Source organism: Ischnura elegans, chromosome 9 (genome assembly GCF_921293095.1).
Source record: "Ischnura elegans chromosome 9, ioIscEleg1.1, whole genome shotgun sequence".
Lineage (NCBI taxonomy): Eukaryota > Metazoa > Arthropoda > Insecta > Odonata > Coenagrionidae > Ischnura > Ischnura elegans.
In genome coordinates, this window is record NC_060254.1 from 70,969,925 (window position 1) to 71,433,864 (window position 463,940).

At 38.5% G+C, this 463,940-nt stretch overlaps 5 protein-coding genes, 1 long non-coding RNA gene and 1 other non-coding gene across 9 annotated transcripts; 2 read left to right on the forward strand and 5 right to left on the reverse strand.

The window, feature by feature from the left end:
- Positions 1–277: 277 nt before the first annotated feature.
- On the reverse strand, positions 278–39,233 carry LOC124164903 (ADP-ribosylation factor-binding protein GGA1). Its single transcript, XM_046542133.1, has 13 exons — positions 39,149–39,233; positions 33,451–33,665; positions 25,670–25,912; positions 24,284–24,529; positions 20,820–21,048; positions 19,264–19,440; positions 16,144–16,326; positions 13,938–14,067; positions 12,565–12,793; positions 10,749–11,478; positions 7,310–7,494; positions 5,284–5,394; positions 278–2,446 (listed from the first exon to the last, which is right to left on the reverse strand). The coding sequence occupies exons 1-13, from the start codon at positions 39,183–39,185 to the stop codon at positions 2,351–2,353; spliced, it is 2,811 nt and encodes a 936-aa protein (XP_046398089.1). The 5' UTR covers positions 39,186–39,233; the 3' UTR covers positions 278–2,350.
- A 770-nt stretch (positions 39,234–40,003) lies between these two features.
- Positions 40,004–41,163, forward strand: LOC124164904 (essential MCU regulator, mitochondrial). Its single transcript, XM_046542134.1, has 2 exons — positions 40,004–40,393; positions 40,853–41,163. The coding sequence occupies exon 1, from the start codon at positions 40,104–40,106 to the stop codon at positions 40,362–40,364; it is 261 nt and encodes an 86-aa protein (XP_046398090.1). The 5' UTR covers positions 40,004–40,103; the 3' UTR covers positions 40,365–40,393; positions 40,853–41,163.
- A 4,514-nt stretch (positions 41,164–45,677) lies between these two features.
- Positions 45,678–60,070, reverse strand: LOC124165496 (coilin). 3 transcript variants are annotated; one of them, XM_046542936.1, is made up of 4 exons: positions 59,823–60,070; positions 53,005–54,709; positions 50,599–50,704; positions 45,678–46,073 (listed from the first exon to the last, which is right to left on the reverse strand). In XM_046542936.1, exons 1-4 carry the CDS (start codon positions 60,041–60,043, stop codon positions 45,910–45,912), a joined length of 2,196 nt encoding a protein of 731 aa, XP_046398892.1. In that variant the 5' UTR covers positions 60,044–60,070; the 3' UTR covers positions 45,678–45,909. The 3 variants fall into 3 exon arrangements, with proteins under 3 accessions (XP_046398892.1, XP_046398891.1, XP_046398893.1); XM_046542935.1 differs by having other exon boundaries at positions 52,981–54,709; XM_046542937.1 differs by lacking the exon at positions 59,823–60,070 and adding an exon at positions 55,294–55,400 and having other exon boundaries at positions 52,981–54,709.
- Positions 60,071–60,817: 747 nt separating this feature from the next.
- LOC124165795 lies at positions 60,818–61,292 on the forward strand. Its single transcript, XR_006866323.1, has 3 exons — positions 60,818–60,866; positions 60,943–61,162; positions 61,252–61,292. It is a non-coding gene; the product is annotated as an uncharacterized LOC124165795 (long non-coding RNA).
- Positions 61,293–69,346: 8,054 nt separating this feature from the next.
- LOC124166068 (receptor-type guanylate cyclase Gyc76C-like) lies at positions 69,347–348,757 on the reverse strand. Its single transcript, XM_046543687.1, has 24 exons — positions 347,792–348,757; positions 201,205–202,433; positions 168,271–168,468; positions 144,390–144,455; positions 137,208–137,448; positions 131,963–132,109; positions 130,073–130,272; positions 125,404–125,587; positions 118,931–119,094; positions 112,556–112,867; positions 111,170–111,302; positions 104,497–104,708; positions 103,790–103,861; positions 103,247–103,412; positions 101,016–101,186; positions 93,134–93,337; positions 91,037–91,217; positions 88,555–88,695; positions 87,774–87,897; positions 86,446–86,544; positions 81,088–81,232; positions 76,370–76,489; positions 73,632–73,809; positions 69,347–73,025 (listed from the first exon to the last, which is right to left on the reverse strand). The coding sequence occupies exons 2-24, from the start codon at positions 202,402–202,404 to the stop codon at positions 71,579–71,581; spliced, it is 6,105 nt and encodes a 2,034-aa protein (XP_046399643.1). The 5' UTR covers positions 202,405–202,433; positions 347,792–348,757; the 3' UTR covers positions 69,347–71,578.
- LOC124166156 lies at positions 159,255–159,384 on the reverse strand. Its single transcript, XR_006866421.1, has one exon. It is a non-coding gene; the product is annotated as a U11 spliceosomal RNA (small nuclear RNA).
- Positions 348,758–355,859: 7,102 nt separating the features above from the next.
- Positions 355,860–463,701, reverse strand: LOC124164953 (the record flags this gene model as incomplete). Its single annotated transcript, XM_046542190.1, has 26 exons — positions 355,860–356,450; positions 357,996–358,332; positions 359,749–360,571; positions 362,218–362,316; positions 366,153–366,297; positions 368,706–368,804; positions 370,349–370,500; positions 373,413–373,525; positions 373,964–374,098; positions 377,868–378,207; positions 381,713–381,880; positions 383,924–384,080; positions 385,600–385,671; positions 386,209–386,313; positions 387,374–387,553; positions 389,861–389,998; positions 392,042–392,139; positions 393,879–393,969; positions 395,994–396,195; positions 397,652–397,797; positions 400,905–401,332; positions 403,593–403,670; positions 416,303–416,489; positions 418,361–418,483; positions 450,481–450,674; positions 463,527–463,701. Coding segments are annotated over 26 exons (5,376 nt in total), but the record flags the coding sequence as incomplete, so codon positions are not given.
- Positions 463,702–463,940: the final 239 nt, after the last annotated feature.

Genomic DNA, 463,940 nt, shown 5'->3' on the forward strand with positions numbered 1-463,940 from the left:
AACTGCAGAAAAACCTCCTTTAATTACACTAAAAAAGAGGACTCACATGTCTATCTGTACTTCTAAAAAAATCATGCCCTCAAGTGAGACTTGGCTAGCCTTTTGAAATTAAAATCATTGTTAAACAATGACTCCATCAGAAAGGCTAGGAAAGAGAATGAATTGGCAATTAATAAAGCCAAAAAGAAGGTATTGCTACTTCAGACAATGAAGACAAAACTCCACGAATTTCAACTTAGTTTTGGATAATGAAAGGAGGATAATGAAAGGCTTCAGATAACTTTAAATTGCATGAAGCTTTTATTGCACAGTAATCATTTTTGTATTAACTTAGGAGGATGACATAATTATGCTTCATTGGTGGTTAAACTTACAGGAGGAATAATAGCTTCATGTTCAAGCAATAAACAGCTGTTAGAAAAAATATTACAAAAATATTTGGACAATCCGCAACAACCAAACAAAGAAGTGCAACTCAAAACCCAAAGGTATTCATAATTTCCACAATAAAGCCGAGTGTTCGTGCTCACGTTCCCAAACCTAAAATTTAATACTGATAGTATATCCATATAATTAAACACTTTTAACAAATGTACAACATACATAAATCGGAGATCACCTAGTTGATTTTGTGAACACACCATTAAAAGAATATACATAGATCTAACTCTTTTCCTCTAAAATATATAAATAGTGTAATGCATTTATTTCATGAAAGCACTTCTGTCATTTAAAACAATTTATGAATTCAAAAAGTAATTTAGCAACAAAGGATTTAGAATTTCAGAAACATAAAAAAGTTCCAAGAGATTAAATAAATTATGGATCATTAGTTAACATAATATCTCCATCTACTCAACTCCAATACATATAATTGATTTAACTGGCATTAGGCAATTGAAAGCTTAGTTGTGATAGTAAATATGAATTAGTCACAATGAAGAAGATGGTTAAATACCATATTTTCCAGCCTATAAGATGTTCCTACTGCTGTTAAAAATAGGCTGAGTATCGCCTTGCATCTATCCATATGTGATCAAAGCCTAGAGCAGATTTGGCTTGTATATTCCTAGTTCTTCCTAATTGAAATTCAGCATTGTCAATCCATATATTTGTATCCATTTGCCTATGTAAGTGCTCAAAAGTTAAAACAAAGCAGTTTTACTACAGAAATAACTAGGCTTATTTAAAATTCTACCAGGATTTTGAAAATTCACAGATATTAAGTCAAACTTTAATTGTGATTCCAGTTAAATTTTTGAAGCAAATGTTGACCAATTTTCCTTGTACTTATTTTACACCAATTTCTGGAACTTCAGGAAATAAATTAATACACCTCTGGCTATAATTAATGCTTGAATTTTATTTATGGATACAATATTGATCTCTACTATTTTTCCTGGCTTCATTTAATAGTGCAGCTAAGTATCCCACAAGCATTAGCGAGTCCAAAAAAATTACCCAAAGAGTATTTTTGGTTCATTTAATAATGCCAAATTCATAATTATCTTTAAATTATATTCTTCTTTAATTCATAGAGAGCAAAATCAAAGAATAAACAGGTGTAATTCACTTTTCGGAAAACACTAGATCAGCATTGTGACCCATTTAACAGGTAAGGGCACCTTATAACCTGAAAAATATGGTAGTTAATATTCAGTCTAAGGCTTTGAATATCAAAGAATATCAACCAATGAAAGGTATGAGAGTTAACAAGCACTAATTATCAACTTAACGGACGACTAGGATGATGCTATGCAATACAAATTTATAGCAGACTAGCAACATAAAAATGAGATAATAAACCACCAAGAACACAAAGGGCCCCCATCACATAAAATCTCACACATATAAAAATAACTTTCAGAAACTCTAAAGTGAACAAGTTCATAAAATTAAACCATTTGATAGTTCTTGGTGAGGTTAGAATAAAACATTCTTTCAGATACATATTAAGAACTCTTTTGTCTTATACACCACTGCTACATAAATCAATTAAAAAGTAACACATGAACATACGTACTCTCCTGCCAATTTCCACTTGACTCATAACATGCTATTTGCTTAGGTATGAGGTAGCCATGAATATGTTCCTCCGATACGGTCATAATCACACATTGAAAACAAAATGGAATTCATGCTCATGGGGGCAATAGATACTGCTCTCAGTCAAAGTAACAAAAACTTACACTGGGAAGACAGGGAAATAATGCGTTGCGACATAGAACCAGATACATATGGATGTGTCCAAACAGTTTGTCAGTGAATACCACCCTAACAATGGAAACATCATAGTTTGTGAAAGAAACAACAGATCTTTAGGTGGAAGAGTACATGACTAAGTCCAATCTCACGACAAAGGAAGCTTTGCAACTTCTCCCATCTCTGTAGCAGTCTCCTCATCTTCTGTTACGTAGCTAAGCACCCACTTCAGGCATATAGGTTCCTGTGAATAACCATAAGCAGAGGAAGCTCGTTTACGAGAGAATTGAGTCTCAACAATCATACGAGGGATATGAAGGTAAATAGCTAAAAAAAAATTGCAGAGTAGTATCTTTTGATATAGGGATAAAAACCCATAATATGGTGTTACTATGTATCTCATAAAGAAGGATCTAGTGTGGATCCAGCATGAGAACACCAGGGAGAGCAACATTAATCTGTTTAAGCACTCATAACAAGATAATTCGTGGGGTCACATGATGTAAAATAAGGATTCAGCTGGGATTCAACTGAGATAAACACCTAAATTCCATGATAAAAACACAAATGGTAATTTCCACACTATTTAATACAACACTCAAAGACCGACCATGGTTTCAACACTTTACGTCATTTTCAAGGAATTGAGTGTTGTATTAAATAGTGTGGAAATTACCATTTGTGTTTTTATCACGGATATAGCAAAATTCCGCAAAAGCAAGCCTGAAACGATTTTATACCTAAATTCCACATGATTTAATAAGTGGTACCCTTACTTGGCATTTTTTATTGGCTCCTGAGAGCCAACAGAGCCAATATGAACGCTTCTTTATACATTGAAGCCACAAGCAAACATGTGGATGAAATCATCACACCAGATATAATAGAGCCTAGCATTGTAAATCAAGATCAATGGCATATAACATTTTAGTTCAAGATATAAAATTACAACTCGATGCAACAGAAAAGATATTCCATCCAAGCACATTGGACCATATAAACAAGATGTTTAAACTACCCTTGCCAAAGATGTGCAGAAGGGTAAATACTTGGGAAAAGCAGACACAAGATGTTGAAATGGAATGCATATTCCTTAAATGATATCCATACAATTTATTTTAAATTTAAAATAACATGAAAACTAATTAAATTATGATGCCAAGCTTTCTAAATTGACACTCATAAGTAATATAAAAGCAAAATCATGTCGCTGGATTGAATAAAATTTTGTCTTTGCTGAAGACCAAGTAGAGGGTTCTTTTAGGATCCTCATGACACTCATATTTCACCCATTCCCTGTACTGGCTGGGTGACTAGAAACAAATACATAATTTAAAAAAATTACTAGAGAGATGGATAGTTTGAGGTGTACTTGGGGAAATTGCTTCATTTCAAATCAAAAAATTTGTGGATTTCACTGAAATAATTTTAATATTACTTTTGTCATCATCAGGAGGAAATACAGGATACAGGATTCAAACTGGTCGATATTAAAATTATTTATGTGAAATCTACAAGGTTTTTTGATTCAACATAACTCGAGAGGATATTAAAAACATAAAGAATTCACCAGACTTGACTACTCATAATATTTTCTTTGATAATGAATCTTTCCTTAAGGTCATTTCACATGGGCATTAGATATAATAGAGGGAATGTCGCTGACAATTTAATAGCATAATCTGACCTCTGAACTTAGGCACAGTCAAAATTGCATCACATAAAGCCATCAATTGCTAGAACGCATGCAAGAATGCATGGGTGTGAGATCGCAAAATAGCCCGTTCTAATTTTGTTCATGCATTCGTGCAATTGCACGCCATAATGAGAAATTATTGCAGTTGTGACCTGAGCAATTACGTCCCAGTGTAAAATGGCTTTAAGGCAGAATGAAACACATTGACTCATAAGGCCCAAAGTGATTTCCCATCACTAAATTTCCCTTATTTTTGGCAGAGGTCATTAATATAATTACAATTTTTAAGTCTTTTGACCTGCAAACAACGATTAAAATAATATACCAGGGAAAAAGTGACATCTTCATATTTTTTTCTGGTGCCCCATTGTCCACATCATTCACAATCTTAAAAGACAAAGGGAAAACGTGAGCAACACTGAATGTGCAAGGGAAGCATAACAGCTGAAAATACCTATGGGTATAAGTGCTTGTATCTAAGAAACAAGCATCTGTGGCAACGTGATGCATGATAGCATCATCCTAAGTAATATAGTTCCAGGGTGTCCAAAATATAAAAGCAGAAAAATTCATGCATAATTCCAAGTTTTCCAGGGAAATTTTACAAAATTCCAGGTTAATCTTACGTAATGACTGCGATAGATAACACTTTTAAAACACCCAAATTACTTCAATAATTTTAAATAATATTAAATGGGAAAGGATGGGTAAAGATATTCATTTATAAGAGTACTGTCCTGACTTTCAATCATTTTTAAAATCTCTAACTGCTCTCTAAGAGTCCAATTCACGGAGGTCATAAATAATAATTCACAATTCATAATAATAATAACGATAATAATAATAATTTTTTAATATTCGTTTCACATGAATATCTTTACCCATCCTTTTCCCCTATTCTGGTGTCTGTTTTAAAATTCATCACATAACTAGGTAACAATAACAAGATAAGGAGAACATAATTTGCACCTGGAGATGATGATAATTCATCGAAACCCGGGTCGCGCCATGTAAAAAAGAAGTGGTATTATAATAGTGTAATATGAAAGAAAACTGTTGATGGAGACTTTCGCAGCATTATTTTAAACTATTTTTGTCGGGATGGTGCAGCATGCATAGCAAGGTTTTCGGGTTGACCTTTGCATCGTTTCATCTTCATGACGACAGTTTCGCCTGCATTGCAGCTGGGCAAAAATCTGCATCACACACTTCGAACCTGAAGATGCCAGCTGCAACGCCGGCGAAACTGTCGTCATGACGATGAAACGACGTGGAGGTCAACCCGAAAACCTTGCTACGCATCAAAGAAAACTTCTAATGGAATACCACAAAGTTAGTAATGAGTTAGTGAATTTTATAAAAATATTATTTTAGAAAATCCATACCTTTGTAGCCGATGCTATAAGCATGACTTGGGTGATTGCAGCCGGAGGCAAGAATGGATTGTGGGCAGGAAGGTCAGTCCCAGAAGCCGGAAGTAATCTTAATCGACAACCCTGTTTCAAAGTTATATGATCATTAGAGGGTATTTACAAACTGAACAGCACACCCTCATTAACTCAAATCATATGATTTAAAATCTAGTTTAGGTGAAGAGAGGTTTGCTCAATTTTCTACAAATCAATGTTATTCAATCCAATTTTATACCCTTCCACATAATGTGGGTGAATCGTAAATACAAGACAGAAAATAATAATGCAAACTTGATACCTCAATACAGAGTAAGCTTTTCGCTTTTGCATTGTCAAAACCAAAAAGTGTTTTCAAATGATTTCAAATTCTGCAATTTTACCTTACTGATTAGCTGGTGTACAGTAAACTCTCAATAATACAAAGCATGATAATATTTCGTTTCGACAATTCTAACGAAAAATGTCAATTCGAATATAACGTCAATTCTAATTGCACAGCTCATTTGAAATTTTGGAGTTTCGAAAATGTGAAATTTTTTGAAATTGTGAACTTTGACCTTGGTCCCAGGTAAGAAGTCACATTCCTTTTTATGCGAAAGGGCAAAATATTCCACAGCAAAACTATGAATAAAGACATATTTACTATGGTGTTTTTTTTTACAGGCGGTCCTCGACTTTCGTACAATTCGCACTTTCATACAATTCGCACTTTCGTACGTTCAAAATTGACACCTTTTATTTGACTTCCGTAGGCTATATTCAGTCTTTCGGACGTTGATCTGTAATTTTTTTAAATTCCCGCGATGTTTACAGCGCATCCCAACATTCAATTGTTTCAAACGGGTTATACGCGAACAATACAAACGTGTACAATGAAGGGAATCGTTGGTAGTTGACTCTAACCTAGGTGATTTATTTAGGAGAGAGACTGCCTGCTATAGGCTCCTTCATCAAGAGAAAAAGAAAGCCTTCATTGGAGAGATTTTTCAAAAAAGTTGACTAGACATCATCAAATAGCTTTCAATAAAACTAGTAAGATTTTCTTTCTAATTGTGTTTTTTTTTTCGTTTGAGTGCTGTTTAATTCATATCCACCTTCGGCAATGATATTGTACGAAATATCACCCGAAATCTTTTTGTCTTTTTTTCTTTCTTGAATAACATGCGAAATATACGCGATCACGAATGTCACCTGCCGAATGTGTGAAAATTAAAAGGTATCCAGAGTGCGGGTTCAACAATTGCATTTGTTATGATTCTTGATATATCTTTTTATTTATAGTGGACGTAATATGTGGAATGTCAACTTAAACGCCAAGAGGAAGTTTCACTCGATAGCCAACAGAGTTCTTTTTTTTTTTAACTTTTATTCACATTTTCTGCGTATTTTCGAAAGAAATTAGATGATTCGAGGAATTTTATTAACATATTATTAAAATTTAGTGAATTGAAATAAAATCCGTGAAAAAAAAAAGGTTTTAGTACGTATATTCCGCTCTTTTGGAACGTAACCCCTAATTAGTATGGAAGTCAATGGTTCGACTTTCGTACATTCAACTTTCGTACAAGTTTTCGGGAACGCATTGTGTGTGAAAGTCGGGGACCGCGTACTTGCTTATTATTTAACCATGTCTTACTTTTGATGGAAGAAATAGAAGATGAATTGATTTCAAATTGTGTGTTTTACTTAATTCAAGGTGGAATACTTGTTTTGTGATAATGTATACAATAAATATATACTCCAAAAGTATAAATTCCAGAAACGTTTAAAACATTTCTTAAAGGCAGACGAAGTTAAAACAACAAAAGTATAAGTTTAATGCAATTTATTGAAAATTCTTTAACTTACGTATTTCGACATAACGAAATGCTGATATTTTTTGTCTCTATGACTTTGTGATATCAAGAGATCACAGTAAAGCTATTCAGTAATATATAAGTCACATAGTTTTTGTTCCACCAAACTCACAACCCCACTGCGTGTGCATAAAATCACCCACCTTTGGAACCACTGCTTGGAAAAGGCAGTTGGATATGGGAGTCTCTAGACGACTGGTTATAGTAATTACAAGAACAGAAACATCTTCACGTCCCTCCAGGCCACTTTCTGCATGACCTAGTCTTAATTCTACAGACATGCCACTTCCATCCTCACCAGCCAAAGCCACAATTGGAGGAGTTTTTCCTGTACAAACAAAAAAAGGATGTTTCATTAATTAGCCAGTTAATAAGAGAAATGACCTCAGTACTAGGTTATTTGTACTCTGTAAGCAATGTGAATCTATTCATAAAAGAATAATTATCAAAATGAGACAATGAGGAAGGTAGAAGAAAATGAAATTAGGCATTTCATCTTATTTAATGCCTGATTGGAACTGATTACACTGAAAACTACACATGTATAAATTAAATCTGATGTACATGTATTCCGGGCTTGCCAAACCATTGAGAGCAGGCTTACGGAACACCAATAGTACTCTTTAAATTGGTGCAACCAAGAAAGTTGGCAGTGCCAGAACACAGCATCAATGAAGAGCATTCCATATTGTAGACTAATGAAAACATTCTTTACCACTCACAACCCTACTGGGACCTTATTGTTAAATAGACCATCCAGATCCACTTGCATTCCAATAATTTCAACATGGACATGGGATTTCAACTACAATGCAAGCTCGATAAAACGATACTCCACAGTGCTCAATTAAACACTCGCTACAGTGAATTGTCCCTTTACCGGAGGTGGAGCTAATAATAGCCATTAAACCTATTTTAAACTCTTATGTCCGATCAGGATTGGTGTGGCTTCGGAGATATTTCTATCCGAGAAACTTAAGCATAAATCCTGAAGAAAGGCAATGTTTTTTGCATCACTAAATTTCCTTACCTTAATATCAAACTAGCCATTAAATTTACAAGCAAAAAACATGCAGAGCATTGCTTTGTCAATCATTATTCCAATGTACAACCGAACAAGCCACTTTTCTATGTACTTATCGCATTTGTGCGATCATTCTATTATTTTGGTATTTTCCTCTCGAAACTAAACCAATTACTGATAAAACTGTATTGTGGTTATTTGATGCTTCCATTGGTGTACGTTTATTGTTCCCGTATGTTTCACGGAATTTATGTGAAATAACATATCGCATTTGTTTCAGCAGACGAAAACAGTGGAAGGTGGTAGAACTAGGTATCCTGCCTCGGAAGACTTTTTCTACCATCCAATGTAATACCCTCATTACCCACACTAACGAGTATGTTAAGGATGCATTATGATGCCATTAAAATTGCCACTGTTTCGAAAAAATGTTATATTTTGAGTGTTATGCCCGCGACGTCATTGAAATAATACATCCTCGACACTGCAATAAAAATGATATGAATTAAAATAGGAAATATAAGACAAGATACTATCTTGATATTATTTTTTAAAAATATGACGCAGATATTATGCTGAGGTCACTAAAACAAAAGTAAAACAAAAGCAAGCTGCAAGAAACTGTGACTAATATAACACGCCTGAGTAATATGCAACAAAGAAATGAAAGAGCACACGCATCTGATGGAGCCTATGGCCAAGAAAACTTGCAAGTAAGAATTTATTGAGTTAACATTCTCAATATTGACTGTGTAACATGAAAAAGAATGCAGAATCTTTTCAATTAAATAAAACAACTAAAAGCTCAGTATCACCTTTCACTCATGTCATCGCTAACAGCGCATTACTGCTATCTCTCGAAATGGCGGGGGTCTCGCAATATCCTGTACTCCTTTTAACACAGTTCCACTGTATGTAGCATCAGGTGATTGATAAAAAAGTCCATTGGAAATGCAAAGGAAGACCAGAAAAGATTCTTACAGTCAGCAGGGCATACCTCCCTATTGGATAGTTCCTGATGCACATTGTTGTGAATAAAAAACTTACTTTGAATCAGTGTGAATCCTGACAGAGAAGGAAGAACAGGCTCTGAGGATTAAAATCAAGTCTTTTTCAAAACGTATGCACTATTACAAAGCATCAAACTGAGTGAAGCCCATGAAATATTTTTGTAACACTGACATGATCATCAATGGAAAAAATGGTGGATGAATGGAAAAATTCAGATGGATGAAATTTGTAGAAGAAATAGCCTTTGTGCATTCCAAATACATGAGCCATAAATTCAAGTTTAAGTAACCGTTATAGGTTAAGGTTACACCTCTACCATGTCAAAGTTGCAGTCCACACCTGAAGTTAGTTAAATAAATGACAAATTCAAATATATTTTAACCCTTTCGCGCCGAATGCCACACCTGTGCGGCGAGGATGTTCTTCCATAAACAACAAATGCCACACCTGTGCGGCGTGAATTTTCCTAACCTAAGCAACGAATGCCGCGCCTGTGCGGCATAGGTCGAAAAAAGTGACCTTGGCGGGCACAATAGACCCACGGACGCGGTCGCCCCTCGTGATCCGCCTTAGCGCGAGCCCAGTCCCTCCTTCGGCCGCTCAGGTCGACCCTTTCTTATCCTCTTCACGCGGTCAACTACTGTTATTTGCCGTGTTTTCCAAAAAAAATATTTGTTGCTTTCTTTTGATATCCAATGCTGTAAACGAATTTATCTTTTTTTGCTGACCCCATGGAAATTTCGAACAAAATTCTAACGATAATATCAACGGAGTTAAAGAACAACTAGTAAATATATTAATCCGTCTATATGAACGTTAGAACTTCGTTTAAAATTTCTGCACGCTCAGAAAAAAAACACAAAATTCATTTTGAATGTAAAAAATCGATGCGAACAACAAATATTTGCATATATTTTGCATTAATATTTTAGCCAGTTGACCGCGGACTCGTCCTAGGAAGGGGCTTTTAATCCTTCTAGGGTCTGGGACAGAGGCCGAGGAAAGGGATCGGCGCCCCACTGAGTTGGGTCCGAAAATGTTTATGGAGGGAACCAGCCTTAAGTCGACGCGAAAAAGCTTCGTGCAGGGGAGTAAAGAAAACTTTCAAGAGACTCGTATTGAGGAAGAATTTCCCTCAACGAAGGTCCGGCGCGAAAGTTTGTTTTCTTTACCTAATTTCTGTACCCAACTCTGTATTTAAAAAAAATCACTTTTACCCCTTGGCTTCACACTCCCCCCAATTACATTGGAAAACATCTGTTGCTGAATAGTAACTATGTGGGGTTTTCTCTCTGACAGGGACCTTGTAAGCACAAACTTAGTCTCCTGTGGCACAACGTAGGCTTGAAACAACAACACCTTGTTCTGTAAACATAGTCTGAAATTTTCCTAGAAGGAAGATGAACTGGCAGCATACCTGACTGGCAAAAGGAAGATCCCGGTTCGAATAGTGGCTAACCAAAATGATTTTTCAAGCCTATTTCCACCTTAAGAGAAAGTAATGTTACTCAATAACAGAACATTCTATCCATGCCTGATAACCTCACCTGGCCGTATCCTTTGCAGGGGAATGTTAATATCACCAATTGGTTTCACAGTATTAGTTACTTTGGCTGTTTCCTCCACTTTGACCTCGGGGGCAACCTTGGTGGGGACCACTTTCTTCTCCCCAACCTCAGCTTCTCCATCTGACCAGCTAACCATCGCATCATCACCACTTCCATTCAAGCCCTCCTCATCCACTGACGCTCTTTTCGTTTTTTCTGTCACAGTATTTGATTGAACTTCTTTCAAATCCTTTGGCTGCATGAGGGATTTCAGGGCATTCTCAAGCAACGAGACTCCTTCTGAATCACTCGGCCTATTGCCACCAGTAGAACCACTTCCCATGAGAACTGACTCCACCAACACCTCTAAACTCTGAAGGTTCATCCCAGACGTAACACTGTCCTGTGCAGTTGATTGATTGTCAGCTTTTTTTGTAGGAGGTGGATTTGAGTGGGCTGGACTGAGATTGGATGGGAATGTAACAGCACTAGCTGACGGAGCAGCATTGGGTATCACAACAGACGATGGCACCTTTGACACACTGGAAATCGAACTGCCTATAGGTTTATTGTTCAAAGCACTAGGGAATGCACTGACACTGGTTGGATTTGAAGAGGTGGACACACTTTCTGTCTGTGGAATAAGTGGTTTTCCGGGGTTTATGATAGGAGTAGTTTTTGCAGCACCACTCAGTGACAGCCCAATAAGGTAATCTAGGCTGTTAGCCTCCTGAAATTAAATAATGCATTCTTTTTACAGGCAACAAATATGAAATAATGGAGCAGTTATACAATTACAGCAAACTCCCGATTGTCCAGGCTAATAATGGGTAAAGGTGGCAGGAATAATCGGAAAACACCGATAATCCAAACTTTAACTTAAATTCAAGTAATTTTTATAATTTACGTAAATCAAACAATCCATTATTATTTATGCACATTTTCCTTCTGGAGGATAGATTCTTCTAGAATTAATCAAGAGTTTTTTTTCCAGCCGCTGATAGTCGTCTGCAATGCTAGAGCCGGCGTACAAGTAAACTTGAAACATTCCTTATCAGTAATTAAATAAAATAATCCCATTTTACAAAGGGGATTTATAATGGAAATAATATGCCCAGTGTAGCCTTTCATTAAAATACAAATATCCTGATGCTTATGCATCCCATTATATTTTTTATAAAGATCACGGAAAACATCAAAGGAGTGTGGACTCACGCACAGATAATCCAAAACACGGATAAACCAAAGCCGGATAATCGGGAGTCAGCCATATTTGGAAATTACATTTTACATATAAAAGTTAAGTGAACTTAACTCTCATTAATTTACAACTGAAAGATACTAAAATATAGGCATAGATATAGTTTTCATTTTTTACTTGATCTCCATTGTGGAACATAATCATACATATCCAAACGAGAATACAAAGTATGATTTCCACATACTTGGTTACAGTACTTGACACAGCTACAGAATGAAAAACAGAATGTGGTGCATATTTTACGATAAGTTTTACTCCATGAGCATGTACACCACACAGTAGAACGTTTCGTTAGATACAGAAATCTTTACATGATAGGAGGGTTTTTGGGCAGAGAATGGCAGGCACTTTGCTTGAAATTTCATCGATGATGGGTCTGTCAAAAGTAGGGTTCAATGTATTAACATAATAAACTTGAAATATTTATCTCAGCCTCTATAATATCATGCACTATCTATGATTCATTGCAGCTTCTATCACTACGGTTACCCAAGGTGAGACCACAATGTTGCATAATTTACTACCTCGTACTTATTTATAAAACATTTAACTTACAGAATTGGTCTTGGCATTAGTGGCTGGACCTTGAGTCATTAAATCAGAGAGAAGTTCTATATCTGATACTTTAGACGACTCTTTGTTCGGTGATAATGAAGAAGAGTCCATGAAAATCCCAGATCCTCCAATCAAAGGAAACGATGGCTCATTATCATTCTTTGGATTTTTACTACTTTCACTAGAAGAAGTCCTCCCTAGGAGGTTCATTGGTATTTTTTCTGGGGCTCTGAAAAAGATGGATGAACAGATGAAAAAAATTAAGCATGAAATTTGTTTCACCTGGTACCTCACCCTAAAAGCATCAAATGTTTTCAATGATAAAATCCGAAGGTTCAAGCATGATGGAGTGGAATTTTTCCATATCGAAGTGAATACTTGCAACTTTACATGATTATAAAATTTATTATGACCTAGGTTTCAATCACAAATATTACGAAAGAGTTGGCCTCTACATGTGTTGTCAAAGGTCGCCATTCAGCTTACAGGTTTACAAAAGTTGCCACTCGCATCACTGACGAACAAATTGACCCGAATTTCACGGGCAAATAAGGTATAATTACGGGTGTCAATCAAAATTTACATTCATGATGATTTGATTAAATAAATTCATAACTCTTCAACGCTATTCCTCGCAAGTACAAACGTTATACTGAAAAAATATTGGAAAAAAGTGGATCGCATTGTACTCATCACAGCGCTGCAGACATTTTTTAAAACTGATGCACAACCTAAGTGGCAACAGAAATAGCCTTCTATGGTGTGAAATTGGGACTATTTCTGTCTTCAAGAAGATGCAGTAACTCTGAAACCTAAGTTGAAACAAATTTCATTATCGAGGAAAGTTGCAAGTATTTATTTAATATTTTCAATGACAGGTGAACTATTGACGGCCAAAACGATACCTCTACTGCACAAGTGCACAACAATCGCCCACCGGATCAAACCCGCTTATCTAGGAACCCAACAATATGCATGTGCTCAGCTGGCAGTAACCAAAGCACAAATGCTCACCTCCAAAGCTTGAAGACTATTGAAACTTCTTGGAGACTATTATAGTGGAGGTATTGAAAATAATATGATCATGGCCATAGTGTGACAACTCAACAATATAATTTACAGAAAAGCTATTTTTAAATTTAAAGAGAGTAAAATTACAATACAATATTACTTTGTATGGTTTATTTTACATGCTGCAAAAAAGGAATATTTTTATTAGGGGCTGTCAAATATTTCAATGGTTATTCTCATACTTATGAAACATACTATTCATTCTGAATTTATTTAAATTTGCTTGTTAAATGCATTAATAAATGCTTAAAAAATTAATTTTCATACAGAACTGAAGACAAAAAAGAAAAGATATTATTTACTTGTTGAATACAGGCCCAGATGGCTTGATTGATGGAGGAAGACTCTGTTTCAATAATGACTCTCCAAGCGCATCCAAATCATTGAGTCCTCCGGTTTTGTTTAAGCTGCTACTTTCCAATGAGTCAAGTCCTGCAATATAAAGGTATTTATTTTATTGAAATAAAATCAGTTTATAGGTAACAGTAATCAAATTCAAATTATCCAGGGTAAAAGAGGATACCTTATATCTGCAGAAAGTCAGGAGAAAATGATTGAAATTAATGAAAGAAATTGTGAGTACACAAAATTTCTAACACAGATGATACAAGAATTCTGCATGATTGATATGAGATTTAAATCCCATCATGAAAAAGTATATAATGATATCCCTAGAGACATGTTAGTGAAGGCACTGTACTATAAATAAAAATTGCCAATGGGTATCACTGGTAACATTTTCCATTAACAGTTTCATAAAAACATTTCTGGACTGTATTTGTGATCCTACTTCCTCACTGGATAGCCCAAAATTCATTGATATGCTGAAACTACATTGAATCCTTTAATTCTAGACTCTTAGTACACAAAAAGGACTTGGACAACAGGGTAGTTTCCTTCATCAAAGAAAACGAAAGGCATTGATTGCAATTCGTTACCCACCATTAGTGTATTCATAATATACAAATTATTTGGTTTTAGAAATCCCAATTTAGACGAATGTTAACGGTCAATTTTAACCTCATTTGAAAAAGGCCAGATTGGCACCCATGCAATCTTGTTGTAGGCCAGAATATCAACAGGGTGGTTTCCTATTTTTTTCATTGCCTAAATCGAAAGATTATTGCTCCTGGAGTACATATTTCACGCTTTAAATTTTTAAATGACGATATCCATTTTTCACAATTAAATGAAAAGTGAAAATTTTCAAGTGCACGAAAATGTGACGGCTAAGTATGAATGCTGGGAAAAGCCCGTGTGACGTCTGGCTGCTGCTGTGTGAGGCTACCTGGGTGCGAGGCTATGAACGCTGCTACGATGCAGGCTACTTGCTACCTAACATGGCAGTAGCATAGAGTACCCTGCTAGCAGGTAGTGCTTGGCTTAAATAAGGATTATTAATACCCTATCAAACGAAGGAAACTTTCCGACCTGAGGCAATTTTAATAGGTGATTATAACAAAATGTTTCCCTGAGCTCTGTGCCTATCTAATCATATAGAAACTAGGTCCCTGTGACGTCACGTGGAGTGGCATCACATGGGTGCCAATCTGGCTTTTTTCAAATGAGGTCAAAATTGACCATTAAAATTCGTCTAAACTGAGATTTCTAAAACCAAATAATTTGTATATTATGAATACACTAATGGTGGGTAACGAATCACAATCAAAGCCTTTCATTTTCTTTGATGAAGGAAACTAGTGCATAGACATATCATTTTGATGTGAGTGAAGTTTTATTATACAATCATTTCCCATTAATTTTTTATCCATTATTGTTAAAAAGGGTAGCATGCTCATTAAGAGGTAGTACAACTCCCACTTGATCAGTCTTTTTTCGTGATGGATTACAAGCCCAAAACTTATGCCTTCCAATTAACATTTTTCAGGGTACATTAAGTATATCCTCTTGAATATTTTCCTGTATCTCAATTTTGAAAATTTTACCCCCATATTTAATAAGATGAATTTTTTTACACAAGAAGAATTGCGAGTTTTTGGCATACAATCTCAAAATTTCAAGACTTAAGCATACATTTTCCTGGAGTACTACATCACCAATTGAGACAAAATATGAAAGATCTAGAGGGATCTAGGCATCTCCTCAATTAATAAATATAAAACGCTAAAATTGGTTTCCAGAGTCACTCAATCAAGAGAATTCTTTCAGCCTTCAAGAACCTCCTGAAATCTGGAACGAGGCATCTCACCAACCTGGCAATTATTATTCCACATACTGCACGACTCTGAAAACCATTATGTTTGCAAGAAACTTGACCAGCCTTGACTGTGCGTGCTACATGGAAAAACATAATTGCCATCAGGCCTCTGAGTTAAGCAGTCCAAATTAAAGTGCTTTAGATCTCTTGAAACTAATACTAGTGCCCAGATCACATGAGACGTTGCTTCTAAAAATTAAAAAGCCATACGAAAATGAATTCCAATAGTAATGTCTTTTATAAATGAACATTACAGCAAAATAATACAATAATTAATGAGCCAAAATTACCGAGAGCAGCTTTAGATGAGATCTCAGACGAAGATTGAGTTTGTGGGACAAGAAGTGGAGCAGGCTTTCCCATTGTTGGAGCTGACGATAGAGAATCCGAAGTTCCACCAAACAAATCACCTAACACCGCCTGCAATTCTTTGTCTCTGATTCCAGTCAATGATTTTGATTCTGTTCCAATGCCTAGAAAGAAGAAAACAGTAACTGACAATACGCCATACACCAGTTATAGTTTTAAAAAAAGTCCACTATGGATAGATACATTACTTCATGCAATACTTAGTCTCTCATTATGTTTGAAATCTTCTACCTCCACTATTTTTTCCTGCCAACACAATGTAACCGAGGAAAATCTATGTCACAGCAATTAATAGGCCACATGCACTTCAGTTATGAAGTGTTTATGGAAGACATAGCTTATAACAGAATTCTAATATGACAGAATTTTAAAAATTATACACGGCCAATTCAAAAAGAGTTACAGTTGCCAAAATAACATTCTTCAAGCTTCAAAATTTCAGTAAAAGCACTTGGATTCCAAACTGAAATATCTGCAGAATTTGTCACGAAGCACTAAAATTACGTAATTAAATGCAATGGTGGGTGGCGTAACATAGTAGAACTCCTCCATGATGCACAAAGGGTAAGAAAAAAAGACTTTGCTGTTATTGCTATTATATATTTGCGACCGGTTTCGATACGGCGTATCATCAAGTTGGAAATTTTAGGGTGCCAAACCTCACCCAGCATCACATTAGTTAATGAGCAATTGTACTCTCACCATTCACCACTGTTCAAAGTATTTTTCCGCAAAACCATAACAGATACCAATCACCACTCCTTAACATACCTCCCCCTAGTTTCATCATCCCACAACAACCCTCGGCTACCCCAAGCAGTGACCCATCAGCGACGTACTTCCTAAACCGACCTTCCCTTCTTCCCACCCTCTGGCCACTACCCTCTCCAAAAACCCCCTTACCCCACCTCCACTCAACCGCCCCTCTAACTTCTTCAAGGGTATAAGTTCTATGTACAAATATGTGAAATTTCCTGATGATGATATGCCGTATCGAAACCGGTCACAAATATATTATATTTTGTGGAACAGCAAAGTCTTTTTTTTCTTACCCTTTGTGCATCATTACATAATTAATTTGAGAATCTAGGAATGGGTCTAAAAGGATGTGACAGATAGTAGTGATTGATGCCATCTGCTTATTTTATTCACCCACATTGCATCCCATTCACAAGGAAAAGGAGTACCGGCTCCAATTTCAGCTTAAAATAATTTCCTTTCTTTCATACATTTAGAAATGCACCTATAGCAACATGTATGTACTTATACATATACACGTATACTGATATTCTAGAGAAATAAGTTTCTTAAAATTGAATTGTCTAGCAAATTTGTAAATTGTAATTGTAAAAAAGCATTGAAAATTTGGTGCAAAGGAAGAACATTTCACTCTTGATTATATAAAGCAGAATTACAGAAAGTTTTTATAATAAGAAGTGAAACTCTCAGTCCAGGCAAATGGCCTAGATTACATACAATATTACATTTTGCATTTGAAAATACAGTGTGTCCTCGTTTAACGTTGTTTCACGATAACGTTGCCCAAAAATTGAAACCCTTGATCATTTAACGTCGTTATTGCTTCGCGATAACGTTGTTCAAATTATGTGCGAAAAAAAAATGAATGGCGAATAGGACGCAAGCGCATCTGATGTATAGTAAATATTACTATATTAATGCGATTGGTAATTTTCGCTCGACAGAAAAGGTTGGCGTGGGTAGCGTATGTTAAATATGCGTCTGAGCGAATAATTATCGCCTCATTTACCCATTATCCGAACATTTTTCTCATTCCAACCGAAAAAAAAGGTCCACGAAGACGAGTGGCCATCCTGGTAGTTCATCAGACGTGAAGAAAAAACGGCGACATTAGAACAAAAACTTGGTATTATTAAAAGAATTGAAGAAGGTGCAACTGCTGGAGAGATCGGTCGAGTTTTAGGTTTGCAGGTCGAGTTTTTACAATTAAAATTTCTTCTGTTACTGAAAATATCGATGTTTCGCCATTAAAATACTTTCTTTTTAGTTTTTATATTTCATTTAATAATGCCTTCTTCCCAACCTTTTCGTTATGAAAATTCGTTTCGTTTCGAATGAATCGTTATCATGCTGAAGTGAATAATCGGTAATGAAGGTTTCTCGCGATTTCCGCCGGGTTAAAGAATTCATATCATCACGAAAATTGACTCGCCCTTCATCCTCGTGCTTCCGAGTGTCAGATTCAGATTTTTTTTGTTTTGGCCTGATTCAGGTGTCTCCCGATTGGTCACAAAGTCTGCTTAAAGTTACGGCTCCGATAATTGGCCTCCTTGGATTCTCGCCCGGGAAATTCTGGATTCTTCACGAAGAAATGGATTGTTAGGAACATGGCTAGGAACCAATTTAAATTTTTTACATTGTTTCTTATGGGAAACACTGCATCGTTTAACGTTGTTTCGCTTAACGTCGACTTTTTCAGGAACGAATCAACAACGTTAAACGAGGACTCACTGTACAAAGTTATGAAAAAAAATTTAATTGCAAAACTCAACCTCAATCCAAAAGAAGAAAAAATATTCCTTTTTACAAAAAAGTACAAAACACTTCATAGAGCAAGTATAAAAAACGAAGTATTTTTGGCGTTGTGTATTTTTAAACTGTTCCATTTTAGACAAGTTTAATTACTATTTTTGAGGTAACTATTGCATTTTTATTGATGATTTGTGACTGAAATCTTCCAGAACAATAATTTTCATTTTAAGACTTCAAGAGTAAAACACAACATTTCCTGGACCTTTTACCTATCTACAAAGGTTGCAATAAGCAATTTTGACAAAATGTGAATTTGGTAGTTTATGCATTTTAATATATTTTTCTTTACACAGAATCTTTAAATGTTATTGTTAGGTGTTGGCTATGTTGGATAATCAGGAATATTTCGGCAAAACATGAGAAATTCCGTTCCAATTGTAGATCATGTCACTTTGGCTACTAATTGGATATGGTAGACCTCATAAAAGTGTAGAGTTGATTCCGCCAATCCTTAACTGCAATCAACATACCTAAATCTGCCAAATCCTTTTCCAAAAGAGCAGGAGGAAGTTGTTCTTCACTGGGTGTACTCAAATCCAAAAGCGAAGCACCCCCTGGGGCTGGTGGAGCTATCTCACCCCGTACCATAACAGCATTATATTTTTCCATGGCTTTGTTGAGTTCATCAGATGTTTGCAATACTTCAGCTACGCAATGAAAAACATTGAGAAAAGTACAGATTCATTAACAAAAATGAGGACATTTATACATTTATAAATTCAAGTAGAGAAATACCCACACCTTTGAAGACTAAATAAGGCTCAGGAAATAGCAACAATAAAATATCTTCACCTCCTCCAACCATTTTTAACTCACTGTGGACTGATCATGGAAATCTCTGTGTGTAGAAAACCAGTCATAGATATTTCCATGTTTCCACACATGAGAACAGAACTTATTCTCCTTATTTAAATATCAGTTACTTATGTTTCAATCAGCTTCTGATGTATTTAAGAATGTATTTTCCATGATACCCAGTAATTTTGTTCAAACACACTTAGAACATCCATTTGCTAAGATCACAAAGCTTATAAAGATGTTTGTTTACCAGAAAGCAAAGTGGAAACAATATATGCATGCATTTTTAATGGCAAATACTATGACAAAATAACTTTATGAGGGGGTGAGAAGCCAAGGGGTACAAGTGATTTTTGTTCTAAACAGAGTTAGGTAAAGAAAAAAGGTACAGAAAACAAACAAGATCTACTATACGTGTATTTGGTAGTGCATTTGATTTTCCACTAAATATCAGCACAAGACATAGACTCAATCATATCCCTCGGCCACCAAGTTTTTGTATATTTCTTCTATCAATTTCTGTACCTAACTCGGTTTAGAAAGAAAATCACTTGTACCCCTGTACTTCTCAACCCCTCATATAATAATCATGTCAATAATAATCTTGAAAGTGCAATCTAAATCATACTAATTTTCATAACTTATGTATTGAAGATCTTGAGAAAATTCATTAGCAAAAGCAAATAACTGTATCAACTATTTTGCTGATAACTTCTACAATTAAAATGACATTGAAGATAAAATGGATTGACCGTGTGAGTAACCAGGAAGTGCTAAGGAGAGTGGGAGAAAAGAGAAGCCTCCTAAAAACATTAAGCAGAAGAAGGGACAACTTAGTTGGCCACATTATGAGGCACGATGGTCTGATGAAGACAATCGTTGAAGGACAAGTGGAAGGGAAAAAGGGCAAGGGACGGCCCCGAATGAGTTACATAGGACAGGTTATAAAGGATGTAAAAGAGAATAAATATGTAGCTATGAAGAGATTAGCGGATAGGAGAGAGAAATGGAGAGCTGCGTCAAACCAATCTTAGGATTGTTGACTAATGATGATGATTATAATGGTTTTACGTGTTAACAATGGATTCAAGGAATTTTCTCAGTAGAAAATGGGCTTACAGAAATGGAAAAATATTAGGAAAGATAATTTCTACTAAAATTGGGCTTGAAATGGAATACATATTTCTATTTTGTTTGTTAGGTCAATAAAAAATGACATGCAACTCACACATAGTAGCCTCATCTGGAGCATCAGCAGCCAAACGAGGAATTATCTGAGCTATGCGACCACAGCTGGCATGCAGCTCAGCCATCAATTCCTTCTCATCCTCAGCTCTGCCTACACCACCTCCATCACGAGACCAAGAGTCTAACATCTCCCACAGCAGTCGCGCAGAGGTGCGTGCCGACTCCAATTCCGTAGCTCGCCTACTCCTTCGCTCCGCCCTCATTTCCTCCTAATCAAGGAAACACCACAATTAGGAAAGAGAAAATAAATGACACGGTATTTGGAGGCGGCGACCAACAGCTGAGGTCATTTGTGCCATGAGGGAAGGCTATGGAAGGAAGGGTGGAGAGAAACCCGGCGTTGGCATTAGCCTGCTCTTAACAAAAGGCGCCATGGGGACTACGGCTAAACGTCCCATCGGACGGACAGAGTGTTGTGCTTGAAGTGTCCTCCACACAACATTCAAGCATGTACATCTCTGAAAATTCTCTGCCACCGCCCGGATATGAACCCGAGCCCACGGGGTGGGAAGCCAACACTCTAGCCACCACACCAACCCGATCCCTAGAAAATAAATTCTACCACCAATTTTATATAAGGGAACGTCTCCGAATGATATCAATTAATGAATATTCAATAGCCATGCAGCAATTCCTCTTTTGTATGCAAGTAAAGGAAGGATTGGGTAAAGGCAGTTTTACACGGGGCACATAACTGCACAGGTTAGAATTGCATTAATTTCCCACTAGGCGAGCAATAGAGCAAATGCACAAACAAAATTAGAAAAGGGGCTATTTTGCCGTCTCACGTCCATGCATTCTAGCAATTCACTGGTTTACATGATGTAATTTTGAATGCCCCATTGTACACACATCAGATTGTGCAATTACATGCCCCATGTGAAATAGACTTAAAGGAAGGGATTGGGTAGAAGGAAGGCAAGAAGTGAATTAATGCATAAACGCTACAAAAAAGTTTCAGATAAATTAAGAGGTTTCCAGGGTAACCTCAATTATAAATATTTCACTACTATTAGAATGTTAAATTTATATCTACATATTTTTTTGACAAATTCAGATCGGAATGGAACAAGGTTTCTTGTGGTGTACCCCAGGGATCTATCCTTGGCCCAATTCTTTCTGTTGTTTATATCAATGACCTCCCCAGTAGGCTAGCTATAGTAGAAGGAGCTACACCAATCCTTTATGCAGATGATACAAATATCATAGTGTCTGCCAGTAACCTTGACCATGCCATTTCCAATGGTAAGCTTATCTCTAATTGCTTATCTGAATGGTGTTCTCAGAACCAACTAACCCTGAACATCAGCAAGTCTCAGGTTGTTCAGTTTGGATACAAAAGGAATCCCTGCAATAACGTTTCAATTTATCTTGATAATGACGTTGTAAACGTTGAAACTAGTAGACTGCAAAAATATAAGGTTGCGGAATAGTACTGTGTTTTTATTTAGCCATGAATTTCTACTTGCTACGTAATTAGGCTCATAAGAGATACTGTTTCACCTAATGTACTCATTACTTTGTACTATGGGGAATTCTAATCCAATGTACTATTCAGTATCCTTTTCTGGGGCTCTTCCCATCATGCAACGAATATTTTTAAAATACAAAAAAGAGCTGTTCGTCTAATGGCTAAAGAGCCCTACAATGCCCCATGCCGACCTATTTTTAGAAAACTAAATATTCTCCCTATTCTCTGTATCTATATTTTATCTGCTGTTATCTACATCCATAGAAACCTGTCATCTTTTTAAAAAAAATCAAGACTTTCACCATCATTTCACAAGAAGTCATAATGACTTGCAAGTAGATTATGCCAGGACCACAAAATGTTCACATGGATTGAGAAGGATGGGAATTCAACTACACAATCATCTACCATTATCTTTTAAATCGCTGAATGACAAATCTTTTAAAAGACAAGTGAAAGATCTTCTGCTTATTAAGCTGTATTATAATGTCAGTGAGTTTTTAGCTGATTCCTTGTAATGTTTACTTTTGATTAATGTTAATTATTGTTTTGTTGGGAATGCTGTCCACTTTGTGAATAATTTCTAATACCATTATCCTTGACATGCCTTATACTGTGTAAATATCTTGTAACTCTAAAAGACAGTTGAAAGATTCTTTTGTTTAATTAGCTGAATTATAATGGCAATGAGGTTTTAGCTGATCCCTTTTTATGTGTATTTTTGATCAATGCTAACTTTTGTTTTGTTGGAATGCTGTCTTCTCTGTAAATACAGTGAGTCTTCATTTAACGTTGTTGATTCGTTCCTGAAAAACTCGACATTAAGCGAAACAGCGTTAAACGATGCAGTGTTTCCCATAAGAAACAATGTAAAAAATTTGAATTGGTTCCTAACAATCCATTTCTTCATAAAGAATCCAGAATTTCCCCATAAGAAACAATGTAAAAATTTTTAATTTGTTCCTAACAATCCATTTCTTCGTAAAGAATCCAGAATTTCCCGGGCGAGAATCCAAGGAGGCCAATTATCGGAGCCGTAACTTTTAATCAGACTTCATGACCAATCGGGAGACACCTGAACCAAAGATATACATTAGAAGGCCAAAATGAAAAAAAAAGCTGACACTCGGAAGCACGAGGATGAAGGGCGGGTCACTTTTTGTGATGATATGAATTCTTTAACCCGGCGGAAATCGCGAGAAACATTATTCACTTCAGCATGATAACGATTCATGCACAGCGCAACGATTAAAGGTTGGGAAGAAGGCATTACTAAAAGAAATATACAAACTAAATTGAGAAAGTATTTTAATGGCGTAACATTGATATTTTCAGTAACAGAAGAAATTTTAATTGTAAAAACTCAACCTGAAAACCTAAAACTCAACCGATATCTCCAGCAATTGCACCTTCTTCAATTCATTTAATGATATCAAGTTTTTGTTCTAATGTCGCCGTTTTTTCTTCACGTCTGATGAACCACCAGGATGGCCACTCGTCTTCGTGGACCTTTTTTTTTCGGTTGGCATCAGAAAAATAAACGGATAATGGGTAAATGAGGCGATAATTATTCGCTCAGACGCATACTTAACATACGCTACCCACGCCAACCTTTTCTGTCGAGCGAAAATTACCAATCGCATTAATATAGTAATATTTACTATACATCAGATGCGCTTGCGTCCTATTCGCCATTCATTTTTTTTTTGCCGCGCATTATTTGAACAACGTTATCGCGAAGCAATAACAACGTTAAATGATCAAGGGTTTCAATTTTTGGACAACGTTATCGTGAAACAACGTTAAACGGGACGACGTTAAACGAGGACACACTGTAGTTTCTACTATTATTATCCTTGACGTGCCATATATTGTGTACAAACCTTGTAACTCAATCGCTGGGTAAATAAATATATTATTATTAACATATTTAAGATAGTTAGGCATTATTTTACACTCATGTCAACAATTACCTGTCGAACCATCGCCTTAATTAGCCTATTGGCATCTTGAATATCCCGAGGATGTTTACTTTGCAAGAGCCTTTGCAAGAGTCTGGACAAGTGTTCATCCTCGAAGGCTGCAGCCTTGGGACGTTGCGGTTGCCCGGGCAAAATGCTCCCAACTGTGTTGCCAGGCAAAGTAGCTGCTTGCTGGCCTGCTGGCTGAGTATTGCTAGTTGCTCCCACAGCTGTTGATGGTGGGAATGGCTCAGTATCCTGTTAAGAGTGCAGAAAGAAGTAAGACATTAATGCAAAAAAAAGGAGACTGCACAATAGGGTCGCCTTATTGTGTAGTCTCCTTTAGACACTACAATCAAAATTCATTACAAGAATTTGGCAGATAGAAGGGAAAGATAATTTATGACAAAAAAATTGTTTCTCATTCAGCCAATCTCTCAATTTCCTTTCAGCCATTCACATTTAAAATGCAAAAGTTGCCACCCACTTTTCATGAAATGGAAATGTCATTAGAGGTCCAGTTCATTGACTCATTCTGGGAGAAACAATTGGTTAATTCATCAACTTCAAAACATTTTCCCTTGTTGATTTTAAATTAACATTTCATTAAAACAACTACTCAAACTCTTTCACTTGTTAATTAATCAATAACTCTTGACCCTTGGCAACCCTTTTACTTATTTTTTTTAATTTAAATTAGCAATTGGTTAATTCATTAACTTCGACACCTTGCAACCTTTTGGGAAGGCAGAGCACAAAAGACTATACGCAACAATGAGGCCAATGCAAGGAGTTACTGAGAAGTGGTGAGTGAAGTGAGAGTGAACCCACTTGGGAGGGAGGAGTGCAATAGCATAATCAACTAATCCGTGAAGAGGTTAATGCTAGCTATGGATTGATCCAGGATTTTTTTCAGATCCTGATCAGATCCTTGATTTTAGGTGTTAGTTTTGTGAAATCTGCAACATAGTGACTTTCGATGCGGTTATCATCCTACGGCGCTGAGCCTCCCCTGACGGTTGTTCAATCTCAAGGGAAGATTTACACTATGTGCATGTAACTGTATTTTGCCTTAAAATTTTCCACAGCTGAAATACTGTAATGTAACCCCTTGTGATAGCATTTAAACAAAATGGTTCGAGAGTAAAACAAGCATCGCAGTCTATTGGCGCATGCAAAGAGAGAATCATAACTTTTTCCACTCTAATGGGGAATTGTATTCAATGAAGCTATATTTTAAAATTTCAGAGCCAGATTTCATGCAACTTTGGATCCAATGTGTCCAGTGAAGGGCAATATCCGTGGATATTTGGATCCGATGTATCCAATCCGACCATCTCTAGTTAATGCTGTTGATTTTTCACAGTGAATTAAGCTTGGAATCCAATAAAATCATACCTTGACAACTCCCTGTTTCCGCAGCATTGCATATGCTTCACGCACTTTGGGCAGAGGTGGATTCTGGCCTTCAACCGATGCCCAATGACGAAGTAGGGCCAAAACCCTAGCTTGGACATCAGGTGGTGTTCTACCTCCAAGGTACTTAGGAGAGACAAGTTTGATGAGCTCATTTAAGAATCGAAACTTGCCCACTTCAGCTCGAAATACAGGTCCACATCCACCCATGCAAGCCTCCAAGACCTAGAATTGGAATGAAATCTTGCTAAGAACAAACTATGCAAAAGAATAAGTGAAAGCCATGACTTTTCCCCAAGATTTCAGCCCAAAAAAAAATAATAACACCAACTTGGGAAATTGATAATGGGTGTAAACTGTGCTCTAAGATCACAGATTCAGAAACGCTGTTTGCAGGAATGTTTCAAAAGCACTGCACAGAAACACTGTCAGGCAACACGCCGCATATTCGTTTATTGCAAAAGTTGCCTAGGACGCAGATCTGTGATGACCGAGCGCAACCTCGCACGGCAATGCTTGGAAACAGGAACATGGGGTACCCGCTATGGCAACTGGCACACGATCACCCCATCACCCAGCAGTGGTTCTAAGAAACCAGGGCTTAAGGCACACTGTCATGGCAAGCAAGTGCCTAGCTATGACTCATACTATCTCTAATTCCACTTCTCTCATTTCCTTCACTTCTTCTATTCCTTTCCTCAGTCCAGATTGACCTTGACTAGTCACGGCGTAAACATGCCCAAGTGCGACAAAATCTCCGGTTCCCTTGGCCCGTATTCAACCATATGCCAGTCCAGGCCAATAATTGTGTGTTTGCGATATGAAATACACAAACAGTGATCGCTGATAACATTTTCCTTCATTTATGATTCTTTTACCATTCAAGGATCTTCGAAAATTCCTCTAGTTTTTTTTCTGCTGCTGATCGTCGCCTGCAATCGGTCGTCCAAGTAAATTTGAAACATTCCTTGTCAGCAAGTAAATGAAATACGATGGGAATTCTAATGGAATTAATAGGCCCAGTGCAGCCATGCATTGAAATGCAAATATCCTGCTGATTTTGTGTCCGATTTTTTTTATTGCGGAAAACAAGAGGAATATGAACTCATGCATGGATAATCTGTAACACAGATAAGCCGCACCCAGATAATCAGGAATCTGCTGTATATCATTTTCACAACAAGCTGAAGCTATCTCAATAACCTTGTCTCTAATCAGTTGTTCAGCAGAAAAATGGTCAAACAGTTTGTATCCACGGTTATTAAAGAAATTTTTTGTACCAATTCCTCAGTGCAAATGCAATTTATCCCTTCCAGAGCATCTTATTCTAAGCTCCAACTATTGTAAAGAATAAACCTGTAGATTTGATTCTTTTAAATAAACATCATACAGCATAATGCTGTCACTAACATTTTGTTGCATGGAGGAATTCCACCAATTTTAATTTTCCCCAAAGTGATATAAGAAATTATTCCACCACCATTCTTTGAGATTGTCATCCACACATGTCTCCTACGTATCTCATAGCAACATTTTCTACAATATCATCGGAAGTCAATCTCTCAATAAATTACAAAAATTTAATGAACAAACAAGAATTCACACATAAATGACAAACATCCTTAGTTTCCTGACTTGATTCAAAGGGATTACCGGAAAACTTGATGCAGAAGGAGGTACTTCCTCGTGTTTCTAACTTTAAAAAAATATTAATTAAAAAATAAAAATTAATATAATTTTTTGGTATATCTTTTGTAAAGTGTTTTTGTAATAAGTTTTTTGAAATGTTTTCCCTTGGGTTATTGGGAAAACGTAAAATAAATATATGATCTTAGGCTTTCCCGGCGTATCAGTTGCAGAAAGGTTTCTCGGGTTTTCCACCGGTTGATGTCGTCCATGTCTCCCGACGTTGCGATCCGCGACATGCTGATCATCCTCAGGGGATCTTCCGAATGAGCAAGTCGCGGATCGAAACGTCGGGAGACATGGACGACATCAACCGGTGGTAAACCCGAGAAACTTTTCTGTAAAATAAATAAATTAAATGAAAGGCTTTTTACTTTCAATGCATCCCACTGCTTGCTCTTTTACTAATAAATGTTTACAATTATGTAACACAGCATAATACATATACAGCAGACTCCCGATTTTCTGGTTGCGGTATATCCTTGTTGTGGATTATCCTTGCATGATTTTCTCTCTCGCTCAATATTTTCCCCAATCTTTATAAAAAAATAAAATCGGACGCAAAATCACCGGAATTACTGCATTAATGCTGGGATAAACCAGGCTTATTATTTCCGTTAGAATCCCCTTCATAAAACGGAAGCGATCGCTCACTAGCTGCATTCATGGGAGCACCATGTACCTCTTTCCCAAGCCTCGCAGTGCGCGACCCCACTCCGTGATCACGGATACATGTCTCGCAGCAGTTGCGACCCGGGTATCTTGTGCGAGAGGGCACTATGTGGCGTGGTGCCTGACGGTATAGATTCCGACGTCGAGCAGTGATTTTGAAGCATTCGTGCAAACCACTTCCTGTATTCGTGACCACAAAGACACGGATGTGTGGTTTTCGTAACCAGGACTTACATGGAGCATATATAATACAAGTACAGAATATTCCGGTTAATTGGGACATATCGGGACTGGTGCACTTTGCCCCAATTAAGCGACTGCCCCAATTAGGGGAACTATCCTGTACATGGGCATACACAAACATTGAAATGATGGAAAGAAGATGAAAGAATGTTTCAAATGCAACATAAGCTTATTAAAATATTAATTTGATTAATAAATCAGCGAGTTAAGTTAATTTATTATCATTTTTAAGAATTATAACAATTTAGTTAAAAACATTTTTCACAGCCTCGGGCGACGCTGAATGAATTAAATCCTATTAAAGAAAAGTCCGATCCTCTTGCAGATAGAATAGCAACAAGAGCTTTCAAAATAGGGCATGAGCAGGAGCATTTGTGAAAAATAAGAGTAAATCAAAGGAGGAAAATATAAAAAAATAGTATTCTGAAAACAAAAAATTTTAATTTTGTCGCGAGTACAGTCTATGTCGCCGACTCATGGCCCAATAAAGTGGCATGCTGCCCCAATCAAGCGGAGAATACTCTGGGATATTCCTCTATTGGGTTCTGTTCTTCCAGATCTGCCCCAAGTAACCGGTGGACCCATTAAACGGAATCTACTGTACAACCATGTTTCGCCGCTAAAAAGATCGCGAACTGGCGAAGAAAGCTCTCAATGAGCCCAGAAAGCACTCTAAAATAACAGAGTAACTGGATGAATAATAATATTTGCTTGTTTTGAGTAAATTATGAACATTACAATACATTGAAGTGAAAATTTGGGTTATTCGTATTTTCCAATTATTCGTTTCGTCTCTCCCCATCGTTAGCCCGGATAATCTGGAGAGTGCTGTTTTACTTACCTTAGAGTCGAGACATCTAACACAAAAAATTGTTTGTACCTTTGTGACAAAGTGTAAGGAGATATTTATTGTTTCATTCATGATATCCAGTTATATTTTCTTCAATTTTATAATATTACAGCAAATTTAAGTATACCGGGACTAGCCACGGTGATAACTTTTACGGGAGTCACCCGCAATGCACAATTGTGCGAAAAATCCACAGAGAAAAAATCATTCGCCTTGACCGGGATTCGAACCCGGATCCCTCGATTTCCGGCCGAGTGCTTTAGCCAGTTAAGCTACCGAGGCGTCATTCTTCAAATTTCGACAGGGAAGAATGACGCCTCGGTAGCTTAACTGGCTAAAGCACTCGGCCGGAAATCGAGGGATCCGGGTTCGAATCCCGGTCAAGGCGAATGATTTTTTCTCTGTGGATTTTTCGCACAATATTACAGCACTTAAAGCAGGGTTCCCACTGTAACTAAATTATAAAATTCACGTTTTTTTCCAGGTTTTCACGGTCTAAATTGCGTCAAATTCACGGTCTGTTGATGAGCCATTTTAGGAAGAAATATTGATCACTTAACAATCACTGGCCGCACCTTAACTAAAAATATACAGCAAATACAATGAACGCGGGGCATGCAAACGCAGCAATGAAAGTGCTGTTATGACGTCGCCTATCGTTAGCAAAATTCAGGTCCGGCTAAAGGTTGTGAGTGGGAAAATGGAGGGTAACAGGGAAGTGAAGAGGTGTCTGAATTCTCGCCAGGGTTAATGATCACTTTGACTAACGGTCTTCCAAACACAGCCTTAAGGTCTGTGTGTCGTCATGACACACGGCCCAGTATTTGTGCTTCGAATACAAGTGTGCTGATGCGTTGACAGTGTCTGTGAGTGACTGACCTTGAAATATGATCGACATATCGATTTTTCTTTTTATCCGTCAATCGTGTATCTACAATCAAGTTTGAGAGGTTTTTAGGTAAAATTTTACAAGAGGTACAATCCGGATTTTGCCATCAAACCTTCACTATCCCAAAGTATTGTTGCCTCCTGATTAACGTGGTGACATAGGGGTTAGATGGAAGATGGGACTTTCTAGTCCCAATCTCGCCCAATAAAGACGTATTATTATTATTATTATTATTATTATTATTATTCATTCCTGGCACAAATTAATACTTTTCGAGATATTTTAACTTTGAGGTAGAAGTGGGTAAATCACTTACCGGGCACATGTACGGGCTGGTCAACTAGAAAAAAATATCCCTCGAGCTGGTCGAGTTGGTAGGGTGGGAGGTAGAAGTGGGTAAATGCGCATGCGCAGAAGGTGAAGTGCGTAAAGGAAGGGGGGAGTAAGTGAAGATCGTAAATGGCGGCGCATGCGCAGAAGCGTAAAATGGTTTGCATAAAAGTGCCAATATCTGGAAAAGTATTAATTTGCACCAGGAATGAATGTCACCACGTTAATCAGGAGGCAAAAATACTATAGGAAAGTGAAGGTTTGAAGGCGAAATCCGGATTGTACCTCTTGTAAAGTAACACCGGTTTTTAAAGTTCTATGACAAAATTCACGGCTTTTTCCATGTTTTTTCACGGTATGCGAAATTCACGGCTTATTCACGGTTTAAAGGTTTTCACGGTTGAGTGGGAACCCTGTAAAAGACACAGTTGGATTATAACGACTTGAAGTTCAAGTGAATTTCTTGATATAATTGCATGCGTGAAAATGTGTAGTGCATATCGATTATAGCTTGAAGTAATGTCAATAGCTCAATAACTGTTACTATTTATGTATTCATTTTTACTGGAAAGTTTAAAAAAAATGGAATAATTATAGTGATGGGTCGATTCCAAAATTTTATCGATTCCGATCCCAATTCCGATTCTGACGTTTCGATTCCGATTCTACCGATACCGATTCCATCGATTCTGACGACATAGGCTCCAAGAAAAAGATCACTTATAACTACAAGGGAGAGCCCTGAGTTAAGTCATATTCACACATGATTAAGATTAAATACTACTTATATGAGTCATGTAATATTTGGCCCTTTCAAATTCTCAAGTAGAAAAACCAACATACTCATGCTCAGCCAGCAGGTTTTGATGTCTCCATGTTACAGTATTACTGCCTGCAGAAAATTGCCTTTTGCTACATAATTGTGTGACTGGGCAAGTACTTTCCTCCCAAAATTGTAAGATTTCGGAAACGTGAAGTACATCATCGATCTTTATGGATCTTGAATCCTCATGGAACTCAAATTGCCTAAGCAAATGAACTAAAGAACTTAGCTTTAGTTTTGTAGAGCCAAAAATATCTATACTTCTCACGTCGTTTAGTCAACCATAAAAACTCTTGCTTTTTTAAGTTCAGGAAAGAAACTAAACGCTACAAATGAATATCACATCGGACGGACGCAGAAATAAAAAAGGCTAAAAGATACCTTGTGATGTGAAAACTCTGCTTTCTGCGCGGCTAGAATAGTATCCTTAGTATTTTCACTCGAGTAATGCGTTAAATGGTCAAGTCGATCTATACATAACCCTTTTTAACACCCTCAGTTTAGTGTTTTAAGTCAATGAAGACGATTATCCATGCTTTAAATGACGATTTTCAAGACTAAAGTTTTAAAAAACTTGAAAAAGCGAACTCAGTTACCGAGTTCCGTGGCGTGTAGCTCAGCCTTGACGCGCGATTGAAAAATCGCTCTTATTTCCTTCTTCGCAAACGTTTTTTTCCAAGATTTTTGCTTAGTACTCTTTAGAAATCTCTACTTTATGTTGTGGTTCAAATTTTCCGGGTTATATTTTTCGTAAACGAAAGATAGTTTCTACTTTATGTCAAATTTCAAGTGAAAAACGGGTCGACCATTTAAACCAGACAGATGGAAGCCAAAATCTTCAAAAGTCATTGAAAGTATAGACAAAGCACCAAGTGAAAGGAATATTGCGTTTTTTATTATATAAAAATCATACCAACGCAATACCACCTGGATAAATTTAAACATTTTCGAGGATTAACAAGATCGCACGTGGTTTTGAAAAGTTGGTTATGTTTGGGCCACTGTATCATCACTAAAGTGTCGTATTTATGTAAAATGGCATATAAGTATATATCTGGTAATGATTTATGAGTATTTACGCTAAGTTTCATGCCTCTATCCCCAAAAAGGTGATTTTGGACTTGATTCCAGCTTTTTCCGATTTCGGACCGGTGTGCGCCGGGTCGGAAGACGATCGGCCGCCGCGGCTGGCGTAAATGTATTCGGCCCCGACAACTATAGGGTGTTCAGCAAGCTAAAACTACTAAGCCAAGGCATTGGAATGACTTATCGGCTTTAAAAACTGTATTACTACATGAGTTTCATGATAGCGCTTCCTGTCGGCAGATTGCTGGACCTACTAGCCTCGAAAGCCCTGTAACCGTAACTTACTTGACTCGACATTTGCAATACTACTCGAAACGCTCGAGTCGAGTACTACTCGACTCTACTCAAACTTTCGAGTACTCGCAAATCCCTAGAAGATAATGTGTTTTGTTGTTATGATAATGCGGCGCGAAAAGTCAAATGACTGTTGGAAACGCGGTCATATTTAAATTTGTGGTTTGAAGTACTACTGGAATCGGAATCGGTTTTTCACATTGGCAAGTACTCATTTTCGATTCCGATTCTTGGCCAAGAACCGAGGAATCGAACCGACCCATCACTAAATAATTATCATGTATAAATGACTTTCAATAATTAGGGAGGTGATTATAACTGCTTCTACATAAATATAAAAAAAAAGGGCCAAAATAAAAATTGATGTGATAATTATGAATTTATTTCAATTGAAGGCCCAAAAATGCTTAAAGTGAAGTAAAAATTCATCAGGTTCAATAAGTACATATAACAAAAATATAAGTACACACTGAATGCTGCTTTGTATTTTTAGCTTTTGCAGCCGTTACTAGGTGCATTAGCATGTGATTATGAGAACTGTATTCCTCCAAGGAGTATCTTAATGAATCGAACAAAAATAAAATTAGGCAAGATGGATATCGGAGAGAAGGTGGCATCTGCTTCTACACTTGACAAGAGTAATAAGACTGATATGTAGATAATCAACTTCATATTGTTTCAAAGATCGATGACCACACAGTCTCAGGTGAAAGTGGTACAGTTATTATCAAGAGTAACAAATCATCATAACAACTAGATGATGCATCCCGCAATGGTGGGAAATCTTCGAACATGACGTCACATAAAGCTGCTTCCAATATCACCACAGAAGTGTAGCTGACATACAATGACCCTGAAAATTCAATCATTTAAAATACAATCAAACTTACATTGAGAGCTTGTAAAGCCTCCCATTCAATCGGAGATTGCACTTTGGAAGCAATTAATTTGGCAGCTGCATGAGCAATAGAAGAGGCCGGTGATCCTTCCACTGATATATCTCCCGCTGCCTCTCCATTTCTATCAACACTCTGCCTTACAGCTTCCACAAAAGCCCCAACAGCTGCAGTACTTACAGCTGCATTTTGGGGGCTGGTGGCATGCTCTACATGTAAACGGAAAAAGAAAAACATTAAAATAAATCTATCCATTGTATATACCATAAGTTTAGTACCGCAAAGGACACAATACTATACATGACTGTGGTGTCGAAATTAAAGGAAGCTCTAAAGAAATATTCAATTCATTAAATTGGTAGTTTACGATGAAAAATAATTTTCAGCTATATAAATTATCATTCAAACCCATTCAAGAGGTGGGTCCCTCTTCTGATGTTGAAATATGGGAGACAACTTTTAATTAATTCTTACATTGAATGTTTTGGTTTCAATAAGAAGAAGGTGCATTTTAACAAAAACACTTTGAATGAAACAAGCCTCACTTCCACACCAGGTTTTAAAGTGACTTCCTACCCTTTGTAAGCAAGCTTATGATCCTATCCCCCACAAAAGACCCATATTGACCACCAGGGTTAAGATAAATATACTGAGGATACTTCCAGCTAAAGAGCCAAAGAGAGAAAAATGTACTAAATAGGAGTTGGCAAAAGAAGAGCCCAAAGTAGAGAAAATGATAATCACAACTACATAACATGGAAAAATGATGTTGATAAAAGAGACAATAACAGGAAAATCAAGAAACCAGAGTGGCTAGATGATTACAAAACAAGTTTTGCCTCAACTGTACAAGAAAGTAAAGAATAGATATGAAGAAAAAATCACAATTAAGAAGAAGGCAATTGATGAAGAATTAAAGGCATTGAAGGAGAACAATACACTGAATTAAATAGGCCAGACGATGGAGATGTGATTGATTGTAAATGGCTCTTTCAAAAGAAGATAACCTAAGATGGTAAAGTAAAATAAAAACGTGAATGGTGGCAAGAAGCATTCAGCAAAAAGAGGCCTTACAGCTGGACAACACAGAGATCCGTCACCCAACTGGAGACCCTGAGGATTCTTCTAGCATTAGGAAATCAGTATGAGAAGACAGCATATCAAATATATGTTTGTACTGCCGTCTTGTTTGCTATGATTCAAGATTTTGTATGCATTGAAATACCAAATGGAAAAGTAGGATGATACAACAAATCAATTGATGGGTAGAAAAAGCCCCGAAGCTTGACACTTCATGACAAAGAATAACGGTAGTGCCAGTTCATACCTGGGTTAAAATATTATGCAAGATGAAAAGAAAGAATTTGTTACATAAGATCGATCAGTGAGGATATCTTAAGGGAGTTTTGAGAATATTTCATACGGAGCATTGCTAACTAGTAGCCACTCCAATGGATTCACATCAGATTGACGAAAAATCAGGTCTATACTTGAAAAAATATAGGCAACTTCAAGTGCAATATAGTCATATATTGCTCCCACATTATTACCTGAAGTCTGAATCACCAAATTTATAAAAAATCAGGATTAGCAACTGAAAAAGCAACACAAACAGTGAATGAGAAGCCTAAAGTATACTGCAATAAGATCAAGACCAGATTGAGGATTTTCTGTTATTTACTCGAGTCATTTCTAATCCCCAGGAGGTGATAAAACTATGGATGGCCCCTGAGAGAGTGCATAATTACAAAAAGGGAACATTTAACTATGGTCTTGAGCAGTGAAATCATAGTAAAATTAGCAGTGCCATAATGCACTTTCCCTAACTTTTTTTGGAACCGAAATATTACTCTGTGGGTTTTTTTTATTGGTAGTAATTATTTACATTTTATTAATAAAGGCTTTTGTTTTGGTTACGAATGTATATACCTATATTAGAAATTTTGAGACAACAAAATTGATGAAATTGTTATTTGACTATTACGTCCTTTGTTAAGCAGTGTCGGAACGGCATTCTGGCGCGTTCTGGAACCATGACACCACTGGTCTCGAGTTCAAAAGAGATACATAAGAGAAAATAATAGGATATGTTGACATATATTGGGCAGATGATATCATTGAATAGAAGTAAAAAAATAATATGTCTTTTTAGATCAACTGTCATGAGGGCCTCCAAAAAGAAGAATAGCAGTCCTCTATTGAGTGCTGAAGCCAAATAGGTATATGGTGGTCTTAGTCTTGCATCAGCCAATGAATAGAGGCTGAAGACTTAGCTGGAGGACCTACATGTGTCACTGATAAAATAACATTCTGTAGTGGAGGACATCCATACAGCAAGCATAGAAAGTACAGTTGGTAACGAAAAATTCAGCCAGTCATAAGAGGATGAAATATGTCCAAATAAGAGACTGATTCATAAGAGAGAAAATCACAGATAAATTTTTGATATGTAGTACCTTGAGTCAGAGAAACAGACTGTGCATATCTTGTCTAAGCAAAAGAGGAAAAAATCTTTCCAGATGTAGTTTGGCCCTAAAGAAAATACATGAGAGCTTCAACTGAGAGATGCCATTGAGAAGAGTTGAAGCAAAAGAAGTCAGACAAGAGATGCTTATGTCATCTGTATTTCAAAGTAACCATTGTGAGCAAAACGTCTGCAATGTCAATTGTGACATTAAGGTGACCAAAATATTCACAGTGTGGTTCTCTGATCTTAATCTGGTCAGAAAGCTTTTGACATAGTGAATCACAAACTACTATTTCATAAAAATAGGCAATGGGGTTGGGTCTTTCAGTAAGACCCGAAATCACAATTCAATAAAATTATTCAGTATACGGATGGGAAAGATAATTTACAATTAAAAAAGAGTATTCCTAATTCAGACATTTTCTTATTACATAAATGTAAATGAAAACATGCAAAAGTTGCCGCCCACTTTTCCTGAGTTAGCAACTTCATTAAATTTCTGGTTCATTGCACCGTTCAGAGAGACCCAATTGTACGAAAAAAAAAATCACTAATTGGAGTGTTTATGACTACGAACCACATGATATGCCTGAATGCGGCCTTGAAGTAGCAGAGAAGTGGCGAACCAATTGGAAAGAGTCGGTAACATCATGAACTTTTCAGCGGAAGGGGTAAATGTGTCGCTATTTTGCCAGGAATAGCTCAAAAAGTAGGCTACAGATCGATAAATGAGGCTCTTTATCATTTAACCTCTATTGGAATACATATTATAGCAATAAACTGGCTGAAGGGTTATTTAATGAGCTGTTCACAAGTGGTCAAATTACTGTCAATTACTTCTCGCATGTTTCATGCTTCCTCTGATATCCCACAAGGCTTCCATTTGGGACCTACACTTTAATTACTCTTTACAAATTTAAATATACTAAGTTATCATATCAATTCCCATCTTGATTTCCCCCGATGATATTATATTTTTATACCCGTTTCCACTATTTAACATTGTGAGACTAAATGATTGTGCTTGTCAAAAATTTCACATTGGTGCATTACCAGCTTAATACCTTTAAATATCATTGACCACATCCTTTAACCACGTGAGGGTACCCAATGACTATAGGTAGTTATCAGATTAATGGAATCAATATCTCAAGAGTACTAGAAATAATGCACTTAGGTGTGCTATTTGACCACATATTGTCATTTAAACAGCAAATCGAGTCCATTTCAACAAAAGCATTAATTACGATTGGTTTTGTAAACAGATTAATCCATGGGACTTAAAATATTTACTTGCCGAGAACTTCATATTGCGTTCTTGTTATTCCTCTTTGGAATATGTATAACTCTATCAAATGGAGCCCACACTACACCCTTCACTCTCAAATTCTAGAAAATGTTTTTAAAAATTTCTCAGACTTGTTAATTTTTACCCTAATATTCATTTTTACAACATTAAGCATGATGAAACTCTAGAAGTGTTAAATATTAATTGCCTTGTTGACACTAATGTAAATGACACTGTGTTTATACTAGAAAAAAAGGAAATTATTTGACCAACTAACACCCACTTATGCAAACATTAATACTTTGATTCAAACTATGAGATGACATATTTTATAACTTATTTAAATTATTCTCAGAATAACTATGTTTTAAGATGACTTTTCAAATGCTTCATTGCATTGTTTTTATTTTTATTCTATCTTGTATGACCCATCACTTTAATTCTGATATGTTGGGTTTTACTGCACCTGAGAACCTGATTGTGCTTATATTTTTGGTAACGTAATTTAGCAAGGATTCATTTTATTTATCCTTTAATCTTTTTATTTTTACACTGTATCTTTTATGCTTTGTAGTTCTACTGATTGTATTTTAGTGCATTGGGTTTTTGACCTTTAATAAATTAATTTTAAAAATAGTAACACGCTAATGATTGATAAGACAAATTCAAATATAATATTAAACCATAATTTCAACTATTTTAGTTTAAAAAATATAATACCGCTATGGGGAAAGATTCAGACACTGAATTTATATTCCTTAAACCGACCAGACAAGATAAGGACGATTAGGATTGCAGAGCAAGGTGGAGAAAACATAGTATGTACTAGAAAGTTGTGCGTAAAATTGTCCCTCTATTCATTCGCCCATTTGTTTTACATTAACATTTATGTATTTTACTTTGAATGCGCAATACATTTTAATGTATTTATCCGATTTCAGCAATATCTAGAAAGCTTTAATGGAAATACACATTAGCAGAGGTAAATAACATTTAGCAGACTTTAACACTAATGCTCAGCGTAACTCTATACTCAGTTCAGACAGTCAAACATGCAAGAGAAAAACTTGGGGATGAGAAGACCAAAACTAATCGAACACAAAATGAAACTGACCTGTGACTTGGCTAGGCAAACGTTCCGTTCCTACGCTCTCAGTAAACGTTATATTACTCCACAATTAATTAAATCAGCAAACCTTACGCTATTCAGCATTCGCTATTTACATGACATCCCCCTTGGTGCCATGAGAAAAGTTTTGAAGAGAGGATACCTAGCGGGAATGCTTCTTTGCCTTTGATGGCCGATACTTGTCGCGATTCTTCATTTTCCAACATCAGGCTTCATTATATAGACAACATTGTCTGTCATACGTAACATAACACCGTGAAAAATACGATTCGAGACAAAAGAGAAAATTAGACAATCAACGTCTCCCAATTACCTTTGACAAGTTCCTAAATAACTAATATTAAAAACGCTCGTACAGCAAGCTTTGTGGCTCAGCTAATAATAAGGTATTATAGCCTAAAATTTTAAATATTCACCCCTCTACCCGCGAGAAACCCCAGTTTATTAAGAGTGGCACGTAAGATGAGAGAACGCACAGTTATCACTGGTAGTAGAACACTAACCGGAAATAATCGCTTTATCGCTCATTGCAGCCACATAACCTATTTATTACTCGAACAGAATAAAATTTTCAATCATGAAAATAAATAATTATCGTTCGTCATTTCCAAAGGTATAGTATTAGAAATATCTAAGATTCTAACGGAGAAAACAGAAGAAATGGCGATATTTTGGGGGATATGATACAGCACCACAACAACAGCGACGGCAAAGCGTAATGATTACACATACTTCTGATAAGTAAGAAGCGTGCTTATGGCAGTATTGTGCAATCTTATTCAAATAAATTGGGCCGGCGATAACTTACGTATTAGTTCCTCTAGTGAAGACACTTCGGCTTCCATATTGCAATACGTGTCACGTGACCCGTAATCAGCAGAAGTGTCACCCGTCAATTGTTTTGTAGAAGGGGCGGCGGCAGAGTTATGTATTCATGGTACGAATCATTGAAGTACGTAAACTGCATAGCCTTCCTAGTTTTCAGAAAATACTGTTGAACCCATTCTAACCAAATCTATTTGTGTATGTACTAATATTGGAGGTGATAATTTTGAGTTAGTACCACTTTCGAGAAGTGTTTCTGTATCGAAAATGAAATACGGTCACACAGCCTATATAGTTACCATTTTACGGTGTTTAGCGTACTTGATATAATTATATAAATATAAAAATATTGGTATATTGCCCTGCGGACCTGAATGTAACGAAAGTGGTAATTTGTCGTGTTAGCTGAATCGAATAATGCTGAAAATTTTCTGCATTGACATATCGCATAGCATTACTATTCTGTGATTGAAATTATTTAGTAAATATAAATGGTGAAACATGTCGCGAAAGATTCCGGTCTACAGGAGAGGGTGAACACCTGCCAAGATATTTTCACACTTATGTAAACAGATAAAAAAAAGTCTTATGCAGGCATCACTTGTCATTTGCTATTAATCTGCAAAGGTATATAATAAAAATAAACTATGCCATTATTTCTTACGTTTTACAGCTATAAACGGTGTAGGAGTCTGGTGAGGTTTCTGATTTGTAATGATAGCTATCCTGCGGTGCCCATTTGAATTAACGCCATTATCGCCAAAAATCGATTATAAAAAATGAAAAACGATAAAAAAGATTTGTTTTGACAACACGCGGGAGAATGTGCGCAAGAAAAGAATTCAGTTGAAGGTCACCGCCCGAAAGGCAGTATTGCAGCCAGCACCCAAATTTGAAGGACAACAGGAGATTTCCGCGTAGCTCGACGCGATCCAGAGATGGCTGCCTCGATGTTAAGAGCATCTTGGAGAGCATTTAATGGATCTCTACGACGGCCCACCAATATCAGGCTGGCCACTAATACTCAAACTGGGGCAATGCTACCCGAGCCTCGCCGCACTCCATTTGGCCTCATTGGGGTTGTCTGTGCTGTCGTTCCTGGTTTATTAATTGGTGCTACCATCAGTAAGAATATCGCAAGTTTTCTGGAAGAAAATGATCTATTCGTGCCGTCGGATGACGACGACGATGACGACTAGTTAAATACGCACCGTTAGAGTTCATTAGTGTAAGTAAAGATATTCCCATTACATTCCTTGAAGTAACCTCAGCATTCATGTACTTATGCCTGTTCTTGTATCATAGTTGCTAATATAACGTAGTGTGATAAATTTATATCATGATCGTTTGAGGGGTTTGAAACATAGTATATCGGCTTTTGTCAAATTGAGATATTTAATATGCCTAAGTATGTATGTGCGAAGGAAAGCTTTGTATTTACTAAGGCGGAGTGACCCAATGTCTAACAAAAAAGTTACAGCATTGAACCTCAGAACAATGCTGAGAATTATCCGTATTTTATTGTCATGTGCCATCTTTATAAATGGGTACTCCAGGCAAGAAACACCCTCTCTAGGTATGGGGTGTGGTCATTACCTTGTAGCCTAATGAGGTAAAATGGCCGAGGTACGAATCATGTAGTTATATGTTGACTTTACGTTTTATTTATTCCTTTTTTTATGGACAGGTTAACCTTCAGCTTCTTGGCACCTGGTTTCACGGATGACTTCCGGTTCCAGAATATGTTCTTATTTCCTTTGCATTTAGTGAATCATTACGCCCGTGTGAGAGACTTACTGCACAATGGAACACCTCGACAAGGATTAGCTTTAAATGCATTGAAGTGCGTATTCATTTCATCTCCAAAGTACAGAAATTCTGTTTTATGAGTGACTACTTAATCCCTACCTCTCCTGTTAATGTGAAGTTGTTATTGGCGGTGAAGATGCTTATTGTCGTGATTGATGCGTTGAAAATAAATTATTAATTAACTCAAAAGAGTGTTTTCTTTTATTGACTAATGCAAGAAATACTGTCATTAGCTTTCAAGACGTAATATCCAGAAATGGATTCAAAACTTTTTTCAAACGCCACTTTCTTCTCTGTGACCTCCCCTGATGTTATTTTTTTTAAATTAGTCTTAATGTACGAGATACTGAAAATTCTTGTTAATTTAAATTCATGGAAGACCAGTTTGTGTCACTAATGGTATGAAGGGGTTAAATTCTGGCATCTGCTTTGCATTACCAATTTGCTGTTCTCTCCGCTATTCCATTTTAAAATTGATCGTCTATAACATTTATCAAGTATCCTGATTGATTTTCCAGGTTATGCATACTTACTGGTTGAAACCTATGCAGGGATACTTATATTATCCCATTCGCGAAATCCTTCCTTTAGCTCACATGTGTCCCGAACAAGTCATTTTGTTTCATATACTTGTGTTTTTTAATATTTCCTTGGTTGTACAACATTATAGAGATATATTTTGGAAGGATTTTATCTTAGGGTCGATTGTACCGGAATACCCTCTAGAGATTCCTTTACCTTTGTCACCACCATCAGGTAACACATTAACATATGCCCTGTTTTGGAAACTCACAGCAAGTCCTGCATTTGGCATTCATGCAAGCAAGATTGGAGCCTTTATGATGTAGCAAGAAACATTTGTTGGTGTTCATTCATCTGGAGGGAACAATTTGGGGATTTCAAATCAAGGTGTTACACTTTTCTGTAAATACCTCAAAAATTTCAGGGAGTTTGATCCATTTGCCACCCTACTCAATGCCTAATTGTGTTACATGTATGATATCATTTAAAACAATAGAAATATTCTTTTCCACTCTCTGGTGTTCCTCCTCATTTGGAGGAAGGAAAATTTTAGGGGTATCATTTGGAGGTGTACTAGTCTGCATTGCATAAATATACTTGAATCAACATAAAGATTCATTTCCACAATCCTCGAGGTGCCTTATGAGCTCCCATAACCCTTAGCAGCTGAAATGCAAGCTCCACAGAAGGAGTGGCTTTGTTCAGTAGCATGGCTGAACTCTCAGCATTTTAAAGACTAACTTTCATAGGTATGTAAAACAGGTTTCACTACGCATGTTATCCTTCACCATTATACATCTACACCCTGATGAAAATCATGATCCAATAAGAGATTTAGATTTTTTAGAGGATCCCAAGAGTTTATCATCAAAATCCTGTTTAAAATTTATTGCGGGTGAGTAAAAAGGTTTTGTTAGCCTGAAAACCTGGTTGAAACCTTTGGGATTGCTGAAAAAATTTAAGTGGTTTCTTGGACCCATTGACATCATCTCTGAAAAGAAACCTATATAAATACTGGTACTTACTAATTGTTATCAACACCTTTTGAGGCAGCACAAAAGAAAATGTTCCGCAATTCTCTAAGAAACCTCAGAAAATGTTCCGCAATTCTCTTAGGAACCTCAGAGAAGCCCTTTGTATTAAAATTTCTTCACAAAACTTCTTCGAACTCTAAATAAAAAGTTTTGGATACCTTTAGAAAACAATGTTTGTCAGGGCATTCATTTAATACCCACAAAAGCCACCTCAATAGGCATGTTGACAGGGTTGCAAGGACCCAGCCTATTGCATAAGAATAGAAGGCCATTGTTTGACTGACCTGACAGCTAAGTCCCACTTGTCAGTGTATATCATTTATTTGAGTCCTTTATTGCACGGGGGAAAAACAATTTCCATCCCATTTATTTAGCAAAACATCTCCCTGATTTTATTGTCTCTGGTAAGCAAAAAAACATGGCAATTTTAAGATGTACCAATAGGTGGTATGGTATTTGAAGGAGGCCACCGACAGCTTAGGTCATTTGCACCATAAGGGAAGGGTAGAGAGAAACCCGGCGCCAGCATTAGCCTACTCTTAACGAAAGGCGCCAGATGTACCAATAACAATGTACGTAGTCATCATTAATATGTGACCAAACTAGCATAAATAAAATCGCAATTCAAATTAATAGTACATAAATCATTACAAAATAGTATACAACCATAGACAGTTAGGATGCCTAAAATAAATCAATACATATTTGCATCAGGGAAGTTCAGGAGAACACAAAATAATAAACGAGTAACAATAATTAACCAGGGAGTCAGGAGAGATAATTGGAGGATTTAAGTAAAAAAGGTATGCACAGGAAAAAAGTCAGGAAATAAAGATAGCAGGATATGGAGACAAGGCAGTATCAAGGTGACTAAAGAGGAACCAGTAGTTCATATATGAGGCCAGGAGGGAATAGGGCAGAGGACCCAACATATGTACTCGTTGTACGCAAAAAAGGGGTAACGATCTTTTTTAGCATAAAAAATAGAATACAGCATAAAAGATACTCCTACTGGAAGCAAAAAACAGTTTATGAGGAAAGAAACTTATACTATGCATCTAGCATGAAATCATTTCACAACAGAATTTCATATTTCACTGCATGTAAGAAAATTTGAACAAGAAAAACTGAAACTAAAATAGATGAAAAAAGTTAAAAGAGAAAATCAATTGGAAAAAAATGGCAAGGTAACACAAAGTTAACAAGGTGATAGTGGGTAGAAGACCCTGGAAAGGAGAAGATAAATAGCTAGAATGACTAGGTAAATATTTAGAGCCAAGGCAGTACTAAGTTAATACATTATAGCACATTTAAACTACTATTCATCAAGTGAAACACTAAGTACACTTAAACCTGAACATAATATCTGTTTAACTCTTTCCTGCCGCTGCTTACAATAGGAAACGTTTTCCATGCTACGAGTAGCATAAGAATATTTGAAACCTCTCTGAACAGAGCACTTTTTTGGGGTGGAGTTATTCTGGAATTTTCGTCCCTCATATTTGGGACCCAACTTAACGGGGCACCCGTCCCTTACGCAGGCCATTGGACACAACCCTCTAACCCTATCTTAGCACAAATCCACAGTTAACTTATTGCATTACTAGAGTTTATTTAAACCAAATATTGCATTTCATTTTCAATAATTGACTCCTCTAAAAGAATTAATGACATTTTTTAAGCATTGTGGAATTTTTAACAGATTTCTGGAGTTAATAACAAAAAATTTCGTGAACACAAGGTGGTAAGGCAATAAGTTCAGAAGTCCATTATTTGTAGCACTAACATTTTGTTTAAAAATAGCTTAAGCATAGAACAAAACAAATTCATTTCAAGGGATGAAAAAATTTAAGTATGCAACAAAATATATCATTGCAAAAACTATTTACAATATACACACTTAGCAACAGGCAAATGAGTGGGTAGGTCGGGCTTCATTGCCGAGGAGTGGCCCTTAAGTCTCACTAAGCTAGGTCTCAGGCCAAGCCAGAATACATCCGACAATTGCTACTTCAGCGGTCCCTTCCCTTCCCTCGCATCGGCTAGAGCCGAGGATAGGTCTTCTGCATATGAAAATGCCAGTCGGCTCCACCCGACATTCGGCATGAAAGGGTTAAAGTTCAATCATCCATTTAATGCCAAATTATGAAATTTCAAAGAAGTGGCATTTTCAACTCTTGAGACCTTGTACGAGTCAAAAATCTGTTACTTGAATTTAAACACACCAGATACCATTTTGAGGAAAGAAAATCAATAGGGTGGTTTCCTATTATTTTTTTATTGCCTAAATCAAAAGATTATTACTCCTGGAGTACGTATTTCACGCTTTTAGATTTTTACATGACGATATCCATTTTTCGCCATTAAATGAAAAGTGAAAATTTTCAAGCGTGCGAAAACGCGACGCGTAAGTATGAATGCTGGGAAATCTCTCCGTGTGGCGTATTTCCGGTTCCCGCTGCCACCCTGTGAGGTGACCTTAAGGCGAGTTGAGTGCGATACGATGCAGGCTGCTAGCGGGTAGCTGAGTACCCTGCTGGCTGGTAGCGCTTGGCTTAAATAAGGATTATTAATACCTTATCAAATGAAGAAAACTTTCCGACCTTAGCCAGTTTTAATAAGTGATTATTAAGACATGTTTCCCTGAGCTCTGCGCCTCATGCATGCATTGGTAACCTCAGACGATGTATAACTCCTATCTTCTCGTATAGAAACTAGGTCCCTGTGACGTCACGTGGAGTGGCATCGCATGGACGCCAATCTGGCCCTTTTCAAATGAGGATAAAAATTGACCATTGCCATTCGTCTAAACCGGTATTTCTAAAACGAAATAATTTGTATATTATGAATACACTAATGGTGGGTAACGAATCGCAATCAATGCCTTTCGTTTTATTTGATGAAGGAAACTACCCTATTGTTTTCAGCTCCAAGTGTAAGAATCATGAGCATATTTAATACTTATTTATTACTAAATATGCTCATGATACAAAGATGGCTAACGAAAAATGAGCTTCACCACTAGCAAAAAAATTATTGTAAATTATATAACCTAATAAGTTCAATAAACTCGAGAAGATGACCACACACCTACCATTTCACATCATACACCCTAAACAGCAATAAATAATTAATTTTGAGAAGAACTTCATATCAAAAATAACATTTATTACTTCAAGCTTTCTTCCATAAACTATGGAATTTTTCAAAACGATAAAGACATGTTACATTTACACAGAAAATAATAAACTGCAACTGCAGAAATTAACTGAAATAAATTGAAAATAATACAATACATACTGGAAGGTATAATCTCCAAAATAAAGAAAACTCTTTGTCTTTGACTATAAAGGTTTTTCACTCAAAATAAACTTCTTAACTAAGGAAACATAATCCTTGGTTCAATGAATTCATTCCAATTCAGTTGCAAAGTCTTTCTCCCATTTTTTCCTCCAGATGATGGTTTCTTAACCACATCAGTTTCTTCATCCCCATCAATCAAATCAAATTTACCACAAGTCTTAGCAAGTTCCTGATCTCCTCCTGAAAGTGTGACAAAAAGAAAAACATGAATGCATTAATAGGTAATAGATTCACTTACAACTCCTTACACATATTAAGTAGAAGACACTTAATAACAGAGGAATAATAGGTGTGTGGCTTAATGACAAGATATATGAACATAGCTGCATTGCACAAAGTTTAACTAGAGTCATTCTCATAGATATAACCATACACCCATTGATGCATGGTTCTTGAACACAAGTAGTAAAAGTCATAGGCATTTCCGTAGGCGAGGTTAGCCTTGCTCTTTATCAGTCATTATCATCAGTCTGCGTTGCTCAACTTTTCTTCCTCTATTCAATATTCAGGAAGAACTAGATAATCTGGCACAGAAACACCTTTTGATATCAGTATATGAAGATGTTACTTTGTACTCGTGTTTTGTTTTAATTTTGGTTTACAACAAAGACTTAATTTTCTGGATAGGATGCCTCTTTCATTAATGACATATGCTGAATTCACACAGGAGCGGAACAGACAGAAGATGAAAAATAAATCAGTCAACGGTGGAGACTGCTGGTGCAGGGATGGCATGGACTGAAGTCAACTATCTTTCAGCTTACTAACAAAACTCTTAGACAATAGATCACTTTGGGGCACAGCATCGATCAGCTATTAACGTAGCTATGAAATGTAGCTATGTGATCATAGATCTGGTATCATTTGGGATTGTTATGATGCATCAAATTGCTGTGCAATAGCAGAAATCATATTCCAGACACCGCAACAATCAAGAAGTGCTGATCAGCCAGGTATGCGACCTTGGCAAGCTCTCGACACTGCCCCTAATCAACAATAGACATCCCCATGCGCAGACTTGAGTCTTCTCTTGCACGAAGCTACCCTGGCGTTAATGCTGTGTATCATTCAAAAAGATCCGTGGCTGCAAGCCGGGAGGTCATTCGGTTGAGTTGAGCCCAGCGATTTAATCACTGAGCTTTGTGATGCTTGAACGTTTAGTGGTTGGCAAAATAAACATCGTACCCTCCTTTTTGAAGATATATTTCTGTCGGTAAAATGGATGACCCCCATTTACTTTCAAGTTATGCACAAGTTATCCACCATTCTTAAGAAATATAGGTACCTTGTAATACTGAGCACATACCGTGGCAGGGACTTGGCCTCACCATGTTCATATTTCTTACACATTAATCATAGGCCTTGCAATAGTACACAGCCCATTACTTATAACGCGATTCTTGCTAAATAACATACTCACTAAATCCAGCTTCAACTAATATATCCCACACGGGGAAGTATATATACTGAGGATATTAAATAGATGAATGGCGGCAAGGGCAAATGATAATTTGAGCCACGATCAGTTCAATTTCAGGAAAGGGAAGTAGAATCATGATGCAATGGCGGTAATGACGGCTCTTGTGGTGAGAATACAGGAATATAACCAGAATATGTGAGCTTGCTTCGTGGATTTTTGGAAAAGCATTTGATAGAGTGGGTAATTTTTATGAAAAAAGCTGAATAACATTATCCAGAAAGTAGGTGAGTGCATTCTTAAGCAAATAGGAGTTGATTGAAGGCATAGGCAACTAATTTGTAACTGGCCCAAATTGCACAAGAGAAGATAGCCGGAAGAACGTTAGGATGGGCAATCATTGGTCAAGGCATAAGGCAAGACTATCCTTTATCTCCTTACCTTTTAATGTGTATGCTGATGAGATAGTGAGATGTGGGATTAGTGAGTTAAAGGGAGGAGTTGAGGTAGGAGGAATGATGTTTAAAGCAGTGAGATAGCAGATGATCAGGCACAGAAAAGCCAGGCGGTGAGAGGACTACAAGCTCTAGTGGAGGTGTCTAATTGGTCTGATATGGAGTGTAATGCTTTAGAGCAAGGAAACATGAACTCTTAGGATGAGAAAAGACAGTAAGCCTTCGAGATCTGGGCATTGAGAAGGATGGAGTTCTCACGAGATAAGAAGATGAACTGGAATTGCTATCAGGGAGAAACCAAATATCCTGAGAAAATATCCCTTTGTCTGGGACTGTAACAATAAAGATTTATAGCACCACCCATAAATTGTAACTTGATATATGTTTTCGGAAATAAATACCACATCAACTTCCGAGAAGCTCTGCTGCTCATATCGAATCTCGCCAGAATGCCTAGCCTCCGTCCTATTTTGACATTTATTTCCTCGCGTAAAATGCTTAAATAAAGTCAGAAATGCGTCGCATTTGGTCTTGTTCTTTTTTAAATTACGCGCACATTACTAATATTTCAATCCAATAAAGGTGTAATAATAAATGCCGAAAGTCATTGTTAGACACCTTTCGGGCTAGTAGATGACTCATGCAGCAGTTGACCTCCAGAAAGGGGGAAATTCGAAGCAGGTAGGTAGAAAAAGGTCAGTGGGTGAGAAAAGGGGGTGGGCGCGAGACAGGTTTTTATTTTTCTCGCGTAACTTGATATTTTTTCGAAGCTAAGGTCTTCATAATACGACCCCTGCCCGAGCGAGGACCTTTTGTTTGATTTCGGAGAAGATGAAAGCTTCAGAGTGGTTGAGGCGAATGCTGAATGGAGGGGGACAGCAGATCGTGGGAAATGCGTCGATGTTACTATCCCACAGCACTGGAGTTTCCTGGTGGGGGAAACCGGGGATTTTCGGATTTTTTCACCCGGATCAATTTAGATTCCCCACGTCGAACTCTTTTCACCGCTCTGACTCGCGAATTTGATGTAGTCCGTCAACTTGCCTATAACGGCGCTGCATGCGCTAAAAGACTAAAGTTCTGTACATTTTTCCGAGTCAACTACCAACGATGTGCGTGCGACAGTGTACGACGCGAAATTCAAAGTATTCGAGGGGGTACTTTTCGCATAACTATTCGAGACCTCGAATATCGAATACTTTCTAGTATTCGAGTATTCGCGGATACTATTCGCACATCTCTAGTAGAAACATCAAAAGCAAAAACAGGTCACAAGCTGGACGTTGAGCTGGTGACAGGATGCAACTCTTTTGTTTAATTTGTGTCTGGAGGGAGCGGGGGCTGTCCCGCAAACCTGAGTCTTATCCCTTCCACCCCTACATTCTACAAGGTCACTGACACAGGCACACTGTATTGTATTGTTTGTTTTGTTAGTTACGGTGGATCATCAGTCAAATCACAGTAAACAGTGTTGTATATAGCAGAACATTTGCGTTTTTACTTTGTCCTTTCACTCAGATTTAAGGCTGCTTTTTTTATAACGTCACTCGGATATAACGTTAAAAATCTTCTGGTCCCTTTGATGACGTTATAACCAAGATCCACTGTAATTTCAATTGACTCTTTGATAAGTCGATCCCAAAAACCATTGGATCAGCAGAGATGTCTTTCTGCATTCCACATAATGCTCTGCGATGGCTGAATTTTCCGGCTGCCCTAAGCAGAGGTGGCGCTTGTGCTCCTTGAGCCGCATATCCATAGTGCAGCCCGTCTCACCAATGTATATCTTCCCACACCCACATGGGACTAGGTAAATGCCAGGTGTCTTCAATCCTACCGGATCTTTGGCTTTAATGAGCATGTCCCAGATCTTCTGTGGTGGTTTGTGGATGGCCTGTATGTTGAATGTCTTCAGAATTCTCGCCAATTTCCCAGACACAATAGAGGTGCATGGAAGGCATGCCTTCACAACGGGTTCATCTCTTTCTGTGTCTTCTCCCCTTGAATTAGTCTTTGAAAAGGACCTATTTAAGGCCTTAGAAATTTGTAACTGGTCATATCCATTCTGAAGGAAGGTTTTTCTAAGGCGCTTCAGTTCTGGTGCCAGGCTATATTTGTCCGACTTTTTGTCATAAACATCCCTGCCATCTAGCATAAAATTAAAACATATATACTAATAAATACAGAGCCTTAAAAATTATTCAGTTCCTGAGCACATTTTCAATTAAAAATTCTTGAGTACTTATTACAATATGGTATACTAATATGAAATATTAATATAGCAATAATATAATAATGGAGAGAGGTTAAAAGTATACATATAGCAGGAGAGAATTGAATTTTTAAGAAATACAACCTGATTCAAACATTGCTATTTCAACTAACAATAAGTCCCTCTTTCTTTCTCTGCCTTTCCTAAATTACAAATGAGTGGATGACCCATACAAGTGAAAAATTATGTGATAGCCGAGTGTATTTACCGTATTACTCCGAATATAGTTCCCCTCTGAATTTAGTCCCCCCACCCTAATTTTGAGGCTTCAGTTTCGGGAAAAGTTAAAATAATGCGTTTGAATATAGTCCCCCCTTTACTTTTACCACAGGCATTTTTTGGAAAAAAGGGGGGACTATATTCAGACATAAACGGTAATTCATGTTTTTTTGATGTTGTTGAACAACAACATCAAAAAAACATGAATTTCTTGTTACACTCAACCATTTGTTCACAAATCCAAAGTATAAGGTCTTATGTATTTTTTTGGATTTAATGTAAATAAATAAAAAGTAAGTTAAAAGAGAAGACAAATTGTAAATGCATCAATTTCTCTCTTACCAAGAATGTCTACTGTAACTTGTTTTGTGTCCTCCTCACACTCCATAACCTTTCCTTTCAAATGGCCACTGATAGTTGGTTCATATCTTTCATTCAGCTTTAATATCTGCAATGAGGAGGAAAATATGTAGATCATTTATTATAATTTAAATGACAAAAATATTTGATGATGATTCATTAGGTATAGAATTTAATCACTGAAAGCGATTTCCAGATAGAACAGGATCTATCAAAAATAAAACAAAATCTTATGGATCTAGAAGGGGACGAAATCTGATCTGAACACTTGGTCTTTATGGAGCTAATCATTGTAATGAACAGGAATGTAATAATAATATTCAATTATTACAATGGTATTCCCCGATTATCTGCCTCCACCATTAATTTTTACGGGAGTGGTGTCTCGATATCCGCATGGAGAAAATGATATAAAGACAAATACAGAAAAACCTCTTTACATCGTAATGGAAGGGACCAAAATTTGGGCAATTTGATGCATGGAGGTTCACTGTAGAGAGGTTTCAGTGATAGGCACCATTTTTTCATATCCTTCGGAAATGAAAGGCACCTGTCTGTCTTTTAAACCATTATATTTGTGTGTTTAAACACACATGCATGCATCAGTGAACATATATTTATTATTTAATAATTACAGAAAGCGAACGCTACCGCATGATTTTTACCATGATTCGAGAGCAAATGATGTGATCTCTAATAATTCAACAGTCACTTTAAATGGTTGGGATAGTTGGATACTTTTTTTCTTATTTACTGTTAGGTATGCTCTCATATTGAGCAAAATGGCCACAACTAATGATTAACGTGAAAATTACAGCATAATAAGGTATATAAGAAAAAAAAGAGTGAAACATTTATCGCTGAAAATGTCATTCCATGTACATAATCACGGCTGCATTAATGGTCTCTTGTTGTCTCGGTACGATTTGCAGAGGTAGTTGGGCCGTCTTGGGGGTATATCCTTGGTATGATAAGTGGAGGTTTTACAATATAAAGAGGTTCACTACAAAGAGGTTTGCCTATAATAATAATGTACGGAATACCCCCTAAAATCCTAACTCGTTACAAGCTTACCGGTTAAACTACCTTTTCAAATCTGTAAAAAATAACCCTACTACGACTATACACTACCTACTACGACTAACTACTACGACTGTAAATTGTCCAATGGATTTCAGAAAGAAAAATCGGAAATGATTATTTACTTGTTCAGAGTTATCTTGTGGCACAACTTGGAATTAATGAAAGAGTGGGAGTTTGACATTTCAATCGCGGCCGGATGTATGTATAATACATGTTCAGCTGTTGGTAAATTTTGGTGAGTACCGCCTAAATTTTTTTCTCATCGACAGCACAGATTTCACCAACAATTCAGCATAAACATTCAAACAAAAATAATCATCATCATTAATCAACAATCCTAAGATTGGTTTGACGCAGCTCTCCATTTCTCTCTCCTATCCGCTAATCTCTTCATAGCTACATATTTATTCTCTTTTACATCCTTTATAACCTGTCCTATATAACTCATTTGGGGCCGTCCCTTGCCCTTTTTCCCTTCCACTTGTCCTTCAACATTGAAGGACAAAAATAATGTCACTTTTTAATTTTTGAACATATATATGCCCTTATTTAAAATGTCTTACCTTATCATGCATTCATTTGAGTTTTTTTTCACTTAATTCATGATGACCTGTTCATAGTCATCATTTATGTAAAATAGTGAATTGTAAATAGCATGAATGAAATGTTTTACTTAGTGTCTGTGGAGTAAGTGGGCTGGGCTTTTGAATTTAATAATCTGTTCAGGAAGCGTTAACGTATGTACGTATGTTATAAATGAAATAGAAAATCCTCAACAACTTTGAATATAAAAGTTGCAAGGGAAAAAACAAAAATGGGTCTTATTGGATTTTGATGAAAAATAGAGGATGCGTAAGTTTCATAATTTTTGTACGTTTCATAATTTTTGCCCTATGAACTCTTGACTTAACCCTTCTAGTCTCAGCCTATTTAGTCTGGTATACTGAAGAATGCCAGGATTTTTTGGCGAATTTTTAGGTTTGCACTTAAAAATTTATATAAAGTCAAATTTGCATCTTCTGAAGCTAATTCTTTTTCATGTGCTCTTAATACTTACTGGCATGTAAAATCACGACAGATACTACAAAACAGTTGCAAAAGCTACACGAAGCACAAGAAATAAAAGGTGCAGGTGTAAAAAAAAAAAAAAACCCAGCCGATAGATCGGCCCATGGCACTGTATGGGTTAATTTGCAGTGGTTGCAGAGCTGAAACCAAAGTGGACAAAATATTGAAAAATCATCAGATGTTTCATTGAAATGAATTAACATGTTAACTTACCTTAAAAACCAATATATCATTCACCTGAGGGAGTTTTTCAAGGATAGGATATCCTGAGTATCTCTCCTTGATATCCTTCTTAGGATTTTCTTCAATTTGCTTTGGCTTAGGTATGTCCACCACTTGAGGGGTTTCAATGGGGACCTCTTTTGGTGGAATGCTTTCTATATTATTTGTTGAGTTTGAGTCTTTCATGAGCTGAGAGAGTGTTGCCCCAAGACCCATTGCAATGACTGCATTCCTCCGTCTATTTCCTCGACTACAAGGGGGGCCCAACCTAGACCATACGGTATTGGATGTGTGGTCTTCAGAAGAAACTTTCTTTTCACACGAAACATTTTCATTCTTGCTCACAATACTTTCCACTCCATCATCATTTTTCACAAGCTCTAACATCCCATTCTCACTAATCGTATCGAAATTTTCAACATTAGAGAATTCACACTTCATGGCATGACTGACATCTAAGACCTTCTGATGATCTTTAACATGATCATCAGATGCATCATCACTTTTCTGGTCAGGTCCCTGATGATCTTTGATTGGACCAGACATAGGACATTCATTAGAAGTTTCAATAAGGTCCACTATTACATTCTTGCATGCATTTGAATCAACACTAACCATATTTGAGCTGGCACTCCTGCATTCCACCATTTGCATTCCATTTCCCGGAACTTCATTCACACTTTCAATCTCTTCTGCATCTGAGAATCTAATGTGACAGTTGTTAATCATATTTTTCATTCTTTTGGTAGCTACAGGAAGTATTGGAGCATCTGCTATCACTTCAGTTTCATGTACAGGGAGTTTCTTTGTATCCTGCCCCCTATTTGACCGTTTCCTTTTCCGCTTACGTTTTTTCTTTTGAGATGAACTGGAACCAAAACTACATTCCAAACTTTCGCTCATGGTATCACATTTTCTTTCGCTTTCCAAAGTGTTTGCTGGTTTAAATGAATTCACTTGGTCACTTGGACTCAAATTTTCTGACTCGCTTCGACAATGGTGTATGGTGGAAAGGTTATTCAGACGATCAGTATTTCCCTTCTTATGAGACCTAAGCACATCGAAGTGATTTTTTAGATTTTTATTTCCATTACATATTTTCTTATTCAGCAAGTCATCCCACGGCCTCTCATAGCAGCTACCATTTGATTCCATTCTTATTTTCCCTGAGTTACGCTCATTTGTGCCACAAGAGGTTTCATCACTACAATCTTGAGCCTCATCATCACATTTTTTCCTTCTTCCCTTCTTTGGTGGTGCTACGGATGCCACATTTGAGCTCTGTGTTTTGGAGGCATTCTGTCCCATTAATTCAACATCATCTTCAACTTCATCTCGCGAGACTATTCCTCCACAGCCTATGTTTCTCAGTAAGTCATGCTGAGGCCACTCTTTGGAACTATCGTGTGATTCCCTTTTCACTTTTGTTTCACACTTACGAGTTTTTGCTTCCCTCGAGGTTTCACCAAAATAATCTTGAGACGCATCGTCGTGATTTTTCTTTCTTTTCTTCTCATTAGGTGAGGAAGAGAATGTAAAACTGGAGCTCTGTACTTCTGAAGTATCCTTGTCTGTTAATTTTTCACTTTCTCCACTTTCATCCACTAAGTTTTTCCTTTTCTTCTTCTTCTTTTGAGGACGAATATCAGGGGACTGAATCTCACAATTGTCATTCCTTGACTGCTCACAAACATTTAAGAGATTGGTGACTTTTTCCAGCCTAAAAATAATAAAAGCCAAAGTTAATGATGCAAAATTCCAAATAATAATCAAAAAGGATAAGGGCATAATAACAATAGGGGTTGAAAAAGTCAACATTGAAAAGTCCAAACTCCAATATATTAAAAAATAACTTTGTTATATACCCATACTAGCTGACCCAGCAAACGTTGTTTTGCCATATAAATTATTTCTAGTAAATATTTTGGTGGTAAGATAAAAAATAACTAACTTATTGAAAGTGTGTGGTGATGTGGCACATGACTAAAAGAGGAAGATGCTGTGAATGATGTTGACCTGTACAAAACAGTAAACATTCACTTTTTTAAATTCATTGTACTTTTATTATCTTATTATACATATACATATATAAATGGGGATGTCTGTTTGTCAACCAAAGTTAGTTCGTAGGTGGATCTCATATTCCCAAATCACGTAGTGCTACTTTTGGTTTGTTTGATGCATTCTTATTTCAATAACCATTAATTACACCACGTCATGCAACTACTGTGGGTGCTAATCCTGCTGGGTAGACAAAACCCTTGACACGGTTTGGTAAAATAACTAAAAGGATTCTATTCTTACCTATTGATACTCTTGGTGCAACTTTTTTCTGGGGTATGCGTACGTTCATCCAGTGCGCGATATACAGAAATCATTGTTTCCATTGTTTGCAGTTATATATGTATACCATGATCAGATTGTTCTTTTTCCTAAAAATCCTGCCATGTGACCATGAATTCCCACTTCCAAGTTTCCCACTTCTCTGAGTACTATACTTCCCGAGCAGCACTGGGTGGCCTGCTAGTGATCAATAAATCTCAAAATACATCTCTATCACAAATTTATGACTACACATCTAAAAGTTATGACTAAAAAAACATTATCAGCCTCTTAGTTCAATGGAGTGTGCGATATTTTTAGTAAATCTATCTTTAGCCAAAACAAACAAACTGGATTGTTCACCCACATGTGAATATGCCACGTATAATTGTCCATATGAAGAACACATTGTGCCTCAAAGCCACAAAAAGATTTCAAACGACATAAACAATACTGACAGTCGTCAAGAGGACATTCAGCCAAAAACGCTAAAATGTCAGCTTTTTTGGATGTTTTTTTTCTAAATTCACCATAAATCACGAGGAAAATGAAATTCGATAGCAAGAATAAGAATGTGCATTTCTTTTTCTTTCCAATAGTATGTCTCAACTTATTTAAGTATACCGGGACTAGTCAAGGTGATAACTTTTACGGAGTCACCTGCAATGCACAAATTGTGCAAAAAATCCACAGAGGAAAAATCATTTGCCTTGACCGGGATTCGAACCCGGATTCCTCGATTTCCGGCCAAGTGCTTTAGCCAATTAAGCTACCGAGGCATAATTCTCCTCCACAAATTTCCACAGGGGAGAAAGATGCCTCGGTAGCTTAACTGGCTCGGAGAGTTAAAAGGAGAAATAGCGCACTTGAGTAAGGCTGGAAAGAAACAAATATTCTTGAGACATTCATGGTTAAATAAAAACACAGTACTATTCCACAACCTTATATTTTTGCAGTCTACTAGTTTCAACGTTACAACGTCATTATCAAGACTAACTGAGAAAAGCATACAACATCCAGCCTTATTTATCCAACAATAGTGTGAGGGAAGGAGGAGGGGGGGGGGGGAAATCATCCGTCAATGACGACTTAGTGAGTGACTTCAAAAAACTATTATCAGTGTGCATGGACCAAAATTATTTTCAATTCAATCACCATTTTTATAGACAAAACCACGGCCTCTCTATGGGCTCTCCTCTCTCGCCTATCCTGGCTGATATCTTTATGGATAACCTGGAAAGTAAACTGTTCAGCTCTCATCACCCTCTTTTAAAAAACTTGTGCTACTACTTTAGATATGTGGATGACATTATTTGCTTATGGACCGGTAGCAAGAGACAACTGGCCTCCTTCCTTGGGCTACTCAATTCCCTCCACCGATCCATCAATTTTACAACTGAACTCGGAGGTGACTCAATCCACTTCCTAGATCTTACGATTTCCCTCAAAGAAGGCAAACATGACTTCTCAATCTACCGGAAAAGTACCTTTACGGATGTACTTATCCCCGCAGACTCAAACCATCCATACTCCCACAAGATTGCAGGCATTAACTCTATGCTAAACAGACTCCTTGGTATACCAATGACTGCTTCAAGTTTCAACCAGGAACTTGATGTTATTAAATCGATATGTTCTAATAACGGCTATCATGATGACCTCATCCATAAATTACTGGCCAAAAAAACCCGAATAAGAGTATCACCCACCCTAACCAGTTTGCTGCCGGTCCCCAAAACAGAACCCAAACGGTGGTGCAAATTACCTTTCCTTGGCCCCCTGTCTTACAGTGTTCACAACCTCATACCCAAAGACAAATACAGAGTGTGTTTTTACTCCCCGACCTCCCTTGGTAAAGTGATTTTTAACTCCAAGGACAAAGTGAATCCTGAAGACAAAAGTGGTGTCTATGCCCTGACATGCGACGAGTGCAACGGTGTGTACGTTGGTCAAACGGGCCGCAAGTTTAAAACTCGTGTCGATGAACACAAAAGAAGTGCTCGTTTGAAAGACTCCATTTCCCACTTTTCTAAACACCTGTCCGAATCCGGCCACAACAGTGATTTTAATATTAAAATTTTACATGTACATGACAAAAGTGTAAAACTGGATATTTTAGAAATCACCAAATGCACTCTTGCACGTAACATCGAAATTTTTAATGATATGACTGTATTCAAATGTTCTAACTTTTTATCTACTGTTTTAAAATCTGACTTCTTCCTTGACAATCCTTCCTCCTCCCCTTATCATTAACCTCGTTACCACCTGACTTTTATCTGCCTGCCCCCACCCCACCTCCCCAAACTTTTATACTTTTTGTTTTGAACCTCCTATCCAACCAACAATGCTCAATGCTCCTCCTCATTTAGTTTCCCCCCCCCCTCCTCCTTCCCTCACACTATTGTTGGATAAATAAGGCTGGATGTTGTATGCTTTTCTCAGTTAGTCTTGATAATGACGTTGTAACGTTGAAACTAGTAGACTGCAAAAATATAAGGTTGTGGAATAGTACTGTGTTTTTATTTAACCATGAATATCTCTTCGTTCCACCAAGTAACGCCTAAATCTGTTGATTTTATTCTTGAGACATGATGGCCTAATGAAGACAATCGTCGAGGGACAGGTGGAAGGCAAGAATGGGAAAGGATGACCTCGAACAAAATATATGGAACAAGTAAAGAAGGATGTGAAAGAGAAGAAATACATAGGTGTGAAAAGATTAGCTGATAGGAGAACTGAGTGGAGAGCTGCGTCAAACCAATCCTAGGATTGTTGACCAGTGATGATGAATAGAATCAGCAATTACTTGTGATATGGTAGTAACAGTAATCCAAGCTTGCACACCCAAGAGTGACCGGTAAAGTCCCATAGAACTTAATCAAACAAACACTCCAATAAATAGTTCACGGTCACAAACAGACATCCAAATGTTCACATTTTTTTGTGAACATTTGGATGTCTCGTTGAAAACAACGATGATACCTAAGATAAAAAATCTACCTGTGCATAAAACTACCATGAGTAGATTCGAAGCAGCTTAGCTCAAATATAACCTATTATGAGTTTGTTATTATGAATCAGTTACAATCCAAACTTAGTAACTATTGTGTGAAAAAAGGGGAGATGAAACGAGTGAGAGAAACCACCATCTGGCGACAGCATTAAGTCTATGCTGGTATGGCACCGTAAGAGTTAATTTTTGGTACATCAACGACCTAAACGATATTTGTAACAAAGTTATTTTCACTAAGAGCAGCTTTTTCGCTTGATGCTCTTAGTTAAAATAACTTTGTAGCCACAAATTCATTAAAAAAAGAACGACCTTTGATCGAAGGATTTTGGGTAATATTCTATGCACATATTGTTAACATTGAATAATTATTAAATTTATTATCTTCACACCACTACATTTCATTAGGCAATGAATATACATATATATTTTCCCACTGTTTATACATCAGTGAGTGTAATGGTTAGAGAGGTTAATCCTATCCTCCCCGTCTTGCTAAAATACGTTTCAAATGAAAATTTCATTGAAATTGGGTGTGATCTATAAGCGCTTCTCCCGTACACCACCACTCGTCGTAGCTAAGCCAAGCAAGGTGGTGCGTAAGTATGACCGGCCGCATAAACGAATGGAATGAAGTCGTTATCGTCAATTATAATAGGGTAGTTTTCTTCATCAAAGAAAACTAAAGGGTTGATAGTTGCATCCTCTTCAACCCACCTCATCGTGTTCTCACTACACCGAGTAAGGTATGAGAAAACAATTAAAAGAGGAAGACAAAATCAAATATAATTAGCAAAGGGTCAACTCTTAATCAACCAAGTGAGCAAAGATATTATCCAGTACAAAAAAACCAGCCCAGCCAGGTGCCCCACGGATCTAACTGGTGCCAGTAACACAGGATTCCGCAAAAAGTACCCAGGAGAGAAGAAGAGAGGTAATGTGCTACGGCTACCTCTTAATATAACTGAAAGCCTACAATCGCGAAATCAAGACTTGGCATCTTACAGTGAAACGTCGCCAATTCACTGAAGAACAGTGGACAGAAAGGACTACACGAGTGTGACCAATCACGCCACAAATGTCAATATTCGAATTGCTACTCAAAGAAAATTAGATATGATGCACTACTGAGTGCCGCCGAATGAATAAACTGGCCCTCCATTCAATGTCATATTGGGCTGATGGACATATTTCTTGCTGAAAAATTACAAGTGGTCTGGGGAATGGCATCTTAAGGTGGCCATCCTGAACATTTTCAGACATGATTAGAAGTGTCCGTCCGCAATTCACAGCTCATAGACCCCGATACCTTTCTTGAAAACCGTGAAACATCAAAGCACAAGAGGTTGATCGAGCACACTAAGCTCTTTTCGAATAAGGGAGTGCCTTACACCAAGCAAAACACTATGCCAACGAGTCTGTCACACCTTAACTATATTCACTTCAGTTGAAAGGGTTTAGCCTATACTAAACATTTAAATGATGAGCAATCACATACCGTAAGACATCGCCTTCAGCAATTATACCAGCAGTTTCAGTTCGTGGAACATGTGCGTCCGATATAAATATCTCAAAAGTATCCTGTAGATTAAAAACACTACATATATGGTCAATCAAGTTTTGAACACACGATACTGTGTGGTCAACATAAATTAATGATTTCCTTCGGTGGTCTAAAAAAAAAGCACTCAAATCAACCACCACTCGCCGGCCCGCCATCGAGGGAGATTAGCATGGAAAATGATGGCAAAAACATCTGTTAGTCATTTGTTAAATTCACCCCGTCACGGCGAGTAGACTTGTAGGTGAGGGGGGGAGAAATTCGCGGCGAAGCGGGGTTGCGCCGCTACCCCGGCCACCGTGGCGTGGCAATCGCGTGACGTCAGGATAACAGCCAATCGGCAACGACTAGCAGACAACAGCAAACCGTTTGTAATCGTTTGAATCTAAACTGATTGCCTTCGTCTCACCGTTGTCATGCCTTTGGATACGGCGCGCGGAAAACTCCTGATAACCCTATCAAATTGCATTCATTTCCTCGGAATGAACGTCTGTAAGTACAAAGTGAAAGAATCTTGTAGTATAAGTTGGCCATTAATGCACTGTACGATATGTCACATAAAAACAATCTGTTTTTATGTGACATATCGTACTTAGCGTATAATATTCTTATGTTCTTGGAGTATCTGTGGATTTTTTTCATTAGTGTCATGCTATATATGTGCTGTAAATGGTGTTATGACGGGGTAAATGCAAGTGCAAAGGGTGGGGACTTAAGTACTATTAGGGCATTATTTTCTTCCATGCGAGAGACAGTCATTCACTATAAGATAATTTTCCACGGGAGTACCCTTATATTAGGGAAGCTGGCGTGATGAGTAATCCCTTTGAAGATAGTCCTTTCTACTCATCCAACACTTTGGCAAAGATATCCTATCTTTATTTCAGATTTGCGGGTGAAAAAATGTTCACCATCGATGACCCTCCACATCTCCTGAAGTGCCCACGAAACATGTTCATGGAATATGACAATAAAGAAGAGGTATAAACATTAGCAAATACTTCAAAATTGTCAGTATTATGTAAATAACCATAATTAATTATAAATTTTGTTGTAGATGACAGTTGGTGGTGTAGCTATTACAAGGGTTGGAAAATAGACCCACAATGAGGAGACTAAAGAATCTGAGTGGAAGACACTGGGAATATCGTTCACTTCCCCAAGATATCCACCTCTACTCTTAATCCTAGGTGAAGAGAGAAAATGAAAGGGAGCCTTGCCGCCCATGCATTCTGTCGATTACTGTCTTCTCCATTTGGACATTTTTGTTCGGTTAGGTGAGTATGATTTCATACAGATTTGAGAAACTGTAAATAGATAAATTTAGTAAGGGAGACATCCATGTTATTTTTACTGTCTATTGCAGGGTGGATTGATTAAGGTGTGAGTGTGACTGCAGAAATCGTTCAATTCATAAAGCAGTTTTGCAGCTTTAATGGAAGTGCCCAACAGAAGAACTCGAATGGAAATCTTGTGGCCTCTTGCATGATAAATGTCAGCATCTGGAATTTTAGGAAGAAGGTATTGAAAAAGTTTATATATTTGTGATTCGCCAATTCTGTGCAGTCTCTATAGTGGGTATTTCTATATTATGTTATATATTTTATTTATCAAATTGCATTTCTCTAACAATTTGCATTTCTCTGACCAAGCATTAGCCTGTACCTCTCCTGATGTTTTCACAAAGTTGTATGGTATGGTTTTTTGGAAAGTATCTTTCCCTGTTACTCATTTAGTCTGTTTAATTACTCATGCGCCAAGATTCAATAGAACACATCAGTCAGATTACACAACATAGCCAACATTCTTAGCACACCTTACAAAATTATTCGGTACATATAATGGCCTGACTTATTTCAACAATCAACGATGGGAATACCATTCAAGATATGTATAAACATACTGTTTCCTGTGTAAGATGAAGGAGATATTATTTCTTTGTATCTTATGAGATATTCTTTTCTCTGTCTTTTAGGGAAGTGTAATGAAACTTTGTCTTAAGGCCTCACCCTTAGTGAGCAAGATATGAGAAATATTAGTGAAAACAGTAGTTACAGTTTTTGCTACCAACTTTAATAAAATAACCATTACTTAAAGACAACGAGTACCAAAGCCTCTAATTTTTGCATGGCAGTGGTAATACAGCCAACTTTTTGAACAGAGGACAGTAAAGGGCATCATGTTTTTTAAAAATTCATAGCCTAAATGCCTCTTTTTTTTTGATCTATAAAAATGGCCATTGTCTGAGACGAGGAACTCCAATGTATTCAATGAGATAGGTAGAGAAAGTATGACTCACTTTTTGCATTTTTCTTTCAATTCTCCAAAATTATTGTTGCTGTGAGAACAATATTGGTGTCAACAGCATAGGGAATGGATTGGAACCATTTATTTGTAGAAAACTATTTATATGATCATTTATGTCTGAAAGTGATAGGATAGGCACAGGGAAGGAGCTTAATGGAACTCCTTGCTTCAGGCCTGTACCCAGGCAAATGAAAGTTACACCATTTCCTGAGGTAATGACAAATTGAATATGGTCCGACAAGTAGGTTTCAATCAAAATTAGCTATGACACAAAAACCATCAAGTCAAGTTTATTGAGTATCAATTGGTGGTCCACAGTGTTAAAAACTTTTGAGAAATCAAAAAATATTGTAGCAACTTCCATTTTATTATCTAGTGCATTGATAATCTGGTTTTCTAAGTGATGGATTTCAGAAGATGAGATTACTGTTTCCTGCCCTTGGTATTTATGGTTAGGAAGTAAATATCTATGTCCTTATTGATGTTGGGGGAATATGAATTATTTAATCAGTATAACTGCATTTATCAAGGGAGATATTATCGTGGGAAGAAACGGATTGCTAGACAAGTGAATCTCATCTATTTGTCAGCATAAATGTGAAAATTATAACTTCATATCTCAAATGAAACTTGCCTAAAGGAGGTAGTAAAGAAATGCTGCCTTCGATTTTTGGTAACCAAAACGGTTGTTCCATAAGAAATGCACAAGGATAAATGTTTTACCACCCTAAACACTTAAGGTCACTCAAAAAAATTTTTCAAACAAAGGAGTGGATACTGCTTTGGCAAATCTGGACAGCTTTTAATGGAAATTTTGAAGCATGTAGTAGGGCATTTGCAATTTTCTGACATTTTCCGACCTTGAGTTTTACATGATTTCAATGTGGATTGTACGCCCCTAAAATTGATTAATTTGGAAATTCCTAGTAAGTTTACATGGAGACTACTGTTCATTATTCCAGACTTAGGATTCTTTTGAATGCAAAAGTGTATTTTTTCCATCCTTTGAAATAAATAAATAAATATTTAAGGCTGGGTAAATTTATCAAATTTCAAAGTAAGACAGAGAGTTGGGTTTTTCTGTAATCAGAAAAATCTTTCCCGTTCCCACCTCATTGTTTTGTTTGCTTTTATTTAATAGTTCAGTCAGACTGTTGAAAAGTTACTGCAGTCAAAATTTTTAAATACACGAGTGTTCCTACTGCTAATTTGCTTTGAGTTGTATTCTCACGTGTAAAGATTTTTTAGATTAATTCATTTAGTCATTCATTTTACATAACAAATGAGGACCATAGAAGCCTAGGGGGACTAGTGCAATTTTTTTACATAATAGCTGATAATTCTTGGTAATTAATTGCACTTATCTTTCTTGGTTTCTAAGATCCTCAATTATTCAGTAAAACCTCTTTACATCGCAATGGAGGGGACCAAAATTTGGGCAATTTGATGTTTGGAGGTAGTTAGGCTGTCTCGGGAGTATCTCCTTGGTATGACAAGTATTTTATGAGATAAAGAGGTTCACTACAAAGAGGTTTGATCTCTGCATTTCTCCAGGGTTTTCTTCCGCGTCAGATTGTTGGTTGACAACAGTTTCAACAATCTGACGCGGAAGAAAACCCTGGAGAAATGCAGAGATCAAACCATCGCCACGGAAACCTACGCTCTAACATTACAGAGAGGTTTGCCTATAAATTTACATGTAAAACTGACCGCAGGGGTGGTATGAAGTGTGGAGGTTTATGATGTAAAGAGGTTCACTGCATAGAGGTTTTACTGCATATGTACATAATCCTAACAGCAAAACACATTTGAATTTTTAAGGGAGTCTTAAATCATGTGACATTATTGACAATGGTAAGATATTTTCATAATAATATGTTTTGTACCTTGGCTTTACTTCAACTTCAAAAGTCACCTCAATTCATGTGATATGTAATAACATCCCTTTCACTACAGTAATTTCTCCTGTGTTTAGAAATTTTGATTTGATTACTAATTTTGTGCAATATGGATTAAAAACTGGAATGAGATACCATGGATTAGTAGTGGTTTTCTGTTCATCGTACTCTACACTGTACAGTGCAGTATAATCTCCTAAGTTTGATATATGATAAGTACATTTGAGAGATTCAGCCATAATAGTGTGTGTGGAAACCAAATTGGAAATAGGAAAGATTCACTTTGTTACTTTTCATTGATACGAATGCACTTTGAGATATGAATGGATAACTGCAGCTGAAAATTTTTCCAACCGGTTACAGTAGGCTATATGCTTTTTGAAACATCCTACTATGTTTGGTAGGTAGGCAACTAAAAATCGTCAGTAACAATCCCGATTTGGTTGACAACCGAACATCATCTGTAGCCGACCGGGTTCAGTAGGCTACCGAGAATCATCTGCCTGAGTGAATTCTTCCCATTTCCAATTTGATTTCCACCCTTACCAAAATGTCTGAAGCCTTCTCATTTAAACTCAACTGATTTGGGCGTTACTTAGTAGAATGATGAAATATTCATGGTGAAACAAAAACAAAGTACTGTTCCAAAAACTTTTTATTTGGTATCAACTATCTTGTATGATGTTGGGCACGATATGGTGGAAGTTTTAATATTAGTAAAATAAGACATTGCAATATTTCCACTGACTTTTATTATGACACTAACATTTCGTCATTACAAACAACATTATCAGGTGTTGCTTGGCCATACTTGATAACGTTGTTTGTAACGACGGAACACGTAGTGTCATAATAAAACTCAGTGGAAATATTGCAATGTCTTATTTTACTAATGCTATCAACTAGTTTCAACATCATTACCAAGACAATTTGTCTTGATAGCATATAAAAAGTTTGTGAAACAGTATTTGGTTTTCGTTTCAACTTCTAATTTAATTATATTGCATCAAACGTAGGACATTATACTGTAGTACACATTACGGTATATAGCCTGATATTTACAATAAAATTTTGTACATTAATTGTTATGATGGAAGCTTATTTGTTAATATAATGACTACATTTTCAATGTATAAATATTATTTTAATGTGTGTTGGTTGTAACCCATGTTTATTGATTTGAGCTTTCCTAACTTTTTACAATGTTAGTTTAGACTGGTAGAACGTACGAGTGGTACATAGGAGTTTCGTTCCAATTAATTCTTACAAACTAATCCTTATCCGCTTTACGTGTGAATTTTGTGGACTCCTGTCCTGCTTGTTAAAGAATAATTTCTGTTGTAATAACGATTTTTCATGTACAGACACCAGCTCAAAATAAAGGCTTTTGAAGCGTAATCGGATTTTTTACTTATTTGAAGCAGTAATACCCCTATCCTTATAAGATCCCTACAAAATCCTGTCCCTAAATTCGCGCTGGTTAAAGGGAATAAGAAAAAATAATAAGTAATACGTAAATACAGCAATATATGCAGACGACATTGGCAGTCAATTCCGATTGGCTGTTATCCTGACGTCACGCGATTGCCACGCCACGGTGGCCGGGGTAGCGGCGCAACCCCGCTTCGCCGCGAATTTCTCCCCCCCTCACCTACAAGTCTACTCGCCGTGACCCCGTACCCCGTTCGCTTTCGCGCGTTGGCGACTTAAATTAAAAATATCAAGCGCTATATTTTTTTTCAAATTCATTAATATTTTCCACCTCATAATGTGAGAGAAATGAGAGCAGTTAGATTTGGAGTGTATATATATTATGCTGAAATTTAAGCCCTAAAGATAACAATATTCATTAATGAAGACCTAGAAGAAGGGAGATGCGATGATGCTATGCGGCAAACACAGGTAAAGTATGTGTTCCACATAGCCATCTATCCAGTCATTTGGCTTGACGCATTAAGTCATTTCCATTTGAGATGCACTTTTTTAAACAAATTTATTGCTACAAGTACATAATACATATTTGATAATATGATACATTTATTACCATTGGTCTCATCCCTTCCTCTTTCACCTTCATACATTAACCACACGCTTTCATTCCCCTCAAATTTTCATCTAAGTGTTACTAGTTAGCCTTTTAACATTATTATGTAGTTATAGTTGATCTTTGAGTTTTCTTTACCTCAAAAATCACAAACCAGTATGAGCCTAGGAAGTCTTCGAGGTGCTGGAATTAATCAGAGCCTTGTTGGGGCCAACCAGTCACGGTGGATTCTGCTCTTCATTCCATTAACCCCACCAATGGTTATTAAAGGTTTTTTCTTCTTTCTTCAATGATGAGTAGACTTCAATTCTGAAGCATTGGGCGATTTAGGAAGAGCCCAGGAGGCACTCAGAGCTTTCATTATAAAGGAGCAGATGCTATGTAGCATAGTTTTAATCTCCTTTTAAAGTAAAAAGAGACGACCGTCATTGGTGCTTTGGATCACCTAACAATACACCATTGGCGATCTAAGGGACAAATATTTGAGCTTCCACCAGCAATCATCGACCTGTGCTAAGGAAAGTTGCTGCCGAAAAGACCACTCCGAGAAATGACTTAAGTGAATGCTCACACTGAGCTACTATATATATATATATATATATAAGTTGCATTATAGGGAAGCTCCGCAGCTGATGTGGTAGAGCTCTTGAGCAATCACCCCCCTGAGTGCCCACTTATGGCCAGGGTCGGATTTCCCCAAAGCTACGATATAGGCACCTCTCCATTGAGTACCCCTCCTCACTTGACCCCATCCCCTCCCCAATTTTTATGATAAGGCATAGCCACTCGCATGAGGTAAGGTTTGGAAAAAAGGAATAAACAGATATATATGGCTGTCAACTTAAGTTTATGCTTGATGTTTAGGCAGGTAAAACATAGACAGTTCAATTAAAGAAAAACAGCTAGGAGTAAAACTACATGAAACACTTTAACTTTTATGCGAATAAAACATTTTACGAATGCCCTTTCCAAAAATAATGTCTAGCCTTAATTCATACAACAAAAAAGAAGAGTAATTTCAAAAATAAAAACATTACATACTGCTGTAACAGAATGAACTGCCACCCTTGAAGGCACCCCTTGGACTGTGAGACGCCTAGACACGTGCCTATTTTGCCTTACGGTAAATCCAGCCCTGCTTATGGTACCTTGAATTGACGGTTTACTACAGCAATGTAATGACTTAATTACCGTTATCTACAAAAACGTGGTAAAAATTTGTGCAGGTATGTTTCTGGGAAGAGTATATTTTACAGTAGAACGAAAATACGTAAAATAGGTACTTGACTATATATACATGTTACTCTTCGCATACAGAAGATTAAGAATATCAATAGACCTTTTAGGTGAATTTTTTACAGTTTACGTAAAAACTTCAAACAGTGACCAACTGCCAGGATAAATTTTAGATCATTATATGATATTTCCAAATATTTAATTTTAAATATTTTTTATGATTTATTGTAATTTTCTCACCACATAAGGTTAAAGTTATTTTTTATGGCATTTTATTAAAAAGATTGCAACTGAAATTAGTGTGGTCTGCAAGACTGTATGTTGAGAAAAGAATTAAATTAATGATTGTAAATAATGAGCTAGCTAATAACATTTTTGAAGTTTTCATAGAACCTAAGATTTCCATCATATCATGGCACCATTCTACAACCTGTCACAGGCATAGGCAGATTTAGGGTTAGGATTTAGCTATGGAGGAGATTACCCGGTGGAGCACCCAAGCAGCGTTCACTACTATAGTGAACATGCCTTAATGGTTTATAGAGTACGCTGAAAAACCATTAAGGCATGTTTACACAATACATTAACATGTACGTGTTAATGTCTGTTTGCATGAATGATTTTTGTGGACCAGAACGGAACATATACGAATGCATGAACCAAATTAGAACAGGTTCTATTTTCTGTGCATGCATTTGCACAAGTTGGGTGGTTACACAGTGCATTTTGGCGTTCATACATTTAGGCATTAACCCGTAGGTGTTAATGTACCGAGTAAACAGGCCTTTACATCTTATTTCCCTGTTCATGAATTCTCTTTACTAGTGTGGCGTGTTCAGGCAAGTAAGTATACTCACCAAGATTTGAGTACATATTTAGCAGATTTTAGTTCCTAGAGTATTTTGAGCAAAATACCTACTCAGCAAATGCGCTGTGGTTATAAAAGATGGTGGTAACAGTACAGACCATCCAAGGCTCCCAAAGCTGCTGCTGTTGTAGACTGCCGAGTCCCTCCTTTTGTTCTCTCTGATGCCCCTCTGTCTTGCCTTTCTTCAGAGTGCCCAGACAAAAATGAATAGTTTAACTGCCGAACGGTTTGTCTCGCTGTTTGTTTATATCAGGCGTCCACTTCCTCTTTGAAAATTTCCAAACACAAAAAATTCTGATCATTTGGAAACCAATCGGAATGAATCATTCAGAAAGGAAATATTGAAATAATTATGATCATAGTAGGTACCAAGTACATCCCACCTGTGTTGCCTTTTCTTCCAGTCCCAGATAAGTTGCAGGCATTATGATCCAACCCAGACCAAACTATATCGTGACAAAATATGTATTTTACCTGAAAAAATAGCATACGAAGCAAATTTCCCATGCTGAGAAATAAACAACGAAACAATAAATCTGCATTCCAAGCAATGTAAAATGGATGTATATTCTACATATATCCATGTGGAATTGGAAACATTATGGGAAAGAAAATCTTTGATGCAGTTAGACACTTATGAACACTTGACTTGCATAAGAATTTTCAAAAAATTTTGATTCCCACTGAATATATAGAATGATGTATGATCATTTCTCATTATGCCCAAATTAAATACATGCATTTCTCGGTATTCATAGACAATAAGATATCCATAAATCCCAACCAAGAAGTTGAAAAAAATTAAGGTGTCTTATTGCATGCATAGGGCACATAGGGAGGAATCAAGAGTTCAGGTAGCAGACTTCATCAATGGAATTGAAAGAAATAAGTTATATCCAAGTTAAAATTTAGTTAATGGATTACATGTATGATTTCAAGTAATCTTCTTCTTTCCATAAAAAAGAATTCTATTAGAATTGGTAGAGACTACTGTTAAAATGGTCACCTCTGTATAAGGCTAAAAATGTTTTCTAAGGATTTGGGTAAAAGTGATTCCTTTAAAATGAGGAAAGGATATGATCAACATTATAAAAATTATACATTTTTCTTTTAAAAATTACATCATTTAATTCCAACAAAAATAGACTAGGCATCATTAGAATAAAAGTTGAGTTTTAGAAGAATTTTGTGTTTTTGCAGCAGTTTACTTTTGCAAAGGGAAAATATTTGGTAACACTGGTTTCAAATTATATCCATACTAACCTTGAATCTAAAATGAATCTTTCCATTGTGACTATGAACCAACAAATATTTTTGCTGCACCACAGTTATAACAGTAATGTGTTTGATACTGTTGGACACATATATTAGACAAAATATAACTCCATTCATTCATAAAGACACTGACATCAGTTTCTCCATGCCCAATAGAACATTAGGTTGGATCTGATCATAGACGTATAACTTGAGTAGAATTTTAGATGATCAACAGATAAAGCAAGTACTTCTTGAGAAGAAATATTCATGATCCACAGAAAAGAAAGAAAAAAATAAATGAATGAAATGGGAATGAATCAGGATGCTGAATTTTCTTGAGTAGTGACTTCACCATTGAATGGACATTAGTGGTCCAGTGAGTGACCAGAAGTACTCCCTGAGTAGCTTTGTGGCCCAATACAACCAGTTATATCCTAATTCGGAGGGTTGAAAGGAGGCAAAGAGAACAAATTGCAAATCTTCTGAGCACCAAACACTTTGATAGGGGAAGACAAAATTTGAAGCGACTGAATGATCCCCTTGAAAGTGCTCACAACCACAAACGGGATCAGTACTTAACGGAGTCATCACAGTACACAGTATTCATAAAAAAGTCTTCTTCTATTCACAGTTCCTTGGCCACAACTCAGAGAGTTGACACTGACCTTTGGCTTGTTTCTTCTAGCACTTGGGGTGCAGAAGGCACTTTTACAAGTTACAAGCATTCCACTCTTAGTTAAAAAGAGTTTCTTCCGATACTTGGCCAAAATTACAGTTAGCACCTAAAATGATAATCAAGGTATAAAAAAATACTTTATTTTTAGTACTTCACACTAATTGTTTTAAATGATTCTGTTCATATTAATGTTTTGAAAATGTTCCAAATATGTCCCAAGACATATTTTCTTTACAGATCACAGAGATGTTTCACAAAAAAATTTCTAAACCTCCCTCCCCCAAGCTGGGAACACTTTTAAGTTTTCTTGTGGCACAACTTCCTTGACTACGTCAAAAAATTGAAGACAGCACCAATGTTTTATCTGAAATAGTTCTGAAAAATAGTTTTGATACAGCAGAGAAGATTCTCCATAGAAATGCCACATTCTTTTAACCAGATTTCATTCTTTATAACACATTTCAGAGATTTTGGACTGTGAACATTAATAGCCTCAAGTTTGACTGGATGATTCATTTAATGTAGCCATCTGGCTAGAGAAACTTCAAGCCTCTATTGGCATGAATGCGGGGCACATTCACTGGTAAAAAGTAAATTAATCTTGTATCACATTTCATCACAGACTTGCTATACAAAATGCTGCGTTCAACCCTTTAAAAAACTGTTTATAAGCAACATTAATCTTGAGATTGGCACACGCATCTTCCAAACTAAAAAAAACTTAAATAATTTACACATGGGTTAAAGATTCCTTTTACACACAAAGGCAGAGACAATAAGTACCTGAAATTGGTTCTACCAACACATTATAAAATGCCCATGTGCATCGTTCACTGAGTCAAACAGTATCACACTGAAATTATAATGGAACTTTAATTCATGTCCCTCCTAAAGCCCAGATGAAAAAAAAACCACACTCTCCCCAAGTGATGACACCAACCACCATCTCAATAATGAACATGTTCGAGAGTAAGTGGCTAAAAAGAAGCCAAGTTTCCCAAATTAAAGAAGGTAGCAAGTGATTTCTTGCTTGGTACTGAAGTGTATGTTTTCCAGTCTCATGGGATAAAAAACAGTGTGACTTCCTTCCTAGGAACTTGAAAATGGTAAGGGGCTCCTTCTCAGCAGTTGGGGCTCCTTCCCTACATTGCAGGGTTTTAGCATAATATACATAAGCTCCATAACACTGCACTGATATTTGTTATCCTATTTTTTATACATCAACAATGATTTTTTTCTTTCACCTAAATATTGTTAACTTAATAATTCTTCCATTCATCCTAGGACTTGAAAGGCAGCAACACATACAACAACACACATGCACACAACAAGGTTTCCACAATTCATCCACTCACTCAATACCTTGATTTGGTAAAACTAGCACCGCACAATATTTGAGAAATGAGTTCAAACCATACTCTCACGATCAGAATGGGAGCCCAGCCCCTCTTTACTCTTTCCATCATCCCCTCTCCCCCCCGTGCTACCCCGCATGCCATTACTTCCACCGAAGAACCCCAGCAGCCAGCTGCGTAGGTTTCCCTTCCCATGCTTCCCATGGTTGCTCACAGCACTACGACCAACCTGACCCATTTCTTCCAGTGACTTCCACTTCTTCCTCCCTCCCGCTGACGACACCGATGATGACTGCGGAGATGGCGGGGCCAACAATGGGGCCTTCACCCCCTTGCTGCAAAGCTCGTCTCCCTCCATGGTATCCCCACTGAACCCTTTGAGATCATGTATCCCGCCATTGGGCTTGCCAACCACGTGACTGCCATCTCTGTCGAGCGACATGTCAAATTGCACTGTGGCTTCACTGTCATCGTCTTTCTTGGAGGCCAGAATGAGTGAATCCCTCACGTTATCCGGGTCATCGACTGCAGATATGCTGGCATTATCATGACTGATGGGACTAGGTACGTGGTCCAGAGATGAATTTGATGCTGGGGTATTGCAATGGCTGGCAGTGACAATGGATTCATGACTTGAGAAGGGAGAATTATGATCCGTTTGGAGCAGTCTACTGTTTTCTTCACAGGGGGTATTTTGTGACGAATGGATACCTTCCTTCTGCAGGTTAAGTTTACTCCTAACAACATCCTTTGTTTTCAAAGGGTTAAAAGCTTCAAACCTCACAGGAGTTGGAAGTCTTTCATGCTGTAGTCTCTCCACTGCTTTGGGAAGAAGAAGCTCATGAAAACTTCTTCGATGGGCAAGTTCTCCATCCTCAAGGCGGTCTATGCTATTCCCGGGATCACTTAAAATGTTCATGGCACTACCACTTCTTTTCCTACATCTGCTTAAAGCTCCCACTGAGGACGTAGTGCCACCATCACTAATATCCTTCCTTATATTGACTTTAGATGAGGGTATCGACTTTGATGAGAAGGGTGGATCAAGTTGACTTACGCTACCTCGCTGATCTTCCATCACACTTCCCCTTCGCTCCTCCGCTAAGTTACCACTTCCACGAAAAATGGAGGATAGGTTGATGCTATCACGGTTAACCCGGCCAGACTGGGGACGGACAGAGCGACCCAATGCAGCCAGCAGTCCGCCACTGCCCCTCCTTTCAGCGAGGAGATCCCGTGAACCACGTTTGAGGGCCAACTGTGCCGCATCAATCCCAAGGCTACCTCCACGTCTTCGACTTGCATCAGACATTTGAGCATCTTCATCTTCGTCCTCTTCTTCGAATGTTGGTCCAGTCTTTTTTCGGCGCATTGGAGAAGAGGAAGGAACTGTGTCAGGACTTTCGGCCCAACGGGATATACCAGATTGCCTCCGACTGCAATTACCAGCACCTGATGACATCTTCGGACTGCGTCTTCCAACAGGACAGTTGGCAGGTCTGGAAAAAAGTGAAATGTAATAAAGTGAATGGTAAATGATACAACATAACACATTCATAATACATACTTTTAAAGGAAGAACTTGTAATTTCCTGAAAAGAATGCATACTAATCTACATCATGCCATAATCTGAATTATTGTGAAATTGATGGAAAGTGTATTAAATAGTTAGACAGACATTAAAAAGAATGATAAAGTAAAAAAGAAAAAAAAAGGGGAGAGAAAAAACATGATGTGAAAAGAATACATGTAATATTTATCATCTCCGCCAGATTTTAATAATGTTCATGATGGAATAATGACTAGGCCACAGTGTGGTGAAACGCTTTGTATGAGTTAAAATAAATTAAGTGGAAAATACAAAGTTTTGAACATTCTATCCTGTACGTTCAACATTTCCACAAAGTTATTCATGAAGTCAACTTAATTTTTTTATAACATGTCACAAATAAGTACATACAACAAAAAAGAGGATCATGCCAAATGACATGGTTTCTTTCCTTAGACCTATATAGACCACATCGATGGATGTGGTCTATAAGACCCTTTAAAATAAGATATTGTACATTTAATGTTTCAAAGTATAAATTATACATTTTCATACCTGCTAAAAAGAGGAGCAAGGTTTGACAGGTCTGGATCTTCTCTCCTCAGAATGGCCTTCTCTGGATTAGCCCCAACTAACCAATGAGTTTTAACATCTCCTTTACCTTTGACAAAAACAAGTCCTCTCTCCTCAACAATATACCCTCCATGATTTTCCAAAGCTCGACGACAACTATCTGAAGAGACAAAAGTTTAAAACATTAGAAATGAAATAACACAGGGAACCAACAATTACATTCAAAATCAATTCATCAATGATAAATTTTATACTTCTGCACTTTGGTTTAAGCAGGATGAATGTTTATCGCCATGAAAAAGATTAGTGATTCAAATAAAAATTATAAAAAAAATAAGCTAGACACAAAGTAAAACAAGTAAGGGAAAATCCATTAACACCCGAGGCATTTAGGGTGTCAAGCCGATTCCAACCCAAACTCACTTGGGGGAGAGGAGAAGGTCCTGGCAAGTAGTATCTCGCAATTTTTTTTTCCAAAAGAAACAGAGTAAAACTGCAAGAATACTAGGTTGAATTGAGAAAAATATGATTCTCTACTGTAATATGACTAAATTCTACACAATAATATTTATCGCGATTATGCGAATGCAACAAAGTAGCACAGTAGTTCTTCAATTGTTTAGCTACCGGTCAGCCAAAAGGTGGGTCCACATTTGTGACATTCTATTGTGACTTAGCTTCATGAGTATGTCAGCAATGAAGTAAAGAGGAATGCAATGAAGGATAGACTAATGTATTTACACTGAAAATACGCATTTTGAACAATCTCATGTGAGATTAGAGGGAGGGGGTCGAGCCAAATCTCATGATGTCTCCCTAAGGAGGGAGGGGGACCATCACAAGTACTTAAAATAAGAACACTCAATTTGGTATTTAACGCTTTTAGAGTGGCAGGCCGATATATTGGCTTTTGCCACTCGGCCAAAAAGTGCGGCGGGCCAATATATCGACTCTTATGCAATATATTATTTAATTTGCTACAACTTATAGCATTGATTTATTTTATTTCAGTAAAAGTAAAAATATTTTCCCTATATTAACCAGTTTAACCTCATCAATTTAAATTGATGGTTTGAGGCATAACTTTGTGTACGTTCCAATGACAACATTATAAACGACTTTTCTGTATGACTCCAACTCCCCACTTCTAAGCCTCCCACTCCTAAATTCCTGGGCTAATGACATGACGAACCCTTTGGCCTCTCTCTCATCTGAACCCCCCCCCTCCACCTGCCATGCCCTCCCTAAGGGAGCCTCCTCCCCCTAGCTTCTTTCTACCGTATGACCAAGTTCTTTCCCCCTCCCTCATCTCTGTTGACCAATCCATTCAACCTAGTTACCTTCCTCCCTCCCCCTCCAAGCCTGGTATAAAATGATGTGATGGACCTCTGTAGAGTTCACCTGATGATGACATCTAACGTTGAAACCATGGTCGTGTAAATGTGTGAATAAAATATTCATGTGATAGCAAAAACTTTCTTCATTTACATTTCTCTCATCAATTAAAAAAGAACGCTTATGGATATGTAATAAAATAGGTTTGTATTTTTTTTCCCTAGTGACTACATTCTATGAAAATACCCTCCATATTTCTTGCCAGTACCCCAGGAAGAAGGATAGCACTAAAAGGGTTAAAAATAGAATATACAGTGAGTCCTCGTTTAACGTCACTTACCGTTCCTGAAAAATGTGACGATAAACGAAATGACGTTAATCGAAACATAATATCCCATAAGAAACAATGTAAAAAGTGAATATCGGCTCCTAGATCTCACAATTCCTATGCGAAAAAATTTTAGCATATCATATTTAGGGCATTTTTTACGATGGGAATGCCAAGCTATGGCATAAATACGAGTTCCTGTCTTCATCGATGACAATAACAGCACTGACGTAAATCCTTCTCCATTTTTGTATCTTCCCGCATTTGCTTTTCGGCTTCGCTATGGGGGAATGCCAAGCTATGGCATAAATACGAGTTCCTGTCTTCATCGATGACAATAACAGCACTGACGTAAATCCTTCTCCATTTTTGTATCTTCCCGCATTTGCTTTTCGGCTTCGCTATGGTGGTTGCCCGGGCGAGCGTCGCCTGGGCATCATCATCATCATCGCTGAAACATCGTCGCAGTTACAGGAACCAAAATTATTGTGAACACAGCGAAAAAAGTGATGACAAAAACTTCGAGTTCTACTCGGAAAAATTCCTTGAAATCACTTTTTAGGTTCCTGAAAACCATTATGTCAAGTAAAATCTTGCGCACCTACCTAAGAATTCATTTTGCAGAAAATTTGCTAAAACCGTAATCGCAATTAACAATAAACACACCGTTTTACACTTCGTTTAGACTGACTGTATTACCGCCCACAAAACGAACAACCTTCAAAGCCCGCCGCTTCGCATTTTTTTCTCACGCGAAATTTAAAAGCCTAGACGTTATCGCGATGCGAAGGTGCGATAAACGAATGACGGTCTCTAAATTTTTGTGACGTTATCGCGAAATGACGTTAAACAGGGTGACGTAGAACGAGGACTCACTGTAGGTGAATTTTCATAGCTATTTAAGTACACTTGTAAGGGATGGGACCCTGTGATCCACCCAAAATCTGCCCCTGATCTTATTCCATTGCCGAATGAAAATTATAAAAACTTTACACGATTCAAGAGAAGGTTAACCAAAGGATAAAACAATAACTCGAGTAAAACAAAAGTATCTCACCACTGATATGTATTCTCAGCGGTTCTCCACTGGATTCCATTCTTGATGCTGTATTCACAGTGTCTCCAAAAAGACAATAGCGAGGCATTGTAAGGCCTACCACTCCTGCAACAACTGGACCTACAATTAACATACACAAGTGGAAATTAAAATTTCATATGTCCTTAAAATATTTATATATAAATAAATTGAAATCAGGAAAACTAATCAAATAAGTCGCTCCTTTGGCCACTTTTTTTCTTTGTAAATACAACCAAAGTTGGCAACCATTGTTGATACAGCAGATATAATTTTTTCCAAAATTGGTGGATGTCTAATGTCAAACATATTCCAAGAGTCCAAATGAAATAAAAAAAACAAAATTTCCATTTCTTTATTAACTCATCATGATCAAATTTTAAACCTGTATCTTATACACCAAAGAGACACCAGTTATGATGATTATTGACATTAAAACATTAATATACTAGTTTAAAGACCATTTTTAATGGATTAGATGACTATATACTGTCCCAGCTAGCACATTATAAGTCATTGAGATAAGGTGAAAGGAAGAAATAAGGAAGTCGCTTCTCAAGTAAGCTTGTTATGGGTTTCTTACGGCCAGGGCGACAAACATCCAGAGTAATGGCAAAATGGATGCCAAACTTTCAGCACTTCCGTAGATGCTGTTATTATCCCATCGTTACAGAGTGTTAATTAAGGCCTTTATGCATTAAAACAATGTTTTTATTATTGGCGCTTCTATATTATGAGGAGAAATAACATCATACCGCCATAATTTGAAAATCATTCACATTTATGAACTGATAGCTTAACGAAGGTCGTAAGAAAAACACAAATTCACAAGAATACCAACGTAGAATAATATAGGAAGGAACATCTAATATACGTATTGTAGTCATCGGGTTATCAAACCATAATTTAAAATTCATAAATGTTAAAATGTATGGACCTTGAATAAATTCAGTTTTTCATGCACATGCCAAACAATTTTTTTTTACATAATTGGATATTTAATTAGTAACTACGCCACCTGTTTCTAACAACTGCCGTGGTGTAGTGGTTAGCGTGTAGTACTTCGGTTACGAGGGTCGCACGTTCGGACCCATCCTGGTGTTATTTTTTTTCTTTCCGCCGCATGGATAGAGTACTTGTACTATGCTTTATATCTTCACTAGCCGGTTGCTTGCAGTTATTAATTTTTTTCTATTTACGGGAAAATCTGTTATAAGTTGTTCAGACCTTATAAAAACTCGCTAAATTTCCCCAATAGCCTTTAAATTCATGTCAAGATGAGCCGCGTAGCATGTGTAGTACGCTGTTCAGCCGCCTTTGGCGCTCCAACAGAAGTGACTTACATTGCCTGAGGATATTTGACGGCATTCCTTACCTAAACGTCCCTAACGTCTTACCCTTGCCTTATATAAGTCCCTTAGCTTACGATAAGCTGCTTATCAATTTTTTCCGTAAGAAAACCATAAGAAACGGTTAACTCACTTACTTTGTGCTATCTGGGGTAATGGTTCAAGCCCCATTACAGTGCATTTCTACTCGGCGCATTTTCTTCCCTACCAGTTTACCCGCTCGTTCCACGACCTTTCCCAAAACCCCACCCCAAGGTGGCCCGTGGAGGAAGGCGTGGATGAGTAAGAGGGGATGAATGTGTTTTCGCCGATTTTTGTATGGTTGTGTGTGAGTGTGTGTGTGTGGGAGGAGGGGAGCTTGGGTTTTCCCTGAGTGAGTGGCGTATTACTCCTCCCTCTCTTCATTGTGCATTACCCCCCACCCCAAGTTGAGGTATGATAAAAGGTGGTGCACGTAAGAGAACCGAGAGAATTCCTAAGTGACTGTCAGGCGGAGCCTATGCCCAAAATCAGTGCGACGCACGGCAGGAGGAGACAAGGGGCCCAAGTGTCTTCAGAAAGATTGACCTGGAAGAAGATTCCCCCCCCCCTCCGAAGGAGCAAAGGACCAGCTGAAGAGGACGCATTATCTCCGTTCCGGATGCAGCTTCCTCCAACAAGGGAGAAAGGAGTGCAGTAAATGGAACGAGAGAGTGTTGGATCCAACCTGGTCGAGACTCGGACTACGATAAAGTAAGATTGCAGCTATCCCCCCCCCAAAGCCCCCTCGTGTCTCCTGCCAAGCCAAGTTAAGACAAACAGTCACGGAACGCACCCGTTACATTAGTGAAAGTGAAATCAGTCACCAAGTACAATTAACGTTCGCACCCCAAATTTACATTCGACGGGATGGACTATCATTTACCTCCCCAGTCAAGAAATCATTGAATTTGTATCATATTTACGTGTTCACCACCGAACATTACTTTGTTATCATCATTTTCTATATTGATTTCCATCTAGAAACCAAGTTATATTGTTTTTTTTTTATTTTAATTTATCATCGATGTTTCATAAGTGGCTTTCACCAATTCATATTTCATTAGCGTATAAGAGGGTTCCTTTTTGTTTTTTTTTGTCATATGCAACCTTATTTGTGTGAATTATATTTTGTTTAATTGAAAGTGTTTGAGAGAGTGTTTTTGTTCTGATTCCTCCACGGGTCACCCCATTGAAAATATCCTTCGTCCTTCCTTTCGCCCCGTCTGATTTCCTTCCCGTAAATGCGTGTTGGACGAGTGCATCAGCGCCCGAACGTCACCCATCAGTTTGAATCGGGAACCCCCCACCCGCAATCATCTTCACAGAAGGGGAATATTTTTTTATTTTATGTGAATTACGAGAAGTGAGTGGCATAGTTTTGTCCCGTAGGTCCCATGCGGGAGGGATCTTCGCGGATTTGTATTTTTTATATTTTTGTGCGACGTCTCCCCCCGGTTCTATTGTGGTATCCGGGCGAGTCGGGGGTGGGATGCCACAATACAGAGCCCCTTCAGTCATTTTGGTAGGCTACAAGATACCCATGACTCATATTCTCCTTTTTTTACTCTATCCTGAAGGGCAATTCTGTAACTCTGTTTTCAGGCGAAAACAGGAGCTTTATGAAGCACCCGAGTTGTCGCCCCCCCCCCCCCCCGAAGTCTCTAATGCTTTCTGCCGGAGAAAGGAGACAATTTATCGCCTGGGAGAATACGAGTCTCCTGCCCCAAGTCTGTAATACTTTCATTTTGTTTTTAATCTCAAATATGAGAAGACCTATCAGACCCTTGTGCTCCCCCAGAAAAAAATCCTGGATCCGCCCCTGGTCAAGGAGATTATTTCAGATTTCCGGATGTTGATGATGAGTGTATAGTACACAGAACGCATATTGAGCATCAGCCAGCTCCGCTGAGGGACTTACGAAAGGGCCGCTTCGTTTTTAATGGTTTAACTAATATTGATGATGTTGAATAATTCATTTACTCATAAATGGCATAGTAAAGATAATTTATGTTTATGTTTTATTTTACATTTCAACGAGTGTCAAAGTTCCTAGTTGCATCATCAATAAAATATCAAGCTAATTTGTTCGATTAGTGAAAAATAAATAAAGAGATCATTTTATTGTATGTTTCTTAAAGTGCGCAAATAAAAATGTGACCCCAAGCTGATTTATTTGGTTATATATCATCTTTATGCGTTCCCATTTTCATCAACATCTCTTTTCTAACCTGCAAAATCTTATGCCCTTTCCGGCCTAATGTAGACGTTAAATTAGTAGAAATTTTATCATTAAGCAAATTTGTTGGTTATATTAATAAATAATGCATTCTATTTCACCATATTATTTCTAGAATTAAAATCTAAAAATACGTATAACCTAGGTCTAGGTCACAACCATTAACCCTTTTGCTGCTTCAATAGATTTTTCATCGGTTCCATTATTTTGCCTATTATCCAGAAAAAAATGAATTGAATCATTCATTTGACGTCGCTGAATGTCGCAGCACGAATGGACGTAGTTCCGCTAGAATTTCGAGCAGATGACAGCACCTTCGACCGAAGGAAGGGTTTTTCGAAAACGTAGATATTTACCCGCATGTCGTGTTGAAAGGAAAAGATTTTGAAAGTCGTGGAATATCCCCGCATGTCGCAGGCAATAACCATAATGTTTTTTGCGGGTATTCCCACTTGTAGCAGCGAAAGGGTTAAAGCAATGCTAGTAATGTTTTTCGATCTCAGTAGTATTCCGATGAAAACAAGAAACTAATAGCATGTTACAGTCCTGTAACATAACAAAAATATTTACTTATTATTATTCCTGGTATATGAACACGTTTCAATAAATAAATGTTCTCCAATTGTCACACAAATGATTACTCAGAACGAAAACTTCCATTATCTTGCTCATGTCCGAACTCGCCCCTATCTATGAGGTGTGTTTGAATGGAGTTATTGAATATTTTACATGGGTAAAAATAAAGCTACATCAATTTTTTTCTGAACACAAAGTTTCCAAAGGTTAATGGATTGTTAATTTTGATTTTTACAACTATCAGTAAATATTTTGATGCACGAATTATGATTATTTATTGAATAGTGTCCCAACTCGCCCCGACTTATGGTACAAATTCTATAATACATAGTAATAATTGAGTTAGCTGAAACTGCAATGGACTATGAATTTCACTACCATAAATAGTGCATACAAATTATATGTTTCAGATGCCAAATTAATAGGCTTGAATTTTCAATTATTGATTATAAAATTGTTAATAAATAATGGTTTTGAACTTCTTAAATTTAAAAGGAATTCATTGAAAATTAACAAACCAGTATGGATTCCAATGCGTAGTTTGAGCTTTTCTGTAGGACGGTGAGCTATTCGATGATTACCCACAGCCTCCAGGAGATCCAGAGACATTGAAGCAATCTCTCCAGCATGAGCATCACCATTGCGAATAGGAAGGCCACTGACCTAATCAAATAAGATGTATTATGTATCAATATTTCATCATAGTCATACTAATAATTTTAAGGAATCATGTCTATTTAAAGGAGACAAAACCGCAGCAAATTAAAAACTCCTAATGGCCATTTAACATCAAATAACGAGCCCTTAAGTTTTTCAAAATTCTATTTCATGGCCTCATATATGTAGCTAGAAATATTTTAAATGCATTTTTTAATTTGTGAAAATAGTTTTTTTTTAATTAAATTTTTAGATACATGCAAAACTGTTTTAAATTTTGAACATGATTTCCAAAAATATATGTACACCCCTTCAACATAGTTAGTAGTTTTTACAAATTTGTTAAAACAAATGGTACAATTGTGTCAGTTACAACCGCTAAATGTTTTGCTCCAAGGCTAGAGGCACCCAAAGGCCTGTTTGAGCCTTGGGAGCCGAACAACTTCTTCTGGGTCACCTGCCGGGCCAGATTAACAAAATTATCCATTAGAGCACAATTCCGGCACTTTAATCAAATGGGTAAAGCCAGCATTGGTTGTGCACTGGGAATACAAAATACCGTATAAGCTTGTGTAAGAGGCGCACCCCTATTTTGAGGATCGAAGCTATAAAGAAAAAAAATTTTGCGACATTTTTTTTATCCTATCGTGCGGTGTTGCAGACGTATGCCTGGAATTTCGACAGTTATCGAAATGTACTCTTTCAGTACTATTTGAAAGAGGAAATTTTGATAACTGCGGCGGCATAAGAGGGAGTAGAAAGAGTTCCGATCCTCTCTTTGCATACGCCATCGCTCTACGTTGCTTGTCCTACTCACGAACAATTTTGTTTAAAAGCTCTCGCAGGAGTATTGCAATAGAATTGTAGCCGTGGAAAATTTTAAGGCAAAACACGACAGGCAAATGGCATGAGCTTTCCCAAGAGATTGAACAACAATCGGGGCAATCTCAGCGCCGTAGGATAATAACCACGTCGTAGATTTAAGGCCCCTTGCACACGCACCGATTTTGGACGGCCAGTAAAATATCGGCCGTCCACATTCCAATGCATTGGAGCTTGCACACGTACCGACCACACACCGGCACCGGAAAAATGCCGGTTAGCTGCCGGCTATTGTCACTGTGGATCGCCGACGCCGGCTCAAAAACTTAGCAACGTATCGTTTGACCGGTAAAAATCCGGCGTGTGTGCAAGCATCGCTTCGCCGGTAAAATATCGGCCAATATTTTACCGGCCGTCCAAAATCGGTGTGTGTGCAAGGGGCCTAACGGAACTACACTCGGCTCTCCATCAGCTAATGCCTCTGCCGTTTTTTTCCTTTCCGAGACTCCACAGGAAAATATCAAGTTACAGGGGAACAATGGAAACGTGTTTCATCCCTACCCCATTCCACCAACTGACCTTTTTCGGTCTACCAGGTTCAATTCCCCGAGTTTCTGGAGGTCAAATGCTACGTGAGTCACCTTCTGAGCTCGAAGATATCTCGATACCTTTCAGCAATTGTATGACACGCACGAGGTTCTAAAAAGAATTAGACCTAACGCGACGTATATCTTACAGCATTTAAGTTTTTTGAGCACTAATTGATTGACACAAAGATTTATAGCTAAAATAAGGCTACTAATATTCAACATAGTCCAAATAGCACAATTTCGGAAGAAACAAGCGTAGCATAAGCGCATTCAAACAAGACGAGACGGACTAGAAACTCAGGCAACGCAAACTGCGTATATCACATTGCTGCGCCTTCGCCCCTTCGCTTTAAAGGCAACGACGCCACATGCAAGATCGGACGTGTTCTTCCCTTGCTCCTTCGCTCGTAGCTTTAAATACGGAGCCCTCTTCCCCTCGACCTCTCCTTCAGCGCTCTTCACTCATAAGCATTCCCGACTTCTTCTATCCACCATTAAGTCCAACAATGAGCACACTCGTTCGACTTTTTTCAACCGCAGGTTTTGACACCAATATTACTATATGCAGTATAAATGCCGCGGGATGCCCACTCGTGGCAATAAATTTAGCGCGCGCTCCGGAGCGAATCATCCCGCGCGATCTTTTCAATGTTCACCTCTGGGGTACCGACGTGACGGCGCGATGCTTGCAAGAAATTCAAACAGGAGCATTTTAAAAATACGTCACTAAGGGAGAAACTCCCCTGCCTGCCGCTTGATTTTGACCCAGGGTTTCAGATGACTGACTCACGCTGAAAACCAAAGCAACTCAGTTCCCCTTGAACTTGCAACCGGTGAAGGGGAGGGGGGGAAGATAAGAAGTTTGTGTAAGAGGCACACCCCCATTTTCGGCTGCAATATCTGGGAAAAAAGGTGCGCCTCTTACACGCGCTTATACGGTAACACATAACTTGCATGTTTATTTTTGGCATTACATTAACAGGGATTAATGATAGTTGCTAATGTGAATGAAACATTCAGATCCTTCCCTATCATATACGTAACGTCAAATTAACCTGGAATCCAGCTAATTGGTGAAGGCGACCAAGAGCTGAGGTCATTTGCTCCATGGGAAAAGGGTAAAGGATGGAAGGGTGAAGAAAAATCCCCGCGCTGGTATCAGCGTTCTCTTAACGAAAGGCACCTAAGGGATCACGGCTTAACGTTCCATCCCAACAGTGGAATGTTGATCTTCCCCGCACAAAGCCCTCAAGCAGGGAAGAGATATCTCTGAGAAATCTCCGTCACCACAGGGATTTGCACCCGAGCCCACATATGGTGTGAAGCCAACAGTAGACGCTACACCAACCCAAACCCCAACCTGAAAATTATCCACCCACATCAATTTTACACAACTACTTTTTACCAACTACCACTGAAGTTTATGAACTTCTTTTCATTTTGAAAATGATTTAGGATGGCCTCAGTTTACTTCGTATTTTAAAAGTTGAAAAGCTATTGCCATTGGTAGATTTACATTCCATAATATACCTCCCATATGTACACTATATCTTAATAACTCGATTAATAATCTAGTATCATAAACTTTCCCCATCTGAATTGTGGATTTTTTTTTTCTAAGACCTCCCATGCCACTCTTCACAATGCTCTACTCAGCAATCTCCTCAGTATTTTGGCTCGTCTCTACCATTGGCTCCCAACCCTTTTCTTCATACCCCCTTACGGCAAAAGGGGCAGGGTAACAGGGTGGTTTCCTATTTTTTTTTTAATTGCATAAATGGAAAGATTAGTTCTCCTGGAGTGCGTTATTTCACACTTTTAGATTTTTAAATGACTATGTCTATTTTTCACAATTAAATGAAAAGTGAAAATTTTCAAGCCCACAAAAATGCGACGCCTAAGTATGAATGCTGGGAAAATCCCGTGTGACGTCATTCTGGTTCCAGCAGCCGCCATGTGAGGTCACCTTGGTGCGTATGAGTATGAGCTCTGCTACGATGCAGGCTGCTTGCTGCCTAGCATGGTAGTAGCATAGAGTACCCTGCTAGCAGGTAGTGCTTGGCTTGAATAAGGATTATTAATACCCTATCAAACGAAGGAAACTTTCCGACCACAGGCAGTTTTAATAGATCATTATTAAGAGATGTTTCCCTGAACTCTGTGCCTCATGCATGCATTGGTAATCTCAGACAATGTAAAACTCCTATCTATGTACTCGTATAGCATCTAGGTACCTGTGACGTCACATGAAGTGGCATCGCAAGGGCGCCAATCTGGCCTTTTTCAAATGAGGTTAAAATTGACCATTACCATATGCCTAAACTGGGATTTCTAAAACAAAATAATTTGCATATTATGAATACACTGATAGTGGTTAAGGAATCGCAATCGATGCCTTTCATTTTCTTTGATGAAGGAAGCTACCCTATTGTACGTTGAGACACTAAGGATATAATTCTTTTTTGCATTGGATGGTTGAGGCATGCAGCTGCTAGCTTTGTTTAGCCACGTGACGTGCTTGCATGCCCTCTAGCGACAGGCTGTGCCCTCTCACTCTCTAGTAGGACACACCCCTCCTTACACACACTATGATATTATCATCCTGTCACTGGTATGCACATTCCAGGCTCCGGCTCATTACTTTTTGAACACCCCTAATACAATAATGGCATCACTGTTTTTTCTATTTTCAAATACAATGAAGTTTATTTGTATAAGGCTCACAGAGCTGTTGAATACAAATTAGATTATAAAATTCCAGTAATAAGCACGAATCGGTCACATGAAAATGTAGTGCAATCTCTTACATCATAAAAAAATCTCCCATTCTATTTGACCATTCCGTCAATGGTATATAGTTATCTCTAGAGCGGACGTAATTAGGGACTTAGGGGTTCTTATTGATGAACGCTTAGCTTTTAGTTACCATATCTCATCCCTTGTTAGTAAGTCTTTTTTTATGTTAGGCTTTATTACTAGGATTACTAATGAATTTAAAGACCTGAATATGTTAAGAAACTTGTATACATCATTAGTCCATCCAATTTTAGAGTATGATTCCATTGTTTGGAATCCACAGCATAAAACTTATATTAATAACTAATATTAATTATATTAATAATATTAATTCAACACATGATGCCCCATATGCAGAAGCAATACAGATATTGAATTTAAATCCACTTCATGTTCGACAAAATCTTGCTTAATTGCTATTCCAATATAATCTATGCAATGATTTTATTAACTGTTAATCCCTACTTCCATTGATCCCATTTAATGTCATATTTTCCACCACCAGAAGCACAAAATTATTCCATGCTAAATACAGTAGAAGAAATTCACTTTTAATTCACCACTAACCAGGATCCCTTGACTATAATAAGTCCCTTATTGGCAATATTGATATTTTTAGTGATAAACATTCCATATTTAAGAAGTGTATTTTATCATTGTTGAATATTGTCTAACTTCATGTTTTTTGAATTATGTTATCTTTTGTGTTAACATAATTCATATTTTAGCGCTCCTTTTCTCATGTAATAGGTACTTATCATTTTAAGAATATTTTGTTAATAATTAAGAGTTATATTGAAAGAAATGTACATGTTCTGTTCTAAATTGGGTATATGCCCGTAATAAAAATTATTATTATTGCTATTATGAAGGGGGTGCAACTGCAAGCTGGAACTAAGAATAAGATTATCAGGGAATCAAAACAGGTAGTGACAAAGCTAGTACAGCACATCAGAATCATCAATTGATACCTTGCCTCCCAGAGGAGATGAGAATACTTAGAATACTTACCACCATGTACGCATCACCAATAGTTTCAACTTTGTAGACATCATAGCCTCTGATAATTCGATCAAACAAGGTGTACAAATCGTTCAGAAAATTCACCACCTTAAAAAAATGAAAAAAATATACGTGAAAAATGTGAAGGATTAGGTCTTTCCAAAAATTTCTCTCATTGCATCAAAACTTATTAGAATTGATGAACAATTCATTTATAAACACAGAGATGGTTAATTGATTATAGTCAACCTTCATGGTCGAAGGTGATTAAAATAAAATGATTGTTATTTTATACTGTGATTTGACTATTGATTCTATTGTGAAAGTTTAAGTGTCATTATCTGCTTCATCACAAACCATATCATTCATGATAATGCTGCATGAGTCATTTTTAAAACACATCCATTTTTTCACTTACATAAACCTGGAATAATTATGCATAGAAGTACCTTTTTCTGCTAACACTGTTTCTCAATCACTTATGTCTAGTGCTATTATTTTTATAACATGAAGAGGTGAGAAGCCAAGGGGTACTAGTGATTTTTTCCTCAACAGAGTTACGTATAGTTAATTGTTAGAAGAAATACACGAATACTTGGTTGCCAAGGGATACAATTGAGTCTCTGTTCTGTGCCCAGTGAGAAATGGGTGGTGGAATCCATGTGGAGAATTAACGTGGATACCACGTGTTTTTGGTCGTGGAATCAACGTGGAACCCACGTGGAAATTTGGTGGAAAAATTAAAACAGCAGCAGGTGCTGTCCTAAAACCATTAAAACCTCAACCACTCGATATCTAAACCTTCTATATATGTGTCTACGATTTTTCATGTGCTCTCATGGCTGCCTTTCCACGAATTATGTAAAAACAGAATGTGCGATACATTTTCACATAACTAGCGTGGTTTCAGGATGATAAATGACGCAATGTCACCAGAGAGTTAAGTTCCACAAATTAGAAATTCTGTTTAACATTTTATGATAATCACCACAAAGCCACTTGAAATCAACGTGGATTCCACGTGGGTCCAACCACTCAATATCCACCACCACCAAATATCCACCACTCAACATGGGTTCCACGTGGATTCCACCACCCATTTCTCACTGGGTGCTGACATTGAGTGGAAAATCAAATGCAGTACCAAATATCTAATCGATCTCGTTTGCTTTCCACACCTAATTTCTGTACCTAAATCGGTATAGAAAAAAGAAATCACTTGTACCCCTTGGCTTCTCACCCATTCATATAAATTTGGTATTGACACGAGGTTTATCTAGAATAATGTGCAACACTCAGATTAAGTGATGCAAGATAATATAATCTACAAACAATACCTCAAGTGGTGAACTCTCAGCTGACATAGCTGTGAATCCCACGATATCACTGAAGTAAATTGTGACTGAATCGAATGATTCAGGCTCAACTCCAAGACCTTTGGTTAATCGCATTGCAACAGGCCTGAAAAAAAATTAAGGCTATAAATAGATTGACAACATATTCTATTCACGTAGGTTACGTACACAGTTGCATATTCTTACACAAAATAAATACAGCTAACAGAACAAGTTTTAAGATATATGCAAACTGTAACTTAAGTGGTTTGTCTCTCATGAGAAGTGTTTCTGGAGATGAAAAATAATTAATGTAATTCCATTCATATTTGCTAGAGGAAGAAAGGTGTCATGAAGATTGCCAACTGCTACCATCAGTATTGACAAAAGCAACTCTTAAGGCTATAATTGCACACACCAAGAGTATGGTATGGACTGCTGAGCATGTGAGGAGACAAGCAGTCCAAATTATGTGCAGAGCGCCACAGCCAGAGAGCAAAGTTCGAACTTAAGACACATAAAGGTGTTTGCTCCTGACTAGTTTTAAGTATACCAGGGCTAGCCATGGACATAAATTTATCGGAGTCACCCGCAAGGCACATATTATGCAAAAAACCCACAGAGAAAAAAATCATTCACCCTGTCAAGGTCTAGTTGGATTTTTTCTCTGTGGATTTTACGCAAAATTTTTGCAATTTTTTGAAATGACTCACATAAAGTTATCACTGCAGCTATTCCTGATAAGCTTAAATTTAAATTCAAATATGTATTCAAATAAACTTACTGTGGAAGCATTCTATGCAACAGGTCTTCAGTCTTCTGTTTCTCTTCATCAAGAAGCTTGGTTCTCTGAGAAACAAGCTCCTCTAAATTGTTGGCATACTTCTCCATCATATCCATCATCTGGTCCATGATGTTTCGATGCCTTAAGGAAAAGTAAATAAAGTAAGCAATACAAGAAAATGGATTTAATACATACCACATTTAGTCGTCCACTAAGTATCACATCATAGATAAAAAATAAGGTTAGCTTTAATTGCCTAGTTGGGAACACAAACTAGATGATGGACACAAACACAATTCATGCACATTATTTAACCAATTACAATAAACAGTAAAGATATGTGCTCACGAAAAAATGGTAGGAGACCTTAGATCAAATTCTGTATTTTTGTTATACAGTAAGTTCTCACTTAATGACAACCCATTTAACGACACCTCAAAGTTACAATGGAAATTCTTTTATACAGAGAAAAGTTATGTACCAATGTACATACGTAACTATTAACTTTTAAAGAAAATGCACACCAAATCACCGCAGTACACTGTAATATGAGTACATAATATTGTGCATGCAAACACTATAGATAAGTACAAAAATGTGAAAGAACTATGTACCATGAAGGTTGTCTGCCATTAATACCTAACCCAAATCTAGGGTCCCGATTAACGACAAAATCACTTAATGACGAACTTTCTGGTCCCTAACCCTGTCGTTGAGCGGGGACTTACTGTATATCCATAGCCTTCAAAATTATATAGCTTAATTACAACAGCAAATAGATGGAAAACATTTTATAAAAGATTCTAATTAAATACCATTATTCTCAGTAGAATATATATTCATTTAAACAAAATGAAAACAATGGAGTGCCACTCATTTTTGTCAGTTAAAATTAGCCATTAGTTGGATTCTATCAACTAACAATTTGTTCCTCAATAGGTCGCTTCACTTTATCTTGAACTCTTACTTCCCTACACTCCTCTTATCACACTGAATAATTCAATGGAAATGATGCAGGAAGCAAGGATTTCATAGTCTCAATCTCACCCAGTGGCAGATCCAGATGGGAGCTAGGAGGGGCATTAGCGCTCCCCCCCATGAGTATCCAATGTAAAAAGATAAAATGGTTATTTTTTTGGATCCCCACTACTTCTCGGAGGTTACCCCACAGACCCCCCACCTAGCCCCTTAACCCCTATCCTAGATCCAGCACTGATCTCACCCCAATAAAGGTGCTTTATTAAGACTACTACATATTATGATATTAAAATTTAAATGAGGAGACCATGGAAAAAATAGTTATCATCAATAGCTCATAATAATATAAATCATTAACCCTTTAACTGCGCAAATAAGCTGAATGAGCTCCCCACAGGCGCAAAAAAAATGGTAACATTTTTTTTTATTTTTGCATAATTTTATTAATTATAACTTTTAACTAAAGGAAAAAATGTTTCAAAAATATTTAATTGACTAATTTTCTGCTGATTTTACTTCAAATGATGAACTTTAGGACTTGTATTACAATTGTACAAAAAATAATTTCAAAATATATTAATAAATAAGAATCGTCAACAGACAATGGGAGCAATCTGCTAAGGCGATCGCTTATAGACGATGGGAGCAGGTTAAGGGTTAAAGAAATCTCAAGGTAACGGATGAGTACTCAGGGTGGGCCCTTAGAAGGTTTTACAACCACCGGGGCTGGGACCCAGTAACTTAAGCCTGAATCACACGATCATTTTTTTTCGTCGCAAAAGTGATCACTATCGCGATTAATGCGCAAAATGATCGTCGGCGGCAATTGTTTTTCGCGATCGCGATGAGGATTCCCATCGCTATTTTTCATCACTCGTCCGGTCGCTTTTTCCGTCTCTAAAACCGTCACTGAAATCCCATATCAGCCAATCGGAACGCATGCCCGTGTGGAGCGATTGCAGCGCAACGTTTGACAATTGTGGGAACGACTTAAATAAACAAACACGCTACATAATTTCGTGGTGTGGGTCCTATGACAACGAGCTGTGATATTGGAAATGATGCGAAAAGCGACGGCGGGAGTGACCGTGTGATTCAGAAAAATGATCACTAGAGCGATTGCTTTTCGCGACGGGAAAAGTGATCTCGATAGTGATTACTTTCGCGACGAAAAAAAATGATCGTGTGATTCAGGCTTTACTGATTTGCCCAATAATCCCAGGAAGGGGTTTGGTGGGGAAGGAAAGAGGAAAGAAGCACTGCCACAATAGGGAGCCCAACGATGGCTCCTGGGTGAGGATAGGGTTGGAAGGGAGGAAAATAGGGAAATCCCAAGGCCATCATTAGGGTGGCATTGGCCACTACCAGCAAAACCATATTTTGATGTTTCTAAGGAAAGGAAAGGCTTTCTTATGGAGAAGAAAAACCCTACGAATTTCCACAGATCATAGAAGAAATCTTAATGCAACTTAATCTTAGGATATGAATTAAGGTTGACACTTACATCCCTTCTCTCATCTTTTTTAGCCGTGAGCGTACGGCATGGAAGTCAGGCCTTGCATCTGGGTCCTCGGCCCAGCAGTCTTGAATGCATGAGAGAATATACTGAGGCACATTTTCATTCCTAGCGAGGTAGTCGAGGTCAGGGCGGAAAGGTTCAATCTCTCCATATTCCCCATCAGGATCTTCAAATAAAGAACCAAAATATTCAGTAATAGGAAACACCAACATCTAAATAGAGTTAATACTCGGTGATTTCACTTTATGGCTTAACATATTTAATGCTGAAAGTAAATATTAGGAAGTATGAAAAAACTTTTTTCCAAAGTTAACATTTGCAAAAGTAGAGAGATAATAAAAAAAGTGATATTCATTTATGAAGCTGTGGGGGCAGTAATATATCTATGTAATCAGTAACCTACTAATTATGCAAAGATATAGGTGTAGGGAGCCAGTGCAGGAGGCAAAATTCCCACCAGGAGTAGAGGGGGTAACTGTCTTGCATGCATTGCAAACAATTACCAAGGGGTAAGTAAGTTTACGAACTGAGCGCCACCTAGGTGATGAAATGGTGAACCAATGGTTTTTTGTCATGCTCGTCATCATTTTTCAACTGCTGCCATTAGTTGATGGACACTCATAGAAGAGACTATGTTAACAGCCTGACACTTTATATATATTACAACTATAAATTTGTTTTTTCCTTTCATTGATAGCAGTGATGCAGCGAAAGAATAAAATTTGATGGAATGACATCTACTTAACACTATTTCAACAAAATACTAACTTTACCATCATTTTAACTCTACCCAAGTAACATTTTTGGTTGGCCCTATGTTGGCAGATGGTGGGACACAGTGGTTGGCACATGGTATGATTTGGCCACCTCGCTAACAACATCCCAACCAACGATTCCCTAGCGATGGGCTAACAAGAGCATTAGAGTCGGGCCTTTGTATTCCCAACCCTTAGCCAACCAGTTTCCAACAATGTATCGTTGGCCCTTTCAAATTCTTCTAACCGTTTCCCAACAAAAGTTGTCATTTTACTGGCATTGATCATTTTGATAGAATGAAATTTAAATTAATTTAGCTTCTTACATGATAGGGAAATGGAAGATAGAAGAATCTTTTCCTTTAACTCCATATAAATCAAATTGAAATTAAATACATTAATAATAAATGCTATACTCCCACATTGTTGGTAGACATGTTTGCAAATGGCTACAATGATAACTCTTGAATAGCTTTGACTTTGACTACGCAAGTGTCTAGTGCCGTAACTTTATCGAGATACTGCAGAAATATGTGCTCAGTGTAAATCAAAGTAGATAAAAAACCTAAAGTTGCAAGCATAGCAACACTTGTAATGGAATCAAGCTATAAGGCATTGGGGATTCCCCTACAATGTATAACATCATAGTTTGCAGCAGTTAGATGCATTGTTTCCAACTTTTCATATCGATTCTTGAGTGACAATTAATTTTTAATTTCGGTGCAATTTTATATGCTCAGCTCTTGTACAAATATTTCTGGGAAAGAATATTCTCAGGGACTGATGAAGGAAGAAAAATTTAGATCAATACGTATTTTCAATTGAAAACGTGAGAATATCTTGAGATATTCCAGCCAGGGTTAAAAATTCTCACAGTGGCGAGAAACATGGTTGGAACGAACTGATAACTCCTGCCATGAATAGAGCTTTGTATACAAACTTACTATTCACGGTTGACATGTGAGGTTGCTTCCATATCTACAGTTTCGCCTCCTGATACAGGCTCCTTACCAGCAACCTTGGAAACAGTTCATTCAAGTATGTATTTCAAAAAGATTGAAGCAGAGTGAGCGAGTTGCAAACAATCATTTCATTTTTTCTCTTTTCTAACCAATTCTATAACATCCAATCCAAAGCCATGACTGATTGGAAAAAAAAATTAGGAAGAAAGAAAAGCATATTGTATCACTGAGGAGACTAACCTACGATAATTTTAGAAAGGGATTGAGCTGGAAATTTTGAGAAGGACTTGAGACATTCTGGATGGGATTGTAAATTCACACTGTGGCAGAAAATAATTATCCTCCAAAATTAGAGATCTGCTTACCTTCTTCACCACTTTCTGCAACTTCTTCATCAATCATTTTTTTCCCTTCCTTAATCCACTCCAGCTTTTTCTCATCAAGTTCTTCTTCATTGCTTAACTCCATATTCAGTTGAAGAGATTCCTTTCCAGGCTTTACCTTGCTTCTCTTTGGGTTGGCCCATTCTGGAGTACCCACCACACCATGACGTACGAAGTTGACAATTTCTAAATGATGAAAAGAAGAATAAAAAATTATCAATAATAAATTCAAACTAGAGGTAATTTCATCATTAAGCTAATATATAATGGCAAATCGATATGCCACTGACTGACTCATCAATATTCGCAGCCCAAACTGTAATAGGTGTGGGTATTTGGCTTATTGGACGCAAAAGTAAAAAAAAATTCATCGGGAGAAAAAATCTGAAAACTTGAAAAAGTCGATTAGTTTTCGAGATATATCGACTTGAATTAACATGGGAGCCTTATGGGACTAAAACTTTTTCGCTTTCATTCTATGTTTTTAAACGTCTGAGGAACATGATAATCAATGGACATAAAGTAGATTTTTTGGTCGATTTTTTGGTATAGTTGCCATAGCGACAAATTGATATTCAGTATTTTTTATTATTTTTTGAACGTTTTCTATGCTTTTCTTATGGAAAAAGTTTAGGAATTTTTTTGACCAACTTTCAATAATCGTACGACAAATTCCTTGACTTATTTGGTAGAGAATTTTTTGGTTGATTTTTTGGCTATCTTGGAATTATCATATGTCGAAACAATTCCGAGGAATAAACGATTTCGATTTTACATTGTCGTGATGGGCGAATATTCAAATTCGGATTTCGGCCTTGAGACATGTGCCATGTGAAAATTTGGAATCTCCTAGAAAAACCGTAAAGGGTACTTCGTTCCCATACGTTTGAGCTCACTTTCTCCGTATCCCTCTTGGTTAATTAATAATTAAATTCCGAAAAATGTCCTGCACGCGAAAAATCATTGTCGCCATTTTTTTGTGGAGCATACAACCTTAAATATCTTAGCAACCATTTCAGCTAGATGGATGAAATTTTCAGGGTAATAGCATCATTAAAATAGTCAACTTTTGCAATGGTGATGATTCCGCTCGATCGATTCATGTGCAAGTTATATTGATACCAATCTCCTTGGATACGCTTTAATCGCTAATAACTTTTTTGTTAATCAAGTTTTGAACATGGAAGTCATACACAATACAACTGATAATGTGTTTCATCCGACAAAAGTTAAATCAAGCGGATCGATTGATTAGACTCGAAGTTATGATCGATACAAGGTTGTATTCGATTGAGCCTTTTTTTGGGCTTATTTACATAGTTACGGGGATAAAAATTTTAACAATATGTAAGGAAAAGAATGAATTATGCGCACACATAAATTATTTAGATGAATTACGTTTCCTAATGAAGATACATCGATATGAATTTATACCTTTTTGTATTAGGCCCCCGTAAGAAATACACGCATCCCGTCTATCTACGTCACCAATATAAGAACATAGGCTAAATTTTGAAAGCGGGGATAGTAGAGAAGGTAGGGATAACGCCTTGACCAAAGAATGGAAGGGATATCAATAGGATTCCGGATTTTACAGTACAGATGTCACTATTGTCTAAAGTACGATTCGATTAGTATAGCAAATATGCAAATTGGCATAACTTGATTAGCGTATACGTTAGACCAATGAAACTTGGTGAACGGGTACATCTTGGTATTCCTCACAATACTCAATTGTAATATGTTTTGTATATGGTCTCACATGCGATATATATCGAATCTACTTTTTCTTAAAATATATCGAATTGCTATAACATGTAGGATTTAACATCCAAGGACATAGTTGACTAGGGATTAAATAGTAGATACCCATAGACTGGATTTCAAACCAATAGCATTGCGGATTTTACAGTACAGATGTCAGTATGATCGAAAAATCGATTCAATTATTATAGCAAATACACAAATTGGTATAACTTGAAAAGTATACCCGTTGGACCAATGAAATTTGGCGAATGTGCACATCTTGGTATTCCTCACAATGCCCAATAGAAATATGTTTTGTATGTAGTCTAACGTGCGATATATATCGAATCTACTTTTTCTTCAAATATATCGAACTGCTATAACATATAGGGTTTTACATCCAAGGGCATAGTTGACCAGGTATTACATAGTAGATACCCATAGACTGAAAGTTAAACCAATAGCATTGCGGATTTTACAGTACAGATGTCAGTATGATCGAAAAGTCGATTCGATTATTATAGCAAATACGTAAATTGGCATAACTTCAATAGTTTTTCCGTTGGACCAATGAAATTTGGTGAATGGGTACATATTGGTATTCCTAACAATGCCCAATGGAAATTTATTTTGTATGTAGTCTCACGTTCGATATATATCGAATCGACTTTCTATTAAAATTTATCGAATTGCTATAACATATAGGATTTTACATCCAAGGACATAGTTGACCAGGAATCATATAGAAAATACCCGTAGACTGGAAGTTAAACCAATAGCATTGCGGATTTTACAGTATAATCAGTATAATCGAAAGATCGATACGATCATTATAGCAAATTCGCAAATTGGCATAACTTGATTGCTATATAAGTTGGACCAAAGAAATTTTGGGAATGGGTATATCGTGATATGTCTCACAATGCCCAATAGAAATATGTTTTGTATATGGTCTCACATGCGATATATATCGAATCTTCATTTTCCAAATTATATCGATTTGCCTTAACATTTGGGATTTTACATCCACAGGCATTGTTGACCAGGAATTATAGAGTAGATGACTATTAACTGGAATTATAATATACAGCATTGCGGATTTTGCAGTGCAGATGCAGTTTAATCGAAAGATCGAATCGATTATTGTAGCAAATACGCAAATACGCATAACTTGAGTAGTATATGCGTTGGACCAATGAAATTTGGTGAATGGGTACAACTTGGTATTCCTCACAATGCCCAATGGAAACATTTTTTGTGTATAGTTTCTCATTCGATATATATCCAATCTGCTTTTTCTTAAAATATATGGAATTGTTATAACACATAGGAATTTACATCAACGGGCAAAGTTGACTAGGAATTATATGGTAAATGGCCATATACCGGAATTAAAATCAAAAGCATTGCGGATTTTATATTACAGATGCAGTATAGTCGAAATATCAATTTAATTATTATAGAAAATACGCAAATTGGCATAACTTGATTCGTATATCCGTTGGACCAATGAAATTTGGTGAATATGCACATCCTGGTATTCTTCACAAACCCCAATGGAAATATGTTTTGCATGTTTTGTCTCATTAGATATATATCGATTCAGCGTTTTCTTAAAATATGTCGAATTGCTATAACATGCAGGATTTTACATCCGCGGGCGTATTTGACCATGAATTATAGGGTAGATGACCAAACGGGAAAATAAATCAATAGGATTACGACATTTTAACTTCACGTGTCAGTATACTTGATAATTCGATGATTACGGTAGCAAATATGCAATTTTTCGTATCTGTCTAACTATTGATGTTAAACCGAAGAAATTTTATGAATATGTTTATTATAGCATTGTTCATGCTGCACCAATTAAATATATTTGCTTTCCAAGCTCCCATTCGACACATATCGAATCTACGTTTTTGTAAAATATATCGAACTGCTATTACTTACCGAATATAACATCAACGGGGACAGTTGAACATTCTTCGGTTCTTTCTCCAATTCAAGTTTCATAACCGTATTAATATATTTATTGTAATCAATGCGTTTTGTTGTTATAAACCTTCCTTAGATAAAAAAATTGACACCATTGAGAGACATACATTGTCAGAGAAATCCGAACATTACTTCATTATTCGAGACATAATTATTGGGATAATCATTTCATTAGTCTCTGTTCGTTTATTTTCTAAAAATGCTGTTTTTAATTTCATTAAGTTTGCTGTATGCAAACATTATAAATCAAAAATAGGTGAGTAAATCAAGAGGTGATACAATCCTAGGGTAATTGCTGAAATACGATAAATCGCTTAAGTTCATCTACCATACACTATATTTTTTTTTATATTGCGTAAATCATTCATAATAAAACGGTTCCCCGAAGCATTGATCACCGTGGTTACTAAGATGGTCTTAAGTATTGTTGACAGTGAATGAGCGTATTGCCCGCATATTTCACTCATTTAAACGATATTTGGGGTGTTTCTTTCGCTTTTTGAACCACTTATGGGCACATGACTCGGAAACATGTGACACAACTATGTTCCCCCCCCCCTATTTACCCGCTTGATGAATTCAAGCGCCCAATCGACTCGTTGCATATAAAATTACATTAAAAAATTAATTATATCTCAATGTTTATCATTAAAAAGGATGTAATTATTTTTCGTATTTATCTGAATATAGTCCCCCCTTTTTTTCCAAAAATGCCTGTGGTAAAAGTAAAGGGGGGACTATATTCAAGCATATTTTTCAAATTTTTTTCCCAAAACTGAGGCCTCAAAATTAGGGGGGAGGCTATATTCGGAGAGATATGGTATTTTTGTGTGCCTATATAATGAAGGTGTCTCATAAATCTAGTTGAGAACCCTAGAGTTTAAATTTTCTCTTTCAGCAATAGGGTGGTTTCCTATTATTTTTTTATTGCCTAAATCGAAAGATTATTACTCCTGGAGTATGTATTTCACGCTATTAGATTTTTACACGACGATATCTATTTTTCGCGATTAAATGAAAAGTGAAAATTTTCAAACGAGCGAAAACGCGATGTGTAAGTATGAATGCTGGGAAATCTCTCCGTGTGGCGTATTTCTGGTTCCCGCTGCCGCCCTGTGAGGTGACCTTGAGGCGAGTTGAGCGCTGATACGATGCAGGCTGCTAGCGGGTAGCTGAGTACCCTGCTGGCTGGTAGCGCTTGGCTTAAATAAGGATTATTAATACCTTATCAAATGAAGAAAACTTTCCGACCTTAGCCAGTTTTAATAAGTGATTGTTAAGACATGTTTCCCTGAGCTCTGCACCTCATGCATGCATTGGTAACCTCAGACGACGTATAACTCCTATCTTCTCGTATAGAAACTAGGTCCCTGTGACGTCACGTGGAGTGGCATCGCATGGGCGCCAATTTGGCCCTTTTCAAATGAGGATAAAAATGGACCATTGCCATTCGTCTAAACCGGTATTTCTAAAACGAAATAATTTTTATATTATGAATACAGTAATGGTGGGTAACGAATCGCAATCAATGCCTTTCGTTTTCTTTGATGAAGGAAACTACCCTATTGCATCAACGTTATTATTTCAACAATCAGCAAGTGTGTATAAATTGTCATAAAATTCTTTATGATTACAGTACACTCCTGATTATCCGGGCTAATGATGGGGAGAGGCGGCATGAATAATTGGAAAACACGGATAATCAAACTTCACTTTTATTTCTTGTAATTTTCATAATTTACGTAAATCAAACGATCTATTATTACTTATGCATATTTTCTATTATTTTAGATTGCTTTCCGAAATCGTTAAGAGCTTTCTATTCCTGACCGCGATCTTTTTTGGAGTGATGATGTACATAAATTGTACTCGTATTCCTACTGCTACATGTAATACCTGGTTTCCGAAAATCATGCACTCGTGGCTGCGAGGTCACAGATTCAGACCAGTGGTTTGCACGAATGCTTCTAAAACCATTGCACGACATTGGACCCTACATTGACTAGAACCATGCCGAGTAGTCGCGTCTCGCACAAGTTGCCCAGGATGCAACTGCTGCAGGACGCAGATCTGTAATCACTTGATCCCGCTCCATGATGCTTGGAAAAGAGGAGCACGGAACTCCCGTGAAGGCTACGGGCACACAATTAAGCCATGGCACAGTAGCAGTTATAGGAAACCAGGACTTGAGGCAAATTTTATGGTATGGTATTTGGAGGAGGCGACCGACAGCTGAGGTCATTTGCGCCATGAGGGAAGGGGTAGGCAAGGAAGGGTGGAGAGAAACCTGGCATCAGCATTAGCCTGCTCTTAATGGAAGGGGCCAAGGGGACCACGGCTTAACGTCCCATCCGACCAATGGAGTGTTGTGCTTGAAATGTCCTCCACACAACAGTCAAGCAGGGATCGGGCAGTCTCTGAAAAATTCTCTGCCGCTGCCGTTGTTTGAACCCAGGCCCACCGGGTGGGAAGCCAACACTCTAGCAACCACACCAACCCGATCCCCTTAAGGCAAATTGTCTACGCAGGCAAGTGCCTGGTGATGACTCATGCTATCTCTACTTCCACTTTCCCTGCTGCTTTCACTTCTACTATTCCATTACATTTCAGTTTGGCCTTGACTGGTAACGGCATAAACATGCCCGAGTGTGACTAAATCTCCAGTTTCCTTGGGCCGTATTCAACCGCATGCGAGGCCCAGGCAATAATTGCACATTTGTGATATGAAATACATATACAATTAAAGATCGTAAGTAGCATTTCTCTGAATTTACGAATGATTTACCATTGAAGAATCATCTAAAATTAAATAATAGTTTTTTCCTACCACTGATCGTCGTCTACATTGCTAGAGTAGACGTCCAAGAAAACTTGTCAGTAAATAGAAAAAATAATTCCAATTCAGTAACGGGAATATAATGGAAATAATCAGCATGATGTAGCCTTGTATAAAAAAAAGTGCAAATATCTTGGTGCTTTTATGTCCGATTTTATTTTTTTATAAAGACCGCAGAAATTTTCGAAGGACCGGGAACTCATGCGCGGATAATCCGCAACCCGGATAAACCAAAGCCCGATAATCAGGAGTTTGCTGTACGTGCATTGAAGTGGTGAATTTTAGGAGCACATCCTGCACTTCTCCTGTTTAACCTACAATGGGGCTCTCCGACAGGATGCCAAGGCAGTCAGCATGACATCTTCGAGAATAGTGGATGTGTTTTCGGCATGGGTAGTGTTAATTAAGGTAAACTAATTGTGATAATTTAATGCATATATGTACTATAAATTTTAGAAATTTATCAAATATCGTTTGAAATAATTTAAATTTGGGTGTTTTATACATGAAGCATCAGACACACTGCACTGAATAGCCAAGTGCTGGACCTATTTAAATAAATTCCTCGCCTGGAATTATACCAATTCACTTTATGATTGGTCCCATACAACAAATTGGTATCATAAAGCAAAAGTCTACTGGATATAAATTGACCTGGAGGGATACCTATCTGCACAAAAACAGCACCACAAAAAAATAAAAGCAATTGAAAAATTAAAAATTTAGCAGGCACACAATTGTCAAAGCAGACAACCAAACACCTATTGCACTTTATTTGCAAAGTCACTAAACCATTGAAATATTCTTGTAAGATTAATTCTCTCAGTCTCATGTCAGTTTATTATAAGAACAATTTTTATTCAATTCTATTTTCCATTTAAAATCCATATTACTTGAGAAGCTGTAAGGTAGTGATAAATACGTATTTTGACAGAAGAGGGTTTTCCTATCCTTTCATTCCTGTTTTCAAAGACTCTATGATTTTAGGGCTTGTATGACAGGTGGAGTGTATGGAATAGTGCCCTCTAATGATTAATAAAAATAAAATACTAGCTTTAGGCGCGGACTTTACACTGCTGGCCTCAGAGGTAGCGGGGTTAAGTCCTTGCCCGCCAAATAAGAGGTTGCGGCAGCCAGGGTATGTTGCCCCTATCCAGTGTTTGGTTGTTAATGCACAAGTAATTGTTAACTTGCTGAATAAACCCTAAAGTGCAAGGTATATCAATTGTTTTTGGTGGTGTGAGGAAACAAATTGTAAACGAAAAAATATTTTTTGTAACTCACCTTTTGGTTCATATTTAATCATGTCAAAAGGACACTTTCGACCAAATAGCTCATATAGAATCAAGGCAAAAGCATAAACATCGCCTTTCTGTGTTCCTCTTGCCACCCCACTCCTATTGCCTCTCACATTGCCACAGCCTCGCAAAAGCTCGGGAGCTTTCCACAATAAACCTGAAATTAGTGCAAAAATGGAATGTGAAAACAATAACTACATCTTATTTGCTCCTCACGATTATTAAAAGCCACAGAGATATTATCAATAAATGTAAATTAAGTCATGAAGGTCACTGTAACAGTAAATTTTGCATGCAATATTCTATGGATAATGTAATAAAATATTCTAACAATTTCTGTGCTACCAAAAATACCGAGGGAAAAAAGACAGTACATAATTTAAAAAAATCTTTTTTCAGGAAGCCTCATCATTTTCATCAGTTTCAGGTCTATCAAGTCACAAATTGAAAGAAACATATGCAATTTCCCATGATTATAAACTTTTACTGCCGACCTAGGACCCACATCATCTTCAAGGTACACAATAGTAATATAATAAAAACCAATAAAACAAACTATTTTCTACCTTGAAGATGAAGCCTAGGTGGGGATTAAAGTTTATAATCGTGGAAAATTGCATATGTTTCTTTCAATAAGGAAAAATTCCACTCCATCATACTGAGTTCTTCTGATTTTGTTCCAAATAATACCCTAGAAACTATTTATAGCAGAGATGAGCGAATAGTATCCCCCAAAACTCGAATACCTTGAATACTAGAAAGTATTCAATATTCGAGATCTCGAATAATTATGCTCAAAGTATGATCTCGAATACCGCGAATACTTTGAATGTCGTGCCTTACTCTGTCACATGCACGTCGTTGGTAGTTGACTAGGATATATGCAGAGGACTCTAGTCGTTTAATGCATGCAGCGCCATTTTAGGCAAGTTGACGAACTACATCAAATTCGCAAATTAGAGTGGTGAAAAGATATCGTTTGACATGAGGAACCAAAAATGACTGCGGGGTAAAAATCCAAAAATCCCTGGTTTCCCCCAGGAAACCCCTCGAAAAAATTAAAAGTGGCAGGAAAAATAATGACTTTTAGGGTACCTTCCGTTACGCATTTACGCTACAGCTACCAAACCATTCCACTCATCGGAAAGATCATCACGAATTTGAAGAATGCAAGGACGCGGTCTTCCCCTGACATCAGTTTTGTTTCTTTATGCCGAACGACGGCTCCACAATGACGCGTCAAAGTTGATAAAGGATCGAAATTTTAATTAAAATAATAGTAAAAAACGGCATTTGAAGGGGCCCCTGGCTGAATGCATCAATACACCATCATTCAAAAAATTATTTTCACCACTTCCCATTCTAAGCTTATCCAGGATGAACCCACAAGATGGAACTCCCTTTTTTAAATGATGAGGCATCTTCTGCAACAGAAGCAAGCAATAACATTAGCTGCCTCTAACCTGAGTTTTAATGTAGACATATAACTTCAACACAGTGGGATGCTATCAAGCAATTGATTGATGTTCTGGATGTTTTCGCAGGAGTAAAATTTCTTGCTAGTGGAAATATGCAGTCACAGTTTCTTAAGTAATCCCCCTCGTGAATAGCATTATTAATTCCTTAGAAATGAAGAAATTTTCGCATAGTCATCTAACAAGGTTTCGTCAATGATTTGCTGTTTTCCAGTAAAAGTTGGTATGAATTTCTGGAAAAAGAACAATTATTCACTTTTGCCACAATTCTTGATGCACGATTCAAAATCAGTGATTTCCAAGGTTCAAATAAAGTTGAGATGATAAAAAATCAGTTGGCTTTGGAGGTAACAAGTCTGTCTAAACAAAATCTCCCAACAAAAATAGATACCTTAGGAAAAGTGTCACCAAAAATAGCTGATCTAAAGCAGCAACAATCAATGTGGGGAATTTATTCAAAATAAAAAAGATGATTTATAAAATGTATTTGATACATACTTTTTTATTTGTACATCCATCAAGTGAAATAAAAGAATAACGTTTAATATGCTTCGTGCAATTCTAGTATTCGAGGTATTCGAAATTCAAGATAAATGAATATTCGAGCTATGATTTAATATTCGAATTCAATATTCGAGTCCGAGAAATCTGCCATTTGACCCATAGCAATATCTAATTTATAGATATTGCTATGGTGATATGACAATGTCAAAATAATGATATGAAATCAATAAATCCTTACTGCGATAGTACTGATGTTCTCCGATTGAGTCGCTTTCTGCCCCTTGGCGTAATTCATGGAGTCCAAAGTCAGTAAGCTGCAGAATCCACCTCGATGTGACCACACAGTTTGAAGACTTCAAGTTTCCATGACAACCCAAGGGGCTATTATGTAAGTACAGCATGCCCTAAAAAAACATAGATAAATAGGTCTTCATAAATAGATCCACAGGAAAGGCTTCCCTATTTAGCACTCTTTTCTCTGATGCTTGACAATTAGGCATAGAGCCACAGCGAAACAATAGTTAAAGCTCAATCTTGTACAGATAGAAACTGCTTATAAATCCATTCGCATATTCCAACAAGAACATTATTTTTATAGAGCTAATTTTCATGGAACCATGTCCATTGTGCGAAGATTTGTCATTAAATAGGTTTTTTTTAAAATAGAGGTTTATTTAGTATGAATGGTGGATGGGATGGTAGGTACCCATAGAAATTTGTTTTAGGAGGTTTATTGTATGTAAGGACTGCTAAATTAAATATCAAACAGGCAAAAACTCACCTTGATAAGGTCATGGACAAGTGATGCAATAAACATCTCATCCAGTTTAATGTCCTCATTTTCCACAATATCCTGAAAATAATAATGGCATAAATAAGACATGATTAGCTTAGATAATTTTAATCTTACCAAAGGAAAATAACTTGTAGGACACTGAAATCCTTTATGCCTTATAAATGAAGTTTTTACAATCATTAAGTTAATGGTATGAGTAAAGACATACTGAGTACCAAACTACCTACTGTACCTACTGTAAAGCAGTTTTGAGCAATGGCAAATCAACTATTAATACGTGCACATAAAAATGTACTATTGGATTCTTGACATTTGCACATTCAATTCTCATAGGTACTGTCACTTTCAAAAGTTGGTCTCCATGGCAGGTATGAGAAACTATTTTTTCCACTGAGCTCGAACTTGGGTTATTTTCTTTGCCTTCTGCGCTTTGAAAGGGCTAGTTTGACTTACTCTCATCCACCCGCAAAAGTCTTACAGAGGCATTCTTCTTTATTCTCAAATTATTCCCGACTACCCCCTAACTCCTGGAACCAGAACATGAGGCAAAGCAAAAGTATGTGGATCGACTTTTGAAGGTTACTGTACTAAAAAGGTTTCTAAGTAACAAACCGCAGGTTGAACATTCAAATGAAAAGTTAGATATGAGCTCTTACCAAATAAAATATGGAAATATTTCATAATGCACTTACATACAGACTACCTTTGGCACAGTAATCCGTTACAATCAGCACCTGACCCGTTGACTCCATAACACATGCACCAACAAATGAATTGATATTGTCATGGCGCAGCTCTCTTAGTATCCTCATCTCCTTCATTGTTTCCCGAGATATATGTGGCGTTCCAGTACCACTGCGCTCCCTTTCACTTGGAAGTCCGATGCCTGAATTACTGCCACCACCTAAGGTATGCACAAATTTACATTAGTTCAAGTTTTATTTTACAAACCTTTATCTGTTATATCAATTGTCATAAACATCAGGACCATAAATCACAATAATAAATCCAATTCAAGCAAATAAACATCACGAAAAAGACTTTATACTATGTTACAAGATGAAACAATTGACATAACATAGTTGAAGGGTTAAGTGTAGAGATGGGTCGAATAGCAGATTTCTCGAATTCGAATATCGAATTCGAATATTAAATCATAGCTCGAATATTCGAATACCTCGAATTTCGAATACCTCGAATACTAAATGATGAATGCTGGAATGTTTGACTCGGTTGCCTATGCAGCAGGCAACACAAGATTTTGGGGAGTAATTTTGATTTCCTTTAAATGATTCGAACAGGAATTTAGCTGATTAATGAATAATTTAATTTTATGGAAACAATTGGGCATATAATTAATTCAACTAACATCGCTTTACCCCCACTCCTGCTGCCAAGTGCTAGCTGACAATCTGAGGCATTTTGCAAAATACAAGCTCTTTTCCACCGGATTTTCTTCAATTATTTTCAGTCCATCTTTGGGAGTTCTCACGAGATAAGAAGATGAATTGGAATTGCTATAAGGGAGAAACCAAATATTCTGAGAAAATATCCTTTTGTCTGTGACTGTAACAATAAAGATTTATAGCACCACTCATAAATTGTAACTTGATACAGTGGAACCTCGTTAAAGCGAGTACGGGCTATAGCGACACCCCCGCTATTACGAGAGATAGCCGATGCACCGTCAATTGACCCTATAATAAGCGTGTTAAAGAATTCGTTTTTACGAGACCCTTTCGGTGCTGGCTCTCGCCATAGCGAGGGTTTTACCGCCGGAAGACTTTCATGAAGACTCCTTAACCTCTGTAATTGCTAGCGATCTGTTAGAAATGAAGTTAATGGAGTGCTCAGTCTCAAATTTATGTGGTAAACTGTCGTTCGATAAATATAATGATGACGAAACAATGCTTTGCATGATTTTCATTCAGTGCGGCGCTTATAAATTGTTTGAATAGTTAGTCGTTATTTAGTAAGGAAATTTAGTGATGCAAAAAAACATCGCCTTTCGTCTGGATTTATGCTTACGTTTATCGGATAGATGTTTATCTGTCGCCGCACCACTCCTGTTCCTGTATATCTGTTCGCAACAGGTATATTGGCTATTATTTGCTCCACCTCCGGTTAAGCGACAATTCGCTATAGCGAGTGTTTATTAGTGCACCGTGGGGTGTCGTTATATCGAGGTTTCACTGTATATGTTTTCGGAAAAAAATATCACATCAACTTCCGAGAAGCTCTGCTGCTCATATCGAGTTTCGCCAGAATGCTAAGCCTCCGTCGTGTTTTGACATTTATTTCTTTGCGTAAAATGCTTAAATAAACTCAGAAATACGTCGTGTTTGGTCTTATTCTTTTTGAAATTACGCGCACATTACTAATATTTCAATTCAATAAAGGTGTAACATCAATTGACGAAAGTCATTCTTAGACACCCTTTGTGCTAATAGATGACTCATGCAGCGGTTGACCTCCACAGAAATGGGGAACTTCGAAGCTGGTAGGAAAAAGAAGGGTCAGTGGGGGAGGAAAGGGAGGGCCCGAAACACGTTTCTATTGTTCTCGCGTATTTTTTCGAAGCTAAGGTCTTCGTAATATGATCCCTGCGCGAGCTGTGACCTTTTTTTTATTTTAAAGAAGAGGAAAGCCTCAGAAGGGGGGCTAGTGCTGAATGGAGAGGGATACCGGACCTTGGGAAATGCGCTAATGTAAGTATCCCACGGTACTCACACAGCAGTTGACCTCCAGAAATGGGGAACTTTGAAGCAGGTAGCCAGAAAAAGGTCAGTGGGTGAGAAAAGGGGGGAGGGCGTGAAACACGTTTATATTAGGGATGGGTCGAATAGTAGATTTCTCGAATTCGAATATCGAATTCGAATATTAAATCATTGCTCGAATATTCGAATACCTCGAATTTCGAATACCTCGAATACTAAACGATGAATGTGAAAATGTTTGACTAGGTCGCCTATGCAGCAGGAAACCCAAGATTTTGGCGAGTAACTGTGATTGCCTTTAAAGGATTCAAACAGGAATTTAGCTGATTAATGGAATATTTTAATTTTATGTAAACAATAGGGTAGTTTCCTTCATTAAAGAAAACGAAAGGTATTGATTGTGATTCGTTACCCACCATTAGTGTATTCATAATATACAAATTATTTCGTTCTAGAAATACCGGTTTAGACTAATGGCAATGTTCAATTTTACCTCATTTGAAAAAGGCCAGATTGGCGCCTATGCGATGCCACTCCACGTGACATCACAGGGACCTAGTTTCTACACGAGAGGATCGGAGTTTTACATCGTCTGAGGTTACCAATGCATGCATGAGGCACAGAGCTCAGGGAAACATGTCTTAATAATCACACAGTCTGTTTGATAAGGTATTAATAATCCTTATTTAAGCCAAGCGCTACCAGCTAGCATGGTACTCGGCTACCTGCTAGCATCCTGCGTCGTAATAGCGCTCAGAGCCTCGCCCCAAGGTCACCTCACTTGCGGCAGCGGGAACCAGAACGACGTCACGCGGAGTTTTTCCCGGCATTCATACTTACCCGTCGCGTATTCGCGCGCTTGAAAATTTTCACTTTTAATTTAATCGCGAAAAATAGATATCGTCTTATAAAACTCTAAAAGCGTTAAATACGTACTTCAGGAGTATTAATATTTCGATTTAGGCAATAAAAAATAATAGGAAACCACCCTATTTGAGCATTACGCCTCCGTCGTATTTCTTCTTCTTCCCGGTATTTATTTTCTTGCGCAAAATGCTTAAATAAAGTCAGAAATATGTCGTGTTTGGTCTTATTCTTTTTTAAATTACGCGCACATCACTAATATTTCAATCCAATAAAGGTGTAATAACAATTGCCGAAAGTCATTGTTAGACACCTTTCGGGCTAGTAGATGACTCATGCAGCAGTTGACCTCGAGAAAGGGGGAAATTCGAAGCAGGTAGGTAGAAAAAGGTCAGTGGGTGAGAAAAGGGGGTGGGTGCGAGACACGTTTCTATTTTTCTCGCGTAACTTGATATTTTTTGAAGCTAAGGTTTTTGTAATACAATCCCTGCGCGAGCTGGGATCTTTTGTTTGATTTCGGAGAAGAGGAAATCGTCAAGAGTGGGTGAGGCGAATGCTGAATGGAGGGGGATAGCAGATCGTGGGAAATGCGCCAATGTCACTATCCCACGGCACTGAGTTCCTCCCTATGGTAGTTTCATCTCCTGGGGAAGATTCAAAATAAGTGCTTGTCATTATTAGCCACAAAGGACACACGGCAAACACCTCCTCTCATTTTATCATAAGATGGATGCGGGAAAATGGTCAGTGGGGAGAAAGAGGGAAGGGTGAAACACGATTCTATTATTTTCCGGTAACTTGATATTTTTTTCAAAGCTGAGGTCTTCGTAATATGATCCCTGCACGAGCCGGGACCTTTTTTTTGTTTTCTGGGAAGAGGAAATCGTCTGAGAGGGGGGGGCGAAAGCTGAATGGATGGGGATAGCGGATCGTGGGAAATGCGCCAATGTCGCTATCCCACGGAACTGAGGTTCTCCTGATAGGTGACACCTGGGATTTTCGGATTTTTTTCATCCGATCAATTTCGGTTCCCCACGTCGAACTCTTTTCACCGCTCAAACCCGTGAATTTGATGTATTTCGTCAGCTTGCCTAAAACGGCGCTGCATGCACTAGACGAGTTCTCATTTTTCCGAGTCAACTACCAACGACGTGCGAGCGACAGTGTATGACGCGAAATTCAAAGTATTCGAGGTATTCGAGACGGTACCTTTGGCATAACTATTCGAGATCTCGAATATCGAATACTTTCTATTATTCGAGGTATTCGAGTATTCGCGGATACTATTCGCACATCTCTAGTTAAGTGTGATAAAGAAGTATAGTGGAAGCTTGGTTTAACGAGTGTTCATAATCCCTTGATCATCACTACCTATATTGGGTGCTAGTTATGTATATCCGAAGCTGAAACATGATGCCACTCAACCACCATATTCACCTAATTACCTCTTTTATTTTGTATTGGTGCTAATTTGGGATGAGTCGATTCCACTTTTTTTTTATTCCTATTCCTTCAAATCGATTCCTGATTCTCTATTCCGATTCCATCGATTCTTTTTCCTTCTAATAGGTGGGATATTGATTTATCTGTAACATTGCTGTCATTGAAATTTAAGAGTTGAATGGAATAAAATAACAATTGCCGCAGTGGCTACATTGTCGTTTGGCTGCGGTGGCTAAACAATAATGTAGCATTCATTGCCTGTAGCATCCACACATACCGGAGCAGTCTGGCGGGTGCGCGGTGGCAGCCGAACACAACCTGTTGTGTCCGCCCGGAGGCCGTGGCGGCTTATGCCAAGCAAGTATCAACTTTCTCAATGGTTGCATTGATGAAACTGGGCTATACAAACGCGAATGTGTCTAAATTTTTATTATTGACGCAGACGCGTATTAGTCTATGAAAAAAGTTATATAAAAAAAAAACCCTCTCCCTGCTCGTATTTATAAGAAAATTTTTTTTCAGAGGAAAACTCACTCTCGGCACGTTTTTATTATCATCACACTTCAAATATCATTCGAAAATAAAAAATATAGATTTCGATAAATTATACGTTAAAATTGATGGTCCAGATTAAGATGGTGATTCTTAATCACAATAATTTGATTTGCCATGACCAGTGGTTAATAACAGAACGAAAAACGCATGCATTGCTTCCCGATGCTGTGGTTTCCAATTTTTTTCTCTGAGAGTTGCTCATGAACGCGCGTCATTTCAGGGTTCGTTGGTTTGTCGCTCTTACCGACATTTTCATGTTTCTGAGGCCACTTGGGTTTGGAATCCGACACAATCGAGAACCGACTCATCCCTATTACTAGTGTGTTTGCCTAAATTTACGTATTTTTGTATAATTTTTAAAGAAATTTTATGAAACAATTGTTGGTGCATATTTCCAAAAACCACACATCCATGGCTGTATGTTGCACGTTGTGTAGGAACATGATTTAGGATCTGGGATCATCCAGAATTGGTATGACGAGTCAGATTGTTGTGCGATGGGAGAAACTGTACTCCAGGCATCATGTCATACAGTTGCATCACACTAAGTGCACGAGAGGCAGTCATAGTGTGACACAGTTCGATAAGCATGCAGTGCAATCATACAATTCAAGCAAAGAGCTCTCATGAAGGAAAGGGATGCACCAGAAAGCCATCATTCGGCCACAGATGTGCAGTTCTTGGAAAAAAGTGCATTAAACCACAAATATTTTCATAGGCAAGGTTTGTCCATGGCCTAAAGCCTTAAAGGATTTCTTTCTGGGGGGGTGGGGGGGGGGGGCAAAAGCAAGGCCGTATCCAGAATTTTGTTCTGGGGGGGGCACAAGGATACACCGTAATACAAAACGAACGCAATGATAACAGGACCGTATTAAAAACCTTGCATATTTTTGAGGGTCTGGGGGGGGCACGAGCTCCCCCCTCCTAGATCCGCCTATGACCCCGTTCACTTTCAAGTAAAATACTGATGGTTTGCTTAGAAGTGATCTACCTTGTAATAGGATAAATAATAGTACATATAAATAAACGTAATTACCATGGCTGTGGATTCTTGACCTTGCTATATCCATATTTTTTACACATTAGTCATAGTTCTGTTGGTGGTACACAGCCCATATCTTTTTATAATACAATTATTGCTACTTGCTATACTTAGACTAAATACTAAAATGTGAGTTTAAGTGTAAGTGCTGGTGTGAAATATCATTTTCCAGATTTCAAACTGAATGGGTAAATCCCTGATACTAAACAGTACCTATGAATGAGCCAGATCAATGATGGATAAGGCAACAATAAGCAACTAGTAGGGATTAGGATTAGCAGAAAAGTCTCCACTTAACTTGGTACCAATGCTTAATTTCGGCCGGAAAACACTGGAAAAGCAATCTGGCACCTCTCAGGAGAAACAGGATTGTGTCAAAAGATTTCATCATTTTTTTATATTTGGTATAACATGATTGTAACATTTATTACTAGTTTTAAAAAAATTGGAAGTTTTCAAGGGTGGGGTTTTTATTTCAAAATCGTGTAGATTAAATGTGATGGTACGCGTTTCAGAACCTAAAATGTTAGAAATTATGCACTACTTAATACAAAAGCTCAAGTACTCCTTAGTAAAAGTAAACTCATGAAAACAGACAAACTGTGAACTATGAGATAGAAAGGATTAAAATTCAATCTCATTTTGAATCAGAAAATAAAGATAACTTCATGATGATGAAGTCTGTTCACTCAACTTTTGGAATTGACAAAGCCAAGAATGCAAAAGCAGACTACATAAATTTACCTCCTCGATCTTCCTTTCCAAATCCAAATCTCAGTTCCTTAACTCGAACCACAGAGCCTTTGTAGAAACCGGTTTTGGCGAACAACTGCATGCCACATCGTGACTCGTAAGAAACTCCGCTCACCAAGCTAAGCTGACAAGAGATTCAGAAGATAGAATGAAGTGTGAGCAAAATTCTGTTTATTTAATCACAAATCATATAAAAAGACCCAACATGTGTGACCAGTGGCGCAGCGAGGAGGGAGTTTTGGGGGATAAAACCCCTCCAAGAGCTCAGAGAAATTTTTAAGTTAAATCCATTTTACTTAATTGGATTGATATTACTAATAGAATAGTGTAAGGATTAATAAAATATCCCTCAGTAAGCCGTAAAACTTACCATTTTGAACCATTTATCTTAAAATTCCACAATTTATTAATATCTCACCTACCGCTTATCCTGGTGGGTATTTCATACTCCCACACACCCCAGTATCAATTGCACCTTAACCCCCTCCCCCAGCTTTAATTCTTAGCTGCGCCCCAGTGTGTGACAAGACCAATAGATTTCGTATTTGTTCATTAATGACTATATATTGTAGATAAAATGCAGTTTTTAACTGTATTCAGTCCCATCATGCTCGGCTCAATGACAATACTAATAAGTCTATTAGGTATAAATAATATTATTTCATACCAAATCAGGTATGAAAGTATATGCACATCTTAGAGAATAAATGAAATGTCATCTTAATAGAAGGAAAAAAATGTTATCTTCATTATCTTATTTCAAATTAAATTTCAAAATAAGAGTGGACACAATGTTAAAATAAATTCCATCAACCTCATAGAAACACAAGTAATTCATGCCTTAGAAAAAAGGGTGAAAAAATTTTAGCTTCTCAATAACCAATTTCACAACAAATATTTAATTTATTTTTTAATGCTATTATCAAACCACCAAATACAGCTCTTAATAGTCATTCTAAGGTATTCAAGAATTTTAACAATTAAACGTAAACAACTACCATATCCTGGATAAGATAAACCTACCCAGGCGGGACTCGTACCCGCGACCTCTGATTTGATAGGTGAGGACTTTATCCCTCCGTTACCGAGAGTTGGCAATATGCTCATTAAAAAAATAAATTGAATTTACACTTTAAGGCTGCTGAGAAATATATTTGTGGTTGAAAGAGAGTAAAGAATCCAAAAAAGAAAGGGAACTCAAACAAATGCATCTCATTTCTAGCTATAATTATGTACTAGAATCTCTAATTATGTTGCATAACAAAGTGATATTTTTGGAACCATTTCCATTTGTACTAGCTACCAAGTCCAATGAGGATAGATAAGAATAATAAAGATATTAGTTTAAGTAACAAAAAGATTAGGATCAACTTTCACCTTGCTAGGGGATGAGACGATCTCATTCCCACCCTGGAAGTAGCCATTGAGTTGGCTTGGGTGAATACGCCAAAGCAGACCTTCGATTTCTTGTTCAATCTTCCATTTCCGATACACATACAAAGTGCAAACCATGGCACAGAAGAGGAGCAAGGCCAGGACTGTGGCCATTGCAGAACTGATTTCACGCCACCCACTTGTATCATCAGGTCTTTGACAAAATTCATTGTCAAAACCACAGCGTGGCTCATCTTCTGGCTTGCTTGTTCCTGCCCATTGTATTTGGGTGGTGGAGTTGATGAGGCGGTAATCCTGTTTGGGTGACAGAAAGATTCACCGTAAGAGACATAATTACAGTAAAACTCGCTTATAACGATCACACATGTAATGAAATCCCACCTATAATGAGATGGGTTTCCAGTGTCTTGCACTTTGATGCAGCCAGAATGGGACAGTCCTTTGATTGCCAATGTTAATTTCCAATATGTAATGAGTTCAGATGACACAGAATCCTCACTATTACAAACTATTCTTTGATCCCTTGGGGAAATATTTCCTCTTTTATAAAGAAATTAAGGCCATATGTGCTACTTAACTGTTCCTTACCTTATCATGCATTGTTCTCATGTGTGGCCATCACCACCTATTTCTACCCTTGATCATAAAATTCTTCCCTGAACAGCCGTTTGATGGAAAGGATGGGATGGTGGTTAATAGTTAGGGATCTGTTGCTTAAATAAAGATTATTAACGGAATATTAGCGAGCAATCTTGAGATGCGTACGGCAAAATACTTCATTATGGATATAAGGAAATCCCTTTCATAACAAAATAGAATGATAGTCCCCTGAAATTCGCTATAAGCAAGTTTTACTGGAATAAATTAATATAAGTAAAAGAAAATCTTTCTACACATTAATTTTCAGTAAGTATGCTCAGTCAGCACAAAAGATAATTTAGACGAAAATTATTTTGGTAATTTGGGACAAATTTACCCTAGTAACCCTTTACCCTTTCTTTACCACGTAATTACTTGCGTGCAGAATTGCCAACAGTGAAGTATAAAAAATATGTAGTGAGGCATTTATTTAATTGTATGAGATTGAGAAAAATTTAAAGTAGAAAAGTAAAGTTCAGTACATCCACAACGACACTGTAGTGATATTTTAAAATTTATTTTCAATTTCATTTCGCAAATAGTTTCACATTATATACGCTATCGATGAGAGGCTATGGTCATTAACAAAAATTCAAGTATGTACTTAAAACTTACCTGATTATTTTCGTAAATAAATAGAGAAGATTACTAATTTTCATGGGATAATTATTTTCATTAAAATAATTTTATGAAAGATCGAATTCACATCTTGACAGTTGGCTATTTTGGATCCTTGACTGCAATTTGCCACTTGTGGACCATAACGTCGGCTACGAGTGAACAAATAAACACTGAAGGAGGATCATGAAAGTGACTGCAAGTGCCGAAGTAACGTGCCTGACAATTATAAATTCTAGCTTTTACCGGAGCATGAAGTAAACTAAACTAAGTTGCCTGATACTATACTGAAAATAGTAAAATATTGGAAACAGTGGAAAATTTAACCAGAGAGTTGCATCATTTTTGTTGTGATGCCATGGTGAGACAATATACTTTTTAATAACCGATATAATTGAAATTTGGTTCCCTCAACTTCTGCTAAGTATAGCACTCTTTATTACAGTGATTCATTGAAAATTTCAGGTGCAAAAGTTTGCAAAAGCAGTTTTTAGGATTCTCGTTTGGGCGAATTTGTTTCCTCGTAATCATGCCCTGAGGAGTTCAGTGTGGACACTGTTGTCACCAAGTGCTCAACAGAAGAAAATTAGTTCGAAGTTTAACATTGTTTCTATATTTTAAAAGAAATCCAATCGGCAATTCCTCTCACAGCATAACTGTTATTTATTTCGGTCATTTCTCTTTCTTCAAGTATGTATCTCCTCATGAATGTGGGTTTTATTTTTGTTATTATTTCACTTTCACCAAGTGGTTATTTCCTGATATAAATGTCATACTTGTATATTTAGTAACTTTTTGTCGTTCAATAAACAGTTATTCTTCTTTATCAACATCGATTTCGTTCATTTATCGTGCATATAGCGCATTAAAGCTATGTACTGTTAGTTCACAATAGCACTGATAGAGGGAGTGTCGTCGTGTTTATTTTAAAGTTCCACAGATGGCTCTGATGTCGCATCGGGAAGTTTTACCCGGAAAAAGTACGAATTTTACCCGTGTTTTACCATGAAATTACCCGAATTTACCACTTAAATTTACACCCGTCAACACACAGGTTACCCATTTTTACCACAATTTTACCTGTGTAAAATTAGGGTAATAATGGGGTAAAATATCTTTTGTGCTGACTGGGATGGCTATGTGATGATAGAATAAGCCAGAGGCGGGCAGGCTTTGGCTGAGAAACTAGCAGTGGTGCACTTATATTAACTGTATCCGCACTGGCAGAGCCTATTGTAGCCATGACAACACAAACCTCTCGAAGCACACTTCCCTCTGAAATGTTTAGATACAAACAGCAGTTATGTACTTAAATAAGAGATGTGCGAATAGTATCCGCAAATACTTGAATACCTCGAATACTAGAAAGTATTCGATATTTGAGATCTCGAATAATTATGCTAAAGGTACGACCTCGAATATCTCAAATACTTTGAATTTCGTGCCATACACTGTCGCACGCACGTTGTTGGTAGTTGACTCTGAAAAATGTAGAGAACTCTTGTCATTTAGTGCATGCAGCACCATTTTAGGCAAGTTGACGAACTACATCAAATTGGTGGATTAGAGCGGTGAAGAGAGTTCGACGTGAGGAACCGAAAATGATCAGGTGAAAAAATCTGAAAATCCCCGGTTGCCCCACCAGGAGAACCTCAGTACCATGGGATAGTAACTACCTCGCACAATTCCCAAAATCCGCTACCCCCTCCATCCATCAGCCCTCCTCCTCTGATGCTTTGACGCTTTCCTCCTCACCGAAATCAAACAAAAGGCCCCAGCTCACACAGGGTTCGTATTACAAAGACCATAAATCAAAAGCTTCAAAAGAAAATATCAAATTACAGGAGAATAATAGAATCACATGTATCACCCTTCCCTTTTTCTCCCCCACTGACCTTTTTCTGCCTACCTGCTTCGAACATTGCTGCAGGTCAACCGCTGCATGAGTCATTTATTAGCCCAAAAGTTGTTAAAAATGACTTTCGGCAATTGATATTACAGGCGGTCCTCGACTTTCGTACACTCGACTTTCGTACAATTCGCACTTTCGTACGTTCAAAATTGACACCTTTTACTTGACTTCCGTACGCTAAATTCGGACTTTGATCTGTATTTTTTTTTAAATTCCCGCGATGTTTATTGCGCATCCCAACATTCAATTGTTTCAAATGGCAGTATATGCGAACAATACGAACGTTTACCTCAGAGTAATCCTTACTCTGAAACGTTTACAATGAAGGGAATTGTTGGTAGTTGACTCTAATCTAGGTGATTTATTTGGGAGAGAGACTGCGTGCTATAGGCTCCCTCATCAAGAGAAGAAGAAAGCCTTCATTGAAGATATTTTTTAAAAAAGTTGACTAGACATCATCAAATAGCTTTCAATAAAACTAGTAAGATCTTCTTTCGAATTGTGTTTTTTTCGTTTGAGTGCTGTTTAATTCAAGTACACCTTCAGCAACGCTATTGCGATATTGCACGAAATATCACCCGAATTCCGTTTGTCTTTTGTCTTTTTTGAATAACATGCGAAATATATGCGATCACGAATGTCACCTGCCGAATGTTGAATTTTGGTGTGAAAATTAAAAGGTATCCAGAGTGCGGGTTCAACAATTACATTTTGTTATGCTATTTGATATGTTTTTTTATTTATAGTGGACGTAATAAGTGGAATGTCAACTTAAACCGCAAGAGGAAGTTTCACTCGATAGCCTACGGAGATATTGTTTTTTTAACTTTTATTTAAAGTTTCTGCGTATTTTCGAAAGAACTTAGTAGATTTGAGGAATTTTATTAACATATTATTAAAATTTTGTGAATTGAAATAAAATCCGTGAAAAAAAAGCTTTTAGTACGTATATTCCGCTCTTATGGAACTTAACCCCTAATTAGTATTGAAGTCAATGGTTCGACTTTCGTACATTCGACTTTCGTACAAGTTTTCGGGAACGCATTGTGTACGAAAGTCGGGGACCGCCTGTACATCTTTATTGGCTTGAAATATTAGTAATGTGTGCGTAATTTAAAAAAGAATAAGACCAAACACGACATATTTCTGCCTTTAGTTAAGCATTTTACGCAAGGAAATAAATGTCAAAATACGATGGAGACTTAGCATTCTGACGAAATTCGAATTTCCAAAGATGGACTGAAAATAATTGAAGAAAATCCGGCGGAGAAGCGCATGTATTTTGCAAAATGCCTCGGATAGTTCGCTAGCACTTGACAGTAGGAGTGGGGGTAAAGCGAGCTACCTGTTGAAAATAAGAAGTTGGATGACGCCGAGTATCAGATGGGCATCCCGCTGAAATGGCATTTGGTAGATAAGAATGTATACATCAGACAGAAATCCATCGTAGCAGTGTAAATGTCGAGACGGCATGCAATAATTTTTTCGCGAGGTGGTGTGTCCCCATAGGATATTTGAAAGAGATGTTAGTTGAATCGACTACATATATGCCCAAATTGTTACCATAAAATTAAATATTCCATTAATCAGCTCAATTCCTGTATGAATCCTTTAAAGGAAATCACAATTACTTGCAAAAATCCTGGGTTTCCTGCTGCACAGGCAACCTAGTCAAACATTCCCGCATTCATCGTTTTTTTCGTCCATCCCCTTGAAAAACGATAGATCAAGGTTCCACTGTATACCTTTTTGTTTATACATTCATCCAGTGAAATAGACGAAGAAATGTACGTTTAATATGCTTTGCGCAATTCTAGTATTCGAGGTATTCAAATATTTGAGCAATGATTTAATATTTGAATTCGAAATCGAGTTAGAGAAATCTGATATTCGACCCATCTCTAACTTAAATAGAGGTATGAATCAACAAGGCACTGCACTCTAGCCAATAGTTGATGATTCTGTTCCAGCCAATATTTGTTTTACCATTTTTCAAGGGAAGAGGAATTTCCTACATCATAAAGTGAAAAAGTGAGTGTAATCAATTAAGTAATAAATCCAGTCGAACAGTATCATTATTACATAGGTATTTCTGAACCCAAATAGCTCCCCAGTGAGAAATGGATCAACGAATCTACCTCGAATCTACATCGATTCGACGTCTATAGATCGTTACGTGGTCGACGTTGATTTTATTTGTTGAATCGACGATTTTTTGACGTGCTATTCTGATGAGTCAGGGTGTTGATTGGTGGAGAGGGGGCATAGTGAAAGTTTTGAAGTCTTAAAATTAACTGACAAACGTTATTAAAAGATATCTGACAAAAATAAGAAAGCTAAAATTAAATAATAATTTTGTTAATTTACATACATTAGCTTCAATTCCGGAGAACAATCGTTTGATTCCTTTTCATTCAGTTACTTGACAGGAAGTGCGTGGTGTTCAAGCTTGAAGACAGTTGCTGTAGAAGAAAGAGTTGAAAAGCCAGTCGAAATGTGTGTCGGTTGTTGTTGGTGCTGTGTTCGCAATTTGTGCTTTGCAGATTTCCATGTTCACACATTTGCCTCAGATACACCAGACCTTCTACTTGTGTCACAGTTCTTGGTATTTACTGCATGATGTGTGACATTATGCTTAAGCTTGACGTTGTTAATACGTGTAATTTGTTTTGATACGTTTGCACTTGCGCCACGGATGTCAACATGATCTCTCATTTTTTCTTAAGGGTGTCTGCTTATTATTCAAGATAAATATGCAAGACTTGAGGTTACAATTCGCGTATATAAAATTGAAACCGCCTAATTATTTCAGCCTTCATTTATTTACACATTGCGTGCTCGATTGAAATCCGTCATTGGCCAATAGATGGTCATTATTAGTTGAAAAGATTGTTATTTCAGTAATTGTTATTAAACCTCATTTTACATTGCATAATCAACCGAAATTCGCTGTGTAAAAAATCGCAGGTAAGTAGTCGATATCATGTTGATGACGTCGACATCGAAAATACGTTGATTTTTGGACCATATAGGCATCGATCGATGTGCAACTATCGATGCTTTATCGAAGACTACTTTGATGTCGAATCGACGATGATTCGATAACTCATTTCTTACTGGGCTCCTTAAGTGAAATATGTAATATCAACCAATTAAAAAGGAAAAACGGAAAATTCTTCTTTTCTCACCAATGTTTTTTTCCCCTTCTGGAAGAGTCCCACCGGAAGGAGTTGATAAGGACATGAGAAATTGTCGTGGATTAATACCTCATCATGTTTTCTTACAGCAAGCACAGAGAAATTTCCTTCCGAGTCTCCTTTATCGTCCAGAGTGATAATAGCACCAGTGATACCTTGATGGAGAAAAGAAGAAGGTAGTGAGGCAATTGATACACAAAAAAATAGGTATTTACATAATTGATAATCGAACTTAAGGTCAGACAATATAATAAAAAACTGACGTGTCATGAGTGATATGTTAATTTCCACTATTTGGAAGTAGATTATTATTCATAGAAACAATAATAGTTTTCTTCCACTGCTTTATGTTTACATTCAGACTGATAAATTAGTGCTCTCATCAGGTAAAAAAGAAAAAAAAACTTTCCAGAGGTAAACAAATCATGAAAGGACTATCAATGAAAGGTAAAAGAATGGAGGAGAAGAGAAACAAATCAAAGGAAGGATAAACGGTGGGATTTAAGTGAGGTAGTCGTCAGTTAGGGGTTTCTGTTGTAGCCATCATTAACATTCTAGGACTGTATGATACAAATGACTTTGTATACAGTCACGCGTACGGGTGTAAAGTTAAATACATCAAGGATGCAGTTCACCATGAAAAACTATTTGATTTGGGTGGGATTCGAACCTGAATCTCCCGATTGCCAGTCAGGTGTGTTGGCGAGCCATTTTCTCAGGGAAAACTTTGGGATGGGTTTCACCGAACAAGGTGTTGACATCACGAGTCCACAATGTGGCCCGACAGTGGCTTAGTAAGCACGAACTCCGCCATAAGTTTCACAGTGTGCACACATGACATCAACACCTCATTTGGTAAAACCCATCCCAAAGTGTGCTCTGAGAAAATGGCTTGGTAGTATAGTTGGCTAACATGCCTGACCGACAATAGGGTGGTTTCCTATTATTTTTTATTGCCTAAATCGAAAGATTATTACTCCTGCAGTACGTATTTCACGCTTTTAGATTTTTAAATGAGGATATCTATTTTTCGCGATTAAATGAAAAGTGAGAATTTTCAAGCGCGCGAAAAGGTGACGGCTAAGTATGAATGCCGGAAAAACTCCAAGTGACGTTGTTCTGGTTCCCGCTGCCGCAAGTGAGGTGACCTTGGGGCGAGGCTTTCAGCGCTGATACGACGCAGGATGCTAGCAGGTAGCAGAGTACCCTGCTAGCTGTTAGTGCTTGGCTTAAATAAGGATTGTTAATACCTTATCAAACGAAGAAAACTTTCCGACCTTAGCCAGTTTTAATAAGTGATTATTAAGACATGTTTCCCTGAGCTCTGTGCCTCATGCATGCATTGGTAATTTCAGACGATGTATAACTCCTATCTACTCGTATAGAAACTAAGTCCCTGTGACGTCACGTGGAGTGGGGCACCAATCTGGGCGCCATCATCGTATGGGCGCCAATCTGGCCTTTTTCAAATGAGGATAAAAATTGATCATTGCCATTTTTCTAAACCGGAATTTCTAAAACCAAATAATTTGTATATTACGAATACACTAATGGTGGGTAATGAATCGCAATCAATGACTTTCGTTTTCTTTGGTGAAGGAAACTACCCTAGTGGGAGATCCGGGTTCAAATCTTGGCGAAGTCGAATACCTTTTCATGGCGAACTTCATCCTTGGTGTATTTAATATTCCCGGGTTTTTCATCTCTTCCCCCTGTCCTAGCTTCTTCTCAGGATATTCATGATGGACATACCTAATGAAAGTTCTTGAATTTCGAACCTGATGATTACACCAACGTGCAGAAATGTGGTAAAAGAAAAGTAATAAGGGAGGGAAAACACTTATTTTTGATTTGTAACGTAATTCAAGATGCTCTAACAATGTATGCATAATAAACACTATTATCATGGGATAGGTAACTTATGAAATACATCTGAAGCTTTCTCATTCAACAAAGTAAAGCATTTATTCCAACTAAAAGCAGTACCTTGACCAACAAAAATGTGGAATAACATGCTGACCACCATGCCTGTCATAGTAACCAGCAATAAAAGTTCCTGGTAAGCCTGGCATATAAAGATAACTAGACACAAAGTGATTCAATAGGGAACTTGCATAGAATTCAGATATAATCAATAGCCCCAAAATTATATAAAAATATATGTTTGCATACCTCGGTGAAAGTTTTTTATTATTTTATGAGGTGGTTTGCGATATTTAATGCATCAAAGTTCACGAGAATTTTCAAATTCAAGTGAGAAGCGAAAACGCCCGATGATTGGCTGGTAGAAAAGTGACGTCATAGTTCAGTACGAGGAGGCACGGCGGCACGGCCATAGTAGATGTTGCATACTTGAATACATGCGACGGCGTGGTTATGATTCATTTATTGAAGTGCAGACGTATCGGAGTTGTCCAATGTGACTTCAGGGCTATTATTTGATCTATTTCTCCTTCATTGAAAGCGATAAATTGCGTAAAGATGAAGGAATATGGTTATTCTTAGGCTGATCCTATCAAGCTTCCTGTTATTGATTCCATCATGATAACAGGGTATTTTAATTGACTTCGTCGGCGCCGAAAGTCGATGCCGAGAAATGGAAAGGTAGCTGATGTGCATCTGAAATGTTTTATAGTTCATAACAAAGTGAGACTTGCATATAATATTGGCGAAAGCGTATACTCATGTGAAATGTGTATTCTTTTGGCAGTCCGGTAGAGAGTATTATGGTGAACTTATTTTTCAGCTCGAAGCAGTCAATGATGCTTTCAACTTAAAAATACCTTGCCTGGAGGGCGACAGGAAGCTCTGAGGAAGCCAGACGATTAATGTTTCAATTTAGTAGCGATAATATAGACGAACTTCCAACACAATCTACCATCTTGTGACTCAAAAACCCCGAAGCCACTTCCTATTCTGCAGAAAGAATCGGTCAATCGCACTTCGATCAATGTATTAAACACAACGTCTTCAGGTGTTAAGAAGTTACTTTTGTAATGAAATCCTTCCTAAAGTAGCATTAAAATGTGAATGTTTTCCAAACAGAGTCTTTAATACATTTTGGGAGCTTTTCTCTCGATATATCTGAAACCTACTCTAAAGGCGAGCTCATAGTCATTGCGATCGGTTGTCACTTAAAAATTCCGTATCGGAAATCCTAGACGGATGACCTTCGACGATAACCATGATCACCTGCACACTCACTATCACTGGAACCCGTGGTGAAAATATCATCCCAATCCAATTTCTATTTGGTTTTAACTGGGGAAATAAGATCAACATAGAACTGCACATTCTTTGGGAAACTTTGGGTTTGACTTTCCCTCAAACACCCCATTTCCCCTGTGGTGCACATCAGTCCTATCTTTTTACGATGGCCTGACAACCTTTAATTGGATCCTTGGTTTATCCTGACAACCAACTAAATGGAAATTGCTGATCCACACGTCTTCCTCTATCTCTACAGTTTCCAAATCAAGGGCCGCGGAACATTCCTCTTGTGAGTCAACTTTTTCTGAAAAGCAAGCAACGGCGTAGAATAAAATCAAAGAATGCTGCGATTCATTTTTTGTGACCACCTCTGGATTCCATTCTTTTTCCATCTACAACTTCCTTTATCTTTCGGGGTAAACTATGGGACAAGAAAATGTTTAAATATTTTCATTAATTTATAACAAAATATAAGTTCTAAAAATACCCAAAAGCCATTTTATTAATCCGCACTGATGAGTGTAAATTAATGTGGAAGATGAATGCTGTAGACGTAGTAGTTTTCCTTAGGTTGAGTTGCAAAGTTCATGAAGTTGACAAAACGGCTAATTTTTCGGTGCGCGGAGTCATTCATTGCACTGGCCGTGTCTACATTTTTCCATTTTTTTGTGATAAAATAAATCAGAATTTAGGATAAAATTTCCTTTAAAGTGACGTATAGTTCATTATTATAGCATGCAGTGAAGCCAGGATATAAATTTGCAAAGTATACAGCGGCACATCATTTTGACGCCGACAGTATAAGAAAACGCTGTCTTCTTGGCTGGCACTCGAATGCATGAGGATCAACGTTGCTCTATATTTTCATATTTCCTCCCTTGATTTTAAACATCGTGGAATTTCCTATGTCCTTCCGTAACTGAAATTGAACAACAGCCATAAATAATTTGAGTCCATCGTAACCATCGAGAAACACCTATCTCGATTTTTGTTGAGAAGTTGAGTTTTTATTCTACGGCGGCCGAATTATCGAAAAATCTCAGTTTCAAATCATTCAGTCAATGAAATATGGAAATATTATTTATATTAAAGTTATCTTCGCTCACATAGCACATGGGTTTATCATTCCGTTTATTATACTCTTATTTTTCCGTAACGCTCATCCCGACAGACGGCATGCATCGAGGCTTTTTTTCTAATTTCCTCCGTGGGAATGGAGGCGAAAATTTTTTCTGGGGTGTTATTGCACAGAGGAACAATGCACCTTTTGTAATTTTTCCTTATTTCAGCCATGTTCTCCTTTAAACGCAACGCGGCTCTTCCAAACCTGCAGTACTGGGCTTGGATCTTGGACTCCTACTGAACTATGACGTCACGGCCAAAGATTAGTGGGGGCGGTATTTTTTAGCCCGCGAAACTCGGGTGACTTTTGGGAGTCATTTTCTAGTGTATAAACTGAAATTTTAGCGGAAAAAAGTATCTTGCGGTACTAAGTGTTTACTGTAGTATTTCAGCATACTGTTTATAAAAAGTATGCAATTTCCCTATTCAAATTTCTGATCCCACGTGTGACCAGGACTGGTTGTTTAGGCATGGACGAAGACCAAAGAAGCTATTGTGACTGCAGTATCTCAAAAAACCGTGAATTTTATATCATGTTCATTTAAAATAATATTTCTATGGGTAATATAATAATAATAACACATTTACGATATGAAAAATACATTTAAAGATTGTCAATAGCATTTTTTTACTTTATGATTGGTTACTTGGTTCTCCATTGAAGAAGATTTCTAAAATTAATCGAGAGTTTTTATCCACTGCTCATCATCCTCAGGAACAATGGAGCAGATGCCAAAGTAAATTTATAACACTCCTTGTCAGCAAGCAACGAAAATAATTATTTTTCATGAAAGAGATTCTTATAGAAATAATGAACCTTGTGTATCCTGGCATTAAAATACAATGATCCTGTTTTTTGTGTGTCTGATTTTATTCTCGTAATGATTACAAAAAATATCAAAGGAGAGTGAAACTCATGCATGGATAATCTCCAGCAATCCACACAAAGATAATCGGACCTTTACTGCATATGACACAAATTACGGAAAAACGTTACTTGGGAGAGTAAAATGTTGGATTTAATGCAGGAGCATGTAAACACAGCCAGAGGATAAATGATACTAAAATGAGGTTGATTCAAAAATTATGCACTGAATTAAACATACCAGTATTTTTCTTACGAAGAAAGGTTAAACCAATTAAATTATCAATAACAGAATTATTGCAGACAAAGGGTAATTTTTCATACACTTATTCCACGTGCGGGCAAATATATAAGAACTAGCCATTTAAGACCATATGAGGAATGTATTGCTAATGTCCCAATGAGATAAATAATGTGATTAGACCAACTACATGCAACCTTCAACAATCCACCACTGAAAGCTACCAAACACTAATGCTAAAAAATAACTATGGCACCCCAAAAAACTGGTGTAAGAAAGGGAAACATGCATTAAATTTTAATACTTCTTGTCACAGAGGTCAATATTCTTGATCAAACAAAAGTGAAAATCTTGGAATTTTAGGTACAATAAAACTATGTATTTCTTTGGATAAAGTTATAAATGCTTGGAAATATTAAAATAATATATCATGAAAAACCTATCAGATGATGATGGTTAAATACATCTGGGCAATTATTTTTGATACTTTAAAAACTCATTGACTTTCAGCTATGATCATTTCTTTCACACCAAGAATAAAGAGGAAAAATCATGAGACAAATCATAGAACAAAATCTCATGGATGAAGGCAATTTTAAAAAACTACATAGACTTCTCAGAATATATCTTTTATGAGTCTTTAACAAATGCATGAACAAATTAAATAAATACCCAGACAGCACAGAATCCTCCGTATCTAATTCGTATGCAGATAGTATCCATTGACGAAAAGCGACGGAGCGATAGTCAATGGATTCTATCTGCATACGAATTAGATACGAAGGATTCTGTGCCGTCTGGGTATGTCCCTAGTAAATTGTAGAAATGGGGAAAACGATTCTGAATTCATGAAAATTTCCATAATTTTTTCTATAAAAACCACTGCAGAACTACAGGTGAATAGATATTCTACTGCACAAATTTCCAAAGAATACTCAAGCAATATTGCATCAAACACATCTCATACAACATTTCTACCATAGTCTCATCATCTCTGTACCTACACCCCTTTTACATCCCACGTACTCTGGTATGAGCGATTGCTGATGATTGTCTTGATGATCAACTCTCCGTCAGCTGCAATTTCCGTAATATTCTCTGGAGGCAAATACCTTTGTGCTGAGTGACCTTTCTCTCGTAGGATTGTGTCTAAGGCACGGGCATACAGCTTCACACTATCGTAGAGATATGCTGCATAGATTGAGACATGCTACTGGGGAAAATGTGAAAGGAAAAAAGAGTCAAGCAAAGTTATCCACAATCGCATAAGAATACATATAAATATGAAAAAGTATTAAAATACCAAAACATATACAATGAGGACAAATTCTATGCAAGCCACTCTTGGTGACAAGTACAGGTTGCCACTGAAATACCATTAGTTCTGTTTTCATTGCAACTTAGCTTCAAAGAGTTTTCTAACATAACACAGGTTCACATGTCAGTTGTCACATGCATACCTTTTTAAAAACTGAGCAGGGGTCATTTAGTTATTATATGTACATGAATATGATAAACGTTGCATTCAAAACCAAACAAAACCTTATCTCACTAAATATTCAAAAACACCACATATAATGATGCTTTACAAGTTCCACCATCACTGAGAACACACATTATTTCATCATATAATCCATCCCCTAACTAAAATTTTTTTGGGTTTTTGACATAGCAATTTTCAGAAGCAGCAGTAGAAATTCCCAATTTACCCCCTTTCTCCTTTCCTCACCATCTAATCCCTCCTCTTCCAGGGCTAAATGAATTTCTTCTACTCCACTAACTACTACCAAGGCAATACACAATACCAGTGGTTTAACTAGGAGTATGCTTTGAGGGGGATGGGGGTTAACCACCCCTCCTCAAGGCAATATAAAATTTTTTGAAAACTGACATTCCTGGGAATACATTTTAAACCATTCTGACACATAACCCTTTTAGTGCTATCCTTCTTCCCGGGGTACAGTCGAAAAATGCGGAGGGTATTTTAATAAAATGTAGCAACTAGAAAAAATAAACATTATATGGTTAATTTTTTAGAAATCGTTAAGTGGTTTTTTTAATTAATGAGATTAAATTGGACAATAATCACAACATATTTTTTAGAAATCGTTAAGTGGTTTTTTTAATTAATGAGATTAAATTGGACAATAATCACAACATATTTCATACCTTTACTGATATATAGGTTTTTTTATTTCAATGTCCTCAAATTTAACAACAATAACGTAAAAGCCGATATATCGGCACGCCGCACTTTTCAGCCGAGCGGTAAAAGCCGATATATCGGCGTGCCGCACTAAAAGGGTTAAATTAGGTAAGTTTTACTTGTAATTCTGCGGGAAATCATCACAGCTGCGGGAAAATATTAATACATATGCATACTATAAAATTTTTTGAGGCTTGGGGAGGATCTATCCCCTCATCCTTCCTCATAGTTAGGCCACTCCATACCACAGTCACTACACCAACGCTATAAACCACTGAATTGTTTCAATTTCCTTCACGTTCCATACTTCGATCCATGAGGCTTGATATTACAAGCAATGTCCCATCCTGAAATGCTTTTTTTGGAATCCCATGTCACATTTTTAAAATATGTACCGACAGTTTTGTCTCTCCTGCTGGAGACTTCATCAGGGTAAAAAATCTTTATTGCACAAATAACTTTATATCCTTTATGTCATGTATGAGTGGGGGTGGAAAAAAAAAACAAATTTTTCATTGGCAGCAAATCAATGTTTCCAATTCTATTTCATAATCTATGTTCATTTGATTCAAACAAAACCCAGGATAAAGATTCACCGGTTTGACAGTAATGGTAATATTGGATTTTATTTTAGTGGAGTAGCCTAGCGGGGATACTGCTTGGTTGCAGAATGATGGGTCCCAAGTTCATATCCTGGAAGGAGCCTTTGGACAACCCCATTTGGGGCTGTCCGAATCCAAATTAAATCCTCAAATTGGGAGGGATTCCTTTCTGGGGGGGGCACAAGCAAGGCCGTATCCAGGATTTTGTTCTGGGGGGAGGGGTACAAGGATACCTCGTAATACAAAACAAACACAATGATAATGGGACTGTATAAAAATTCTTGCATATTTTTCAAGGGTCTGGGGGGGCACGTGCCCTCCCTAGATCCGCCTATGTTAGGAGGTAATCAAGGGAAAGGAACTGACCCTCCCTACCCTGAATGTGTGATATTCACACGTCTGTGGCTAAGTATGGGGTGAGCTCTACCCTCATCTAACAAACAAACCTTCAAATTGAACCACTGAGTGAATTGGGGTGCAGGAGGGGGAGGGGTTGAAAGTAAGTGTGGGGCTTTCTCAAATATCTGATAATTATTTATAAAATGCAAGGTGTTTCAAAAAGGCAACATATGCATAAAAATCAAATGCAAATGTTTTCTCAACACACACCTAGCCATTGTAGGTGGGACTTGCACCTTATGAGATGCCCACTGGGTCAAATTCGTAGGGCTGTTGACAAAAATTTGTCTCACTTGCTCAACAACTTTTTCAGACGTGCATGGACAACCAGATGATATCTTATGCTTTTTCCACAAAACACATATGCCACTTATAAATCGTGGGCCCACTAGTAGGATCTTTAGCATATGTACTTGGTACAAAAATTACACTTAACTATTAACACCAACTTTGATTCCTCAAACTGAAATGCACAGCAAGCATTAACAGGTTCTGTGAAGGCAGCCATCTGTAACACAAATGTCATGGGCATACCAAGCGAGGGGCGGGGTGGGGGGGGGGGGGGCTGTCCCCCTAGAAGCAAAAATCGCTAAAGTCGTTAAGAAAAATCAGTACTGAACTGAAATGAAAGTATTCAACAAATTTTCCTTAAACCCAAGAAAAATGATATGTATTAGTATAAGATAAGTAAACTAAAATAAAACTATTTTTTCAAGGAAATAATCTCATAAACTAATGTCACACCTTGGCTTGCCCCCCTAGACCATGGCATGCCCCCCCCCTAGACCATGGCTTGACCCCCTAGTTTATGATCCTGGGTATGCCCTTGGCAACAGCCACGAGCTCTTGTTGGGGTGCGATTCTACACTAAAAAACTATGTGAATCAAAACTTGATGTGTTTCCCTATAAAACAATACCAAAACCAGCACTGAACCTTTTTTGAATAAATTTATATGAATTTTCAAAGCTGTTAATTCCAGCTCTTAGAAATACTCTTTATTTTCCTTCCCAAAATATCTGGAAGCCAATATGAACTAATCGATAAGACTAATCAGGGGCACAGCTAGGAATTAAGGTTGGGGGGCGGGGGTTTAGGCACAACTAATACTGGGGTGTCTGGGGGTGTGGAATACCCGCCAGGGTAAGCGGGAGGTGCGGGGGCACTACTTTAGAAAATTTTCAAGATAAAAGGTTCAAAATGGTGAGTTTTACCGCTTTCGGGGGGATATTTTATAAATATTTACACTATTCTGTAAGTAATATTAATCCATTAAGTAAAATAGATTTAACTTTTAAAAACTTCTGAGCTCTGGGGGGGTGGGGGGGGGTTTATCCCCCAAAACCCCCCCTCGCTGCGCCACTGAGACTAAGGTCATGCAATAAGTTCATCCTGACTTACAGTTATTTTTAAAATAAGCTCTTATAAAAAAATTTTTTTTAAAAACCAGCCTTTATATTTAGATTACAGGGGATGAGCAACGTTTATATATGACACAAAGCGAAAAAACTCAGTGACCCCGAAAAACCAAAAGTGACGTATTAAAAAAGTCACTATATTTATTACTACGAATCTGCAGGCGCTCGAAGGGAAGAAAAATTTTTTGACGATTTTCGAAAAAAATCTAAGTGCCGAAAAATTTCCAAGTCCAGAGTCCGGACCTGGGACGACGGAATTCGGACGAAATTTTTCCAAGTCCGAAGCCGGACCCGAGACGACGGAGGGACTTTGAAAAATTTTCGAAAGCGGGGGTCTCGCCGAGTAAAGCAAGACGAATCCCCCAAGCTAGGGCTGAGTCGATGGGAAATTTTATGGTGGATAACTTTTACTGTGGTCGCAAAACACGAAAATCGACCATTTGGAACTTCTTTGTTCAAAAACATGTTTTGGGGGGCTATAGGTTGACTGGGGGGTGGTTAAAGGGGGGTTGGAGAGAAAAAGTTATATTTTCATGTATTGTCATCGGAAATGAAGAAGTGTGCAAAATTTCAGCGTTTTTGCTTCACAGGAAGTGAGTCAAATTTCAGTTACAAGATTTGTACCAGACAAACAGACAGGTTGGTGAGTTGATATAAAGACTGTAAGAAAAAGAATCTTCAACCATGCCTCATTCCTACCATCAACCCCCAAGAGGGGCCCTTCCCCACCTCTATACATTTGAATAGGTGTAAAAAAACAAATTGAAGCGCAATGAAAATGTCATTACCTTGAGGATATCTCCAGCAGAAGTAAATATTTTTAAACTCATGTGGATTTACACTATAGAACATTGCTGAACATCATGGAACACAAAACTTTTGCCTATAAAAACCATGTACTGATCAGAAAAATAATAGTTTGACAAATACAAGGAAACTCTTTCAAAAATTAATAATTAAAGGAATGATACATTAACTTATTCACAGGTAAGCGATATTATTTGTGAATCAAGGATATTTCTGCAATGAAACATAATTAAAAATGGAGTTCTTACTAGGTAATTACCTCACCTTGTGAAAATTACTACCTATGAAGATCTTGGGTGTGACAAAATCAAATGGTGGTCTAGAATTGTATATTCGTACATTTTCCGTAAAGCTATCATAGTTTTGTGATGGAGGGGATGCCATGATGACAAGCAGCGAATGGGCTCTTTTTGCAAATTCTTTCTGTTCATGGCAGCTATTAAACTTTTGATATACTTCCGGTTCTGAGAAAGAAAAAAAAACACATATAGTGGCATGGCAGAAACAAAAATACTTTGAATCAGTATAATAATTCACACAAAAAATGACAAACAAAATTAATAAGAAGTAGGCAGAGATGGGCAGTATCGAAAATACTTGTATTTGAAATACGTATTTTCGATACATTTGTAGTTTGTAATTTGTATCAGAAATACATTTTCTGAGAGTATTTTGTATTTTGTAATGAAAATACATCTAAAGAGTAATTTGTATTTTTTAAATACATTCAAAATCAAAATACAAATAATTTTTTGTGTGTAATTTGTAAGAGCGCGCGACGATATGGCAGGGATACCGAATCGGTATTAGCCTGCCATCTATGGGACAATAAATTGCCCCTTAATTTACTTCTGTAAAACCTTTTCAAATGACCCGGGACATTCCTCATTCAATGTTTTAAATAGGAATGAAATTGAAGTATTGCTATTTCTAGGTGACAAATCGATATGTGCAAGTGCATATCCGGCTGTAAAAAAGTTGTTTGTACATTATAACTCTGGCCTCACATCCAGTGCTCCTGTGGAAAGGTTATTTTCTTTTGCAGGATTTATTCACAATTGCAAAAGAAGTAATTTAGCAGTCTCTATGTTTGAAACATTATTGCTTTTGAAGGGAAAGGAGCATTAAGGAGGAGTAAGTGAGACTAGTGAAATAAACAAATTATTACCATATATTCCCCATATTATTTAAAAGATTTTGCCCTGGATAATGGTCTGATTGCCAGTTACTTATAATTACATTGTAAGAATGTTTGAGCTTCTCATTATAAAAATAGTTCATATTTGAATTGATTTTAATTTTTTATTAGATAAGAACTTCGGTGAAGGTATGTATTTTGTATTTTAAGAATGTATTTTGAAATTACATTTGTATTTAGTATCGAAAATACAATTTTTAGAAGTAATTTGTATTTTGTATTTGAAATACAGATTTTAAAAGTAATTTGTATTTTGTATCTAAAATACATTTGACGTGTATTTTGCCCATCTCTGGAAGTAGGGATGGACGGATCCAAGATTTCTTTCAGACTCGGATCCGGATCGGACCACTGAGTCCGATTACACTTTGACTATGCAGCTAGGCAGGGGCGCAGCTAGGAATTAAGGCTGGGGGGGGGTTTAGGTGCAACTAATACCGGGGTGTGCGGGGGTATGGAATACCCACCAGGATAAGCGGTACGTGCGAGATTAATAAATTACAGAATTTTAAGATAAATGGTTCAAAATGGTGAATTTTACGGCTTTCTAAGGGATATTTTATTATTCCTTACACTATTCTAGTAGTAATATCAATCAATCCAATTAAATAAATTGGATTAAACTTAAAAATTTCTCTGAGCTCTGGGGGGGTTTTTATCCCCCAAAACCCCCCCCCTCGCTGCGCCACTATCATTAGGTACTTGAGGGATCAAAAATATTGCTTTGAAGAATATAAATTCAGAAATTTGCATATTTATAACCAAAAAACATGTTAATAACTCAGTATTTCTCACTAATAATTCATAGTTCATTATGGCTGAGAAACTTTTGTCTTTAGGAAGAGAGCTATGAAATATGAGAGTGTTTTCTCACATATTTCTCTTGTATGTGCATTAAACTCAAAATTTTAAGTCACATTCCAGCTTGAGGAAGAGGAGAAACAACATATACTTACTCCAGAGGAATTTCATTGCCTCTTTCGGAGTGTAAGTCATTGTGTCAACCGTAATGACAACATACTCCCCATTGTCAAATAACTGATGAGCCTGCATGGTTCCCATCATGTCAATGAGTGAAGTAGGGTGTCCGAGAAATGCGTATACTGTAGTAAAAAATGGAAAATAGGATGAGAAATAAATGCTAAAATACATTCCAATGTTAAAATGAAAATTTTAACAGACAGGAGGTATAATGAATCAATTGGTCCTTTTTTATACATTAACTAATTGTGCCTATAATAATTAGCAATCTGCTGCAGTGACATACAAAATAGCACCATTCAAAATGAAATAATAGAGGTGGACCTGAATTCATGCACTACAGGTCTTATGATATTTTATGAATCTTACATTAAAGTGCGCTCCCATATGCACTAAAGATTCAGGTTCTAGCAAGCAAAAAATTAGAAGTCTATACAGGTACAACCAATTGTAATGCTCATATGCCACCATAAATATACACAAATTGTATCCTTGAAATTGACAGACTTATAGCACTTAATTGCACATTAGGGTGGGCCGAAAAAAGGTTTTTTTTCCTGATCAAATTTGCCCTATGCGGGAAAGTTGCGAAATGATATAAGGATCTCGCACACAAATTTTTTTCAAATCGGATAATATTAACCACTGCCGCCCGAGCTCTAAAGTTTAAAATTTTGCGAAAAATCAGGCTGATTTCAGAATCAAACGGCTATGAAGACGAATTTTATGAAAATATGGGATAATATCAAAGAGTGGATACATGTTTATAGTTTATGAAAATGAAATCTGAAGTTTTTTTGACAAACTCTATGGTTAAAAAAATGTCTATGAATTAACAACAAAATTAGAGTATAGACCACCCGCATAACACAACTCATTTTTGCCTACATTTCTAAAACTCCATTTTGGGGGCTAAATTGCAGGTAAAATAATATTTATTTCGATTGAATTTCATTTCTTATCAAATAAGTCATCATATGGTAGTAAATAATCCCACAAAAAGTAATAATAAGGTAAATTATTTGAAATTAACATCATTCATAATGACGAATAACGTACCTGTGGAGCTATTTTCAACATGAAATTCAACCAAGGCTGAGAAAAAATAGAACCTGAACACCAAGCATTTCACTAAGAAGCTCTCTGCTAGTTTCGTAAAGAAACTACCCAGAACTCACCACGAGGAAGAGGCTACCATCGAGTTCCACCCGTGTCCCCCCAACCAACCTTCCAAAGGATTCCGGGAGGATTGACGCATTGGTTAGAATAGAGGGAAAGCGTACCAGGTTTGGAGTGGAGTGCGTGATATTTTTTGCACCCGAAAATTTCATGGGTAGTGATTTTCCCACGTATGAAGAGATGATGAAAATGTTTTTGTACTCTCAGTACATTGAAGAAGAAAGTTAAAATATCATTATTTCTCTGCCGGGAATCGCGGAGACAGTGGCTTATGCCATTGAAGGCATTTGGCATATATCCTCTATCCCAGTTGTTGGATATAGGCAAATTGTTTGACGAATTATTCAATATCATGGAAATAATTGCAATATTCTTCGATCTGTCAACAAGAATGCTTTCATTGATCTGAAGCAAGACTTTCTTCGTCACGCATGTCAGCTTTTTGATGTTGCGCCATGTAAATTGCTTTAGTGAGACTGATTCTGTTTGTGATATTCTTTCGAAAGTGCCTTGTTTAGAATGGGAATTCCCTAAGGACAGAGAAGTGGCAGGAAAATGAAGATAGGCGCCATCGATGTGCAGGAGACCAAAAATAGGAAGACGAGGCTTTGCAGGTTGGAAGGAACAAAGGAACACCCGAATGTTCCACCCTATTTTGTCATAACACTTCTGTTCGGAAGACTCAGGTGATGAAATGACATTGAACGGAGAATTATGTAATGCAAGTGAAGGAGAGGATTTCATGGAAAAAGGTTAGTGTAAGTAATTTGAAATTGCCAAGATTTGCATCATCCAGTGGATAATTCTGCATATCAAACCATACCTCTGCAGCACTTGCATCTGCGCACCTAATAGATATCGGGTTGGTTACTCAAGGAGTCAATGTACTTTTCGTTGACAAAGTTAGAAGGGAAAGAGAAAGATTGCGCACGTCTCTTCGGAGGAATGTGGGAACTGTTAAATTGCAAGCGCTTTACTTCGACGAGAGGAAGGACTCTGCTTTCGTTTATAGTCAATCAAAGTGAAAAACAATAGGTGAGGAGAATGTAACTCTCGCTCAAGAGCCCGGTTCATGCTACTTACGGCATGTCACCCCATGTGTCAGCAAAGCTATTTGCCTCTAAGATTCCATAACGAATTTTCTAGAGGAGAAAATGATCATTATCGATGGACTCCAAGCAATTGTGTGCGATGGAACTGAGGTTAACACCGGAGGCCATGCCGGAGTAATCAGGAGAATGGAAATGGCCCTAAGAAGACCTTTGCATTGGTTTGTTTGCCTGCTTCATTGCAATGAACTATCGTTCAGCACCGTCAAAAGAACTGATGACCCTGGCAAAATTTGTTATCGAAGTTTACGCTCCAATGCGGTTTTCAATAAAATAGAGACAATATTGAACAGAAGGCCCGAAGCATATTATGAAAATGATTCTTCTTATGAAATATATAGATAGAGACATCAAATTACGCCGCTACTCTATGATTCAGGGAAATGTAATTTTGCTCACCCAGAGAATATTCTGCTTGCAATGTTAGCCGATGAACGTAGACAAATTCGTGCAATGGCCATCACAAATACGTTGAAATCGAGAGAAACTCAGCGAGAGGAATTGAGGAAATTCGAATTTTCCAAAGCTAACCTTCATTGGAGTGAAGAGTTCTCGGGATCGCTACCGGGTCAGGAACTCCATATCTGCCGACGATTCGATGTCCGACTCGGTCATCGTCCTCAGGGCTGTGAATGACGGCCCTAAGGACGATGACTGAGTCGGACATCGAAACGTCGGCAGATATGGAGTTCCTGACCCGGTGGCGATCCCGAGAACTCTTCACTCAGTCTATTCGCCGGGAAAGCACAAAATCTTTCTAAACTTCGATGCTCAAAATTATATTGACTTGGTTAGCTTAAGGTTGGATGGCGATATTTGGTGGAACTTGTTCGCAGGAAACATAATGAAATACACTTTTGTATGTTCCACAAGAGTTTTTAATCCCGACCCAGGTTTCGGCAGTACACACTGACCTTGATAATGACAGTGTGTACTGCCGAAACCTGGGTCGGGATTAAAAACTCTTTTGGAACATACAAAAGTGTATTTCATTATGTTTCCATTGACTTGGTTGACTGGGAACCAATTGAGGTAAATTAACCACCAATAGTAGCTGGGATGACAAACAAAAACTTGGAAGACCTTGCTGCGGAAAGATCTGTATTAGAAGTACCTTTTCCCTGCCATACACAAGCAGTTGAAAGGATGGTACAAATGATAATGTTAGCATCAAAATCCGTGTGCAGTATAGAACGCAGGCATGGATGGGCATTATCGTACATAAGAGACAGAGAAATTCAGCCGAAATTTGAAAAAAATCGCAAAATAATTTTGTCAGAGTAATTGATGTGCTTTCACAATCGTGTCCTTCGGAAGGTTGGCTGGGGGGACACGGGTGGAACTCGATGGTATCCTCTTCCTCGTGGTGAGTTCTGAGTAGTTTCTTGACGAAACTAGCAGATAGCTACTTAGTGAAATGCTTGGTGTTCAGGTTCTGTTTTTTCTCAGCCTTGGTTGAATTTCATGTTGAAAATAGCTCCACAGGTACGTTATTCGTCATTATGATTGATGTTAATTTCAAATAATTTACCTTATTATTACTTTTTGTGGGATTATTTACTACCATATGATGACTTATTTGATAAGAAATGAAATTCAATCGAAATAAATATTATTTTACCTGCAATTTAGCCCCCAAAATGGAGTTTTAGAAATGTAGGCAAAAATGAGTTGTGTGATGCGGGTGGTCTATACTTTAATTTTGTTGATAATTCATAGACATTTTTTTAACCATAGAGTTTGTCAAAAAAACTTCAAATTTCATTTTCATAAACTATAAACATGTATCCACTCTTTGATATTATCCATTATCCCATATTTTCATAAATTTCGTCTTCATAGCCGTTTGATTCTGAAATCAGCCTGATTTTTCGCAAAATTTTAAACTTTAGAGCTCGGGCGGCAGTGGTTAATATTATCCGATTTGAAAAAAAAATTTGTGTGCGAGATCCTTATATCATTTCGCAACTTTCCCGCATAGGGCAAATTTGATCAGGAAAAAAAACCTTTTTTCGGCCCACCCTATTGCACATTCATTAGGCCCAACTCTCCCCTAAGTATACATATAAGAAATTCAAATGCAGATAAAATCCTGGGACATCAAGTCACAATTACCACTCATGGTCTCCAAGCATTGTAATGAATTAACATACGTGCCCTCTCAATCCATGTGCGCAAGGAGGGTGAGCTACAAGATACCTACATTTACACATTAATTTTCAACACATGAGTTGCTAGATTGATAAAGAATTGGATAATAAAATGAGGAAAAGCGCTTGAAATTCATCCAGAGCTGTTCTGTCAGAGATTTTTTCAAACAAGAGTCAAAAATATCAAAACTCCATGCTAAAATTGTGAAATAATATAATATTTTGTATTTAGAGTGAAAACATGAGAAAAAAAAATTTCCAAAAGAGATTAACTGGTTTTTCCTCCCAACTTCACAGAGACTCCATGATTTCCAATTTCATTTAGCAATTTATCAAAGTAAAATTCACCCAGAAATCACGACAATCTAGAATTTGAAATTTGTGGAAAGAAAGTGTCCAATTTTTTTCCTTTTTCAAAAAATGACTTTTAAAACTAGCCTTATCATACTTTTCTTCATAATTCATAGGAAGCATTCAAATAGAGAGCTGAAATAAAATCAATCAAGTAAAAATTATTATAAAACATAAAAATTGATTGCTCTTTTGATTAACAATTTCAAACATCAGTTAACGGACCACTTGCGGTAATTATTCTTGCCATAGAAAAATGTCCATTGATAACCACAAATAGAGCTGATGACGACTGAGAGAACATAAGGTAAAATAAGGCTACATAATTTTAAAATATCAAATGTAAAAAAAGCACACCAGAATACCTTTAGAGAAAGGCATAAGCACAGAAAATAGCATATAGAATAATCATTACACTTCATATGACTTACTTCGAGTGCGATTTTTTGTTTCATGGATGACTCTATACCAATTATCAGTGGTACAACAGGGCAGCTTTTTTGTGCAACAAGTATTATGATCAGGGACAAGTCGGTAGTGGTTAACTGTCATATTCTCTAACTTAGCTTCCGTTTGTAATGAGGCACCCACTGATTCCCATGCTTCCTCGTACAGCACAGTAAATTTCTTCCAGTTGTAGTAACGAAGCAGAGCGAGAATTGATTTCGTAACCTGTAATAATAGAAATGAAATTACATGAACCCTTTCAGGATGGCAAACAAAAATATTAATTTTTACACATCTCATAAAAAAGTTACAGCCACTATTGGCTTACTGAAAAACGATTGTTAAACTTTATGACACCAAAACACCTAATGAGACTGATTTTCAAATATGTACAAATTTATATCATCACAAACTAATTAAATAAAAAAACTCCTATGTTATTTGAAACAACCATTATTTTTCTTGGGTTTTCTAGTTAGTAAATATCCCATATATATAAGCATACATTTCCCAATGAAAATTTCTTACAGGTACCCCAATATCATCACAATAAGACAGCTAAAAATAAAACTAAAAAAACACAACAATCGAATTGGGATTTTCATAATTAAAAAAAATAATATGCCATCACTAAGAGAATTATAAAAATACCTATAGCTTACCCATACAAGTAGCTTTACATAAAACAAGTAATACAGATGATTTTGGAGACTTTGTCTACCAAAAATGAGTTTGAATTTCGCCATCTTGAAATCCACAAAACTGTATTTTTTAGCAGTTTTCCATAATATTTCTAGAAATTTAAAATAATGAATTTCCGGGAAAATTATCCCAAAATGAAGGCATATCATCAAAAAATGGACATTGAACGATCCGAGAATGCAATCAAGGAACACCTGAAAACACTCTCAATATGTACTTTATTGCATACTAAACAGGGATAAGGCCTGAGCATTTGGCTTCTGCTAATAAGTTCGTTTCTAATAAAAAAGCTGGAAATAAAATGATTTGAAACTTATTCAAACACTGACGACATCTGATTCACAAAGTTGTGAAAGTGTTCATGGCATTGATGGGACTTCCATGAAAGCTTTTTCTTTGTTGTTCAACAAAATGTTCTTTTTATGTTCATTTTGTGTTCTTTTGATGTTCAAAAAAGTGTTCATTTTGTGTTCAAATTATGTTCTTTTTATGTTCACAGACGAGTGTTCATTTTGTGTTCTTTCTGTCACAAAACACATAAAAAGAACATAAAGTGAACATTCGGTGAACATAGAAGGAACACAATTTGAACATTAAATGAACATAAAAAGAACACTGAATGAACACACTTTTTTCTACTAGGGTATGCCTACAACAAGAACCCAAATGTAGGCCCATCTATCGGTAAGAAAGAAAGAAGGGTTTCCCCATATTATAAGGGTGAACTCCTTGTGAGGCAATCTAGCCAGGCTAGAGGGGAGAATATTTCTTGGTTCTCTCCCCCACAGGCCAGTAGCTAAAATCATGTATGTTCTCCCACATCTAAAGGGTTAAGCGGGAATCGCTAGTGGTTCATTTCTACTTTCAGGAGGATGGCTTAGTGTATGTATTTAAAGAGTCCAATGGAAAGCACATGGTTTGAATTTAAATGGCTACCAAAAACAAGCAGCAACAACTCTCAGGCATATCTGAGCATGCTTGGAGTTAACCTGGGCATAACATCCTCCTTGAAGACACCAGGATAATAGCTAAAGAGAATAAATACTTCCCTCGCTTGCTCAGAGAAGCTATTGAGATAGCGAAAACGCCCGCAAATTTCAACAGAGATCAAGGCTACAGCTTGCATACTGCATGGAAGAGGATTCTCCGACCACCAACAATGAGAGATGGACAACCGGCCAATGAGAGAGCAGCAGCGGATCACCAGCCGCCTATATAAGGCGGAAAATTTTATGTCTATAAAAGGCGGTAAAATTTTCCAAAAATTTTACCTTCGACCTGAAGACACTGACTGTAACGCCAGCGAAACTGTTGTCTTTAAAAAACAACAAACGCAGTGAAAAAACCCGAATAGAATGGAGAGATCATCGAACCAACGCCACGAAAATCTTCGAGCCTACACTCCTTTTTGATGTCGAATTGCCACATATACGTTGTTGAAGCTTACAATAAAAGCTAACCACTCATAAATTTTATTTTGAAGCCAGTTGAAATAAGCCCATGGAAAAAGACTGGTGCAAAACGGAAATTCAAGATAGACACCTCCAGTGTATGTTTAACATTCTCTCCAAGAAATCTCTGTCACTGCCAGGATTTCAAACCAGACCATTTGGAACCACTCTCGCCACCATACCTACCCCATCCCTTGAAAGATAGGCACATAGCTAGAAATATGCTTTGGGGGAGAAGGGTTACTTGAGGGGTATGCGGATTACCTGACTTTTTGTTGTTAATTTACAAATATCGAAAAAACAACCATTAATTCTGAAAGTTAAATCCATCAATGCGAGGCATTAATATAAGTAACTTTATGGAAAAATGGAAGACCGGAGCAGGGGAAGCTGAAGGGGGGGGGGAGCACAGGGGCCATGATCCCCCCAAATATTATCAAAAATTTTAAATTGTTAATGGGTTTGATTGTTTTTGTATCCTTAAATGTCTACAACTGTTCAATTTAACCTGTACTTAGGAATAAAAATGAAATTTCAAGCTCCAAAATGCGTTAAAAAATGGGTATTTAAAAAAATTACACGGTTGAACGCCCTCTCTCCCGCGGGATTTTCCATACTCCCCAGACCCAGGTCATGACCCCCCCAAATTTGATGCTGAATTCGCCCCTGAACCAGAGGGGGATTTGCGTGCTCCTTCGCCAATGATCTTCTCAGCAGATGTATAGCGGGTAGTCGCCGCAAGGAGGAACACTTCCGGGGAAAGCTAAGGCTTCTAGATCGAACCCTCACTACGTGCCAGGGCGAACGGACAACAGGAATTGAGAAGTCAAGGTGACTCCATTAAAGGAAGCCCAAGGATAAGGCGGTTAACCGGTATACCTGTTGCCGCTTCGCGCGCATTTTATTCGGCAGCGCCACTAGGCAACTGTATCTCGTTCAGTGTGACTTTCGCCATTAACCGCAGTGGAAGTTGTCTTTTTTAGTCAAAAATCTCTCTGCGTCTCGCATGCGTTAAATGTGCAGTTTATATGATTTATCGGCTCCGTCATACATTATTGCCGGGTATTTCCAAGAGAAAAGCGGATCTAGATGACTAATAGCGCCGCGAGTGGCGATTTTAAAATCTGATTTTAATGCAAGCTGAGTGACAACAATTCTAGCGGCGGACTTGAGAATCCTCTAATGCAATATTAGTGGGCGAAGTCATGCAGATGACAGCGACCCCAGTACCACCAAAAATTTTCATTTATGGACGTTCTTTTTACTGGCCGCTATTAGAATTGGGCAACAGCTAACGCGCCGATTAAAGTCATTTTTGACAATTTTGAGTTGAAAAACGCAAGCTATTTTACTTTATTTGCTTACGATTGGTCATTCTAGAATGTCAGAAAAATCGCGAAAATTCGAGTTTCCGAATCGCGATGCTTCTCCAGAATTCGGGAAATTTGAGGATTTAAACATCCCCTCCCTCATTATATTTTCACAGACTAAGTCGTAAAATAAATTTTGGAAAGAGGTGAACAACGATTTTACTTTCTTCACTCAGGACTTGAAATTCTAGAATATCAGAAAAACGCAAAGATTCGAGTTTCCTCATCGCGAATCATTTCCAGGATTCAAGAAATTTGAGGTTTTAAATACCTCATCCCTAACTATTTTTTTTACAGAGTACGTCATGAATTAAATCTTAAAAAGAGGCGCACTGCGATTTTACCTTCTTTGCTTAGGACTGTACATTCTAGAATGTCAGATTAAAGCGCGAAGATTCGAGTTTTCTTAACGCGAATCTTCTCCAGGATTATAAGAGTTCGAGGATTGATATACCCTAATTATAATAATCTTTTGCCAATTAAATCGTCAATTAAATCTTAGAATGCATGCACCGGTAAAATACTGCGCAAGCACAATGGGTAAAACAACATGGTTGGAACCTTAAAAGAAGTTGAGGAAGTGTACTGAAGATTATGAGCTCTATTCTTTTTCCTTTTGGATTATTTACATTTTTTGGCAGTTTCATTTTTTAACCGGAAAATTTTTAAACCAGCTTCAACAGTGACCGCAGCTCTTCGCAACTCTTGTGCATAAGCAGTTGTTTTCGTTAAGATAAGATAATAGAATTATCACTAGATTTCACAGCTTTTCTCTTCCCTTCCCGATTATTTCATAGAATATTTACAAATATCTCACAACACTTTCGTTCTGGAGTAAATGGTTCCATATAATAGATTTTTCACATATTCCATTTAAAAAACTTTCCTCATGAAAATGACATGCAATATTTTCGTAAGGGGAGTTTTTCAAGACTAAGGCGTCAGTTTGAAAGAAGAGACTCGCCCTGACTTAATGACTAACAATTAGCCTCATGGTAATACCGTTGTAAATGCAGCAGAACTTGGTGTCACATATCCACCAAGAGTCGTACCTGGGATAGGGTCAATCTAACTCAATTCGTTGGCCTCATGAATATATCTGTTTTATTTCCCTGAAGTCATTGTGTTAGAACTTCAATTTTTCATCCCGTTGAAGAAAATTCTTTCTCCAAGAACACACAATAAACAAATTATATTTCTCTTCTTGCGAAAGGTATCAAGTTTTGCGACCATCCCATCAAACCCAGCATTCGTAAAGTCCACAAATCGCACAAATACCCAAAGAATAAAAACATGACTAAGAAACAGCCCAATTATCGGACACTGGATTATTTCCCTGACGCCATTGTGTTAGAACTTAAGTTTTTCATCTCGTTGAACTGTATTCTATCTCAATGAAAACTCAAAAACCGAATGATATTTCTCTGCAAGCGAAATGTATCAAGATTTGCGATGATCCCAATAAAACCAGTATCCGTAAATTACTTCTATTATATATCGCACAAATATCCAAAGAATAAAAATATATGACTACTAAACAGCCCAGAAAGTGGAAACTACACCCTTCCCAAGGCGAATCTAATTTTGATATAACTGTGACGGCCAAAAGGCCTTGGGCTCGCGATATCTCGAAAGTTAAATCAACCACCCGTCCTGCGGAATGATATCACCCGGATTTCATACGGGATGTAGTGCGCAATTCATGGCGACGCAAAATAACGATAAGAGGATAATGCCTTCCTTTTGGAGGTAGACGCGGTTTCCCATTCTCCTTAGCGCGATGGTTTCATTTCCGCTCCGCTTCTAGGATTTTCACCACTATTTTTGGTATTCCAGCCTCATCATCCGGTCTATCAACCAACCGCGAGCTGAAAACACAACCAGGGGCGGTCTGGCCAGATCGGCTGGTCGGCAATCGCCGAGGGCCACGATCTTAGGGGGGGGGGGGGGGGGCACAACGCTCGCGTCTATCGCGAAGCGTAGGTATATGAAAGGTGTAATAAATAAAAGACTCCGATTACTTCAACCAGTTTTTTTTTCTATTATAAAATTCTGAGATTTCATTGGTTGCTTTATCTACAACATACTAAGCGTAAAAAGATCATAAGAATAATAATTTTTTAGGAAGATAAAAGCATTATTCGAAAAGGTTATTTTCGAGGTTTTTGTTAGATTTCTACGCACTTTCAACGAAAAATTCACTAAATGCAGTAATGTAGTTGGGAACAAAATTTCGGTGGTACTCACCAAAATTTGCCAACACCTGAACATGTATTAAACATCCGGCAGCGATTGAAATATCGAACTCCAACTCTTATATTAGTTCCAAGTTGTGCCACGAGATAACTCTGAACGAGTAAATTATCATTTCCGATTTTTCTTTCTGAAATCCATTGAAAAATTTACAGTAGGGTTACTTTTTACAGATTTAAAATAGTAGCGTAACCGGTACGCTTATAACGAGTTTGGATTTTAGGGGCCCAAATACAGCAATGACTAAATGGATAACAGAAACATAATAACATTTTTTTAAATTTATGATCTGTGAAATTTTCACTTTTAATTGTATATTTTCTAACGAAATTGCTATTTTTTAAACTTTTATATAGATTTTAAGAGCCAGAACAGCGTCAAAATCCATTTCCGGGTATGCAAATTCCTAAAATTTTCCGGGGGAGGACCCCCGATCCCCTTGGTAAGAAGGCCTCCATCATAAGGCCTAGCCGTGGCCCCCCAATCACCCCAGACCGCCCCTAAACACGATTTTGGCACGATAAAAATCGTTGGGCGAGGATGAGTTTTGCACCTAATAGTCACATTGGTCACAATTTGGTAGCTGAATTTGAAATCACACAAAAAACCTACATTTTGCTATTTAGGTTCACTAAATTGAACTTAAAATTAGAGAGCTTTTTAGATATATTTTAGATTTATTTCTTTTAGATTTCACAATAGGAAAAGAGAAGCAAGAAGAAACCTAGATGTTTTGCTCCAAACACAAATATTAAAATATATCAGAGAAAATCGCATTCTTCAGGAAAACTGAACGACTCCTAAATATGAAGACACTCATTCATCTAAACTTTAAGTCTTACGAATGAACTAGGACTGACGTGGAGTAAAAAATAAATGACACAGCACTTTATATATTTGTAATATCCGAAATAATTTCTAATATCTGATTTTCAGGCTTAAAATTTATAGGTAGTTGAAGAAGGGGAAATGGGCCATTTACGTTAAATGGGTGCCAATGTCGTATGAATAACACACATTGACATTCATATACTCGAAAATCATAGAAGACGGTGTGAAATAAAAAATGGGAAAAACATAACTACCCCTAAAGCAAAACGGTATTATCCTCTTACGCCATTAATATGGAAACGATGCTACAAACACCACTCAAGCTGACAACTTTTTTGCGAAGGAACCACATAAGCAAATATAAATTTTAGCAGAAGAATAATCTCTGTTAGTAAGATTAAACATAGGTAGCATTTTTCTCCTAAAAATTGCTCATCAGATCTCCTTCCTCCAATCAACATGCACAATCCTCCTAAAAAATTGAACTTCATTGCTATCACAAAATATATAATACCTTCACTCAATGATACAGATTCTTGAATACTAAGGAAAAACTCACCTGCGTAAGTGGAGGCTCAGTTCTGGCGAATGTAGATATATTCGAGGCTTTGTAGTCAGAACATTTCTTGTTTTCAAAGGACACAACATGAAAGAAAAAAACACACATATTAGTAACAATGACGGAGCGAGATGAACATGAGCTGTAGCGATGAGCGTCTTTCGATTTCAAGAAATCTGACCATTTTCTTTCGTGACATGGAGTGTGATCGCTCCAAGATTCTCTGTTTTAATGAATATCTTTAATTTTTTATCATACTATTCTTTGAGATTAATTAAACGAGATTAAATTAAAACAATATTTGAGCTTAAATGAGCCAAAATATTGTAATAATCTAGCCCTTTGAGGTAATATTTTGAATTTTTAAGGACATTAAATAATTCAGGTTGGACGAAAATGAGCGATTATAATTATCAAAAACAATTAATCTTTGACATTTATTAAACGAGAGGTTAGAGCGAGTACAAACAATACAATCGCGCAATATCACCTATTTTGAGAGACAATTATAATAACATATTTTCGTTCAGCCTTAATTATTTAATGTCCTCAATTTTTAGAGTATTAAATAAAATGTCGAAGAGGCTGGATTTCTAAGATAAACCGTTTTCATAGTAACTGCAACGTGTATCCAAAAGATTTTGCGTTGCCATAGCCCAGTAACTGAGGAGTTGCGACTCCTCGTTTATGGACAAAAAATGCAGTAACTTATTTCTCCTACCACCTCCTCAGTTATTGCAGATTCCTCCAAACACCGCGTTTGTTCGAATGATTCTAATGGAACATTGTAGGTGAGAGTCCAAATGCAAGTGTTACCGCTATTTACACAAATGAGAAACATTTTATCCCTAATATTCAAGGTACAATTACTCAGTCAGTAGCGTATAGAGATTTTCATTACGAGGAGTTCATGATCAACGCAAGGTAAGGTTGACTAATGCAAGTATAAAAAAACATGATATTTTCCAATTCAAACATTTTTAACTAAAAGAAACATGAAGGAAGTATGATATCTGATATCACTAGTAGTTGAACAGGAAGTACTACGATATCTCTAAGTGAAGTAAAATTGATTAAGGTGTATTGTTTTCCTGTGGGTTGCATAAACTCAGGAATTTTCCGTCGCCAACATCCCGAAAAGTATTCAGCGTTGGCGGCTGAAACAAAAACTACACCTCCAGTTTCTTTCACCGGGAAAAATTTGAACGAAACAGAGACATGCTGGTGACCAGTGGCGCAACGAGGGGGGGGGGTGTTTTGGGGGATAAAACCCCCCCCCAGAGCTCAGAGAAATTTTTAAGTTTAATCCATTTTACTTTATTGGATTGATATTACTAATAGAAAAGTGTAAGGATTAATAAAATATCCCTCAGAAAGCCTTAAAACTCACCATTTTGAACCATTTATCTTAAAATTCCGCAATTTATTAATCTCGCTCCTACCGCTTATCCTGGTGGGTATTCCACACCCCCAAACACCCCGGTATTAGTTGCACCTAAACCTCCCCCCCCACCCAGCCTTAATTCCTGGCTGCGCCCCTGCTGGTGACACTTGTGGGAATTCTCTTGTCAGCCAAGGCCAATTTATCGTGTTGAAAAAGCTTAGGATTGTTGACTAATGATTATGACGAATCACAAATTCAAGCCAAGTGGAATGCGCTGTTACAGAAATCATGGCTTCATATGGTCTTCAGCTAACGACCGTCCCCAGTCCTTTCCCAATGTCTCCTCTCAAACACCCCGCCTCTTGTTTCTTATCAGTATCTTGCCCCAGTTTCGCCCCTCAACGGGATCAGCTCAACTCAAAGAATCGATGCTTCCAAAACGAACCGCAAACGAACACAGAGGGAGGTCATTAAGGGACCCCTGGAAACACTCCCGTGCCTGTCACCAGGAGCACATACTGGAGAGAAAAAGAGGTCACGCTTCCACAGACTCACGCACGCCGAAAATATTTAACGGGTGAAGGCAATCACAAGATGACAGCCTTGAAACGTATCGATAATGCAGGTATGCAAGAAGATGTTATTACACTCGGATATTTACAGCAAATTTGGAACCTGTGGATGAGTTTTGGTATCAGTGGAGCAGAATTTTTGCGTATCCGCCGCACTAGTTATAATTATTATATCAATAATGTCACAAGTGGGCAATTGGCCCGGAGGTAACATAGATAAACATGGTACGAACAATTTATATCTTTTCCCTGGTGAACAAAACCCGAAAATTATAGGATAAAATATCCTTATTCAACCTATTCTTACATACAGTTATATTTTTTGGGTAGGGTTCGAGAAGCTTTGCTGGTTCCAGTGAAGTAATGTTCTATTTAGGTACGAAAACTTCTTAAACTAATGTCGAGCTATATAGAGAGTTTATTAAACCTATTACGGTAAGTGAAATCAAATGTGCCAGACTAAGGTGATTGGGTCCTCTAGAAATAATATCTGAAAATAGGGTAGTAAGGAGAAAATTTTGTCCGAGGCCAGAAGACTTTCGGGATGACCGCGCAGAAGGTGGCTGGATGATGTACAACAGCGGTTCCCAACCAGCAGTACGCGTACCCCTTGGGGGAACGCGACGAACCTGTCGGGGGTACGCCGAAAATAATGGCAACAGTTGCCAGGTCTTAACCAGGAAATATGTATACATATTATGGGGTATTTAAAACAAAGTTTCTATTTATACAATCATTTACAACTAAAATGTCATCAACCCGTAGTGAAATTATGAAATAAAATGAGCACGTTACAGTTTTGGGGGTACAATATTAGTTGTATACATATAGAGGGGCGCGGGAGGAAAAAAAGGCTGGGAACCGCTGATGTAGACGTTGACCAGATATAAATTGTTGTAGGGAGATGGCGACATTTCCTAGTCGACAGAGGCACATAGAGATGATTGATTGAGGAGGCACGGGCTGTTAAACCAGTGGGTAAAGTAAAGACTGAATCACATGAGCATATTTTTTCATCCCTTCCGAAAGGACAGCTCCAGCGATCGCTCCAATGATAGTGGAAAAGATGACTGTTTCACGTGTTCATTTTATGCGATGGCCTGAGGGATGGAAATCCCATCACTGGACATGTCCCTTTTTCTGGCACTGAAACCATGCTGGCACTGTACTTCAGCCAATCAGAACGCACGGCTGGTAACAGCGACTGTAACGCCACACGCCACAGCGAATGTAACGCTTTTGGTTGAATGACATCGGTAAGCACGGAAAAGGTGATGGAAAAAGGCACAGTGGGAATGACCGTGTAATTCAGAAAATGGTGGGTTGAGCGATCACTCTTTTGGATAGGTCTTTAGGGACCAAAAGAGTGATCGCTCGACCGATCGTTCTTTGGAGATAAAGACCTCAAGTTTTCACCATGGCATCTGTATTCTATTTCAATGAAATTATCTCTACTTGGAATAGTGTAAGTAAAAAATTGTGCAAGTCAATTTATCTGTCGGATGTGACGAAAAGCAGAGAATAATTTCCGACGGCCAATAAATATCAATAAATCACCAGGAATGAAAGAAAATTTTAATCCTCTTGCGCATTTCGGTGATGGTTCACCCCTTGCCAAACACCTCTTCAGGAGGCTACCAGGGTAGTATGTAGATGTATAATCGAAGAAACGGGCGCGAAGAAACGATCACCTGTAGGAATTATGTAATCTTTGTAATGTATGTGTTTCTAATGTTTTGATCCAATGTACATGTTTTGTATGTTTCGTTGTATCGAATGTTTTTATAAATGTGTTGTATACGATAACTTGACAACATCTGCGAGGGCCAATCCTCGCCGTGGATGAATAAAGATAAAGATAAAGATTGCCTGTCGGTAAGCACTAATTTGCAGTACGTTCTTTTTTAGATATTATGTACTAGTACTTCAATTCGCGAATTTAATCTCCAACCGAAGGGTTGAACTAAATAATATTAATGTACGTGGGAGAGAAATGATCGGCCCATTACAGAAAGAAATGGTAAGTTTAGTTAGACGTCGACGATGAGTGAGAGAATAAACGTTCACAAAGCAATGTTACACACGAGTGTGTCAGAATAGGGCGGTTTCCTATTCTATTTTCATTACCTAAATCGAAAGATAATTACTCCTGGAGTAAATATTTCACGCTCTTAGATTTTTGAAAGACGATATCTATTTTTCGCGATTAAATGAAAAGTGAACATTTTCAAGCGCGCGAAAACGCGACGGGTAAGTATGAACGCCGGGAAAAACTCCGCGTGACGTCGTTCTGCTTCCCGCTGCCACATGTGAGGTGACCTTGGGGCGAGGCTGTGAGCACTGATACGATGCAGGATGCTAGCAGGTAGCTGAGTACCTTGGTAGCAGGTAGCGCTTGGCTTAAATATGTATGGGTTATTACTACCTTATCAAACGAAGGAAACTTTCCGACCTTAGACAATTTTAATAAGTGATTATTAAGAGATGTTTCCCTGAGCTCTGTGACTCATGCATGCATTGGTAATCTCAGACGATGTAAAACTCCTATCCTCTTGTATAGAAACTAGGTCCCTGTGACGTCACGAGAGGTGAAATCGCATGGGCGCCAATCTGGCCTTTTTCATATGAGGATAAAATTGGCCACTGCCATTCGTACCAGGGTTTCTAAAACCAAATAATTTGTGTATTATGAAACCCTAAAGGTGGGTAACGAATAGCAATCATTGCATTTCGTTTTATTTGATGAAGGAAACTAGCCTTTTCTCAAAACATAAAGTTGGCGGTTTCCCGCGATACTTGAGGAATTTGCTGTACATTTTGGATGAATAAAATCTTAACTAATAATAAAAATAAAATAAAAAAATAAAAAATTTGGAAAAATAAAACTTTGTTTTTCCGCAGAATTTATATTGAAACACTACCATGATTTCGACGGTTGCTAACCAGAAGATGACGTTATCCGTCGAAACCATGGTAGTGTTTTAATAAAAATTCTGTGGAAAACAGTTCCACTTTGTTCAATAAAAAAAATTCTCACAACATCCTTTCGCTCTACCATATTCCCCCGGTGATCGTTAGGTGACGCTATTTCCGTCGACACAAGCCACATGGATATTTCGACTGTTTCCAAAACCACGCCCAACGATAAGAACGACAAACACTCCATTCGCTAAACTCAGATTTGGTCCTTCTGAGTGGATAGGCATCCGCCAGATGGAACTGCCTTGGCTCGATTTGGTCGGCTGATTCATACGATCACGTATGATCCTCATTATAATCGATTTTCGCGAATAAAAACAAACTCTACAACAAATGCAAGCGGTAATTAGTAAGCAGTAATAAATGTGGCCAAGTCCCATCCTTACGACTTGCGTATAGCCCATCAGAGCGCGTCTTCAGCACGGCTGGTGCAATGTATCACCACACCGGAAGAGGGTGGTAAGAAATGCAACTGACCATAGCCTCATATCCAAGAAGCGAAAACTACGGGTAGGGCACGTAGCATGCTAGAAAACAAATTGTGTGGTGAAAATTAAGTAAAGCCTAAAAGATACAATAAATATACACTTTATTGTTACTTTGGTCGGGGATATCTTAGTTTATTATTATATTCAGTTCGTTAAAACGCTTGGTCAACAGTGATAAGTGCATTATATGTGGGACATTGATTTATGACAGACTTTGGGACTAGTTAGGAAAAACCTGCCGCCTTCAACGTGCCGGGCACGGTGTTAGGTTAGGCGAAGACCTGCCAATAGGATGCATATATTTTTTTAATATATTACTTAAAAAGTACGCAACATAGTACTAAGTAAGTACCGGGAGATATACGATCTTATTTTCAGTAAGCTTGTCGTCGGCGGTGCGATGGCATGGGCAAGTTTTCGCTGTCGACGGTGCACACCTATAGCGTGGGTGCGGAGTGGTGTGACATACAATGCGCGCAATGATGAGATGCATCAGGACAACGCAGCGGCTGGTAAATACAGAGCGAATGCAGCGCTTAGGGTTGCAGACGAGTGACGCTACCATTCCCGGTTAACGTTGAGCCGCCCCGTGCCGATGAGATGTTAAGCGATGCAAGTTACGGATCGGGAAAAATTTGAATTTGAAAGTTTTGCCCCGGATCCCGACGAAAATACCCCTCGGTGCATATTCAGAGGGATTGGATATCCTATTTCGAGCCGCGCATGGCAGGCCGATGACGCGGATAAAAGCAGAATGCCAGAGCGAAAACGCACCCTTAGCGGGAGGCGACGAGAGAATAATGCTGCGATCGGACCGAGCTCTGTGTGTCTGCTGCATTTTTAATAGACACGACGAGGGAAAAATCTTTTTGTGTTCCGTTCAAAGCCGCTGCTAACATTCTGCGCTTATAGAGCATACCCTCGAGACAGTGGCGGATACAGAAAATGTTATAGTATGCGTTATTATTCCATGAAGGCGATATTCAGTCGTTGCCTGGTGTATTTTCTGATTCATTTATTTATTTGTGTGATGTTTCATTTGCTTTAAGAAATAAAAAGATTCAGTTCTTGTTTTTCAAGGAAACGATACTGTTGATTGATTAAAATGTTGTATCCTCTCATACGCCGCCATATTACTTTTTTAGCAAAAGTACTAAAAAATGAATTATACGAAAACAGAAACAACTCAAAGGGGAGGAGGGCGCAGAATATATCTTGAGCTACCTTTGCTTTTATCGTGATTAAAAATTATCACGTCATACGCAAAGTTAAAAAAAACTTTATATAAACTAATTATACACTCATAAAAGACAATGCCATCCTATGGTATAAAATATTTACATTGTGGTTCGGCAATTTTCGGCAATGCGGGCTGTCCTGCAAGGGGGGCGCCCCCATATGTATGAGCATCGGCCACTGTACCTTGCTCGATGTCCTAGCTCATTTTTATTAATTTTTTCCATTTATCAACATGCAGTCTTGCACACCACACTAATTTCAATTGCAATTTTTTTAATAAGATAACGTAAAAAATAGCTCTAACCTTTAATGGGGAGAAAACTACATTAAATTATAATGATTATTTAAAATTAAATTTTATGAAACATCATAATTATGTAAAAATTATCCTAGCGATATTATTCACATATACAAGACAATGCCATCTAATTAAAAAAGTTACAATTGTGGTTCTGAAATATTTGGGGCAATGCGAGCGGTCTTGCAAGGGGGGAAGTTGGTTATTCGTTTCGTGAAAAAAATTGTGGAGAAGTGCGAAGACAAAGAGAAACTACTTTACAACGAAGACTAAGAGGGCTACTTTTCTCAGGTGAGACCTCATTTAGAGTACGCTACCGGCAATATCACGAGATAGAGATAATCCAATCAAATTAAAAATTAAATTTTACAATCAAGGTTCAGTGAAATTTTAATCAGTGGAACGGCAATATGTACTACAAAATAACAACTTAGCACTCTGCCGTATCTAAACCTAGCATACAGAGCACCTTACAGGAATATCCCACGCAGTGCCCGTACACCCGCTACTACACAACAACTACTGGTACAGATGTACCGATTAATGGACTTTTTTTGACGGTCATTAAATGGGCGGAATACAGATGCGACCCTTTCGACAGTGGTATTTACTACTTTTACTACTCTTTACTCTGACTACTTTTCCATCGTGAAACCTCGAGTACGCTGTACGCTGCCAGAATATAGCATCCTCACGAGATAGGCTTAGTCAACGAGTGGAGTACGTGCAGTTGGGTTTTGGTTCGGTGAGTTATGTCTAATTTATGCCTCGACCTAAAAACAACTTTTTTCACAACAAATCAAGATGTTTTCTCCCTACAGGTACCAGACATATATAACCAAAAGCCTAATAAGGATCAGAGAGGCGACATATTGCCGTTGACACAGCAGCAATATGCGAAGTTTGCGCGAATCGCTCGCTCAGGGTCATTGGACGCTCGCGGTCAGGGAACTTGGGCTAGGGGCGGTGCTTAATTCCTAAAAATTTAAGCACCGGAGCCCATAACCACACATTTAATCCACACATGATTTTCAGGTAGTAGCCTCCCTCCTCATAAAACATCCGATTTTTTTAAAACTTGTAACAAAAGTTACAATGAGAAATAATTTTTTATTAAACATAAAAAAGATGAATTTTTTTGGACAAAAACGCATTTTTCCCTAAGAGTAGCCAAAACGCCTTTCCAGTGCGTTTCGGCCGTAACTAAGAACTGGTTCGGGGTAAAGTGCGGAATACGGACCGTTGCGGTCATTCCAGCTTAGTTAGAGAACAGTGCGGAAAACGGACGTTCTTATCTACAGAGTGAGTTAAAATGTGCTGAGTCCGGACGAGCCGTATGCATGCATACGCCCAACATTGAGATACTAGCAAATATTTATACATGCAAGAGAGTTCCAGAAAACTAGGGGAGTAAAGTAAGCGAGTCACCTTATCTTTCGCGGTAACGGATTAGGATTTGTAAGGCGACGCATCACTCCCGCTCCAACCGCCTTCTTTTCGCTACGCATAAGATCAAACTTATGTTATCATCTTGAAAATTTCAAGGTAAATTTTATATATCATTACCATTATTCACCTGTATCTCAAACATGGAAATTTTAGCTCAGAGAAAATATCGAGGTAAATTCTCATAATTAACACACCGGTGTTTATTGAAGGGGGTGCACTCCAGTGCCCTGGAAACTTCAATATAATGGCTTAAGTTTGAAACAAATTATACGTGAGGAAATCGAGCTGGTCGAACGTGACAGCTGCGCTCCTTAAAGGCAGAGACTTCTGGAAGTAATGGTGGGGTACTAGTAAAAAATACAAAACATGTAACCTACATTTTATCAACCAGTTTTTTTTGCTTCTGTTCATCATAATCAACTAGATTATTTTTAAATTAAGCTAAAGTGTCCCTCATCTACGTAGAAGGATACCGTACATGATTTCACGATAAGAGATTCGGATTTCTTCCTAAAAAAATTACAATTCGCGTGTCTCGATTGCATGCCCAAGTGTGAGCCAAATAATTCCACCTCTGCGGACGATAAATAAGCATAAAGCCGTTCGATAATGCTCTGAGTCGTCCAAAAATACACCGCCAAATCGATGGCAGGGGTTGATATGACCAATTACTACCCGAAAGTTGGAATTCTAATCCACGGTCGATGAGGTAACGCCATGCCCTAGAAACGGAAAGTCGAAGGTCACTGATTTGCATCTCGTATGAATTGAAATATATTCCGCTGTATGCTAAGGTGAACGGGTTCGTCTAAATGCTACCGCATTCGATGAATGTGTTTCCCTTAAATACCAGAATCATTGAAACCAAACCGAGAAACTAATAAAAAAAAGGACCCAAGGAAGAGTTCACATAATGTAAAAAATATAATGTAAGGAAGTATCGAAGGAATAGTTAACCAACAAAGTCAAAGAGATAAATACCTGGGCCATCTCGTGAAAAAACGAGAAAGAGGAACCACGGGGCTTGATGTAAATGCTAAAAATTGAAATAGTAACTGATACCCGGGTTTCAACATATTAGCGCCATGCTTTGAGAACTCGGCTATTAGTCAAATTCGAGTTTTTTGATCTTACGAAATGGAATTACGATGGTATGATCTTAACCGGACGCTTAGTAGTTGATGCTCAGGTCAGACGTTTTATTTCCATTTTCAAACATGGTCTGCGAAAGTTGTTAGAAATCTATTCTGGTATGGTACACTCCTAAAATGTGAGATGGATTTCCTTGTAAAAAATGGTTGAATAAATTTTTGATGACCAGAATCTCTTGCCAAATAATCCAGTCGAATTTTTCTCGCACGCGCAATATATTTTTTCCATATAAAGCCGACGGGTTCCAAAAGAGGTACACTGCCCATGGTTTACTATCAAGTGCAAATGAATGAATTCAATTCCAAACTGTTCTACATAAATATAATGTACATATTATTTTGAAAATATCACATATGACAACCAAAGTCTTGATATTTGCAAAGAGGATTGAAGGTAAGGCCGTTGGATATCAAAGCTTTCGGCTAGCCGCTGTCATTTTGGTGCTATTTTTCAGCAGCCTTGGAATGATACAAAACTTCGCGCCATTCCCCGCACAGCGCGATAAGCTATCAAAGGGGCATTTGAGATAAACCGCAAAAAATCTCTGCTAACAGAAAACAACCGGGCTTGCTACAAAATGAGCCAGACAGGAAAAATTACACTCAGCTCCTAAATGGATCATGAGAGCAGATAAATGCATTACACTCCGGAAACATATTCGCAATTACTTGCAGTTTACGTGTAAAAGATGCATGGGCTAAGAAAACTAGCTATAAGATAGTTTATAAAAGTTGTACACATTTCAAAAGATTCCTGAAAAAATCCCAATTAAATTGAAAATAAATTACAATAGAGAAGGCCCACATTATGCACTAAAATAGTTTCAAACAGTTATGAGTGAGAACAATGAATCAGTTACTATTCATCTTCATAGGTAACATTTTCAACAGCTGCAACTTAAATAAATAAGCTGTTTTCTTACAAAGTTGAGTGAGGCAGGCGAACTGCAGTAGAGGGAATACATGCTGGTAGAAGAAAACAAGAAAGAATAACAAGATGGCACTTTTCACACAAGTTTTACTTTCATACCACGTGTTTCAACCAGGGATGGCAAGTGAAACGAAACGAAAGTCAAAACCAGTAACATTTCAAGAGTTTCGTCCCCGGGAGCGAATTGTAGAAACGAAAAAGAATTTTACCCGGGAGCTAAACTCAGGGTCGAAACGAAATCGGAATCAAAACTACTTCGGGTCGAAACTAAAGTAAAACTCTGGGACGAAACGAGACACAGACAGTGGCGCCGACTCCATGGGGCCTGAGGGGGCCCGAGCCCCCTCAAAGATTCGCTTGGGGGGGGCGGAGCCCCCTCAATGTTTCAAGAAAATAATTAAGTTATATTATGCTTTGTGAAATCACAAAAATATATTGGTAATTTTTATTTTCCATGTTTGACAATAGTTACCTTTTAAAATAAATTCAACAACGTGTTAAAACAAATAATTATAAGGTTAAGCAGGTTAACTGAATCAGGTGGTGTGAATCATGATAGTGTTTCGGTGCTGCGACAGACTTTGAATTTAACCTCTTCCCGGGGCAAGACCTCGGATATGGGCCCCCCAATATTTTTTACAAGTCGGCGCCCCTGGACACAGATAATCTTTCGCACCGGAGGGACCACGTGCTTCACCTTCCAACAGTTTAGTTTCGACCCAGACATCGAGTACGAAGTATGGTTGAATGAAGTACAGGTCCGCCCTGCCGCAATTAGATGCATGGGGCACTCGCATCTTTATCACTATCAGGAGAACGGTGAACGCAAACTGGCCATTCGATTTTTAAGCTCGATTTTTTAACCTATCTACAAGCCTGAAGAAGAGCACTATCACCTCCACTTAAATATCTGTACGAGGGTGGGGTGAGGGTTGAGACTATTGGTTTCAGGTGAATGTGACATTATCACATGGGGTATGAGCAGGGCTGAGCAGTATTTCAAAAACAAGTATTTTAAAATACGAATTTGAAATAAATCTATAATTTGTATTTGGTATTTCAAATACACGACCTGAATGTATTATGCATTTTATATACAGATTTTTGGTATTTTCCCATGCTAAAATAAAAAATACATTCGTAAAATACTTTTGAAGTGGCTCTGATAACACTTCTGTAACATAATGCTTTACAGATTACTTCGTTTTCATTAGAATCGCTAAATTCATGTTTTCAACATATCCTAAACACAAGTTATATCTTTTAAGATCGTTTAGTTTCCTTAAAAATGTATTTTGCATTTTAAAAGGCATTTAAAATACTCCTCGGCCTGTATTTTGCCCAGCCCTAGGTATGAGAAACCCTGCTTCCGGAGTATTGTGCTTGAAATGCCCAAACCGCAATACCCCAACTTCGAGGATTTCTCAAATAAATCACCAACACCGCCAGAAATTGAAGCTGACCCTTCAAATCTAATAACGCTTGCTTCTCGTGAACGCGCGAATTTCATACACTCAGGGTAGAGGGCCCAGTTTCTTTTCTTATGCAACCTCTCAATTTGAGGATTTTTGTCTGGAGGTGTCGCAAGGCTCTTCCCGGGACTTGAACCCCGGACTCTCCGGTGAGCAGCCGTGCGCTCCACTCAAAACGCAACCAGGTTCCCTATCATGGATGTTTGAGACATGGTTACAGTAAAAACAATATCGCAATGTAAAATTTTTTTTTAATAAAAAACATGTTTCATTAAAAAGAAGATAATAACGCTCAAGGCCCCTTTAATTAATGAAAATTTTGTTTAAAGTATTTGACTTAATTTTTCCATAATTTCCTTTAGACCAACCTAATCGTGTTAAGACTATTATTATCTCCGGAAAATTGGCTACCTCTGTGCGGTCGTATCGGCCGATGACTGATGACTACTTCCCCGCCCCGAGGGTCCAAATGTTCCCATACACCAACGCGGGGGGGCACGGAAACACTACCTCATCTGTCACAACACTTTTATCGCCTTCTCAAGACAATTGATGGGCGGCGAGATGAAAGGGAGAGGGTTGGGGAAGGGGGATGTGGTGGTGGGGGTGGGCTACGCGTTCTAAACCGGGAGGGGGAGGGGTGGGTAGGGGAAGATGGAGAGGGAACAGATGAGAGATTGGGGTAGGGGATATTGAAGGGACGCCCAAACAGATTAAATGGTCGTCGCGTCGATAATGAACAAGTATCGATTATATTAGTTTCCGATACCCCAATGTCACAATCGATAGTTTTACGACCGGATGTTTGCCTTACAATCACGCACATACAGATCCACGGAACACTTACGCGACCGCAAGGGAGCCTAAATGAGTAGACACGGGGTCCTTTTCACACAATAGCCTGCCAAACAGTTCCACTACACACAGCGTAATCTTGGAATTAGTAATTTCAATCTTGGCCGCATGCACATAAGCCAATAAATCCTCTTGCTCATATTTACTCAGTGGATTCGTAGCGTATCCTGCGAAATCGAATAATTAGGATGTTTTGTCAACGTAAGACAGCTTAACTCGAAATCATATAATTCTTCGAGTGCTTCATTACTTCGGTTTGCAGTTTTATGACGGGATGTTTGCTACACAGACAGATCCACGGAACACTTACGCGATCGCATGGGAGCCAGAATGGGTAGCGGTCCTTTTCATATTATAGCCTGCCAATCAGTTCTATTACACATATCGTGTGATTTTGGAATTAGTAATTTCAATCTTTGTTGTATACACACAAGCCAATAAACCTTCCTGTAAATATTTACTAACTGTCAGTGGATTCGTTACATATCCGACGAAAAGGATATTTTGGCAACATAAGGCAGCCTAATCGAATCACCGAGGAGCGACCAATACCAATAGAGATCCGCTATCCTTATCCGCTAAATATAATACACGAAGCAGGTATTTCAAGGTTAAAGCCGTGCGTATAACCCTGAAAATAAGCTTTTATGATATTTAAAAAAATGGGATGGATAGTTTGAGACGTACACCAATCTAATTAACTCCATGTTAACAACATTTTTCGTATGTTCGCTGAGCATTGCATACATTGAATAACTTGGGTTTAAGCAACTATATAGGAGTTATTTAAACGTGGATGATCAAGTCAATACCGCAAACCGAAGTAACGAAGCACTAGATCATGTTTTCTGTCACGTCCATGAGATTATACACGGTGCTATAAGACGACAATAATTATGGGCAGTTTAAACTGAATAGTAGCTATAGATAGTAATAGTAGTAATAGATAGAGTAAGGAGTGTAAAGAAACGAAAGTGCCACAATGGAGTAAAAACGAACTTTTATCAGAACCTAAAAAAACTTTTTCGGCATTTACAGGTCTGTTGAAAAACTTCAAAGCATCATAATGTCCACAACGTGTATTAGATCTCATTTCGATAAAATAAACCCATATTATTTCGATGTTTGAATGTATCAATCTATATCCGCTTCGACAAAAACTTCCACAATCAGCCACGAGGATATAATCGTACCTTTGGGTGAACACAAATTATAACCCCATAGTTTGACATTAAAAGTAAAGGGGGAGACAAGTGTTATCTTAAATTGAAAACAACTCGAACTCCGAAGACGATTCATTTTCAGACTGTGTGCTCCATAGGTTTCTCGTGGTTGGAAACTACTTCACTGAGGAATTAATGGAGCCATCGTAATTACTTAGTACCTTTCACTTCCTATATCTGAATGCCCTTGTCAATTAATAACTTCATTATGCCAGGCCGTAAAGCTATAATTGAACAACATTCAATATTTTCGTAAAATGAACTCCATTTTACAGTGTCATTTTCCTTTAAAAAATAATTAATTAAGTAGTCCCTAAACATTAATTCCTCACCAGCGTTATACAGTAATTTAAAGCCTCAGATGATTTTTGTTCACCGTTTCATGTTGATGCCAACTGGATCGAAGATTACTACCGACATTATTGCACCTATACCTACACGATATATTTGACAATACATCGAGTGGAAAAAGAGTTAATGAAACAACGATTTGATACGTCTAAAATGTATCCCTGATTTATTTAAATACAAGCGGGTATTATTTAATTACTTTCCACGCCCTAAAAGTTGAATGCACTACTTCAGAATATCAAAAACATTTGAGGAATAAAAAATTAGCACTGATGTATATCACACGAATGTAGGATAGATCAAATTTCGTTTAAGACACAAATGTAGACTTCAGCCTTGAAAATTCAACCAACGATATAATACACCTTAAGGGAAAGCGAACCAGTCTACGCATCGAATAATATAATTACTAGTCGGAAAAGTAACAACAGCTGTTAACAACAATAGCCGTTCAAGTAATTAACTTTTCTTAAGGGAGCGCCGGTGCATTTAGGCAACCAACAGCTCCACTTGTCAAAAATTACGTGCTGAGTATGTCTTGATTGCCATACCCCACAGGCCCGTGAGGACCCACGTGTCATATAAGCGACAAGCACCCTTTTTACCGAAAACGGCGAAATTTAAAGTACCGTTAAAAACTGGCCTATCGTCTTGTCGTGAGAGGTAATTACAAAAGCAAAATTCAGAAAAAGTATGTGATATAATTAAAATAAAGAATACTGGCAGAAATGAGAGCATTTCAAAATTAGTTATTTTGCCTATTTCGTTGAAATATTCGAGAAAACACGGCAGTCATTGGAGATTTTGTACGCCCACCGATGGAGTTGACAAGCAGAGCCATCTATCGGGGAGAAGTTTAACTAAAGGCGCAACAGGTGGCATTCGCGCCTTCGGAAGTTCCGTCCTTCATACTCCCGAGTTCGATGCGCTGCCGCGCGGCGGAATATTTGCTAAGGCCACTTCCATCCATCACACCGAAACACTAAGCTGGAAATGGAGCTTATGGGTATCTTCCCTAAAAATTCGCCGCTTGAGTTCGATGCTGGAGTTAAGTTAAGAAAGTACGGAGATGATTCGAAGGGCCGCAGAGTATGGAAAATTGGACAAACTCTCGCTCTGCCAAGAGAAAATTACAATAATTACAGTTTAGATACAGTCGATTAATGTGCATAAAATGAGATGAAAAAAAGAGAATTTAAAATTTTGGACTTGTTCATTTGTTTTGGTACACTAACATCCTTAACCAAATATGAACAAAATCGGAGAGGGACGCTTCGAGAATGTTCCTTTTTAGCATGCAATACCTGATCTCTCTTTCAACACTACACGGGATATAAAATTTTCATCAATCTACCTCGTAAAATCACAGTAAAAACATGAAGCGAGGAAGTGGAAATTACCAATACCAAGAGGATTGCTTGAAAACTTCGATGAAATCATGTATTTAATTCTCTAATGAGGCACATTATTACTTGAAATTGTACATCCACAATATAATAAAAAAATCCGCCTTTCATCTCAAGCTGCAATTATAACGTACGTTAACATGAAACTTTCTTTGGTTCAAATGCACACAGCATTTATCCGCCAATAACTAAAAGAGTACACAATAAAAGTAAACATAGGTACAGTTTTTCCTCGCTTTACCGCAAGTTACTCCATGTAATTTGAAGGACAACTAGCGCCAAAATAGAATTGAGAGGCATTTTTTTGTCCACACAAAGAGAGAAAAATTGTAAAGGTAAACAGAATAAGATGGATACAACAACATCAGAGATAAATAGACTCAACACTTCTGATATTCAAATGTATAATTTTTCTGCGAATAAATTAAGGGCTGGAAACAACGGTAAAGAGATTGCGGTTATTTTTTATGCGACTTCACGGGAGAATTTGCGTCATTCGAACTTTTTTCAAGAGATTCCTCTTATAAACCCATTACCGCCCCCCGTGCCCTTATGGCTACATCCTACCATTCTAAGCATACGAGGCTCTTCCATAAAACCCGCAAACCTTTTGGCAGTCGAATTATCAAAAATATGCTGCCGAAACTTGAAATAACTTAATATCGTTATTAGTTAATTCGTGAAACCGGTCAAAATAAGCTCACTGATGGAAGGAGAGGGGAAACGGAAGTGCGAAACGGAAATTTCAATTTGGACGACTAATGTCTATAAAATACATGCGAGTAATATGAAAGTAAACAGGAAAATGGCATTGTATAGATTATTTTAACTTTCCTCCATCCAAAAATATGCCTGCCCTGAAGATTCATTACTTTCTATCAAAGTCACTGGAAGCAATTGAACAACATTAGATCCTGACCTCGTCACCACCCAGTGTATCTATATGGCTACGGGTAATTCTGAATAAACAAGTTGATGTATCACCAAAATGTTTCGCTGGATTACTGCTAAAGATGACCATGGGAGCAATCTACCTAAACACCTTCAAAATCGCAAGCACAGCATTAGCTGGGCGGAAATGGGTTAATGAAGATTATGTCGGGGTAAATCGTCTATCGCAACTGACCCCATGTAATTTCACGGTCAACAAGAACCAAAATAGAAATGAAAGGCATTAGTTTTGTCGCTCACATCATGTGTACACAAACTGCTCGAGCAGACATAACGTGAAGGAAATGAGAAGTCATTCTACGCAGGCAGAATGCTTCTGACGACGATTCACGCCGGGCGCGCATCAAATCACAGCAAAATTTACCGCGATGTCAAGAGATACGGCGTCGTCCGAATTCCAAGAAGGAAGCAGGGGGGCGAAGGATGAGCCGAGGTTTGCAGGGAAAGTCTCTGACTCACGCATTTGAGAGAACGCGAAAGAGCCAAGTGGGAGAAGAGATGAGAGAATGGAGAAAAGGGAGGCCCGCGGGCATACTGGGCGGAATTAAGACGGACGTCTCTGGCGAGATGCAATTGAGTCAGTCCAGAGAGATGGAGGATGGGGGCTTAAGGATCGTGAAGTGGAGGACAGTGGATTCCCCGAACATACGAGTTCCATTCACGATCTTAAATCTACATACTACGTGATACTATACTGCAATCCACCTCAAGGGAAAAATTAATATTCTACGGGTTTACTTTGTGTAACATTTACATATTTTGGAATAAATTAGCTTAGTAATTTTCACAACGTTTTATTTTCCTCTGTGGGTTTAAGGCCCGGTCACACCATACATTAACACGCACGAGCAGGGGCGGATCCAGGATTTTTTTCTGGGGGGGAGGGTCATAAGGGTCTGACAGGTCTTCTCATATATGAGATTAAAAACAAAAAAAAACACAATTGCTGTACAAAATATTCTCTTTACTTTGATATGAAAGTTATTAATATTAAATTAAATGATTGGGGCTCCGTAATACATAAAATTAAAACGAGCGTAGTTATAACCGTATTAAATATCTTGTCTATTTTTAAAGCGCCTCCTTTAAGGTGCCTCCGTGCCCACCCCCTAAGCCCGCCTAAGCGCACGAGTTAATGTCTGAATTTATAAACGCGTGAATGAACACGAAAATGCACCGTGAAATCACCCAACTAGTGCGATCGTATGAACAGAAAATTGAATTTGTTCTAATTTGGCAAATGAATTCATACTTGTTCCGTTCCGATACACCTAAATCGTTAATGCATTCACACGTTAATAGCGTCATTTTCAAGAGACTACAAAAGAAGAAGACCGGGAGAAAAGAGAAGTTTATTAAAAACCTTAGCGATTCGGATAGGTATTAGAGTGGATTCGCCGGACATACGAGTTCCATTCAAGACCTTAAATCTACATACCATGTGACACTATAATGCAATCCACCTCAAGGGAAAAATTAATATTCTGCGGGTTTACTTTGTGGGCTTTTTTCATGATACGGAATAAAATAACTCAATACTTTTCCACCACATTTTAAGGCCGCTACACACGGGGCAGGTAATTGCACAGGTTTTCAGACAGACATCTTTTTCTCTACGCTGATGAAAGTTTTTGATTTTGCTATTTAAAGTTAATTATGGTACCATGAAAACTTTGCCAAAAATATGGGCTATTTTTTGCAAATTAAATTTTATGGTCTATGTCCATAATTATTGACAAGTATGCACATTGGCATGTAAAAATCCCCTGAAAGTCATGTCCATTTTAATGTACACTATAACGGAAAGGGTTGATTTCTCTTTTTGGCATGAATTGCGCGATTGCACGAATGAAATAACAGTGGCTATTATGTCTTTTCACGTCCATGCGTTCTCGCATGTGTGCTAGCAACTCGCCGCTTTACACGACGCAATTTTGACCGCGCCTACGTACACACGACATATTGTGCAATTACGTGCTCCGTGTAAAACGGCTTCTATTGTCTATCGATTTCGACAAAATACCGTCATTTTCAAGAGACTACAAAACAAAAGAAAGTGAGAAAAAATATTAGTCTACGAGGTTTTCTAATTCGGATTGGGATTAGATAGTGGATTCATCGGACATGCCTACGAGCGCCATTCAAGAACTTCAATCTACATACTATTTTATTTTATTTATTTGCCGTACCACCAAAAACAGCTCCACACGGTCTTTTACATCGGCGTTATTGACATTTTAACAGTTTTCACTTACACAAACAACCATACCCTGGGACTCGAACCCACAATCTCCTTTTTTGACAGGGGAGGACCCTGCCGCCACCGCGGCCGGCAAATAATAATTTACGATGCAACATAATGATTTCTTTGTACATGTTTTTTTTAACCTAATTAGGGTTTCTGGTGGCACAGGGAATCGCTTCACTCGCAATACCAGAATTCAATGATTTTTTTGCTTCAAGTCGGTGAGGATGTGGCATAAAATTCTTTCCCTACCGGGTAACATGCAGGGTCGAAAATTATGTCGCATATAGTGGTAAATCAAAATCACATTGGAGTATATTAACGTTTGGCATCCAACACGTAGGGATTTAAGAACAATTTTCCGAGAAAAAAAAAACAAAAATAATGCTTTTATTGAAAAAGTTGGAGAAAGATCGGTGGCGGCGGGGATAAGTCCTCGCCTATCTTACCGAAGGTCTCGGATTTGAGTCCCGCCTAGATAGTTTGCCGCTATCCAAGGCATGGGTGTTAGTGGTCGTATATTGTTCAAGTCGAAACCCCCAAGTAAAGGCCTCAATATGCTGTTTTCCGGGGTAATTGAGATAAAAAAAATAGAAAAAGGCATCTTACGAATCTTGAACGAATCGAGCCAAAAACAATGAGTTTTAGATTATTCAGCCACGATATAAATCAATGGGTACAATGAACTTTTAACGCGGCTTTCGTACAAGAACAAGTACTTAAGATCACATTCGTAAGACAATCTATTTATTATTCAACAAATATATATGAGCACGTTAAACATTTAAATCGAAACAAAAAATCCTGCACGAGCGAAAAACTGAACGACACGAAATGAAAAATAAGCATCAGTCGTGTTTTTTAGACACTCACCGTGAGCGGCTACGCCTTTGCGCCTTTACTTGAGCAAACGGAAGGAGCCGTTATCGCTCTCAGGAAGGAGTTCTAAAAATAGATGACAAAAATGGAGGAAAAAGCGACAACAGAGTCATCTCCGGAAACTTACGAAACTAATAAAACAAGCTATTTCAGGAGTACGTGATAACTAAAAAAGGGAAAATTAGTTCGGTTTCAAAATTGGGATTATCGAGACAACCAAATCCTGACGTAAATTAAGTTTAATTAGATACCAAATGAGTTTATGTCAAGGAAATGGCGATATGATTTTTTGCCGCGTCTACTCCACGCTACGTGTTACTGCATTATTGACAAAATCAGAAAGTGTTTGCCTTTATTGCCGAAAATAAGTTTCATTATTAAAATGAAATAATCACAAATTATTCTCCATTACCGCATACGAGTCTAAAAGAAATAATGAGAAGATACCTGTGACTTCTCCCTCTAAGCTACCTTACGTAGTACGGGTTACGTAGGGGTAATTTTTTTCTAGAGGCATCACGAGTCGTATGAAGAAGTACTTGGAGATTTAGAATTTATGAATCCACAAGTGAGCATAATACATGACTTCTGACCTTTTTTTAATGAAAAGTCAAATGAAAAACCATATTTCTTAATAAAACTCTCACAGTATACTTCCTTAACATTACATCCACCTCTCGCTGTACTTTTCGCGGAAATACTTCAGCAGGCATTATTGAAATAAAAAATTATAAAAAGAAATTCTATAACTTATTATTACTCGGTTATGATAAGCTATCATAGCTCCGTAATAAGATATAAATATCATCAGTGCAGGAGTAACTCGACAAAAGACAAACTGAAGTGAAGAAAGCAAATAAAATTAACATTGGAAAATGCATATTTGCGCAATTTTTTATAGAAAAAATAACGAAAAATCTTGCTGCCATACACATTTCATTTCGATAAAAAAACATTCAAAAAAGCTATTTTCTATACGTTTCTCGTTGATTTAAAGATTATATAAAGATTGTTATAAAGAGGGATAGCATTGAAGCATCCGCGTCATGGGAAAGGTAGATATATCCATAGCATAACTTCATTTTGTCTGCAAAGTAGCCTAATGAATAGGCGGCAGGGATAATGGACTAACAACTTGTAAGCTCAAATCCGGGAGAAATATTTGGAAAGTAATGAATCTACTTTGAATGACCGACATTACCTTTATACATGTTTTTATATACGTCTCGATTCCTTTTACGTTTTTCGTTTTCTGAAGTTCATTTGTTGATTATTGCATTTGCTTTTTTATTTTTTAGTGTTTTGTGGCGAGTTGGCACCTTGTTAATCCCTAATGAGTAAATTCCTGGTTGATAGCTTTAAAAAATACTAGGAACGCATCCTGAGAAAAGAACCAGTGACCCAACCTCGACTGTGTGAAATTCACACATCCATGGCTAACTGAAGGGGTGAACTCCATAATCACCAACGAAAACCAAATGATGGAATTTGTTATGAGTTAATGAAGGCTACTCAAGCAACTATTTTCTGAAAAGACAATTAACGAGATTGCGAAGGTAATTACGTCACTTAAAATGAAATTAATATCTTTGTATGTTACGCATTAAGTAGACACGAGTTTTCTCAGGATTAATTAACTCAATTACTCGATTTTTTCTCACCAACAAGCGAGCGCAACATTTTCGAATAAGGAATTATTGCAATGAAATTGAATATTAATAGTGAAAGTTATCTATTTACGCGAGAGCAATTAAACTGGCTCTCAAATGGAAGAGCCGTTCGTCTTTAACCCATTTCCGCACACGCACCGTGGCCATATGGCTACACCTAACCACTCTGAATAAGTGAGGCACTTGATGAAAATCTATATTCTATTTTGTTTTCAAATTGCTATAAATGTGCTGCTAAATGTTTTGTTGACCTAATCCATCGGTCAGTTCATTTTTGAAGCCAGCATATATAATCCTACTTTCTCAACTCTTTAGATGCTGAACTAACTTACCAACTGATTATTTTTATTTTTTTGCATATCCACATCATTTTACAACTAATTAAAAGATATTATGAAAGACTCGAACTCGAACAAACTTTTTAAAAATCCGTTTTCAAGCATATTCTCAAATGGGAATACGTCGCAAAATTTTGCTATTGCTAGAAAAATAAATATACAATTGACCAAAAAACTAACTTTGACAATGTAATATATATTGATCTTTTGAATAAATCAGCATTTGTTACTGGAGAGCGAGTGAAGGGAAACATATCGAATAAGCCGCATACTCACTACAGAGGTGATGAACATAACCAGTTTTGAAAAGGTATAATTAACGACCAACGTAAATGCAAGTCACTCGATTCACTTTTAAAAATGCCTCGATGCTTTGTTTACATAACAAAAGCTATAACAGTAATTACAGATAAGAAATATAATTTTTGTGAATTTCTATAAATATGTTCCCAAATGGGAACATTGGACGATAAACGGTTAAAGAGACGTGTGCAAATAGGGACATTTTTCTGGGAGGAAATGGATTCATCGACTCATAAGTATTTCTCGAAAAAGCTATTTCTTATGAGGAAATTATGTTTAACAAGGAATTTGGGGTGGCTTTTTCCTGAATTATCCTCTGATCTTGTCCTGAGGATACAAGGGATTTCAGAGTAGAATATGGCATAAGCGGTGGATCTCTTCTCGCCAGCCATGCTGACGGTCCGAATTCTAGTCCTGGTGCCGGGAAATAGTTTTTCATTACTTTTACGATCGCTTCCATACTTAAGTATAAAATTCTAGCGAGAGGTTCAATACTCTTCTCCACCCGTATACAAACCAATTCTCACGGCAGTCTAGTGCAAAGAGTCACCTTTAGAAATGGCTCTTCCTTATGTCCTTACTACTGTATCAGTTTTTTTTCTTTATGCGTCGCCCAAATAGGTGATGTATTCCACCTCCTCAAGTTTAACCCTTTATGACCCAGAACTGATTCTGGGAGAAATCAAATTTCAAGATTTTTCATTTTGAAAACTTGAAAATTTTACACTCAATGATAATTATCGTGGCAGCTAACTATTTCATCATTAAAATTTACACTACAAAATAATGGGTAGTTTAGATATTTCCTGAATAGAGCTGAAAGTTTAAACATTTTTGAGGTTGCTTAGAAGCAACATTGGGTTATAAAGGGTTAAGACGACCTATACATATCTTGACCCTTACGTTCCTGGCTCAAGATGCTTTACAAAACCGCATAACATTGATATTATAATAATCAAGCCTAATTACATATGCCTCGAAAAGCTTGTCTAACAAATCCTCTAGAGAAGGGGATCTCAAACCTTTTTTATTCTACGACTCCACCTATGAAAATGGAAACCTTACACGCCCCCCTTCACAGTAAATTCTGCGGGCTTGTGAAGCACTACATTTTTAAAAAAACATGTGTTTTTACTATCACAAAATACAACATTTTAGGTTTCAATAGAGATAATTACTGTTTAGAGAATAAATCGACCAAAAACACACAAGATAATATTTTTGGCGTTAGAGATCATATTGAAAAAAAAAGGTAGTGTACCTACTTTTCCACAAGTATTAGCTATAAATACTTGTGGAAAAGCGAAAATACCTTTAATTTCAATACTTAGAACTTTCATTATATCACATCGGTTGAACTTTAAAATATCGTCTTTTGATTATAGTGGGTTGTTAACTTTTCTAAATATCAAATTTGATTTAAAAATATTAACTATTCTAAATGCCAAAGTTGATTTAAAAAATCTACAACATAGCACAAATAAATTTATGGACTTTATTCACTTAGAGATTTTTATTTTAAACTGGCCTTGCGTATACGGTCCCCCTGGGGGAAGTAGGGGTACGCCCCCCTAGTTTGAGAATCCCTGCTCCATAGCCTGCAGCCCTCTTATGTGAGGACTGACTAATCAGCGCTCGATCACCAGCGAACCTCACTGAATTTACGAAAAGAAAAAAAAACCTTGCAGGTCACTCACATATGAGATCATGGGCTTATTGTTGGCTTTAGAGATGATGGCCTCCACGTTGCAACTGCCCTCCGGCCCAAAGAAGGCAGAGACTCCGCTACAGATCATTTGAGTGAGTGCCCTCGTTGATGGCACGGTTTCGCCCAGGGTGTCCTCCCACCGCAGGGAGAGGTGCACGCCGGGAAGGATGTCCGGGTCCGTGTTTATCTGCGCGAGGGAAAAAAAGCGAGAGTCAGTCCACAGAACACAGTCAGGGCTTTCCTGGAACTTTGACAGATCTGCTGCCAAAACATTTAAGTAGCAAAACACTTTGTCACAAAATCAGTGTACGAACTACTTAGCCCTTGGGGAAACATAGCCGCAGGGCTATATGCAAGTGTTTCCCAAACCTTGTGAAGTTTGCGTCTCACATTAGACTAGGGACACCCTGTGCTTCGCTATACCTTGATTAAAAATAAAGAGATGCGTTTAATTTCCCAGAGGGAAGTAGTCTTGGGAAGTAATTTTGTTCAAAAATATAATAATTTGTTTTCTCCTTAAGCCTAAAATCAAATACAGGAAATCAACATATATACACCAAGGATGAAGCTCACCATCGACCTGCGTATGTTTCAAATAATAAATGACTCTCCATATACAGGGCCGGATTCAGTTGAAAAGAGGACCTAGGCTATTCTACTCATGAGGTTGCGAATATCACCGTCTTATGCCTAACTCGCGTTGACTTAGGTTAATGATGGCTTTAATTATATTTTTTATTGATGACCCTAGTAATGATCAGGGAAGGGATGTTGAAATTCGTGTTAGTAGGAAGCACATTAAGCAAAGGAGGGAGGGGAAAGAAGAGGATAGGATTTGTAGATGGATTTAAAAGAAGTAAGCCTTATTGTAAAATAAAGGGATGTCCATTCTGAGCTGCCTAGGCGACATCGCAGAGCACTCCATGTAAGACCTACGGTGGCAAATAATAAAGGAATTCTTTCAGTAATACTTTAATTATAACATGATGGTTTTCAAGTGAAATATACTTGATATGTGATGAAAAGAAAACAAAATTTGTACCAAAACTAATGTGGGCAAAATGTGTAATTGCGGTAGATCGACAACAGAGGGGTTGGTTGAAAAAAACTTATGGTCTATAAGGACTAAAATGTGCCCTAAGTGGAAGTTAAGAGAACCTAGCTGAATTTAGGGAAGTTTTATCCTGTTATAGTAATCGCATGACCTCTCAAAATATTTCTATCACCTTCCTGATTTGATTTTTTATTTAATTTTTTTCAATTAATTATTTTTATTCCTTATTTTTATTATTATATATAGTTCTTCATATATTTGAGCACGAGCACTGAGAATGTTTAAAGGCAGTATGCCATGAGATTTAATGAAAATAAACCATCACTATCAGAGCAATCATTATGAATGAAGCAATGAAAAATTGCGTGAGATGCTAAAAATGGTGGGGCGATTCTAAACACTATGATAATGGGTAACAGGTCTCCCCAACTTCAATTTCATCTATATGATTAGAAGCTCAAGATGGAAAAATTGAACCTATTTCAGCGATAAAAATACTTCCTATTTTTTGAAATACCGAAAATAACGGGGCTAATATAATTTTTGCTGCATTCATTGATATCCCCTACTCTAAAATTATTTCTGCTGTTTTTCGAAGAAACTAAAATTTAACGACTGATGGAAAAAAGAAAAATACGCCTATTTAATTTATGTACGCAAAGAAAATACGGTTAGAACGCATAGATGCATAATGAGTGAGGATCATTTTTTTTCTCAAGTAGTATCATATTTGGATATCATAAGGACTGGCGAAATTCCATTGAAATATTAATAAGAGAGAGACATATCTCGTAACTAATGTTGCTTTTTCAAGAAGGTAGTACCACTAAGGTAATCCACTTGAATTGGAGTTTCAACAGGGCAAATTACAAGTTCAATGTTTTCTTTCCTCTCGTAGAGTAGGACGCAGTGAAGACGAAGACAAATAAGTGATAAGATCGGAAGAACACGAGTGATATTTCCCCACACTCCAGATCCGGCTGAAATGCTAACAACAACAACAAAGTGTTCCTAAAGCAGCTGAGGCAAGAAAAGTATGTTATTTCAGTAACGAAAGGAAAAAGTAAATACAAGACACTGCAAGAGTGTCTATTCCATACCCAACCCAAACCTAAGGGGGTTATCAGCAGGGATGGCAAGTAAAACGAAACGAAAATGTTTCGTTTCGACCCGGAGGGAAACGAAAATATGAGGCCTAGGTTTACTTTCGTTCCGGCACGAATTTAAATTCACCAAGGAGTTTAGTTTCGACCCGGGACGAAACTTTACTCCCAGGAACGAAACTAAATAAATCGAAACCCCGCTGCTCATATTTAAGTTTCGATCCCAGAAGTTGAGTGAAAAGAGGGGGAAAAGAGGGAATAGTTTCGACCCATTACGTTTGACATGCGTGTAGAGAGGTTAAAAAATCGAGCTTAATAATCGAATGGCCAGTTTGCGTTCACCGTTCTCCTGTTAGTGGTAAAGATATGAGTGGCCCGTACAAATAATGGTGGTAGGGCGAACCTATACTTCTTTCAACCATACAGGCATCCCCCGAGTTACGTAAGAGATGCGTTCCGGCAGACTATGCGTAAGTCGAACCTTTGCGTTGGCGCTTCAGAGATTGCTGTATAACAAGTTGTATCGTACAGGAATGAGCGCAACCACATACGCCACCACATCCATCGCTAGAACTGCAAATTTTCACGTTGATTATTGACTTGGGATTTATAAGCGATTTTTCTACAGAAATTAATGAAATTTCCTTCGAGGAATGACAAAAATGGATCACTTTGTTATTTTTAGCACGTAAAAAACTGTATAACTATTCGATATTTTTTCTACCATAGGTTGTACAAGCGAATATATACTTCTTCGCGCTCGCATTCGAAAATTAACGTAATCATTTGAAATACGGTTATCGCTTACGTAAGTACGGATTTACGTAAGTCGAGACATACGTCACTCGGGGGATGCCTGTACTTCGTACTCGATGTCTGGGTCGAAACTAAACTGTTGGAAGGTGAAGCACGTGGTCCCTCCGGTGCGAAACATTATCTGTGTCTCGTTTCGTCCCAGAGTTTTACTTTAGTTTCGACCCGAAGTAGTTTTGATTCCGATTTCGTTTCGAGTTTAGCTCCCGGGTAAAATTCTCTTTCGTTTCTACAATTCGCTCCCGTGGATGAAACCTTGAAATGTTACTGGTTTTGACTTTCGTTTCGTTTCACTTGCCATCTCTGGTTATCAGCCACGTGGAATAGGAAGTTCGCGAAAGAAAAAAAATATTAACCCTTTAGCGGGCGCGCTGGCGTATAAAGTACGCCACTCTTCGAAAACCAAGTGATTTCAACACTGTACGTACCAGCAAATTTCTTTTTGGATCGGTAAGAGGAACAGACACCCGTGGCGTACAAAGTACGCCGCGCGACCGGGTGCGTATCTCGTGCTTTGCTTTTCTTGAATGGCCAAGTGTATCTTACAATCTCGTTTTGACCATCTAGAGCAGTGGTTCCCAACCTTTTCTTGTTTGAGGCACCCTTGGAAAGCCTTTCAAAAGTTACCGGCACCCTTGTAAGGAAATAGATATTTAAAATCTCCGTAGCTTTTTTAATATTATTTATTTATTTGTTTCATTTCGAGAGTTTGCATGCAACAACACCTTATACCTAGTCCTAGATGATATGAGAATACTGTTTACACTGATTCTGCCTAAATAAAAAAAATAGTATTACGATACAAATATGTAATGTGAAATTTTGGCGGCACCCTCAAAAGATCTCGCGGCACCCCTTAGTGCCGCGGCACACCGGTTGGGAACCACTGATCTAGAGCGTGAGTTTTAACAGTAAAAAGTATTTTAGCAAATGTGTTTTAGATCGGCAAGAGGAACACGACACTCGTGGCGTATAAATTACGCCGCGCGACCGGCCATATGCCACATGTACCTCCTGTGTACCTTTATATCTGCACCACCTATTATTTTACTAGCTTGAAATAATATCTACAAATAAAGATAAATTTTAACAAAAGTCGAGTGTTATCATATAAATGCATACATCGTGGACAAAGTACGCCACGCGCCCGGTCGTGTAAAAATATATCAGGCGCGCCCGATCGAGGGATAAAAGGAGCCAGTCAACAGTGAAAAAACTAAATACGAACCACAGGAAACTCTTACCCAGAGAAATTTCAAACATTTTCAGTAAAACTGGCCAATTCAGTTATGTCCAAGAAACGATCACACTACTACAAAGTTGACGAAAAAAGTTTTCAAGAGTCACGAGCAATAAAGTTAATTATTTTTTTGTCTATAGCTCTTGAAGATACTACTACTAAAGAATCTGCACAATTATTCCAATCAGTGGTAATGGCCCATTCGCGATCTCTCCGAGAAGTTTTCTTCCCACACGATGTCTTTGGAATTAACACAGCCAAAATAAATCCAATCCTCCTAAACTATATAATTTTCCTACATCATATACTAGTTTTAGCGAACTAGCTGACGTACTATAGACACCAATGTGATAGAGTATTTAAAAAAAATAGAAAACGAATTATTCGTGCCTTTTCTATTTCATTGTGGGACTAAATAAGTTTTTTTTTCATTGGGCATAAACAAAACAGAGGGAATAAGAGGGGAAAGTATTAATAATCATATTAATTTAAAAAGATGGCAATGGTACAGAGCCGTAAAAAATTAACGCTAAGGTCAGTGGCGTCTGAAATCGGACAGTTACGACACTTAGAACTTTTCCACATCTATATATATAAAAGAAAGTCGAAAATCGTGTTAGTTAGAACACTTATAACTCGAGAACGGCTGCACCGATTTCAATGAGATTTGGTTCTTTGGATTCGTCTCAGGCGGGGTTAACATATAGGCTATTAAAAAAGGATAATTTCACAAAAAAAATTCATCTCTTTCCTATGGACATGCTTTTAGGAGTTATAGTAACACAACAATTGATAAATCGGTCAAAACTACAAATTAAATAATTTGTTTTGTTTTTACCACTTTAATAACTGAATTTAGTAACAATATAACATTTTAATTACTAAATATATTCAAAATATTAATTAAATTGAAATTACATTTAAAAAATTCAATTCGAGCTAATTGTAAGCCCAGCCGTGGCCCAGCTCGAGTTGACACTTCACTACCGTGTTTGTAAACAAATCTCCAAGCAATTGTTGACAAACGGTAATGTCCGTGTTCCTGTCGAGGAATCGAGTAGTTTTAACTCATTTCCTTGGAATGATTGCAAATTAGTTTCAGTGAGCTCATCAACAAAGAGTTCCAGAATATGATTGATCTCCAAAAGAATCAAAGATGGTTGATTTAGCGAGCAAGAAGAGCAGATGCTGATGACTAAAACGAGGTAAATTCAAATAGTTCGTACTCTGCATGAATTCGAATCTTTTAAATGTGCAACAAACGAAGAAGAAATCACCAACTATCTATCTGAATATTTTAAGTCCTTGGACATACCTGGCTTACCAAGGCACGATTTACAGAAAAATTTAGTTTCTGTGTTCATGATCTTTCGAAGCCTAAACCAACCATAACTATCCAACGGAACGTGTTTGGTGATTAAAATAATTGGTAATGAATGTGATTCACGCAACTTCACTCAAAGGAAAATTCAAAGGTGAGGAAGTCCTTATTCCGTAGATTCCATTATCTCAACTCATATGCCCTTTTGAGCTTAAACTTATTCAATTTCCAATTCGTGTTGCATTCGTGATAACGATTAAACAAATCGCATGGTCAGTCTTTCAGTTTTTGTGTTGTTTGTGCTCATGTGCTAATGAAAACCCATGATTTTCTCATGGTCAATTTAACGTGCTATGTTCACGAGTCGATAAACCATCCTCTGTATTTCTTCCTTCGCTTCAATTGCGTAGCTAGGATAGGGGGTTTTGGGCGCAGCTAATACCACGGGTCTGTAGGGTATAGAAAACTCGCTAAGGTAAGCGGGAAGTGTGGGGGCACTTCCCTCAGACATTTTACAAAATAGATAAACAGTTCAAAATAGTGGGTTTTGCGGCTGTGTGAATAGTTAAATATGTTTTGTTTGTTAGTCATCCGTCCCTCTAATATTAATAACAAAATCTTTCGTAAAAAAATTCTCTAAGCTCTTGGGGGGGGGGGGGGTGGGGGTTATTCCCTAAAACCTCCCCTCGCTGCGTCACTGCTTTGCTTCGCTATATTTATTTAGCTTCATCCGCTTCATCTTGCGCCTGATAACAAAACAAAAACTGTTGTTTATCAGAAGGTGCTTGCCACAAGACATTAAGCCCGAATGTGTAGGGCTCACCGTGGTGCGTTTACGCATGCAGTACGTTTACGCAGTGCATTTTTACCAAACAGAGATACTAAAACTGGCGCGCCTTAAGTCATTTAATGCAAATGCTGCCTCATATGGGCTTTTCTTGCACCATTTTGAGCATCAGTCAAGCGTCGGTCTGGGGTTGTGTCAACCTCCCCCCTGAATGGGCCAAGTGTATGCAACGGACTTGGACCTAAAAACATTTTTTTTACAGCTAATAACGCAAATAGCCAACCACTGAATTCGTATAATTTTTATTTCATGAACTATTTTATTAAACCACAATGCCCAAAATTTCTTAAGCTAAAACGTAAGAAAATTTGTTGAAAAAAATCCGCGTAAACGTGCTCCGATCCACCCTATGTAGATTCAATAAAGAAAATGTCTTTCTGACAAGCAATTTTGGTACTCGTGCGTAGTTTTATTGAATTTGTATCCTTATTTCATTATAATAAATTAAAAATGATTAAAAACGATACAGCCGCTCTTGATTTATAAATGGTGTAAGTAAACTGTAAGTTCATTGATTGTTAGGCGATACGAAGTTCGCCGGGTCAGCTAGTAAATATTTATTTCACAGGATTCAAAATGTCTCACTGCAGCGCAGGATATACTAAAATAATGCCTCGAAAATAATAACTCAAACAGCAACCGTAGACCTGGTAAATATTCGAGCTCACAAAGCCATTGAGCACACTTCAGATAACATATCTCAATACGTATTTATATCTCATAGTGAAACATGTTGAATCCTTTGAAATTAAGACTTAACTAAAGCCTGAATCACACGATCATTTTTTTTCGTCGCGAAAGTGATCACTATCGCGAGCTCTGCGCAAAATGATCGTCGGCGGCAATTGTTTTTCGCGATCGCGATCGCGATGTGGATTCCCATCGATATTTTTCATCACTCGTCCGGTCGCTTTTTCCGTCGCTAAAACCGTCACTAAAACCCCATATCAGCCAATCGGAACGCATGACCGTATGGTGTGATTGCAGCGCCACGTTTGACAAATGTGGGAACGGCATAAATAAACAAACACGCTATATAATTTCGTGATGAGGGTCCTATGACAACGAGCTGTGATATTGGAAATGATGCGAAAAGCGACGGCGGGAGTGACCGTGTGATTCAGAAAAATGATCACAAGAGCGATTGCTTTTCGCGACGGGAAAAGTGATCGCGATAGTGATTACTTTCGCGACGAAAAAAAATGATCGTGTGATTTAGGCTTTAGCCTAAATCCTCAATAAAGACTTAGAAATAAAGACGGGAAAAAGTGCAAAGTATCACCAATTCGTATCCTAAAATGTATTTCCACATTGTGTCAGCCTCCACCATTCATTTCATTGAATCGCTGAGTTAGTGAAAGCATCCATTAGGGGGAGGTTAAAGGTTACAGCAAAAAACGAAATGAATGAGCAAAACAACATCATTAACAAGCACTCATTGTACAAAACACTACTTTTAGATAAGGTACTAGATGAGAAATGAAGAGATTGAAACCCGGTAATACCACAAATTATTAAATGGGAGACGAAGATGTAGTAAATCACTTGAAAATCGACTATAAATCAAGTCTACTATTGAAACAATTACATATTCACTAAAGCTACTATCTGATTCTTCTATATTCAGTACGAAAACACAAAAGGATTTAATAATCAATGCATACGAAAATAATCACTCAAACAGTAACCATACATGCGAAAGATCTACAGAGAAAAAATCATTCGCCTTGACCGGGATTCGAACCCGGATCCCCCGATTTGCGGTCGAGCGCTTTAGTGAGTGCTTTGGCTAAAGCACTCGACCGGAAATCGGGGGATCCGGGTTCGAATCCCGGTCAAGGCGAATGATTTTTTTCCCTGTGGATCTTTCGCACGATTGTGCATTGCGGGTGACTCCCGTAAAAGTTATCACCGCGGCTAGTCCCGGTGTACTTTAAAAACTAGTAACCATACACCTGGTAAATATTCGATCTCTCTAAGCCAATGAGCACACTTCAGAAAAAATAGATAACATTTCTCAAAAGGTATTTCTATCTCATTGCCGTCTAAATTTGAACGGATTGTGGGGGAAAATAGCAATGGTGAAAGGTCAAGGACAGAATATATTAACAGGGCAATAAAAAGACGTGAAGGCGGAGAGAAGCGGTGAGCACGAAAATGTCAGGAGGGAGGTGAGCGGAGGTTGGAGACCAATCTTCGGATTGATTACCGACGGTAATGATGGCAGCAAAGAATATTTCAGGCCGACCTCCATTGAGTCAAGAATCGAACAATTATACACCCGCAAGCCGATTAAAATTCGTCTCCATACGTATTCTCGGCAACAAGGGCATATTTAGCAGTCATCTAAACTGCAACGCTTCAATTCAGACATATATCTATTAGAACAAAAATTAGTAGAAGAGACTGAAAAACTGGAGGATTTTGGGACTAAATTAGTTTTTTCGTCGGGTATAAACAAAACTGAGGGACTAAGTGGGGAAGTAGTAATAATCGTATTTATTTAAAAAGACTTCAATGGCACCGTGGGTACCGTGCCAGAAAACATTGACGCAAAGCCCATTGGCGTCTGAAAGCGGATAGCTCAGGAACTACTTTAACACGTCCGACTTCCAAAACTTTTTCCTCAAAATGATTTCATACCTAGAATAGGGTTTATTCTCATCGGGTGCGAACACAAACGACATATTGAGAATTGAAAATACCTATGGGCACAATCGTAATTCAGCAAATAAATAATCGAGTAAGAATTAAACAGTTACGCCTCGTCCTCTGGACCTCATGCTATGCTCTGCGAGGTTTGAAAGGTAAGAAAAATGTCCACATTGCGCGTCAGCATCAAATCATCCGTCACTAAGGTTTGATCAGTAGAATCTCTGGTCCGTTGCCAACCACTTCACTTCCACCAACGACACTACCAGAACGACTGTGCCCATATGTAGTTCCAATTCCCCAAATTTCAGCTGTGTTCACACACGATGAGAGTAAACTCCATTCTCGGTGAGACTTGGGCGGTGCATACTTTGGAAAATATGAGAAAGAATTCGTGGTTGGGTCTTTTACGCGTTTTCAAACTGCGGCGGATATGACTGATTTCCACGCCAAAAGGGGTTGGTGGTTCGAAAATTCCCGGTTGTATGAGAGCATTTGAAGGACAAAATTTTGAAAGTCGACGTCTTCAAGTAGTTACTGAGATGTCCGCTTTCACACGCCAATGAGATTTGCGTTAATTTTTTCCGTCACTGTACATTAGCAGCGAAAGATGTCTATCCAAAGCCATTTCTGCACTACTACGGATGCCGATACATTTTGACGTTCTTTAATCATTCATTGAAAACCATCACCACTAAAATATAAATTTTCGCCCTCAGTAATATTACCGCACTCAATTACAACGATAGTTAGGCCCAATTGATTGTGACATTTTGCAACTAAAACGGCAATTGGCAACCGCTGGTGTAATTCAATGGCTGCTTCCGCGTGAATTGAGACAAGCAGAAGGAAAGCGAAAGATGAAGTAAATTTTCAAAAACTACAATCTTTTGAAGTACCTTCCATACAATAAAGGCAAATTCCTGAAACAGTATTTACCTTTCCTGTACACCAACTCCAGATAAGTTGAATATTCTTACGCCAATAATTAAATTATTTTACATAGTAACTCATCACGGTGATGTAAACGTTCCAATAAAAATATTACCAGCCCGTGAATTGAATCTATTTCATTATAATAGGTCCAGCAGCGAAATTCAACCATCTCCAGGAACTTTAAGTAAAATATTTAGTTTAATTTTTCGCCGAAAAAAAATAGCTACAGTGAAATTGAGATGTACTTCCAACACAAACATAACCTTTACATAAAGCTTTTTTCATTTACAAGAATAGTACAACACCTCTTCCTAAACCTAAACTTGAGAGCTTACGCGTATTGTACTACGTATGTGTACATCATAATACTGAAGGGATAATTGTCCTTCTCATTCCATTCCCTGTAAAAGACTCGAGCAGGCACATTCCGTGAACTGGAACAGGATGAAATATATCCGCTTTCATTATGCAGCAATGAGAGCGCCCGAGATCGTATCAATTTGCTAAGTTGATTGAGGGAGTAGACCGACAACTGCGGTTATTTGCAAGGTGGGTGGGAAGATAAGGGTATTCGGAGAATTCCCAAGCAAAGTGGAGGGAGATAACGGCAAGGAGAATAAGCCCACTCTTAAATAATGTCATACAAGGAGTCCACAACATAACACCCCATCCACCGCAGAATTAAGCTGAAAACTGTTCCCACATAAAAACGAAATCAGAATATGAGTTTTGGCACCACATAAAATCAGCACTCTGTGGAATTCATGCATGGATGCCTTAATAAAGAATGAGCTATATCCTCACCTTGAAAGCCAGGCTCTGGACTCACACAAGGACTAAGAAACAGAGTTGTATTTTCATACGGACTGAGTAGGCTTCAGACTAGGGCCTCAAGATCATGAGAGGCCTACATACACTCTACGTTCTCGACTTTTAAAAATTTTATAATCCGAGCCATATTTTTTTTATAAAGGTTAGTACCAATCACAACATGTTTCATTAAAATTATTAATAGGCATATATCCGAGTAATGATGAATTTTATTATCTATCATGTAATTTACAAACATAAAAATCGGATGAGAAAGGGCCTCATAAGTGCAATAACCCTGGTCCTTTTTTAAACTAAATTCGGCCCAGCTAATAAATACAAAATAGTTGAATCTAACGTGTATAAAGTATCCTCGTGTTTTCTTCTTCCGAACATAAGGTCGCTGCCAGAACCGGGGTATTGAAACAAAATTATGTCTTTTTACACCGCAAAAACTCAGCGTAGTTACAAAGGCTTTTCATCCAACATTTTGAGAAGTAAAAATATAAACGTTTTACCACTGGATGAGCTTAAACCATTCCTTCCAATTTTTTTCGAGCTGATATAGTGACCAAGTGATACCGAAAGTATCTGCCTCATTCTTATTTTTTTCTCGCACGCTGCCGACGTCAGCTTCGCCGCCAGCCGCGGAAATTACGTTACGGGCCACAATAAAAGTTTAAATTCATTCAAAACATCTCCAAAGTATACTTCATAATATAACATCTTTTTTTCAAATGACTCTCGCCCGAATAATCATAACCGTACGTACGTGAGGCGGACCTAAGGATACTATGTAGCTGTTTTTCAGCAGTCGCAGCAAGAGTGGTTAACTCCCGCTATCGCCGGTTTATTGCTGGTTATTTCTCCCTCTGAAAGCCTGTCCGTTAGGGCGCATGCATAATGCTCGCACGTGCGCTTGTCTCTTGAATTGCTAACCATTCCTTTTCGAGTGCCTCTCGCAGTTACTAAGAATTCATTGAGAAGCTCTTCCTCCACACCATAATCACACGTAGTATATCGCCTGTCTCTTAATGGGAAGTATCAAGCTGTAAACAGCCGACAAAGAGCGTCATTCGATGCATCTCGGGACCGAGTAGGTACAAGAATTATTCTGGTCCGCAGCTGATAATGAGACTGTCCTAATAACGCAAGGTGAGATTGCAGACCAGACTCGGGAAAGGATTACCTCGGTAAGGGTATATTCGGTGACGGTCTACGTGAAAGAAATAGAAAAGGCTCACGGGAAATGTATGATACCGTAACCTTGAAGGGTCGGGGCCTTCCTATTTTTTGGGGCCCATCCGCGGTGGATCCCCGTACACTTATCCTCATAAGGGACCGGCCTCAAAGAATGGGTGTAATAGCGTTCCCAGCCCTCAACTCACCCCTTTAGGATGCGGCCTCAGTAAATTTCCTTCCGCCGAAAAAAGTTTTTTGGTCGTTAAGTTGCGAATGTATAACAAATATATAAATAAACTAGCAGGACACCTGGTGTTGCTGGGGAGGGATAGCATCCACAGAAGGGGAAACTTAGAACTTGGAATTTATGGTCATATTAACCCATCAATGGGAAAATATGAAAGACCGTAAGAAGAGACACGACTTATCGGAATGCACGGTCAAGACAACAGCATGGTTATTCGTGGGCCATTTACCAGTGAACGGTGAAGTTGCGAGAAAAGGCAGTGTTGGAAGTAGAAATCGCTAAATCGGCCTTCACCTCGCACACAGCGCGCAAATAGATGGACGCGTTCTGATCTTTCTCATCTGATATTTCTATTTTAAGTTTTTTCCCTACGAAGTATGCGGTGTTTTGGTAGTGTTTTTGTTATTACACAATTACAAATATATTAAAAACGGTCAAATCTATCGAATTAAAGTGTTTACTTCTTAAATTCGCACTACATTAATTACTACCCAAAGAACCTTTCATTTCATTCCGAAAGGAGTTATTGCAAATATGAATATCAGGAGGCGTTATTTCGCAAAATTTAACTCTACTATAGTATTTTAATACAATATCTAACCCAATTTCGGAATCATTCATTTCAATCGAAATAATAAAAAAAATTACTCAGGCGTCGGCAACTACGCGAAAAATGTAGCTTTTTTAAAAGATATATTTATCGCTAACACCCCATTATTTTCGATTACGTTATTATTATAAGTTCATAACATTTTAAAGCCTTTTGAATGTACAAAATAAGTAAATTTACAAAACTATGATTTATCATATTGTATCAAAGAGAGCTATAATGGAAATACCTGTTGTCTTAACCTTGATGACCACTTCTATTACGTAACCAATCAAGAATTAATTATAGCTGACATTTAACCAAACGAATTCGAGATTTGTCAAAGATATTTTTATATAATAACAATAATAACTTGCGTAAAAAATCATTAACCACTCACAAAATACTATATGACACAGGTTGCTTGCTATAATTGGAATAAATGGATCAGATACATAACTATTACTTACTTTCAATGGGCAATTAATAGATCATTATCAATTAATCACGCCATTTATACGATTTTCATATCTTCTTAACAGCATACGTGACAATCATCAAGGAACAGTTAAGCTGAATCAACAGTCAACGTGCGCTCTGATGTAAGGCTAACAGCATCATAAGTCGGTGGCTCCTAAGACGACCAGCAATCAAGTTCATGTCGAAGCAATAACGTATGAGAATCCTACAATGGTGTTCGTCAGAAATGCAACCGTAAAAAATATTTTTCGACCGTTGGTATCGAAGAAAACGCTCTCGAAAACTTGAGTTTAGGAGATGATTATGGTATTTGTTCAGTGGAGTGTATTTGTGCGAGAAAGTAGAGGCACTACACTTCTCTATAGACTTAAGATAAGAGAGATATCTTGCTTGAGGGTTTGCCAATCACAGTACTCATGATTTAAGAGTGATGTTTACATGTGCCGCCTGATAGAGCGTGTGATATCTCCCGGAATACACCAAATCGCATAATTCTCTCGACGCATGGGAACGATTTTTCATCCCACGCTTTATTGCACAAACTTTACAAACGCCCGTAAGATTCTAAAGCACTCAAAAGAACAAGTGACTCTGCATGCTGTCACGCGCACGGGCGCAAAGTTATTTACACCAAGGATGAAATTCGCCATAAAAAAATCATTAGGCTTAGCCGGGATACGAAGTCGGTTCTCCCGATTGCCGGTCAGGTATACTACTAGTTACACCCCAAAGCCATCATCTTCCAAGGCGAATCTCAGACTGGGTTTACCGAACAAGGTGCTGGCGTCTTAAGTCTACACTGAGGCGCAGGAGACAGATATTTTCCAAAGTACAGCACCACTTGTTCTATGTTCTTCAGTCACTTGTTCTATGCATGTGGCTTGGTGTATGAGACAGGTGTATTTGTACTTGGCGCATTTGGCATGACAGGAATGCCAGTAACTGGCAACAGGCACTTCTGACCGGCAATCAGGATAACCGGGTTCGAATATCGGGTATGCCAAATCGACAGATATATGTATACGCATGAGCCTGAGCAGACGATAACAAGAGGGTCTTTTAGATAGTTACCCAATGAAAAGCCAAATTTACCTTTTTGGAAAAATATATCAATTTTTTTCATGGCAAATTTCATCCTTGATGCTGATGCCCGTAAGATGCTTGAATTTAAAGCTTTTACGTCGGCCAGAAGTAATACGCCGAGTGATAAGCTGGTTGCGGAAATGCGGTGTCCGCCCCATTGTTCGCCCTTCTTAAGTTCGGGTGGGATAAATTATACGGCAACTGGAGTATTATTTCCCGTGTAGACTACCCCACTGTTTTCAGTCACAAAAATGACCTCGAAGGGGTAGCTCACTCAACCCGAAATCACAATTTATTAATAGGATTCGATACATGGAATTTAAAATAATTGAAAATGAAAAAATCAATACTGAAATAACTACGTGCAATTTTCCTAGAAATTATATGTAACCCCCATCCGGGATTCGATGTAACATCGCACGAACGCACAAATTCATAAAAAACAATATTAATACCTACAGATACCGATCTATTCAGAAAGTTTCACAACGTTCAGTAAAAAAGTATGGAGACTGTGTTTAGAGAGTCAAAACATTGTACACGAGGAAGGAGATTTGAAGGATTTTAAATTTTTGGATTTTAAGGAGATTTAAGATTTTAATTAACAATAAAGCTATACTATCTCAGCATTAATTGAAACAACATGAGATTTTTCGCAGCCTCAAATTTACTTAATTATGGGGAAAAATATCACGCCTATGTATGATAGGAAAAGATTAATCCAACTCGAGAGCTTGGTATTATGTTAGATTCTGGCCAATAACTACCATTTTGAATGTGCTATGAATTGATAATTGAAAACCTCAATATTCTCAGGCAAAAAATTCAGAAGTTCCTGAAATCGTGCAAACTCCAGATTTCGAAACAATTTTTACTGTTTTAATTTCAGCGTTAACGTCGATTGCGATAATAGTTATAGTTTCTCCGAGGTTAAGAGACAACGATAGCCCGATAAGTAGCATTTTTAGGACTTAGACACGCCGCCACCGAGGCCAGCATTGGAAGCCTTAAGGAAATAATAAAGGATAACTTAAAGGAAATATTTTTTAATTACCAGAAGTTTGGTCAAAGCACAAACAAATTAAACGTCGGTAAGGTGGAACGTAATACTGTACTATTGACTGATTAAGTAGTCAGGCCAAATTCAGTACGAAAAAGCAAGAAGCGCTTCAACTCCTGCTTTGCCCCCAACAATCAACATTCTCAGAGCCACCTGAAGGTATATTTAAAAGTAGTCAAGGAAGGTAATATTAAAGAGTCACATTGATGATCATTATTCAAGAGTAAATTAGTACATCACGATTGCCTCACTTCAAAAATAGGAGACGACATACTACCTAGCTTAAAAATATAAAAAAACGCATTCATACACCCATTGATTGACTATCGAGGTGTTCCAAGTGATCCCGCCAGAAATGAGCATTCCCAAAATCGAGCAGGAGTAATAGTTCGTAGTCACCAGAGGAGTGTTTTTACAGAAAATGTTAACTAATTTACTAATTGTAGAAAGTTGTCAAGGAAGAAGATACAGAAAAGTTTCTCGGGTTTTCCATCGGTTGATGTCGTCCACGTCTCCCGACGTTTCGATCCGCGACTTGCTGATCATCCTCAGGGGATCTTCCGAAGATCTCCATTCATTCGGAAGATCCCCTGAGGATGATCAGCAAGTCGCGGATCGAAACGTCGGGAGACATGGACGAAATCAACCGGTGGAAAACCCGAGAAACTTTTCTGCAACTGATACGCCGGGAAAACCTAAGATCATACGAAGAAGATACATTTTACAACCAGAAAAACATGCTTCATTGATAATAAATGGTAAAAGACAAGCATGCTTTAATATCGATGGGTAATTTTTTAAAATGCATCACTTCCTCCGATACGATCCTCTCGTACAGTCAAATCGTCTTCATTATTATTCACTGATAATAAATAATTAATAATATTAAATATTCAGCCCTAAGCGATCAACTTGTATTATGTTTCAGAAATTATCGCAACAATTAGAGGAAATGAAGTGCCTTCGTATAAACGACAACTGAAACGGTTCCGGTGCGTCAAGATTTCCTAAAAAATGAACTTAATTTGCTTCACAATCGACACTAGAATCTTCATTCAAAATATTAAGAGCATTGATGTTGGAATTTTCCTCGGTTCTGTTCAGTACAGGGATAATGGTGATAGATTATGATCGAAGACTTGTGCCGACACATTTAGATAATATCACGATACATAGCGATTTAATCCTAGATTGATAACAAAACTGAAAGAAATTTCACCATAGCTACTTCACAAGAAGATGATTCTGTATTTTAGAAACCTGTTAAGAAAAGACACTTATCACACGTAAATACGACAAAACAGGCCATGAATAAATTTGGCTAGTAGACCTTTATAACTACTTTGATGACGTCATTAAGTAGGAGGATCAACCTTGATATATCACTGCTAAAAAGAAGTTGATACTATATTTAAAATTAATATGAACAAACTTTGGAAACAAATTAAAGTCTTAGGACACACATGACGCCTGATGTAAACCTATAATACCTACGTACTATTCGAATCTCATAAGGGATGGATATTACATCCTTTATGAGATTACAATTTTTAACGTTAATTAGTGTCTTGCAATGTAGGTCTTTAAGAAATAAATGAAAATTTTTTGGCTAAAGTTTGCGTATATTTTTATACCCTTTTCAGGGCTTTTTTTGCCATGAATATGATATCACTATCATCAATGTGTTTTTTAATATTTTAAATCAAAAAATCATATTAAATGCCCTGAAAAAGTCATGGAAATATACCAAAACGTTGTCCATAACATTATAATTTCTTTCTTAAAGACCAGCAGGCAAGACAAAAATCAACCTTACAATGATCTTGAACCCCCCCCCCCCCCGCCAAAGTTAAAATCTAGTTTCGCCAGTGATATTACACAAGAATATGCAGAAAAATTCTTGGCTATTGATTGGGTACGAAATGGGTCAAGGTCGTAGGCTTGTTTTAGTCGACGAATGTTATTGTAACGATAATTGATACATTGTAACTGCGAAACGCCTGAAGGCATTTGATTTTCACGAGGAGAAAAATGAAATTCGTCAACTTCTGCGCCGCAAGGCAAATTGCAACAATGATACGACCTTCATTATCCAAATGAGTCGGCTTCAGTCACGATTTTCAAAAGAATTAGGGGACGATCGATAAATAGTTCTCTTGCAGCCTTCCAACCGCGACACGCTGGCAAGGTTGTTCCGCAACTGTCTTCGATCAGTCCACAGTTCAAATGGAGTTCTCGAAGATGATCGGAAATAAGCACGTGGAAAATACGAGAGAAAACCATCATATACAAGTAAAAATAAAATCCAAATGAAAAGCCCTCGGAGAATGCAGCGTTAACTGTGCATCGGAGATAGGGACTTCACAAGACAAAGATATTTAACGTGTCACTCTTTCCTCGTACTATCAAAGATAGTGTCTTGATTAGTGAAATTAATGGCGTTACTCGCTAGAAGAGTGACTCATTGCATGTATTTATTTTTACCATGCTTTAACCTTGCATCAATTCGCTATGGAAAGTTTTGCCTACGCATGAATAGGCAAGAATATTTTAAAATTATCACTATACGCAATATTTTTATGATCGCGTGGTGCGCATGTGGGGATACTTTTGTTATGCTGTAGATTGATCACCCTCTGCCAAACACCCAACATCTACATCTACCCAAGAGGTGGCTCGCAGGGTATTGAGCAGGTTTGGATGAACCTGTCGCGAATCTATCCAAGAACAAGGCACGGCCGTAGCCAGGGAGGGGAGGGAGACACAGGGATGGGATGGTTCAACCCTGTAAGTCTAGACAAGAGATTTTCGGCTGCTACGCATGTGGCCACGTTTGAAATACCAAAATCCCAAGATCACGTGTTAAGTCTGATGGGTTGACTACGACGAGGTAGCGTGTATTCTCATGTCGTTTACTTCGCTTAGAAATGTAACTTCCATTAATTTTGATACTCAATATAAGTTGGAGAAGTATCAGGATTTTACTTCAATAAAATTTACCAGTAATCCATTCTCTGACTTGTAAATTTCCTTCAACCAATACCACCTGTCCATGCTGAAATGGGCGTTCCCACGTTAGCTTCGGGTTTTAGTTGCTAATCAGCACCCTAGTGCATTCTGGTACCCAAGTTTTTACTCATCTACATCTACATAATACCCTGCGAGCCACCTCTAGGGTGTTTGGCAGGGGGTGATCAATCACCTGCATGCAGCTTGCATTTGGACTCCCACATGCACACCACACCGTCCAAAAAACGTCCCGTATACTAACAAACTATGCTACTATATGCTGTTGGAAATAATAATTGAATTAAGAAACATGCATTAATTTTTACGTAGGTTAGTAGGCTACACTAAAAGTCATGCAATCTATTTACGAGTTCTATTGCTGCCGTTATAATCTCTTATTGATCGTGGAAAAAATGACATTCGAAATCTGTCTGTTCTGCAATCTATCTCTCTTATTTTATTTATATGATCTGATCTTCCATAGTACGTTGGCGTCCGCAAGATATGGTTAACTTCGTCAGAAAAGAAACTGCTCTTGAATTTATCTAAAAGGTTTAGTCTATTTTTGAATCTACGGTCCGACAGAGATTCCCATCCGAGTTTATCTAAGAGGTCAGTTACACTAACAAGACTATCGTAACGACCTTTCACATACCTGGCAGCTCTTCTTTGCACGCGTTCTAACTCTGTTATTAAGCCTTTTTCATGAGGGTCCCAAACACTGGCAGCGTATTCCAAATGTGGTCTAACGAGGGAAAAGTAGCTAATTTCTCTCACTTTGTCGTCGCACTTTCCTAATATTCTTTTAACAAAACCCATTTTACGATTAGCTTGACCGGTTATTTCTCGAATATGTTCATTCCACGATAGATCATTATTGAGTCTAACCCCTAGATATTTCACGGATTCAACTGCCTTTAACTGGGTGCCCCGAATAGTTACGCTGTAGGGAGTTATTCTTCTTCCAGAAATTCATTACGGCGCATTTTTCCAAATGTAATTCCAACTGCCACGCATCGCACCAAGCTTGGATAGCAGCAAGGTCATTCGTTAGTTCATCCATATCTTTGCTGGAACGGATTTCTCTGTAAACTACAGCGTCGTCTGCAAATAATCGTAACTTACTTTGCACTACTTCGCCAATGTCGTTTATATAAAGAAGGAATAGGAGTGGGCCAATGACAATACCCTGAGGAACGCCAGAAGTGACTCTAACCTCATTGGAGACTGCGCCGTCTAATACTACTCTTTGGACGCGGTCGCTCAAAAATTCTCTAATCCAGGAAATGACATCTTCGTCTAGACCATAAGATTTCAGTTTTATTATTAACTTTCCGTGGGGTACTTTATCAAATGCCTTTTTGAAATCAAGAAAAATCGCGTCTACTGGAATGTTGTCTTCCCCGGAGGCTAAAATATCATGGGCGAAAAGCGCTAACTGAGTTTCGCACGATCTGCTTTTCCTGAATCCATGTTGAGTTCCCATTAATAAGTTTTGCGCGTCTAATAATTTACTGAATATTAACTGCAAGTAATGAGCAATTTCTGAGGCTAGTTCTTTATATACGCGAGAAGGGATTTCGTCTGGACCAGGTGATTTATTTGGACTAAGCGATTTCAATATATTTTCTATTCCGAGCGTACTAATGTCAATAGCTGGCATCTGTATACAGGGATTGTCATCGGTCTCGGGTGAGTTTTCGGAAGGCTCCGTGAACACGCTCTTAAAGTAGGAATTTAATAAATTGGCTTTATCGTAACTGCTTGTCAACACATCTCCATTGTCGTTTCTCAGCGAACATACGGTAGATCGTTTACCTTGAACTTCCCTAACATATGACCAAAATGCTTTTGGGTTATCCTTTTACTATTACTTTTACTATTTTACTCTTGGGTTCAGCCGGGATGAGAATTGCTCCTGGGATGTTTGAGACGCTGAATCCAAGGGATAATCCAAATGAATACACACGCGAAATGCCGGCCTCGGTGGCGGCGGGGTAAAGTCCTCGCCTGCCAAACCGTAGGTCGCGGGTTCGAATCCCGCCTGGGTAGGTGATCCCTCTCCAGGACATGGATGTTTGTGTTGTACTCTGTTAATATTGAAATCCCTCGTTGTAAAAGGCCGTTATGTGCTGTTTACGGGGGTTGTGATAAATAAATAAATAAATAAATAAATAAATAAATGCGTCCCCTTCTCCTAATGAGGGCCTCCGAAATATTTCTCTAGTTACGGCCGAGGGAGCTACGGAAGGCTAGCCAGAACTCAAGCTACTACATCAACCAGGATAAATAACAATTCTGCGTCACAAAATATCATATCCTTATCGTGACAATCTATATGAATGGGCGCATGGTCAATTATGCAGATGAGAGCGGCTGCACCAAAGAATAAGACTAACATCCACACAGAGAGCACCTCCATAGAGACTTCAGATGATGGATACAGAAAATGAAGTCCGTATACTTTTTGATCTTGATTAACAGGTAATAAGATCCCGCTACCGTGAAAAAATTATATCAATCAAAACACAAAAACTAACTCAAATTAATAAAATAAATCTCTATTAATTTCCAAATGATTTTGCGAGTTAGGTATATGGCGAGACATTGCATGTTCACGAAGATATAATATATGAACAGGATGATTCTTGGAAATAAGTTTTCTCACAAGGTGTCCATGGACTACATAATTAGCATGCTAATATAAATTGATGTACTAAAAACTTCTGCCAATATGGAATATTATTGCATCGACATAAAATATATAGCATATCATCTCCTTCGCTGGACACCTGATAGCCCCCTTAAAGATATATATCCACCACTGGCAATTTTACCAATTTTTTTCTTTATCATTCGTATTTACTTCTTGCATACAATATATTTATGCACATAATTTTTGTTCCACTGACTATTTCTTTCTTGCTTCGCCCATTGTTGATAATTCGGCTTACAAGGTAAGAAAACTCTTTCATCTCTTCAAGCTTTTGTCTTCCTAGATTATCGTTTGCCCTTGTCTCCTCCCTTTTGTTGCATACTGATATCTTAGTCTTCCTTTTGCTGTCTATTTGTAAAAGTCTTCTTGAAATCATTCTCTGCCTCAGCTATGACTACTAAGTCATCAGCAAATCGCAGCTTACTATATATTTCTGAATAAGCGATTTTAATTAATTAATGAAATGAACCGTAGATCGAGCAAAATTACTTATAAGCGTAAACAAACTAGTAAAATTATGAAAAAATGAAAAGCAACATGGTGAAAATGCGCTCCAACAACTTATTTTGTCTCCTCTATTCTACTGATCTCTACGCTACTATTTCTTTCCTGCCACGCCCGTGGTATAGGTAATGAAATGAACTGTAGATATCGAGCAAAATTAATTACTTGTACGCGTAAAAAAAAGTATTATAAATATTTTAAAAAACCCCAACAATGCCCAACGAACAACTCTCTTGCGAGAAGAAAAGAACTCCGCGGAGAAGAGAAAAAACTGAAGGTACACATATACGGCGTAAACGTACGATGCAAAGGGGGAAAAACTGCGTGTTTACCGAACAGCTTTACGGAGGAGGGAAAAAAAGGGCGAAAATAGCCGCCAGACATGTGGGCAGAGACTCAAAATAGCAGTTAATGGAATAGCGGGGGTACTCGGAAAGAGACTTGAAGATGATGGCCAGCGTCTCGGCAAACCAATGAGTTGTCCAGAATGTGGGAGGAGACAGCGGTGGGCCGTGGGCAGCGAACGACGTGAAGGAGAACGGACGAGTTTGAATAGGGACGTGGGAGACGTGGGTCGTCAGTTGGCTTAAGGGCTTTTAAACGAGTCGGGTCACCATGCGGGCTGTTTGTCATACCGTGATGTGCAATGTGAGTGGGGTGGGGAGGAGGGGAAGAAAGTGTTTGCAAGGCTTGAGGGAAACCAAGAAAGGGGACTATCCCAAGACACCTTACATCACACCTTACTATTACTATGCCTAATTTTACGAGGTCCATTCTATAAAAGGAAAATTTAGGAAAATGACCTAAAATAACACAAAATAAAATAAATACTCATTAAAAAGTTTTTATCGCGAACGAACTTTGATGTACACAAATTTGTTGTAATGACTCTCATCCCTTTGACTCTTTCTATCCCAGTGTTCTCCATAGCAACACGAAGAAACGCCATTTAAAAATATGTGCACAGTTAATTAATGACTTTATTAAAGATAGATATGACCTACTAATCATTTTATGCTGCAAAATGAAATGGCCAAATGCAAAGCTGCTTTGATAATTATAATTGACCTGAAACTGTACACATTTTCTAAATGAAAAATCTTCAAGTTTGATATTCCTAGAACTAACGCCGGCTAATAAAGGGTTAAATGATCGCAGCGCCGCCATCGGATTTTGGTGGCCATTTCTTGAACCAATCTCCATATTTAATTTTAATAATGAATAACGATTGTTATACGATTCAAATCATAATAATAGTGCTAAAATATTGCCAAACAACAAAAAAAAAGTTTATAAAAAAGTTATAAAGTATTATAATTCCGTTATTCAAAAATACCATTCTACAGTTGCTAGGCTCACTTTTTATATAGCTGATAACTTCCTGCCTTACCTTAAGGCCATTTGTGAAACCTTGCCATCATGAAAGTACTAAAAGAATAAAACTTTATAACGTTCACTTGTAAATTGAATAGGGACGATCCGTGTTTCATAATATAGATATAACTTCAGGTGTGATATAAATATGTTATAAAAACAGAATCGTGCCTATTTAAATAAACAAGTGAACGTAAAAAAGATTTATTGCTTGAATTTCCATACTGGATATGTTTCACAAGTCAAGCATGAATTCATCAGTTGTATAAAAATGAAGCCTAGCAACCATAGAAAGGTGTTTTTGAAAATTGAAATAACATTATTCTTGGCATCATTACCCATATATTTCTTAATTAATTTGTTAATTTAGCACAAAAATTCGGGGGAGGCGGGGCTCACAGGAGGAAGAAGTACAATTCGTTCGTTATGAGAATGTACACTTTAACCCCGTAAGTCGCGAACAAATCAAGAAAAGGGGGGGGGGGGGAGTTGAAACCCTAGACGCTCCTCTGGGAGAGGGTGGAGGGGAGGAGTCTAGCAAGTGGTTCGGGCCGTACCTCAGAAGCGCTGCGGTGCGGGGTAGCGCCCTGGGGGTTGGATCGCATTACGTCGGACGAAATCTCACAAACTCTCAGATATGGGTTAAAAAAAAACAGAAATTCAGTCCTTTGAGACATTAGTTTCACGTTCTTCATTAGGATATTGCCTTTACAGGCCAAAAAAACTCAATTGAAGGTCCTCAGTACTTAGGGCCCTTGGGGCACGGGTTCCCGTTATTTTAAAGTAACCAAATTTTACCACGTGAATATAAATCTCACTTGGACCATTTTGATACAATGGAAACATAATTTTTCTCAAATCTGAAAAATAATGGCCTGCCTAGTGGACTTGAATCAATATACAAATCAAATTATTAAATTGGTAACTTCCCAAATTAGAAGCTGCGCCACTTATGAAACGAAGAGAAGAATAGAAGTGTGAAATGAAGAACGGCCGACATTTGCCTCGCCCTAGACAGAATAAAATAATATTTAATAGAAGTTACAAGTCTTTTCCTTAATGTGCATTTTTAGTAGAGGTGGAAATTAAAAATACATAGGTATCAAGAGAACTGTTGCTAAAACTTATCAAGATTATTTCTTTTAAGAGAGAAACCTGCGTGGTCAAAAATTCTTGCAACCCCATCCGTGAAAGAAATTGAAAGAAAAATACGCTAGCAGTAATTTAAAAAATGTGTTGAATATAAATAAGTTATTCTAAAAATAGATTCTTCATTATTAAAAATAAATTCGACAAAAACAAAAATTTTAATCGAATAGTTCGGAATCGTGTTCAAATACCCCTATCGGTAATTTCCGGCTTCATAAATAAAAAGGCGCATCAGGTAGTTCGAGTAACTGAGAAGCTTGATTTACAAAGAAATTTTAATAAGTTCACACAAAGCCTGTTTACGAGAGCTGGTAAAGCAATAGTAACACAATATGCAGAGAAAAGTACTTCCCATGGGAATTACAGACCTAGTCAATACGTGAACTTTCAAAGTAATCATAAAGCAGCGTATATACAAGCATGCTGAAGAATTCTTAGTCTTAAAATCAATTAGTCTGTGAATGTTAGCACGCTTAACATGAGAGAACGCATAGGCAGCCTGATGCGTGTTACAGCGATTTGGACCATACAGCTCCCTTTCTAAAAACATTAAAATAAGTAATTGTGCCAGACATTTCTCAATTTACACGTAAAAGCTTTCGTACCAGCGACGGTGCACGAAGGCGCTTAATAAGAGCGCATTTCGTCAGTAGAACTAGAAAGCAGCTGTTTAAATATATGCATCACAAGCATTTGAATACCTACCATTTCATTAAAAATAAAAATAAAAACTTTAAAACTATTTGCGGCAAAATGATTACCTTCGCTTGCCATGAAAACCTAGTCTCTTACGAAAAGATGAGTTTTATGAAGAAAAATCTCCAAATACAAGATCATAGACCTGTGGCATGACATACGTCTTCTGACATCAACATAAACGGAAAACAACCACCAATAAGTACCAAAAGGCTAAATTATTTAAGTCCTAAAAAAAAGAATCACTCGGTAGCATGATTATTTTTATTTCCAATCAACGTTTTCCTCAAAAATTGATTGGGAAGGTCGTAAACTCTCATATTAGGCGAGGACCATACATTCTTAGCACAGAGGGGGAAACAGAGTTTGGATGTCATACAAAGAGGTACATAAAGGCAGGTCTATACTTGATGGACAATTAATGCGTTTCCGAAAGGTATAACTGTCACCGAACATGGGCACTCTTGCCTTTCCCCAACGCATTGACGTAAAGCCTAACCAATAACCAAATGGCGCTGCTAAACTGGAACGACGGACAGATGCGATGATGTGAGGAGTTAAAAACGAATGCCATAAAAATAAAAATTCTCCTTATCGATTTCTGGACTATAACGAGAAATAACAACCCCAACATGTTTGGAGTACCCATAAACGCAATGCTACATTCTCAATGGAAGGTGATGAAATATCAGAGCAGCCGGCTTCAAATTACTTATCGTCATTTGTTCTTCTTTCCTTACTCTTTTATTACGCTTTGTCACTAACTAAAATAAAAATATATGAACCTGTAGGATGAGATATCCTAGTAAGTTAAGAAGTTCATCGAAGTTTAACTTGGAAGTTATAGCAACAAATATTACCATTTTTTAAAAGAATATCACAATGCTATAGATGACGGTTTATAAGTGATACAACGCCAAATAAATAAAATGAACGAAATATAAGTTGATAGTCAATCGTAACCATTTATCTGCGAAAACACTAACAATAAAAAGTACTCCCTATTTATGACTCTTTGGGGTAGCCGGTAACAAGCCCAACCTCTTTCGGAAAATCCCGTCAGAATTTATTCAAAACGTTTCCTTAGAAAAAATGTCCTTTAATTTTAAATGAAAATTGAGAAATTTTACCGTATCCTATTAGTATAATAATACTCAACGCAGTAGTCCGAGTAAAAATTACATTAGCGAGATGAAATAAGGAAAAGTCATAAATATAGACTACAATAAAAACACGTTTAGCTTGAAACTATAAATAAGTGTGCATTGTTAAATAAGAGAGAAGGGAAGCGTCATGAAAAGCGAAATACGAAGGCGGCACAACTTAATCAGCTGGGAAGTGTAATTGTTTCCAAATGCAAAAATGGATATAATCGTTGAATTGAGATTTTAATGCCGTTGAAATGCGAACCATATACTTAACTAGATACTCGGAAAGGAGCTAATTGATTAAAATTTGAACACCACTTACCTACAAGTGCATTAAGCCCCGTTGACAATAAATATAATATGATAATAAATATAAATAATAAACAACTTGAGTTACTCTCACTCTGACGTATAAGTAAAACATTACACCAATCAAAGACCAGACCGTGAAACAATCATGGAATCGAACTTTGAATAGTTTACATAACTGTCGATAGATATGGTAATATCCCTTGATACTGGCCACTACCAGGAGATATTTGACCTTTTTACTGCTAATCACCATTCCTAGTAGGTTAATGCCCCTTTACGCTGATGTAAACCAGTAGCCACTCGTCTCAGGAGTTCAACTCCATACCAACACCTGGTAAAGTTGTTGTCAACAGGGCGTAATTCCTACTTTTGTGAGAAAAGTGTTTCCGTGGATTTCGAAAAATCACAATTTTTTCCTAGCTTTACATTTCATTTCACATAAGAAACTCAGGAAATGGTTAACTGATGATTCTATTTATTCTGTCATGATACACTCAAGTCAATAATCTATCTACTTCGGTCATAAAAGAAAGGAGTGTGAACACTTTCCCGTGAAAACACTTAAAATGAATGGAAACTCATTCTAGAGTTGCATTAAACTTGAACATGCTCAAAATTCTTACATTTCCAAACGATGGGGTGATGGGGTAAAATATGGCCCTTTCAGGCATGCTGACATGACAAGATATACGGACCAGGCAGGAAATATTTCAAAATTGTACGTTGAGTACCAACAAAATTGATTTATTTTAATCACAAACACACAGCTGTTTGCACTTCGTAACTCAAAGTGTCATAAAACCACCGAAAACCTTTTTGTTGGAGAGGGATGTAATTTTTTTACGTGAAAGTGAAAGATTATTTTTGGAGATCTTTTTTTTAACAGGAAAATAAAAAAATGGGATATTGAGGACGTCGGCTGAAGCCACCGAGTTTTTCACAGGGTTGTCGGTGAGAAGACTACAACATACATTTGTTTGCTACTGCGTCACTAGAAATTGGCAGAAATGTTGTATGTGAGCAACTCCTTAAATAAATAAATCCAGGAGCTAAATGGGATGCAATGAGTGATCATTATTATTCCTGTTATGCAGTGGTGGCGCTAAGGATTTGGGCCCTCCCAGGGAAAATTTTTGGGGGCCCTATATATACTATACTAGCTGACCCGGCGAACTTCGTACCGCCTACCATCCAATGAACTATCGTTTAGTTGCACCATTTATAAATAAAGAGCGGCTGTAACGTTTTAGTCATATTTGATTTATTATAAATTAAATGAGCAAATATTGATGAAATAAAAATTATATGCATTCAGTTGTTGGCTATTTGTGTTATTAACCGTAAAAAAATGTTTTTAGGTCTAATTCCGTTGGGTAAACTTGGCTCGTTCACGGGGCAGGTTAACGCAACGCTAGACCGACGCTTGACTGATGCTCAAAATAGTGTAAGAAAAGCCCCTATGAAGCCGCATTCGTATCAAATGGCTTTAGGCGCGCCAGTTATAGTATCTCTGTTTGGAAAAAATGCACTGCGTAAACGTGCTGCATGCGTAAACCAACCATGGTGTGCCCTACGCATTCGGGTTTAATGTCTTGCGTCAAGCGCCTTCTGATAAACAACAGTTTTTGTTTTGTTATCATGCGCAAGATAAAGCGAATGAAGCTAAATAAAAATAGCGAAGCGAAGCAGGGACGCAGCGAGGGGGGTTTTGGGGGTTAAACCCCCACCCCCAAAAGCTCAGAGAATCTTTTTATAAAACATTTGGTTATTAATATTAGGGGGACGGATGAGCCACAAAATATTTAACTGTTCACAAAGCCGCAAAACTTACCATTTTGAACCTTTTATCCTAAAAAATGTCTGGGGAGGGCGCCCACACCTCTCGCTTACCTTGGCGAGTTTTCTATACCCTACAGACCCGCCAGTATTAGCTGCGCCTATCCTTAATTCCTAGCTGCGCCCTTGAAGCGAAGGAAGAAATACAGCGGATGGTTTACCGACTCGTAAACATACCACATATTATTTACCATGAGAAAATCATGGGTTTTCACTGACACATGAGAACAAACATCACAAAAACTGAAAGGCTGACCATGCGATTTGTTAATCGTTATCACGAATGCAACACGAATTGGAAATTGAATACGTTTAAGCTCAAAAGGGCATATAAGGTGGGATCCTGGAATCTTCGGATTGAGAACTTCCTCATCTTTGAATTTTCCTTTGAGTATAGTGGCGTGAATCACTTTCATTATCAGTTTTCTAAGAACCAAACACGTTCCCTTGGATAGTTTTGGTTGGTTTAGGTTTCGAAAGATCATGAACACAGTGCCTACCTTTAGCTGTAAATCGTGCCGTGGTAAGCCAGGTGCGTCCAAGGACTTTAAATATTCAGATAGATAGTTGGTGACTTCGTCTACGTTTATTACAAAGTTAAAAGATTTGAATTCTTGCAGAGTACATGGACATTACTGATAATCAACAATTGCTTGGGTATTTGTTTACACACACGGTAGTTATGTGTTTGTTGACAACTCAATTCGAGCTGAGCTTATATTTAATTCAATTATTTTAATACTATTTTACTATTACTTTAATATTTTTAACATGTTTGAACATTATTTTTTTTTTTAATATTGTTAAAAAGATCAGTCACTACATTAGTGAAAACGAAAAAAGTCTTATTTTTTTGACCGTCTCAACAATCAACTCCTAAAAACATATCTCTTAAAATAAAGTTGAATTTTTTGTGTGAACTTTCCTATTTTTTAATGTCCTATATGTTATCCGGGGCTGAGACGAATCCAAAGAGCCTAATGTCACTAAAATCGGTGCAGCCGTTCTCGAGTTATAAGTGCTCTAACTAACACGATTTTCGACTTTCTTTTATATATATAGATATAGATTTGTATGGATGGAAATGAATTAAAGGCTTCCCATTCTACATTAAAACCTACACATGAATTTATACGTGGATGCGAAGACGTGCAAAACAATCTTAAACATGGAAAAGTAGAGGCCGCTTATAGGATAGTGAGGAACCACTTTAAGGAGAGGGGCGTAAGATGTAATACCCTATGAGACCAAAACGGAGAACTATTGATTGAAAACGAAGAAAAAGGGAAGAGATGGAAGGAATATCTGGAAGATTTGTACAAAGGAAGTCGCCTCAGAACGAATGCTATTGAAAACGAGAGGGAAGTCGATACCGATGACATGGGAGCCCCAATTTTAAGATCGGAATTTGATGCGGCTGTAAGAGATCTCAGGATAAATAAAGCGTCTGGCATTGATGGCATTCCTGCAGAGCTAATTAAAAATTCAGGAGAGAAGACGTTGAACCAGCTATACAAAATCATTAGTGAAATGTATACGACGGGTGAGATACCAAAGGATTTCTAGAGGAACATTATAATCCCTATTCCTAAGAAGAAAATAGCGGAGAAGCGCGAAGATTTTAGGACCATAAGCCTTACTACACATGCGTCAAAGATACTGACAAGGATCATCTATAGAAGAATAGAACGAAAAGCAGAAGAGTACTTGGATGAGGACCAATTTGGATTCAGAAAAAACAAAGGCACAAGGGAAGCAATACTGGCCCTAAGACTGCTCATAGAGAAGAGAATGGAAAAGAACAAGCCAACATTCGTTGCGTTTGTGGACTTAGAGAAAGCATTTGACAACGTGGATTGGAGCACAATGCTTGGAATCCTAAGGAAATTGGGGTTCTTTATAATGACAGAAGAATCATCCACAGTTTATACAAAAACCAAGTAGCCGTGATAAAATCAGGGCCCAGCTGTGAAGAAGCAAGAATTAAGAAAGGAGTGCGACAAGGCTGTACATTGTCACCCGTAATTTTCAACGTTTACATTGAGAAAGCCATTAATGAAATCAAAGAAAAGGAATTGGGAGTGAATATCCATGGAGATAAAATTAGCATGCTAAGATTTGCCGATGACATAGCCGTTATAGCAGAAACAGAGAGGGATTTGAAAAATATTCTGATTAATATGGTAATGGGCAGATATCAACTGAAAATAAGCACGAAGAAAACCAAGATCTTAGTATGCAGCAGAAGAGAAGAAGTCAAGACCAACATTAAAATAGGGAGGCAAAAACTGATAGAGGTGGATGAATTCTGTTATTTGGGAAGCAAGATAACTAGTGACGGGAGAAGCAAGAAAGAAACTATCAGCAGAATAGCCCAGGCGAAGAGAGCATTCCACCAAAAGAGAGACCTGCTTACAGCGGGAAACTTAAATATAGAAGTAAAGAAACAATTTATAAGAACCTACATCTGGAGTATGCTCCAATACGGAAGTGAAGCATGGACAATGACCGCAGCGGAGAAAGCAAGGATAGAGGCCTTTGAAATGTGGTGCTACAGAAGAATGATGAAAATCAAATGGATTGACCGAGTTAGTAATGAGGAAGTCCTAAGAAGGGTAGGAGAGAAGAGAAGCCTCATGAAAACCTTAATAAGAAGACGGAACAACCTTATAGGCCACATCTTGAGACATGATGGCCTGATGAAGACAATCGTCGAAGGGCAAGTGGAAAGCAAGAATGGAAAAGGAAGACCTCGGACAAAATATATGGAACAAGTAAAGAGAGATGTGAAAGAGAAGAATTACGTAGGTGTGAAAAGATTAGCTGATAGGAGAACTGAGTGGAGAGCTCCGTCAAACCAATCCTAGGATTGTTGACCAGTGATGATGATGATGATGATGAATTTATGGTTAAGAAAGTGTAGTTTACGGCATCATAAAAATTGAACATGTGTTCAATTCTATCATATTACTAAAATATTGGCTTTTTTGGGGGTTTTCAAAAATTTTTGAAAACCCCCAAAAAAGCCAATTACGCTACTTATATAATGAAAACTTAAAAATATACACAAGCTAAGTCACTAATATTTGATTATTTAAATAATTGAGATTCTCTGCAACATTAAAAACTTATAAACAAGTTATTTAAAGTGGTTATTACATTTTCCCTGCTCGTCAAGGGGGCCCTCATGGGCCGGGCCCCCATGACCAGCGCCGGGGCCGCCATTGTTGTTATGTACAAAAGCGGGGAGAGAGGCAACTGTCCATATTCATACGAGTGAAGTTAAAAACTAAAGAAGTCAACACAGCGTCATCAATTTTACTAAAAGGGTCGTAACAATTACTTACTTCACAGACTACGTGATTCAATGAAGAGAGTGAAACAACATATATACATCCTTGGGAGCCGGTGGCTGTGAAATATGTTCTATATCTCATATTCTCAATGATACAACGTGAAATATCCCACTCGAGTAAAATATTTTTAAGTAGTCCTAATTAGGCAGGGAACAGACGTGGGACTACATTAGGAAACGGCCAAGTATACTCCGGGGCGGATAACGAAGGAGGTGATCGATATCCGAATGGAAAAAAACTTAAACCGTGACACAGACTACGCTTTAACCGCCGCCTGGAACCCAGAACTACGAAGACTCACGGAAAAAAACAGAAAATTAGCGCGAGCAATTCAGAAGGAACCTGACGACTTTTGGATTTGATGAAACACTGTTATATGTATAACAAGGCTCAGTTTTCGGATTGTCATGCCCTGAGGACGATAGCAGAGGTAACTATCGAAACGCCGGCCTGCAAGCAACTCATCTCGCGGAAAACCCAAGAACAATTCACCAGTATTATACGCCGAGAAAGAACAAAATCATATACATCACGCAAGTTTAATAACAAAATTGGGAACGGAGATAAGAATGCAAAACAGTTTGGTAAATGTGGAGGCATGGGAAATTTTTAACCATAAATGCGCATCATGTGAAATGAAATAGGTGGAATAATTGAGATGGAGTGACTGAAGGCGGGGCACTTGAATCATTGATATTGATATCGCTTTCATTAATGGATAGACCAGCGTTGCGCAGGGATAAAAAATTCACGCGAAGAGCTTCCTTCAGTCTGACTGAATAATATCCACGGCAAGACTAGAGACAAAGCCGAGAGAAAGCACTGTACCATAAGTTTACGTATTTAATCGTACACATTAAAAAAAGAGGAAGAAGAAAAATATACTATCCACGTAGTGTGATATTCTACTACCTTCCAAAAAAGGAAAAAAAACAATAACTCCTGGAATGTTTCTGTTAGAACGTACAAATTGACCAAGCATTTGCCGTTTACAATTAATCAAACCAAGAATAAATGCACGCCAGAATAGGGAAACTCTAATAATAAAAACCCCTTGGAAAAAAAATAGTTTAGATATGACGGGGTGAGAAGCCAAGGAGTACAAGTGATTTTTTTTTCTAAACAGGGTTAGAATAAGAAATTAGATTAAGAAAACACACGAGATCAACTAGATATTTAGTAGTGCAATTGACTTTCCACTCCATATCAGCACAGAAGAAGGACTCACTGGTATCCCTTGGGTATCAAATTTAGTACCTATATTCACTCTATCAATTTCTGTACCTAGCTCGGTTTAGAAAAACAAATCATCTGTACCCCTTGGCTTTCCTTCCCCTCACATGTAGTCCACATTTGCAATTACTGGAATGAGACCATTGTTGAAATGAGTGTCCTGTAAAACTCACCTCGTGAAGAGCGAGGGAGATGGCTCCCGAGATGGCCAGTCCTTGTCGATCCTTCCGCTCTCCTTTCAGCGCCGTGAGGTATCCCATCGTTAGCGTGTGGTGCTTCTTGACGATCACCTCGGCCATGTCGTCCCCTCCGTCTGAGGTAGAGTTGGCCCCCAGCGCCGCGTGGTCGGGGGCCGCGAGAGACGTAGAGGGAGAAGGTGAGGTCGCCGGGGAAGTCGAGGCGGAAGATTCCGAGCGGGGGTTTTCAGTCTCCTTGCCGGGCTGGGTGGCAACTGACGGACTCCCCAGCCCGTTCAGAGAAGTCGAGGTAGAGGTATGGCTCGCGGATGGGTCGACGCCGACGGATCGGGACGAACGACCCGAGTTCGAAGCCTGAAAACCGCTGGGATGACCCGGTGAGGAAATCCGACAGGGATGTGTCGAGGGGCTATGTTTTTCGACCGTGGAATACGGCTGAACCTGAGTCGCAGGTGTCAGAGGGGAATCTGGACCCCCAGGATCCTCAGGAACGTTCTGGAGGGGCCTAGACGCACCTAAACCAGTAGCCATCAAGGGGATCGCGGAGGGTATTTGTCCGCCTATGGTGGAAGAGTGCTGAACCTGAGTCGGAGATGTCAGGGAGGTAGCTTCTGGACCCCCAGGGTCCTCCGGAACTGTCTGGAGGGGCCCGGAGGACCCCAACCGAGGGAAAGATGTGGGGCCCAGTCTGCCATTCGTGGAAGACTGCTGAACCTGAGTCGGAGGTGCATGAGGGGTGCCTTCCGGACCCCCAGGGTCCTCCGCAGCCTTCTGTGATGACCCCAATGCGATGGCTTTTCCTTCCCACAGGGGCTCCGGCGAGGGCCCGTGGATGGTGGTGGGGTCGAGCCAAGGCGGCGAGGGCCTGGCGACGTCCTCGAGCCAAGAGCGGTGCGTGGCCTCGTCCCCCTGGTCCCTCCTTGGCCGGCCACCCCAAGACCCTCGGTCGTCGTCCCCGGAGAGGGCTGCGACGGCGGTGGCGGCCCGCGTCTCGGCGCCCTCGCCGCCGTCCACCAGGGTGGCCACGGTCGAGGCTGCGCCCAGCACGGCGAGGAAGAGGACGAGGCGTCGCGGGGAGAGGGAGGCGGTGCGGAGGGTTAGCGGGTCGTCGGGTACGGGGAGGTTGGGAGGGCCCGGTGGCGGCGGGAGAGCCCGGCGGGCCGCACCGGGGCTCATGGCCGGGGCCCTAGGACGTGCGTGTTAACCTGCAAGCAGAGAGAGTAACGGGGTAATTAGTAAAAGAGCGTTCGTAAACAGGCATACATGACGTAAATAATGAAGTAAAACTATAGAAATTGATGCAAGGTTGATAAATGTGATAATATATTTTATCAAAGATATTATTTTTGTTAATGTTGGTACACGTCCTTTTTTCCACTTATTACAAACCAATGCATGGAATGTTATTATATAATGGTGGTAACCTAAATGCAGGTTCGCCTTCTAGGTCATCTAAACTCCTTAGAATTTTTATATAGCTTTGTTTGTAATTAATATAGCTAAATTAACATTATTATTATTATATAAAAGCATGTATTTATATATTTTTGTAATAAAAACAAATACTACTCGTCTAAAATTTTTTCACTATGTGGTTGGGATTATTCTTATTTTTGTGAACTTGTTCGAAGCATTCAAGTCTTCTTATTTCTTCTCTATCGTGAAGGCAGGTCTACACAGCACATAGCAAATCACCTCAGCCAGTGCAACCCACTACATAGAACTTCCTTCGATGATTCTTCTATTTCCTTCCATTATAACCCACAATCCAACTATCTTCCCCTTTCTTCACCTCTTACCGAACATCAATCTGTTGCATGGAGTTTTGAGTGTCCTAATAAAGGTTACTCAGGCATGCGATATTTAGCTAAAAGAACATGTAACCGATGATAAAGAACAAGATGGCACAATGTTTATTACTGATACTACGCTCCTCAACCGTTGGGACATTATTCGGTACTTACATTACATGTGATGAATACTATGACATTCATACAATGAATGCATTAACGGTATCTAGGTAACTGATGATGACCTACCTAATGGTTAAAACGCGTCGTACCAGTGGTACAACTAAAAAATGTCTTGCTTCATTGTCACATATCGCTATCTTGATAACATCGCTAAGGAGCACTTCTTAACTCATGTGGACAAAAATAGGCAACTTTTTGCCTCCACTCCGTTTTCCACAAAGATTTTTTCTTTTTGTTGTAAAAAGCTGTGAAACGCGTTTTTCATGCGAGCTCATGGCTTATCTGTAATTTAAGGATAATTGAGTAAAATATACACAGTAATAATAGCTTTGATATCCTCATTCCCGCAATACCAACACGATTTTTTACGCAGGCATCTCAGAAATCTCCAAACATAGATATTTCTTATTTTTCTATTTCTAACTTCCCCGTAAACAGCACATAGAGGCCTTTACAACGGAGGATTGAGAAAGGACGTCACAAACATCCATGCCCTGGATAGGGACCACCTACCCAGGCGGGATTCGATCCCACGATCTTCGGTACGGCGGGCGAGGACTTTACCCCAGCGCCTCCGAGGTCGACGCCCATATACCCTCCCCTGGTTTTGTGTCCGCGTGGATTATTATCAGCCCTTCTTCTTTCAACTGAGTAACCAAATTGTAAACTGCAATGCACTATATCATTTCCTAGCAACGTCTAACATCATTCTGAAGGAAGTATGCATTACACCAGTCATCAAAAATTCCATTCTCTCCCGAGACAAAAACCAGAGGTCCTTATTGAAGTTATCTTACGTTGCAATTTATTTTCGTGAATGCTGGGAAATAAAACTTTGAACGCAATATATTTTGTTAGAATTACAAACTTATTTTCAAGGTTGATGTGTTTTCTCTCTGTTATGTATATCATTATCGTCTTACTTCCGACCATCTTGCGAGAAGAAAGAAGATATACTTTACACTTTTTACGCTTACAATAATAATAAATGCTACTGATATAATGCACAAAAATCATCAAATAACTAAACAGCACATGGAAAACAAAAAATAAGCTCATATAGTTATCCTTCTGGGCAACACTAAATTATGAGCTGTGACTTTTACCACGTATTTCACCATATTATCAACTAGTTCTATTAATATTGACAAAATATTTCAATCGTGAGTATCAATGATTAAATATCTCTGCAAGATACTGAGCAATACGTTTGGGGTAGGACCAAGATTAGTGTCACTTAAGCATTCTGACGCAGTTATCAACATAAGATATCATGATTATGTAAGAGTCGCTAAGAGGTTAGCCACTAACATATAAGGAATACAGGGAAAAGGTGAGTCATTTATTGAAAGAATATATTTTCATCTACGTGCGAAGTTTAGACCTATTAGTCTTTACACAAGAAGATTTTCGTGTATATGTGATGAGCAATGGACAGCCTACGATCAAAACATCCGACGTAATGACACGCGAGACTTCAATGCAATTACAAAGCATTCGCAAAAGTCACTGAACTCATGACAAGAAAATCATTAAGTCAATCGTAACGGGCTTAATATTTATCAATAACACTCGACCGGGAATTCAAAACTCGACAGTACAACATCAGTAGTTGCAATACTATTTGATCATCCGGCCAGAGGGTAAAATGTTACAAATTTAATAATTCCTCGCGAAAGGTTAACGGAATGGAATAAGATATGCTTTAACTAAGTCAACGGAGAAATTCGTTAGTCTCGAATCTTATTACCTATCGTTGAATTATATCGACAACTTTCCATGCTCGATTCTAAGGGATAAATATTACGAACTTCAGTTTCCCTGCGTTAACAGGCAATAAAGAAAAGCAGACGTAAAATCCTTGCCTGCTATTTCTCGAACCGCTGGTTCGAATCCCGTTTGGGTAGATTTTCTCCCATCCAGGGCATGGATTTATGTGTGTGTCCATCTCTTTAATTGCTATGAAAAATTGTCATCGTTGTGGTAATAATTGTAATACGCAAGTGGTAATAAAGACATTTACTTTTCAACCGAATTTAACACTATACAGCATATAGTATTAAAAAAGAACCTTCGCACGGAAACACAAAATTTCCATCGAAAGGAGAACTTTAAGGAACACACCAAATGTTACTGATTAGCACGCACTATTAACCTAACGTAATATCACCTTATCCATACGAATTCAGGACTATTCAGTCCTTTATCAACCAAATCTAGGACTACACAGTATACCTTAATACTATACAGTATTACTCCACAGTACTATAGTATATAGTACGGTAAACAGTATGGTGAGCGTAGCTACCAACTCGTCAATCAGGTAATATTTTTGGCAGAAGAAAATAATAAGTTAAAACTTAAGGTCAACACAGTATACAGTACTGGATACTGTATAGTCCTAATTCGTGGGATAAATGAATATCCTTCCATTCGAAATTATTATTATTATTACTATTATTACTATTACTCACAATACCACTACTCCCATTAAGCACCCCACGATTCAACTTTCTCAGAGCGATAAGCCAATACTCGATCCAGTTCCAAACAAGCCAAATCCTCTCACGTTCAATCGAGTTCACAGGCTGGGACGTTACGTGAACCTCGCTGCGGGGAAAAATCACTAAAGCATGTCTTCAAGCTCAAGTCCAAGGTTTGTGCGGCTCTAATTTTAATCATAAACTACCTACTCATGAAAACGGATGGGAGGGATGCCCGAAGCCAAGGAGCGAGACGGCTTAGAAAGAATCAGGAAGGGGGGGGGGGGGGAGGTAAAAGCGGTAATTACCGCACCTTTTAAAATTAATGAACGCGAGGGGGAAAAAAATCACTTAACTCCCTTCATTCGTAATAAGGTGTTGATTTTCCGCTCATGGTTTGCCGAGCGTATCTACCAGCGTCCTTTATTTCCTTTCGTCCATCAAGTTATATTTTTGGTAGAAGGGAATCATTTGTTAAAACTTACATGCCAACAGTCAAGGCGAGTGGCATAGCCGGGAGGGGGTAAGTGCTCCCTCCAAACCAATTAATTTTAGCAGAAAAATATCTTTCATACTGTAAGAGTGGTTTATTTATATTTTATTATTCTTTCCTTCGAATAAAGGTTACATTTTTTCTTCGAGAAAAAGTTATTGCTTTTGGTGAACAGATTTCTAAAAAAGCTCATTTTTGCAAAATATATTTTATAGCCCAGCACTTTTTAGAAAAACAGTTTCCCGCGGGCTTTTTGGCGCAAATAACACTTAGGGGTGTGGGGTATTGCATACCTTCCAGGGTAAGCGGGAGTTGCGGGGGCCCACCTTCAGAAAATTTTATCATGAATGGTTCAAAATAGCGAGTTTTAAGGCTTTAAGAGGGATATTTGATTAATCCTAACACTTTTCTATAAGTAATACTAATCCAATTTAGTAAAACGGATTAAACTTAAAAATTTCTCTGAGTTCTGGGGGGGGGGTTTATCCCCCAAAACCCCCCCTCGCTGCGCCACTGTCCCCTACGACCCATCAATTCTGTGATTTTAAGTCCCAAAATAGCATAAAATGTGATTGATTGAGATGAAAATGCTCACAATTTCCCCAGAGGGGGATTCCACCCCTTTGACCCCTTCGGGTCGTGCTCGTGCCCCCAAAACATCATCCTGGCTACGCCTCTGGTCAAGGCCACTCATTTCACTCGCGGTTTAACACAAATACGGACAAATGAATGCGAGCCACAAAAGGAAAAATGTAATCAGTGAAAGAAGGTCATAATCGGCCCAATTATTTACGGCAATAAATATTGCACATAATCTAACGATTTTGTGTGCGATGAGAGGATTATTATATATTCTATGTATGTAATTATGCGTTTATATAAGAAAAATAGTTATCCTTGTCCAAATATTTGAAATACGTTTTGTAATAATGAATGCAATCGGCAATAGAACAAATAACTGAATACAAAGAAATTTTACTTCTCATGTGTGCTAGCACCAGACCCATGTAAAAAGTTTAGGATGGTAGCCCCAAAACTACTCAAAGGGGTACCTATATATTCCAAAATATTTAAGTATGTTCTAAAATGTAATATTTGATTGTAAATGGAATAAATTATATATTATTATTATTATTATTATTATGTGTTTCCATATGAAGAATGAAATCACGCAAAAGCGGAGGTGGAATTCATCCCTGCTTGTATTAAAACCTAACATAACGGGTATATCACTCAATAAATAAATTCCCCTCCACTCACCGCAATAGGCTTTGGCACACCTCAAAAGCGAATGGAATTGGAATATAGAGCGATCCGCCACACCAACCGAGGTCGTTACATCTCCCTTCGTTTAGGGATTCAATTCAATTTGATTTAGGGGTGCACAAAAACTAACAACGAATCCAAGGAACTTGCTTGAACGTTTGGGGACACTAAGTTCGGCTCCCTCAACGGTAGAAAACAGCCAGGAACGATTTATCCTCAAGCCTATTTACCACACGTTAACATTCCCTAAAATACAGTTTACAATCATGGCTGAATTACACTCGCGGCGCAGCACTCATTCATTCATAGTAGTCCTTAGATTGGTATACTGCATCACAGTTCCCTTTCAGTGGCGCCGACTCCATGGGGCCTGAGGGGGCCCGAGCCCCCTCAAAGATTCGTTAGGGGGGCTGAGCCCCCTCAATAATTCAAGAAAATAATTAAGTTATATTATGCTTTGGGAAAGTCACAAAAATATATTGGTGTTTTCCCATGTTTGACGATAGATACCTTTTAAAATGCATTCAATAATGTGTTAAAACAAATAATTTTAAGGTAGTAAGCATGGGTTAACTGAAAACAAGTGGTGTGAATTATGATAGTGTTACGGTGCTGAGACACACTTTGAATTTAACCTCTTCCCGGGGTAAGACCCCCGATATGGGCCCCCCCAATATTTTTTATAAGTCGGCGCCCCTGTTCCCTTTCTTCTCCTATTCTACGGTTCAAGTCCTCGTTTCTCATCCTATCTATCCATTTGAACTTAATCCCCTCCGCCAGCACCAGGTTTCGAAGTCTTCTGGTCTTTCCTGATCAGCTTTTCCAATGGTCCATGTTTCTGAACTTTGGGGCATCACTACGCACAAGAATATATTACATACTGTTTCCTTCGCTTATTAGTTTCATCTGAGCGTACATCCAAATATTCACAAATTATGGAAGGTAAGATGATAAAATTATGAAACTTACAAAGTATTGTTTATGGAGAAAAATAATTCCAATTACTTCCCAAATTAACTGACTTGATTTCGTGAATTTATACGCAAACATGACGAGTAATCTAGCGATTAACAATAGAAAATTACGATTTCGGATCTTCATAGATGATAACGTGGAATAAAATTCACCACACCGCGGCACGCATCAGCTGACGGAGCCAGCTGATGCGTGCCACTAGCACCAGATCTCCGACTCTTTTGCGATCAACTTTTCTTTCAGCTGATCGGCCAAGCATGTGAGAGAGTGAAATAATAGAAAGGAAGACGTGCGCTAAGGAGGCTTTTCAATAAAGTCGGATTGTGGAAGGTGGTTGAATCAAGATAGAGAAAAGGATATGGAAAGAGTGGTGGAGTTGGATCTCTCGGTGGAGTGAAACGGAAGGAGGGTAGGTGGAGGATGATGGAGAAGAGGGAGGGGGTGAGGGTGGTTGGTTGCCGTGGCGAATAAGTGAATGGCAAGCAGCTGCGCCTCCAGCGGCGGACAGTGCACCGCGGCACGGAGAGGGGAATAACGAGGTACAAGGGGCGGTGAGAAGGCTCAATGCAGCCCTTTCAGCCACCACCCGAGTCGAATACCTAATAGCTATTGCGCATACTACACCGCAGGAACTATAAGGACTATATGGAAAGATCTGAGGAGAAATATTACTATTAATCGGTAATAATTTTTAAAACTTTTATTATTATTAAAAATTTTACGTAAAATTTATATTTTTTATTATATATTTATCTTAAGTCTAGGTAATTTTTGATAATAAACAAAGATTAGATACCCTTTTATACGAAACGCCAATGTTTCACTTGGGTAGTAATAAGTAAGTTCTTGAAACCCAGAAAATTTGATTATATTGTAGTCTTTTCAGAGGAACCTACGTTCAGAGTAAATATGAGCAAGAGGGATGGTCGGATTCTTCGTCTTGGACCAAGAATGAAATGGGAAAATCGAAGATCAAACGGTGGATCCGATGGTTCCGATTGAGTGATTCCGACGATTTGCGATTGTTTACACGTCGTTGACTTCAATAGAAAATTTTATTACCACAAGAAAGAATAATAAAAAAAAGAGAGGTATCGGCATTGAAATAAACGCAATTATAAAAAAAGCATTACATTAACTGAATTTTCCATTTTTCAGTTGAAATACAAAAGCTGGGATTTTCAAAGTCGGCATCGGCTTTTGGTAACCGCGCAGCCACTTTGAGCGCTCCTGCTTATTATTTACTCTGAGACACCTTTTGGCGAATTTGGAATCTTGAGTCCAGAGGCGTAGCAAGGAATTTGAAATCGGGGGGGGGGGGGGGGAGGGGGATTACTGGAGATTTCGGGGCGCGTAAACCCCCTCCCCCCCTCGTGGCTACGCCACTGCTTGAGTACGAGCATAAGGGTATCCAGATACTCCAGTGAAAAGATTAATACCGACTTAAATGAAAATAAAACTGAATTTTTAATCGCAGCACGGGCTTAAACACTATTACATTATGCCCGGAGCTATTCAGCAGAGCGCTGGATTGCGGACCAGAGGGTTCCTCGGCTGAACAAATGGGGAATACTGTGGGAACTCTTATGTATAAAAATCCTTGAGCTTTCCTCTTTACCGGAACTTGCAAGTGATATATCGTGGGTGGCCCAGGGAAATTTAAAAAATACCTTGCAAGCTTATATGTATTTCTCACTCCCAGACTCGCCTAAAAACTGCTACGGGTGAGTTCTACTATAGCTTTTTGTATGGGTTATTGTAGAATCAACATCTAGAATCGACAATAACCCATCCAAAGAGCTATGCTATGCTAGAACTCACTCTGGTTTTGTTTAACTAAAGTAAAAACTTTAATTAAGTCAAAATCAGTTAAGTCAACGCACCTCAACGAGTGAAAATACTTCGAACTACAACAAATTTAAGGGAGGAAAACAAAATTAAGTTAACGGTTTTCCCTGAGTGACATGGCAAACATTGTTTTGTAGCAAAGCGTCACTCGCGCAACAAATGAAAAGTCACAAAAATGTTAACATTACTGACACAATTGAAAATGCTACCGTTAATCTAGTCTCCACTCTACGCGTGAAATCGCCTCACGGGGCTGAAGAAAATTAAAGGTTGAAGTAGGTATGCCACAGATAAGAGACTTTTTACGGATCGTCATGCATGACGATTGAACCTATGTTATTTGTTGAATTTACTCTCTAACTCATTACCACTTGTGGAGGCTGCGTACTGTCCGTGAAAACGTCGCAGTTCAAAAGGAAGAGCGATGCGATGTCGGTGGAGCGGAAGTCCGCCTGAGTCTTCGTCTGGAAGCGACTGGCGAGATTCCTCACGCACGAGACGTGCCTCTGAGCCACGTATACCCGCTAATTCGAATTAGGGAACGGACGAAGAATCGGCGATGCACTTGCTCACTTGCAGGATTGAAATGCTTCAGCCCCGAAATCACGTGATGGTATGATGATGCTGATTGGATGATTCCGACGCGTTTGCTTACCAGTGGCTATTTCCATAAAACTTAATACTCCGAAGGAGAAGAAGGAGAAAGAAAGGATTTTTAATAAAAATCCATGATAAAGTAATTCACCAGTTAACTTTTTCCATTGCCCATCATTATACCGAAGTTGGGAGTAATATCGTCAGCAACATCTTATGCTGACTGCGCTACCACATTAAGGACTCTAGCATACATTTCGTTTGAGCTCCAGACAGCTTTGCATTCCTATCATTTCAAGACAAATATGTAAAGGGATATGAATGAATAAATTTCCATGGATGCCACTCCATTGTCTTCTCAACCAAAAACATCCATCCACTGCAAACCTACTGCAAGCCGCCTTCATTCCATAAAAACCTTTCCTTCTTTCCCTTCAACGATGAGCCCCGTTCCATTACGGTGCTTTCGATAAAGAACGGCGATAGGCGATTAATTACAGCCTTTGACGGCGATCGCTAACCAACAAAATGAAATTGATCAAGCACACGACATCTATCTCCCGATAAATTAGTATTACTAGTTTAAGTTAGTGCATAAGTGAATGCGCTTATTGTACTGCATTTGCACGACTTATCTCCGAGTGGTGAGCCATCAAAGGCTGTCGATAGCTATTCAACTGAATCCAAAACACCGCGTCGCGGATATCGTCGTCGGACTGTCGTCAGCAAACGTCGGAAAACGAAATCATCCTCCATGCTTTTCAATCGGGAAAGTGACATTGCATCTTTAGGTATACCGAAAACTGCACTCTCCTTAAGAGAACGTCAATATATTTATTTGGAATGGGTTAATTAATTCAACTGAGATAAACTCAATCACGCTAATATAAAATTATTATAATATTATCGCTCAAAAAATAATGACCAAGTCCGAGGGATTTATTTTTTTTAAGGGAAAGATACTTGCCAAAATTTACACGATTACGAGTTCTTTTGCGAGAAACATAGTTTCCAACATATTCTATTTATCATCGGAATCAACATATCTTGCCTAAGAATTGCCTCCGAAATCACGATGAGAAAACCCCATTATAGACTTTCCATGTGCAACACGATCAAAATTTCTGAATGGACATGAGGATCATAAATAGAACAAGTTCCCTCATTTTATCTGCGCGGGATTATTGGAATTAATTGCCACGCAGATCAAAGTACATTTTTGGCCTTAAAAGGGTCCAATGTGAACGGAATTATTTAATATTATACGAGGGTAGTTAACTCTACACTCCCTATTCCACGATGTTTTAAAATATTCCAATTTTGATAAGCAGGGAAAAAATAGTTTTTGACTAAAAGGTAAGCATCAAGGAGAGATATACTGATCCTGATAGACCCACTTACAGTGACGCAAATATACACAAGTCTAAGAAAGAGATTTTACCGCAATGACGAAAAGGTATCAGCTTTCCTTCATAATGTGGCTCACTATAATAAAAAAGGTAAGCGAAACGAAGTGGAATGACATCCTGAGTTAATGAAAAAAAGAGATGCCACATTTCCGCAAATTTATTGAGAAACACTTGAGTAAATTTAGTTGAGAAGCAAATTTGAGTATATAAATTGTCGCGTTTCGACCGTTATGGTATTCTCAAGTACTATGTACAGTGATGAGTACACTGTACAGATTACTTTAGAATGAGCTAACATTCTACCGGTCGAGTCACGTCGTTCGTCACTAAATAAATTTGCGGAAAAGTGACATGTATTTTTTTATTAACTCGCATTAGAAAAAAATGCGTTTTGCTTCGAGATAAATCCAATCAGAGAAAATGAGCCATCCCTTCAAAATAACAGCATTAATCCATACTCTTTTAGAACCATTATGGGGAAATAGAATCATCCGTAGGATTCATCGGGCTTGTTGCTAGCGGCTACGTTTGACTTAGCAGGGTCAGGAAGTAACCCGGCGATTGTTTTCAAACAATTAGCGTCTTGTTTAGAAGTTTCTAAAAGTAGGCAAAGACCAAAACGACTCTAACGGTGGGAACCATCTAAGCCTGACCTTCGCGTGTTGCAATGGCCCCCAACCGCGCCCTTCTGACACAAAGCACCTTTCGTAACAAGGACCGAAATAGTTCTGAGCCTCCGGGCGGATAGTCAACAGATAGACATCTCAAGGGATTCCACTCTCAACTCAAGCACGGGCAGAACCGGAATATTTTCCCCGAATTCACTAAAAGCTAAAAGGCGGAAAACATGGTCCAACATTCACACAATAGAGTGAACAAGGGCACAAAATTATAATTAACGGAAGGATTACGCACATAAAGGGAAGCCATACTTTATCGAAAGATCTAGAATAATCGAAAAGGCGAAATCCTGAATGTAAACACTTCGGTCACTCAGCGATTCGACCCTATCGGTTTGGATACGCGAGGGTAGAGCTCACCCAAACCGAGCCACAGGCGTTAGCAAGGGTATGCACACATATTTAGCTGAAGTACGCACACATATCTTGGAGTTGATTTCCTAAAGAAGCTTCGTAAACACGCTTACCAACATTGCACCATGGAAAACTCAAAGTTTTCGTAGTCTCTTGGCCAAATATGACACTGGTGTTGACCATACGATACAAAGAGCAATTTATACATTGATTTATTTTAAAGGGATAATCCATTAAAATTGGCTCAAAAATAGGACAAAGAAAAAAACTTGCCTGCATCGCATCCATGCAAGAAAAAATATATCATGAACGCATAAGATTGCTTTAGAAGTAAGATTTGATTCTTTCCCGGCAAATGGTGGCCGTGAATGTCTCGAATAGTGAATCGAGTTAGGCATTCCACTGCTGTCGAAGTTTTGATGAAATACTTTTTCATCGAAACGTCGGCGGAAAAGGGAAAGCCTAACTCGGTGGGAAGCCCGAGAAACATTCACAGCTACCGATTCAGGCGTGATATAGAGCAAGTTGGACATATTGAAATGAAAGGTAGTTTCATTTCAGCACAATTGTTCAATGCGTACGAGTTTCTTTATTATAATAAAGTGGTACACATACAGCAAGGCTGCCAATTTATAGCGCACTTATAACAACGAATATTAAATAATTAATTGTATAATTATTTATTACAAATTTAAATAAAACAAAAAACGAAAATAGCAAAAGTTATCTAATCATTCATGCGATTAATATGCTGATTCTAGCAGGGTAAAATTTTTAATTGTCAGAGAAAACGGATCAATATCACCCGGGAGAGAATTTATTGGTTTCGGCTCACAGAGACATTGTGCTGTATGGAGAAGAATCGACAATCCGTAATCCACGGCGTAAACAAAGGTTCGCTCACTCAAATGTTTCAACCCTAAGATTGGTTTGGTTAGGCGAGGGTAGAGCTCAAACCGAACAACTCGCGTGAACAGGGGTACGCACGCATTCCTACAGGAATATTGGTGAGCCGAAACCCGTCGTGTGCGTTAAATAATAGGGTGGCTTCCTATTATTTTTTATTGCCTAAATCGAAAGATTGAAAGAAGACTCCTGGAGTACGTATTTCACGCTTTTAGATTTTTAAATGACGATATCTATTTTTCGCGATTAAATGAAAAGTGAAAATTTTCAAGCGCGCGAAAACGCGACGGCTAAGTATGAATGCCGGGAAAAACTCCGTGTGACGTCGTTCTGGTTCCCGCTGCCGTAATTGCGGTGACCTTGGGGCGAGGCTCTGAGCGCTGGTACGATGCAGGATGCTAGCAGGTAGCAGAGTGCCATTCTAGCAGGTAGCGCTTGGCTTAAATAATGATTATTAATACCTTATCAAACGAAGAAAACTTTCCGACCTTAGCCAGTTTTAATAGGTGATTATTAAGAGATGTTTCCCTGAGCTCTGTGCCTCATGCATGCATTGGTAACCTCAGACGATGTAAAACTCCTATCTGCTCGTATAGAAACTAGGTCCCTGTGACGTCATATGGAGTGGAATCGCATGGGCGCCAATCTGGCCTTTTTCAAATGAGGATAAAATTGACCCTTGCCATTCGTCTAAACCGGTATTTCTAAAACCAAATAATTTGTATATTATGAATACACTAATGGTGGGTAACGAATCGCAATCAATGCATTTCGTTTCATTTGATGAAGGAGACTACCCTATTGTGGCTTTAAGAAGTGATTCGCCCCCGGTGCAAGGAAGACGGGTAATACGTGAGGAGAACGAAAAGAGAAGCGCATCTCTCTCAGCTCATGATAACAAAAATAAAGGCTCCTTGATTAATGGACCGCTCTTCCCTCCGCCTCTTCCACCAACACTCAAGTGACCCTCCCGAGGCGGCCTGTTGACCTTCCAACGAAGGAAGTTCAAGACGACCGAATGTCGGGGACGGCCTCCATCTCGTCGCAGTGGAACAGACGATTGTCCGGCCGGCATCATTTGGCAATCTTCTTCTCTCGGCTTCGCCTTTGAGGGCGTGGGAGGTTAAGAGCGTTTTCGACCGAGCGATTGGCCGGGAGGGGGGGGGGGGGGGTAGAGAGGGCAGGGATTATAAGCGTCGAGAACAGATGCCGTACGTATAGCGCAACAGAGAGAGAAGACAACACTTATCGCACGCGGCTGAATAACCTCCATTCCACATCACTTCGAGTGAAGGGGAGGGAGGATAGGAAACATACGGGCAGCTGAGATGAACCGACCTATTTTCAAACCCCCTTCATCGCATCCCCTCTCTCGGCAAAATGGGATAAGATATGTTAACGCTCCGCGTCTATCCCTCGCGCGTCTAATCTCTCTGGACGCGCAAGTTTTGCCACTGTTTCGTCAGCGTCTGTCACGCCGAACGAATAGTCCCCCTTAAATTAAAAATCCATGACACAGACAGTAGAAAATACAGACAAGCAGAGCACGGCGGTTTGGCGGATTGAATATTTTGGCCACAGACCGAAAGGTGTAGGTACGTGGGTAAAATTTTCTAGGGATTCCCACCGGGATAAAATCTCCATTTCTGCCGACGTTTCGAGCTCTGGCTCGGGGCTCATCCTCACCGCTGCTCTGCTCTGCGGCTAGTCTTTCAATATAGGGTATCTGTAATCGATTTTTAAACCTGTTGAAAATACCGAGAAAAGTTTACCCACATAATTCTCTCGGTAAGCCTCAAATATTATTTCGAAGGGTATATGGATCAAATCTCGGGCTTCTTTGCCTTTGGACACTCCCAAACAAAATATAACCCTAGCCGAGAGAGATATACTGAGGGAAATTAACATAATCCCTACTCTGGATGTGTATCACTCACTCATATGGGTTAGTCTGGTGTGAGCTCCATTCTTACCTATCAAAAACTACCCTAAGGATGACGAACCGCATGATTGACCACAGATTCTAGTGACCGGACAATAGAGTTTATATTACTATAGTAGCCTCCACTACGCAGCAGTAGCAAACACAGTCCCCGCGCATTAAATCGCACAAACTTTTGTAACTAGCGGCGCGAGAATCGGTAGGTGTCAATGCGATTGGATTTGGATTCCCCGTAGAATTATAGTTATATAATTCGGGCTACCCAATTAGAGACTGTGGAATCCGTGAAATATCTAGGAGTTAAGACTCAATAATGATCCATCGTGGAATAACATATTCGAGAAATAACCGGTCAAGCTAATCGTAAAATGGGTTTTGTTAAAAGAATATTAGGAGAGTGCGACGAAAAAGTGAGAGAAATTAGCTACTTTTCCCTCGTTCGACCACATTTGGAATACGCTGCCAGTGATTGGGATCCTCATGAAAAAGGCTGAATAACAGAGTTAGAACGCGTGCAAAGAAGAGCTGCCAGGTATGTGAAAGGTCGTTACGATAGTCTTGTTAGTGTAACTGACCTCTTAGATAAACTCGGATGGGAATCTCTGTCGGACCGTAGATTCAAAAATAGACTAAACCTTTTAGATAAATTCAAGAGCAGTGTCTTTTCTGACGAAGTTAACCATATCTTACGGACGCCAACATACTACGGAAGATCAGATCATATAAATAAAATAAGAGAGATAGATTGTAGAACAGACCGATTCCGAATGTCATTTTTTCCACGATCAATAAGAGATTATAACGGCAGCAATTGAACTCGTAAATAGATTGCATGACTTTTAGTGTAGCCTACTAACCTACGTAAAAATTAATGCATGTTTCTTAATTCAATTATTATTTCCAACAGCATATAGTAGCATAGTTTGTTAGTATACGGGACGTTTTTTGGACGGTGTGGTGTGCATGTGGGAGTCCAAATGCATGCTGCATGCAGGTGATTGATCACCCCCTGCCAAACACCTTAGAGGTGGCTCGCAGGGTATTATGTAGATGTAGAATTAATTTTCAAATAAATGTTAACATGGTCCAGAGGCTATGGTGTTCTACGCTTAAGATTGAGTCTCGACTGTAGTACCTTTTCACATAATTTCTTTCTACTTTTTCAATTACTGAAGCCTCATATTCGCATTATTATTTTCATGATTTTCACTGGAAATTTTATTTATCGGAGAGAAATTTTTTTTCTGCTCATGCGACATCTGATGTACTTCAATTTATTCATACGGAAGCTCCTTTGAATTGCTTTATTTCCGTAAACAATTGTTGTGGAACGGACAATCCTATTTCTTTTATCAAACCAAGCGTCCCCCCCCCCCCCCCAACGCACTTGAAACACGACGTCACGAGGATGCGAGGAACGATCTACCGTATGTCGCAATATCACGATCAAATTCAAGAAAAGTATGAATTAGAATTTCTGCCCATGTTGTCATCAAGATAACGATACAGTTTGACAATCTCTCGGATGCTGTCACGAATAATATGCGAGTAAATATCTTGATTTTTTAAATTCTTCATCACACTAGGGGGGATCCAATGATTACGTGAGGCGTTTAGGGGGGGAGGAGGTCAAGCCGTATCTGGCAAGTATTATGTAATATTTTTGTCGAAAGAAAGTGTAAAATTACGATAGTATTCTTAAATAATAGTCTTAACTATTGGTAAATAAACATAATTGAGCAATCAACAGCAAATCCAACGCAATGAAGCATATATTTACGTATTTACACTTAAAATGCGCATTTTGAACAATCTCGCGCGAGATTAGAGGGATGGGGTCGAGTCAAATCTCACCATATCTCATTAAAGGGGGGAGGGAGGGTCCAAAAATCGCCAAAATCACCTCATGTAATTAATGGACACCCCCTAAGACAATTCCCAAAAGTTATACTCCCCATCAGGTACGATGCACTTCACCATGTAAGAATTTTAATTGATGTTTGGGGTACCACTTCCATCACTGAAGAACATTGAAGATGCTTGGGACTAAACATTGGGCCTCATAGGCCTTAGGATCTCAAAAGAAGTAAAATTAGAGGGAAATATGATAACATGATTATAACACATAATGGATCGTAAGATGACTAGGAATCAAATTCAATTATTCTCTAGTTCCGCCCGTTCTTCCATACCCATTCTTACAAAACATTTTCCTTTTCCACTTGATAATATATTTAACGTAATCTCGTTATAATTAAAGACATATTTTACCGCATCTCTGATAGAATGATTATGAAATGTTTAATAAACGAAAACAAGGAATTACATCAATAGGAGAAATCAAAAAGCCCGATGAGATGCATAACGGATCATTTTGAATGAACCGCATAAAAGGCGGAAAAATAATTTAGAGTTTCTCTGGATGAATTAGTGAACAATTAATTGAAAATTTTGAAATAAAATAAAACTCAATAGACCAGAAACGGCAAGTGAACTAAAAGTTTTTAAGCAGAACTTATACCACAGCAGGGCAAGTAAGGGGAACTAATCTCAGAAATTTATTCCTCCTCTTTCGGGTTTTTTGCCGCGTGAAACGACAGCTGTAGCAGAGAAATTTCAGTGATAAATTCCTGAGATAAAACAGGTTCAAATTCTGTAACATGCACGATAAGGGAATAAAATTTTTGATCGCATAGACCTTGAGCAACATATTAGATAAAAACAAAAAGCTAATCCACGAAAAACTAACCTTATTATTATTACGCAGAGGTATTCGGTTACATCAATTCCAAAGCTGATAACAAATTCGAATATGATAACTATGATGCAAGTTCCTATCTTTCCACTGATTACAATACCCGTTATCAACAAAGACAGTTCAGCATATACATTTTTTCTTCATTATTAATACACATCGATATAGATTTCCACGTGACGTATCATGCCCTTGAAAGCTGGAGTAGAGAGCTTCCAAACATCCAACCCCTTCCTGACTCTACCTCTCCGCTACAATATTTCTATGGTCCGGCGAATCGGATCAGTATACTATACACGTCAAACGTGGACTGCAAAGTAAAAAAACGGAAAAACCTGACACTTATGTCGATAGGAGAAACATTTGCAACAGTAGTAGCATGACTATGATCAATAGTACCTTTGAAAGTTCGGCAATAGACCACAAACAACGTCAAACCACGATCATTGGCAAAAAAAAACAAGAAACTCAACCACAAAAAAATCGATATCCATCGACAAATGAAGTCAATCGAGACTAGAATATAAATGAAAATATAAGACCATCGACAAACGTAGAAAATACACGCGTGAGACAAGCGAATATCTGCGGCCTTCGACAACACTCCGCATCGGTCTGACAAGATTCTAACAGTAACCACGATAGTTACGATAAAAAAGTTTTAACTCCTGCTCCAAATAAATTGGTGGCACAAATTCTGAATCAAAAATCAAAATATTCTTTTTCCAGATTACTAGGTCAATTTTTCCCACCTGAACGTTAAGGAAAAGTCAGTTTTTCATTCAAATTACATCGGAAATGGGAGTTTTACCACAACAAACGTTACTCTAGACCAAAATTTCAGTTAGAAACGTGAAAAACTAATACAAAGACTTAAGCTTCCAGCGACAAAGACCATAGGTGACAATTAAAATACGCACGAAGTCGCTGTCAAAATTGCGTGACGTAAAGCGGTATATTGCTAGAACGTATGCGAGGATGTATGAATCCAAATGAAAAAATAGCCACTGTTCTAATTTCGCTTAATAACTTAGTAATACATCAGTCTACTGGTAGTGCAGCCTACTTACGTATGTCTTCCTAAATGCATGCAACTCAATTTTCCTATTATTTCCAACATCATGATTTGCATATTCTAGCTTCATAGGCAGATTGCCTTCACGAGTAGCTGACAAGTCTTGCCTTTGCATGAATGCCAAACACCCTAGAGAAGGATCGCAAGGCATTATGTAGACGTACATGAACTGCAAGCCCTAATGAGAAATTAATGCAGTTCAAACCAGCGCAATAGGGTAGTTTCCTTCATCAAAGAAAACGAAAGGCATTGATTGCGATTCGTTACCCACCATTAGTGTATTCATATTATACTAATTATTTGGTTTTAGAAATACCGGTTTAGACGAATGGCAAGGGTCAAATTTTATCCTCATTTGAAAAAGGACAGATTGGCGCCCATGCGATGCCACTCCACGTGACGTCACAGGGACCTAGTTTCTATACGAGTAGATAGGAGTTTTACATCGTCTGAGGTTACCAATGCATGCATGAGGCACAGAGCTCAGGGAAACATGTCTTAATAATCACCTATTAAAACTGGCTAAGGTCGGAAAGTTTTCTACGTTTGATAAGGTATTAATAATCCTTATTTAAGCCAAGCGCTACCAGCTAGCAGGGTACTCAGCCACCTGCTGGCATCCTGCGTTGTATCAGCGCTCAGAGCCTCGCCCCAAGGTCACCACGCTTGCGGCAGTGGGAGCCAGAACGACGTCACACGGAGTTTTCCCATCATTCATACTTAGCCGTCGCGTTTTCGCGCGCTTGAAAATTTTCACTTTTCATTTAATCGCGAAAAATAGATATCGTCATTTAAAAATATGAAAGCGTGAAATACGTACTCCAGGAGTAATAATCTTTCGATTTAGGCAGTAAAAAAATAATAGGAAACCTACCTATTACGAGCCCCGCGTAAAACGGCTTTTCGCCCCAGTAGCTGGGCCATGAATGATTCTGAAAACTCATCCAGGAAGGATCTCTCGGCTCCTCATGCATGTGCGAGATTTCCACGTGGACCAACAGCATCCCCTCGCGAGGAGGATCCCGCAACAGGAGGAGAGAGTAGTCCCGTTCCCCCTCCCCCGTTCCCCCGCCTCTCCTTCCGTTTCGCGGCCCATTACATCATCGGCCACTGGTTCAAACCCTCCTACCGGCCCGAACCGGTTGGGCGACAGCATGGCGAGTGAGGGAGCGCTCTCCCTAAACAACTCCACTCCGCAGATAGGAAGAGATGCAGAAAAGGGAGCGAGAGAGACTCATCCATTTAACACTAGGACTAATCTCACTACCCATAGACCCACAGCAGATTAAAAAATTATCACAGACGCTTGATATCTTATAACTTAAACACAGGGTGGTAACGAGGTCAGAATCTAACGTGTGACCTTCACAGAAAGGATGAATCTTCAGGGCAAGCTTATTTTGGGACGAAGGAATTTCAAGTTGATATATACAATGCCATTTCTGTCTTTTTTGTGATACATAATTAATAAGATTATCAATTCCGTCACCGAATAACCTGGATTGCACCCTTTTATCAATTTAAAAGTTCCACCCCGCCTCACCCGTTCTGATCCCCATGTACACATGCCCATTCCCAGACTCTGACTGACTAAACGTTCGTTTTTCTACCAATAAAAGGACCAGTCCCTTAATTTTGCAGCAGTACACCCGGAAATGGAATGTAGTGGTGAACCTACACTTGATTAATCAATTTATCTACAATTTATTTTAAGTCGTTTTAATGTCGTTTCAAGTTTTTATGAATTTCATTTTTTGTGGTACATATTCTGTAAAAAAACATTTAATTTTTTCACATAGAAAAGAAGTTATACCTTCTGTCTAACTCATAAGGTCAACATCAGTCAAAGACAGGTTAGGCGTTTCTATTTTAGTTGTAACGGTAATGCGAGTTTTATTCGGGAAATCATTTTTCTATACCACGCCTGGCCATTTTAATGTTTTATTTAGCACATACATGTATGCATTTCACATTCCTTATAACATTTTCAACAGGCACAAGCAGCATATCTGCCATACCCAATGGCTTGTGGTTGGTCAGGGCAGGGGCAGCAGGAACGATTAGGCAGCTGTTCATTTTAAAATTTTTAATATAAAATTATCTCTAAAAAAACTCAGATATGTTGATGAATGCAGAAAAAGTTATTTTCAATGAATTTATCAATTTATTTTAAAATAAACGAAGAAATATTTAATTTAATTCCTACCCCTCAAAGTGACGGTAATGTTTCTTCTAGTGTTAAAGAGAATCCCAGAATGTTTTTTTTTTGCTATCCCTCCAGTATTTTTTGAGCGCACATTTTTCTTTTAAAGATCGCCACTAAATGGCCCCAGTGAGGACGCCCTCTCCCGGCTTTCATTCTGAACCAATTGAGTCACTCACGACGGCGACCGCCCGAGCGGCCGAGGCTGACATATTTTGACAAGGCAGGTACGGCAAAAATTATCGACGGGGGCAAAAATCCTTGCGGGGTCAACGCTGCAGAGTCAATGGTCGCGGGCCATTGAGGGTTTTGGCGGTCGCAGAATATAAGTGGCAGGACGATCGAAATAACTCAATAGACCTCCCAAGAGAAAAACGTATTTAGCACTGCGAGTCGCCTCATGGATTCGCGTAAGGGGATGAACGGACACCAGTGAATTAAATAAAATGGGGAGTATTAGAAAAAATAATTTGGGAATATTGATAAATAGAGACACAGTAAATAAAAAATCAAGATCTCTACGGGTATTGGCATTGCCTTCATTTTTGCTAATATAAAAATTGATTACTCGGAGTTATGTAAAAGCAGCTCCATACTAAGAAAAGAGAAAAATAGTACCTAACGACAATTTTTGCAACTGAAAAAAAAAAAAACGAATAATCGTTTCGGTCGGTATAGCAACTTAATACCCTCAATTTTTCACTCATGTTTTTACAAAGTAATACAGCAAGGTTATACAATGATATTCAAAACAAAGATTTTTACGCGGATTCAAGATGATTTTCCCATCCGTCAATCTAATTCTTAGACTAATTTGCAGCTCCTGATTTTGAGCTCATAGTGACTCAAAAACTCATCAATGCTACCCATATAAAAGCTGAGAAATATTCTGCTTGTTTCTAAGCTAGGAAAAATATTGATAGAAAATAAAAACAAATCGGACTCGTTCCATTAATATTTATCATCCTTCACTGATCGCTCCAGCATATTATTTTATATCGTATATTGGGTATGCGATAAGGTTCCCTGTTGCTATTTGTTCCCATAAGTGACAAAATCAAACACGTAATACGAGAGTGGCACTTGATCGCGAATTAATCTAAAAGCGCTGCTACTCCCAGCCTCTCATATCTCGAGACAGAAAAGCGCAGAGCAATCAAAATTTAACTAGCAGTTAACCTTGGGTGGCTCACAATCTTGTGATGCACGTAATTACTTAAGCTTCTTTGCGTATCGTTTAATTTTTTTATTTGTTTTAAATCGAATGATCTGAATGACACATCAAGACTACCAATTCGAAGTGCACTTACAGCAAATAAAATTTAAACAAATAAGCTAATTACAACTTCAAATCAAACAAAAACAAAAATTCAAACCGATTGCCGTGGCCTCAACCTCAGAATTCCAGTTTCTTCTAGTTTCTTACACATACAGGGACATGGGGAACACAATGCCCTGGATAGGGGAAACCTACCCAGGCTGGACTCAAACCCGCGACCTCTTTTTTGGTAGGCGAGGACTTAACTCCGCCGCCGGAATTCTCCGGAATGAGAACGAAGTGAACCCAGTTCAAACTGTGCGGTCTTCCCTTTCACTCTTCTAGCTTTCAGCTCCCTTTCATCTCGACATGGCTAATAAAAATAGCGGCTTTCTTTCTCCCCACAGCATGCTTACATTTTCCACTCCCGTCAATGTCTTCAACTCCATCAACCTTTCATCAAACGACCACGATCAACCTCCCTTTCTCACAAAAGCCTCTTGTATAACCTCTGCTTCGGCACCTTCTGTAAATATTTTTGCTATCTTTAAATTTTGATCCTTCCTCACTGTCCAGAGCACATTATCCACCGTGAACGGTGGCGGCGATGAAATGATAACAATGGGGAAGGAAATTTTCTCAAAACGCAGTTTTGGCACGGAGAGTTATTTTACTTAATATTTATGTCACTACACTAGTTTAAGGATTATATCACGTTCCCGATTCCGTTATGAAACCGGCAAGTCGCCATGTATTTGAGAGAAACTATTGAGAAAATATGACTTCCTTTTGAGAAGACAGCGGATACGAATTTTGAAAAATACTGACGATTTCAGTAAGATCACGATGCCAATATGCTCTACCGTTTGTACCGCAGTGTTTCGATTAGAAACTCCAAGTTAATTTGCATAAATTATTTATGCATTGAATCAAAGTATGATCTCAAATAAATATCTATTCTTCATCATAACAGAACCCTTATCTCACAGTAAAATCTACTTAAAAGATCACACTGACATGCTGCCCAGGAAATGTGACATCACGCGAATAATCAAACGATTAATATTGTTATTTTATTATTTATTACCATACCAACGAAAACAGGAGGAATTGGCCTTTTACATCAGAGGTTTTCAACAAGTTCATAATTTCACGTGCACAAAAATTCATGCCCATATAAGAGAAACCTACCCAGGCAGAATGCGAACCCAAGACCTCTTTGTTTGGTAAGGGAGAACTTAAGATAAGGGAAGGGAGAACCCCGCCGCCACCGAGGCCAGAAATTTCTTACTGAATACCGCTAAATCGTACTTTTAATGAATATAGAACTTAGTCAGCAAATGAATATAAGGAGGAAGATATTATGTAAAATATACCTTAAGTTACTTTATTTACTAAAATTTCCCAATTTCGCCGATGAATCCCACGTTGCTGCTTTCAATGTTGACCTAAGATTTTGGTTACCACGCAACCACGTTGGGAGCTTTTGTATATATTCAGGCTCTACCCATTGGGTGAAAACTGCCCACCATACAGGGACACCCGAGGTCACATTCGTGGAAAACCCTTCCCGCTGTGCACCCAACTGAGGTCACTTTAACCTCGCGCGTATCATTCTGCTCGATTTATAACGGAATTAACTTTGACATGGCCGAATGATAATTGAGTGGAATTCGCGTCCCACAGTGAGCAATTCTCCGGCTGTGTCGTGACTGCAGTGGTGAACGGATTCTGGCATCACCGTAAATCACGACCAACCGCAGAGCACGGGGCGGATCAGGGCACGCGCGGAAGGGGGCGATAGGGTCACCGAGGGATTGTCACACATGTGGAAATCACGCGCGTTGGCGTGCACCTAGAATGTCACGAAGCAGATCGAGAAGCCAGACGTTAGCGACGCAACAACAAGTTTCAGCTTTACCGCAATAGGGTGGTTTCCTTCATCAAAGAAAACGAAAGGCATTGATTGCGATTCGTTACCCACCATTAGTGTATTCATAATATACAAATTATTTTGTTTTAGAAATACCGGGTTAGACGAATGGCAATGGTCCATTTTTATCCTCATTTGAAAAGGGCCAGATTGGCGCTCATGCGATGCCACTCCACGTGACGTCACAGGGACCTAGTTTCTATACGATTAGATAGGAGTTTTACATCGTCTGAGATTATCAATGCGTGCATGTGGCACAGAGCTCAGAAAAACATCTCTTAATAATCACCTATTAAAACTGGCTAAGGTCGGAAAGTTTTCCTCGTTTGATAAGTTATTAATAATCCTTATTTAAGCCAAGCGCTACCAGTCAGCAGGGTACTAGGCTAGCCGCTAGCAGCCTGCGTCGTATCAGCGCTAAGCGTCGCCTCAAGGTCACCTCGCAGGGCGGGAGGGGGAACCAGAAATACGTCACGCGGAGAGACTTCCCGACATTCATACTTAAGCGTCGCGTTTTCGCGCGCTTGAAAATGTTCACTTTTCATTTAATCGCGAAAAATAGATATCGTCATTTAAAAATCTAAAAGCGTGAAATACGTACTCCAGGAGTAATAATCTTTCGATTTAGGCAATAAAAAAATATGTAATGGGAAACCACCCTATTCCGGCGCTGACATAAGATCCCCGTCGCAATCAAGAATTTAAACCCGTGAGTTCCAAAAAAAAAGCACAAGGGCATTCATGCAAAATGTGAGACAAATGAACCACTTGTTCACATTTATTACCACGGTAAAAAAATCACCTGGACTGGGAATCTAACCACGGACTTCGGCTTTCCGCGCCACTACGCTAGTCCATCATTCCTACGGTAATTTAACTTAAATTCACGGATTACACGGAAGATTAGTTATCTCGATGAAAATTCGATATTTCTTTGGTCTGAAACAATATTAGCTTTTATTCGGTGCATGCATAAAATTTTTGATCGAGTAAATTTCGGGTATTTCGTCATAGAGAGAGGCTGGATACATTTTATAAACAAGCAAATGCATCACCAACACCATTTTGAAAAATAAGATCTAATTGAAGTCATAATACGAATATAGCGCTGACCCCTCCGTAGTCTACTCACAGGAACGGTTCGTGGGCTAGCAGCTACAAAAGCAGGAAAGACAAACATTGTAGCTCCACCATCAGGGGCAGAATGGTCTAGAGAGGTTTTAGGAGATAGATGAGCAAGGATAACTGATATGTGAACCAAGCCGTAAAAGAGTCTCATATAGCCACAAAAATATTGGCACGACTGTTCACATTGAACAACGTTGGGGATATGGTCGGCAGAGAGGGAGAGGTAAGGGATATGATTGAGTAAAGAGTGAATGGAAGAGTGGGTGTACGGGGGAAAGAGAGCAAGTGGGGCACGGACCCGTTTGAGCATTTAAATGCCGCGTACGAATTACGCTCACTTCCCAGAAGGGAAGGCCGAATGTGCAGGGAGAAAAGTCAAGACGCATCGCGCTGTTCCTCGGACATAACAATGAGTGAAACTCGCTTTGCATCCCTGACCTCTTAGCCTATTGATGCTCCTATTTTTTATGAAATCTTTAATATTTACTAAATAAATATAATTAAAATTTCCTACAACTACTTGATCAAAATATTATTGTAAGCACTTAATGAAAAGAAGTTTAAAATCGAATAAAATCAATTGATTTGGGCGTTACCTGGTGGAACGAGGTATTCATGGTGAAACAAAAACCACGTACTGTTCCACATACTTTTATTTGCTGTCGACTAGTTTCAACTAGCGACAAACAGTTTGTCTTGATAATGACGCTATAGCCGTTGAAACTAGTCCACAGCAAATAAAATTTTGTGGAACAGTACTTGGTTTTTGTTTCGCCATGAAAGGAAGTTTTGTTTGTGACAAAAGCGTTAGTGATTTTTCATCTAGATAACTTCATAATAGCTAAGACCTACCCGGAAAAAGTCAGAGGCCATTTCAGGTTACTCTGCCAGTCCTTAATTTTTTTTAACCCTTAACGCCACACCCTATCCTCGTAACCCCACAATTATGGGGACAATTAGGGAAATAGACAGCAGAACCGATAGATTTAAGACGTCGTTTTTTCCAAGTACAACAATGGACCATTATACCTGCGATAGTTAAGCTCTATGATAGTTTGACTCGGACTAGGTGAAACAGGCTCAGCATTTATATCTAATAACTTACTATAATTGTCAATACTAGCTATCTGCATGCGTTATTTTGGCATATTATGCCTCATGCATGAATCCCTAACGGCGCTAAATGTGTTTTCAATACTTAAGAATCAGTTTCACTTTCATGGTAGCATGTTCGCGTCCTAAGCACTGTCCTAGTTTCTGGTCTGACCGCATCTCGCTGTCCCGTGTGCTTGGTCGGTGTCCGGCTAGAGAGCGCTTTTCTGATTAGGTTGGGTGCTGCACTGCTGCATGCCTGGTGTGGAATCATCCCGGGCCACGCACCCTGGTGGTGCCTTACACGGTACCTCGTAGATGTAGATGAACCCACTGAACCAACACCGCATCTCCCTTCAATGATAACAATTCAGAAATAATGAAATTGCACGATTTGATCAAAATTAATAATTAATCGAAACTTGAAGCACATAAGTGGTGGAAGGGCTCCATATTGATGATGAAAGACACTTCGTTTCTTCCACAAGTTTCTAAAAATTTATACTTTATGACCAGTTTCGGCTATTACACCATTATCAAATAAGTATTTGATTTTGATTATATATTTTTATAAATAAGAATTTGATAATGGTGTAATAGCTGAAACCGGTCATGAAATATAAATTTTTATACACTTGTGGAAGAAACTAAGTGTCTTTCATTATTAAAATTAATAGTGCTCCGATCGGTCTGGTAATTGGTTTCCCGACGCATCACGCGGTCTCGATTCGAAAAATGATATTTAAAAACAAATAACTACTTTTGACCCCCAAATGCCCCCAAAAAGTAGAGGCACAGAGGCAGTTAGCAACATTTTAATAGATAGTAAATTTATTGTTTCCACAATTTTTCCTAATGTTTCGGACGATTTTAGAGGGGTCAACTTTCCATCGAAACTCGTCTGACTCACCTCAAACTACTGTATGAATCAGCAGGTCAGTGGTCGGGAGTGGGTTTTATAGTATTTGGAGTACAGAACGGTCCGGTTCCAGCGGAGTTGCTGCGTACTCCTCTCTGTTATGAAAGCTTACATATCAATTTGTTATCACAAAAATTATTACCTACAATGAAGGCCTTTCTAAAAACTAAATGCCACCATCAGTTTCCTTTCTTTGCTCTCCAAATAAATATTCATTGTCCTAATCACGTCACCAGAAATTCGCTTTGGATGGCGATGGGGTATGCGGTATGAGGTATGCGGTGATGGTATGCTGTTTGCGTCTACTTGTATATTTTTTTGCCAATTTCCACGCATCGGAAAACCATTAATTCCATTTAATATGCTACACATTCGTGTGGATTATGCTGAAAATTATAGTCATCGTGGTGTTTTACCGTAACAGCCACGCTTAAAATAGCTTTACTTCGTGGCCTTAGGCTTTCGTTTCCGAAACCCGCCTGATTTTTCGAAAAGTAATAAATAAATATTAGGGGATAGGTAAACATTTTTCGAAAAGCTTAAAAAATTGTAAAAGTCACATTTTCCAGTGATTACAGGGCCGACACATCACACAGCTCAGTAACCTTAACGAATACGCCTACTGTGCAAAAATTCTACGTAGAAAAAGATCATTCGCCTTGACCGGGATTCGAACACGGATCCCCCGATTTCCCCTCCGCAGAAATTTATGGACTGCACCGTTAAAAAATTGACTTAATGCTGTGTCCACTAAATTTTCAGAGGGGAATGACGCCTCATTAGCTTAACTGGCTAAAGCACCCAACTAGAAATGGAAGATCCAGGTTCGAATCCCGGGAAAAGCTAATAATGTTTATCTCTGTGGAATTTTCGCACAATTTGTGCCTTGCGGGTGACTCCGTATAGTGGCAAGTGACAAGTCCCAGTACACTCAAATTAGACATCTCCTATTTCAGCACGCTAAGCTAATATCTAACAAATGAAGACGTTGATCAATTTATTAAGTTATTCCCCGCAGCTTTCTTCTTCCCTTCCGTAACGGCTTCCCAGTCTCATCTCACCAATCCACCACGCTGCCATTCTCAGATAGTCCTACCGTTAACAGAACCACACCGCAAGGATGTCTCATTCCTCACCCCGCCCCCGATCCAATCTTATCTTCCCCCACTCAGCCAAGCGCACGTGTGCCGCGCGGCCTTGAACCAAAGGCAGCGACAATGGAACAAGGTCGTGCCGCAAAATGAGACACACACAAGACCCCAAACCACCACCCTCATCCACTTCCCCTCTCCCCACAAATCCTTTCCCCTTCTTCCCAAACCACCGAATACAGCTCATATTGGCCATTTTAGATCCCATATAGATTCCCATCGTCAAATCTTCCTTTTCGGCACTCATACGTCACTGTAGATCGGTCCTTCCGTGCCTTAGTTCGTTACACTATTAGTGATGAAAAACTGTCGGTCACAATCAATTTTAATCGAAAAAAAATCACAACTTTTCAACAAAAATCGACATTTGAACCGAAAGATCGATTAATCGAAAAATTCGATGGTCCTTCAAAAAAAATCATTTAGTTCGAAAACAAGTTTATTATACATTCGTATAACAATTAAAATTCAAATTTGACACGTAGAAAAAATTCCAAAAAATGTACTTGAATTATTAGTAGTAAAAATTTACAAATGCACGCACATTTAAGTTTTGGGATCGACGCTTGGAACCATTCGGCTTCACTTTTGATTTTTCCATCATTCTCCAAAAATGCTAGAGAATAATGAGTGTAACGAACGCTGGTCCAATAGGAAATTACCGTCGTAGACATCCGACAGCTGATATGAATCAATGGTCACCAATGACGATATCAGGCATCGAAAATTTAGAAGTGAAATAGGTGTTTGTTAATGGTAATCAATTATATTTTGATGCATACAGAAGACTGTTAATATTCGGCGGTTTTCGTTTGGTAACTATTTCACACATTAGGGGTCACAATAAAATATTTTTCATTTTAAAATAAGCTGTGAGACTACAGATGTAGATCCCACAGAACAATCATTGATTGCGGCATTGGCAGAGACCAACTTACTAAATGACAATCGACTGCAAGTCTTCATTTCATCATTCTACAGTCCTAGTATAAACATAATACAGCAAAACTGGTGTCTCATTGCTTTATCGCAAGAAATTAACGTAACCTTGTCAAATACGATAGATGCCTTCAATGAAGCCCAATAAAATTGTTTATGATGCCTACCTTATTTGCATACATAAAAGCGACTCTACTTTTTTAGCAGAACACAAAGCGAACCGTAGGCAGAGGATTGTCAAGGCACATACAGAATGTTCACACAACAGAAAGGAAAGCCCAGTCAGCAGATAGGAAATGGAAGGCTTGAGAACGACTATAGTTGATTTCGCTAACTTAGTGATCACTCTGATTGCATAGCAACTATCATCTTCATTCCTTAAAATTTTCGTCAAGGCATAGAACTGGTCACTCTTACTTAGATCACAATCCCCAATCCGAAGATTAATAAATCTAAGGAGGAACACACAGGAAATGATGACCGAGAAAAGTAGACTGAAGACTGATTTCGACCAAGAAGGCAGACGTGGTTTGAAAGCGCAATGAGTTCTCAAAAACTCGATGTAGACGTGCAACGCAAGATTTTGGCATTGGAGGTATGTTTTCCCTGAAATGGGGCCATACGGAGATGATGGAGGTTATTGGCTTGTAATTTTCCTTTTCCATTTTCATTGCCCATGACAAACTGGCGAGCATAAAAGGAATTGAAAACTTGTATTTAACTAAATGGTCATACATTTTCTAAGTAAATAGAGTTGAGAATAAACATCGTCTGGGTTACTAAACTTACGAGAAAACTAAGTAAAACTATTTTATAGAGTCTAATTTCTTTGTATCATAATTAAATGAAGATCGCTCTCCCCAATAGTATTTTATTTTGTTTTTATAATTACCGATTCATTGATTCACGTTGACTTTAACCCTAATTTTTAAATGGTTGACAGATATCTGTTAAAATTAATCGACAACTGTAATTGATCGCCTTGCTTTTGCACTAAGGCACTCTGGAAAACGGTGTTGTTTCACAGAGTCTCAAACTGAAAGCAAAATAAAGTTAAGGAATACATATACTAAATGTTATGCCACATTGAAGTTTTGAAGCAACATTTCAACAACAGTTATTAAATTGTAACTCAAATGAAATTAGAACCATTAAAATTCACGCTTATTGTCCAATCCAACCTATTTTCTTCGCTAATAAGCAAGGAAGAATTCCCACAATAGAAGAAAACCAGGGTACAGAGTACGAGCGACAAGTAAACCGCGATTTGTTGTCTAAGGAATCAAGTCAATCTGCTACAGTGAATCAAGTCGAGTTTTGTAACACTGCTGATAACGACAATTGAATAACCACCGATTCAGGAAAATCTTCTTCAACATGAGATGGTAGGTGGTGCGGCGGATTCCATTGGACCACGAAAAATATTACTATGTCCGGCTAAAAGACTCTATGGCTATGTCACTCCTTACTACATAAAGCTGCAGTGGTTGAAACCCCAACAGAAAACTAAATTCCTGCTATCTGTTTTTGTTTATAAAATATTGTCATCCAAAACACCTGACTATCTTTACAATATGATTATATGTAACCAGAGTGAAACCAGTAGAATGGTAAGAGCTAGAAGGCGTTTTGAAATACCAAATTGCCGAACTACGGTGTTCCAAATGTCCACTTTAAACTCTGCTATAAGATTTTGGAATGAAATACCGGATGATATTGTTAATTGTAAAACTGTTAATCAATTCAAAATGAAAATGTTTGTTTATTTACTCGAAAAATATGATTGTAATTAAAATACTGTAATATATTTGTCATTAATACTGTTAAATTGTATTTTCACTTTCTCTATGTTGTTCACTGCTGAGACTTAACTGTAATATTTGGTATGTTCCATAGGACAAGGTCCGAGAACAATAAATGTATAATTATTATTATTATTATTAAAAGATGTTTATAAATACCGCTACGAGATTCGGTGTTATCTTACTCAGCGATATGCTTAGGTCATATCATCATCTTAAGCCAACAATCCTACGATTGGTTTGACGCAGCTCTCCATTCCTCTCTCCTATCCGCTAGCCTTTTCATAGCGACTTATTTCTTCTCTTTTACATCCTTTAAAACCTGCCCTATGTAACTCAGTCGTGGACGTCCCATGCCCTTCTTCCCTTCCACCTTCTTCAATTGTTTGTATCAGGTCACCACGCCTCATAATGTGGTCAACTAAGTTGTCCCGTCTTCTGCTAAAGATTTTGAGGAGGCTTCTCTTTTCTCCCGCTCTACTTAGTACTTCCTCGTTACCTACACGGTCAATCCATTTTATCTTCACCATTCTCGTTACACCACATTTCGAATGCTTCCTATCTTGACTTTTCTGCTTTTGTCAACGTCCAAGCCTCGTCTCCATAGAGAAGCATGCTCCTTATGTAGCATCTGATGAATTGTTTCCTTACTTCCTCGCTTGTACTCGCAGCTGTAAGAAGATTCTTCTTTTTGTAGAAAGCCCTTTTCGCCTGCGCTATTCTACTGACTATGTCTTTCTTGCTTCGCCCATCGTTGGCAATTCGGCTTCCCAAGTAATAAAACTCTTTCACCTCTTCCAGCTTATGCTTTTCTAGATTAATGCTTGTCCTACCCTCCTCTCTTTTGTTGCATACTACGTAATTGAAAATGTTATCAGCAAACGCAGCCGCAAATGCAATGTCGTAAAGCAAAATTCTATTCATGAAGTAGCGAGGAACTAAGCTTGTATTGGCTGTAACTTTTATGCTCTTCAGTGAATGTCTTTACGTCGATGATATCTCGAATTGGAGTACACATTGAAACCCGCTTTCTCCACAGCTTTGTCACCATACACGCAATACTATGGTCTCATGAAACTGGTCCACCATGAAATGGAGCCATATAGCTTATCGGGAAGACAATAAAACGCTCGAGGAAGGCAGAGGTATTGCGCTAGAAATTACCCGCCGTCTGAAATGCAAAGGCAAGTGAAAAATCAAGAGATGACACAATGAGCAACGAACACGGGGAACATCAATTAGTTATTGATGGCCGCATTAAAATTTTGATTGCCACACATGCATATATGCTACGAGAAGTACGAGAACAGCAAAAGAATCCCCGCGTGGAACCTTTCTTTAAATAGACTATGTTAAGAATAGAATTAACTCTTGCCTCAATTCTCTCAATTGAGGTATACACGCATATATCGAATAAAATAAGCTTGCGTAGCAATTGTGTCTGAAAATATTAATGAATCATACACCCAGTACCAAACTACTCAGGGCTCCTTCGCTAGGAACGAGTTAACCTAGATCACAGGATGAAATATGAAACTGGGACACCGAATATGCAAAAACTAAAACAGTGTCTGTAGCTGCATGAAAAAAAGAGGTCATTCTATGAATGTGAGATATGAGTCAATAAAAAAATTGAATAAAATTGAAACTGATCATTGAATAAAATAGCTGAAGGACAAACCAGACGGGCAAAGAGAAAGACAAGGATGTGAAAAATAATATCAATCGACGATGAATGGGCAGATTAAAATAGCAAACGATAACCTATTGCCTATAAGACAAGTAATATTGTATCATAAGTCTCACGTTATCGAACCGAAATCGACCTACATCATCCGTATTATCACATAAAAATAGAATCAGTTACTGAATTTTCAAAAACGATTTTTATCGACACGCTTTCATTTATATACAGTTAGGGGGACAAGAATTTAATAACTAATAATTAACTCAAAATTTTAAAGTATATATTAACAATTAAAATTGGGATAGAAACGGTTAGAATTGGCCCCATAATAAGAATCCCATTTCCCGCTCACGAGGAATTTAAGCAGCATAAGTAGTATTTCCCCACTCGTGCCACGGGCGGCTACACACTTCCTAAATTGCAAAAATATCGCAAAAAGTACTAAAAATTTACGGTAAAATAAAAGAGAACTAGAAAAATAAATTTTTTCCACATCATGAAAATAACATGCATTTGCTGGCCTCGGTGGAGGCGGAGATGAGTCCTCGCCTGCCATACCGAAGGTCGCGGATTCGAGTCCCGCCTGGGTAGACTGTCCCTATCGAGGGCACGGATGAGGGGGATTGTTAGTTGTAGGAACCTGAATTGAAAATTGAAAGTTGTCACAAACAATTAATCTCAAAATGGGTGAGATTGCGCAGTCGCATTGTTGACACTCACTCATAGCTCTAGTTTAATTAAGCTCAAAGAATAATTGTTTCAGACAAATAAAATTGCACATTTTCGTCCAAAATTTATTGATTCGTCGTCAAGTTATTTAATGTCCTTAAAAAACCTGACTATTTAATAAAATGTTGAAAAGGCTGCATACCCCAGAAAAACCGTTCTTATGGTAACTGCACCAAAATTTTTGCGTTGCCATACCTAAGTGACTAGGAAGTTGCGACTCCATGTTTATGAGCAAAACATGGTTGCAACTGTCTCCCCTACAACCTCCTGAATTATTGCTGATTCTCGATGCCTGCTAGTTTTCGGGTTTTCCACCCGCGTCTGTCGTTCATGGTTGAAAACAGTTTCGAAAGCCATCCTGCTTCCGTCTTCAGGTCGAAGGTGAGAAGTTTTCATTTTTTGTCGTCTTATATAGCACTGGCCGATCTCCCCCTGAGCGCTGATAGGTCAGCACTCTCTTCCAAACGTTGCTGATTGGGTAGCCGTTGTCCCTGTTAATATTTTGTTTTGCGAATTTTAATTGCTTCCCTGATTTGCCTTGGGTAGTAACTCAATACCGACTGGGGTTGCCGACACTCTTTTGCCACTATCTTCGCTTTTTCGATAAGACGACAAACAATGAAAACTTCTCACCTTCGACCTGAAGACGAAAGCAGGATGGCTTTCGAAACTGTTTTCAACCATAAACGACAGACGCGGATGGAGAACCAGAAAATTAGCAGTCATCGTGAACAACGCCGCGGAAACCTACGCACGAATATCGCTGATTCTATCTGAAACGCCCTGTAGGTATTTACACTCTCAACATACGAACGAGACGAATTTTTACAGATTAGTTACCCACCGACAGGCTCTCTGTGGGGGGAAAAACAACGCGCCCCCTTTTCAAACAGCAGCGATGATTCACTCCACAGTGTCTGTAACATCTATCCCACTTGAAATGCCATTGGGTGGGGAGCCATGTCGCTTTTGACGTCGTCATCCGGGCGAGTGGGGGAGAAATTAGCGATCAGCCTCGACAAGGAGTTAAGAGAGACCGAGAAGGCAGCAGGAGAGAGAGAGAGGGTTTGGAAAGAATAAAAAAAATGACAACCAAGCAGCGCGAGGCCATTTATACGGACCCCCACCGAGCACTACTTAAGCCTTGTCCGATGTGCTCCCGCGTAAGCAAACGACTGACGTCCCTAATTTTCTCACATACGCTCGTAAGAGACGTCTTGCGCTTGCTTTCCGGGACAAACACGAGACGCGAACATCACGAGGGAGGAAAACTACGTCCTGAAAGTGGGAATTTGCAGCAATAGACTCAAGATAGCGCAATATTGACGCTGAACAGGTCGTATTCTGTGATACTTTCGTGACGTATTAGATACTGCAGAGTGTCCAGGTAATCATGGCAGAAAATATTCATGCATAATTCTCGGTTTTCCAGGGAAATTTTTTTATTAAATTCCTGTGTTATGTAATAACTGTAATAAAGAAGAATTTTTAAACACCCAAATTTATTTTAATTCTATTGAATAATATTATATTTATCCATTTAATAGGATAAGGAATAGATTAGTTAACACACATGGTATTTAAAATTTTATTTTATCAATGCAAGCCAAGAAGCTGCTTCGACCTCATAAGTAGATGTTGACGTCACCTGGCATTCTATTCTTCGCGTTTATGAATCTTACATGAGTGAAGAGTTTCTATTTACGACATCTCGATTCTGTTGTCTTGTCTGTCATTCCACGTTTCTATGCGGCTGTAAAAATTCTACTCAACTTCTGCACCCAAAATTAAGACAAACACATTCGAGGCCAAAAAATTGGGAGTTAAAATTTTGGATGAATGAATTTGAAGTAATATATTTTGAAATTTCAGTTTGGAGCAAAAATTCATGAATAATTCATGATATTTACAGGGATTAAAATTTCCCGATATTCCCGGTCTGGACACCCTGTACTAATCTGGACACCCTTACTTGGGCTATCGCCAAAAAGTTTTTCAGAAATTTTTTCATATCGTACAAAGGCATATTTTAAGAGGGAAGGGGATTTTAAATACATCAGTCGAGGTGACAGAGAAAGGAGAAAAGTAAAGAGGAAGAATAAGGCTGAAGATGACAAATGGCAGAAGTGAGGTTAAAAAAAAGGTATAAGGACACCAAGGAGGAAGCATGGGACAGGAGGTGGAGACAACTTTGGTGTTTGGGACCTGTCAGTGGGCAGAAAACTAGTTGATGATCGAATGGATCAAATCTAAATGTACCAGATAAAATATATAAAAAGCTTTACTCCTAAATCGTAATGAAGAGAAATTTCAAAATTAGAGATACAGATTAATGTTGACAAGGGCTTACTTCATGTAAATCGAACATTTTAAGAAAATACCTTAAGTTTTAAACGAGTAATACCTCAGGTTTAAAGATCGGTTGGGCAGTAATGATGCGTCCTCATAAGGCACTCCAGAAATCTAGGTTATATCGCGCTAGTAGAAGTAAGTACGCTTGCTTCGAGGGATGATTTATGCACTCTACTGTCGATGACTACATACACACAATGGTATTCGATATCAATGGAGAACATCGAAAACTTAATCCCAAAAAAGAACCTATTTCGAATATAATGATGGTCACCAGATACTCGATCGTCGCATGGTATAGCCTGTTCACGTTCTTCGATAATTGTAAGCGGAAGAGTATCGAGGACGATGAATTGTGCTTGCCGGAAGTATATTACCGATTGACAAGAAAATTGAAGTGTCCAACAAAAATCAGTAGGCTATAGAAAGAAGCTTGACCATATAATACATCCTTCGATTGAAAATAGAAATCATCATAAACAATTTAAATCCACATAAGAACCGAAGATGGCTTTGAAAAATAAAATCAAATAACTTGACACATTCTGCATGAGTACATAGTGAAATAAGAGATGATAAAGCTGGTTACGGAGAAAGAGGATAATATTAAGTACAGAGAACTCCAACCTCGCAGCTGCTTCTTAAGCCGGCGATGATGTATGCACCATAAATTCTTTTGTATCTAATCTTTGAAATATAAAGGAGAAAGAGGGCAAACGTATAATAATAATAACGGAGCATCATACACTTGAGCGAATGAAGATTAGGAATAATCTACAGTAGTAACTCGAATCACAGAGCCTTATATGTTCCATCTCGGACTACGTGATTCGATAAGGAAGAAAATAAAGGGGTTTAGGAAGCAGCTGCTGAGAGAGACTTGATTCTTAGTACTCACATACAAACGTTAGAGCTTCTGAGACAGATTCTCCGACACACAGTGCACAAAAATGAAATAGGTCTGTGAGTGAACTTCTCTCGTGCTCGTCAGCGGGTAAGAAAAATAAAATTTTAGACCCATGTCCTCACAAAATACTCCTGTGGAGATGGTTAAATCATTTATGAAAGACATCTTTCTGGACCCAGGAATACTTAGTAATTAGGATTACATCATCGTACACGCAATGATCTCTGACGAAATCACCAGTACTGGGAAAAGTTTACAATCAAATCATCGAGGAAAATAATCCGTAAGTATCCTTTTTATAAAGTCTGTAAATTGAATCCGAGAAATTATAGGGTGAGGTCTGCAGAACAAGAATGCAGCCTGCCTGCCTTAACTGTGACCTGCCTCACAGTAAATCCTGAAACACTAATAATACAGATAAGTATCGGATGCCATTGCTCCGCAACTTCGCAACTTCGTCCGTTACTAAGACCTATTATTACATCAAATAATTAACTGCCACGTTATGATACCGATTATATTAGGCGATTCCCATTAAATATGACTTCCAATAAAGAGTTTAACTCATAAAAGCACACAATTCATCACATAAATATATCATCGACCAAATCGCTAGTTAAAACTCGATGAAACCAAGAGAAGGAGTTTTGATACTTTATAAAACATCTCTATTTGTGAAAGAATGTGTATCAGAAATTAATTATAGTTCATTTAGCGATCCTAAAATAAAAAAATAAATTCCATAAAAAATCCTGAATCAAGTAAAATAAAAGAATTAAAAATTTATCACTTATTCAATCATTGAAAAGAAAGAAGTTCAAATCCACGAAATTCAGCAAATTCCTAATAGGTAGAGTGATACTTTATTGGGTTTTGTCACCGTGTGAATTACTCCATTTCTCTCGACGTTTCGACCACCGACTCGGTAGTCTTACTAATCAGGAACTTCTGCATACTACATAGACGTGTATTCTGTTTAACATACCGCCTCGGTCCATGGAGTCATTGGTGTAGGGGATACTAAATGGTGTGAATTTTCCGAGAAAAGTTCATTGAACTAATTTTTTCAGGGAAGGACCAGATCACTCTTCCTATGGGGTAATTTCTATGGACCATGAATGAATTCATCGAGGCATATTATGACGGTGGCGGTCCCCAATTACTCGTCCGTGAATTAGTGGAAGCAGGGGACCACGACGGTCGGACAGCATATGGGAAAAGGAGTCAAAGAGGCTGTGTAAGAAGGGGGATGGACATCAGTTGGATGGATGGGGAAGTGATGGGGAGAAGTAGGGAGATACGTTAGACGGTAGAGATGGGGTACGGAAAAAGAACCATCCCATATATGGATGGAAATTTCGATTTCGATTTAAATAAAAAATCGAGTTTTCGTAGTAGTTAAAGATCGAGAAAATTGAGATCGATTAATGATCTTCGAGTTTCGATCCAAACTCGATTTTTAAACTCCGATCTTGACCATTTCGTTTGATCACAGCACAGTCACCACCGCCCTATCATGACGCCATCCGTTCCATGCGAAAGACTTTTCTGTAAGGCTAGTAAAAGTTGGAAAGGCACGCCCTCAATCAACAAGGAAGCATCCTAATCAGTTGATCATTCTAAAAAAATTTATGGAAGCCGAATTAATCCAAGCGGTGAACCCAAATCTGACATTTTCGTGCATATGTACATTTTTACTACTAATAATTCAAACTTCTATTATAAGTAGATTTCTTTCTGCAACTCACATGTGTGTATTTTGAAAGTTTTCCGAATGAATAATAAACATACTATTCTACAAACTTAGAATATACCATCGATATTTTCGGTTAATCGTTCTTTTCGTTAAAATTTTAAACTTTGCTGATAAGTCGACCTTTCCATTTCGATTGAAAATCGATTTTGACCGGCATTTTTCCATCTCTAATTCCGTAGGAATACTGGAATAGATTTTCGATTAATCGATATATATCGATAAACTTTCCATTTCGATTAAAATACGATTTCTCGATTCTGATCAACATTTTTCCCCTATCCCCGTAAGAGCACAGGATTAGCTGGCCTATGATAATTGGTTCCCGTTCCCATCATGTCAGATGTGCGCCAGCACTTTTTGAAACCATCACCGCTAGGATCGGAGGAAGAAAAATGATTAAGAAACGTGCACATCCATTCATAATCACCCTTAGCGGCGGCTGTCGAGAAAGCTTAGTCGATAAAGCGCGACACGAAGTAGTTCTTGGAAGAGACTTATGGAGGATAATCGTCGATAGGGAAACTTACAAGTCAGATAAACGGCTAGAGTAAGAAGAACTTATCCTTTTAGGTGGATAGAGGTTGGCAACCCCATACTCGTGAATCATTTTTACGAGGGCCGTGAGATAAGGGGCTTTTTAATATATTTAAATATAATTAACCAGAGGGATTAGATGCTATCTAACAGAGGCGGACCTAGGTTTGGACCAACGGGGTGTGGGTCAAACTGGGAGTCAGGAGAATTTCTCCCAGCCGAAGGGAATTCGGGAATTTTGGAAATTTGAAATTACGGGAAATATGGAAATGAAGAAAAAACAGCTGCTTTAGTTGACAATTCTTTGACAAAAAAGAGAAAAGTAATGACCTATCTTTAAAACTAATTTGTAATTCAAGTCGTCATGGTAGGTAAATTTACCGGGGAAAAAAAATATTTTCAGTTTGATAACCTCCAAAAATTTCGATTTTATCTAGTGTGTTTTTCGACCCAATGGTGTGAGGGCAATAGCCTACATTTACCCTTCCCCCCCTCAATAATTCCGCCACTGCTGGCTAACAATGTGGATGCAAGCGTGTGCAACACTGCGAATAAAGTTATTTGTTTCATACATTCTTTAGCTGTTAAATTATTATCTCACAATAAAATTAATCAATTTGACGACTAAGTAAACCTTATTGCTTTCATCATAAGAAATCTAATCTAAGGAGAGGATAATCTAATTAAGGAATCGAAAGTTGAATTTAGAAGCACAAAAGTATTTAGAGAATAATATTCAAAGGACAAATTATACATGATATCTCGTAAACCACCAACCAAACGGTCTAAGTGCCCTTCAGTACAAAATACTCAAAGGATATAAGTACATATACAGGACGAAAATATACTAATAGCAGCATGATGAACAGTTGAGTCACACCAGCGCCAGCGGCGCAGAAAGATAGCATGTCAACAAAGGCATAAAATAAGAGAACTTTTCCTGTCTTGGACAGGAGCCACAGGGAAATTTCAAAGTCGTAAGGCGTGGTCGGTTCTTCCCACAAACAGAACCGCACACCTATTAATGAAGAGCGTATAAAATTTTTCGAACGTTAACAACTCCTTCGAATACTAGCTGCCACTTCAAAACGAGCTTCTTTTTCTTAATTCGACTGAGTTAGTTCAAAATAATTAGAAATTACAGCTTTCAATAACACTTTCCAAGAATAATAACCATTCTACAGATGGAATAAAATAGGAAATGAAATACCAATGATAAAAATAAAGGATTACGTAGGTAGCCGAAGGGCTAATTTTTTTCATCCCAAGGCGCCAAAAAGAGGAAAGCATTACAATTCCATTTTCAAAAGAGGTAGAATATACACTCATTTTTTCATACACGATGATTCAGTTATGTGACATCAAACTTACGAAAACTGTGAATAATTGGCTCCACCACCATGGTAACAAAAATGTGTTGACGTTTAATAGTTTATATAGTTTTAAGGAATGAAAACTGAGACAGATTATCGTTAATAATTTAAAAACTGGAAGTATAGTCCATTACTCTCTAATTTTAAGCAAATACTTACCACCCTAACGGCGAGCACGAGTTTAGAGGAATATGATTTGCAATTATCGCTTTTTACTCGGTCACTTGATCAATGATTAGGTATGAATACTGTAAGTCCTAACTCTTCCAACTCAGAAAGCACTTACAACTTCGGAACCCGTCTGAATGACCGAGAAATATTTTCTCGAATTTCAGTCACTCATTTCTGTAGGATTTGAACAGGCTGGTAACTTTATACCACATATCTACATTTACTTTCAAACTAATAATCTTGCACGGATGGAATTGGTGCTGCACAAAGAAAAACATTAATCTATTTTGAGAGTATCAGTTAAGAAGACGACATGAATAAAAAGAACAGTACATCAAATATAAGATAATCATAAATGAATGAAAACGCCATAATAACTGTCACAAAAATAAAAATTGCTCGTCGGCAACTAAGAAAAGAAGATTATGTCTTTACGAATACAGTACCACAAAAATGGACAAAAAGAAAGAGAAAAAGAAACAAGGGTCATAATACAATAAACATAATGCAATTAAAAGGAAAACATAAGCCATCCGCGGAAAGGAAGTGGGGAGTAACAGCAAAATCGGAAATTAAGACAAAAAACTGCGACTTAAAAAACATAAAAAATCATGAACAATACACTTCTCATAGAGTTCAGCTAAAAACGGCAAATAATATTAAGGTGTGATCATCTTGAAGTCACACAGGTCCGCAAGATACAAGTGTGATTCATTCTTGGCCTCATAATCTTGGGCCGGAATAGCAGAATTAGCTAAACAACTGTCTTTTCGCGTGCCAAATGAAACGTTGCTGGCACGAAATTGCTGGCTCTCCGTTAGCTTACGTCAGACCTTTAGGTAGCGAAATAAAAACACATTGTGCGCTCGAGCGAGGAACATGCATACAAACATGAGGAATCCCCACACACGAAAACATCACGCGAGGAAGCTAAGGAACGAATAAACACCTTTCCACAGCGAAAATAAAACCCATCGCGCTCCAAAAATTAATGCACATATCTCTGCAGTCAACTGTGGGGTAACTTTGGCCCTTTCCACGTTACTCTGGTAGAAGGGCGTAAAAAGATTCATAGTTCGGTATTTTGGTATTTCCATTGAGTTATCGACTTAGTTCTTGCATCAGTCGACTGGTGGCAATTATGAATTTTCTTCTGATGTGAGTTAACTAAAATTCTGATGAAGGTTAGAAAAGAATTTTGAACTATACTGGTTATATTTACATTGATACATTGCAATATTAAACAATTTTACCAGCAGATATTTTTGTCATTTTTACCCTAATAAATACACAATTACAGGTTTAAATCGAGGAACAATAGAAAACGTTATATTGAGCTATAATGGGGTAACTTTGTTCCAACTCATGGTATAGAACTAGATTTGAATGTATTTTTTTCATTAGATTGGGACATAGTTACCCCAATTCAATGTAACTTTCGCCAAATAAAAAAAAATCCGGTCGTTAAAATAGAAGTTCAAAAACAGCCTAAATTTAAGGTACAAAATTTGTCAATAATTTTAACAGCTTCATATACTTTTTAAATTTTAACAATACATAAGTTTGCTTGTTTCCACTAAATCATGAAAAGTTTGGCCAATGACCCCGGGTACCAAAATAGACAACCTAGGTCAAATGTACGTGTGGGAACACGGTATCCCGTTGGGCATTTTATCGAAGGGTATCGGATTCTACTTGCGGGTGAAGCCTTCTGTCACCCCAAATAAAATTATCGAAAGGCAAAGTGGCACAGCAAGAGGAATTGGCATAGCTACCTGCATTTTTGGACTTAAAAACCAATATCGTTTAGTCAAGAGTGAGCTAAACCCTCGCCTCTCCAAACCAACATATGGGTTTCATTACTGAGTGAGTGAAGTCAAAGACTGAGCTACAGGCATCACTAACGTATTACAGGTAGAATTTTGCCATCAATAAACAAAAACATAAAGGTGACCTAACCGCGGAGGTAATGACTATTCAAAACGACCTTTAGTTATGGGAGGGGAATCAGCGGTTGGTGCACCAAAATATTCTCAATTAAAAATTACAAGTAATATGCCTAATCACGACAAATGCCTAAACACCAGAAATAACCAATAAAAGAATTTATCTACAAATAAGAAAAATGACTTTCTATAAGGAAGGATAATTTTTTAAACATTTTTTACAGGATTAATTAGGAAATCACTTCTTATTACTTTTATGTCGTCTTAACAGTGTTAACGGTATAAAGACGTGGGATTGACCTTATAATGAGGGGGGCTTTAAGGTCTATGTAGCAGCTTCAGACAACAGCGATGATTAACTCACTTGAGCACCGTGAATAATGGAATTCAATAAATCCAGCTTCCTTAAAGAGAAAAAATTAAAATTAAAATAAACATCCGAGCCTTGACGAATCGATTTTAGATCAATTTCTAACCCCCTAATCAGAGAATCTACATCAAACAAAACACCTGTACTTTAATGAGAACTATAATCTAGTGTCACACATAATAGATTAATGCATCGCAATAAATCGCTACAGGGGGACATGAAATTGATATAAAAAGAAAATTTTCTTAAATTCGATTCGATCTTTGATCTTCAGCGTAAAGGCTTCCAATTCCACATTAGAAAGGTTAAATGCAATACGAAGCATTCAAAACCTTGTAATTTTTTCTTTCCAAGCTTAATTCAACAAATTTATCAGATCTAGATCGCATAAATTACTATTTTCGTCTTCCTTAGCAAGAACTTGACACACATGACAAATCCTCAACGTTAATGCTTTTTTCTTACAGAGAATTCTGCTAAAAAATTATGAATACAGTACAGACAGGGCGTTTCGGGAAAAATCTGTAGTACTTCAGGGGGAGGTAGATGAAACAATTTTAAGCATTTTTTGTCCATAAAAATGGGGTCGAAACTCCTTAGTTCCTGAGCTATGGCGAAGCAAAATTTTGTTTTATATACCTACGCTTTACAGTTACCATGAGAAAGCTTTTTCTGGGTATCCAGTATTTCAAGATATTTTTTAATACTCCGGGTTTTTAAGGGCATTAAATAATTTTTAAGGAAAAAAAATCTTCAGTTTAATTAAACGAGAGCTCTAAGCGCGTATCAACAATATGATTGCGCAATCTCACCCATTTTGATATTAATTGTTTCAGGGAATTATAATCGCATATTTTCATCCAAACTTAATTGTTTAATGCCCTGAAAATTCCAGAGAGTTAAATAAAATGTCGAAAAAGCTAATTACCTAAGAAAAAAGTTTTCATGGTAACTCCATAGTGCATTCAAAAATGTTTGCGTTGGCATAGCTCAGTTACTAAGGATTTGCGACCCAATGTGAATGAACCAAAATGCTTGAAATTGTCTCTACTATCGCCTCCTGAAGTAAGGCAGATTCCTCCCGATACACCCTGCATTGGTAAGTACTTACAATTTCACTTTTAACCATTAAATTAGGAGTAATTCCTAGGAAATAACCAGCCGAAAGCGACGGGAGAACCAAAATGTGATGATGAGATTTTCGAACAGTGAGACGAATTTAACCGTTCGCAAAAATGAATGGTAAAAAAAACTGGACTAGTTTAGTTAAAACTGGCCATCCGGATTCCGGGCGCAATGTTTTGAGGAGATGAGAATGCTAAATTCTCACATGTTAATAACCGCTTCTGACTGGCCAATGATAAATTCCACAACCATATGGTTTCCTCAGCAATATATGTACATAAATGCCACGATTATAATACAGTGACCTTTCCTTTTCCTTATTTGAGGAATATTAAAATAAGGAAAACTTCGAGGAATGATAAAAAAATCGACGATGGAAACGGACGATATCTATTTATAGCTTGATCTTTCATCCATCGTCTTCTACTGCGTTTAAAGATTACGAAACGCTACGAAGGGAAGTGAAAAAAAGATAGCTCGGCTGGCTTGTGCTTGTCAATGGATTTCTGCATAAAAAACGCACGTCGGAGTGCCCCTATTAATTTTCCTAATGTAATCCCACCGTAATTCCTTAATTCAGAAAAAAATGAGACGTTCATTGATCCAGAAAATCACGGAAAAGAGAAAGCTCAACCCCCCACTCAAAAGTTGACTCTCGGCCTTCGTAACTGAATTCCGTTTACGAAACAATGTTGGCCAGAATTGCCACTCGTAGCCATAATATTTGGATTATATACCCCATTCATAAAAAAAGTATTTCTGCTACACAGTTAAAAGCATATTGCATATCTCTTTCAGGCAGTGCTCACAGACGCCAAATATCAGCCAAGTGGTTTATTTTACCGAGTGTACAGCATCATGAATATGTTCAACAGATTCAGGCTTCAATTGGTGGAAGTTAGACATATTTAAATAAATAAAATATCGTAGCACTTTTCCACAAGAATTTTTAATGCGTACAACGCGCTTCGGCTCACTGAGCCATCATCTGGTACAAGACCTTTTACAAGACTAGAGTCTTGTGCCAGATGATGGCTCAGTGAGCCGAAACGCGTTGTACGCATTAAAAATTCTTGTGGAAAAGTGCTACGATATTTTATTTATTTAAAGCATCATAAATGTTCTAATTTTAACTAAACCTTGGCATTTTCATTTTATATCATGCAGTAACAAATAAATTTCGAACAAATTTTTTAAAAAGATTTCTGCACTTCCTGAAATTGCCGTTAAATGCCCTGAAGAGGGGTTATGAACCATTCTAATCAAACTATGGAGTATATACGCGAATCCTAACAATATTAAACATCGCCAATTTAAAATATATATTATAAGAACAATTTAGATGAACACCCACAGAGAAGGTTATGCATGAAAAATACAGCTAAGGTCGCTCAAAAATAGATCAGGGTTATAGAGGGCCAAGATCTGAAGGTGAAAATACAAACAACTCAATTTATATAGCATAGATTTCTAAAATAATGTGGCATTTTTAGGCAACGCCCTTTCCTTCAGAAAGGAAAAAGAAGTTGCTCATAGCTGATAGAATGTATTAATGCTCAACTGGCACTACGGGAATTACAGGCTAATGGAAAAGTGAGTAATGTAATTTATGACACTACAACGACTCCGAATTTTGCTCCATAAGAACTCTTGGGTCTCAAACAGGTCAACCGAATAGCTGAGACTTTGCAGCACTAGCAAGGGAAACAAGACTATAAATAATCTTCAAGGATTTAGATCGAAAGATGCCTCCTGAAGGCGCAAGAAATTAATGACTTCAAACATAAAGTTTAAAATAACAACAGCGCAGCAAAGAAACAAGAAACCTTGTTATCCAGAGGTCTTAAAAACATTATACGCGATTCCCTCTGTAACTATTACAGTGACTAATACAGTTTTCTTGAGACGCGCAACCTAAAAGTGTCCGCACCGATTTTGACAACTCCGGAGACCCTGATACGCAGCAGTAAAGGAATCGTGCAAAATATATTACATAAACACACAACCTGAAACGCGGGGCATAAACATGGTCTAAAAATTTCAATGTAAACTCCAGTAAGAGCCAATAAATTTTTGGCATGAAAGATACATAGTATAAGCATAGTTTTGTTTTTCATGTAAGACAAGGATTTCACCGCCAATACCTGATTAAACAAACAATATACTAACTATTACAAACTTATTTCTATCACTTAGGCCTAGGCAAGCGTGTGGTTTAAACATTATTAAAAACGACAGAGATAGAGGATGGAACTGCGGGTCTTAGCACTTTAATGAGTAGGCTTCTGATCGAAGGGTCACGAGTTCAAATCTCGGGTGAAGCCTACAGATACCCCTTAAATAAAATCCTGGAAGTGCTAGGTGGCCCAGGAAAAAGAACAGGCCCCCCTACCCCGAATTGGTGATTTTCACAGGCCTGTGGCTAACTCTGGGGTGAGCTCTTCCCTCTAATATCCAAACCAACCTCCGAGTTGAATCACAGAGCGAATGAATGTCAGCATGAGAAATTTGAATAGGAAAATGTCATCAACAAAATGAAAAACTCATCAACAATCAGTACACAGCTGACAAAAGTAAACCGCTGAACATCAAAATGACTTTGTCTGCATCCTATTTCAAGAGTCATGACGGCTTCCCTAAATCTAGACTATAATAGACTTTTGAGCACGCTTTCGTGCCGACACAGTCACGGGCAAAGGTTGGTAAATCCTACTCTAGCCTTTCAAATTATTACATAGAGCTCTAGACATAGTTCATCTACATAATACCCAGCTAGCCACTTCTAGGGTGCTTGGCAGGGGGTGATTAATCACCTACATGCAGCAAGCAAGAGAAACCCCACTTGCTCACCACAAGGTTATAAAAATATTACGCATACTAACAATGTATACGTCCACATTCAAGCAAAGGCAAAACTTGCCATCGCCTATTATTTTCTTTAGCAAATCCATGCAAGGTACGAACGTTGGAAAAATAAAAACAAGAAATGAGTCGTTCTAATGAGTGACACCGTTAATTTTATTACTCGAGGCACCGTTGCTATCCTTGATAAAACAAGGAAAGAATGACATTTCACATCTCTCTGTTTTGCAGTCTATTTGCTATTTGAAGTAATACTTCGATCTACGAACCTGTTAAAGTGAGCGACAAAACAACTTTCTTCGAATGTATCTTTGATTTGACGGTTTTCTCTGGGCCTTGGAGATTGTATTAGACCTCTAATAGTTCCTGATAACAGTTATTGCCACGTCGACGTTATGCGAAGAACATGTTTCTCGTCGTCTGAGAAAAAAATCTTCTCCGAATTTAATAAGTTAATTTAGCTTGTACTTGATCTACGATCCTCTTAACGTGAGCCACAACACATCTCTTTTCGAAATGTACCTGTGATTTTGACGGTTTGCTTTAAGCGTTGGAGATAGTAGTGGACTTCTAGTTCCTGGTAACAGTTTTAGCCTCGTCGACATTATGCGAAGAACACGTTTCTCGTCGTTTGAGAAAATAATCTTATCGGAATAAAATTTAGCCTATACTATAAAGAGCCTAAATAGAGTAAACTCAGCCTATACTTTGATCTACAATCTTGTTAAAGTGAGCGGCAAAATGACTCTCTTCGAAATAAACCTTTGATTTGACGCTTTGCGCTAGACCTTGGAGATAGTGATAGACCTCTAGTTCCTGGTAACAGTTATAGCCACGTCGACGTTATGCGAAGAACATGTTTCCCGTCGTCGGAGAAGAAATCTTCTTCGAATAAAATTTAGCCTTTACTATATGAAGCCTAAAAAAAGTAAATTTAGCCTATACTTCGACCTCCGACTCTGCCAAATTAAGCGACAAAATAATTCTCTCCGAAATACACCTTTAATATGACGGTTTGCTCTAGGCCTTGGAGATGGTAGTAGACCTCTAGTTCCTGGTAACTGTTATAAGGGCGGAAGAGATAATAGGGGAGCGGCGCCAGCGGGAATGTCTCTGGGATAAGGGTGAGAGGATGGCATGGAAAGGGTTTGGAGCGCAAAGAGAAAGAGAGAGAGAGAGGGGCGAGGGAAAGTCAAGTCGCCCCACAATAGACACGGCCGCGACCTTGGCTATCCGACACATTCCGCACACCTCCCCCTCTCACATACCTAGCAGTGCCTATTCCACCACAAACATAAGACAACAGCGTCCCCCGAAGTACGGGGAATTTTCTGTGCAAAAAAATCATTCGCATGTCTATTTAACTCGGGCCTCGGTGTCGGCGGAGTACGGTCCTCGCCTGCCAAACAAAGTAGCGGGACCGACTCCCACCTGGCTAGGTATCCCCTAACCAGGGCATAGTTGTTTGTGCACGTGTAAATGTTAACATGTTGAAAACCTCGATGTAAAACGCCATTATGTGCTGTTATCGGTGGTACGTTTGATGAATTTAAAAAATATTTCTTAAAGCTCGATCACCCACCTTTAAATCGTTCTGCAAGCAACTTGGGACATTACCACCACTCAACCGGTCGTATAGTGCCTTCATTAGAGGCGCAATACTTTCTGAAAACTTAAGTCGTTTTCCTAAGTGCCAATGGTCAAGTCAATTTGATTACGAGTTCACTTGATGATCAAGGACAAAGATCTCACAAAGCTAATGACTTCGATACCGCGGATACTTTTGGAAATTCAACGCTCTCTTTTTCTTTTAACTCGGCGATGACCGCTGGATGACTCTTCTTCGTAAATTGCCACATGAGATCGTTGTCCTGGATCATCAGATGAACCCGAAATCAATCGCTTTCGAGAACGCCCTCAGGCTATCGTGTTGAAATGTTCACAGTACATGTATTGAGATGACCTTCGCCAACTTTTTCCAGAATCTCGAGCATTAAAATTAAAAACGTGAGAAAATAACGAGGTAAAATTTCAAATAATAACGATGAATTACTCGTTTAAAACTCAGGCTATCATCATCGCGACCTTGGATATCCGACACATTCCGCTAACCTCCACCTCTCACATACTTAGCAGTGCCTACTCCACCACATGAATAAGACAAGACAGCTTTAGCACAAGTAAGTGAAATTTACTGCACAAAAAAATCATTTCCCTGTCCTTTGAACTCGGACTTCATGATACTGCAAACAGAACTAAAACACAAAGGTACCTTGAAAGTATCCTGCAAGCAGCTCACGAGGTAGCATATTTTGTCTTCGTTATTGACGTATTTCTTATTCAAAACTTAAGGCATTTTATCAATATACAGGGTGTTTCAGGAGGAGTCTCCAATTCTTCAGGAGGTGGCATATGCTAGACAATTACAAGCATTTTTTGTCCATGAACATGCAGTCGCAATTCCTTAGCTACTGAACTGTGGCAACTTAAACAATTTTTGAATGCATTTCGCAGTTATCATGAAAACGGGTTTCCTTCGGTATCAAGCCTTTCCGAAATTTTATTAAATACTCGGATTTTTAATTAAGTAATTGACGTTGGGCGAAAATCTGCGATAATAACTGTCTGAAACAGATAATCTCAAAATGGAAGAGATTGCGCAATGCGCAATCGTAGGGAAGATACTCGCTCAAAGCTCTCGTTTAATTAATCTCAAACATTTAGGCCAGCAGATTGGGCTACATCTGGGGGCGAATTGGTTTTATAAACCCCCCGCCAAAATCATGAGATAAGATAAGAGTAGCCTCCATAGCTCGGTGGTCTGAGAATCTGCAAAAGTATAGGGACCGTGGTTGGATTCCCGGTCACCACATCACAATACATAGAAGAAAATCTCTCTACTAAGTCCCAAAGGTATGGTTTCGACTTCATGAGTCATTATTTAAAAAAATACCTCTGGAAATTAACGAAGAATTTATTCTATATACTTTCACATACTTCGTTCCTCGGATAACCCTTCTTAATCCCTTCGATGCGAAAGAGCAAGGCATTTTTGAAGTTACTCGCTGTTACCTTTCCACGCAGTATCTCCCTTTATTCGCTTTATAGGGAGAGAATTAGGAGCTGCACTGGATCTCTGATGGCATCAAGAACTGTTCGAGACAGCTATTTTTTCGATTTAACGAGATGTACTAGGAGCATTGTTTTCAACCGTAAAGATAACATTAATCGCTTTTACTGATTTCATTAAAAATATTCTGACCTTGGATCAGAGCGAACCAAAAGAAGAGGTTATTTAGGTAAATAAAAATTAATAGATTTTTCCAGCCTTTATATCAACTCACCAACCTGTCTGTTTGTTTGTCTGTTTGTGTGGTACAAATCTTGTAACTCAAATTTGACTCACTTCCTGTGAAGCAAAAACGCTGAAATTTTGCACACTTCTTCATTTCCGATGACAATGCATGAAAATATAACTTTTTCTCTCCAACCCCCCTTTAACCACCCCCCAGTCAACCTATATCCCCCCAAAACATGTTTTTGATCTAAGAAGTTCCAAATGGTCGATTTTCGTGTTTTGCGACCACAGTAAAAGTTATCCACTTTAGGCATATCCACATAGTAGGCATTTAAAAGCATAGGGGTGGCATTTTGAAACATAGGGGGCTTACCATTCACTGAAAATTTAATAAATATAGTGACTTTTTTAATACGTCACTTTTGGTTTTTCGGGGTCACTGAGTTTTTTTGCTTTGTGTCATATATAAACGTTGCTCATCCCCTGTAATCTAAATATAAAGGCTGGTTAAAAAAAAAAAATTTATAAGAGCTTATTATAATGATCTCAGCCTTCGGGAGGATTCAAATTAATGGAATAAAATTTCCAATAAAAATAGAAAACGTGAAAAAAACCACTATCGTCACCGAAAAGAAATACATTCTCCGCCACTGCAAGAAAAAAACTAAGACTCCACAAGTATCACTTTCGCCGTAGAATAGACGGTTACCGAAGGAAAGAATAAAGAATGTAAAACTCATAAAATTGGAAGGTTGGCAGAAATGACTTTTATACGATAGTTACGATAGTCTTGTTAGTGTAACTGACCTCTTACATAAACTCGGATGGGAATCTCTGTCGGACCGTAGATTGAAAAATAGACTAAACCTTTTAGATAAATTCAAGAGCAGTGTCTTTTCTGACGAAGTTAACCATATCTTGCGGACGCCAACGTACTACGGAAGATCAGATCATATAAATAAAATAAGAGAGATAGATTGCAGAACAGACAGATTCCGAATGTCATTTTTTCCACGATCAATAAGAGATTATAACGGCAGCAATAGAACGCGTAAATAGATTGCATGACTTGTAGTGTAGCCTACTAACCTATGTAAAACTTAATGCATGTTTCTGAATTTCTATTCTATATTCTATTTCTAACAGCATATAGTAGTATAGTTTGTTATTATACGGGACGTTTCTTGGACGGTGTGGTGTGCATGTGGGAGTCCAAATGCATGCTGCATGCTGGTGATTGATCACCCCCTGCCAAACACCCTAGAGGTGGCTCGCAGGGTAATTTGTAGATGTAGATGAATAACTGTATTTTCCATATGATGCTGAAATGGGCAACACAAGATAAGCGACACTAATTACAATGAGGATGGAGGAAATAAATCATTCTTCCGTCGCAACACTTACGGCGTCATAATGCACTGGGACTCTAAAAATTCCTCGAAAACATCTCAATAATCATTCCAATCCTGCCCTAATAGTATTATTCCTTGTAACAAATATTAAGCGTATCGAATAATACGTGGAAAAGCTTAGCCATTTCACGAAAAAATGAGCTAGCTCAATCCATGACAGATCATAATTGGCGCATACATAAAAGACAAATTACTATCAATATTCTTCTCTGAGAGACGCCGTAACGTCTATCAATGACGCACATTTCAATCGTAGCTCACTGCTTACTCAAACATTCTTCAGATTCGCTCAGCAGTGCGAGAAAAGCGACTTTTCAGTGATGAGACGCGTGACGAAAGGTGATCAATGCTTAGCTCACCGTTCTAAATAACTCAATCCATCGCGTTATCGTCACTCAGTTAGTTTTGAATATTGAAGGTGATGAATTGAAATTCTCTTGTCTCTAATTGTGACGCTGTGTCCCAAGACAAGTGAGAGCAATACTGGACCAAAGCACAATGAGTGGAGATAGCGCAAACGGAAAAGGAAGTACGAGGTCCCGCCCCGGGCTTTCCTAATTTTTCAGCGGTCGTAAACGATAGTGATAACGCAATGGGGCAAGTAATTAAGGCACACAGGAGCGTATATGAACTGCGTCATAGCGCATCTGAGCATGGGCGTACCCAGCGAGGGGCAGGGGGGGAGGGCTAGCAGCAAAAATCGCAAAAGCCTTTAAGCAAAATCAGTACTGAATTGAAACGAAAGTATTCAACAAATTTTCTTTCAACCCACGAAAAATGATATGTATTGATATAAGGTATGTAACTAAAATAAAACTATTTTTTCAAGGAAACAATCTAATAAACTAATAAAGCGTTGTTATAAGTTTCTTATAAAGTTGGTTTCATTCACCTTTTACATGCTAAAATGTCACAACTTGGCTTGCCCCGCCCTAGACCATGGCTTGCCCTCCCCCACTAGACCATGGCTTGCCCCCATGTAGACCATGGCTTTCCCCCCCTTAGTTATGATTCTGGGTACTCCCTTGCATCTGAGGAGAAATAACTCTTAGAAGCGGGCGAGAAGACAGCTACATAGAATGCATGGTAACGGAAAGGTAAAACCCGTGTTCCAATCCGGTCCCACTATTAAAACAAAAGATCTTTCGACAGATAAATCAAATAGAGAATAATAATGAAGCCCTCATTAGCCATCGTTTGAATTGCATGTTAAGATATAGTAAAACCTTACGTCATTTCCTCATATTTTTTCCTTTACCGATTCGTCGCCAATTTCTCTAGCTGTTTGCGGCGAAAAATCTGTGGCCTTGGCTTTTTAGCGAGCAAGCTGATGACGTCACCGACTCCTGCCGAGCGGGTCACCGCGTCTCTATTTATTCACTTAATAATAATTTAAGTCCATCCCACATGAAAACACAAAAATAGGGTAAACTATTTTTAAATTAATCACAATTAAAATCGTACTACACAAAGTAATTCATACACAATAGTACAATTGATTACCAAAACAGTCAAGGCTGGCTGAATGACATACAATATTCTGTAAAAATTTATAATGTCACTTACGTCGACGATATCTGTCCGCGAAAAATTTCCTTAGGTAGCTTTATACTAAATTGAATGAGCTGCATATTCTATGAATACGTTCATTCACACACTAATCTGTATTTATACTTCTCCTATAGAATGTCCTTTTCAGCTTTACTTTTTTTATTGGGACCACACTACTAATCCTTGGCCTCACGTATCCATTTGGCGTGATTCGTTGCTTCTTCTCTCCCGAGACGGATTCCTTACCTCAATGAACGGTTGTGTCCAAATGATGAACCTAAATACAAAAGACGCCATCAAGTCATGAAAAGTGGGCGGTGCTGTTTCAATTTTAAAATTATGGCAGACTGGCTGAATGAAGACGTTATGACGTTAATGGTCGAAACCTTGGTCGTGATTTAATAAAAAAATATGTAGAAAACAAAGTTCAAGTCATTCATTAAAAATGCTCAGCAAATTCCACAAAGTATTGCTGGAATGCAACAACGGTTTATTAACAAATTTTCACGAAACGGCCAGACACTGAACGATAATTCAAAGTTAAATGTTTCATTCAAGCGTCAATCGCGCGCGCTTTGTTTCCCCGCTTTGCGCTAACCTCCCAACATCTTGTATGGAAACCTTTCAACGCTTCCTTTCGAGTTGTAAAAAATATATATTTCAACACGAGATAGGTCGCAGGAGAATGCAAAGTATCAGGCTGAGCTGTCTGCATAATTATGCAGATTGGCAATCAATGCACAAGAAAAACATTTAACCCTCATCCATCATGGTTTTTCAACAAATTTTCACCAAACCGCCTGATACTGAATGAACATTCTAGGTTAAATGTATCATTCAAGCATCAATCGCGCGCGCTTTGTTGCCCCGTTCTGCGCCAACCTCCCAACACCTTGAATGGAAACCTTTCAACGCTTCCTCTCGAGTTAAAAAAAAAATATTTCAACACTAGATAGGTCGCACTTTGCGGTGGCGCGTGGATCACGAGATAGAAATAGTTGAAGAGCGAAAAGGGTGAGTCACGCGCGCGGGGTTCACCGCGAGTCCTTCGTGTTGCCCTGCTCACTGTAAAGAGAGACAGGCACACGGCATATGTGCGATGACGTTACGGTGAGAGGAATGCTGGAGGAAGTTACGGAGTCGCCGAGGGCCAAACACCTGGTGGGAGAGGATCGGACCTTCTCTCAGCCGCCGCGGCCCTCGAGGGCTCGTTTTGCGTCTAATTTATACAAACCCACGAGAGGGATACACTTCTGATCATGCATAAAGCGATAACAATAGAAGGCGTAACGGCGCCGAGGGGCTGAAACCGCAAATAAAAGCTGCCAGCGATAATTTTCTCGTCTTCATTAGGAAAATAACGTACCGTGTTATTAATGTATCATATCCAAACTACATGACCAAATGAACAGCAAATAAATCCTTCCATGTTATGGTGGGTATATTTAAAACTGAACACAAGACTTTTCTTTACAACGTTGTCATAAACTCGCTTTGTTATATGCCGTCTTGGCCGTGTCAAATCCTGCAACTCAATTTAAACCCACTTTCCGATTAGCTATCAAACTGATATTTTCAGGATAACTCAGACTCCGATGAAAATACAATATCCTATAAATTTTATTTTGATTATAACTGTATCTCGATTTTTATTCATATTTTAAAATGAATATGGAGGTTTGTTCAAAAATTGCTATCAAAATCCGATGGCCTCGCTACGATCGTTTAAAAGAAGGAGGACGATAGAAAATCATAGCAATTAATTTGTTAACATAAAATTTCATTAAAATATTTTAGCGAAAAAATATTGTTTTTTATAAAAAAATATTTTTCTTGCGTAACATAGTTATGGGGAAAGGTTACACAACTTTACCCCCACATCCAAAAGGAAGCCAAACCTGATTTAATGTGATAGAGGGCTAATTATATCCATTTAATTATTCATACAAAAAAAAATTATACGAGATTTTTTCAGCAAAATTAGAGGAAATATATTTTGGTGTAGACGAGTTTAAAGTAACATCTCAAGCGATGCAAATGTGTAAATTTTAAGGGCTATCAGAGGTTATGGAAGATCATTTTATCAGTATTTAGCTAAAAAGAAACTTTTGCTCCTTTTCATATTTTTTTCCTCGCTACGTATGGGTACAATCATTGCCTCCCTCTAGAGAACAACATGGATAGGCAACAATAGATAAGCATTGAATAAACAATAAAATAGCACAAGATTAATTTTTTCGTTCCTCCTAAGAGCCAAAATAATTGCGTAATATGCTATGTGTATAGTCGTTATAAGGACCATGAGGATGAGACGATATCGCGAGTGTCTGAAATGAGATTCTCTCCATACGAACTGTGTTCTCCAAAAAAGTAACTCTACCAGTTCAATACATTTGCATTAAAATGTAACCACAATCATTTCAACCTATTAACAACCGGTAGTCGGCGACATATTATATCTAAATTCAGATGAATTACGTAGCGGTGGAGAGGTTACGAAATTCTGAGGGACGCTCAGAGAAGTAGTTCATTTACTAGTCAAAATACACAAATATTAATATAATTTCATAAATTATAAACTAACTTCACAGTTTACGGCAGAAAATCTAGTATTCACTTCCTTTGCAAAATTACAATTCATCTGAAAGTGATATGGTAGTGCGGATGTTTTATGGGGGGAGAGGAGCCTAAGCTACTATTGTGCTTGCATAAATTATGATACAAAGGATCATGGGGCCTATTTATAAAAAAAATTACATCACCTAATCTTTGATTGATCTCAGCAACTTTCCAAGATATAATCTACATACGCTAGCGCTTCCCAAGGTGATAACTGTCGTTAAAATAAATTATACACTCCTTTGACCATCCGACGGTGCTAAAGAGTTTAAGCATCCCAAAACTGATACTCATATCCCTCAATAATTAAAAATACTACGAAGGAAATAATTATTTTAAAATGAGGTTATTTCAAAACACTGCCCTTCCATAAAAACTGGTTTTTCAACTGACGGACCTTAAGGATTCTTACTTGACGGCTGCCAACGGTATCCACGTGAATATAATTCACAGAGCATTTATTTTCTTAGCTTCCTCCTATCCTCATTCCACTTGGATCATAACTTCCATTTAATTGTATCCTAAAACTGTCCTGAATTCCAAAACAGTCTAAAGGGATGGCGATAAAAATTCTCCGATTTCCTTAAACGCTGGAATTAATGATGAAGGCCTAAATTATCACATTAAATCTGTATCACAAAGTTCCGCCAGCAACGAAAATTTACATTCCCTTCCTCTCGACTGATATCGAAAACGAAGAGGACGTCAAGTTTGCATAAAATAATCTGGCAACATGAAGGCATTATTGAGAAAATTATACTGTTTCTCCCAACGAGAAAGTCCTACTTATTGAATCAGGTTATATATTATCTTCTTCTTCAGAACACCAGTAAGACTCTCTTTTATTTTTTAATGTTTATTCCACTGTTTCGCTACAGGATAAGAGTTATAAGTCCTCATATATGATCAGATTAAAAACGTTTAATGCGGCATGTGCTTATCGAGCAAGTTGAAGATACTTAACGCACAACCATAATTTACACAAAATGTTTTTGACATAAGTAGACCCCGAAAAAACAGTTAAAATACAGCCGTGGCTTCTTCAGCTTCACTCGAGAACGAAAGAAGGCGAAGAAGTTATGCTAATTAAATTAACGCAAATTTAACGCCATTTTTCGTCATTTATTTTACAAAAGAGACATTCCGTCACAAATGGAAAGTTATGGGAAAGAATAACTATCGGTAGAACGATATTGATGTTTATGAAATAATTTGAATACTCATAAAATAACTGATGTCTCAAATGCCCAAGAAATCGACTATTTTAGAATCAAAGAAATTGGGTCGAAAACATAAACTTGCGCGCGTACTGTAAAATTAGATTTCTTTAATACAGGTATCATGAGAAATCTCCTATAGTAATGCAATAATTATCCAAATAAAGAAGTGCGATGCTGAAAAATAATTATTTCATAACTTGTATTTAAGCATTTCCACTATGTCATAAGGCTAATAGTCATCTAATAAGGTTAATAAAGATAAGCAATATTGTAAGTCGTATACAATGAATATAGATTATTCTCATAAATTCCACACCATTATCATTTGAGCTGTACTTGATAGCATGAGAAATAAAACCTTCGATCAATTTCTAACCATCTGAAAGCCTACGTACAAGCTACACTAATTTTTTTATCAAAATTTAAAAAATCTCAGAGGAATAGCTTCACGCAATACCATACTCAAAATTCTTAAGTCATAAAAGGTAATCTAGTTTGTCAACCGTAACTGATGAGCGTTTTCTGCAAAGGATAATCCAATTACTGGGATTATTAAAGCTAGTTGCCTTAAAAACCATAAAAGTCAAGATAACGAAGCTCATACCATTCAACTTACAGATAGAATCATGTAAAAATTATGCGAAGTAATTAAAGTAAGTGATTAAAACCGGATTTATGCTTCGCTACGCGCCATGAAATGAATCCTAAATTTGTACCGAAGCATTCGGGTAAATGGGTATAAAACTGCACCCACACAACTACTCACTAAGGAGTGTCTTCTGAGAATTGAATTTAAAAGTCACTCTTCTTCTGAACCCGCGGTGTATTTATAGCAATTCACAAATTATCACGAAGATCCATACTCAGGCAACGTTCGGGAAAATTAATTGCTTCCTCTCCACAACGACCTCCGATTGAAAACAACGCATTTTTAATCACGGCGGAGGTGTTTTATGACCTCCCAATCGCAATGACTTCGATAGAAACATCAAACACAATCAGGGGTGAGTGAATTTGGTGCTGAAGATGGAGCCTGTTCAATGCAACTTCAAGGACTACCGCACCGACACCTCATACAACGAAATCCATAGCGTATGGAAATACTAAAATTTATATCTGCGCAGCAGGAAATCATCAACTTCTGTTTCCAAACAAACAGGATACTCCATGTGGTCATCTCAATTCAAATGTGATTCGACTGCCATAGTGGCAAAACTCTCAAAGATAGGTAAACAAAGATTAATTTTGTCACCGTATTTATCCACCACTTCTCATATCTATTTGTACTGTTGATTATAGTCTTGAAGCGTGGGAATGTAAGAGTTAAATTCAAAACTTTTGGACAACGTTTCGGAATATTTTTATACTTCCTTCATCAAGGCTTCTTTGCCATTATTTATTATTTGTAAAAAATTGTTAGTTCCAATCAATAAACATATCATATTCATTGTAAAAGCCCTGATGAAGGTATAAAAATATACGGAAAATTTGGCTAAAAATTTTGTATTTAATTCTTCAGGACTTGCACTCCAAGACTCGAATCAACATTGAAAATTGAGGCCAAGAGAAAAGAAAAATATCAACTTATACTTACATTTTGGTGGTATTTGATACATTTAAAGTAAAATAAAATGAGCTTATGATGGAATTTGGTCGATTTAATTAACCTTCATAAAGGTTCATGCGCCGTTTAAAAATATACTAATATGAAAGAAAAATGAAAACTTACGCGAATAATATGATAGTGGTCATGCATGATCGTTCTATACGAACGCACCATGAGGTTCAAAGTTATCAACTCCTTAAACGGAAATGAAACTACTGCTTACATATTTAACTCCATCTGAAGGCTGCCGTGAGACATTACATCTCTTGACTCTCCAGAAGACAGCCCGCCAAAATGGAAAGGAAGGAATAACCCTACCCTCAAATTCCTGTGGATCCCAAAATACACATTTTAACTTGATCACTTCTGATGGCATCCCCTTAAAAAGCACGGGTCGGATTATTTGACCCGAGCGATGTTGTTTTGGGTTTCCAACAGCTAGGCTCCCATTAACCTTCTTCAAAGCTACTAGTGACTAAAGAGAAGGCTTTCACAAGAGAAGGAAAGACGACGGCCACTGCTCTCCGCCATGCTTAGTGTCACTTATATTCTTACACTCCAATACGGTACCTAAGGGTAGCGCATGGATCAACTTACAGCGGGAAATTTAAGCAAGGAAGTACGGAAGCAACTTATCAGAACTTACATATGGAGTATGCTTCCATATGAAAGTGAGGCATGGAAAATGACAGCTGCGGAGAAATTAAGGGCAGGGGACTTCGAAATGTGGTGCGGCAGAAGAATGATGAGGATCAAATGGATTGACCGAGTAAGTAATGAGGAAGTCCTGAGAAGAGTAGGAGAGAAGAGAGGCCTCATGAAAAGCATGACAAGAAGATGGAGCAATCTTAAGGCCATATCTTAAGAAATGTTTGGCTGATGAAGGCAATGGTCGAGATACAAGTAGATGGTAAGAACGGAAAAGGTAGACTTATCTGAAATACAAGGAACAGGTAAAGAATGATGTGAAAGAGAGGAAATACGTGGGTGCGAAAAGATTAGCTGATAGGAGAATTGAGTGGAGAGCCGCGTCAAACCAATCTAGGTATTTTCGTCAGAAATGAAAAAAACAGGTATTGAAAAAAACTGGTCACCAATTTATTTTCAGGTACGACTAGTTTCTACCCAGCGGCGTCATCTTCAGGTACAAAGAGTAAAATTAAAAAATCATGATCCCTACATATTATCCTAAAAAATGACCCTTATATACTACCTTCCTTTGACTTTAGTCTTTGTATCCGAAGATGATGCCGCTGTGTCGAAACTATTTGTACCTGAAAATAAATTGGTGTAACATAACAAAGTTTTTCTTTTCAATTGGAATAAAATGAACTTCCATAAGGTTGAGCCTGAGACGATGGAGTAACTTAGAATTATTTACCAGTGATGTTGATGATGATGATGAATATTTTCATGCATAATTTTTCGCTTTTCCAAACTAAACAGGCCTACCAGGGCCCACCAGCCGACGTTTCAACAGCTGTTGACGTTCCCGTTCCACTCGTGGCTTATTATCGAGAAAATAACATTCCCTAATTACTTAGGACATTTAACAGATTCGTAAATTGCCACTGAAAATTGAAAATAATCGGCAAAATCGCACGATGCAATAAGAAATTCATATTTTGGTTTTGAAACCCAACTATGAATTTATTTCGCCATGGGACTAAGTTTCTGCATAAAACGTCGGCAAAAATTGAAATACCCGATGGCGAAGATCTTAATGAGTACCTTCGAGTCATCATCAAACCCATCCAAAATATCGTGCGTTATATTTTGGTTAAATCTCCACGAACTGCGTCCAAGAAAACAACAACTATACCAAGAAAGTAGGCACACCGATGATATCCGCACGCTTAATAAGTTTTTATTGAGATACCAAAAATCAAATTACTCACGTTAATACTTAGCAACGCTATCACTACCCCCGATCACCATCAACCTCCCCTACAATTCTTTATACTAGGATTGAACATAACATCAATGCAGCTGTATAAATTAACTGTTTCATGCACGGGTCACATAAATTCTTAAAGATAAAAACTATTTACTTTTATCGAGCATTTGGGTGGCTACTCAGAAACGATTGAGGAAACGTGCACGAGGAAAATTACATCTGCTCCCTCAAAGCCTGATAAGCTGACCAAGATCGAAAGGTGTTTATTGGTCGGCAGACCCAAGGAAAAACTATGTTTACCGTTCTCATAACGGCTGCCTGAAAGTACTAATAATCCATGGAAACTTTCATATGTGGCACGCCAATCACAATCGCAACGCAGGGTTATGAGCGTAAGGAGATTACATGAGATAAGGAGCGCTTCGCAGCTGTATGCATTGGGGCTAGATAACGCCATGGTAAGGGAAAACAGGTGGAGCTTAATTTAAGGATCATTAGTGATAGATATGAAATTATATGTAAATACAACAGTGATTACTGGAGCCTATTTTGGGAAATAAATTTTGCAAATATATTAAAACATGGGCTAAAATGATTCGAAGTTGTGATAGCACAACTTCATCCGTACAATTCAGCAATACTATGGGGAAAAAAACTAAACGCTCTATATTAAGCCCGTTACCTTATCGTGAATTTAGAGCAAGATTTGAAGAATAAAAAATCACAGTTGCAGTAAAAACATCCCACAAACCTCTAAATACAGGCGTTGAAGCTTACGTAGAAATATGATATGTAATAAAACTGATCTATTCTTGGAAAACATCTCATTGGACAGCCTGGAACAAAACGTCATCCAGTATCGATCCAAGAAACAGAATTGGAAAGAATGACGGATGATAAACGAAGCTGAATTTTAGCATTAATTACTTCGGCGAGACGCATGCAATCAAAAGAGCATTACAGTTTCTATGCTTATCTCTAATTCATATGTAGTATTGCATGAAGTATGGCATAGAAGTAATAATAAAACTATAAATACAACGATCAGCAGACCCACACAGCTTATTCTCGGTGATGCATTAAGCGAATGGCCTTCACGAGGCGAAAACTTTCAAGCAAGTCTTTCGGCCTCAGTTTAAATATAGATTTCCGAGAAAAGAGGGAAATAGTTGTTTATTCGTTGATGAAGACACACGGCTTTTCATATCTTCCAAACGCTTGGAAGCAATTCTAAGTTAAATGAACAGTTTTATACAATATTTGTCCACAGAAAAAATTGACTCCCGATCGAATTTGAATATAGATGCTATGGGGAATATAGATGCTATCCTGAAGGAATTCTCTCGGAAATGCTGTTATTTTTCGATATGGGTATTGAAGAAAAGAGTAGGAAAATAAAATCACACGTACACACATGTGAAAGCATTACATGAAAATTAAGTCAACACAAGGACGACAAAAATTAGACAGCGTACAACAAAAACAAAAATTAGACAGTTGCATTTTTTTAAAAACCCTAACAACAGAATGAATTCGATAAATCTTCTACCATGTAGCGATTGGGACTTTCAATATTTAATTTCAGGCAGTGCATCTTCTATATATTGGGATTCCGGATTGACGTATTGACCTGGATTCTAAAATTCGAGACGCCATGTTTAGCATACCCACATGGGAGAGATTAGGATATTATAAGACTCCTGGTGTTGAAAGAAGGATTTAGAAATGAAAAGAGTTTGAAAAATGCCATTAGGAAAATAGTTAAGTTTAATAAGCGACAGAGAAAAATACCGATAATGTCTCACGATGACTTTCTCACCATTAAAGTCTCCCTCAGATGTAGGTTGATGTATATATAGCTATAGATTTCTCATCATCATCGTCACTGGTTAATAATTCTTAGATTGGTTTTACACAGCTCTACACTTAATTCTCCCATCAGCTAATCTTTTCACACATACGTTTTTATTCCCTTTAAAATCCTTCTATACGTGTTCCATATACTTTTTTCGACGTTTTCCTTGTCTATTCTTGCCATCAACTTGCCGACGATTGTCTTCACCAGACCACCATGTCTCGAGATAAGGCCTTTAAGGTTGTTCCGTCTTCTTGTCGAGGATTTGTTATGGACAATTTATTTGACCACAACAAGTACTACTGACCCCAATTTAGTCATTCAAACACCTTCATACACAGCCAGAGTGTACACTTTACACATCCAGTTATCAGAAAGAGAGCAAACAATAATTAATACGGAGGCTCCTCACGACCATATGCATACACGTCTACTACAACTATTCCTAGTCGCGCGTCAACCTAGGTGAGTGGATAGGCTAGGCTGAGCCGGAGCTTCCGCGTGGAGGCAAAAGCCGGGCCTAAAAATGGAATAGAAAGTGAAAGTTGTTGGCTAGATGGTCGTAAAAACTAAAAAAGAAACTTGGGTGAAACGGAATAAATACGTACTATGCAGTCGAAGAGAAGGTTATTCCTAGGATAAATTCATTACGCCCGGCGATTTGGTGGTCGCTTTCCTTGTACTTTTTTCCATGAATTTACCCACCAATACGAATCAGTGTCTGCATTCACGAGCTAAAGAAAGGGGATTACAAAGAGGAGACCCTTTTTGATATCAATAAAATTCATTTTTTTCCACTTCCTATCATTGTTTAGTTTTATTTTCCACAAATAGTATAAATTATGTTGTCTAGGAATTCTACTTAAATTTTTATTTCAATTCGAACATATACATCATACCATTCCAAACTGAGTTCAGTTGATTCTACCACATTAATTAAGTAATTTAATTTTTCCATGGGGTTCAGCTCCCTGTCCTTAAAAATACACGAAATTTTCACCTGTAAATCAGTGTCATTGTTACCAGTAATTAAAAGCTAGGAAAAATTACTTTTGTGGTCGGCGTTGTTAAAAGGTGATGAGTGCAGTGCGATCTACTTTTATCCAATACTTGCATCAAGTTGTTTGAAATTGGGAAGTATAGTACAGTCAAGTCATAAATTTGATAGATCATATTATGGTGAACATAGATTTAGGTTAAAAACCGTTTGTGACATTCGTACATTTATGAGAGATGGATGTAAGCCAAAAGCGTGTCCGCTGTCTACGATATCATTATTAAACCAACGGTTCCTAAATATTGGGTAACGACGTCGTCTTACGACCATAACTGTTCATGAAGGTATAATCATAATAAATATATTATAATAATATATATAATAAATATATAATAATAACATAATAAATATATATAATTAATAATTATAATAAATATATAATAATATATAAAGGTATATCATCATAAATTCCGCGAATCAAAGCTAGGGTACCAGCCCAAAAAACATAAGAGAAATAACACGCGTTAGCAAGATGAGAAAATATTTGGCCCACTACCACAGTACGAGAGAGTCTCGGCAATCGAGAACAGGTTCGCATCAAGGGAGAATCTATCGACGGCACGCCGTCTGCGACCTTTTTCGGTTTTGAAACCGAGACCCGGTTAACATTCGTCACAGATGCAGCGTTTGTCAGTCACTCAAGAAATAGGGGGTTGGGAGGTGGTGAATGAAGGCGAATTCCAAAGCCGCATCAACAGCCATTCCGGGACAGCTCGCTTCGCATGCGGCCTCTCAAGTTGCTCTAGCGAAACGCGTGATCGAATTCCGCCTCGACCACAAACAGCAATTGGTCCACACACAATCTATTCGATACTCTTTAACGATTCTCATCCCCGAATTAGTCAAATCTTACGATATTCTGATTCCAGCGTTTACAAAAATTAAGGAACAGTGAACTTAATTTTCATAATTTTTGCTTCGGCGATAAATTGTGTAGAACAGGATAGCGCTAATGCTAGAGGCCTGGTAACACGATAGATTAACAGGTACAAGGTAATGCTTGATTGAATGAATGATTTTGGTGGACCGGGACAGAACATGTACGAATAAATGAACTAAAATAGAACAGGTTCTTTTTTCCGCACATGCGTTCGCACGAGTTGGGTGGTTACACGGCATATTTTGGCGTGTCAAAGGCCTGGTTACACGATAAATTAACACGTATAATGTCGCATTGCATGAATGATTTTGGTGGACCCAAACAGAACATGTACTAATGCAAGAACCAAATTAGAACAGGTTCTATAGATTTCTGTAGATGCGCTCGCACAAGTTGGGTGGTTACACAGAGCATTTCGACGTTCATTCACGCGTTCATACATACAAAAATTAAGTCGTACGTGTTGATGTATCGCGAACCCAGGCCTTCAGATACAGGTAGGGAGAGGAAGCATTGATTAAGAATAATGGAAGAACTTGTTCGATATTTTTCCGAATAGCTGGCGGATTGTACCCTTCATAGGACTCTAGTGATTGACTGGAATATAATCGTCAATCGAATGTTCCACTTCGAAAAGTTCACCTTATGGCATTGGCTGCTTTATTACTTTGCATTTATGAGGTTTGACTGGCATAGGGTCATCTCGGGCTCTCCAGATTTGTCGATTGTTCTCACTTTTTCACATGACTCTGGTAACTGCTATAGGTGATCAGTCTAGATATTCTCGGGTATCCGAATTAAGGAAAAAAATTCAATTTCTCCGTCTTGGCCTTCGATCCATTTATTTATCTAGTCTCTTATAGCTGGGAAATAATATTCCTAGAGTAATTATCAGTCCTAAATGCAGTTTTCCAACAAAAGCGTCAATGAAAGGAATATAGTGTAAAAGATTCGTGAAAAAATAGACTTTGTGTGATGAATGCTAATAGGGCTTAACTTTGGAATAGATTTTCTAGCCGCCTTTGAGTACGAAATAAAATCCGGAAGTCTCTTATACAACTATAAAACCGACAACTAACCCAATAAGGCTATATGAACCATGAAAAAATCTTCTTACCTTAATTTCATTATTCATTCAGTTCTTATTAATTTCTATTTCCATTTCAGCGTAAAATTTTAGGCATGGAAAGTTTAAAAATACAGGTTTAAAATATTTGACTGTTAAAATCTTAAAAGGTTTAAAGGATGTACTTCATATATTTTCAAATCCAACACGTAAAAGCTTTATGCATGTGAAAATAGGAAGTTTCAAATTTCTTTTCCGTAATGTGTGATATCGATTTAAATTAATAAATTGAATAATTTGCAATAAATTAAAAAAATTTTTTTTTGAAAAGGGGTCCTTCATTTAAAATAACCCTGTGCTTCATACGATTCAATGATTACTTTAGAATGGTGGCCTTCACGCCGATGAAACTTCAAATTTGATGGTAACAAAATAACCCGGAGATCGAGCGGGAAGTACTGTTTTGCATCGCCACAAAAACATGAGCATTAGGATAGCATTTTGACTCAAGTGACTTCATCGTTTCGCAGAGATATCGATCATTCTTCGCGTCCCCGCTGTGCCAGCAAGAGCCACTCGAATCATTTTGCAGTCGCGTCACGCCACTGGCTCGCGCAAACGGACAAACTCCACGACGGCTACGATTCGCGGTCGTCACTTGTGCGCGTCCGCCGGGTTTATCAGCTGGGCAAGCGGAAGAGAGAGACAATCGAAGGCCGAATGGTGACTGGAGTTTTCGATCGAATAGACGGGGATGGGAAAGATAATGCCTAAGCAGTTTTCACTGTCACAAACTGCCTATCGCTAAGCAGCCGGTGTGATGAATCAAAAAGGATATTCACAAATTATTTGATCGAGACCAAAACAAAAATTACTATTTCCGATCGAAGGGAAAAATTAAAATGAAATCTTTTGCGGAAATTTAAAGTTGAATACTTTCGGCCTGATGTTCAGGATATTTTAAGAGAGCCTAATGATTATGGTAATTCCCTAATTTTATCCTTGAGAAACAATCCGATAGGGAAATAGCAGAACCGATAGAATTAAGATGTTTTTTTCCGCGAACAAAAGGGGACCAATATCTCTGCGTTAGATTAGCTCGAGAATAGCTAGACTCGGACTAGGTAAATAGACTGCATATTTAGTTAATAAATTACTATATTTGTCAATACTTTCTATCTGTATGCATTTGTTGGCATGTTATAACTCATACATGAATCACTTACTACTCTAACTTTTCGTTTTCTACAACTAACTAGTAGTTTAATTTGCATGTCAGCATGTTAGTGTCCTTAGCACTTCCCTAATTTCTGGTATGACCGCATATATCTGTCCTGCGAGCGCGTTCGTGATTAAGGCTAAAATGAGTGCTGCATGCCTCGTGTGGAATCACCCCGTGCTACACGCCCTGGTGGTGATAACACGGTACCTATTCAATGTTGTTGAAAATAGAGAGGAGAGGAGCTATAATTGTCAAGATATACCATTGAAAACAGAGCTGCCTATAATACATCGGAATTTGATGACGGCAATTTATGTTTTCTTTTAACCTATTTAACCAAGTTCACTAGGCACTGACACCATGATTTTTTCGGTTCACTGTGAGATATACAGGTTGGTTCCTCGTGGGTGTGTTCGTTTTAAACTATATTCTGCGACCGTTTTCCACATTCAAGACCAGATAAGCTATCATTGACTGCATAGGCGAAAACGGATAAGTAAGATATCTCGTCTGTTTTGACAGACGAAGTCACGAGGGAACCTCTCAATATGTAACATCGGCAGATTGGGATTCAGATGACCGAGACAACACAGTTTGGTGAATACAAACCATGGGCTATTTGGGTAAGGGGATGGGCTTTCGGACGGAAAGCGGCACCGAGAAAGACAGAACTCAACGGCTTGACGAATAACACAAGAAGTTAACGCATGGACATGGAAATAAAAATGTGATCGGATGGCTACAATGAATCATCATTGAAAATTCAGGCAAAATACTTCATACTGAAATAAAAAGTTACACTTTTCCACAATAGGGTAGTTTCCTTCATTAAAGAAAACGAAAGACACTGATTGCGATTTGTTACCCAACATTAGTGTATTCATAACTTTAAATTATTTGGTTTTAGAAATCCCAGTTTTGACGAATGTGTCTGGTCGATTTTAACTTCATTTGAAAAAGGCCAGATTGGCGCCCATGCAATGCCATTCAACGTGACGTCACAGGGACTTAGATGCTATACGAGTAGTCATGAGTTTTAAAATTGCGCAATGAAATCTTAAGGTAAACAAAAGAAGCTTAAATCACGTTCGATTAGATGTATGTTTGATCCAAGAGGATACAGAATCTACTTCAATTACAGTGCGAAAGATATAGAACTTTCAATTCATTTGAAGCACGCTGATTAAGCTGAATGGCAAATGTCGTCTCCCTCTATTATTTAAAAACACTTGGAAAAAAATCAAACTTCATCATGATGTTAACTTTACAATGAAAGAGAAACAATTATTATAAAAATTAACCACAAAATCATACACAATTACAGACATAGGCCAGGCTTTACTGTAGCTGATTTACAAAAGCAGAATGGTACACGATAATGCTATGCTATTGTCTAACTGACAGCAATTTTCTTTTGTCCTCGTCTCCAGTAGCAACGGCTTCCGTTCTGTCAGTTCTGAATAGAGAAATAGTGGTTAGGGCAAAGAGAATTTTGTTTCCAAAGATCGAGAAAATAAGGATATACTAAAATAGCCATTCCCAGAATAATTATACACGCTCCGATTTATTCCGGTAGCAAAGTAATCATTACGGATGGAGGCGATAAACCAAGTCTAAGGTATTTATACATACCGTCCCATTCCTAACTCTCCCAATCACGTAATTCACGATGGAAAAAATACCAAGTTAAATAAATAGCACGTGAATGGGCCGCGATCGCCTGATTCTGGCCTAATTCCCAGAATAGCATATGGGTCGCTGGGAGGAATCGCCGCTGAGCATTCCAAAGGGATCGTTATCGCGAACATCTGTGACAATATTGGTGCCAAAGCCTTAGAGAACCAATCACGAACCGCGCGGGTACTCGTTTTTGGAGCATTAAAGGAGTGAGCCATACCGTATCAAGACGTTTAAAAAGTCCGTAAAACGCCACCCTCAGGCGGAAGTTTAGATCTGAAAGAAAGCAGACGCCGATATTCACCTCAAGAAGTTAAAGAGAAATTAAGTGTCATAGATCATTCAATAAGAGTATAACATTTCATGGTATCTGGAAACTGGAGCGCATAAGGAAAACAAATAAGATGATTTGCGAAGCCGAGCGAACCATTTAAACCTACTTTTGCGCTAACGGAGATAACACATACGGATGGCACTTAAACGAACGCGTCGGTTGAAACGAAAAACGTGACCGGTTGGTCAAAAGCGTCATACAAGTCAGCTGTCAGATTGCATAGTAGATTTAGTACCTACCAACTTGTTAACCACTTAAGTTGGTAGTTTCCAACGATACTTCGTGGAATATGCTGAACATTTTGAACAATAGCTTAAACTACGTTTTTCCACAGAATATTTTATTAAATTTTTTATGTTTGAATAAAAACCCTCTCGAAATACCACTATCATAATTTTATTCCCAATTAAATACTCAAATATAGGAATAAAATATCTTTACTTTAGAAAATGCTATACTTACCTACAATAATTGGTTTCAGACCTATAAAGATCAACCTCGAGAACTTACGCCGTTCCTGAACTGCATAAACCATACTTCAGAGCAATAGAAAATCTTCTCACCATTAAAATGTTTCTCGACATGATTTCTGCGGCTGATTTTGAATTTATGATTTCATTTTAGAACAAACGGTAAAGTCTTTGTCACAAATAAAAAAATAATTAAAAACAACGTATTCACAGGAAAATAAGGCGCGAAAAATTAGACCAAAATGCCATTTTAAAGTACCAAATATGACCTACGACAGCTTCAATAAAGCAGTCAGACCATCTCACTCTGCAAATCTCTCAAGGATGCTGTCATTCGACACTGACGAATGAAGTGTTGAGACAACGTTTATCGAGCACAGCAGGTGAGCAAGGATTCACCTGTTTTACCGATCGACGTCTGGCACAAGACCAGGAGCAGGAGCTTTAGTTACAGAAAATAGAAACATGCGAGCCGTCATATCCGAAGGGTCATTTACTGAGGATATGCACAACATCATCTGATAACACAAAGTAATTTTAAAATTAATTACGAACGAATTGCAACAAAAGCAAAATACATCGGTCTCACTTCGCGTAACCACTTTTTGGCCTAAATTCTTCCACCACTAAGACGAAGTTTCAAGCGTATCCAAATCACTTCATGACCACTTTGAACTCCTTCCAATCCAAGACTTAAGTAAATCATCTAACTTTTGGTACGTACTTTGAAAATAACGATTTTTTGGGATAATAGCGATTCCAGGGATATAATTATATTCACCAAATAGGATGCCAATAGTAACACAATTAAGAGGTTTTTGGTTAATTAGGAAACAATCATTGCATGGTAGTGGCTATAATATTTCCTAAATAGTAGCGATAATATTTCCTGAAGAATGAACTTTTGCTTCATACATACAATGGTTCAAGGGCAACTGCTTCAGCTTTTGTCCCTACAAAGTCATACTTGCAGCACATATGGGCTCTCACCACCCACCCTGATTTACACGATACAGACAGGTTATTGACACTTACATGCAATAAATATATAAGCTGCAACTACATTCATTTAATTATTTCATGCCTAACGGTCTGATAGCAACTCGAAATATTGCGATAATAGGGTGGTTTCCTTCATCACAGAAAACGAAAGGCATTGATTGCGATTCGTTACCTACCATTAGTGTATTCATAATATACAAATTATTTTGTTTTAGAAATACCGGGTTAGACGAATGGCAATGGTCCATTTTTATCCTCATTTGAAAAGGGCCAGATTGGCGCCCATGCGATGCCACTCCGCGTGACGTCACAGGGACCTAGTTTCTACACGAGAGGATAGGAGTTATACATCGTCTGAGGTTACCATTGCATGCATGAGGCGCAGAGCTCAGGGAAACATGTCTTAACAATCACTTATTAAAACTGGCTAAGGTCGGAAAGTTTTCCTCGTTTGATAAGTTATTAATAATCCTTATTTAAGCCAAGCGCTACCAGCCAGCAGGGTACTAGGCTAGCCGCTAGCAGCCTGCGTCGTATCAGAGCTAAGCCTCGCCTCAAGGTCACCTCGCAGGGCGGGAGGGGGAACCAGAAATACGTCACGCGGAGAGACTTCCCGACATTCATACTTAAGCGTCGCGTTTTCGCGCGCTTGAAAATTTTCACTTTTCATTTAATCGCGAAAAATAGATATCGTCATTTAAAAATCTAAAAGCGTGAAATACGTACTTCAGGAGTAATAATCTTTCGATTTAGGCAATAAAAAAATAATAGGAAACCACCCTATTGAGCATGAACCGTCCTTACCTCCAGGTAACCAGGAACCTCCGGGAACAATAGAAAGGCGCTCAGCTCCCAATGAAACTCATCCTTAAGGCATGCTTAAACGATAATTAAGCATGTTCGGGTTAATTTCGGATTGTATGAACGATTTTTGTGGACCCGAACGGAACATGTACTAATGCATGAACCAAATTAGAACAGGTACTATTTTTTCTACATATATTCGCACAAGTTGGGAGGTAATACGGTGCATTTTGGCGTTCATTCTAAAGAGCCATGCCTGACGGAGTGTAATTATTCCATACTGAAATAAACGCTTACAATTTTCCACTGTTACAAACTTTTATTCCGATCTAGGTTTAGATATTACTACATCATCATCAAGGTACAAAATAAATTTACAAGGTACACATCTAGTTGTAACATCGTAAGTGATGTAGTAACATCGAAACCTAGGTCGGAAAAAAAGATTATAGGTAATAGTGGAAAATTGCAAGTGTCATTTCAATCTTATTCATTCATTTACACATTACCTTGTACGAGCTAATGTGTGTGGTGGATTGGGTTGGTGTGGTGGGTAGAGTGTTGGCTTCCCACCCGGCGGGCTCGGGTTCAAATCCCGGCAGTGGCAGAGACTTTTCAGTGATTGCCCGATCCCTGCTTGAATGTTGTGTGGAGGACATTTCCAGCGCAACACTCCGTCCGTCGGATGGAACGTTAAGCCGTGGTCTCCTTGGCGCCTTTCGTTAAAAGCAGGCTAATGCCGACGCCGGGCTTCTCTCCACCCTTCAGTCCATATCCTACCCTCACGGCTTAAATGACCTCAGCTGTCCGTCGCCTCCTCTAAATACCATACCATACGAGCTATTGTAATGTGTAAACAGACCTAAAGCAACGATCACAAGAAAACGCGCCTTTCCATTTCCAGAATCGAAATTAGCTCAGCTTCCTCAAGGTGTTTTGAGGCAACATGAACTCGCCAAGTGTCACGAGGCGAGAGCTTCTCGGCCAATAACCGAACGCTTGAGGAGCATAATTCGGGAGCCGTGCCCCCATCCCATGCCAAATTCATCCCCAGCTCGCGAACTTGGCGCCATTGGACGCGCGCCTAGTTTCACGGGCGCAAAATAGGAGCAAAGTATAACCCGTATTCATAGTTCCAGCTCACAACCGCCTTGAAAGTGGCTTGACAATTAGCACAATTCTAATGAGATGCCGCAATCTAAAGGTAGACTAGAGACAATTTTTAGAATCTTTGAAAAGAAACATTTTGTCCTTCAAGCTGATCACGAGGCAAATGACACTAACATGGAGATCTTGTATCAAACTTATGCGGCACGATGTGGTGGAAGTTCTTAATATTAGTTATCTGAAATATTGCAATATTTTAACTTTCGTTGTTAAAACAGCATTATCAATTTTGTTGCAACAAAAACGCAAGTCGTGTTCGAATAAATCCTGCGGAAATATATCAATGCTTCAAACTAATGCTAACATGGAGAGCACAAATAATCCACAAATACCTTTGAACAAATGAAAACAAGCCAATATGGTCGTACTTAATGAGTAATATGATGCCTTCGTCTCCCCAGCCAATAGTAAACCACTTCGTATCGCAAAAAGAAATAACAAATTACCGAGAGTCTTACCTTGCGGTTCAGTGCGTAGGGATTACAAAAAAACTGTGACTGTGGTAACCAAACACACCAACTTACCTAGAAATAAAGAGAAATAATCGATTAAAAACAAGAAGCAACGAGAAATAAATTACAAAATAATGCGCCATTAATGTTGAACTATTGAACACATGAATCATCTCAAATACATACTAACTTACGATATTAAGCCAAAGTATGCACCCGCTGAAATATAATGGCTCGTTTTCATGCGGCAAACATTTCAACGAGGAATTTTCTAAGGCTTCTGGAGGTGTATAAATAGATGAAATCCATGGAAAAAAAATCTGAAAACCTAAAAATGAATAGAACTTTCAAATTGAATTCAAATACTAGGCGGCAGAGTTTCTTACGCACTTCTGACAATGCGCTGAAGAAATTTCATCTAAGTTTTTTACTTACACGATAACGAAAACGAGTCTTATTACAAAATGTCACTTAACAATTCAATTTGCATGATGGTTTGAAGAGATGAGGCTAGAACTCATCCCGTACTAAGGCAAGGGTGAAAAAATTTCAGAAATTCGGGGTAGACGGTGGGTTACGTTCCCTGGGCCACCTCGCATTCAAGAGGATTTTAATTTGGGGATTTACGAAGGCTTCACTCGGGTTTTGAACCAGGATCCCTTCGATCAGCAACTAATCCCTAAAATCACCACGCTAACATTCTACCCGATTCGAACACACGAGAGTGGATTTTGCACATGGGTTACATCGCAAAGGATACATCATACAAATGTTTTCATTCCTCCAAAATATTAGCGGACACAAACAAATGGGTAACGTGATAGCTAAGAGAACAGCTACCTCCCTCTCTCTCCAGACGTGCCGGCCATACTGAAATATTTACCCAAGTGGTATGCACGCGGTTTGTGTCTGCTGAGAGATACTGAGCGAAGGGGAACCGACAAAATGCTATCGCGGGACACTTGCAGAAGCTAAATATAGACTAGGGGCGGAATGAAATCTCAACTACTCCTCGACTGGAAGGGGCGCGCCGACGATTTTTTTTCTTGCCGCTGAAGAAAGAAGCACGACGAGGATTTGCAGAGCTGTCTAAGTGAGGGAGAATGCAACACTAACCCCCTTGTTGATATTGGCATCCACAAATAGCCGCAAATTTGAAAGGAAAGAAGCACTGGAACTTCCAGCCAACGCATGCACCCTATCAAACGGCGTTTAAGAACGTCTCACGGAGTAGACGACCGTAAATAAACAGAAAGCGATATAAGCTGTAACGAAGTCAGATGTGAGATTTCAGTTACCAGAGATAATATTTACCTCGGAGATGGAAATACTGAAAAAGACGGAAGCCACAAATGGATAGCGTAACTCCAAAGTCTTTTCCTTTGCGAGATTAACTTTTGCAAGAGTATATAAAGTCTTATAATACTTCGAACTAGCTGAAAATTGAGATTAATAAATAGGGTTTCACTTTCTTACTTCTTATGAAATTATGGAAATAAATATTGTTGGTATAATGAGAAACATTGGTAACTCAAACGTAATTGCAGGAATATAATGAAAAAAACATTTTTGTTGCCCATAAAAATATGTTTAGGCACTGATTACCTCATCAGTGAGCGTCTACACCCGTGAAAATTAGAAGTTTCTCCTAGCCAAAAGTCGTTTATTTCATAGAGAACACTTTAAGACAGATGGATTTAAATGTGGCCTTTAAAAAATTTCAATTCACCTCGAACATGTACTGTTGCACCCTACCATCATACAAAACGCTACAAGTCACCTTAAAATCTCAGAATTATCATGATTTCGTATACTGACCGATCTGATCAATTGATAATTCAAAAAATAATCGAACATCGCGCAAAGGGCTTCCTACAAAAAGAAATCTTCTTACAGCTTAAAATAAAAGCAGAGAAGTAAGGAAACAATTCATCAGATCCTACCTATGGAGCATGTTTCTCTATGGGAATGCGGATTGAACGTTAACAGCAGCAGAGCAGTAAAGTGGAAGCATTCGAATTGTGGTGCAACCGAATAATGATGAAGAAAAAATGGATCCAACGAATGAAGTGCTAAGAAGAGTGGGAGAAAAGAGGAGTCTCCAAAAAACCTCGAGAAGAAAACGGAATAACTTAGTAGGCCAAATTAAAAGATATGATGCCCTGATGAACATATTCCTAGAAAGACAAAGTGGAAGGGTAGATAAGTTTCTTTGGACAGGTTACAAAGGATGCAAAAGAGAAGAAATACGTCGCTATGAAAAGGGTAGCGGATAGAAGAGATAATTGGAGAGCTGCTCAAACCAATCTTAGTATTTTTTCCTTATGATTATGATGAACCTAATAATCAAATATCATTAATGAAATATCATAATATTACACTAAAATCACAAGCATGCAACGAATAATAGGTCAATTAACTGTCAATTAACGGTCAAATCACTACGGGAACACCGGACAAAAGCCGGATTCACACCAAGAACGAGCCTGGCTACATATCATCTCACCTTGACGTATCTCAGGTAGGCGTGAACGGCTTGGAATGTCAACCATGAAATGTGTCTCGGATAAAAATAACATTTGCCGGAAAAGTACAATGTGGAAACTTGCCAACGTCATTTCGTAACTCTAGTGCACAGCGTTAACGCGGGATAGAAAAATTCAAGTCTTGCAATCAGGTTTTCCTCGTGACGTTTACTGTTTGAAGGTGTTGCACGGCAGAGGAATTTACATCAGCTCGCGATGACAGAAAGAATCTGTTGATCATTTGGACTTGGAGTCACAAGGCAATGGCGACGGAATAGCGATCTTGAACCATTAGTGCTGCTATTTAGCTCTGCTGTAATCAAAATCAGAGTGCAGGAGGACCTAAAACTACACCCCAATTACATACATAATATCAGCCCTTTTTAGTTCACATTGTGGGTATTATGGGGCCTATTTGCATGACGTCTAGAGTAAGTGACGACATGACGGTTCTGGTACAAAAAACAAATATAATCTGGACGAAGAAACCTCCCAAAAAATCTCATGATTGATATTACAGAAAATTAATCGTCCTTTTGTCGTGGTATATTAATCATCATGACCGATGTTTATGTCTCCAAAGCTATTTTTCCGGAAAGTGCTCAAGTTTAATTCAAGGTGTACACATAAAAATGAAAGGCATATTTATTCTGTGACAGCATAGCACTTCTCGCTACGACTCGAAGTTTCGAATTCTAAACAGCACGACTTAAATAATCGTCACCGAGATGATGGCTTTCCATATCGACTACTTCATTTCGATGGTAGCTGGACATTATTATATCACTATTGTCAATGGCAAAGCAGACGTCAAAAAAAGCCTTATTATCGAGAACGGGAGACGTTGCTTGCAATGACAAAGAGAAAAAGCGATTAAGGAGGAATCGTAAAAAGGTGCATTTAATAAACGGAAAATTGAACTCCAATTTTAATGTATTTCCATCGAAGTTAACAACCATGCAACCATGATACGAGGATCACCGCACCACACGTAGGAATTGATATACTTGCGGATTTAGATGAACAGTAACAAGTTTATGCTCGAAATTCGTCGATTTTTATATGATGAAAAAGAAAAATAGATTATTATAACTAAAAGAAACATAATTCAATCGACCACAGACAAGATTTTGCCTGAAGTGGTACAAGTTTCTGGATTTGGCGGCCATGAGAATTATTAGCATGAATCCTAAAACAAAAATTGAAGGCTGCCAGCGAAAATGGACAATTCTTGGTTGAAATTCACAAAAAGTACGGGTTATTTGGAATGAAAAATTTCCAGGCTCTTCCTTACAAAGAACTCGCAATTGCTGTATAGAAAAGGACTGATTGCTTCTTTGTAAAGAACGATATACACAGGGAAAAACAACGTTTTCTTCACATAAAAAGCATGAGGTAACTAATTGTGAGTGTCAATATTTTTGCCCCTCTAAATTCTTAGTAAATGAGTTCCTTTATGCAGAATACCTCCTGAAGCACATGAAAAATATGAATAAGCAAAAAAATTACTTTCTCCGCGTCGCAAAAACCTAAATTCAATCTAGCGAGTATAATAATTACCTATAAAAATAACTCCCATAACAATAAGCTGGGTGCGTAAAAATAATTTCCGAGAAGAGAGCCAAATTTGAAAATAATGATTCCCTTGGAGCTCATCATTTCAAAGGAACGTAGTTCGGAGAATAATATATAATATAAAAGCTCCCATCTACGTCTACTGCAGGCCTCTCCTCCTTCACAACGGGTGACTATGCGTACTATAGGTACTAGGTTTAATTTTGTACTGATGTCTACTTCAGTTGTTCCAGATATTCACATTCCATCGATTGGACGAAAAACAGAATACCAAGAACAAATTTTTATGGGTTCTTGGAATGACTTTCCGATTCCACTTCCTCAGCTACAACAACAATAGATTCTTCAATAAACACAAAAATAAGTGAATAAAGAGGTCAGAAGGCTAATCAAGACATACCATTATATCAATATATCGATAAAATGGTATTTTGCGGTAGCCGGCATCGATGGTGGCGGGGTAGAGTCCTTGCATGCCGAACCGAAGGTCGTGGGCTCGAGTCCCGCCATGGGAAGTTGCCCCTACCCAAGGTATGGCTGTTCGTAAACGTTTAATAGTTAAATTTTATGATAACCACGATGTAAAGGTCCAATGACCCTGCTTTCGGTGGTGATGCGATGCATAAAAATGAAATAATTAAAATCTACACAAGGTTTCAACCAATCAAATAGGTGGTAAAACCTTTCAATTTAAAGTGAAGTTTTCTCGGGTTTCGCACCGGGTCAGGTCCTCCATTTCTCCTTCCAACCTTTCGATGGACAACTCGCCCATCGTCATCAGGGATTCAGGAATCCAATCCCGAACCTGACCCGGTGCGAAACCCGAGAAAACTTCACTGCAATTGTTCGCCGGGAAAAAAACAAAAATTATATCTTTCAATTCGATTCTTTTACCCCAAAAACTGTGTTTTTCAAAACTCTGATGAAAAAAGTACCAATAAACGGATGTGCTTTCAGACTAAAACACGCAGAAATTCTGCGGCACTACAAGGGTTATTGAAGAAAATGACTCCAGAGGTCAGCCGCCTCCTCAAACACCACAAAAGCCACGATACCACACGACCAAGGCTTTACTGTAGCCGGTCGAGGTGATATAAAGCAGCGGATAACTGGCCGTCTTGAAGCAACCTCGGTCACAAATTTCATCAGAAAAAAATGCCGAAGCGTGACAGCCTCAAATATTTACATCTACGCCAAAAATAATTTCCGAGACCTAAAGAGACGGGGCGCGCTGTTTGAACAAGTAAATGATGATTTCGACGCCCGTGTACACAACGCCGGGCGTCACTCTACCCCGGAAAACTGGGATGGGATTTCCTACCGAGGTACCCAATCCGAAGCAAGGTGGAACCGTGAAGAAACCCACGCACACACAGGAGCCTTAATATTCAGCCCCTTGTGAGTATACGCACACGCGCTGCATCAGGGCAATGCATGGATCAAGGGGCCAGGGTAATCTGTATTACAGTAGATTCCGGTTAATTGGGACATATCGGGACTTGTGCACTTTGCCCCAATTAAGCGGCTACCCCAATTAGGCGAACTATCCTGTATGTGGGCATAAAAAAAACGTTGAAATGATGGAAATACGACTGAAAAATGTTTATAGCGCAACATAAGTTTATTTAACTATTAATTTGATTAATAAATCAGCGAGTTTAGTTAATCATTTTTAAGAATTATAACAATTTAGTTAAAAATATTTTTCGCAGCCTCGGGCGACGCTGAATGAATTAAATCCTATTAAAGAAAAGTCCGATCCTCTTGCAGATAGAATAGCAACAAGAGCTTTCAAAACAGGGCAAGAATAGGAACATTTGTGAAAAACAAGAGTAAATCAAAGGAGGAAAATATAAAAAAAGAATATTCCGAAAACAAAAAAATTTAATTTCGTCGCGAGTAATAGTCTACGTCGCCGACTCATGGCCCAAGAAAGCGGCATGCTGTCCCAATTAAGCGGACAATACTCTGGGATATTCCTCTGTTGGGTTCTGTTCTTCACGATCTACCCCAAGTAACCGGTGGACCCATTAAACAGATTCTACTGTATTTACAAGTGGTAAATGGACGTCGAAAATAAAAATGCGATGGCGACGCCGCTGTCCAACGCTTTCCCATTCTTAGACGCGCCGGCGTCCACGCCGATGGTCTCTTCGGCGCGCATTTGTCATTAGCGATAACAAATTGAGTTATAAAACTTAGATTGAATATAATTCATTTTACTACCAATTATACCCTGGGAAATAAACATATCACTTTCTTATCTCTCCATTCTATTCGGGTTTTCACCGCGTCCGTTGTGTTTTAGTGACAACAGCTTCGCTGACATTGCAGTCAGCGTCTACAGGTGAGGAAACTCGGAAAATTTTTCCGCCTTTTATGGGCACAAAATTTTCGGCCTTATATAGGCATAAAATTTTCGGCATTACATAGGCGGCGGCGGCTCCTGACCCGCTGCTGCTCTCTCATTGGTCCGTTGTCCATCTCTCATTGTTGGTGGTCGGAGAATCCTTTTCCATGCGATATGCAGGCTGTAGCCTTGATCCCTGTTGAAATTCGCCGGCGTTTTTGCTATCTCAATAGCTTCTCTGATCAGGCGAGGGAAGTATTTATTTTCTTTAGCTATTATCCTGGCGTCCCACCTTCGACCTGAAGACGTTGACTGCAATGCCAGCGGAACTGTCGTCACTAAAACACAACGGACGCGGTGAAAACCCGAGTAGAATGGAGAGATCATCTAATCAACGCCGCGAAAATCTTCGAACTTACATATCACTTTCATTTAAATCGGTGGGTCATATACCTAACTAAAAATTTGGAGGACATGGTTGCTTTCAACCCTGCGGTGACTTTTTAGCGAAATCACTGGACACTGACACTTGCGCCTTTCTTGAGACGCACTCTCGAAGAGAGACTAGTCTCTTCGGTAAAAAGACGAGAGGATTTTATTTCTTCTGTGAAAGTCTTTACGAATATTATTCCAACGGATATATTTCAAGGTTATAACGATACTTAATCCACGTGAACTTCATAAGCCAAACTACAAAAACAAGTTCTATGCACAGCAATGACATTACTCTAGATATCAGAATACCAGTTCACTCCGCATGCATGTTATTAGCGATGGCATATTTACGCAGAACTTGCAAAACATAATCGGACATCCAATAGTTGGCCTAATTAAGCTGTCAATCAACACTAGATAAAGTTAACTATGACGAAAGGCCACTAATAAAGTGCCGAGGGACTTCTAACGATATCCATAGCGGTCACATTAATAGACTTATTACTGACGTAGACATTCGAGTCACATCATCCCAAATCGCAGATGCTTAACACGGCGAAGGATTTGCAACAAAAGACGAATTCGTAGTATGGACAAATTGCAGAGTAAATGACATTTTCAATGCAATTTTGTCAAGAAAACACAAATCAAAAGATCAATTTCGGGTGATAAGGCAAGAATTGTAAATAATTCGATGGAGCCTCTTAGTATAAGAAAAAAATCCTTTTTTCTGTATTCCGCCAAACTAAATTACTTACAATTCTACCGTAAAACTCTTGACAGAAATAAAAATATGCTAATCAAAAAACTTTATGGAACGTAACTAATAAGGGCTTTAGGAGAAAATAAAAACGAAGATAATACTTTGGAAAAGTGAAAATTCAGTTGTAGAGACGAATGTGGTCCATTTATTCACCGAAAAGACGTCATAAATATATTTATTCAATGCTATGTATAACAATACGTTGGATATTATGGGTGACGTACTAGGTACCGTTTACACTTATGTATAGCGTGGCTGTATCAAGCTTTTGGGATAGTGATTAGTACATAATTTTGTTAATCACGATTATCTTCACTCAAGGAATTTTTGGTGCACTCATAACTAATCCAGTCTTTTGTTTTACTCCAATACAGATTAAATCAAAATAAGACTGAAAATTATTTATTTAAACTTACGTCCATGAAATAAATCCAAAAATCCATGAAACTATTGCAAAAAAAGACATAGAAACAGGCACTTTGATTTAGGCTACTCATGAAGAGAATTCGGTGGAAAATCTTTCTACTTTTGATTTAAATTACCCTGGCAATGATACAGTAATGTGTTCTAGATATTATAAAACTGGCATGATGTCAGACAATCGCCCTAACGAACAGATTACGAACGGCGCTTCATGTCATAGAGTAAAGAATATTTTATTACATGGAGAGGAGTAGCTACCATGCGTCTATATTGAAACTCAACGATGCCGAAGAAAATCAGCCGACTCTTTCTACATCATCATGCAGATGAAATGTTTCGAAGTGACGAAAACTACTGTATGAACACAGCATCAAAAAACGACAAAAGAGACATGGTTCTGATGAATAAAGCGAGACAAATGGAATATTCACTTCCATCGCTGGTAACAAACAAACCCATAGCCAACTGATCTCCGTCACGGGTCAAAAGGCACTTTGTTTAAAGTCCAATAAGTAGATAAAAAAATTCTCAACCATTGCAGTCGCGTGCCAAATATAGCTCCCTCATGAGCAAGCATATTTCTTGTTCAGCTTATACCACTTGTCTGTTTCCACACACTTTTATTTAATGAGCTGAATATCAAAGATTTCCACCGTATCACGCCGGACACTGTATCTTTTATTCATATTTCTTGAGACCAAACGAACATCAGAGTAGTGTATTTTACCTAAGATGATTTTAGAATTACAGCCGATAGAATATTTTAACACACATACAATGTCTTCCCCAAAAAAATGCGATGTTTCATTTTATAACCAATTGACTCTTGAAAAGATTTTCTTTAATTCTAAATAAAAAATATGATTGAATAGACAAAAGTTGAGTGTATAAATTGAAGTGTGAGGACTTTGGTATGTGTTATGTTGGCCAGACTGGTAGAAGTTTTCAATACAGAGTGAAGGAACACAGAAGAAGTTTTTATATAAAATGACGGAAAATATTGTTATAAAAAAATTTAAGCCTGAATAACCATTTTAGCAATTTTGACATAGATTGTATTACATTTTAAATTGTAATGACAAAGGGCTTAAATTAGATTTTATGGAAAAAATCAAAATTGCCAACAGCCCGGATGGACTTTGTAATGATATTTTATTTTGTACTGACCGGACTTTGATAAAGTTAAGCATCCCCATGACGTCAAAACCCTGACCTTCAATCACGCTCCACTAGTAGTATGTTTTCATTATCGGCCTTCATTCGTTTGTTCACCCAAACTTTTTCCCCTTCCACTCCACTGACATCAATAGGGTAGTTTCCTTCATCAAAGAAACCGAAAGGCATTGGTTGCGATTTGTTACCCACAATTACTATATTCATAATACACAAATTATTTCGTTTTAGAAATACCGGTTTAGACGAATGGCAATGATCCATTTTTATCCTCATTTGAAAAGGGCCAGATTGGCGCCCATGCGATGCCACTCCACGTGACGTCACTCCACGTGACGTACCAATGCATGCATGAGGCGCAGAGCTCAGGGAAACATGTCTTAATAATCACCTATTAAAACTGGCTAAGGTCGGAAAGTTTTCTTCGTTTGATAAGGTATTAATAAACCTTTTTTAAGCCAAGCGCTACCAGACAGCAAGGTACTCAGCTACCCGCTAGCATCCTGCGTCCTATCAGCGCTCAGAGCCTCGATCAAGGTCACCTCACAAGGCGGGAGGGGGAACCAGGAATACGTCACACGGAGAGATTTCCTTACCCGTCGCGTTTTCGCGCGCTTGAAAATTTTCACTTTTCATTTTATCGCGAAAAATAGATATCGTCATTTAAAATCTAAAAGCGTGAAATATGTACTCCAAGAGTAATAATCTTCCGATATAGGCAATAAAAAAATAATAGGAAACCACCCTATTCCATGTGCCCCCACCTCTTACCTTGGCCTGGGTATAAATACTGAGAGAGTGTTGGTTGTATCACCTTGAAAATGACACTATGTGTTGAAACCATGATCGGTTGCTGAGTTTTAAATAAAAAGTGCGGAAATTAACATTTGTGTTCTTTTATTATGGTTACTAACAGGAGTTTCGTTGCTTTCTTCCTATGAATGGATGATGAATAGTCGTCGAATATGAATGAATATGAATGGACGTCGATAGCAGATAAAAACTCAAGAGTGTAAGTAGTCGAAAAGTGATGCTTCCTAAGAATCATGAAAATAAAAAGGAAGCACCGAGTGAATAATGTGGAAGCAATAAGAAAAGAGAAGTATTCTGAAATTTCTAAGAAGAAGACGGCCGCATCAAGTGGTGTGACGACCTGATGAAGACAATCGTTGAACGACAAGTGAACGGAAAGAAAGGCAATGGACAGCCCCAGATGAGTTACACAGGACAGTCGAGAATACAAGTAAAGACGTCAGGAAACGTTACATCTGATGCTACATGTGGAGTATGTTTCTCCATGGGAGGGAGTTTTACATGTTGACTACAGTGGAGAAGTCAAGAGTAGAAGCATTCGAAATGTGGTGCTACAGAAGGATGATGGACATAAAATGGATCGGCCGAGTAAGTAATACGGAAGTGCTTATAAGAGTACGAGAAAATAGAAGTGTTTTAAAACACTTAAGGAGAAGATTGCACTACTTAAGTGGCCACATTATGAGACACGATGTCCTGATGAAAACAATCTTAGGACAAGTGGACGGGAAGAAGGGTAAGGGACGGCCCCGAATGAATTATTATTAATGGTGTGAAAGAGAATACATACTTTAATATTAAAAGTTTGCAGAAAGGAGAACGGAGTGGAGAGTTGCATCAACCCAACGACCATCTTACGACTCTTGACTAACGACGATGATGAATTATGAAAACCTTACTGATCGAAGTTAATAATAATAAATAAAATAGAAGTGCTTCTAAGTGTCTTAAAAAGTCAAAATAAAGCCTTGTTTTCTGAGACTCCCACCTCTGAATAGGAGAGCGAACGCCAACGGTGTAAACTAATCGTTCATCAACTGATCGCAAATGGAAGTCCATTACCTCCCATCGAGTGAACAGACTCAATTCAATGACTCTTTTCGAAGCATAGCGGCGCACGCAATATCTCCTCTTGTAAAGTTTATCACCGCCAGGTTTCAAGGGGGAACAACGATTTGCCTCCAGCGTCACAACTTGGTAATCTAGGTGCTAATTCAGATAGAGAAATCACAGCGAATGTGCATGTACCAGGCCTACCGTGACAGCAGCAGCCGTCGTCATTCGATCACCCGTACACGGCGTAGTTGAACTAGACACGAAACTACTAAAAATAAGCGATAGTGAATGAGAGGTGCTTAAACTCTTCCCACAAACCACTGGCTAACAGCAAAATATGAGAAACGGATGTTCCGATTGATTTATATTTTTTACTATAAAACCATCAACTTTAGGACTACGAAAAATGAAGGATTTTTCATTATTTCATTTTAGATAGTTCGAAGAAAAGCTTGACAATTTTTCCCCCTAGCATGCTCTAAACCTCGCAACCATTTATTTCTATATTTATTTTTAAGTTCGAAAAATATTTCGCTCCAAAAGCAGCAATCCCGTTCAACCTGAAGTAATCTAACAACCCGATAATGGGCAAAAACAATTCTGGCTTGAGGTACTTCTTAATATTAAAAGGTAGAAAATGTTTTCCTCGCTTTCCTCAAGAAGGACTTCGCCTGCAATTTCATGGAATTTCCCGAACTTCTCTATTTATACTACCTCTGTATTCACCACTGTTGGGTTAGAAAGTTATTAAGCTTATATAAAGTTATTATGAGCATGTACTTAGTTTATGAATATGCGGCAAAAGCGTCATGTGTAGGAGAATGGAAGTATTTGTTTAAATTGATCTCTGCTAGAAATTTGTCAAAATAAATAGGACCGAGGCTAGAGGAAACAAGGCAAAATGCACATAACTAATACTAAATCACTCAAGCTTTCGGGTGCCTTACCATCTTCCTCGGAAGACTTCAAAAAGATTAAAACGAAAATATAAGGATGTATTTAATTAATTAACGGCCTGATGTCAATTTCAATGAATCTCATACATTCACAGAGCCAAAATCCGATAAACTCCATGCTGATATTTTCCCTCACTAGGTTTTTCCCAATATTTTAAATCTATATAAACGAATAAAATATTTCAACTCCTCGAAGCATCAGCATATCGAACGAAGCCCATGAGTACCACCTTAGAGTAAGTATATTCTTATACTTAAATCTAATCTATCTATCTATCTATATTTATACACTTACACTTATACTTACATGCATGCATAATTACTCTAAGGTACCACCTTCAAGGTAGATGTATTTTTTTCATAATTGGTGTCATTTTTTAGGAACTAATTTATTTCCAAACATTGTGATTTTTTCAACACTTACAGCGTGATCGAAGAAGTGTGCGGTAAAGAGCGGACCGGAATATTATTATCCGGCGTGTGACATTCGTGAATCATATCCATGTTGTACCCTTCAGTTCAAGGCGAGGAAAAAAAGTAATACCTTTGATATGGAGTGACACACGGAATAGAAGGAACGAGCGACGATTTGTCACTGGAAAACATCACGTTCACATAACATAGAATTGTTCCTTATCCGAGATGACAATAGTTCCGTGATAAAACGGCCGTATAAATTCAGGTAGGAGGCGAACGGGAAAGATCAACGACCAACCTTGCGCAACGACTACGCATTAATCGGAAGCGATAAGGTCGGCACATAGTGAAAAAAGAACTACGTGGTGACACGGCTATTTCGTACCAACCTAACAGGGAATGAATGCTTCATTCCTCTTACTCTTTCCACGCGATCGCTGGAATGGCCAGGAAGATCTGCCAGGGCTCGAAGGTTACGCATCAAGAAATGCAATTACTTAGGAAAGCAAAACCAATGCTTCAATTTTAACAGGACGTCAATCAAATTTTTAGCGGCTAACAACCTATTTTTTTACCAGGTGGTGGGGCCAGAAACCTTGTATTTATATATTTCCATAAACATCTAGCTAGTTTTACTGTTCTATGTAAATTTATGTGACAATGTCGAAGCGATTCTTAACACATCTGTAACCGGCACCATAAGCCTTGCGTAGTTCATAATTTTGTTTCAACTCTTCCACCCCGTGTTACATGACCCAGCCCACCTTAAGGACTAAAAACTTAAAAAGTCTTGAGCGTGAAGACACTCATATAATTTTCAAGGCCCATCAAAACTATCTTCGCACGCACGCAGTGTACTTCTTTTCATTATTAAAATAGTTCCGTACCTTTGGCTGTAATGCTGGTTTCAATCAATTCGTTTTTAATCATGGCATGTCAAGATAGGTTTTTTTACAGAGGGAAGGTAGAAGAGCAGTTTTTGGGATTCAGCAGTAAAGCAAGGTATTCAGCGATTTTTTTAGACTGAAACAGAGGAGTTATTTTAAGATATATACGGATGTTTTTATTGCTTACTCATTTGATTATTACTAAGGTAATTTTTTCAGATGCATGGAATAAAATATTTATTTACCATCTATCATGACGAAGGCAACCATCGATGTAATTTAGAGTCGAGTCTTCCCAAAAATGTAATCCCCATAGATTGCCTCCAGTAATCGTCTAACATACTCATTACCAGGTTTTATCTTTGAATGGCCTCTCAAATTAACCCATAACCTGGTCATCCCTTAACATATTCTTCAACCTATTCACTGCGGGTGGCAAGTCGTGAACTTATTCGAGTAACGAAATTTTCTATAGCCGCGCATTACCCCGCCAATCGGCGGGGTCCGCAGAGCTTGGGTTAACTGAGAGTAAAAGCTAAAATAAAAAAAATAATTTCATAGTTTCTGAATAGAGAAGTCTGAAATAACTTCGATCAATTTTACTTTCACGATAGAAATGTACAAATGTTTCCCATAATTATGGAAGGAGGTTATACTGACATATTTTGATGATGCGACGATGTCGGAAAGTCTAGATTATCCGGGAAAATCCTGAAGTAATTGAAAAGCCACGAAAATATACCCTGAAACGTTTTTGAAGGCCACATCGTCCAAATATTTTCTACTAAGTCATCAATTCATATTCAAGCTACCTTTGTCACATCCGATTTGTTACTTCTAGATGGAATCCACTTTTGAAAACTCTTAAATTATCAAGCGAATATAAAATCACGAAGATTTCAAAGAGAGCTTTTCCCAGAGAAATATTGTGAACGGGTATTTCTAGAGCGATTTCATGATATTTCAAAATATGTCAAACATGTCAAAATATTTTTTTTCCAACTTAAGACCTGCCCAAAATAATCTTTCGAAATAATTATGTGCAAGAAAGAGTAAAGCAGAAGAAAAAACTTTGGAACGAATTCAGCGACGAATAATGAAAAGACGTAGTCGGGAATAGTAATAGTATGATAATAGTAAAAATATATTGGACAACAGTTACCACTTTACTAAGATTGCAGCGCGGCGAATGAAGATGAGTCAAACGAATCAATATGAAAGCGACCAGGGAGTTAAGAGAAACAGGCGAAAAATCCATTGCAAAAGCTTTGACAATTTAGTGTACGAGAATATCGTTTAGATTTCCACGGAAAAAACATTTAAGGTAATGCATATGTGCCTGTTCTATTTATATCAGATGTTCTGAATAAAGGTGTTTACACCTATATATTTTTCGCCAGTCATTCATCCCACATTCACGTTCCGTGAAAGTGATAGTGTGAACAATTTATATCTGCAAGTATAATCGTGCATATTTTACGTAAGACTACGCCACGTGTGAAGCATGGATAAAAGAATGACTTCAATAGAGGCAATTGAAACTCTTGAAAGGGAAAATTAATAGATTCGCATTAAATTCTTATTTTTTAGCAAATAAGTAAAATCGCCTTAAAATGAGCGAGTACTGAAACGTCAAATAGGAAATGTAAGCGATAGCAAGGGGTTACGGAAAAAGAATACTACAAATAAAGGAGATAGCTACCGTATGTGCTACAAGGATCACGGATAGAAATGACAATGTGGGTTCAGAAAAAAAATTATACACCATTTCAAGCGACATTAAGTGATCACTGGATAGGGAAATTCAATATTATATTACACGTCATCATCACCATCATTATTCAACAATCCAAAGATTGGTTTGAGGCAGTTCTCCATATCTCTCACCTATGCGCAAGCCTTTTCATACCAACGTATTTCTTCTCTTTTACATCCTTTATAACCTGTCCTAAGTAACTCATTCGAGAACGCCCATTACCCTTCTTCCCTTCCACTTGTCCTACGATTGTTTTCATCAGGCCATCATGTCTCATAATGTGGCTATCTAGGTTGTCCCGTCTTCTCCTTAGTGTTTTAATAGGACTTCTCTATTCTTCACTCTTCTTACCACTTCCTCATCACTTACATCCCATCGATCCATTTTATCTACATCATGCTTCGGTAGCACTTCATTTCGAATGCTTCCACTCTTGACTTATCTGCTACTGTCAACGTCCATGCCTCGCTAGCATGGAGATACATCCCTATGTACTCATATCTTACACGTGAAAATTCCAATTTTAAATTCCTAGTAACATACAAAAATGGAGAAACTTCCCCCTTTGCTCACAAATGTAGCCACCAAGATAAATAATCACACGATACATAAACTGAAATTCTGAAAACTGAAGTTCTATCAAAATGTTCCTCCAATTCTGTGGCTGGGTGTTTTTTTGGGGTTAGTGATAGGTGAAAGAAGAATAATTCTAATCCCAAAGTAGTAGGCTATAATGGACGAGCCAACTTCTTGTATCCCTTAAAAATCGAACAATATTCTACAATGAGAGCACATAATAATGAACAAGAAAACATAGGAATAAATATTTAAAAAAAAACAAAACATAAAGAGAAGATACGGAAAGAATTAAAAGAAGCTTAGCCACCAAAACGGCAGGCACGCTTCAACTGAAATAGTTAGAGAAGCTTACACCAAGGCAGTAGGATCAAAAGTACAAGAACACACAATCATGATATTCAGAGTAGAAGAGAGCATGAATAGAGGGTAAAAATACACGAGAGGGACATAAAATAAGGTCAAATGAAAGCGGAAAATTTATGACACTCTTGAAGAATGCCGGGATAGGTCAGTGAATCTTGGACAACCGCTATACCAGAACAAACGAGAAACAATGAAGAGGCATCTTCAAAATATGATTAAATAGAAGGAATAAATGACAAGCACAAGATGTATATTTATATAACCAAGCACGTAGAATTACATAAGAATAAGTCTATTGGACAACAGTCACCACTATTTGCCCAAACAAATAAAGAAAAAAAATCACATGGATAGTACCATCGTCTAAACAAATGGAAAAATACTATGGAGAAATGACTGTCCAGAGCCATCAAAGCTGAGATACGCTTTGTGTGATGTTGAATATTAACTAAATTAAAATAATACCGAGGGCAAAAAGGCTATCAGAAGTTAACAAGTATTATATATCAGCTACCAATATTTCCTAAAAGAATCAGAAAATATCTATCATATGGATAGTACCAGCGTATTAACAAATGGAAAAATACGAAGGAGTAATGATAGGCAAGAACTGTCGACGCTTTGCCAGCAATTCGAGATTAATTAAAATAAAATAATACTGAGAATAAGAATGCCAATAGAAAATAACAAATTACGGAGACGCAGAAAACCAATTAACGCATTGATAGCTTCGAATAATGATGCATCAATCCACTCAAGGAAAATTATTATTCTCAATAGTTTTGGATTCTGCAGAGGGAATCAGTTGAACATGCTACTCGATGCTTACGTCAGAGATTGTATATGATTGAACATGACCCGAAGGTCAGGGATTTAGTATGGAGACAATCCTATTGTTAGCACGGCAATTTCCTACGCCCGCAGAGCTTTTTATGTCCACGCGATACGAAACAAAAATAGCTAACCAATCGGTTTATATCATGACGCGCTCAATCTCGCACTGTGTCACGACAGAGGGGGATGGCCTCATGATTTCAATGAATGCTTGGACTCTAGCTGTGCATAGAAATTTTATTTTTGTTGCGACCGCGCAGAAATCAACGACGATATGCCAGTGGAAAGATTTCAAGCGTTGACAGCACGGAGGGAAATGTGGGAGAGTAATCTACCATCGCCGCATAAAAGAAGATAAAAAGCTGAACTTTAAGCATTTGTAAGAAATTCTGTTGAAGCTCCCCAGGGTCGTGTCATATATCATTTTACTCATTGTTTATTCGACCACAACATACAATCATTAAAAAATGTTAAAACGCGAACGTTTAGCTTCTACGGTCGAAAGAGTGAAGAAGAACAAGCGAAAAACAACGAGAAAGGCAAAACTGTCGTCTTCTTCATCTCGTCACGGGAAAAATAAACAATTAATGCATTTTATTGTTTTTTTATATAGAAAACGACATCTTCGCATCAAAAATAGCTTTTTAAAATTAAATTTTACCCATTCTTTGATTTGTTAAATGGCCGAAAGGTATATTTCAATGTCAGAGGCGTAGTACATGAATACCGAGGTTGCGTATGCTATATGAAAAATATTTCCAAACTTTTCATGCAAGAAAATGCTTGTATTCTTCCTCTTACTTAAAATAAACCACAAAAACGAAAATAGCAATTTTGGGAGTGTGCATAGCCGCCATTGTGTAAATGCTTGAAGTTCAGCGTTCTACCTTTTTCTCGCGCCGATATTAGGATATAAAGCGGGGAAATAGGGGGCAAGCGAAGAAGTAAATGTAAAATTTCGCACTGAATTATATGTATGCCCACAAAGCAATAGATGAAAACGAGGTACTATTCAACACAATCATTTTCGACTTTCGGGTACCTATGAAATCTTTTCAGGCGTGACGTGGTGGAAATGTGATATACAATACAGGATACAAAAATAAACAACAAATGGAAATTTCCGCACTTTAATGCATAGCTCCATTACCAACCATGGTTTCGACTATCTTTGTCATTGTTAGTTCTAACGCTGTCACTATAGCCTCTTAACGATCGCGGAATAAACGAGATTCTGAATCTATCTGTACTTAAGTCTATCTCTCCTCTAAAACTCACTAACTCATTCTTAACTGTGTGGTATTCCATTGTAAGGTTACTTGGACAGTTAAATTTTACTTAGCAGTGGTATTAGTAAAAGTTAACAACCCAAGAAACCTTATCTCTCTTCTTTTATTTATATCATCTGATCCACCTCAGTATTTTGGCGTTTGTAAGATATGGCTAACTTCGTCAGAAAATAAACTGCTTTCGAATTTACATAAGTCGTTGGTTTACAGCTCTTTACACTCAGGTAATGTGAGATATATCTGGATTTGGGATGATGTAAAATTATTGCCTATTTTTTTTCGAACTCCGGAACGCGCATGATTTATGATCGGGATAAAAATAGCTACGCTGATTGGTTTACGCAACACTCTCGTGAGAAAGAAAGATATTCTCGCGTAGGAGCGAATGAGCCGTGTACCTTTTGCGTCCACAGTTAAAACGCAGGTCGCGTCGCATAATTATTCAAGAGGACATGAGGAGACGTGGCACGAGGCGGAGGAGCTAATCCAAATAAAAATAGCCTCCACTCAAAGCAGCAGTACGAAGGCTTTTTCTTTCCAGCTTAAGCCGGTTATTCTCTAACCAGGAAAGGAGAATGAGAATAATTGGCCTCCCATGAGAAGACTACAGGTGCCTATTCCAGAAGTGTCGACAAAAACCTCAACCGTTCAATTGGGTGATCATCTTCATAAATGCATACAATGCTTGAGCAATTGAGAATTGATTTCTTTATATAGCGACACGGAGAATATCATATTAGAACCCCACTACGTTTCCAGTTCTGACAGAAAAAACAAATTAACTGAGGTATTTTGCCGAATGGATAGTACGGTAATTTGTTTTTCCCCGCACGATAAAAGACTTCAGTCGATTTTAGGCGTAATTTCGTTAGAGCATTTCCTTCTCATGCGTAAACGGCTGGTGTCCTAACACCCTCCGTCACACGCCTATTGCAGCGGCTTTCGGGGTAGCATGTAGATGTAGACTATTACCGGCGTGCAGAACAACATATCAGGATAAAATCCAGATGAACGACAGGGAGATGAAAAGTCTTCCCAAAAATTAATATTCGTGAACACACCTGTTTGGCAGCGTACCTCTTTTCGCAAATCTAAAGCGACGTTATTTTGTTCAAGAATTTCGAAGAAAAGTACGAACGTGTTCGTGAAAGTGGAAGGAAGCTATATCTTTGTGGAAGATAATAATGAAGTCTATCTTTCACTTAATTCAGACCACAAAACAAAGAATGTCAAGCCTTCTCCACGATCAGTAGAGTCAAAATCAAAAACCCCAACGGGAATGCACGCATTGGGTTATTTAAAAACCAAATACGTCCGTATTCATGCAAGTTTTACGTATATTTGTGATAAAAAGACAAGAGAAAACGAGACGGTAAATTGACCCAATAACCATTCAACCACTGATTACAGATATTAATTTTCGTAAATTATTGATTTTTCACCTTGATGAGTTTCGTGAGTCGATGGGGAACAAGTGGAAGACAAAGCTTGAGAAGAGGTGAAAATATTATCTCACCGGATTCGTCTTACATTACACATTACATTTAATCGATATACTATTAAACCCACTTCCGACAACTGACTGACGGATTGATTTATACAAATACTTGGGGTGAACGAGGCGAGAACCGACAAAAAGTCATAAAATCGACTAAAACCCTAGGAAAAATTGTCAAAAGATTAAAATTTGTACATAATAGTGTTGCCAGCTGCCTCCTTGCCTCTACTTCTTGGAGGCATTCGGGGGTCTAAACATCGATGGTAATGCGGAATTTGACATCACGGGGAAGTTTAATATTATGCTTATAAATAGTACCATCGAACAAAGAGAACGTATTATTGATCACTAGACAATAAGTGCAAAAAAAATATGTACAAACCTTTACGAAAATCGTAAAAAACGCATAAATCGTTCTTATTCACTTTAACGATAAATGCGCACCTGTATTGTTTTATTTTAACAGTTATGTCGTCGCCTGGCTGATCAGCTACCCGGCCTACGCGTATCGTGACGCTTATATTAGCGATTCGTGCAAAAAGTTTATTCTTCTTGCCTGCACTATGCTTCTTGCCCGGACCTCCCATAAAAAAATTGGTTCTGGGTTCGATATCACCAAAAAGAATGATCCTAAGTAATAAACAACAGAGAAAAATGGTAAGAACTGGCAGAGTGAACACAACTCGTAATTAAAGAACTCAGAAGTATATAACGAAGTCGAGTGATAATCATTTTCTAAGCATCACCATGAAAAATTATCGATCCATATAGTGCGTTCGAAACCCAAGGTGATCTCCATATCATAATATTACCCCAAGAGAATCCTCCGAAAAGCTTCGAAACTATTTCTTATCGCTAGCAGGGTTTTTGTACCATACTTTCACATAGGTACTTTGTTTTCTATGGCATTTCATTTATTTTTTGGGTTACATCTTCGAAATAGGACGAAAGACACATTCTCATCTCATAACTTGTTGATCATTATCAAATATTACGCAGCCCAATAAAGAAAGTGGACTGTCTCCCAATGACAAAACCGATGATTTTTCCGCAATCAGCAAATTCCAAGGAGAAAACAGTCGCAGGTAGAAATATAATAAAACATACATAATTTATTCCCATGCAACTCTCTTCGCTATGAATACATTTCGAACTTGATTTACGACATCGCCACATCACTTTTCACGCATTACTGTCCCGGGTGGCACACGGAAGAAAATGCCAAAGGAGTCAAGAATGTCACGCTAATGTGGCGAAGATTTATGTTAAAGATGGACTTTCTCGGATTTACGCCGAACAAAGATACTCCACTAAGTTTAAACATCTGACATGTGTCTTGTGATCACATTTGCAAGTCTATCCCTGATGAGTGAACGTACCAAGTATCTGAGCAATCCAGTGCATAATTCTCGGGTCTCGCACCGGGTAAGGTCCTCCATATCTCCTTCCAACGTATCGACAAGCAACTAGCCCATCGTCTTGAGGGATTCAGGAATCAAATCATTTAGATTCCTGAATCCCGGAAGACTATGGGCGAGTTGCTTGTCGAAACGTTGGAAGGGGATATGGAGGACTTTTTCCGGTGCACAACCCGAGAAAGCTTCACTGCTATTGTTCGCCGTGAAAGTACCAGACATTACATCTGAGCATTCCGTTCCTAATTGACACACAGCAGAAATTTTATACCCCGTTGATAGCATTTAACAGTGCACGGGGGAACAAAGGAGGCAATCAAAGTTAACAAGTGCAACCTTTACCAAGTGGTAATTACAAGGAGAGCATTAAGCAGGGTTGATTTCGAGCAAACATATGGGCGAATGAGGTGAGCGCCGCAAGGTCACCGATTGATCCACGGTACTAATGCTCGAATCTCGTCAAGGGGATGCTAAAGATAAGATGCAAAATGCGTCTCCGAGTGACATTGCGTCCACACACACACACGAGATGACAGTGCATTACTAGCGAAGGGTCGACCCCGTGCTTCAATATACAGGGTGTTTCCGGAGGAATCTGCAATACTTCAGGGCGCGGTTGGGGAGACATTTTTAAGGGTTTTTTTTGTCAACAAACATGGGTTTCCAACTCCTTAGTTACCGAGCTCTGGCAGCGCAAACATTTTTTAAAATGCAATTTACCATGAAAACAGTTTTTCTTGGGCGCCGATATTTTATGTAGCACTTTGGATTTCAAGGACATTAAATAATTAAGGTTGGACGAAAATGTGCGATTATGATTTTCTGCATGATTACTCTCAAAACTGGTGGGATTCCGCAATCTTATTGTTGATACTAGCTCAAAGCTCTCGTTTAATTACGCTCAGAGCAATTGTTTCAGATAAAGTATCAAATTTTTGTCCCACCTTAATTGATGGGTTGAGAAGCCAACGGGTACAAGTGATTTTTTCTCTCAACAGAGTTAGGTAAAGTTAATTGCTAGAATAAACACAAAAACTTGGTTGCCAAGGGATACGAGTGAGTCTCTGTTCTGCGCTGACATCGAGTGGAAAATCAAATGCAATACTAAACATCTAATTGATCTCGTTTGTTTTCTGTACCTAAATTCTGCACATAATTCTGTGCAGAAAAAAGAAATCACTTGTACCTCTTGGCTTCTCGCCCACTCAATTATCTACAATTCCACCACCTCCTGAATTATTGCAGATTCTTCCTGAGACACCATGTAGAGGGTATTCGATTTCTGGCCAAGTATCAGAAATGATAATAAATAAAAAGCGAAGGATTGATTTCGATAAAACTGACCCTCATAGTGCGACCGTGCTTCCGAGGCATATCACTTTATCCGCACCAAATTGTGAGGGGAAAATATAATTTAATCGGCTCGGCTTGACGCGCAAGAAGCCGTCCCTGTACGAGCATTCCCATAAAACATCTAATATTAAATGCATATGCGTAATTTTTACTGAGATAGATCCTTAATTCACTCGCGATTCATGATTTCAACGAATAATTACTATTAAAATGGCTAAATCAATTCTTGGGATTAAAAAAATTCATAAGAATCGATAGCCTTACCTCTAATTTGCTTCGAGAAAATTTGGAAATTTTTCCCATCCCCAAACTATAAAGTGTCTGGATTAACATGAGCCACCGTAAGAGATTTCAAGGACTGATCAATGAGCATAATCTTTCGAGGAAGACATTTTCTAAGATTGGAAAGCTATGATAGCTTAAATATGTAGCAAAGCTAAGCGGTAGACACCACATATGACGAACAGCCGACTACAAATACATAAAAATTAGAAATTGCCGACGAAAAATAAATTCGTAGGCAAATAAGATGAGTTTACATCTTCCCCATTCAGGCATTCTCTTGTACAAACGTTTAAAATAAGAAAACAAGAAATTTGCTGGCCATTCATAATTAAATGGTGACGTTTTGTTTCGTTCGCCAGACCATAAAGAACTTTTCACTAGGGAATCTCTCACAAGAGTGAACACAACGAATTACACGAGGCCCAGGTGTGGCTGAGAATCGGAGACACGCTAAGCGTGAGGTATTGTCCTAAATTCGGTTGATAAATAAATACGATATGAATGAATGAAACTTCCGATTTAGCTTAAAGTTGTGAATTACAACTTAGTTAAAGCGTTGACATGGGAAAGGTAGTAAGCCAGAAAAAAATCGAAATTTCGTTTTTCACGGAGAAGATAGTATATGTACATGGCAATGGCATGAATAATGTAGAAAGTCAATTGGTACAACATATCAATTACTACGTTTGACGAAATTTGTACAATAATATAGGCTCCACACTATTGGCAAACCTCTTACTTTTGTCCTGTAAAATTCACATTTAGTGACTGACTACTCATCCCATGTAATGCTTCATTGTAAGAAAGCACTGCATTTTCCTCTATTTGGTAGTTAAATAAAGACGAAATTAAGACGATTTAAAAGAATATTCCGATTTGGCTTCGACCAACTTCAACTTAACTTCAGGGTCGCATTCGCTCACATGGTTGAGAGGTCACCGAGATCTTCCCCGCGCTGCAACTGAAAACCGCGAAGGTTACGACTCGCATCGCCGAGAAGCGGCACAAATCAACACAAGGCAGAGGGACTGACTGCATGGCTGCGTCACTGTCCGGTTCTGGAACGCGCAAATCGAGGTAGGAGGGGGATGGGAGGCTGCACCGCGCTTATGTTCATTCTCTCTCGCTTGCGGAGTGGCAGGAAAAAAAAGTCCCAATGATTGTGCTATGGGAAGGAGCCATATATAATTCTTGGCGCGCGGCCAACGTATCCACCGCCTACGCCACAGATATGCGGGCGGACTAGGGATAGCTTGCTTGTATGTTTGCGCGCGCGTGTACTGAGTTACAATCCGCACTACTCTCTGCGAACGGAAGTCTTTAAGCCGGAGGAAGGACGGCGTTAGGTGGACAAGGATCTTACTCGGTATGAGGGATTTCCATAATGCCCACCAATTTTTAAAAAAAATATGTCGATTGTTTTGGGGCCGGAAATATAGAGACATCCGTATTTTTCCGTTTCTCCACGCGGAAAATCGAGGTTTTTGAACCTTTCGCAGAGAAGTTGAGGACGTCACGAACTCGCACTGAGCGTACGCCACAATTTTTAGTCATCATAAACAAATAATTTTGTAACAACCAAACGTTTGTTAGATGCAGCGTGATTTTTCCGTTTCTCCTTGAGGAAAATCAAGGGTCTTGAATCTTTCGCGGAGAAGTTGGGGATGTCTCAACTCGTGTAGAGCGTGTCGTCGAAATTTTTAGGCACAATAAAAAAATGCATTTTAAAATAATCAAATTCATGATAAAAGCACAAATGGCACTTTTCACACTTTAATTCAAAACTCAACTACCGTCCATTGACAACGTTTAGAATCAAAGTGTGGAAATTCCCATTTTTGTTTTTATCATGGACATATCTCTCTTCCACAAAATCATCCCTGACACGCTTTTATATGTAAAATAACCCAAATTTTCAAATGTTGTTTAGTGAGTATTAAAATGCTATGTTTACAGAATACCCTAATTACTATATATTTTGAACAAAAAATAACTGCATTATATTCAGAACACTTAGGAACATTCTAAAACGTGATAATTCCAGTTTTCCTAGCCGCTGGTAATCTTCAAATTACGAGGATAAATAGTAATTACCTACACGGAAATGTCGACAAAAGGGCGAAATACAAGACAGCGCACCTTAAAAAATTTTGTATGCCACCGCTGTATTGAATATATTTTGAGTTCATTCAAATAGAGAGTAAATATCCTCAGTTAAGATTTTACGATGTAGGTTTCAATGCTAACATATACTGCTGCCTAATGATAACACCATGTGTCCGTGTTCAATAATGATGATGTTGCCATAACATAGTACAAAATTACTACAAATTTTAAATTCATTTTCACTCTTTCTGCGGTTAAATCCTTGCTGGGGATAACACCATGATCAACAGAGCATATAACTAGTAAGAAGGAAAACAATATACCTGCGGTCTACTTCACACATCTGTGAATTGGAGGTGGAGCGCGGGAATAATATGTATAGATAATTCATAAGCAGAACTACATATTTTTGTTCCTCAGTGCAAGCACATTATCAGAGATTGATTGACCACTGGTTATGACGGTCTTCAATCGATTCCAAAAACCAATAGCTCTCCATCTTTTCCTCGCTAAATTAACTTACACACCAGGATGAAACGTGAGGGAGTAATTCATCTACATCTACATAATACCCCGCAAGCCGCCTAAAAGGCGTGTGGCAGGGGGTGTTAGGACACCAGCCGTTTACAGCTATTAAAAAAAAAAGAAGTGCTCTAACGAGGTTGTGACAAGCGTTTATTAAAGTCCTTTATTGTTCGGGGGAAAAACGAATTCCCATATCTATCCGTTCGGCAAAAAATCTCTCTTAATTTATCGCTTCTGTCGGGCCTGGAAATATAGTGTGGTTCTAAGATTATGTTCTCTGTGTCGCTCTTAAAGATATCCATTCTTAATTGTTCAAGCAATCTAAGCCTAGCGCGCAGCCTCCGAGTCTCCAACGGCTCCCAGCCTAATTCGCTTAACATCTGGGTAACACTGTCTGTACGCCCGTAGCGGTTTTTGACGAAACGCGCAGCCTTCCTTTGTATCTTATTCAGTTCGCGGATTAAGTCTTTCTGCACTGGATCCCATACACTCGCTGCATATTCAAGGTGCGGTCGAACGAGAGCGAAATAGCACCTTTCTTTTACTTTCTCATCCGAAAATCTTCCCACAATACGCAAAATTAATTAAGAGGTATACTCGGAAGTAAGGAACAAAACTTATTGCCACTATTCTGTACTTAAAGGTTATGGAGTAATTTTCCGAAAAAGATGAAAGAAAACTTAGGTTACAAGGCTGGATGATGACATGTGTATCACTCTCGTACACCCAAATTAGATATACGTCAAGACGAAACACCAAATATGAAGTAAATGTTATATTTTGTATATTTATGACACTTCACGGTAGAAATAAAAAAAAACTCAGTAATCACTTGTAAAATTCAAATCAATTTAATATGATTAAGCTTTAAGAAGACAATAGTTTGTCACTGCTCAAAAAAGGACAAATACTAATCGTGTAAATAGCTTTTTACTTTGAAAGTACAAGATTGGTTCTTTCAAATTAACATTTTTTATTTAAAAAAATAAGCTCAATCAATAGGGAAACAAATACGGGATACAATAAATTGTGATGCAAAGAGGAGCGGGAGGTGCCACGTAAACACGTAACGAGAGGAAGGCTGACTCGAAGTACCTATCCTCAGACGTACGTTTGTTAAAGTTTCTTGATCATGAACATTACGACTTTAATTTACTTAGCTTCTGATGTGTCTTCCATTGCAAATCAATGGTTTGCGAAAAGGACGAGAGAGGCAAAAATAACTTCTACGTGGTTTATGCTCGGCCCTGGCCGAAGGGATTTCAACGAATGCATCGCACATCGCCACACGTCACATCGACGATTCCGCGTAAATGATCCTTGACTCCAATTAGACAAACATCTGCGAAGATAAGGGTCGTAAGGACTGAATAGACTGGTTGCTCCATGGAGAGAAACGCAATACATGGTGTTTCAAGAGAAATATGCAATACTTCAGGAGGAGATAGGGGAGACAATTTGTAAGCATTTCTGGAACATTTATTTATAATTGTGTGAACAATTAAAATTTGAACTTAGAGCGAATATCAAAAATACGATTTCGCAGCCTAACCCATTCCGAAAATAATTGTTTCAGACAATTAAAATCGCATATTTTCGTCCAATCTTAATTATTTAATGCCCTTAACAATTGAGAATATTAAAGAAATGTCAATTAGGCTGGATACCCTAGAAATACCGTTTTCATGGTAACTACAAATTGAACTTAAAAATGTTTGCGTCCCCACAGCTCGGCAACTAGGGAGTTACGACCCCATGTTTATGGATAACAAATGCTTTCAATTGTCTTCCATAATACCACCTGAAGTATTGCAGATTCCTCTTGAAACTCTCTGTACAGCATTTTTTGCTGTTTTCCAACACTCTACTACTATGATACATCATGACGATGTGGTCACAATGGTGCTGACTCCCATACATAATAGAAAACGAGAGCAAGTTCAAAGAATTCATCGCACATCTCCACGAATGAATATGGACAGTCACAGCCATCCGTGTCGACTTTCCTTCGGTACCCATCCCCTTCGAAGTCACGCCCGGGGTATTACGGGTACTTTGAAAACAATTTGAACCCAGAGCTCCCGAAACGGTTAGCCAGTTGTGGGTACCCACTCCTGCCATCCCGCTAATCCGACCCCATCACGCGGAGGTGGGCCGCAAAGGATAAAATGGGCCCCCTTTTCACAGACATTTGGAATTATGATCCAACAATCCCAATCGCATACATAGCTCCTCATTAAGTCACTCTCCTATGAATCTTTCGTGTGTCTTTTCTTCTTTTCTAGTTCAGAGAAATTTAAATTATTCTATGATTTTTGTTGAAAAATGTCCAAAAAATCAAAATATAAGAGACGAGAAAAGATATTAAAACAAAAAATTAAATTTTTTTTTACTGCAATAACAAAAAAATTACTTGAAATTAAAAAAATAATAGAAAAATTGCAAAAACTTACTTATTCTATGCATCAAAGTATTATTTTACCAATGTCACCATTTAATATTTAAATCTCTGGTGACTTAAACAACACACTACCTACACAACACAAACAGATGAGCAAAATAATTATTTAATTGCTAACTGGCTGGTTGTGATAAACATTGTTTTACCGGCACAGCGGTATCGCTCCTGCGGCGCGACAAATGATGCGAGTGCGACTGTGGAAAAGAGACTGGGAGACGTACATTTTTATTGTTTTTATTGTAACAGCCCGCGACTTTTATTTTAACTCCCGTAAAAACCCAATGGAGTCTCCTCTCTCGAAATAGGGAGGGAGGCGACGAGTTGGCGGAACGGAAAACACACTCAACGCAGCCTCCTCACACCCAACTCCCCATGCCTCCTCTCTTTCTGCCCCTCCTCTCACTCCCAATGCCAAACAGCCTCCTCCCCCTCCTCCTCCCCACACCCTCGGGCACGTCCCATCCCCGACACCAGCGACGATATTCCCTTCCCATGCGACCGTTCTAAAATTAGCTCTCTCTCTCTCGACCGTTTGCGTTCGGGAGCGCGCACCGAGTCGCGTTCTCTTTCCACACTCGTTGCTCTCCGCGTGGCGGTACAAAGCACGAGCTGTTGTTAAGGGTGGTAGGGGGAGATGGTAAACGGGGAGTTTGGGTGGGGTGAGGGAGAGGGGAGTGCGAGTGTGACGCGGTAAGCGGTCGCATGGTGGAGGTGGGGATGGGAGGGATGGGAGGAAATATCAGAGTTGGGGGAGGGGAAGAGACAAAAGTCGTGGAAGCGGAGCAGAAAAATTTCGAAGTACGCATTAGGGAGTACCAATCAATTACGTGAGGCGTTTAACCCATTATAACCCAATGTTGCTTCTAAGCAACATCAATAATGTATAGGTTTTCTACTATACCTAGGAAATATCTAAACTACGCATTATTTTGTGGTTTAAATTGCCACTACGGGAATATTTAGCTGCCACAATAATTATAATTGGGTGCAACATTTTCAAGATTTCAAAATGAAAAATCTTGAAAAATGATTTTTCCCAAAATCAGCTCTGGGTTAGAAAGGGTTAAGGGGGGAAGGGGTCAAAACGATTTTTACCCAATCTCACGGGGAGGATAGGGGGTCCTTGCGAGTATCACGTATTTTTTTTCGCAAGAAACATTTAAATTCACAGTGATTCTTGACTAAGAACTTAGTAATCATAAATACCAGCCTTAACTTATATTAAAAATATAATACAAATTCTTTTTCAATACATCCAAAGCAATGAAGCGTATTTACACTGAAAATACCCATTCTGAACAATTTCACGCGAGATTAGAGGGAGATGGAGGGTGTCGAGCCAAATCTCACGATATCTCACCATGGGAGAAGTGGGGGTGTAAAAATCGCCAAAATCACCTCAAGTAATTAATGGACGTCACCTAATAAACTGTGTTTGAAACCAAATATATTCCTTGCAGAGAGGAGATATGAAAATAAATATGAAAATGATGGTTGATGGGAGAATCGGGGATGGGAGGCTCGAGATAGCAATTCATTCAAAGAAGCAGGTAAATGGAAGGTACAAATACGTCATCATCTTCTTCATACGCATTCCTAAGATTGGTTTGACGCAGGTCTACATCATTCTCTCCTATCCGCTGGGGCTTTACATAGCGACATATTTCTTCCCATTTACATCCTCTGTAACCTGCCACAGGTAACTAATTCGGGGACCTTCCCCGCCCTCCTTCCCTTCCACCTGTCCTTATACGATTGTTTTCCTTTGGCTATCATGCCTCATAATGTGACCAACCAAACTACCCCGTCTTCTTTTTTAGGCTTATAGAAGACTACTATTCTCCTACTCTTCTTAGCACTTACTCATTACTTACTCGGTCATTCCACTTTCATCTTCACCATTCTTCGGTAGCACCACATTCCAAATGAGAGACATGAGGATAAAAAAAAGATGAAAAATTGTCTGATTGGAGTATCCGGCCGTATGATTCGATATACCGACCTGGATGGCGGCAGGGTCGGTCCCTGCCTGCCACACAAGAGGTCACGGGTTTGAGTCACGCCTGGGTATGTTGCCCTTATTAAGAGCATGGATGTTCGAGTACGTTAAATTCTTAAGTTAAAATCCACAACGAAGGCCAACGGTGCTGTTTTCGGGGGTGCAGGAATAAATAAACGAGTAAATAAAATAGCAATTCATTCAAAGGAGTCGGTAAACGGAAGGAAATGATCCGTATCGAAGAAATATACCTCCCAACGTTTAACCGCTCTCTTGCAAGTTTCAAATGAGTTACGGTTCACTTAGTCGTACAGTGTGTCGTTTTCACTGTAGGGAGGAATCGGTCACAAGAATGTATACAACAACGACGAACGAGAGGCCCACTCACAAGGCTGACGAATAGTCGAGAAGCGGTGAGCCACTCGGCAAGAGCTACACATCATCACCTTATCGATGTATGGGTTAAGGCCATCGATTTTTAGTCGCGAATAGCATGGGAGGTTGCAAAACGGAAATATTACAATATATTAAAAAATCCATTTAAAAAATCCACGTTTTTATTCGATCTTAAATGAGGAAATCGTTAAAAAGAAAGGGTAGTTTATTTTCTTCTTTCTAGTTAGAAAAAAAAGTTTTTAATTCAATAAAAGTTAGGCCAATATGGATGCCAAAACTTTTACTTAAAAAGTGTGAAATAGCAAAGCCTAAAATTACAAAAGAAACGCAAATCCAATTTGTAAGAAACATTTTAAAAATATTAGGATAATGTAACGATCATGACAGGATTCAAACCTGGAATATGATGATCCATAATCAACCACGACATCCATTGCGGCACGAGGCCACCATTAAAATAGCAAAGAATTAAAATAACTTTAAAATAAAATAAAATTTAAATTTCAGTTGAGCGATTAAAACAAATGATAACTGTCGAAAATGACGGCTTCTTCTGCCAATGAAGAGCTAGAAATACCTAGCTATTAAGATTGCAATGTCATCTAATACTGATCAATTACTGAAAAACGTAAGTCGATAGCTTATCGGGAAGTGGGCTAAGTTTGAGTTGCAAGATTTAGTCCGCAATGACATAAACTCCATAAAAACTTAGTAAAATACGGGTTTAAGTTTCAAACTCTAAAGTCAATAATCACAATTAAAATTAATAAAAAAATTGGAGAACGAAACCATTGATGGGGAGGAGGTATTCAGAAGTATTCCATGGGAGATAAAGCTTGAAACATAGTAATAATTCCCTGAACGTAACCAACGATTCTAATGGTACAATTTCAAATGAATCCGATGGAATAGGAATTTTGGAGAGCTTGAAACGATTGGAATAATTTTTCGGGACCTTCCAACACGGCTGGTCCGTTGACTGATGCTCAGAGGGAATATATACAAGGGCACGTTTGATATCTGGGCAGTAAACAAAAGCCGAGGCCAATTTTGAAACCCCAACTTCCGTATTTTTGGGAAATGGAAACAGTTAGAACAGTATACAGACTTATAAATAGACGCATTGGATATGTTTTTCCTTCCCCTTCTTCAACAGCATTCAATTTAATAGAAATAAATTTACCTCTCCAAATAAATAAAAACATGAAAACAAACGCTATCGTCGTAGTCGGCCAGTTATGGCCATCAAATTTATCACGTGATCTCGTATTTCGCCATTTAAATCTTGATCCCTTGACGCCGATGAGGGCTCTCAAACATATTTCTTCTGAGGACTGATGACGATATATTCGTGGGTAATGCAGGCAGCGCATTTACCTACTTATTATATACCTAGCGGCAGCCAGTAAAAGTCCTTCCTCTCCTAATAACCAAGAGATTGCGGCTTCGAATCCCATCTGAGTGGTTTTCCCCGCTCAGGGATTGGTTGGGTGTCATTGTCCACGAAATTAATTGCAATAGAGGACTGTAGAGCCCTAACTTCGCTCCATTAATAAAGAAGAAATTATTATTATTAGTGGGGTTGGGTGCATTTTATTGCTGTTGGGATGAATATAATATATATTTTTTACACACAATTCACTAGTTTATTGTAAAACAATTTGCTGGGTATTTTCTAAAGGAATTCATGTTTTTTGCGGGCCAGCATAAGAAAAACTAATTTCGCCTTCAATAAATATCTAATTAGTGATTTTCCAGTTTCCATGAACTCTTAAACGTTCATTTAAACGAAATATAAGGTTTTGATTAATAGCAAGCCATCATGAGTAATTCAATTAGTACTCGTCTAACCAGGATCATGGAACTTTAAAAACGGAGACTGAATTTGGTTGTTCAACATAAATATAATACTGTGTATCCAGCAACAGGTTTGAAGCAGGACACCGGGGTACAAAAATTAATACAGTGAGCAACATTTTGTAACAAGCAATGAACTCGATAGTTAAAGCAATTTAAATTTTTGTAAACAGATTTTATGTCATAGCTCATTTATCCGTGGAATTCGGATCGTTATGCCCGGCAGCGATGCAAGCTTACGACTTATTTAAACCAATTTCAACTAGCGGTGGGTGACAAAGCTTAGAGAGGCCGATTTAAGGATCTTTTTTTGTAACATTCGTGCTTCAAATTTTTAAGACATGGGGATAACAGCGGAAGGGTGACCTGCGCGCTTTACTCGAATTCGCGTTACTCCTGGGAATTTCGGGTATTCTTTAACCTATCCGAGTCGGAATTACAATCCATTATACCATACCAAGAGTATTACCCAAAACCTGAATCACACGATCACTTTTTCGCCCCACAAAATGACAGCTCCAGCGATAGATTTTTCAGGGAGTGATCATTCCACCCATCATTTTCTGAATCGCACGGTCATTCCCTCCGTCCCTCTTTCCATCGTTTCTTCCGACACGCTCCGTATTCACAACTGTCGTTCAATTGAATGCCAAGCGTGGCTTTACAGTTGTTGTTAGCGGCCGTGCTTTCTGATTGGCTGAGGAACGGTACCAGCTATGGTTTCAGGGACAGAAAAACGGACGTGCCGAGTGATGGAAAAAGAGATGGGATTTCCATCCCTCGAGCCATCGCGGAAAATGATCGTGTGAAACGGTCATTTTTCAGCATCACTGGAGGGATCACTGGAGTTGTCCCTCGGAAGGCGTGGAAAAAAAGATGGTGTGATTCGGGATTTAGGATAGCATCTTGAAACTTTCAGGTAAGTTGCCGGCCTCGGTGGCGGCGGGGTAAAGTCCTCGGCTGCCAAACCGAAGGTCGCGGGTTCGAGTCCCGCCTGGGTAAGTTACCCTTATCCAGGGCATGGATATTTGTGATTGTTAAATGTTATCAACCCCGACGTAAAGGCCGAACAGTGCTGTTTTCGGTGGTGTGTGAAATAAATAAATAAAAGTATTGTGCGCAAAATCCACAGAGAAAAAATCATTTGCGTTGACCATGATTCGAATCCGGATCCCCCGATTTCCGCTCGAGTGCCGATAAATCCGGTAAATTAATACAGAGTAGACCCAAATCAACACATGAATGCATAAAAAATTTCACCTCATAATTTTCTTTGATGCATTTTGTACTTAACCCTTTTACTTCCACCGGGCCGATATATCGGCCCTCCCTGGTTGAGCGAAAACTGCCAGGGGCCGATTTATCGGCCCGAATTATTCCACTTTTTTTTAATGATTGTGGCCTTTTCAACGGCTGTAATTTATGTAAACCCCCACAATCTATCCATGGTTATAAGATATAAATATATCTTAAGAATTGGGAAAAAATCTAGATGCATTATATGAAATTAAATATTGGAAGTAAGGAAATAAAACTTTGTAAGGTTCACTGTTATTTAATTATGGGCACGACCCGGGTTTCGTAACTTGGTTACATCGACAGGTGACTGATCTTGCATGCATCATACATTTATACACAAAGTACACAAGTGACTGTGAGGACATCTATCGGAAAGGAAAAGGACTGGTTGAAAGAGCGGGGGTGAGGGTTAAACACGGACTGAAATAGGGAGAGGGGGGTGGGGGAAAGGGGCGGCCTTGATTTGGGACGAGGGTTTTTTCCTGTGAGGATAGGTATCTGACCAGCCAGGGGAGGGCGGGGTTAAAGTGGGTGATGAGACGAGAGCCAAAGAAGGTGGCGGTGATGGGGAAGAAAGAGAGGATTAGCGGGGTACATTGAGTTTTCTAAATCACAATAGTCTATGGAAGGTCGTTGAGTGCGGCTGTGGAAGGTGCTGGTATGGGTTTATGATTTCTGTAAATTTTTAAAATTTTAAATGCTGCAAATTCCGGAAAATACCCTTGGCAGTCTTTGCAAATCCCACCTGAAATGGGCTGGCAGTAAAAGGGTCAAGAAGCGGGCGAAAAATGATCGCGAGAGACTGTTTTACCCCCCCATCATTGGAGCTGTGGTCGGCGCTATCCCTTCGAAAGGGATGGAAAAATGATCGTGTGATTGAGGCTTATGCTTCCCTGCGCAAGAGAAAGGCTGATGGCGGTGCTGTCGGCGCGAAACGTATCATCCGCACAACACACACACAGGCACACAAACATAATCTGAGCGCGCGAGACCGACCGGCGTTCGTGCGTGGCGGCGCGCGTGGGGGTGCGTGCGTATTCCGCGCGATGGCGAAGGTCGTGGTGGTGCGATGGGTGGGTGAGATCCGAGGGTGGAACGGGGTAAGGAGGGACATGCGAATGAGAGAGGAAAGGAGTTGCAGCGAGATGAGGGGGAGACGGAGAGTGTGGGCGCGAGATGGTTGGATATGAGTGGGTTTGGGCTTAAAAGGTGGGCGGGATCGGGAAAAGGAGTATCGCAGGATAGTAAAGGGGTGGAAACAAAACGAGTGGGAGCCAGAGTAACAGTTGATTTTGAGGCATGAAAACAGAGAGGCGGGTGAGAACGGGAGTAATGGCGGATAACAAGAATTGGAAACGGAAATGTGATGCACATCGAGTAAGGATTATATCACAGGATTGGGAGTGGGAGACAACAAGAGTGGATATTAAGAGATTAAAATAGAAAGGTGAGTGGGGAAAAGAGTGGAAATCAAGATGTGGAAACATAAATTTGCGTTATATATACAAGAGTAATAGCGGGAGGTGAGATGTGGTAACAGAAAAATGTGGAACAAAAAGCAATGGTGGATAGAAAGACGCGGAATACGAAAGGTGGGGGAGAAGAGGAATATAAGATGATAAAATAAGGTGGAAACATGATTGGTCGGCAGTATAAAGGATATAAAATAGCTCATTTTTACTTATTTATTGTAAGGTAACTAAATGGTCGTCGTATAAAGATGAAAAAGTGAAAACGAAATGAGTGGGAGTCGTAAGGAGAGTGCATAGTGAGTGAGGGAAACAGAAAAGCGTGACAGAACGGGAGTAATGATGGACTAAAAGATGTGGAAACGAAAATATGCGGGATATAGGGTAAGGATTATATCATAAAACAGAAAAATTCGGACATAAAATGAGTGGTGCCGGATTAACGGTGGATTTCAAGGTATGGAAAAAGAAAGGTGCACTTGAACAAGAATAATAATTGGTAGTGAAATGTAGAAACAGAAAAATGAGGAACTAAAATCAATGGTGGATAGAAAGACGTGGAAACTCAAAGGTGGGAGAAAATGAACTTCAGGGGATAGAAAGAGGCGGATACAAAATTGTTGGGGGGATAAATTAAAAGTGGATTTTTAGAAATGAAAATAGAAAATCATCTGGGAACGGGAGTAATGGTGGATAGCATAATGTGGAAACATATATGTGTTATTGGGTGAGGATTATATCACAGGACAGAAATAAAATGATATGGGGCCAAGATAAGAGAGGATAGTGGGTGAATGAAACAGAAAGGTGTGTGGGAACAAGAGTAATAGTGGATAGCAAGATATGGAAACATAAATCTGAGGGATATCGGGTAAGTATTGATTTGTCTCAGGATAGAAAGAGGTGGAAATAAGAATCAGTGTCGTAACTATGGATAGATAGGTGGGGGATAGATCCCCCCAAAGCCTCAGAGAAATAAAAAAAATATTAAAACTATTGTCTAGTTTTGACAGTTAATAACTGCGTCTGCTTAAAGTTACAGTTTTAGTGCCAAAATGGTGTAAAATGTACCAGGCATGTCAGTTTTCAAAAATGTTACCAGATTTTGCCTGAAGGGGGGAAGAGTCGCCATCCCATCCCCCCTGGCAAATTCCTTGTTACGCCACTGATAAGAATGAGTGGGATCCAGCGTAAGAGTGGATATTTAGTGAGGGAAACAGAAAGGCACGTGAAAACGGGAGTGATGGTTGATGGCAAAATATTTATCGGAAATATGCGGGATATTTGATGAGCATTATATCACAGAATAGAAAGAGAATGAGAGGGAGGCAGAGTAACATTGGATAGTGAGTGAGGGAAACAGAAAGGCGTGTGAGAATGGGACTAATGGTGGATAGTAAGATTAGTGATGGAAAAATCAATTTCGATTTCATCAAGGGGTGGAAACAGAAAGTTTTGCGGGAACATGAATAATTTTGGACAGAGAGATGTGGAAACAAAAAGGTGGGTGGGGTCAAGAGAGCAGAGGAGAACAGGAAAGATTGGAAATTAGGTGAAAGGGATAAAAAATGAAATAGTAAGATATGGAAAGAAATAAGTCGGTGTAATCTATACTCGCCACTGATGTGTGCATAAGCGTAAGGATTGGAATGAGAGAATAACAGAATCAGTGGATAGTAAAATGAAAGTACACGGGAGTAGGAGGATGCGGACGTACTGTGAAGGAATATTTAGTACTGGAGGCAAAACCTGTGTTTGCATTTGTATAGGAACAATGGAATAGAAAGAAGTGGGCAAAGAGAGTAGTGTAGGAAGAGGATAATCGGGAGATAGAAAAACATGGATAAAAAGAAAGATGGTGGGAATAGGAGTAGAATCAGCGAAGGGCAATAAGTGGAGTGTAAGGGATCAGTAAGAATAAAACAAATAGACTTAAACCGGTAACTCAGTAAAACGGAAACCGGTGAGAAAAAATGAAGATAGCGAGAAAGGGAAGCTGATCAATGGTTGAAGCCACGGCACTTACGTCACATCTCACGCCGTGAATGGCAGAACAAGAAATACCTCGGAAAAACTTAAGCGAGACAATGAATAAAAACCCAAAAATTTTGAGAAAATAAGCTAATAAATATGGGATGCGATGCACGGTCGACCAATTATGGAGGTTCAATTGCGAATAACAGTCAAATCAAGACTCTGAATGAAAACTTTAGCGGATGAATTGAATATCATTGTCAATTTTTTTAAGGATTTTTCCAGCGAGCTGCATCTAAGGCTCATTTTCAAAGGAAGAATCGCACTTTGAACAAATGCTCTGCAGATCGGTATATACTATATAGATTCTGCTTTGAAACGGCGTACGCAGGACCGTATTAACAAAAAGAATATAGATGATGCTGAATGCATTTACAATCACTACAAAGGGAATTGAACGCCAGAAGAAGATACGACAAAGTAGTTATAAGTATATTGCGACTCCAATATAAAATTAAATGAAATATTTAACTACATATAAATCAAAAGTAAACACACGAGAAGCAGTTTCTATAGTATCCTACGCTACTGAGATGACGTTGGGACCTAATTAATCAAAGAATCCCACAAAGCATGACCAACAATCGCAACTTTAAGCTAGAAATGGGTTATTTTGGCGCTTGTCAATAAATAAAGACTTTAATGAACGGTACATGGAAGTATTGTTTAATTCAAAGGACCTGCGAAATCAATAGGGGGTGAAAATATAAAATGCATAATTCTTACTTTAAAAATCCATTAAAATAGCAGGAGAGCTTCGAGTCACTTTACTATTAAAGACACTGAATACTAAAATGTCTAAGTAGAGAGCGAAAAAAGGCTGTATTATTCCAAATCAGCGACCATAAAATTGTTCACAGTAAATAAGAAATAAATTCAAGACATGATAAAATATATTACCTCATATATAATTAAATTGTTTATTAGTATCCGCTGCACGCAATCAAGGCCTACACAGGAATTTATATCATGAATACTTAATAAAATGAGGGCGCAATAACTCACATAATTCTATTGTGCAATACGACACTTGTATAGGCAAATTGTTTTACAAGGTATACATTTCCTATAGTATCCCTCGATTGGGTGAGATTTGCTATTGTTATTTACGCATTAGGGAACAGAAACTCCTATGAGCAATCGCAGGTGGCCCCCTGGAAAAGGAGGTGGCCGACAGTGGCGGATCTCTCGGGGGGAAGGGCTAAAGGGGCTATATCCCCCCCTCGGGTATTCAATTTACTCTAGATGGGATGGAAATTTTTTTCCGATCCCCACTACTGCTGGAATTTTAACCCCCCCCTTGTCCCTATCCTGGATCCGCCACTGGTGGCCGATATACCCCCAAAGTTTGCCTTTCACATGCCAATGGTCGCGTTCAGCAGATACTCACCGGGATCAAGTGATCCCTCACCGGTGAGCGACCGGTCGTTGCGATCTGCTGAACGGTTGCTGAGCAGTGATCAGTCACGTGACCAAATAGCAGAAACATTCAAAATGAGCGGTAATGCGATTCCTTTAGAAGCGCTGGCGATTTTAATTGCAGGAGACGATGATACTGTGAACAATTTGTTCGGTTTAATTCAACGCGAGACGAGATTCTTTAGAAGAAATCCCTAAGCCGTTTGCCTCAGAAGAAATAGGCCGCGGAATGAAAACTATTACGAAAGGATAGTCCCTCGTTTTCAGGACGATAGCTTACTTAATCGATGACAAACCGGAAGCCAGTTTTACTTGTTTTTCTTCAGTATCCTGAATTTCATATGTCATTCCTCCGTACGCATATCTTTTTGCAACTATAGCACCAGAAGACGTGCTAGTACTGGGCGCAGCCATATTGATTCTCAACATGTTCAAACCAGTGATCGGTGATCATCTCCGGTGGAAAAAATGGCTTATGATCAGTGACACCGGTGACCTACCAGAGAGCGTTCAGCAGAAATTGTCTCACCGGTTCCGCAACTGTCGAGTCTGCTGAACGCGACCAATGGTTCATTAGGCCCTGAATGTATCCAATAAAGCCAACCAACAGCTTGAAACCATTTGCACGTAAGCATAAATTGAGAATAAATATTTGGCAAATGATACTGCAGGAATGTTGAGCCAATACCTGATTATATTGAAATAAACACAGGCAATTTTCCACGATTATAAAATTTATTCCGACCGAGGTTTCGATGCTACTACATTATCTTCAAGGTAAAAAATGAAACAGAGTACGATGAAGCAACACCGAAACCTAGGTCGGAATAAATTTTATAATCGTAGAAAATTGCAAGTATTTATTTCAATATGGAAAAATGCCATTCCATCGCGCTTGGACCTTTGGATTTTTTAAAATAACGCATGAATGAGTAAAAAATAAATGCAAGACAATAGTAATATATAAACTAAAATGTAATTTAACTATTGAGTCGTATCCACTACACGTTATCAATGACTAAATAGGAACTTGTATGATTAATGCTTAATTTAATGGGGGCGCAACATATGTCCAGTGTATAATACGAAACTTGCAAAGGCAAATTGTTTTCATAGTATAAATTTGCTAAAGTATTCAGGCATTAATTCCCGAAATGAGCTTACAATGTAGAAAAAAGAAGCTGCGAAAATCTTCAAACAAAAATTCATGATTATTCAAAATATGTACACGAGTATCGTAACAACAGTCGTCAAAAATGAAAATTATCAGGTTGGGGAACTCACCAAATTTCGTCGTTGGTACAAAAAATGTTACAATCGAAAAATTGCCCATTCTTGAAAACCATCTGCTTTTTTCGACAAGATTCGTTCCTTTTTTTAATACGTTCAATTTCGACGGTCTCCGAGGCCATCGCCTCTCAACGTCTCCCACGTTATGAACCCACAGTCGAACGCATGCGAGAGATAAGAGTTGGAAACAGGATCTAAAGCGGGGCACTCCTCCTCCTCCATTCTGGCTGCTGCCACCCCGCCAACACCTTCCTCCTCACCCACATCTGCCTCCCACACTCCCCGCCAAATCCCTCACCCCCGCCCCCTAAAAACTCCTCCACGAACATATAATCCTTTCCCTTCTCTTCCTCTCCAACACACCTCTTCAAAAAACCCCTAAAGGAAGTCTCTCCGCAAAACGAGGAAAACGATCTAAAAATACACCGTATACACAACTTATCTCCGTATACACTGCACAACTTATCTGGACAAATTAACGGTTTCAATCTACGTCCTTTTAAGGTAAACGCAAGGCATAATATTGACTTGACATTGTCCGAGAAAGTCAGATAATATGCTTGGCAGATCGAAGAAACGGGAATCACCAAGATGCTTACGTGACTTCTCACCCGGAGAACTGAAGAAAGAGAGAGACCTCAGAAAAACTTCAGCGAGACAACAAAAACAGTACAAAAACTGTTGAAAATAACCTAATAAATATAATGCGCTCAACCAATTATGGGGGTTCGATTGCGAATAGCAGTTAAATAAAGATTCTGAATTCAGCGAGTCAATCGATTATCATGTAATCTATTGGAACGGCTAATTTTGATGAAGATTTTATGAATAAATAGCTGAACTATTATATTTTTTAGGAATTTTTCCAGAAAGTTATTCTCAAGGTTCAATTGCAGCGGAGCAATCGCATTTTGAACATATTTTCGGCAGATCGGAAGATAGTATGAAGGCACTGCTTTGAAATGAGATGCCCACAATATGGGATTCGTATTGACTAAAAGAATTACGATAATGATGAATGAATTTACAATCACGTCAAGGTGACATGAACGCCTGCAGAGGCAATGAGGATATGACGATGGATGTATACGAAAATTTCGAATCCAATAAAAAATAAAGTGATATATTTAGCTACACTTCAATCGAAAGCCAACATACAAAATGTGGCTGCTGGAGCATAATAAACTACTGAGTGGAGGTTGGAACATAATTATCCAAATAATTCCTCAGAGCATGTCCAAAAAGCGTCAAAAGGAAAGTCGAAATCGGTGAGGAGAGTCAATAAAAGTTAGAAATAGTCTAAGTACGACCAAATTTTTTTCCATCATTATGCCACGATTCCACTACGCCAGCCAGTCGACAATTGATTTCTTTCACAAAACTAGCCTCATAAATATTTAATACTGAAATTCAAGGTCTAAGCAGAGTAATAAAATAAAGGCTTCCAACTGAATACGACGACATAGTTTCAAATTTCTCCTCTTTCTGAAAAAATGTAATTCCAAGCCCCATGGCGCTAAATTCAAAAATCCTTAAAACATATGCGTAAATACTAAATTTGTGCCAAGTTTAAATGACACTCCTAAAAAATCTCAGTAATAAGACCATCAACTTGCGGAATGTGTCCGCTGTTCAGATTTAAAATCAAAATTTTGAGTATCTAGTGATTCACTGCAAAATCAACACCCATATTGAACCACTTTCCTGTTCAAGAAAATGGAGCCGTATCTTTTTTATTAAAACGGTGGTTAAAATTACAAATTTAAACGCAATATACGATAAAAATACTTCGGTTATCACGCTAGGGTTAAAATACCTTAGGTATCAAAGAGTATAAATGCCACTGTCCCAAATAATTCTGAGTAATAAGATCATCAACTTAGAGAATGTGCCTGCTGTTAAAATTTACAATCAAAATTTTGGGGTGATTAACTGCTAAATCAATGCCAATATTGAGCCTTTTCAACGCTCAATAAAATGGAACTGCATCGGTTTATAAGAGTGGCAAAAATGACAAATTTACGATTGCAAACTACGACAAAAATACTTAGGTCTTTACATCATACGAAGTGAATGAAATACTTTTGAAGCAACGGGAACAATGGCTGAATAAAATTTTTTTACTCATTCACGAAGCCTTTTTAAGAAAGTCACGCAAAACTCCACCCCGGCCTACCCACAGCCTATTCCACGAACTCCAAAAGACCTCTCTCCTCCTGCCGCCTCTAAGTCTGAATCCGGACATTAAAAAAATACGGAAACACACGTGCCATCACGACTCGGGGGAAAAAAAAAACCTTCCCAGCTCTCCAAATGCCACCCACCTACTTGACATTTTACCGACTCACTCACTCAGTGTTTCAACCGAAAATTTTATTTGATGGGTAAGTTAAGAGTTAGTTTCGTACTCAGACAGATTTCCACCAATATAGTTGACTTAATCCGGTGGTCTACAAGCTATTTCATATACAATCATTACTTCTCACACTAGAGTTGAAACCTATTGATTAGCTGTACCCAGTAGACCATGATACTCCCTTCGATTAACTTATTACGAATTATTATTCATTATTAAGATTACTTTTGGATATTTCCCATGATTCAACGAGGTGGCAAACGTGGAAATGAATATAAATGTTTTCATGGCATTTATACGTCTATTCAGATACTACGGTTTCATATCTTTCGCTCACACATTATTTACTTAGGTTCTTACCTCCCATGTCTTAATTTTACTATAACCATTCTTTGAGGCAAAGGCAGTGCTGTAGTTGGGGCGCTACGGGCCAGTACGGCGTACCCCCTAAAATCCAAACTCGTTATAAGCGTACCGGTTAAACTACCTTTATACATACGTAAAAAATAGCCCTCCGGTAAATTGTCCAATGGATTTCAGAAAGAAAAATCGGAAATGATTATTTACTTGTTCAAAGTTATCTCGTGGCACAACTTGGAACTAATATTTGGAGTTTGACATTTCAATCGCGCCCGGATTTATACTACATGTTCAGCTGTTTGCAATTTTTGGTGAGTACCGCCTAATTTTTTTCCCCAACTATAGCTCTGGGTAAAGGTATGCACTAGTGGAGAGTTCCTTAATTTTCTTTCCCAAAAAATAAAACGATTCCTTTTTTTTAGGGATTATAAGCTTCTTGTTCTTTTTCCATCTCTAGTTATCGAAACTAGTCGTATCGCAATTTCATGCGGCATGTTTCAGCGTCTTGCATTGAAGTCTCTCGTCCCAAACAAACCAAAGAATTGCGGATCATGTATGGCAGGACTTAAAAAGCCCGATAGGGGTATTGGGTCGAGAAATAAATTTTCTAGAGTGTTTATCTATGCATTAATTTAATAAATCCTCTATTTATTTAATTATCAGACGTGTTTCTTGAGGTGCAGTTTAATAAATAAAATAATTCAATTCGCCAACGTTTCGAACAAGTGATGCTCTTCCCCAGATTTTTGATGAACTACTAAATTGAAAATAATAAATATTACATAACTCCACGTGATTCGATTTGTGTGGAGTGCTACTACAACAACTTTCAATTTTGAAATGGACACAGCGCCAGCTTTAAGAATGTTCTTAAGGTTTCCCTAGTTCTTTAAGGATACGTCATGGGCCACCGAAGTTTTTTTTTCCCCTTTCATAGAAGAGGACCTCACACACACATACGTGCTCCAGCCTGTTACTTTCATCGACGAGACGATAATTCTCAGAAATGACATCTTCCAGAAGAGAAAAATAGATAATTCGAGAAACGTGGAGAGAGCTCAAGCAGTAGAGCTATTTACAAATCCTTTTTAAAGGAAAGATAAACTTGTTAGCTCTGTAAACATTCCGCTTTGACCTCAAGATGCCATTCATACAAAAGAAAGAATTAGAAAATATGGGAAGGACATGAATACCATCGAAATACCAATGAATGTTTCCACTTAGTTCCCAAATTTTGCACGCTATTAAAAAAACCTCTGAAATGTGTAGAATATTTTCTCAAGTGATCTCGGATATTTTATCGTGATAAGCTGGCCAGACAAAAACTGGCAAATCAAACTCGTAATTGCAGTCCATGGGCAGTTGGTGTGATGGATTAATAGAAAAATAAATTCTGCTCCGCAAATGCATGCACGATTTCGATTGAGTGAAGATGGTACGGTAGCTAAGAATGTGTTATTTCATTTGGCAGAGAAATATGCGTTTATTTACCCGAAGACAACGGGTCTACACCCTATCAGTAATACCACTGCTATGGACTCTAATTAGCTGCTAAAAATATCATGTGATCGCTGGTTTTTCTCAGCGACGGTAATACATGATATATGCATGGATACATGGCATAGATTCATCCTCTGAGGGATTTCGCCTAAAATGAATTTATTTTTTCTAATTCAATCACTTTTCACAGCCTTCGTTTTCCATTTTATCCGAGAGAACACTAATCACGAGACACGAGATTATCGACAAACGTTCACAGATGATTTCTGTTCAAATGATGCAAATACAAATAAATATATAGTGCACTGATAATTAATTTTAATATTTTAAAATATACTCCAATTTAATAAGATAATTATACATAAATAAACTACTGTAAATTCTAAAAGATTTACAGCCTAATCATTAATTAAATCATTACAAAAATAGTAAATGCTCATCCCTGATATTTCCCTTACATAACACGTCATCTTACCTAGCATTTCCCTAAATTAGTATGATGTTCACAGAACAGTAAAACTTTAAAATGAAAATACAAGTTGAGAAAGCATACCAATAACACTTTTGTTTTTTATGTTTAGTATTTAACTAATGAAACTTGAGAAAAATCAACAGTAGTGCCTTTCCGTATAACTGGTGTTCGTCGATCGCCCGCTAAAGTTTGACTGAAGCTAGTGGCCGTTTAATGTAAACAAATTTGAAATTCGGGAGTTTATTTAAGAAATTTCATCGCGATAAATTTGTGAGAGTGAAAATAAATTTTATCTTACAGGTCTTTCTGTACACAAAATACCCTCCGTAATAATTCCAAGTGCACTACCCCTGCAAACGAAATCCATCGAAGGGCCACGAAAATTTAACCAAAACATGCCCTACTTCAATGCCCTAATTCAAATTTTTTCGTCAACCAGATGATTATTCTGATGTATCCTTTAGTTCCTAAACGGACTCCGATTTCTATATATTTTTTAATTTTCTCTAGCTAGTGAAATCCGTGATTCTACAAGACACGATAGGCTGGGAATCTGCCTCTAGCATGCAGCACTTCTACCTATTTATTATTCAAAAGCAGCCGATACGACCTTCACATTGAATATAAACTTATGAAGGACAAGTGGAAGGGAAGAAAGGCAAGAGACAGCCCCGTATGAGTTACATAGGACAGGTTATAAAGGATGTAAAAGAGAAGACATAAGTCGCTATGAAAAGGTTGGCGGATAGGAGAGAAGAGTGGAGGGCTGCGTAAAACCAATCTTAGGATTGTTGACTAATGATGATGAATTTGAAGCTTGAGCAAAAATAAACTATTAAAAAACTATAAAAGGATAAAACAAAACTTCAGGAGAAGATGGCTTTTCGATGCTGCCTCTTGAATGATCCGAATGGCATTGAGAGATCCAGGGAAGGGTATGTAGACGAAATGGTGTTGAGAAAGGCAGGAAGTCTTTAAAAAATGTGCTCTCTGGGAGAGAGAGAAAGAAGGAATTTAGGATGTTGTAGCAGGTGACTATCACGAAAGGCGCGGGTGGGAATGTGGAGTGAAAAGAATGGGAGTATTTCTAAGGCGACGGACATTGAGCCATCGATGAATATTCAGTACAAGAGGTCTGCATGGAGGAGGACCAATTCCATTCCATAGAAAGCTGATTTCTGCTGCCACTTCGGTCGCATTTTAATCGGTTTTCAAAAATATCCGCGGCGCGGCGATGAGTGCAACGCGATCCACTCTTTTCCAATATTTAGCATAATAATGATAGTAATTGCGAGGAATAGCATTGAAAAGTTAGGAATTTGATATATCACGACACTATAAACATAAATCTCGGTTAATACCCCTAATTATACCTTACTTCCTCGTGAAGCTCGGATTACTTTGTCCGTCAGCGACGCGAGAGGCGACTTTTGTAAACTCTTTTAAATGGACGGTGGGTGACAACACATTTAGAGGCCGACTTGAGGGTCCTCCATCATAATATTCGCGATACGGTATTTATGCGTGCCCAAGTAAGACTGCGAAAAATATCGGCAGATACGTCTCAATCTAGCGCGCTTCTAAAACATTACGTCGGACAGATGACTCTGCGGTTTCTATAAGCCCCACTCCATTCCCAGATATCCTGCTATACTCCGCGCCGCTCCTCACCGGCAAGCCAAGTTCATCCGTCTCACAGCCGGCGAAAATCAGATGAGCGAAGCTCCCTCGCTTCGAGGCTCAACTACAAAGACGACCACCTGTTTCTCCACACTCAGCGGTGCCTTAAAGGACAGCCGAGAGACCTTCCATTTCACGCATCTAAAGTTCGGTCCACACGGAGCATAACTAAGACGCGCAACTGGAGAACTTCAATGTAACCTTAAACTTATATTTGAAGCCGTTGGATGGCTGAGTTCTGTGATGGGACGGGGGAATGAGGTCATTTGCGGCATAGTTCGTTTGAGTAGAAATTTGGGAGAGGATCTTATTTTTTCCTTTGATAAGGCCAGTTATACACCACGATCTATTCCAATATATTTTAAATGCGGATGAATGATTCTTTTAAACTATAGACCGATGATGAACATGGCAAAAATCGCAACTTTTCTATGAATTAAAAAATCACTTGTTCTTCTATCAACAAATAACTTTAAAATACTAAAATTGTACTTATCCGAAGGGCCTTTAGCTTTTCCTTAATGCGATGGATAAAATCGAAGGACCATAGCCATTTCCTTTTTCAATGTTCTTTAAGCAGAAAATATAAACACCCTGACTCCATTGGACATGCTTCTTTTTTTTCACAAAATCTTAAAATTTCAAATTGAATGAGGGACAAAAGTCATTTGCTATACGCTTGATGCACTGGGAAAAATATTGTAGGCAGAGGAAAGATATTTTTTGAGATATATCGGAGAGCGACAATATATATGTATGAAAAAATTAATGTAACGAAAAACTGAATCAATAATAAAAAATACATTCATTTATTATTTAAAACTGAAATACACGAGATTTTTCCAAGAAATTCATCACAATTGGGGATATTGTGCAGTCTGCAGATAGATTATACTGGTACTGATCAGAAAAAGCAGCATTAAAAATTTCGCGGGCGGAGTTCATATGGAAAAGGAACACATTTTTTTGGGATCCCCCAAGCTAATTGTAATGACGGCCAACGCTTCTTCTCTTTTTGCGGTAACCTCATCGGAGCAAATCATCTCCACGATCCTGCGCGTCTACATGCAGGGTGTTCCAGGAGGTATCTGCAATAATTCAGGAGGTGATATGGGAGACAATTTTAATAATTTTTGTGCATAAACGTGGCGTCGCACCTCCTTAGTCACTGAGCCGTTGGCAACGCAAACTTTTTTCTGGATTCACTTTGAAATTACCATGAAAACGTTTTTTCTTGGGTATCTAATCTTTTCTTTTATTTAATGCTCTGGAGTAGTAAGGATAAAAAATAATTGAGGTTGGACGAATATATGCGGTTATAATTGTGTGAAACAATTGATATTTGAGCTCAATTAAACGAGAGCTTGTAGCGAATATTAATCGAAATATTAGCGAAAATAACGATTGCCCAATTCACCCATTTTGAGATACGCAAAAATACCTCTCCTTTAAATCTTCTTCGCCGTATCATTTCTCTCAGATTCTCTTTCATCTTCTCGCTATTACTCCTTTCTTTGAACAGTTTCGACCTTCTCTATATTGCCTTCAAGTGCGCACCTCATAAAAGAAGTATTTCCTTTTCTCTTCCCTTCTAATTTTGTTTTCCTTGAGTTCTGCTTTAATGAGCAATTTATATGTTATGTATATTTTAACCTCAATAATTTTTCTAAAACAATTTCCAGTACTTTAATTCGTGACCAGGAAATTACAGATAAAGTCGTAACTTCACGACAGGTTACCTTCCGAGGCTACTTAACTTCCAGTATTTTACTCATAAAAAGAAAAATTTTTATCATTTTAATTCGGCTTGAGATCACATTGTAATAATGTTTCATATAACAATGGATTTGTTTGGCAAAAACACCTTTACTTAGCTTACTTGTGGTTTGAGTAATTTTTTTAGCTAAGTAAGGTTTTAAAAATCCATTTGTACTTTTTTGGAGATCAGATCTTAACCCACTGACTCATTGGGAACGCATCCCTCACACCTACTGAAATTCTTATGTATACAAACTCGATACTGCGAAGGTTTCGAAGCTAAGTTTCCATGTTAAACACGAAGCAGCCACAACTCCTGTTTCAACCTGGAAGGCCACACTCTTTTTAAAGGGCCACTGCGGTTCAACCGGTGGTCCATGAAACCCCTCCCCTCATTCCCTCTCACCCTCACTCTCTCTCTCTCAGAATAACAGTGACGTAAAAGATGCTACAGCAGGGGAGGAAGGGGTTGGGGAGGGGAGAGACTGTGAGTGAGGAGGGAAGCTGTTTGGCGTAGGGAGGCGGAACAATTGGATACAGAGTGGGGTGGGCTCTGGGAGTTGGTTTCCTTCGTGATGGTGCACATGTGAAAGGGGTGGACTACGGCCGTGCGGATTGAGGGCTGCGGTGCCGTCAGAGGAAAACTTCGGGGAGAGAGAAAATTAATGCATCCAATAGTGTCAATTTTTGGAGAGATATTGTGGAACGGCTTATCAAATGATAAACAAAGATATCGTACTGCCCACTAATGTTATGTAACTGCTCACGACACGGGTTTGGATACCATTGCAATCATCTTCAGGTAGTCACCTAATCATCGTCATGGAATGTACCTGATGATTTTTATTAATATATAAGTTATATTGCAACTGTCAGGAAAACATTTCTACCTAGGTGTTTCCGATGAGCCCACAACATGGTTGAACTGGCTAGCGTTCAATGACGAGATAGTGCAAAGATTTAAACCGGTAGAGAGGCTGAAAAGACTTCAAGCAAATAATTCGCCGGGAAAGAACTGCATCATATTTGGCAAGATAGCAAATTTCAAAAAGTCTAGTTTCATGCAAAACATTGACAAGTAGATTTCCGGACAAGGAGATAAAATAGAGGTGCTATTTCAAACTCTTAAGGTAACACCTTGAGTAAGCAGCGACCATATGAGATCCGGTGCAGAAAGTCTAAATTCGTGAACTAGAGAAATATAAAGGAAAGCTGCGCGATTTGTCAAATACTGCTAGGGGTGTACAGAAAGCGTTACATAAATGTAAAACGAATTAGGTTGGGTGCCGCTAGAGACTCGGAGTCTACGCGCAAGGCTTAAATGGCTTGAGAAATTGAAAACGAACATCTTTAAGAGCGACACTGAGATCATCATATTAGAACACCACTACATTTCCAGGCCTGGCAAACGATAAATTAAGAGAGATATTTTGCCGAACAGATAGGTATGGGAATTTGTTATTCCTCCGAACGATATGAGACCATAACAAATGACAGGCGTAATTTCGTTAGAGCATTCCTTTTTTGTGTCCACGCTCCTAAACTAACACCTAACACGCCCCGCCACTAGGCTATTAAGGCGACTTGCGGAGATATGTGTAAACGTAGATGTAAATTGTAGAGTGTTCTTATACCCTTGAAATTTTGTCTCTGCAACGAAACGTATGGTAGGAATAAAAAATAGAACAGATTTGCAATGCTTTCATTGAACAGTCTCCCCCCATTCCATCGAGCTGGCGGACTGAACGATGTCAAGCACGCTCCGACTTGGCGACTCGAAGATATTCCTCTCGGGATGTTAAAATCTCGCCTAGCCTCGGGCGCCATTTCAATTGGTAACGCTGGTACATGAATACGAGAGAACGAGAGGAAATGTAGTGTGATAGTAGGGGATGAGGGGGATGGAAGCCTCACTAACACACACAGAAAAGGGAGCTTCGCCTAAGTCAAGAGATACGAGCGAGGAAGGAATGAATTGTAAACCTGTTGCTTAGTTAGCGAAACGTTTATCATTTAAACTATTGGCACGACTAACTTTGAAGAAGACAGTATGAAAAAAATATATCTACTATTATATTTCTTGAGGAATTTCTTCCAGCGAGCTACACTGAAGTTTGAGGAATATATACGAGATTAGGGGATATTGAAAACAGTGTAGGTAATAGGGGAGAATGTGGCGTTAGTGAGGGAAAGGAAGGAAGAGAATAGGAATGAAAGGGCGTAGGCCTTACTGTGAATTGAAAAGGGAAGTACAGGAAGGAAGGGGAGGTTGCCAGAATGCTTCTTAAGTGCTCCATGGAAACCTACCTTAATCGGTAGAGTACTTTAATAATAACATATTTAAGAAATCATTAACATGGAATCACCATTGCATTAATGACACTAAACTCCACCGATAGGAGAAGTAGTGTGATAGCAGGGTGTTACGGTGATGGGACAGACAGCCTCCCTTAGCACTCACAGAAACGGGAGCTTCGCACAAGTCAAGAGATGCGTGCGAAGCAGGAAATTGTCGACCTGCTCCTTAGTTTAGCGTCAGCGAAACTTTTTATCATTTAAACTAATGACATTTCTAATTTTGAAGAAAACTGCATTAAGAAATAGCTCTACTATTATATTTTTCAGGATTTTGTCCAGTGATCCAAATCCAAAGAATATATCCAACTTGAGGGCATGGTGAAAATAGTGTTAGATGGAAAAATGTTGGGTTAACGAGGGAGAGGAAGGAAGAGAATAGGATTGCAAGGGAGTAGGTCTCATTATGAATTCGAGTAAATGAAGGAAAGGGAGGCTGCCAGAATTTTTAAAATTTATTTCATGAAAACCTACCATAATCAGTAGAATGCTTAAATATTAATAATAATAAAGCCATTATTTAATAAAATTGTTAACATGGCATGAGAGCTTCAAATAACTATTACAAGTCAAGATATGTGTGCGAGGCTGGAGTGACTAGCAGACCTGTTATAGTGAAATTTTTATCATTTAAGCGATATGCACGGCTGATTATGAAGATTGTATGAAAAAATAACTATTTTATTATATGATGATTTTATTGAGCTACACTCAATGTTAAGGATATATCCAACGTATAATGCTTATTCAAAAAAATAATTAGCATGGCTGAGAGCTTCGAAATATTGATTGAATAATAGATGAAGATTGACGTATTTACACTGAATACAAAAATTCAGAGGAACGAAAAGTAGAGTGATGGTATGGGGTTAGGGTGAGGGGACTGACGGAGCTTCCACTAACACATACAGAAACGGGAGCTTCGCACAAGTGAAGAGATGCGTGCGAAGCAGGAATGAATTGTCGACCTGTTCCTTAGTTAGCGAAACGTCTCCTCACCCCCCCCCCCCCTCCCCCTTCCCCTCTGCGACTCGCCCGCTTTGCCCCCTTCCCCCACCACCACGGGTGCGCGGGAAGTCTATTTTTAGATCGCGGCCACACGGCGTCGAGCACAAGTGAGGAGGAAGAAAGAGAAGAAATATTCCTCCTCCGACTTATGCCCTTGGCCACACCACCTCTCCTTTCCGCTTCGTCTCCCCCTCCACCTCCTTCCCCGCCCCTCCTCCAATACTTCCTCTCCGCCAGCCACTGTTATCCTCCACCTCCCGGCTACGATACAAATCTCTTCTCTTTCATTCACTCACCCAAGTCTTCGGCGGTGCCCGAGTTATTAACATCGTTCAAGGCAACAGCACCTTTTTGCGCGACCACAATGAGGCACATTGGGAACGCTTTCCGCTCCTCGTGATCCCCTCCGTGGCGGACGGAGGACTCTGGAGATGAGCGGAACTTCCCGACGTCCCGGCACATCCGGTCACATTCATACTACGATGAACAAATGGGAACATAGAAACATACTCAATGTGAGGAATGTTCGCCGAGAAGTAGTCGCTTGATCTTACTTCCGCCTAAAATACTTACTACCCCGTCTAAAATGGCCTTTACAGTTTTTAGTTTATTCCAGGGATGGCAAGTAAAACGAAACGAAAATGTTTCGTTTCGACTTGGAGGGGAACGAAAATACGAGGCCTAGGTTTAGTTTCGCTCCTGCGCGAAATTAAAACCACCGAGGAGTTTAGTTTCGACCCGGGACGAAACTTTCTGCCAGGAACGAAACTGAATCAATCGAAACACCGCTGCTCATATTTAAGTATCGATCCCAGAATTTGAGTGGAGGAGGATAAGGTGGAATTGTTTCGACCCATTTCGTGACAGAATATCGAGAGGTTAACACATAGAGCTAAAAACCGAATGGCCAGTTTGCGTTCATCGTTCTCCTGTTAGTGGTAAAAATATGAGTGCCCCATTTTTAGTTTAATTTCGACCCTAAGTAGTTTTGACTCCGATTTCGTTTCGACCCTAAGTCTAGCTCCCCGAGTTTAAATCCATTTCGTTCGTTTCTGCATTTAGCTTTTGCGAACGAAAAAATTGAAATTTTACTGTTTTTCAATTTCGTTTATTTTCTATTTCCATCCCTGGTTTGTTCGCGCAAGAATGAAAAAATTTGCTACGAAGTAGCCTTTTGATTTTACCAAAATCGATGCTGGAACTTTCCGTTAACGGTCTGGTGTGCTACCAGTTACACCACCATCTTCCCCGAAATCCAATTTCGGTCGGGCAACGTTCCTACGGTGCTTCCTGAGAATCAATATGTCGCAAAATATACGGTTATCAGAAAAGAACTCCGATTTTGAACATGGTTCAATTGGAAACAGAATTTCTAACAGTTTACGTACATTTATTTTTTCGAATTTGTCGTTTCTAACAGTTTTCTTACACACTTAAATTACAATATGCGTGCCCTTAATCGCTCGACAAGAGAGGAACCCGGCGTGGACATTAGTTTACTCCTAATGAAAAAAACCATCTATAATAGTAAATACTACACCAAACACGATTAAAACGGCTAGGAATAAACATCAACTCGAAAGACGAGGAGATACTTTTTCCAGAGCTTACCTTGACAGTTATGAGCACATATTCAAAAATACCGGATACCGATGAATCGATAGCCGATATTTTCAATAATCGGTAATATACGAAGAATGCGAAAGAAGTTTTAAGCGCGGTCTTGAGGTTGGACGTAGTGACTAATTTTCGGCAATTATGGGTCACTCTCATCTTCTTCGTCAGATTTTTAATCTTTTGTCCTTCTGTGAAATCAATGGAAAAGATGCGAATCCGTTATCATTGGTTCTCTGACATCTAACTTGCTGGTAAAAGAGTCTCAAGGAAAAAAAAACGATCGTGCTAAAAACGATTGGGAACACACTAGTCGTTGAACGATAGATTATGAAAGAGACTACACACTCTCGCGTCTACCTACAAACTCTTCCATGATCAAGTATTTGATGAATTTTTGGGGTTGCGTTTGAAAACCTGCAACTTATGTATGTGGTATTGCCAAAGCATTATTTATATTAAGGGTTAGAAGTAGAGAGATAGGAGATAACTTATTTGTAAAATAATTCCGTTGTACTAATGAAAAGAAATACATTTTGTAAAAAGAAGGTTATCTGCGTTCAACGTTACACTATCAATAGAATTGAGGACTAGGCTCGAATCTCGACAATATTATTTCTTGAATTAACTATTCTCCTATTAACATATTTTTCATTCTTACTGACGAATCGACCTTTATACACTCGTGTACTTTCACCGGTGGTAAGGCTCAAAATTTTATTTCAAAGCATCATTACGATGCGGCTATCAAATAAAACCGATTGAAGAATCACCGTGTCGTGTGAGAATCATCTTCATTCAACCAAGCTATCCTATTCCAAGACTTTAAAGAGCGAAGTTACGAGTAAATGAGCACTTCGCTTTTCAAATATATCCCAAGATATAATGGCGGATTGATTTTGCTCCACAGTAAAAAATATAAAATAGCACCTCATTTCACCTACATATCCTTGTTTCATCAGCTTTCTTGCACGAAAATTTCAAGCATGAACTTTCTTCCACTAGAGTTCGCGCCCTAAACGAAAGGAATCCACTGGTAATAACCTTCTATGTACTCTTTTATTTCTCGGAATGTGAGTAGAACGAATTCCTCCAGAGTCCCTTAAGAAATTTTTAACCCCAGCTCGCCAAAGGGGATTCTGGATTATTCAAAAGCTGTATCTGGCAGTCATGATGACGAAGAACGTAATGGTATTGGTAACGCCCGCAGATTCGGGGATATTAACTCGAGAGAAATTCGTTGTAATCAAGTGATCTTTGCATGGTAAAAGAATAGGGGAAGGCTAACATCTGAAAACATTTCCAATGCGAGGTTCAATCACAGGCAATCTGCATGGTAGAGGAGAATCAAAGCAGCTGAGTAACGAAACTTAGCAACAATAAATACGATTGAAAAATGAAATGAATATCGTTGAATCTATTTGTCAACGAAATCTCTCACCAAAATCATATTCATCTTTCCCCTAAAGTCGAAACAAATAGCTTTTGAAGAGTCATGGAGGAGATGAAAATAACGAACAAATGCAATGTCCAAGTTGAAACGTTGAAAGCCGGGTAGTAACGCGTTCATTTGAAACAGTAAAAGAATGCCTTTAATTGTCAACTGAATAATGCCCAGATGCCACACCAACAAGACTGAATCTTCGGAATTAATTATGAGAACTCCCAATTGAGGACCCTAGAAGCCAAGGGGTGCAAGTGCAATTTTTATAATTTTGGAGATATGTAATGGTTGGTGGGGTATAAAATATTGTATAAATAGAGATGGTGAAGAGATACATTAGCGGGGTGTTTAAGGAAGAATCTTCAATACTTATGATGTTGTAGGCGAGGCAATTGTAAGCATATTTTCTCCATAAACATGGGGTCGCAACTCCTTATTTACCAAGCCATGGCAAAACAAAAACTTTTTTGGATGCACTTCGGTTACCATGAAAACGGCTCTTCAGTATTCAGTCATTTCGACATTTCATTTAATACTCTGGATTTTTAAGGACATTATATAATTTAGGTTGGACGAAAATGTGCGAACACAATTGTCTTAAAATATTAATCTCAATATGGGCGAAATTGTGCCATCGCGTCCCTGATAATCGCTCAAAGCTCTCCTTTAATTAAGCTCAAAGATTAATTGTTTCAATCCCCAATTAATCTCCACACGAACATCCAGAGCCTAGGTCTGATATAGCCATACACGAAAAAATTGGACGAATAAATAATGGAGCGAGATCCACAACTAAACCCAATACTCAATTTGATTTGATAACTGCTGATGATTAGTGAATATGTCCTCCCCCTTCCCCTCCGCCATGCCCATGACGATGGCGAGGTCTCCAAGAGGTCACCGAGGTTCACGGCAGCGCGCACAATTTCGAAGAGAGAATACGTCCTATCTCTCCCTCCCAGAGCCTCTGCCTCTCGGTGGTGCCACAGTCATAGCTGCGTCCTCCGCCGCGCAGAGGAATAACATCAGAAAAAATATTGGGAGGGGAAAAAAAGGAGGCGGGAATGGAAAAGTTACGGGCGAGATGAGATAAAATTCCACGTTCCACGAAGCGACTGGCGCGGAGAAATGTCCTCCGGATTTTGACGCGACGACACAACAGCTCAGCGTCCGGCCAGACACCAGAAACGTATACGCAAGGGAGCGATAAACACAATAGACATACTATGAGGAGTAGCCGAGGGGATATACCTCTGGTATAGCAACTACGGCAAAACCAAAATAGAGTGATGACCACAATAGCCTAAGAGGCCTGATTACATTCAGGTTCATCGACGTTCAGATTACAAATTATACGAATAAAAAAATGTGTAGTAATTACAGGAATGTATAGATGAAATTTTTCTTCTATCGTCATCACTGGTCAACGATCCCAAGATTGGCGCAGCTCTCTACTTAACAAGCTAATATTTCCACACCTACGTATTTCATCTCTTCCATATCTTTCTTTAACTCTTCATTATTTTTCGCCGAGGTCTAGCTTTTCCGTTCTTTCCATCTACTTGCCCGTCGACTATTATCTGCATCAGGCCTTTATATTTCATGATACGGCCTATAAGGTTGTTCCCTCTTTTTTCAAGGTTTTCACAAGACTTCTGTTGAATTTCTATTGAATTGAATTTCATTGAATGAATTTCTCTTCTCTCCTACCCTTCTTAGGACTTCCTCATTACTAACTCGGTCGATCCATGCTATCCTCATCATTCTTCTTTAGTACCACATTTCGAAGGCCTCCACCCTTGATTTCTCTGTTGCTGACATAGTCCATGCCTAAGACGCCTCATTATATTCAGGTTCATCGAGGTTCAAATTGAAATTTAAAGGAATGTTGAAATTGATATAGCAATTCTAAGTACACATGATATGAAGTTCTTAGAATAAATATGCTTGAAGTTTGAATATAATGTTCCTTTTCTACGCAATGGTCGCTACAAAGGACTTGCAAACACACATTCTGCGGGTTTCAGAAGCGTCTAGAATCCGAGTGCCAGGGTATCTCGTCGAGACGGTCAACCAATGCCACGGCAGACCTGGAAGAAGACACCGACTCTTTCAAACACTTCACCCACCAGAGTCGATACATAAAAAATTACATGCCATCATATGAACGCGAAGGTAGGCGAAGATACTAAGAGGAATCGACACTAAGGATAGGGTTATTCTAAATGATGGACCCAATTTCAAAACTTCGTATTTATTCAAGTACAAGTATTAATCGAAAATGAACACGCTTATTACTAGTCAAAGGACAAAGCTTCACAGTTTTTTCATGATATATGATATCAATTTAATTTAATAAATTTATAAATGTGTATTTAATTAGTTTTTGGCTATATAAAATGGATCCATCATTTATAATAACCCTGCATATCATTAGATTTGTAGTATAACCATTATCAAGTTTCATGAGGTAGCCAGCACAAACTTCTTAGCGCTCATAACGCTCCCATTTTCTTCGTCTACTTGTTTCCCATTGCAGCAAACGGCCTATATCCTCCATCACACCCTATTCTCCTCCTCTACCTTATTCCATCTTTCATCCTACTCTTTTTCACAAGGTATTCCCTTGGGTTTCATTGAATGATCCTCCAATAGTCCAAACCGGATTAAACTGATTCGTGATTTTTGGAGGGTAGCGGTCATTGGAAGAACCCTCATTTTCCGAAAAATAAACGACTTCTAAGTCAATATGGTGTGAATAAAATCCGACACCTTTGCACTATGCAAATGAACACATCTTGGTTTTACTTTTGACCTTGGGGTAAGCGTTCTACCTTCCCGCTCCAATCCTTTCCTCCTCCCTTGAGGGCTCGATGGATAGAGACCACGAGGGTAGGTGCCGTCGTTCTTGGGGTTACTTGCGTAAGCATTTCCTATGCACATGAAACACGATTTCAAAGCAATGCGGATAACACTTATGACGTAGCGGGAGGGAACAATAGGTATCATCGCTAAAATGACTCGAAGAAAAATAATAAAATCTTTCTTTGAATTCGCAATGTTCAAATTGCGAAAACTGAATGCAGTTACTCGTAACATTTCTCCATTAGCCTTCAATGAATACGTAACTACAAATCTCTGCAGATATTTGGGACTCCTAGAGTATTTTCACCCTCCGTCATCAGAGTCCATGTTTCCTTACCATACAGAGTCACGATCCTCACCAGGCTCTCAATCGGTCGAGACATAAGCAATTATATAGAAAATGGCAATTCTGTTTCCATTCTCGGCAATGGGTATTTAGGCTGTTAACTCCATGTGGTGGGTAGCCAATAAAGCCACGTTTCTCAAAGGAATACAACCTCTACGAGCCAATTAAATAGAAAAGAAGAAAACAAAGAAAAAGAAATTAATTAAGAATTCTAAGTAACTCAAGCACTTCAACGGCTAAAAAGTATCTTTCCCATTAACATCCATATTAATGGTCGTCACTTCGAAAATAATGGTATCAGATTTTTATTTCGACTATACTGATTTGGAGGTCATCTTTTTCTCCGGAAAATGAGGGCCCTTTCACGGACCGCCTCTATCAAAAAATGCAACATTTTGGTTAATTAGTGCATGGAGAATTGGAGATTCATGCATGGCAATTTTATCAAAAAATAAAGAGCATTAAATTGTATGATATGCAGGACGATGTGGTGGAAGTTCTTAACATTAGTTAAACGAAACATTATAATATTGCCGCAGAATTCATTCGAATACAACGCGCTCGAGCTACAACAAAATTTCACTAACTCTTGATTAACTTTGTGGTATTCCATCATAAGTTTTCCTGGATATCACACAATTACTATCAAATTATTACAATCAAAATTAATCATCATCATCAATTATCATTTTATTACAATAAAAAGAGGTGGTATAAGTAATTTTGAGGTATCCAGGAAAACTTACAACAACATTATCAAGTGCGCAACATGAAATTGTTGTTGTAAGACGAAATGCTTCGTGTTCGAATAAGTTCTGTGAAAAAATTGCAATATTTCATTTAGCTAACAATAAAGAGCATTAAGGTCGGATCTTTATGAGGCCAAGATGACGTGCATCGAATGGAAAGCGCATCTGCATGGTGTTCCTTATATATTTACGTTCCCTATATATCCCTCAGCTCCATTCACTCCATATGGTGTTCACGAACACGAAAGAAATTCTTCTGAAAGCATCTTTATCAAGAATCTCGGGATTATACAGTGATACCAAACAAGAGCGTCGCGTGATGAAGACACTGTCTAATGGAAAGCGTATGAGGAAAACGTCAAGATTGAAAAAAAAATATTTCGATGATAATTATCAAGCACTTCCTACGTGACCAGCGCAAGTACTATGCACATGAACTCGATTTCCTAGCAATGCGAGCAACAGTATGACGTACGGGGAAAAGACAAGCTGAAGGAAAGAAAACGCAGCTCTGCTGCTAGGAAAATATTGGGAAAAAACGCACCGATAAACCCATCGGAAAAAAACAAAATATGACTATAAATTCGCAACGTTCAAATAGCGAAAACGTTGAACTCAATTAATCCAGGTCATCGTGGTATTTACACATAAGCCTCCATCTTTCACAAATGAAAGCCTGACTAATACATTTTCGACAAATAAGGTTCATTATCTAACTATCATTAAACGGTGCATTATTCACGCGACGTTCTTGTTTGGTCTATCTATGTAATTCCGAGATTCGCGAGAAAATGCTTTATGAAGAATTAAGTTCGCATTGAATTCATCACTAAATGGAGTGAATGTATACAGGGAACATCATGCAGATGAACTTTCCACTCGATGGACGTCAAATTTTATTAGATACCAGATACAAAAATGTCCAGAAAAGTTTTCATTTCTGAAAATCAACTCCCACAGAAATGAGAATGAAACCACGGAACGCTTTCACTTTCTTCTTGTCCTCGAATGTTTAGCCTGAACGAGATTCGCCACTTAAATCCAAAACTATACACATACACTCAGTCACATACATTGCCAGCCTTAAAAGTGGCCATCACGTTGCCTTTTAATCAGCAATCGACGTGGCACGGATTCTAAAAGCGACGGTTTCTGCGCTAATGACCATCATGACATCCATCTAGGCTAAGGAGGAAACACAGGCGAGACAAAGGAGACATTTCAATCCCTCTATTTTTCAGTTAATAATTTTCCTAGTGCTTTGAGCCGACAGCAGCGTCACTTTTGCATCCAACAAACGCGATTTAACTTCAGATTTAGCACATATTCACAAACAACTCAACCCGATTTCCAACGTTCCCTAATAAATTACAATATCAATCAAGAATCAAGCAAGACTTACTCTTAAAAATTTTAATATCTGCAGGGAAGATCTTAAAAATGTCTTCAGGTAGGTCTTTCCACTCTTTTATTCCTCTATGAAGGATTTTTTCAAAATATCCCTTTTCTGCTTCTTCTGTTTTAGGGGTATCCGTGTTTCCGTATATGATGGCGAAGGTTTTACCGCACTGCCTCAATTCAGACCAAAATGCTGCATATGGCTGCGATCGTTCACACGTGTGGTAAACAAATAAGGCGAACCAGTGGAGGGCTTTAGTCATGGAAAAACGTTTGGGTAGGTCCCGCACACTTAATGTCTCCTTGGGAGAGCCCCTCCTCTGCCGTGTGCACACAATGCTGTGAGCCAGTCGGAGAGGACTAGAAGGCGGCTCTCGCTCTCGGCCGCCAACAGCGAGAGTTAATGCGCGGCACGCGAGAGGCCTTCCATAGGCGCACGGAGGCAACTTCTTGCATTCCGAAAACCCACCGCCCCGCCCAGAAACCCCTCCCTCTTCAGCAGCGCGCAACTTCCGAACACCTTCAGACGCCAGATCCGCCGCGATCCCCGTCCGTACCCAAACCCATTAGAGGTTTCTCAAGTTCGCCGCTAGAATTGTTGTCGCTCGGCGCGCATTAAAATCAGATTTCAAAATCGCCACTCGCGGCGCTACCAGTCATCTAAATCCACATTTCACGAGGAAATACACGGCAGTAATATGTAGCTGAGCCAATAGGGTAGTTTCCTTCATCAAAGAAAACGAAAGTCATTGATTGCGATTCGTTACCCACCATTACTGTATTCATAATATACAAATTATTTCGTTTTAGAAATACCGGTTTAGACGAATGGCAATGGTCCATTTTTATCCTCATTTGAAAAGGGCCAGATTGGCGCCCATGCGATGCCACTCCACGTGACGTCACAGGGACCTAGTTTCTATACGAGAAGATAGGAGTTATACGTCGTCTGAGGTTACCAATGCATGCACGAGGCGCAGAGCTCAGGGAAACATGTCTTAATAATGACTTATTAAAACTGGCTAAGGTCGGAAAGTTTTCTTCATTTGATAAGTTATTAATAATCCTTATTTAAGCCAAGCGCTACCAGCCAGCAGGGTACTCAGCTACCCGCTAGCAGCCTGCGTTGTATCAGCGCTCATCAAGGTCACCTCACCAGGCGGCAGCGGGAACCAGAAATACGTCACACGGAGAGATTTCCCGACATTCATAATTACGCGTCGCGTTTTCGCGCGCTAGAAAATTTTCACTTTTCATTTAATCGCGAAAAATAGATATCGTCATTTAAAAATCTAAAAGCGTGAAATACGTACTCCAGGAGTAATAATCTTTCGATTTAGGCAATAAAAAAATAATAGGAAACCACCCTATTAATCACATAAACCACAGATTTAACGGATGCGAGACGATTGTCAACTAAAAATGACCACTTCTACAACAGTTAACGTCGATAGTCACACTGGACGAGATTCAGCTGCCTAGCGGCGCCGCCGAATAATACGCGCGAAATAGCAACATATATAACTTTAGGGTATAATAGTGCTTTAATAACTCTATGGATATAACGCTTAACCGCCATGTTCTTGGACCTCCTTTAATGGAGCTGCCCCCTTGCCTAAATCTCAGTGAAGATGAAACTGCTGAGACCTCCCTCGGCCAATCTTTCTCCCTTCACCGTTGATACTGGCCTTTGAAAACTAGTTAGTTCCAATTGGTGGAGAGCAAATTTGCCGTTTGCATTGACCACTAATACTGGGTACTTGCTAGGTGCCCTATTTCATGTCCTGGAGGTGAAACTGCGTGAAACTCAATAAGGAACTTCGAAAACAAAATTATATTTACCATGTTCCACGTATTTCAGTCATTCAAGACTGATTGGCGGCACGCAGTGTCACATTTTCCAAGGCTAGTAGAGGGCGACACTATAGTTTCGCTTCTCCTCCATTTCCAGCCAGTCAGTTACACTTCGCAACAAAGCTTACGCTTACCCAAATCTTGCGCTTCCTGTCAATACTACCTATCTTCGTACATTTCTTGGAATGTTATGCATGAATCTCTTACTGAGCTAACTTGATTTTCATATTACTAACTAACATTTTTTTCATGGTAGCACGTTCGTATCATTAGCAATCCCCTAGTTTCTAGCCAGACCGAGTGTCATTGTCCCGTGTGTTTGGCCAGTGTACGGCAAACGAGCGCGTGTCTGATTAAGGCTAGAGTGAGTGCTTCATGCCTGGTGTGGAATCACCCCGTGCCACAGACCCTTGTGGTGGCTTGAACGGTACCTCGTAGATGTAGATGGAAGTTAAATATAGTGGTATGTTGTTTATTTAGGCTCCGTTCAATGTCCTCGGAAGTGAGCCGCGAAGCATCTCCTACGTCTATCGATCCATTGGACCATCATTTTTTGTGCTTATCACATTCTAGCAGGTTTATTCGCCAACGAGCAGAATTTGAGTACATTTTGGGACACAATAAATAGGATAAAAGGGGAGCAAAAATCAACAAGATATCCGTGCATGAAGAGGTACAAGGAAAGTAGACGATGTGACGACAAACACGGATGGTTGTAGTTGACCAAAGATACAATAAAAGGCGGATGTCGAAGGATGGTAACAAACATGGGGACTATATGTATCATCAAAGTTCGTGTTTATCCATATTTAATGTCACAATTTCACCGTCAACTAGTTTATGTTGGCCATCTTTTCTTTCCCATCGTCGTAGAAAGGCATACAATTTCTTCCGATAGGGAAATGATGCCAGTCAGCAGGCGGGAAAACCGCAGAGATGAGCGGATGACGGTGGCTTCTGGCGGATGAGCCTCCAAGGTTCACCCGCCAACCACCGGCTAACGTCAACAAGCACGCGTTTGGAGATGAAAATCCCCGAAATGAAAAACTGCAGCAAGTCCCCGGAAAGTTGCGAAACCAAATCACGCAGCTTAAAGCAAGTGCATATTTTAACTTCGAGAGAACATGGCGTCTCTACGAGAAAAGTACAAGCTCATGCAGGTTCGAGCGCTACAATGAGATAAAAAAATAATTTCACTAAAATATTGCGAATATTTTCTTCAAAAGCAATGCTTTTCCATGGACGACATGGGCAGCATAAATTGGACAAATTTATACAAAGTACATTCCATATCATCATTTAAGACTTTTTCAATAAAATCATAAATAAATGCAATAGGGGGGTTTCCTTTTATTTTTTTATTGCCTAAATCGAAAGATTATTACTCCTGGAGTACGTATTTCACGCTTTTAGATTTTTTAATGACGATATCTATTTTTCGCGATTAAATGAAAAATGAAAAATTTCAAACGCGACGGCTAAGTATGAATGCTGTGAAAACACCATGTGACGTCATTCTGGTTCCCGCTGTCGCCGTGTGAGGCCACCTTGATGCGAGGCTGTCAGAGCCGCTACGATGCAGGTTGCTAGCAGGTAGCAGAGTACCCTGCTAGCAGATAGCGCTTGCCTTAATTATGGATTATTAATACCTTATCAAACGAAGGAAACTTTCCGACCATGTCCAGTTTTAATAGGTGATTATTAAGAAATATTTCCCTGAGCTCTGTGCCTCATGCATCCATTGGTAATCTCAGGCGATGTAAAACTCCTATCTACTCGTATAGAATCTAGGTCCCTGTGACGTCACGTGGAGTGGCGTCGCATGGGCGCCAATCTGGCCTATTTGAAATGAGGTTAAATTTGACCATTGCCATTCGCCTAAACTGGGATTTCTAAAACCAAATCATTTTTATATTATGAATACACTAATGGTGGGTAACGAATCGCAATCAATGCCTTCCGTTTTCTTTGATGAAGGAAACTACTCTATTTCCACGCGCCGTAATTAATTTTTTGTATTGAGAAATTAAAAAAATAATTAATAATAATTAACCCCAAGTATAGGGGAAAAGGCATATATTTCTGTTATAGCTTAGTTTATCCTACAATATTGCATAGAGATGAGCACGGAGTTATTTAATAAGCACCTACCTTCTAAGCATAAAATACACTAATTTTGAATAGTTAGTCCTCGAAAAAAGACCAAGGATATGAAGAAACGTCATATAGATAAGGAAAAAACGAGCTTTTATAAAAAAACACATCAACATTTCCAAATGCCAAGCAGTACATTTTTATGCCTAAAAAATTTAAACGCTTCATAAGGCAAAAAAATACTTAAAATTGCCAATCCAAAGAAGTATAAACAACATAACTTCTCCAAATGCTATAACAGAAATAAATATTTTTCTCCCACCTCCTCAAATATCATTTCAGAGAATACATGCGAGTGGAAATCGAAAAGTTCCCTAGTGAGTAGTGAAAGAGAGGAAGTTTTTCCAATTTCACACAGACAACTTTAAATTTACGTATCCGGCCTCGGATAGGAAATGTGGATCTTCCTCTCGCGGCAGTGTTACGCAAATAAAACACATCGAGTTGGGCCGGATTTTCCACTCCCTTTGGGTGGGGAACTAACCCCACAACGCACCCCGCAAGCAGAAATAATTAGTCTCTCAACCCAGTTCGGATGTAGCCGTGAGAAGGAGTTTTTGCACCAATTAGTGCACTTTTCTTTCACTTTGCCGTCCTTATCTCCTTCAGAGTTCCGTTTTCTGGTAAAAAAAACACGTGATTTCGGAACTCGTATCACTTGAATATCTACCACGCCATCCAGCAAGGGATTTTGTCTAACTAAACCACCTACTGTGGATAGCCCGATTTTAACAAAACCTCTCTCTTGCAACGACACCGGCTTTGCGAACGGGTTCATCCGGGGAAGAATTGGTTTCAAACAGATAATTACTTACACTTTTTATAGTTGCTCAAGTATGCAATTCACGTCATTGAAGGCGCATATCTTCAGTTCAATATCCATTTGGACGTGTAATTTACACAGATATTACTGAAGACTGTCAATATCCACTATACGTTGACGAATCCAAAGAGATGCTGGGGGGGGGGGGGGGGCGGCAGCCCTCCATCCCCTGGGGAATCCAATTTACACAAGATAAAATAGTAAATTTGTTCAGTTGTCCAATATATAAAGGAGAGCCCCGAAACGACCGTCAAGTGTTCTTATAAGCCTTGAAATTCCCAAAATGTTCCTCAGGTCCTTCACCAAGCCCCCCTATCCCTATCAGTCCCTGTCCTGGATCTGCTACTGCCGCGAGAACACCTAAGCACAAAATTCCAACTCCGCTCATCACATGAAACGCCAAACTAAAGTCTCCTCGCTACAACGTCCAAAATAAAATGCTTCTCTACTCCCAAGCAAGGAGGGGATACAGGGATGAGAAACCAATGGGAGGCAGAGCCGCCAAAATCTTACGACTCGCACAACGAAAAAGAAATAGGGGAGGATCCCTACGGATGCGGATTCCGATGGAATTCCCAGAGGATTCCTCCGGCTGCGGAAAAAAAAACGAACGATCCCGGCGCGACGCACAAGAGACGGCATTGTTTCCCTTACTTTTTTTACCACCACCCGTTTGACGCTTAGGCGACTACACAGAGACGGCGTAAAAAAGAATCGCCATTCCTTCCTTTCTCAGGGGAAAACAGTAGCGAGTCCACAAGCATAAGCCGAGGAGTTAGCAGTGTTTGAATTTCGCTCTAGGAGGGAATCAGCAGTGATGTTGATGCGTAGACAGTCGAAATACAATATTTACCATGGATAATGTTACTCACTCCGTGATTCAACTCGAACGCGCTTGGTTTATTTGGTAAAATCTCAGATAAACTTAGCGCATGGAACTTAAATATTAGACTACTATCCTCATTCATTTTCTATACCTTATAATTCATATAGACCTTACAATTAATTAAAGTGGAAGCACTGCATAGAACAAGTGACTTTGTACGCAGTCACGCGCGGAGGTGCTAAGATATAAGCACGAAGGATGAAATTCGACATGAAAAAAAATTGTTCTATGCGGTTCTTCGGAAAAACGCCTGTCACGGAATAGCTACAAAGAAGGGTTTATTCTCCGATAGTGGCCTAGTAAGCACAACCCCTGTCTCCAGTGCCATAACGTGGACTTGAAACGTCAACACCTTGTTCGGATATCCCAGTAGATTCGCCACGCAAGAAGATGATTTGGTGCTGTAACTGGTAACATATCTGACACCCGCTAAAAAGGTACGGGGGCCTGTTTCTTTCCCTTGGTTACCTTGAACTAAAAAGGATAATGGTTTTCGGGGATCTCGAAGCCTTCAACCAGGATTTGAACTGAGACCCTTCGATCGACAATCCAGTGTCACACACCCTTGGCTACCACGCTACCTAAGCATAACATCAATGAGAGGGAAATGAATGACACAAGGTAGCGTTAATATTTAACGTTCTCAATCACCCTACCACTACCATTACATACCGTCCGGTTACCCTAGCTAAACAACAGATCAAACAGTACGCCAAACGAGCATCGTAACGGAGATCGGCTAGGTTTTCAAACATCATTGATTGCTGTATTGTCTCCAGAACTAAGCCAGTTCAGTTCAGTTTGGTGAGTTCGTTGGATCTAATAGGCTAACGAGCCTTTTCACAACATTTCTGATTTTATCTCGAATGAAATAATTTGCTGATAAATAAATACATATTCAACAAAACGAATATACCAGGAGAAATTAAAAAAAAAATATTTTCAAGGTGGTAGTCATAAAACTTCAACAAAATTCACCGTAAAAATTTACAAACAACCCAGGTTTCGACCCATTAAAAGAATATGTAATAAGGTGTAGGTGACAATTTGCCAAAACCGTGGTAATCAACAAATACTTATCTGCTCCTTCTAAGTCACAGAAATTACATCAAAATAAAAGCCAACTAAAAAACAGGCCAATGACACCCTCTATTCACTGCCAGGGTGGACTAAAGAATGAAATAAATTTGACATTCGAACTCATGATTGTCGCTAATGTACTTAGATTTCAGCTCATGGGTTAAGGAAACCCAATTTAATTCGTAGCCCCATAAAGCAGGTGAAGTGAGGCATTAATTTTGCTTCAGTTGGTAAAAGTTCCCCCAAGGCTATATTTTGGGGTTGGTTACCCCATATTTCCACCGTAACTATGGTTCACTTTCCGGTTATTTGCGTAAACTGGTTTGGAATATGCGGGAAATTCCAAAAGACCGGAATGAGGTGATTAAGATCAAGACCAAGATTCTAATGAAAACAAAAGCGTGAGCCTACAATGATTGTCACATACCACCCCGTGCCCTTTCGATCCTCCTTGGCCTTTCCCCTTCTTAATCACGATACCATTACCACCTTTTCCTTCTCCAAGGCAAAATCAAGAATTGAAACCATAAGAAACCAATAACTTGTACAATACTTTACTCAAATGTAGCACTATGCGTGTAAACAAAGTTGAAAATTAAACATTTTGATATCCCTAGTATAGGAGACACTATACATTCTCATCAATCCGAATTCCATTATCTGAGGGTTAACCCAAACGGGACATTGAAAACTAACCACAAGTTAAAGTGCCAGTCTCCTTGGCAGCATAACATGCTAACCCACACAAAGAAACGGTAAATTAATGCAGAAAGAAACTGAAGCTGAGAGGAATAGGATTTCTGAACATATGAAAAAGTTGATGGCCTTTGAATACATCCATACGCGCTTTCACTTTCTTTTTAATATATAGAATATAATAGCAGACACAATTCGTGCCTTACGCTTTCAGGAATCGAATAGGAAGATCAGTCCTACAACAAAGCTGAAAAGTTATGTAACCATACATTCAATATGACTCAATTCGTAATATACCAAACGCTACAATTAGACGAGACAAATAGACAACTCTATGAAATAAAAGATTCTCGGGAAGTCATACGCAGTGGGCATTGTACCCTCAATTACTACACGCAGATGAGCTTAAACCGGAGAGAGAGATACAACAACAAAAATTACGAAAAAAAATTAAAAGAGTCGCGATGGGAGGAAAGAAGTCTGCTCGCCAGATAAAAGATCACTCCACACACCCACACGCTCACATGCATAATCACACTCGGCTGAAAAAAATGACACACTCGAGCCGACTTTTGGTTTCCGAGGGCAACGTTGAGGGACGACACGATGAGCGTCCGTGCAGCGACGCGAGCTATGTATGCGAAACTGAGACGTCAAGGCGAACGAAACACTACGTAATAAGACAACCTTCTCAATTATCAGCAAATATGTGATTCATTAAAAAGAATGATTTTTATGACGATCAAAATGTCTCCGAATGTCACTTCACTGGACTTTGCACATTGCCCGTATAAAAAAATGAATCCAAATACCTTCAAACCTACAGTTTGTACACATTCCCTCCAAGTATTTAAATAAGCACTTGCAATCTTACACGGCTATAAATTTTTTCCAACCTAAGTTTCTATGACACTACATCATTTTTTTGGATGAATTGAGAGCTGCGTCAGACCAATCTTAGGATTGTTGACCTATGATGACAATTAATCCAAGGTTAAAACTTTGCTGAAAAGTAATGTAACCAAATAACCCTCAATTCGTAATATCCCAAAAGCTACAAATTGACGAGACATATAGACAATTGTATGAAAGAAAACATTCTCGAGTTGTCACTCGCAGAGGGCATTATGAGTCCTACATAATCGTCAAGGTACAATATGGTCCGAACCATTTTTTACCTTGAAGATGATGTAGTAACATCGGAATATGGGTCGAAATAAATTATATAACCGTGGAAAATTCCTTATGCTTATTACAATATGGAAACATTCTACTCAATCACGTTAGGATTTTCGGGTTACATTCTTTCAATTTCTCCCTCTATGTCTGACAGAAACTCTTCTCTCATGCTTGCTCACACAAAATGAATATTTTTAACAACAGCCGAAACTGACAAGTCATCCTGGTAACTATAATACTACGCAATACACGAAATATTCATTTAGATACCAACAATAAGTCGTCAAGAATTCATGCTATGTTCTACGTTACAATAACCACTTTCCCAACGCAATTTAATGATATTCTGCAGAATGCCAAAAATGTAAAAAAACCACCATTTTAATTAGCGTTGCATTGCAGCATAGAGTAAGTATATACTTACTCTATGATTGAAGTTACTTCCTCTCAGACGAAAAGAAAATGCTGGCGATAAGCAGTTAGCAGATAAAAAGCAGGTGATTGGTGGTTTCAGGTGAGGCTTCGTTGTCTTGATGAAAACGTTAAAAGAAATGAATCGCGTAACCCTCCAATGATTACTACTCGCAAGGAGCAGACATTATGCATCATATTTAAACAGCAAATAAATACGTCTTTAAAACCTATACCATAGAGTTTTTTTGTCCAAAAAATGCAGTCTATTCCGTCAAAACTGTTTCTCAATAACAGTCTATAGCAAAGCGACACAAAATTTGTACTATGATTAAATATCTCCTAATAAAAGAAGATAGCGTCCGCTATATGAAACGAGATGAAGGTAATAAGGAAACTTAACACTATCTCAGTGTAAGCTAGGTGGACTCCTACTATCACAGATATCAGAAAATTTTTACCCAAGTCCCCGTGAAGATAAATACATCAAAATATATACGTATGCTTACAAAAATAATATTCCCGAAAACGAAGATTAGAATGCATACAATATTTACATTTTAATGTTTTTACGGAGTTCATAGGCTAATAAATTTTCTTGCTGCTATTTTCTCCGTTTTGACCGCAGATGCGTTGTTCTTATAAGAAAAAAGCACGTCTTTTCACCTCTGAAGTGATTTATTCTGCATGCAACTGTCAATAATAAAAAGCCACGGTTCACACCGGAAATACAATATTTCTCACTCTTTTACCAAATAAAGGCTAGGAGTATAGAATATCGCATCCGATTAGAGTAACTGTTTCCGGTGATTACAAAAAATTTTACTTAGCTCATTTCTCATCACAAATAGTGAAAACACCTAGGAGAAAAATTAACCAATGCTTGCCTTATTTCTCGCACAAACTTCTTCGCAAATAAAATTAACTTATAAGAGAACCGCCGAAGCAGGGCCGCCAAACACAGAAACGAGCAGCAATGCAAAGGGATACCATGCTGGTCCTCCACACAATGCCCAACACTTCCACCGACCCTTCCACTGATCGCGACGAAATCCTAGTAATATCTCTTACAAAATTATTTTTAAATAGTCCAAACAATTTTATTTCATATTTTTCGGAAATTAGAACTTAAAGCTCGTGAATAATGATGCAGAGAATATTCTCTCCTATACCTCCGTTCTTCAGGAATCAGATATTTTGTCCCTAAAAGCACTTCTGTAGAGAATCACCGAGAGGTCACATATACCACAGGGTCGATAGACAACTTATTTCCGAGGTAGTGAGGGTCTGAAGGAGAATCTTGGCAGCATATTTAGGGACCCACGCAGAATTTTTAAACTTGAGAAGGTGACCACAACTACATCTAAAACGTGAACGTCGGAAACCACTTAACGGTAAAAAACTGTACGGTCAGTGCTGTACTAAGAAGTTATTATGCTATACATTAGCGTTGATCCATCAATTTAGATATAGTACTGTAAATCAACGAATGCTGACTTAACATAAACGGACCTAACGGCAGACTGCCGGATGAAGAAGACGGATAGAGTTATCTAAATCCAAAATAAATACAAGATACTGACAAAACGGCTTCTGGCAAGCGAAAATACGATGCTTATAGCGAAAAGTCGTTGACGGATCGGTGATGGCCTAAGCCACGAGGAAACTGACACGGATTCAGCAATGCAAGAGCTTCGGATTTGTTCATTGTTTGAGCATGTTTGGGACTCGATCTAAACATTTAGAAAAATTACCAAACCGAACCTTCCACCCAAAACGGAATAACACGGAGAGAAGATACAAACGGAAGAGCGAGATACAGGAGAATACAATAATATCCGCCGACATTTTCATGTTATATAAAGGACATTTTCACTTATTGGGTTCTTAACAAGATATTCAAACGAGAATAAAATGATAATGGGGTGAACTTAATATTATTACATTTTTAAATAAATAGATAGGTACAAGAGAAATAATTCCGTCAACATGCACACATAGCGTAGTCCACTGTTTGAAAACATAAATCTATTTTACTTCATAAAATAACTAAACAATAGCGAGGCAGTTGACAATGAGGCAATAATAACATCAGCTTCTGACAAATACTAATTGTTGGCAATTTCCTTAGCACGGTGACAATACCGTTCCCAAGAGATCATTTGAAGCGGTCCCTCTCTAAGAATTTCTCCAAGGCACAAAACATAACGGAATAATTAGCCAATTACATGGAAACCGTTATCATTCTCTCGACTAACTCAATGAATAAAGCTCATCCAAGTCCGCACTTTCCATTTCGAACCGTACAACGGTCTGTGCCTACATGTGCAATGCTTCTGAAATAACTTCTTCCTAATAATTCACTCCAAGGATAAGAATCCATGAAATCCTCGGCAAAAGATAAGTAGAGAAAACTTAATACTGGAGACTTCATTCTTCCGATCACGCATCAGTATCCAAAATACAATTAAAATCACTCTCGTTTCGAAAAATCCCATATAATACTTGAAATGAATCAATCGACTGGAGGGTGAGCTCCGACGCTCAGGATAAGCGTGAGGATTAGCGTAATTTAAAACTTTGGCCAATTATATGCAGTTACAATAATCATCTGCATATTAATCGAGTGTGGTGCTACAGAAGAATGGTGAGAATCAAATGGATCGATCGAGTAAGTAATGAGGAGGTCCTGAGAAGATAAGCCTCATGGAAGCCTAGACAATATGAAGGAACAACCCAACAGGCCATATCTTGTGATATGATGGCCTGATGAAGACAACCGTCGAGGGGCAAGTAGATGACAAGAACGAAAAAGGAAGAACTCGAATGAATGATATGGAACAGGTAAAGAGGGATGCGAAAGAGAAGAAATACGTAGGTGTGAAAAGATTAGCTGATAGGAGAATATAGCGGAGAGCTGTGTCAAACCAACTGCATGATTGTTGACTAGTGGCGATGATGAGTTTATCGTGATAATATTTTAACGTGTAATTTTACGCTCTCCCAAACTACACAGGCCTTCCAGGGTCACCAGCGGACGTTTCAATTGCTGTCGACGTTGCGGGTACTGACTCGTTGCTTATTCTCAAATATATGGAACATGTAAAGAAACATGTGAAAGAGAAGAAATAGGTAGAAAAGTTTAACTGATGGGCTTATTGGGTAGAGAGCTACGTCAAACCAATCTTAGGATTGTTGACCATTGATGATGATTCCTTAAGTCGCTACCGAGCACCCCCAAACGTTCCCTCGATAGGAAAATTTTCGCAGCTTCTCTCATCTGAACTACCTTCCCTTCATACCGCACTCTTTACCCTTTCGATCCAGCATCAGTACCAAAATACAAATAAAATCACCTTCGCTTCGAAAAGACGCATGCTATGCGTAGGATTCAATTGACTGGACGTTAACCTCTGACGCTCACGATAAACGTGGGAATTAGAGGCATATCCACATTTTTCATAACCCAATTATATTACAGTTAATGCATACTTCATCCGCAAATTCCCTAGATCTCTACGGAGCACCCTCGAAGGTTCATTCGATGGGAACATTTTCGCAACTTCCCTCGTCTGAACGGCAAAGGAATTTAAAGCCGGAGGAAAAGTAAATACCAACACCGCAAAAATGAAAAGAAAATGAGATATAGAGAGGGAGGATAAAGAGAACGTTCAGCATTGAAAAAAACCGGGAGGGACGGTCCGAATCACACCCTCACGAGAAAAACACACACGCACAGACAAACAAACAAACATGCCCTCGAGTTTTCCAGAGGACAGAACGGGAGTCTCCGCGACGGAAAATAAGAAAAGGTCCGTTGTCGTCAGGGGAGCAGAAAGCTATTATGATACCCTGCTAGCCACCTCCAGGGTGTTTGGCAGTGGGTGATCAATCACCAGCATGCCAGAGGATTCAACAAACGGTCACAAAAATGTCACGCATATTAACAAATTATACTTCCACAATCATGGAAAGGCAAAAATTGCAAACAATCTGCCTTTGAAGCTAGAACGTGCAAAAAATATTGTTAGAAATACTAGGAAAATTTAGAAACATGCATTAAAGAATACATAAGTTAGCAGGCTACAACACTGATAAACTAACCCATTAGTAAGTCCTGACGCTACCGTTATAATCTCTGATCGATCCTGGAAAAAACGAAATTCTGAATCCATTTGTTCTACAGTCTATCCCTTTTATTTTATTTTTATGATCTGATCTACCGTAGTATGTTGGCGTTCGTTCGATATGGCTAACTTTGTCGGAAATTAAATTGCTCTCGAATTTACATAAATCGTAGGTTTACAGCTCCTTAACACTCAGTTAATGTTACCTACACCTGAATTTGGAACGATATAAAATTATTGCCTAATTGGTACATTGCAAAATCAACTTTGTTTTATTTCACATAGAGTTAATTAAAAAACAACGGGTTTCCACCTTTCCATGTTATTATTAAGATTGTTACTTAGGATCGTTTTTTCGGTGATATCTAACCATCATAGTGTCTATTAAAATGGACAGGGCTTTTAGGGGATTTAAACCTCCCAATGTGCATGCTCGTCCATAATTATGGACATGGACCATAAAATTATCTTCGCACAAAATAGCCTATCTTTTTGGGCAACACGCTCATGACTTCATAAGTAATTTAACATAGCATAAATAATAATTTTCATCGACGTAGAGAAAAAATCTGACTGAAAAGGCTACAATGACTCCTAGGAATACCAAACAGTTCTTGGCTTCCAGGCTTTGCCACTGTCACAAAGTGTGGACTATTAATGATCTGAAAGAGGTCGAAACCTATGAAAGCACCAAAAAGACGAGAGAGGAGGAGGAGGAGAAGCGCAAACGGCAAAAGCTCTCAGGTCGGGGAGAAGAGGGCAAAGGAGACGAGGAGGAGGCAGTCAGCAAAGCAGAGGCGAGGCAAGCACCAAGCATTGCGGACGGCTGAGGGCTCCCGGAGGAGAGGAGACGTGGAGGGAAAGAGTAGAGAGAGAGAACGTATGGGGAGGAGAAGGATGAGGGAGGTGACTGGCAGGGGGTGGAGGAGGAAGGGGGAGGGGGTAGAAGGACGTAGCCAAGAGGTGGAGGAGGGGGGAAAGAGTAAAAATAGTAGGAGAAAAGGAGGGAGGGGCGGAGGAGAAGTCGTGGGAGGGTTATGGCAAGGAGGAGGGGGAAGGAATGGTAGAGAGGTTGAGGGAGTTTGTGTATGGAGGGGAAGGGAGAGGAAAGAGAGCTACTGGGTGGGTAAGTAGGTGGGGTTAGGGAAGTAGGGAGAGAGTAGGGAGGAGGGAGTAGGTGGGGGGGAGAAGGCAGGCGCTGAGAGGGCAGAAAACGGCGATAAACACGGCGAACACTTGTTGAGCAAATAAGTCGTTAAAGGTTGTTACCGTAAAGGCTCGGATGATGGGCGATGGCAGTCATTCCGTAATGCATATCGCGTCGGATCTTTCCCCGGGTTGTCGGGCTTCTCTCGGCGGCTACAAAGTCAGTCTTCGAAACCACCAGAGGACCACACCACACACTTGGAGACGGAACGAAGCGGCTTGACTTTTATCGAGTCTTCGCGTGGCGGGGGGCAGGGAGAGGGGTATTGCCGCGCAGAGTCCACGACGTCGGACACCACCAAACTGGACAAAACGTTTCGGGAACGGGAAACGACACACACCGGCGCGGAGCACTCTTACTAGTCTAGGTCCACTGAAGACCCCGATAAACCTCGCACGACACGGTTCGGGAAGGCATATATCCCTTGTCCTCAAGCGGCCGGCTGGTATCTTGTGCGCAGCAAAGGCAGCAGGTGTCCCGGCTATGATATTATTATTCCACCACCTCCTCGCTTCATAGCGGCAACACACACACTAACCAACGTGTCTCACCCTACCATATACCCCTCCCATTCTCTCCTCCGCTCCACACACACACGTTTTTTAAACCCACCCTACACGGGAGAACTCCGAAAAAAAGCACACGGGGAGAGGGATAAAAAAAACACTTCCAAACAACACCACCGACTTGCAGGCTGGCCCTCTTCTCAGCGTGATAAATACTTCACGCCCGCCTCTCTCTTCCTTCCTCTTTATCCCGATAATGCGTGACGACGTCTCCAACAAACAAACAAACAAACAAACCAACCAACCTACCAACCAACAAACAACACACAGCGCTCCGAGTCCGACACCGCTCGTAGTCGGTTGGGAATGACAATCATAAAGTGCTGACTTCGATCCGGAACAGTTCGAGGCAAAAAACTTTCTTCGTCTGTTTGCGACGAAAAATGGTCGCGCGTCAAGATCCCTCGCTTCGACCACGCTTGCACACCACGCACCACAGATGCAACAGCCGACTTCTTACGGATGTTCTTCTGCTGCGAGTTATAAGAGGATGCCCTCGGGTAGCTTCGTCCCTCCCCCGTTAGGTGGTGCGGAGGGGCGTGCGCGAGCCACGCGGCGTAGCAAGCGCCATCTCTCGCCGATTGGGGTAACGATTTGTGACCAGCGGGAAAGTGGCTGAAGTTCGTTAAGTGGCATAGGCACGTAAAAACGGCTGAACGCTCGGGATGATATTAATCGAGAGATAGCCATACTTTTTCATGCAATTATGAAGTAATGTTATAGGGGCTCTTATCATTTCCTATCAACTGCTTCATTGCAGTCGTTCAATTCCCCGGTTCATGTCAGAATGAATCTCAAAGATACTACGTGAATTTTTCACTCGAACATAGGAATTCGAATTGATATCAGATAATAGCAGCAGCAAAGTAAAAGACTGATAATTATTGTTAACTAATATGATGCTTTAAAACCATCAATAAACAGAGAGAGTTACATAAGTTTCATTCAGGAACTTAATATTGAGAAATGAATAACAATGTTTTATTTTCCAATAAAAATGAACTGCTCAGTTAATACCCCAAGACTGAGGAGTCAAAATACAATCATAATAAAAAAATAAATTGTATAACTAACGGAGTTGAATCTAATGATGTACGAAGTTAAAAACCAAGAAAATTTACGGTGATGGTAATTAATGGAACGAACTGTAAAAGTTACCGACATAATACGTTAAATATTGAAATATAATTTCATGAAGTGATCCTCATATAATCGAGAGATAAAAATAAAGAATATAACTATCACGATTTCCCTCAATGATGTCTCCATGTTTCTGGGTTTCACCGCGTGGATTTGCTTTGTTACGACAGTTTCTCCGCTATTCCAACCGGCGTTTTCAGGTCGATGAAGAACCTGAAGACGCCGGTTGGAATACCGGAGAAACTGTCGTCACAAAGATAATCCACGCGGTGAAACCCAGAAACATGGAGACATCATCTAGACAACGCCGCGGAAAACTACGCATCGATTTCCCTCAATATTCAAATGAATATTCCTCCTAACATTGGATAAAATAACACCAGGTAAATATTAATTACTTAAATCAACTGGATAGTTAACTTTTGACACATCATTTTTAGTTATCACGTTTATTTGAGCCGATGAGTCTCAAATTCGAGAGGCCAAGTAACACTTCGTAATAAGTACTATCATTATCAAGAGACAACCCTAGGATTGTTTTGACGTAGCCTTCCACTCAATTATCCAATCGGATAATCTTTGGATACCCACATTATTACTCTGTCTTATATCCTTCATCACCTGCATTATGTATTTCTCTACCTTTGCCGTTCTTCCATTCCATCTGTCCTTCAACGATATTTTCATAATTCCATCGTGTATCAAACAAGTCGTGCAAAAAACAAACAAACAAACAAACAATAAATAATTTACTTCCGTACAATTCAGAAAATAAACCGAAAGTCTAATTAAAATTGCGACTTTAATTGAAGCCAAACAATAAATGGAAATAGGATGGTCCTGCCTTCATTATTTTCAGCTGCGCAGATGCTATTCGTTGCAGCGTGCAGGAATATTACAAAAGAGGATCCTAAAGTCTGCCTCTAATTGTGTTGTCAACCGCCGCGCAATTGAATGGGTTTGCAAAAGTTGCCACTCGCGTCGCTGACAAACAAATTGATCCGAGTTTCACTACGAACTAAGGAATATTTCGCGGATTTAACCGAAATTTATATGTATGATGATGAGATCTATCAATTGCATAAAAGCCCAATGCTATTATTCGCAATTACAAATAATATAAATATACATTAGAAAAAAGTGGAAGTTACACCGCGCTGCGGAAAATTTTGAAATTCGATTAAAATGCGACCGAAGCAACAAAAATCAGCATTCCATGGGATGGAATTGGGCCTCCTCTATCCAGTCCCCTTGGCAACGTAATTTAGCAAGGAGAGGCAACATGGATACCGTGTGGAACTACAGGAAACTACAAGTGACCTGCCGCCACTGGTTAAGAGAACGTGTTCTACAGGTAGGCGATGTCCCATTCTGAAATGTTAAATTATTGACTTAAAGAAGTTTATTGCTGCAAATTAAAATTGCATTATAAATAGGGTTTTTCCCGCGTATTCTTATTTTTGCTAAATCATTGCTTTGCGTAAGGATCCCTCATATATTACTGAGCTCAGAACGTATGAAGCTCGCCTACAATGTCTAATTTAATAAATAAATACACATTTACCACACAGAAAATTAAAGTAACATCCCAAATATCGGGCATAAAGATATTTAAAAAATACTAGGTTTATAATACATTAAAATTCATGGGTTCTATCTATTGTCTGATTTTGATAATCCATCATGGATTGTATAAATTCTTGCGAGTTATGACAGCTAAATATTGCTAGAGGCTTCTTCCAGGTTTGACCGAAGTGGCGAGCAGTATGCTTATCGATCACATTTAGGATTTTAGCGAGGATACCGTAATTATGATATGCAAGCTTCCGCCGCTATGTGATCAGGGCCGCAGCCAGGGGGGAATTTTCGCCCGATCTGGACGTCTCGATCAGGCACGGAAAATTTTCGGCAAACCTGGACGTCTTGGTATTGAATTATTTTTCTAGAGAGTCGCCTTAAAATTTTAATTTTTAATAGCGCCCCTGACCCGGATCTAAGTCTAAAGAATAGGTTTGTTTTAGTGATTTCGGTCCCGTATGTCTTTCGTTTCAAAGGGCACTGGCAGCCAGCCAGGGTGTGACTGAACGACCCAATATATAAAACCTGTTACAAATGCGTTTATGTCAAAATGTAGTTTCACTTTTCACTTTTATAAGTCTTGTATAATACGCTTCAAAATAAACAGCTTGAACTGCAAGCATTTCATTTTACAACTGTATCCCTTCCCCAAGTAACGCATACTTGTGACCCGACCTGAACCTGCCTACACCCTCCTCTTGTCAACAATCCTGGCTATGGCCCTATCGGCGACCCAAAAGGCCTCCGAGCCGCTTTTAAGCAACTTTCGATTCGAATGCTATATAAATTATGCATGGTAAATAGATTGATACTGGTGAAAGATTAGCAGTCACGTCCTTTTTTATCCTTTTGGATTCAGCACTTGTTTGTCAGCTAAAATACCTCTGAGGTTACACCTAAGCCGTCAGGCAGGCAACAGAATTTCTTCTCTTGTTTTTCATCCCCCGTTGAACAGAATTACTTTCACGGAAGCAGCGATGGGTTCGAACGCGCCGCCGCGTGGGCGGTGCAGAGGTCATGGACGGGAGTTGGAGGGATGAGTATTCAAAGCACGATTCAGAGGGGGTTGAGCACCGCTACTGCGACATTTCGTTCGCCATTCTACGAACTGTGGAGCCGAAATAAAAAAATTACGTGTTGCTCCACCCTCTCCACCAACACATTTACGTAATATCTAAAGAACCCGCTGTTTCTCCTCTGTTAGAATTCGTGTAACTTACTTGTCCCACAAAGAGCCTTCAACCGTCTAGTATTCGCACAAATGTCTCGTCCCATGCCTCTGCTCTCTTAAGGCCGTTTTAGACGGGGGAAAAGAAAACACTTCTAAAAATCTTAGGGAAAAGATGGGGTAACTTAGTTGGCTACGTCATGGGACATGCTGGCCTGATGAAAACAATAGGATAGTTTCCTTCATCGAAGAAAACGAAAGGCATTGATTGCGATTCCTTACACACCATTAGTGTATTCATAATATACAAATTATTTGGTTTTAGAAATCCCAGTTTAGACGAATGGCAATGGTCAATTTTATCCTCATTTGAAAAAGGCCAGATTGGCACCCATGCGATGCCACTCCACGTGACGTCACAGGGACCTATTTTCTAAACGACTAGATATGAGTTTTACATCGTCTGAGATTACCAATGCATGCATAAGGCACAGAGCTCAGGAAAACATGTCTTAATAATCACCTATTAAAACTGCCTAAGGGCGGAAAGTTTTATTCGCTTGATAAGGTATTAATAATCCTTATTTAAGCCAAGCGCTACCAGCTAGCAGGGTAGTCTGCTACCTGCTAGCATCCTGCGTGGTATAAACGCTCAAAGCCTCGCCTCAAGGTCACCTCACTTGCGGCAGCGGGAACCAGAATGACGTCACACGGGCTTTTTCCCGGCATTCATACTTAGCCGTCGCGTTTTTGTGCGCTTGAAAATTTTCACTTTACATTTAATCGCAAAAAATAGATATTGTCATTTCAAAATCTATAAGCGTGAAATACGTACTCCAGGAGTAATGATGATCCTCCCACCTTGATCATTCGATTAGGCAATTAAAAAAAATAGAAAACCACCCTATTGTAGAAGGACAAGTGGAAGGGGAAAAAGACTTGGGACGGCCCCGAATGAAATACCTAGAGCAGGTTATAAGAAAAGGATGTAAAAGAGAAAAAATACTTCGCTAAGAAACGGCTAGCGGATGGGGGAGAGGAATGGAGAGCTGCATCAAAACAATCTTAAGATTGTTGACTAATGATAATGATGATGACGCGATTTCACAAGTTAGAAATGAATAAATTTTTCTATCGGCCTCGGTGGCAGTGGGATATGGTCTTCGCCTGCCAATCCGTAGGTTGTGGTTCAAATCCCGCCTTGTTGGGTTGCTCATGTTTTCTTGGATACTATTTTCGCCACTTTAAAGAAGTGGTATGAATGATAAGGACGCAATTTTGACTGCGCCTTCGTACACACTTCAGATTGTGCAATTACGTTCCCCGTGTAAAACAGCCTTTAGCCTTCCATCACGCTAACACGTAATATATATATTTTTAATCTGTTCAAAGGAGTCTTACCGTAATGAATAATTAACAGAAATAATGTTTGGTGTTTCATCTCGAAGAAAAGGGAAGACTTTAAGACGAATTTATACTATGACTTTACCCGTGCAAGTACGTGGTGGGAAAAATGCTCGGATAAATTCACGAAATTAGAGGAATTGAATGGTGGGGGTTGATTCATTGCGGAAATCAATTGTGAGATATTAAGCAATTATACTTTGCGCATTTCCACATAAATCTTTATTTATAAAGGAGTCAACACTGCACTACATCATTGGGACTAACATAGAAATTAACAATGCCAGATTAACCCCCCTCCCAACTGACTTTTTACTCTGGCATGGTAAATTTCTATGTAAGTCCTGACGATGGAAGTCAAGACAAGGATGGAGTCCATTGTTTTATGTTTTGACGGAAAGACGAATGTCAATTAAACTACGGTTAAATATTAGTTCCCATATCAGTATTGTAGAACTGATAAAACGGATAAACAAATACTGAGCAGCAGGGGAAGATTATGGAGTAGTATTCCTAATACAGACATAAAATATTTTACCTCATTGGAACTTAAAATAATTATTTGCATGAGAGATGTAATGTAATGGAATGAGCATAATACTTATCACAAAAGTTTCTGAATAGTACTTCTCCAAAGGCTCAATGTGAGAATAGTTTTATACGCTAGGGGTGGATGAAGGTCACAAAGTAAAACATTTTCTCAATTGAATAATTTCTTCATAATTAACTTTATCTCATAAAGGAAGCTGACGATTAATAGTACTGCTTGGTGATGCCATAGACTCAACAATCGAAACGTCGAAGGCTAGTAACTAAAAACATACTAAAATAACTCAAAGAAGCAAATGCATCAATGTAATAGTTGTGAAGAATGTCTGCAAGGAAAAGGCGATGTCGTTTAACCTCGGATTTTCTGAGAATATCACGGCCTTTATATCACCGTTACCGCAACGAAAGAGAGCAGAATGACACCGATGTGGGTATAAGGCACGCGGAGGGAAATAAAAATTTCCACGGAAGTCTGTGGGAAGTTTCCACAGAATCGAATATTTCATCAACCATGGCAAAAGCGAGTTCTTTTTTATTTTTTTACAAACAGCGGCTGCCTTTAATCTCAAACATGGACCACGGCGAGCGGTACATTCAGACGCGGGCCGGCTGGGATAAGAGGGTGGGGCTCCGACCGCAGCAACGAAAGGGGAGTTTAACCTCTATTAGTAATTGGGCGCGCGAGAAAACAGCTGGTTCTCTGCGACCTAGGACGGATGGGGCAAAAAAAAATAGTACGCCATCGATTCGTTTCCGAGAAACATAGACACGTGACGGTGTTGAGCAGGTTTGGGAGAAAATTTCACCTCCCGATTGAATCAGCGTAGGCAAAAGCACACCAACCCAAATGAATGGGTAATTATGAGATAATGATTGCTTCGCGGAAATTAGGAGGATAGCTAGAGCGAATAAAGCTTGTCAATGATAAAGCACATACAAATAAGCGGCCGAGATTAAGTCTATGTTACATAAATTTCTACTCTGACCATTCTAAATTGGCTTAAGGACGTCGAAAAATCAGCCAGTCAGGTAAAGGCTTGGACGCTCGTTCTATAATGGGGGTGAGATATCAAACGAAGCAAAGTTAACAACTTTTATTGACACCAGGTATTGATAGCGTGAAAGCAATGTAATATTCCTTGCTTTATTGATAAAACAAGATGTCACCCACGTAAATAAAATTTGAGCCGCAACAGATAATAATTTGAGCTTTTGCCGAGGTTGATTATCAGTCTTATGCATGCATAAATGCGAATATGCTTTGTGTAATTATTATTTCGAAAACCATATGGTGATCTACCTGCTACAAGGTTTACAGTGAAAATTTTTTAATTCAGATCCGGGCGATGAATCGTACTTAAAAGGTATCCATCCACATGCCTTAGAAATTCAGGCTTGAAATCTGATTACATGCTATTCCACTCTTTTCATTCTCTAGCCCAAATAAAGATCGCTTGAGAGAGAATTTCAATTGTCAAACAATTTTAAATTTTTGGGCAGAGATCTGTCGCGGGTACTTGGCTGAGTCGAGGAACAAGGGAAAATTGGTAATATTCACGGTTAGCGCTATTAAGATACCTGTCACGTCACAAAATGCTAGAGGCCACATTAAAAAGATCTACACGGGGCGACGGTCACCAACAAAGATTGAAATTTTCGAAATATCTATTTTTCTTTGGTGATGGATTGTAGCAATGTAATTGTAGTAACTTACCAGGCCCTCCGTTAACTGCGCGCATTTCCAACGCCAGAAGATGGCAGCAGCGGCCTCACCATCTCCTCCTCGTCCCCGGAAACCTCCGCACCGTAACCGTCCAAGCGCTGCTCCACACCAGCTCCGAAGTCCGACTTGCCACCTTTAAACTTCACGTCCCACTCCACTAAAGCCCTTCCCTCTTCCATCACGCGCACTGGGCTGCGGCCCCTGGCAGCATCGTCCCTCAGGAGCTTGTCCTCTTCCCCACTCGCCTCATCGCCGTCAGGCCATGTCCCACCTGCACAAGCCGGCCCTGGGGAATGCACTTCGGTGGCACAGGGCAACGCATCCACTTGCTTGCCGCCCGAACCGTCGGAGGTGAATTCCTCTCCCGCACTGTTGTTGCTGGCGGCCCCGCAATCGCTCCAGTCCGGACTCTGGTTACTCTCGCACGAGGTTGAGCTGTACATCCCGGACTGTATGATGGGAACGCTGAGCCGCTCCACGGGAAGCACGGCCACGGAAAGTTTGCCGTCCGCTCCACGGAAGTAGCCTCCGCCGTCGACGGCGAGGTGTGCTATGGGGTCGCCTGCGACGACGACGTCCCCGATGACCGGTACCTTAGGTCACGAACAAACAGTAAAGGTTATGGAACAGATTTTACAACATTTATTGCGGGTCTAGTAATTGTCCACACTATTTTAAGACACACAATTTTCTCTCAGACAGCTTATGATAATTCTCAGCTTAGCTCTCTCTCAGAGACAGCTCTCGATAATGACGTGCAATCGTTGAAAATGGTTGAGCAATTAAATATACGTGGAAACTTACTACGGCTGTTTTTATCTCATTAGGCAGCATCCATACTTTACGTGAGGCGATTTTGGCGATTTTTGGACTTCCCTGAGTGAGATATCGTGAGATACGGCTCGATCCTCGCCCTTTTTCCCACTAATTTCACGTGATATAGTTCAAAATGCGTATTTTCAGTATACATACGTTAATCTATGCTTCATTGCGTTGGAATTGTTTTAAAAAAGTTAGTTTAATTATTTCTATTCAAAATAAGTTAAGACTAGCATTTAATATTAGGTACCTACTAACATTGTAGTCTAGAATCACAGTTCACTCATCACAAAAAAAAAATTATGTGATACTTGCCAGGACCCCCGCCCCTCCCTGTCCCCAACGTGAGATTTGGTGAGAATCGGCTTGATTCCTTCCCCCCTAAACGCCTCACATAATTAATGGATGCCCCCTTACAATGAATTTCCACAAGTGAACCCGTCAACATTCCATCCGATTGCAGGTCTTTTTCCGTTAAAAATACATTTTATTGAATGGAATGCGGTTCGAAACTTTTGAATTTCGTTGTTTAAAGTGTTTTTCCGAAATTCGCTGTTTCGGGCGTGACTGAACTGGAATCGACTTTATAATTCCACATAAATTTAATTCTGTACTACATTGGTTTCCACGTGGCGCGTCATCATCTCGTACATTTGCATCGAAGACAGAATAACTACTTACGGCTGCGTGTGAATTTTTTATTTTGTGAGTTAGACGCAAATGAACCCGATAATCACGTGCCACGCCGAAACCTAAGAGGTACAGTACTAATCCATTCCACTTCAATTTATTTTCGGAATATCGTCCTATGACTATTTATTTTTTCTATGGCTCTTTTTAAATTAATGATAATGACAAGGAAATGTAATTTTGTAGTTTGTAATCATCGTAAAGCAGTGAAATAAAAAGTGATTATTAAACATCGAGAACACAGCTATTGCTACTTGTATAAAATCATTTTATTCCTTCCATATCATCATATTTCATGAAATATGAGTTCTTTATGTACATAATGGATATTTAAACATTGTAAAACTTCAAAAAATATTTACACTGTTCCCCTAAATAGTGCTAAAATTATGGAAATCTGATGACAAGCTACACTCGTCGTTGCGTGATTTGGCGTCCAAAGTTCATGAAGAGCTAGACTCGCCATTTCAGCGCAACGGGCTAAATTCATGTGGAATTACAAAGTTTTTTAAAAATGTCATTGCGTTTTTTCCTATCGGATCACATCCGTGGTCGAGACAGCCTTGTCCGCAGTTGGACCAAAAAGGGTTAGTTAAGGTTACACCGCATCATCCATCATAGTTACTTACATGATCTAAGACCGGTACTACACCGGCGTAGCGTCCTGATCCACCGCCCATGGATGCAATGGACCTGGCCTTCGGAACTCCGCGTTCGCTGCCTGGGAAACCACTGGATGGGATTCCTAGTTTGTTGGCCGCGTGGCTGTAGAGGGCTGGGAGGCCTCCGATGCCGCTCCTGCCGACCACGTCCCACGCCCAGGGGTCCTCCCGCTCCAAGCACTCGGCTGACTTGCCCCTGCGCCTCCACGGAGGCACCGTGTTGCTCAGGAGCAGCCGCCAGTCCCCTGTGGAACCCCCGCCAGCCTCGGTTGGTTTCCTCCGCCTCTTCTTCGTCTTGCTAACCCTGGTATTTTAGAGGAAAAATCACACATTAGTGCAAAAAATAAAACTGATAAACCAAAAGGTCCAGTGGTGAATACAGACTATCGTTGTTGTAATCAGGATCGGATTTAGGGGGGGGGGGGTCATGATCTCCCCCAAATTTTATCAAATACTTTTAATTTTTAAATATTTTCATAGTTTTTATCCTTATCTGATGAAAACAATCATAGAAGGGCAAGTGGAAGGGAGGAAGGGCAAGGGAAAGCCCCGAATGTGTGACAAAGGACAGGTCATAAAGGATGTAAAAGAGAAGAAATACGTCGCTCTGAAAAGGCCCTCTCCACCCACCCATTTACGTAATATCCAAAGAACCCGCTGTTTCTCCTCTGTAAGAATTCGTATCACTTAGCCATCCTACAAAGACTCTTCAACAGTCTAGTAATCATACTATTATCTCGTCCCGTACCTCTGCTCTCTTAAGGCCGTTTTAGACGGGGCAAAAGGGAACCCTTTAAAAACCTTAGGGACATGCTGGCTTGATGAAAACAATCGTAGAAAGATAGGTGGAAGGGACAGCCCCGAATGAGATATGTAGAACAGGTTCTAAGAAAGGGATGTAAGGGAGAAGAAATACGTCGCTATAAAACGGCTAGCGGATAAGAGAGAGGAATGGAGAGCTGCGTCAAACCAATCTTAGGATTTTTGGCTAATGATGATGATCCCTGGAAAGGAGTGAGAGTAGTGTATATGTAAATGCATGCCCACAAGTCACAAACGTGAGAGAAGTTTGAGTTGTATTTATCGTGGAGCGTACACTCCCTACTGTGTAAACGCCCCTCTCTCCCGGGAAATTTTCCATACTCCCCGGACCCAGGTCACGACCCACTCACGCTTATTTCATGCTGAATCCGCCCCTGGCTGTCATACATGTGGGGACCGTAAATGGTACCATCGTATTATATATTGTTGCCAAGGAGGCCTTGCTTGTATGTCTGTGTTTATGTATCCATGTCATGGACTGAGATTGTAAGGGGCATTGCTTAGGAAGCTCTAATAAATTGATTCGATATTCGAAAAGATCTTCTCACTCACTTAACTCCACGTGCACAATAATAGAATTGGGTGCAAAATAAAATATACCAATCCTCTAACCAAAGTTTCGCGCATGCGTATTTTCAAGGATTGTGAAGTTTTAACTGTTAACATGCTTACTCAACCTCATTGCAGACTTAATCATGCTTGAAATTGTAAAAATTATTTTACAATTTTAATAAATTATAATACGAACGGCTTAACATCGAGTAAAACTGTAGACGCATGTACCAAAATGGCGTAGCGTAACCTTGCTGATTGGTTTATGATTATGTATCTAAGTCATGGACTGAGATTTTAAGGGGAATTGCGTGATAAAATTACTTAAAATAAATTTCTTCTATACCTTCGCTGCTTTTCTGGCGCCGCCGGCGCTTCTCCCTTGGTGTCCCCGTCTACCGTTGGCGCCACAGCTGCTGCAACGGGATCCTCCGTCCCTTCTCCTTGCTTCCGCTCCTCTGACGGCACCTCCCCGTCTCCGGCCACCTCCGACGCGAACCTCAACTTCTTCGGCGACGACTCTAGGCTCCTTCGGCGCCCTCTCGCGGTACCCCGCCGTAGACCCTGCCCCGAGAACACGTGGTGGTGCTTCCGCAAGGAGCTGTGCGCGGGAAAAACTGGGACGGCGAAACCGTCACCCTCCGAACAGTGACAGTCCCCCCCGGCCTGGTGCTTCCTCATCGAGCTCCTAACAGGCTGGTCGCCACCCCTGAGAGGCGGCGTCAGAGACCGGTGACTTCGGACCGCCATACGCGTCCGGTCCAACGCGGGAATCTCGTCAGGACCCGTGCCTTCCTTGCCAGAGCTACCCCCATCGGTTAGATCAGGGTTGACGGCGGTCGCGGTCGGCGTTGCGGGGATCTTCTGAGTGGTCGCGTCCGCGGTGGTCTGCGTGGAAGAATCTTCGGTGGATGTCTGGCCGCTGGCGAAGGCTTCTCTACCCTCTTTCTTGGGCGTCAGGTCGGTGACTTCAGCGCCTTGAGGCGGGGGTCTAACCTTCCGGACGCCCTCCTGAGTCATGCCCTCGACTTCGCCGTCCTCTCCTAGCAACCAGTGCGTCTGAACCTCACCTTTACCCTTCATTTGGACGAGGCCCCTTGAAACCAATTGGTACCCTCCCAGGCGATCCAGGATGGACCTGAACTCGGAGCTGCAGTGTATTTTCAAAGCTGGAAAAGTATTGAATACACGATAGCATAACTGACATTCTATTTTGAAGGATTTCTCACATTTATGGGATCAAAAATGAGAATATATTTTTAATGGAAGACATATATTTACTAAATATATCGACATCAACTAGGTTTAAATTTTGCATGTTGACGTAGGCTTTCGCGGAGTGGTGCAGTAGGCGCGGCAAGGTTTCCTCGTCAAAACTCTTCGTGACGACAGTTTCGCCGGCGTCGCAGCAGGCGTATTTGGCAAAAATCTTTGGCAAAAATCAAAACCTATGTAGGAAGGGCAAAAACTTCCATCCACCATTTCAAACCTGAAGACGCCAGCGAAATGTCTTGTTAATATAACTGACCACTAAGATAAACTCGAATGGCAAGGTCTGTCAGTCATCTTATCTATTTTTGAGTTCTAACGCTGCCGTTATCGGCTCTTATTGATCGTGGAAAACAAGAGATTCTGAATCACTGTGTCCTATTGCCCATCTCTCTTATTTTATGTTCGGAAGTTAGTCATATCTTACTAACGTCAACATACTACGGTAGATCTGATAATATAAATAAAATGAGAGAGATGGACAGTAGAACAGAGTGATTCAGAATGTCTTGTTTTTCACGATCAATAAGAGCCTATAACGCCAGCGTTAGAACTCAAAAATAGATTAGATGACTTGTATTGTAGCTTACTAACTTATGTATACATTAGTACATGTTTCTAAATTTTCTTATTATTTCTAACAGCACGTTTTGTGCGTTCTAGCTTTATTGGCACAAAACTTAATAAGTAGTTGGCACGTTTTGCCTCTGAATGAATGAGGTAGTATAATTTGTTATTATGCGTAACGTTTTTTGCACCGTATGGTGTGCACGAGAGATACTCTTGCATGCTGGTGATTGATCACCCCCTGGCAAACACCTTGGAGGTGGCTCGCAGGGCGTTATGCTGGTGTAGATGTAGATGAAACTATCGTCACAAAGACGAATCGACGCAGAGGAAAACCCGAAAATACTACTGCGCCAAGGTTTAAATTGTTAACGCAAGTATCAGAAAGTAACTTTTCTATGACTAAGGTCTTGTCGCTATCGTTTTATCCATTGAAACTCCCAGCACATATATGTAACCATACGAGATCCGAACAATGTGTGTGTACATGCTTGATGATAGAAGAATTAAAATTGTATATTTAATTACACATAATTAATTAATAATTAATATCAATAAAATAATTCATCAGGCAACAGTGAAAATAAAATGTTTTTCCGTCCTTGCTGGACTAAATAATTCGATCACGCCGATAATATTCCGAAAATTCTTTCGAATAGCCAATTCGCATTCTATATTCTTAGGCATTTGCTTAACGAACATGGAAAACATGTCGTAGAGATCGATATTAGTTCCAAACAAAAACTTGTGAGAATTAAAATGTGAAAATATAAAAAAAAAAAAGCATGTGAATTTAAACAATTTTCCTAAAGAAATTCCGTGGATTTGCACGCACAGCTTTATTATAAAATAAAATGAAGTACGATTCATAAGAGTTAACTGACGATAAAAATCAACGAAGCTTAACATACGAAGATATTACCGTACGAGTCTACTACGCACAAGTTACCAGAATAATTTATAACAGGGGTCAACTCACGTAATCCATTTGATTCCATGCGGGAAGCAGTGTTCACGGTATCTCCGAAAAGGCAATACCTTGGCATTTTGAGTCCCACAACTCCAGCACAAACAGGACCTGTGAAATGGAATATTATGATCATAAACAAATGAAAATAAATGTATCTTGTATGCAATATTTGTTCTTCAAAATTCATAGTTCTTAAGGAAAAATGCTTAAAAGAATAAGGAAATCAAACCATAGTAATTGATTCGTTTATTTATCACGAGAAGTACGACTGCCATACATAAAAAAGTCGCGGGGAAGAGATAATTTACATAAGAAATTCGATTTAAAAATTATATCTTAAATGCGTATTCATCGGTTGATAACTAATTCCACTCCGACACTTCTCCACCCAGTTCCATGGTCGTCGATATTAAAGAACTAGGTGACTTAGGATTGCAAAGCAACAGAAGAGAATCGATGCAGAAAAAAGAAAGTCGTTCGGGCACTGTCACAGCATCTACATAAGGCAATCCCGAGTTCCCCAACCTACTTGAACAGAACGAGACAAGGGAAAGGTGAAAACCTTGTCCACATGGGAAATCGTACGCCGTCCATAATGGGGTGAAAACCCCCGATTTGCGATGAACTAACTTTCATCATACTACGCTGAAACCAACACGAACCGGACGAAATGCAGGGACCATGACACGTCATCTGGATGAATTCCGTTTTTCTTCTTTCAGGCCCATAATTTTACATTTATTAAACTTTATTTATAAAAAAAATCTTTTGATAGGAATAAATGCCATTCCAAGGCAAACCGAGATAGACACGAAGCAGGGAAAACTACATTCCAAACTAATACGGAAGAAATGACTATATTCAAAAGCGTTCAATAAAGAAAACGAGCTGACATTCTATCGCGGAACGAGCTTACGTTTTTCTCTGCAACTTGATTCGACAAAGATCAACATTTGATGCAATAATAAAATTATTATTATTTTCGTTTTTTTCATTTTTTTCTCATTATTAGGTCTTCTATAGATAAGGGGCGATCCTGAGGGAAGAAACACTAATCAAAAGTCATACGTGCTAAACAATTTTTGATATTCCACTGATTTATACAGCGTGGGATGTACCTACCTATCCAAAAGAGAAATATTCTAATTTTACCGGAGTGTTCACAGAAAATGACTGATGGGGTGTTTTAAAAAGGAGATTTCTTCATGAATACTGCTACCTGAAAGAAGCTATTTCAAAAATAATATGATTTAAGAATAAGTAATCAATACTAATAGAATATTACAATCGTAATATCTTATAATTGATAATATAGAATAAGGAACACTATTTTACAAAAGCCCAACTAGCCTTAGGGATAATAAACATCCAAACTCAATACCCGGTGAGGCCAATACAATTAACAACGTAAAGCTTTTTTTCGTTCACACAATGCCAAGTTTTAAGCCTAAAAAGGGACCTCGTCTGCATGGATGCGCGGGGACTTCAACGATGAATCGCGGAACTGTCCGACGTGGAAGCGTGCCTCGACGGCGTAAAATCCGCATTTATGAGTGCAAGGGTTTGGCGAAGGAGGGACCATGGATCACGTAGCGAAATCTTCCGTCGGAGGACGAATCAGAGGCGATTCCGATGCAGAGGCCGTAGTCTGCCCGGCGGCGGCGTCCGTCCCGCGCGCCGTGCCTCGACTCCCGAGGAGCTATCTGCATTGGCATTCGTCAGCACCGGGAAAAGACCTGCGGGATGCTGGACACCATTCCCTATGAGGTTCCCGGATTCAAACGGTTTTAAGTGAATGGTGGGGGTTGTACATAATCCAAGAAGACACCGAACAAATGGGGAATATCTACGCGGGAAAATTTCTTTTTCGTAATCCGTACAAATACTCATTTGTTGGTTCAGAATTTGTGGAGAGGACAAAGCAACTACTACGCATAGCAAATAATTTTTCACCCCAGTAAAGTCTCATTTGAAACTGGTAGAAACGTAATCAGTTCTCCTGAACCTGTGACTCTAGTGAATGCGTTTGTATAACAAGCTATCGAACCTTATCGTTGATCTCAATATTGGCCGTTAATTATTTTCATCTTGTAAGTTAATGCAACAAGTAAATTAATAAGTGCCACTTACTAAATATTTTCAATAACTGGACAAAGGCATGCTACATGCTTTTACACAAAAAGGGCATCGTGTTATGCTTTAATAATTAATGTCCAGTGCCATTGATTGCTTGTTCATTTCACGTATCAAGTGTATTCCAAGCGTATAAGGATGAACAAAGGTCTTGCAAAGAAGTTGATATTGATGAGGAGGATAATATTAAGTATAATATTATGAAGATGAGGACTTAGTAGGAGGATAAAGTATAAGGGAACAACTTACAAACCAGGTATGGTTGTCGTAACTGGTGCTGAAAAATTGTACCCTACGTTTGCAGAGCTTAAATTTATAATGGTGGATGGCGATATCTTCATTTGTGCTGAGCTGAGAAGCTTGGGATTGAATGATCATGAGCTATTAAAGAGAAGTTATACCCTCATAGGCTACGGCCTTATTATACATAATTCATCTAGACTTACATACCCTCCTGCAAACTGCTTAATTAGGTGAAAACCGAATACACCCAGACCACTAAATAATGCGTTGACCACGCCCTCGAACAGGAGCTAATGAAGCTGTTACTATAGAGAGAGTTCAATAAATTCATACATACAGATTAGTACACTCACTGCTACGAGAGATACTGAAATCACCCGCACATCAGAAACACAACGGATCTAAAATGCGTAGTTACTTAGTAGTAAACGATTAATTTCAGTAAAATAAGTTGATAAAACACTTTGATATCGCCCATTTGCTCCCATAAGCCTAATTATAATCCACTCATGATTGTATATTCATCCGGGTCCGATTTTGGTTGCCGGAAAGACGTTCGTTTTATTAGTAGTACCACGCCTACAACCAATGTTGAGTTAATGTGACCACATATGCTATGTGCATGTTGTTGGTCTTGCGGGAAATAAATAGCTAGGCCCAGAAAAATCGGTAGGAGGATCGTCTCTACTTATACGACCGATTTTCGACGATTTGACTTTGAGGAAATTCATCGCTAAAGAATGAGAGACAACAATAGTGACTCATTTTTTATTAATTATTATTTTCCTCAAATTTAATTTACTAAGAAGTAAATAAAATAGATTAAACACAAAGTCGCTTTTTCCACTGAACGAAAATTGCACATAAAAAATAAAGAGATTTTCAAAATTCGGAGAGTAAAGCGTGGGTGCTGACTACTTAGGAAATCAGTGAAGATGAGAATGTTAGTTGAGGCATCCAATATTATCATCCAAGCCTAATCGGCAACCACGTTTTGTTCTCTGAGTGATGAAAAGCTGATTTTTTTACTTTTTAGTGGATTTATACTGATTTTTTTGGGAAAACCTAGTTATTTTAACTTTGGATTTTATTTTCCTTTCCTAATTTTTATAGGTAAAACATGTAATTTACAAAACCAGAGCTGTTAAAGAAATTTCTACAAAATATATCTATCGCCATCTATTGAGAAAATTTTAAACTATTTTTCCATATGAAAATTTTATATGTACATTATATTACATGTTAATGTAATAAATTAAAATGTTAGAAAATTAAAATGTTTGATTTTTGAATGTTGTATTATCATCAGAAGCAAGCAAGTGTGAATCATTCAAAGGCGATGCGACATCGGTAAGTGGGTTAAAAATCAATTGCAAGATTCCATAGGTGATAGAGACTAGGAGAGCGAAGCAGAAAAGCCAAGAAAAAGCATGTAGTAAAAATTGAGGAAAATTACTGTTGTAATCTCCACATTTCTTTTATCTGCCGCCGAGCGATGCCTAGCGAAGATGTAGGACGTTCGATCTATGAGGAATGAGTACACACAAAGGAGAGTTTGCATGACGCACCCGAGTGGATTCCGATGCGCAGCTGGAGCGGGTCGCTGGGTCGGTGTCGGATGCGGAACTTCCTGACAGCAGCCAAGAGGTGCAGCGACATGGAAGCGATCTCGGCCGCGTGCTGCTCTCCGTTGCGCAGCGGAAGACCGCTCACCTGCGCAGGACGAAGGAAAAAGCAGTTAGACTATTACAATATCAAATCACCACTGTGCAACCCAGGCTGGCGACAACTTTTGAGCCTAAGATTTTTTTCTTTATTTACAGACCAAAATTTCATATTTTCCCGGAGGTTTTCAAATGACAACTTGGATCATTTCTTTTCATTATTTCTTGGACAAAGAAGTTCATCATTCAAATAAAACTCGAATGAAATATTCTCGCTCTTGCCATACAGTATAAATTCAATTTAGGTTATTAGTTTGACTCGAATTTAAATGTTACAAAATGAAGGTGCTAATAAATGGCAAGTCCACAAACCTCACCTTGGAAAGGTTAACAAATAAACATCAAGATGATTCTAATATTCACTTAAAAAGTCAAAGAGTTTTTCTTCATTTCCACACCAACATTTTCTCTTTTCCTTGACGATTTCAAACGACAACTTGGATTCTAATGTGGGTGTAAAGCAACGAATGAAGGCAAAAATTTGCAGTATTTCTGTCAAAATGTAGACTTACTGACGAAAACAGCAGATAAAAGGAAATTTTGGCATTAAAGAAAAAACTTTCGATAATTCTTATCATCACATCCGATTGTACGATATTTGAATGAAATCAAACAAATCATATCTGATTACATTGAAAAAGCACAAAAACGAGTGCATAGATAGCAGTAGACATTTACATGCTTGCCATGCAGTAAATCGTCCTCTGAGCCCGGTTCCGCTTTATGCAAGTACGTTGAATTCCTAGCAAAAAGAGTATGGTAAGGCATGAATAATTAAATCGTCACTTTTGTAAATCGTATTTTGCCCCTGCATTTCCGATTTCGACAATGTATCACGTTAAATCGATTTTACAAATCAATGAAATCATTTCAGTCTTGACTTGGTGGAAAAGCGATGTATCCATGACAAAAAAAGGTTCATTAATCTTGAGAACGACTGTTGTGATGTGTTGAAACCGTGATCGATAGTGGAGTCGTATACTTAAGTGTGGAAAGTACTATTGTTGTTTATATTTTATCATGGTTACAATTCAACCTCATCAGAAAGTTCAACGACAGAGCGAAACACGGAGCTGTTCAACTTCTGCATATTTGCTCTGACGCGACGTGGGCAATTCCCCTCTAAAATATGGCGGGACCAAATGCCTCCATTCGCGGGTAGCGAAGAAGCAAGTCTGACCATCAATAAAACTTTTGTGACGGCGCTGACCAGTTGAATTGGCAGCAAGTTCGCCGGAGAATGAATTACTCAACACCTAACGCAACTTAAAGAATCCGTACCCGGAAGGCAAGAGCACTAAGTAAGCAGGCAGAATAATAGCGGAAACTTGGGAGACAGTTGGAATTACAAAATGCTCCACAGAAGTCTAAGCATCGCGCTTGTTCTGAGACCAAATGCGATATAAAACACCCCTTACACCAAAAGTCGCTTTGAGTATACCTACCTATTGAATGAAAATTAAACTATATTTTATGTGGAAAAACATAGTTAAATTTTCATTCAATATGAATATTCCATACACCTCAAACCATCAACTTCATTAAGTATACCAATCAATAACGCCTATATTATATGATATAGTCGTTATGAGGCTTCGGTCGAAGAATGATGAAGATAAAATGGATTGACCGTGTCAGTAACGAGGAAGTGCTAAGAAGAGTGGGAGAAAAGAGAAACCTCCTAAAAACCTTACGCAGAAGAAGGGACAACTTAGTTGGACACATTTTGAGGCACGATGGTCTGATGAAGACAATCGTTGAAGGACTAGTGGAAGGGAAAAAGGGCAAGGGACGGCCCCGAATGAGTTATATAGGACAGGTTATAAAGGATGTAAAAGAGAAGAAATATGTAGCTATGAAAAGATTAGCGGATAGGAGAGAGAAATGGAGAGCTGCGTCAAACCAATCTTAGGATTGATGACTAATGATGATGATGATGATGGTCAATGTACAATCGAATGAATTAAACTGTACTCACAATTATACGTATAACTATATACTGGATGAGTTCAGATATATATGTAGAAATACATTTGCATTTCAACAGCTGTTTATTCCTTATTTGGTTTAGTGTAGTTATTGAAAAAAATTGGAAGCATTTTATTTACTACCAATATCAACTTCACAGTTGATGCTGGAAATCAGCGTAATTAGCAGTAGGTACATAAGAATAAAGGAGTTTGGAAGTTCAAAGTCGTTATTAGGAATAATCTTTATGACCATCAACAACTCCTTTCAGTAGATTAGATTCATAAATGTAATTAGCGCTATAAAAATATTATTTCTCTCACTTGGAAATTATTTCAAACAATTCAAAAATATCCGCGGAAGGAAAAACAATTCCATAAGAAAACTTAATTAAATGCAATAATAATTACAGGTTTTTGATTTACTTACCACCATATACGCGTCGCCAATAGTCTCAACCTTGTAAACATCATAGTTTTCCAGAATGGAGTCGAAGCAAGTGTAGAGATCGTTCAAGAAGTCAACCACCTAAAAAGGAAGGAATAAAGCGAAGTTTATGATAGAAAAAACTGTAAAAAGGTGACAAAAGAGCTATTTCATTCAGGGTACCCAATTGGAGACTGTATAATCCGTAAAGTATTTCGGAGTTTAACTCTCCAATGACCCATCGCGGAATAAAAATATTCTGGAAAAAACAGGCAAGACTAATCGTAGATTGGAATTGAAAAAAATATGAGGAATGTGCGGCGACAAAGTGAGAGAAACTAGCTACCTACTTCTCTGAAGTTAGACCTCATTTAGAATACGCTGCCAGTGCTTGGTGTCCTCACGAAATAGTCGTAAAAACAGAGTTAAAACGTGTACAGAGAAGAGTGGCCAGGTATGAGAAAAGCTGTTACGATAGTCATATTAGTGCTTATGACCTCTTAAAGCAATTGGAAAGGGAATCATGAACCTTTTCAGCATTAGCATATATTTAAAATTGATAATTCTATAGAAGTATTTCTTCCAGAAGTAACCTGTTCACACATAGAATATAGGTCAAGTTTAACTCAGGGTTACAATCTGTGCGCTGAAAATTTCAGAGTGATAACTCAAGTAATGATTGAGCAATAGGCCTAGGAATACATCCAATCGCGCGGAAATGATGATTTCTCTGAAATATATTGACTTATCGCGTACGTTAGTGTTTTAATCTCCCATTCCCCTCTGTTCCGGCAGGGATTTAAACCCCGAACACTTAAATATGCACTCTTCTCTTAAAACTGCCTTTGTTTTTAATTGTTTTATAATTTTCAATGGAATTTTTTCTTCTTTCTTCAGTCTGCTGCTCGTAATCCTTTTTGGTCTGATCCGAATGCGTGAAAGCAGCAACTTCGAGATCGCGACCTCACTTAAACAAAAAATACATGCAGACATTCTAAAAGTGGACAGATTATGCAAAACTGTTATTAATGATAGTTGATCGTTACTTATATGAACAAAACATAAATCATTTAATTAACTAGGAAAAATAAAATGAGCCGACAGTATGAGAATTCTCGTTAAACGTCCTTAACGTATGGCTCAGGAAAAAATTAAGGTTCTCGTGATCCGTGCGCAGCGTGCTAATCAGGCCAAATTAGGCATACAGCGATTTCAAGCGCAAATAAAACATTAAACATCAAGAAATAGTTACCAGTTCTTTGCAAAAAAATTATTAAAATTGAAAAAAAAATAAAAATCAAATCTTTGCTTAAGGTCATTTGTTCCATTGTTTCCTGAATTATCTTATAAATTTATTAGTATTAAATTTCCCTCTTCAAAACATCACATTACACTGGCATCGCAAAAACATACGCTAATTTGAATGTATTTTTGCAAACTGGCTGATTGGGGAGAGTCTATACGGCTTCTAGAAAAGCGCTTTCGGCGCGGACACTGTTGTGAGACGGTTTGAAAAACGTCGCAGCACATTGCATAAAAATTACATATATAAGACAAACATTAATGCAAATAATAGGTTACGATTAATTGGAGAAAAAGAGACTTAGTTCAAAAATCACCGCGGCTTAAAAGAAACCAGTCCTGACCTGCAGAGGAGTGCTCTCCGCCGACATTGCCGTGAATCCCACGATATCGCTGAAGTAAATGGAGACACAGTCGTAGGACTCTGCCTCGACGCGATGACCACGTTTCAACTGCTCAGCCACGCACCTGGGAAGCATCTCATATAGCAGGGCATCTGATCATAGAATAGAATATAAATTTATTGTCCTTCGTCCACTAAGAACATACAACAAAGTATATATACAGGAAATTAATTCCCCAGGGCCATACTCTTTGGTGGGCAGATGGGAGTGAGAAGTTATAATGCTAACAAGGGGAGTAATGAACGAAAACAAGATAAAACACTAACAGATTATACAAACACGAAACTCACTCACGCACCTCGCGGATATTCTCCAAGGAACAAATGACCGCGTAGGATACACGCACTCACTCACTCAGTGTCCTACGCGGTCATTTGTTCCTTGGAGCAAATCCGCGAGGTGCGTGAGTGAGTTTCGCGTATGTATAATCTGTTAGTGTTTTATCTTGTTTTCGTTCATTACTCCCCTTGTTAGCATTATAACTTCTCACTCCCATCTGCCCACCAAAGAGTACGGCCCTGGGGAATTAATTTTCTTTCAATTGTTTAACGGCCGTAGTTCGTTCAATCACTTATATACAGGGTGAAGAGAAATTGTGACCCTGGATAGCTGATGCTGACGAATGAGGACCCAGGGATAGAACTTTCAAACCCTATAAAGGATATAAGAATCCGGGGCCGAGACCCAGTACCAGAACTGATTCGCCCAAACACCCGGGGAGGGGAATGGATGGGACGGAAGAAGAAAGGAAGCGCCGCGGCTGGAAGACTGGCCAAGGTGGAGAAGTTAGGAAGGAGGGTATGGCTGTCCTTAACCCATAACCGGTGACGTGCCGTCTGAGGGACCGCTGTGTTTCTAAAATTTGAATATTTTCAAAATTGCTATTTCAAAATATCTATAACCCTCCTGAGCGTCATTATTTTGTATAATAAGGACAAAGCACTCTTAAAATTTAACGTTCTTATTTTTAACTAAACTTAACTTGCAACTGAATTTGAGTAGCGGTCTGTGAGACCTCACGTCACTAAATTGGAAATCCAATAAACGTAATGCTGGCGGAAATGATTCAAAAAGTTGTTAAAACAATTCCTAATGATTTTTCAAGAATAATAATAATAATAATGATAATAATAATAAACAATTTATAAGGAACCATTTCTAGTTGCATAACGTGGATAATTAAACAATTAAAAAAGTACCATATTAAAAATAAAAACTCGTGTTTTTTATATCAGTTTTCTGATCCCGTTTCAAAGAACAATTTTAACTGAAAAAGTTGGTTCGTATTTGGAATGCATAATATTAAATATAAGTTTTATAATAGTTGAGAAGTCAAAGAAACTGTAAACTAAGCAAGCAATAAAAATGACTTTGCAACGTTTTACGAATTTTTGTTTTATTGCGGTTTCCCAGATCGCACGATCGCGGTTTAGCCATACAGTTACAGCGGATGAGGACCCTGGGTGGGCCCTTTCAAGGTTACAACCATCGGGGTCAGGACCCAGTATCACTTAACTGATACGCCCGGTCATCCTGGGGAGCGTTTTGGTGGGGAAGGAAAAATGGAAAGAATCGCAGCCGAGATTACGAGCCCGTCGACGTCTCTGGGGTGAGGATAAGGAAAAAAACCCGCGCCGCCATCGGGACGACGGGGCACACTACAATCGAAACCATAATTTAATATGCCAACGAAACTGGACAATTATTCTGTAACGAGAATAATCCGACGATCATTTCGTTGGATATAGCTGGTGCCAGCAGGAACCAAAATTAATGATGATGTTTAGATCGAAAACGCGCCATTTTTTAACTACAGAAACTTTAAGCAGAGCACTCCGATTGGCCGCGAGTTTGCCCTGTTGTCGAATGCTCTGGACAACTCACGACTTCGAATACTTTCCCTGCCGGAGAGCTCGATGCATCCAAGGCATCACGGCAAACTCGCGGCCGATGGGAGCGCATTGCTTCAAGTTTCTGTAGTTACAAATAGTGCCTTGTTGATAGAAATATCAATATTAATTTTGGTTACCACTAGAATCAGCTATCCAGGGTCAAAATTTCGTGGCACAATTTTTCTCCACACTGTATATTCGAGCTCGATAACAAATTGACTCTCAAAGCAGTTACATTATTATGAACAATGAGAACAATCCGTCAATGAGGTTTTGCATGCATATTAAAATCAAGACCCTTCTTGTTAAAAAGATAGAAAAATCATATCTTAAAAGAAATACTAAGCTGAATTTTTTTATGTCGGTAGGAATACTATTCTACAACTTGGACCTGGCAACACAAAAAGATTTTTGGTAAGTAGTAGTCCTGTATAGAGGAGGAATCAAATCATTGAATAAGAGGCTTATACCATGAGTGAGAGAGAGAGAAGACAGTTCATTTAAAAGCAGAGAGAACCATGAAAGCCATCGCGAGAGGATGCGGGCTATATCTCCTGTATCAAAAACTCAAACGCAACGCTATGTCAAAAAGAACTACACAACTTTCGAAAAAATAAAACTGACGTGGAGAAACTCTTTCAACTTAACACATTCGCAGGGCCGTAGCGAACGTTTTCATGGGGTAAAAAACACCCCCAATCATTTGGGAGAACGGTCTTGAGTGTACCCTCCCCGACATAACACCCGCAAAATTTAATCCTCGCAATAAAAGTTCCTTTTTTTTTCTAAGGACCTTTGCAGTGGGTAAATGGTGTTTGATACGTATAAAACTGAAAGCTGCGATACGGCATATAAAACTGAAAGCTGCGATATGTTTAAAATACAGATTAACACGATAGTGGAACAAAAATTCAATAAAGAAACTTCTACCTAGATATCATAACCAATGTTTTTTAAAAAAGGTCAAATTTAATTGAAAAGCCGACAGAGGTCAAGGGATATCGTAACGAGACTATTGTACTGAATTTGGGCTACTTAGGGCTGAATTCGTGATTCATGCTTAATTTTCTACGTGACGGCAAACAAGAAAAGGACAATGGAATACATCCCACCTGTTTTTCTTTTTTCTACAATGAGCTGATCAGTCCTTTCATCAACGAGTTGCTCCAAATTATTGGCATACTTCTCCATCATTGCCATCATATTGTCAAAGATGTTCGGCTTCCTGAAGAGTAGTGAAACATGATCATATTAAAACGATACCAAATAAGTATGACAACACTCTGATAACGCTAAAGAAATTTACTTATAATTTTCTTCTATTATTTCCTCTTAACAAACAAATAAATTTGAAGCTAACAGGTGATATAGATTTTCCAGCAGTAAAATTTGAATCCAGGTAGCTGTAACAAACTAAATATATAAAATATATAAAGATTATGAACAAGAGACGTAAGCCTACACCAGATTATCTGAATGTGTTCAAATATAAATAAAGTTGAAGTTACTCATTCAAAATGTTCAGAAAATTCCACAAAGTAGCACCGGAAACCACCAACACAGGAATGATATCACCGACTGATAGATTGTCTACAACGACTTCATTGGACAGCAAGAGTATTGGGTACCTCTAATGAGTCAATTGAGAGGGTGGTAGACTTACATTCCTTTCCGTATTGGTCGAAGCTTAAGTCGGATGGACCGGAAATCCGGTCGGTCATCTGGGCATTCGGCCCAGCATTCCTTGAGACAATCCCTTACGAAGTCAAAACTGGTCTCGAGCGAATCTAGAGGCGGCCTGCGGATAAAAAAAGAAAGACAAATGCAAACATTAACACCAACCGGGAGAAGCATGACCGACCACTTAAGCCGCATTTCAGATGGATCACTGCTGAACTTCTCCGACAGCTGTCCCAAGGACAACAGGTGCTCCAGGCCTCTGAGATAAGTACTAGCGATTATAAGAAGAAACTGATGGGAAAAATGGAAGCGAAAGAATGCTTAATCAAGAAAAAGTAAAAAACCACACGATTCGACGATGGACACATATATCACACCTAAAATATGTATTTTAATAAAATAATAACACCTAACAACATCCGAAGATTCAAGTGTGATGGAGTGGACTTTTTCCATATTGAAAGACATACTTGCATTTTTCCATGATTGTAAAATTTATTACGAATGTTACTACATCATCTTCAAGACAACTTGAAGATGATGTAGTAACATTAAAACCTAAGTCGTAAAATATTTTATAATCATGGAGAAATGTAACCATTTATTTCAATATAAAAATAATAATAATAGTATTCTAAACGCTGAATCCAATATGTCATTATAACTTTTTTGAGAATATTCTTATCTAGCTAAATCAGAGCTAATGTTGAATTTGCGGACAAAAACTTGATGGCTTTAAGAGAATATTCTTAATGTTATAACAAGTTATGCTTATCTCCTGTAACAGTATTTATAGTTTAAGGCTCAGGGGAACTATATATCAGTAATAAAATAAAAACTTTTTGATAGAACATTTATAGTGGAATTTCCTGCTAAGTACGTAAATAATTCGGGCAATTATTTAAGAGTGGTCCAATCTTAGATCAAGTGGGTGCTTGAAATTTGAAAAAATTGAAATGTTGTTAATATAATGACATTTTACAAGAACTCCTACCAAAGTGTACCACAGGAGATTTCAACAAGTGATTGGGACGAGATTTTAACGGCCGAAATGTAATTGTGGTAGGAAAAAGTCAATGCAGGTTATACGAAAAAAAAACTGCAGAAAACTAAAGAAAAGTAGGAAAAAAAGTCATTGCAGTTATCTGAAAACGTATATGAAACTGTAAGCCATTTGTTTTCCCAGAACAATAAAACTCAAAATGGGTGAGATTACGCTATAGTACTGTTGGTGCTCATTTAAATAAATAAAAGATAGTAGCAATTTTCCACAAATGTTTTACTGCATACAACGAGCTCCGGCTCACAGAGCCATAATCTGGTACAAGACCGTCGTCTGATATAAGATGATGGCTCTGTGAGCCGAAACGCGTTATACGCAGTAAAAAAATGTGGAAAACTGCTACGATCTTTTATTTATTTAAATATGTCTAGCTTCCATCAATTGAAGCCTGAATCTGTTGAACTGTTGGTACTCGCTCAAAGCTCTCGTTCGATTAAGCCCAAAGATTAATTGAAGCGTTGACTTGGTAAAGGTGGTAAGTGACTAATGGTAAATTTTACTGGAGAGGAAAGAAAGTTTTTTTCCAATATTTTGAAACTTATATTAGTGTATCAATGTCATCAATTGTAGCAACTGATATGTTCTACCAATTGACTTTCAACCTTATCCTTGCCATTGGCATGTATGTACTACCATCTCAATAAAAAAACGATATTTCGATTTTTTCTGACTTTCCCATGTCAACGATTAAATTGTTTCAGACAATTATAATCGCACATTTTCGTCCAACATTAATTATTTACATTACAGGCTGGATACCCAAGAAAAACCGTTTTCATGGTAACTGAAAAGTGCATCCACAAAAATGTTTGCGTTGCCATAGTTCAGAAACTAAGGAGTTGCAACCCCAAGTTTATCGACAAAAATGTTAAAAATTGTCTCCCTTACCTGAAGTATTACAGATTTTTCCTGAAACATCCTGTATAAAATTTCCATAGCCTTTACTGAATCGCAACACCTCCAGCTCTTCTAGGCAGTGGGTTATTGAGAAATTGCAGGCATTGCCCCTTCCATGACGGAGCTAGGAAGAGGGACATTGGGGCAGAGCCGGCTACGTATCAGCGCCTAGGCGAGTGGAATTAGACCGTATTGCAATGCTTCGGAATTACGCATCATTCCAAAACTTCTGTTGGCACGGCACATCATCTCGTACAATGTTTTTAAGGCGAGAATGAACGCCAAAATGAACCATAAAACCACTCTACTAGTGCAAATACAGGGACAGAAAATGAAACTTGTTCTAATTTGATAGGTGCATTCGTACATGTTCCGTTACGGTCCACCAAAATCATTCGTGCAATCAGAAATTAACTCGTACGTGTTAATGTATCGTGTGAATAGGCCTTTAGGCTCTGTATTGGTCATCGAGCCAGCCACATGCTCAATAGGGTAGTTTCCTTCATCAAAGAAAACGGAAGGCATAGATTGCGATTCGTTACCCACCATTAGTAAATGTATTTCATATGTCTGAAATGTTGCGTGGCTAGATACCCGGGTATCTGTATCCATGATATAATTTCCTATTGGTCATACGATTTTCCATTACACCTGAATATTTTTCTTTGAATAAATTGTGATGCTGTTTCAAATGTATTTAAAATGTCTGAAAATGTTGTGTGCCTAGATACCCGGGTATCCGAATACGGGATGCAATTGTATGTATATGGATGTATGGGTTTATATTCTGTTTTTGTTTTTAGTTTTATTTTTTCTCTGTTTTTTGCATTTACTGAGTTTTGATGTAGTGTTTTTTTCCTTTTTAACCTTTGTCAAATGAGTTTTACTGAATTGTTGTAAACCTGTAAATTATCTCATGGGCCAAATGGCCCACGATAATAAATTAATTGAAATTGAATTGAAATTGAAATTATTGTATTCATAATATACAAATTATTTGGTGTTAGAAATCCCACTTCAGACGAATGGCAATGGTCAATTTTAACCGCATTTTAAAAAGGCCAGATTGGCGCCCATGCGATGCCACTCCTCATGACGTCACTGGGACCTAGTTTCTACACGAGTAGATAGGAGTTTTACATCGTCTGAGATTACCAATTCATGCATGAGGCACAGAGCTCAGGGAAACATGTCTTAATAACCGCCTATTTTGCCTATGATCGGAAAGTTTCCTTCGTTAAATAGGGTATTAATAATCCTTATTTAAGCTAAGCGCTACCTGCTAGCAGGGTACTCTATGCTACCGCCATTCTCGGTAGCAAGCAGCCTGCATCGTAGCGGTGTTCATAACCTCGCACCCAGGTGGCCTCACAGAGCAGCAGCCAGACGTCACACGGCCTTTTCCCAGCATTCATACTAAGCCGTCGCGTTTTCGCGAGCTTAAAATGTTTCACTTTTCATTTAATCGCGAAAAATAGATATCGTCATTTAAAAATATAAAAGAGTGAAATATATACTCCAGGAGTAATAATCTTTCGATTTAGACAATAAAAAAATAATAGGAAACCAACCTATTGTAGAAGGACAAGTGGAAGGGGAAAAAGACTAGGGACGGCCCAGAATGAGATACATAGAACAGGTTATAAGAAAGGGATGTAAAAGAGAAGAAATACTTCGCTATGAAACGGCTAGCGGATGGGAGAGAGGAATGGAGAGGTGCATCAAAACAATCTTAAGATTGTTGACACATGATGATGATGATGACGCGATTTCACAAGTTAGAAGTGAGTACATTTTTCTATCGGCCTCGGCGGCGGTGGGATAAGGTCCGTTGCTTTCTCTCATTCTTCTCACATATTACCCCAATTTTTTAGGACTTAAGATAATCGGATGCCCGTACAATGTGTCGCGGAGTATTCCCACTCACCTGAAGCAGTTTTCGTCGCCTCCTTTGGATCCGCCCATGATCCGCTTGAGGATGTCCGAGTGGCTGTATCCTGGGAGGGCGTTGATTCCGAAGGGCCCCTGACGCGCGTGCAGCTCGTAGACGAGGAGGCCGAAGGAGTAGGCGTCGCCTCGCTGGGTGCCCGGCCACAGGTCGGGGCGGCTGTTCCACGCGGACGCTATTGTGGCGGAGAGAGGCACGGGGTCCAGTGGGAGTGCCTTGGCCAGGGCCTGGCTCCACGTGAGGCCCTCCTCGGCCGCTGGGTGGATGCAGTACGAGCTCACGGCCGCCCGCAGCAACTCCGGGGCCCTGTACAGCAGGCCTGAATATCCAAAAATGTAGATACTCGCTCAAAGCTCTCGGTAATTAAGCTCAAAGAAGAATTGCTTCAGACAATTATAATCTCGCATTTCGTAGCATTATTTATCGCGCCGTAGTTGCGTTTCTGCTGTCCCGATAAACCATGTTTACCACAACCACCTGGTTAACAATATAAACATTATTTTGCGCATGTGCTTGTGTTGCATGGATAGTGTGTTGTTCTAGCAGAAAATTAAATACTAAATGGTAATATTGAATTAATACATAAGAATAATGCTAAATATAGGAAAATATTTCAATTTTTCAATTTTTGAAATTAATCTCAGCAACATATATAATTTTTTTATATTGCCATAAGCAATTTTCTCAAAGTAAGTTTTTGATTTTTTTCCTTTTTTCGTCCGAACGTAAGTGCTTAAAAATCCAGAGTATTAAATAAAACACCGAAAAGGCTGGGTACCTAAGAAAAACCGTTTTCATAACTGCAAACTGCAAAAAAATGTATGCGTTGCCAGAACAATCATCCCACATGAGCAGACTGCTCTAATGGCTCAGTGATTATTTAATCACTTTTATTCACAACGTGGGTTTTTACATTAACTTGGTACATTGAACATAGGGATCATTTTTAATGAGTCATAAATAATAAATTGCTTTTTACATTAAAAAGAAGAACATTTCAATAAAATAAAAATTGACATGATCACATTTGGTTTCTACATTAACATGACATATCAAAACTTAAGGATCATTTTCCATTTTTCATAAATAATAAGTTAATTTTTGCATTCAAACGGACAAATTGCATAACATAAAAAGAATACTTGAATAGATTTTCTTTTATGCACTATGACACGTTGTAGAATCTCTGTAACATTCAACATTTAAAAACAAAGCATATACAAGTCAGAACTACATAAGCTTTTGTTTGGTATATTTATGTAAAGCGGAATAAAAATTTACAAATAAATTATATTTTCGGAATTAAAACCATTCCATCATAACACTTAAAATCGGCTCCTTCTCACTTATAAGCATTTCAGATTTCCTTTACGCGTTTTCATAGAGATTTTCCTTTTCTATAGTGCTGCTTACTCAAGTAATTGGAATGTAGCATAAAATGATTTTTTTTCGTCGGAAAATTAGAAAAATTAAATTTCGCCAAAGTTTCATCTGTAATGCTCCTTTCCCCGAATATCGAATATTTTTCATGACTTTAAAATATTTTATCCCGAATGGCTTGAAATACCATGCAGTCCAAAATCAGAAATAGTGGTTTCAAGTTTGTGACAGCTTGTGCATAATGGGCTGTCTTGTATACCGAGGGTGAACAGTGATTCAACACGAAGCGAAATGGTCTGAAATCGGAAAAAGCCAGACAACATCCAACATTGCTTTTTTGAGGTAGAAATTTGAAAATTGGCGTATATGCTCAAAATTAAATGATGATCACGAAAAAAGTAAGTTATTTTTCATATATCCCATCCGTTGCTAAGATACAGGGGACGAAATATGATCAAATTTCCAAATGCAAACCCAATCTCGTTTTTCTCCGAAAAACTTAGGAGTTAAGCTACTGGTAGAGTTTTGGAAGGATTTAAATGAAACAAAAACATTATATTCCGAAAGCACGGTACTTAAGCTACATTTTCCACCATTTTTTAATGTTTTTGTTAATATTGGTGCGATATAATATCGAAAAATGGCGGACCCTTTTTTCTAGCAAAACCTGACATAAAGTAGATAGTATCTTTAGGTTTGGTTTGAGAAATATAAGTTCTCCAATTTTTTATCAGAAGATTTACTAGAGATAGTGTAAGAATATAAAACAAAAATCCTGTAACAAAGTTCTCGGCTGCAAAAATGAACGCAATTTTTCGATCGTACTCCACGTCCCGGCTACGCGACGCGCGGGTTTAGAGACAATGTCACCTAGTCTGTATGATGGCTTTTTAAGGAGACCGTAAAAGTAAGCTTCCGGTTCTATCCTAATGCAGATTTTCAACGCTGAAATCATAAATCTTTAATTAAAAAAATAATTCTCATAATCAGTACCTTATGACATTTATGACCATAAAAGTGAAACCTCAACACGCAAAAATATAGATGACGCTGTACGAAACTACATGAAAAACTAAAAGTTTTGACTGAGCAGTAATTATAAAGGAAAATAGTATGATATTTAAACTTTAACATTGTGCCTTATGTTGGCTGGTTAACCACCGCATCAATACTGGCGCGTCAATTAGGGGGGTGGAAAGAAATTGTAATTAACCAAATTTATTAATTCTTAACTGACAAAAAAATACTAAAACACCATTCTTCATTCCGGTCTAAAAATAATATTTAAATAAAGGAAAAATATAGAGGGGAGTTTTCATGGTATTAAATTGCGCCAGTGAGCTAATATATGTTAATTCATTTCAAAATCTCCATTTCCTGTCAACGAATAAAATGAAAGTACAGCAACAGGAATTGAAATAAAAAGTTTAAATAAATGCCTTTTTCATCAAAAGAAGAATGAATTGTCAAATAAGAGAGCAGCAACGCATAAATACGAAGATAAAACTCCAGAATCCCTTAACATACAGACCTATGCAACTGGCGAAACATGCTTGTGACGTCGGTAACCTACTCAACAGGAGACAGAAAGCCTGTCATCTCTCCATTTACGGAACGAAGAAAAAAGAGATACTTAATGTAACTATAATGGACAGAAACCTATTGAAAAATTCTTGGAAATCATGCTTCTAAGATTCTAAAATGATAGGAGATCAACAATTTACCTAAAATATGTAGTGTTTTTCTTAAATATATAACAAGTAATAAAAAGGCAACACCTGGGATGTCTTCCAAATTGTTCCCTTAAGTCGTTAGCTAGTTTTGGGCCAATAAAGACTGAATAAAATGGTAGTTAAAAAAGCGTAAAAGTTAACAGAAAATCGACAACGGAAGAATTTTCCTTCCCTTCCAAATAGGCTCCATGAGGAACAAGGATAGAAGTCTCCAGCGACGAACGCTATACCGCATCTATATGGGAAGCGTATGTGTCCATTGTATTCAACTTCTCACGCAGCATTACGCGTCAAAGCCGCGGAACAAAAATACCGAGTACTGCAAGAAGTGTAATTAAAAACTGCATAAGTTCTACACAAAGAAATATAATGCCAATGAAAAGGTTTCAAACAAAACAAAAAAATCCTCCACAATAAAACTAAGTAATATAATTTTTTTTCGTATTTCCTAAACATAACCCGACGTAAAATATTTTATTCAGAAGCAGCGGTCGTTAATTTTCAGCCCTATCTATTGATTAATAACGCATAAATTAAGGATAACATTTACTTAGCAGCGGCCTAAATTGCTCCACACTAATTTAAGTACAAGACAATAATTACGAAAAAGATTATCTGAATAATTTACACGATTACGAGGTAAGAAAATACTCCAGCTATACGGGGAGAATTGAAATTTTGGCGCGCTTTCAGCGTCGACGCCTCACTCACCTTCTATATAAGTTCTAGCCTCGTCCATCGCCTCTTTGGTGGCGCCACTATCCGAGACTTGCTGCGACGAGCTATCGCACCTCTTCCTCCTGCGACTCCCGCCACTACCAGGCTTTGAACCGGAATCTCCGTGGAGACAGTACATGTCCTGAGTTGTCGATAAGTAATCTGGGGAGATAAAAAGGATACGAAAAACTTTAATTATACATTTCTTCTCGAAAAAAAACAGGCAATAATAACTACACGGTCGCATTCCCTGAAAATTAGAATAAGCGTTATATCGAGTTTTACCCTAAATAATACACGCCACAATAGCAGAAGAAGTAGCATTTATTCTCGAAGGCGCAATACGCCTTGTATGAAACTTTAAAATTCCATAAAAATTGAACGCTGTACGACGTAGTTTATGGCGTAGCAGGTCATCATCTCGTACATTTGCATGTTTTTTTTTGCATTTGAGTGTTTATGAGTAAAGATAATTGATGTGTAACTATACCGTTTTTTGCATTTCACTATGTCAAGTCGATTCCATGAAGTCATGCCTGAAACAACGAACAAAATATAGAAATCTTAAAAAACTCATGGGTCAATGATACATTACCAAGATTCAAACAACTTCTTCAACCACGATTAAAATTGGAACACATAACCACTACGAGAATTACTGATATCGCACAAAGGTGGAGACTGTTTAATACTGTCTTAAACAACTTGAAAGTAAGAAGAATCATATTAGGAAACCTTTCATCCCAATAAATAGGTGAAGACTAAAAATATTGAAACCGCAAGTTAAATGATTACTGCTCAGAAAGAGAGATAGAATATGCTTCAAGAGGTCTAAGTGAGCAAATTTAATGTAATCATTGAAAGTGAAAACAATTTAATGTTCAATTACTGAACACCAAACTGTGTCCCAGATGAGCGATTTGGGGTGATCAAATAGTTGCTGATTTTAATAAAAAAAACGTCAAAAATTTGCAAAAATACATAGTTTTCAGGATAAATACTCTAAATGAAGATTTTGATAAAACCATTGCCATGTATTAAGTAGATATCAACCGCTTGCATACGATCTTAAACGAGAATTCCGTGAATGATGACTAAAAGTGAATGTATAACGTATTATAGTAGAATAAAATTAAATGAAAAGTGAATGACATAAAGTCCCTTATATGCACAATGCTTTAAAGAATAAAATGTATTATTAGTGCTTAAATAATTTTAAATATCTTAAATCGTGAACATACATTTCGTAAAATATTCATATTGAATTAAATACTTGCAATTTTACACGGTTAGAAATTTTATTACTACCTTGGTTTCAATGTTATTACATCATTCTGAAGGTTATACGTCATTCAACTTCAAGACACCTTGAAGATGATGTAATAACAGTGAAACCTAGGTCGTAATAAATTTTATAATCGTTTAAAATTGCAAGAGTTTATTTCAAGATGGAAAAATTAGATAAATTTTACTTATGCCACTTCTTTTTTAAATAAAGCGACCCGGGTATCGATGAGCAATCAACATCACGAGGCGTATTTAATGCGTATTTATCTTACTATTTGAATTTTGAAACAGACGCCATTTCTTCCCTATTCTCAGTGCTGTAGTTGGGCCGGTACGAGCCGGTACGGCGTACCCTCTAAAATCCAAACTCGTTATAAGCGTACCGGTTAAACTACCTTTTTAAATCAGAAAAAATAGCCCTTCTGTAAATTGTCCAATGGATTTCGAAAATAAAAATCGGAAATGATTATTTACTTGTACAGAGTTATCTGGGACAACTCGGAACTAAAATAAGAGCTATTGTTTGACATTTCAATCGCGGCCGGATCTAAAATACAATATTATCAGCTGTTGGCAAATTTTGGTGAGTACCGTCTAAAGTTTTTTCCCAACCACAGCATTGCCTATTCTGGCGTCGCGTCGGTTTGAAAATTCATCTCTTCCTCTGCTTGGTATCTGGGTTACATTAATAATAAGATAAATACACAATAATTTACGCCTGATATTGGTGATTATTACTCATCGTAACTAATTCGCTAATTTTAAATGAAGTGGTATAAGTAAAAGACAAGTAACTAAGAAACCTTCATTTATTTATTTCATTCCGGGGAAAGGCCTGCGAATGATTTATTTTTTTGCCTTTCTCTCAACTCTGGGGTGACACCAAGGATAGTGGGTTTAATGATCGATGTCGCTTACCGAAAACGTGCTTCAGCGGCTGGGCGTCCGCTTCCCTCTTGAACGCATGCAAACCAAAGTCCGCTATCTTGAGGACCCATCTCGAGTCCACGAGGCAGTTGGAGGGCCTCAGAGACCCGTGGGACCGTATCGGGGAATCGTGCAGGAATATCATTCCCTGGAGGAAGATGAAAAGCCGAAATGAAGTATTAATCCATCGCTATTCTTTTGGGCCTCCTTTAATCTCAAAATGATTCATAACCCTCCCATCAGACAGACAACCTTACACACTTAGTTATATTCTTTTTCTGATATCAAAAAATAACGTCATTCTGCTAGGTACCGAGGAAAGATGACAATTTTTTAGTGTTCAAGCTTTAATTATAACTATCCTACTGAAATCTCACAGTTTTCCCCGAAAATTCGTTGAGTAAAGCAGATTAATTAAGTAGAGCTCATGAAACTATAACTTTACTACTTCGATTAAAAATTGACATTTACGAAAGAAGTAACAAACAAGTTGAATTTTAGAAATCTCAAATCGAAAATTATTCTGATTCATAACTCAACAACTACTTACGTTTCAACACTCATCATAATGACGAAAAAGTAACGCTCATGCAGTTAGAGATATTCGGACTATAACACCAATGACAAAACCCAAAATAATATGGACCATCTACCAAAATATAGAGAGAAAAAAATTTGAATTTTTTCCACTGAACCCTATTCATACACTCCCTAAGGATCCCGTAAAGACTAAAATGAAAGAGCTAATCTAAATAGACTGGATGTTTCGAAACACCTGAAAAATATCTTTGAATTAACCATTAACACCAATCTAATTGCTCACAACGGGTTAAGCTCTGAAAAAATTGCTACACGGTCGTAAATAGCGATTGCACGCTCCTCCTGTGGGTCTCGACGAAACGAAGACATCGTTAGCCACAAATTTATCGATTGGCGCGCCGCCAACGGTCAAAGAAAGACGCGCGAAAAATGGAGCGCGGTTGAAGACGCATCCCTTCCGGTTCAGGTTGGGAGGAGAAGCAGACGAAAGCAATTAAAAGTCTTAATCGGAATGAATCCTTGCTTTTTTGAAAGCGTTCAAAGAGTCTATCACTCACTACAAGGTGAAAAATATACGTCATCGACGTCACCCATACGAACGTAACTAATCCTAAATAAGCACAGGCAAACGAACCAACAAAAAAATATGACTATTTGAAAGGCGACATGAGAATATCTGAAAGCTTTGTAGCTCTAGAATACCCAGCTATCTCTGAGGATGTAATGCTAGATTTTTCTCCCGCATTATAGATGGTATCTTCAATAATAACTTGAATTTATTGAAAAAAAAAAATGAAAACTACATCTGGATTCAAGGAGAAAGCTAGAATACCGCATCCAGAGCCACAGAATTAGACGAAAGTACTTATCACACCATGATAGATAGACGTCGATATAATTATTAAGGAAAGTAGATATTTATAAATGATAACAGCCGTACCACTGAATCCCTTAAATTTTCTAGGGCTCTTTGTAGAAATACCGTCGACTTAATGATATTTGCTCTAGCTGGTATTTGAGACTGACCAATGTTTGAAGAGCTGTGGATAGAAAATAACTCACGCAGTAATGGAAACAGCCATATCTTTAGGCAAAATATTGACTAATTATAATGCTACTTAACCTACCCTTAATATGTCACCAATGAGGGAAGCAACGAACATGTTGTCCAATTTCAGATCTTCATTTTCCAAAATATCCTGGAAAATAGAAGGTATTTCTTCAGAAGATATAGTCTGAGGTTTCAGGCGAGATGGAGTGGAAACGTTACATAATGAAAATGAAAAAGCAGAAGCAATTTCCACAATTTTACATTTATTAATACTACCGGTTTCGCTTTTCAGCATCATCAGGTACAAAAATATCAAGTGCGCTACGCTTAAACAGGAAAGGCAGGAGGGGGTGGTGGGCGGGAATTTCCCTTCCCCCGAATTCCCGCCCACCACCCCCTCCTGCCTTTCCTATTTAAGCGTAGCGCACTTGATATTTTTGTACCTGATGATGCTGAAAAGCGAAACCGGTAGTATTAATAAATGTAAAATTGTGGAAATTGCTCCTGATTTTTCATTTTCATTCTTCAGAAGATATGTATGCAACACAAGCCGTAAGATATAACTGGACAGTGTACTAGTATAACATTCCTACACTCAATTATAAAAAGATACTTTAAAGTAGAATAATTGAATGAAACCATGCAATAATAAAATTTTTTCAGAGACAAAGAGATCATAACTTACCCTGAGACTTCCTCGCGCGCAGTACTCTGTCAAAATACAAACGTTTGGCGGTTCGGTGCACGCGCCAATAAAGCAGACTAGATTATCGTGACGAAGGTCCCTCATCTCTCCAACAAATCCAATAAAGAAAAGGAAAAAAAACAGAGCATAACAAATTATTAATCCAAAATATTATATTTTCAATTCATAGGTTCAAACATTTCCTTGCTCCCTTTACATAGGAGCCCGATTCCAGGGAAATGCAAGGCATTCGTTCGGGAAGGATATTTAGAGGAAAAGTAATTTCCTCTTTCTAATAATTCAATAAAACACAATAAAATCTACTTCCAGTGGTTTCGTTAAACGCATAAAAACTTTTACGGGATTAAGTGTAAAAATAATGTTACAGAGTCCACATATGTACAAGTTAATGAATCACTAACCCACCCATCGTTCTTCACATTTATCTGACTACTTAAATATTCATTCAAGAGGTCGTACTTTAGTCCTAGAATAAAAATAAATACATTTTCGCACTACTACTCAGCGCATTTGTAAACCAATGTCAATTGATGACGGTAACTAAGTTTCAGTGGAAGCAAGCAATATACTGCTACCGCGTCAATTAAGAATTTACCTCTCAGTATGTAAAATAACTGTGAACAATACTATTTGATGACACAATATGTCATGACTCTACCGACAAAAAGTCATGACTCTACCGACAACTAATAACCTGACATAACGTAACATGGGCTCCATGTGAAAAACATAGATAGCACAAACATTTGCTCATAAATGCCTCAATTAAAAAAAAGTAATCAGTGAGTAACTTCATTTTTCACTCATCGAATCCGGATTATGGATTACTACAGTCGGTTTTCCGACTCATGGGAGCTAGACGCATTGGATTCAGTGAGCAATAAGTGAGTGACCTGATACAGGAAGCAATATACTGCAACGTACAATATATAAAAGCAATATATAAGTGCTATGAGGGATAGAATATAAACCTGCTCGGAGGCTCGACTAAGCTACTTCCTTAAATGCGATAAAACAAGCAAGAAAGTAAAGTATGAAACGTAGAAATAAGTTCAGCAGCCACGAATTGGGAAACCGGATACGGAATGTTTAAGGCAAGGTGTTGAAACTTTCGATTGAGAAAGTGGTAAGCCAATTATCTTACCAATTTCAGTTCCTTCTTCATGGCTCTGTCGACTGCCAAGGGCCTTTGCCGGTAGCTTTGCAGTTTCTTGACCGCGAAGGGGCGGCCGCGGTATATGCCCACGGGCGTATATGCAACTCCCCGTCGCCATTCCGCGTCAGGGTTGGAGCTTAGGGAAGCCTGACTGGTCCTGATTAAGGGCTAAGTGGAAGATTGCGAAACGTTAGTTCACTCCGAAAGCTAGAGCTCCCGAACGGACCACACATATACTTACAGGACCACACTGTGACCACATTGCAAAAGGGATTGGTGGGTGGCCACTACGTTCTAATAGTAAAGCCTGAATCACACGAAATAAACTAACTCATTTTAAACCGTTATTATTTATGCTTACTATCATTCATTATTCCATTATAAGGTTTATTGGTTAGATAAATTTTACTTATAACACTTCTTTTCTTACATAAAGCGAGTTGGGTTTCGATTAATAATCATCATCATCGTAAATCATTATCGGACGTAATTATTCATCGAAAACCGGGTCACTTTATGTAAAAAGTGAAGTTATGTAAGTAAAATTTATCTAACCCAGACACCCAGAAATCGTCGGCCTCGGTGGCGGCGGGGATTCGCCTCGCCTACCAACCCGAAGGTCGCGGGTTTGATTCCCTCCTGGAAAGGTTACCCCGTCCAGGACATGGGTGTGTGTGATAGTCTGTTGTTGATTCTTTATACTCCCGATGTAAAGGTATATGCTGTTATCGGGGGTAATAGAGATAAATAAATAAACCCGATTCATACGATCACTTTTTCCGTCCCTCAGAATGATAGCTACAGCGGTAGGTTATCAGGCACCAAAAGAGTGCGACCAATCATTATATGAATCACACGGTCATTCGCAACGTCCCTTTTTCCATCGCTTTTTCCGTCACTTTCCGTACGTAAAACTGTCTACCAATTAAAATCCAAGAGTGTCGTTACAATCCAGCCATGCGATCTGATTGGCTGAAGAACGGCGCCAGCGATGGTTTCAGTGATGGAGAAAGGGACATGCCGAGTGATGGAAAAGGGATGGGATTCCAATCCCTTTAGCCATCGCGGAAAATGATAGCGTGAAAAGGTAATTTTTTCGGTCATCATTTTGGGATTGCTGAAACTGTCCCACGAAAGGGATGGGCAAAATGATCGTTTGATTCATGCTTGAGCAATAGCCGAACGATAACAAAACCAATAACTAGAGTAAGTAGATCGTCTAGTTTACAAGCGAACTGCATCCCCGTATTTTACAGTACCTTCGATCAGGTTATAATTACTCCATGTCATCATGCCACTTCAACGAAAAAAAAGTTTCATCTTTGGTCTACATAATTTACTTGAAAATTTCAAAACGATTTTTGTCTAGCTAGATACATATCTACTCCTTCGAGTTCAGTAATAAAAAATATTTTGTAAATTAATATCTTTTACATTCAATGTTTTTATTGGCGAAAGTAATTTTACATAATGTAATTACTACCCTAATAATTAATAAATAAGAAGTTTCCCGAATCGGACCTTCGTATAAAATTAATGTAAAAAATATGACAAATTTCAATAATACCAAGGGGTCCAACAATCCACGCTTAAGTTGCAATAATCTACCGACTAATCCGCAAGCCAACTAAATAGGAGTGTTAGGATACCGGCCGCTTACAAAAAAATATGCTCCAACGAAATTACGCGGTCAGAAATAGGGGGTAAGCAATGACGTAACAAGACTGACACTATCAACCATGAGACTTGAGACGTGTCATGAGACCCTACCAAGTTCCATGCATGAATTCGCCGAATTTTAAGCACCTTTTTTGTCCGGGGGTGGAGGTTTTGGGGCATATTTAATGGAGCCTCTTTGAGTCATTTTTAATTACCCTCATGCTGAGTGCTCAGGAACCATATGGCGTATGCGGGGTACATCGATTTGTCCGAACCCCATTGTCCCCAAGGATAGGCCCCCCTAACGAAGGTTGATTCACCATCTTCCAGGAACTGAGGCAGAACGTGAGGCGTGGTCTCACCGACCAAGCTTGCCCATGTTTGCAGTTCATGGGGGAGGTACGCACATTTCACCAAACGAATAAATCGCTTTACAGCATTCAAAATCATTGAGTAATCATTTTCCCCAAGAACGAGAGGTCTATACCAGTTAAAATTCACGCCCTCATCTTTAGTCGACGAAAGACACTTCTATTACATCAAGTATACTTTAAATATGGACAAATAATATATGATTCTGTCATTGAATTTATTTATCTCTGCATAGAGATTCAAAGAGGTACAGTTTTTCAGAAAAAGGAGCAACGATTCGGTATGTATAAACGTGAACTTGCGATCAAGCAAATAAGAGTCAAAGATTTTAAAAGAGAAAATTAGTAAATAAAATTAACAAGTTCATTATTTTCAAATTAAACGCTAAAAACATGCCACTATCATGAATAACCTTAAGACAAAAAATATTGAAAACCGACTCACCCTAGTTATCCTATTGGTATTTGCAGACTGATTGACCACATTGCCATTCGCTGTGCCAGACGTCGGACCAGCCGACTGTTCTCCTTCGTACATCTGTATATCTTTGAAGTCCACTTTCCAAAGCAGGCTATCCAGCGCCTAAAACGGAAAATCAACAAAAAGAAAATCATACAAATGCTACAGCTAAATCCATAATTTGTTCATGCGAAAGTTTTCTCCCAAATAGCATCAACATGAGAATCAATGGTGTGGCTATGTCGTCAATAAATTATTCTAACATAGTTGATCCCTCCGAGGTTCGTGACCGTTCGAGCTATACCAAAATCGCTTAACCCTTTATAACCCAATGTTGCCTCTAAGCAACATGAAAAATGTTTGAACTTTAAGCTCTAATTAGGAGTTATCTAAAATACCTATTATTTTGTAGTGCAAATTTTAATGACGAAATATTTAGCTGCCGGGATAGTTATCATTGAATGTAAAATTTTCAAGTTTTCAGAATGAAAAATCTCGAAATTTGATATCTTCCAGAATCAGCTCTGGGTTGGAAAGGGTTAATGGGCAACAGCTGTATGATTAAAACATGGTGACTCACGGCTTTAGGGCGTTCCTCCGCGTTGTATTGTCCATAGGTGACGACAGTTTCTCCAGCCATCCTGCTGGGGTCTTCAGGCCATAAGTAGCGATGCATAAATTTGGCCGTCTCATATAGGCACTATGCGGGCTCTGATTGGTCATTGATTTTGAAGACCCTTTTCCATGTGATGGCTAATGTGTAGCCGTCTTCTCTGTTGCAGTTCTCAGGATGCTAAGTCATCTTTATAGCCTTTTGGGTTAGCCTAGGATAGTAGCGGCTCTCATTACACAGGACTTTAAGCTTCTCGAAGTCCACAGTGTGGCCACGTTCCAAACACACGTGCTTCGAGACGGCGGAAATGGCGGAATCGCTTCTTCTCCCTCCCATGTTTCCTTATCCTGGTTTTGATAGAGCATCCGGTCTCTCCTATGTAACATTTACCACATGAGCATTGCAGTTGACATACTCCCTCGCGTGAGATCTTGTCCTTCGGCTTAGGCAGAAAATCTTGTTTGTTTTCTTGCAGCAAGTGAACATGGTCTTCACATTTTCACACGGTCACTTCACACGGCCAAATTTATGCACTTCTGACCTGAAGACGCCAGCGGGATGGCTGGAGAAACTGTGGTCACCTAAGGTCAATACAACGCGGCGAACCGCCCGAAAGCCGTGACTCCTTTGGAGAAACGCCGCGGAAACCTTAGATCCGACTTAATTAAAACATTGGTTGCGGCTCACTCATAGAGGTAGCAGTATTGTGCAGTGGCGTACTAGGAATATGCTTTGGGGGAGGGGATGAGATGGCCTGGGATGGTGACTCGCCCCTCCTCCCTTGGGGGGTTCGGGAAAATTAAAAAAAAATGACATGCCAGGAAATACATTTTACATCATTTTGGTACCAAAAATTGAACTTTAAGCAGATGCAGTTATTATGTGTCAAAACTAGACAATGTTTTTGAATATTTTTTTTATTTCTCTGAGGCTTTGGGGGGGTATATATACCCCTCACCCCCCCCCCATAGTTACGCCACTTTTTTTGTACATGCATGAAGATGAATGATCTTTTCCCCACAATGCCGTTTCGAATTCCCCTAAACCAACATCAAAGATGAAAATGTAAATACGTCAGCAGCGGTAGCGCGCAAATCTTATGCTTTGCTATGATGAGTGAAGTGATAAAACGTTCTTATTTAAAATAAACGATCAATAATGTTTCAGGATAGCAGATAAATAGTCAAAAAGCATGGAACAATATCATCAACAATTATTCAATTGCTAACATTCAAACGGTTACGTTTTATCGATACCTTTCTGCCACGAAACATGATTATTTACCCAGTGAGAATTCAAATAAAAGGGTAGGACCGTGTCAGCTGCAACTACGAAAAGTTTATTTTGACCATAGAGAAGAAATTACATATTTTGAGAACTATACATAAAAGTTGTGCTTTAAAGTAGTCTGAAGTAACCTCCTTGAATAAATGGCAGCATTGAACACGCTGGATGTATTGAACAAATTAGATGGAAACGAATGATTTATACAAATTTTAATTTTCCAGTTTGTTAGCTGTTACAATGAGTTCTTCAGCCGATTAATCACTCACCTGCTCATACCTCCAATTCCTGTAGAGAACGAGTCCGATGATAGCTAGGGTTAAGGCCACGCCTCCGGCCACGCTCGCAACTATTTGGGCCGTGTACGCTGGAAAGGGAAAAGGGTGTAATGACACGATGGAAAACAAAATTATCGAAGCATTGTCTATCTTCATGGCACTGCAGGGTGCTTTTTTGAAATGAACATGATGATTTTTTCAAAAGCAAATCTTATTCATTGCAAAAAAAATTCCAGAAAAAGGTATAAAAATAAACCGAAATGTTCGCCAAAACACTTTTCATTTAATTCTTAGAGACCTAAACTCCAAGATACTAACCATTGTTAAAATTAAAAAAGTCGGTGGTCTTGTGAAACTTGGCATGATATGATATTTGAGGGAGGCTAAGATCATTTGCGTAATAATGTAAGGTGATTGTTGTTGTTGTGATTGGTGGAGAGAAAACTGGCGATAACGTGCTCTCAACGAAAGGTGCCAAGGCAAAGAAACAAGATATAACGTCCCATTTAACGGACGTAGCACTGTACTTTGAGTACCATCCTACTAGTGATGGAAACATGTCGGTCGAAATCGATTTTTCGAGCAATCGATTTTTGATAGAGATAAAAAGATCGATTTTCAAACAAAAATCGATTTTTGAACCAAAGGATCGATTGATCGAAAAAATCGACGGTTATAAAAGTTTGTACATAAACATATTTATTGTACATCCTAGAAAAACCCAAAATACACATTTCAGAAGTACGTAGAAATCTACTAAAAACACATACCGCACCTTAAAAAAAAACGCACTTAAAAACGCACCCACATTAAAGTTTTGGGATCACCGCTTGGTTTCACCATTATGTTTCAGAAAGTCTACCAAATGAGATGCTTTCATGATGATAGAGAGCGCGCCTGTTTCAATTTACCTGCCATAGAGAAAATTGCTTCACATGGGACGAATGCTGTTTTCACAAGTCGGTAGTGACACTACTGATATCAAACGAAATGTTCAAGCGAATGAAACGATCGGAGTTGAAAAATCGAATTTGCATCGTTAGTATTTCCTCCATGACCATTACATCTCGATTTTTCCATTTTAAGTGAACTCGAAAATCCCATCACTACCTCCTACCCACGTACGTCTCGGGCTTCCACTGAAAAAACCTCTGATTGGGAAACCGACGCTAAAGCCGCCACGCCAACGCGATTCCTTCTCAAAGATTACTTCTGCGAATGCTTTAAGTGTAGGTCACTAATTATTTCGTACTTCCTTTTACTTTCAAAAGTCAACAGATTTGGATTGGATCCCACTACTCATTGAGCAGAACTAAATAAATATTCTTAGATGCACAAGAAGGAGGAGGGCAAAATACACCAAAACCGAAGTTCGATATATCAATTAGTCTACTTCAAGAAGATAATTGAAGAGCCAATGGGTAGACGAGCTGTGAACCTACATTTTGATTGTGTTGAAAGTTTTACACGCCTAAAAGACCATACAACCATAGGATTCCTTCTATCAACCTTAGAGTAGGTACGTAAGAGAAAACGTTGAGCTAGAATTCAAACGGAATGGATAAAAATAGGTGAGATTAACATCACTTAGGCAGTTTACGAACCTGAAAAGAGCTTCACCTTCACTCCGTAAACAGACCGATTGCTTAGTCAAAATCACCTCATCATAAATAACTTAGCACAGTTTTCAAGTTGTTACGACGTACATGTCAACGCCAACGCAATAGTGTCGGCGCATGCATAAACAGCCTAACAATGAGTAAATAAACTGATATAAATGAGAGGTCCATATTGAAGGGGCATAGGGAAAAACAGAAATATAACTCACTGATGCATTTCTCTTCGGCAAATCCGCAAGTGGGCTCAGCAAGTGGTGGTTCTCCACCGACCCAGTCCATTGGTAACAGCATTCGAAGCTCCTGGATGAAAGTGGCAGATTGGTTTTTGTGGAATAAGTCAGGTAAATTTAAAAAAATGCAGGTCTCACATTCAAGTCACGAGTTAATTCAAGTATTGCTAATTGCTACTGAAAGCGAATTGTAAATAAATTATAATAGCGTTAAATGCAATGTAGTGCTGCTTCCTAACCGTCCATTAATCGCGAGAACAATGATAGTAATCTACCTTGAGCATTTTTGGCGTCTAGAGTTGATTATTCCTGAATGCCAAGTTCAGACAAGGGTTAAGGACCGCAACGTTTAACCGATTACAAGCTCGAGATCTTGGCTAAGGACCAAATAACGAAAAAAATAACTTTTTTATTCTAGAATCTTAACTTTAAATAATTATATTATGGAAATAGTAACCGGGCCTGGTTTCTCAACGCCATTAAGTCGCACATTAAATATACAAGAAAAGAAATTTAAGAGCTAAAGCTTTGCCACGGCCATAAAATTATTTTCTTAGCAGATTTAAAGATAGAACAATAAGCCTATCATAAAATATGATTCGCTCGAGTAGCTACCGCCGAAAAACAGCAACATATTGTCCAACTGAGAACAAAATATTTCACACTATCATTATAATGGATCATAATTTTCTCTCGACAAAGTCAGTGATAAGATGCAACACTCAAACATGTGATACCTCTGACCTACCGTGGAAACTAAAGATTTTGGAAATAATCCAAATCTGATGAAAGGCAGGCGTAAATCACGAAGTCAACAAAGCATTCAAGGAGTGATTGGGGGAAATGTGTTTACCACGAACAGTTGAGAGGACAATGGACCAAAATAACAGGAAAAAACACATTAAGAAATGCAATCATACAAAACAGAATGCAATTACAATTAAATAAACAGCTAGGCGATTTCTAAGGCTTAAGAATCTCTAGCTATTGCCGATGAGTACTTGGAATTAATATTTTATATTAAAATAAAAATAATTTTTCTGATTACAAATAACTATATATTTATTTTATTTTCATATGGATTATATACTCATAGATATAAGCTAAAACTGAATCACAATGTATGAACCCTCTAACTTTCCCAATTAGGTATCAGTTTAAGTTACTTGAAAGCATATTTAGATCTAAAATAGTGGAGCAGTTGCAAACGCTTTAAGCGACACGTACCAACGCCGTTAAGTAAATACGTTAAATTTCAATTTTAAATGAAATTATTACAGGGCACCGAAACATTTATCCCAGATGCTTACGGCCACTAATAAATAGTTAGTAAAGCACGTTGTACCTCAAATGCGTGAATATTAGGTACAGCCTAATGAAATTTACACGACGTTATCCATCCTGGATGTAAACAACTTATCACATGCGAGTGAGACTGCACTCAAAATTACTTTATTCAATCTTTATTTTGAGCGTAATAATCAATACGTAACAAATGAAACGTGTTAACAGCGTCCCGTCTTTAATAAAAATTAACAATCATAAGAAATAATGAAAACAGCGATGATATGAGCATAATTTTTTAATAGCATTGCCAAGTAACATTATAAAAAATAATGAATTTTACAAAGGAAATACTACTAACACCAATTTTCACGATAATTATTATTAGTGGATGTAAGAAAAAGACAAAACTCGCTCTTTCTGTCATCAAATCGATGCGGTAGGATTACAAACAGAAATTTCCCTTCATTTTCGAAGCATTCACGGCATCATTCACGAAAAAAAGTTTGGCTGATAAACAATAATTCATCAGAGGAACCGATATTGCGTAATTGCAGTAACTAGTAAAATTATACATTGCAATAATTCCATTGGGTAGTAGCAATGTCTGATTTTACTAGTATTAAGAACTTCCACCACATTGTGCCTCACACCATACCAGATAATTGCAGAAAGTTTGCAAAAAAGGAAAATTTCTAGGTAAAGCCAAGAAAAGCCGAAAACGAAGACATCGATTGATAAAGTAACCAGCATGGTATTGACTGCCATTAGCTAGACACAAAACAGAGAGGCTGACAGGCAATAACTTACCGGAAGATTATCTTTCACGGGAACGTCGCTAATTGTTCCAGCACCAGTCGACTCGATTACTGCAGTGGGTGGTGCGTAAAATTGGCCAACTGGAACCATGGCATATTCCATTGATCCTCCAAGGTCACTAGCGACAAGCCTACGTCCTATCACGGTATAGTTTCCGGTAGCATCACCGTTGCTGTCCAAGGTGACCATGTAACTGTGGAAAACAGTGATTTTATTATCACCTAAAGCCATCAGCTCACTAGTAATCATATCTAAGACAATAAAAAGTAAAAAAATACCACCAAGCTACACCGAAGGGCGTTACAAGTGGCACAAAGAGGTAATTTAGGACCCCAAAACAAAATAACGAGAAATGGCAAGAATTCGTTTAAGGACGAAAAGAAAGGAGGAAGAAAATTAACTGGCAACTATTACTAAATCACATATTCGCTGAAAGCTCATTACCTACCGAAGAAACATAAAACACATTCTGCGCCAAAGGTACAAAAAATATTAAACATTTGCCGATTCCACCGACTGCATTGTACATACGACCATTCTACTCCATGAAGAAAAAAAGTTTATGAGTACCAATTAAAGCACATTCTTTTATTCTAAATGAGGGCTAGTTCTTTCTTATAGCATAAAAATTACATCATGACACTATTCGCAGTGTAGTCAGAGTTCCCGGTATGATAAAAACCCTACTTTTCCGTTGCTGGCCAGAACAATTAACCCATAAGGTGAAGCGGCGAAGGATAGTGCCCAAATTCAGGGACTAGCTCCCAATGTTTCGATAATGCCCTTACTACATTTTTTAGGCTATAACCTTCTCTTGAGTCCCGATTACTATAGTTATAAACAATGGCTATAGCCTTCTCTTGAGTCCTGAATTGTTCGCCACGATACAATACCAAAGTCATCATTTAAGCGTAAGCTGCCAAAGGCGATGGACTCCAGCGCGGCAAGATCACTCGATTTATCATTGAGTTGATCAATCGATATTAAGGCATTTGGAGGCAACGATACTAAAGTAGAATACGCAAATTTCATGATGAGACGATACAAGCATTAGTGGGTTCATAAATAATGATATATGAGAATTTTTTCATGCTCCCAGGGGCTATTTTTATTCCTAAAGGAATCAAGTAAAGCGATTATATTTACACCAACTGCCGCATGGCTACGAGTTAAGAATGAAGTGGCTACAAATTTGTTTAATTTGTGTAATTATTTTTACTTCCGTCCATAGGCATCATCCAAGAGAGTATGAATTGAAAAATTCTATTACATAAGTACTTAAAAATAGTTGTTATCCCCTTCAAAACTCTGAGACGCAAGGTCTGAAATGGAACCAGTAGTTTATAGGATACTGCAACGTTTCTTTTAGAACAATTTCGCCTTCCTTTAACTACTATGTTTTCAAATCTTTTTTTCGCCATTTTTTGCAGATATTGCCCTCTTATCCGATATATTATCCATTGATCACCTTAAATATGTTTCTTTAAATCTTTGAATTAGATAGTGCACTAAAATTTACATTTATTTTTATCAAATATTACATTTTTTGAATGACTTATTTCACTTTCAATCCACTGTGCGCTGGTGAAAGCTAATAATTCCGACACCCATAATCAATCAACTCCATGCGTGAGTCACACTTTACTCACCCCATGGCGCTGAGGTAGCGCGCCCCCCGCATGGCTTCTATTATTGCAGTGCCGTTCCTTGGATCGCCGCCAGAGAGCAGCACCGTCTCCAAGGCTCTGACGTACAGGTGCACTGCATCATACAAGTAAGCCGCTTCTGGAGGAATCTTGAAAGAGGAGAATACACCGACCATTAAACAACATATATTGACAGATTGAGTATTTAGCCACCATGATCTGTAGTAGAAATACATTGGATCGGCCTCTAGCTGTAAATTGGAAACCTTAGAGATAATATTCACGAGTGAAAAACATCAGAAAATTTTGAACCGAATTACAAAAAAAGGTACTCCTGGTAATCAGAAATACCCACTCCAAACAAAAACTTTCTCGGGGCTAAAATTTATCGGCGTAACTTGGCATACGAAAAGAAAGCAATTTGCTTCTAAGCAATGTCATCCCTCATTAATGTCAAGAACTTTCTGCAAGATGTTCTTTTCTGGTGGAACTGGAATCTTTTTGGTAACTAATTACAGTAAAACGTTGAAGCTACTCTTTATTAGAAAGTTTAAAAGTCGGGTATGGTTTTTCTTTTTAATTGAAGGAATTGATCTAAATTTGGAGACTCATTTCACCGATTTCCTGGTTTTCTAATCTAAAATTAACTTTCGTTCATCATAATCAACTTAGGATTCAAATTTGTGTTACTGAATATTGACTATAATCCGTAAAAAATATAATCCATGGAAAAAAATTCAAATTTAATGAAAATTTGCCTGCAATTTCAAATGAAAATGGAAAAGTAAAAAAAAGAAATACAAAAGAAAGTTACCAGAATTGTAACACATTAAAAGAATAAGAAATGGAATATATACATATAAAACTCTTCCAATTTTAAGAGGTCATAAAATTATTATCATATTCTATAAAAGACAACGATACATATGCCCCATTTTAAATTCATTTAACTTTGTGAACTGGCTCATAGGGGGTAATTTTTACGGCTCACCGGAGCAGCTCTCTGAAACGCGCCTTATGCGCGCCAATGTCGTGAGATTCGTTTAAGATTTGATGTATGTAAAAGACAGTGCACTAAAGATGAGAGAATTAAATTCTGTGAAACATTTACTTGTTCAGTATATGGACAAATACGAACCATAATTTTTAAGCTAAGTATTAGAAGTATCCATTTATAAGTATTAATAAACGAGAGCCATTTATACAAAAGGACTTGAAGTTTTTGTGGACAAATGCTGCATGAATTTTCTCTCGGGAAGCATTTCCGTCAACTCATATCGTAGCCATAAATCACGGCTCTAAACAAAGCGGACAGCATTCACTCCAAATGAATAAAAACATTAAAATGAGATGAAATGTTATAAAAAACGATGGACCACAGAAATTTCCCGAACAATAAATTTTGGACTCCCGATATTCCCCGTTTCAATCAGATGAAATGCGACCGCAGGCATTACTAATGCACGCGAAAACTTTCAATAAAACCACGATGGACTCTGATTTTAATTTTATAGTAAGTAATTGAACGAGAATTAAGTGAAAGCCATGAAATTGTCAAAGAATAGTAATATATTCCGATGCAATGAAAAGCATAATAGTGAGCCCTCATGATAGAGATAGAGGGCGGTTTCCAATGGATGTAAAAATCAATCAAACAGCATCTTTTTTAAACAAGAAAGCTTGAATACATTGCCGTCAATCACATTTTTAGGAATCCAGATAGAGAGTAGTCCTTAATCATTTGATGAGTTACACTAATACTGCTATGAGCTATATTTTACGCAGCTGCAACGCTGGTATCGATTAGGCAATGTATCAATCACTGAAAACATGAATTGGATAGGAATACCCTAAGCAAATTTGCCAAAGTGCCAACAATATTTTGAGTGACAAAATGATTTAATCTTAATTAAAACAGGGAAATGACCATTGTCGCAAAAGGACCGTAAACCGAGGAAAGCACTACTCTGATTATATTCTCGATGAAACTGGCTCATATTTCAACAGTTAATCCTGTGATTACGGCTGGCCATTCGACGATATCATTTTACGGTGCGATTATAACTGTCTGAAACATTTAATCTCAAAATGGGTGAGATTGTGCAATCGTACTATTGATACTAACTCAAAGCTCATGTTTATTTAAGCTCAAAGCTTAATTGTTTGCTGGAGGTTTAGTAGTTTTTGCATGCATGTATCTACAAATCAGTGAGTATGCCTGCATGGCAAATGGTGTTTCACTCGATCACTACCGACTGTTTATTTTAGTACTTTCGCTTTTTTCCAAGTTCCTATCTTGAAAAATGTCATTTTCTAATTCTCCACCTTTTCACTACGCAGTGCGAGCAGCCACTAGCGAAGCCTGGAAGTTACCGTTACGAGAGAAAGGGAACCCATTTGTATAAAAGCAAAGGGCACACCTCACACCGGCATCCTCCATTTAAAAGTCCGGCATCCTCCTTAAGCGGCAGAGTTTCTTTTACCAATTCGGTGGTCGATTAAGATAGGTGTCACTGTATTTAACAAAGGATTGCCTGAATATCTACCCACGTTATAAAAAAACGGCATTCTGCTGCCTCAAAAAAATTCTATATTTACAGATAATTGGGTGAATAGTAATATTATATTTTCTCAGGCCCACGAGCATTCCAGAGATTTACCGTGCATACTCACTTCAGTTTGCTTTTACCGAGTACGTGCGCAATCCTAAGCTGTCCTACAGCAAAAAGTCGTCTGCCAGTGACATCGGCAATAAGATCACATTTATCTCCATCCAAATTCTCATATTTTTCCTAGCAATATCTTAACCATATAAATTGCGGTCTAAATTAGCATTACATGGTACATAAAAAGAATAAAATAGCGATATCCTTATCATCAGCCCTGGGGATATTAGGAAAGTATCCCAACGAAACGTAGGCCTACAACATGTAGACCCTGGTTCGGTTGGAAACCCGATAATCTCTCTCTCTCTCACCTCAAAATCAATGGGCTTATATACCCGCGGATGGTCCGGCTGCAGGTGAGTATATATACCACCTCTTCAGCGGCGATGAATTAACGCAAAGTGCGTAAGCGGGACAAAAATGACGATTCAAGTGTAATGGGACCAGTATAACTTTTCCAGTGTTAGTGAAGGAGAATTTGAAAGACAGGCTTCCAGTGAGCGCGTGCAAAGTAGTTCATTCAAATAAAAAGTAAGTGATTTTTTTCCTCACAACCAAAGCCTTTCTCTGTTTTTTATCCGAATACCCACCTTCACAGCAACTCCCAGGGCCACCAAAGGGTTTCTGAACGAGAAGGGCGGAAGTTCCATGTACGCGTTGACCAGCGCCGTGAAACGATCCGCAGCCTCCTGGATGGGGTTCTGCGCGTCCGCGGAGGAGCCGCCGTTGGAGTCACCGCCTCTACCACTGCCTCCGGAGATGCCGCGGGCCACGGGTAGCAGTCGCCTCCGAGAGCCAGTTCTGGGGATTGCTGGGAGGGCCATGGTCCTGGGCCGGGGGCGTGGCGGGGAGGGAGAGGAGAGGACGGGGGAGGAGGAGGGCAGGATGGCGAGGTAGGAGCGGGAGGCGGAGACGGCCCTGGGGTGCGGATGGTCGAGAAGAGGGCCCGCGAAGTACTTGGCGGGGGCTGAGGTGTCGTAGGGCTCGGACGAGTCCACGCCCACCACGAAATAATCCCCTGAGAAAAATGACAATTAATGCACTCTAGTATGGCCTCACTTAGGGCCGTTTTACACGGGGCACGGAATTGCGCAGGTTAGAACTGCATTATTTTCTAAAATGTCGTGGAATTGCGCGAATTCATGAACGAAAATAGAACAGGGGCTATTTTGCCATCTCACATCCACGTATTCTCGCTTGTGTTCCAGCGATTCACCGCTTTACACGACGCAATTTTGACTGCGCCTTCGTACACGCGTCAGATTGAGCAAGTACGTCCTCCTCGTAAACGGCCTTTAGAATATGCTGCTTGCATGGGGACCATATTGAAAAATGACTGATAGTTAAAGAGTTTATATCATTACTACACGGAGTTAAAGAGTTTACATATTATTATTTATATTATATCTATGCATATAAATATATCTCTGGAGAGGGTGAGAAGGATTCCGAAACAAGCGTATGCATGTTCGACCGGATTCCGTTATGCAGACCCTATATAACCCGGATAATATAACCCTAATTGCCATCCTTCACCTGAGGATGCCAGCAGGATAGCTGGCGAAACTGTAGAGGATTATTCCACAACATATGCGGACGCAGCCCGAAAATCGGACTAATTACTGAAATCAATGAGATACGGGGCGGCCACATTCGCGATGAGTTTTTTTCCTTATCTTGTTCGTAGCAATTAGCAAATTTTATCATCTTATACATATATTTTCTTAGCTATCTTTGCTCTATTTTTTTCTTTTTTTTTTTTTTGACAAAATACAACTTAATACAACGAGCTGCCAGCTTAATACAACTGGAAGAAGGAAAGACAGGAATGACTCGTATATGAGAAACTTGATGAGGCAGTGTGCACGTTGTAGGAATTGATGGATCATAATTCCAAATGCCTGTTTATAATGAGTTATTAGCTGCCCCGATCATGGACTTAAAATAATCAAATAACTGGGAGATAAACTGGCTTAAAGTTTAGTTTATTCGACGAATTAATAAGGGAAAATATAAATAACATTTTGATTATAGAGAGTGATTTCTCGTTTTGTAGATGACAAACACAATTTTAACTGAGGAAATGAAGGAGCAATTTCGAACGAGGGAAGTTTTCTTGCAAGGAGGGATTCAGAAATATTTCCATTCCCATTCAAACAGTTGGAGGCCATCAAACCACATTCCGCTCAGCGGGCACGCTCGCCATATCTCTTAATCCATCATCTCGAATTCTCATTTGAGAAATACTCATTAAATAGATGATATGTTTTTATTGCAGTTAAAGCATTCCCGAAGGACGTCATTCCTTGCATGCAGATTAAAAATAAATGCCTGGATGAATGACGTGGATATCCTACTACTACTAATATGTATTGCAAATACTATGAGGAATTTCGCCGAAAAAGGTCAAAAGAGAATCGATACCCACATACGTTCATATCAAATTACCCACATAAGTAGCATCTATATGTAATCAATAAAAAATGAGTCATACATGTAGCGTGCACGTTGAGTTGTGCATGCGAGTGGAAGAAAATCTTTAATCTCCTATTGTATGTCGATGACGGTTCAGCCCCTGCCAAACACCATGTAGGTGTTTAACAGGAAAATAAGTAGGCGTGAACCGAAAAATTTAAAGCCTACAACTGCAAAACCAATGAGAAAATTATAATGGTATTTATTTCACATAAAATGTGCTTTAAATCCCAGTTTCTTTCCATTTGTCATCTTTCCCTTACATACTCTTCTACGTGACGAAACAAATAGTCAAGGTACACCATCCATCTTAAAAAGGAAGCAATAAAATGGTTCATGCATTAATTAGAACTCAATCGCGATCAGGGGCCTATTTCGCTTCGCAACTATAGCAGTCCCAATGTTTACCAAATTGAAAGTAGATATAAAACTATTTAACGAAAAAAGACTACGATAAAAATGGCGATCCGAAAAACTAACTCGGATAAATTCGTACTGAACTGGATAGGCTTTCCGCAAAAGCTCCAGTAATATGTTATGGGGAGCTTCATAAACAAAAGGGTCAAGTCTTTGAAGGAGAGGTATGACACGGACAATGAAGAAAAACATGAACTCCTTTATCTTGCAGGCATATCCATGAGAAATGTTTCGACAAAAACTATTTCGATTAAAAAAAGGCTTATAGTCATGGGGCATCCTTTTCATATATCCTCACACTACGCCAATAATTTTTGCTCTCGATTCGCTATGAAACTCACAAAATACATTCATATATAAAAAAGGAAAGAACAAGATGTACTCACCATCATCTAGAAGCTCCAACTCATCCATGGCCACCAGAAGAGCAATGTGCTCGTAGTAATGACCGAGAACGACGTAGACTAAAAAAACACAAGACAGAAATAGAAGAAACAATTTTACTCAGAAGAATAAGTGTATTAATATTTAGCTGCTGAAAGATGGGAGTGCATTAGGTTGAAAAATTTCCCAAGAGAACAAAAAACAAATCATATGCGAGTCTTAAATACATCAAAAATTAAGAAATATTACTAAGACGGTAACGTTTTTATGAATACAAAATCTCTGATAATGGCAAAACGCATTCCAAACGCAAAGAAAAATTTTGTGCATCTCAACTCGTCATCTTTTGTTCGCCTTTGCATGAATATGGAAGCACGATTTGTTAATATGCGTAAAATTTTTATGACTGCGTGGTATGCATGCAAGAATCCTCCTGCATGGTGCATGCTGGTGATGGATCACCCCCTGCCAAGCACCCTAGAGGTGGTTCACCCGGCATTATATGGATGTAGATCTCTTTCTCCGCCTCCAACGCCGGATTTCAATTCATTTCAAAACGTGGGGAATAGTTGCATTATGGTAGGAGTTGAAGAAATAAAAACTTCGTAAACTAATAAAAAAACATACTTCACCGACTTATACATCACCAATACGTACATTCAACTCCTGTAGGAATGACAAATTACGCACTTCAGAGGTATATTAAATAGCATCGCTTCAATGGACAAGAGGGTCCGGCATATTATGGCAGTACTTACGCGGTATTCTATGGCAGCCAAAGACCTTCATGACCGTAGATACTGGAGTGCAGTGGCACAAGTCGATAATTACAATACAGTGCCTTAGGCTTAGCATTCCTGAAGCATTATGTTCATCATTACCGACTAATTTCACTATCCTTAAATACCCGCAGTCCTAACTTCATGGCCTAGTTCATTCATTCTATCATCCGCAATATTGCTTTCTAGTTTATCCCTTGGCGAGACTACTTAAGGCTTCCTATCGCAGGAAAACTGTAATTCTCGTCCAAAAAGGTATTTAGTGAAATATTTATCATGATACAAAGGTAATTTAAATCTTCGTCCTCATCCTCATTAAATCAAATCGTCGTACTCGATTCCCAATTGATTTGGAACAGGATCCCGAAGAATATTAACACTGGCATTTTAACCCAAGCCCTATGTCTGGGAAATATCAAGTAATGAAGTCACAACAGCAACATGTATTACATACTTTGAACAATGCAGTGGAAATTACGCCACGGCCAATTTATAAAAGTGTGCGAAAAATTTGTACTTATTTTACTTAAAAAATAACATTACGATAGCATCGGCATCCATTCAAACCTTACACACTCCTTCATCGTGATTTATTGACGCCCTTAAGGGGGTTCTATCCTAATTCAAAAATCCAAATTCAACCGTCGCCGGATTTTAGTTGCGAAGTCGGCCGCTACGGCCAGTGGAATGGGAAGCCTCCTTGGGTGGAGGGGAGTGGTCGCTGATGGAAGGAAAAAAAGAAAAGGAGAAGGGGTCGAGCTTCGCTTCGACCGAAAACAACACCCGACCCTGTATCAAATTTCACTGCGGAAGGGCGATGTTGAGAGTGGTCAGGATTCGGAGGTTGATTTTTGCTCTCTGGTGGCATTAGTCCCATCTCAGCCACTCGGTTGACGTTTCTTGGAAGAATCCAAATACGCACGCTCTCGACGAGGCTGGTAGGTACGGCCGGCTTCTATGAAGAAAGGCGATTACTTGCATTGTTCTCTCCTTATTCGACTCCCCCTCGAACGGGAGAGCTGGTCAACGTTCGCATCACAAAATTTTTAAGTGCTATTCAAAGTATCGTAAAAGTCAATTACGCTAACCGAAATGCGCGTACTTCGTGAAACTTTTTTTTAACGTCCAACTTTACATTTTTACGTTATTCCTCAGTATGAATGAAATAGTAATCACCCACGTCCATTTGAAAACGTGTATTCAATACTGTTACTTTATGAAACGTGTTCATTCAGCAATCATAGCGTTACAGGTAGAACACTAATGAATATGACGAGTAATGAATGAACGAAAACAGATTTTCAATCATTTTTAATATTTATTGATTTATATGGCAAGAACATCATAAATTGCATATTGCATCATACATCGCATACAGCTTTAATAAGGCCAATAACCCTGAACAGATCGCATCGGGTCAAATTGACTTTTTCCTTCGATGTTTTTTATTAAAATGATGCCGTTTGAATTGGAGTTTTTCCTGTAATTTTCTAATTTCTTGTAATTCTAACTCTAAGTAACTTTTAATATTCAAAGTGTTCCCTAGTTTTGCTGCAACCGATGTTTTGACCCGACGCGACCGTAAGTGGTGCAATTTATTCTCGCTTCCGTTCCATCGTGAAGACGATGAAAATTCATTTGCTCGCATTGGGATTGATTAAATCGCCGATGACCCATCTTCCTGGAGTACACCCATGAGCAAAAACCGAGTGAAATGAATCATCAGCATTTCGCCAATTTTTGCGCAGAATTATTAGATATAATAGTGGAAATCACAAATCCCTACTTTAATTCAGTTTGTGGAAATTATGCAAGAGATTGTGGTACTAGGCAGGTGAGTGAAGATGATTAACTGGCTTTTATTAGTCTCCTTTTTCTCTCAGGTGCGAATAAAATTCTCAATGTTGATATTAGGGAGATTTGGAGCAAAGAAAGTCTATCAAATTTTTCTCTTACACTGAGCTATCGGATTTTTTTCTACGGTGCATTATTTTTTTGACCTAGATAGTCATAGACTAGACTAGAAAGTAAGAAAAGTGACTAGAAAGTCGCAGTTACTGAGTTCATTAATAAAATATCCAACAAATTTGAATTTGCAAATACACAATCAGAATACATAACGATCCTTGAGCAACTTATATAATTTCGATGCCGATAACGCAGTATCTATCCAAAAGCCAAAGAAATATGGTATTGAAGTCATTACTGTGGTGGATGCTAGGAAATTTTACCTAAAAATTGAAATTTATATGTGCACATAGCCAGATGCCCTTTCAAAGAATCCAATTCACCTCATGAAAGTTTCAAACGCTTAGCTGAACACATTGAATGCAGAGGAAGAAACGTTACCATTGGCAATTAGTGTACCAGCAGTCTTTAACAGTAGAAATTTATTTTTTTAAATTGGCTACAGTAAGGACGATGAGTAATAACAAAGAAGACGTTCCTCCTGAATTTCTCCCACGAAAAAATCGAACCTTACATCATGGGCGAGGGGCAGAAAAGGGGCAGCTGCCCCCTCCAGAAGGAAAAATCTCAAAAGTATTTAAGCAAAATCAGTACTTAATTGAAACGAAAGTATTCAACAAATTTTCTGTAAATCCACGAAAAATGATATGCATTAGTAGGTATAAGATATGTAACTAAAATAAAGATATTTTTTCTAGGAAACGATATCATAAACTAATAAAGCGCTGTTATTATTCTCTTAAAATATTTGTTTCATTCACCTTTTCTATGCTAAAATGTCGCAACTTGGTTTGCGCCCCCTTCTAGACTATGGATTGCCCTCTCCCCCCTAGTTATGACCCTGGGTACGCTCTTGTCTTACATCCTTGCCTTTTTGGCTTTACTCCCGACACTTCCGCGTTGTAATGTCTACGTTTCCATAAAATCCCTGTAGTACTTATTTCTGCCATTATCCATGAGGCAAGTATAATAAAGCCTCATAAATTACCGCCTCAAGTGGTAACAAAATGCTTATATATTAACATTATATCATTTTACAATACTATCAAGGGGGTGTGGATTCAAATAATCAGCTTCACTCAAATTATTACAGTATCGGCCGAAGAACGAAAATGTGTCCCTTTCCGTGGTATTGTCTCCCTTTTCTTACGCAAAGCGACTGATAACCTTCCTGTTTTGTTTGATTTCTCTGCGATTTCCCTCAACCTGTTGCAGTAGTTGCACAATAAATGATTTATGCACTCTAACTATTGGGCAGTTGATACCGTAGGGCAGTACTTCAATCAATTTCTTCCTAACGCTGCTGTCACCATCACCTACGAATGAAATGATAGTATTATAGTATTTTCTAGAACAATGACACTGAATTATTCCGTGCCTTATATTATCGTACCAATTATCCAATGATATTTTAATTCGCGCATTTTTATACCTGTTTTGAACTCTTTGACTAATTTCTCAGCTTCCATTGCTGCCGAGGATTTGCTGCAATTTTTGTACCTTAGCTCTTTCACCTCCAATTTTTTATCTCTACTTCTCGCACAAATACAGCAGTATCTGTTCCTCACTTCAATAAGCAAGACCTTTTGAGTTCGAAAGCCGACAATACAGGCCTGTGAAATGAGAGAGAATTTTAATTGTAATTCTACCAAAATGTAGTTTAAAATAAAAAAAATACATCCAATATCGTCCGACAGAATAATCCCTGTCTTACCCCAAAACCAGATTTTAATGCCAGTATGTTGATAAAATTCACCCTCCTACGTTTGGGCTATAGTACACGCTGTTGGACAAATATGCTTCTGAATATTTCTGCTCTTCTAGGTACCAAGGGATTATAGGTATGAAATCATAATAATTTGTCAACAATCCTTAGATTGATTTGACGCAGCTCTCCATTCTTCTCTCCTATCCGCTAGCCTCCTCATAGCGACATATTTCTTCCCTTTTGCATCCTTTATAACCTGTCCAATGTATCTCATTCGGGACCGTCCCATTGCCTTTCTTCCCTTCCACCTGTCCTTCTACGATTGTTTTCATCAGGCCATCATGTCTCATAATGTGTTCAAGTAAGTTGTACCGTCTTTTGCTTAAGTTTTTAAGAAGACTTATGTTTTCTCCCACTTTCTTAGCACTCCTTCATTACTTACACGTTCGATCAATTTTAACTTCATCATCCTTCGGTAGAACCACATTTCGAATGCTTATACTCTTTGACTTCTCTGCTGAGCATATGATGAATTGTTTCCTTACTTCTATGCTTGTAATCTCAGATGTAAGAAGAGTCATCTTTTAGTAGTAAACCCTCTTCGCCAGCGCTATCCTACTGATTATTTCTTTCTTGCTTCGTCCATCGTTGGTAATTCGGCTTCCCAGGTAAGAAAACGCTTTCACCTCTTCTAGCTTTTGATTTCCTAGCCTAATGTTTGTCCTAGCCTCCTCTCTTTTGCTGCATACTAATATCATAGTTTTCCTTTTGTTAATTTTCAAACGATATCTGGCAATATTCCTTTCTATATTTGTAAAATTCTTCTGTCTCTGCTTTGACTGCTATGCCGTCAGCGAATCATAGCATATGTACTGCTTTTTATCCGTTAATATTGACACACAAAGACTTCTCCTTCCAATCACCTTAAATTGTAAGGTTTTCTCCGCCTCTTACCTGTTTGATTACTGCTGTGATATCTTCGTAGACGCCTTTGACTTCTTCATCCTAGTAGTCCGTCATAGTTATGCAAACCTGTACCACTATGGTATCTACCGGCTTAGTCTCTAGCTTTACCATAATTATCCATTTATTTAGGGCGGAACCTTTTCCTCTGAATTTCGATCTTATGCCCCTTATCTTTTATATAATTAACGGAAGGAGGAAGATTTCTCGCAGTTTTTCAAAGTAAATTAGTAAAGGCATTGGAAATAATTTATTCCCTACGAAATTAAAGCGAACCAAATGTTGGCAAAGTCCAATCCATTAGTTCGTAATCAGACATGGCATAGTTCCAAAATGATACATTGAATGAATTACACACCATTTGTACGTTGAAGATGTTGTCATAACATTGAAATCTAAGTCACAATAACTTTTCTTCTAATCGTGGAAAATTTCAAGTGTTTATTTCAATATGGAAAAATTCCGCTCCATCACGTTCGAATCTTCGGATTTTATTTTTAAATCAAAGTAAGTATATGCTTTAATGTAGAGCGTTTGAAAACCATTAATCATTCTACCAAATAAAGTTGTTAAGCAAGGAACGGACATTAAATGTTAGCTTCCGTACAGTGGTTAGAGTTATTTATGAAAGAGGATCCAGCGTCACATGCAAAAGGTTTTTTGCTCTCACTCATACAAAGTATTGCATCGAACAAGTAACTTTGTACGCAGTCACGCGCTCGAGTGCATAGTTAAATACACCAAGTATGTATTCGACCTTTCAAGAAGTGGTGGAGCGCAAGATAGAATTAGATCAGTCTGAAAACTCAGTTGAGAATAACTGGACTAACATAAAAAGTGGATTTCAGGAGGCCGCTAGAGAAGTTCTAGGGAGAAGAAAATGTGTTAAGAAGAAGCCATGGATCACGGATGAAGTCCTAGACCTCATTGAAGAACGGAGAAAGTATAAGAATACGAACACTGAGGAAGGACAGGCTTGCTACAAGAGAATAAGGAACGAGATTTGCCGCAAAGCGAGGAAAGCCAATGAAGCGTGGATGAGGAACATATGTGAGGACGTACAAAATAACCTCGTACAAGGGAAAGTGGAAGCGGCCTATAGAATAGTGAGGAACCATTTCAAGGAACAAAACACAAAATGTAATACCATAAGGGACAAGAATGGAAACATTCTAATTGAAAACGAAGACAAAGCCGAGAGATGGAAGGAATACCTGGAGGAATTATACAACGGGAGCAAACTTAGTTCAAAAGTTGTCGAAGAGGAAAGTGAAGTTGAAAAGAATGACATTGAAGCAAGCATCTTAAGAGAGCTGAGAAGTGCGAAGAATTTAGGACCATAAATAAGCCTGACCACACATGCGTCGAAGATTCTGACAAGAATCATTTACAGGAGAATTGAACGAAGAGCAGAAGAATTCCTGGATGAGGACCAATTCGGATTTAGGAAAAGCAGGGGCGCAAGGGAAGCAATTTTGGCACTTAGGATGATCATAGAGAAGAGAATGGAGAAAAACAAACCAACCTTCATAGCATTTGTCGATTTAGAGAAGGCCTTTGATAACGTGGAATGGAATTCAATGCTTAGAATTTTGAAAGAAATCGGCGTACTCTACAATGATCGTAGAATTATTCATAGTTTGTATAAAAACCAAGTAGCTGTAATCAAATGTGGACCAAACGGTGCAGAAGCAAGAATAAGAAAAGGGGTGAGACAAGGTTGTGCACTTTCCCCCTTAATTTTTAATGTTTACATAGAGAAAGCCATCAATGAAATCAAGGAGAAGGCTTCGGGTGTCAATATCCACGGAAAAAATTGGTATGCTACGATTTGCTGACGACATAGCAGTCACAGCCGAGACAGAGAAGGATTTGAAGAAGACGTTGACAAACATGGAAAGGACAATGGCCAGATATCAGCTGAAAATCAAAAAAAGAGGACTAAGATATTAGTTTGCAGCAAATTACCAGCGATGGACGGAGCAAGAAAGAAATACACAGCAGAATAGCGCAGGCGTAAAGGGCTTTCTACAAAAAGAAGAATCTTCTTACAGCTGAAAATACCAGCATAGAAGTGAGGAAACAATTCATCAGATGTTACATATGGAGTATGTTTCTCTATGGAAGCGAGGCTTGGACGTTGACAGCAGCAGAGAAGTCAAGAGTGGAAGCATTCGAAATGTGGTGCTACCGAAGAATGATGAAGATAAAATGGATTGACCATGTGAGTAACAAGGAAGTGCTAAGAAGAGTGGGAGAAAAGAGAAGCCTCCTAAAAACATTACGCAGAAGTAGGGACAACTTAGTTGGCCACCTTTTGAGGCACGATGGTCTGATGAAGACAATCGTTGAAGGACAAGTGGAAGGGAAAAAGGGCAAGGGACGGCCCCGAATGAGTTATATAGGACAGGTCATAAAGGATGTAAAAGAGAATAAATATGTAGCTATGAAAAGATTAGTGGATAGGAGAGAGAAATGGGGAGCTGCGTCAAACCAATCTTAGGATTGTTGACTAATGATGATGATGATGACATTCGACATGAAAAAATCATTTGGCTAACCCGGGATGCGAACCCGGATATCCCCGATGGCCGGTCAAATAGGCTACCAATTATACAGCGAAGCGACCTTTTTACTTGAATATGAGATTCTCTTTTTCCTTGTGTCTAAGATTCGCCTAAAAAAAAATATTTGATAACGTAACCGACCGGCAATCGGAAGGATTTGGCTTCGAATCCCGGCTTAGCGAAATGTTTTTTTTTCGTGGCAAATAACAGTCATGGTATATATAAAATACGCATATATAAAATACGGATATATGTATTCTCATTCATTATTAATAATAGTGGAGTATAAGAACGAAAATTCCCTTCGAAAAAAAAAATGGGAAACATACGAAGTAAAAGACCTAACTTCAGTGCAGGGTGCCATCCAGGAAGGGTTATACAGTGTACTGAGGGGTAGCGGAAAATTGATCAGGTAATGTTCTTGAGAAATTTAAGTTTCTTCCCAATGACTACAACCGCGCTGCGGTGATGTTAGTATCATTCTAAACTGAAGAATTTATAATTAAATTACATTTAGTTGCCATAAAGTTCTAGACGTATTATTATGCCGAAGAATTTCAACAGTTAAAGTAAATGAGTCTACCTGATCCTGCGCCCTAGTATTTTACATGAAGTCACGCATTTTTATATCGCAATTTGGGGGTTTACTCCGACACGAAATCGTAATTTTAGTTAATGATTCGCTCGATGAATGGGTAAAAGATACTAACTACCTCGTTCAGTCATTCTCACAAAAATTAGAGTCGAAAAATCGCGGAAGTTGCCGCGCACTTCCGAGAAAAGTTGTATTCATCATCAGAGTTTCGGTTCATTACGACCTGAAGTGAGAACAATTCATTGAGAGAATCAGTCGCTCAGAAGAGTGTAAGCAGCGCGTGAAACAGGTTGTCGGTGAGAGATATAACGCTAACAGTGTTCATAACTTCACTCGAGAGAAATAAATATCCCACATTCGAGTTTTATCCTAGTGTATTGGTTGTTTTCTCGTCACACCTACTACGCAAGTAAAATTCTTGTGTTATACTTGTAAAACTGGTTCGCGGGTTTATTGGATCTCATGTATCTATTTTTGCTTACAAAAGCATATTTACGCAAATAGGAGATAGTTAACGATTAAATTTGGTCATCTAGACGTCATCGCTGTATTACATCGACCAAGCATCAACCCCTGCTTAGTGATACGTTGGTTCAAGTTCAAATTCTTTCTTTTCGGTGACTCACGTAATAATTAATATTAATAATTTTAATAAAGGAATATTTTTATAAGAAAATAACTTATCGAAGTTTATTCCCTCGGTTGTAAGTTATCGAGAAACATATACGTCGGAAATGCGAGACAAATAAACCAACGTGATACTTTTCACATCGTGTTTAGATGACATAACGGTTACTTTTGAAAATATTTAGACACGAAATGAAGGTATACACAATATATTGCCTACTTGGTGAAATATTTATTCTTTTTTAGCGTCGGCAAGAACTTAAAAGGCGATGGTGTAACCTAGGACCTAACTGATAATGTGCAGTATATTCTCTATATTCATCTTATTTTCAATGTTTGGTTACAAAAAAATTAATATGTTATAGTCATAGCCAATACATTATCGAGAAGTACTAAATTTAAAGCAGTGTCTCCTACTACAGTGTAAATAGCATATTTTGTTGTAGGTTTGGAATGCCAAAAATAGTTAAAATAATTTGATAGTGTATTTATTAGCTGCATCACGTTTTTTTACAGATTTTACGTGGACGAAAATACGTGTCTAAAGATATAAAAACAGTTAATAATGTATCACACTTAAAAAGGATTATTCCTAGTACTTATTTTCTACCTTCCCACAAAAGATATGCTTCCTATTTTCTCCTCTATTGGTCTTCATATTCTTCTTCCTCTTAGATTTCCTTTCACTTTCCTTGCATGAGAACAGAAAACTTGAAAACTCGTGCTCCCCCCGTTTCAAACACACCGCTCGCAACACAACACAGGGCTTCGGATGATAAAGAAAAAAAAACTGTTAGCTCGCTGGGGTCCGAAGATGGGCGAGAGAGAGGAAAGGAGGGGACACAAGGGACGTTGGAGGGGAAGTAGTGAGAGAGACTGCTGTGGGGTGGGAAGCTCTTTCCTCGAGAGTGGGGGATCACACAGCAGCGCCATGGAAGAAAAGATCGTAAGCGCTTGACGTTGAGAAAACACGCTCCGGAATTTGAGCTACAGCGTGGTTATTACAAAGATGACATTCATGAAACGTGTCTTATTTCCAAGAAGAAGGATGAATGTTCTCATTTCCCGAAAAAAAAATTCAAATCGCGTTTTCTACGTGGTAGAATTACATCGAGAAAACAGGCGTTTTATTGTGTTTTTCAGCGCCAATAACTAATTAAGAAATGCTTTTCAGATAATTTTTTTTCACTAGCCTTCAACAATAATCTTAACTTAAACCATATCCAAAAGAAGTTCTCTCCAGAGTGGAGTATAAGCGAGTAAATGGCGAGCAAATTGAAGTCTGCAGAGCCGTTTTTCGCGGAGGTATAGAACACCCTTAAGGAATAACAGCTGGTGGTCAAGACTAGGTACAATTAAGAGCATTGTTTCACCAGAAAAGAATTCCAGGAAGTCTAAGGGAGCACTCTGACAGCTCCTGGGGATCTCCTTGAAACCCATATTGCGTGTGATTGAATTAAGGAACGAGATCCAGGGATTTAAGATCTGAATGTGCTAAAGCATGGAGGATTAAGTCAATGATGAAAAATACATTACTCCAGGAATGCAAGGCCTAGGGCACTCTCTTTCCCATTATCTAAATAGAATTATTATTATTATTTTTCTCTTCTATTCTTGACCTTGTTTAATACATTTTATAATATTTCTTGGAGTTTAGGTCAATGTAAAACAAGTTATAGCCAACGTTTCAATTTATTTTGAATCATCCTCAGGGCTCTTAACTTTGTACATATTTATTGATCAATAAATATGTACAAAGTTAAGAGCCCTGAGGATGATTCAAAATAAATCTATAATTTGTTTTACATTGACCTAAACTCCAAGAAATATTATAAAATCTAAATATAATTTATAGAATTCGATAAGATTCGTCTCTAAACGAGTTCATCTTTTTGAATCGGATTTCCTCGAAAAATTACCACCAATAGGATAAGAAGCTACTGGTCCTCATAATGGACAACCAATAATTTCATGAAATTAAGATACTATTGAATATTAATATAAATAAATAAAACCCAACCTAATCATCTACCAATTAATCAAAAAATAACTACATTATAATTATTTATTTCCTTTAAAAAAATATTTGTTGCGAAAACTGTTAACAGCAAAGGAGAGGAAGCTCGAGGTGGTCTCCAAGGTAATAAGGCAAAAATTGAGCCACCAGAAAATTACAAAATGTACAGCATAAAAATAAATGCAGTAGCTGTTACATAAGCATTGTAACAATAAAATTCCATCAAAATAAATGCTCGATTTGTTCTTGAGAAAAAGCTAGTTTTTTTTGCAAATTTTAACATTCTCATTGAGAATTTAACTAACTAATTCAAGTTACGAAAAATAACAACTGTGCTTTCTACAACTTAATCTTTAATTGTCGACTAGTTTCAATGGCCTGTATCATTTTCAAGAGACTGGTTTTACAAAGTAGAGTCACCATTCTTGAAAATGATACATTATATTGAAACTAGTCGACGATTCAAGATTGAGCAGAAGAAAGCACGATGTTATTTTTCCTAAATTAAAATTCAACAAGGTTGAGGCCTTAACAATTCAGCGTAACTAAAACATACTTTAAACTATTCAAATTTAGTTATTTATCGAGTCATAAACTATACTATGCTATTAAAAGCCATCCATTACCACTAATGAATGGAAGCCCCTTAGGAATAACAGCTGGTGGTCAAGACTAGGCGCACTTAATAGCATCGTTTCACTAGACGGGAATGCCTCGAAGTATTCGGCAGCACTCAACCGTCGCCTGGGGAGATACTAGAAAGCAATATTGCGGCTGAAGGGAGGGAAAAGATCCACTAATAGAAGGGGGTGGGGGAGGACGAATATCCGACTGTGCGAGTGGTAGGGGGGAAGGGGATGAAAAGAATTGGGCGTGCAGAGTGAGAGGCCTGCAGGGAGGCATGGAAGGTTTCTCCTGTTATGGACGACGTTGGGGAGTGGAGTTTATTGGCATCGACGAATAAAAGACAGAAAAAAACAGTTGAAGGGAAGGAACGGCTAAGACCGGCTGGTAAGGAGAAGGGGATGCAGAGGGTGTTAAGTGCATAACCAGTAGAAAGAGTAGGCGGGAGGGGGTGGAGGATATTTAGCAGGGTTGCCACATCTCCGGGTTAATAGCTAGTAGCCCAGAGCCAACGGGTGTTATATTGGCTGTTTATCCGGTGGCATTCAGATCTAAACTAGTATCCAAAGGGGAAAATACGTCTCTCCTATTGAACATTACTATGAACGGTTGTGTTCTTTGAGCGTGAGGCCTCATGACTCATTATTTATGCTGTGGTACTCGAAGCACTTTTATTAAAAAAATTTTACACGATTTATGAATCACATGGAGGAGTATGTTTCACCATTATTGTTATTATAATGCACTTTTATCCATTGTTGGTACGTTTGGGGATCACACCTCTCGCAGTAGCGCCCCTGTAGAGCACACTAATACGACGACTACCCAAGCAACAAAACTTAGAACACAGGACGATCCACTCACCCCTAGCATTCTCCTTGGTCTCCTCGATGATCTCGTGGAATGGGTTGTCCATGTAGCCCAGGTGGAAGGGCCCAGCCCAAGTCTTCACCGCCCGAATACCGATGCCGGAGGCCTCCATGGCCACCATCAGGGTCGCAGCAACGGCAGAGAACTCCGAGTCCACGGAAGTCTGGTGCACGAACGCCACCTGATGACACGCAGTCACAGGTCAAGTTTTTTGCGAAACCTTACGTCCACTTGATGAGCAATGAGTGCACGATACATGCGTGAGTGAGGTGAGTGAAGGAACAACTATATGCTACCCCGCAAGGAGCTTCAATGAACGTAGGGTAGGGGTGTGAGGACACTAGCAGTCTAAAAATTAATGAAATGAACAAATAAAGAGATCCGCGTACTGAGTCTCTCTGAAGGATTTTTCTGGGAATAATACCGCTGAAAGGAGGAAGCTAGTTATGGCCGCTTCCAAATGAAGAGGAGAAAATAAAATGGCTATCGCCGCTATCACGAGCTATGCACAAGTCACGATTTTTGAATTACGACCCTGACAAAACGTAGAGGACCGGTAGCATTTAGGGTCCAAACGAAGTGGGCAACCGTCACCATTATTGCGAAGTGAACACGAAAAAGAAAGACCACCAAAGGAAGAAGGGAGAGTGATTCAAATCCAATTTTTTCGTCATCGTGATAGAGCAACAGGCAGGGATAGGAGCGGCGGCGAACAGGGTGTTCCGCATGCCGAAAGTTAAAGAGATGGTGTACGCTGGCCAAAAATACTTCCAACTATCCCAAAAGAGAAAAGTAAAGAAAGCTGCTTTTTGGGCTTTAGGTGTCAATATAGCATTGAAGCTCCGAGTATAGGATTGTTATATGGCGCATTAGTTCCGCAAATTCATATCTGAATGTATGAACGCCAAATTGCACTGTGTAATCACCCAACTTGTGGGAATGAATGAACAAAAAATAAAACTTGTTCTAATTTGACTCATGCATTTGTACATGTTCCAATCCACAAAAATTTCGCATTCAATCAGACATTACCTCATACACTTTGATGTATGGTGTACCTTATGAAAAATCGAAAAAATACTGCAACATCTCTCACATAGCCACGTTGTAGGTAAGTTATCTTTATTGAATTTCCGCAAATAAAGTATGGTAACGGAAGGATATGACTGAAATTCATGCATTGACCGTAAACCAAAAGAAAAAGCACTCAACGAAATACATATCAAATGAACTTAAACTTCGGCGATGACTGTTTGACTAAGTAGAAATTTGGTCCGTGCATCTTCACCTTAGTCTTTACGCCTGAAAACCGGTTACTTAAAGCAGATATTTGGAAAATTATGTAAACATTTATACAAGAATAATAGTTTAATAATAAAAAAGGAATTATAACTTTTGATTTGTGATGCTATGCATGATAATTCATTGTATTTTTTGATAAAATTAAGTCAGAAAAAAGGAAAGACATTACACAGGAAGAAATCTTGCATTTTCACGGCAAATGAAGACAAATGTTAAATCATACTAGAAGAAAAAATATGCGATTTTTATCATGCATATTTTAATCACGACCTAGATTTTGAAGCGCTATCTGCTTAACCTTAACTTGACATTGGGTGTAAAAAACAAGGTTGTTGATAAAATATAGCACGTGAAATTCACATAAGTTCTTCTTTCCAGAAATTTAATGGGAAGATAGAAAATCCAAAGCCATCCAACCTGACTGAAGAACATATACACCGCTACAAGCAAAAAGCTTAATTCGCTCTTTTACCGTAGAGTTGTGGAAGATGCAGTCATCAGCATATTACAGCGTCTTCCCTGACAGAATACCCCCGAAATATAACCCAAATGAAATGATTTCCTCCCCGTCTTAACCTTTAGACCCCGTCTAGGTCAATGGATCCAAGAAAAGGATTAGATAGCACGTGTTAAAAATTACGACGTCTTCACTTCTCGGTTACGTTAGATTTTCACTTTTCAAGTAATTCTGCTATAAAGGCGTTAAAATTTTACATAATTTAAGTCAAATGGTATTGTTTTATAGCTTACCTGCGTCCAGTTAAAATGCAATAGCAGCGAAACCACGGACTTGGAGATCTGTGTGTCCGGGGGACGTGTTCGAGCAAACGTGGGGTAGCGCTTCTTGTCCGACGTTTCCCGGTGCGTGCAGAACTGAAAAGGAAGAAAAATATATATCATAAAATTGACAGCTTCCCTGGAGTTTTGTGTAGTACAGAAAAATTGAAGTTGTTATAAAATCATACCAATCAAGCCATGCCATTACCTAAATCCCTCTGAACTCGTTCTCTGAGTGTTTCGCTTGAATAATCGGATTATGTTGCGGTTGCGCATCCAACGATTTCCTTCTAAGTTGATAATCCTTCCATTAGAAGTGGGTCAAATCTTTGTTGAGGCTTAACTTTTATCGTATTAGGTAGGTGCAACACACCAGTCTAAATATATGCACATGAAAATGTAAACTACTTGACTTTTAAATAACACCGCTACTAATTATTTAAGTCATATGAATACATTTATTCAAATAATTAAACTTTGAACTACTTCTTGACACTGTATCCTGTGATACAATATTGCACCCGAGAATATAGGTGAAAATAAGAAAGGAACATAGGAACAAAATACCAGGATCAACGACCATATAAAAAATTCTGTTTTTCACAGAAATTAAGCACTAATCTTCTTTGGTTTAAAGTTAAAAGTTTAACTTCTCTAGATAAGTATTCTATTTAAGGCAGATTTGTCAGTTATTTATATCAAAATATGGATTGAATATAAATTTTAAAATCTATCCTCTACGTACGTATATACATATCCTTTTGTGGGAGATAGTTGCTCCTGTGTGAACAACGATGTACCAGAATATCACTTCATTTGTATACTAAACCCTCAACGAATGCTTTCCATGAAAAACATTAAATTTTCAAATTCCTACAGATATTTTACGCATAATATTTCCGTCAATTCTCTCCGTTAAAGAACGAATTTGCACAGCATAAATCTAAAATCTAGCTCGTTTAAAGAATTAACCATGAACACTCACATCCTAATATTCACTATATTTTTCATAAACGCTGAAAATAAATCGCGAGTGTATGCCTTGATAACGAGCACAACTGAGCAAGTTTAGAGAGTATTTGTCTTACATGATCTGTCACCCGCTTGCTGGCCGTCAAATTAACGCTACACCCAGTATGACTTCATCAACTAGCAAAAGTCTTTCACCCCGACGTTCAACTTGCCTCATCTCTCCCGAAACCAATTACTGCAGGTTGAATATACGTCAAATTACAGGCGATAACGGACAGCCTTGTTACACACCTGCCTCTCAACGACCTCACTCATTCGTCATACCAACATGGGTAAACTGAATCTTCATGGTAAGGGGATGAAAGCCAGTGCTCCAGTCTTTAGCAACAACTAAATTTGAAGGATACCGCTAACAAATTAATGTTAAAGATAAGCAATTACTTACATGTTACGTATGCATGCAAAGAAATCCTTCTCGATAAATTTTTTTAACCACAGTCTCTAATAATGTTTCTACTACAGTGGCCTTTTTTTCTATAATACTCTTTTCAAAAACTTTTTTCCAAATTAATTCTTATAATTTTTTTTTAATAAATTTGTCTCATAACTATACAAATATATATAAAATTAAGCTACGAGTTATACACCTACTTACATTCATTATATTGCAGCAGTATTTGTAATTTGAAAACAAAAGTAGGAGAAGCCGATTCACTTTCAGCAAAGATATTAAATGAGTTATTGCCAATGGAAACTAAATTTGTTGTAAAAAGTCTAAATTAAAATAAGTATATATAATACACAATATGGATTCGAAATCCAAAGTTGTTGGAAAACAATTATTACTGTAGAAAATTTAACCCAACTCACAATTCCCATTATTATGAACTGTGAAACTTTAAAAATGAAGTTGGCTTTGGGCCGTCAAGTGAAAGCAGCACAAAAAAAGAAGTGGAAAACTGCACATGCAAGAATGTTTCTGATTATGATATTTATAAGAATGGAAATCAAACTGCAGAATATTTAACCCCTAACTCGCTAATACCATTACTTTGGATTAATTTGATAGATACTACAAAAAAATCTTTAAGGAAAATTTGCCTATTTCATGAAAATATTTTTAGAAAATTACATTATTAGAAAAAATGCGTTAGAAATTTTTATAGGGAACCGAAAGTAGTTGCACAAATCGAACGTGAATGCATAAGTTTATAAAGAGTAGAAATAACTATTGGTCCTTTGAAAAAAATGGCCCTCGCTTAAATAAATATAACTCTTACTGAGGCTTAAAAGGAATAATTTTATGGACCCGCTAGTTTGGAACACACTTTTTTTTAATGGATTAAGAATAAATAATTTCTTAGTTTACAAACAGTATAAATATGGAAATGGCAGACTCTAAACGTACTCTTTTTCTAAAGGGTGAAATGCTTCTTTTATCAATAAGTTAAGAGTTATGATAGATTCGCTAGAGCACGTGATCATTATCGGTGCCTTGAGATAAAAATGGCCGTCGCAGAAATAGATATACGTCTAAGAACCTGTCGGTACGGGCAAAGAATTGGAAAGTCTAGCTAATAACTAGTTCACACGGCACCAACTCACTCTCATGTCAGTCTCATTGGAGAGGGGAGATAACACAAATAAAAAGAAGAAACTCATTGCTCTTAAAATTTCGGTCTTAAAATTTCGGCGATCCCGAGCACCTTTCTTAAAGAAACCAGAAATAAAGTTTCGGAGAGCATTACCAGAACGAAAGGGAATAAGGCGAGAATAACAAAAGGAAAACACTTGATAATGGCTGTACTCCATGAGTCGGTGTATTATTGATTTAAGCGTGGAAAAGTTAGTGTTTTCTTCAATCATCATAGCAACAGAATCCCTATCGGAAATGTATTTGATAATTGGCAAAATTCAATTGATTTTTCAGTCATCAATAAACAAATATGGATGTTATTTTAATATTAGTCCTCTACATGAATACACCTCATTCTTTTCTATGAGATAGTTTCCCCTGTTTATGCTCGCTTCAGTAGAGCGAAATAAATTACAAACATAAACCTCAATAAAATGTCTGAACTAAGAAACATGATGAGAAGTAATATCCCATTCTTTTTTAAATTGGTCTCACGCTTCGTTGAATGAGGAAGATACCCAATCCTTACCATGATAAAAAATTATGTATCATGAACCTGAACCACAATTTTTTACATATTTTCAAAACCTGAAACGAGAAATATATATTTCTCATTGCCAAAACTTTCCGTTTAAAAGGCTATACCTATTGCCCTAGCGGCAGTCCGGTAATTACTTCGATATAGGAATGCGCAGTTCTGGTTTATTGGCGAATACAAAAATGCCGATGCACTAAAGGATTTCACCTTCAATTATTCCATTCTAGAATTTTACAGAAACGCATAATATTTCCAACGCGATATAGTAGAATAATTGGATCAATGGACGGTGCCATTTTCCTTATATATTCCTTTACCTAACCCAAATCCAGAATTTTACCATGGATAAATTTCCAAGAGCGTAGAGGGTCGTTAAAATTGCGTTCTAAATGTTTCTGAAATGAATCTTAGGCAGAAAATATAAATGACTCACTACAACCAGAGCGCTTTTAAGAAAAGATTTAGGCACTAAAGTCATGCATAAAAATCCTAAATTTCACGACGAAAGAGATCTTTAAGCATTAAAATTCCATCAGATTCCAATTCAGCTTAGGAATAGTGATCACCATCGTGCTATCAGCAAAATTGGACTTAAAATTCAGATTTACGTAAATCCAAAACTTAAGACTAAACCACAGAAATATTAAGAGCAGAAAGCTATGCGTAGTTGAATGCGAAGACGCCAGGCGCAATTTCCTAAGCCATGGAGTACTAATGGAGGAAACAGTTAATCCTTTAAGAAACGCAGTGAAAAAATCGATATGCCTCGTTAAAAAAAATATGTGAGTAAGGATCTCATTTTGCTCATGACAAATTTTATGCACTCACTAGCATAACACGCACTGAGTTTTTAAATGGTTCAAGAATAAAATATCAATATAATCATAACATTTGGAAAAATGACGACATTCAAAAAATGATTCATGCATACGCAAGAGGAATAGCAGGATTAAGTTTGCTTTTACAAATAAAAAATGAGAACCGAAAGAAAAACACATGATTAGAGAATTTATATTATGAGATAAAAGCCCAAAAGCCATTATTTTACCCTCAGTCCAGTTTGCTCTTTACCTCATACATTTGACGCACTCCCTTTCTATGAACAGCAGCGTGAAAATATTATAAGTGCGATGAAAATCCGGAAGATAGAGAAATGCAAGTATCCAAAACGCCACGGAAACTAGAGGGCTATTCACGCCCCCTTCTTTTGTGGATGTTTTCCTGCACTGGGTTTTTTCCTATACTTACTGAAGTCAGTATCCTTAGGTTCATCCCACGTTTGCCCACATCTTGGTAAATGTAACTAAATTCAGTTAGAATTTTGATTTTGTTGCTACTTTTAAAGAATACTTAGATGTCTCTTTTGTTATAACTCGACTGCATTTAACTTCAAGAGTAACTTGACAATGTATTCCTCTGCACATATTAATTGTATGACGAGGGTTAGATGGAAAATGGGACTTTCTAGTCCCTATCCCGCCCAATAAAGACGAATAATTATTAGCATTATTACCACCAGGAAAATAGCACACTTTTAACTAGCATAATAACACATAATATTTTGTAAGAGCTCTTACGATTAAAAGAATGTTTTTAAGCGAAAATAATAGCCAGCAGCGTGATGACGTGATTTCACCAATGAGATAACTTTCGTTACTCATTTGAAGAGATGCAACTGATTCTGGGAAACCATATATCACGTACGAAGGACAGGAATCCATCGAAGAGCGAGAGAGCGAATATAAATAAAAAATTATAAATACCCACCCGTCATCGCAGGAAGCACGGTCCCGTTACCACTAATCACGCTCCGGTAGCGGATTTGTCACGGCCCTCGTCAAACGCTTTTATTTTAATACCTCGTCATTTCCGGAATTAATGGATGAGGATATGGGCAGATGAACGAGTGTGGGATGGGAGGAAGAAAGTGAAGCGATCTGCGTTGCACATTCATACCGGCCAGTCTCCAAGGCCTCGCGTGAACTTTTAGAGGTCGTCGCAGATGGTCGGATCGTATGGCACGGGGCCACGAATGAACTTGCCATATCTTTCGGTCTCAAACCCGAGTCCAGAAGAGACACGCGTCATTAGCGAAGGAGAGGAAGGAGAAAAACAGCGAGTCGCATCCGCAGAGAGTTGAAGATTGAGCATATCACCAGAAGGGTGCTTTCATAAAGTCCACTCAAGACGCCTAGTGTAACGGAATCGTTACCATTCAGAAAAACATTTCATTCAAGGTTACTCTCTTTCGTTCGCATCGGGGCGTAAACTTTAATAGCCGATTTTTTAATGCCTAGTTAGGGCAAACCATAAGATAATACAGCCTCACAGTTTACCTGGCGTTTGTAAATTCTAGTTAGCATTAAGTGTGATCATATTCAGAAGCTAATCGTAACTTTCAACCACCTATTGGTAAAGTTGATGGCGGTATCATCTTTTGGTTAGCGTTAACCCGACATTGTAAAACCGGGCCAAAATATCTTGATCAGTTGTGAACATAACGGAGAAATGGAACCTTAAAACCATCAACGCATTTATATTAAAATAAAAATTGATTAATCCGGGCGACGCAGAATTGATTCATAGACGGCTAGATGGCTAATAATTGCCGTCCCTTTCAGAAGGATATAAGCTATGGCGAAAATTGCCCAAAACCGATTATGATGAGATAAAAGACAACAATCACTTTATCATTGCATTATATTTTTATACGATATAATTCCCATTGTCTTCAAATAATATTTTAATATTTTCATGTTCAGTTATTATATATTTTATACTTCTCAATAATTTTCATACTTACCATATTTTTTCAAAATTTCTTCATGGGTGCCTCAGTGTCCCGAAAACAACCAACTTTGTTTTCCACTGGTTTATTTTAAATTTCTACGAATGGTATCGCTCGTTAGCATCGGCATCAGATCTTGCCCGATTTTTATGAAAAACTTTGCAATATAAAGTTGAACATTATGATTATGTCGTTTTTAAAAGAACATTTTCGTCGATTTTATGAATTAAATGACACATTTTACGCAAATTTTACCGTGATAACATGACATCCCTTCATGCTGAATACTTAACTAATGTATAACGATGATGCAGGATTACTGCACGTACTTATTTATGAAGAGATCCACTGGAATAAAGGCACTCCGTGAAATTCCAAAAATAACCCTTTAAAGAAGTCGTAGAAGGGAGGAAAAGGATTCAGGGATTAGCGAATGGGATCAAAAAAGGATTTGGAGACGGGACTGGGATTATACGGTGTTTGAAGCAGCGAAAGAAGAGATATTTCGCCGCAGGAGAAAAGGCAGACGGAAAATCCGTCGCTAAGGAGGAAGATCCATGCATCCGTATGATGCAAAACAGCTAAAAGGTGTACGTAAAGCGTGAATTCCCAAGAAAATCGTGTCCCATTTGCAGATCGGAAAATTTTGTGGGGTATACTTCCGCATTTTCATTAGAAACGAGCGCAAGAGATCGTAGAGTACTCGAAGAGTAAGTACTACGACCCAATGCCGGATTTAGATGACAAGAGGTCCTAAGGTGGTCCACTTATGAGGCCCCAATGAGCCAAACGCGTTGATCTTAACTGATACATATTTATATTTTTTCTTCTTACTTGACCTCATTCAATTAATAATAAAATAATTTTTGGAGTAAAGGTCCAATGTATATAATGCAAAAACGTTGTAAGCCAACGTTTCGGGTTATTTAAAACCATCATCAGGGCTTATATTTGCACATATTTATAAAAAAAAATAAATCAATAAATATGTGCAAAGTAAAGCCCCGATGATGGTTTTAAATAAACTGAAACGCTGGCTAACAACTTTTCTGCATTATATACATTTGACCTAGACTCCAAGAATTATTTTATCATACATATTTATGTTTTTTAATTAGCCAAGTGCGTTGAATTTCTTCTTGTTTTCGGTTCAGGGCTCACTGTTTTTAGATCCGTGTAATTTACATTTTGCTAACAATTTGAATGTAGGCCTCTGTGATCTTGAGGCCGTAGCCTGAAGCCTAGCTATGGCCTAGTTACAAGTTATAAGAAAATCCGGCCTTGCCTCGACCAGATTTCTAAAAAGAGAAGTTTCACCTAACGAATTACATGAACATATTCCTCCCACAGCTGACAGATCACGGAAAGTATTTGAGCCTACAGCTACTCTTTGAAGACCTATGAGCAAATCAAGGCCGAAATAAGCAAACAAACTTAAAAAATCTTAATAGTACATTATATACTATGAAGCATTAAAATCATCAGTGATTAAGGAGGCTGCCTAATGAGAATAAAAAAACCAGATTTACAAATAAAAACAATTGTGCAAATCAAATAATAAACAACCGTTGCGAACCAACTGTTTAGCATATCTTATTAGATGGACGGCACGATTTGTTGGAAGTTATTAATATTGATTAATCAACACACTGCAATGCCTAAAATTAAATTTACTTGAATTTATTATTCTTTGAGAATGCCGTTTTATCAACGTAACGCTTCATGCTCAAATAAATTCAGTGGAAATGCCTATGTGGCTATGTCTTACTAAACGAACTGTTAAGCAGTTTCTTCCAAGCATTGTTTTAGCATTGGTTGGGTCATTTACTACGTCTAAGTACCGAAATTCAATTGGATGTCTTCTTCAATTCAAAGTAAATGCTCCGTAATCTCTTTTCATTAAGCCCAGCTGCGAATGTTCTCAACCATCTTGAAATCCGGCTTCAAATTTCGTGTGGATAAAAAAAAAGAACTTATTTTTTTAAGTCTACCGCTCAATTTCATTAAAATCTACTCCCTCTTTTTAGTAACTTTTTCCAGATTTCCACAGCTCCTAAAGTAATTGCAGTTAATATCACAATTTTTAATTCTCGTAATAACAGGAGAATGTTCGATCCCTATCTTGTTATCCTCCAATCGAGGTAGGTATTGATTTTGACACCTTTTACTTTGACGTGTAAGTCTGTTGACGAGAGATTTCGATTTTATCCACGTTCGTCAAGTTGTGGGACTTCCTACCGCTCAGCCAGTAGTCTCATTGTCCATGTTTAATGGTATCAGCGCAGTTGTGCTTATCACTATCTCCAAAGTAACTACATAGGGTAGACCGGGGCTATTTCTATCACGGGGCTACCTCGATCAAGTTAACACATACACCCGCTGCAAAAATCCAGAGCTGTTGTAAGTGTAGCTTGATTCGGAAGAGTGATGGAAGCTTCATTAATTGCAAGCCATATATTTCGGAAGTTATAGGCGTTAATTACTACCGGAAAATCCTCAGAAAAGAGTGATAACAGTCGCTCAAATAAATTTTCATGTACTAATGTCACTTTCTGATCAACTGAAATAAGGTTTGGTTTTCTTACATCAGATCATATCTATCCCTTAAAAATGTTGATGACTCTACACTGAAAGCACTTCAAATGAAATATAAAAATTCCACAACCACAGCACAGCAAAATATACCGGAGTAATCGATTAATTCATCTAGGTATGTCCCGCAGCGTTATTTCGATCAAATTGAAAGGGGTATTTTGATAACCTTAATACGGTTCAGGCAACTGCTCAACGTCGCTTAATATTTCTAGTATTGATTACATTTGGCAAATTGTTTGGTGCCATAAATGTAAGAACGCTTATCACAAGGAAGAAAAGTAACGAAAAAAGTTGTCGTGAAATGCAACATAACACTACAGCGACCACCAACAAGACGAAGCATTCTGTATGGCTAGTATTATTGATTATAGTATTCTACCGATTAAGGTAGGTTTTCATGGAGTATTCGAGAAGCGATCTGAGAGCCTCCCTTTCCTTCCAGCACTGCCTTCTTTAATTCACTGTAAGGCCTACTCTCTTTCAATATATCTAAAAAACCTATTCTTTTCCTTCCCCTCCCTCGTTTCCCCAACATTCTACCCTCCAACACCATTTTCAGCATCCCCTCACCACTAAGCACTAACTCCATCCATACCTTCTGTCTCCTGCGTATCTCATCTAAAAGCTGCCTCTCCTCGCCAACCATATCCAGCACTTCGTCGTTCCTTTTCCTCTCCGTCCATTTCACCCTCTCCATTCTTCTCCATACCCACATCTCGAATGCCTCCAATCTTCTCTCGTCTTCTTTCCTCAGTGTCCACGTTTCCGCACCGTAGAGAGCTACACTCCAAATCAAACTCTTCACCAGCCTTTTCTTTAAACTCTTACACAACGATCCTCTCAGAAGCTCCTTCCTGTTCATGAACGCCTCCTTCGCTAATGCTATTCTCTTCCTGATGTCCTTACTACTGTATCCGTTTTCCTCTAACGTACTGCCTAAATAGTTGAATTGCTCAACCTGCTCTAGTTTTTCACCATCCACCTTTATCTTGAGTCTCACATTCCTCGCTCGTGATGCTTTACAAAACCGCATAACCTTAGTTTTCTTGTGATTAATCCTCATCCCATACTCCTCGCAACGTTCGTATAACGCATCCACTAGAGCCTGAAGCCCCCTCGCTGACTGGCTGATCAACGCTTGGTCATCCGCGAATCTCACTGATTTGAACATCATTCCTCCCACTTTTATCCCAGCTTCTAACTCATCCCACGCTTCCCTTACCATCTCTTCAGCGTACACGTTAAAGAGCAGCGGCGATAGAGGACAGCCTTGCCTCACACCTCGGCCAATGCTTGCCCACCCAGATTCTCCGTCCGCTATCCTCACTTGCGCAGTCTGGGCCATATACAGATTACGAATCAGCCGTCTATCCCTCCAATCTACACCTATTCTCTTGAGAATATCCATTAGCTTCACCCAGTTCACCCTATCAAACGCTTTCTCAAAATCCACGAAACACGCATATACGTCCTGGTCGTATTCTAGGTTCCTCTCCACGAGGGACCTCATTATTGCTATTGCATCACGAGTTGATTTCCCCTTTCTGAAACCAAATTGATCTTCGCCCAAATACTCGTTTGTCCTCGCCTCCATTCGTCTGTTCAATATCCTCAGCACCACTTTCGCCGCGTGCGATATTAAGCTGATAGTCCTATAATCTCCGCATTCCACAGCTTTCTTCTATTTCGGAAGCGGAATTAAAACCGTCTTCACGAAATCTTCCGGCCAGCATCCCTCCTCATAGATCCTACGTACTAGTTCGAAAAACCTATTCTTACCTTCCTTCCCTAGATTCTTCAGAAGCTCACACGGGATATTGTCCACGCCTACTGCTTTCCTAGCCTTCATATCACGAAGTGCTCTCTCTATTTCCGAATCTAATATCCCCGGCCCAAGATTGTCCTCCTCCACTGCACTTTCCTCCTCTAGAGTCAATCTCTCTGGTCTGTTCATTCCGTCATACAGGTCCTCCACGTATTCCTTCCATCTACCCTGTACCTCTTCTCGCTCGGTTAGCATCCTCCCATCTTTAGCCTTAATTTTAGACATGGTTTGTCCTCTTTTGCCGCCCGATAGCGACTTAACTTTAGCGTACAACGCGCCTACTTCTCCATCCTTCTGGAACTTTTCCATTTCCTCGCACTGTCTTTTCCACCAAGCCTCCCTTGCCCTCTTAGTTTCACGTCGTAATCGATTATTCAATTCCCTATACATTCTTTTGCCCTGTTCTGTGTCCACGTTCTTCCACTTCCTTCTCTCCTCCATTTCTTTTACCATTGCCTCCGTTATCCACGGCTTCTTTATCCTTCTACTGTCAACGTAGCCAATTGACTTCTCCGCCGCTTTGACTATTCCCGTTTTAATATCATCCCATCTTTCCTCAACAGTCTTGGTGCTGTCAATGTCCCGCATACTAATGTCCACTAGTTCCTGATATTCTCTCCTCATGCTCCCTTTCAGGGCTTCTACGTTCCATTTCTTCGTCTTCCTAACTCTTATAATTCTTTTGAATCTTACGTTGCATTTCATGAGCACTAGATTGTGGTCCGAATCCGCATCCGCTGTAGGGAAGCTGCGCGAGTTTTTCACACTATTCCTAAACCTCTGTCTTACCATAATGTAGTCTATTTGATATCTCCCCGCATCCCCTGGACTTTTCCACGTGTACCTTCGCCCTTTATGATGATTGAACCACGTGTTTGTGATGAATAATTTGTTTCTCCTACAAAATTCTGCTGCTTTCTCTCCCCTGTCGTTCCGTTTTCCTAGACCAAAATCTCCTATTTCGTTTCCATCCCTGCCTTCCCCGACTGAGGCGTTCCAGTCCCCCATTACTACCAGATTTTTCATACCCGGTGTGTCTCTAATTATTTCCTCGAGCTGTTCATACACCTCATCTACTTCTTCCTCCCTATGCTTGCTAGTGGGCATGTAAACTTGGACCACTACAAGGTTGGTGGGCCGCGCCTCAATTTCTACCACCAGAATCCTATCGCTTACCTGGTCTATACCTACCACACGCTTACCCATCTTCCCGTTTAGTACTAAAGCTACCCCCCGCTGGCTTTCTTCCCCTCCACTATATATAACCCTATACCCATCACTCCAATAGTCCCCCCCATCCCTCCACCTCACCTCGCATAATCCTAAGATGTCTATCCTCCCTTTATCCATTTCCCTTTTGATATTTTCTAATTTCCCCGCCCTCATCATAGTCCTCACATTCCACGTCCCTACATTTACAGCCGACTTCTTCTTCTCCATCTTCTTGGTCTTCTTTTCTTCTTTCTTCATTGCTGCTGCTGATGGTGATGATAAGTCTCTGCAAGGATTTCGCATGTTGGCGACCCCGAGGACCTTAAGGTAAAAAAAATATTTTTCATTACATCGGCCTTATCATAGTGATAAAAAGTGTTTTTTTATTTTCGTCTTTAGATAAGAATCGGATAAGGGAATTAAATTTGGCAATAACTACCTAAACTATGATGATTAGGATACCTATCATTAATAACGTTTTAGAATTTTGCGTAGATATACATATCCATCGCCCAAGGTTTTCAAATTTTATTAAAGTTTCAGGCCTCAGAGGCTTCATAAATGGTAGGTAAAATGTGGTGCAAATGAATAGTTCTACAAGTTATCCGTCTACAGCAGAATGATACTGAAATGATCGAAATAGCCCCGGTATATAATTGTTTATAAAAATTGTTCAAGAAGACTAACGTGTCGATAGCAGTGTAGAGGTAGCATGGATATCATGCGTACCGTAACCTGTATAAATTAGATTGTTTACCTCATGACTTAACATAGTATTTCACTCGTCATAATACAAAATGGAAAAATTCTCTCAGAGCAAATTCGAAGACTTTGGACTACGACGAAATACGAACAAATGTAGAAAGCCTGTAAGGGGCGTTTAAAAGGTTTAATAAAATAACGTGATGCAACGCAGAATTGGATATCGAGAGGCGATACTCCACCTTGTTAGGATCACTAAACGTCAAACACCGTAGCTACCGTAATAGCACAGGGGAATGGGAATCCCATCGACAGATGTGTAGGAAGGAATAGAGTGTGAGGGAAAATATTTCGCGATGGGAAATGGACGAGAGCCAAGATCAGTAAAGGAAGTAGAGGAATGATTTACAATGCATCTCGAAATGCCGCGAAAGACGCGCTCGAGCAAACCAATAAATATGGAAGAAAATAAATATCAGCGTGTGTTTACGCTTCGACGAGCGCATTGTTTGATTTATGGCTCAACCTGCTTAATGTAGGAAGAGAGTCCTCGTTCGAGACTTATTTATTTTTCTGGAATTGCTATATTCCTTTCCATTTCCTCCGGTCATCGGAACCAACGAACTCAGCCTCAAGACTTAAGAATACGTGCGACATCGCAAACTACATATTCGTGGAGCAGAGAAAAAAGATGCGAAAGCACGTACTTACATCCAATTGAATACCCAGGAGCAATTAAAACCAAAAGATTGAGAAAATCATTGAGATATCGCAAGATATAGCTTCAAAGTCGAATAATAGATTTAAAAATACAACAACTTTAGGTAAATTATTACTCCAAATATCCATTGTTTCATCCATTGATGACAGTAGCAAAAATATTGTTTTAATCTTCACAAAATTATGAAGTTTTCTATAGTTTTGTTCCATTGTTCATTTTTCATTCCTAGAAATACGTAACAAATTTCGAAAGTACTATTTTTCAATACTATATGTTAGCAGTATTACACGGCGAAATTCAAATGTATGTTTTATATTGTCTGGACATTTCGAAGAGGGCACGCCGAGAGGGAAACACGTGTTTAAAATACACTAAAGGCGTTAAGCAAACACTTAAACAAAAAAAACGTACAATTTGGAGAATGAGGAGGAAATACGGAGATGAAAAGGTAAAAAATGGTAAGTCACTTGATGATATTATTTGAATTCAATAGATTTATGTTCCAGGAGTGTATGATAAGGTTCCCGCTCAAACTAAATTATAAAATTCACGATTTTCCCTGGCTTTCACGGTCTAGATGTCGCCAAGTTTACGGTTTGTAGATAAACCATTATAGGTAGAAATATTGATCGCGTAACAATCATCGGCCGCACGTTAACCAAACATTTAATAAACGCGAAGAACGCCGAGAACGCAAACGCAGCAATGAAAGTGCTCTCTCTCTCCTGACGTCACATGTCGTTTGCAAAATTCAGCTCCGGCTAAAGGTTGTGGGTGGGATAATGGAGGGACCAGGGTGCCATGAAAGTTAAGAGGTGTCTGAAATTTCGCCAGGGTTAATGAACACTTTGGTTACCAGTCTTCCGGCTTTGGTACAGGCTTAAGGTGAATGTGCCATCATGGCACACGGACCAATAATTGCGCTTCGAATATTCGGGCGCAGATAAATGCGTGGACAATGTCTGAGCGTGACTGAACTTGAAATATGATCGACATATCAATTTTTCTTTTGATCAATCAATCGTATTTCTAAAATCAAGCTTGAAATATTTTTAAGGGTTTATGACGAAATTCAAGGCTTTTTCCAGCCTTTATATCAACTCACCAACCTGTCTGTTTGTTTGTCTGTTTGTCTGGTACAAATCTTGTAACTCAAATTTGACTCACTTCCTGTGAAGCAAAAACGCTGAAATTTTGCGCACTTCTTCATTTCCGATGACAATACATGAAAATATAACTTTTTCTCTCCAACCCCCCTTTAACCACCCCCCAGTCAACCTATAGCCCCCCAAAACATGTTTTGATCTAAGAAGTTCCAAATGGTCGATTTTCGTGTTTTGCGACCACAGTAAAAGTTATCCACTTTAGGCATATCCACATAGTAGGCATTTAAAAGCATAGGGGTGGAATTTTGAAACATAGGGGGCTTACCATTCACTGAAAATTTAATAAATATAGTGACTTTTTTAATACGTCACTTTTGGTTTTTCGGGGTCACTGAGTTTTTTTGCTTTGTGTCATATATAAACGTTGCTCATCCCCTGTAATCTAAATATAAAGGCTGCTTTTAAAAAAAAAAATTTTTATAAGAGCTTATTTCCGTTTTTCTCACAGTAGACGAAATTCACTGCTTATTCACGGATTTAGTTCATCACGGCTGAGTGAGAGCCCGAAATTACCGAAAGCTGAAATCATAAAGCTTAATTTCGTTCATTACATTATTTTAACCCCCATATACCAAATATTGCCTCAAGACAAAAATGAAAAAAAAAATTGGAAACACAATGGCAGTCTACCACTTCAAAGATGTTAACCTCCACCATCGAGAATAAGTAATTGCGGCGCTGGCTCACATCGAACGCATCAATCTTCTCCTCTTCAAAATTTCACTCCTTACCTAATTGTGGGCAGAAATTTTCTGTACGACATGAATCACCACAAATCATCTTAGACCCCTCCCTTAATAAATAACCTTCAACAGAGGAATAAGTAAAAGGCCGAGAATAATGAATACTTTTGCGCGAGCAAAAGAGAATGTGAAAATTATATTCAATTGGAGTAAACAAAAGTAGAGCTCAATACACGTACTGAAATTATAATGGTACATATTAGAATCACTGGTCAACAATCCTAGGATTGTTTTGACGCAGCTCTCCACTCAATTCTCCTATCAGCCAATTATTTTCTTGTCTAAGAAAATCTTCTATTACATCCCGCTATACACGTTCCATCTATTTGATCCGCGGTCTTCCTTTTCCATTACCGGTGACCTCATCATCGTCATCATCACAACATCACTGGTCAGCAATCCTATGATTAGTTAGACGCAGCTTTCCACTACGTTTTCCTATCAGCTAATCTTTACAAACCTACGTTTTTTTCTCTTCCACGCCCTTCTTTGCATTTTCCATCCATTTGATTCGCGGTCTTCCTTTACCATTCTTGCCATTCTTCGACGATTGCAGCATCAGGCCATCATGTCTCAAGATACGGCCTGATCACTCTCGAACGTGATTATAAGAATTGTGGACTGTATATTAGGAATTACTATTACAAATATTCGATCAAAGTCGAGCCATGCTGGCACATACCACTAACCGATCCGGACACGCCGCGGGCAGGACGATGACTTCGTCTCCCAGGGTTGCTCTTCGATCATGCACTTAGGAAGTTCACAGGACGACTCCTCGCAACACAAATTCACTCCCGTTCGCGGAGTGACAAAAAACAAAAGCAAATCGAAAATTCGACTGTTCGTGGTATCGCCAACAGGTGGCGTGGCTCGACTTTGTGTGGGCAAAATACAGAACCGAACACGGCCGATTAGGTTTTTTCGGGGATAAGGCTTTCGCGAGGCTTCTCTTCTCTCCTACTCTTCTATGACTTTCTCGTTACTTAATCGGTCGATCCATTGGATCCTCTTCATCCTCCTGTACCATCACATTTCAAAAGCCTCCACCCTTGATTGCTCCGGCGCTGCGATTTTCCATGCCTGACTTCCGTAGAAAAGCATACTCCAAATGTCAGCTCCGATATATTTTTAGCCCTCGAGCGGGCGCGCCTGATATTTTTACACGACATGGCGCGAAGCGTACTTTTTCCACGATAAATGCATTTATATGATAACACTCGATTTTTGTCAAAATTTATCTTTATTTGTTCTTGTAGAAATTAGTTCAAACTTGTAAATTTATAGGTGACACAGGAATGAAGGTACACAGGTAGTACAGGTGGTACACGACAAGTCGCGCGGCGTAATTTATACGCCAACGATGCTGGGTTCCTCTTGTCGATAAAAAATTTTACTACAACGCTTTGTGCTTTAAAAACTCACGCTATAGACAGTCAAAAGGACATTGTAAGAATACACGAGGCCACTCAAGCAAAACAAAGCAGGAGGTACACGGCCGGTGTCGGTTCCTCTTGCCGATCTAAAAATGAATTAGCTACAATATTTCGAGCTTTGAAAACTCGCACTATAGACAGTCAAAGTATGTACTTTTCTTACGGGGCCATTCTAGGCTAGAATTTACGTACAATGATGAAATTCTAGGTTTTCGAAGATTGGCGTACTTCATACGCCAGCGCGCCGCTCGAGGGTTAATAAAGGTAGGTACACATAAAGTTCCCTTACTTCTATGCTTAAATTTCCCGCTGTAAGTAAATCTTTCTTTTGGTGGAATGCTCTTTTCAACTGGGCTATTCTTTTAATGATTTCTTTCTTGCTTCTCCCATCGCAACTTAGCCCGAAATAAAAAAAAAACAATAATAAGAAAATAAAAAAAATTACATACTAAAAAATGACTCGACAGAAATTTTTCTTGACAATATTACATTATATTTAAATACCGGTGGCATTACTCGCCAGTACTACTCCAAGAAGGCGGCAATAAGAGGATTAAGAGCACGCTAAAGCCGGCCGCGACGCCAGGTTTTTCTTCACTCATACTTCCCTATCCGTTCTTGAGGCGCAAATGATCCTAGCTCTCAATTTCCGCCTCCAATATACCATACCATACAAACAATACCCGAATATTAACAGAGTTTCAAGGACTGAGGGAGGGTGAGGAATGCTGAAGGCGACATGATAATTAAAATCGATGGATACGACGGGAGAATACTTAATGCCTGCTAAGCGCTAAAATTCACTTAAGTGATTCCATGGACGAAATAAGCATCAGAACTTCCTAGACCTGCATATTTTCTGGCCCGCTCTGCCAAAGAGGAAGGATACATATGTATAAAGATTAGCAGAAGGGGATGGCGGATTTGTCGCATTAATTGCTGGCTTCACGGATGACGAAACTTTAATATTCACGATGGGGCGTAGGGGAACCAAGAGATGAAAACGAACGAAGTGAAGGATAGGCGGGAGAAGCAGAAAATATAAGAGGGGGAAAGTGAGGAGAGTGTAAAAAATAGGGCTCAACCCTTAGGGAAAGGGAAATGCCATTTCCTAAATTTCCAAGACCACCGTAAAAAAAAAAAAAAAAGTTAGCTCTCCATTTGTCAGTGCAAAAAACTAACCTTGAAACATAATTAAAATGATATTACTCTCGAAGAAACTGGAGCTTGAATGCAAGAATAGACAATAATGGGGAAGAAAGAATAGCCCGGTCAAAATATGCATTGGTCATTGCATAAATTCCTAAAAAGCTAAAATACTTACAGGAACGCTGGGAATACCACTATAATGAAATACTGAAAAGTCCCCATCGATCCCGTGTGCGCAAAAAATATTATTCAAGGCCAAAGGTAAAAAAATAAGTTTTTTTGCATTTTTTGGCCAAACGGTTAGTTTTTGGACAAAAATTGCTCGCACCAAAATTTCAGATCAGGAAATTATCTACAAATCTGTCTCCATACTTTTTTCTCTTAGATTTACTATTTCTGAGAAAAAGCCATAAGAAAGTTAGCTGGAACTGTATTCTCCGTAGTAGGCATGACTATACTGTTGCGCTCTCCGAACATTCATGGACTGGTCAGCTCCACCTAACTTTCGAATGCAACTACTCCCCTCATTTTTATGAAGGAGAAGAAATACGTAGGTGTGAAAAGATTAGATGAAAGGAGAATTATGTGGAGAGCTACTTCAAACCAATCTTAGTGATGATTGTTGAATAGTGATGATGATGAATACAAGGTTAAGCCTGGAGTTGATTTTTTTTTTCAAATAAAACCTTTATCCGACTCGAGCTTTGGGCAAAGAGCACTATACGCCAGTTTAAAGATCCCAGGGTTGAGAGCCTTGCAATCTGAAAGTCAAGGTCAAAGATGGGAAGGAAAATGATCCGTTGGAGTTGGCAGAGGATGGAGAGAAAACAAAGAGGGAACTGAAAAAGAGAGGAAATGGAGCAAAAGACAGGGATTAGGGGAGAGGCTCACACAACACGGAGGAGAATAATGATGAGAGGGCTGTCAGTGCCAGGTGGAGACACGCGGAACTACTCCTAAACACGAAGGGAAGAGAGCTAGATTTATTCATTTCCAAAGATTGATGGTTCTAGGCGCGACTTGGTGATATTTATTCATTTTAAATAAAGGCTTTGTAAATTACACATTTGACTTGAGAGTATCAGGAAGAGTATTCGCTCCCTGTATTTGAACCTGATAATGTCGAACAGCGACGAAACTGGTCGTTAGTAAAGTCACATGTGTAATTTACAAAGTTTTTTATTTAAAATTTTGCCTCGTTCACATTACGATTGTCCGAGCCGTCGTCATAACGATAGTTGACCGAACTAGCCGTGTGAATGCATGTCCTGACAATAGTTGACGTAGTTCCGAACGTTGCCACTTTACGATGGTTAGGCGCTGGGAGACCGGAAACAGAAGCGACAAGAGAAAGACGAAAAGCTCGTGAAGCTCTATTGATTTGTCCTAGGAAGGAAGAATATAGGCGGAAGAAAAATTATTCGGCAAATACACGTTGAACACAGTAATATCTTGTCCATGCATACCTCAACAGCTTTGCTAACCGTCAATTTCCCGTTCACTACAGATGTCAGCACTAGAGGACAGCACAGGTTTTAACAATCGTCGTGTGAATGCACGATAGTTCCGACGATGGCTGGAACAATCGTAATGTGAATGAGGGATTTCCAAAGCTGTGAAGAAAACCTTTGAGTTTCATTCATACATATAAAAGGGAAATACGATTCCCCAGTGCTATAACGGAATGGGAACTTCAACCGGATTAAATAAACTCATAAGAGGATTAAGTCACCGAAAGTTTCAACAACATATTAGTAAAAATTCGACAATGTACAAAAAAAGAGCGCGAGTTCTCTTCAAGAGCATCAAATACTGAGAATGATAGGATTGTAGCAAAATGGCTATAGTGGGCGGAAATGGGTTAAGACATGTTTCAATTTCGGGAAAAGAAAAAAGCCACTAGGACTCAAATCAGGTGAATATTGAGGTTGAGGAACAACATAGGTAGATGTGTTTTGAGGTCAATAATTCACCGACGACATCCATTAGCAAATTCAGAATTCAGCTTAGCAACTGGACGCTGAGTAGGGAATATTTAGCCCTACCTAGTCCTAGGGTAGAAATGAAGTGGTCCAGACGGCGGAATCGTTGTTCCCACTTTTGATGGCAGCGCTGGAAGTCTTCAACTGGTATGGATTGAAAACTGGTCCATCGCAGATTTTTGAATGTACTTTAGAGGTCCACAATGACATGAGACGTTCCTCTTAAGACGTGTTTCGATTTCGGGAAATGGAAAAAATCACGAGGAATCAAATCAGGTGAATAGAAGGAGTTGAGGAGAGACAGAAATGCGTTTTGAGGTAAAAAAAAATCACTGATAGCATACATCAGCAAGTTCAGAAATCAGCTAAGCCACTGGACACTGGGAAGAGAATATTTAGCCCTACTTAGTTCTAGGGTAGAAATGAAGAGGTCCAGACGGCGGAATTGTTATTCCCACTTATGATAGCAGCGCTGGAAGTCTTCAACTGGTATGGCTTTAAAACAGGTCCATCGCAGACTTTCGAATGTACTTAAGAGGTACAAAATGACGGGAGACGTACCTCTTAAGACGTTTTTCAATTTCGGGAAAGGGAAAAAATCACGAGGACTCAAATCAAGTGAATAAAAGGGGTTGAGGAACGACAGAAATGCGTTTTGAGGTAAAAAAAATTCACTGATAGCATACATCAGCAAGTTCAGAAATCAGCTTAGCCACTGGACACTGGGTAGAGAATATTTAGTCCTACCTAGTCCTAGGGTAGAAATGAAGTGGTCCAAACGGCGGAATCGTTGCTCCTACTTTTGATAGCAGCGCTGGGAATCTTAAACTGGTATGGCTGTAAAACTGGTCCATCGCAGACTTTTGAATGTACATTAGAGTTCCAAATTACGTGAGATGTTCCTCTTAAGGCGTGTTTCGATTTCGGGAAATGGAAACAAATCACGAGGACTCAAATCAGGTGAATAGAAGGAGTTGAGGAGAGACAGAAATGCGTTTTGAGGTTTAAAAAAATCACTGATAGCATGCATCGGCAAGTTCAGAAATCAGCTTAGCAACTGGACCCTGGGTAGAGAATATTTAGCCCAATAGTTGCATGGCAGAAATGAAGAGTGATCCAGACGGGTGGGAAGAAAGGAGGAGATACGAGAAGGGAGTGGGAAGACGTTGAGAGAGGATCTTGAGGCGGGAAAGTCTAAGCAGACGAGACGTCTGCAGGGAGTAGTGTGAGAGGAGCGTTTCATTTTTTTAAAACCTATTTATTTTTATTTTTTGGAGGAGCAAGGGCGGGTGGGTGGGGGGAGTAAAAACTGGGGTGGGAGAGGTTGCGAGAGGGGTGGGGGGGGGGGTTTGAACACTCGGTCCACGCTCCTACGAGGGCGCGAAATTTATTTACGATCCCCTAATTTTGGACGGGCGGGATAATTTTTAGAACAACGGCCTTCGGTCTGAAGCGACCGGTGCACTATCCTCCCATCCGCGCGTCCCACCCCCACGCCGAGCCATGCCCTCAATCACACACGTTTTCGGCGCTATAGGCGCTGTTGTGGTATATAGCCGGAAGATTGGACTCAAATCTTGTGTGCATTTCCCGTCAATGTTGGGATTTCTTTTTGGGAAATCACTAACTCATACTTGAGATCACACCTTGCCATGCCCCCAATCACAGTCGTTTTTGGATATATAGGCGCTGTTGTGGTACCTTGCAGGGACACTGAACTCTCGTCCTTTGTTCCAATCCCAGCAATGCTGGAATTTCTTTTTGTGAAATCACTAACTCATACGTTGAATAAGGTCTAGGAGTGTCGGTCTGTTTTATGAGGCAGGTTGATTTAATAAAATGTTGTAAACCTCAATATATTTTCTTCTATTTATAAAATCCATGTTTTCTTTACGCTCGCTGCATAAAATATTGATGCCGTTTTCCGTCCATCCAATGCCATCCATGCGAATCTCAAGTTACTCCTTCTGTTATGATTACTGCAATTTTCTTGTATTTAATAGTATCTTTTACATGTCCTAGTTGTATAGGTAGATTACCTTCCTTAGTAGGATTTGGTAGATTATGTATCACATGTAGCGTATAAATAGTGTACTGTGTAACGTGTTAAGCATGTTTGTGGAAGTAAATTTTAATCCTCTGGTGCATGTTGGTGATGGTTCACCCACTGCCAAACGATTATAACAGAAAATTTAACAATTAAAATTTATCAAAAAACTATAAAAATTACTCTAACAACTTACTTAGCGAATAGCAGCAAAATATCACCAATATATTGACAAAAATTTTTGGAAATCGCTATAAACTCAACTCGGGTCACAATGACGCGACGCGACCAGTTACGTAAGTTTTGGAGATCGACCGTCGGGCATTTATAGGTCAGAATTTTATTGTTCATTTACAAATCATATTTATTGAAAAAAAAAGAAATTTAGCCCAGATGGAGGTATAAAAATAAACCGAAACGTTGGCAAAACATTTTGAATTTCATTCTTAAAGACCCACACTACAAGACAATAATCAACGTTAAAAATAGAAGTCAAGAAAAAAAAACCACTCATACCAGGTATCACAGGATTCGATTCCGCGTCATCACCATGGTGATGCATTCAGCCTGCCCTCAGGATGTCTACGGCGTAGCAGTAGAAACGTCGCCTTCACCACGATGAGAGCGTGGACGAAACCCGATACATAATACCGTGGCTCACAACATTGCCGCGGAAACCTTAGTCGGGAATATCATACCATAGCTAAGACCATAGCGAAGTCCTTTTCAAGTGCAGTGATTTTATGACAGTAGGCTTCCATTACGTGGCGTGTTCTTTTCTTTCATGACCAGTTTCAGAGATATATTCAGTAAAAATAAGAGCCAAAACATCATTTAGGATTTGAAAATAATAATAAACTTCAACTTTCTCCAATGTTTGTGATCGTATATTATCTCTCAGCAGTCATTCCTCAGGTAAAGTTATTTAGTCTTACAGTACGATGTATATGAAGAATTGAATATGCTTCTCCTGAGCAACTGAAAATAATTCTTCGTTAAAACGTTCGCGGGTACACGTCATGTTGAATAAAAACTTTTGGGCTATGTCGCCGCGTCAATTTTTTTGAAAAAGAAAAAATAAACATGCTAAAACTGCAAAATAAATTTTTTTGCGATAATTTGGGATGAAGCCATTATGGCATGGCTCCAAATACGACTGTAACATCGCACACTAAGCACGTGGCTTGTATGTCTTCGATTTCTTGGAGTCGTGAATGATCAACGAAAGATATTGCGGGTTTTTTATTACTTTTTATTCATCGTCATTCATTTTAAAATGATTAATTATATTTTTCAAACATTTAAAAAATGTTGAAAATCAGTTGATTTCGCTCTAGGAGATTTCTACTCGAGAGTGTCCAATGCGAACCTCAAGTTACTCTTTCGGATACGATTCCTGAAATTTCCTAATATTTAATAGCATCTTTTGTATGCCATAATTGCATAGGCCGATAACCTTCATAAGTAGGACGTAGTAGATTATGAGCCATATGTAGCGTATATATCGTGTTGAGCATGTTTGTGGAGGAAAATTTCAATCCTCTGGTGCATGCTGGTGATGGTTCTCCCACTGCCAAGCACCTCTGTAGATTGCTTGCAGGGTCATATGCAGATATAGAAGTAGATCCCCCTTTTCAGTGGCCTAACGTATTACTCATTGAGCCACCATTATAAGAAAAAATATGCTACCGCTTAGGTAGACTGCTTCTTTTTATGACCGAGAGATAAAAATAAACTGAAATAGTTCACGAGCGTCAATAATACACCATTATACTGTTAATGTAACAGAAAAATCGTTTTATAATTATTAAACCTTAAAACTAGGATTTAGGTTTAAATCGGTCTTAAGCTCATAAGCCCCGGGACAGATGCCGTTATTGGGTCTGAATTTAATGTAATTTGATGTTAACAAACAACACTGGCGAGATATGTGCTTCTATAAGATGCTATTATCTGTCAGGAAGCATCGTACAAGTTGCAATAACGGTATTTCACTTAGCCAAGCGGTAAAAAATTCAAACGTCGATATAGGTTTTGTATGCAATACGCCAGGATCGAGAAGGGTGCTTAAGACGATACTATTGTTTAACGGACAAACATGATGATCATAATGTAAGCATGCGACAGCACAAAGTAAGACCCAACAACTATTGAGGTCCTTAATTATTCACTGCTTTCAGTCTAAAGGCTTCTTTTATTTAACGTGTAGAAATGCTTCTATCTCGTACATATCACGGCGATATTTTCTATATCATGGCTGAAAAAAATAGAATAGAAATTTCAATAATTTTACTTCCATTAACTTTTTAAAGGCTCATTCAAAGTGACGACATTATCTTCAGTACTTACATAGAGCCACCATTAAGTGATAATTACACCATTTATAGTAACTTAAGAACTATAGTTGTTATTGATGATGTCATTTAAACGTAATGAAGAGTCTGTTAACGATTTGAAGAGAACATCCTTCAAACTTTCGGAAACGGCCAGGGAATTGTTCATAGTTTTTTCCAGATAACAGTTTTTGGCTAGGTGTAAACTATAACACCAGAAAATCGATTATTTATTACTTAATGACAGGGACCATTTCCCTAAGTGATAAAATTAAAAAGTATTTTCCTTGTCGGTGCAGAATAATAGTAGCTAGTTCTTTGAATAACGTAGGTACTGTCACCAATAACGGTAATTTTCTAAGCAAACTATGGAAATTCAGAAAAGCCAATATTTTTTTCCGTTTATAAATCTATTTATGATTCCAAGAGGTCTGGTACTATCTGTATATTGTAAAAATGTAATAAAATGAAAGATTTAAATCATATTAGCGGTTATAGTAAATAAAAGTTTGCCGTAAACCAACGTGGAAAGACATGTCCAAGGAAACCTAAAATGCTTGATATTCTACCGCTGAGACTAGCGGGGTTTTAACACTTTATAATATTTAATACAATTAACAGCTGTAAATGAAACATCAAATGAAAGAAAAACTCAAACAGATTTGTTTTTTTGTAACAATGTGCATGTGCATCTAATGTTTCCGCCGCCATCCGTTAGGAAGCGCTAGTAGCAAAGACTCTTCTCGTGAACTGTAAGATGCTTGTGTTTTACAGTTTTCAAAGATCAGTGATTTCCAGGAATTTCGTTCGAAGGGGGTCCAAAACCAGGGTGGAAAATTTTTGAAAAACAGGGTAGTAAGTAGAGGGCTTTAAACTTATATGAACACTTTTCATACTCGAAAAAACTTTATTTGTCAAAGAAAGTGTTTGAAAATTCATGATTTTTCAATATTCTGTTTTCTTTCATGTAGGAAAGAAATTATGATTTTATATTTCGGAATGCGTTTTTTATGTGCAAAGTGCGTTCCGTATTAAGTTCGCTTGTGTTCCTCCAGGTGATAAAAACATCCCTGCCTCTGCAATAAGCTGAACTTCCCGAATTAAGAAACAGGACTGAATGAGCTTTTGAAATAATTACTCGAGATACAATAATGATCGTTTGGGAAGAACTCGCACATAATCTTGACGTGTGCCTTGTGACGAATGGTGGTTACATTGGACACTTACAGGCTTTTATGTAAAACTGTATGAGCTACTCTTACAATTGATGAATGATTTACAGCTGAAATTTTAGCGTAATAAATATAAGAAAGCATTAAAACACCGCTGTTTATTTTGAAACCGGTACTTCAGTGATCACAAGGGTCAACCGAGCAACAGCTACCCTTTCCTTGACGCGAAAAGGGGCTGGCAAAAAAAAAAAACCACATTCTCTTGAAACAGCTCTTAGGTAGGGAAGTAAATTGAAGCAAAAACGGATGAAAATACGATAGCTTATCAAAAAGCGTGGGGAAGGATTAGGCGAATTCCTGATAGCTTTCAAAGGGCAAATTAAATATTTAGTTACCGAAGTGGGACCGCTAACACGTGCCGCCTCTTGGCGGGAAATCGCGGTATTTTCGATCCTAATGTATTCCCACTTGAAAAGTATGATAGCGAGGGGAAGTAGCTCACTAAATAACAGGGCCAGGTGGATTTTCTCAGTCGAAAATAAGCACGAGCAGGCGAATGAAATATTTTATAAGCCAAGATTCTCTACGGCCGCGCTCACGCGGCGCACGTCATCCGCACGTGTAAGTGGATACGTGAAAATGGGTGCAATTCTTCTCAAGAGAGAATACTAAGGGTGACAGATTTACGTCCAGTTCTTGTTTTTGCAACGTTCTCAATATTGCAGCATCAAAGGATGGGTTTCCCAGATGTAACGTACCCTATGAAAACTTTAGCACTTTCGGATGCTCATTTATCTCGATTTATGATTATCCATCAAGGGCTGAGGAGAGCTTAAGTACCAAAAAAGATAATCCAGAGAAAATTATAATATAATATTACCAAAGGATAGTTATATGGAAACATAAGCGAGATACGTCACAAAATAAGCAAGATAGCATATACAATTGTCTCATCTCTTCGTAAAATGTGCAAAAATTTCCGACGACGCATTCCATTTTGAGCGCATTGCTGACTGCAAGATTGTGGAGAGGGGAAAAAAATAAAAATAAATAAAAACGATAAAAACCGAAAAGAACAAGCCTACGTTCCTTGCGTTTGTGGACTTAGAGAGCTAGCATTCGACAACGTGGATTGGAACACAATTCTGAGAAGCCTGAAAGGAATTGGAGTTCTTTACAATAACAGGAGAATAATCCACAGTGTTTTCAAAAACAAGTAGCGGTGATAAGACCAGGATCCACCTGTGAGGAAGCAATAATTGGGAAAGGAGTGAGACAAGGCTGTGCTTTGTCCCTTGTAATTTTCAACGTCTACCATTCTAAGCCATTAATGAAATCAAAGAAAAGGACTAGGGAGTGAATATCCAAGGAGAAAAAGTTAGCATGCCACGATTTGCCGATGACGTAGCTGTCATCGAAGAGATAGAGAAGAATTTGAAAAAGAGTCTGGTTAATTTAGGTAGGCTAATCATTACGTGGCACAAATAAAACCGAAATATTAGTATGCAGTAGAAGAGAAGATGACATTCGTCGAGAGATAAGTAGATGAAAAGAATGGAAAAGGAAGATCTCGAACAAAAAAATTGGAACAGGATGGACGTGAAATGGAAGAATCAGGTAGGTTTGAAAATATTAGCTGATAGGAGAATTGAGCGGAGGGCTGCGTTAAACCAATCTCAGTATTTCCGACCAGTGGTGATGGTAAAAACTGTATTTTCCGTTGAATTGCAGAGTAACTTATAACATATCAGACTTAAATTCGGCTACGTTTAAAAAACTTTTCAATGTCAAACAGTAAGCAGAATAAGGGAAAAATGCTCAGGGAGGATAATTGAGGAAGAAATGAAAATTGGAAACAAATTCACATTCACAATGGTGGAAGCTATACGGAATTAACTCCGAGGAGCTGAATAAACGTCAGATAAATGTCACCTGGCGCAGGCGGACAAAAAAAGACTTTTTTGGCTTCACTATATATCAAAAGAGGGCTAGAATGGCAATTAAGGGAACAATGTTCCCGACAAAATCAATATGGCTTCACATGCAAACCTAGAACGGTTGTTGGAAGGATATTGAAGACAGCTGTTTCGATCGATAAGATATTACGAGCTCATTCCACTAACATTACTTTCGCAGCTATCCTTCCCATACCAATAGGATGAAGCTTCTAGGACCCTTTCCTAGTTAAAGAATTTATTCAGCACATTGCTGCTGCAAAAGTGCACTCAAAATGGAGTATATCAGCTGATTGTTGTGGAAATTTTGCGAAGAGGAGAGAAAAATGAGTGTGTTTTCTGATGTTTTACCCATAGACTCCTGAGAATGTCAGTTTCGTTTATTTCTGTCAGGAGTACTAATCAATGGTAATCCTATACATGTTAATATTTTACTATGGAATGCAATCCCAGAGGCATTAACTCCGAGAAATAAATTTTATGGAGTGCAATCCCATTGGCATTGTATTCCATACTATTTATATAATGATATCAAACGGGATCGCACGCATACCAACGGGTAAGGATATTACCATTGATGAAATATAAAAACGATATCAAAGTAGAATTATGAACTCATTACGTCGAACATACCAAATCATTTCCCAGAAGATGAACGCAGACATATTTTTTAAGGTACGTATTTCTCGATAAAGGAAGCAAAGCCGCAGTTCAAGGCTCATAAAATATTTTCGCTATTAGACGCTCATCGGCCTCGTGGATCTTTAAAGCACCCTTATTTCTCGTTGCGTAATATCAGAAACATTTGGTTCACGAAATTCCGGAGAAATAAGTTTCAGGAATAATAATGTGGTTTTAGTGTGAATTAAATGCTGAATACAGATTGGAGCAATAAAACAGATGACGATGGAAAATATCGAGTTACTTTATACTCTTTCACTATTAGTTAATTACACCGTAAAGTTGACGATTGAGCGATATGAATAGACATAGTTGTAGTAAACAGAAATTTTTTTAAGGAGTGATACACATCAAAAATACAAATAATAAAGGAGTGAAAAATGATATGAAATTTCATAGTTACGATTTTCAACTTCATAAAAGAACTCTATCTCTACGGCCAAAAAAATTGAAGAGAGAAGAAAGAGAAAGAACGGAAAAAGAAGACCTCGAACAAAATATATGTAACAGATGAAGAAAGATGTGAAATAAAGGAATTACCTACGTATGTGTGAAAAGATTAGCTGATACGAGAAATGATTGGAGAGCTGCGTAAAACCAATATTTGGATTATTGACCCGTGATGATGATTGAGCAAAACGGCCGACACCAAGCATACTGATTGAAAATAAATAAAAAAACATGGTGTAGTAAGCTAAATGAAAATTCATGGACCCCATCAACATTTGTTGCATCATAAATGCAATATTAAAATTCATTCCGTCGCGGAAACAAATCATTTGCCTCATTATGGAGGTAGGGAGTGATTTGGAAACCATTTACTACCTCAGGTGGAATTACAGATGCTAAAGTAAATTCAAAATACCAATTGCAGCTTATGACATCAAGTCTAACTTAAAAACAAGATATCATTTTGAGCCGAATCTCGTCACTCGAACAAAACCGCACTCTTCATCTTCTCACCAATAAAAAAAAATATAACCTGACCGGGTAGCTTTTAAACCAGTATTTCCTACTAAATTTGCAAAACATTTGAACGCTGCACTACAAATTTGTTGCATCAGTATCAATCCATCAATCGTATCAATCCATCTTTTTCAAGAGCAACTCTTCTAATTTATTAAAAAATTACAGATGATTTTAATTCGAAAATTCTAATAATTAATGTGACTATTAACCCATTGTTGCTTCTAAGCAACATCAAAAATGTTTAAATTTTTTGCTCTATTTAGGAAATATCTTTTTGCTAACTACGCATTATTTTGTGGTGTAAATTGCAATAACGAAATATCCAGTTGCCACGATAATTACGATCGAGAGCAGAATTTCCAAGTTTTCAAAATGAAATAAATTAAATATAATTTCTCCCGGAAGCAGCTCTGAGTTAGCAAATATTAATGCAATCAAACGCCAGAAAAAAATGTCATCATGTTATAATGCATTTCCATAAAAATATATTCAACAAAGAAGGCAAGATTATGTATGGCAATCAGAAATCACTTCATTCTGGCATGATGTATGGCAGAATACCATTGCAAACTACATTCAGCACTGAATAAATGAGTAAGCACAATAACTTAAAAATGCATCACTTTTACACTAATTAATGACCGGATCGTACGTCACAAATATTGCAGGGGAAACTGTTCTTCGCCCTACCACCGATTTTAGAGTCGGCCATCAACGGAAAAAATATAAAAAATGTTGATGGTCACCTCGATGAGAGATCTATTTCTAAAGACCTTTGTATCTTCCTCAAAAGCCTTTTAAAATATCGCTTCCAGATACCATCTCAAAATAGCTGAAAACGTGGCTCAGATCACTCTCCCAAGGCACTTCACGTCAACATTTAATGAGAAAAAAATGTATCGCATCACCGAGAAAAGCTGAGGAAGCGGTTAAGGTTGAAAATATCCCGAAAAAGATGAACGACTTTCACATTTGGCAAAAGGTTTGGCTTATTATTTTTTAGAATACCAGTGACATCTACGGCACTATATGTCACTGTGATTATAAAAAAAACCAATTGGCTTTATCGACAACGAATAACGAAAGGAAAAAAAATAACGCAGTCATAAACTGCATGAAATTGCAATGTAATAAGTAAATAAATAAAAACAGTTGTTTCAGCACAACTTCTCTAGGGAAGCAAGGCATGGACAATAACAGCAGCGGAGTAATCAAAGGTGGAGGCCTCCGAAATTTGGCGCTATAGTAGAATGATGAGGATCAAATGGATCGACCCAGTAATTAATGAGAAAGTCCTAATAAGAGTAGGAGAGAAAGAAGAGAATGCTCAAAAAACCTTGAAAAGGAGGCAAAACAACCTAGTCGGCCACATCTGGAGACATAATGGCTTGATGAAGACAATCGTCGAGGGACAAGTGGATGGCAAGAGCAGAAAAGGAAGACCTCGAACAAAATATATGGAAAAGGTAAAGATAGATATGAAATAGAAGAAAGACGTAAGTGTGAAAAGTGTAGCTGATAGGAGAATTGAGTGGAGAGCTACGTCAAAACAATATTTGGATTATTGACCGGTGATGATGACGATGATTGAGCAAAACGGCCGACACCAAGTATACTGATTGAAAATAAATATAAAAAAATAAAAGAGAAAGCACTGCGAAGCTTCGGAATAAAGTAATGTGGGCGAAATGTAAAGATGAAGGATGGTTCGATCGAGGAATGCAATCAAATTTACATTCGGATTTGAGCAATCGGCAAAGGCATCCCATGATGAAGGCATACCCCACCCAGCATTGGATTTCGCGCCATCCTTTTTTTATGAATATACATGAAAAAAATAAATCCACTCGTTCAAGATATATATCTTTTGATGAGACAAAATATATTCCCTTTTAACCATTCTTCTTCTTTCACGAAAATCCTTTCACACTCTTGGGTCTTTTATCTTTCATATTCTTCGCCTCACGCACATAGGGCAAAGGGCTTCATTAAAAAACATCAGCCCGTTCCCAAAAATCCCATCTGGAGCATTCTTCGAATTTCATTTCGATTTCCCGAAAAATTATCCGATTAGGATCACAAATTATGTGGGACCAACACTTAGCACAAAAGATTTCTCCCGAGTCGATTTTAATTACGTGAGAATGATTAATTAAAATGGAGTGTAAAGAGCGACGAATGAAATGTGAAAACAAAGGCCAAGACTGAACTCCAAAATTCTTAACTGAATTCTTCGAGAATTTATGAGTCATGAATTATATAGGTGACTGTCATCTTGCCGGGTCATGACTTAGCTGCGAGAATGCCTAATTTAGCCTCGATTGTGGTAATTTAAACTTTGGCCTACATTCCGTATTCGAACTTGAAAAAAATTAGAATTTTATTAATGTGAAGTAAAACATCCTATTGATAACTACTTGATTTAAAGTAGTTACAATTTACCTGAAATTATTGACCCATGGCGCTTTAAATGCAATAGATCCGATTTTATAGAAAATTCTATTAAGGTTTCAAATTTGAATTATTTGTTTCAATTGCCGAAAGATGTTACAGAGTAAAAGCTCAAAAAAGGTCTAAATTTTGAGGCATTTTCAAGAAAAAATCATAGTTACCCTGTCAGAAACCTTGCTGAAAAATCTCAGACACTGGTGCATACGAAAACACAGAGACAACCAAAAGTAATCTCTAATGGTTAAAATATAAGCCCATCCCTAAAAATCCCAAATGAAGTATTCCTTATCAAGGCTAAATTAAGTGGTATATTCTCATTGCTAATTTATAACCCGGCAAGCTGAAAACCACGCATATGATAGGTGACTCATAAATTCTCCAAGAATTCAGTAAAGAATTTTAGAGTACGGACTTGACTTTGGTTTTCATAATACAATCGTCTCTCTTCACCCTCCATTTTAATAAATAATTCTCACGTATCTACCTTCTACACAACAAAGCCATCATCCTACAAGGCGAATATCAGGCGCTGTAAACCGAAAAAGATGTTGACGTCTCAAGTCCCAGTTTAACCCTGCGTGATATTCGCCTTCGAATTAGATGGCTTGGTGAGGTACCAGTCGGATATCTGGGCTCGAATCCCGGCCGAGCGAAATGATTTTTTTCATGGCGATTTATATTCTTGTTGCGTAGTCCCAGTAATACTTCAAAAAGTTCAGCATAGGCAGTCCAGGAATCAGGGAATTCCATCTGTTGTGATGGTGGAGATTATTATTGGTGGTTATCCCTGTTTATTTTTGAACGTAGTGGAGCTGAGAGAGCAAGGTTTCTGTCAGGAAAGTTTTTTTATTCACAGAAATGCCTCAAAATTTCGATCTTTTCGCAGTCGTTTCCATGTAACTTCTTTCGCGCGTGACTGCGGTTCAAAGTAACTTGCTCTATGCAAGACTGGTCGCTGGGAATTTCCCCTACAGAGACAGAATGAGTGACAGCGTGACTATGGATTGAGATGGCACTCACGTAGGACACCATGGGCAGGTTGAAGGCAGCCGCCATCCTCCCCTCGTGCACGCAGGTCTCCTGAGGGCCGATGTACGCGTCAACACCGTCACGCCACAGCCTAGCTGCCGCCCGGATGCTCTCCGCTTCCTCGCCGAACGTCTCCGAAACGCGGAGCTCCAGCCGGTGGCCCAAGGACCTGAGGACCCGTCCGGGTTCACCGCCGAACACCCGGCCCGACAGAACCTCCACGGCCGAAGGTCCATCGCCGCCCTCCGACCTCTTCCTCCTCTTCCTCCGAGGGCCGGGTCGAAGGTCGGGGCCCTGAGGGGTCGGGTCGGGTTCGGAGGACGCCGGAGTGGTCGATGTGCTGCCGTCATTCCCCGAAGGGATCGCCCCCCCCGGAGACGAGAAACCTGCAACGAATTAGAATGAGTTGGGATGAAGGGGATTCATTAAACGGGGTTTGAGGGGGAGAGGTTTTTTGGCAGGACCACCCCTTTCCGCCCATTTTTCCTGCATTTCTCTTCCTTCCCCATCCTTATATGCCAGCCCCATTTTCAGACCATCAGAGAGGAATCCGTTCGTAGTTTTGGGCCAATTTTTCGCTCCTCGATTTTGGGTGATATTTCGTGGATCTCCTAAATATTTCGCGAGATATTTCTGTCAAAAGCACAACTACGCAGTTCAGGCCCGGAACTAGGGCGGGGCAGGTTTCAGGAGGCGGAAAATTTTGAAATGTTTATTCTTAAAAGTTTTTTAATTTTTCTAATAAAATTATTTAGAAATGATAACTAATTTAGAAATTATTAAACAATAAAATTGAGAAAACTTCTTAATTAGAAACATATGGTGAGTAATTTCAACTTCCGCTTCTTAAAAAATAACTCACACAGGAATTATCTTTTAGTGGTGGGGGAAGAGAGGGAGCGACGAGGATTAGGGGATGGGGAGCGCCAAACTGATCTTTTCCCCTCCCACCTCTCCCTCACAAAACTCCAGCCCTGACGCAGTCGAACATTCTTGATAGATAGCTAACAATTTTATTTAAAGTATTCTACCGATTAAGGTAGGTTTTTATGGAATTTTTAAGATGAATTCCGGGAGCCTCCCCTTCCATCATGCACTTCCCTCTTCAATTCACAATATGATCTATTCCCTCTTATTCAATGTAAAAATCCTATTCTTTTCCTTCCCCCCCGTTTCCCTAACATTCTACCCTCTAACACCATTTTCAACATCCCCTCCCCGCTAAGCACTAACTCCATCCATACCTTCTGTCTCCTCCGTATCTCATCTAAAAGCTGCCTCTCCTCACCCACCATGTCCAGCACATCGTCGTTTCTCCTCCTCTCCGTCAACGTCACCTTCTCCATTCTTCGCCACACCCACATCTCGAATGCCTCGAGTCTTCTCTCGTCCTCCTTTCTTGTTGCCCACGTTTCTGCACCGGAAAGCGCTACACTCCAGGTCAGACTCTTCACTAACCTTTTCTTTAAATTCTTGCATAGCGAACCTCTCAGAAGCTCCTTCCTCTTCATGGACGCCTCCTTTGCTAACGCAATTCTCTTTCTAATATCCTTACTACTGTATCCGTTTTCCCCTAACGTACAACCTAAACAGTTGAACTGCTCAACCTGCTCAAGTTTTTCACCATATACGAGCTCGTAGCTTACAATGTAAAATTTAATTTCATAAAAAATATTAACTAAGAAACATATTTAAATATACCGGGATACATATAAATAGTCAAGAGCGGACACTCCCAGCGTTCAAAGTTCGGGCTTAGCTGTGGCTCAGTGCGCAAGGCTTGGACTGCTAGTCGCATAATATGCTCAGCAATCCAGACCAACCTGTCCCGTATAGCGCACAAATTTCCAAAAAAGTGAATGACGCCTCGGTATAGCTTAACTGCTTAAAGTATGGATGAAAGCTTCTCGGGTTTCCAACCGGGTCAGGGACTGTATGTGGTTAAAGTACACAATCGGAAATCGGGGATCCGGGTTAATCCCTGTTAAGGTAAATGAATTTTTCTCCGTCAAATTTTCGCGTAAGAAGCTTGAAATCTGGTAGTTAAAACCAAAATTTGAAATTTGGATTGAATTCAAATTGAGCAAAAATTAACTTAAAAAGGAACTACCATAAATAACAAAATGGTCGAAAGTTAAAGCAAAACATAGAGTATAACGGCTAAAAAATGAGTGCTAGGTGTGCTTACTAGAGCAAGTCACTAAGTAAGCACGACCCTCGCCACATGTGCCACAGTTTGGACTTGTGAGGTCAACATCTTGTTCGGTAAAACCCATCCCGAAGTTCGCTCTAAGAAAATGGCTTGGTGGTGTAACTGGCTAGCACTACTGACCGGCAATCGGGAGATCCGAGTTCGAATCCCGGCTAAGTCAAGTATTTTTTCATGGCGAACTTCATCCATTGGTGTATTTAACTTTGCACCCGTGCGCGTGACGTTGTACAAAGTCACTTGTTCCTGCAGTGCTTTTGAAGATATATAAGAAAATTTCAAGCTGAAAGAAATAGAACACAGGTTTTCGACTTTGAAGCTATTTTAATATTGATTAACCGTAGGCGAAGGGTCCTATTTTAAAGTCAAACTTTGCTGATCATTAAAAGCATTTCTAACTTTTTTTCTTTTCAGGAGAAATGCGAATTCCAGAAAGTAGGAAGCCTATCCAGAAAAAAACTGATAAACCCTCCCCCTGTTCTCCGAAACACATTAATCCCTTCCACCCTCTTTCTTCCCTGGCACTTTTTTCTCTACGGACCATCAGAAAAAGAAGGAAAGACATTATGCAGCATTTAAAGCAAAAGAGCATTAAAGGATCCCCTTAAATTCTATACATTTAGAAGGGAGATCTTTTTATGTTATATTCAACACATTTTTCACCAAGAACGCGAGGCCTACTAGCCCAAGTTCAACAAATTTCCACCCACCGTAGCTATATGGATACATCCTCCCATGCTGAGAATAGGAGACCCTTGACGAAAACCCGCATTATTCTTTGCTGTCGATTTGACAAAAATATTTTGTTCTGCGAATTTTGAGAACTGAACGAATAATGGATATCAATATGACATGATTGCAGCAAAAACAACTTGTTTAACCATTACCATTCTGACCATGCCATTAAATAGATTCATTTAATACCACTTTGAGAATAAGAGGCTCTCGAAGAAAACCCACACTCCTTGCTGTCGAATTGACATAAATATGTTGTTGATGCTTGTAATAAATTAATCTAATTATCAGTTAATTTTTTAATACAGTCAAACTAAGTATACTGACGGAAAGAGTCGGATCCCATACGGAAATTCGATATGAATTGATTGATTTAGGATTTATTATCTCCCAACATTTTGATTGTACAGTTGGTGATAACCAAGGAGAGGGAACTTGAAGTGGTCTCCTACCAGTTTATACCAGAATTGAGCCACGCTAGGTAACAAAAATGTATGCCAAAAATATAAGCACTAAAATATTACAACAAATTGTTGTTAATGAAATAAAATTAAAATAAATGTTCGAGCACTTCTTGAGAAAAAAGCCAGTCTTTGGCAAGTCTTAAATTTTTATTTTTTGACACTTAATTTTTGCAAAGTACATTCAATTATCATAAATTTGAACAGAAAATTGCATTGAATAGATTACTTAAACTTTCTTTTATCCAGAATGTGCTTTCTATATGGCTACGGGTCATTCTGAAAAAAGAAAACAAATTGATGGATCAGTAAAATATTTCGCCGTATTACTAAAGGCAACCATAGGAGCAGCGTACCTAAATATCTCCACAATCGCAAGCATTAGGTTTTCTGGGCGGAAACGAATTTCGGTAAAAGAATCGTAACCTTCAGCGACATTGACCTCTGGAAACCATGAATCTCAGGAGAGAAATCTTTGAGGCAATAAAAAAAAACACTCGCCCTTGGAATTTCACCCACGCCCCACATTTATTTATTTTTTCTGCCTCCAAATTTAAAACTTCCAACCGCCATGGAAGCTTCCAAAATAAAGTTTACCCGTCAACGTTTCAAAACATTTGAAAAACACTCAAATGATATTAAGCCCACGAAGTTTCCTTTTTTAATATATATCTCGCATTTCCTTGGCCAATAAATTTGTTATTCTCAGCAACGAATACTGAAGATAGAATATACACAAACTGCCAAAAAGTAACCGAAGCCATTTTCCTGTAAAACAGATCCTCGCTCAACACGCATCACGAGCTGTCCACGTCTTTTCATTTTCGTGAATGAAACAAAAAAATGCTACCTTGATTTCCTTTGGTAACTTCTATGTATCGGAAGCCCGATACTAACGGTGAAATAGATGCCCAGGCAACACTTATGAATCGGAAAAGCTTTGCTTAGCATACCCTTGCAACATCTTACTTTGAACATAGACTAACAGCCTATGGCAGAAATATGCGTTACGGGTCGACATGAATATTTGATTAGTTCATGGAGCCATATATTCCAAAAATAGGGATTGAAATCAATACAAATGAGTCATTTAAATGTTTTTAAAAGGTAGTGTGAATTATCCAATATACTGCATTAAAAATTGCATGGGTAGATTTTCCACTGATGTAAAACATTCTTAAAAGACCATTCTTCCTGCGGAAGTTAGTAAGTTTACAATCGACAAAGACAAGATGATGAATTCTATAAATTTATTCACCCTCATTGGAATGATAAGGTAAAGCGACTGGTTTATTTCATGTTTAACTCAGTTGTTGACCAAATAATTCACGCCATCATATCAAGTAGATCAACTATAGTGGCTCCCATTGAATAAGTGAATGTACGTAGCAGCTAGATACCTATAGCTTTCATAAGTATTTTAGTTCGTCTTCTTTTTTTTTCAAATTGTTGATTCAATAGTTTTCCAAACAACATAATTACAGGGAAAACTCAATTCATGAAAATTATATGAACATGCACGCGGATGTGCAGTTCCAGCCATTATTACCTTTCAATCACATAGAATTTACTAATCCATCAATAACATTTACATCGTTACATATACAGGCTTGAGCTATGGCCTGCAGCATGTGTTCCTGATGAAGAAAATGTGTTATTCCCTTTAACCTAGATTACATGTAACTTGTATAATTTATTTATTTATTTATCGACTCCATAGTTTTCCCCACATCATAATTATAGGACACTCCATTCAAAAAAAGTATAGGAAGCATACACGTGGATGTACAGTCCCAGTCATTGTAATGCATTAATTATGTCGGATTTATTCATCGTAATCCATCAATAACATCAGAGCTTTACAAAATTTGTTTCTTTATTGAAAAGATCAAGTTCAATACAATATTTTATATATTTCTCACTCATTTTTGGTAACGGTGAATTTAGGGCATAATCGCGCTTATATAACTAAAATAAAACAAAGACTTGGGTCTCAAATGACATTTGAAGCGTAAAAATTTATAATCTTAAAAAAACTAGCATTCACCGATATTTATAATGTCATGTCACTTTTGGAAACACCGAGAATTCTCGGGGGCGCTAGCGCCAAAAGACTTCATACGTGCCTTGGAACACTAGTACTTGGAGAAACACGTTGTTAAGTGAATTTTGAGAAACACTGTCATTTAATATACATTTTTTTGTTGCGACTCGTAGAGATTGTTTCAAAGTCTCGAGTTCTTTTTTCACTTTTATACCCATAAAGTTTCCCATTCAGTCAGATTGACATATAAGGCATTTCCGCAAGAATTTTAATAACCACACTGAAATATTCTCGAGCCTGTTTAACGAAGTTACGAAGGCAAAGCACGTGTTCTAAGTCACCAAAATCGAGTGTGTATGTGCCCCTTGGCAATTAATTCTGCTCGATTACACCTCAAAGATTTGGGAACTTGCACCGTAAGTTTTAACCTAGGAAATAAGCAAAATACAAATCAAAGGCACGCGATTCAATTAAAATTGCTTGGAGAGAAGGGATCCTGTTACAAAGCTGATAAACGGATACGAAGGTGAATGACCTATGTGGACTAGGAAGTTGCATGCAAGCTTAGTTTACGGGGTTGAAGACTTTTTTTTGTCAACCTACAAATTTGCACGAGACTTTTCCATACTATTTGCTCTTGTTCCATGGAGTTCATGCTGCAGGCCAGAGTTCGAGCTTGCAAATGTCACGATTGCTATATGCCGTATTAATGCTAGCCACAATTTTTATAAAAACTACCTGCTTATAATATTTGAGGATTGATTGTTACATTAATTACACTTACGCAATCACTTTTATGACACAACCGAATATTTCGGATAAAAATCAGCTTTTCTTAGCTGATTTTCATTTAAATTAACAGACGGTAGCAGAGCATTATCACTAAGAATATGAGAAAACATGAAAATTCTAGCACTGAATTAACTTGGCAGAGTTACTCCATAAAAAAACTAGAAAACGTGGGCCTATACCCCCACAAATAAAAAGTTTGCATTGAAAAAAATGTAACACTTTAAGTAAATCATTTCCGCTAACTTGATGGCGATGCAACTTTTTCCGGAGGAAAACTTGAAATGGCCTGAGAATATTTCAATACAGGCACACGCGAAATATCACAAAAGCTCGAGAAGATTTAACAAGGCAAAAATAGGTCTCGAACGGGAAAAGCGGAGTTATTATTTTTGGTATCCTGGCATTGGTATTTTCCTTGTCGATGAAGCAAGAGGCAAGTGATGATAGGAGGCATCGGAAGCGTAGGTTTTCACGAAACCAGGGAGACTGGGCGGAAAGGATAACCTTAAAGGAGAAGTACGAAAAAGACGTGGAAGCGTGGTGTTTAAGTTGAGTGTATTCGAAAACGCAAAATATATAGAAGGTATGCAAAATAAACCGAGATGGCCTTTTGAAGCGATAAATTTGACAAGATTGCAATATATAGAGCTCCCCATTTTTTTTTGATTGACGAAATAAATTAATTTCGCAATTGGCAGTACACACATCTGCAAGGCTAAAGTCAAGTATAAAATTTACAAACAATTACATTCATACACGAATATTGAAATTACCAGGATAAGATTCTTGGGAATTCCCAAGATAATCATTTAACGTATGTACAACATTAAAACAGAGTCCAGAGGGTTAATAAAGACTAAAAGAAGTATGAAAAAAAGGAAATTCTAGTTGCCATCTAGGAAATTACCTTACAATGCATCCTCCAGATATTCATTAACAATGTAGTACCATTTTTCAGCTAGGAGAAGTTTTAGTTTCTTTTTAAATACGGAGAGTGAGTTGCTATTTTTTATTTCTTCGGGAACCTTATTGTAAAGGATCGAGGCAGAGTGGTTGGGACCTTTAAGACAGAGAGATCTTGAATACTGGTTGGAGTGGATGTTATTTCTTGAACGGGTGAGGTGATCATGGTACGTAGAATTTGGAAGAAAATGGGAAAGGTTTGCTTTAACAAAGCAGGCACATGTAAGGATATACAAAGAAGGGAGGGTGAGGAGTTTAGATTTTACCTGGAGAAGATTTTACCTGGAGTGCGAATAGGGACATTACCGCGACAAGCCGGCTGATTCAATCTTATCTTCCCTAAGCATACCAAATCCCTCCAATCAAAGAGGAAAAATTATTAAAAATTAATTTACAACATTCTCAATTCTAATATTGATTATCCTGAATTAATTTATTACACGAATGTCAGAGTCCTTGGCCGTTCCACTAGCTCCCATTCTTTTCTCCATTTGCTTATCCCAAGACTTTCTCTCATCAAACGTTCCCTGTAACTACTGCCTCTCCTCACATCTTAACTATCTACCAGATAATGTCGATCCATTTTTGCTCTCATTTGACTGTTTCATCACTCTTGTTCTGTCCAATATATTGGTGGAAAAACTACTAAGGTCCCCGTCTTCCCCTTTCATATTTTCATAGAAAGTTTTAGCTTGTATTTTATTTATTCATTCATTTAACATAAAAAAGCACTACTTCATTTAAATTGGGTTTTATAAACAAAATAAACCATGTAAATATAATAAAAAACTAATATAAAAATAATCTCATAAATAAAAATTATTTCTAAAATTCACAAAAGGTGGGTATAATGAAAAAGAAATTATTCGCAATAGGGTGGTTTCCTATTATTTTTTTATTACCTAAATCGAAAGATTATTACTCCTGGAGTACGTATTTCACGCTTTTAGATTTTTTAATGACGATATCTATTTTTCGCGATTAAACGAAAAGTGAAAATTTTCAAGCGCGCGAAAACGCGACGGCTAAGTAGGAATGATGGGAAAAAGTCCGTGTGACGCATTTCTGGTTCCCCCTCCCGCCTTGTGAGGTGACCTTGAGGCGAGGCTTAGCGCTGATACGACGCAGGCTGCTAGCGGGTAGCTGAGTACCCCAGCTGGCTGGTAGCGCTTGGCTTAAATAAGGATTATTAATACCTTATCAAATGAAGAAAACTTTCCGACCTTAGCCAGTTTTAATAAGTGATTATTAAGACATGTTTCCCTGAGCTCTACGCCTCATGCATGCATTGGTAACCTCAGACGATGTATAACTCCTATCTTCTCGTATAGAAACTAGGTCCCTGTGACGTCACGTGGAATGGCATCGCATGGGCGCCAATCTGGCCCTTTTCAAATGAGGTTAAAAATGGACCATTGCCATTCGTCTAAACCGCTAATTCTAAAACGAAATAATTTGTATATTTTGAATACATTAATGGTGGGTAACGAATCGCAATCAATGCTTTTCGTTTTCTTTGATGAAGGAAACTACCCTATTGGCTATTGAAATTGGTGCGGGAGGCAATGAGGTCAAGAGAGTATTTGAGATGGAATTGAAAAGAGAAGCTAAGCGGCAAAAAAGGGATCTATGGGATAGATACAGTCGGAATTTGGGCTGGTGAAGAGTTTCAGTAACCTTATAGTCGTGTCTCTTATGCTTTGTTGTTGTTTACATTCTTAACTCCTTACTTACATCCATCATGTTACTGTATCACTGTAAATTGGCAAAAATACTGTACGTGAACAACTTAAACAGATAAATACATGGAAGGAGGATCGAGGGGCTAGACACAAAAAAAGGGACGAAATTTTTAGATACAACGAAGACATATTTATGAAGGAAGTTATGCAGGCACTTGATTTAATACGAGATCCCTTTGCAGGAATGAGTTAATGACTGTTATGCTTCAATTTCATTATAGCGACCGGAAATATTTTAGCCAAACTACCACAGTTAAACTTCGATACCTTTGGATAAATTACATATATTTAACCACAGCATAAAGGGCTGTAATGTAATGACGCTCGAAGACTATTATGTTCACTTATTATCATAAGTCAACAATGCTAAGGTTGGTTTGGCGCAGCTTCCTACATTCCTCCCTCCTATCCCAAAGCCTTTCCATAGCGATATATTTCTTCTCTTCTACATCCTTTATAACCTGTCCTATGTGACTCATTCGGGGCCGTCCCTTGCCCTTCTTTCCTTCCACTAGTCCCTCCACGAATGTTTTTCCCAAAGATTATTTTCAAGACATTTAAAATAATAAATTGATCTTAGAAAATGAAATAAGGTAGAAAACTCTGAAATATTCTAAATGCGCGGGAATGTTACTTCTTTACGCGAATGGCCTTGTTTTTTTCTTATAAACACTGCGAGGATATTTCATTCTTAATCAAACCTCACATTCAGGAGCAACGGCCTGCCACCAAGCACACTTGGGTCCGACAATCTCCAAAGATAACCACGGCCGTCACGGCCAGAAATCATTCCAACAGTTGCTTCCCTCGAATTAAAATTGAAAAAGTGATAATAATTTTACCTGGGCTAAGAAAGGGAGACTAACTAAAATACCACCACCATTCGTAGACTATTTGGATTAATATTTTCCAGCTAATTTCTTTCTACTCGAGGAAAATACTGCGTTCATATCATTACACCACCTTGTGGTCACGGTTTCCATTGTTTCATCCTCAGGTAAGTCGGGCAGTCGTTCTCATCATTTTTTAAAGGGGCTTGCATGCTTCACAATAATAACCCCTTTGCTCACGGCAGGGGGCAGCTGAGTTTTACGGCGTGCCACCGACCCTTAGGAAGGTTAGGCCGATTGAGGGGGAGAGGTGTCTTTCTCTGGATGCAATAAATACCGCCTGCTTTCGACCGACGCAGCCGGCGATAAGGAAAACGCTCACGCGAAACCAGGAATGGACGATTCAGAAGCGAGAATCGATACGAAACACGTCGCTAAAAATATCATAGGGAAAAATTAATCTAAATAAAGGTCGTTGCTAACGAATCATCAATAGATTATTGCATGTAGGGTAGACTGGGAACAGTTGTTCCATGGTACGCTGGTGACAGTCGTCGTATTAGCAAAATTATAGGGAGTAGCGGAGTATGCTACGGGAGGAGCAGCTTGCGCATCTGAACCTGTGTCACAGTATTGCGTTATCCGCCGCACGCCATAAACGCTAGCAGAGACACATATTGGTTTGTGAAGGCTGACATAATAAATTTAGATGCTACTACCTTATTAGTTGTAAATGATTGAAGCGTTCCCAGCTCGTATTTCTTTCGTTACTAAGTTGTAATGTTTTCAGCAAGAAAATTATGCTGTATTATGTTAAATATTTCTCGAAAAAAATGATTTCAGACCACTTCAGAGTATTTTGGAAACCTGTCACAATCGTCCCTGGGGTGTGGTCGGTTGTGACACTTATCATAATTTTTATAACTTGCTCCTTTGAGATAACCATTGTGATCATGGATACAAATTTAATATTTATACCTATAGTAATTTACACATTACATTAATAAACACTCTGTGTTCAGCTTAATAGCCTACTTACATAAGAGCGATCAAATGAAAAATGTCACAACCATATCGTCTCCCCTACCGAGAAAGTTCAACCATCTAGACGGACGCAAAGAAACCATGCCCTACGACATATCTTTACGGCGCAGCCTGCGTTGGAGGTACTGACCAGGGCAGCGATTTTTGGCAGGGTATCGTTCTCTTATCTATGTAAGCGCTCGTGAGGTAGTCACCGAACAATCACGCAACGGAATTTGCCTGCAGAGCAAAATTCCCTAAGTCATGCCCTTAGAAATGTTGATCTTGTTTGCTTATACTGAACGTGTTCAAGCAGGTCATTGACCGTGACGATTTTTTTACTGGACGCTGTGATGAGGACCTCGCCAGCTGTCATGGCCACAATAAGAAGACGCATACTACCTCCATCTCGACCGGACTAATTTTGTCTAATATTGGAGAAGGATGACTCCCAGAAATATTATGATATCTTCTTTAAATTTTCAGCGTAGCTAGAGTAGACCTTTGCCAACATTTATCTTTTACTGAAAATCAATAATTTATGTTTTCATCTAACAAAATACGGAGGCAACATTTTCAAATTTGAGACACAGGCAAATGTGGACGAGGAGCTACTTTACGTTGACCGAAATTTTCAAGACCATAGAAACACTCCCTCAACATATTACTCTTCTTCGAGTCTTTCCTATGTCATAACCTCATTTTAATCATAGGTTACCGATAATCAATGTTTTATTAAATATTGTAAAATAATGAATTGAAGGACAAATGCATAAAATGAGAAAATAACCACTAAACTCGCAACAGCGAATTTATCATTACAAAAAAAATTAAGAGACAATAAAACGAAATTATCAGTTAGGATATAAAAATATATTAAATATCCAAAATTGCAATAGAATCATCATTGCAATATTTTGAATACTTTTCCAATCAATTTTACCTATGATAATTTAAAATCATTAGTTTTAGCTAAGCTTCCTCTTCACACACGACAACGACACAAATGAGCCAATTCGTTGAGGTGAGTGACGGTACGGCAATATTGAACGCAATACGGTACGGCAATATTGGCGCGGTCGTACAATATGAGGAAAACCATAGAAGTTTCATGAGAGTAATCAGTCACTAAAAGAGAACGCTCAAACGATAGGTATGCTTCTCTTAAGACGGCTTAAGAATTGCGGAACACTGAATTTACGTATCGTCGTCATAATGCTTCCGCAAAATAATCATTCTCGCACATTATTTTCCTATGACTTTTCCACTGGGTTTGAACCATAGGGAACGAATAAAAATCCTCTATATACACTAAAGGTTATAGGGAGAAACTAATTGTGTATCTGGAGTTCCCTACGGTCGTTAATAGTGATGCCGGATATGAAAAATTAAGGTAACCACAGAGAAAACTTCAACCTTTTTTGAGCAATTGATTAGGAGGGAGGTTCGCGGCTGCGCAACCTAAAACTTTCCTCACATATTAAAAAAAAATGCTTGTCATCACATACGTCACCCATCGAGGCAAAATTAGGGGTAAAATTAGGGCACGGAGTACGTTGCTAATATGTGTCTTATATTTTCATGTTAATAATTTTTAAATAATTTGGGCCGATCCTATCATCATGTAATTAACGTGATTTGACTTCAATTCCACCATTCACTCACGGGCGTCCCCGCCATAGGGGACATGGGGGATGCGTCCCCCCAAAATTTGAAAAGTCAGTTTTGCCCCCCCCCCTAAATTGTATAAAAAATTTAATTTAACTCCATTTGTCCCCCCCCGAAAGTGTTGATGCTGACGACGCCAATGTATTCATTTGATTATAACTCAGACATTTACAAGGTGTAAAGCCAAAAATTTATTGCGATTCTTAAGGCATAATACACATCCTAACAGCCTTCTGAAAAAATGACATATTTAATAAAGCAATAACAAATATTTACTCCACGCTTAGACAAAAACTTCCATAAAAGCCTGAGTAAAATTCCGTATTGTAAAACAGAGTGCGGGTTTTCTTCAAGAGCCAGCCTATTATGCTCGGCTGTGGGCGGAAATGGGTTTAGATAAATATCTCATCAATTATTCCAGATACGGGGGTTGGGCTTAATCCGCCAATGATTTGTAGATGGATGGTTCGCACTCACCCCCACCAGGTCCACCATCCCCCTTGGCCGGGTCCGGGGGTTCCCCTGCAGGTCCACCTCCGGAATCGTCGTCTTCTGGAGGCGTTGGTTCTCCATTCACCTCGGCGACGGCTAGGGAGGCCGCACCCGAAATGGTAAGTCCGGGCCGGGAGTACTCGAGGTCCCCTGGGCGCCTGCGGGAGCCCGTGATGTACCCGAGGGTGAACACCTTGGCCCCCGTGCCCCGGGGGAGCAGCAGCAGGGGGGCGAGGAGGGAGGGGAGGGCGAGGAGGAGGGGCGGAAGGAGGAGGGGGGCGGGCACGTGGGTGGGGGAACGCATCCCGAAGATGCCTGCCGAGGGAGAGAAGAAGAATACAAATGATTGGCTACCGACCGCAAGCTGATAACATAGGGAGCAAATACACAAGCAGCATATATCAAGAGATGGTTAAATGTTGGTAAGTCGATTTTTTGAGAAATCGAACTTTTAATTGAAATTAAAAGCTCGAATTTTCAACAACAATCGAA

Excerpts from the sequence above, each read along its gene's own strand:
- LOC124164904 (XM_046542134.1), top strand. The coding sequence starts at position 40,104 with ATGGCTGCCTCGATGTTAAGAGCATCTTGGAGAGCATTTAATGGATCT.
- LOC124164903 (XM_046542133.1), bottom strand. The coding sequence starts at position 39,185 with ATGGAAGCCGAAGTGTCTTCACTAGAGGAACTAATAC. Across the intron at positions 16,327-19,263 it reads AAAGGATTTGGCAGATTTAG|GCATTGGAACAGAATCAAAA; the intron begins GTATGTTGATTG and ends TCTTCTTTCTAG. Across the intron at positions 14,068-16,143 it reads CTCATCTAAAGCTGCTCTCG|GACTTGACTCATTGGAAAGT; the intron begins GTAATTTTGGCT and ends TTTATATTGCAG.
- LOC124165496 (XM_046542935.1), bottom strand. The coding sequence starts at position 60,043 with ATGGCGGGCCGGCGAGTGGTGGTTGATTTGAGTGCTTTTTTTTTAGAC. Across the intron at positions 54,710-59,822 it reads GCTGAAGGCGATGTCTTACG|GCTGGAAAAAGTCACCAATC; the intron begins GTATGTGATTGC and ends TATTATTTTTAG. Across the intron at positions 46,074-50,598 it reads AGTTACAGTAGACATTCTTG|GAGGAGATCAGGAACTTGCT; the intron begins GTAAGAGAGAAA and ends TCACACTTTCAG.
- LOC124166068 (XM_046543687.1), bottom strand. The coding sequence starts at position 202,404 with ATGAGCCCCGGTGCGGCCCGCCGGGCTCTCCCGCCGCCACCGGGCCCT. Across the intron at positions 104,709-111,169 it reads TGGAAAGGAAGATCGAGGAG|GTGGTGGCAGTAATTCAGGC; the intron begins GTAAATTTATGT and ends TGCATACCTTAG. Across the intron at positions 76,490-81,087 it reads ACGCATTGGAATCCATACTG|GTCCAGTTGTTGCAGGAGTG; the intron begins GTTTGTTAATTT and ends TGTTAATTGTAG.